At 34.9% G+C, this 576,716-nt stretch overlaps 2 long non-coding RNA genes and 2 pseudogenes across 7 annotated transcripts in view; 1 reads left to right on the top strand and 3 right to left on the bottom strand.

The window, feature by feature from the left end:
• Nucleotides 1–119,468: 119,468 nt before the first annotated feature.
• On the bottom strand, nt 119,469–493,457 carry LOC134757548 (uncharacterized; annotated as a pseudogene).
• On the bottom strand, nt 287,129–293,587 carry LOC129528134 (uncharacterized). Its single transcript, XR_008673362.2, has 3 exons — nt 293,430–293,587; nt 292,899–292,970; nt 287,129–287,194 (listed from the first exon to the last, which is right to left on the bottom strand). It is a non-coding gene; the product is annotated as an uncharacterized lncRNA (long non-coding RNA).
• On the top strand, nt 431,928–475,764 carry LOC134757651 (uncharacterized; annotated as a pseudogene).
• Nucleotides 493,458–531,906: 38,449 nt separating the features above from the next.
• Nucleotides 531,907–576,716, bottom strand: part of LOC109023830 (uncharacterized) — a 255,758-nt gene continuing 210,948 nt past the window's right edge. For 2 of the 6 annotated variants that reach the window (XR_008673358.2, XR_002003282.3), the window contains 2 exons: nt 543,580–543,772; nt 531,907–533,715 (listed from right to left, as the gene is read on the bottom strand). This is a non-coding gene — a long non-coding RNA (uncharacterized lncRNA). Of the gene's footprint in view, nt 533,716–543,579; nt 543,773–557,348; nt 557,555–576,716 lie in introns of those variants that run through there. The other 4 variants (XR_008673360.2, XR_008673359.2, XR_008673355.2 and 1 more) reach the window with 4 other exon arrangements.

The following is a 576,716-nucleotide window of genomic DNA, read 5'->3' as shown; positions in this document are numbered from 1 at the left end:
AGAGATTTAGACTCCCACAAAATAATAGTGGGAGACCTTATCACCCCACTGTCAATATTAGACAGATTGAGACAGAAAATTTACAAGGATATTCAGGACTTGAACTCAGCTGTGCACCAAGAGGACCTAATAGACATCTACATAACTCTCCACCCTAAATCAACAGAATATACATTCTTCTCAGCATCACCTCGTACTTATTTTAAAATTGACCACATAATTTGAAGTAAAACACTCCTCATCCAACGCAAAAGAATGGAAATCATAACAAGCAGTTTCTCAGACCACAGTGCAATCCAATTAGAACTCAGGATTAAGAAACTCACTCAAGACCACACAACTACATGGAAACTGAACAATCTGCTCCTGAATGACTACTGGGTAAATAAGAAAATTAAGGCAGAAATAAATAAGTTCTTTGAAACCAATGAGAACAAAGACACAATGTATCAGAATCTCTGGGACACAGCTAAAGCAGTGTTTAGAGGGAAATTTGTAACACTAAATGCCCACAGGAGAAAGCAGGAAAGATCTAAAATTGACACCCGAACATCACAATTAAAAGAACTAGAGAAGCAAGAGCAAACAAATTCAAAAGCTAACAGAAGACAAGAAATAACTAAGATCAGAGCAGAACTGAACCAGATAGAGACATGAAAAACCCTTCAAAAAAATCAATGAATCCAGGAGCAAAAATAGACTGCTAGCCAGATTAATAAAGAAGAAAACAGAGAAAAATCAAATAGACACAATAAAAAATGAAAAAGGGGAGATCACCACTGATCCCACAGAAATACTAACTACCATCAAAGAATACTGTAAACATCTCTATGCAAATAAACTAGAAAATTAGAAGAAATGGATAAATCCCTGGACACATACACCCTCCCAAGACTAAACCAGGAAGAAGTCGAATCCCTGAATAGACCAATAACAAGTTCTGAAATTGAGGCAGTAATTAATACCCTACCAACCAAAAAAAGCCCAGGACCAGAAGGACTCACAGCTGAATTCTACCAGAGGTACAAACAGAAGCTGCTACCATTCTGTCAGAAACTATTCCAAACAATAGAAAAGAGGAACTCCTCCCTAACTCATTTCATGAGGCCAGCATCATCCTGATACCAAAACCTGGCAAAGATACAACACAAAAATAAAATTTCAGGCCAATATTCCTGATTAACACCGATGTGAAAACCCTCAATAAAATACTGGCAAACTGCGATTTTAATTTTTTTAAATTTATTGAGATCTTTCATGGCCAAGCATATGGAATACATTCCGTATGCAGATAAGAAGAATGTATATTCTGTGGCTAATGGGTGGATCATTCCTTAGACATCTATTAGGTCCAATTGCTCACATGTCAAATTTAAGTGCATAATTTCTTTGTTAGTTTTCTTACTTTTTAAACAGAATGGAAACAAATTTCCTTAAGACTTCAAGTACACACCTACATAAACATTAAAATCACTAACAGTGTTTTACAATAAACTTCCACTACCATTTACACTGGATAATTTAAACTCAAATAAATGTTTATGTATAAAGACAGACTTGCCAGTTTTTATTTCTTTTAAAAATTTACTTGTATACATTTTAAAATCTAATTTTTAGCCTTGGGAGGATAACATTACCTGTTTCACCATCTGTTAGGGACTATACTGTAAGTATAACACTGTTTATTGTTGGAAAGAACAGCATGCAATCATACCTGTGAATTTGTAACGCGTAATAAACATTAAAGTATACTGATTCTTTGATTTTCTTTTCTCAGGTTATCACATAAAATGCTAGTTTTGCTGTTGGACAAAAATTTCCACACCTAAATTCATTTTATTTTTATTTCTTTTTGGAAATGCCCCCCAAAGTAAAATATATATATATATAGTGTACTATATATATATATACTAACAAATGAAGGGCCATTACATACCAATACAAAACTAACTGAACTATACTTATAAGACTTCCGTTGTGAATTTGGCATGAGTACATAGCCAAATATAACATTTAGCCTTTTGAGGAATAATCATTTTGTAGTTACTGTTCAATATCCATGGAAGCATAAGGGAAGCATGCTATTTAAACAAGGAGAAAGAGATTTATATATTTACCCACCAAATAATCTGTAAATAAAGAATAGAGAGCCTGTGGACTGACACTTTTCATGTGAAAGAAGATCGAGTTTTTCCATATCATTAAGTAAATTCACTTGTGAACGATACTCATTTTTTGGTGAAAGACCCTCTTCATAAGCACGTCTTTCTAAATCAGTGTTTTTTGCTTAGATATATAAATTGGCAACCTGACTCTTAGATTGCTTTCACTAAAAGTCAACTTTTGTTCCCAGCGTTAATATAGTCTAGCCACCTGAGTGAACTTTGCTCTAATTTCTTTCCAGAACTTTTATTCTAAACTTTCCAAAAATCTTAGGAACCATCAATTCATTGACTTTCGAGTTGCCCTTATCATGATAGTCTTTGAGTTTAAAATGGGATCATCAACAAATCACAAAAACAGTGACTGATTTCACTATACCTTTGTTTTCCATTTTGGTGCTTATGCTAGGGTCTGATTTTGTACTTTCTAAACTAAAATGATCATAACATGATGCTATTTTTTTCTATTCATATTTTGTTGACAGTTATAGTTAAACATCTGCTTCTTGGTTGGCAAAGTGCCATTAGTTGCTAAGTTTCTCTCCTCCAAAATGACACAATTTTCTGTGCCTGGTTCTTTTGTACACCAATAGTCTTTTGGTTACTCATTCTGTCCATCAATATATAGAACTAATTTTAGGTGCCAAGTAAAAGTAACTTATGCAATGGGAGAAAATTGAAAGATTTTTGAGGTTTGAGGCACTGGGTGCCTCTGTGGTTATATTAACATATAACCGGTTATTTTTGACATGTTTATTGATATTGTATCTTATTCTTAATATCCAAATCAGTCATGTGAAACAATAAAATTTGTTCATTTTAGAAATGCCTAACAGATGGCTTATTTGTGAGAGTGTGGACTGGTTAGTTTCTGGAACTATTAACAATGCAGAGCTTTAACCACCAGGGATCTGAAGGGGTAAGAGGGAGGAGGGCAAGAATGTTACCATAACACAAAGAGAGAACTGCACAAAGAGAGCCTCCATATAAGCTGTGAGTTTTTATCAAAGCACAGCACCAGAGTGCAATAAGCCTTCAAAGAGGGAGCTGAGACAAACGTACCAACTTCATTCACCTTCCTCCCTTCCTTGTCCTGCTGGTACTCCACTTTGACCATCAGTCACCAGGGAAAAAAGAAAAGGAGTCTTTTGATTTAGTAAAGATATGTCAGTCTTGGGAACAAAAGTGAAGGTAGATTAATGGAAGTTGCCTACACCTGTTTTGCACCATAACATCTACCATTGTCCTCTCTTCAGTTAAAAAATTGTGTAACAGAGGACATAAAAAGGCCTGTTGGCTACCAAATTATTCTGGTATAATGGTAATACAGTCATATATCCACATGCAAATTAAAATGTTACCTACCACTGTACTCTTAATATAGCAGACAGATATAGGTCAGTGCAATTAATATCATAGCACTTCTACTGTCCTCAATTCTGCAATTGCTTATTAGCTTAAATTGGCAATTATTGTTGCTTCCTTCAACTGATATTATTTTCATATTCCCTTTATGTTCAACTAGCATTTTACCTAACATGACTTTTTAGCTTGTAGAGTGACTCATACCTTTATCTCTACAGGAGTTTCGTCTCTGACGGTCTGGTCTTTATTGCCACAGTTATCCATTGGTCAGGATTATTGAGCAAGAAAAGTAGGCACCCCAATTAATTCTCAAGGTTTCAGATGATATTCTCTGTTTCTGTAATGTCCAGCAGCAATCTACTTTACCACTGCTAATTAGAATTCCCTGGCCAGTGTCATTCATCATCTCTGCTCATTCAACCAGCAATAGGAGGCCAAATATACACAGTCCAGTCTCAATTTCAGATTTAATGAAGCCGTTACTATGTTCCCTATTAGAATCATTTATTTGGCCACTGGTGACTTTCAATCAACTGAGCCCCAAATCATGGTACAAAAAGAAAAGAAATGTCTCCAGGGGGCTATTTTGCTCATGGTGTGATCAAAATATTGCTAGTTGCATTCATTATTGTCATATTGTGACAAAATTGGTACCATAAGCTGGCTTCTGGTTTAAAATAATGACTGAAGTTGTTTTCTGAGACAACTGGCCAAGTTTTCAGGGTGTTATTTCCCAGTTGATGTGGTAATTGATTCTTCAGTCAGGCATTTCACTGCTCTATCAAACCAGCTGACCCCAGGATTAATTATTTCTTTAGGCATGAATCCATGACTATAGTGCAAAATTGGTTGTCTAGAAAGAAGAGATTATTTGTGGAACAAAACCGGTACAGGTGAAATATTATGCATGTCTATGAATGTTGGTGCTGGCCACAGCACTGTAGCCAAATAATGCACATCTATTACCTCAATATGTCTGTTCCAATGTTGAGAAAGCATTGACTGTCCATGATGAAAGGTGTTTAGTGCCATTACTCAGCTATTGAGAACTGTCTGATTGCCATTCACCCCACCACATCCACGGAATGGTGCCAGATCTGGAGTTATGTGTAAACCTCAGCAGTAGCAGACATTCAGCTGTGATGACAATAGGACCAGAGTGGGTGAGTGAAAGTTCATATTGCTGAGGCCAGTTTTGATCTGGATCATTGCCATCATGAGTACTTGGTACAGAGGCCCTTTGAACAGAGGAAAGGGTCTAACTGGCATTTACAAGATGGGTCTTCACATCCTCCTTGTTATTTAGATCCCCGTCCACAGATATATGCATTCATGTGGACATCAAAGAAAAAAAAATCTTCATACTTTGTCACCAACTTTTCAATTTTATTACTCCAAGTCTGTAAACCACAAGTCAAACTATTGGTCTTTACACAGGAATGACTGAATATAAATAACACATCATGCAGAGTAATCAGGAAATCAGGCTATATGGATTTGTCTTTCATTGCTATAACCATAGATAATATTCCATGGGGGCATACAATAATTTTTTTAGGGTGAGATGAAAAAGCAGCAGTGTTATGGACTGAATTGTGTCCTCTACAATTCATAGGTTGAAGCGCTAAACCCCCAAACCTCAGAATGTGACTGTATTTAAATTCAGCCTTTAAAGAGGAAATTAAGTTAAAATGAAGTCATTAGAGTGGAATCCAGTCTGACTGGTGTCTTTATAAGAAAAGGAACGTAGGAAAGACAAAGAAATACCAGGGATGCACAGGCACAGGACCATGTGAGGACACAGTGAGAATGTGGCCATCTGCAAGCCAAGGAAAGAAACCTCAGAAGAAATCAAATTTGTGGACATGACAATCTCAGACTTCCCAGCCTCCAGTTCTATAACAAAATTAATGTACCTGATACAAGACACCCAGTCTGTGGTGTTTTTTTAGGCAGCACTAGAAAGCTAATCTAAGTAGAAAAAGGTATCAGAGAATTCCGAAGCAGTACATGTCATCTGAACCTACACGTACTGGTCTTCCATTTAATATGTTCATTTTAAAATGGAATCTTTCAGTTCACATTGTATTTTATGGATCAAGGAAACAATTAACCTCCAGCTCAAGATAGATTGTTCAGGTCAAATATTATCTTGGTGCAACTATAGTTATGGTTAGGTTATTAAGCTCAATTAAAATGCAGGTACAAGCCAAACTCTTTTTCAAATAGAGTAGCTGGCCCCTGTATTTCACAATAAATATTATTTTGTTATTTGGATTCTGTTTTTAAGTTTGTGGGTTTTTTCCATGCTGTTGTGCATACCTGTAGTTTATTTATATTGCTATATAACACATCATTATGTTAGTAAATTATCATTTCTTTAATAATAAATACACATATAGGTGGTTTGCAATTTTAGGGGACTGGTAATAACGTTATTAAGTACATACTTCTACACGTTTTCTGTTTCACTTGTGCATGCATTCACATTAGATACTAATATGGTTTGGCTCTGTGTCTGCCCCAAAATCTCATCTTGTAGCTCCCATAATTCCCATGTGTTGTGGGAGGGACCTGATGGGAGGTAATCAAATCATGGGGGTGGTGTTTCCCATGCTGTTCTCATGATAGTGAATAGTTCTCATGATATCTGATGGTATTAAAAACAGGAGTGTCTCTGCTTTTCTTTTGCCTGCTGCCATACACGTAAGATGTGACTTGCTCCTTTTTGCCTTCCGCCATGATTGTGAGGCCTCCCAAGCCATGTGGAACTGTAAGTACAATAAACCTGCTTCTTTTGTAAGTTTCCCAGTCTCAGGTATGTCTTTTATCATCAGCGTGAAAACAGAATAATTCAGTAAATTGGTAGAGTGTGGCATTTCTGAAAAGATACCCAAAAATCTAGAAGCAATTTTGGAACTGGATAACAGACAAAGTCTGGAGCAATTTAGAGGGCTCAGAAGAAAACAGGAAAATGTGGGACAGTTTGAAACTTCCTAGAGACTTGTTTAATGGCTTTGACAAAAGTGCTGATAGTAATATAAACAATAAGGTCCAGGCTGAGGTGGTCTCAAATGCAGATGAGGAACTTGTTGGGAACTGGTGTAAAGGTGACTCTTGTTATGTTTTAGCAAATAGACTGGTAGAATTTTGCCCTTGCTCTAGAGATTTGTGGAAGCTTTGAACTTGAGAGAGATGATTTAGGGTACCTGGTGGAAAAAAAATTCTAAGCAGAAAAGCATTCAAGAGGTGACTTGGATGCTGTTAAAAGCATTCTGTTTTGAAAGGGAAACAGCATAAAAGTCGAGAAAATTTGCAGCCTACCTATGCAGTGGACAAGAAAAACCCTTTTTATGAGGAAAAATTCAAGCCGGCTGCAGGAATTTGCATCAGTATCAAGGTGCCTAATGTTAATCCCCAAGATCATGGAGAAAATGTCTCCAGGCCGTGTTAGAGACCTTCAGGGCAGCCCCTTCCATCACAGGCCTGGAGTCCCAGAAGGAAAAGTGGTTTTGCGGGCCAGGCCGAGGTCCCTGTGCTGTGTGCAGCCAAGGGACTTGGTGCCCTGCATTCCGGCTGCTCCAGTGGTGGCTGAAAGGGGCCAACATAAAGCTTAGGCTATGGCTTTAATACAGAAGTTATTAAGAAATTATTTTCGGACAGCTAGAAAGGGTAAGAGTTCTCGGTGGAATTTTCCCCTAATAAAAAGCAGCCTCAAACCATTACTTCTCTAACAGAAAGCAGCCGGAAGAGTAAGGCATAGAAATGCAAACTAGATGCTTATATATGTAAATGCTGGCAGCTGTACCTGTAAACCAGGTATATTCAATATGGTAGTTCTTGCTCTCTTTACTTTGTCACCACGTGTACTGGTATCATGGCAGCCGCCAGGTAAAACCACGTGTGCAGGCATCATGGTGACTGCCAGAAAGAGGCCACATTTGCATAATAAAAGACCAAGATGGGAGGGCCAGTCATTTCATGGGCTATGTAAATGGCACACCTGGTCAAACCAACCCCTGGACCCTATGTAAATCAACCACCACCTCAAGCCTCTGTACAAAATTGATTGCCTCCCACTGCAAACTGGAAACCCTCTCGGGCAACCGGCTTTCTCAGCATGAGGACGCATTTTCTCTCTCTCTTCTTCTTTGTCTATTAAACTTTCTGCTCTTAAACTCACTCTTTGTGTGTGTCCATGTCCTGGATTCTTTCTCAACCAAGACAAAGAACCAGAGTATATACCCCAGACAACAGAGCCATTTCACTGGGGTGCTCATCTGAGATAGGAAACAGAAGAGAAGATAGAAACTTCAGAGTGGTACGTATGAAGCAAACCTCAAATCTGTCCTTTAATCTCAAGACCCTCTTCAAATCAGTTTTCCTTTCATGGAGTTCCTAGCCATCGTGCAAGGCTGGGAGAAGTCCTGGGACAACTGGGGACTTCTGGGCAGGGCTCACCCTGGCGTTATTCAAAGGCTTCTGGACTGAACCCAGCCTCTGACAGCCCATCTAGGGGTTGATAATTGGTCTCCAGCTATCCTGTTGCAAAATTTTTCTTTCTTTTGCATCTGCGGTTGTTGTGTCTCTGTGTGTACAATGTGCGGGAAATTTTACAGTTCAGGGAAACAGTTCTGTTAGGAAAGATCAGCAAATGTTCTAATTCAGTAAGCGTCGCTCTACCATGTCCCTGGTGAGCACATGGCATTTCTAACCCAACAGCGCGCCCTAGTGGAAAGAGAAATCCTCTTCATGTGGTGCATTGTGGGTCCTTTACCCTAACACTGCAGCTTCCCAAGTCCCCTCTTTTTGCACTGCTAGAAAAGCCCCATCTATGAACAGGAAAGCTCTGCCTTCAACAATTAGGAGTAAAATGTCCTCTGTAGCCAAATTTTAGTGCCAATACTGTCCCAAAAGCAGGAAAAATCACCAATGGGTCCCTACGTTCATCTAAGGTACCTATTCTGTCTCCAATTAGAACAGTACTTAATTAGGAAGGAGGTTATAAGTTCAGAAGTTAACCAGAACCATTTTTGTAAGGGTAAATGTTTTACCACAGGCCATAATAGCAGACGATCTAGCACATTGTCTCCATTAAAGAAGCCTTGCCTAAAGATGACAGTTTTTCTGGAGATCCATTTTTCAGGGAGCCAGGCAGATCACACAGGCAGATATGCTAAGGCTGAGTGGGTAAAACGTGGTTAATCCTATCACTTAGTTCAGCTGGCTCCATGGCTTAGAGGACCATGCCTACAACCATGGGTGGCACATTTAACATGGTGGCAGGACCCAGGAACCAAAGAGAAAGAGGGGACGCTCCCACTCTCTTCCCCTCCACCCTGGGTCACAATGAAAGAAGGAGAGACTAGGGGAGACTAAAAGGATACTTTTATTCCTACTTCTTTTTCTAGATGGGTAACAGACCGTTTTCAGCTTGTACCCCTCTGGAGTGCACTCTGAAACACTGGAACTTTTTTAACCTTAGGACTTTGAAGATAAAAGCAACCAAATTCATTTATTTATTTATTTATTTATTTATTTTTTGCATAAGGGCATGGTATTTTTACTAAACCTTTACAGGAGTTGTAAAATCAACCCAGCTTTTTTTAACAGGCATATCAGGCAAGGCTATAGAGAATGATTTCCCAGAATTAGAAAAGCAATTTCCAGGGGAAACATTTGAGAATTCCTCTAATTTGGGGCCACCTAAAGTTCCCTTCTCATTACAGGACTTTAGGCAAATAAACGAAGATTGGCAACCCCAGTAGGTATATAGAAGCTTTCCAGAATTTAACTCAGGTGTTTCACCTCACATGAAAGGACGTTATGCTGCTGCTAAACCAAATCCTAACCGCGTCTGAAAAGCAGGCAATTCTGCAGGCAGCAGATAATTTCGGAGATGAGCAATATCACCTATAATACATCAAAAGGGAATAAAGGAGAATAGCGAAAACACCATTCCCAATAGGAAGGGAAGTACTTCCTATTGACAAGCCTGATTGGGACCCCAATAGCTCTGCAGATGAATGGAAAAGGAAGCACTTTATAATACACATTCTAGAGGATCTATGAAGAACTAAGGCCAGACCTCTTAATGCCTCTAAACTGTCTATGATAGACAGAAAGCCAGATGAGAATCCTGCAGCCTTTAGGGAAAGACTGAGAGTGGCACTAATAGAGCACACCTCCTTATCCCCTGATAAGGGACAGCTCATTTTAAAGGATAAGTTTATTACACAGGTAGCTCCTGATATTAGAAGGAAACTACAGAAGCAAGTTACAGGACCAGATAGTACCTTACAGAACCTCCTGTAGGTGGACATTTTGGTCTTTTGTAATAGGGACCAGGAGGAGGCCCAAAAGAAAGAGAGGAAGCTCAGGAGAAGGACAAAGGCTCTAGTAGCTGCTTTTCAGGCTTGCAAAGTCCAGGATCCCTGAAGTGTATCCACTAGTCACTATCAGTGTGCCAAGCCAGGGCATTTTAGAAAGTGTGACAAAACAGCAAGAAGAAGCCACTTTGACCCTGTCCAGCCTGTGGTGGAGACCACTGGAGATCACACTGCCCCCAGAGGTGGAGGTCACCAGGGTCAGAACCTAAACTATATAAAGAAGGTTATAAAGAAAGAGATTTTATATAAGAAAGGATAAGAAAGGATCTTGTATGTTAAATTCTTGTCCTAAAAGGAAATGACTGGTTGTTTAAATGGAGAATGTTTAGGATAATTCAGAAAGTTTGAGTATGTTGTAAGAGGGCTTAGGAAGTCATAAAAGAATTTAATAATTAAAGGAAAGAAATCCCCGAGATTAACACTAAAGTTATTTTAGCCACTCAATAGTATATTTTTCCCAATCATATCGCAAGTTATGAAAATGGCCTAAACCTAAAATTATTCCCTACTGGCAAATCAAAGTGGAAAGGAGTATGCTACTTTTATATTAACAAGTCTGGTAATGTACAGCGACATCTAGTGGAGGCCAGCCAGTATTACAATCCATTGGTGTAACAGGTATCATGCAAGTAAAACCACATGTGTAATCACTATGGAAACCAACAGGTAGAGGCCACATTTGCATAATAAAAGACTAGGGTGGGAGGGCCAGTCTTTTTGTGGGCTACATAAATGGCACACCTGGTCAAACAAATCCTCTGGACCCTATGTATATCATAGGGTCTCCTTAAGCCTCTGTGAAAAATCAATGGCATGCCACCACAAACTAGAGACCCTCTCTTGAGCAACCCACTTTCTTAGCATGAGGAAGCTTTTTTTCTCTCTCTTCTTTGTCTATTAAACTTCTCACGCCTAAAAACACTCCTTGTGTGTGTCCATGTCCTGAATTCTTTCTCGACCAAGACAAAGAACCAGGTTATATACCCCAGACAATGGAGCCATTTCAGCTTCAGAGGGTGGAAGCCTCAAGCCTTGGCAGTTTTCATGTGGCGTTGAGCTTGTGAGTCCACAGAAGTCAGGAATTGAGATTTAGAAACCTCTGCCTAGATTTCAGAAGATGTGTGAAAATGCATGGATGTCCAGGCAAAAGTTTGCTGTAGGGGTGGGGTCCTCATGGAGAACCACTGCTAGGACAGTGGAGAAGGGAAATGTGAAGTGGGTCCCTCACACAGAGTCCCTATTGGGGCACTGCCTAGTGGAGCTGGGAGAAGAGGGTCACTGTCCTACAGACCCCAGTGTGGTATATCCACTGACAGCTTGCATCTTGCACCTGGAAAAGCTGCAGAGTCAATGCCAGCCCATGGAGGCAGCAGGGAGGGAGGGTGTACCCTGAAAAGTCACAGATGCAGAGCTGCCCAAGACTATGGGAACCTACCTTTTGCATCAGCATGATCTGGATGCGAACCATGAAGTCACAGGAGATCATTCTGGAGCTTTACAATTGGACTGCCCCACTGAATTTTGGACTTGGATGCAGTCTGTAGCCCCTTTGTTTTCTCCAATTTCTACCATTTGAAATGGCTGTATTTACCCAATGCCTGTACCCCCATTGTATCTAAGAAATAACTAACTTGCTCTTTATTTTACAGGCTCATAGGTGGAAGGGATTTGTCTTGAATGAGATTTTGGTCTTTGGACTTTTGAGTTAATGCTGAAGTGAGTTGAGATTTTGGGGGACTGTTGAGAAGGCATGCTTGGTTTTGAAATGTGAAGATACAAGATTTTGGAGGGTCCGTGGGTGGAATGATATGGTATGGTTCTGTGTCCTCAACCAAGTTTCATCTTGTAGCTCCCATAATTCCCACATATTGTGAGAAGGACCTGGTGGGAGACGACTAAACCATGGAGATGGATCTTTGCCATGATGTTCTCATGATAGTGAATGGGTCTCACAAGATATGATGGTTTTAAAAACAGAGTTTTTCTGCACAAGCTCTTTTTTTTGCCTGCTGCCATCCATGTAAGATGTGACTTGCTCCTCCTTGCCTTCTGCCAAAATTGTGAGGCCTCCCCAGCCATGTGGAACTATAAGTCCAATAAACCTCTTTATTTTGTACATTTTCCAATCTCAGATATGTCTTTCTCAGCAGTGTGAAAATAAAATAATACAGATACATACCTTACATGTGGAATCGCTGAGTCACAGAGAGCAAGTATTTTCAATGTCATAAATACAACCAAACTATTTCCCCAAAATATATACAATAATATAAAATCCTGCTAGCAGGCTGAGGGTTATTAAAGGTTTCTGTTATTTTTCCTTCCTTCCAATACTTTAATTTTCAATGATTTAATTTTAGACATTCTGTTGTTTATTGATTTCTCCTTGTAGCTTTAATTTGCATCTACTTAATAAATGAAATTAAACACCTTTTCATATGACCACTTGGCCATTAGATAGTCTCTACTGTGACATGCCTATTCATTTATTTTGCCAATCTTATTACTTTTGTGTTAACTTTCTAATATTTATTAGTTACGTGGGTCACAAACATCTTCTTCCCTCTGTAATTTCTCTATTTTGTCTCATAATTTAAATACATCTGCATAAGCACAATGTTGAGAAATATTGATGTAAATAACAGAAAAGCCATGTTTGTTGAAAGTGATTTTTCACCGATTTACAGCTCACAGTGGTGAAGGAAAATGGAGAGAAGGCTCAAGTGTCACCCCAATATTTAAAATTATTTAAAACACAAATATATCAAAATATCTCCTGAAGATAACGAAAGGAGAAATAAAGAAATAAAGAGAAAGGGAGAGTGAGACAGAAAGAATAAAGAAAGAGAGAAAGAAAGAAAGAAAGAGAGAAAGAAAGAAAGAAAGAAAGAAAGAAAGAAAGAAAGAAAGAAAGAAAGAAAGAAAGAAGAAAGAAAGAGCAAGCAAGCAAGAAGCAGGGAGGGAGGAAGGAAGGAAAAAGGGAGAGAATGAGAGAAAAAAGGAGAGAGAGAGGAAAGAAACAGAAAAATGCAAAAGAAGACAGAGGAAAACGGAAAGGGGAAAGAGGAAAAAGGGAAAGGAATGGAGAGGAGAGGAGAGAAAAGGAAAGGACAGGAACATATTTCCTTCATAACTCAGTAAATGGTTCTAAAGTTATCCCAGTTACTCAAGCCCAAATCCTAAGAGGTCAGCAGTGTTTCTTCTCTTTCCTTTATCTTTCACATGTAGGCATGTACAATTGTTCTCCTTTCATATGCAATCCACAATATCTCTACTTTCAAAACATCAGAAAAAAAAGGCCAGTGTGGCTGAGTATAGTAAGAACAAAACGGTATTATAAAGATTAACAGACATTGGTTTTGTCTGGTTTTATTGACTCTCATGTTTCATGGCACAAATTTAGAATGTATTCTAATAGAAAAAAAAAATAAGTTGTTCTTATAGTCAGGAAACTTAGCTAAAATGTTACCTTCTTTGAATGGCTTCCTCAAAACTAAAATGCAACATACCCATCTCTCCAAATCAACCCAGCTGTCACTTTCTCTCATATCACTTTTTTTTTGTCTGCATGGCACTCATAACTACATGAGTAGTTTGACTCTGTATATTTTTGTTACCTATGAAACTCCATGAGAACAGAGATTTGTCTTTCTTTTACACCTGCATTTCTAATACAAAGATAGTCACTGACATAAAGTGAGAACTCAACATATTTGTAGAATTTGTATTTGTATAGTCTGATACAACTATATGTCTAGAATTTGGGAAAAAGAGGAAGTAGATTCATTATGGTATTTATTTCTCTTAGTTTGCATCAATCACAAAAATTAAAAGGTGAGAATTTTTTTTATTGTTTTTTATCTCCACCAAACTACACATGTGTTTTAAGACCATGACTAGCAGGAAGAGAGAGGAACACAGAATAATTTCCCATAATCCTAGCTATCATGAGATTAATGGAAACCATATAGGGTAATATCCAAGGTTGAAAACATAAGGTGCAATCTTATTTAATGTAAAAATGTTTTAACAAAAACTTTTTGAGTGACTGATTGTGTAAGCTTTTTAATCAAATAAAAACGGTCACATTACTAATGGCTGGACATAAAGCAGATGGTCATGTTCACAGCTATGACATTATCTCAGCAATCTGTAAACCACTGCTTTTATGAGAGTGAACTGTTACTTTAATTTTGGTCAACATCTGTGATTTTTGCATTAGAGAATAACCTGGCAATAAAAAGAACAATGGTGCATACCAGGGGTGCTGGATTGCTTTTTAAAAATTTTCTCACATGGCATATTTAAAATAAAGCAAGATGATTGCACTTTTATTAATGCCACAGACTGACAATGGGATGTTCATGGCTCTCATCTTTGGTTATGTTATTTCCAAGTACCCAATTATCTTTTACTGTATATGGAATTGAAAGGTACTACTTGTATTTAGAAGGAGGGAAATGAGACACATTAACAGTGAATATAGGATTTGTTTTGTGAATGTGAATACTTTCTCTTCCTGTCTTCACATGTTTATAAAGTTATATGTTCCAAAAATAGGCATTCAAACGTCAGAGTAATAAGGTTGCAATTTCATGGAGGAAGAGACAGATGCAACTCCCAGATAATTGGAACTGACCTCACAAAGTTATCTAATAATTCATCACAATTGTTTTTTCTCATTTCCTAGAATGGGCTAGAGCTGCTTATTAAATAATATCTCCCATACAGCTAGGTCACTGTCACTCTTCAGCTGTCTCTGCTAACACTTGTTACCCATTTGTAAAGTTACTTCTTAATCTGAGTTTCTTTAAATTTCCATACAAACCTTTATTACAGAAGGTATATCAACTTATACCATAGTATTAAATATTTTAGCTGCTCATTTTTTCTGTTATACTATAAGGTCTTTGATGGTAGGAATTAAGTTTATTCATGTTTAAGAGGGTAGACTTTAGTCTATTATAACAGGGATTTTGGAGCCAGATGGTCTCAGATGCCCTTGAATTGAGCTTTCAAGATAGAAGCAATATGCCATTGAGCAAATTAACTATCTTCTTTCTTTCTCCATTTCTGATTTGTAAAAGGGAACAGTAAGAGACTGGAATTTTAGGGATGTGATTAGGGTTAAATTAGTTAATATTCTGTCTCCTTAGTTGTATATCAAGTTCTCCCTACAGTGTCTGGTATTTAGTTAGAATTAATTGGCTATTTGTATCTTTATCACTGAAATCCCATGGGAAATTTCAACTTTATGAAATTCCACTGCTTGGCACAAATAGTGTGCCAGTAATTATTTGCTCATTTAATGAAGGCATAAACAAATGAATAGTAAAAAAAATAGTATACCCTCTTTCTCAAGGAAAATTAGATTAAGCAAAATTAATTCACAGTTTAATTTTCTAAATTAAGAAAGGGACTAATATCCATAAATCTTCTACATGGTTCACAAAATTCTTCATGTAAGATTTCATTTTGTCAGTAAAGGGACCGCTTAAGTAACTCAATTATATTTGGTGGGCAGCAGCCAAAGTAATTTAAATTAAGGTTGTCTAAATGAAATCCATAATGCACTTTATATTTCGTGGAGTGTTCATTACTTGAATCTTCATCTTACACTGTTGGAAAACATGACGCAGTAATGAAGAGTCACTTTAACTGGTTGAAGGAATCACACAGATGCTAGAAAAATCTAAAATTTTTATTCTAAGAAGCAGTAATTAATCCAAGATTCTTTTCCTTCTTGGTACCTCCAATGCTCAGGTGCTCTTCTTGCAAAATTTAGGTCTCCACAGTACAGAAGATAAGTGAGGACCAGATAGGATAGAATTAGGGCCAAGTCAAAGTGAGACTGACATGACTGGAAAGAGCTAATAAGGATGAAGATAACCAAAGTATCTAAAAATCTTTGATTAACGGGCACAAAATCATCTATTTATTTAGCAAATACTTATTGAGCTCCATTTATGTAGTAGGCACTCTTTAAGATACTAATCTTAGCTGTGGGCAAATAGTACAACATACATATATATGAGAGGCCAAGTGCATGAATAAGAGATAGGAATTCCTAGGGATACGTCACAGAAAATCAACATTTAAACAGAGATATAAAGGAGATAAGATGCAGCGAGGGAAAAGGATAAAATCTGAATATTAGAATAAGTTATTTGGGGATTAGTTGAGAAAGTGCAAAAACCATTAAATGGCAGGGTGCCAGGGTGAAGGATGAGGAGCAAGGAGTCTCTGTGATGGAGTGGAGAGAATGAATGAAAAGCGTTGGAAGATGAGACTATAAAATGTAAGGCAAATCCTATAGGATTTTTTTTTTTCAAGATTCTGCTAAGATGCTTTTATTCTGAGTGAATTAATAATATGTTCAACAGTTCTAAGCAGCAAAATAACTCACACTTTTTCATAATATTCTGACCTTCTCTGTTGAGAATAGACTGTAAGGAAGAGGGAGAGAGTGACACCAGAGGCAATAATCAGTCTTAGAGAATTAGTATGTGTATCAGAAAGACACCAAAGAGGATTGGGAGGAACTTGCCACACTGTAGAAGGCACCACTGGCACACTCATTGAGAAACTCCTTAGCAAATGCAAGAAGGGGCCCAGAAGACTCACCAGTATATTTATTTCTTTACTTACAAATAAGATAGGCATCAAGTTTTATTTTCCATTTATTACTTTTAGATTGATTATAAATATTAATATTTTACTATTGGATAAAAAAATGAAGCTTTGTTCTTTCCATATTTTTTCTGTATGGCAATATAAGTTGTGCTAATAAACATGGATGCTGCTGAAAGACAGTCCTTGGCATTTACTGCACTGAGTCAGTATTGATCATTGGTTCAACCTCTCTATATCCTTTTTTGTTAAATAGGAAATTATCTTAGTTTATGGGAGGTTGTGATGATTTGATGAGATAATATTCGGAAAATAGCAGGTATGTATTAACTACTCAATAAATACAAACTAGCACTGTTATTTAAAATATTCAATTATGTAGAAATTATGGAATTATTTCAAGTAATCTTGATGAGAGTTGATGGAGTACGGACCAAGTATTAGCAATGAAAGAGAAAGTGGTAAAAATTTTGTATGTTTTGTGATATATATATATATATATATATATATATGGATCATATGTATGAATTCTTTGATTTTACTTTTGTTATTTATATTTGTTATTTTTATACCCTATTTTTTCTTTATATTTGGTTACTATCGTTTTCTTTTTCTGTGGATTTTCTCTCTTGGTATTTGAATGATTTGTATGCAGTAATGAAACAGCATACATTAATTCTTTAATTTAGAGCATTGCTAATAATTATAACTTTCTAAATCTACTCCTCCCTCTATGTTGTCTTGGTACATTCTGTGAAACAGGTCAATATGCTTTTTAAAAACTGTTTATAAGTCTGATAGTTTTTCTTTTCTTTCATAAAGGATTCTTGCCTTCTGTTTTATAACCTTATATTTCATGATTCACTAATACTTTGTTTTTTTTTCCCAGTGTGTCATCAGCTTTATAGGTCACACTTTATCTAGCTTTTGAGTTAGTATTTTGATTTGAATCTCTGTTGACTGAGGTTTTAAATTTTTTCTAAAGCCTATTACATAGATATTAATCAATCCTTGAATATATATGATTCTAGTACATTTACAAGTGAACGTCTATTTGAGTAAGTATAGTATTCTTGAGTAAAACTACTTTACTTTTCTTATTTTTTCTTCTCTTTTTTTGCATTTCATTCAGTCTCTAGCATATACAATTGGGTATTTGTTTTCATACCATTTTTCCCTTGAGAATCTCAATTGCTAAATAATAAATTATATTCTTTGTAGCTATCACCTGTGTTATGTGAGAAGACAAATGGAGATATTTAGTTACTTTGAATTATAAGCTGATTTATCTAAACAGTTTAAAATATACATGTGGCTATAGTTTAAATGTGTCCCCTCCAAAATTCAAGCGTTCCCAATGTGATAGCATTAAGAGGTGGGACATTTAAGAATTGATTATGCCATGAGGGTTTCTTGTTAATGAGACCAAAAGCTATATAAAAGATGCTGCATGCAGAGTTTGGCTAGCTTGCTCTTCAGCTCTTTTGCCTGTGGGGCCAGAGTGTTCTGCTCTTTCAAAGGATGCAACCTCACTAGACAACTGAAACTTGTGGGGGTTTTAATCTTGGACTTCTCAGCCTTCAGAACTGTGAGAAATAAACATCTGTTCTTTATAAATTACCCAGTCTCACATATTTTGTTATAGCAGCACAAAATGGACTAAGATACATGTAATCTCAAAGGAGAAATAAAGAAGAAAATATTTGAGCAGATGCTGTGGGGTCATATGTGTGTATATTTGAATCATTGGGAGAGCAAAGAAGTTTAATTAAGCCAAAGTTACTTCCAATTGCAGAGGAAAGTATACCAAATATTAGAAGGGCCACAAATTCCTACATATCCACCACGCAATGTTTTACCAAAATATGATGATAAGTTCATAGGATAGGCTGTTCCATGAAATACCTGTCAGGTTGCGTTTGTGAAAGTTGAAGTTGTTTAATGAATTTATTTGCATTTCTGAGTTTATTTTTCCTATATACATCTTGGTAGGTAGTTTCTAGTAGAAGTGTGATGCCCTTTTGTGAGATTATCATAATAATATCTGACTTCTCTTGAGTGAAGGCCTCAAAGTACATAATACAAATAAAAAAGGAAAGATATAAAGAAAACTTATGTAAATCTTCACAAACTTTGTCTAAATCTTTACAAACTTCCCCAGCAGAAGGCAGGATGCTACTAAGAGTGCCATGTGCAGAATGTTCATGTGCAGCACACGCATACACACACAATCAGTGGTCTCAGCAGAGCGAAGTCATTCGCATTGGCCCTAGATAAAAGCATCCCTCACAGATGGGGATGATAACTTTGATGAAGCGCCTTCACTGTTGGAAACTCTGACCTTCTAGTCACCAGCCAGATTGTTTACAAACAGATAATTTAAAAATATCCTCATAAACCAACCAAATCATTAGTGCTATAATGCCTTTTAATTTATAGATACTTTTAGGATCTATCTAGAGAAAAATAGATGAAATGAAGCTATAATATTAATCAGCTATGAACAGCATATTTTCAGCATGCTCATCATTCTTTTCTTTATAGTTTTAAATGCACTGTTATCTATTTCCTGTTCTTCAGTAGGTAAAATTATCCAACATTCTTCGTACCGTGACAGTATTTCACTCAATTTGCCATTTAACCTTAAATTTTGTCATAGGGTTTTTCACTCTCTAAAGATAGACTTTTCCTTTTTACTGAGCTTATGAGTCTTTTAGAAATATAAAGATATACGATAGCTTATATTTTCAAAAATGTACCTGCTTTGTGATATATGCAAATATTTATTTTCTCATGCTGAATAAGATAAAAGTTTAAAATACTGTGAGTTAAAAAAACAGGTCAATCTTAGCTAATATTCCAGGGGTAAAGTATAATAACCTTGACATTTTAATTGAGTTCTTGGAAAAAGAATAGAATTGGAAAGTAGAAGATACAGTTAGGGTATTTAAAGAGCAAGCAGATGCAAAAGCAAGGTAAAAAGTGCTGCATGTCACACATTTGACTAGGTTTTACAAAGTGGTTAGGAAAATTGTGACACCAGTTCATGAAAGGAAAATACATGGAGTCCGTGAAATCTAGAAGAATGATAACAAGAGATAGTTCTCTTAAGGGGGTGACAGTGAGAATGAAAAGAGAAATTGGATGTTGCAAACATGAGAGTGAGATGATGAAGAGAGTGTGTGTATATACTGGGGAGTCAGAGGAGATAGTTATAGACTCACAGTCATTGTAAAAAACAATGAGGCAGCCAGAAAAAGAGAAGTGTTTGAAAAAAAATAAGAAATTAAACATTTTTAACCATTAAATATATTTATTTTGAAAAATCTGATATTTTGCATATCTTTTAACAAAAACAAAGTCTCATAAATGTGGTTGAGAGAAAGGTTTGCTTGGGGAGACAAGACATCTATTGATCAATCAATTGATCAGTCTGTTTATTTTACTATCTTGTGTTGTGTATGGGTATATGTGAAATGGGGATAATGCAGGCTAGAGAGAATAATGAGGTCTGTAAGGGGTAAGGTTTTATGTAATTCACAAGGGAGATCCACACTGATAAAGTTAAATTTGAGCAGAGATCTAAAGGGAGTGAGGTAGCAATACATGACTATCGGGAGGAAAAATACACTCAATGGAATGAGCAAACATTAAGGGCCTGGTGTGGGAATAAACATACTTGATGAATTCCGTTAGCTGCAATGAAGCCATAGTAGCTGGGCCAAACTGAGAGAAAGCAAGAGTGCTTTAAAAAAATGAGGTTAGAAGCTGGGCGCAGTGGCTCATGCCTCTAATCCTACCACTCAGGGAGGCCAAGGCGGGCGGATTGCCTGAGCTCAGGAGTTCGAGCAGAGCCTGGGCAACACAGGAAACCCATCTCCACTAAAATACAGAAGAAATTAGCCGGGCGTGGCGGTGTGCGCCTGTAATCCCAGCTACTCGGGAAGCCGAGGCAGGAGAATTGCTTAAACCCGGGAAGCGGAGGTTGCTAAGACCGCACCACTGCACTCCAGCCTGGGTGACAGAGCAAGACTCCGTCTCCACAGGAAAAAAAAAAAAAAAAAAAAGAGGTTAGAGAGGAAATCTGTAAGCTGGCCTTCCAAGGCTTTGACAAATCTATGGGCATTACATAAGATCAAAAGCCACGGCAAGGACTTAGAATAGTAATATATTACTTAATTTTTAGCAGGATTACTCTGCCTTGGTTTAGAGAATTGACTCCAAAGAAGTGAAGACTGGCAGCCAGGGGAAAGGCCAGGAGATATTGCAATTGCTTAGGTGAAATATCACCGGCATCTTGGACCTGCATCATTGCCTGTACAAGATAGTGAAAGAAACCAGAATCAGTATATAAATTCAGGATGAAGGAGGGAAGACTTTCTGAGAGGAGCTATACAATTTGGAAGAATGATGTTGCAATTTCCTGATGTGAAAAACATGGAAAGAAATAAGGTTGTACTGGAAAATCAACAGTTTTGTTTAAAACATATCAAATGTGAGATGACTATTAAACATACAAATGAAAGTCAAAAGCACACTTGTATATAAGTCTGAAATTCAGGAGAAATTTTAGGAATAACACAAATTACTGACTGTGCCAAGAATAAGATGTATTAAAGCTGTGAAACTTAACTGGCTCATAGTTATGTTTAGGTATGAATGCCTATTTTAATTGTCTTTCACCATAACTCATCTCTCCTGTCTTCCTGTTCCTCTCTGACACCTGTAGCTCTTCCTGTTTATTAAGTAATTTCTGTTGTATCACCAAAGTTTCCCCTACCTTCATAATATATAAACAAATATATAATCATATATACTGGAAAATTGTTCTCTCTTGTTTTAAGTAGATTTCATTACGTAAACTTTACTCACTTTATAACAAGCTTGTTCAACCCGTGGGCCTCCTGCTGCATGTGGCCCAGGACAGTTTGAATACGGCCCAACACGAATTCGTAACCTTTCTTAAAACATTATGAGATTTTTTTGTGTGATTTTTTTTTTAACCTCATCAGCTATCACTAGTGTTAGTGTACTTTACATGTGGCGCAGAACAATTCTTCCTTTTTCAATGTGGTCCAGGGAACCCAAATGGATAACATGAATGACAACTTCCTATTTGCTCCAACTATATAATGTTTTCATAATATTCCATAGTATGCATTAACCATTATTTATGAATGTATTCAATTACTTATCGTATCGATTGATACAAAATATATTTCCATTAGCTTTTATATTATATATTTTTCAGACTTTTATAAGAATGCTATATTTCATATTTCTTCTATAGATCTGTGAGATTACCCTTCTTCATTTCTACCCCATCTCCGCCAGCACAGTTCTCGTTTTTATTTTTTTCTAATTACTTTTATGATTGCATAGTTATATTCCATTCTTACTCTAATTATGCATTTTTATCTCAAGAGATTTTCTCTTTTTTGAATTGCTCAAATATCAAGAAAATTTTTTCATATATAATGCATTCCTTATATATTGGTAGACTGGTTGCCTTACCTGAATTTCCCTATGTCTTTTAATCTACTTCTGTGTTTCTCAGTGTATTTTTCTCAGGCTCTGCCTTGCTAAAATGTTCACTTCCTCAGTGGTGGTCCTTTATTAGTTGCAACCTATGAATGTTCAAAGTTCAAAGTTTATTCCAGGTATATCCTTTTTCAAATGAGTAATGTTAACATTGCATTTGTTTTGCTTGTTTTGTGAACCCCATGAGTTGCTTGGACTTACCGTTGGAGTTACCATTCTACCCTGAGCATTGTCCTATAACATAAAAGCTGTTTTTGTGTGTGTGGGTGAAGATGGCAGGGGAGAGTGAGGAGGGAGCTATAATAGTAGTACTTTTCTCATCTTTAAAGATATTATATATTACTTCCTACGTAATATTTTCCTGGACACATTAGGTAAATTGCTCTTTGAACACATACATACTTTAAACAGAAGTAACACAGATTAATGGTTATACAATTAAACTCTGCATCAGAAAAACACATAGTTTTGTTCTAGGCTGTGTACATTCTGAAGAAACACATAGTGAGTTTTCTAGCATATGATAAGAGCCCATTCCATAACAACAGTAGTAGTAATAACAATGACATCAACTGTAATAACTACAAATTAACTATAGCCAAGAAGATGATAAAGCAAAGTGATAACAGCTGATCAAAAAAGATAATCATAAGAACATTGATGAAAGAAAGGGTAGGATCATACATCTGTTTGTTATATGACATTAAATAAAAATATTATGGCCAAATTCAAGATTTTCTGGATAAAGAAAGAAACTTATATGTATATTTTAAAATTTCTTTATGAATGATGATGCTTCTGGTTGGTTTTATATATTTCCTATGTAGGCAATTAAAATGTGATTTAGCCAAAATTTGCAATCATTTTAGTCATTTAAATTATTAGTGTTCCAGCTATAACATTCACTAAACTTGGTTAGTAGTTGCAATAGTTACTTGTTTTTTATAGATGAGAAAATGACCCAATGATTTCCTGTCTCATATAGTCACAAATCTGTCAAGAATTCAAAGCCTAACTCACAAATACAATGTTTCACAATGCTTGGAAAATATTTGTTTTTATTGGTGACATATAAAATCTCATTGATAGTGGTAGAGACTTTTATATTCCTGTAAAGCCTTAGGAAAAAAACACTTTATTTTGCCAGATTACACTGTTAGTACTTTGCCTTTAATGCCAATTATATAACATATGATTTGATGTCCCTATAACTAATACTTCCAGAGTTTATGTTTAACTTTATGTTAAATCAAACAATTCCATAATTTTGAACATTTTTATTAGATACAGTTTCTCTTTTTATGCCAAAATATTTCTTCAAGCATTTACACATTTTATAATGTATTGACTCTTCTATTTACCTCAAACACATATAAATGGTAAAATAATCACTTCCTGCTTTAGAGATTGTCACTGGCATATTGTAGAACTCTAAAGTGCAAAGTAATCAGGATACTGATATTTGCACTATTTCTATTAGTAATGAACGACTTAAATGAACAGTAAATGTACACTTATTATAGGCGCAGGTATGGATTGAATGTACACCTATTATAGTGCAGATATAGACTGAAACACACTGACATAATTTACTAGACACTCTTCTCACTGGAGGATGGCAGAACAGGACTCTCCAGTGATTGTGCCCCTGTAGAAACATCAATTTGAACAACTATTCACATGAGAAAATATCTTCATGTGACATAAGAAAACCAGTTGAGAGATCACAATACCTGATTTTAGCAAAATAATAAGAAAAGATGCATTGGAGAGGGTAGGAAGAGCAGTATCTCATTGCCTTTACCATCTCTCCCCCATCCCCAAGCTGTGAAGCGTGGAGAGAGATGCCATCTGCTTAAGGGAAGGAGAAGAAAGTGTGCATCGACTTTGCTTTGAAACCCATCAGCAGTCCCACCACAGAAAAACACAACACCAGACAAATCCCCGTGGCCCCTGATTCCATGTTTGTGCCTGTGGATGAAAGTTCTAGACCTTCCCTGGCACTAGCAGGGAATCCACCATCCCAGCAATTTGAACCTGTGTCCCAGCCTGCTTCACCACCATGTGACTAAAGTAGTCTCAGACCCCCAAAACATTCTAGCAGCTAGGAAGGCCATGGTGGCCATAGGCTTTGGGTAAGCTCTTGCACTGTGGTGATCTGGGAGGCTATGAGCTTTAGATATAACTCAGCACAGCATCAACTGTGGCAGCCACAAGTATGCCTGCATCACAGCTTTAACGCCAGGCAGCACAGAGATGAGAAAGTTTTTCTGCCTAGGAGAATAAGAGAAAATTGAGTAAGGGACTCTGCCTTGGAACACAGGGAACACCCCTGGGTATGATCTTTTACAGGTACATCTGAGTCAGGGACCACAGAGTCTGTGAGACAGTTTTAGCAAACTTGGCCTTAGGGTGCCCTCTGTTGCTATTAGGGCTGTAGTAATAACAGGATTAGAAACTCTAACAGTCAGAATCCATTGATTCTTGGAAAGCCCTCTGAAGAAGGATGGGTACAAGCAGGCCAGACAGTGAAGACTGGAATAAATACCCAATTCCTTAATGTCCAGACATCAACAGGCATCCACAACCATCAAAAATAATCAAGAAAATACGACCTCACCAAATGTGCTAAATAAGGTACCAGTGACTGACCCTGGAGGGATATAGATGTGTGGTCTCTCAGACAGAGTAATCAAAATAGCTGTTTAAGGAAGATCAACAAAGCATAAAAAAAAAAAATAAAAACCACAGAGAACAATTCAGAAATCTATCATAGCAATTTAACAAATAGATTAAAATATTTTTAAATTAAAACAAAAATTCTGGAGCTAAAAATAAAGTTAAAAGACTGAAGAATGCATTAGAGGGTCACAACAGCAGATTGATCAAACGCAAGAAAGCATCAGTGAGCTCAAAGACAGGCTATTTGAAAATACACAATCAGAATAGAAAAAAAGAAAAAACAACTGACAGGATCTATGAAATTTATCAAAGAACAGGTGTGTTATTAGCATTCAGGAAGGAGTAGAGAACTAGAAAGAGGGAGAAAGTTTACGTGAAGGAATAATAATAGAAAACTTTCCAACCTTAAAGAAAAGTATATTAGTCTGTTCTCATGCTGCTAATAAAAACATAACTGACAATGAGTAGTTTATAAAGAAAAAGAGGTTTAACGTACTCACAGTTCCACATGGCTGGGGAGACCTCACAATCATGACAGAAAGCAAAGGAGGAGCAAAGGCACGTCTTAACATGGCAGCAGGCAAGAGAGAGTGTGCAAGGGAAATGCCCTTTATAAAACCATCGGATCTTGTTAGACTTATTCACTACCACAAGAACAGCATGGGAAAAAACCACCCCCATGATTCAATTACCTCCCACCAGGTTCCTTCAACAACACATGGGGATTATGGAAGCCACAATTCAAGACGACATTTAGGTGGGGATACATCCAACAATATCAAAAGTTACAAATAAATATACAAGTACAGAAAAGTCAAAGGTCACTAAGCAGATTCAACTCAAATGAAACTACCCTCAGGCATATAATGATGGAATTCAAATGTCAAGAACAAAGAAGGGATCCTAAAAGCAGCAATGGAAAAAAAAAAAAAAAAACAAAGAAGAAGCAAATACCTTATAAAGGAGCTACAATACACCTGGCAGTAGATTTCTTCCCGGAAACTATAAAGGCCAGGAGGGAGTGACATGACATTTTTAACATGCTGAAAGAAAAAACACACACACACACACACACACACAAAAACTGCCAATCAAGAATATTGTATGCATCAAAGCTGTTCTTCAGGCATAAATTGGAGACAAATATTTTCTCAGACAAACAGAGTTGAGAAAATTAATCACCACTATACCTGTACTAAAGATACGCTAGGGAGATTTATTCAATCTGAAAGAAAAGAGTGCAAAATCTAACCAGAAAATATCTGAAGGGATAAAACTCACTGGTAAAAGAAATTACATAGATGTTTAGAACACTCAAATACTGTAATTGTGGTGTGTGGATGACTCAAATTAGTACGAAGACTGAAAGAAAAAAACTATTAAAAATAATAGTAACTACAACAATTTGTCAAGAGATTGGCAACATAAAAAGATGTAAAGTGAGACATCAAAAAGTCAAAATGTGGGGAAAATATAAAAGTATAGAGTTTCTTAGACTTTATTTTATTTGTGATTAAAGTTAAGTTGTCATCAGTTTAAAATAACTTGTTACAGCTGTAAGATGATTGTGTAAACCATACGGTAACCACAAAACGCATAATAGATATGCTAAAAATAAAAAACAAGAAATCAAAATATTCTACTAGAGAAAATCACTTAACCACAAAGGAAGAAAGGAACAAAGCATTTACAAAACAACCAGAAAACAAATTAAAAGTGATAGTCATAAGTTCTTACCAATCAATAATACCTTATTAAAATACATGAAGTTGCTCCATACATTTTTTAAAGCACCCAACTACGTGCTGCCTGCAAGAAACTTACTTCACCTATAAAGACTAAATTTCTAATTAAAATACATCAAGTTGCTCCATATATTTTTTAAAGTTCCCAACTACATGCTGCCTGCAAGAAACTTACTTCACCTATAAAGACACACATACTGAAATTGAAGACATGAAAAAGATATTTTCTACAAATGAAAACCAAAAAAGACCAGGAATAGCTATACTTATATAAAAATATACTTTAAGCAAAAAATGACAATAAAAGACAAAGAAAGCTATTAGATAGTGATAAAGAATTAAATATATTGGGTAAATATAATAATTGTAAATATATATGCACCTAACACTGGAGCACCTAAATGTGTAAAACAAATCTTAATAGATATAAATAAAGTTGACTTCAATACAATAATAGTAGGAGACTTTAAAACCCTACTTTCAGCAATGGACAAGTCAGCCAGCTTGAAAATTAACAACAACAATAAAAAATGAAACTTGAGCTGCACTCTAGGCCAAAGAGACCTAACAGACATTTATAGAACATTCTATCCAACAGCTTCAGATTACACATTCTTCTCAACAGCAAATGGAAAATTCTTCAGCATAGATGATACGTTAGTCCACAAAACAAGTCATAACATAAAACCATATCAAGTATTTTTTTCTGACTACTCTGGAATACAACTAGAAATCCATAGCAGGATGACCTTTGGAAACTATACAAATACATGGAAATTAAATAACATTCTTAGGAGAAACCAATGGGTCAATGAAGGAATTCAAAAGAAAATATAAAAATTCTTTGATACAAATGACAATTTAAACACAACATAGCAAAACTTAAAGAATGCAACAAATGCAGTTCTAAGAGAAGGTTATAGTAATAAATGCCTATGTCAGGAAAAGAGCAGAGAAATCTGAAATAAACAATCTGTTATCAAGGAATCAGAAAAACAAGAACAATCTAACCCCAAAACTAGCAGAAGGAAAGAAATAATAAATATCCAAGTAGAAATATATGGAGCCTATAAGAAATAATTAGAAAGATCAACAAAACAAAGTTTGTTTTTCTAAAAGATAAAAAAAATCATCAAACTTAGCTAGATTAACTCAAGAGTGAAGACTCTCAAATAAAATAAGAAAAAGGAGACATTACAACTAATACCACAAAAATACAAGAATTATAGGAGAATATTACAAACAAGTATATGCCAACAAATTGTAAAACCTAGAAGAAATGAATAAATTCCTGGACACATAAAATTTACCAAGATTGAATCTTCAGTAAATAGAAAACCTAATCAGACCCATAAGAAGTCAATAAAATATCTCCTGTAAAAGAAAAGCCCAGGATCTGAGAGCTTCACTTCTAAATTACACCAAACAGTTAGAGAACTAATACCAATTCTGTTTACTTAAACTATTCCAACAAATTGAAGTGGACAGAAAATGTCCAAATTTAATCTAGCAGGCCAGTATTACTCTGATATCCAAACCAGACAAAATCACATACTCACAAAATAATAAGCCAATATCCCTGATAAATATAGATGCAAAAATTCTCAACAAAATACTAGCAAACCAAATTCAATTAAAAAGATCATTCATCATGATAAAGTCAGATTTTTTTCCTAGAGAGGGAAGAATGGTTCAATTTACCAAAGTCAATAAACATGATACAGGACATTAACAGAATCAAAGAAAAAATTCATATGATTACCTCAATAGAGGCTGAAAAAATATCTGATAAAATCTAACATCTCTTTGTGGTATAAACTCTTGACAAATTGAGTAGAGAAGGAACATACCTCAATATAATATAGGCGATATACAACACACAGTTAACATCCTTTTTTATTTTGTCATGTTGAAAGCACATATCATAAGTTTCTTATTGTGTCTATTCTTCTTTATGGCTTGCTCATCTCTAATTAAAAAATATAGGATTCTTATGAACAAATCTTTGCTCATGATTTTTGTTCCTAATGCAACACTTCTGTATTCTCAAGTTCATTTATTGAATAAATGAGGTAGTTAATTAATGCAAAAACTATCACTAAGTCAGTAGGTCCTTCTAATCTCTTTAAGAAAGTTAAATAATAGTAATGTTAAACAGTATTTATCCTTGAAAAACTTGACATATTTCATCAGTGCACAAATACTGTCTATCAATTGTAAGAAACTTTGCTTAGGATAAATGTGAGGTATTTCTTATTTAATGTAATTATAAGATAATTTCAGATTCATTGCAAAAAATCAGGATTACCTTAATGTTAAGTAATCAGTGAATCTAACTGATAATGCAAAAATATAAAACTTTTAAACAAAAATAATTTATAATTTAATAGACTTTATAAATTGTTTTTGATACTTGTTACTGTAATTTTCTGAGGTACCTATAGCAAACATTATTATTGCAATAATCAACTACATTACACTATTAACTATTTAAGGATGGCGAATAAATCTGGATTTGCTATTCTGGTTAGCATAGCAAATGCTATCGATAATCTTATGTTGAGTACAAAATTGTGGAAAATAATTTCAGCAGCACAAAAGCGTATCTTAGTGAACAATAATATCTATTTCATTCAGGCAAATTATCCAATATCTGTGGTTTAAAGTTTCACGGTCTCAGTGAAAATCTCACACTTCAGCACCTTTGTGTCTATAGCTTTAAATTAATATTTATTGCCCTTCTAGAAAAATGAGTAATCCAGTAGAGATAGACAATTTTGGTATGAGGCAAAATATAGTCTTAACCTAGAATTGGTTTTAATCTAATTATTTTAGGAATATTACTTTTCTTATCTCTAAATGTGTTTGCTGACTGTCTTTGTTTCTCCCTTAAATAATTAAGGCTTTCATGAAAGCTAACTAGAGACTTTATAATGTAGACAAATGTTATAATTTAATTTTATGTTTAGAAACAAAACTGCCCCAGGTCCCAAATTTCCAATACAAGTTTTAAAAGAAACCACTTTTTTCTTTTTTTCAAGAACTAGACAAAATAATTCCTAAAAGTTTTCTCTTTAAAGCTAGTTTTCCTGGAGCCCTTTATATCTGATTAAATGTTGAAGCCAATAAAACATGTTGGGAGGTAAAAAAGTACACACAGTTTAGGAGTTGGATGCTGCTGATCTTTGTTGTCTTATCTCTAATGCGAGCTGTGTTTAAGAACAGTGACCGATGTTTCTGTCCACTAATACCCACTGTCTATTAGCAGGCATCCTAACCCTCTCTTCTCAAATATGTCCTCTTGATTTATCAAATATGCTATGCTGAACTTTACTCTGCCTCTTTTCTATGTCCTCTTGTTCTATTTTCTCTCAAATCAACTTTTTGTTCTCTGTCTCCTATAAATTTAGTTTTGGTTGCTTTTCATCGACACTGCCATTCTTCAGGGAAATTATCTATTCTTGTGGCTTACACATTAACTTTTGCTAATGCTTCACACACTTATCAGTTCTGCTGTTTTACTAGAGGATAAACCCCATATACATACAATATACTAACTCGGTCCATGATTTTAATAGTTTATTCGCAGATGACAGATTCACGCAAAAGAGCTGTCCAAAGACATTGTGCAGAAAATGAGAAGCCCTACCACGTAGAAAACGGTGGTATCCCATCAATGATTACCGGCCACTCCTCAACAGAACTTCACAGCTTTCAATCACCTATGCATAATACTGACAGCACAGATTGTATGGCATAATATCGAGAGTGCAGATTTTATGAAATTGCATGATTTCGTCAGCATGCACTTATGTGATACAATTTTGTTTCTGCAATGATTTGAAAATTTTCCAAATCATGATAAACAGCATTTTAGAATAACTCTAGGAATGGCATCCCTTGTTGATATAGTCTACGTCTTGATATAAAACATAACTTTATATCTCAGATGTTATTTATTTTAGGAGATATTGGTCATTTTTTTTTTGCAGCATTGCTTTTCTTATAGAACTCTGAAACAAAAGTGCTTCCAAATTAGGGTGAGCAGTGCATACTTTGTTCACTAAAAGAATCTGCATAATGGCATGCAACCTGTATGTTGTTTTTGGACCAGAATATTTATTTGATTTAAGTCTGTGAAAGCAAAAGATTTTAAAAAATGATTACCCGTGGTATTTCCATTATGTAAAACAGCACTAGTCACAAATAAGTAATTCAAGATATATTTTAAATAAATGAATGAATGGTTAATTAATTAAGGAATCAGGGAATTCATTTTCCGATATTTGTCATCTTTCACCACACTGATTATTCAGTCCTTCTTTATCTCTTTGCAGCTCCTAAGTCATCTCTTTCAAGAAGTAAAATGAGATTACCTGGTCCTCAAATACTGATAACTCTTCTATCTGTGGAAGACTATATTTCCATAAATTTCAGGTCCTCAAATACCGATAACTCTTCTATCTGTGAAGGACTGTATTTACATAAATCAGTCCCAATTAACCCAAAATCAGTCCTATATATTATAATAGGTTTGTGTAGAAAACACTCCACTTTCAGGAACCTTTTACCTCTGCACCTATTTCTCATAGAAACTTTCCTCCAAGATTACCTAATTTCACTAGCAAATGAAAATTACTAGTTATGAGGACAATTTCAAATCTTCAACTTAATTAGAATACCATCTCAATGGTATTGGTTGGAATAATTTTAACATAACATGAAATTCACTTCAAATGGGTAGGCATTTTAAATGAAAATGAAGCATTTCTTAAATGCTTCATATGGCCCATAAGGTTAAAATTTGTATTAATACACTTTGTACCTGGACAAGATCTGGGGGTACAGGGAACTGTTGAACTTCGCTTTGCAGTTCCAACAACTTTGAATGTTTTTCCTAACCTACAAGATTTAGCATGGATACAGAACTACAATTATAGTGTTCAATATTCTAATTAAAATGATATTTTTTCCTCATGAGAACAACCCTGTATATCATATATAATATTACCAATGAGATCTTTAAATCCCCTTGAGTACTCAGAAAACTAAATATTACTTGGAACTGAAGATTGTCATTAATAGAGCAATCCTTAAAAAATTCAAAAATCCATATTCACTCATTTACCAAAAAACATTTATATATTGAAATCCAAATTGTGTAACTGATTCTGCGTCCAAATAGTTCTTTAGTTTTTCCCTAAATCAATCATATTTTCTTAATTTTTACCTCAATCCACAGGGGAGAAAGACTTCCATCAACTGTTATGTTTCTCCAGTTTCTAACCAATTCCATTAGAAAAGTCAACTATTAGTAGGTATAAATTAAGTGTCAACTTAATTTGTATTTTCTTAGAAGCTAAGGTTGTTAATCTTCATTTTACTTGGGTAACTACATTGTAATGGAACACTAAATCAAATGATAGGTATATGTTCACATTGCATGGAAAGCTGTTATATTTTATGCAAATGATTTGCATCCCATTAGCAGTGTATGAGAATTGCAGTTGCTCTACATCCTGTACAACACTTGGCTATGATCAGCCTATTTAATTTTAGCCATTCTAATAGATGTGAACATTTGTATCTCACTGTTGACTTAATTTGAATGCTTTTACTACTAATATTGCTAATAGCATTTTATGTGTGTATTCGACATTCACATACCTTCATTAGTAACTCTTTGAATTATCTGTCCTGTGTTTAAATTAATGGTTTTCTTATTATTGAATTTCATGAGTTATTTATATATTCATGATACAAACCTTAATCAGACACGTACTTTGCTAATTGTTTTAATTGATGATTGAATTCTTTATTCTTTTAGTAGTATATTTCAAAGGGTAATTTTCATTTTGATGAAATCCATTTTTCAACTTTTTAATCAGGATATTTTTAGGGTTTTTTTATTTTTATTTTTTTCTTTTTTTTTGTATTATATCTAAGAAATGTTTGCCTAATACAAGGTCACAATTATTTTCTCTTATATTTTTCTCTAGAAGTTAAACACCTCCAAATATTTTCACTTAAGTCTATGATAAATGAGTTAATTATATGAGGTATAAGTTACGAATTAAAGTTTAATTTTGATCAAATAAATATCCAATTGTGCTAGAACCATGTGTTGAAATGATTGTCCTTTAAGTAGACTGAATTTGCAACTGATTCTCAGTTGCTCTTATATCTGTTAGTCTATTTGTGGGCATTTTATTTTTTCCATGTGTATATTTGTCTACCTTGATGCTAATAACATACTGTCTCGATGCATATAACTTAATAATTAACATGAAGTCAAACAAAATAATTCACATGAAGCTCCAACTTTGTTATTCTTTGAGCTGTTTCATTTATTATATGTTCTTAGCACTTCCATATGATTTCAGAAATAACTTCTCAATTTATAATAAATAAAAAATAGCCTGCTTGCGGCCAGGTGCAGTGGCTCAGCCTGTAATCCCAGCACTTTGGGAGGCCGAGGTGGGCGGATCACGAGGTCAAGAGATCGAGACCATCCTGGCTAACACTGTGAAACCCCGTCTCTACTAAAAATATAAAATTTAGCCGGACGTGGTGGCGGGCGCCTGTAGTCCCAGCTACTCAGGAGGCTGAGGCAGGAGAATGGCGTGAACCCGGGAGGCGGAGCTTGCAGTGATCCGAGATTGCGTCTCTGCACTCCAGCCTGCGCGACAGAGCGAGAGACTCCTTCCCCCCACCAAAAAAAAAAAAAAAAAAATAGCCTGCTTGCTAGGATCATGATGAGGACAGCATTGAATTGACAGATTGCTTTGGAGAGAATTGACATTTCAACTATGATGGGTCTTTTGATGTAGGAACACAATACAGCAATCTTCTATTTTAGATCTGCCTTAATTTTACTCAGCAACATTTCCTCTTTTTTTGTTTGCCTTTTGAGTATACACTAATTATGCTTATTTTTAGACAGACTTATCCTTAAGTGTATATATATTATATATAAAGTATATATATATATATAAAGTACATAGAGAGAGAGAGAGAGAGAGAGAGAGAGAGAGAGAGAGAGAGAGAGAGAGAGAGAGGGTCTTGTTCTATTGCCTAGGCTGACCTCAAATTCCTGGGCTCAAGCAATCCTCCCACGTCAGCCTCCAAAGTAGCTGAGACTACAAACGTGCAGAGCACCACTCCAAGCTAAATAGAACATAATTTTACTAGTATTTCTAATTATGTATTTTATTTCCATTTTTGAATGTTCTTTGCAATAAATTTTAGTTTTATCTTGATCTTGTGCCCTATAAACATGATAAACAACATTACATTTATTGGCATTTTTGTATATTTGATCAAAGTTTCTATTTAGTTTATATAAATACTCTGTGAATTAAGTTGGTATTACTTCTTCATTTCCAATCTGTACGCATTTTTTTCCTTTTTTCTTGCTTTACCTTGAGAAGGGGTATAAATGGGGAAAAGGCAAGTTGCTTCAATACCCAACTTTCTCTTTCTACTTAATTTCTCATGTGGTTACTAGCCTGATATTCTTTCCAGCTGTAGGAGCCAATCTATTTCATTTTTATTTAATGTTTAAATTTGGTCTCCTAAAATTTTTAATAAATACACTAATATAAGAAAAGATAATACTTTTTTTTTTCTTGCCGCAGAGATTCAATATCCACATTATATGCTGAAAAACTGACCTGGGAACCCTCAGGAAAATGTTACTTTTCAGCACTTTTGTGGGATTCTTTATCTTTTTTTACAGCATACAAAAGTTATGTTCCATCCTGGATCTTGGTGGTTTCTCCCATAATTTGAGAAAAATACTAGACTTTTGGCAAAGTAAGGGAGAAGGAAAATGCAAATGCTTTGAACATGGGAATAATAAGGCAGCCAAAGGGTATGTGTCATAATACATCCTGGGATGAATCTGAGGTCACACAGGCTAAGCAGACGTAGAACATGTCAGGTTTAGCAATCATTATAAAGAGTTGAAGTTACATTTTTATCAGGGAGATGGCTTTGAGGATTTTAAATGAAGACAAATATAGGTTCTAATTTATGTTAAAATTTCAATTCTAAGATTTGACGAAGAATGGATATCAGGGCAGCAACAATGAGAGTGAGGAGATCAGAACTAAGCTATTGGAAGAGATGGTGAACTGTCTATTGCTATGGTAATAGAATTGAAGAGAAAAAGATTAAGAATTATTTTAATGATAAAACAAAGGTATTTACTGATGAATTAGATTTAGAATGTAGGCAAAAGTGGGAAATCATGGGTAAATTTTGAATTTTGGATGATGCATTGAATGGCTGATAATACTACTTATTGATGTGGAAGAGAACTATGCATGAGTTCGATCTAGAAGAAAGGACAAGATTACTGTTTTAACGTGTTAGGTTTCAAATACTAAATTAGAAATGCAAGTGGAGGGATTATGAATGAAACTGGTTAAAAAAATTAAAGTGCAGGATAGAGGATATAGTTATAAGTCTGGGAATTGAAAAAAAAATGGGATTTGATAATATTGAGAAATAACTTAAATAGAGAATAGGGAGTTAGACCAGGCTTTCATCATCAATAACAGGCCTGTGTAACCAAATAAGAAGGAGGGGTCAGTCTGTCAGAAAATCCAAGCAAAGAAAGTATCTTCTACATTAAATGTCACTGATAGATAATATACAATGAGGTCAAGGGAGTATTTATTTTTTGGCAACACTGAGCTAATGGACGACTTTTCTAAGAGTGAGTTTAGTAGCATGATAGAGAAATAGGTCATTCTTGGGTAGATGGAATACTGTCTGATGAAAAAAATACTTTTTCACTGGTTTATAAATGCATTTATTTACAGCTATTTATGTTAAATATTTCTTCATCAATTTCTCAATAATTTGAAAATTCCTTTATTTCTAAATATTGTTTGATCAATTCTTGGTATTTATTTTAGTAAACTATCAGAATCTGAAGAATTACAATTATTGGAGCCTGCAGAATCAAATTTGATATATCAAAATAAGAGCTAACAAACCCTTGGTATATGTCTTGTCAGGCTGGCTTCAAACTCCTGATCGCAGGTGATCCATCCACCTAGGCCTCCCAAAGTGCTAGGATTACAGGTGTGAGCCACTGTGCCTGGCCCACCAATGACTATTTTTGCAAAGGGATATAATGCCCATATTGACTTGGGTAGATCGGATTTTTTAAATTATTCACTGCTGAGGTATAATTTAGAATATTAGGTGAACAAAAGTTGAATGACGATGTAACCAATTAATGGTTATGAGCAATTAACATTGTGTAAACGAACAGCAACAACAACAAAACAAACTAATTTAACATTAGAAAAATTAGAATAGAATTATTAGGAAGAAAAACAACATTAATTACATTATATTTTGTTGTGTTCTTCAATAAATCATGAGAATGATGCTCCTAGCCAATGCACACTTAAAAATATTAAATATTTCAATTTTAATTATGAAAGAAATAAACTTTTGATATTATTATAAATATTTTTGACATGCTTTTTTGTATACTTAGGAGTTGAGTATACTATTCACAATGGAGAGTATGCATTATCACAATGCTGTTTTTCATCCTATACTCAGATGCCTCCAACTTCCTCCCACAAAAATACTTTGCTTTGCTATTTACAGCAGTTAATAAGGCAGTCAATAAGATCAAGATTAATTCTGGGAATTAAAGTTTGGGAGTAATATAGGGATTTTGCAGCTGCCACTGTGTACTCCTTTGTATAATTATAACTTTAATTTTGCTCTGCATTTCAGAACAAGGACTTCTTTTTTTTCTAAATTATAAGAACTAAAAACAGTCCAGTTTTGACAAGTCATGTTATTATATTCTTATAGACTCTTTCTGGAATCTATTCTTTAGTATCAGGGAGAATTGAGTGTACTGGTCCTTTGGGAGGGCTTTTTATGATTCTTTTGTGTCTAAAAGAAATTATGAATAGTGTTTTCCTCATTTCTTTCATTTTCAACTACATTTCATAAGGCTGGATAAGCATAATTTTTTTCCAGCTGTTTCTATGACTGCTTATTTTTTTAAGCACAGTGTTTGCAGCACTGATTTCTAATTCATAGAAAATTCAGTGTGCATTGTTCTTACTTAGTATGCATATAACTAAAAGAGACTAAATTGGTTTTAGAAAGTTTAGGTACTTAAAACTCTGATGATATGTGTGAGCCTGTGTTAATCATTAAGATAAAGGAAAATGCAATTTTGCAAATGTTTTCTTTTAATTTTCTGCATTAGTCCTTCTTTAAAAAATTTTTATGGATAAGGATAGTTTGTTTTCTTAAAACGACAAAAATTAAGTAGTCCTCAGTTGTACAGAATAGATTTGCACTGTGGTCACAATAAGAACAAAGTTTAAAAAATACAATTTATTATGTAAAAGTCTGGCTTTCTTGAAAAATTATTATTAAAATCACAGAAATAATAGTTAAGTATATTGATATCTGTGATGTTATTGGCACAAACTTCCAGTTCCATTAAGTCAGTTCAAAATCAATTTGTTTGCCTTAAAAAGTGAAAATCTTAGATTATTTCTTATTTTATTTTTCTTGAGAAAGTAGTATACACAATATACAAGTGGACTTTAATCAGTAATAATAATCACTAATAATTTAGTTGAAGTCTTATCAGTTTTTACCCAGTATACTACTCCTACCAACTCCACATTGGTTTGACTTCTCATTATTTTTGGATATTCTCCTGTCCTCATGTGTTCTCCATGTTTCCTCCTCCATTTTTTACTTAAAATAACTTGAATTTGAGAAGGTGGTAAAAATCATTTCGCATTAAGATGAAATGAGATAATCCATTCAAAACAATTGATTTAATATTAGCATATAGTAGGCATTATATAAAATGTTGCTAATATTATGTTGAATTTTCCTTTTTGCCTTCTATTGGAATAATAGTTCTCTGTGCTGGACTTCAATCTATACTTTAATAACATTATAAGATTCTCTAGCTAACTTCAATCAGGAAATTTTGTGAAATGAATTAGGTTCAACAATGTATTTCTAGATTATCAAATACACGGAGACATAGACTAAAAAGAGCCCCATAATTATCCTTGTAAGGTCTATGTTGTTGAAATCTAATGTACACCTCAAAACCTCAATTAGTTTCTTTGTGGTCCCTTGCTTTTAATTTTAAAAAATGTGAGAAAGATCCAGTAGAGTGGGAGAGTTTCAATATATTATATTTTAAGAGAAATTAAAAAATAGTTTTTAGTAATGAAATCTAAAACCCTGGGGTAGGTATTTGAACAGAAATAGGGCTATCTTTTTTACTAAGTGAATTGGAAATAACTGTATAATTTGTAAAATGAGTAAATTTCAATCAGATCATTACTATTTTCTAGGTATGTAACAGTGAAAAAGGGAATTGGAAATATTCGTGGATATTCAGAGAAAATTAATAGATTATTTGGAGTTGCAATAATCTAGTTATAATGAATTTACTCATATGTCCACATTGGTAGTTGTTTGACTTTCTCTAGCAGCACCAGGTTACTCTGCTTTAAGAATGGACAAAACAGAAAGTTGAATTCATTCAGGAATTGGAATTTATTCAAGTTGTGAAACAAAATGAAAGAGTGGTTAGAGAGTTTGGATTAATGGAAAGATATTTCTGAAATGATAGACCAAGAAATCTGAGATTAATGATGATAGACATGAAGAAAATGAATGGATGTAGTGAAAGTGGAGTAGTCTGAACAAGGTTGTAGAACAGCTGAAGTGGAAAAACTGAGTGGAAACAGATTGAAAGCTAAGTGTTTATATGTAGAGTGGAATGTTTGCATGAGCAGTCTTGAAGACGGAAGCAAGACAACTCGTAAAATTCAAGTTATGATTTTGGTATGTTTTCTTATTTGAATCAAGGAGAAAAATCTTTATGCATGAAAAATTTGAATATCAAAAAGTCCTGAGTTTTACAGGTTATCCCATGTATACTGAAATCACCAGGATAAAACATGCAAAAGAGAGCAATGCTTTAAATCAAGTGGCAAAGCTTTCTCTTGCTCTGTCCCTCTTTCTTTCTTTCTTTCTTTCATTTCTGTTCTTTACTTGTCTATTACTGTTATTTAATAAATAAGAAGAAGTTCCCCATACGTTGGTAGAGAATGATAGCATGCTTGCCTTCATTGATAAACTGCAGAAATCTCAAAACATCTATCGTTAGGAAAAAATAGATGCCAAAAGTCTATTTGAATAAATGAGGATCACGTAGTTTATCAAGCCTCCCTCCTGCACTGAGAGTCATAGGGATATAGGAAACAAACAGCCATCACATGAAAGCCCTCAATGAAAAGTGCCATCAGGTTTGCAGATTGGTTTATAGGTAAAAGAAGAGGAGCTATAGAGTGTGCTTAGATCAATTGAGATCATAAGGAAGATTGCTTACACGATGTTCACATAGTAAAGTCTGAGAGCTGAAGAGATATGATGAGATCAATAGTGGGACTGTGCTGGCACATTAAGGTTTTGGCTGATGAAAGGAAGGTGATTATAAGAGAAATTCTTAGTCCTAAAGGTCACTTGGAGGAAAGATAGCTCTGACCCAGTGCAAAGTTCCATTGGCGAGAGTCATGGTAGATCTGTGTATAGGATATACAAGCAAAACAGAACAGAATCATGTGATCCGTAGCTATTTTTTCCCATACTCCAGAAGACAGCTTAAAGTAGTAGAAAGAATAAGGGATTTGACATACTACTCACCTTGATTACAATCTCAGTTCTTGCATATATTATGAGTATGGGATACAGGTTACTGTGAGGATTAGAAATACTGTATAAATAGTATTTGTTTCTTAGAGATATTCTTCTTCTCTTTTTCCTGGATTTTGAGGAAATCTGTGGGTTAGGGAAACCAGATAGCCTGATGCTATACCAGCTCTGCAAACTGAACTCTCAGACATTGATGAGCCAGTGGAAACAATAGCCTGTAACTTCTCTAATTTTCAAAACTCTGTACCTATCTCCTGCTAATCACAGGAAATCTATGTTTTTCTTAAATTATTTCTTGTGTTTGCCCTGAACACGTAGTACAAATTCTTTACATCTGCAGAATTGCAAAAGCTACTTTTGTAACTACTAAAATTATTGCATTACAATGATTTTTCTCTGACTGAATAAGCACATATGATAATTATTTCTGAATGAATCTTCTGAATCCAGAATCATTTGTTTATACTTTCCATATGTATGTGGTCCCTAAACTTTAATACTGACCAAACATCTGAGCTGCTTCCTTAAAATACAAATAGCTGGATCAAACTCCAGAGACTCAGATGCAGGAAATCTGGGTTTGGTGCCTGGAATTTGTAACTTTTACAACATCACAGATAATTCTAGTGTAATCTATCTATGGAACACATTTTGAGAAACTGAGTCCTCAACCTACTGTAATTCTAAAGGTAAATTGAAAAGGCCACGCTTCCTCTATTTTTGAGAAAAATAAATTTATTGATCCAACTAACTGTCCTAAACTTTAAAACTGTTAATTCTTTCCATCTATGAGCATGAGATGGCTTTCTATTTGTTTTTGTCCTCTTCAGTTTCTTTTATCTGTGTTTTATAGTTTCCCTTTATAGAGATCTTTCACTTCCTTAGTTCAATTTATTCCTCAGTATTTTATTTACTTTTTGTGTGGCTATTTTCAATAAGATTGATTTCTTATTCAGCTAGTTTGAAATTAGTGTATAGAAGTGCTACTGATTATTTTATTAATTAATTTTGTATCCTGCAACTTTACTGAATTTGTTTATCAGTTTTGAGAGATTCCTGGCACAGTCTAAGTTTTTCTATATATAAGAGCATGTCATCTGTAAAGAGGAAAGATTTGCCTACCTCATTTCCAGTTTGGATGCCCTTTATTTCTTTCTCTTGCCTAATTTATCTGGCTACAATTTCTAGTATTATATTGAATAAGAGTGGTGAAAGACATGAATGCAAATCCCATCCAAATGAGATATCATCTTACTCTGTTTGGAATGGCTATTGTCAAAAAGACAAAAGCTAATGAATGCTGGCAAGGATGAAGAACAAAGGGAATTCCTATTCACTGCTGATAGAAATGTAAATTAGAATAACAATTACGGAAAACAATATGGAGATTTCTTTAAAAAAAATTAAAAATAGAACTATTATACAATCCAGCAATCCCACTGCTAGGTATTTATCCAAAGGAAGGGAAATCAGTGTATCAAAGGATATGTGCACTCGCATGTTTATCACAGCACTATTAACAATAGCTAAGATATGGATTTAACCTAAATGTCTATCAATGAATAAATGAATTAAGAAAATGTGGTGTTTGGTTTTCTGTCCTTGTGATAGTTTGCTCAGAATGATGGTTTCCAGCTTCATAGGTGGGAACTGAACAATGATAACACTTGGACACAGGGTGGGGAACATCACACACCAGGGCCTGTCGTGGGGTGAGGAGAGGGGGGAAGGATAGCATTAGGAGATATACCTAATGTAAATGATGAGTTAAAGGGTGCAGCACACCAACATGGCACATGTATACATATGTAACAAACCTGCACATTGTGCACATGTACCCTAGAACTTAAAGTATAATAAAAAAAAAAAGAAAATGTGGTATATGTGGTCAATGGAATATTATTCAGCCATAAAAAATAATGAAATACCATTATTCATGACAACATAGATAAACCTGGAGGGTATTTTTATTTACAATAGGTTAGGCACACAAAAATAAAAGCTACATGTTCTCACTCATATGTATGAGCTAAAAAAGCCTGAGGAAAGTTATGGAAGGGGGATAATCAGGAGAAGGGAGGATATGGAGAAGTTGATTAACAGACAGAAATTATAGCTAGATAGGAGAAATGAGCTCTAGTGATCTGCAGCACTGCGGGGTACACATGGTTACGTATAATTTATTTTATATCTTCAAAAAGCTAGAATAGAGTATACTGAATGTTCATAACACAAAGAAATAATATATATTTGAGGTAATAGAAATGCTAATTATTATAATTTTATTATTTCACATTGTATACATGCATGAAAATATTACTCTATATTTTATAAATATGTACCATAATTACATGTCAACTAAAAATTAAAAAGGAAAAATTAATTGTATCATTAAACCTAAATTCTAAAACAATTATTTACTTCTTAAGTTCTGAAAACTGCTCCTGGTTATTGGTACCTCATAAATGTATATGGCTAAGCAATCATGGGAAACAAAATTCATAAATCCTCCTAAGAGTTTTGTGTTATCTTATTATAAACTACATGTTCTCAAGAAAAATCACCAGGAGCTATAATATGATGAGCAATATTTTTTTCCAAAGAAGTTCAAAAAAGACAGCTAAAAGAAAACCAATAGTTTCTTAAACGTGTCAAGATAAGGGAAGATTTATAGCACAAATTCAATTATATAGAGACTGTCTATTTTAATCTAAAGTCTCTGAAATTACCAATTTAAACACGTCCATCAGTAAATAAAATTTACACAACAATAGCCATTTTGTGTTCAAAGATAACAGAAAATTATTTTTTATATTAAATGATGCATAATTAGGACTATAGAGAATGAGTTCTGGTGTATATACAGAGAAATGAAAATATAAAAACATACACTTGCCAGTGAGATTAAAAGATGACGTATTATTACCATGTCGGTAGTATTGAAGGTTCACTTAAAGGAAATATACCTATTTCTTTGTGGGAGGCACACATGGAACTAAACTGCTTGGGGTCAGAATCCAGCTCTGCTTTTATTTTGCTCTTTAGCTTTGGTCAAGGTCCTTTACTCAGCATCTTTTGCCCCATTCCACTTTCTGTGTTTGCCCATCTCCTGGAATTATTAATAAGACATAAAAATAGGGATCAAAATGCTTCATTCATTCAGGCTACTGTAATAGAATACTGTTGATAGCCAAAGATAAATTTATTTCTCACAGTTCTGGAGGCCAAGAAGTCCAAAACCAAAGCACTGGTAGATCTGGTGTTTGGTGAGGGGCAGCTTCTACATTCATAGAGAAACAATTATTTTTTTCACTGGGTTCCCACATATTCGAAGGGTTGAGAGGAGTTTCTGGGCCTTCTTTACAAGTTTACTCCCCAAATGCCCCACTTCCTAACACTATCATATTATGGGTTAGTATTTGACCCCCTGAAGTTTTATGGAACAAAAACATTCAGTCTGTTGCATAAAGTAAATCTAATTATTGGGTTAGGGACTTGAGTAAAAGAGGTGACATTGCATTTTGGATCTTGAAAGAGTTGTTTTCCCCTGAGATGGTGGTACTCATTTCAGGGAATCAAGGATTAACATTAAAATAAGTTTGTGTCATGACTTCCTGTTAAAAGGTAAGAATTTAACTGGGCATGGTACTCATCTATAGTCCCAGCTACTCAGAAGACTGAGGTAGGAGGATCACTTGAGCCCAGGGTTTGAGGCTGCAGTAAGCTTAGATCATGCCACTGCACTTCAGTCTGGGTGACAGAGCAAGATCCTGTCTCAAAAAAAAAATAATAATTTGTTGTTTGTTTTGATTGTTTTATGTTTTTAGTTTTTCTTTATGCTTGTCATACGGGGACAAAGAATTTAAGGCTGCATGCAAATAGTGCAATTCCCATTAGCTAACTATCAAGCGATGCAGTAATGTCTTATATAGCCACGCAGTTTTTTAAGGTTGTGCTATGTGGGTAAAAAAAAAAAAAAAAAAAGGAACTTAAAGGGAAGTACTCTTCATTCATTAACTTTTATCTTGACAACTATGCAGCAGGAACACGATTTCATTATAAAGTTTTATCTCATGGCCAGTGACAAAGAGATTAGTAACCCAGGACGTAGCTAACAATGGTTGAGGTGTATGGGAAATAGAGTAGTAACTACTAAATTACTGTACAATGACTGGGAACAAAAGCCTACCTTTATTGAGTATATTAGGGCAGTTGCTTTCAAACAATACTGAAATATTCGACTTTTTTTTTATGCTTTCTAAAATTGCAATTATTGGACCATGGTTCGAGCAAAGGAACATTTTGAGAGAAAGTCTCAGGAATCATATTTCAACAGCATCGTTCCCTCCCTAGTCTCTTCTCCCAATGTGACTCATCCCAAATCTTTCTTCTTTCTCTCCTGTCTGTTCCTTCAGTCTCCACCCTAAGCTCTGAGTCCTTTCAATCCTCCTTTTCTACGGACTCATCTGACCTCTCCCCTTCTCCCCAGGCTGCTCCTTGCCAGGCCGAGCCAGGTCCCAATTCTTCCTCAGCCTCTGCTCCCCCACCCTATAATCTTTCTATCACCTCCCCTCCTCACACCCCGTCTGGCTTACAGTTAAGTTCTGCAACTAGCCCTCCCCCACCTGCCCAACAATTTCCTCTTAAAGAGGTGGCTGGAGCTAAAGGCATAGTCAAGGTTAATGCTCCTTTTTTCTTTATCCGATCTCTCCCAAATCAGTTAGCATTTAGGCTCTTTTTCATCAAATATAAAAAGTTAGCCCAGTTCACGGCCCGTTTGGCAACAACCCTTAGAAGCTTTACCACCCTAGACCCAGAGGGGCCAGAAGGCCGTCTTATTTTCAATATGCATTTTATAACCCGATCCACTCCCGACATTAGAAAAAGCTCCAAAAGTTAGATTCTGGCCCTCAAACCCCACAACGGGACTTAATTAACCTCACCTTCAAGGTGTACAATAATAGAGTAGAGGCAGCCAAGTAGCAATGTATTTCTGATTTGCAATTCCTTGCCTCCACTGTGAGACAAACCCCAGCCACATCTCCAGCACACAAGAACTCCAAATGCCTGAACCGCAGTGGCCAGGCATTCCTCTAGGACTGCCTGCCCCAGGATCTTGCTCCAAGTGACGGAAATCTGGCCACTGGACCAAGGAATGCCTGCAGCCTGGGATTCCTCCTAAGCCATGTCCCATCTGTGCGGGACCCCACTGGAAATCGGACTGTTCAACTCACCTGGAAGGCACTCCCGGAGCCCCTGGAACTCTGGTCCAAGGCTCTCTGACTGACTCCTTCCCAGATCTTCTCGGCTTAGCAGCTGAAGACTGATGCTGCCTGATTGCCTCGGAAGCCCCCTAGACCATCACGGCCGCCAAGCTTCGGGTAACTCTCACAGTGGAGGGTAAGCCTGTCCCCTTCTTAATCAATATGGAGGCTACCCATTCCACATTACCTTCTTTTAAAGGGACTGTTTCCCTTGCCTCCATAACTGTTGTGGGTATTGATGGCCAGGCTTCTAAACCTCTTAAAACTCCCCAACTCTGGTGCCAGTTTGGACAATATTCTTTTATACACTCCTTTTTAGTTATCCCCACTTGCCCAGTTCCCTTATTAGGTTGAGACATTTTAACTAAATTATCTGCTTCCCTGACTTTTCCTGGGCTACAGACACACCTCATTGCATCCTTTTCAAACCCAGTTCATAGCCTCCTTCACATCCTCTCCTTGTATCTCCCCACCTTAGTCCACAGGCATGGGACACCTCTACTCCCTCCCTGGTAATCAATCACATGCTCATTACTATCCCATTAAAACCTTATCACACTTACCCCACTCAATGCCAATATCCCATCCCACAGCAGGCTTTAAAAGGATTAAAGTCTGTTATCACTTGCCTGTTACAGCATGGCCTTTTAAAGGGTATAAACTCTCCTTGCAATTCCCCCATTTTACCTGTCCAAAAACCGGACAAGTCTTACAGGTTAGTTCAGGATCTGCACCTTATCAACCAAATTGTCTTGCCTTTCCACCCCATGGTGCCAAACCCATATACTCTCCTGTCCTCAATATCTCTTTCCACAACCTATTATTCTGTTATGGATCTCAAACATGCCTTCTTTACTATTCCTTTGCACCCTTCATCCCAGCCTCTCTTTGCTTTCACTTGGACTGACCCTGACACCCATCAGGCTCAGCAGATTACCTGGGCTGTACTGCCGCAGGGCTTCACAGACAGCCCCCATTACTTCAGTCAAGCCCAAATTTCTTCCTCATCTGTTACCTATCTCAGCATAATTCTCATGAAAATACACATGCTCTCCCTGCTGATTGTGTCTGGCTAATTTCCCAAACCCCAATCCCTTCTACAAAACAACAACTCCTTTCTTTCTTAGGCATAGTTAGGTACTTCAGCCTTTGGATACCTAGTTTTACCATCCTGACTAAACCACTATATAAACTCACAAAAGCAAACCTAGCTGACCCCACAGATCCTAAATCCTTTTGCCACTCCTTCCCGTTCCTTAAAAACAGCCCTAGAAGCTGCCCCAACACTAGCTCTCCCTAACTCATCCCAACCCTTTTTCATTACACACAGCCAAAGTGCAGGGCTGTGAGGTCAGAATTCTTACACAAGATCCGGGACTGCACCCTGTAGCCTTTTTATCTGAACAACTTGACCTTACTGTTTTAGCCTAGCCTTCATATCTGCTTGCAGCAGCTGCAGCTGCTTTAATACTTTTAGAGGCCCTCAAAATCACAAGCTATGCTCCACTTACTCTCTACAGTTCTCATAACTTCCAAAATCTATTTTCCTCCTCACACTTGACACATATATTTTCTGCCCCCCAGCTCCTTCAGCTGTACCCACTCTTTGTTGAGTCTTCCACAGTTAGCATTGTTCCTGGCCCGGACTTCAATCCAGCCTCCCACATTATTCCTGATACCACACCTGAACCCCATGACTGTATCTCTCTGATACACTTGGCATTCTGTCCATTTCCCCATATTTCCTTCTTTTCTGTTCCTCACCCTGATCATACCTGGTTCATTGATGGCAGTTCCACCAGGCCTAATCACCACACACCAGCAAAGGCAGGCTATGCTATAGTATCTTCCACATCTATCACTGAGGCTACCACTCTGCCCCACTCCACTACTTCTCAGCAAGCCAAAATCATTGCCTTAACTCAAGCCCTCACTCTTGCAAAGGAATTACGTGTCAATATTTATACTGACTCTAAATATGCCTTCCATATCCTGCACCACCATGCTGTTACATGGGCTGAAAGAGGTTTCCTCACTATGCAAGGGTCCTCCATCATTAACGCCTCTTTAATAAAAACTCTTCTCAAGGCCGCTTTACTTCCAAAGGAAACTGGAGTCATTCACTGTAAAGGCCATCAAAAGGCATCAGATCCCATCAGTCAGGGCAATGCTTATGCTGATAAGGTAGCTAAAGAAGCAGCTAGCCTTCCAACTTCTGCCCCTCAAGGCCAGTTTTTCTCCTTCTCATCTGGTCAGTCCCACCTACTCCCCCACTGAAACTTCCACCTGTCAATCTCTTCCCACACAAGGCAAAAGGTTACTGGACTAAGGAAAATATCTCCTTCCAGCCTTACAGGCCCATTCTATTCTGTCATCATTTCATAACCTCTTCCATGTAGGTTACAAGCTGCTAGCCCGTCTCTTAGAACCTCTCATTTCCTTTCCATCATGGAAATCTATCCTGAAGGAAATCACTTCTCAGTGTTCCATCTGCTATTCTACTACTCCTCAGGGAGTGTTCAGGCCCCCTCCCTTCCCTACACATCAAGCTCGGGGATTTGCCCCCACCCAGGACTGGCAAATTGACTTTACTCACACAGCTTGAGTCAGGAAACTAAAATACCTCTTGGTCTGGACAGACACTTTCACTGGATGGGTAAAGGCCTTTCCCACAGGGTCTGAGAAGGCCACCATGGTCATTTCTTCCCTTCTGTCAGACATAATTCCTCTGTTTGGCCTTCCCACCTTTATAAGGTCTGATGACAGACTGGCCTTTACTAGTCAAATCACCCAAGCAGTTTCTCAGGCTCTTGGTATCCAGTGAAAGCTTCATACCCCTTACCATCCTCCCACCTCTATACAGTCCAATAACAGACTGGCCTTTATTAGTCAAATCACCCAAGCCATTTCTCAGGCTCTTGGTATTTAGTGGCTCCTGGTTTTACCTCAAATTGCCACTTTTAAGTCTCTCTTGAAGTGGATAGATCTTCAGTGGCAAGGTACCCTCCAGAACTTTCACACTGATGAAGTCCTATTCTTCACTTTTATACTCATTCTTATTCTGGTTCTCGTTCTTATGACACCCTCTACCTCTCCCCAGCTATCTCCACCACACTATCAAACTCACTCTCTCCTGGCCGTTTCTAATCCTTCTTTAACAAACAATTGCTAGCTTTGCATTTCTCTTTCCCCCAAAATCACTGAGGTCCTGACTTACTCACTGCTAAAAAAAAAAAAACAAAAACAAAAACAAAAAAACGGGACTCTGTGTATTTTTAAATGAAGAGTGTTGATTTTATCTAAATCAATCTGGCCTGGTATATGACAACATAAAAAAAAATCAAGGATAGAGCCCAAAAACTTGCCAACCAAGCAAATAATTATGCTGAACCTCCTTGGACACTCTGCAATTGGATGTCCTGGGTACTCCCAATTCTTAGTCCTTTAATACCTGTTTTTCTCCTTCTCTTATTTGGACCTTGTGTCTTTCGTTTAGTTTCTCAACTCATACAAAACCGCATCCAGGCCATCACCAATAATTCTATACGACAAATGCTCCTTCTAACAACCCCACAATATCACCCCTTACCCCAAAATCATTCTTCAGTTGAATCTCTCCCACTGTAGGTTCCCACGCCACCCCTAATGCCACTTGAAGCAGCCCTGAGAAACATCACCCATTATCTCTCCTTACCACCCACAAAATTTTTCGCTGCTCCAACACTTCACTATTTCGTTTTGCTTTTCTTATTAATACAAGAAGACAGGAATGTCAGGCCTCTAAGCCCAAGCTAAGCCATCATATACCCTGTCACCTGCATGTATACATCCAGATGGCCTGAAGCAACTGAAGATCCACAAAAGAAGTGAAAATAGCCTTAACTGATGACACTCCACCATTGTGATTTGTTTCTGCTCCACTCTAACTGATCAATGTACTTTGTCATTTCTCCCACCCTTAAGAAGATTCTTTGTAATCTCCCCCACCCTAAAGAAGGTTCTTTGTAATTCTCCCCACCCTTGAGAATGTACTTTGTGAGATCCACCCCTGCCCGCAAAACATTGCTCCTAACTCCACCACCTCTCCCAAAACCTATAAGAGCTAATGATAATCCCACCACACTTGTTGACTCTCTTTTTGGACTCAGCCCGCCTGCACCCAGGTGAAATAAACAGCCTTGTTGCTCACACAAAGCCTGTTTGATGGTCTCTTCACACGGACGCATGAGACAACTTTTAGTACTTCAGTCTGACTTTCTAAACTAAAACCTACAAAACAAATAGTACCAGATAAATGCCTGCTATTTTCAAATACTATTTTTAAAATTTAGTTACAAAAAGGGTTGACATCATTTTAAGTTATGAAAATACAGAATGTGTCACTGATTGCCAGTTGTTGTTCAGATCCAGCCTTAGTCAGATTTATTTGAAGAAAAAGATTACGATTTTATCAAAGTTGGATGTCTTTCCAAGCACTTTTTTTTACTAATTATTTTTGGAATTTCAGGGAGTCAAGAGCATTTCAATTCACTTATAAAGGGATTAAGAATGAGATGGAAACATCTGCTCCTGTCAACATTGTTATTTTTCCTGAGCCCCAATTTTAAATAGAGCAGTTTTTGTTGTTATTTCAAAAGAATTAGTGCCCAAGCAAATTAAAGATATATTTATTAATAACTTACATACGTATTGTACATGTGGCAATAGATAATCATAGGACAATATAGAAATCTAGAATAGTGGTAAGAAAGTAACTCTGTTCCTAAAAGAATTGGCAAAAAAGTAGATATAATCATGCTAGATAATTGTGTTTCCCTTTTAAAATGAAAGTTGCATGCAACTACAAAATTCCTTTACTTTCCTTGAGACAAAGTTTACAGTGTTTCTGAAGCACTCGACTGATAATTAGCTTCCATTTTTATGTGTACTATTTTAGAAATAATCATTTGCCAAGTTCTGATGATTAAAATATACATTTTCAAATCCCCAATAGAATACTGTGGAAAATGTGATTTTTAGGAGGAAAGATCCCAAGCCTGGAGGCTAAGGTTCAAATCCAAATCTATTTCAAAAACATAACTTTGGGCAAGTTACTTAACCTCTCTGTTCCTCATTTCACTCAATGTGTTATAAAAATGAGATAATAATCCATATTGCATAGAGCTTTTTTGAGCATTTAATTAATTAATACATGTAAAGCATAGAGAAAGCAACATTTTTACTTATGAAACATTCACATTGACATTTCCCTAAAGTCTTCAACTAAAATTTAGTCCTTTGAGATTTTATTCTCTCCCTTGCTCTCCTGTTCTCTCTGTGCATCTATCTCTGTGTGTATGCGTATATATGCACACATATATTATATAATATCTTTTCATATATTGTATATGCATGCATTTTATATGTATCTTTTTATGTGTACACACAATGTTTTTCTTTTGTAGAGTTTCTTTTCATCCCTTTCATATACATAAATATTTTTAGCTTCCTTTTTTCTCCCCAAATTAGAGTTCATAGTTATCAAAAAAAATTAAAAAGTCTGGATTAGGGAGAGACTTTATTCAAAAAGGCTACTTGTATTAGTTCTTTTTCATGCTGCTGATAAAGACATACTCAAGACTGGGCAATTTACAAAAGAAAGAGGTTTAATGGTCTCACAGTTCCTCATGGCTGAGGAAGCCTCACAATCATGGCAGAAGTCAAGGAGGAGCAAGTCACGTTTCACATAGACGGTAGAAGGCAAAGAGCGAGATTGTGTAGGGAAACTACATCTTATAAAGCCATCAGATCTCATGAAACTTATTCACTATCATGAGAACAGCACAGGAAAGACCTGCACCCATGGTTCAGTTACCTACCACCAGGTCCCTCTCATAACACAGGGAAATTTGAGATGAGATTTGGGTGGGGAAACAGTAGAACGATATCATTCCACCCCTGGCCCCTCCCAAATCTCATGTACTCACATTTCAAAACCAACCATACCTTCCCAACAGTCCCCCAAAGTCTTAATTCATTTCAGCATTAACTCAAAAGTTCACAGGCCATACATAGCCTCATTGGAGACAAGGCAAGTCCCTTCTGCCTAGGAGCCTGTAAAATCAAAAGCAAGTTAGTTATTTCTTAGATATAATGGGAGTACAGGCATTGGGTAAACACAGACCTTCCAAATGGGAGAAATTGGCCAAAACAAAGGAACTACAGGCAAGTCCAAAATCCAGTAGGGCAGTCAAATCTTAAAGCTCCAAAATGATCTGCTTTGACTCCGGGTCTCACATTCAGGCCACGCTGATACAAGAAGTGGGCTCCCATGGCCTTGGGAAACTCTAATCCTGTGGCTTTGCAGGATATAGCCCACTCCTGGCTCCTTTCAGGGGCTGGCTGGCACTGAGTGTCTGTAGCTTTTCAAGGTGCACAGTGCAAGCTGTCAGTGGATCTGCCATTCTGGGGTTTGGAGGATGGTGGTGCTCTTCTCACAGCTCCACTAGGTGGTGTCCCTGTAGGAACTCTGTGTGGGGGCTCTGATCCCACATTTCCCTCCTGCACTACCATAGCAGAGGTTCTCCATGAGGGCTCTTCCTCTGCAGCAAACTTCTTCCTGGAGATCCAGGCATTTCCATGTATCTTCTGAACTCTAGGCAGAGGTTCCCAAATCCCTATTATTAATTTCTGTGCACTGGCAGGCTCAAGACTATGTGGAAGCTGCCAAGCTTGAGGCTTGCACCCTTAAAGCCACAGCCTGAGCTCTATGTTGGCCCCTTTAAGCCAAGGCTTGAGTGGCTGGGATGCAAGGCACCAAGTCCATAGGTTACACACAGCAGGGGGATCCTGGGCCTGGCCCACAAAACCACTTTTTCCTCCTAGGCCTCTGGGCCTGCAATGGGAGGGGCTGCCATGGAGATCTCTGACATGCCCTTGAGATATTTTCTCCATGGTCTTGGGGATTAACATTCAGCTCCTCGTTACTTACGCTAATTTCTGCAGCCAGCTTGGATTTCTCCTCAGAAAATGGGATTTTCTTTTCTATTGCATTGTCAGGCTGCAAATTTTTTGAACTTTTATGCTCTGCTTCCCTTATAAAATGGAATGCCTTTAACAGCATCTAAATCACCTCTTAAATGCTTTGCTGGGTAGAAATTTCTTCCACCAGATACTCTAAATCATCTCTCTCAAGCTCAAAGTTCCACACACCTCTAGGGCAGGGGCAAAATGCTGCCAGTCTCTTTACTAAAACATAGTAAGAGTCACCATTGCTCCAGTTCTCAACAAACTTCTTATTTCCATCTGAGATCACCTCAGCCTGGAATTTATTGTCCATATCCCTATCAGCATTTTGGGCAAAGCCATTCAACAAGTCTCTAGGAAGTCCCAAAGTTCCCGACATTTTCCTGTCTTTTGAGCCCTCCAAACTTTTCCAACCCTTGCCTGTTACCCAGTTCTAAAGTCACTTCCAAATTTTCAGATAACTACAGCAGTGCCTCACTGTACTGGTACTAATTTACATTATTAGTCCATTTTTATGCTGCTGATGTTAATCTACCCAAGACTGGGCAATTTACGAAAGAAATAAGTTTAATGGACTTACAGTTCCACATGGTTGAGGAAGCCTCACAATCATGGTGGAAGGCAAGTAGGAGCAAGTTGCGTCTTATATGGATGGTGGCAAGCAAAAAGAGAGCTTATGTAGGGAAATCCCACCTTATAAAGCCATCAAATCTCATGAGACTTATTCACTATCATGAGAACAGCAGGGGAAAGACCTGCCCCCATGATTCTATTACCTCCCACTGGGTCCCTCCCCCAACATGTAGGAATTCAAGATGAGATTTGGGTGGGGACACAGCTAAACCATGTCACTATTGTAATACAGAGAATTCTCTGACCACGAGATCTACAAAGTCTCAAAATCATACCAAATAAATACTTTTTTTGTATAAGCAAGGCTATCAAGAACTTTGTAGGAAACTTTGTAGTTGGTACAGGTGAACAGATAGCATTATCAGGGATGTCTAACAGAATCTTCCACTATTGTATTTAACCCGTTTCTCAGGATGAGCTGGAAAGAGTGGATGTTCTGCAACTTAGTTTTCACTCAAGCTAAGGGGCAAACCAAAGTCTAGGTACATGTGGAGAGAAGAAATGCCTGACTAAATTTTGTTCAAGGCAAGCCAATAGATAAGTAATGGGCAATTGTGAGTAGTTGGCTATGACCTACAATCTATCCCTCCTCAGCAATAATCAGTAGATCCCTACTTCAAAATGAAATGTATTGAGATACTGAACAATTATTATTCATTGTAGATTCAACAGAAATATAGTTTATCACTAAAGAGACAAAGAATCGGAGATAAAATTTTGAATAATAGTGTAAAAATGAAGGCTTTTTATTTGATTTTTAAATCCCTTAAGGGTAAAATTTCTTCAGAATTTGAAAAGAGCTATGGGAAGTAAAGGAATATCAGCATAATACCATTAATTTTACATAATTTTAAATTGTACTTGGCACTGCAATTTACTAAAGAAAGATTTTTTTTCTGGAAATGCTTATATCTTAGAATAAGAAATTGAACAATAATGCTTTCAGTTACATGACAGTTAAAATATTTTTCCCAAAAGAATAATTTCAATTTATGAAGACTTGCCTTTTTGATCATTGTTAATATAGCCAATATATTTAGTGTTTCCTAGTATACTTAGCTTTTACGATATTCAACATTCCTTTCAGCTAAATCAAGAATTTGATCTATTATGTTTTAGCAGATATGGCTTATATATTGATGATTTGAATTCAATTATAATTAATGTGTAAATATATATTCATTTATATATATAAATGCATAAATAGGCTTTAGAATGTTTATGTACTTAATATATATTTTACAGAAGTGATACAGCTAATGGGAAGGAAAGAAACATTTGCTCAGTGACACTGTGAAAATTACCTAATGCTATGGCAATAAGAAAAATTTAGTGGGTATAAACACACACCTTCTCATGCCAATAAACTAGTATGATTCCAAAATGTTAACGTTTTTATATCTGAGTTCTGAAATTAAGGCTAATTAGTATTTTTTGAAGATTTTTTCATTAAGTGTTTATTTTTATCAAGAAAATAAACAAGTATAATTCATTAATTTTGTGATCAAGCTATGAATCACACCTAATTATATGGAATTCTGACTTTTTAACTTTATTCAGTTATATTAACACTGGTACATTTATGGTTAGAAAATTATAATATACATAGATAGGTAGATTGATGGATAATAGATATAAAAATACATATATAGAGAGGTTTTTATGTTACACAAAACCGGTATTAGAAATATTTTGTACTGTGTCTTCAACATTAACTTTTTTCTCATTCAATTAGTATAATAATCCTATGAAGTAGTTATAATGCTTTGTGTGTTACATATAAACAGATGTAGTGCCATGTTTATATTCAAATATCTACAAAGTAGAATGTTGCCCAGAATTTTCTGACAACTAAAATTGGTAGTTTTTATTTTGATTATGAACTGCTTTAAACAGTGATTATAAAAATTACCTATGGTAATTAAAATATATATTCCTGGACTAAATATTACAGTCTGTGAATCAAAGCTCCAAGAAGGTTCCTAGAATATCATTTTAGCATGCACCTTGGGTAGTGTACAAGTCACAGAAACAAAGTCAGCAAAAGGAGATATATATATATATATATATATATATGTGTGTTATATATGTATATGTGTGTGTGTGTTTATATATATATATATATGGAGAGAGAGAGAGAGAGAGAGATTTATTACGAAGAAATGGCTCATGCAATTATAGAGGTGGAGAAGTCCCATGACCTGCTGTCTGCAAACTGCCAGTGGTGTAGTTTAGACCGAGTCTGAAGGCCTGAGAACCAGGGGGTTGATGGTGTAACTCCCAGTGTGCGGGCAGGAGAATACCAATGTCCTGGCTCAAGCAGTGAGACAGAAGGGGCAAATTCTCTCTTCTAATGCCTTTTGTTCTATTCAGGCCTTCAATTGGATGATGCCAATCCACACTAGCGAGAGAAGTCGGCTTTTCTGAGTTCACCAATTAAAATGAAAACGTCATCCAGAAACGCCATCACAAACACAGCCAGAAATAATGTTTGGCCAAATATCTGCCCTCAATCTCTCTGACCCACACAAATTGACACTTAAAATTACCCAGCACAGGTAATTTTTTTAATTCACAGTGAGTGAATGTGCAAAATGATATGTAAACCATTTTGTTTTTTCTTTAATAATTTTATAGAAAATTAACTAAAATGGAAATTTAACTCAACATTCTTTCACAATTTTTTTAAAAAAATTGTATATGTTTAGAATGGACTTTGCACTAGACTTTGTGCTAAACTAAGCACTACTTAATACCTATTTTCACACTCACAGCCATATGTCAAGAGGTTGTATCTCCTATTATGCTCTTTAATGGACTGTTACTTAAAGAATGACATGTAGCCAGTAAGCAGAAGAGGCAGAATTTAATTGTAACAATCAGACAATCTGTGACATCCAGATTTGATTGTAATCTCTATTTTATAGTACGCCACTTCACTTGTTAGTTATGTAAGTCTATTTTCATTATAAAGATTTTTTTTCTATTTTTTCTAAATTCAATATCGATTATTTCTATACACCTTAGGATATAATTCAGTGTGATATACTTAAAGAGCACTACACTTTCACAACTTAAAAAAGTCAAGTTATCTTTATTTGTATAAAATTGAACAGAGCTCACGAGTCTCCCCTTTGGTTATTTTCATTCTCATCTAGCACTACTATTCTAGGCTTCTCCAGCAAATTTTATCCGTCTAAGATTATCAATATTAGCAAATTTGCTATTCTAGATCTGTGCGTATTGGGAGCATGAGTATGTGTTATTTATTAAATAATTTTAAAATGACAAAAACTATCATAAAAACCAGTATTCATAGATTCCATCTAATGCAATCTCAGATGAGTCTATCACCCTGATTAATTTTAATACTCTAATTCCTGGAATATTAGTACAGAGAGAAGGAAAACATTAAGCATCTATTTATGTATCTATATATAGATATATCCATTTAAATATAAGCAAATATGAAGCACACAAATATACATATACACATGCATACATACATGGATGAATGAATGGATAGATAAATATCTTATTATATTTTTGGTATTGTTTTCTCATGGACTCTTTTAACCAATGAGAACTACTAGAAAAATTATATTATTTTTCAATCAGTGATTGTAACACATTATGTTCAAAATGCTCTCAGCACTTCCACGAGTTTAGAATGACTAATAAGACATTTTGTTTACAATTTCTGACTTTTTGTTATTTGTTTTCATTTTACCTAACGGTTTTTACTCAGTGGCTGATACAAGGTGGCAATTAATAAGAAGATTATCAAAATGAAATTATTACCACAATGAAACACAGAAAACATGTTTTACTCAACGTTCCAAGCAAAGAAGTGTTCAAGAGAACAGAAGGCAAAAATCATCATGCAATTGGTAGAAGTCTTTTGATATTACAAACAGTTTCAAAAGCAACACTGAAACCTAGGAAAATTAACTAATAAACATAGGAGTACACAATAGAAGCAAAATGTTCTGAATGCATGAATTGACTTTGGGGATAATTAAATAGATGGAAGATCTATACCACTTACAAAATGTTGATACTGCATCTCAGTGAAAATTATATAGTGTAACTTCTGGAATTCCTGTTCCACTTCCAAACTCAAAATGGTTATACATGTGTGTAGTTTTTAATACATAAGATTTTAAAGATATCATTAGTCATAAGATAAGCAAGATCTAAGTACACAAATGAACACAGACACATACATTTGTATTCATATATTTGCATGTATTTATTTCCACAGTCCTTTGTGATGGGTATTATTATGCCTGTTTTATACTTGAATAAGCTAAATTTTAAAAAGTGTGATTGATTTTGTCCATCTAAATAGTTTTTCTGTGGCATTTCCACCTGATGATCAGTGTTTAGAGGCCTTGAATTTCTAATAGGTCAGCATTTCTCAAATCATGTTTCACGTAATGTAATATTTGCATAGGGTTAATAATTACTGGAATAAAATCATTCCGTAGTTAAATCAGTTTGATAAATATTAGATTAAACACTGTTAAATGGATTTTGTTAATTTAATACTCCCCCGAGATATTCACACAATAATGTCTATTGTCATAGTCCTATTTGTACACAGAAAACTAAAATGAAAAATAATTTACATAAACTCAGTCTTAAAATACTTCCTTACAAAATAATAATAATAATGAATGTAACTTAAAATGAACACTGCAAAAATACTAACATATTTTTAAAAATTCTTCAGAGGATATCTATGTACATACGGATTAACAGTTTACTTCATGATATTTATATTATTTTTTATATATTATTTATATTATATTTTATATTATTATATTATTTTTTAAATTTATATTATTTTTTAAATCCTTGTGATTAAGTACATTTTTGTAATAAAGTTTACAACTTTCGAATAGTTTAGATATATGGAAAAATTGGAAAAGTAATACAATTCCTTCCTGAATACCTCTTACTCAGTTACTCAGTTTCCCCTATTATTAAAACCTCACATCACTATGTTTCATTTATCTCAGTCAGTGAAGCAGCACTGATACATTGTTCTCAACTGAAATCCATCCTCTTTAACATACCTCCCTTAAGCTTATCTGTATGTTTGCTCTTTGTTTTGAGCATATCTTCAAGTTCTGGAACTACCAGATGCTCCAGGCTCATGTTGTATATTTTCTGCCCTGGTTTTATACTGGATTTTGAAATGATATTCATTTGCTTTGTTCTAAAAAAGTTTGCATGGCAAAAAAAAAAAAAAAAAAAAAAAGAGAGAGAGAAAGAATTTATTTGTATTCAGTTTGAATTTGATCCTGAGAGTATTCCTGATCTTCTCCCTCTTTGCTAAAGCAGAATGTGAACCTAAGAGTCATCTAAAAACATTTATATTAATGGGAAGAGGTGTTGTGGTTTTTACCTATTTCAGTCTACCGGTAAATGAAAAACATGTCTGTCAGGAACTCAGGAGGGAGCCTGGGATTTATTCTGAGAAAACTAAGCAGGCTGGCAGCTTTACTTCTACAGTCTCTACAGAGGTTTGCAGCATATCTGAATTTGAAGGAAAAAAAAATCCCAGAATGTTAAGTTATATTTTCAAAATGTGATTCCTACAGATGTCAAAGTACTGTCTCTCTAATTTTACCTTCATTATGCAATGCCTTCAGGCTCAGGCTGTGTAACTTTTCTATGAAGCACTTAATCTCTACTCAGGCCCCTTAGGAAGATGTAATAGCAATCAGTAAATAACAGTGCAGAAGCTGTTGATTACTATTGAATAAACCAAAATGCTTTCCATACATTGCAAACTAAAAATGGATCACTCTCATCACTTATCTTTTTTAAATGACATTTTAAAGTCTAAGGGCCTTATTAATCAATCCTTTTATATAATGTTTTCCAAAGGTGTGCATGTACCTTGCTTAGAAAACATAAGAGAGGCAGATATAATGAGAGCCTTCTGAGGAAATTAAATTAGATCAGTATTCATAAACATTAGGCACTTGATAAAGAATTTTTTGGAAAAACAAGGATACTGAAAAGAGAAGCAATAGAAAGACAAAAATAAAACTAATTTAAAAAATTAAACGGTTTTTGATAGCTATTTTGACTTCTACAATTTTTTGAAATTAAAATTCTGAAAAAGTCGTTTGTTCAGGATATTGTAAAGGATGCCTAAGGCCAAGTGTTTAAACTGTACCTATATGGCTCCAGGATATATGCTTTCCTCACCGTACAAAAAAACCCTAACAATTGACAATTTGATACCATTTTAGACAAAACAATAGCATTTAGCTGTTATTTGCAAAGGGGCATGATTAGATTTTCACTTTTAGTGCAGAGTACGTATGACTTCATTAAAATAATCATTGTATTTATAGAAAAATTTGAAAGATAAGTTAAATATGTTGAGTGAAAATTGAGAAATGGGTATTTGCTCAAAAGATTTTATTTACAATGTTGGTATTTTTCCACAGCTTTATGGAGGAATAATTGGAAAAATTAAATGACACATAATTAAATTATACAATTTGAGATGTTTCAAAAGTTGTACACACCCACGAAGCCATCAACACAATCAAGATGCTGAGAGTACCTCTCAGCCTTGTATTAGTTTGCTAGGGCTGTTGTAATAAAGTTCCTAAGACTAGGTGGTTTAAATATCAGAAATATCTCATGATTCTGGAGGATAGAAGTCCAAGATCAAAGTCTCAGCAGGGTTAGTTTCTTCTGAGGCCTCTCTCCTTGGCTTGTAGATGACAGCCTTCTCCGGATTGTTCAATTATACTTTCTTTATGTGTAAATCTGTGTCCTAATATATTAGTCAGGCTTCTCTAGAGAAACAGAACTAATAGGATAGATATATTCCAAAGGGGAGTTGATTAAGGAGTATTAACTGACATGATCACAAGATCCCACAATAGGCTGTCTACAAGCTGAAGAGCAAGACAGCCAGTCTGAGTCCCAAAGCTGAAGAACTTGGAGTCTGATGTTGAAAGGCAGGAAGCATCCAGCAAGGAAGAAGAATGTAGACTGGGAGGATAAGCCAGTCTAGCCTTGTCACGTTTTTCTTCCTGCTTTATATCCTGGTCATGCTGGCAATTGATTAGATGCTGCCTTTCCCAGCCCACTGACTCAAATGTGACTCTCCTTTGGCAACACACAGACACACCCAGGATCAATACTCTGCATCCTTCAATTTAATCAAGTTGACACTCAGTATTAACCATCACACCTAATCTCACCTTTTTATAAGAATACTGTCATATTGTGTTAGGATCTGACCTTATAACCTAATTTTAACTTCATCAACTTCATCACCTTGTTTTTTTGTTTTTTTGTTTTTTTGTTTTGAGATGGGGTCTTGCTCTATTTCCCAGGCTGGAGTGCAGTGGTGTGATCTTGGTTCACTGCAATCTCCATCTCCTGGGTTCAAGCAATTCTCCTGCCTCAGCCTCCCAAGTAGTTGGGATTACAGGTGTGTGCCACCATGCCCGGCTAATTTTTGTATTTTTAGTAGATACGGGATTTTGTCATGTTGGCCAGGCTAGTCTCCAATTCCTCTGTAATCCCAGCACTTTGGGAGGCCAAGGCAAGGCGGATCACTTCTTTAAAGATAGTACCTCTACACAGACACATTTTTAGTCACCGGGGGTTCGAACTTCAACATGGGGGCTGGGCGCGGTGGCTCACACCTGTAATCCCAGCACTTTGGGATGTGAGGCAGGTGAATCACCTGAGATCAGGAGTTCGAGATCAGCCTGGCCAACTTGCTGAAACCCCATCTCTACTTAAAAAAACAAAAACTTAGCAGGCATGGTAGTGCATTCCTGTAATCCCAGCTACTCAGGAGACTGAGGCAGGAGAATGGCTTGAACCAGGGAGGCGCAGGTTACAGGGAACTGAGATTGTGCCATTGCACTCCAGTTTGGGCAACAAGAGTGAGATTCCATCACAAAAACTAAAAAATTAAAAAAATTAAAAAAAAGAGAGAGAACTTCAACTTAGGAATTTTGAAGGGTATAATTCAGCCCAAAACAATGCTCAAGATCCCCTTGAAATCTCTCTGGCTCTACCCCCTTCCCAACCCATTTACTTCTTGCCACAGGTAATTACTGACCTGTTCCCTGAAACTGTAGATGAGTTTTCATGTTTAAAAGTTTGTGTTTATGAAATAATGCAATATATACTCTTTGCTGACTTCTTTTATGAAACATAATTTTTTTGTGATTCATCCAAGTTGTCATTAATTTGTATTTCTTTAAGTACTATTTAGTTTGTTTATGTATTCAAATGTTAGTGGACATTTTGGGTTATTTACAAATTGGGGTCATTAAAAATAAATCTTCTATAATCTTTCACATACGGTTTTTACAGGGACATATATTTTTCTTTCTCTTGAGTAAACACCTAAGAGTGAAATCATTAAATCAAAAGGAAGGTATATGTTTAACTTTTTAAGAAACATTAAAATAGTTTTTAAAAATGGTTTACAATTTTACTTTCCAGACAATAGTATGTGAGAGTTTCAATTTCTCCACATCTTCATCAACACTTGATGTAGTTCTTTTAATTTTAGATATTCTGATAGATTTATAGAGGTATCTTATTTTTCTAATGACCAATGATTTTGAGCATATGCTCATTTGCATTATCTTCTTTGTTAAACCATATTTTCAAATACTTTGCCCATTTCTTTATTGGGTTGTTTACCTACTATTGAGTTTAATTAGATTTTAATATATTCTAATTACTTGTCTCTTGTTATATATGCCACTTGCAAATATTTTCCCTATTTTGTGGCTTGTCTTTGTATTTACTTACATATATTTTTTCCAGATAACAGAAGTTATAATTTTAATAAAGTCCTTTTTTTAATGTTCTTTACTGGATTGTGCTTCTCACGCCATATCTAAAAAATATTTTCCAAGCCCAAGATTACAAAGATTTTCTATATGTTTATTTTAGTAGTTTTATAGTTTTAGGTTTATACGTAGGTCTATTACCTATTTTGTTTAGCAATTAAAATTTCTGACATCTAAATCTAGTAGTATTTCAAATAAATGAGCTAGATTTGAACCATACAAACAATTCTCAATAGGTTTTTTCAAAGGAAAGCTGAGGACTTCTGTAATCTGTTTCTCACTTTGATATCGCCCATGACACTAGATCTTATAGTCAACTGCCTGATGTAATTATAAACTGTTTATCCTTCAGGCTCCTCAAAGCCATTATATTTGAAATATAATTTACCACGTTGTTCTTTCACTTCTCCTACAAACCTGTTTCTGTTGTAGTTTCAACATCTATTGATGTTGCTGTCATCTGTATTGCTATTCAAATTAGATATGGGATTTATCCAATTTTCCTCTCTCATTTTCTTTTTTCATCACTAACCCTTATCAAATAGCCAATTTGCTAAATGAAAAGTAGATTAACAATCATTTTATCTGATTGAAAAGTGTTATTTTGGAGCATTTTATTTAAAACAGATAATTTCAAGTAGTAAATACTTTTTGTTTCAAGAGATCTTTCCTTTTTTGCTCAGGTATGCTTTCCTAGTTTTAAGATTTATGCTTACTTTACACTTTTGCTGATTATCTTCAATTTCAAAATAATCTTACAAAGATATTTGACAGCATCCCAACAGTCTTCCAGCTGCCTCTGCTACTAATGAAAAACATATGTGGGGGAAAGGCAATATGGACAACTAGACACAGCCAGGTGAAACAGCTCCCATGAAGGGACCAAGACAACTGGTGTGCAGCTAACAGATCTTCAGAGGGAACGCACCAAGAATGAATGGAGGGAAGACACAGAAGGTGAGCTAAAGGGGGAGAAAGCTAGGAGCTGTACATGGGGTTACCACACACCAGGACTTGTTTTCGTCCCCAGTGGCTCCAGGGGAATGGGTGAGTTGAACTGGCAAGGAGCAATTTTCTCTTGCCACAGGCCTCTGGAACCTCAGTAAGAGGAGACCCCTTGGCCACCACAGAAACTCGAGTTGCCCGGGATAGCTGCTTAGAGAAGTGGTAGGGGCAACAAGCAAGCTGATGTATAGCCCAGAGGGCTTGGTGCAGGAATGCCTGTAGCACAGCACGGCCAGAGACAGCCATCCTCTTAGGCTCAATTTGTTCCCACAGGAGACTTCAGCCCTAAAAGATCTGTGGGTCCTGAACTCTGCAAGGCAATCTTGCCCATAAGATGGCACTGGTCCAACCTGAGCACTCCTTGGTCTGCTGGCCTTTCCTGGGGCCCCAGCCTGGCTACACCTGCTTGCAGGGCAGTCTCAAGTTCTGTCTGGGCCCAATCCATAGCATCTGTGCCGGTGAACCAAGCCTAATTGGTAGAGAGCTCCAACGAGGTGGCCCCTACAGACATGCACCAGCCCACGAGCTCTCTCCCCAAACTGCAGTTTCCCCTGAACCCACGACAACCTCCCACATAGCTTTGCTGGCATGTGTCTGCACTGGCAGGTTTTGCATTCCTTGCCCTGCCAGCATGCAGGAGGGCAGTCCACTCCACCTCACCCCACCAACCACCATTGTAGACAGAGCTTTGGTGGACACAGAGCCAGCCAGTCCTGTTTCTGCCAGTGCCCTGCCCTTCACTAACACTACAGAGACAACTGTGAATCCTCCCCCTGCCCTGAGTGACCACTCCTGCTTGTGACGCACAGAAAAGGGACTCAGACCCATATTCACCAGTAACCTGCCATTAAGCCAACACCACCTCTAGCACAACTGTGCACACAGTCACCAGCAGGGGTGCCCTGCTCCCGCCAACTGCACTGCCTCCACCGCTGTGGTGACAGTCTGCAGGGAGGCAGGCACCCTGGCATGCACTAGCACTCTACCACAGCCGCTGCTACAAGGTGAAATCCTGCTGTCATGGCACTATGAAATGCTTTGTCTGAGACCACCCATTGAAGTAAAGTGATCCGTGGTCTGGGAGCACCCTGCCCCCACCCAGTGCAGTGAATTCCTAACATTGAGGAGCCAGAGAACAAATTCGTGTCCTAATATAAGTTCCCCAGAGTTAGAACATGCAGTCCAGGAGTTGGGATCTGAGTGTCGACCCCCTAAAATCTTCTAGAAATGAAGGCATTAAGCAGAATCCACCTTATACCATAATCAAAACTTCAAGGTAATCAAATGGGATAAAAGAAAAAAAGAAAGCATCCAAAGGTCAGCAACTTCAAAGATTGAAGGCAGATAAGCCCATAAAGATGAAAAAGAATCAGTGCAAAAATTCTGACAACTCAAAAAGCCAGAGTACCATCTTTCCTTTGGATAACACCTCTCCAGCAAGGGCTCTGAAACAGGCTAAAATGGCTGAAATGACAGAAATATAATTAAGAATATGGCTAAGAATAAAGACTGAACTACAGGAGTACATTAAAACCCAATCCAAAGAAGCTAAATATCATAGTAAAACAATACAGGAGCTGACAGACAAATAGCCCATATAGAAAATAATGTAACCAACCTGAAGGAGCTGAAAGACACACTATAAGAATTTCACAATGCAATCATAAGTTTTAATAGCAGAATAGACCAAATGAAGAAAAGAAGCAGAGAGCTTGAATACTGACTTTCTGAAATAAGATAGTCAGACAAGAATAGAGAAAAAATAATGAATTAACAAAACCTCTGAGACATGTGGGATTATATAAAGTGATTGAATCTATGACTCACTGGTGTCCCTGAAAGATATGAGGAGAATGGAAACAACGTGGAAAATATATTTCAGGATATCGTCCATTAGAAATTCCCCAACCTACAACCTACCTAGAAAGGCCAACATTTAAATTCAGGAAATGCAGAGAACCCCAGTAAGATACTTCACGAGAAGATGGTTCCCAAGACACATAATCATCAGATTCTCCAAGGGGGAAATGAAAGAAAAAATGCTAAAGGCAGCTAGAGAGAAAGGTCTGATCACCTACAAAGGGAAGCCCATGAGACTAACAGGAGGCCTCTCAGCAGAAATTCTATAAGGCAGAAGACATTGGGGACAAATATTCAACATTCCTAAAGAAAAGAAATTTCAACCCAGAATTTCATATCCAGCCAAACTAAGCTTCATAAGCAAAAGACAAATAAGATCCTTTTCAAAGGAGCAAATACTGAGGGAATTCATTACCACTACAACTGCCTTACAAGATCTCTAACAGAAGAACTAAATATGGAAAGGAAAGACTATTACCAGTCACCACAAAGCACACAGAAGTACACAGACCATTGACACTATAAAGCAACTGCATAAACGAGTCTGCCAAATAATTAACTAACATTGTGATGACAGGATAAAATCCACACATATCAATATTTATCTTTAATGTAAATTGGCTAAAAGCCCCAATTAAAAGACACAGAGGGGCAAGCTAGGTAAGGCACCAAGATCCGTTGGTATGCTGTCTTCAAGAGACCCATCTCACATGCAGTGACATAGACAGGCTCAAAGTAAAGGGATTAAGAAAAATCTACCAAGCAAATAGAAAATAGAAAAAAGCAGGGGTTGCATTTATAATTTTAGACAAAACAGACTTTAAACCAACAAAGATCAAAAAAGAAAAAGAAGAGTATTCCACAATGGTAAAGGATTCAAATTAATAAGAAGATCTATGTACTGTTTTTAATACTCTCAAATATATAAAAAAATACTAACTAGCTTCTTAGCCTAGATATTGTTTCCTCTGGATAATTTGTTCTCTTTGTTCATTTCTGTCCTTGTTCATAATAATGTGGTACACAGTATTTGGAAATTGGCACTTCACCAAAGTGATATTTGATTTTGAAAATAAAATCTTGAACCAATATTTAAAAAAATACAGCTAAGTCATTGTCACATCTTTTTAAGATTACTGAATGAATTTCCAGTGGCAACAGATACATATGTATATAACATTTGAAACAGTTAATAAATTATAATGATTCTTAGCACATATATGATATTTTAATAAAGATATTTTAATTGAGGTGCATTAAAAATCAAATTAAAATTTGCAATTCCAGCTTGTCTGTTAACTTTACAATTTTATCTCATTTTGATATTTCACCACAAGTTGAAGAACTACTTGTAACTGGTATCCTCAAGGAGGAAGGAGATGCAAAGTTTGATTTCCTGAGGCAAGTATGTTTAATCTCACTTATGATTGAGTTTCTTAGTCATTTTTGTGACACATACTTAAAATTGTAAGGAGAATTTATTCTTTTCTTATTAAAATTTGAATAATCAATGTTTCTCTAAAGCTTTTGTTTCTGGCATGTACTAAGCCAACCGTTAAAACAACCACTGGAAAAGGATCAATAAAAATGCTTGGAGAGAATTTTTCTGTATTATAGATACCTTTGCTTCTTCTAATTTAATGATATTTTATTATATAGCTGATATGTCATTCAATTATATAATGCTAATATCTATATATAAGTAAATATGTGTGTGTGTTTGTGGACTTACTTTAATTGCAAAAATACATATATGATGCTATTTGGATAATGTTGGGTTTAGGGCAAGACTTTCTAAACACTATATTAATGGAAGAATAGTATATTTTTAAAATCCCATTTTGACCACCCAATTATTTTTAAAATTAAAAATAAAACTAAGATAGAAACTACAACTACACTTCCATACAAAGATAGATTAATACGAAGAAAACAAATCTATTAGCTGCCAAGTAGCTATTTTTTAAAAAGTCTAATTACATTAGACTTTTTACAATTAGACTGCACACTTTATAATGAGTAAATAATTTTAGGCATTTTTATATTAGGAAAAAATACATCTAAGCCACTCCTTTAAAATGGAAATGTGTAGTAATATGCCAACAATTCTTAGTACCCAACAGAAATGCAACCTATCATTTTCAATGTCCACTCAAAAAGTTTATGCAAAACATATAAATGGGATATCTAAGATAAGTATTATGTAATTTGCTGAGTTTGATGGCCAAAGGAAATATATTATTTATCTATTGTTGCATTATTCTAAAACTTATTGGCTTAAACAATGCACATTGATTTCATAGTTTCTGAATGTTGACAGCAGTCAGTTCCTCTTGGGTTTTGTGGCCTGGGGCCTCAGGTCACAGTCTATTGACTGGAGCCTGCACTTCATTCCTCGCTACATGTGCGTTTCGTACATGGCAGCTCCCAAGAAGGCCATACAGACAGTCTCATAGTAAGGCAGAAGTCACAGTGTTTTGTATCCTAATCACAGAAATGATGTCTCATCACCTTTGCTAGATTCTACTGGCTAGCAGCAATGGAAAGAATGGGTTAGAATTTATAAACTGAAGGACTTGGCCATTTCCATATTTTGACACAAGATACCTTTTATTGGCTTTTATTTTGTTTTTGGTACATGTTTGTATGGGAAAATTAGATCCACTTAAGTGAAAATGATGTGTTAAAAAATAAACTTAAGTAACTGAATCAGATATTTGAAGGGTATAATTTCCTACTCAATCATATACTTTAGTAAACTGTTAATTTCTACTACTGAAAACATTAAAACTTGTGAAATTATTGCCCTCACAGGGCATAATAATTTCTATTTAGCTTCCAGTTTCAAAGTGACTTCTATCCTTATCCGCCATTCCCCACAGTCATAAAATTGGAAAGTGATCTGAGCCTTGAACTGAAATAAGCTCAATTCAAAGTGTGACATCTATATTATGCCATATAATAAAATGGCAACAAGGTCATATCTTTGCTATCAATTCTGCTAGTTTTAGCTTTCAAAGTCTATTGAAAAGCTTTACAATTTTTAGATTGAACTATTTAAAACATATTTGAAAAATCTGGGTATTTGTTAAAAAATGGAGAAGAGATTTTGGTAATAAGATGGATGTATTCTGGGAAGGGTAGAGAAATGAAAAACACAGCATTTAGTTAAGTTTATAAAAATTAGCAATCTTTTAAAATAAATAAACCTGATTAATATACTAAGGTGTTAATGATTACAAAGAATTTTCTCATAGAAAATGAAGGAATATGTTGTTGTAACTTGATTAAGTAAAAAAAAATTAGCAATAGTTGAGCATTTTAGTGTTTGTTTGAAACTTTTCTACAGAGATATAATTTTAATTCAATGTATCTTTTAAAAAGAATGATAGAAAAACCAGTTTTATAAAGCATACAAATTAATGATTAAATACATTAAAATATTTGGTTTATTATCTAAGTTTAAAGACATTTCACTATATTGTAACTCTATGAGACTATCTAGCTTAGCATATTATTAGAATTTACAGATTAGAATATATTTTTCCTTTTAAAAATATATCTCATTCATAACTCATTCTATGAGGCCAATATCACCGTGATACCAAAGTAGACCTGACAGAAAAGAAAAACTACAAACCAATATCTCTCATGAACATACATGCAAAAATCTTCAACAAGATATTAGCTAATTGAATACAAAACTGTTTACAAACAATTATACACCATGACCAAATGTGATTTATTTGAAAGTATGTGAGGCTGGTTCAACATTCAAAGATCCTCACATCAATAGTCTAATGGAGAAAAATCATATGATCATATAGATAGATTCAGAATAATCATTTGTTAAAATCCAATGCCCATTTATGACAAAAGCTCTTAGCAAACTAAGAATAGAGAGGGACTACCTCAACCTGATAAAGAGCATGTACAAAACCTATAGCATACACAATAAGAAATTTGATGCTTTCTTAGTAAGATCAAGAATAAGACAAGGATGTTGACGCTCACCAGGCCTATTTAACGTTATACTAGAAGACCTAGCTGATGCAAGTTAGATGTTAACTTCACCAGATAGCTGGTAAAGCATTATTTCTGGGTATGTTGGTGAGGGTATTACCAGAAGAGATCAACATTTGAATCAATGGACTGAATAAGGAAGAGCCACCATCACCTAATGTGGGCAGGCACTGTTCAATCAGCTGAGGGCCCAGGTAGAATAAAAAGTCAAGGGAACGTGAATTACCTCTCTCTTTTCTCAAGCTAGGACAACCTACTTTTCTTGCCCTTGGACATCAGAACTTTGGGTTCTGCAACCTTTGTACTCCAGTGGTGCACCAGCAGCCTCCAAGTTACTCAGGCCTTTGGCTGCAGACTAAGAGTTATGCCATCAGCTTCTCCTGTTCTGAGGCCTTCAGACTTGGACTGAACTACATAACCACCTTCCTTGGCTCTCTAGCTTGCATACAGATTATCATGGGACTTCTCAGAATCCATAATTTCAGGATTCAATTTTCCTAATAAATTCCCTCTGATACATCCCTGTCTATCCTGTTGTTTCTATACTATGTGCAAATTGGGAAGAAAAATTAAATTGTTTATGTTTACAAATTATGGTTGCTTATGTAGAGAATAAAAAAATCTGAAACTAATAAATGATTTTAGCAAGACTACAGGATATAAGGTTAATATACAAAATTAATTTTTTTATACTAACAATAAAAAATTGGAATTTGAAATTAAGAACACAATACTATTTGTATTTACACAAAAATGAAATACTTTTGTACAAATCTAATAAAGCATGTAATATCTATATTAGGAAAAACTATAAAACTCTAATATATATAAAAGATAAATATATATATATACACACACAGAGATATTCCATGTGTGTGAATACAAAGACTCAATATTGTCATGTCAGTTTTTCCCAATTTGAAATATAGATTCAATACAATCTTAATAAAAATGCCAGGGGTTTATTGAAAAATTTATTCTAAAGTTTATATGGAGAGTCAAAAGACCCACAATAGCCAACACAATAGTGAAAAAAAAAAAGCTAGAGGATGAACACTACCTGATGTCAAGACTCACTCTGCAGTTACAATAATCAAGACAGTGTGGTATTGGCAAAAGGATAGGCAAACAGATCAGTGCAACAGAATAGAGATCCCAGTAACAGATACATAAAAGTTTAGTTAACTGGTCTTGGACAAAGGAGCAAATTCAATTTAATAGAGAAAGGGCAGTCTTTTCAACAATCAGTACTGAAACAACTGGACATTCGCATGCAAAATATAAATCTAAATAAAGTTCTTACACCTTTCCCAAAAATAATCTCAAAATAGATCATAGACCTAAATGTAAAATACAAAAATATAAAACATCTGAAAGAAACATAGAAGAAATCTAGGCAACCTTTGGTTTGGCAATCCAAGGTGACCCAAAATATCAAATGCTATATGTCCACACTTTGATAAAATTATATGGGATGACACTGGGGCTTGAACTATGTTCAGAAATTATTCGTATGTAATAATCAGTGTGATTACATAATTCTGAAATGAGACATAGGAAAACAAAATGAACGAAAGAGATAAAATCAAAGGATTCTTAGCCATTATCTTAGTTACTTGTGAAAAAGATGCAGGTGACAAAACAAAATATAACGGTGCTACCAATAATTTCATTAAGAAAATTCATAAATTTCTGAATTTCATTAAGAAAATTCACAGTATTCATTTATTGATACTATGTTGCATTTATAAACTATTATAGTGTTTTAAGTTTTGAACTAAAATTCTTTGATTGAAGTAATCTTTCATATAAAAGTTATCAATGTATCTGAAAATTTCATAGAAATTATTATATTGTTATCATCCGACTCATTATCATCTTTCTTCTCATCAAAGCTAATATTTAGAGAGAGAGAGAGAGAGATGACTGAAAATAATTATAATAAATATTCATTTGTTGATAAAAAATGGAGTACAAGTCACAAATCTCAACGTTTTCTTAAACTGCAGGTACAAACCTTCCATACTTAATTCTTATTATGACTATATTTTGTTTTCTTTTGCAGTAATTTAATTATGATGATGACATATTGTCTCAAAACTAGTAAGTAATAAGGGGTATTAAGTTCCAATTTTCAATGTAAGGATCTGAGGTGAGCTAACATGAGGAAGCTTTTACTTAGGAACAGGTTGGGAGGAGTCCATTCGTATGGCTTATACACGTAACTGGATTAGATGGCTAATGGGATTTAAATGATCTTGACCTGCTAAATTTCCTTAAAACTTCTAATTCCACCATCTCTTTCACAGTTCCAGATTCACTCTGTGGGCTCATATTTACGATTCCAATTAACTTAAAACAAATAGATTTGATATATTTGAGAAACAAAGAGAATACAAAGTGATCAGCATTTAGACTTGCCTTCTTTCACAGCCGTAGGGCCACAGTTCCCTGAGGCAACTACAGGCAGAATTTAATAGAAGAAAATAAATTTGAAAATGTGTAGCAGACGGCCGGGCGCAGTGGCTCACGCCTGTAATCCAAGCACTTTGGGAGGCCCAGGCAGGTGAATCACCTAAGGTCAGGAGTCCAAGACCAGCGTGGTCAACATGGGGAAACCCCGTCTCTACTAAAAATACAAAAATTAGCCAGGTGTGGTGGCATGGGCCTGTAATCCCAGCTACTCGGGGGGCTGAGGCAGGAGACTCACTTGAACTGGTGAGGCAGAGAGAGACTCTGTCTCAAAAAAAAAAAAAGTGTGTATCAGAGGCTTGAGATACTGCCTAAAAAAAAGTCAGACTGGGAGACGTACAAAGCCCTGGTGCTTGGAATAAAGAGCGGAAGAAAATATTGCTACAAAAGGGATCCTGTGCATAAATTTTAATGGTTTAAATAATTGCATTTATGACTTACTGAGTAAAAATGTAAGGTACTTTTATCGTCCTCTAAATGTATTACCAGTGAAAATAGCCAGTTTTTAAGAAACAGTAACTGACACTTTCAATGTCTCCTCTTAAAAAGGTCAAATATTGCCAGGTATCATTTCCTGCATCAAGTGGCCTCTTCAGTGATATATTTCTGAATATTTTTGCATGTTTTGCTGTGTGTAATGCTACTACACCTATAATTGCACTACTATTATAATATAGGACAATTCAATTAAAGCGTTTGTTCAACCTAGACTTTTGATTTATGAGCCTCAATTGGTTGCCTTCTTTATTTACTGAGCAATATACGACATGAACCAAATCTCTCTTAATCCTTATAGAGAGACTGAAATAAATCATAAATGTCTCGCAGAAGCTCTGTCAGTGAACCTAATGAAAAACTGAAGTAGAACATTTGAATTGATTCCATCGCTTTCCTAGACTTTTTCTTTTTTATTATTTTCTAAGACTTTTCCTTTATTGGGGAAGGAACTTTTAGAGACGTGGCCAAGATCAACTGCTGTACCTGGCTTTCCATTAAAACGTCCTAAGGCTGACTTTGTAGCTTTGAGTAAGAAAGAAAGAGTTGATCATCCTGAAACAAATTATTACTTGTGATTTAAGCAATCAGTTTAAATTGATAACTGTCCCTGGAAAGTAAATCACTTGTTAATCGCTATTTTAAAAGTAGTAAGTCAGCCAGAGGCAGTGGCTCAGGCCTGTAATCCCAGCACTTTGGGAGGCCGACACAGGTGGATCACGAGGTCAGGAGATTGAGAACACCCTGGCAAACATGGTGAAACCCCTTCTCTGCTAAAATACAAAAAATTAGCCGGGCGTGGTGGCGCGTGCCTGCAGTCTCAGCTACTTAGGAGACTGAGGCAGGAGAACTGCTTGAACCTAGAAGGTGGAGGTTGTAGTGAGCTGAGACGGTGCCACTGCACTCCAGCCTTGTGACGGAGCAAGACTCCGTCCAAAAAAATAAAAATAAAAATAAATAATAAAAAAAAAAGTAGTAAGTCTTTGGGCGCTGTGGCTCACGCCTGTAATCCCAGCACTCTGGGGGTCGAGGTGGGTAGATCATCTGAGGTCAGGAGTTCGTGACCAGCCTGGCCAATATGGTGAAACCGTGTCTCTACTAAAAAATACAAAAATTAGCTGAGTGTGGCGGCACACACCTGTAATCCCAGCTACTCGGGAGGCTGAGACACAAGAATTGCTTGAACTTGAGAGTCAGAGGTTGCAATGAACCCACATGATGCCACTGCACTCCATCCTGGGAAACAGAGTGAGACACTGTCTCAGAACAATTTGTTGTTATTTTTTTCTTATTTCGGGTAGTAAGCATCTGAAGTAATAAAATAGAAACAAGAAAATAAAGCGATGCATAACCTGATCTCCAGAGATACATGCTAATATTTCAGGGTATATCCTCCTAGTGTTTCTTCTTTGCATATGTAAATAGATATTTCTTCCAAATTGAAAATATATACAATATATATTTTTCTACTCTGATTTTTAAATCTTTTTTTTTTTAACTTTTAGGTTCAGGTGTACATACGCATGTTTGTTACATAGGTAAATTATGTGTCACAGGGGTTTGGTAAACAAATTATTTCTCACCCATATAATAAGCATAGTACTGTGTCTGGAATTGGTGGGTTCTTGGTCTCACTGACTTCAAGAATGAAGCAGCGGACCCTCGCGGTGAGTGTTAATAGTTCTTAAAGGCGGCGTGTCCAGAGTTTGTTCCTTCTGATGTTCAGATGTGTTCGGAGTTTCTTCCTTCTGGTAGGTTCCTGGTCTCGCTGGCTCAGGAGCGAAGCTGCCGACCTTCGCAGTGAGTGTTACAGCTCTTAAGGCCATGCGTCTGGAGTTGTTTGTTTCTTCCGGTGGGTTCGTGGTCTTGCTGGCTTCAGGAGTGAAGCTGCAGACCCTCAGGGTGAGTTTACAGCGCATAAAGGCAGTGTGGACCCAAAGAGTGAGCAGCAGCAAGACTCATTGCAAAGAGAGAAAGAACAAAGCTACCACAGCGTGGAAGGAGACCCAGCAGGTTGCCATTGTTCCCTGGGGCAGCCTGCTTTTATTCTCTTATCTGCCCCCACCCACATCCTGCTGATTGGTCCATTTTACAGAGAGCCGATTGGTCTGTTTTGACAGGGTGCTGACTGGTGCATTTACAATCCCTGAGCTAGACACAAAAGTTCTCCAAGTCCCCACTAGATTAGCTAGATAGAGTGTCCACACAAAGGTTCTCCAAGTCCCTACCAGAGTAGCTAGATACTGAGTGTCAATTGCTACATTCACAAACCCTGAGCTAGACATAGGGTGCTGATTGGTGTGTTTACAAACGTTGAGCTAGATACAGAGTGCCGATTGGTGTATTTACAATCCATTAGCTAGACATAAAGGTTCTCCAAGTCCCCACCAGAGTAGCTAGATACAGAGTGTGGATTGGTACATTCACAAACCCTGAGCTAGACACAGGGTGCTGATTGGTGTGTTTACAAACCTTGAGCTAGATACAGAGTGCCGATTGGTGTATTTACAATACCTTAGGTAGACATAAAGGTTCTCCAAGTCCCCACCAGACTCAGGAGCCCAGCTGGCTTCACCCAGTGGATCCCGCACGGTGGCCACAGGTGGAGCTGCCTGCCAGTCCCAAGCCCTGGGCCCGCACTCCTCAGCCTTTGGGTGGTCCATGGGACTGGGTGCCATGGAGCAGGGGGCGGGGCTGGTCCGGGAGGCTCCAGCGGCACAGGAGCCCACGGCGGGTGGCGGGGAGGCTCAGGCATGGCGGGCAGGCTCAGGCATGGCGGGCTGCAGGTCCCAAGCCCTGCCCCACAAGGAGGAGCTAAGGCCCTGCGAGAAAAGGAGGCAGCTAAGGCCGGCGAGAAGTCGAGCACAGCAGCTGCTGGCCCAGGGTCTAAGCCCCTCACTGCCCGGCTGGCGGGGCCGGCTGGCTGCTCCGAGTGTGGGGGCCCGCCGAGCCCACGCCCATCCAGAGCTCACGCTGGCTCGCAAGCGGCACGCACAGCCTGGGTTCCCGCCTACGCCTCTCCCTCCGCACCTCCGGGCAAGCTGAGGGAGCCGGCTCCGGCCTTGGCCAGCCCAGGAAGGGGCTCCCCCAGTGCAGCCGCGGGCTGAAGGGCTCCTCAAGTGCCGCCAGAGCGGGCGCGGAGGCCGAAGAGGCACCGAGAGCGAGCGAGGGCTGCGAGGGCCGCGAGGGCCGCCAGCAAGCTGTCACCTCTCAGTACCGCACAGGTAGTTTTTCAATCTTCACCCTCCCATCCTCTGCCCTCAAGTAGGCCCCAGTGTCTGTTGTTCCCTTCTTTGTGTTCTTATGTACTCAGTGTTTAGCTCCCATTTATAAATGAGAACGTGTGGTATTTGGTTTTCTGTTCCTATGTTAGTTCGCTTAGGATAATAGCCTCCAGCTTCATCCATATTGCTGCCAAGGACATGATCTCATTTGTTTATGGCTGTTTCGTATTTCAAGGTATATATGCACCATATTTTCTTTATCCAGTTTACCATTGATGGGTGTATAGGTTGATCCTATGTCTTTGTAAAGGAATTTCTTGTGACAAAAAATACAATACACTCTGATAGTGAACGTTGAAGTTTTCATTCCAAAGGAAGAGGAGTTATCTGACAAATGTCATCGGGTATTTCCCTACCCTTAATTTTTTCTTCAGGAAAAGAAGAAGATACTACTGGAAGGAAGAGACAAATACAGCTCTAAAAAATTTTGCTAATAACATGGTTTCTGGTTCTGAGGCAGGCCTCTTTTCTCTGCTTCATCTATCCATTGGAATTTGACAAAAGCATTTTTGTGATGATGTTAGAAGTTTGGCACAGAGAGAGAACTCAAAAATCTAGTGGGTTATTTTGTTAAAATTACCAAAATGGATTAGATTTGATACTATAGGCTATGTAAACATCTGTGAGGCATAATCTCGGAACACAGGACCATCTTTAAACAGGTGTTTCAACCCAATGTGCCTACTCTCGTAGGTGGGTATGATCTGTTTCCCTTAAGTCGTGAGAAGATCCATCTGTTCTATAAAGACTTCTAAAAGATAAACGATCTGAAAAGTAGAAATTTCAGAGTTTTCATAGGCATGTGTGGGCCATTGCGCTTTATGTCCTCAAGTCTCTCTAGAAATGCAAACCAAAAGTGTCAATAATGCGGAAAGCGTACCAGTGCTGGCATTTTAGCAATTTACCTTTGAAAATTTCTATTGCTTTTTTATCCCTAAAGTCAGGTTTATAGAGTGGCTTCTAACAACTTTAATATAGGAAACATGATTATTTTTCAATAATTTTTTGGGGTTGGTTTACTATTATTATTTATTATAAATATTACAATGATTATTATTGTTACACAGAAGTGTTCAGCATTAGGAAATTTAGACACTATCAAGTGAAATGCTTGTTTTGAAGCTAGACTTGTGTGTGTATGTGTGTTTAATAAGCATCTATTCTATTTCTTTCAACAATGCTATGCATCTGCTTGACATAAAATATGTTAAAACATTGAAGATGCTCTAACTCTAATGAAAAATAAACTTATTTATGTACAGATAGAAAAATATATAAATGTTGCTAAAACAAAAATATGCCCTGGAGTTCTCAATTACCTTCCCTAAAAGCAGGGAATATGCTCAATCTTGGCATAGTTAAGGAGCAGCATAAAGAATTGTCAACCCATAGAAATAGTAGGGCCAAACAGTTAATATGTATAGAACAAAAATAGCCTTTCTGAAAAATAATTTGTCCAAATATATGATTTAGTTTTGTAAATCTTGAATAAAGTGTGATTCATGAGCTACCCAAATTTTGTTATCAGTAATGCTTTAAGTAAACTAAAAATTTAACTTCACCCCAAATTGGAAATGTTTATATATCAATAATCCATTATTCTTACGTCTTTCCTGGTTTTGGTTTAATGTTCCATCAAGAGTAAGATGGTTAACTATCTATTTTTCTTTTTGTTCAAAGTTAGAGAGATAGCAAACCACCAAATTAATAAATCACTTTCTGGCATTACTAATAATTATGTGGCTGATAATATTAAATGGAAACGTGTACTCCTGCATGTAACAACTAAAATTGTTAGTATCAGCTGAATTTATCAGAGAATTAGACATATCTGTCTTCAGGCAGAACTCTCTGTGAGTATCTGAGAAAATACAAGTTTTTACTCCTTGGAATATTAACCATGCTTTTAATTTACATGTAAATATTTTCTCATTTCTATATATCTTTTAAAATTAGTTAACAAAAATTAGTTTGTCATACTTTGTGCAAGATTATATCATGTATTGCTTTCATTTTCATTGTCTAAGTTCTTAGTAAAAAAGTCTGACAAAAAGTAGATAGATTTTTGACTCATAGAGTAAGAAAAATGTGGGAAGAATTAAAGTCAAGAAACACTATTCCCAAATAATGCTTGTAATAAAATATCAAAATTTATGATTTACACAGTTATTCTTTTAAAGTTTGACTTTTTACAGTTTTTGAGATATTATTCACCTATATAACAAGTGATCAAATTAAAGTGCTTTAATTTCAATAGTTTAGTGTATTAAGACATATACGACCATTACCACAGTCACTGTTAGAAAACATTCATCATCCCCAAAAGAATCCTCATATTATTTAGCTATCACTTATTTTTGCCCCCAGTCCTGCAGACTGAAGTAACCCCTAATCTAGTTTTTAAGTTGCAATAGATTTGCCTCTTCTGCACATTTCATATTAAATTAATCTTGTGATATGTGGTCTCATGACTGTTTTACTTAGCATGTTTCAAAGGTTCTTATGTATTCTACTATGTATCAGTACTTCATCCCTTTCAATGAATAAATAGTATTCTGTTAAACTAATATATTTATTTATCCATTCATCATTAAGGAACGTTTGAGTTTTTTCTTTTAGTTTAAGTAATGATACTATGAATATGTGTGTATTGTTGGATCATGCTACTATTATATTTAATCCATTTGAGGAATTCTCAGACTGTTTTACAAGGTAGGTATACCATTTTCTATTTCTACCAGGAAGTTTGAGGGTTCTGATTTTGCCACATCCTTCCCAATATTTTTTATCATCACTTTATTTTTTCTTTATAGTGGTTGTTAAGTTGCTACTACATTTTAGTTTTAATTTCCATTCCCTTGGTGACTGACTATACTATGGAACACCTTTTAATGTGATATTGACCATTTATATATCTTTTATGAAGAAATTTCTGTTCAGATTTTTATCTCATTTTTTAAAATTGGTTGCCTTTTTATTATTGAGTTCTAAGAGTTATTTTTATATCTTAAATGTAAGTCCCATATGAGAAATATGTTTTGGAAGTTTTTTTTCCATTCCATATGTTGTCTTTTTACTTATGTGACAATGTCTTTTGAAACAAAAGTTTTAAATTTTGATCAAGTCAAATTTATCTAATTTTTCTTTTTATGCTCATGCTTTTGGTGTCACATCTAAGAATTGTTTTGCCAAATCTGAGGTCACAAAAATTAAAGCATAAGTTCTCTTTTAAACATTTTATAGTTTTTATTATATTTTGGTGTTTGATGCATTTTGAGTCATTTTTTGTATATAGTGTGAGTTAAGAGTCCAACTTCACTCTTTAGCATGTGGATATCCAGTCATCCAAGAACCATTTGCTAAAATTTGTTAAAAAGTTTCTTCCTGAACAGAATGGTTTTACACCCTTGTCTAAATCAACCATAGACATGTTGGTTTATTTCTGGATTCTCAATTCTATTGCATTTATCTTTATGTCTACCTTTACCTGAGTACAATACCATCTTCATTACAGTTACCTTGTAGTAAGTTTGGAAATCAGCGAGAGAGAGTTCTTCCCATTTGTTTCTCTTTTTCAGAATTGTGTTGACTATTTAGGGTCCCTTGCTATTTCATATGAATTTTAAAATTAATTGTCAATTTCTATGGCTGGCTATGATTCTGCTCAGGATTTTATTGAATCTATAGACCAATTTTTAGATTATTGCTATTATAAGAATATTAAGTCTTTTGATCCATAAAATCAGGATTTTTTTAACCTATTTAGAGCTTTTTAAATTTATTTTGACAATGTTTTGTCATATTTGGAATATAAGTTTTTCACTTTTTATGAAATTTATTTCTAATTATTATGCTCTGTTGATGCTATTTTAAATAAAACAATTTTCCTGATTTCATTTGAATTATTCATTCCAAGTGTGTAGAAATACAATTGACTTTTGTATAGTGATGTTATATTTTGCAACGTTGTTACAGATATTTATTAGTTCTAATTATTTTTAACAGATTCCTTAGAATTTTCTATGTACAACATAATGTCATCTTCATATAGACATAGTTTTACTTCTGTTACAAGACAGAAGTTTTGTATTTCTTTTTTCCTTCCTAATTTCTGTGGCTAAACCCACATGTACAATATTGAATAGAAGTGGTGGGAGTGAACATCCTTGTTTTTATTGTCATCTTAGAGAGAATATATCCCATCTTTGACCATTAGTGTGATTTTAGCTGTGAATTTTTTATAAATGGCAATGATCAGGTTGAGGAAGTGCTCTTCTATTCTTAGTTATTGAATGTTTTTATCATGAAAGAGAGTTGGATTTTCTGAAATACATTTTCTGAGTTTACTGAGATGGTATGTGCTGTGTGTGCGTATTTTATTGACATAGTATTGATGGCAATGGTGGTCCATCTGGAGTGGCCACTGAGAGGTCACCAGCTGCAGCAGGGGAGGCATGGCTGGGGCTACATGTTCTGCAGAACCAGCAGGGGCTGACAGGGGCCGGGAGCAGGTGATCCCAGCGGGAGCCCCACATACCACTGAGTTGGTGGGGCAGGAGCCCACACTCCCAGGTGCAGCTGCAGCTGCCCAGCTGTGGCTCCTGACCTAGGCACCCCAGCACCCCAGGAAGCCCCGTACCACTGCAGGTTTTAAAGTGCCTGCTCCCACTCCTTGGCCTCTTCCCTACTTCCAGTGCCCACTCTGTGATGGAGCAAAGTTGTCAACCTGTCCTAATAGCTGAGCCCAGGCCCTGTCACCACGTCCCTGGTGTGCACATTCTTGTCCCATGCCACCTCAGCTCCCTTCAGAAACTGCCGCTGAGGCTAAAACTTTGGGGACCGATGAGCATGGTAGGTAGCACAGACAGCCGGGGCACCCCAGGTAGGGAGTTGATGGGGGTGGGAAGCAGACAGGTTTCTAGGTGGGAAGGGGTGCTACCTGGTGAAAACCCACCTTCAAGCCAGGAAAGACCTGAAGCCTGGAGGCTGGGCTGCCAGTTGCAGGTGGAGTCCAGGGCCTGGAGTAAGAACTTCATTGATGTCTTTTGGCCAGTCGTATGGTGCTTTTTCCGGCACACCCGTGGCTACCCATGGACCCATGAGCATTCACTTCTTCCCTTCTGAGCCCATAAAAACCCCAAGACTCAAACAAACTCAGAGACTTTTGAAGAAAACCTGTCTGTGGATAGGAGCTACCCACTTTGGGTCTCCTGTCTGCTGAGAGCTATTCGGTTGCTCAATAAAGCTCCTCTCCACCTTGCTCGTCCACCAGTTGTCCACCTAACCTCATTCTTCCTGGATGCAGGACAAGAACTTGAGAACCACCAAACAGCCAGAGTGAAAGGAGCAATAACACTTTCCTTAGCGGCTCACCAAGCTATGGGTGGTGACATGTTCCTTGATTGTGGGAGTGAAGAGTGGCAACCCTTCCGGGGGCTCAGACTTTGGGATGCCCTGAGACAGAGCTGCTGTAATATTATAGCCCTCCTGCCTCCCACTGGCACCAGGCGGCCACCCCACATAACAGCGGCAGGGCTGCGATAGCCCAGGAGCTACAGGCCAGAGTGAAGCAGGCCAGTAGGACTGAGACAGCTGTAACATAAATGGACTGAAACACACCCCCCTCCCCTACTCACCATGCTGCAAGTGGCAAGGAGAGAAGAGCTAAAGCCTTTCCGGGGGCCCAGACCTTCGGGCTCCATGCAGGGCTGTGACACATTGTAACAGCCTCGTTGGGGCTCTGTGGTTTCTGTCATCTCCAAGCTTTTGGGAGCCACCACGTTCCCCAGTGCCCACAGAGGAATCCATTTAGGGTTCGCCTGGTTCAGCTGCAGCCTGGCATGGAGTTTCCCACCCTGCTGCAGCTAGAATGCCTGGTGGTGTACAGTGGACAGACCCCACACTTGCTTGTGCACACACCCCTCACTGCTCTGCGCCTGGCTCACCCTTGGCAGGCGTGGGATCCAGGCCGGTAGTGTGAGCCAAGCACAGCCTGCGCTACCATGTGGGTGGAACAAGCCCAGCGGGCATGAGCAAAACTCAAGCAGCGGCACCGCCAGCCACAGAGGTTTCCACCTGGTGAAGAGACAACGTCAGCATCCTGTAACGTTTTGTTTTTTTCATGTTACACCAACTTACATTCCTGGGAAATATCTCATTTGATCATAGAGTATAGTTATTTCTGTGTGTTGCTGAATTCAGTTTGCTAGTATTCTGCTGAAGATTTTAGATTGATATTCACGAAAGATATTGGTCTGAAGTTTTTTTTAGGTATACTTGTTTTTTGTAAGAGGTTATATTGGCCTCATAGAATGAGTAGGACAGTGTTCCCTACTCATAATTTTCATAAGATTTTGTAAAGGATTGGTATTAATTCTTCCTTAATTGTCTGATAAAAATTTACCTGTGAAGTGATCTAGGCCTAGGTATTTATTATTATTATTACTAATTCAGTTTCTTAATTTGCTATAAGTATATTTAGTATATTTAAGTATATTTAGATCTTTTTTTCTTGAACCAGTTATTGTAGTTTGTGTTTATCTAGGACTTTGCCAATTTCATCTAAATTGTCTAATTTATTTGTATGCAGTTGTGCGTAATATTCTAATTGTTATGCTTATGGATTTTTAAAATTCTTAATTATTTTACAATCATGAATGTATACTGATTTATATTATATATAAATAAACATAAATATAAATAAGCATTTTTTGGATCAGATAATCAAACAACATAAAAATAAGCATTTTTTCCTTTGATCAGATAATGAGGTATAATACATTTATAGATTCAATAATAGTAAACCATCCTTTTAATTTTGAGATAAATAAAAATGTATGGTGTTTTATGTTTACACACTTTGGGGGGTTTTTTTATACTGATAATTTTTTTTTAATTTTAGGATTTTTTTCTATATATTTGTGGATTAAGTGGTCCTGTGATTTTTCTTTCTTCTAATATCTTTATCTGGTTTTAGTTTCAATGCTATACATATCCCAGAATGAATTGTAGATAATTGCCTTTATTTCTATTCTGGAAGAATTTGTATATAAATGAGATTATAAGGTCTGGGCAGGTAGTAGAAAGCACTGTAAACATTTCTGTGCCAGTGCCTTAATTTGTGATAAAACTGTGCCTGGTAGTCCCAATAAAGTTCCTTCCCCCTTTGATTAGTCTTAAAATGCGATTTTCATAAAACTGCTGAATATGTGCCCAATGTTTTTGGCTGTGAGATATACTGTTAGAAGTAATGTCAAATATCAGAATTATTCCTTTGAGATTTTCTTCTCTCCAATATTTTACCCTTCAGGTTTTCTCTATCCATGTAACTCTCCAATGCCTTCACGGAGATATTTTATAATACATATCCCAAATTTTCTTTTTATTATTGGCAGGATGGTTCATCTAAATCAAGTTAATTTGACATTGATATCAGGATGATGCTGGCCTCAAAAAAAAAAATTTTGACATTGATAGAGGTAGAATATCTGATAAGTGTTTGTATGTGTGTATTTTCACATGAAAGCATTTAATCTATATTTTGTTATTAATTTCTACCTTATTTTAATTATGGTAGAAAATTATAAAGAATTAATTTTTGAGATTTGCATAATACTTTTTTAATTTTTTGAAATTGTTATATATGTACTTCTGGAAGAATTATGTGCATTAGGTGAAGCTTCTTAACCATTTATTGGTTAATAAATGGGTATTCTATAGCCCTTCCTTTTTCATGGGGTTGTCAAATTATTTTACTAGGGATTGGTTTCTGTTGTCTATTTTGTGGTTCTGTTTTTTTTTATTGATTCTACTTTATTTTCATGTGAGCTCTGTATAGTCTTTTTTTCTTTAACAACAATGCAGATTGCTAGCAGAAGTGATGAACTGATTCAGAAGAAGAGCGAGAAAGGAAAGAGAGGACTGGTCTTTGCTAATAGCTCCCAGTATTTCTGGAGATCACTATGTTCTACTTTATTCGTTCCAATGCCTTTTTTTTTTTTTTTTTTGAGACGGAGTCTCGCTCTGTCGCTCGGGCTGGAGTGCAGTGGTGCGATCTCGGCTCACTGCAAGCTCCGCCTCCCGAGTTCACGCCATTCTCCTGCCTCAGCCTCCTGAGTAGCTGGGACCACAGGCGCCCGCCACCATGCCCGCCAATGGCTCTTTTTAACTCTATCTCTGCGTGACGGGAATTTGGATAATCTAATGGCCTAGGTTTGTTTTACCTTGCAAGAGAAGAACTGAGGAGGGAGTAGGGCTGAGAATGAGCTACAGCAGGGTGGGGGGTGGTGGATGTTTTTTCTAGATATGTTAGACACTGTATGTTTACACATTTGCTCTTTGAAAAAAAATACCCAAATAATGTGTGAATAAGTTACTTTCTTTAACATGTATGTTTAAATGAGAATAAACTCAGAACACCAGAAAAATAAGAAACAAACTATCTCAAATGTGAAATATTTTTTACTCTTCTAATTAAAATGATGCTGTGAACACTCTTCCTGTCACATTGCTTCCTCATGAGGGAGTCGTTTTTATTCCATTCTTAAGTGCTATTTAAAGAGTTATTTCTTCTTGTTAACTGCAGGTTAGCAGTAACAGGAAAGCATTTTTTCCTTCAATCTGATTAAAAGAAAAAGTACACCCAATATGGCTTATCTTTATTTCCAATTTGCTGATAAAATTTTATTTTATAACATTGATATCTTTCATTTTTGTACCCTCAGAACCCTGATCAAAACATTTCAATCTTTTCTTCCATGATTCGTATCTGTCTTTGTTATAATGACATTTTTGTGTTTTTCATCTCAACACTACTGCTTTTGCCCATTTTAAAACTTTTCAGCAGTTCTTTATTAAGTATATTGAAACTGCATGTGAAAATTTAAGCAGAAGTAAAACCTTATTTCATGGCCTATTAACATAAAAGTAAATAGACTTTTTTTTTTTACTAAAAAGCTTTATTATTAAACACTACTAAATTAATTACATTTATTTACAGAGCACACTTGGGGATTTACAAGTGTAGATTCTCACATTTTGTCTATGAGTAAACATCCCATTTTCTGATCAGTCTCCAGTATTTGAAAGTTACATTCCTAACTCCATTTCCTTTTTGAATTACGACTCTATTTTTGTGTTAACATTTTTGGCAATTTTTCTATATGCATTAGCCCATGTAAACTATTTCCAAAGCCTTTCACTCTATTACCTGATCCCCACAAATGTCTCTAATGCCTCTGTATTACTACCTTCACTAGCTAGACCTAATATTCTTAGTTCATTTCTTGGTAGCATTTACCATTGTTCATTATTCCTTCATGGAGGCAGTTTTCTTTGGCTTCTCTATGTGATCACACCCTCCTTTATTTTTACCCTACTTTGTACTATTTCTGACTTCTTTGCTGGATTTTTACTTATTTCCCTAACTCTGTAATTTAAAATGCCTCAGGATCAAACTTTGATCTTCTTTGTTCTCTTTCCTGTCTCCTTTAATGATCTCATCCGATGTAATGACTTTAAATACTATCTTTATGCCAAGGACTTTGAAATTCACATCTCTAGCTGAAAACTCTCTCACAAATTCCACACATGATTTCAACTGCATACTCATTACAGCTACTTGGATGTCTGGTAGACACCTCAAATTACACATGAACAAAAGTAGACTGCTGATTCTCTCCCCAAAACTTGCTTTACCCACACTTTTCCTTATATCTATTCATGAAAACATGATCCTTTCAGTGTTCTGGTCTAAGAGCTTTTATTCATCTTGACTCCGCTTTTTCTCTTATGTTATATTCAACCACCAGGAAATACTGGTGGCTTCAAAATATATTCAGAGACATACATGGACCACTTCCCATACTTTCATATTAATAGCTTCCATCTTTGTTCAAGTCACAACTATTTCTCTCCTGAATTACTGCAGTAGCTTCCTAATATATTCTTCACTTCTATCCTTAACTCCTATAGATTATTCTCAACTAAAGGAAACTACAGTGGTCCTTCCCGTTCGGGGTTGCAGGTAGCCAGAAGCTATCCCAGCAGCTCAGAGCACAAGACAGGAACCCATGCTGGACAGGACTCTGTCCCAGCACAGGGCGCACTCACACTGACACTCACACTCACTCAGATTGGGAACATTTAGACACACCAGTTCACCTAATGTGCACGTCTCTGGAATGTGAGAGGAAATCAGAGTACCTGGAGAAAAGCCACTCAGACACGGGGAGGCCTTGCAGACTCCACATGAACCAGTGCCCTAGGCCAGGAATCAATTTTTTTTTCTCATCAACATTGTAACCAAACGTCGTTGAATGAAATCATGTTATTAGAGGACCTGCTGTAGTTGGAATTATATCATACTTAGTTCTTTTAGATTGGCTTCTTTCATGTAGCAATGTACCTTTAAGAGTCTTTCATGTCTTTGCATAGCTTGTTAGCCCATTATATTGTCTGGATGTACCACAATTTGTTTATCCATTCACCTGTTGAAGGATATTTCAGTTGCTTCCAAGTTTTGACAATTAAAAATAAAGTTACTATAAAAAAGATGTCATTTTATCACTGAAAATTTATCAGTGGCTTCAATTTCACTCAGCATAAAAGCTAAATATCTTAAATTGTTCAATAAGACTCCACCTGATTATGTCACTTCATTTTGCCTTTCTGACTGTATTTCTTGTTGTTTCTCCTTTCATTTCCTCTGCTGAAAATGTCTAACGACATTGGTGTTCTTATTATTCCTTGATTATGCTGGTTATGCTAGCTTCTTACTTCTTTTGCTCAGTCCCGCTGATTACTAGAATAGTCTTCTGTTATTTCTATAGTTAATATAATCATTTTCTTCAAATATTTATTTAAACATTACCTTTTTATTTTAGTCACACAGAGCCCTCAACTTCCCCTTATTTTACTGCACTGCTTTTTTCCCCTATATTACTTACTCTAGCATAAAATATCATCACTCTTTTATTATTTCAATTTTAAAATGGTCTTCCTTATTTTTTTCATGCCCTTAAACTCAATATGGACAGGTCTTATTCCTGTTTTCACTTTGCCTAATACGTTGTATATATTCAATATACACTCCTCTCAAAAGGTACGAAAGGGTATGTGGTTGAATGATCACTGATTTTGCTATCCTTTTATTATTGATATTGTCAAACAAAAAATAAATTTAATGTGAACCATGCATTATTCAATGATACAATAAAGAATAATGCATATGATAGATTAAACAGTGATTTTACATCAGAGGATTTGGATCCCTTTTCAGTTCTACCAATATATGTGAAATTTGGACAGATACGTTAAAGTCACAGTTGTTGTATAAAGTATATTTACTGAAATGTATGAGTTTTAAAATTTCAAGGTTCTAAAGATTGCATTCAAGATTGTTGATAAGATTTCAAAAGACACAGCTGTGGAACCAAAATAAATTCTACACACAAGTGAAAAAGTGCATGTTTGTGCATTGATTGTGAGTTTGTTTTGGGATACATAAATGATTACAACACAGTGGTTCAGTGATGGTTCTGGAATCAGAATACATGAGTTTTAAATTTATCCTCCAGAAATGAAGTGGCCTCTGGCTAGTTACATAAACTTTGAAATTCTCAATTCCTTTATCTATAAAATGGGGTTCTTGCAGTGCTCATCTATGGATTTACAGCAGGGATTAAATTAGATTAACAGTGCAACTAGAAACCTGTTCCACACATGATAAGCATTCAATAAATGTTTTATATTATAGAGCATTGTGTAATTCAGTGTTATCCAGAGAAATAGAACAAATAGGAGAAACAGAACCAACAAAACCTGATATATAGATATCTATGTGTGTGTACATATATACATATATAGATAGATATCCATATTTTAGGTTATGTTGTGTGTGTATGTATGTGTGGGTGCGTGTGTGTATAGATAGATAGATAGATAGATAGATAGATAGATGATAGATAGATAGATAGATAGATAGATAGATAGATAGATAGATAGATTTCTTGTAGGAATTGGCTCATGATATTATGGAGTCAGGAATTTCCACCATCTGCCATATGCAAGATCGAGAACTAAGAAACTTGGTGGTATAATTCAGTGTGTGTCCAAAGGCTCTAGAACCAGGAGTCCTGATATCTGAGGGCAAGAGAATATTGGTATCCCAGGTCAGAGAGAGAGAGAGAGAGAGAGAGAAATAATTCAACCTTCCTTGCATTTTTGTCCTATCGTGGCCCTCAGTGAATTGGGTGATGTCCACTCACACTGATTAGACAATTTCTTTCTCAGTCTACTGATTAAAATGCTATTCTCTTCAAGAATAAAATCTCAAGTACACTCAGAAATAGTTTACCAGCTACCTGGGCATCCCTTAGAGAGTCAAGTTGACACATACAATTAACCATCATATACATACAGAGAAATTTTAGAAGAAATTACATCCAGTATGTTGAAGTTCCACATGTGAGAATTCTTTCAGGGTGTACAAGACATCAAGATTTATTACCCTGCAAGAGTTGGCATTCAATCAAAATATTTTAATGAGTAGAAAAGATTAGTGAAGTACAGTGTGGTCGAATCAGATATACGTTTACTTTAAGCAAAATCAACTGTACCAACCCAACATTAAGTGAGCAGTTATTAAAATATATGTATATTTTACATTATTGCTCCTAAATGTGAGACAACTACTTGAGCTGATTCCCATCCTAGTAAAAGGCTATATTTCATCAAATACGAGTAAAAACTCCTGATGTCAAATTTAGTAACTATATTTCATTTTGTTCTTTTGAGTGTTTTAAGGGGTTTTCCAAGATAATGTTGACTATAAATGGATTTACTCCATGTGCTCTCTTCCAAATATAACTCAATATTTTATACTTAGAAATGTATTTTGTGGTGAGCCAGATGGATCTGTAAACAGATGTTAAAATAAAATATTATAATTAAAATAGAAATAAAGGATAGAAAAGCTATGTTCTCTAATTTTATTGAATGGAGGAGGTTGTCTATTAAAGTAGCCCAATGGTGAGGTGATTAGGATTACATTAAGAAGAAGGAAGTTAAAATATTCAATAATGCACAATCAAGAAAAAAATCAATATAATACATTATGTAAATTAAGCATACTAGAGGAAAGCAAGGTGAAATAAAGTCTCAGATCAGGTTGTCAGTGACTATCTTACAAAGATTAAGATTAGTATCTCAAGAATATTTATTTTTAAAATGTTCAGTATGTTGATGAGCACATCATTTTTCCATGTTAAACCTCATTTTCCCTTTTATCATAATGTGTCTTTCAATGGTAATGTGCAAACTTCATTCTATATGAAATCTGTCCCTGGGCTGCTTGGGCAAAGAAGAGGTTCACAAGTCTTTAAAAAATACTAGAAGCCAAAACTTGTTTACTCAAAGATCATTTCTTATATAACTTCCTTTCATAATAAGCTTTACATTTTAAGAGATGACAAAGTCTATTAATGACTACCAAACTAAATGTTCTACATACAAGTGAAATGCAATATCTTTTATATTTTTCTCCTATATGAGGAATATAAAACATGAATATTGTTTTAAAGGTGAGTTGCAAGTGAATGCTTTTTAATCTCTTGAATTTTAAAATTTATTTGCATTTATAACATAGTTATTTTTAAGATGTTCTTGTCATTGTACTCCATACACATTTTATGATTTTTTTTCTTTTTTTTATTATTATACTTTAAGTTTTAGGGTACATTTAAACAATGTCATAATAGGTATGCAGTCTATTAAATAGTTGTAATGCTTGTAAGATAATCTGTATCATGCAGTTTTAACTTTTACATCTTAAAACCAATTCTGCCTACATGGTATTATACTTATATAATATTATAATTACTTTGGGCATGCTAACACGACTAATGAGAAAATATAAAAGTATTTGTAACTTACCATAAACTAAGCAAAATAAATGGCAATATACTTTGATTATAATCTTTATCATTCTTAGAAATAAAATAAACTTATAAAACTAAAATATGTGTATGCACTTTCTTGAATAAAGAAGGAACTCTACAGATGATACATTTGCTAATATTGCTGGAAAATTCACTAGAATGGCAAATTCATTATATGGAATGCTGTAATAGTGAATGCTATTAAATGGGAAACTGATTGTAAAATGTACCACCGTGAAATCACTCTGATTTGTAAATGTTAATGAAGAATATTTTTATAACCTCAATAAGTACTCATGTATTTTTATACATATAATATGTCTAAGTATTGCCCAAAATTTATTTTTCTATAGAGAAATTTAAGAGTTAGAAGTTCTGATTTGCCTTTTGAACAATGATGCACTATAAGAGATGACTCTAACTAGAAGAATCACAGTGAATATTCTTCATGCAATAATATGCTTAATATGTTCTCCCCTCTGCAAAAAACAGCAATAACATAAACTTGAAAGGAAACTTAGTCATTAATCATGCAGTTATACACAATTGATCACTCAGCATAAAGCTATCTTTCAACATGAAATTGTTTTATATGTTCACCATGGTTTAAATAGCAGAGATCTAATTTTAACTACCACAGATATTTAAACAAATAGTTGAGAAGGTATATTTTATTTCTAGAAATATTATGTATAAAATATGTAAATATTATATGCATCTTTGTCCCCATACTATCTATCCATGTTTATATGTGTATATGCATTTGTGTGTATATGTAAGCCTGTGTGTGTCCCCACATGGGATGTCAGGCTGGTGTGGGGCTCACAGAAGCAGGGGAATTCTGGTTTAAGATTAAAACCTCCAATGATATGAAAAGTAAAGCTCGGCATCAGAATTTTGAGTCAACATCCAGATATTTTAGGTAATGGTAGTAGCTAATCCTTGGGACAAAATGATTTTCAGACATCAGTTTATCCTGGATGTATCTAAGTAAGAGCAAAGTAACTAAGTTTTTTACCAGGCTGGAAATAGATTACATCAACAGAGTTGTTGGAATTTCAGTCTTTTAATTTCAGAAATTAAACTCCTTCTATGATAGTATACCATTCTTCTTCTCTAACATTCTGATTTTTTTTTTTTTTTCAGACAGCGTCTTACTCTGTCACCCAGGCTGGAGTGCAGTGGCTCAATCTCAGCTCACTGCAATTTCCACCTCCTGGGTTCAAGCAATTCTACTGCTTCAGCCTCCTGAGTAGCTAGGATTACAGGCATGTGCTACAATGCCCAGCTAATTTTGTATTTTTAGGAGAGATGGGGTTTCTCCATGTTGGTCAGGCTGGTCTCGAACTCCTGACCTCAGGTGATCCACCTGCCTTGGCCTCCCAAAGTTCTGGGATTACAGGCGTGAGCCACCGCACCCGGCCTGTTCTTCTCTAACATTCTTAGAACTCCTGAATTTAAGAAACTTAAAATCAAATATAAATATTGTCCATCTCATTTAGTGCTATCCCATCTAACCCTTAGTTAATAGATAGGGCTAAAAAACTTAATAATATTTGCGATTAGTAATATATTACTTACATGTCAATATATTCTATAAAGTAATTACTAATATATCAATATTTTATAGTGTCTTAATGTTATTCATTCATTCATCTAACAAAATCTACTAAGAAGCTGTTATAGGTCAAAGCACTTTACTAGACCCCAGGACTAAAAAGAAGAAAATGTCACTGGTACCTGACTGTCATCAGTCATCGTTCAGTTATTTAAGTGACAATCATCCTACTGAACTCCATATTATTCAGGTGTTTTGCTGTTTTATCCTATGTACTGTTTTTAGTAGTGGCTCAAATGTTCTTTCTTTGCAGCCAAAATTCAGATCACATGAGATTTAAACAATACATTGTTACAGTCAGATAGTCATTAATTTATGATTGTTGTGTCCTTAGATTACTATTTGAAACAATTTAGCAAATCAGTTGGACTCCATGGTAACACATACGTACCAGTATTACAGCTAAGATGAAGGAAAGTAAGTTTGTCGTTTTGTTAAATGATTTGTTAAATAAGTGTTTAAGCGATTTGTATCTGTATACTTAAACATATTTCTTGGTACTCAACTCAATTGTATGACTTTATGTCTGAACATGAGCTTCCTAATTTTAAATGAAGAAACGTTACAATGTTCCTTCCCAGGATTATTATGATAAACAGTTAAGAGATTATATAAAAACTTTTTGGTTTATAAAGTTATACAAATTACTATTTATGCAAAAGCAGTTGTTAATTCAAATTTGATATCTTAATTTACACACCCCAAAATATTCCTTAAGGAGTAAGGACAAATTGAAATTGACTTATTATTTACTAATTCCTTTAGAGAAGAAATTAAATTTAAAAAACATGAATTATTCCTGTAAGCAAAGGTGTTCTGTGTTCCCTGGTCTTCAGGATACTGTCTGAATATGTGTCATATTAGTAGAATCTTAACAAAGCTGACATAGTATGAGGACATAACTATTAAATTTTGACAAAATATATATTCAAATATTTAATATATTTCATTTCCATTTACTCTGCATTAATGTTTTTACACACATCTAATTAAAAATTTCTATAGGACAATACATAATTTCTTGAGTGTTCTCAGTTGCTCAAGTAGGTATTATTATAAAAATAAGTAATTCTGAATAAAAGTAATTTATTTTTATTTTATGTAGATTAAGACATAAATTAGTATAATTGTATTTTGCCAACACATTAATGGAAAATGAGTAAATCAGAAATTATTTATTTTAACATTTCTGGCAAAGCCACAAATTTATTCACACTGTATTAAGCTGTGAGAGAAAAGTGTATTTTCTGACTCCATTTAAAGCCTTCTGGTTCTTCATTAGCTCCCACCAGATATAGATGAGGGGAGAAATATATATTTAAAATTATTTTATGTTATTACTTAAGAGTGCATATTGAATTTATGAAATAAAGTTTGGCAACCATCAGGGTGAACATGTTTGTGATGTTTGTTGAATTTATATTTTAACTCATGTATTTGATATTTTGGTATTATATTTTGAATATTCATTCATGTTTTTACTCCTTAGGCAATGCCTATTGTCTATGAACTATTAACTTTAAACATATAATAATGATGATTGTCACTATTTATAACTTTGTAATTGTAGTAATCACAATTGAGTTTGTTTTTCTCTTTTTCTTTAGTCTTTCCAATTAAGTTTCAGTATCAGAGATGTTTTAGATATATTAACAAGTTTGAAATTTTAGGTTTTCTATGTTTCGAATCTTATTAACTAGTTTTGAAAATATATATGTATTGGATGATTGATGAAACTTACCCCCCAAAAAAAATTTAGACCATCATATGATTTGACTGTGTCCCCACCCAAACTCATCTTGAGTTGTAGCTCCCATAATTCCTCCATGTTGTGGGAGGGACCTGGTGGGAGATAATTAAATCATGGGGACAATTTCTCCCACACTGTTCTCGTGGTAGTGAATAAGTCTCAAGAGATCTGATGGTTTTATAACGGGTTTCCCTTTTTGCTTGGCTCTCATTCTCTCTTGCCTGCTGCCATGTAAGATGTAACTTTTTTTCTTCTTTGCCTTCCACCATGATTGTAAGTCCTCCCCAGCCACGTGGAACTGTGAATCCATTAAACCTCTTTTTCTTTGTAAATTACCCAGTCTCTGTTATGTCTTTATCAGCAGCATGAAAATAGACTAATGCAGACCAGGACCCAATTTTTAAGTTTTTTTTTTTATTTGTTCTCAAATGTCATATTTTTGTTGATTTATTTTTATTTGATAATGTATGCCTTCCAAAAAAAAATCTAGGGAAACTGCATTTTCCCAGCAGAAATTTTCAAGCATACTTAAAAGTCATTGGCTATTTCTGGTGAAAAAATGACCTTATAGCTATTGTAAAATCATATCTGTATTGTTTAAATATTTTCTTTAGTTGAACAGTTTATTTCTTGTTGTTTGATAGATTTATTTAAAGCTACACTTTATCCTCTAAATAGTACACCTGCATCTTACTAATTTTATCATATGTGAAAAAATTTTAATGACTTTCAAATTATATAACTTCTTATAATTTGAAAAAAAAATTCTTCCTGTTTACTTTTTTGGATGTTGTTTAGTGATATTTCTGGCATACTTTCCTAAATTAATTAAATATTTTAAATAATATTCATTTGTGTAAATGTACTGAAGTTTTGTCAGCCACTAGGTGTCAATTTTATTAAAAGCCCACATCTGCTTAAAATGAATTTATTCTCTGTACATTAACAGTTTTTTAAAGTTATATTATTCTAATCTTTTATAGTTATCTTTTTGTACATTGATATACCATGAGGTTATTATAAGATATTAAATTATAGTTATTGCTGTATCTATAGCTCCCTGTAATTTTATCAATTGCAAGTATCTATTATGTTTTATTGAGATGTTAATTCATTTACATGTATAAACATTCTCTTGATTCCCATCTTAAATTCCACTATATCTAATATGATTTACCACCTCATTCTGGTTTTTAGGTATATGTATTTATTGCCCATTTATTTCTAACAATACTTTATTCTGTTGTTTGCAACATGCCTTTTACAGATAATGTATTACTTGACTTTCTTTGTTATTTTCATCATCTTATCTGAAATAATTTATCTTCCAGTTATTAAGTATAACCATTACACTTTTTCCTAAGACACTTTTATCTGTTTATTTAAAATAAATTTGTTTCTTTTCCTCACCTTCGTTAATTTATATGCATATCATTTTATTTTGCTTCTTTAAAATGTGTTCATATTTTGTTTGCTTATTTGCTTTTTAGAGAGAGAATCTTGATGCATCATCCAGGCTGGAGTGCAGTTGTGCAGCCACAGCTCACTATAGCCTTGAACTCCTGGGCACAAATTATCCTCACACCTCAGACTCCTGAGTATCTGGGACTACAAGTGTGCATCACAATGCCAGCTAATTTAAAAAATATTTTGTATAGCCTGGGTGTGGTGGCTCACGCCTGTAATCCCAGCACTTTGGGAGGCCAAGGTGGGCGGATCACAAGGTCAGGAGATCAACACCATCCTGGCTAACATGGTAAAACCCTGGCTAACATGGTGAAACCCCATTTCTACTAAAAAATACAAAAAAAAAAGTTAGGTGGGCGTGGTGGTGGGCACCTGTAGTCCCAGCTACTCAGGAGGCTGAGGCAGGAGAATGGCATGAACCCGTGAACTCGGCTTGCAGTGAGCTGAGATCGTGCCACGGCACTCTAGCCTGGGTGACACAGCAAAGACTGTCTCAAAAAAAAAAAAAAAAATTTGTATAGACAGGGTCTGAGTAGGTTGCGCAGGCCAGTCTTGAACTCTCAGCCTCAAGCGATCATCTTGTCTCAGTCTCCCGAAATGGTGGGATTACAGGCATGAGCCACCATCCCCAGCCACCATTTCATTTTCATTTCTCTGATGAACACCATTAGCTGATAACTCAATTTTCTTATCAGTGTCAAACATTTACCAATGTCTGTATTTTCTGTAGAAAAAGAACGTTTTCTACCCCTCTAATCTACTGTTCTTTCTGTCCTCCTTCCATTAGTCCAATATTAGTTTCATCTGAAATACTGTATGTTAATTTCTATGTTTATGCTTTTATTGTTTGGCCATTCAAAAAATCCAGCCATCAATAGATATTTTATTACAATTGTATTTTTATTAGAATTGCACTTCCGTGGTGGGACTGGTGGTTTATTTTCTATGTCTTGTTGCTTCTAACTTGGATTAATTAATCTTCTTGCTGGGAAATCCCCAAAGTAATTTCAAGGTCGATCTTTTTGTAGCAATTTTCCTGAGTTTCTCAATGCCTGAAGACATATGTAATTCATTCTCTTATTTAACTGAGAGCTTAGATGAGAGGTGAATTTTTTTAAAATTTTCCGTAAAGGGCAAGGGAGTAAATATTTTAGGCCTTTCAGGCCATTTGGCTTCTCCCTCAATTACTTAACACTGCTGTTATAACAGAAAAGCATTCACAGACAGCATATTAATATCTTAGCATGAATGAGTATGTTCCAATAAAATTTTATATACAAAATAGGAAGCAGGATGGATTTGCTCTGCAGGGCATAGTTTGCTGACACTTGGATTGGATTTAAATCAAATTCTGTCTTCACCTTATGTTGTTGTTTACAGATTTCATTACTTTGTCTTTATTCACCAGTTGTATATTTGATAGATTTAAATTGACAGATTGTTTTATGAATGATATCCTCATTTCTCCAAGAAATTTTAGAATTTCCTCTTTTTTTAATCCTCTAAACTTCACAATGTGTGTCCAGCAGTCTTGATATGGCTTTTCTATTTTTCGTTTATTATTACTGTCTTTGTCTTGTCTATTCTGTTCAAAACTTTATGAATACTTTCAATCTGTGTTTAGTTTATTATTTCTACAAATATTGCCTCTTTTCTATTTATACTAGGCCTCTTTCTAGTTGTTGATACTTCTAATCTGGTTTTCTCATTTTTCTATCATCTGATGCATTTTTACATATATCTCTTTGATGAATTTTTCACTGATTTCCAGTGTACCACTTGTTTGCTACTGTATTATTCTGCCATTCACTTGTAACACTGATTTCTTTAGTTTAGCACTCATGTTTTTCGTATTTCTAATGACTTCTTGTCGGTCTGAATATATTGTTTATGTTCTTTAAAAGTTTACTTTTTTCCCCATTAATTCTCTTCCTCTATGCTAGATTTTTCTATTTGTTGATTCTCCCCCACAGATCTTTTTCCTCCAAGGTTGTCTCACTGTTTTGCTTGTGATTTTCTCTCTTTTTTTTTCTCTTTGGGTGTCTCCACTGCTGTGGCGAGGTAAACTTACCGTGCCATATTGCTACGGTTTGAATGTGTCTCTCAAATTTCTTGTGTTGGAAACTTAATCCTCAAGCTCCTATTTTGATTGGCGGTAGGCCTTTGGGAGGTAATTAGGATCAGGTCACCAGGGTGGATCCTCATGATGAGACAGGTGGTTTACAAGAAGGGAAAGAGAGACCTGAGCTGGCATGCTGTTGCCCTCTCACCATGCATGCCCTCCACACAGCAAGAAGTCCCTGCCCAAATGTCAGCATCGTGCTTGTAGGCTTCCTAGTCTCCTAAACCATGAGGCTAAACAATTTTTATTCTTTGCAAATTGCCCAGTCTGTGGTATCCTGTTACTGCAACAGAAAACAGACTAATATGCATACTTTGTATTGTCTCAAGTAAGATGTAAGATGGTAAATATGGCAGACTTCAGAAGAATTTCTACCTGCAACATGGGGCATATGCTTCTCATCTTTCCTCCACTCCACTCCTGGTCGTCGTTGAGTACTCCATTCATTTCTGAACCTATTCCCTTACCATTTTTTATATCTGTGGGCCTCTAGTCTTTTGTGTCATTACCACGGGAGACAAAGAGGGGAAGTTCAGAGACTCTAGCCTGCCATATTGTTTTGGGGAAACAATTCTGGCTACACATGGGAGGAATTTCCAAATAAAATTAATACTGTCATCTATTAATCTTTGGTATTAATTAGAACTGTGCTACAGTTTATATGTTACTATGGTTTGAATGATGACGGCTCCTCTATAGTTGATGTTGAACCTTGATTCCCAATGCAACACTATTAAGAGGTATGTCCTCTAGAAGGTAATTGAGTCATGAGGGCCCTGCCTTCATGAATGGCATTAGATGCCCTTACAAAATGGCTTGACAGAGGGAGTTTGCTTCTTTTTTGCCTCTTCTTTCCCTTCTATGATGTGATGAAACAGTGATCTTCCCCTTGTAAGAAAGCAGCAACAAGGCTCCATCTTGGGAGGAGACAGCAGTCCTCACTAGACACCCAATGTACTGGTGCCTTGATCTACCTAGCTTGACAGATTTGAAAAATAAATTTCTATTATTTATAAATTATCCAGTCCTAGGTATTTTGTTGCAGCAGCATAAAGGGAGCATGACATGTGATTTAAATTTATGAGATTAACTGAAGAAACGGAAGCATGCAATACAATGCAGATATGGCTTTAGGAGAGCTTTACTTAAAGCATGGAAATGCTGTTGTGAGAAGGTTGTGCTTATTTTCCAGAGCACCCTAGTTACCTACTTGGGGAATTGGTTTCATCATATGCAAGATCAAAAAGTAGATTAGATTACAAATTATCTGACACTTGTTGGTTACTAAGAAATGTTTACTATTGTATGACACATATATTTTACGACACATATGTTTTACAGATAATTCTGAAAGGAAGCATGTTTTTCTCAGAGCAGAAGTTTCCATGTTTTTAAAATCTATGTTTATATAAAATGTGTAAATGAAGATTATCAAGGGACAGGAGTCATAACCCTTTGAGGCCATTTTGGTCTCCAGGCTCTTTGGAGTGTAATATGGAAAAGACTTCAGATTTGAATTAACTTAGGGATAACAGGTGCCTAGCCCCTCATAGAGAAATTATTTGAATGTTCTTGAAAGTTAGCTTCTTTCTTTCAACAGTTTCACTTTATTATAAATACTTTATAATATTTTAAGTAGATTAAATTAATTGAATTAAAGTGACATATAAGCTGGTAAAGCAGAAAAAATTATTTTCCTTGATACAACCTCTTCCTATTTCATCTGCAAATAATATTCAAACTATTGTTCACCTTTTTAAAAAGTAGTTATTTCAAACATTCCAAACCTCTTTTGAGGTTAGTTACCTTTCCTCCCCCCTCAATTCAATTGCCTGAAGAACACCAATTAAACATATTATAAAACTATTTAATTTTGTGTCAACCCACTAACATCATACTTGTGAAAGTATAAGTTACAATAATTTTTATTAACTAAAATTTGAGAGAAAAAAGTGTTTGCACTGATATTATTGGGTTTTCTTTATTTCTGTAATGAAATTAGTCTAGTAGCTCTTGAGTTTCTACAATTTTGGAAGGCCTAACACAAGGATAGACTTGTATTAAGTTTGACCTAAGAGACATATAATATTGTAAATTACTCAATTACAAGTAAATTTTCAGAACAACATTAAAAATTGTATTCACATTAATTTTTAAATAATGTTCTGAATACTTAAAATAACATACATAATAGTAACATTAAACTTATACAGGTATTCAATATTTTATCATCTTCTACTAGTCACCAAGAGTTAATACCATTGCAATTGATCTATATAATTGCCTGATCAAATTATCATATAGTGATACTTTTGGCTTAGAATTTTAGTACAAATCTAGTCATCTTGTCTTGCTTATATACTTAATTGTAAACCAAAAAGCATTACTTTTTTATACTGATGGCTAAGTAATTTATGCAGGTAATTAAAGAAGTGCTTCAATTTTCATTAAGTCCTTAAGAGTACTCTCTTTTCAATCTAGATTAAGCTTAATAGAGTCATTTGGATGCCCTTTTCACTGATTTGGAGTTTTGTTTGCAAACGAATTGGTCTTGTAAAACTTATTGACTTACTTTCAGCCTATTTTCTCATTTTATTGATCTATTAAAATATTGTCAGTGCCATAACAAGCTTACTTAAATAACTTCTCATTAGAATCAAAGATTTCCTACCCTTCTTATATAATAGTAAAAAAAATTAGGTGCAAAGACTTACTGAATATAGACATTGTTATCCTAGGCATTAAAATAAAAAATGTAAAAATTAAAAATACAAGCACAGAAATTTTCATTATTGCCTTCCTGTTATTTGGTAGACTAAACCATTTATATAAAACATATGTTCTCCTAGTCAGAATATGAATGATACTGACATTATAATAAAGACAATATAATAGAATTTATTTATACTGAAGTAAGCCATTTGGTTTATTTTGTTTATTTAGTTGTTTTGTGTACCTCTCATATAGATTCAGTAGTTATTCTTGGACAATATTATTTTCCTTCTAGGATACCTTCTACATGTTATTTTTTTCTTCTAGGGCACATATAGAGAAATTTAAAAAAAACTATTTTTTTTCTGAAATAGAAAAAATATTATATAGTACCCTGAATTAAAATCACCAAATATAATTTAACTCTATTTAAGCCATAGCATAGAATATAGCTCTACACTGTTTACCTGAGTCAAACTACACAATAAAATTGGAAAGATAGGCTGAAATTCTGGTTAGAGATGATATTCAACACCATCGTACTTTATTTGAAAAGAAGTTTTATGTTTCAAGTTATATATTCTTCTGCTTCACTCCATAACCTTTACCATGTCATATACTTTGGCTTTACCTGCTTATTTGGTAATTTCATATATGAAAATGTAAAAATTCCTCGGTATTAATTGCTTCGCTTCTTGACTTCGCCCCCAATGAGAAGTCGGCTGTATACAGAAAAGAGTCATCTGTAAGATTTACTATTCAATATCTTAGACTATTTTTCTTTAAGAGACTTTTAAAAATAAATAAATGGAAGCAAAGGTTTCACTCAATTTAACTAATTATTTCAACTGTATGAGCAGGTATATGTGTCAGGTGCTGTATGTATTAATAATTCAAACACAGATCCTGCCCTCATGGATATTTTCATCAATTACCGGGGAATATCACAGTCTTCTGAGTGTCAATCACCAGAAGTTTGCCTTGTTTAAATCATTTTTTAAAACTTATCCATCTGTTAAAATATCTTAGAATTAGAGATCCTCGCAAATTATTTTTTATTGGTTTTCACATTTATCGCAATATGATTACACATGTGATACAGACAATGCTAATTGTTATCTGAAATTATATTCTTCAAATACATTAGTAGTTCTGCAAATATATAGGCACTTTTTAAAGAGAAAATCTATTCTTATTCAATAAAATTCTAGGAGATCTAGGAAAAATACTGAAATCTGTTATAATGCAAATATAATAAATCTTAAATATATTACTACAAAGAAATTTAGTAAATAAGTGAAAGACAAAGAAATTTCTACATGCTATTTTTTGCTAGATCTTAAAGTCTACTCTAAACATCTTATGGTTATCTAAATTTAGAATTAATGTAAATTATGACTACTAACATTTATGAATTGTTATATTTATATATTAAGTCAACATTTTTGGCAATATAAATAAAATCATTTATTTAGAAAAGATTTCAAATTGTGTTGGCTAAAAAAAGTCATGACACATTTACTCATTACATCACTTAAATTACGGAAATCATCATTTTACTTTTATAGAAATACACTTCATTTTTGAAAGACAGTAATTTAGAATGAGATCATAAAGTGAATGAAATGAGATAATCAGAAAGTTAATATCAAATAGGTTTTGAGATTAAACTCAATGATCGACAGTTTTTCAAATGTTTACTTTGTAATTGTACACGTTGTACTGTCTCACACAATGTTTGATTTATTCCAAAGTTGTTTGATCCTGAAACAATAATAAGGTGACAAATGTAACCTTGAGACCACATCTTATTGAATAATGAGAACATAAAGTTATATTTCAAATTTTTGGTTCAATTCTTTCTTGTTCAAACTTTCCAGGAGAGAGCTCAGAGTCCAGACTCAGTTTTCGGGAATCATACTCCAGATGTGAAAGTTCAGGGTTACCCTATTCTTTGAACACTGTAATACAGGGAAACTACTTCCAACACTGCATGGGAGATGCCATTTTTCTTGATTGGTTTGTCTAGGCTTCATTTGCCAACTATCAAGAATGTACAACCATCTGGATTTATGCTAATCTTTTTGACATGAGAACATCTATTCATTAAGTTTCCTCAATTTGCTAGTGATAGAGACCATTCTATCATTCATTATTGCTAAATTCCAGTCAATGAATAACTCCTTTGTATTAATTTATTCTATCTTATTTTTAAGGCATAAGCCAGTCAATAAATATCCTTTTAAAAAGTTTAGAAGAATTAATGAATCATCTATTTAACAAAAATACCTTACTCAAAAGTTTGTTTTTATAAAACTGCATGTGATTAAAATCTCAGGATTGTCATAATCTATTTCTTATCCCCCTCCTTTATCAATGTGTAAGATTTTTGCGATAATTTGACAAGTTTTTACATTATCCCCGATTGAAAAGCTCTTAGGCCAGGATACTTGTGCTAGGCAAAAATTGCATTTATTTTATTCCCTCAGTCAGACTCTTTAAAAAGTTTTTGACTTTGACATAATTGAAATTTTACTAGAATTTCAATTGGTACAATATCTCCTTGCTTGCCTCTTCTACTGTTATAGATGTTATGAAAAGGAATAATAGGGAGAGTGACAGTGGCTCACTTCAGGTGATGAATTATATTTTTATTCACCTAAAACTATCATTTGTTTCTGAAGGTTAGACATTATTCTCTATGTCTATATGTCTGATTGACAGAAGTATATTCAAGAACATGTAAAAAAGCACACTCATCTCCTACCTGTTTTATTTTTCTCCTTCCTGACCAGTAAAGAACCTTGCCAAGCCACTATAAATTAACTAATAAAGGGAAGCTATGACAAAATTTTATAGATAGAGGTAACTCATGCCTCTCTTTTTATTCTCTGCATAATACACTAAGTAACAGCTTGACATAGGAACAAAGGGATGGGAAAGTTGCTGCTGAAAGCACATAGTATTTGATCTTTGTCATAGAGAAAGGAAATATATTTAAATGGTAGCTTAAATATAACATGCTTGTAAAAAAAATGGAAGAGATTTTTATCAGTGTTTGACATGTATTTATTATAGTACTAACTTTTTTCTGTCAAAATAAATAAAATCCTATTTTATTTAGTAGTTTTAAATGTTACTTTCTAAGAATTTTTTTAATAGGAAGATTTTTATTGGGTTCTAGTTATGGTTGACTAATTTGCACAATTCTGTTTTATATTTTTGCGTCAGTATATAGACAAACATTCCAAATATTTACATGAATTCAATTTTTTAAAATAATTTATTGAACCTTTTATTTAGCTCTTTCTGGTTCAGAGGGTCTCAGTTGAAATAATTGTAGATGTAATAAAATTTTTATAATATGTTCACTTAACAAAATTCTTAAATAGACTTCAGCTATGTGTTATAAAAATATAAATGTTATTTGAAACTGAACATGTTGGGCATCTTGATCTAGCCAAAAAAAATAATATGTTAAATGCCTCTCATGTATCTGTAATTTTTCTTTTTTTTCACTGCACATGTTTTAAAAAGCTAGATTAAAATGACCAAAGTTCTCCATGTATCAGTTTTCACAATTTCTGGTTTGCCTATTGAAAGAAAAAAATAAGGTGAAGCTTATGTGCCATTGTGATTTAAATTATACACAGATATTTTAGATAAAGGTAAGAGTTGAAGAGCTCAAAAATAGCATTTTATGAAATATTAGAAAGACCTGGTCGGGTGTGGTGGCTCACGCCTGTAATCCCAGCACTTTGGGAGGCTGAGGTGGGCGGATCATGAGGTCAGGAGATCGAGACCATCCTGGCTAACATGGTGAAACCCCGTCTCTACTAAAAATACAAAAACAAAATTAGCCGGGCGTGGTGACCGGCGCCTGTAGTCTCATCTACTCAGGAGGCTGAAGCAGGAGAATAGTGTGAACCCAGGAGGCGGAGCTTGCAGTGAGCAGAGATCGTGCCACTGCACTCCACCCTGGGCGACAGTGCGAGACTCCGTCAAAAAAAAAAGAAAGACAGACCTATATTTGTAAAAGGCAATGGCAAGGGTAAATTAAAGCGAACATAACAATACTCTTACATGAATCAACCATTAACCAGCTATTTTGGGAGAAAGTGAGTAAGGGTAACTTCAGAGTATTTTAAAGAGAGAACTCTGTGCAGGGCTACCATAAAACTGTGATGTAATCCATTTACACCATGAAACTATGGTGTGATCCATCCTTTAAAAATAAGATGGAAGGAAGGATAGAGAGAAGAAGTATTTCATCTGCTAATTCACTAAATATTGTCATAGGAAAGATTTGATAGTTAAACCAAAGAAGTGATAATATGTGGAGTGCAAAGAAAGCGGCTGTCAAATAATAATAGCCCAATCAGACCAGCATCTATAAGGGGCCATTTGGGATAAGAACCACCAGAGATATGAAATAACTTCTGGACTCCTTGTTCTAAAATTGGTCAGAGGAATCCTGGCATAATTTAATTCTGGGAGAACAATTATCTAACACATCATATAAATATTGAAATAATATAAATGCATAATATTTACCAACACGTACTGTAAAGACAGTCCATACAATTTTATTTTCTTTCTCCAAAAGGATATTATTCAAGAAGTATGAATGTATGGATACTTAACATGTTAAAAAATGTATAATGTAAATAAATGCTCACCAGAGACAATACTTTTAGAATTACAAATAGTCATGCTTGCCAGTTATTAATAACATTTTAATATTAGTCTAGATTATGCAATACATCAATAAAACTAAAATAAGAAAAACAATTATTGCATCAAAATTATTTTTGAAGATCAAATATTACAACATTTACATAAAATTAATTAAGAAACATTAAAACTCTAGTGTCTAATAACAACATAGAAAGAGTTAGGCACAAAAGTATTTTTCAGAATCAACTTTTGAATATACCAGACATTAAATTGAAGATACATATCAAAATTAATAAAAGTTACAAAATATATAAAGTGATGATCTTAATGGATAAAACACAACTTCTAACCTAAAGATATAAAAGAACCGGAACACAAATGTGGCATTTCCTACAAAGCAACACAATTTAAACACAGTTCTTAATTATTTCTTGTATATTAAATGTTATGCCAAAATATGACGGCAGGGAGGTAGGCAAGAGGATAATTAAATGCAAACCAAAAAAACACAAGTACCTTGGAAAATAAACTGATGAGAGTAGATAAGAAATCTTTCAAAAGGAAGAATACAAAATAGGAATCTATGAAAAAATAATTTTTTAAATAAAAATTACAGCAAAATATTCAATAAGATAAAGATACTAACACCCCTATTTACAACAGAAAAATAAAAGTCAATAAAAATATCAAGTAAGTGATTTTGTTAAGCGATCAAGAATTATAAATTAGATAATTAAAGAAATTCAGAACATTTTTAGGGTATAAACTTCAACAGATTTTCCAGCTAATTGAGTAATTTAAGCTCTTCCAGAACATATTCAAAAGAATCTATGATAATGTAATTGAAAGTGTATATTTCCTAACATTTTGCATTTGTAAGAACCAGCACATTAATAATTGTAATTTTTATAGCTATTCAAAATAATATATAATGATTGTCTAAATAGATGGGATTATAAAGACCATGAAATGACACTGATACTCATATAACTCATATATAAAATAATTGTGCCAAATTATTATATATCAACATGAATTACTTCCTCCAGAAATTTTTATATTAAATAAGAAATAGAAATATTTTGGAATGTGATTCTATGTATGCATTTTAAACAGTGAATTTCAATCCTTAATTATTGCTCAATGATGAGTCATTATATGATTATCACAGGGTATCTTCTGGCCTGTTTCATTTTTCTCTAAGTCAGTATTCTTTGATGGTACAGAATTTTCCAATGATTAAAGTATAAGTAAAGGGAAATAAAACTCCAAGATAAAAGGATTACTTTAAAGTTGCTATCAGAATACAGTCATAACTATAATATAAATTTTGAAAATGCCTTTTTATATACTTAAAAGACAAATATGTTTTAAAGGAGAAACTGGTTCTTCATCCTATGTGAAAAAAAAGACTTTGTAAATAACATTTTATTATTATTATTGCATACAATTTTATTAATTATAATTGCTTCTATAGCATCTCTTGAGTATCTAAAATATTGTAAACACATTGCTAGCCAATGCCTGTTAGTTAATGGAATAAAAGATGTATACAAATATTTTTCAGAGTGACTCAAAAATATATCTCTCAAGAGCTCTTGTTTTGGTGAATTCTTTGGTTATTTGTCATATTGAAAGAGAATATTTATATATAATATAAATCTTCTATAATATAATATTATATATATACATATAGCCCCAAATGAGACAAAACTAAGACTTCAAAAGGAAACTTACCATGATGAAATAAGATCTTAAATACTCTTGAAAGTTACATCAGGTCCCTGACAGAGGTTCAGCACCCCCACACTGATTACTTAGGCTTAACAACAAAATCTGATTCATGAGAAGGCGTTAATACTTAATTACTCTGCCATGGTATCTACAGACTTGGGGAAATAATAGCTATGCATTGAAACATGATAGAAACAAAATTTTACCATGTGAGTAAAGAATGGCATGACATTGTATTGTTGGCAAGAATTTGAAGCTATTTGTAAAACTTCATCCATTCTGCATTGCAGAATCATGAAGAGGCATTAGAGAAATGTTTTTAAAAGGATAGACAAACTTGAAAATTCTCTTTCTCATTATTGAAAACAGAACAACTTAAGATTGAATAAGCAGAAAGGATTCCTGAAATATTCAAGTGATGAGAAGCTGCAATAAAAGAAATCAAAAAGAACCAGAGATGTTAATGAAGTCAGTAAAAATTAAAAATATACTACTGTGTTAACATTGCCACCAAGCTAAGAGAAGATAATAAAAATATAAAATATTGATATGTAATAATCATGTACTAACATAACATGGTATGATAATGATACTATGAATTGTGCGTATCTGTATGTATAATTAGAAAGTGAGATAGAAATGGAAAGAACACTTAAAAATAAGTAAAATTTGTCTTTAAAAGTAGTGATTTCCATGTTGATATATTTGAGGCAGTTATTACCTATATATACTTTTCTGTTTTCCAGCTTTTTAAACAGTACAACTATGTTACATGTATATCAAAAAATAGCATTATGATATATCACTATCATGAGAAGTAGGTCTTTAAAAATTAAGGAAAATATATATTATTATATAAACTTTAATTATGAACATTACATTTTCTAATGAGTTGGCATTAATCTGATTTATAGACTATATAATATTTCAAACATTACATTCTTTAACTATTGCCAATCTAGCTAATCTAGGCAAACTGTTTGATTTAATATATAATAACCATTATTTAAATCAAAATAACTATGTCAATTTAAACATATGTGTCATACAATACTATTCAAGTATTGACAAAATAAGAAAATTTCCAGCAGAATTTCCATCAAAAGGGTAAATATCAAAATTATTCAATTAAATTGACACTATCCAAAAAAAATCTGACACTTAAAATTTAGGCTTATTTTTGTATACAACCATTTTTTTTGAGCCATACATTTCTACTTATTTGACATCTTAAATTTGTAAAATATTGACCTAAAGGCAATAAAATAAAATGGCTGATTTCTTTTTGATTCATTCTGCCTTTTGAAACCAGTTAAATGATTTGCAACAAAGTAAAACATAAACATTGCACATTTTCCTTCATCACCCATTTCCCTAACAGGCAAATCATATACAAGTAGACTAATTTGTATCCCCTAATGTCTTGTGATCTATGGCATTAAGTATAAAATGCCCTTCTAATTACATTGTTGGGCTCCACTGGAGCCTGTTATACTTGTATTTTCCTACAGTGAGTCTTTTAAGATTCAAGAGGTCTATAGGCTTGCTGTGCCTGGTGGGTTAGTTAGACATAATGCCTCAGTGCCCCCACTGAGCCTATTTTGGATAAAATTTTAAAAAGAGAAAAAGTTATTCAAATGTAAGTAAAAGGCAGTGCATTGGTGTTCATTTTCAATTAACCCTTCTATTTTTGAGAAATAGAAAGTAACAATATGAAGAGTATGATCAAAACATATTTTTAAAAAATCATTTTAACAATGAATGAATTAATCAAGCACTGAATAATTCTGAGATAAGTTTTATTGCCTTTTTATTTTTCCCTTCCAGCAAGATGTGATTACAATAGGGAAAACAGAAAAATACCTGAATGTCCATGTTTTCAATTAGAATGTTGCAACAATTCTCCATTCCTTTTTTCTGTAAGTAATATTTGAATATTTCATATGCCATTAAAAAAAAGGTTAAATGTTAAGAAAATGCAATTCTTGCTTTACTTTTTTACCTAAATTGGAGAGACATGATCATCAATTAACCTTCAAGCTTAAATTAACTGAGCAAGCACATACTTCTTTAAATGTGTGCCACCTTTAGTAATATTATTTAAATTTTCATGATGAACTGAAACTATATTTCATAAAAAGAGATTTTTATCTTACTTTCAAGGATATGATATTCTAATAAGAATCTCCTTAAGCCTCTAGATTTTAAAAATTTCCAGCAACTACTCACATGATAGTTATTCATATGGACTGAAAAGTATTTAGCACCTAAAAGTTTTAGACTATAACTTGCCAGTCTAAAGTCAATAGGAATGTCAATTATTATAGAATAAATTAACTGATAATGTCTCTAATTAATTTTATAAAGGCTGAACATTATCTTTAGATTTTCATAAATTATTCTATACAAAAATGAAACATGTCTGTTACTCAAAATGCATGCCTATGAAATCGTTAAAGTAAAAATCATCATTTTTTTCAATAAGATATATTTTTATATAGTCATCTTCTATATTTTAATTTAAAATGCAGCTACCCTTTCAAAGTGTACATTCTTTGTGTTTTATGATCTTTGTTGGTTTAAAGTCTGTTTTATCCGAGACTAGGATTGCAACCCCTGCTTTTTTTTTTCTTTCCATTTGCTTGGTAAATATTCTTCCATCCCTTTATTTTGAGTCTATGTGTGTCTTTGCATGTTAGATGGGTCTCCTGAATACAGGAGACCAATGGGTCTTGATTCTTTATCCAATTTGCCAGTCTGTGTCTTTTAATTGGAACATTTAGCCCATTTACATTCAAGGTTAATATTGTTATGTGTGAATTTGGTCCTAACATCATGATGCTAGCTGTTTTTAACTCATTTTGCACATTAGTTGATTCAGTTTCATCGTAATGTCATTGGTCTTTATGTTTTGGTGTGTTTTTGGAGTGGCTGGTACCAGTTTTTCCTTTCCATGTTTAGTGCTTCCTGTGCAAGTCCCCCAGCTCCTTGCACTTCCTGGGAGTCGTGATGCCCCACCCTGCTTCTGCTCGCTCTCTATGGGTTGCACCCACTGCCTAAATCAGTGCCAATGAGATGAACTGAGTACCTCAGTTGGAAATGCAGAAATAAACCACCTTCTCCGTTGGGCTTGCTGGGAGCTGCAGACTGGAGCTGTTTCGATGTGGCCATGTTGGCTCCTCGCCCTACTGCGCTTAAATTTAAGCACTGTATTTATGCTAACCAAGTGTTCACAATTATTTATTACTTGCCTTGATCAAGCTTTAGTCAGACTTCTTTTTTTCCAAAGGCCCCTGAACTTTGGCTCATAGATAAGCTTAATCAGGAAAATATTTTCCCTTAATGCGTCATTCTGACTGAAGAAATAAATATTTTTCTGTTAAACCATCTTTCTCATATGTGTTCAACTCCACTGCTCACCCTCCACCTCCCTAGATCCCCAAAACATCCTGCTAGCTATGCTTACCTGTCTCTATTTTTAATACATTTTCCCAATTGTAGTCATCTTTTCTAACAATATCTCTCTTTACCTAAATTCAGATTTGTTTTTACTTGTCACTGACATTTTGCCTTCACGCAAAATCTCAATATACTCGATAGAATTTGCCACATCTGGTTAAGAATTAATGAATTAAGTGTCAAAATATATAATGAGCTGAATATGTAATATTTGTCAAAAATAAATAAATGCAATGGGCCATTCAGAAGAATCAATAAGACTATTCTTAGCTTACATTCAAAAAAGAGTAAACCCTGGCTACAGTACTATATAATTCCACACTCTGCAATTGGAGAGCAATGGGCTTAAGATAGAAATAAGTGTAATTAAAAGACTGAGAATCTCAATGGAAGAAGCAAGATGAAATGAAATGAAATGAAATGAAATGAAGTAATACCCTTTAGGGTCATAAAATGCATTAGGGAACATGATGTAAAGATACTAAACAAGTGCTCTTCATTTCTTCTAAAAAAGATAAAAATAAATAATAGTGATCTGTGGTCATAAAAACTGAGGTTAGGGTGCTATAAATACTATTTACATATCCAAATTGAATATTGAATATAGTGAAAATATGATAAATATATTGGTTAGGAGGACAGTAAGAACAGAATTTTTTCTTTTTCTTTCTGATATCTCAGTTGTGGTACTGCTTTGAGGCGAAGAATAATATAGTTCAATAGCTCTTTCACAGTAATGATACTAAAACTTTTGAAGCGTGATGTTGGTTTTCAAGTGGAATTATTTTCATACCAGCTTGCATCTTTAAGATTGTAACGGAGAAGTGCTTGTTAATAAGGAAACTTAGGTAATTATTACTAAGGAGAAATAAGGTTCCATTTTACTTTTAAGAGAGCAGTTATAGCTGAATAAAATACACTGCCACTATTTATATTCTACAGACAGAGTTACTATTCATTTACTTTGATTTATTGCGTTTCTATTGCTTATTCACCTTAAATTACATTTTATTGTTTCCATCTTGAACAGTAATAGTGTCATCATCATGAATGAGTTTCTCACATCAAAAAGTGTGTACCTGCTGCTTTCCATCTGCTTTTCTTCCTCTTTAACCTTGCTGGGACATCTAAAGAGATACATAATAAATCAGGTAAAAGTTCCTACTGTAAAGTATCTTTCATTGTTACATGCAGGACTCAAAAAATCTAGTTAATTTGCAAATAGGGAAAGAACTTATACTTTTTATATTCATGGACAATCTGCCTCTTATTTTTCCTTTTATTATTGACATTGCAGTATCATACCCAAAGAAATCCCAAAATCATAAGAGCACATCATGATGAACTTTTACAAATGTTGCAAATTTAATAATCAGTTCAAAAAAAACTAGGGAAAAAAAGATTATACAGTCAACACATGGTTGCAAGCCCATAAGGCACAGTAAAATGTTTGTCTTCTAAAATTTCAGACACTGAATTTACTTATACTTTTCTGCTGAAAATTCTATGAGATATATTATACTTCATTTCAAATTTCCTTAAAGTTTAATCAAAGGTATGCCCATCTTCACAAGTGCTCTATTTTTAAAGATATAATGCAAAAAAAAAAAAACGTTGTAAATGATACGTCATTTGATTTGAATGGACCATTTATCCTTGTAGATTTTATTGCTCTGGGAATGAAAGTGAAGAACTATAAAGAATATATGCATACTTTCAAACTTTTATTAATGCATTGAGGGAGTACTAGATCATTTTTTTGCTTTTAAAGACATGGAAGTGAGTAGTGATAATGTAACAATTTGCATAGGCAGTTCAATCAAGTCATTCCTCCGACCACAATTCATTCAGTTGAGCACTTTGAATCTTATGAAAATATATTGTGAATATAAAAATAAATGCATGTATATATGTGCATGCATATGATTTGTATGTACACACAATATTTTCTACATTACTGTATTTGAAAGGCATTTCTCTTCTAATACATATGCAATTTGGGGCAGGTAGAAGTTTCACTCACAAAAGAAATGTTTATTTTCTCAATGTACTCAGCCTTGCCTACATTTGTTCCAGTAACCTTGTGCTATCAAAGTCCTAATTGGACTTCTAGCTTTGATTTTTTTTTTCCCATCAAAGCACTCAAAATGCCAAATCTTGGCTCTCTGACAATACCACCAAAACAATCTGTTGATTAAAACAAAGTGGAATTTATTGCTTATCACAATAAGATGAAATGTTGACAGACTCTTACTAGCATCTCAGAAGGGTATGAGTATAAGTGCAATATTTTTTAAGTTGGGTGGGGAGTCTTGCTTGTCTTTGAGTATAAATCTTGAGAGAGTCAGAAGTTTCGAGGTGTATTAATTCATTTTCACACTGCTATAAATAACTGCCCAAGACTGGGTAATTTATAAAGAAAGGAGATTTAATTGACTCACAGTTCTGCATGACTGGTGAGGCTCTGGGAAACTTACAATCATGGTGGAAGGTGAAGGGGAAGCAAAGTACGGTCTTCACAAGGTGGCAGGAAGGAGATATGTGAGTAAGCAAAGGAGGAGAACCTCTTATGAAACCATCAGATCTATTGAGAACTCATTATCATCAGAACAGCATGGGGGAAACCGCCTCCATGATCCAAACGCCTCCACCTGGTCTCTCCCTTGACACATGAGGATCATATGGATTATGGGAATTACAATTCAAGATGAGATTTTGGGTGGGGACATAGACAAACCATATCACAAGGCTAGGGCTTAGAGAAAAGTCTTGCGGAGTCACTGAGCCTAGTTGAACTATCTATTTTTAGTAGTTGAATACTTTCAGGAAGTTTCTGAAACAAGTAGTAAAAGTTAGGTAGAAATATGCATTCCTGAACAGATGTTTTCCAGCATTACATGATCATATTAATGTGAGAAATACAACAGTAAGATTGTGCTAGTGAAGTCATTAAGCTATGAGGGTGCAGATGATTTGATTGTTAGTATCCAGGTTAGTATCAATCACCTTTTGTTGTCATTCTTCAGTTTAAGCTGAAGGATAGAACGTCAACATCTGGAGAAGTGGCCAGTCCATTTTTCATTTCCTATGAGGTATTATAATCACATTGTATTAGTCCATGTTCATGCTGCTGATAAAGACATATCTGAGACTGGGAAGAAAAAGAGGTTTACTTGGACACACAGTTGCACGTGGCTGGGGAGGCCTCAGAATCATGGTGGGAGGTGAAAAGCACTTCTTACATGGCAGTGACAAGAGAAAATGAGGGAGAAGCAAAAGCAGAAAACCCTGATAAACTCATCAGATCTTGTGAGACTTATTCACTATCATGAGAATAGCACTGGAAAGACTAGCCCCCATGATTCAGTTACCTCCCCCAGGTCCTTTCCACAACATGTGGGAATTCTGGGAGATACAATTCAGGTTGAGATTTGGGTGCGGACACAGCCAAACCATATTATTCAAATCTCATGTCCTCACATTTAAAAACCAATCATGCCTTCCCACAGTCTCACAAAGTCTTAACTCATTTCAGCATTAACTCGAAAGTCCACAGTCCAGTTTCACTTCAGACAAGGAAATTCCCTTCCACCTATGACCCTGTATAATCAAAAGTAAGCTAGTTACTTCCTAGATACAATGGGGGTACAGGCATTGGTTAAACACAGCCATTTCAATGGGAAAAATTGGCCAAGACAAAGGGGTTACAGGGCCCATGCAAGTCTGAAATCCAGCGGGTCAGTCAAATTGCAAAGCTCCAGAATGATCTCCTTTGACTACAAGTCTCACATCCAGGTCATGCTGATGCAAAAGGTGGATTCCCAAGGTCGTGGGCAGCTCCACCCCTGTGGCTTTGTAGGGTAAAACCTCCTTCCTAGCTGCTTGCAAGGGCTGGCGTTGAGTGTCTGCAGCTTTACCAGACGCATTGTGCAAGCTGTTGGCGGATCTATCATTATGGGGTCTGGAGGATGATGGTCCTTTTCTCACAGCTCCACTAGACAGTGCCCCAGTAGGAACTCTGTGTGGAAGCTCTGGCCCCATATTTCCCTTCCACACTGCCCTAGCAGGGGTTCTCCATGAGGGCCCTACTCCTTCAGCAAACTTTCTCCTGGGCATCCAGGTTTTTCGATACATCTTCTGAAATCTAGGCAGAGGTTCTCAAATCTCAGTTCTTGACTTCTGTGCACCAGCAGGCTCAACACAACGTGGAAGCTGCCAAAACTTGGGGCTTCCACCCCTGAAGCCACAGCCCGAGCTCTTCATGGGCCCCTTTCAGTCATGACTGGAGCAGCTGGGACACAGGGCACCAAGTGTCTAGGCTGCAAACAGCTCGGAGACCTTGGGCCTGACCCACAAAACCACTTTTTCCTTCTGGGTCTCCGAGCCTGTGATGGGAGGGGCTCCCATGAAGGTCTCTGACATAGCTGGAGACATTCCACTCCTCCCCCTCGCCCACCCCGCCCTGCCTCCCATGGTCTTGGGGATTAACATTAGGCTCCTTGCTACTTATGCAAATTTCTGCAGCCAGCAGAAATTATATAGTTTTTTTTTTTTTTTTTCTACTGCATTGTCAGGCTGCAAATTTTCTGAACTTTTATGTTCTGGTTCCCTTTTAAAATGGAATGCTTTTGACAGCACCCAAATCACCTTTGGAATGCTTTGCTGCTTAGAAATTTCTTCCGCCAGATACCCTAAATCATCTGTCTCAAGTTCGAAGTTCCACAAATCTTTAGGGCAGGGGCAAAATGCCTCCAGTCTCTTTGCCAAAACATAAAAAGAATTGCCTTTGTTCCAGTTCCCAACAAGTTCCTCATCTCCATCTGAGGCCACCTCCACCTGGACCTTATTGTTCATATTACTATCAGCATTTTTGTCAAAGCCATTCAACAAGTCTCTAGGAGGTTCCAAACTTTCCCACACTTTTCTGTCTTCTTCTGAACCCTCCAAACTGTTTCAACCTCTGCCTGTTACGCAGATCCAAAGTCACTTCCAAATTTTCAGGTATCTACAGCAATGTCCCACTCTACTGGTACAATTTACTGTATTAGTCCATTTTTATGCTGCTGAAAAAGACATACCCAAGACTGGAAAGGAAAAGAGGTTTAATTGGACTTACAGGTCCACATGGTTGGGGAGGCCTCAGAATCATGGCAGAGGGTGAAAGGCACTTCTTACATGGTAACAACAAGAGAAAATGAGAAAGAAGCGAATGGGAAAACCTCTGATAAGCCCATCAGATTTCATGAAACTTATTCACTATCATGAGAATAGCATAGGAAAGACCAGCCCCCAAGATTCAATTACCTCCCCCTGGTTCCCTCCCACAACAGATGGGAATTCTGGGAGATACAATTCAAGTTGAGATTTGGGTGAGGACACAGCCAAACCATATGACACCATATTAAGTATTTGAGTGTATTTGTTTCAACTCCATGAGTGTCAAATTTTCCAGTTCTTTTACTTGAAGGGTCACTTTTTAGATCATTTGACAGGACAGCAGCAATACATGAGAATTTAAACTTTGGAGATTATACACTTGAACACAACAAAGTGGAAAATAATAATCAAAAAAAGTTATATGAATAGATCCTGTGATTCAGTTTTTAAGCAAAAACTTAATTCCTAAAGTAAGCTGAGGCTCACTTCCTAAATTGCTCTGAAAACATATATTAATTCCAATCTAAAGAGCCCACAGAAATATGTGGCATTATTACCCAAAGTATCTACATTTATGGTTTTTTATTTTTTTTTAGATCCTTTTAGAAGATTAAAATCCAAAAGATTTGTAGGGATTGAGTATAATATTCTTCTCCTTAAACAACACATGCTCTTTCTTGAGAAGGTGATATTATGTTTTGGAGACCTATTCCAAGCAAACTAATTTCCAATTTAGTGAATCCTTTGGTCTAAGAGTTCTGTAACCTTGACAACTTGACCTAGTTCTCTTGCTATCCTCAGACTATGGCATGTAGTATCCTCCCAACTTTGAAGGCCTGTTTTAAAGAATAAATTGAAGAGGCTTAAGGACAATAGAAGGCAACTAGAATTTCTGTTGAATAGTTAGAGTTGCAGGTTCCTAGATGTCTAGATTATTATAGTGTTTGCCACGTAAAAAAGGCACACAGAGGTTGAGCCAAATTACACAGGAAATCAACTGATTGTTAATAGAAACTGGTATCAAGGGAAGCTTGGTGGCTCCCATAAGAAAATGTGCAGACTCATCAAATGAGTTTGATTATTCAGTAGCTAAATCATGAGTAAATTGCAACTTGTTATTGACTCATGCCAGTAAGTGAATAAAGATGCAAAAAACAAATTTTAAGAATGTGGGACTTATAGATAGCAAATGTGTATTAATAGTTCAAAACTTTAAGCCAGCCAAAAGAAAACAAAGTAGCTAGGAAAAAAATATGCATACGTGTTACAATGTGACAACATGCCCCTCTAGCTATCTGGGTCTTGTTCTCTGGATCTTGAGTGGAAACTATCTACCTCCTGATGTCTATTTGCTTCTCAAAGATTTCTAAGCATCTTCAGCCTGAAGGTTTTTATCTTGATAGTCTTCAAGTGATTTGAGAATGGCTCATGTCTCTACATGACAAACAATGACTCAAGGACAAAGCCCTTGGCATTTTCACTGATGTGATAATTGTAAACCATATTTGATAAGGTTCTTTCTAGTAGGTTTCAAATTATGTCTTTTTCTGATACATTCCCAAGGAACCAGTTGTCCAGAATTTGTTTATGGAGAGATAGTTTAGTATGATGTTGCAAAATGGATACCAAGATTCAGTGAGAATACTAAGTGTATTGCCAGAGAGTGAAAATCTGAGTTGGCAATGACATTCTCAGAAACACAGGGTGGCGTCTAAAGGCTTTATGTAATTTTTAAAGGTAATAATAAACCCCAAAAGTGCTTATCTCACTGGAATTAAAAGTAATAGCAATACCATGGGCAATGGAAGTTTAAGGGTCTCTGAAAGCATTGCCAATTTTACTTTCAGAATTTCATTTGTACTTACTCACTGTCTTTTCCAAAGATCAAGAGGGATCGGCACAGTTAAATTTCTTATTAATTGTCCAGATTTTAAGTTCCGGTAAAATGGGTGCTTTTGTCATTAGTTATTTTGGAATCTCCTTGGTTTAATTATGAAATCAAGTAATTATTTGTTATTGTTAGGGCAATACCTCTCTGGCAAGGAAAAGCTTCAATTAACTTTGAGAATAAACACAAAATGATAAAAACTTATTTAATACATATTGCAGGTAAGTAGTATAAATTCTATTAGGAGATGTTAAAAAAAACCTCAATCCAATGTATAGGAACTTGTCAATATCTCACCTTTGCAATTTAACTGGGTTTACAATTGCAACATATAAAACATGCACCAGAGACACTGTCAAAACTTTTAGTCAAGTTTCCAAAAAAAAAGATGTTGCTTGAGAACAGTGGATAATTTGTATTTATTGTGGTAAAATACTAAATAGTTCTGACTAATATTATTACATTTAGGAATGCTAGCAAAAAAAAAAGAGCACAAAATTATCTCTTGAGGTTTAACATACAATATGTAAGTGTGTACTTAAGTATCTTTTTTGGATCAATAATATATTATAACCAGTGAGGGTACACTGCTTTTTAACATAACACATACCTTCACAAAACTGTCAAGAAACATCACCATATTTTCTCTGGCTTAGGAGGGTGTTTAACTAAGATAGAAAGGGTTGGGGGAGGATGGAGAGAGAGAGAGATACATAGACAAATTATTGTACCAGTACTTGTGGTTGATCTTGAGTAGGTTTATATTGAATACTGAAAACTATGGAACATATGTTTTAATTTAATTTCACAGAATTAACATAGGAAGAATGTCTTTATCTTTTTGTGGTAAATTTGATAAACAACAGAGCTCTCAAAATAGTTTTAAGTTAAATACTCTTTGGAGAATGTCAAGACAAACTTAAATTATTTCCGTTATTTTTACCCTTATAAAATAAATGACCAAATCTTTATTACCTGTGAGCCAATACAGGAAAGCCAAAGATATTTTAAGCATAAAATACATCTTAAAATTTCTATATTCTGAATTCGAAGCTTGAAAGGAAAACGCAAGACTTTTCAGGAGAGAAACATTAAATTTTGTAAAGGTAAAAAGTAGTTATCAATAATATTTACAACCACAGTCACAAATACTACTAATCATTAGGAATCATTTTGCTAAAATAAGTCAATAGGTAATGAACTTAAAGCTTCTAACTGACATACAAAGAAGAACCCATACCAATGCTACTGAATCTATTGTGAAATATTGAGGAGGAGGGACTCCTTGCTAACTCATTCAATGAAGCTGGCATCAGCCCAATACCAAAATCTGGCAGAGGCACAACAAAAAGAGAAAACCTCAGGCCAAAACCCCTAATGAACATGGATGCAGAAATCCTCAGCAAAATATTAGCAAGTCAAATCCAGCAGCACATTAAAAAGTTAATCCAACACAATTAAGTGGGCTTTGTTCCTGGGATGCAAGGCTGGTTAAACACGCACAAATCAATAATGTGATTCACAACATAAATATAATTAAAAACAAAAACTGTATGATCATCTCAATAGATACAGAGAAAGCTTTTGATAGAATCCAACAACACTTCGTCATAAAAACCCACAAAAGAATAGACATTGAAGGAATATACCTCAAAATAATGGAAGTCATCTATGACAGACCCACAGCTGATATCACACTGAATGGGCAAAATCTGGACGCATTCCCATTGAGAACTGGCACAAGACAAGGAGGCCCACTCTCTCCACTCCTGTTCAACATCTAATAGAAGTCCTAGTCAGAGCAATCAGGCAAGAGTAACAAATAAAAGACTTCTAAATTTAAAAAAAAAATGTGAAACTGTCTCTCTTTGCTGATAATAAGATTCTACACCTAGGAAAATCCTAAAGACTTTATCAGAAAGCTCCTAGAACTGATAAACGACGTAAGTAAAGTTTCAGGATACAAAATCAATGTACAAATTCAGTAGCATTTCTGTACAACAACAACATCCAGGCTAAGAGCCAAATTAAGAACACAATGCCACTTACAATAGCCACAAAGACAATGAAATACTTAGGTCTACAGCTAGGTGAGAAGGTGAAAGATTTCTACAAGGAGAACTACAAAACACTGCTGAAAGAGAGATTACACAAATAAATGGAAAAACATTCCATGCTTACGGATTCGAAGAAGCATTATTGTAATAATGGCCATACTGTCCAATGCAGTTTACAGATTCCATACTATTCTTGTCAAAATATCAACAGCATTCTTCAAGGAATTAGAAAAAATACTATTTTAAAATTCATATGGAACCAAAAAAGAGCCTATATAGCCAAAGGAATTCTAAGCAAAAAGAAAAAAGCCAGAGGCTTCATACTACTCAACTTCAAACTATACTATAAAGCTACATTAATCAAAACATGTTGGTACTGGTACAAAAACAAATATGTAGACCAATGGAACAGAAGAGAAAACTGAAATAAAGCCACTCACCTACAACCATCTGATCTTCAACAAGGATGACAAAAACAAACAATGGAGTATATATTCAATGGACTTTGTATTCAATAAATGGTGCTGGGATAACTGGCTATCCATATACAGAAGATTAAAGCTGGACCTGTACCTTTCACTATATACAAAAATTAACTCAAAATATATCAAAGATTTAAATGTAAGACCTTAAACTATAAAAATCCTAGAAGAAAACCTAGGAAATACTTTTCTCAATTGTTGGCCTTGGCAAACAATTTTTGGCTAAGTCCCCAAAAGTAATTGCAACAAAAACAAAAATTGACAACTGGCACCTAATTAAACTAAAGAACGTCTGCGCAGGAAAAGAAACGTCAACAGAGCAAACAGATAACTTATAGAATGAAAGAAGATATTCACAAACTATGTATCTGACAAAGGTCTAATATCCAGAATCTACTGGGAACTTAAATCAACAAGCAAAAATAAATTATCCCATTAAAAAATGAGCAAAGGACATGACCAGAAACTTCTCAAAGGAAGACATAAAAGCAGCCAACAAACATATGACAAAATGCTCAGGATCACTAATCATCAGATAAATGCAAATCAAAACCACAATGAGAAACTCACCATTCAGAATGGCTATTACTAAAAAGTCAAAAAAAAAAAAAAAGATGCTGGGAGGCTGTGGAAAAAAGGAAATGTTTATACACTGTTGGAGGGAATGCAAATTAGTCCAGCCACTGTGCAAAGCAGTCTGGAGATTTCTCAAAGAACTTAAAACAGAGCTACCATTCAAGCCAGCAATCCCATAATGGGGTATATACCCAAGGAAAAATAAATCATCTTACCAAAAAGACACATGCACTTGTATATTAATTGCTGTGTTATTCACTATAGCAAAGACATAGAATCAACCCAGGTGCCTATCAATGGTAGATTGGATAAAGAAAATTTATGGCATATACACCATGGAATACTATTCATCCATCATTTATTTAATTCCATAAAAATAGAATGAAATTATGTCCTTTGCAGCAACATGGATGCAGCTGGAGGCCATAATTCTAAGGGAATTAGTGCAAAAACAGAAAACCAAATACTGCGTGTTCTCACTTATAGGAGGGAGCTAAACATTGAGTACAAGTGGATATAAACATTGTACAGTAGACATTGTGGTCTACTAGAAAAGAAAGGGAGGAAAAGAGGAATGGGTTGAAAAACTACCTATTGGGTACTATGATCATTACATGGGTGATGGGATCCACACACAAAGCCTCAGCATCATACAATATTCCCATGTAACAAACCTGCACATGTACCCCTCATAAATAAAAATTGAATTTTTTAAAAAGCTTCTAACTTTAGTCTAAAATATATTTAATAAATTATGATCTTAACAGACAATAACAATCTCTTTAAGAAAAAAATATATATTTATCATATAGAGTACGCATTCCAAACTTCTTCTTATGCTTTTAAGGAAAATCCATATATAAATACATTTTAACAGAATGAAATGGCTTTTATTTGATTTTGCACAAAAGTAAAAATCCTGAACAGGATATGGACATTTCTGCCTAATTTGTTCTGTAACTGCTTATTCAATCTCCCTTAATACCTTATATATTAGTCAAGGTTCCCTAGAGGGATAAAACTAATAGGACATATGTATTATATATCCTAATATATACCCATATATAAAATAAGATATGTAATAAAACAGGATATATATATTATATACCCTATTTTATATAAGTATGTATATATACATATGTACATATATAAAGTAGGATATATTATATACAATATAAAATTATTATATATTATATATGGAGTTTTTTAAGTATTACTGTACATGATCACAAGTTCCCACAATAGGCTGTCTGCAAGCTTGAGGAGCAAGGAGAGTCAGTCTGAATTTCAAAACTGAAGAACCTGGAGTCTGATGCTTGAGGGCAGAAGCATCCAGCATGGGAGAAAGATGTAGGCTGGGAGGCTAGGCCAGTCTCACCTCTTCACGTTTTTCTGCCTGCCTTATATTCACTAACAGCTGATTAGGTTGTGCCCACCAGATTAAAGGTGGGTCTGTCTTCCCCAGCCCACTGACCCTAATGTTAATCTCCTTTGGCAATACCCTCACAGACACACCTAGGATCAATACTTTGTATGCTTCAATCCAATTAAGTTGACACTCAATATTAACCAATACAAGTCCACCTTTTGTCAGCTTGAACCTATACACATCTCCTGAGATGATACATAATCTTCAAATAAAGACAATAATAAGGTCAAAATTACACGTAACATAATACAACTATCCTTCGTACAACTGGAAAAGCACCAATCCCCAACCCAAATACTGTTACCTAAAGTTAACAATACTTAAATGCTAATATGAAGTCAATATTTCTTATGTCTCATCATGAAGGAAAAGGAAATAAAATGAAGATATTATCTTAGTACAGGTGTATACGTGCACAAACACATTTTTAATAAAAGGAGAAAATACTCATGACAGTTACAGTCCTCGTTTCAACAGCTGGTCATGTGGTTGTAGCTGGTATTGATGGCTGCCTTCTTATACTACCCGTTCTGTTTTCTTTTTGCCTTCAGCAAGCACCTCAGGAAGCCATAGTTTTTTGTTTGTTTGTTTTTAGTTTTGGTTTTTTTTTCCTGGTGAAGTAATCCAGACCTTCATGCCCGAGGGTTCTGGACTATTTGCAGTCCTGCCTGGATTGGGCTGTTGTAGTTTCCCATTGACCATAATCACAGGGCATCGTAATACTGAGCAACACTCTAATGGATCGCCTGTATTCCATGCATACTCTTTCTTGCCTCCATTATGGAGTAGTAGACTGATTTCATCTTGATAGTCCAGATCAATCACCCCAGCCAATACTGTAACTCCCTTCTTAGCCTGTTGACTTAAAGGTAGGAGGAGCCAAAGTGTCCAGGTGGCAATCTTAACTTCCAGCTTAATTGAATCATTATTGTGTCTCCTGGTGGCAGCATTCCTCCCTCTGGAACTAAGACCTCTAGGCCAGCAGAATGTAATGTCACAGGAATAGGAAGCAAAAATTTTGCTAGTGGATCACTAGGGGTGGTGGTGAATGGTGCCACTTTTACTTCCATCCCTTAATTCCTGGACTCGTGAATCTTGGCTATGGAAGAAATAGTACCATCTACTGGATGCTGATTCAGAGCATACATGGCCTTCTGGAAAACTTTGCCCCAGCTCTGCAAAGTGTTGTCACCTAGTTGGCATTGTAATTGTGATTTCAAAAGGCCATTTCACCATTCTAAGAATCCAACTGTGTCGGGATGATGGGAAACATGGTAAGACCACTGAATTATCTTACCATGAGCCCACTGTTGCACTTCTTTAGCCATAAAGTGAGTGCCTTCATCAGAGGCAATGCTGTGTGGAATACCATGATCATGGGTAAGGCATTCCATGAGACCATGGATGATCGTCTTGGCGGAAGCACTGCGTGCAAGGTAGGCAAACCTATATCCACAGTAGGTGTGTATTCCAGTGAGGACAAACCTCTGCCCTTTCCATGATGGAAGAGGTCCAACATAATCAATCTGCCACCAGGTAGCTGGCTGATCACCCCGAGGAATGGTGCCATATTAAGGGCTCAGTGTTGGTCTCTGCTGCTAGCAAATTGGGCACTCAGCAGTGTCTGTAGCCACTTCAGCCTTGGTGAGTGGAAGTCCATGTTGTTGAGCCCATGAGTAACCTCCATCCCTGGCACCATTGCCACTTTGTTCATGGGTTCATTGGGCAATGACAAAGGTCACTAGGGAAAGAGGCTGAGTGGGGTCCACAGAAGTGGTCATGCCATCCACTTGATTATTAAAATACTTCTCTGCTAAGGTCAGCCATTGGTGAGTGCTCACATAGGATACAAATATCTTCTCAGTTTTTGACCACTCATTTTCACTTAGCTACAGACAAATAATCTCAGACTCTCTGCAAGTTACCAAGCTCTTTTCTTTCTCAAAAAAAGCACATTTTGTCAGATATACTATTATTGTTTTCACCAGTGAAAACTAGAAAAAAGAAAACCTGAAACTTTATTATATTTTCCCGTGAGCACACATTTCATTTTATCCTTACAAAATTTCATGTGGCAAAATATATAGGTATACAATAACATTTTCAAAGACATTTGAAAATTATTTATTCACTGTAGTTATTTTATAATGCTAAAAATTACAGGTACATTAAAATAACGTATGATTACTAAAGTTTGTTTTTCTCTTTCCAATGTGCCCAAGTGTTCACAGAGTATCAATCAGTTTTACGTTTAAATATGATATTAGTGTTAACTCCCTAATACCATATTTAAATATACTACTGATCATATACATATCGGTCTGTATTCTAGAGTTGGCAAAACATCTACAGTAAGATGTTCATAAAATAGGTAGACAGTTCAAAAAAAAACAAAACGCTTTGAATTCATATTTCGACTCAGTTGATGTATACAAGCCAAAGACCCAAAAAACAAATATGTAACCAAACAAAGCTGGATTTCTTACTTGTTGAAGCATTTGAGAAACCATAAGAATGTTTAGTCATTTTTGTAGTGTCTAATACCTTTGTTTCTAGTCTCTAATTTAAAAAGATCATGAGTTATTTGGGTTTCTTTGTTCTGTTCTATCTATGTCACAGAGAGTTCTAGTCAGATGTTTATTTTCTGTGAATTGTTAATATGGGTAGGAGAACCACATGACCTACACTGGAGAAATTAGGCGAGTTACAAGCTGTCATCTATCAGGTACAATTATTTCTTTGTCACTCTTTACCCTTTACTATGTTAAAGATTAAATACAAAAGTGAATCAATTAAAACATTAGAACAATAGATTTATAAATTTAATTTTAGTATGACAGAAAACCAAATAGTTATATAATTTGAGACAAATAATTTTGACTACAAAAAAAATCAAAGAAGTCTGCAGAAGAAAAATCATTAAATATTATGTGGCAAAATTGATAGAAACATTTGCAGTAGATGTAATAAGAAAATGACTGATTCTTCTAAATAAAAGTTGCTGTAAATAAATTAAATATTATTGGTGATCCAATGAGCAATGGATGTGAACTGGCAATTTGTAGAAAAAAATTATAGTTGGCTTATACATATTTGAAAAGATGCTTCTATTCTTATAAAGGAAATCACAAGTTAAAATGACAGTGAAACATTGCTTTCAGGTTTTGGTTGGTTGTTAAAGAGTTAGAGAAATAGTCATTCTCGAGATGGTATGCATTTAAATGTATGAAAGAATTAAAATATATTCTAATGGATACAGGAGGGAGGCAGGGAAATGCTGGGTAGAGAAGAACGGGTCCCTGGCTAGAGCTCCACCCCCAGGCCTGTGTCCACGGACCTATGTGTGGACAGATATTTCTGTTTTCGTGCCCAAATGTTGCATTTTCCATACCACCCTGGCCCATCATGCCCCCATCCTGTGCCTATAAAAACCCGGAGACCCTAACAGTTAGAGACACAAACAGCTGGTTGTCAAAAGAAACACATGGATGGAAGAACACACAAGTGGCTGGAACTTGAGAGAAGCATGCTGGCAGAAGAACACACCGGCAGACATCAGCAGATGCTGGAAGGCCATCTATGGTGGAACAACGTGGAAGGGAATCTGGCTGGGGCGGTCAGAGGAGAGTCTGGACATTGAGTGGCCCTACTCCAGGGGAATGCCACCTTCCCACTGCATCCCCCTTCTGGCTCTCCATCTATCTGCTGAGAGCTTCCTCCATTCAATAAAACTTTGCACTCATTCTCCCAGCCCATGTGTGATCCAATTTTTCCGGTATACTAAGGAAAGAACCCGGGAATACAGAAAGCCCTCTGTCCTTGCAATAAGGCAGAGGGTGTAACTGAGCTGATGAACACAAGCAACCTGCAGACATCAAAACAGCCCACTGGGGCTTCAGGAGCTGTAAGCATTCGCCCCTAGACACCACCATGGGGTCGGAGCCCCACAACCTGCCCGTCTTCAGTCTTCATGCTCACCCTAGAGGTTTGAGCAGGGAGACACTGAAGAAACGACAGGGGAACATTTTCTGCTTCGCAACGATTTATGAAAAGGGAAGTACAGGCCAGACATGGTGGCTCACGCCTGTAATCCCAGCACTTTGGGAGGCTGAGGTGGGAGGATCACTTAAGGTCAGTAGTTCAAGACCAGCCTGGCCAACACTGTGAAATTCTTCAATAAAAACACAAAAATTAGCCAGGTGTGGTGGCACACTCTTGTAATCCCAGCTACCTGGGAGGCTGAGGTACAAGAATCACTTGAACTTGGGAGGCAGAAGTTGCAGTGAGCCAAGATCATGCCACTGCACTCCAGTCTAGGTGATAGAGTGAGGCTCTATCTCAAAAAAACAAAAAGAAAAAAAAAAGAAGAAAGAAAAGGGAAGTATATCACCATCACCGTAAGAAAATCAAGTGTTATTTCTAATGAATTTTATTTATTAGTGAGATTTTATAAAATTCAATGTTATTAATTGCGTATGATGGGCACCTGATTGTTTTATATTTATTTTTCATTATGTAGTATGTTTTCTACATTATTATTCAATTATGAGAAAATTTAATAATTCAGTATAGAAATAAAACACAAGTAATGTAGGTTTTCAGGAGGCAAAAGGAAAGTTACCTTAGTTGAGTGAAATTCACATATTTGTTCCTTTGTTTAAAAAAATTGATTTGCTTACAGCCACTGTAATTAATACGTAGTTACTTAAAGGGGTGTGCTGCTGTTACAATAACCTAAAATATGCAGGATTTTCATTTGCTCTTAGGTAGCAGCAGTGAGGAAACCTATCTGAGTCTGGGAAATGGTGACTTATGCTATTAATGGGGAAATTAATGCTTCATAATTCTGTCACTTATAATGACATGGAAGTCACACCAAGTTGGACTATATATTAAGTCTGCTGTTCTAAGGGGAGATAATGCTAAAGTATGTGTTAGCTATTCTAGGCTGAGCTTAGCAAGACATAAGTAGGGGGATTGCAGGCAATAAGAAAAGGGAATCAAGAGAGCCCAAATTGTAGAGCTTTGGAAAAGCCAACTTATCCAGACTTCCAATAGTAGCAAATAAAATATTTTAAATAATTTAAAAACTGACTAATTATATCTTCTGCAGAAGTCACTCTTTAAAAATAACCATTTGTCATTGTAAAATTTCAAATTACGTTAAGGTTAAATCCAAAATTTAATATATTTTTCTTGTAATATGTTTTATTTAAAAACTATCAAATATAAATGCCAGCTGTACATTTGCACAAAAGAGATGAAACAGTTCTTTTTCAAGGGATTTTCAATAAACCCTGAAGACCAGAGCAGCAACTCTGGTTAAAAATTTCAAACAGTCCATGTGTTAGTACTGTACGTGGTGTGATAACTTAGCATATGTAGTGTTTGATGTTTTAATTATAAGACCCAGGTTTTAATTAAAGTAAACTTTTTGCTTTAGGCTAACGGAGACATATTGTTATAATATATTCATAGTAACAAATGATTATCTTAGTAACATTTTGTCTGCAGATAAACAAATCTTTAAAGGAAATGGTGTTAATCTGTTGAGTATTAAAATATAATATTCCAATCTTCCTTATTCACAACTGCAGCCTCAAAATGCACTGCAAATTTTAATATTTACCAGCACCTTTTTGTACCTACAAATAATTGCCTGCAGACAAGGTGAAAATATTATTTTCAACAGAACCTTAATTTTTTGAATGTTCATTATAGTTATGATCCTACCTTGGAGTGACTTTTAAATATTTTGTGTGGCACAAGTCTGTAGTTATGCTTATGTGGACCAAGGCAGTGATTACTCTGCTAACATTTTATCGAGCATAAGTAACTTTTGCATTTACTTTCAATCACCCATATTTTGATATGATATTATATCTTCGGTATACTAAGTTTCACATCTGCTTATTTCTCATTCATTGAATAATTGTTCAATACTTTATTGACTTAAAAACATAAATGGATTAGGTAAAATCAGGTTAATTTTCTCGCTCTTTAACTTAAATGTAAAAGAAGAGAAGCAGCGAGATATACGTATTTTAAGTGAATTTATATGTGAAGAGGGATAGCTATAGACTCATCTTAAATTGCCTGACAATTTATTTTGTATGTTAAAATTGTCAACTAAGAGGAGGGAAAAGACCAGACTGTTAAGCAGTACAAGGTGTTGGGTAGGGGATCATTTTCAATGTTTTCAAACAGTGAGGCTACAACATAGACAGCTAGATGTTTCCCTGAGTTATTTTGAAGGTAGGATCCCTCGGTAAACCAGACAAGTTCAGCATTTAAAACAGGGATTTCCTATAGGTCCTGTTTGGGGGTTTCTAAGTTATCAGTTAGGGGTACACAGTCATGTGGCATCTTGTCAGAAGGAAGAAGTAAAAGTGGCAAGATTCAAAGAATTGTAGTCCTTAACATTTACAGTACAGGGTGATAATAATACCATTTCATAAGAAATGAGTTTCCTCGCAAGAGACAAGTTGGGTATGATGAGAGTTGAGGAGGGCCTCAATAGAGTGAGACATAAATAATTAACAGATTCTATCCTTAACTGTTCAATTGACTTTAATAAATATGCAGTGACTGCAATGGCTTGCATACAGCATAGGAGTATTTTCTCCACAGATTTGAATTGTTGGTTGTAATATTTGAGGGGTTGCTCTTGGTGTCCGTACTTTGGGGAAGAATCACTAAGGTGTTTCCAGTTGGTTCATAAACAAAAAGGGAACAGAAAAGGTTAAAAGTAGGATGTTCTAATGCAGGGTTCTCAATAGGACTCTCCTTAAAATGCTCAAAAGAGGAGGAGACTTCTTTAGGACATTGTAGAAGTTTGGGATGGTCAGCTTTTAGAGAGAATATAGAGGCTGAGCCATGACAGATACATTTGGGGTCCATTGTTTACATTTATTGTAGGGGTCAAAGGAAAACTTCCTCTTCAACCTCTAAGTTGCTGCAAATAGACTGACAAAAGGGAGATTAATAGGGGAAAAAAGGCACACAGGTTTATTAATGTGCACAGAGGAAAAATCACGAGTGATTACCACACCATGGAATACAAGATGGTTATATATCTTTCTTATTAGGAGAAAGGGAGATGGAGAAGTGTTAATGCTTCTAGTGTGGTAGTAAATCATCTTTAGGAGAATTCAATAGGCATGCAGAACACACAATGACCTAGGACAAAGTTTGTTGGGCCCACAGAGCAGACAATGGTTTGTAACATGTCTTTCCAGGTGCACAGACAGACTTCAATCTTTGTTCCTGTGATAATAGTTCAGCTAATGAAAACTCATGGAAGGAATCAGAGGCAATTGTTTTCTTCTTTGGCATGTCCGAGCTTTAGGCATATAAGGGAACTTCAGAGAACAACTTCATCTTGTGCTTTGGGAGACACAGAGGATTGAGAGGCAGAAGTGGGAAGCGGAGATCAGAGAGACATTGAAAGTTTTCTTCTTCAGTTCAGCATGTCAAAGGGCCATATTTTGGAGTATTGGTTGTTGACCCCCAATACTATCTTGGTAATCCCAAGACTCACTGGAGTTGTCTTTTGGTAACACAGGTAGGAATAGCCAAGATTTATTTTATTCTTTGAAGATCAATCAAAAGACTCTGTCCTGAATTGTAATGTTCTAAATATTTTACTTATGGAAGACAGAGAGTTGTAGCTTCTTTTTTAAAAGACTTTATGGACTTTGGTGGTTAACTTCTTTAATAGTTAGAGGCTTTTCTCTATGGAGGCCTTTAGGGTGGAGAACAAAGTCATGTCCTTCACATATGCAATACGAAGAGAATGCAAAGGAAATTCCAAATCTGCTATGTTTTCTTTTAAGACTTGGGGAAAGTACATGGGTCTTTCAATGTACCCCTAAGGCATTACAGTTCAGATATATTGCTTTCTTTCCCAGGTTAAGGAAAAAGAACAAAACAAAACTGGCTATCTGGATCAACTGGGATGCTAGGAAAAGCACTGCAGAGGTCAGTCACAAAGAAAGCCTAACTATCTGGTGGTATGGCTGGTAGAAATGTGTGTGGGTTACTTATAACAGGATGGTGGGGTATTATAATTTTATTGATGTCTGAAAAGTCTTGGACAAATTTCCAAATCAGTTATTTGAATTTTGTACTGGTAGGATTGGTGTATTAAATTGCCTAGTGTATAAAATGATTACCCTTGCTTGGGGTAATCCTCAATAATTGCCTTGATTTCCTGAATGGCTTTCTGGCATGAAGGTATTGTTTAGTATTTGGAAGTCTTTTTGTTTCATCTATCTGTATTTTAATTGTTGATACTGATGAATGTGATCAACGGCAGTGGTGCACTGGGACCATATGTTTTCAGGGATAGAGTTGAGTAAGTCCTAAAATGTTTTATTAGGAGAAAGTTCCTCTTTGTGTTCCAGAAATAGAAATATAGGGACAGAGTGTTCAGTGGGTTCCTAGAGGATTGCCTCTTAAGCAGTTTTTGTTTTTTATTTTCCAATGTTAATGTCATTTTCCGTTTTTGAGAGAAAAAGAAAGTGAGCTCTATGAGTTTCAAAAAATCTCAGGCACTTAATTTAATGGAAGCTAAGGGACTAAGAGCAACTGGTGAGAAACCTGTAGTTCTGTGACTTGAAAGTCTGTAAAAAGAGAATAGTAAGTAAATTGTCATCAGTTGATTTGAAACCCCAACTATTTGCATTTTGTTTTCCAAGGAAGAGCAGAAAATGTAGTTGAGTTTATTATTGACAATGTGGCCCTTGTATCTATGAAAGTTATAAAGGCTTCATATTTAATGATTTCAATTTCACATAAAGTCGTAGTTAAAAGAAAGGGGTAAGCCTCCCTGGAAGCATCTCTAGCATTTTGTCTTATAAGAGAAAGGAAAAGGTACTTTTTCATGTTATTATCTGAATCACATTTCCCCAAAAAAGTGATCAAAATTTAAAGTAAAGGAAAAAATACATATAGGAGTTATTTAAAGATCCTCATCTGGGTACCTTTATATGCATTTACACAAATGAAGAAAACATTTTTAAAGAATGTATTAAGATATTTTCCAATTAATATTTTGTAATTTTAATTTTTCTATAATTAATATGAAATGTAATCTGAAATTAATGGCAATAACTGATTAGGCTGTGATATTTGTAGTGATTTCTCATTTAAGTTAGGAAAGATATTTAAATGTGACACAAATGGTTCTGCTATTTTCCTGGCCTCATATCACAGTTAATTTCACTGTGACACATAAAGGTGAGTTTAAGAGATTATGTTTTCTATTATAAAAGGTTATTAGTTACTAAGTTGAGAAATATTTTACATGCTTCAAGAATACTGTCTAAATGACCTCTCTAGAGTACACATTGTTTTTTTTTTCATTTTCCTTCCATGTATTTAAAAAAGGCCCTTAAGTTTACATTCATAAAGAGATGTTTAGCCATTTGCATTTATCAACCACAACTTTGTGTGACACCAGAGAGTGTAATGACAGACAAATGATTTGAATAATTAATTTTAAACCTCCCACATTAAGTGACTCAACATCTGGCAAATTTACAAGAGAAAAACATTAGAGTTTTTATGACAAGTAGTCTTTATTCATTCACTGTAACTAATGTTTATGAGCTGCAATACGGAAACCTGTTCTGGTTCTCTATGCCCCTGCCTTCCCCATGGATAATATTACGGGAATGAAAAGTTTTGTGGCTCAATTAGGAAGTAAATGCGTGTAAACAAATACACACATAAATAAAATAACATTTTTTACAGTTTGTACAGCTGTCAGATAAGTTTTTTATATATTGTTTAAGCAACCAATGTGTTGACTTGATTTGAATAATAAAGAATAAGCTTAAGATAAATTTGGGGTATTAAACATTAAACATGGATAAAAAACAGTGAATATATAAAGGGGAGAGGGTTGTTCAATTTTTCATAAATAAATTTTAAATACTCATTACATATTTGAAAGACATATATATATGTGTGTATGTATATACATGTACATATATGTCTCATAAAGCAGAAACTACAAAAACACAGCACCATAAAAATAATATCTGGTAAATTTTCTTGAATGAATTTGCATGTGGACACATATGCAGCATTCTCAAAAGAAGAATATTTTTAAAATTATCTGATTTACTAAATAGTCATTTGTCTTTAAAGTGTTATAATTTATTTCTGGAAATACTGCCAGGAAGAAGAATATAGAAAATGATTTTACTTTGATTTAATATAACATATATATCTGAATCTTTGCTTTTTAAACCAATAGATGACTTCATTAATAATTGTAAATGACACATTACCATTGGGAATATGTACTTTTAGAAATATGTTTCTGCAACTGAACATTAAACAGATTAAACAGTGTAGAGGAGGAAATATATTTTTTTCTTTTGGTCTCATAAATTATTTGTTGGACTGGACTCCTGTAACAAAAGACAGATTAACAAGAGATAAACAAGCCTAAATTTATTAGCATGCATATTTTGTATGTACAGATGTTCCTCAATTTACAATGCTCTTATGTCCCAATAAACCTTTTGTAAGTTTTCAATATCGTAAGTCAAAACTTTCAACTTATAATGGGTTTATCCAGATGTTATTTGTTTCATCAAGAAGCCCACTGAAGACCTATTGTTTTCACACTATCATGAGTAAAAAATATATATATATATAAGTTGAATTATCATACATCAAGGAAATTCTGAATATGGGACACACCCAGAGAATGAGTAGTTCTCAAAGAGGTGAGTTTGCAATCCAGGTTATATGTCATCTTCAACAACAATAAATTTGTAAAGAAGTAACAAGACAAAGGAAAAGGAATCTTTAGGGGTAGCAAATCAAGGGAAGGCAAATAAATGGCACATAATGGCTAGTTAGTAAAGCTTGTTAATGTAGATTCCTCTGGTATCATCCTGTAAGAGTCTAAAGTTTTCTTCAGTGGCTAACCTTTGTTCTGCCTGTTGGAAGCATTTGGTCACAGGGAAGAATATCTTCTGTCTTTGTATATCCATGTCTTGCTTTTAGGCATATAGAAGGATGACAGAGTTTTTCTCTACCTGCTTCTTTGTAATTGCCTTCACCTCTATAGTCCCTGATATTTAGGGGTGGTATGTTTTATTCTCCCCCACTAGTGAACAACCAGAGCATCGTATTGGGTAGTGACATACACACACTCTCGGAAATATGCAGGAATGAACAACAGAGCTACTCAGATGAACAGCTAGTCATGCAACACTGAAAGCTGAAGAGATCAATTAAGTAAAACAATTACGCTTGCTTGTTAAAAATAAGCTAAACCAAAATATTGAAGATTTTACTTTATAATGATGCTTACCACTTACAATTATCAAAATCTTTTCTTATTTCCATTAGCAGTATTAATTTCTCTTAGCAACATTTGATAGAAGTATCGTGGCCTATGTGGGTATGTTATCTGCTGATTGATTTCATCATCTGTCAAATGTTTTTAAAATTATTTTAAGTTGAATTTTCCCCTTAAAAATACGTTATGGAGATCTGTTTCAATATGCGTCATAAATATTCAATCCAGGAAAAGAAAAAAGATCCACTACAAAATCATTATCTTACATTTACTTTCTACACAAATTCATATGATTGCTTTTTTGCTTATGAAATACACTCAAAATCTACTGTGTTTTTGGAGTTTTTTTTTAAATGAGATTCACATTACATCAAAATAATAAAATACCTTTGAATAAATAAAATATATTTCTGAAATATTTATCTGTCCAACAGATGGAATTTTATGAAAAGCATCTTATTTAAACATTTTTAAGACAGTACTATGAATATGGTATTGAAGCTCAGAAACACATATCCCAAACCATGGCACTTTGACATGCTGAACTGAAGAAGTCTTTTCAAGGTCTCTCTGACCTTCACTCCTTCTTCTGGTCTCTCAATGCTGTCTCTCCTAAAGCACAGGATAAAATTGTTCTCTAAAGTTTCTTTATCTGTCTAAAGTTCAGATCTGCCAAAGAAGAAAACAATTACCTCTGGTCCCTTCCCTGAATTTTCATCAATTGACTCAGATCACAAAAAGAAAGATTGAAATCTGTCAACAAACCTGGACAGACTTTTGTCACAAACCATTATCTGCTCAGTGCGCCCAACAAACTTTGTCCCATGCCATTGTAAGTTCTTCAAGCCCATTTAATTCCCCTAAAAATCATTTACTACCTCTCTAAAATTATCCACACTTCCTGAATCCCCTACCCCCTTAGAAGTAGGATATATAGGTGTATGTACCCCATTGGGATATTGGGCAATCATTCCATGATTCTCCTCCATACATGCTAATAAATTTGTATGCCATTTCTCCTATGAATCTGCCTTTTGTGAATTGATCTTTCAGCAAAACTTCAGAGTGTGAAGTTTTCCCTTGGCCCCTACAATGACTTGATTAGATTAAAAATTTAAAATATCACATTAAAATGTTTGTTATAGTACCTGTAATTTTATTTGACATTTTCTCTCTGGAAAGTTATAATTGCTTCTCAGATGTCATGAATCATGTGATTCAGTGGTTAGAGATCTATTTTGTTTGAAGAAACAGCTAGAAATAATAGCAATAATTATTTACACACAGGTTGATGGATATGTAAGCAGATAAGGAAAAAGAGATGCATACTGAAACTGTATTTATCTTATACTTTAAAGTAAAGTACATTTTATATTATTTTTATCATAAAATCATGAACTATAATTTCTTTAGAAAAATATGGAGTGACCATGATTTATTCATGTCTTCTTCTAAAGAACCATATTATTATTGTACAAGTTGACAAAATTGAAAAACTACAAACATAAGATTGAATAAAATATCATGTCATTATATAAACTGTGAATAATTCAAAACAACATGCATTTCTTTTGTATTCGTATAGTAGGAAGTTATTTCCATCTTGAACAAATGCAACTCAGAATTAAATAAGCACTATTTTTACTACTTCTAGAGCATTATGAAACAGTTGCTGTTATATTGGTGTTTTTCTCACTGCCTCATTCTGCATCACTGCTGCATTTAAAGAACAATGAGACACTTCTTACTGTCCAAAACTATTAATGCTACAGTTATAGTCAATTATATGTTTGATCAGTTATTAAAGCTAGAAAATAGAGCAAAGTGAAACTTCTGTTGGATTAAAATTAAAATGTGTGTAATACGAAAAGTAACGTGTTTTTTCTAATATTTCAGAATTCTTTACATGTTTTTATATGTAGTTTTATGTTTCCCTTATAAAAACTACATATACTGAAAAATGTCCACCTTATGGAAAAACATATCTATAAAATACAAAGAGCCATATGTTGCTTTTCTTATGCAATCCCTTGTGCTTCTTTTAAATCATCTTTTAAAACCCAATGAACCTCATTTTAATATTAATTGTAACACTTGGCACTTAGCGCTTTTCCTCTGAAGAAAGCCAAAGCACTTAGCAATGAAACATCTCAGCCATCAACCAGGACAAATATGTGAGGAAGGACTCCATAAATGAAAAGCCAATTTAAACTAGGAAGCGATTTGAATTCATACCCCTTTCAATTGGGCAACAGGAAAAGAACCAATTTTTCACCAACTCTAAAGATTTGCAGCAGAAGATAAAGGTAAATCACTACTCGGTCCTTGTTGTTCAAAAGACACATGAGAAAGAAGGAATAAGAAGAATTACACACTAAACCTATCTACATGAAGCTGATAAAATGGATTATAGTGTGCCAGGCATGGCCAGATTCATTCCAAGGAGCAAAACTTCTTAAGTAATATGCACACTAATCAGAAAACCCAGGAGCACAGAAGAAAAAAATACAAACACAGACACAGACACAGACACATACACACAAACACATTACATTTGTTCTACACTTTTTTGTATAAATGGTGGTTAAATGTAGTCCTTAATGTCAGAAAGAACTTTGTTTGATTTTTTATTCAGTACATTGCTAGCTTAAAGGCTCTCAGCCTTTATGCCTTCATCTGAAAATTGAGGACAATGGCACATTTCTTGCCAGACTTGTAAAATTATAATTAAAATAAGGAATATATATGGTTTTGTTATAAATAGAGTTTCGGTGCCTCAAAAGAAATAGCACTCGAATATAAAATTTCCTTTTTAATTCTCAGCAGGGCAATGTACTTCTATAGAAGGGTGCGCCCTTACAGATGGAGCAATGGTGAGCGCACTCCTGGACAAGGGAGGGGAAGGGGTTCTTATCCCTGAGGCACGTGGCCCCTGCTGCTCTTCATTCCCTTATTGGCTAGGGTTAGACGGCACAGGCTAAACTAATTCCGATTGGCTGATTTAAAGAGAGTGATGGGGTGAGTGGTTTGGTGGGAAAAATGGTTATGGCAGAGCAGGAAATTGGAATGAGTCAGGGTGGAAAATGAGCAGGTAATCCGAATGAGTCAGGGTGGAGCAGGTAATCAGAATGAGTCAGAGTGGTGCAGGTAATCCGAATGAGTCAGGGTGGAGCAGGTAATCCGAATGAGTCAGGGTGGAGCAGGTAATCGGAATGAGTCAGAGTGGAGCAGGTAATCGAAAAAGGTTGCTTTATGAGGAAGTTAAATTTAAAAGTGGAAGACAAAGAATTGGACATACTGACACTGATTCTTTGAAGAAAAATTTAGAACTTATATCTAACAGTTTTTTAAAAGTGCTTTGTTCATTGAAAGTATTCAATAATGGTAAGTATTATTACTATATTTACATAGAAGTAAATTTATAAAAATGTATATATTTCATGTTTACTTAAATTTAATATTCCTAATTGAAACATATATTTTGTAGATATTTTAAATATGTATCTCTATTTTATTAGAAAATACAATTATTTTAAATGGCTTCATGATCTCCTGCTTGTTATCAATTTGTTTTTGTATGTCATTATTTGGAATTTTAAAGTATCCTTTCTAAAACTCAAAATACAGAACTCATCTTTCTCTATAGTTATCTTTCACTCATAAAATTATAAACAAATTTTATTCTATATTAAAATATAAACTTCTCTATGCAGGTACTTATATTTGATTATAGTTTAAATTCAACATTCATCTGTAATATCTTCAATAACATAAGTACTCTCAACTTTTCTAAAGTAATTTTACTTTCAAAATACATTATCAATAGTAAGGAAAAATATTTATGTATAATTATCTCTGTGAACTAAGAATGTCTTAATGTCAGCAGAAGTGTTACAGGAAAGGGGCCCCAATCCAGACCCCAAAAGAGGGTTCTTGGATCTCATGCAAGAAATAATTCAGGGTGAGTTTGCAGTGCAAAGCAAAAGCACATTTATTAAGAAAAACTGGTGAAAGGACAGCTACTCCATAGGCAGAGCAGGTAGTTCCTGAAAGTAAGAGGAGGAACGCATCCACCGGAGGTACAATGCTTGTATATATGGGTAGATGTACTCTGCTACAAGGGTTTGTGATAAAGAATTAATTTTCTAAATTACTATATTTTGCAAGAATCAATATTATTATCTTTAAAACAAAATTAGGAATGCCTTTGTTCGCCAGATATTGGGATATCTGGACACTCCCAAGTCTGGGTCTGTTTAGTAAATATTATTAATTTCTTCCCTTAACGATAAACACCTAGAGGCTAGGAATGTCTAACTTTCTGGGAATGCAGCCCAGTCTCCGCCTCGTTTTCCTAGCCCTCATTCAGAATGGAGTAGCTCTGGCTCAAACCCTTCTGACGATTAGTATTTCATTTTTTACTTTAAGTAAAATTATATATATATATTTTTTCTTATATAAAATGTTATGTGTGTGTGCATATATATATACACACACACATATATACACACACATATATATACACACATATATATACACACATATATATACACATATATATATACACATATATGTATGTATGTATAACACTGTAAGTCTCTAACATACATTCTTAAGGACAAAAGCTCCCCTTCTTTTGTAAAATTTCTTTGAATCTGCAACAGGACCTCAGGATAATTTTACCCTTCCAGTCTTCATGCTAGGTTCTACTCTTTCTCAGTAAGGCCATTGACTAGATTGCCTTGATTTACCTGACAATTTCATGAAACAATTGTGTATTAGCTCCACCTGTATTATCCAGTAGTTGACTATCTTTCCAATTAGCCAATTCATTCTGATGAAAAGGCCGGTTATTTATCTATTTCATTATAGTATTTTTGTATTATTTGCATTCTACCTTACCTCCTTATATATCCCTGAATTTACATAGCATCTAATAATTTTTAAATAACATTTTAATAAAGTCATTTGCATTCAGAAAAGCACTCATGAAATTTGTGGGCACTTATTATGAATCAAAAAGTACAAATTGTCTTTATTATAGCAATCAATGCCAACTCTAACTTTACTTTGAAGCAACATCTATACTTTTTTCTCCATATTTCAAAAAATTAACTTGCAAACCAACAATAATACAATAGACATTTTTAGTAACTACAATAATTATATTGACTTTAATCAAGAAAAAAACCCTCAGCTTGTGCAATTATTTTGACATATTAGATCTCTTTTCACTATTTGCTATGGTTTGAAGCAAAAACCATGTGTTGGAAATAGCATGTGTTGGAAACTTAATTGCCAATACAACAGGGTAGGGAAGTGGTGCTTAATGAGAGGTGATTAGGCCTGGAGCACAGAGTGAATGAATTAATACAGTCATTGCTGGAGTGGTTTTGTTACAAAAGGGTAAGTTCAGCCCCTTTTCTCTTTCTCACCCTTTCTTACCTTTCCACCTTCTATCATGAGATGATATAGCAAGAAGGCCGTTGCCAAGGTCAGCACATTTACCTTGGACTTTCCAGCCTCTAGAATCATGAGTCAATATTTCTGTTCACTGTAAATTATCCAGTCTGTGGTATTCCGTAACAGCAGCACAAAATGATCTAAGATACTATTGAATCAACTGAATTTATTCACTTGTTTACCAACTAAAGTAATGCAGGAGGAAGAGTATCAGTAGGCTGGCTTTAGCACCCTTATCTATGCTAAATAATAGGGTGTGGGCTAGAGAAATCTGAAGGTCACAATGTATAAGCATGAAATAGAATCAAACTCTGAATCTATTTGGTAAATAAAGTTAACTGATGGAAAAATCCAGCATAATGACTGTTGTCTTAAGACCAGCACACATTATAATAAAAGTTGCCATTTTTTCTTTGAAGCTATATCTAGATATCTATTACTGTCAAGTCCTTCATCTTCTACATAAAGAGGAGACTTTAGCCATAAATTTACAATGATTCATCAGATATTGGTACTTAACATTGTATGGAAGATTACTCCATTATTTCAGAGATGTTCATGATTAGATAAACATGATTAGATTAAAAATATGTAGTATAACAAACTAATCTGTTTATCATGAAAAATTCTGACTCTGCTTAGGAATCAAAAAATCCTATTTTTTGATTGGGGCTAGCCTGCAATGATAAATCAATGGATTAAATAACAAATCATATTACCTTAGTCTTTACAATTTTTAAGAATAGGTATGTAATATTTCAATAAATATTTATAGGGCACTAATGATGTACGAAACTTTTCTCAGCCATCAAGTATCACATAATCACTGTTTTTATAACATATATATTTCAATGGCTATGTAAATGAGGAGAGCATTGTAGCTGGGGAGTGAAATAGAAATATTACTTCTTGAGATAAATATTAAAACATTGTTCTGCACCTCTGTTTTCACTTTAGCAGGTATTTAAGCACTGTTTAAATTGAAAATTTCAAGAGACTTCTAATTATTAGTTTAGCAAGTTTAACAGAATAGATAATATTCATCATCTTTTATATTTTTCTTGTTGTGAGGGTATTTGAGGTTAAATAATGCACTTGTCTATACAACAGCAAAGGAAAGTTGTTCCCAATATTAATGTCTGATATCAAGCTTTTCAGAAGTCTACTAACTCAAGTGGTCTGTAGTTGAATACACTCTAATGCCAGATGGAGTATCAGAAAATGTGTATGAGGTTTTAAGTATCTGAAAACCCAAAATGAACTGCTACTCATGATACCTGGGGATTTTAATGAAGAGCATATATATGTTCTTCTTGCTAATTGAAGATGAGCTTCATTTTAACGAATTTAATCCCCTGGGAATTTAAACATTAAAAAAGAGAAAGACTGAAAATAATTTTAAAAACCCAAAATAAACTTTGCTAAAACTCTGCCTTTTGAATTGAAAATTATTGGAGGTTTCATATGGCAAATAATTGGGTTGAATATGTAAAATAGCTATGATATAGAAGTTTACAAATGTATAAGTGTTATTTTCTTACAGTTAACAATAAAGCAAAATTCAAACAAAAGGTTAATAATATATGTGAATAAAGTATTAGATCTCCAAATTGAAATCAGATTATTAGATGAATTTAAAAATTGAACTCTCAATAGAACATTAATAATCATTAGCATTTAGAGGTAGAAAATTCTTAGATGTAGAGTTTAGAATAATTAAAGTTTTACTTTGTAAGTAGCCCACATACAGATCATAACAACTTTAAAAGAAGAAAAAAAAAAGTGCCATTTGAAAATAAAAGCAACACATTGAAATTGAGAGGGCAAGATCAATGTAAATGCCCTTTAAATACAATAAATACTAGTCATTGCTTCTAAAAGTTGCCATGCTTTGGAACATGGGAAATACTTAAAGTTAGCTTGAAGTCACATGATTGATTCAGTCATGGTTCTATGCGCAAGTTGTCACAGGAGCAGATCAGTGGCTAATTCAAACATTGCTTTAATAAAACCAATGTTGATAATTCCCTTGGAGTAACCAGAAGTGGTGTGAGTATGAAACACCAAAAAAGAAGTTGAAGCAGGACAGAAAAAAGCCTTTGTCAGAGGAAAAAAGAAGTATAATAACTATAAAGATGTTTATCAGGGATGGTGGTGAGTAGCCAGAAGAGAGGGTGGATACCAGACTATGCATATAAAGAAAGGTCACAGGGTGAGAGCAGACAGCTACTGGCAAGACCTACTCCAGAACCACCCACAGTAGACAGCACAGTGCTGTTCCACCTGGAAGGTGTGTTCTTTCTTTTATGCTAGATAATGTATGCCATAACCAGTTGATGCCATCACACGTGTTCGAAGGAACTTTCAATATTCTGATTTCACATTCATCAGTGCTGCCATTATGACAAGATGACAAACCTTAGAGGTATAACACAGCATCCAATAACTGCAACATGTAATATAGGTCCCCAATTATTGCTCAAGAGAAATCTATCATTCTTTAACAATCTACTCTGAATTCTAGAATAATATTAAAATAAGTTAATCATTGTTTTCGGTCTAGAAAACCATTAATTTATTTCTAAGATGCATGTAGTTCTCAAGCAATAACGTCTCAAGCACTGTATTTATTTTTATGTATTTATTTATTTAAACATTTTTAAGACCTAAGAGGTAAAAGTGAGATTGGGAGTAGGGGGAACGGGCTTATAACCTGACATATGTTACTCATCACAGAGGAGAAGAAAGTTTCACCTGGCAAGTGAGCGATAGTACTTACTTGGCAAGATATGCAATACACAGTAGGCCCCAAAACAGGAGAGGATTATCTTAGCAGATATGTAGAACAGGGAAGCAGATAGTAAAAAATTGTCTTGTTTGATGATCCAGTAAGTGGAAAAGCAACTTGTAGAACTGCCCAAAGTTTTGTTGGTCTCTAGCCTCCAAATGGAAATTAAAAGGAACCATCTCATTCTTTGGAATGGAGTATCAAGCACAATATGCACAAAGCAATGATGGAACTCCATTCTTACATTAAGAACTACAAGTCAGGGTTTAATTATTAAGATTATGTATTCCACAAGTATTTGGTTCGAAAAATAGGACGAGACAGTTTTGACCAGGGCCCTACTCAGAATTTTTTTTTTTTTTTTTTTTTTGAGACGGAGTGTTGCTCTGTCGCCCAGCCGGGAATGCAGTGGCACGATCTCAGCTCTCTGCAAGCTCCGCCTCCCAGGTTCACGCCATTCTCCTGCCTCAGCCTCCCGAGTAGCTGGGACTACAGGCTCCCGCCACCATGCCCGGCTAATTTTTTTTGTATTTTTAGTAGAGACGGGTTTCACTGTGTTAGCCAAGATGGTCTCGATCTCCTGACCTCATGATCCACCCGCTTCCGCCTCCCAAAGTGCTGGGATTACAGGCTTGAGCCACCGTGCCTGGCCAGAACTTTTAAAAATACTGCTTAACTTGGGTTTGGATTAGTTTGTAAAGTTTCAGGGGGTCCAAGTAAATGATGCTGAAAAATTGGAAGACAAGAGAATGAAGTGAGGTTGTTAAAATATTGAAAATAAATTTTATCATAATTTTCAGCTCTTTTAGAAGGACTTATTCGAGTTTAGTATCTAGTCATCTGAGGGAACAAGTGGGTTTATCATTCTAACATCATTATATGGTTAGAGAAAAATAACAGAAAATTAAATATTTTTATCTTTAAAACTTTTCTGTTTAGATATTTTGAATCCATGTCCAATTGTTTTATAATTTTGATTAATGTATATTTGTTCTCTGGTAATTGCTTATTTTTCCATCTTATTGGGAAAATATAATTTTTTATATAACTCGTCTATCATAAGTGCCTGCATCAATATGCTTTCTTTAAACCAAATGTATGACTACATGTTTACATAATAAATAAGTCATTTTAACTTCCAATAAAGAATATATTATAGATCAGCTAAACTTTACTTAATTTCTTTAAGCATATGTATGGAATAATCTATTCCTATAAGTATTTTTGTTTCATTTGGAATTTTTCTACAACCCTGTGTTTGCCATAAAATTAAAATCACCACTGAATCAACATGAAGACTTTTCAAGGACAAGTAATATGACAATGAAGGAGAAAGAGTTTAAATTGTTACAAGGATAAATACCCTCCTTTGTCATGACAATAAAAGTGCTTGCATTGACTTAAGTTCCTACTGAATCAACACAGTTTTAATGTTGGCAGCCTCATCTCTGCTATAAACATCCCTGAAAAATTCATTTGAAGGTGAAAAAGGTTCTAGAATGACATTTCAGCTTCCTCCTGGGAGGTCAAGAATTATATCTGGTATTGTGTTTTTTTACTCCTTCCATTGTCTTAAATGAAGCAATTAAGTACAAATTATGAAAAGCTTTGACATAGGACATAGTTATACTCAGGAGTTACCTCCTGTTGAAACACAAGAGAAATACCAGAAAGTGTCAATTAAAATCTTTACGTATGTTTTTTTTTTCGTCTGTGATACTGGGGCTGGGAGTTTGCTAACTTCATTTCCCAAATGCCTTTGCTAACTTCCTGTTAGTTAGGTTCTACCAATCAGTAGCTCTGATGGAAATGGGAAAGTAGGAGAAGGTGGGGGCGGGAGTGGGGAGCCAAGTCCTTGCCAGTTCCTCACACTGAGACTGAGCCCCAGGCCGACTCCACTTACACAATGAGCACCCCCATTACTTCAAGCACCAAGCTTTGGAGAACTCCATTCCAGTCAATTCTTAAAACATCATTTTTCTTTTGTCTCCTACCAGCCTTAGGGCAACTGGTTTATGTAGTTATTACACTCTGGATTACATTAAAGTTTCCTTTTTTTTTTTTTTTTTTGCCATTTAGCCATTTAACTTCAGTATCACCTTTGTTTGAAATACTTCTCACAGTTTCTATTTTCTTAAAGTCTCTCTTTCTGATAAAATACCTAACTTCTTTGCATCTCTCTTCCCTTTTTCTACTTCCTTGGGAAAACTTAAGAGCCTCATTCAACATACATAGCCATCTATTTCAGGTAGCTAAATCCTACTGAAGAAGCATGAAACTGAGCAGTCTGGGTTAACTTTTAATTTATAATGAAAAATCTCAAATGGGATACTGACAACTGTCCTAAAAATGCTTTCTCATTTTCCTGGTATGTAGCATATAATATGATACTTTTTATACACTTCAGTTTATCACAGCATTTGCTCTCCCCTTATTCTTCTCTCATAGGTCTTAAATTATTTAAAAATAAAAAATAAAAAATGAATAAATAAATAAATATAAATAGAAGCACTCAGACAGGGATTGTTTCCATGAACAAATACATCCATTTACCTGTATATCAATCCATCTTCATTTTTCACTTTGGTTTCATTGTAACTCAGGCAAATTTCTCTACTCGTAGTCAGAATCTTATACTTCAGTGTTGCTCAAAGACTCTGCTGAAAATATCTCTTTTTCCTGGATCTTCAACTTCTGTGTGTCTAATCAATAATCATTAGCATAGTTATGTGTTGTTTCCTTCTTATAAAATATCCTCCTTTAAACTACAGTTCTTCACAGCCAATGCCTTTTTCTTTGCCCCTTTCACAGTAAAACTCCTTGATGGTTGTTTAGATTTGCTCTCGTGTCCTCATTTATTTTTTCAAAACACTCATAGTCTGACTGATGCTACCTCTCTATTCAAACTGACGCTAACAAAATCCCCCAAATTTTCACAATGTCAATTTCAAAAACAAATGACCTGTCATGGTCTTTCTCCACTTCTCAGAAACAGGGACTCAGTGACCACTCCATTGAGAACTCTCACTAATAGTTTTTCTCTACCTCACAGACCATGCCCTCTCATGTCCCCTTTTCTGGTCCTTGCTCTTCTGCATTCACAAAGTTGATAAGATCGCTTCTTTGCTCTGTCTCTTCTCTTTCTACTGTCTTATCTAGTCCAGTGGTTTTATCTATCATGTATGCATTAATGATACTCTTGTTAGTATCTTGGGGCTACGTATTTCCCCTGTCCCCCAAACTCCTACATGCTGCTTATCCTACATCTGGAGAAATTTTTCAGAGACAACTCGTAAATCACTTCTTCTCTAGTTTCTCTCTTCTTCCTCTATTGTATGGTATATATAACTGTGAAAATATCTCATTTATTCATTTCCATCTTATTTACTTAATTCTCAGCACTAGAACATAAGTTCCATAAAAGCAAGGGCGTGTCTGCTTTGTTCACTGCTGTGTTACAGTTTCTGAAAAAGTGACTTTCTCATATCAGTAATGCTATAAATTTGTGTTGAAACAATAAAGGCATGAATAACCCCTGATAAATCTTTTGTTGCCTGGAAAAGTACCTGCTTGTGGAACATATGCACTTTAGCTAATGAAGTTGGAATACTTACATGACTATTTGAGTGAAGATCTAGTATAGATCAGAATTGTTGCTTAATTGGTATAATGTCTCAGTTATGCAAGATGCATAAGGTCTGGAGATGTACTGTACCACACAGTGTCTACAGGCAATAGTATGGTATTGTGCACTTAAAAATGTGCTTAGGATAGATCTCATGTTAAAAGTCCTCATCACATAAACAACACAAAAACACAGAGGGACACAAAGAAATTCTGAGAGGTGATAAATATATTTACTACCTTGATTGTGATAGTGATGTTACAGATATATGCATATATCAAAACTCATCAAATCATATACGAGAACATTCAGTTTTTGTGTGTACATTTGTACCTCACTAAGGCTATTTTTAAAGATATAAATAGGAAATACCATTTGCCATTTTTTCCTCTTTTTAGGATGTCTTATTTCTGTATGCTTGGATAAAATATCAAAGAATGTCAGTCATTCAATTGCTAAAATATCACAGATTATATTAAAATTATACATTTGAAAATATTGTTAGTCTGATCCTTTCTTACCTAAAAGTGTGTGCCCATAAAATTTATAATAATAGCAAATATTTATCAAGGATTTATTGTTGATAAGACTAAATTTAATAAATTATTTTATTGAATACAAAAATATTGTGGGATAGCATATAATATACAAGATATATATAATAGTTAATTATCAGTTTTACACACACACAGGCTTAAAGAGATAATTTCACTGGACTACATCATCCAGCTAGTAAGTGCAAGGAATTACAGCCTAGGAAACAGTATATACAGAAACTTCCTAAAGGTTAGTAATTGTTGGAGAATTCCTTTGTTACATTGAATTATTTATTTAATCTGCTATGAAATATTTCCTATATAAGAAAATTTCCAAAAGCCCATGGATCCTTCTTACTATTCATAAAATTTATATTGTTTTGCTTTCTTTATATCAAATGCCAAATGCAGTTTGCGAAACTGCTTAACATTTCCATTTATTTTACTTTTCCTGTAGAAAGTTTGTGTCCTTTAGCATAAGTAATTCTGTCTCTAAGCTGGCTATTTAAATACTTCATATATTTAGGTTTCCTTCATGAATCTTCAGCGTATATTTTAGGCAAAAATTACAACTCAGCTACACAGTGTGTTTTATGTTTGGATATAGATGGAATTTTTATTAAAATTTGGAGTTTGTGCTAAACGTTATTTTATTGTAGCCATAAAACTTCACTAACTTTGATCAGATGACTACACAAATAACCTATTTTAAACTCCCACAGTATGCAAAAGAAACAAGCTTATAGAGCCAAGACAATAAAACACTTTAAACAAGAACAAATTCAAGGTTCATAGAAAGGAAAGTCATGTGTAAAACAGTTTAAATAATGTCAATTTTTCCTTTTAGTACAACATCACAGAGTTGAAAAATTTAAAGCAAAGAAATAAATATAAGCTTAATATATATGTATATAAAGGCCAGATCAGAAAAGGGTTATAGAAGCCTTGTGATATGACCCTCTCATTTAACAGCATTGGAGTTTCTGCTCCAGATCCTTAAAGATATGACTCCTGACTTCAAGTCCTATGGCCTTTTTAAAACTAAAAAATACCTCTTCTAAGGAATAGAAAATGTATATTTACATGACTACAATACTAGAAAAAATATCTAATGCATACACACATTACTTTCCTGGTTGGTTTTTATACTTTTACAAAATTAACAGAAAATACAAATTCCATGCTTATGGACCATGTGGTCCTGTGGCCACCACTCAGCTCTGCCTGCTGTAACATGAGAGCAGTTGTCTTAGTCAGTTTGTGCTGCAATAACAAAATACCCTAAACTGGTGGCTCATACACAGAGATTTATTTCTCGTAGTTTTGGAGGCTGGGAAGTCCAAAATCAAGGTGCCGGCAGATTTGGTATCTCATGAGGGTCCATTTCCAGGTTCATAGATAGCACCTTCTGGCAGTTTCTTCACATATTGGAAGGAGCAAACAAACTCCCCTGGGCCTCTTCTATAAGGGCACTAATGCCATTCATAAAGACTTCATCCTCATCACCTAATCATCTCCAGATGCCCTACCTCTTAAAACCATCGCATTGTGGATTTGGTTTCAACGTATTAGTTTTGGGAGGAAACAAACATTCAGGCCATAGCAGACTCCATAGACTGTACATAAATGAATGGGCATTGCTGTGTGACAGCAGCAGTTTTATAAACACTGAATTTTAAATTTTGTATCATTTTAATATTTTAAGAAATACTCTTTTGTAAATTGTTTTTCAACTGTTAGAAAATGTAAAAAAAAAAAAAATTCCTAGCTTGTGGTCTGTATGAAAGCAGGTAGTAGTATGGATGTGACCCACAGGCCATACATTGCAGACCTCTCTTCTATTTGAGTGGAAACCACTACCACTCCACATTGCCTACCGTAGAGAGGTGTTTTTTTTTTTTAATTGTTGTTCTGTTTTTGTTAAATGTTTAAATAGGCATTTTATTTAAACAGATACAGACAAATTACTGATGCAGATATTTTAAAATTTAAAAAAGCATAGCATATTCTTTAGCTGTAAAAAAAATTTAATTAATTCCAGTAGACTTTGTATTATATTCTTCATCAAGATTGATTTGAATTTAAGATGTTGGTAACTGTTTCATTTTAGAGAAATTAGCATGACTAATTATTTTAAATTTCCTTCTAGCTTATGAACTTTCTGAAATTAGAAAACAGGTTTTATCAAATCTGGTGGCATTTCAGTATTTAATATGATGTTTTATATCTTGCCACTTAAAGTGTGGTCCTCAGGGTAGTCTCAGTATCACCTGGTATCTTATTAGAAATGCAGACAAACTTAGTTAGAATCTGCATTTTAATGAGGGATTCTTATGCACATTATAGATTGAGAAGGTCTGTTTTAACATACAATGAACATTTTCATGTTAATAATAAATCATTAAAAATATGTCCTACTATGGTAATGTCCTTAATTTCTGGGCAGATATGTTTACTTAAAAAAATATGGTAGCCTAATGCACTATAAAGATACTCAAGTATCACACATACCAGGTGATCACACATACCTGGAGCTGATATTCATTCCTCGCAACCATTTTGTGGATGAAGGAAAATGTTTAGTCTATATAAATATTGTCATGGGAATTCAGGAAAAGAATGTTACCATGTATTCTAAATAATTTAGATAATTAAAAATTTTGAGAGAAACTTCTGCATTACTATGTCGTTGATTTCTTGTAATGTCATCTGGATACATTTTGCAAAACGTAATCTTGAGGATCATGAGAGCTACTCTTACTCTAGACATTGAAAGTTTAATTTGTTTTTAGAAAATATATTACTAATAATCAAAATTAGCAAATTTCATTCAAATTATAAAGGCTTTAAGGTCTGCACTTAGACTATCTTTGAATAAATATAAGACATATTTTACTATTGTATTCATAAGTACTTGATGAAAATTGAATATTTTGCTACACATATTTAGTGAGACATAGAGGGAATAATGGCCTTTTCATGAAATTCTCTAGTCCCCTTTGCACCCCCTCCAATTAAATTATTTATTTTTCCTAGGCACTCTCTCCCCAGTACCTCTGCAAAGTTTCCATAGCTATAAATATCCTCAAGTTATTTATAGGTATTGTGAAATGATGATATTATGTAATAGATTATATTCAGCAAATTAATCTAATGAGGATGTTAGGCAGATGATCAAATAATTTGGTTTGCATTAGGCAATTGAATGTTTCCATAGTTCTCCAAGTAGAAGATGCTGCCCATAGACCTCATGTGGATATTGAGCTCATGGACTAAAATAAAGCATGCTAAATGGTTGTGACAAATACATTCAAATACATTTTTCTTATATTAGCTTGCATTGTTCTTTTTTTCCAAGAGTCTCTGCTTATGAAATCACATGCACATTAATTTTTTTTAGGTCTTAGCAACAAATTTATAAAATAAAACAAACATTTCAGAAAAAATATTATTTAGCTAAAATGAAATTTTATTTTATGTATTTTATTTGTATAAACATATAATTACTGAGCACATATTTAGTATGTATTGTAGTAGCACCCCATTATCCATTAGGGATATGTTCCAAGACTTAAAGTGGATGCCTGAAACTGCAGATAGTATTGAACCCTGTATGTACAGTACTGTACTGTGGTTTTGGATCAGATAAGCTAGATGCTACTAAGTCACTAATGGGTGGATGGTGTATACAGAGTGGATACCTGGGACAAAGGGGTGATTTGCATCCACCTGTGATAGAGCAGGAGGGCTTGTCTGGAGATTTCATCACACTACTCAGAATGGTGTGCAATTTAAAACTAATGAGTTATTTCCTGAACTTTCCATTTAATATTTTTGGACCACAGTTGAACATAAGTAACTGAAAGTGTGGAAAGCAAAACTGTAAATAGGTGGATATAGCATATTATTATAACATAAATAGGTGGATACTCAGCATACTGTATATGCTAGTCATATTCTAGGCTTTGGGGACATAGTGAAGATAAAAGACAAAATTCCAGCCATCATTGAGCTCATATTTTTGTGTCTAAACTTAGCTAACCCCTACAATATGCCAGGTTGTTTTTCTTACAACTTCATTTTCTTGTAAGATACACTTATAATGTCCACATTACAGAGAAGATAAAAAAGACAGAGGGCTGTAGTAACATTCAAGATGGAACAGTTAGGCATGGGAAAATTAGGGTTCTCAACTCATCCAGTCAAGGTTGTAGAATTTTTAACAGCTATGCCTTTATTCCCAAATACACTACCTATAAGGCTTGATTAATGCCTTCTTCCTCAAACTTCAAATTTTGCTGGTATTCCCAAGATACGCATGTCACAGATTTGTTATTTCAAAAATAATCAAATGATTACTCTCTCAATTGACTCTGATTGATGACAACAGTTTTCAGTAAAGATAAACCAATATATATAAAAAGACAATTTTTAGTAAGTATGGTTCTTGTAGCCAGAGAAAAGAGGCACTGTTATTGAATATTATATTTAGAAGTCACAACCTAGAGGAGATAGACGAACAGACAGACTAAATGGCCATGAACAACAGATGGTGAAACTGGTGTATTATTTTCTAAAAATGTAAGCATTTTAAAAAAGAACAAATTTTAGTATCTTTGTATTTATAAATTATGTTCCCAAGGTAAATATTACTCAGTTAATATTCAATGACAAAAAATCAGTAAAAGATCCTCGACAATGGCAAGAGTTCAAATGTTTGAGACTAGTCTAATGCACATATATGATTATACTTCATATTAGTTACATATCACATGATCATTAACACCTAAGACCAATGAGTGGATTATTTTTGAATATAATTATCCTATCTAAATATACTCAGATGTTGCTTACAGAAGGCAAATTTCTCATAATGCACATTTCTAATCAGTAAAATTAGCTTACAAATTGCATACATTTTCCAGTTTTAGACATAAATTATCTTAGAAAAAAGTTTATAATGCTTAATAAAATTATTCTCTATTCAGCATATCAGAGAATCCTCTATTTGGAATATTACAAATATAATTTGAAGATCAGCCTAATAAGTGGCACTTTAATGGGTTATCTTCCACTCATTATAGCTTTTAGATTTATGAATCTGAACTCAGCTATTATTGAGTATGTTTATTTACCAGTCATTATTTAAAAGTTTAAAATTCTTACTTTACCTGTTCTATTTTTTAGAGATACTGTGTCATCTTATTATAGTTAGTTCTATCTATTTAGATCGATACTAGGAATTCAGCATAGGTGTAAAGTATTGCTGCACTCATTAATAAAAAGGGAATATATTCTATCCTTTCAATAAATATGCATTGTTCAGATTAGTGATTTATATTTTTGCATGAGGAAAATCATGTTTACTCTCTGTAGTTGTGAGTTTGTTCACAACACAACTTATATAAGGAAAATATAGGTAATTTATTTCTTTATAACTGACAATCTCATTTTATTCAAGGCCCCAATTCTGCTGACAGCAGAGAAAGTAAGTAAGCATTCATATGGACAAACAAAAACAAATTTTTTCAGCTTTACTGAGGCATAAATAACAAGTAAAAATTGCGTATGCTCAAGGTATACAAAGTGATGTTTATATATACCTATACAATGTGAAGATTTTCACAGTTAAGCTAATTAGTGTGCCCATCACCTCATGTATTAATAGCTACTTTTTCTTGGGTGTATGAGAATACTTGAGATCTAATCTTTTAGCAGTTTTCAAGGATGTAGTACATTATTATTAACTGTAGTCATCATGCTGTATGTTAAGTCTCCAGAATTTATTCATCTTATAACTGCAAGTTTGCAGCCTTTGCCCAATATCTCCCCATCTCCCCCACACCCCAGTCCCTAGTAACAACCCTCTACTGTCCATTTCTATGAATTTAACTTTTTAAACTATTTTAAATAATACCTCAGTCATCTCAGGTTTAAACTCTTTCAATCTGTAAGCATCCATGATATAATAACTCATCATTGCAAAGTCACCGGAAAGTACATGTTATGTGTTTTTGTCTTGTTTTATTTTGTCCTTTAATGCCACAGGCCACTTTGGCAGAGGAGTAACTCCTATTGACGCACTCTCATAACAGTGCTTTTCATAAAAATACAACACAAGTAGAAAGTATCAAAAGTAAAATTATCATTCTGAAATATAGTTCTCAAAATCTTAAAATATAGTATAGTAATAAATGTGATTTCTCATCAATGAAGTAAATAGCAGAAGCTATCAGAAGCTCTAATAATTTCTCTAAGTTTGAAGTAGTAATCAAAGTAAAAGATAATTTATATCTGCAACAATGTAATACAATATAAAAATTTCTATGATTTCCACTGGTGACTAAATTGCAAATATAACTATACTACTGTGTTTTATTGCTTACATTACAAATTAATAGAAATGTTAAATTTCATTTACAGATGATCGAAAACACTTTTTTTTTCACATTCAAAATTAGAAATCTCCTAACATCCTCAACTGAAGATCCCCTTTGTAAGGGGATCTTGTTTGACATGTTTTAGTTCTCATTCCAATAATGATTTTTTAGAAGGCAACATTTCATGTTTACTATCCTAAGAACATGGCAAGCGAAGGTGTTAGGCTGGTTTCACTGGCCATCTTTGATCGAGAGCAGCAGGTCTGGGGCTGGTTGGAAACTGCTGCCAGTTTCTGCCCATGGGGTGGGTTTGGCTCTCTCTTGTCATCTACTGATGAATGCAATGACAGGGGAAGTCATAATCTACACTTTGACAATTTCAGGCTCTTTATATTGTCCTTAGTGACTTGACCCCACTTTAGCTTTCTCTAGAGTTAAGCATCTAAACCATATTTCTTGCTGTGACTCTCCTTTAGTTACCATCCAGGCAAACTGCCCAAAATTTCTTTATCTGACAACAGAGTGAGTTACCCACTACAGTAAATGCATATAGAAAACTCCCAACCATTTAGCTTGTTTTTCTGTTTCGCAGCCTCAGAGGCTGGGTTTCTTTCGCACTGTGAGCAGGCCATGGAGAGTCAGGAGAAGTGCTGCTCAGAATCACTGTCTCATTTTGTTACATCTTCTTTACTGCATGAAACCTCGGGACAAATCTGTGAAGCAGTCTTCTAGGAGTCTAAATGGAACGTGGCAAACCCAAAACGTCTGAAAAACTATCGGTGTCTCCCTTCCTATAATCCTCTGAACTGGAAAAAAAAATTTAACCTTCCGCTTTTTTTGACGTAATATGATGACAGTTACATTCTACACTAAGTTCTCTGTAATCTATGGTCTAATAAAATATTATGATATGGTCGACTCTCCAAGAACTGTCCTGAATATGCTCACACAACCTACAATTATTCAAAACTCTCTCCTTTTTCTCTTTATATCAAATCAAATTATCAAAAGAATGGTTTTATTATGGAGTTAGCATGATATAGACCATTTCATATTCACCAGTATATATTTTTTCCTTTGTAATAAATGTCATTGATTAAATATCAGGAAGACAACAGGCAACAGGATATTAAGGAAACGAAAATTACAACACAGAATGTGAATTCCTATATCATGGCATATTGGATCATTCTAAAAGTTAAACTGAAACTAAGATTTAAGGAAAGCAATTAAGTTTTCAGAACTTTGATTTTCAGTTGCTTAGTTTATAATAAAGGTTGAACTTTTGGAATCGAAGCAGATGGAAGTCTGTTTGATAGACTCTTCTTATTCTAACATTCCACAGTCATTTGTGCAGATTCTGATGGGTTTGCAGAGCTGTAAGAAGCAACATATATTATGATGTAAATGCCATCATTATGACATATGCTTAAACTTCTGCTGAGAAATAAATAAAATATCTTGAAATGCCTGCTGTTTATCCCAGCTGTTTATTTCTCACAGCCCATAAATGGAAAAGTCACACAGTTTAGCATTTATATGCTGGAGAGGCGTTTGGAAATAATTAAAATTCTTCCAGAGACTACTTTCTTTTTGTTCTGAATTGGAATTAACTTATAATTTCAAGAAGAGAGGGCAAGCGCATTAAGTGAGAATAAATAAAATATTTTCTTCCTAGGAAAGTGAAGAAAATATCTAGAATTAATTTTTTTCTCCCAAATTTCTAATAGTCTAATAAAAAAGTAGGAAGACATATCGGAAGCAAGCATGGGTCACTCAAACTATATGCCTCGCTGCATTTCCACTGGAGACACAATTACCACCGGGAAACCTGCTCCTGTGAGTAAATTGGGTTGACTGCAGTAATTCTGACTTATGTTCACACTAATACATACAAATAAGAGACAGTCAAGGAGTTGCATTTTCCTTACTAAAAAAAAGTTAAATATATTATAAAATAAAAGTTAAGTGTTCTACAATTATCAACTAATACATATATTTGTGTATAAATATTTTAATAATTACTGTTTAATCATAAATGTGCTACAGATACATGGCCATTGAATATATGTTGCATTTATTTAACATTAAATTTAAATTTCTTATTTTTTAGGCACAGCGTGGCAGTATATTTGAGTTTGTTACTATGACAATGGTTAAATGGAACAATAGATTTTTCTCTACCTCCTCATCTTGACTAACTATCGCTAGATTAGATAAAATTCTAACATGATGATAGTACATGCTATTTGAGAGAAGTCTCACATTTAAAAATGATATCAGATCGTTAATTCCAATTTTTAGCATTGCCTACCTAAAAGGACATAAGAACTTCTAAAACTTTTTGTAGTAGATTAACGTAATCTAGTAATCAAAACACATCTCATCTTTATTATACAAAATAATTGTAGAGAAAATAATATTTGAATTACTTTTACTGTCGAATTAATCCCACCATTCCATGCCAAGATTTTTAAATTAAAACAATTTTGATCAATCAAATGAAGTTACATATATATATATACACACACACACACACATATATATATATATACAGGATCCTTTAAGACATAATACATTTAATTAGTTCTGTGAATCCATTCATAAACATCTTTTCCTATAGATAAGCAGGTCAACTAATTATGATTTGTTAAGTAAAAAACAAATTTTTTTACCTATGAGTAGGCTTGATGTATGTTTACGTATATGTGTTGTGGTGACTTTGCCTGTGTAAAAAAGTAAAATAATCAGTTTTTAATACAAACATATATTGATTGTTTAATATGAATAATGCAGTCAATAAACATTGACTAAACCTTTGCCTCATTCTTCATGTGGTAAAAACCTGCATTATTTGTTCATCGTTTTTGAGATTTACACACAGTGTGCCTGAGAAATAAGTTGAGGGAAACTCCTATTTAAAGTTTAACAGTTATGTGGCTCAGAGATTGAAATTCTAAAAAAGATTTGGAACTACTAGTTTTTATAAAGCTTCTCAATTTTAATAATTAAAAAGTTCACTCACACAACCATTTTCTTCAGTAATTGATTGTGTTCTTTTCCAGGAAGATGGTTTAAACAACAATTTGGTGGCAGAACTTAACCGGTAGAAACATATATTTTACATGACAATTCCATATAGATAACACTCTACTTAGTAACCTTGATAGATTCCAACTTTTTTTTAATATGTGGCATTTAAGCTTAGTGTCCCGACAACTAGGGAAAAAGGTCATTTATATACAAAATTTACAAAGGTTAAAATTTGTGAACACTAGCATATAATCAGTGTCTTTGTCTTTAATAATTTTGTCCTTAGAAGACCTCAAAAACTAAATTTATATCCTCTCTAAAGTAAGAGAAAATTGAGACTGAATCACTTATTATCATAAATATGCTTAAAATATCACTAGAATTTATAGTGTAATCATGAATGTATTCATTTTTTTCAACACTTATGTTAGGCAGTAAAATTTTCCAAAATTTTAGTTATTTAAAATTTATTCTGATCACTGGTGAAATGAATTATATCAGTGAAATTCAAGAATATTTTTAGTTTAATAATTTATATTTTTCTACTTACTCCCAGAATGTTAACTTTTTAATGTATATTTTAATTAATAAATGATTTCTATTTTTATAATATCATATTTTAGTTGGCATTATATAGATATATTTAGGGAATATATATTTAGAAGTTACATACATTAAAAGAAAAATGTAAGTCATAAGCTGTGGCAGTATATTTTGGCTTTATCAATGAAAGAGAATTGATTTTATCAGGATACTAACTGTAGGGAATATTCTTGTGATCTTAATCTTCTTCAAACCTTATTGAAATTATCTGACCAAGAGTGTTCTCTTTTAACATTTAAATAGTTCCAGCATCTGAACTCGACTTTTTATCGAACACATTTGACTAAACTGCCATCAGCTTTCACGTAATTAAATTGACAAAACTTTAAACACAATATTCACTGAAATAAAAACAATATTCATAAAACAAACCTCATTCTTCACTTTTAGTTTAGATCATTTCACAATTTCTCATTGCTTTTAGGTTTAAAAAATGTTTCTTAGCATGTCTTTTTAAGGCCTTAAGGTCTAGGGCTAACATATTTCTCCAGCCTCATTCTATATCCTGCTATGCCTTGCTTTCTTAGTTTTAGCTGTAGAGGTCCTGTTTCAGATTTGTGGATCCATTTGCCTTTCCATATGTTGCTCCCTCTTTAGGTAGTTCCTTTGTCTTATCTCTACCAAGACAAATTTGAATCATTAAGTGTCAGAGTCACATTCTCAGTAAAAAACATCCTGATCACCATAACCAAATTCAATCTCCGTACTGCATGTTTTAGAACATGAGGTACTTCCTTTCTTATATTCCATTGTCATTCCATAGCACATGCGCATGCCAGTGTCAGATTATGTACCTACTTTCTCCATGACTCAATGGCAAATTCATAAGAAAAGCATCCTAATCTGATTTTCATTAACTTTGATTATCCAACAGAGAAGTTGAATAAGAACAGTAACGTAGAAAGCAATTGTAAACATCATAAAATTGGGTAATACAGAATAGAAAACATTTCACAGGAAACCAACGATTCTAATGACAGTGTCATAGTTCAAGAGAAAAAGGTGCCAGGAGCAGTGGCTCACGCCTGTAATCCCAGAACTTTGGGAGGCTAAGGTGGGCGGATCACGAGGTCAGGAGATGGAGACCATCCTGGCCAACATGGTGAAACCCCATCTCTGCTAAAAATACAAAAATTACCTGGGTGTAGTGGCACACCCCTGTAATCCCAGCTACTCAGGAGACTGAGACAGGAGAATCGCTTGAAACTTGGAGGCAGAGGTTGCAGTGAGCCGAGATGGTGCCACTGCCCTCCAGCCTGGTGACAGAGCGAGACTCCCTCTCAAAAAAAAAAAAAAGAGAAAAAGAAATAGACTCCAACTCTGGTTTGGAGGAGTGGCAAATAATTGGGGGCCTTCTTTAATTCTTTAATTTGCTACAGAATGCTCTCTGGTTAAAAATTAATTAGGTAATTTCCGTTTGCAAAATATGCCCTGGACCTTCAAACTTTTATCCAACCATGGCACAAGCTCAAGTTTTCAGTGCAAAATCTCATTATCTAAACTAAGTCTGTGTGTGAAACTTTGGATACGGAACCTCAGGGGCAGAAATCTGTGACTTAAAAAAAGTCATGTGAAATAATCCCACACCCAATATACAATGTGAGATAGTGTGTGAGTTTTCTGTAGCTGCTGTTACAAATTCCACAAGCTTGGTGGCTTAATACAACATAAATTCCTTCGTCAATAGCTGTGGAAACTAGAAGCCTGAATTAAGGCAAGGCTATGCTCCCTCTGAAGGTTCTAGGCGAGAATTTGTTTCTTGTATCTTCAAGCTTTTGGTGGCTTTCAACATTCCTTGGCTTGGCTTGCATCCCCTGTTTCTTACTTTGCATTTCTTTTCCCTGCATGTGTCTGTCTGTCTCACCTTAATCTGCCTCCTGTTTGTAGGACATACGTGATGGCATTTACAACACACCTAGACAATATAACGGAAGTTCCTCCTTTCAAAAGTCTTAATTTATCATGTCATTTGCTGTAAATAACAAATACTACCTTTTTGTTATAAGAAATAGTATTCACAGTATTTGGAAATTAAGATGGGGATATATCTTTTTGGAAGCCACCATTAAGGCCAGTAGAGATAGAAAACAATATCTGTAGCAGACATTCTTCCTTTTTTTTTTTTCTTTAAGAAAATGAATCAGAAAGCATAGAGAAGGCATTGTTTCACAGCAATTTTGAAATTGAGTCAGGCACATGTTGCCAATTCTCCTTTCTCTGAGGGAAGGTAACGTTAGGGCCAAGTTCTGATCCTCAGGAATTCCTCTTTTAGGTATTTTGCTCCAATGGCTGGGGACTTAGCTATGTGTTATTGTCTATTTTTTTTTTCAACAAAGAAAAGGCTTGCACTTCACTGAGAAGTTTTCTCAGTTTATTTCCTATGTTTTACTGGCCCAATGACGTCTTTATATTTTAAAGTGTCACTGTCCCTTTGAATCTAAACTAGCAGTTCTTCTGTTTATGTAATTCTCCTGAAAATGCTATACGTTTTTTAATCTATGAAACTTATCGGCATATGTCCGTTAACAAAAGCCATAACCATAACCCTTTTTGCGATAGGCCACTGTCTACTTTGGGCTATGTGTCAGGGTACAGAATTACATGCCATTTAGATACTTGGAGTCCTTTTGAATAGTTAAGTAAATTTATAATTCAATTCCTTTGTTGTTGATTTTTTAAATTAAAATGCTTATTAAAGGGTCTTCAGTCTATACTGTTGAGTTTACCTTGATGTTTTAGGGTCAGTCAGTGCCTTTGATTAGACATCTTCTGACGCCCAGGCCTTTCCTTACACTGAGAATTCTTTTTCTTCCTCTGCTAAAGAAGCTGATAATGAGAAATAGTTTTGTTTTCCAGTCCCACGAAAGTACTCATTTAGATATGTTATCCACCTTCCGTATCAAATAGTGTTGCAAAACATTCTTCCATATATAATATGGCCAACCTTATTTTCAACTCCTAATAATAATATTCTTATTGTCTTTCCAACATTCGATGCCAGTTTTTTTTTTTTTTTTTACAGCCAATGCAAGGTAAAATATCTTAGATTTTTATACAGTAACACCCTAACTCTAGCACTATTAACTGTATTTGATAGGATTCGTCCAAGGAAGTAGAGCCAGTATGAATATTATGGAATAAGGAATTCATAATATAAAATCTCACAAGCTATATCAGAAGCTAGCAAAGTAGAAGAATCCAAAGTTGAAAAATTAGGCAAAAATTTGGTAAAAAGGCTCGAGGAATATGGGCATAGGTAGGTAAGTTAGTAAGTAATGGAGAATCTAGGACACCTGCAACTGGAGTGGGGCTATGAAGAAGATGTTATAGAATAGCCTATGGAAATAATGTTGCCTCTATACATTTCTATGGCCATAGTCAAGTGTTCAATGGTGAGCTTGGGGCCTCTATGCTCAGCAGGGATGGCAGTTAGGAGGAATATCTGGCTGTCAACAGGACAGCAGGGCAACCTGAAAACTTCCTGTATGTCACTACATCAAATAATAGTGATCTTCAGGAAATAATGACTGCTGCTTTAACTCTACCTTCTACATACCACAAAAAAATTAGTTTTTCAGCCAATTGTAATCCAAACAAAGCCACAGGATTACAATACATTTCAAGTTTAATATGTCAGAAATTAACACAGCTAGACATTAGCTAAAGCGGTGAGAACAGATTTTATTCAGTAACTACTGACAGTAGGGAAAGAGCTGAGCTGCATCCCAAATTTTGCAGAGGGGACTGGACATTTTAAAATAAAACTGATGGAAGGGAGATAGCAGAGGTCCAGTAGATTCAAAGAAGTGAAAAATTACAAAGGATTGGTCAATGTGAATGTGGTGAGGCCAGCTGTGTCTACTAGCTGACAGTTATCAAGTGAGAATTCTAGCTTCCCACAGAGACTGGAAGATAGAGGGCCTGTCTTCCCAATGATTATATTTAAAAAAAAATGACTCTTGGACCTTTGAGAGACATACTTCTGAGTTGTAAAAAATACACATTTACAATGGCAAGATGTTTTAAGTAAATGCTCCAAGAAAGGGAGGCCATTTGTCAGGTATCACCTACAACAAATAAATAGTAAGTTCCCTGGCAGTGTAGATCTTTCTTAGGCGGATATTTTAATGGAATGCTAGGGCCATCAAGGAACATGGCCTTATGCTGCTAGAAGCCATGCTAGGGTTTGATCAAGTCTCTTGGTGTCGGGATTTGGACAGCGTTGTTGTGTTCTTAGACAAAGCTGATCCAGTAGGAACTGGGGCTGTCAATTTAGGAATGCCATTGCATAGATAAATCAATTATATTTCTATAGGCCAATCACAGTTGGAAAGTTAAACTTTAGGAAATTATAAAATTTAAAATAACATCCAAGCATGTCAGATATCTTGGGGGGATATCTAGAATAAAAGATATCTTTAAATCTTTAAGAGAAAACAAGAAAATGTTATTGGATGAATTTAGGACAAACTAAACCAATGGTAGGATGTACCATGTTCATGTAGTTGAAGACTCAATTTTGTAAGACATCAGTTCTTCCCAACTTGATCTATGGATTCACCTTTTTCTGAGTAAAATTTCAGTAAGCATTTGTTTTTGTAATTTTTCAAATGATTCTGAAACATCTATGACTATAAGAATACAGAGTAATAGAAAACTAAAGAAAGTGTCTTTATTTAAATTCTTAGAGACAGGTAAACTTTGGAATTTGCTAAATACAAATTAAGTGTATTGAATTTCATTCTGAGTACTTAAAACTCTTAACTTGGGATGGGAGTAGTGGCTCATGCCTGGAATTGCAGCACTTTGGGAGGCTGAGAGGGATGGATCACCTGAGGTCAGGAGTTCAAAGCCAGCCTGACCAACATGGTGAAACCCCATCTCTACTAAAAATACCAAAATTAGCCTGGTGTGGTGGCACATGCCTGTAATCCCAGCTACTCAGCTCAGGAGGCTGAGGTGGAAGAATTGCTTGAACCGGGGAGGTAGAGTTTGCAGTGAGCTGAGATCACGTCATTGCACTCCAGCCTGGGTGACACAGTGAGACTGTGTTTCAAAAAAAAAACAAACAACAACAACACAAAAAAATCTCTTATCTTTATGTCACTGAATTAAAGTGCCTATATGTATGTATATTTCCTTAGATATTCAGATGTCAAAAAATACATTTTGCTGTGAAAATGTGTGATTTCACTAGAGTCTTACATTCCCATTTTACATGAGTGAGAAATAATTCATTCAACAATTCCATTCGATAGCTGTTTAAAAAGTGATATAAATGTGAATGTAAAAGGAGCTCTACATTTGATTTTTGTTTCAATATTTATACTGAAACTGAGCTATCAAAAGATCATGTGTAATCACAAGACTGTGCAGTTGCATCTTAGTGCAGACTGAATAAACATTAAATAACCTGTAATACAAATATAAAGCATATATTTATCCCTTGTTTTCTCACTGTTAAATTAAAATTGATGAGAAATAGATTTTATAGAAAATAATTTTTTTTTACTTATCATGGGATAAGAACTTGAATGTAAGCCATCACATCAAGAAGCTACTTTCTCCATATAGTCATAAAAGCCTAATATCAGAAATCCACCAAACACAGCTCCTGAAGGAAGGGTGGGAGTAGGAGAAAGACACAGAAAATTAACAAAACTTACATATTGAAAAAATAAAAACAAGTCAAAAGGGAAACTATTGTTAAGAATTGTTTTTAATATTCCATTAATAAAGATAACTAGAATATTAAGTGTTCCTTATGTTGATATACTGCCATAGGTGTATGTACTCTTATATTCTCTAGTTCACATATTTATTTTTACATTATTGGTCTCCACTGAGAATGATACTCAGCCCATCCCTCCACAGGAGACACTGGACAGCATCTAGAGACCTCCTCTCACTGTCTTACTCCCATCCCCGGATGTCCTCAACATGTTTCAAATTACCCACAGTGCTATGAGAATTCATGATGCTTCATTTAGGAAAGAACATATCATTCCTGGACCTAGGGAAAGTTAGTTTTTCGTTATGAAGATGGGTATGTTGCAACTCTGAAAAATTCCTTATTAGGATTTTTAAAAATAATACTTTTTATTTACTATCTATATACCCAACAAAGGTCTAATATACAGAATCTGTAAGAAACTTAAACAATTCAATAAGCAAAAAATAATAATAATAAAATAACCCCATTATAAAGTGAGCAAAAAACATGAGCAGATACTTCTCAAAGGGGACATGTAAGCAGCCTACAAATACATGAAGAATTGCTCAGCATCGTTAATCATCAGAAAAATGCAAATCAAAACCATGATGAGATACCATTTCACACCAATCGGAATGGCTATTATTAAAAAGTCAAAAAACAACAGATGTTGGTGAGGCTGTGGCGAAAAGGGAACATTTATACACGGTTGGTGGGAATGTAAATTCGTTTGGTCACTGTGGAATGCAGTTTGGAGATTTCTCAAAGAACTAAAAACAGAACTACCATTCAGCCCAGCAATCCTATTACTGGGTATATAGCCAAAAGAAACCAAATTATTCTACCAGAAAGACACATGCACTCACGTGTTCATGGCAGCACTATTCACAATAGCAAAGACATGGAATCAACCTAGGTGCCCACAATGGTGGTTTGGACAAAGAAAATGTGGTGCATATACACCATGAAATACTATCCAGCCACACACACACACAAAATAAAATTATGTCTTTTGTAGAAATATGGATCCAGATGGAGGTCATTATGCTATGCAAATTAATGCAGAATGGAAAACCAAATACTGCATGTTCTCACTTATAAGTGCATGTTCTCACTTATAAGAACACTTATATGTTCTCACTTATATTGGGTACTCACTGACATAAAGATGGAAACAATGGACACTGAGGACCACTAGAGAGGGGAGCGAGAAAGCGGGGAAAGAGTTGAAAAACTAACTTTTGGGTACTGTGTTTCGTACCTAGGTGATAGGATCAATCGTACCCCAAACCTCAGCATTACACAATATAGCCATTTAACAAAACTGCCCACGTATCCCCTGAATATAAAGTAAAAATGATGAAATTAAAACAATAATACTTTTTTTTATTGTTTTCTCAGTTCCCCTCCTGATACTTCTACACATAAGGCATTAAACACTTAAATAATTAATTTGAGTCGTTTCTTACTTTATTCTCTCCAAATTTTATATCTTTAGAAACAAAAACCTTGATTATTACTCATGAATGTAACTTACCAAGTATTCACTAAGGGGCCAAGGGAGATATCAATAAAACTATAAAACTTCTTTATTGCAGCTATAGGGAACACAGATAATAAACAAATGTGCTATAGATAAATAAATAAAAACACACATATACAAAACTATCTGTTATATAATGCACACACATACATTTTGTTTTTGTCATGCTAAATATGTGATTTTTAGTAGACATCAAGGTGGGGAGATCTAGCAAGCAGTTTGAAATAAAGTGAACGGTGGTTCACTCCTGTAATCCCAGCTCTTTGGGAGGCCGAGGCAGGCAGATCACGAGGTCAGGAGATCGAGACCATCCTGGCTAACACGGCTAAACCTCATCTCTACTAAAAATACAAAAAAAAAAATTGGCCGGGCAAGGTGGCGGGCGCCTGTAGTCCCAGCTACTTGGGAGGCTGAGGCAGGAGAATGGCGTGAACACAGGAGGGAGAGAGAGAGAGAGCTGGATAAAATAACATTAGAGATATTGATTAATGAGTCAATATTTTAAAATACATAGTGAAAGGAAGGAAGGAAGGGCTGGATAAAATAACATTAGAGATATTGATTAATGAGGCAATATTTTAAAATACATAGTTAAAAGCACTAGTTGTTTCGAGGAAGACTAAGGTAAAAGGTACTGGGACAAAGACAACACAAGGAAGCTAAGGAAATAAAATAGAGAAAATAAGTGAATTAAAAGAAGAATTGGGAAAGTAATATTGTGGAAATTAACATTATATTTTAAGAAATCAATATTCCTTTATTCCTTTTTTTTCAGGAATAGTAGAACCAAAGAGTCAACTTCAACTACTTTTTTTGTTAAAAGATTACATGTGTGTCTCTAGATATACAATCTGTGAATGAATAAATGCATATCTAAATGCATATCTAAATGCATTTCTAAATGCATATCTAAGATATCTCCAAGAGCTAATACAGTCAGAGGCTTGAAGATATACCATTGTCTTTGTCAAAATAGTTTCAGTGGAACACTGAAAAGGGGAAGTAAGAGTGCAATTATTTGAAGAGTGACTGCAGAGTTAGAGAATGGGGAAAGCGGGGAGATGTTGGTCAAAGGCTATAGAGTCTCATTTATGCGAGATGAATATGTTCTGGAGATCTGATGTACAGAACAGTGGCTACTAAAAATACTGTATTGTTTACTTAAAATCTGCTGAGAATAAACCTCCCATCACATACACACATAAAGTCACTATGTGAAGTGATACATATGTTAGCTTGATTGTGATGATTATTTCACAATGTTATGTTTACCAAAATATCAAGTTCTACACTTAAATATATATACTTTTTATGTGTGAATTATACATCAATAAAGCTGAAGAAAAAAGTAGATGAAGATTATTATTGGTATTCTCAGAATGGAAATAGAAAACAAAGAATACATAGGAATAAGAGTAAAGGCAAATGTTCCTCAGAGCTTGGCTAATTGACTAGAACTGTGTTTTAAAATTTGACGTTAAAGGCTGCCAGTGAATGTTGCTTAGACTGCACATTCTTTGGGAAGTAGTCATTGACATTTCTGTTGTCCTTGACTTGGCTAGATCACTCTTATGTTTTTTCTCTACTTAACACATTTCAGAGTTTATTACGGGGCTTTGTATTTTTTTCCTTTTCTTTCCCAGATCGCTTATGCTAAGGGCAGTGATGGTTTCCATCATGGTCAGCATTGTATCCCCGGCGCCTAGCACAGCACACAAAACAGAGCATGTGAACAATTATGCCTTTCTGTTTAGAGAACAATAATAGGCTTGAATTAAGAAAGAAGGACGTTGCTGGGAATATTTATACAATATTTGGGGACCTTTATGCTGAGGCAAAGGATGAAGGAGAGAACGAAGAATGCTAATAAAAAAGTCAATTAAATTATTCACCATATTCCTAAAGTAATTATGGAAAAAAGCAAAATTTGCTGTGAGCTCCTCAATGAGTGTAAATTTCAACTGGCTCAAAAGCAAGCGAGAATACAGTGCAATTGAAAGACTTCTGACTGTAGTCAAAAGTGAGATATTAATGGCAATTCTGGAGTAAGTTCATGAGTTGGCCATGGAGAGTTCAGCTGAAGTTTATAGCAGCTTAACAAAATAGAGGCAAAGGAAATAAAAAACTATGCTTCAGGAGCAGCATATTTATCACATTAAAATTTCCAATAAGACACTTGTAATCCCAGCACTTTGGGAGGCTGAGGAGGCAGGTGGATCACGAGGTCAGGAGTTCAAGACCAGCCTGGCCTAGATGGTGAAACCCCGTCTCTGCCAAAAATGCAAAAATTAGCCAGGTGTGGTGGCGGGCGCCTGTAATCCCAGCTACTCATGAGGCTGAGGCAGAATTGCTTGAACCCAGGGGGCAGAGGTTACAGTGAGCCTAGATCATACCGCTACACTCCAGCCTGGGCGACAGAGTAAGACTCCATCTCTAAAACAAAAACAAAAACAAAACAAAACAAAAAAATCCCAATAAGATAACAGGAGTTTTAAAGTTCCAACCTTCTAGGTTCCTAAAGGTAAATATGCAGGTTTAAATTCTTCAGATGACATGATTAAAATCACTGGAAATACCTGTTTCATTTTCTTTAATATACACTTATTTTATGCATGTAATTATCTGTCCATTTTTTCATGATTTTTTTCTATCAATTTATTTCGGCTTCTTTATTTTTCAAGACCCAGATAAAAGAACATTTTTCTTTTTTTTTTTTTTTCTCCAATGCAATGTGTAGTATTGCCAGAGATTAGGCCAACTATAAAGTTAGAAGAAACACAGTCTTCAACAACACCTGACTGCCTTCCCTTCTCACATCAATTGCAAATCCAAGAGACTTACTACAGGGACTCCAAGAACCCACTATAGGTTATCATATTCATGGTTATGATTTATTATAGGAAACAGATGCAGTTTAAAATCAGTCAAAGAATGAAGCTAAGAGGGCAGAGTCTGGGGAGAGCCAAATGCAGAGCTTTCATTGTCTTCTACCTGTGGAGTCAGGAGGTGTTACTCTATCAATGTGTAGTAATACCCACAGAGTACTGCCAAACAGAGAAGCCCACCTCAACTTCAGTAATTAGTTGTTCCCAAGTCTCTAATTGCTCACCTGGTTGACCTAATTCAAATGACGCTGTATGGATCAAAGCCCCACCGTTTATTACACTGTTGGTCATTTCTATCCTGATCACACCCCAGCCTAATCCAGTGTGGCCAGCAACCACCCCACACAAAGACACACCTGGCTGGCATTACATTCCAGGGGGATTCTGTTCCAAAAGGCAAGGGCAAAGACCAGATCTCTTTTTGTGCTAAGGTAAATTCCTTATAACATGAGTACATTTACCAAAGTTTATGTTTAGTTTATAATTTTAAGAATTTACATCAGATTTCTGTGATTGTAGACAGAATTGTTTGTAAAGTCATTTGTTCTATTATTCTGCTGAAATATTAACAAATCCTCACTAGGAACATGGAAAAAGATCCAGTCCCAAAGGAGAAGGTGATATTTGGACACAATCCCACTTACATGCCAGCCCTAAGATTTGCTTTGCCACTTCACTATCTTTGGCATATCAGAGAGTTAATTAAATTATATGCTTTTCTTATAGAATCATTTGTATAGCTCCTATGATTAATCTTCCACAGCCATTTTTTTGTAGTAATTTAAAATTAGATTTTAATGTAGTTAGCTTATTTTTATTGTATGTGTTCTGTGGTATTAGAAAAATGCCACTCAATTTATTGAAATTTAACTCAAATATTGTTATCATCCATAAATTTTACCTTTATTTAGTAAAGGCCTTGCCTTCATGGGACGTTTCTCCATTAGAAACTTTGACAAATGCCTTGTAACCATAGAAATGATTTGTGAGACAGCAGGAGTAGCCAAAATAGATTAAATTAATGTGTTAGGTTTAGTGTTCACACAGCATGCTTTACTTTAATTGATTACTCTGTGACCAAATTTAAATTACTAATATAAGTGCTGATAGAGGAAAATGAAATTTTAATAAAACACCCTTTGTATCATAGTAGCAGATTAATCTAAGTGAAAAAGCTATCATTTGTAATAAGCTTTTAAAGCTACTTTGATATCTTAAATAGAGGCAAGGTTAAAGAGCTTATAAATACAAAGAGCAGAATACGTTGAAATAATTTAACAAAAAGTCTCTGCAATTAACTTTGAATTATGCATTTAGACTTTAAAACTAAGTAATATAATTAAATCAAGAAGTGGAAATAAATTTTTTTCTAATCTTGAAATTGCGAAAGATTCATTTGTCAACAGGTTATTTAAAATAAAATGATATCAACAAATATCACAGAAGGAGTAAATGAAAACATAATTAATGAACTTTATAACTGGGTCTCAGAGTCCATTGATTCTTGCATGTATATAATCTTAGTATAAATAATTCATGGATAATGTACATTTAGTTATCAAATCATCAATCATCCTCATCATCATATAAAAGTTTTTGAAATATGGTTCAAATAAATAACATTGATAAATATTACCACATCATAACAATGACAAAAACAAAAATACCCATAATTATACAAATAAGAAAATGCCTCGTATGGCAATATTGATAGTAAAAGTGAAGTAACATTACAGGTAATAAAAGATATTTTATGCACTCATAAGTTGTATCTCATCTAAATTCCAGATACTTTTATAATTATTGACTTCCTTCAATTTTTAACTTGAAGGTATGTTACAGAAAGTAATTCTCTGTATGCTATAAAATAAATAAAAAATGTAGTAGTCTCATGGGTTATTATGACTGTAGTACTTCAATTGTGTCTTTGGCTCCATTGAATTTAATCTACCACATGTTAAAACTGAAAATAAATGACTGGGAAGAAAACAAATTACTGTGTTTCCTCCTGCTCCCCATTGTTTCTTCTGAAGTGACTCAGGGAGAAGATGGCAATGTTACTATGTTACTACTGAAAATCAGAAGGTAGAATCAGAAGCAGCTACAATAGGCATGCATTCATTGCAGCCACACACTTAAAGGGACTCCTCACTTGGTTCAATGTTCCACTGTTGCCATCTTGAAATTTTTAAGAATCTTTGCACAAGGGACCCTGCATTTTCATTTTGCACTATGCCCAGCAAATTTGATAAGCAGTCCTGTATACATAGACAGCCGTAGATAACGTTAAGCTGTGTAGGTGAAATTAATGTGGAAATTTGTCATTTCTGTGTAAGAGAAACAGTGATTGGGCATCACTGCTGGCCATGTAGAATAAATGAACCATTCACTTCAGGAATACTTGATGAGAACATGACTGTTGTCTAAAGCTCTGAATAAGTCCATAACCTCCATTTTATTCATTTCTATGAAGTCTGGCTCTGCTGAGAATATTCCCACTGGCACACTAGTAAAGAGCCCATTCATGACAAACAAAAAATAGAAGGCGTGTTAATATCAATATTTCAGGAAAATTCAAGGGAAAAATTAAATTCACTACAAAAAGGATTGTTCTATAATGGTAAATGCACAATATAATATGAATGCAAACTATTTTAGTATCGTGGGAACATGATTAATACGGAGTCTTACAATGTAAGTGTAAATCTTTAATTCGTCTCTCAAAATAATATAATATCAGAAATGATACAGATTTTGAAGAACATAATTAATAATCCTGAGTTAATAAGTTTATGTGGAAATTTATAAATTAGATCAAATAGACATGTAAAGATTTCTCACATGTTCAGTAAGCATTCAAAATTGATGTTCTCAAGGCTATAAATAAACTATAATCAATTACTAAAATTAGAAAGAGACTATAGTCTCTGGCTTCAGTGCAGTAACTCGAGAAATTAATAAGCTTAATACCACACACAATAACCTCTGAAAATTATAATATAAATCTCATCTATATAACTCTATTTGCTCTGAGAGGAAATCAAAATCAAAATAACTATTTATAATTAAGGACTTGCAAAACAAAACATAACAAATATGTAATATATATATAAAGATCTAGTCAAAGAAAACATGAAAAAATATAAATGTTTTTATTATTAACAAGAGAGATTAAATATGTGTCATGTCATTAAATTTAAATTTATTTATTGGAAAATACTGGACAAAAATTTAATTAAACAAGAACTAGATAACGTTCAATGTTTGCATATTATTAATATATGTCAACATTTTTGAACTAGTCAGGTTTTTCTAGAGAAACAGAACCAACCAGCCAATAGGAAATGTATATATTTATATTTATATATAAAGAGACTTATTATGAGGAATTGACTCACATGATTATGGTGGTTGAGAAGTTCCATAATCTACCACATACAATCTGCTGAAGACACAGGAAAGCCAGTGATATAATTTCTAGTTCCAGCCCCAAGACCTGAGAACAAGAGGTGCTGATGGTGTAAGTTTCACTCCAAGGAAAGGAGACCTATTTCTCAACTCATGCAGTGGTAGTGCCAGATAAAAGGCACTATAACTGATTCTTCAAAAAGCCATTCCACCATTCTACGTCAGGCCAGCTACAGGATGTTGGGAGACATGATAAGAGTAGTCCCATTAACATGGGCCAGTTGCCATACTTTTTTTTCAAGCTGTGAAATGAAGCATTAAAGAATCATAATCAGTTCTGTGTAAAATTACCATAATGGTGAAGAAGGTATTCTGTAAGTCCAAGGATGGTAATTCTTTTGAAGTATAGCATACCACCTCATGGGTTACACGTTTTATCTTACCTTTAGGGGTGTGCTGGGAATTAAATCTAGTTATATGTGTAGAAGCAAAGAGAGGTGGTGGAGACTGGTTCTGAGGTGAAAGCATTGTCTTGCCTGACAACTTTCCTAGGAAAAGCCACTACAGTTTTCTCAGGCAAGGAAGGATTAATCCCCTTAGATGGGGTGCAGAGGTTGATACCACTGAAAATGGGGAAGCCTCTTCCACTGGCAGAAAAGACTTGTTAGAATCCATGAACTCAATTTCTTCTGCTTTGTCAGGGTCTTCCCATATATCTCCATCACAACTGACAGGATCCCATTATTTTCCAATTAATGCCCTGAAAAATCCCATGAGGCTTGGAGTTCAACTTGCATTGTTATTCAGCCAGTCACATAATGAGATTCTGTATTTGATTTTCAACAATCCAAGTCCTGTGGCTACAGGAGATAAGAGTCTCTTTCCAAGCACACATAGAAGATTTTAGTTCACTTATGTGCCACTTGAGCTAGGAATTCAAACCTCCGAGTTCATTATTTTCCTTCACCAATTTGTCCAGTGATGTTAGGAGCAACCAGTTAGCCTCATGATATTCATTAGTTTTCCAAACATGTTTGAAAACAATTTTTTAAACTGCTTATATACACAATGTCCCAGCTCCTTGCTTCTTATAAGTGGTTAATCAGGAGTACTCAAAGGAGATATTTTGGATATCTCTGTTACCAAATCATGCCACAGATCATTGGTGCTATCATTGCTGCAAGAAACAGAATTGTGTGATGGTTACTTTTATGTGTCAACTTGACTGGATTAAGGGATACCCAGATAGATGGTAAAGCATTATTTCTAGGTATGTCTGTGTATTAGTCCGTTCTCACACTGCTATAAAGAATACCTGAGAATGCATAATTTATTTAAAAAATGAGGTTTAATTGACTATCAGGAAACTTACAATCATGGCGGAAGGTGAAGGGGAAGCAAGACATGTCTTACGTGGTGAGGGGAGACAGAAAGAACGTAGGAGAAAGTGCCACTCTTTTTAAATAATCAGATCTTGAAGAACTCACTCACCATTGTGAGAACAGCATAGAGGAAACCACCGCCAAGATCTGATCACCTGCCATCAGGTCCCTCTCTCCACATGTTGGGATTACAATTCAAGATGAGATTTGGATGGGGACACAGAGCCCATCCATATCAGCCTGTTCGGGTGTTTCTGGAAGAGACTGGCATTTGAATTAGTGGATTGAGTAAGGAAGATTCACCCTTATCCAGTGTGGGTGGGTATCATTCAGTTGGCAGAGGACATGAATAGAAAAAAATGGAAGATGAAAGGTGAATATGTTCCCTCTTCTGAAGCAGGGACAACTTTCTTCTCCTGATGTTGAACATCCAGGTTCCTTGGCCTTTGGGTTTTAGAACTCGCATCAACAGTTCTCCAGGTTCTCAGGCTTTGGCCTCAGACTAAGAGTTAAACTACTGGTTGCCCTGGTTCTCAAGCCTTTGGACTTAAGCTAAGTCAAACTACCAGGTTCTTTTGTTCTCCAGCTTCCAGATGACCTACTGTGGGACTTCTCAGGGACTTCTCAGCATCCACAATCCACAATCATGTGATCTAAATTCCCGCATATGTATAAATTATGTGTGTGCATCTATCTGTATGTATGTATGTGTGTGTATGTATTCATATATATACAAATGTGTGTGTTCTCTTGCTTCTGTCTCTCTAGAGAACTCTGATATAAGTCATTATCATTTTAAAATCTAATCATATTAGAGTGCCAAATCCAGGAAATCCAGAATAAAATTAGAAAACTCATTCCTAAAATTGTGTTCCTATAGAACCACTCTTGCCCTGTAGGGGCAAAGGATCTCCAAAGAAACAGGACCAATAAGATATACACCTATAAAGACACACACACACACACACACACACACACAGACACACACACCTATAATTGTTCCTCCATATCTATAAGTTTAACCAACTGTGGATCAAAGATACTAAAAAAAATGCATTTGTACTGAACATGTACAGACATTTTTTCTTGTCATTATCCTTTAAAGAATACAGTATAACAACTCTTGCAGCACATTTACATTGTACTTGGTATTATAAGAAATTTAGAGATGATTAAAAGTATACAGGAGGATGTACATAACTGTATGCAAATACTGTCACATTTTATATTAGGATCTTAAGTATTTAAGAATTTTAATATCCATGGAACCAATCATCCACAGATACTGAGGGACAACTGTACATAGATAGGGGGAAATAAATTTTTATGAGACATTAGCTCCTATGATTACGGAGACTGAGAAGTCTCATATTCTGCCATCTGTAAGCTGGAGACCCAGGAAAGTGGGTGATATGGTTCCAGTCTGAGTCCAAAGGCCGAAGAACCAGGATAACCAATATTGTAATTTCTAGTCCAATTCTGAAAGCTTGAGTAGGCTGAGGGTCTGAGAAGCAGGAGGAACACTAATGGTGTGAGTCCTGGTCTTAGGGCAAAAGAAGACCAATGCCCTAGCTCAAGCAGTCAAGTGGAGAGAGTGAATTCTCATTGCATCTGCCTTTTTTTCTATTTAAGCCCTCAATGAATTAGATAATGCCTAGTCACATTGGGGAGGGCAATTTGCTTTACTCAGTGTAGTGATTCAAAAATTAATCTCTCCTGGAAATACTCTTGCAGACACATCCAGAAATAATCTTTAACAATATCTGAGTATCCATGGCCCAGACAAGTAAACACATGAAATTAACCATCACAGCCCTTCTAAAAAATTACATAAATTATCTATTTCAGTGCTGAATGATACTATTGTTTATTCACCTTTCAGCAAACTCAAGGACAGAGAGGTTAAGTACCTTGCCCAAAGTCACATAGCTGTGACAATGGAAGAGCTAGTTTATGAATGCAGTCAGGGTAGGTCTGTAACCTGGGCTGTTACCCTATAGACTCCACCCTCAATAAATAGTAAAATAGCCCACACTGACTACATGTTTACCACTCAATGGCCCTTATTCTAAGTGGTCTAGACATTTTAATGCATGAAATAAAAGAATAAATGAAAAGAGAACAAATGAAAACATAAAACTACAACATGTTAGGACTGTTATGCTCCACATGGACAGTGTTTCTATTGCTTTAATTACAATTGTACTCTTTGGGGACATAAACTATTGTCCAGTAATTTTTATTTTATGGATAGGCAGGTTATTTTAGGTAATCTTTCTCACCCTCTTTACTTTTTATTGTTGGTGGAGGGTTCATTGGATTTAGATGTAAATGAAACCCTCGTGGAAACAACAGGAAACAGAAATCTTGGAACTGAAATAAAGCCCACATCAGCAGATGCTGGGAAGCAAAAAATCAAGTCTAAGGAAATACAATAGGTTTAGTCTATTAAAGATATCACCAGTAGTACCTCTGCCAAGACAGCTATGAGAGCTGCCACAGCTAAACCTACCATAGCTATTACTGCTGCGTTCACTGTGAAGGCCCAATAAACAAACCTCTTCCACACTCTTCAGTCCCCATTGAGAGGCCACATGAAAGGGTGAATGTCCTGTTGGTTAAGACTGGGTACATGTCTGGCCATAGCACCCAATGAAGTAGCTGCTACCTGTACTTCTGCAAGAGGTATTAAGTGAGAAATATATAATTGGCATAAAAATCCTCCTCTGTTAGTACATACATAATAAAAGAGGGGTATTTGGCAAGCAGCCTTGCCAGGCAACACCCATGTGCCCAAACAACAAATGCTAACATTTAATAATACATGGTTGTTAGCATCTCTTGCGTTTCCATGCGATTTACAAGGGCAGAAAATATTTTACAGTTATCTTTGTTACCTAAATATATATATTATAATATATATTATAAATATATGTAATACATATTATAATATATAATATTATATATTATATATATATTGAGCTGGAGTCTCACTCTGTCACTAGGCTGAAGTGCAGTGGCACCATCTCGGCTCACTGCAACCTCCACCTCCCAAGTCCAAGCAAGTCTCTTGCCTCAGCAGGTGGGACTACAGGTGTGCGCCACCACACCCAGGTAATTTTTGTATTTTTAGTAGAGATGGGGTTTCACCATGTTAGCCAGGGTGTACTTAATCTCTTGTCCTCGTGATCTGCCTGCCTCGGCCTCCCAAACCTAAGTAATTTTTTAATTCCTTAGAGACTGGATTAATACTTGAATGAATGAATGATAAAAAGTGCCTTTCTTTCTAGAAATTTATACAAAGCTTCCACCAAACAAGACACATCTATTAGATATATCAGGGTAATAGCATCATATACAGCATAATTCATATCTTATACAATTCATAGTTGAAAAAAATTAGTTTGCCTTGTCTATCATCAGAATTCAAGAGAAAACTATATTCATACTGAAAGGCAGCAAAAATGTTAATATATTGTTTATGTGTTGTTGACACCATGTATCATTTCCTGCAACATGAAGAATGACAAATTGCAAATTACATGACCTGTGAAATACACTGTCATTTACCACAAGCCTTTCTTCATGAGTTTTATATAGTAGGACAAATAGGCTGTCAAAAGAAGAAAGAAGTGACTTATGAAATTGACATCTAGTTGAGAGGCAGGTTCTTGTATGAACATTCTTTTAAAAAATAAGAATGTTGAATTTTATACATATATTTTTAAATGTTCATGAGTACTAACTCTAAATCCATACAGAGAAAAAGTCATGCAGTAAAGAATATCTGTTTTGAAAATGTGAAGTTAGCTCATATTTTGGTTCATTTTGGATTTGGGCTTGAATTTGCACAAGGAATGGATTTGAAATGAAGAGTTTAAACATGATTATTCTTTTACTTGGATCAAATGAAGAGAGAAAAAATGGCCTTTGAACAATTTGGAGTGAGAGATGCATTGACGGATTCTTTGTGAATTACTTTTAAGTAACTTTTCAATAAAATTTACATAACATTCAGAATTCCACAGTAAGTTAAAGAAAAAAATGAAACTGGTAAGATAAAATAACACAAAGGAAATATGAAAAGTCACAATTATTCGTTGATTATATGATGCCATATAGGAAAGTGTAAACAAATAAATAATGTGTATTTCAATATACTAATATATAGCATTAAAAATGTTTGACTCGCCGAGCGCGGTGGCTCAAGCCTGTAATCCCAGCTCTTTGGGAGGCGGAGGCGGGCGGATCACGAGGTCAGGAGATCGAGACCATCCTGGCCAACACGGTGAAACCCTGTCTTTACTAAAAATACAAAAATTTAGGCGCGGATGGTGGCGGGCGCCTGTGGCCTCAGCTACTCGGGAGACTGAGGCAGGAGAAAGTCATGAACCCGGGAGGCGGAGCTTGCAGCAAGCCGAGATAGCGCCACTGCACTCCAGCCCAGGCGACAGAGCGAGACTCCATCTCAAAAAAAATAAATAAATAAGTAAAGTTTGACTTAGAAAAATTCCTTCTATAATAGAGATCCATGAAATTTTATATGTAAGTTCTGCTTTAATCAATTTACAAATGAAACTTTAAAATTGTCGGGAATAAATTTAATTCGTTCATTCATTATTTCAACATTGTAAAGAAGAGATTTCACAGGCCAAACAGAATCAGAATTCAGTTTATTTTACTGACTTAGAAGGACACACATGAATTTTGAAAATTTAAAATACAGTTGGCCCCTGTACAATGCTGTGGTTAGAGGCACTGATCTTATACAGTTGACAATCCGCACATAACTTTTGACTCTCCAAAATCTTAATCACCATTAACCTACTGTTGACTGGAAACCTTACCGATAACATAAACAGTTGATTAACATATATTTTGTGTATGTGTTATATACTCTATTTTAACAATAAAGTTAGAGAAAAGCAAATGTTACTAAGGCATCATAAGGAAGAGAAAATATATTTACTCTTTATTGAGTGAAAAAGGATCATCATAAAAGTCTTCATCTTCATCATCTTCACATTGAGTAGGCTGAAGAGGAGAGCAAGCAGGGAGTTTGCTGTCTCAGGGTGGCAGAAATGGAACAGGTGGAGAAGATAGAAGGGGAGACAGGAGAGGCAATAACAGTCATTGTAACTTTACTGAAAAACTTCATATAATTGTGCCTGTGCAGTTTACATTTGTATTGTTCAAGAGTCAACTGTACAAGTAAAATTGTTTCTTTGAGAAGTGACTCCCTGTTCTCTTTATTTTGATTACTTTAGAGATGTGATAAACTTGCAGACATATTTTCAACCATAAATTCCACTTTTTGTTAGATTTCTTAAGATGGCATTTAGATTATAATCATTAATTTGGATATTACAAATATCCCACATGGAGAGGTAGGTTTCAGTCCCATCCAGGGCAGTGAAGCTGGTTGATCTGTAAGATTAAGGATTGGCTGTGGTGAAGTTAAGGACATTGCCTGAGCAGAACCAATGGGATGAAATGTTAAGTCTGGGAAGACTCAGAAAACCGTCAGTTGCTGTAAAAATACAGACGTGGTTGCATCACCAAAACATCAGTCACACGGTGGTCCATAACACCTGGAACTTGAATAACACTTAAACCATTTTATTTCAATCACATTTTGATTTATTTTTTTTTCTACTTCTGTTAGTGCTATTCTTATGGATTTCTGATTTTTTTCTTTTTACATGGAATGAACCTATCAAATATGCCATACAGTTTTCAAAACTGCCTTTATGTTTACTGTTGCAATAATTCTTGTGATTAGTTAAGGAAGAGATTTTTTTTCTTATTTCTGGAGATTAGTCGTTAGGTCCATAGTTGTTTTTTTGTTGTTGTTGTTGTTGTTGTTTTGTTTTTTGTTTTTGTTTTTGTTTTTCCCCTCTTTTGTTCCTCTCCAGCAAGAAATTTTTTATCTACAGACAGTATTTTCATGTTTCCGTGTGCCTTCTATTTGACCCAAATATTTAACAATTATATTTTGTCAGCTGGATTCATTGAATCTGTCTCTTTCTCTTAATCACGCTGCTTTAATCATAAGATAAAGTATGTAGTTATTGGAATGGGGGCAGTTTATCAAAAAATTATTAGTAACAGGTGAATGGAGCAAATGGGAATTAGCTATCAAGAGAAATAGAGCTCTAAAGAATGCAAGAAAACCAATATAGAAAGCAACCAATGGTCTTAGAGCTAATGTATGGTACAAAAGGAAGGAATACATTTAGGAGAGTTCCTCTTCTCCCATACTCCACTCTCCTCCTCATGCCTCTCCCACTAGCTCAGGCCTCCTGGAGCAGCTGTGGCTGTAGCCCAGCAGATAGTGGAGGAGTTCACTAACATTCCACAGGGTGAGGCTGGCAAGAAGGAAATTGCCTCCTCTGGTGTAAACGAAACAGGAAAAGCTGCATTTGAGTTAGGTGGAGTGCAGTTGAACTTGCTGGGAAGCTGGCTAGCATACACTTAAGGATGCTATTGAACTTGCTGTCAAATCAACTTCAGGCCCAGAGAACTAGCTCTCAAGTTGACTTCAGCTATTTGCTGAGGCTTGCTCTAGCTTCAGTGTTCTGAACAACAGGTGAGCACCTCTGTGACAAAAAGAAAAGAAGACACACGCAGACAAGAAGCCCCTTCCCCATGCAGTACCCCTCTAGTGTCCTTTACTGTCAAAACTTAACATCCTTCGAGCTGGTAAAGAAGGAATGCTTACAAAAAAATAATTATTAAGGATTTAATACTGAAAAATCATTCAAGACTTAGTATTTTATCTTCAACCAAGGCAATATCATTCAGGACATAGGAACGGACAAAGATTTCATGAGAAAGATGCCAAAGCAATTGCAACAAAAGCAAAAATTGATAAATTGGACCCAATTAAACTAAAGAGCTTCTGCACAGCAAAGGAAATTATCAACAGAGTGAACAGACAGCATACAGAATGGAAGAAAATGTTTGCAAACTATGCATCTGACAAAGGTCTAGTATCTACCATCTATAAGGAACTTAAACAAATTTATAAGAATAAAAAAACACATAAAAAAGTGGGCAAAGGACATAACAGACACTTTTCAAAAGAAGACATACGTGGCCAACAATCATATGAAAAAAAGCTCAACATCACTGATCATTAGAGAAATGCAAATTAAAAACTGTAAGGAGATATCATCCCAAACCAGTTAGAATGGCTGTTACTAAAAAGTCAAAACAACAGATGATGGTAAGTTCATGGAAAAAAAATGCTTATAAATTGGCTTATACATTGTTGTTTGGAATATAAACTGGTTCAAACATTGCGGAAGACACTGTGGCGATTCTTCAAAGCCCTAAAAACAGGAATACCATTCGACTCAGCAAACTCGTTACTGGGTATAATATCAGAAGGAATATAAATTGTTCTGTTATAAAGACACATACATGTGTATGTTCATTGCAGCGCTCACTTTCACAATAGCAAAGACATTGAATAAACCTACATACTCATCAATGATAGACTGACAAAGAAAATGTGGTACATATTACACCATGGAATACTATGCAGCCATAAAAAATGAGATCATATCCTTTGTCAGGAATATGGATGGAGCTGCAGGCCATTATCCTTAGCAAACTAACACAGGAAAAGAAAACCAAATACCACATGTACTCACATACAAGTGGGAGCTAAATTATGAGAACACATGGACACATAGAGGGGAACAAACACACTGGGACCTATCTGAGGGTGGATGGTGGGAGGAGGGACAGGATCAGCAAAAATAACTAATGAGTACTAGGCTTAATACGTGGGAAAGGAAATAATCTATACGACAAACCTCCATGACATAAGTTTACCTATATAATAATCCCGCACATGCACCCCTGAACTTAAAAGTTTTTTTAAAAGGCTTAGTATCTTATCCTAAGCAGGTTGAAATTTGTGTATTATCACAAAGGCAATGTAGAGAAACTCATTATCTTAAGCAAATAGGCTGAAAAATATCTATGGTCAAGATGTCGGTTTCAGAAAGTTATGAAAATATCCATAGATTAACATCAAAGAAAGTAATAGAAAAACACCAATGAAAAGAGGAACCAAAATTAATAGAGTGAAATCCAAATATACTGTTTAGAAAAATCAATAAGTTCATTTTTATTTGGTATGCCACATCTTTTTATTGATGTAGTTTATAAGTATCTATAGCTTCTACCCAAAGCTACCAAAGAAGTCAGCAGCCCATATAAGATTACAAAGCATTGTATTATGTATCTATATGTTTTATTTTATTTTTAGTTGACACAATAATTGTACATATTTATGGGGGAGAGAGTGATATTTTCATACCTCTATACAATGTGTAATGATCAAATCAGTGTAATTAGGACATCCATCACCTCAAATATTTACAATTCCTTTGCATTGAGAACATACAAAATCCTCTTTTCTAACATTTTAACATATATAATAGACTGCTATTAACCGTATTTACACTACAGTGCCATAGAACAGTAAAACTTATTCCTCCAAATAGCTGTTTTGTGTCCATTAAAAAACCTCTTCCTATCTTTCCTTCCCCACTGCCCTTTGCAGCTTCTAATAACCAAAACTGCACTCTCTACTTCTATGAGCTCTGTTTTTTTAGCTCCCACACAGGAGTGAGAACATGCAGTATTTATGTCCCTGACTTATTTCACTTAAGATAATGTCCTCCAGGTTTATATATATATCGTCACAAAAGATAAGATTTCATTTATGTGTGTGTGTGTGTGCATGTGTGTATATATGGATAGATACATGTATGTATATATATGGATAGATCTATGTGTGTGTATATATATAGATACATATATGTATGGATAGATACATGTATGTATATATGTATATATCTATCTCTCTAATCACATTTTCTTTATCCATTCATTTGTTGATGGTTATTTACATTGATTCTATATCTTGGCTATTGTGAGTAGTGCTGCAATAAACAAGAGGGTGCAACTATCTCTTCAATATACTGATTTCCTTTCTTTTGGATAAATACCCAGTAGTGGGATTGTTGGATCACATGGTAGTTCTATTTTTCATTTTATGATAAACTTCCACATTGTTTTTCAAAATGTCTGTCCTGATTTGTATTCCCACCAGCAGTATATAGGAGTTCCCTTTTCTCTGCATTCTTTACATTTGTCACTTTTTTGATAGTAGTTATTCTAACTGGGATGATATCTTATTATAGTTTTGATTTACATTTCCCTGATGATTAGTGATGTTGAGCATTTTTTTCATATACTCGGCCCTCTGTATATCTTCTTTGATAAATCTATATTCAGATTCTTTGCCAATTTTAAAATTGTATTATTTTGGGTTTTATTGTTGAATTTTTTGAGTTTCTTATATATTCTGGATATTAATCCCTTACCAGATAAATGGTTTTCAAATATTTCCTCCTTTCCTGCAGGCTATTTCTTCACTCTGCTGATTGTTTCCTTTGCTGTGCAGAACCTTTTTAGTTAGACATAGTTTCAGTTGTCTCTTTTTTGCTTTTTTCCCTTTTTATCTTACCCATAAAAATCTTTGCCTGGATGAATGTCCTGAAACATTTTTTTCTAGTAGTTTAACAGTTTTGGGTCTCACATTTAAGTTTTTAGCCTCTTCTAGTTGTTTTTTGTATGTTGTGAGAGACAGGGTTCTGGTTCCATTCTTCTGGATATAGGTCTCCCATTTTCCAAACATGATTTATTGAAGAGTGTCCCTTTCCTCAATCGATGTTCTTGGCATGTCATTTGCACATCAGTTGGCTGTAAATATGTGTATTTATTTCTTGATTTTCTATTTTGTTCATTGGTCTGTCTGTCCGTTTTAATATCATTACTAGGCTGTTTTGGTTGTTCTTGCTTTGTAGTATTTTTGAAGTAAGGTAGTGTGATGCCCCACTTTTGTTCCTTTTGTTCAGTATTGTTTTGGCTACTCAGGGCCTTTTGTTGTTTCATATGAGTTTTAGTATTTTTTTTTATTTCTGTGAATAATGACTTGGTATTTTGTTAGTGATTGCATTGCATCTGTAGATCATTTTGGGTAGTATGGTCATTTAGCAATATTAATTCTTCCAACTCATGAGTATGGGATGTCTTCTCATTTGTTTGTATCTTATTCAACTTTTTTTAATCAGTCTTTTGTTGTTTTTATTGTAGAGATGTTTCACATTCTTAGTTACATTTATGTCTAGATATTTAATTAGTTTTTGTAGCTACTCTAAATGGGCATGATTTCTTAATTTCCTATCCAGAAAGTTCATTATGGGTGTATGAAAACACTACTGATTTTTATACATTGATTATATATCCTGCAATTTTACTGAATTCATTTATCAGTTCAATTTTCATTTATTTGCAGTTTTTTTTTCTTTTTTCTTTTTTTTTTTTTCTGGAGCCTTTAGGTTTTGCTATATATAAGATCATGTCATCTGCAAAGAGGGATATTTGCCTTCCTCTTTTCCCATTTGGAAGCCCTTTATTTTTTTCTCTTCCCTAATTTCTTTGGATCGAATTTTCAGTACTATGTTGAATAAGCATAGCGATAGTGGGTATCCTTGTCTTGTTTGAGTTCTTAGAGAAAAAGCTTCAGTTTTCCTGTTAAATATGATGTTTGCTATGAGTTTCTCATACATGACCTTTACAATTTTTAATGTAACACTGCAGAGAAAAGAGGAAAGAAAGATATTTAAAATGAATATAATTTCAAATTATATGTTTATATACAATGTAAAACTTTCCCCCAATCTCACATTATACACTCAGTTCTATTCTAGAGAAAACAGCATATGGAAACATAAAGCTTCCTGAAGATAATATTGTTGAATACCTACCTGACACAAGGTAGGGCGATGCTTTATTGAAGAGGATATTTAAAGCATAGGGAAAAATTAAAATACTGAGAAATTACAATAGATTCAAATAAAGGATTTTATATATTGAAAATATGCTGCTAAGGAAGCTAACAGGCAAACTGCAGCATGGAAGTAGATCTTTAGATATTTACAGTACATGTAACTTATAATGTTCCTTAATGCAGAGCATTTTATGTGTTTACATGCACACATTCATATATATGTGCATGCACATGAGTGTATGTACATATAAGATAAAAAGAATACTTGCTCAGAGATTTCTCAAAGAGAGTATTCAAAAGGGACAATACAAATATGCACATAATTTAAATATCATCTGTCTTCAAAAAATGCAAAATAAACCCATAATGGGATACCTTTAAACACACACCTGATTGTTTATATTAAATATTGGATAGAATGTGGAGCAACCAGATCTCTTAGACAACATGTTGAAAAATTATTTGACTGCCAAGCTTATGTATTTTGTATGATGCACCCATTGCATTGCTAAGTTTATATCCATCAGATATATGTACATATACGCCTTAGACACAAGTCTAAGCATGTTCTTGACTGGCAAAACATGGAATTACCCCAAATCCTCATCTAAATTAGAATTGATAAATATTATGATATATTTGCACAGTAAAATAACGTATAGTAATAAAAAGGCACAAAGAGTTACATAGTCAACGTCAAAAAGACAATATTGAACAAAATAAAGAGAAATTAACTCATACTGTACAATTCCATTAATATAAGATAAAAACCAGGGTAAAATACTTTAGGGTGCTAGAAGGGAAGATAATGGTTAATTTTAGAATAGAGAGTTGGTATGCCTGAATGGAGAAAAGGATGATTCTAGGGTGTGAATAATTCTAGGGTGTCTTGTATATGATATATATTTTGTCTTCATTTTGTGTATGTTTTTGCACATATTTGATTCTATTAGGGTTCTCCAGAGGGACAGAATTAATAGGATATATGTATATATGAAAGGGAGTTTATTACGAAGAATTGACTTACATGATAACAAGGCAAAGTCCCACTTAGGACATCTGCAAGCTAGGGAAGAAAGAAGCCAGTAGTGGCTCAATCCAAGTCCATGGCCTCAAAAGCAGGGAAGCTGACAGTACAACCTTCAGTCTGTGGCTGAAGGCCTGAGAGCACCCAGCAAACCACTGTTGTAAGCCCAAGAGTTTAAAGCTCAAAGAACCAGGAGTCTGATATCCAAGGGCAGGAGGAACCAAAAGAAGCATTCAGAATGGGAGAAAGATGAAAGCCAGAAGACTCAGCAAGTCGGCTTATCCCACCTTCTTCTGCCTGCTTTGTTCTAGACATGCTGGCAGCAGATTGAACGGTATCCACTCACATTGAGGGTGGGTCTTCCTCTTCCAGTCCACTGACTCAAATGTCAGTCTCCTCTGGCAACACACTCACAGACATACCCAGAAACAACACTTTACAGCTATCTAGGCATCCTTCAATCCAATCAAGTTGACACTTAAAATTAACCATCACGATGATACTCCAACTAAAATGATTTTTTTTTAATTTTCAGAGATCAGGAAGAAAATAAAAGTAAAGTGAGTGGCACCTATACTTGAATTTCTTGGACCACATATGAAAAATATTTCATCTCTATTGTCTATAATTCTTGAAGCACTGCTATATCCAGAACTATTTCTTTAGATGTCAAGATAACCAATATGTCTGATGTTATGAACTGAATGTTTTCATCCCCCCAAAATGGGGGTGGTGAAACATTTCAACATTTGAGTGTTGAAATCCTGATTCCCAATGGATTTGGTATAAGAGCTGAGGCCTTTGGGAGGTAATCAGGTCATGACAGTGGAGCGCTCATGATGGGGTTGGTGTCCTTATAATAAGAGACTGGAGAGAGCTTATTTTTTTTTCCTCTCTGTTTCTCTATCTCTGCCATGTGAAGGCATAACCGGAAGACAGCCATTGGCAAATCATGAAGAGTGCCCTCACAAGATACCAGATCTACCATCAGCACATTCATCTTGGATAAATGTTTGTTGTTTAAATGACCCAGTCTGTGGTATTCTGTCACAACAGCCAAAACTAAGATATCTGGCCATGGGAAGAGCAATTGCAACAAGTTGCAGAGGGGAAGTGAATATTGAAATAATGTACGGGAAGGGCAAACACAGAATTCAGCAATCGCAAAAAACATTAATTCTAGAATTACTGACTGTCATGGTGGTAGGGACTCTAGAGGGAGCATGAGCACCACCTTGGTTCCAAGTTGAGTGGTGAGTTTGCTTGTATGGATGACTTAATTATTTCTTTTTTTTAATTATACTTTAAGTTCTAGGGTACATGTGCACAACGTGCAGGTTTGTTACATATGTATACATGTGCCATGTTGGTGTGCTGCACCCATTAACTCGTCATTTAGCATTAGGTATATCTCCTAATGCTATCCCTCCCCCTTCCCCCCATCCCACCACAGGCCCCAATGTGTGATGTTCCCCTACCTGTGTCCAAGTGTTCTCATTGTTCAATTCCCACCTATGAGTGAGAACATGCGGTGTTTGTTTTTTTGTCCTTGGGATAGTTTGCTGAGAATGATGGTTTCCAGCTTCATCCATGTCCCTACAAAGGACATGAACTCATCCTTTTTTATGGCTGCATAGTATTCCATGGTGTATATTTGCCACATTTTCTTAATTCAGTCATCATTGATGGACATTTGGGTTGGTTCCAACTCTTTGCTATTGTGAATAGTGCCGCAATAAACATACGTGTGTATGTGTCTTTATAGCAGCATGATTTATAATCCTTGGGTATATACCCAGTAATGGGATGGCTGGGTCAAATGGTATTTCTAGTTCCAGATCCTTGAGGAATCGCCACACTGTCTTCCACAATGGTTGAACTAGTTTACAGTCCCACCAACAGTGTGAAAGTGTTCCTATTTCTCCACATCTTCTCCAGCACCTGTGGTTTCCTGACTTTTTAATGATTGCCATTCTAACTGGTGTGAGATGGTATCTCACTGTGGTTTTGATTTGCATTTCTCTGATGGCCAGCGATGATGAGCATTTTTTCATGTGTCTTTTGGCTGCATAAATGTCTTCTTTTGAGAAGTGTCTGTTCATATCCTTTGCCCACTTTTTGATGGGGTTGTTTTTTTTTTCTTGTAAGTTTGTTTGAGTTCATTGTAGATTCTGCATATTAGCCCTTTGTCAGATGGGTAGATTGCAAAAATTTTCTCCCAACCTGTAGGTTGCCTGTTCACACTGATGGTAGTTTCTTTTGCTGTGCAGAAGCTCTTTAGTTTAATTAGATCCCATTTGTCAATTTTGGCTTTTGTTGCCATTGTTTTTGGTGTTTTAGACATGAAGTCCTTGCCCATGCCTATGTCCTGAATGGTATTGACTAAGTTTTCTTCTAGGGTTTTTATGGTTTTAGGTCTAACATTTAAGTCTTTATCCATCTTGAATTAATTTTTGTATAAGGTGTAAGGAAGGGATCCAGTTTCAGCTTTCTACATATGGCTAGCCAGTTTTCCCAGCACCATTTATTAAATAGGCAATCTTTTCCCCATTTCTTGTTTTTGTCAGGTTTGTCAAAGATTAGATGGTTGTAGATCTGTGGTATTATTTCTGAGGGCTCTGTTCTGTACCATTGGTCTGTAGCTCTGTTTTGGTACCAGTACCATGCTGTTTTGGTTACTGTAGCCTTGTAGTATAGTTTGAAGTCAGGTAACATGATGCCTCCAGCTTTGTTCTTTTTGCTTAGGGTTGTCTTGGCAATGTGGGCTCTTTTTTGGTTCCATATGAACTTTAAAGTAGTTTTTTTCCAATTCTGTGAAGAAAGTCATTGGTAGCTTGATGGGGATGGCATTGAATCTGTAAATTACCTTGGGCAGTATGGCCATTTTCACGATATTGATTCTTCCTATCCAAGAGCATGGAGTGTTCTTCCATTTGTTTGTGTCCTCTTTTATTTCCTTGAGCAGTGGTTTGTAGTTCTCCTTGAAGAGGTCCTTCACATCTCTTGTAATTTGGATTCCTAGGTATTTTATTCTCTTTGAAGCAATTATGAATGGGACTTCACTCATGATTTGGCTCTCTGTTTGTCTGTTATTGGTGTATAAGAATGCTTATGATTTTTGCACATTGATTTTGTATCCTGAGACTTTGCTGAAGTTGCTTATCAGCTTAAGGAGTTTTTGGGCTGAGACAATGGGGTTTTCTAAATATACAATCATGTCATCTGTATGGACTACTTTATGATTTCTAAAAATTTTATTTTTGATCACAAGTGTTATTTGAGGTTATTACTGAAAAAGAAAATGAAAAGGAAATAGGATAAAATCAGAAAAACCAAAGCTTTTAAAAACATTAAAAAGCTAACTTTTAGGGTGCATATATAGAATACTGTAGTCTAGATTCTATAGATTATAACAAAAATTGTATTTTAAAGTATGATAATAGAGTATGTGTGGATTTTCAGTAAAGTAAAGTTAACACATATTATATTATCATACTTTAATGTAAGTCTTTTCACTTTTTTTTTAAATAAGATTTTCTTGGCCATGTTTTGCTCTTTGAGTTTTCATATACATTTTAGATTCATCTTGTTAATCTTCACACAAATATACACACAGATACACACATACACATAAACTATGTTTTGAAATTTCTGGCAGTTTTTGGTCTTTTAACATTAGATGAAATATATTTAATGTCCTTTGTTTTTACAAATTCTCTCTCTGTCTATATATATGTAATATATATGATGCTATATATGTCATTGATATATATATGTAACAAGTTGCAGAGGGATATATGTAATACATATTATGCTATGTATAATACTACATATATATTACATATATATCATATATATCAATGCTATATATAGGATAATCTATGTTACATATATGATATGATATATATAAAGTCATATATATATACGATATATGTATAATCATTTTAAATGCATCAGAATAATACACATTGTAGTATAAGAAAAATTATTATCCACTAATTAAAAAGTTCTGTTTCCAGGCTTTCAGTATTAGGAACCGTAATGAACAGTTCTATGCATAAAGGTAATCTAAATTATATTTAGAATTTTTAATATAGTGTCTATAAAGTGAACTGTTAACACATGTCTTAGTTCATTTTTGCCATTATTTAAGGAAACAGCTGAGACAGGATAGTTTATAAAGAACAGATATTTATTTTCTCACAGTTCTGGAGACTGGGAAGATCAAGGCTCCAGCCTGATTGGTTGTCAAGTGAAGGCTGCTCTGCTTTCAAAATGGCACCTTATTGCTGCATCATCTGAGGAGAGGAATGTTGTTTCTTCACAGGTCTGGCTGGGGGAGGGAGAGGGGCAAGCTAGCCAAATGCTTCCTCAGCATTTTTTTTTTTTTTTGAAACAGAGTTTCACTCTTGTCGCCCAGGCTGGAGTGCAGTGGCGCGATCTCGGCTCACTGCAACCTCCGCCTCCTGGGTTCAAGTAATTCTCCTGCCTCAGCCTCCCGAGTAGCTGGGACTACAGGTGCCCACCACCACGCCCAGCTAATTTTTGTATTTTTAGTAGAGACGGGGTTTCACGGTGTTGTTCAGGCTGGTCTCTTAACTCCTGACCTCGTGATTCGCCCGCCTTGGCCCCCCAAAGTGCTGGGATTACAGGCGTGAGCCCCTACGCCCTCCCTGAGCCCCCTTTTATAAGGGCCTTAATCCCACTAACGAAGAGAGTAACAGCTGTTAAAGGCCTCACCTCTTCATACTATTACATGGGAAACACCTAGAATTTAGAGGTGAGACATTCAAACCACAGCAGAGGACACGTATTATTAAAATTAGTGGTAAATTGTTTTATTATACATAATTTTAAAACTGTCTATTCTAACCATGAACACAGGTGAGTATACCACAGACTATTCCAAGGAGAGAATGTCGTAGCATCAATTTTTCTTTATTCTAAAACATTTAAGTATTATCTTTCAGACTTTAAGGGGAAAAGCTCTTGCAGTTCTCTCTCTCTCATTCTCTCTCTCTGTGTGTGTGTGGTGTGTGTGTGTCGAGGAGAAAGCAAGGCAGATAGAGAAACGGGTAGAGAGAAGGAGAGAGATAAACTAAGGATTGAAAAGACAGTACAGCTATATCTCCTTTTTTATTTTTGTATTTTTATTTATATATATTTATTATTTATTTTATTATTATTATTATTATTATTATTATTATTATTATTATTATTATTATTATTATTTTAGATAGAGTTGCTCCCTGTCGCCCAAGCTGGAGTGCAGTGGCGCGATCTCGGCTCACTGCAAGCTCCACCTCCCGGGTTCACGCCATTCTCCTGCTTCAGCCTCCCGAGTAGCTGGGACTACAGCGCCCCCACCACGCCCAGCTAATTTTTTGTATTTTTAGTAGAGACGGGGTTTCACCGTGTTAGCCAGGATGGTCTGGATCTCCTGACCTCGTGATCCCCCCCGCCTCCACCTTCCAAAGTGCTGGGATTACAGGCATGATCCATTGCACCCGGACCTTTTTTATTTTTTTAGCTTTGTAAAGAATCAAAATACTAATAATGTTCTAAAAAGTTTAAGTGGTATTTTAAATAATGCATGTTATAATTTCATAAATTCATTCTTTTTGTTTTCAGTTGACTCAGATAATGCACATATAATTTTACGGCTAACATACAAGGTTATTTTTAGTACTTCATGAGCTACGTTATTTTATAGCAACTACCATAATGAAATAATTTAAGAAGTTTTTCTGAAAGTCCAAATTTGAGTAGATTAAAAATAATTTAAAATTTTCTTTTCTTTGGATGAAAGCTTCTTTTATAGCGCAAATATATTTTAATTAGAAATTTACATTTAAAAATCACATTAAAATAGACTATTTTTACTAACTTAAGCCAGAGGGTAAATAATATTAATGCTAAATACGTATTTTTCAAGAAAAGATTCAAATGAACTGTGACATTTCTTTAAGTGCAAAGTTCCAACGTTTTACAATAGTCCTTTGAATAAAACTTGAATCAGATTTTCTTCATTCCAGCATCAAATCTGAACATTTCAAGAGGTAAACAGTGATTCTTTGATGCTTTACTTCAAAGCATCCAAAGGAAATTAATCAAATTAATCCATCCTCTTTTCTATTGGCAACATTTTTTTCTTTTTTTTTTTTCTTTTTTTTTTCTTTTTGCTGCTTTGGATTCAGGGCATTTCACAAGACCCTAATGAGTACTGAGAAGAGAAAAAAAAGTATTAAATGGTGGTATTAGGAGATTGCAAAACTAGTGAAATGCTTTTTTTAGACTAGATTGGGAATGCAAATGAATGAAGGAGGCCCCAGGTGTCTTGGAAAGACTGCAAAGTGCACTGCCTCTGGAAAGGTGGCAGCTGCTACCCAGCAACCGTGGATCTTTGCCACATTGGAATTCAGAACCAGGTTTGACAGATATTCCAATGTTTCTAGAAATGACAGAATCTTATATTTTTATATGATCTCTCTCAATTTTTGAATGCTGGTGTTAACAAAAGGATTCCTTGTGAGCCAAGCAAAATAAGTTGGAAAGCTTCTCCTTGTTAAGTGAACAGAATATGACACTGAAAAAAAACATCACTTGACCGCAGCTATTTTAATCAAAGTCCTTAAAAGCATTTTTTAAAATATTTAAGGGATAATTTTTTATGTCAGTTTTTTGGGGAGGTAACATCAAAAGAAAATTATATTGCCTACCAAAACCATTGTTGAAGGACAAAGGAACTTTAATCATGTTGTGAATGTAAGCTTCCTTATCTATTTCTCAATAATCAGATAATTGTTTCTCATTTGAAGAAGAGGAGGGATACTTGAGAGATTATTTAAGAAGTCACTGTAGTACAGTTATTTTCTGAAACACAGAGAGACTGCCTTTCAAAGCATTGTTTGCCTAAAATATGATCTCTTTCCATATCTTTTCTAACCTCTCTAAAGGAATTACAGTGTTTGCAAAATCATTGCTGTAGGCATAGTTAAATCATATCAGCTTTATATAGCCAGGCTCTCAGATCCTGAATCCACGTTCTGGTGTTTACTAACTATTTCACTTTGTGTATATTACCAAACTCCCTTGGAGTCTCAGGTTCCTCATTTTTTAAAGTAATGGTCATTATGCTACTTACCTCGTAGGCTTGTTATGAGAATTTTATAAGGAAACCTTTAAAGCCATCAGCATAACAACTGGGAAATAAAAAGTGTTCCATGCATTTTAGTTTTTATTATGTTGTTTGAAGTCACTTTCTTTTTCTAGTTAATGTAGAAATACTGTTGTGGGTGTCAAAAGGCACATTTTTCTCTCAACTGAAACTTTACATACCTATAGCAATTACCTTCCTGGGGAAAAATAGTATTTTTAGTCACTGCTACACATATGTAATGTATTCTTTAAGATTATCCTATCCCATCTCCAATACTTTTTACATTATTCTAAGATTATATTATATGTGGTATTGACAATTATCTGGTTATTAGACAAAAATGGATACACTAGAACTCAGAAAAATTGCATGATCTATCTAGGACCATTTTTTTTTAATATGGCAAAACTAGAACAAAAGTGCAAGGTTTTATTTTTTTATTATATATCTCTATCTGACTATATTTCAATCACTTCAGTTGAAAATATAGATAATAAAATAATGCCTTAATTCATAAAATGTTGAATTTTATGAACTAAAAATTTCTGAATTTAAACTAAAAAGAAAGGAACAAATGAACAAGAGAAAGCCAAAATTTTTATAGAGAAACAAATTTTGTCAGTTAAGCTATAGTGTGACAAACAGCTGTCTACCTGTTAACCAATTCTAGATGATTGGCATAGTTTGCATTTACATCCAGATATTTCAGCATTTTGAGATCTAGATTCACACATCCACAGTTAACAAAAATGATCCATAGAAGATCATATTTCATGGGTGTTACAGTTTGAATGCTTGTCCTCTCCAAAACTCATATCCGAAATTAATCTCCCACGTAACAGTGTTGGAAGGCACGGCCTAATAGGAGGGAAGAACCCTTGTGAATGAATTAATGCCACTGTAAAAAGGGCTTGTGGAAGTGTGCTCATCCTCTTTCTTCTGACTTCTGCTGTATAATGATGCAGCTAGAAGGCCCATGCCAGGTGCCAGTGCCTTGGTCTTGGACTTCCCAACCTCCACAGTTGTGTGCCAGTAAATTTGTATTCATTATAACTTACACAGTCTCACGTATTGTATCAGCGCACACACAAAAAAGACTAACATAATGGGGAATATGATTAAAGGTCAACAAATTTATTTTGGCTTCCTCTAAATAAATATTTTATAAATACCACATTTTCATAGCATTAGAAGTTTTAAACAAAACACTTGTAAAGAGTGTCCTTGTGACATTGATGATTTTAATATATTATCTTGTCTTTTTCTAATGAAGAAAGCAGTGCAGTGGTCAACTTCATTTGAATTAAGGGAAGCTCTCTGACCATTTGAGATAGATTTTATTTTGAAGGATGATATTATGCTAAAATAATACGGGATTGTTCTTTATTTCTTAATAAGAAAAATGAGAAAAAGACAATGTTATGGAAATTGTCATTTTACACTGTACTCAAAAGAATAAAAGTTATATATAGAACCTTGAATTGCTTTTCTCTCTCCTCAGCTTCTAGTGTATCTTAGTATTCTGAAGATTGGGAACTTCAACTTCACACAATACATCCAACTAATGAGATTGCAGAAACAGTGTGCTCTCCATCATTTCCTTATCAGCAACAGTCAGTCCATTAAAAGCTCTAACCCCAAGAAGAGAATTTCATTTTTAAAATTTGCATTCTGAAAATGGGCTTCCCTAGACTGTTAATAGATAAGATGGATGCCACATTTGGTGACAGTTCACAACACTTGCCCTCTGCGAACTGTTTTGAAACCAACAACAGACCTATTATCTTCTTTTACAAAGACATTTTATTGATGTATTTAGTGAACTGTGAAATTCTGAAGGAAGTTCTACTTTTATTTACCTGTGTTTGTTTCTTTACACAATGTATTATAATATGCATACTGTTTGTTTGTGGTCTACATTTTAATTGTATCTTTTCAGAAAGCTTGAATAGATTTACTAAAAGCAATCTTCCTTTGGGTAGTGGCAAAATTTGTCCTTTTGAGAACAGAAGGGTGATTATTCATCTTTGGATGCCTAACTGTTTTGCCCAGGATAAGGTAGACATGCTCACAATTGAAGGTCGGAATTGTAGGATAATCAAAATAGCCTTTCTACAATTACCATGAGCCAATTTAAGAAGAGAAATTTAATAAACTACAGCCAATGATATGACTTCACTGCCTAACAAACAAAGCAGAAGACCTTTACTCCCAGCTTGAGATCCCATGGGAACAACCATAATTGTAGGTCAAGACATATAGGGAGAGTTAAAGTCTTAATAGTTGAGCTAGTTTTATAAGTATGGATATATATGTGTGCTATTCTGTTACGGGTGTGTTACAGGAAAGGGGTCCCAATCCAGGCCCCAAGAGAGGGTTCTTGGATCCCCTGCAAGAATTCAGGGAGAGGCCGCAGTGCAAAGTGAAAGCAAGTTCATTACGAAAGTAAAGGAATAAAATAATGGCTACTCTATAGACTGAGCAGCACTGAAGGCTGCTGGTTGCCCATTTTTATGGTTATTTCTTGATTATATGCTGAATGTGGGGTGAATTATTCATGCCTCCCCTTTTTAGACCACTTCCTGACTTTGCCACAGCGTTCGTAAACTGTCATGGTGCTGGTGGGAGTGTAGCAGTGAGGACGACCAGAGGTCACTTTGTGGCCGTTTTGGTTTTGCTGGATTTTGACTGGCTCCTTCACCACAACGTGTTTTATCAGCAAGGTCTTTGTGACCTGTATCTTGTGCTGACCTCCCATCTAGTTCTGTGACTTACAATGCCTTAACCATTTGGCAATGCAGCCCAGTAGGTTTCAGCCTCATTTTACCCAACTCCTATTTAAGATAGAGTTGCTCTGGTTCACAGGCCTCTGACAGATGGAGTCAGAAAAAATCAAAAGAAGAACTGAATTCAACTCCAATATGCCTTCTTAAGAGAAGGCTTCAGAAAATAGTAGAAAAAAAATCATCTGAAACTGTTTTCCTTTTGGGAGCAGTGGCATATAGGCTGCTCATCTAGCTGGTATTTAGTAGGTATGGGGAATAAGGGCAAAATTCTAGACTTCCGGAGCTGCAATCAATAAGGCATGTCTTTGAGATATAAAATAACCAAGGTCTTAATCAATTTACACTTACAATGATTTGGTGATACAAAGGTACAGAAATAAATATCCCTAGAAATGGTGATACAGGAACTGATTTATAGTACACAGAAAATAGGACACACTGAGCAATGTTGTGAGTAAAAACAAACACACGATGTGCTGAAGAGGTAAACTCTGCTGTGTTGTCAGAGATTAAGATTAAAATCTGTTTACAAAGTGTAGCGAAAAAGGGTTCACTCCCTTTGGAGAATTCCAGGTATATTACAGAATGCTTATTAGAAACAATATCAAAGACATATTTGAATGAAGTGCCTTGTATTGAAATGGAATTATTTCCTACCTTTAGTGGAAATGGCTGTCATAATAACTCAGGGGCTAGGAACACTGAAAACAGATTGGCAGGGTAGAATTATCAAATAAATTTACTCACATTAGAATTAATGTTAATGATAGTCAACACATTGATAATTTATTCTATGTGTGGTCTACATTATATAGCTTGTTTAATTTCTTTAACCTATGAGGAGAAGCTGTATGTTCTCCTAATGTATTAGACTAAGTGTATGAATAAATTGAGTCTAATTTATTAGACAGATTAGTTATCTTTCCTAGGATTATAAACTAGAAAGTATCATAATTATGGTTTGAAGCAAGATAGTATGATTCATAACCCATATGATTAGGAAATAATTATTAGTGATTTTGGGGATATGTTATTTGATACTAAGAGACTCAACCAATTCCTCTAGGCATGGAGGTAAAGTAAATTTTTTTTTTCACATAAAACTTTACGTGGAAAAAAACACATTTTGTTTTGCTTTATATTTTTATATTTATTGATTGATTTAATTTATTTCCTGAGATGGCACCTCACTCTGTTGCTTAGGCTGCAATGCAGTAGTGCAATCTCGGCTCACTGCAACCTCTGCCTCCCAGGTTCAAGTGATTCTCCCGCCTCCGTCTCCCAAGTAGCTAGAATTACAGTCACGTGGTGTCGCGCCCAGCTGATTTTTGTATTTTTAGTAGAGACAGAATTTCACCATGTTGCCCAGGCTGGTCTTGAACTCTCAACCTCAGGTAATCCACCTGCTTTGGCCTCCCAAAGTGCTAAGATAACAGGCCTGAGCCACAGTGCCCGGCCTGTTTTGCTTTTTAAATAAACCTACTCTACATATAATTTTAAATTTATAATCTATCCCTAAAATGTTACAATGCTATTCATAATTTAAGATAATTTACATACATTTATGTAATGTTTAGGTTAATTAAAACTGATCACTACTCTATGTCTATGGATAATTACAGAAAGTTGGTAAGTTAAATTTCCTGTGTTGAACCTAGATTATAAATTTTAGAACCAAAAAATTGTTGCAACACCCATTTGAATAACAGTAACTTCCTTTTACAAAGACCATGCTAGGTATAACCACCCACAGATATAGCTGTATAACATTTCATCATCACAGGTTCACTTTCTTGCTTTCTCCAGGAAACAAATGGGAGAGATATTAAATTTCAGAATAATGAGCTATAGCTAAAGCTCTTTATTCTGGGTGTCATTAGGCTAAGTGATACATCTATAATCTCCAACTTTGTCCTGTATCTTTACAACAAAATGTAACGATTAAACTAATACTTTCACAAACCAATGCATTCTCAAAATCACATTTGTCATTTTTTTCTTCAAATGTGTCTTACTAAAACATCTTTATGACTTACGACCTGCACTTTAATTACAGTTACATCCAGACTACATCAAATTATTTGATCCTGAAAACGTTTAGTTTTCACATGTATATGGCTTACCAAAATATCATGACTTTCTTCTCTTTGTTTTTACTCATCTCTCTCCTTGCCCCTCAAGGAGAGATGAGCCTCAAGGCTCAAATGTTTTCAGCAAGTATCATGCTTGTTTGAAAAAGGCCTTGTTTGGATTTTAGTGTTATTATTTTGCCATCTCATGTACTCCTTAAATTACGTAATAAACTGCGACTCCCTATACATGTACCTTGTTTCTAAGTTCTCATTGTAGATTACATAAATGTTTTATGAGATCTAACCCTGATATGGCTAACAGTGATTTCTAATATAGTATCTACAAGAAATCTCCAAGCATCTCAAGTGTAGATAGTATAGAAAAATGTAATGAACCAAAATTTACACTTATAATAGAGAACAACTGGAAAAACATACAGTGCTTACCAAACAATATCTCTTAAAATACTCTGAAGAATACGGAGAGTTCAGTGTCTATACTTATCACTCCTGTGGGGGTATGGTAAATTCAATGGTAATTGAACTGGTCTAGCCAGATTTTGATGGCTAAGTATAATCTCTAGTTGGGCACAACTAAGAGATAGGCTGTCTTATCTACTTAATTTGACATAATTATCCAATATTCAATGCATCAGTCTCTCCCGACTGATAGTCATAAATTTTCTCTATACTGGGATTTTTAATTGATTGATCTGTATTCATTATTTTTAAACATGACATTTTACTCTAAGCCAAAAGATATGGTTTTATAGTACATTATGGTAGTTTCTAGGTCAAATACACTAAGCTTCTTTTCACATTTACAATATTATTTTAATCCTTTTATATTCTAGGATATTTTAGAGTATAGATGGATTGAGATATACATTCTTTTTTTTTATTATTATACTTTAAGTTTTAGGGTACATGTGCACATTGTGCAGGTTAGTTACATATGTATACATGTGCCATGCTGGTGCGCTGCACCCACTAACTCGTCATCTAGCATTAGGTATATCTCCCAATGCTATCCCTCCCCCCTCCCCCCACCCCACAACAGTCCCCAGAGTGTGATATTCCCCTTCCTGTGTCCATGTGATCTCATTGTTCAATTCCCACCTATGAGTGAGAATATGCGGTGTTTGGTTTTTTGTTCTTGCGATAGTTTACTGAGAATTATGTTTTCCAATTTCATCCATGTCCCTACAAAGGACATGAACTCATCATTTTTTATGGCTGCATAGTATTCCATGGTGTATATGTGCCACATTTTCTTAATCCAGTCTATCATTGTTGGACATTTGGGTTGGTTCCAAGTCTTTGCTATTGTGAGTAATGCCGCAATAAACATATGTGTGCATGTGTCTTTATAGCAGCATGATTTATAGTCCTTTGGGTATATACCCAGTAATGGAATGGCTGGGTCAAATGGTATTTCCAATTCTAGATCCCTGAGGAATCGCCACACTGACTTCCACAATGGTTGAACTAGTTTACAGTCACAGCAACAGTGTAAAAGTGTTCCTATTTCTCCACATCCTCTCCAGCACCTGTTGTTTCCTGACTTTTTAATGATTGCCATTCTAACTGGTGTGAGATGGTATCTCATTGTGGTTTTGATTTGCATTTCTCTGATGGCCAGTGATGATGAGCATTTTTTCATGTGTTTTCTGGCTCCATAAATGTCTTCTTTTGAGAAGTGTCTGATCATGTCCTTCGCCCACTTTTTGATGGGGTTGTTTGTTTTTTTCTTGTAAATTTGTTGGAGTTCATTGTAGATTCTGGATATTAGCCCTTTGTCAGATGAGTAGGTTGTGAAAATTTTCTCCCATTTTGTAGGTTGCCTGTTCACTCTGATGGTAGTTTCTTTTGCTGTGCAGAAGCTCTTTAGTTTAATTAGATCCCATTTGTCAATTTTGGCTTTTGTTGCCATTGCTTTTGGTGTTTTAGACATGAAGTCCTTGTCCATGCCTATGTCCTGAATAGTAATGCCTAGGTTTTCTTCTAGGGTTTTTATGGTTTTAGGTCTAACGTTTAAGTCTTTAATCCATCTTGAATTGATTTTTATATAAGGTGTAAGGAAGGGATCCAGTTTCAGCTTTCTACATATGGCTAGCCAGTTTTCCCAGCACCATTTATTAAATAGGGAATCCTTTCCCCATAGCTTGTTTTTGTCAGGTTTGTCAAAGATCAGATAGTTGTAGATATGCCGCATTATTTCTGAGGGCTCTGTTCTGTTCCATTGATCTATATCTCTGTTTTGGTACCAGTACCATGCTGTTTTGGTTACTGTAGCCTTGTAGTATAGTTTGAAGTCAGGTAGTGTGATGCCTCCAGCTTTGTTCTTTTGGCTTAGGATTGACTTGGTGATGCGGGCTCTTTTTGGTTCCATATGAACTTTAAAGTAGTTTTTTCCAATTCTGTGAAGAAAGGCATTGGTAGCTTGATGGGGATGGCATTGAATCTGTAAATTACCTTGGGCAGTATGGCCATTTTCACGCTATTGATTCTTCCTACCCATGAGCATGGAATGTTCTTCCGTTTGTTTGTATCCTCTTTTATTTCCTTGAGCAGTGGTTTGTAGTTCTCCTTGAAGAGGTCCTTCACATCCCTTGTAAGTTGGATTCCTAGGTATTTTATTCTCTTTGAAGCAATTGTGAGTGGGAGTTCACTCATGATTTGGCTCTCTGTTTGTCTGTTGTTGGTGTATAAGAATGCTTGTGATTTTTGTACATTGATTTTGTATCCTGAGACTTTGCTGAAGTTGCTTATCAGCTTCAGGAGATTTTGGGCTGAGACAATGGGGTTTTCTAGATATACAATCATGTCGTCTGCAAACAGGGACAATTTGACTTCCTCTTTTCCTAATTGAATACCCTTGATTTCCTTCTCCTGCCTAATTGCCCTGGCCAGAACTTCCAACACTATGTTGAATAGGAGTGGTGAGAGAGGGCATCCCTGTCTTGTGCCAGTTATCAAAGGGAATGCTTCCAGTTTTTGCCCATTCAGTATGATATTGGCTGTGGGTTTGTCATAGATAGCTCTTATTATTTTGAAATACGTCCCATCAATACCTAATTTATTGAGAGTTTTTAGCATGAACGGTTGTTGAATTTTGTCAAAGGCTTTTTCTGCATCTATTGAGATAATCATGTGGTTTTTGTCTTTGGCTCTGTTTCTATGCTGGATTACATTTATTGATTTGCGTATATTGAACCAGCCTTGCATCCCAGGGATGAAGCCCACTTGATCATGGTGGATAAGCTTTTTGATGTGCTGCTGGATTCATTTTGCCAGTATTTTATTGAGGATTTTTGCATCAAGGTTCATCAAGGATATTGGTCTAAAATTCTCTTTTTTTGTTGTGTCTCTGCCCGGCTTTGGTATCAGAATGATGCTGGCCTCATAAAATGAGTTAGGGAGGATTCCGTCTTTTTCTATTGATTGGAATAGTTTCAGAAGGAATGGTACCAGTTCCTCCTTGTACCTCTGGTAGAATTCAGCTGTGAATCCATCTGGTCCTGGACTCTTTGGTTGGTAAGCTATTGATTATTGCCACAATTTCAGATCCTGTTATTGGTCTATTCAGAGATTCAACTTCTTCCTGGTTTAGTCTTGGGAGGGTGTATGTGTCGAGGAATTTATCCATTTCTTCTAGATTTTCTAGTTTATTTGTGTAGAGGTGTTTGTAGTATTCTCTGATGGTAGTTTGTATTTCTGTGGGATCGGTGGTGATATCCCCTTTATTATTTTTTATTGCGTCTATTAGATTCTTCTCTCTTTTTTTCTTTATTAGTCTTGCTAGCGGTCTATCAATTTTGTTGATCCTTTCAAAAAACCAGCTCCTGGATTCATTAATTTTTTGAAGGGTTTTTTGTGTCTCTATTTCCTTCAGTTCTGCTCTGATTTTAGTTATTTCTTGCCTTCTGCTAGCTTTTGAATGTGTTTGCTCTTGCTTTTCTAGTTCTTTTAATTGTGATATTAGGGTGTCAATTTTGGATCTTTCCTGCTTTCTCTTGTGGGCATTTAGTGCTATAAATTTCCCTCTACACACTGCTTTGAATGTGTCCCAGAGATTCTGGTATGTTGTGTCTTTGTTCTCGTTGGTTTCAAAGAACATCTTTATTTCTGCCTTCATTTCATTATGTACCCAGTAGTCATTCAGGAGCAGATTGTTCAGTTTCCATGTAGTTGAGCGGTTTTGAGTGAGATTCTTAATCCTGAGTTCTAGTTTGATTACACTGTGGTCTGAGAGATAGTTTGTTATAATTTCTGTTCTTTTACATTTGCTGAGGAGTGCTTTACTTCCAAGTATGTGGTCAATTTTGGAATAGGTGTGGTGTGGTGCTGAAAAAAATGTATATTCTGTTGATTTGGGGTGGAGAGTTCTGTAGATGTCTATTAGGTCTGCTTGGTGCAGAGCTGAGTTCAATTCCTGGGTATCCTTGTTGACTTTCTGTCTCGTTGATCTGTCTAATGTTGACAGTGGGGTGTTAAAGTCTCCCATTATTAATGTTTGGGAGTCTAAGTCTCTTTGTAGGTCACTCAGGACTTGCTTTATGAATCTTGGTGCTCCTGTATTGGGTACATATGTATTTAGGATAGTTAGCTCTTCTTGTTGAATTGATCCCTTTACCATTATGTAATGGCCTTCTTTGTCTCTTTTGATCTTTGTTGGTTTAAAGTCTGTTTTATCAGAGACTAGGATTGCAACACCTGCCTTTTTTTGTTTTCCATTTGCTTGGTAGATATTCCTCCATCCTTTTATTTTGAGCCTATGTGTGTCTCTGCCCATGAGATGGGTTTCCTGAATACAGCACACTGATGGGTCTTGACTCTTTATCCGACGGGCTTAAAAAATGGTGCACCATGAGATTATATCCCGCACCTGGCTCGGAGGGTCGTACGCCCACGGAGTCTCCCTGATTGCTAGCACAGCAGTCTGAGATCAAACTGCAAGGCGGCAGTGAGGCTGGGGGAGGAGCGCCCGCCATTGCCCAGGCTTGATTAGGTAAACAAAGCAGCCGGCAAGCTCCAACTGGATGGAGCCCACCACAGCTCAAGGAGGCCTGTCTGCCTCTGTAGGCTCCACCTCTGGGGGCAGGGCACAGACAAACAAAAAGACAGCAGTAACCTCTGCAGACTTAAATGTCCCTGTCTGACAGCTTTGAAGAGAGCAGTGGTTCTCCCAGCATGCAGCTGGAGATCTGAGAACAGGCAGACTGCCTCCTCAAGTGGGTCCCTGACCCCTGACCCCCGAGCAGCCTAACTGGGAGGCACCCCCCAGCAGGGGCACACTGACACCTCACACGGCAGGGTATTCCAACAGACCTGCAGCTGACGGTCCTGTCTGTTAGAAGGAAAACTAACAAACAGAAAGGACATCCACACCAAAAACCCATCTGTACATCACCATCATCAAAGACCAAAAGTAGATAAAACCACAAAGATGGGGAAAAAACAGAACAGAAAAACTGGAAACTCTAAAAAGCAGAGCACCTCTCCTACCCCAAAGGAACGCAGTTCCTCACCAGCAATGGAACAAAGCTGGATGGAGAATGACTTTGACGAGCTGAGAGAAGAAGGCTTCAGAAGATCAAATTACTCTGACCTACGGGAGGACATTCAAACCAAAGGCCAAGAAGTTGAAAACTTTGAAAACAATTTAGAAGAATGTATAACTAGAATAACCAATACAGAGAAGTGCTTAAAGGAGCTGATGGAGCTGAAAACCAAGGCTCGAGAACGACATGAAGAATGCAGAAGCCTCAGGAGCCGATGCGATCAACTGGAAGAAAGGGTATCAGCGATGGAAGATGAAATGAATGAAATGAAGCGAGAAGGGAAGTTTAGAGAAAAAAGAATAAAAAGAAATGAGCAAAGTCTCCAAGAAATATGGGACTATGTGAAAAGACCAAATCTACGTCTGATTGGTGTACCTGAAAGTGATGGGGAGAATGGAACCACATTGGAAAACACTCTGCAGGATATTATCCAGGAGAACTTCCCCAATCTAGCAAGGCAGGCCAACGTTCAGATTCAGGAAATACAGAGATATATATTCTTAACCATGTTTAGGTATGTGTATTATTATTTATACTTTTCTTTGAATAGTATTAAACATTGATTTAAACTTTATCAAATATAAAAATATTTTTCTGAAGGCTTAATTGATATTTAGTAAGACTTAACATTTGCTTATTCAAAAAATTGATATTCAATCTATGCTTTGAAAAATGCAATGTCCATTTCAACCTGTATCTGAGAGTCGTTTAAATGCTTTATGATAATTAGTTGATTTTAGATATACAGCTAATTCCTCACTAAGCCACATTATATAAGCCATTCTGTATCTTTTTAACATGGTAGCTTTTAAAAAAAATTATTCATTATTATTGTACTGTTCAGTATTTCTTCTCATCTATTAGTCAAAAATTTGCTAATATATTACTCAATAGATTAATGTATTCTAATAAAAATGATTGTATACAATTAAATATATTCACATGGAATCATCAACAACAATCTGTTATCATTTTGCAATTTCTATGGGAGTAGACAGGAAGCTTTTCCCATTAGAGATGTTTCCTGAAGAGATCTGGCAAGACTTTATACAATTTTTAAACAAATATTCTAATACATATCAAATAACACTATCTTTCTGTTGTTTAAATCACTTACTTTTGTTTCTTTACTTATATACTTTGCTATACTGATTTTCCTGATGCTTCCTTGTTTTTGTTTTTTTTTTTATGAAGTCGTCAGTCAGGTGCAACCACAAGAGGGGACACAGAAGAGTTACCGGAAAACAAAACGTATTATATTCACATGTTCGGGAGAGATAGAGTGACAGCATGCAACGCGGGGGACCATGTGAGAGGAGCACCAATGGCACAGGCTCTACTAAGTAGTGTTACTGAAACAACAGAGGTTTGGTCTAGGTCCTGTTGCTTGCCATACAGAAAGCCAATCAGTGAGTCAACCAATATTTCCAGGAAAGAAGGCATTATTTTGATGTTGCAGCTGAGGAGATGGGAGATCAGTTTCAAATCCGTCTCCTCAACTGACTAAAATTAGGAGTTTATTTAGCAGGGAAGAAGTGTAATCATGTGAGGTAAAATGGAAATTAGAGAGGGGTAAAGAAGAGGAGTTAGTCAACAGGAAGTAGGTGGACAGTTAGGCAATCATGATGGGTGAGAGGGTCTGGCATTTCAATGTCCAGATGCTGTCATCTGATGAGTTTCAGTGCCTTGATACTATCTGGGAGCCCTATTGGTTGGTTTCCTGAGAAAGGGACTTGGGTAAGACAAAAGTAACATTCTCAAGTTTTAAGACTGGGAGGATCAATTTCTATGTTCATTCAAAAGAAACTATAAACATCAGTTCTATGGGACAATTGAGCTGGTTTCACAGGTGTGGAGTTGAAAGAGCATAAAGACCCAGCGGCAAGTGGCTTTACTGGGGTTCAGGGTGGTGGACACAAGCAAAAGGTGCAAGACAATTTCCTTGATACATTTGAGTGTCACGAGGCCACAGCCATGTGAGGGCAAGAAAGGGAGCTTGTAGCAGGGGCTAGTCTTATCATGCTGGTATGCCTGGTTACCTCGGTGGCGTGTTCACAGCCTGTTTGTGTGAATGTTGAGACAACAGGAAAATATAGGGGTTTAAAATTACAATAGTCTGTAAATTTTTTTTCCTAAGTGATTCAAAAAGTAAGAAATTTTGTTTTTTTTTGTGTGTTGTTTTGCAAAGCATGTAATCATTAAAAGCTTTTTCCTTCCTTTATTTATAAAAGTCAATACATGGTAGTCACATTTTTAAATTTCTGTGTCCTTTTGAGTTCTTAATGAAGTATAACGTCTGTAGAAAATTGTGCCCATATTGTAAACTTCAGTGGATTCTATAATCAGAAGACACTTGTTTAATCAGTCAGATCAAAAACAGTATAATGCCATCATCCCAGAACATTTCTCATTTCAGTCACTAGTTAACTACTCACTTGACATCTAAAACCAAAGGTTAGTGTTACACTTTTTTTGTATTTAATATAAATGAAATTATTCATTGTGTACATAGTGTATAATTTATTCTCATTGTGTGACTATTCCTCAATTAACTTATGTCTTCTCCTGTAGCTGGGCATTTGGGTAGTTTTTAGTTTTAGCTCACAAATAATGCTGCTCTGAATATTCTCCTGAATGTCTTTTATTGAAAATACCGATGCACTGCTGTTCGGTTTAGGTATGTACATAGGCACGGAATTGCTTTTTGAAAATAAGTATGTTTGCCTTTTGCAGATACTGTAGAGAATTTTCTGAATCAGCCTTCTGCTTAAGTTTTGAGGTACATAATTTTATTTAATATTTATAAGAAACCTAAAAGCTCAGTTTTTATTTTCTTAAACATTCAGAGATATGTATTTTAGTTTTATATTTTTATTTATATTATTTAAATTTCATTATTAATTAAAACTTTATAATACTGTGGTAAGAAAATGTGACTTAAAACTCTATTTATACATTTTCAAAGTTGGTTTTAACCTATTTTAAAATGTCCAAAATATGTTAGAAACATAAGAAACAGTTAGTTAGCTACATTGAAGTGATAAGTACAGAGAAAAATCAGTCTACAGTTACATAAATCCCTGACGCCATTTTTTTCTATTGCCTTTTCATTGTTTTCCAGTTTTTTGTTTTCTCTTCACTATTACTGTGTTCCCTGTTAAATTCTCTTTGAACTTTTTTTTTTTTTTTTTTGAGGGAGTCTCGCTCTGTCGCCCTGGCTGGAGTGCAGTGGCGAGATCTTGGCTCACTGCAAGCTCTGCCTCCCGAGTTCATGCTATTCTGCTGCCTCAGCCTCCCTAGTAGCTGGGACTACAGGCGCCCGCCACCATGCCCAGCTAATTTTTTTGTATTTTTAGTACAGACAGGGTTTCACTGTGTTAGCCAGGATGGTCTCGATCTCCTGACCTCGTGATCCTCCCACCTCAGCCTCCCAAAACGCTGGGATTACAGGCGTGAGCCACTGCACTGTACCCAGCCAACCTCTCTTTGTACTTTTAATATTTTTTTCATTTTCATGCATGTCATATAGCATTCAATGGTTTCAGGTTAATTATATCTCTATTTTAGACTGGAATATTTGTCAATATTAATTGACATTTCTTCTATTCTTTATTACTTTAAGAAAAGATTCTACCTTGTATATAACTCTTTATTTCTTTGTCAAAAATTTGGGTAATTTGGTTTCAATTGTCTCTATATTGGAAGATCTTTTGTCTTTTAATTTAAAATATTAGACTTTGTGTTTCAGGAATTTAATGAAAAACGTTTATTGCTCTAACACTTATAACTATGTTAATGTTCCCTTTTGTCTTATGGCCTCTATTGTGGCTGTATTTTTATATTTTATTTTACTTTCTTAACAGTTTTTTTAATCTCATTCAAATCTATTTTTGGCTTTTATGTGTTCATTGTAGCCTGTTTTTTCCGTGTGATCTTTTTTTCCTATTTCATAGATATTACATATTTTTATATGATGATGAACAGCAAAAGATTTCTTAAAAATTTCTTCTAGATTATTGATTCTTTTGTCTGACACATATGCACTAAGCTCTCACTATGTTCTAAAAACTGTTCTTGTTCTTGAGAATAGACCAACTATTGAGACTAGAAAATATCCCAGCACTTGAGAAGTATAAATCATGGCAGGGACAGCTGGGGTGAGGGGGAGGGGGCAATCAATAAACAATGTAGAAAATAAAAGACAACTAACATAGTAGATTAAGAAATTGATGTTTGAACAAAATCGAACAGATCAAGAAATTTTCAGAGTGCACTGGGGCAGCTGATGTCCCACAGTAGTCAGGAAAGGCCTCTGTTAGAAAGTAAAACTGAAGGAGTAAGCCAATTCTGTGGGTGAAGTCATATCCAGACAAAATAATTATCTTGTTCAAAAGCTCTGAATCAGGGCTTGTATAAAAACACATATCCTTATCTGTGACAAAATATTATTTCCACATACGTTTGCCTCTTAATATTGTCAAAGCATCATTTTTAAGTCTAATACAGTCCTTGCTCCAATTATCACAAATGAGGGTAGAAATTCATTTTTCCTCCTTTGGATGAACTTAATCTGAGTAACTCATCAGGGATTTTTAAGGTATATGATGACCTGCTGTTTGTTAAAATAAAACATAAAGAGCCGGTTAAAATAATTTGAAGTTGATTTTTTAATTATTAACTTAGAACCACTTTGTATGCTTCCAATTAATTTAGAAGTTGCCACTCAAAGGAAGGAGCATTTAAGTAGCATTTGATCTTCAGAAATAAATGCTTTGCTAAGTCATCATAAGCTTTTTAAATCACTCTCCTTTGAAAAGAAAAGAATGTGTTCCTTTGTGTAATCCAACTTAAACCCTAAAGTTTTGCATTGTGTTCAAAGGAAGTTTGTTCAATTTTCTTCGCAAAATAAATATATCTAGATGCACAGTAATTTGACAGTAGACTAGAGTTTGACCGCATTTCACAGAAAATTAAAAATTTGTTATAGCATTTAATTTTCTGTAAGAATGATTAGAGCTTTGATGTTCAAAGGACAGATCTAACAATATTAAAGCAGTATCAAAATGCATATAAAGTTCTTTAAGTTAAATAAATATTAGCAACTTTAAGTAAATGTTCACAACTTAAAATTCTATGAATGTATGTGTTTGTGTAATCATTGACATAATTAATTGGTATAAAAAAGCCTGATTCAAACTCTCAATGATGAATTTCTGTGGAAATATTACCCTTAGAACATTTAATACAAATGCCCACATTTGTCGCTTACAAAAGGGCAAGAAGAAAAACTGATTGTAAATGCCTTAAGTATTATCTCAGGAAAGTATTTTTATTAAGCTACCCTAAATAGGAAACTTTGTTTATTGTACACTTGAGTCTTTAGCGGGTGAAAATCAATTATAAATTTAATGCCTTGCAAACAGCACCTCTGTTTATCTTTCATACACTTTAATCTGATTTTACCACCTTTCTAGCAGTGGAAGATCCCCCAATTCATTGCACTAATAAGTAAACAAATAGGGTTTCCCATCAAGGTTCTCATTTCATTTTAGAATCCAACATATTTTTTATTCAACATTTTATTATTTTTTCCCAGCCCCAACATGTTATCTACTATTTTCTTCTGTATTTTAAATATGCCTTTTCTGAATTTACCACTATTTCTGCAACATATTCACAATAAAAACTTGTAAATTTATTTTTCAAATTCATGCTATAGTATCAAAGGGAATGGGCTAAAGTTACCGCCTAAAAAGCCCCTCAATCCTTTGATGTAATGCCTCTCCTCATAGTGTTCGACAGACAAGATTTTCACTTTTATGTTTCTCCACTAGAGAAACAGTGGGAATGTTAGAAAAACTTAGAGAGAAAGTTGATCTCATTGAAAAATGATTTAACATTTGAAAGTATTGGCTGACTTACCCTAATATTTGAGTTCATTTCTCTTTTGAAAACAAAAAGCTTTTTATTCCTTTTGGTAATCCAACCTCAAGCCTAAAAAATCCACATTCAGTTCTACATTGGCTTATAATATTTTTGGCAAAACAAGTTTTCCCAGTATCATAAAATGTGTCTATCTGACTGAAAAATAAAATGGTTCTTAATTACTTACAATAATTTCCCAAATAAATCATATGTACATAGCTATTTTGTAACACTGACGATAAAAAGAACATCATGTACTTTTAAGGCAGGACAAATCTTTATCATCCTTCAATTTATATATTTGGGTAAGCTCATATTTTGCCAACAATCAGCGACTTCGAAGGAAATTGCTATAGGGCAATTTAGAACAATTTTTTAGTCCTTTTTAAGAACAAAACAAAATTAGAAAAGACAAAAATTTTAAAAATTCATGTTAATTTTTCTCATATACTGACTCAAGCTCTCAAATGGAATCTATATTCAAAAAGTAGATGATTATTGATTTCAAGTGCTATGGGAAAAATGACACACAGAGTATTGCAAAATCTATTTCAAACTGGAAAGAAGATTCTTGAAGACGTAAAATATAAACAGTGTTGACATAAACAACCTGGTTTAATAGTAGCCAATAGCTGAGATACATCTGTTTAAAGTGGAACAATTTTTAGCAGATAATTTTCTGTTCATAAAACCAACAGCCTATACACACAAACAAAAGAATGCTCACATTCTTTACCTGCGCTTTCAAACATAATTTAGCTTTCTGCAGGAGTGTGAAACTGTTCATGTTATGACAACTGTGTCTTAAAGATTTAAAAAGTAAATCATCACTTGGATGTTTCTAAAAACAAAGGTGCATGACTCAAGACATGTAATGTCTGCCTGATTTTATCCACTCTCTTTGATGGATACTTGTGTATGAGACAAGTCTGGATTCTAGTGGTTCAATCGCTGTTTCCTTACTGTCCCTGTTTTACTATTTTTACTAGGACAAAATGCTTGCTGTATTTTCCTCTTCCACATTAAGGGATACACTGAAGCATTTTACATGAATACTATAGAGGTAAAAAAAGATGATTTAGTAACAATAGAACCACATATATATATGTGTATATACACATATATATGTATATACATATATATACACATATATACACATATATATACACATATATATACATATATATATCCTTTATACTTCTAATCTTTAATATTCTTAAAGAGAATAACTATTGCTTTAAAATTTTAAAATTCAATGATCTTATTTGGTCTATGTCATGTCTACTCAAAATTTTGGTGTTATAAGCTAATTAATATAGTAACATTATGACAAAACGCATCAGACAATTCATTAATCCAGCTAAATATTTAATGAGAAATTTCATTGACAGAAAGATCAAATGTAAGGTTCAGTTGCTACTTAGAAATAAAATAAGACATCTTTTCATCCTCTCTTATAAAAATTGTATATATATATCTTGTTTATCACTTATGAATTTATCAGTTCATTTGTACAAAAATTGGTTTCAAACTGTTTAAAAAATCTGTCATTTTTCTGGCTAGAAAAACTCTGATGTAGCAACCACTCTATGAAAAGTGGATTTTGCGAGGACTCCACCTGTTATATAAAGCAGCTCCCTATTGTGTTGCTAGATGTTATGCACCAGCTTTAAGACAAATGGCTCAATATCACATAGCTGGTTTAAGAAACAGGCTTTCCCAGGGAAATGAAAACTTACATAGAAAACCGGCCTGCATAAAAGTAAATGAGGCCAAATCAAAACCACAATGAGACTCCATTTCATGCCCATTAGAATGGCTATTATAAATCAACCCAAAACAATTTCTAAAAGAGCTAAAAATAGAACTGCCTTTCAATCCAGCAATCCCAACAAGTACTGGTAAGGATGTGCAGAAATTGGAGCCATTGTGCATTGCCAGCGGCAATGTAAAATGATGTAGCTGCTAAGAAAAACAGAATGGCAGTTCTTCAAAATATTAAACAAAGAATTACCATACGATCCAACCATTCCACTTTAGAGAATATACCCTATAGAATTAGAATTGAAAGCACAGATTTGAACAGATATCTGTACATCCATCTTCAAAGAAGTATTATCCAAAATATCTAAAAGGTGGAAGCAACCCAAATGCCCATCGACACAGGAATAAATAGGCAAAATGTGACATAAACATACAATGATGTATTATTCAGCCTTAACAGGCAGATTATTCTGCAAAATGCCACAACACGGATAAACCTTGAAGACATTAGGCTATGTGAAATCAGCCAGTCACAAAAGGGCAACTATTGTCTAATTCCACTTACATGAAGTACCGCTAGATGCAGGAGGCAGATGAGCGAGAGTCCCCGGAAAATGTCTGACCCACCCCACAAGTGTTTTCTTCAGATGCTTTTGTGCACAGGAGGAAACCTGTCCAGGGTCTTATCTGCACACGCTGGCAACAGACTGGGGCCGGCTTGCACACTGGGAGAATGGTGTGGGGCCATGGGAAGTTGGTGCCTTGTGCGGTGAGGAGGAGCCTGGACTCTTCAGCTCATGTGTGGTGGCCTGGTATTCAATCTGTGAGGTGGGAGTCTGTTGGCAGGATGCCTTTTCTTTGCTGAAAGATTTCTCTTAATAAATTCTGCTCTCCTCACCTTTCAACATGTCTGTGTGCCTAATTTTTTCCTGGTCGTGGAACAAGACCCAGGGTTTTAGCTGAGTTAAGGAGCAAAAATCCTGCATCAGTAACAACAGTAGTCAAATTCATAGAGACAGAAAGTAGAAAGAGACAGACAGTAGACAGAGGCTGGGGTGAAGGGGACTGGTGCATTATTTAATGGGTATGGAGTTTCAATTTGGGAAGATGAAAAAGTTCCATCGGTGGATGATAGTGATGATTGCACAACAATATGAATATACTTAATGCCACTGAACTGTTTGCACTTAAAATGGTTCAATTGATTTGTTACGTTTTATGTATATTTTACCATGATAACAAAAGAAAGGAAGGCATGGGTTTTCCTTCCATCTTTGCCACACAGGGAGATGGATGGCAAAGCCAAGGTGCTGCTGGGCTCCTACGGTTAGTCTGATTTTTCTTGGAAAGACTCATCCCTGGTCTTTCTTTTCTTTTATAGGTTCAAACTTCAAAGCTTGTCAATTTGGAATATGCAGAGTGCTTGATGCCAAGAAGTATCAATTTAGGATGCCACTTGCCTGTATGCATTATGTGGGCAAACCAGATTCCCAGCATCCAGAGATAGCTTGAGACCCATAGGATTTTGTAGTTGCTTTTGTCAGGAAGTAAAGCCACATTTCTCATGGGGAAAGCTAAGAAAGTTCCTCTTGATAGACGAGGGGGAGGCCCTTGGTCTCAGTGAACTCTTTGTCTGGTTCTCCCGGGGTGAGCTCCTGAGTTTCTTCTGCCTCTTGTACTGCATAACGGTCCTGCCCGTTGTCCTTCATAACAACAGGGAATTTTTCCATAGGAAACATGTTATGTGGGCTAACAAAATTTCATTTTAAAATTATGACATTTTGCCCAAATGAAGACACTAATCAACTCAATCCTCTTCCCATTCCTATTTTACCATTGCTTCTGTTTTTTCTTGATTTCTATGACAATGAAGACTTTAAATTTCCTTTTGTCTGTATGATTGTTCCTGCTAGTCAATTCTGTCTTCTGACCAGGCCCTAAAAAATATTTTGCAGTCATCTATCCTCATATTTTTCTCTTATATATGATTCAGTTATATTAATGGATGTAGGTATTTTAAAAATTATAAAGATACGTTTATTTGCAATGATGATTTAATAAGCTTATTTTCTCTTTCTCCAGAAATACCAATCAAATAATATTCAATAACAAAATGATACAAACCTACGAAAGGAAGGGCACAGGACAGGAAGAAGTATGAACAAGAAAAAAAAAATAGGCTGGGAGCGGTGGCTCACGCCTGTAATCCCAGCACTTTGGGAGGCTGAGGTAAGCAGATCATGAGGTCAGGAGATTGAGACCATCCTGGCCGACATGGTGAACCTCGTCTCTACCAAAAATACAAAAATTAGCTGGGTGTGGTGCCGCGCGCTTGTGTCCCAGCTGCTCTGGAGGCTGAGGCAGGAGAATTGCTTGAAGCCGGGAGGTGGAGGTTGCAGTGAGCCAAGATCGTGCCACTGCACTCCAGCCTAGTGACAGAGCGAGACTCTGTCTCAAAAAAAAAAAACTGTCCCAAAACTGATAAAAATGCAGTCTGAATAAGTAGAGCAAAAGGCGCAGAAAATGTTGCCTCTTAGAAGAGGCCTTGAAGACTTTATATTTGAGAACTAAATATAGCAATTTTATTAAGTTATATATAATAATATTGAGATTTTAAAATACAGTGATGGAAAAACTAGAACACTTAAAGATAGAACAGCCAACTTCTCATCAGAAATATGAAAGTTATAAGGCAAATAGTTTTCACAGTATAGTTCTAGAACCGGCAATATTGGCATCACTTTGAACATGATTAGAAATTCAAACTCTCAACACCTACCCAGATCCACTGATTTGGAAACTATATCAGTAATCTGGTTTTGTTAGTAATTTTTTTAATTTGTAATTTTTTAATTATTATTTTTGTAGAGACGAGGTCTTGCTGAGTTGCCTAAGCTGGTCTTGAACTCCTGGACTCAAGCGATCCTCCTACCTCGGCCTCCCAAAAGCAGCAATCTATGTTTTAACAGACTCTCCCTGTGATTCTCATGTGTGTTTATGTTTGAGAACCACTGCTTCAAGACAATGAGGTCCTTATCTACCTGCTAGAGCCGGGGATGTTTACTAATGGACTGATATATTTCCTAAGATTTCGGCTCTGATTTAATACAAATATGAGAAGAAATATGATTTTCATTTTAAGATGACTCAGATAGTGTTAACTAGGGATGGATTAAATTGAAAGCCCAGGCTGGAGTGCAGTGGCACGATCTTGGCTCACTGCAAGTTCCCACCTCCAGAGTTCACACCATTCTCCTGCCTCAGACTCCGGAGTAGCTGGGACTCAGGAGCACGCCACCACGCCCGGCTAATTTTTTTGTGTTTTTTTAGTAGAGACGGGGTTTCACCGTGTTAGCCAGGATAGTCTCGATCTCCTGACCTTGTGATCCGCCCGCCTCAGCCTCCCAAAGTGCTGGCATTAGAGGCGTGAGCCACTGCACCCTGCCTAAATTGAAAGTTTAAGGAATCTGGGCTGGGCACGGTGGCTCATGCCTGTAATCCCAGTACTTTGGGAGGCTGAGGCGGGCGGATCACTTTAGGTCAAGAGCTTGAGACCAGCCTGGCCAACATGGTGAGACCCCGTCTCTACTAAAAAAATATAAAAATTAACTGGGCATGGTGGTCACCTGTAATCCCAGATACTTGAGAGGCTGAGGAAGGAGAATAGCTTGAACCCAGGAGGTGGAGGTTGCCGTGAGCCGAGACTGCACCACTGCACTCCAGCCTGGGCAACAAAGTGAGACTCTGTCTCTAAATAAATAAATAAATAAATAAATAAATAAATAAATAAATAGGTTTACTGAATCTGAAATTTTTGTGATCCAGGCAAAAAGTGCTAAATATCTAATATAGGGAAGTAATCGGGAGCTCTGTTCTTTCTGCTCAAATTTTCTGTTAACATAAACTGCTCTAACAAATAATATGTTACTTTTGAAAATGTACTGTATTTTAATCTGCTGTGGGATGCCTTTAATAACATGAATGGATACTTAATAAGAAAATGTCATTTTAATCATTTATTGGCTTTTTAAAAAATATATATGTAATAGAAAATTATATCCTAAAATATATCCTTTTGCTTTAGAATGATGGCAGAGCTATATAACTTTGGCAAATTTGGGTGGATTATATTCCAATCACTAATTGCTAATACTAAATTATCTCACTAGACCTTTTAACACTGTGTTTGTTTTTTGTTTTTGTTTTTTGTCTTTTTTTGCATATTGCTTTTATTTTGCAGAAAATGTTTTGCGGATTGTCTTTGGCTATTTTGTCAGAAGAAAAATACAACTGTTATAAGTTTAACAATACAAGATACAATTACATGTGCTCAAAATAAACTCATTCTAATGGACAGAATGGTGAAATTTCCACTTCAACTAAAATCTGTTGTTCTCCACAATGGATTGATTGTATCCTTAACAGCTCAATTACTATCTGAAAAGTACTCTAAAGCTATAAGAAATAGAATTAAGTGTGATTTCATGTCACTAAAGTAAGATCAGTGGAGTTTATAAATGTTAATATGTCCAAGTCATCTGTATGCTATTATTAGAAATAAAAAATAAATTTCTGGACCCTAGCAAATATATGTTTATAATGAGTTAATAATAACAAATTAGGCCAACTGAATTTTCCTTGCAAACTCAAATTCATCTGTAGTATATAAACACAGCTATTGTTGACAATGGGAAAGGAGTGGGTTATTTATTTATTTTTTTCGTAAAAGCAGAACACATATTCTTCATACTTTAAAATGATATTAATATGTTTTTTCCCCTTGACCTGTAAGACTCGTTTTTTACTTAGTAGATCAAATCAACACTGATTGCCCCACACAAAAAAAAGTCAGTGTATCTTTTAAAAAAAAGGCTTTACTTTCAGAGAAGATGATGACAGGGATATCCATGAGTTTATAAGGTGAGCTTGTGCCAATGCATGATATTAGCTGTCAAGACTATCTGTGGTCATGACAGGATCTTCAGATAGTGGGGATTCTGGGAAGGAAGGACCTGAGACTGGATAAAAGGGGCCCAGTGTTCAGTGGACCTTGGAGAAAAATGGAATCCCATCCAGTTAGATAGCCCTGCTCTCTGAAACCCTGGTGTGCTGGTACCCTACTTGCAGACCAGCGGTTGAGGAACTGATGAACTCCTGTTTTGACTCATGAGTAGCATGCTGATCTGTGCAGACATCCCAAGGCTGGACCAATTGTCATGGGATTGGAGCATGAATAACATGCAAATGACTTGTCAGAACAGGTTGGAGAGTTGGGGTAGGAAGGGGAATAGTGTTTCCTCAGAACAGAGTGTCTTTTACAGCCATGTGGGAAGGAAAGTAAGAGAGGACTTCCAAATCAAGGATGGAGGTTGAACAGAAGGTACTGGTTCTAGGAATAAGCCATTTTCATTAAGAATACTCAGATTGCTGTTTGTCTCCAGGTTTTTCCATCGTATCATTGTGAATACTGCTTTTCTCTGCAGAAAGAAAAGTCTTTGCAAATGGATTGTATCTAACTTTAGGAGCTGGAACCTCCTGGTTATGTTAAGCCATCACAGATGTACACTGGATTTGGGGAATGAAGTAGCTGGTGATCATCCCCTCTGGAAATGTTCCTTTGGGAATTTGAGGTTCATATTTATGCAAGGAGTTCAACATGATCTGGCACCCTCTGTTGAGCTAATTGGTGAGTTTGACTTTGATGAAGGAAACAAGTGCCCTTTGATGTCTGGAGAGTCAGAGTGGATGTAGATAGAGTTAGGGCTGGCAGTTTGGGCTTACCCCAGGACACCCACTCTCTGCCCACACACTTCCAGCGGTGGCCAGCTAGATCACAAAGTGCAGGAGGAAAGAATATATGGTGTTATGGTCCGGGCCAGACAGATTCAGCTTCAGCTCTGGAAAAACTCTTCTGTCCTTCTTGATGACATCATCTGGAAGTGCAAACACATGTAGCTCCTGGGCCAATGCATGAGGCTACCCTCCTCACTGTTGGCCTGCAACTTGCTCTCCACAGAGCTCAGCCAGTTGTTCACTGGGTACTGCAGGCTCTTTCTAAGCCCTGTGCATAAAGGGAGCTCCTCTTCTTGACTACCTGTCACCACAGTCCCCTATAACTCCAATTCGCTACCCAAGAACCATTATCAACTCCTTTCAATGGCCACTCTTCCAAGACAAGGAATTTCAAAGGCCCACAGGACCCAGACATAGACCTGAGATGGGAATAAATATGGAGATTTGTAGGGAGGGGGTAAGGACAGAGGAGTGACAGTAAAGGTTATTCCACCCGAATGCCTGCAAGGCACCACTAAAGTCCTTTGTGGCATGGCATTTGTTTTGAAAAATTACAAATTAGGCAATTGAGCAGCACATAAATATTTATAAAAATTATAAATACAGCCATTAATTTCTTGGAAGACCTTTTTTAATCAAAAGAAGCACTTCAAATGCCTCAGAACATAAGTTATACATACATTAGGATTATTATATCTTGTAATTTTCTATAATATTTTGTTAGATTTTTATACTGTTTTTAAGTGTCTTGGCCACAGATAATTCAAGTTTGATATATATTTGGAAGGCTTCTTTAAAGGTTTCCTATGAGAGCTGCAATTTTTGACAATTTAGAAGTTATAGACACTTTTGGATGGTAACTTAGTAAAGTACCATATGCTGTGAACATGACTTTTTGTGTTTTCCAAGCAACACTGGGTATGTCTGTGAACCTGACCTGCACAAAGTAGTTATTTCAGTTCTTTAAGCCGCCTGCCAAACTGGTGTAGTAGCTTTTGATATGGGCAGATGGCCACTTCAAAACAAATCAAAATACAATATTTGGTCTCTAAACTTATCTGAATTCAAATCTTTGAATATGAATGCTAGCTCAGATTGAATTTCAGGTCCTGCTAATTGTTTTGATGTAGCTAGGCAGTTTGCATGAAACATGTTTGATCAAATAGCTAACACAGGCTTCACTTCTTAGTAAATAGTTGTGTAATGTCCCTTCTGGTGCTTTGTTAAATGTGATAACAAAGTTAAAAGATAAAAGTATTAATCTGCAGCTCCTACTGAGCATAAGATGGACAAATATATATTAACAAGAAACACCAATCTAATTCAGAGCCTATGAATGTATGGTTTATTGCTGAAATCTGGCAGAACTTTTAAATGTTTAATTTGCAAGTAGCATCTAAGGGAAATATGATTAAGAGCAAAACATGTAAGTGCAGTGGTTTATAACAGAGTAGCTGTGGCACAAGCTTCAAGCAAACAAAAGTAATTACGTTGATTTAAGCGGTTCCTTCCCATTAATTCTCATACTTCATTGTCTTTGGACTTTTTCTTCCTTTTTTCCTCCCTGCTTCCCCTCCCTACTGTTTTCCCTCCCCTACTTCCTTCTTCTCCTCCTTCTTATTACTCTACCCCTCTTTTTCCCTTTTCTTTTTCCTAGTTGATCTCTTTAAAATGCAGTAGTGGGTTAAATAGATTGTTTAAGATTAACTAAATTGATTATAATTAAACAACTACATATGCCATTAACACAAGATGCTTTCCTGGGTCACTCAGAGCTAAAGAATGCAGATTTCATATATTAGATGGATCAATGTCTGTTGTAAATTATATCCATTATATTATAAGCATCATAATGAGAAAAATGCAAATGAAACTGCAGTCATTTTTCCCCCATAAGATTAGAAATATATGAAAAATTTGATAACACACCCCAGACTAAGGGGGAAAATAGACTAAAGGGAAAAAGACATTATCATATTTAAATGGTACTATTCCTATGGAGTTTATTACATATGCTTTTATCTTTTGACTCAACAATCTCACTTAATGGAGTCTTTCCCAGGACCAAAGGTAAACTGACATTACTTTGGAATAATATAAGGCAAACATTTTTCAATGCAACAATATTTTTACTAGTGTAAAATTGGAATCAACCAAAAAAATTCAACAGTAGAATTCTTGTTGGGTAAATTGTAGAATCTTTGCACTATGTACTACTGCATTATGTATCTGTTAAAGGCAGTGGGAGAATCTTTGTGTAGTTGATTATATATTGTATATTCTGGAGTATAAATTGTTAAGTAATAAAAGGAAATTGCAGGCTGGATGTGGTGGCTCATGCCTGTAATCCTAGCACTTTGGGAAGCCAAGGCAGGCGGATCATCTGAGGTCAGCGGTTCATGACTAGCCTGGCCAACAAGGCAAAACCCCATCTCCACTAAAAATACAAAAATTGGCTGGGCGTGGTGGCAGGTGCCTGTAATCCCAGCCACTTGGAAGGCTGAGGCAGGAGAATTGCTTAAACCTGAGAGGCAGAGGTTGCAGTAAGCCAAGGCCGAGATCGCACCATCGCACCCCATCCTTGGGGACAAGAGTGAAACTCTGTCTCCAAAAAAAGAAAACAAAAGCAAGCTTAAAGCAAAGTTTATTTAAGCATAGAAGCACAGTAATACACTCTCAGATGGAGAGCAAGCTGACTTCTGCGAAGTGAAGTCAGCCCCTCTTTACAGAGCTAAAGGTGCTTGTATTGGGTTTGTGGGGAGGAGTTAAGATTTAGGCTGTGTCGGAGTGAGAGGATGATGTCATTTGATCGGCAGTTTGTGGTTATATAACTAAAATTAAATTGCACTTGTTCTTACCCATAATTCATACAGAAAAGCCCACTTGGAGAAGGGGTAAAATCACATATAAATTTTATTATAATGATGGTATGATGAGCTTGGGGTTAACTTGAGGACACAGTTCTATATTACTGGGCACGTGCCACTTTAGGGAATTTCCACCTGTGCCCTAGTTTCTCTTTCTACAGGATGTGCTGGCCACAGACTTTACCACAAACTCCATCCATTAGGGTGAAGTTAGGGAGGTCTTGGGGCTGAACGTTGGTGGGCCAGGGGCTGTCTTAGTGACAGTCTTTCTGCTCTCCTCCTTTCATTCCCTCCCAGCTGCTAATGTCTATTTAAGTACCTAACATTAGAAACAGAACTACAAATAATCTTACACTACATTCAGTCATTCTTTGATCATAATAATATTGTTGTTACTAATTTGAAGTCATTATAAATATATTGCAAGGTAATTGAAATAGTCCAGTGCATCACTGTTTTTAATATCTAAAATGTTTCAATATTTTTAAAAGGTACAATTATGAAAATTAAAAAATAGCAAAACTGCATTTTTCAGTTTAAAGTAGATATATTTTCAATTTAAAGTAGATATAATATACATATTAAGTGGGTTTATTATTTTCCTCTTTAAAGTTAGTATATCCTAGCTCTCTCCATTGAAAAAGTCTGGAAGCAGTAACAACATAATAGCAATGAACACTCCTTATAAACAAGATATTGGTGTCTAAGTACCATCAAGAAAAGAAATCTAGGGTGCCTGGAAGTGATTCTTTGTAGAAGCAGGAAATTACCTAGGCTGCTTTGTAGTGCCAGAGATAAAAAGCTATAAACATGATGGGGGCTGATCAGATAGACACAGGTGCCAGCCTGAAGGATTTTAGGTCTAAGATGAGATTTTTTGAGCTTCAAAAAGAATGATTAGGGCTGAGCGCGGTTGCTCATGCCTGTAATCTCAGCACTTTGGGAGACTGAGGCAGGCGGATCACGAGGTCAAGAGTTTGAGACCAGCCTAGCCAACATGTTGAAACCCCATCTCTACTAAAAAATATATAAAAATTAGCTGGGCATGGTGGTGCGCATCTGTAATCACATCTACTTGGGAGGCTGAGGCAGGAGAATCGCTTGAACCGGGGAAGCAGAGGTTGCAGTGAGCCAAGATCATGTCACTGCACTCCAGCCTAGGTGACAGAGCGTGACTCCATCTCGGGGAAAAAAAAAAAGAATGGCTAAAATTTATTATAAAATATTTGAATATCTGAAAAGTATTGCATTTATAAGGTATTAAAAATTATGAAAAGAAAGAGAGCAAAACATTATTGAAAATGCTGGTAAGATTGATGTTGACAAATAAAGTGAAAGAATTTAGCATTTAGTATATGTTCCTGATTTAAACTCTTTCTTACAGAAATCAAATAGCCATAGTGTAACAGGTAATGTTCTTCTTTATATAAGAATTCCAGATAAGAAATTCATTAAATAAATCAGAAAAAAATGAAAATATAAATTTGTAATTCCAAAGAAAAAGTCCTAGGAAATGGTCACCAATGGATGGAAAGAACATAAAATATAGAATTAATAAGAAAGATTACAATAAAAAGAATTAGTTGTATACAACCCAAACTCACCAATCACTAATCAGTCTTAGCATTGGTAGTGTAAAAATATCATGTGACTCCGAGCATGATGCAATACAAAATGTTTCAGCATTCCAATGACATATAGCTGTCAGAATAAAATTAAAGCTGAATTTACCTGAAATGTTAAATTTACAGTAAATATGGGGGAGGATGAGAAGAGAAGTTAAACATGCAACAAGAGAAACCGGCCAGGTAAACCCAGAAAATAAATAATCTGTAGAAAAAAGCAACTAATTTCTTCAACAAGCAAAATGCACGGGTCCAAAGTATGTTAAAAGAAACTTAAATAAAACCTAAGAGAATAACAACAACAACAAAAAAAAAATACAGTGAGTAGAACTTTTATAATCCTGATTCAAATTTTAACATTGTAAAAATATAATTTTAGACAACTGGAGAAATTTGATTAGAAATGTGGTTTGAAAGAATTATTGGAGTTTTTATATGAGTACAAAAATGGCATTGTGGCATTATGCCTTGATTACTGTATAAAACTCAGAAAAATGAAATGTTACATTTAGAAAGAATTACTGTTGAAACTAGATGATATACAACTTCATATTACACAGTATAAATAGAGTTTTGTGTACTTTCTGTATTTATCTTTCAACTTTTGATAAAAAGTTAAAACAACAGAATAATTTGGTATCATTTTATATACATATTGTATTCATTCTTATCATTTTTATTTATGCTTAGTCCTACTACTAAGTACTAAGTACTGATAAAATTTATATTAGAAAAGTTCAATATTTATTTCTCAAATATATATTCACTTGATTCCCACCTTCTCAGTTTGTTTCTTGTCCTCTCTAGTCTCTCTGGGCCAAATGAGTAGGGTTCAGTTTGTTTTGCCACATCCAGTCTGTTACTCTTGTTCTTCAGATTGACTTAACAGTTAGATTTATAAAATGTAGATATTATTATGTATGTTCCATGATTAGACATTTACAGTTGTATAATTTGATTCACTTCCATTCAATTCACCTCAGAAAACACTTACTCAGCATCTATGTTTCAAAATTGCATGCAGACATGAGTTTCATAAAACCTATACTGGGCTACATCTTACCAAGTCTACTACCCTAATCTTGGCCTTTTAAGTAGACCTCAAGTGTCAGTTAAATCACAGCTTCCTCATCTGATGGTCAAACCAGGCCCCATCTTATCATCAGTTTCCAATTTTCTAAACACACCAAGTTCTTCCAAGTATCCACACCTTAGAACATTCAAATTCTTTGCCTGGATTCTGCCCGTTCTTTCTCTTTTCTATTTGAACACTGTGCATTATCCTTAAGATCTAAGTAAAATGACAGCTCTTATCCCTTTCTCAGAATGAATACCTCTCTTGATACCATGTTCTTATTCTTCTTTTTAGTAATTATCTCAATAGCTCACTATAGCAGCTATACCAATCCCCTCGTAAGCACAGGCACTCTTCATTGTTAATATTCACATTCCCAGGGCTTAACACATTGCCTTGCATACTAATAGGTGCCCCCCAAATTTTGAATTATTTGAATAGAATATTAAAGTTTCAAAACTTTAACTGCATTTGATTTATTCAGGCACAGCTTTCACTCAAACATAAAATATTTAGTGATTTTGCATTGTTAGGTCATCTACCTGATTCATTTATCAACCCTAATATGTTTTAAATATTACTGTGTTTTGTGACCTGCTTCTGCTTTAAATTCTTTTCCTCCTCTTCTGGATTATGTTTGTTTTCAATATCTGTTTATGTATTTCTGCATTTTTTATGGAAAGGCATAGTAGAAATAAAATAATACTAGGTATCAATAAATATTTTTTCATTGTAGCTGAAAACTTGAACAAGACAAGCACATACAAGCTGTAAGTATCAATACCTTGAATTTAATGAAAACAGGTTATTTTTTCACTAACTTGTTTTCAAGATATTGATACTTATGGTACATATGTTTAGTCTTTCCCAAGTATTCAGCTACAATGAAAAAATATTGATACTCAGTATTATTTTATTTCTACTTCACCTTTCTACAAAGACATGCAGGACTACGTTAATAGGTATTGAAAAAGGTTATTGAAGCAATAAGCTGTTTTCATTAAATTCAAGATATTGATGCTTACAGCATTTGTTCACAAATATAACAAAAATCTATCCAATATGTTAAACCATACGAATTGCTATTTATGTATGTAAATAGTGGTCAAATATTATCACTTTCATAGAGCCCAGTGTGATGTCTAACTACACCTCTGTTTCTCACAATATTTTAGTATTCAGTATGTTCAAACCTCATCATCAATGTTGTCTTTTAAATATTAGAGAAATTTTGATATTTGTTTTAATTAGTAAAATTAGAACACACACTATGAAATGTTAGCTTCACATGTATTATATTTGTGAAAACCCTAAAATAATTATAAGATACAAGATAGCAAATGAAATTCAGAAGAAACATTAGTTCAAATTGACAATAATGTTAAATATAAAATTTCAAAGCAAATATTTATAAAATATGTCTTCTACTCTCTGTTTTCTTATTTTTTTGAAATCTTATATTTACAATTATAGTTATATGCATTTAAGGAACAGAGTCAGCTGATTTACCATAAACAATTGAAAATTAATTAGTGAAAATATGTCTCTCAATTTTTACTATCTTGCTATGGATAAATTTAATCAAAACTAACAAGATTTTCAATTTGTAAATACTGTAATGAAATTGACCATGATTTTAATGTACTGAATGAGTATATAATGTAAAAATAAATTGTAAACTTTATTATATATATTTGCATTATAAATCAATAGCTAAGATGCATGGAATGTTGATAGGAGTGATTATCATATTGGAAATCTGACTACCTAGTTTCTCATCCAATTATTTAATTTTCAAGACCCTTTTGGGATACCGAAGTTAAATCACTATTTAAAAAAATACTATGCTTTTTGCATGCACTTTTTTCAAAGATAAAGTTATAACGTGTCATAGCTTGCATTTCTAAATTTAGAAATAAAATATTTTCAGACTTTTATTATCTTGATCATTTTATTTTGAACTTTTTAAAAAATTAAAATTAAAATAAAGAAATATGTTTTATCTAGTAATAATAGTCTTTTTTGACTTAAATCAAAATGAATGTTCAGTGATTATTTTTAATGATACTCCTTATTAGGAGACATAAATTATGGAAAACTAATCAAACCTAGAGAAGGAAAATTACATCCTTTTACTTGTAATGCATTTATTTATAAAGGTGTGTGATGTGGTGCCAAGATGTGCGACTAAATGATTTTATAGGTATATATAAAAATTATGGAAATAAAATGAAAAAAAACAGAACATTTATTTCAGAAGATATAACTAAGGGTTTCTGAGATAGGATTACAGATCTAGCCACTCCCTATTTGTAACAAAGCTATAGTGACTTATCTTTTACTAGAAGAGCTGGGGGATTTAAACATAGAAATAGAAGAAGTGGATGATTTATTTCAGAAGCATAAATATATAAACATTGATTATAACTTTTTTTGAGAAGTGAAGCAATATTTAAGATTCATAACTTCAAATGTTAGACATGAGTGTCATCATACTTTCACACTAAAGTTATGTAAGTCTTACTGTTTATTGTATATTCCCAGTGAAGTGTAATCTTTATTTTTATTGTAGCTATTTTCATGAAAGCATATTTTTATACAAAACAAAATTTCCTAAGTAAAAAATATAAGTAATTAAATTAAGAGCACATTTGAGTTGGAGTGTGGCTATTGAAACTAGGAAGGCATAATTAGGGCATGATCCATTTCATGGGAATTTAGTGTAATTGAAAGTCATTATTTTATTTACTTGTAATTCATATGATGCACTTGTTAATAGATGCACCTTCTAACCAAGTATCTAGGAGGGAACGAAGAGTCTTGGGTAGGTGATATTTGCAAATTCAGTGGTATAAAGCAAGGAAAAAGAACATTTTCATACGTTAAAAAATGTTCAAAGAAATATTTATATTTCTGGTTCCTGATTGGTAAACTGCTTCCATTGTAAATTTTTTATATTAATTCAGTAGTAAGTATCTTTATACCATAAATCACTATCAATTATAAGTAAGTAGAGTTTTACTGTTCAAATATTTGTTTTTATCAAGTAATATAGGCATGTGCCATAAAATAATCACATGGTGATGAAGATCTTATAAAGAAAATTAGCACTCTCGTACAACCTTCTCACTTCCAAGTTTAGCCTCCAGAGGAATTCTTTAAAAATTGCTTATATTTCAGTTATTTACCCTCTATAACAATAGATACTGTTGTGTGTTATTTTCTTAACTTAGCAAAATTAGATGTTTGTTTATTTATTTATTTTTATTTTATTTTTTGAGACAGCGTTTCACTCTTGTCTCCTAGGCTGGAGTGCAATGGCACGATCTTGGCTCACCACAAACCCCGTCTCCCAGGTTCAAGCTATTCTCCTGCCTCAGCCTCCCAAGAAGCTGTGATTACAGGCATGTGCCACCATGCCTGGCTAATTTTTTTGGATTTTTAGTAAAGATGGGGTTTCACCAGGTTGGCCAGGCTGGTCTTGAACTCCTGACCCCTGGTGATCCGCCTGCCTCAGCCTCCCAAGATAACAGTTATGAACCCCTTGATATTAATATATATTTTGCCCTTACTCAAATCCTCTCCTCTATCTCTGTGTTTGACAATATTTTTAGTTTTTTCTATCAATTATTGTAAGATAAACAACATGATTAAACTATAATCATTTTATCATCTTTTGATTCACTTTTAACCTTATGTAATATAAATCCTCTTCTCTCTCTACCAAATTTTCTCCATATTTTATTTTGTATCAGTTATACTTTTATATTTTTGTAGTTCTTTCTTTCATTCCATCCTTTAAGCATAACATTGCCTTTCCTTGACCTAAACAATGACTCACAATTGAAAGCCAATAAACAACATTTGCAGTATTATTGTTGTGAACATATTCGAGAATGAATACCAATTACCTTTCTATCTGTATGTGTTCAAAGTCACAATTCAAATACCACTTGTGAGACAATGTTACATTAATAGGATTTCTTCCATTGGTAAAAATTGTAATGTTTGGAAAATAATTTTCATCCTCAGTTTCTTTCATTTCTAGAGTTCATATTGACCATCTAAACAATCATATTAACGGCTTTCATCCTCAACATCTGTCAACTTTAAGCCACGCTTCTCATTCTGTTCAATGTCTTTTTTTTTCTTTGATAAGTCCTACTAATGATCTGTACTGGAATTTCATTACTTGCTGTATTGATTTTCTCTCTCTTTTTTTCCTTTTAATGTATATTTTAAAAACTTTCTTATTGACCAGGTGCAGTGGCTCATGCCTGTAATGCTAGCACTTTGGAAGGCCGAGGTGGGTGGATCATTTGAGGTCAAGAGGCCGAGAACAACCTGGCCAATATAGTGAAACCCTGTGTCCACCAAAAATACAAAAAATATTAGCTGGGCTTGGTGGTATATGCCTGTAATCCTAGCTACTAGGGAGACTGAGGCAGGAGAATCGCTTGAACTTGGGAGGCGGAGGTTGCAGTGAGCTGAGATCGTGCCACTGCACTCCATCCTGGGCTACAGTGTGATGAGACTGTTTTGTTTTTGTTTTTGTTTTTGCCTTTTTGTGTGTGTGTGTGTGTGTGTGTGTGTTTTAATTAAAAAAAGAAAGAAAAACTTTCTTTTAGTGAATTTATGTACCAGTTTTTTTTTCTGCCCTTAAGCTCATAATCAAAGATCTTCCTAAGGTATGACACTAAAATGTGACATTTCTGAGCCTTGGATGTTAAAAAAATATATTTTTTAGTTTGTTTTTACACATCATTGATATTTTGTAAGTGGATAAGAATTAAATACGGTATGAATTGTATTTTTTTAGGTTGCTTTATTTTTTCCTGAACCTTTCCCTTGAAGTTTTTAGGATTTTTTTTAACATGAATGTTGTCAGTGCAAAAAATTAGTTCTCGATTTTAGCTTGGTGTATCCCCATATATATAGTAAGATGTTTGAGTCTCCTATTTATTTTTATATTTTAAACATCCTTGTCTTTCTTGTCCCCTCTACTTCCTCTCCATTAAAAAATAGCATCAACTTTATTGTCAGGCTCTTGTAGAACTTCTATTTTGCCAAAATACATTTACTTTTTTTTTTAATCTCTTCCTTTTTTTCTCTGTTTCTACTGATTATCATAAAATCTTTTATGACCACAGACGTCTATTCATATTTCTCTAGCAAAGATTGCACTGGACAAAGGTAACTGTATTAGGACTATCGCAGTAGTGGAAAGAAGCCAGAACACAGTCTGAGCTCAGCTCCATTGAACCAAAAATCTCGGGAGCTTTTAAGAGTTGAGATGGAGGAATTATATGCTATGTGTGTTTGCTAACTGACATACCCAAAGTAAGGGTCAACTTTCTATCTTCATAACAGGAAGCAGTTTGACAACATAAAACAAGATCCCTCAAAAAGTTAGGATCCTACTCTCCCACAAAAACGGGAGCTATGACTGCTAGCTTCCTGGATGATTAATTTCAACGAGATAGCTCCCAGGTATTTGAAAAAGACTTTTCTGGGTTGTAAACCGCCGAGAGGCAGTTTTAAAACATGTAAATCTCTAAAGGTACAGAGAAGGAATTTACAATTGCAAATTTTCTACATAAAGATTCTAAGAAAAGGGAGTGTGAAGTCAGGAAGAAATCTGTCTAAAGTTGAGTCAAGCTGAGGGACACGTTAAGGCAATCTTAGTCAATATATCTCTAAAAGCACACTAGTAGGCTTCCCTCAGTTGATTGCTAAGTAGATCTGTCTCCTAGTTGGGTCTGTACTCATACGGGGAGTAGTGGAACAAGAGGAGGCACAGAGTAATATTTTCTTTGGACTTGGTCATAGGAGTCAGTCTAAGTCATAACAATACAAACATCAAACTGGCAAAAGTCTTGTTCTGTGATATCAACAATAAGACTACAATTTTTATTTAGCATTTATATGTTGCTATTTGATTTTTTAAATAAAATGTTATTTTTGAGGTAATTATAGATTCACATGCAGTGCAGTCATAAAAAATAATACAGTGGGATATCATGTATCCTATACCCAGTTTCTGGGTATGGTGATGTCTTATTTTGCAAGATGATGGTACAGGATCACAACCAGGACATTCATATATTGGCATTGCTAAAAAGGAGAATAATTCTGTCATCATAATGGTTGCTTATGTGGCCCCATTATGATACACCCTCCACTTTGTAACCCTTGACAAATAATATTCTGTTCTTCATTTCTATAATTTTGTCATTTCAGGAATGTTATATGAATAAAATACTACAGTATGAATACTACAGTATGTAAACTTTTACATGTTTTTTTCCTCAATTTTTTCACTGTTTTTTTTTTTTTTTTTTTTTTTTTGAGATGGAGTCTCACTCTGTCACCCAGACTGGAGTGCAGTGGTGTGATGTCGGCTGACTGCAACCTCCACCTCCCGGGTTCAAGCAATTCTTCTACCTCAGCCTCCCGAGTAGCTGGGACTACAGGCGCGCACTATCACACCGAGCTAATTTTTGTATTTTTAGTAGAGACAAGGTTTCACCACGTTGGCCAGGATGGTCTGGATCTCTTGATCTCGTGATCCGCCCACCTCAGCCTCCCAAAGTGCTGGGATTACAGGTATGGGCCACTGCGCCTGGCCAATTTTTTTCACTTTTAAAAAATCAACTTACTTCTCTGAAATTCATTCCAGGTTTTAGTGTCTATCAGTAGTCCATTCCTTCTCACTCTTGTGTAGTATTTGGTGGTATGGATTGAGGTACTGCAGTCTGTTTAACCTTTCACCCACTGAAGAACATATGAGTCATTGTTTGTCTGGGGCTATCACAAATAACTAAACAGTCATGTACCGGTTTTATGTGAACATAACTTTTCATTTCTTTAGGATAAATCCTCTGGAGTACAATTGCTGGATCATACATAATTGCACATATTTTTCTTAAGAGACTGCTAAACTGATTTCTATAGTGGCTGCACTATTTTGAATTTCCATCAGCAATATATGAGGGATTCAGAATCTCTATATCCTTCCCAGCATCTGGTGGTGTCACTCACTATAGGGATATTATTTTGGCAATTACAAGTGTGTAATCAAAGCTCATTGTGGTTTTAATTTGCATTTATCTAATGGTTAATGGTGTTGGTAAAATATCTCTCCATGTCTTTTGTCTGGTTTCTAATTATCCACCTGATTATAGTTAATAATTATTTTATTAAGTTTTTAGAGTTCTTTACATATTGTACATAATAGCCCTTTGTCAGATATATGATTAACAAACATGTCTCCCATTTTAAAGCTTGTATTGTGCCATCAACAGACGCTTTCACAGAGCAAAAAGTTTTAATTTCAATAAAGGCCAATTTATCAACTATTTCTATGCATTGTATCCTGGTGTCAAAATCGAAGAACACTCAAGATTCCAAAATCTTCTCCCAAGTTTTTGCTTGAATTTTATAGTTTTCCATTTTATATTTAATTCCATAATCAGTTTTGAGTTAATTTTCATATACTGCATAATACTTATGTAAACGCTCACTTTTTTGTGTGCGTTTTTTTCACCTAGGGCTGTCAAATTGCTCTAGCACTATCGGTGAAAAAAGGCTATCTTTTCTCCATTGAATTCTTTTGGCACTTTTGTTAAAAATCAACTGGGCATATTTTGGGGTCTATTCCTGAATTGTCTTCTCTTTGTCATTTAGCTATGAGTCTATTCCTCCATCAATACCACATAGTCTTAATTACTATAGCTAATAAAAGAAATCTTAGAATTGGATAGACTGTTTTCTCCCACTGTATTCTTCATTTTGAAAATTATTTAAGATCTTTTAGTTCCTTTGTTGAATTCCATATATATTTTAGAATAATATTGTCTATAACTAGAAAAACTCTTACTGGTGTTTTGATGGGAATTGCCTTAAATTCATAAATTTTATTAATCTTGGTAGAATTGACATTCTTGGTATTATTACTGGCTAAATTGTGCCCCATCCTGTCACCTAATTCATGTATGACCACCTGATATGGTTTGGCTTGTGTCTCCACCCAAATCTCATCTTGTAGCTCCCATAATTCCCATGTGTTGTGGGAGAGACCTGATGGGAGATGATTGAATCACGGGGGCAGGTCTTTCCCATGCTGTTCTCATGATAGTGAATGGGTTTCACGAGATCTGATGGTTTTAAAAACTGGAGTTTCTCTGCACAAGCTCTCTTTGCCTGCTGCCATCCATTGAAGATGTGACTTGCACCTTCTCGCCTTCTGCCATGATTGTGAGGCCTCCCCAGCCATGTGGAACTGTAAGTCCAATCAACCTCTTTCTTTTGCAAATTGCCCAGTCTCAGGTGTATCTTTATCAGCAGCGTGAAAATGGACTAATACACCACCAAAGCTCAGAATGTGACTGCATTTGTGGATAGGGTCTTTAAAGAGGTTATTCAGTTAAAATGCAGTAATTCAGATTAGCTCAAGTCCAATATAACTGGCGTTCTAAAAAGAGTAAGGACAGAGACACACACAGAGGAAAACCATATGGGGGCACAGAAGTAAAGAATGACCATATAAAAGACAATAGGAGAGAGACTTCAGAAGAAGCCAACCCTGCTGACACCTTGATTCCTGACCTTTAGTCTTCAATATTGTGAGAAAATAAATTTCTGTGGTTTAAGCCATTTAGTCTGTGGTAATTTGTTATGGCAGCAGTAACAAACTAAAACACCATCGAATCTTCCAAACTATGAACACGGTATGTCTTTCCATTTGTTTCATCTTCTTTGATTAATGTCATCATTTTTAGACTGCAAGTCTTGTTCATGTTTTGTCATTTTACATGTATTTCATTTTTTTGAGCAGTTATAAATGTCATTAAACTTTTAATTTCAGTGTCCATGTCTTAATTTTGTGTATATAGAAACACAAATAATTTTATTTGTTATCTTGTGTTGTGCACCTTATTGAATTTATTAATCTCAGTGGGATTATTTTGCACGTGTACGTGTATGACTACATTTTCTAGATAGAAAATCATTTCATCTGCAAATAAAGACAATTTTATTTCCTTTTTTTATATCCATATATCTTTTAATTACTTTTTTTCCCTTAAATTACTTTAATTACTTTTTTTGTTCATAGTATGAGAAGTCCTTGTCAGAACTTCTCATACTATGAACATGGCACATGTATACATATGTAACAAACCTGCACGTTGTGCACATGTACCCTAGAACTTAAAGTATAATTAAAAAAAAAAAAAAGGGTGGTGAAAGTGAATATCCTTCCCTTGTTTCTGATGTCGGGGGAAAGTAATTCTGCCTTTCACTATTAAGTACAATGATAGCTGTAGGTTTTTTGTTTTTGTTTGGTTTAATTTTCATTCTTTTTTTGGTAGATGCTCTTTATCAAGTTGAAGAAGTTCTTCTCTATTCCTATCTTTCTCAGAGTTTTATTTACAATCGGTAATGGGCTATAAAATTTGTCTAATTCTTTTTCTGCATTGAATTATTTGATCACGCAATATGTTAGGTTGTATATTTTGTGAATTACATTAATATTTTCCAATCACTGAACCAGCCTTGAATTCTGAGATTAAATGTCATAGTATATAATTATTTTTATATATTGCTATATTCTATTTATTCATATTTTGTTAAAAAATTTTGCATTTATTTCATGAAGTATATTGGTCTCTAGTTTTTTTGTGTGTGTATTGTATTTTTAAAATTTTGGTATCACTGTAGCTTTCTAAAATGAATTAGAAAATGTTTCTTCCAGGACAGGTGGGGTAGCTCACGCCTGTAATCCCAGCACTTTGGGAGGCCCAGGCAGGCGGATCACCTGAGATCAGGAGTTTGAGACCAGCCTGACCAATATGGAGAAACCCCGTCTCTACTAAAAATACAAAATTAGCCAGGCATGGTGGCTCATGCTTGTAATCCCAGCTACCCGGGAGGCTGAGGCAGGAGAATCACTTGAAGGCAGGAGGTGGAGGCTGCAGTTGGTCAAGATCGCGCCATTGCACTCCAGCCTGAGCAAGATCGCGCCATTGCACTCCAGCCTGGGCAACAAGAGCGAAACTCCCTCTCAAGAAAGAAAAAAAAGAAAATGTTTCTTCCTCTTCGATTGTCTAAAAGAGATTTTGAATAATTTATGTTAATTTTTCTGTAAACATTCGATAGAAGTCTCCAGTGAAACTACATGCAACTGGAGATTTGCCTTTTAAATTACAAAATCAGTCCTCTCACACGTTATAATACTATGCAAATGATTTATTTTACAGTGGGTGTGTCAAATTGTGTTTTTTTAAGGATTTGGTTCATTTTATTTAAGATATATTTATACGTGTAGGATTGTTTATAGTATTCTTAGTATAATTTTCAAGTCTGCAAAGTCTACAGTGATATCCCCATTTCAATTTTGATATTCATAATTTTTATCTTTTTCACTTTGTCAGATTTGCTAGAGGTGTGTCAACTTGATTGTTTTAAATAATCAGTTCTTTGTTTCTTTGAGTTTTTAATTTTAATATTACTGTTATTATCTTCATGATGATTAAAATTTTCTATGTTTAATTTATATGGATACATAATAGTTGTACATATTTACGATGCACATGATATTTTGATACAAGCACACAATGTGTAATAATCAAACGAGGGTAATTGGGATATCCATTAACTCAAGGATTTATCATTTCTTTGTCTTAGAAACATTCGAATTTCGCTCTTATTTTAAACTATGGAATAAATTACTTAATATTATTAACTGTAGTTTTATGGCTTTGGGCTTATTTTGCTCTTCTGTTTGCTCTTTTCAAATGTATACTGTTATTGCTGCTCACTTTCATTTCAGCATTGCTTTTGCTGTGTCCCAAAAAGCTTGATACTTTGTGTTTTCATTTTTATGCAATTCAATTAATTTTTAAGTTTTCCTTAAAATTTCCTTTTTAACACACGGATTATTTAAAGTGTGCTGTTTCTTTCTCAAGTGTTTGGAGAATTTACTATTATTTTTCTGTTATTGTATTCTACCGTCATTGTATTGTGGCTGGATAACTTGTGCATAATTTTAACTCAAATTTGTTGAAGTAAGTGATACAATGAAAAACTTGTTTTATGGCCCAGTTATGCTCCATCAGGGTATGGAATCCAAGGGGTGCTTGAAAAGAACATGTGCTCTGAAGTTATTGGTGGAATAGTCTATAAATCTCAACATTTTCCTCTTGGTTCATTAAGTTTTGAATTCTTCTATATCCTTGCTGATTTTCTGTCTAGTTATTGATCAGTTGTTGAGGGAGGGGAGTTGAAGTCACCAACTGTATTTGTGGTTCTCTTTATTTCTTCTGTCAGTTACAAGTTTTTGCTTTATGTATTTTGCAGCTCTACTATTTGCTACATGCATATTTTGAAGTACCATGTGTCATGGGTGGATTGGTCCATTTCTCATAATAAAATTTCTTCTCTGCCCTTGTAATTTTGTTTGCTCTGAAGTCTATTTAAATATTCTGATACCAACACAGTGATTCCCACTTTCTCTTTATGGACAATGACTTTTTAATCCTGCTTTTCAATAGGTCTACATCATTATATTTGAACTTTCTTGTAGAGAGCATGTAATTGAGCAATGTTTTTAACCCACTCTATCAATCTTTCTTTTAAATAACACATCTATACCATTTGTATTTTATGTAATTATGGCTGTTTTTAAGCTATTTTTCTTGTTTTCTGTATTTTCTTCATTTTTCCTTATTGCTCTGGCTTCTTGTGATTATTTAAACATTTTCCTTTAGAATTCCATTTTGCTTTGGCTGCTATTTTTCAGTGTGTCAATTACTGTATAGTTTTAGTGGTTCTACTAAAAATTGCGAATATATATTATATATGTGTATATATATTTTATATATAATAGTAATGTATATTTAATATATAAATTTTAGTATATTGTATATACATAGTATTTATATATAATTATATATTGTATATACATAGTATTTATATATAATTATATATCATATTATATTATATATATATTTATATATATATATTATATTAGTATTATATTACTTAATTAATATATCATTTATATAATATTAGTAATATAATATTAATGTATTAATATATTAATAGAATTAATATATTCTATTAGATTAATTCTAATAGAATTAATATATTCTATTAGATTAATTCTAATAGAATTAATATATTCTATTAGATTAATTCTAATAGAATTAATATATTATTAGATTAATTCTAATAGAATTAATAATAATTAATAGAATTAATATATTAATAGAATATTCTATTAATATATTAATATTATATGATATCTATGCAATATATAATATATAATATGATATATAATACTATATACAATATCTATAACGTATATTACAATATTAATATAATATATAATATATCAATATATTAATATTATAGTATATTATGTAACATAATATATTAATATAATATTATATGATATATAATTATATTAATATATTGTATTAATATATTACTATTTACATGCTATAGTAATATATTAATATTAATACATTATATTATATTAGTATGATATGTATGATATAATATGATATCTATAATAATATATTAATATAGTGTATTAGTATTATATGAATATAATACATTATATTAATATGATGTATTAATTATATATGATTTATACAATATATACAATTGTATAATATGTATATACTAGGAAAATATGTTATACAGTATATCTAAATTTTAGTATAGTATATAGTATATATAAAAGTATATAATATATGCTAGGCATATAGTATCTATTACATATTACATATAAATTTTATATAATACACAAAATATAAAAATGTATAATATATAAAATAAATATTATATATAAACGGCACAGTTTAGTAGTGTCATTCTTTTACCAGTTTGGATGAGCTATAGAACTTTACCTACTATTAAGTTATTTTCCACTCTTAAATTTTTAAGATAATTATCTTAAATATTTTCTTGATATCTATTTGCCGTCAAACTAATTTTAAAATTATTGCTTCAATTATTAATCACAATTTAGAAGACTCAAGAGAAGAAAGTAATTCTCTTGTACATACCCATATTTTTGCTCAATGTACTTTCTTCTGATGTTTCAAACTTTCTTTTATCATTTCATTTCTGTTTGGTAAAAAATTTAACATTTTCATCTTCATTGGGGCAGAGTAGAGAAAAACATGATTTTGGTATGACATTTTTAATGAGATAAACCACAGTTTTATTTCTATTTTGAATGATTTTATGTCTTCTGCAAGATTATTTACAATGAAGAAAATTGAAATGTATATATAATTGCTACTAAATCAGCGATATAGTTATCGTTTTCTGAAAAGTTGGTATTTTTAAGCTAAAAACACATGGGGAAAATAATTTTAATGTTTAAAATTAGAAAAATAAAATATTATTAAAAATTTACTCCAGCCAGGATTTGCACTAGCAAACTTAGGATACATAAAATACAGCTGTATATATAACCCATTCAAATGGTTCTGAATTGTTTTCTTGTGAGAAATTCTAAATGTGTGTCTCTCATTCAGATCTCACTTCTGATATATATTGTACTTCCCATTTGCTGATTTCATTGGAAAACTTACAATGATCACAAACCTGACATTTCTGAAACTGAATTTAATCTCTACCCCCAAATCCAATTTTCTTCAGTCTTCACCATTTTAGTAAATGGCACAGCTAATGACCACTTATCTGAAATAAATTTTTTGACTTTTCGCTTTATTTTGAATCATCAGTTTCATAATTTCCATCATCATTTATGTTAATTCCACCACAAATATATATCTTGAATTTACTTCTATGCATTTCTGCTGCCAGCACTATAGTTTAAAGCATCAGAATTGGTAATAAAAGTAATATTAAATTATCTCCCCACTTTTGTTCTTGCCCTTTTCAATCTGTTCTTCACCAAATACTGTATGCGTTAAACTATTCTGATAGAGACACATTTGTATATACACATCTATCTCCCTGTCGATCTATATCTTACATCTATACCTCTCTCTCTCTCTCTCTCTCTCTTTCATATGTATACATATGGATCCTAAAACTTAAACAAAATTGGGAGTTATATTTAAACTATATAAATGCAAATTACAAATGGGAAAGTAAGCACTGAAGTAAATACTTTTATAATGGAAAATCCTCCACAACATAACATACTATAAACTTCAAAAAAGGCAGAAAATAGCATGACATTTTTATTGGTTAATGCCAGCATACCTCATATATCTCTATTGTTCATATTTTTAAAGGAATACTTATTTGATCACGCTTACACTTGATGGCAGTTTTGTAATATAATTTTCTACAGAGAGAATAGGTAAATCTTTTTATTACTGTGGTTGATTTTTTTAACTTGATAATTCAGAAAAACTGTACAATGTAGTATTGGCAAAATCTAAATTTTCAGAGGTTTCGTCAAGCTTTGTATACTCTCTGTTAAGGAGAGGATTTTAATTTTAAATAGGACATCAAAATGAACTAACTTCTGCTTGGTGTTTTCTAAATCTGATGATTGAAACAATTTTCCATTGGCTAACTTCTGTTTTCATGCATTTATAACATTTTTCCTTAATCATTCACATGTCTGTGGTACCAGGTGTTTAAGACAAGTTCAAAGAACAATAGAACTTCATCTGCTTCACATTCATGACCTAACACCAGGTGTCTGAGAAGTAGGAGTATTTCTGGGAGCCATGTCTATCCTGAGTCATCTGGCATTCATAGCATTTTCTTTTCCTTTTGCATGTAAGTCTTTAAATGGCTAATTCTTCACCATCTTTTATATTTCACTTCCAATGCCATCTCTAGAGAGAAATTCATAACTTTCAATTCCAAATTACTCATGCTACTCTTGAGTTTATCCCCTTAGAAAAGAATGGCACTTACCACCATCTGACATCATTTCAATCTCTCTTCCTCTCTTATAAATCAAACCTTGTAAAAGGAGAAGAGTTTTCTCTGTTGTGCGTTTTGTTTCCCCAGACTTGAGCAGTTTCTAGTGTATATTATGTATGACTAAATATAAATGTGAATACATTTGTATAGTTGTGTTTCTACTGTGTCTTACTTACAATAAAGTTTTTTATGAGAGATAAAATGAAGGGGAAAATATTCCTCATTAATCTCAATGTTTATCATTAAAAAATCTCCTTGGAAATTTTTCGAAAATTAGTAGTTTCAATTATTGCTATTAACAACTTGGTTTAAGGAGAAAATATGCTCATTTGTTGTGAGACTTCCACAGTAAGCAGGCAAACCTGAACCAGAAAAGAAATTTAGCTCCTGGTAATAAGTTGTGATGTTCAAGATAAAAGTACATATTCTTTAAGCATGACTCAATTAACATGTCTAGTATGAATTTTCATATTTTATCCCTTTGATTTTTTTCACATGGTACCATCACAATAGTTTATTTATGAAAACATTTTTCTCAGAAAAAGATATCTCTCGGGCTCACTCTCATTTTTACTTTTTACTCTGATTTAATGAATTTGAAATCTTTATGTAATGCTAGGTGTCCTATTTAATATTAATCTAATTTGTACTATTAAAAAATACAAATATTTTGTCAATAATAAAATGTGGTAAATAAAACCTAATGATTATTAAATAAGTGTGAATAAGTTTCAAAAACCTTAACTATAATTATCAAAGTTTAAAGATCAGTAAAACTTAAAAAAGCATAATTCCTGAGGGCAAAAAAAAAAAATAGATAACAATCTCCCAGGATACCATCATTTTTCTGTTCTATGTATACTACTCATTGAATCATGTCTAGTTTTCAATCCATGAACTAAAAAATCAAAGACTTTGCAATTCCACTCATGTGTATGCATGCACACACATAGCTGTATACCTATACTAAAGAAACACTTACATGTTTTCACTTGTAGATATGTACAAGAATGTTCAGGCTGGGTGCAGTGGCTCCTATGTATAATCCCAACACTTTGGGAGGCTGTCAGGAGGATAGCTTGAGGCCAGGAATTCCGGATTAGCCTAGGCAACACACTGAGATCCCATATCTTTATAAAAATTTGGTTAGCTGAGCATGATGGTGCATGCCTGTAGTCCCAGCTACTCAGGAAGCTGAGGCAAGAGGATCACTTGAGCCCAGGAGTACCGAATTGCAGTGAGCTATGATTGAGCCACTGCACTCCAGGCTGGGCAGCAGAGCAAGACACTGACTCTTAAAAAAAAAAAAGTCTACAAAGGCAAGCCCAAATGTCCATCTACACAAATACATAAAGCAACAACTTGTAACTGACAGAAGAAATAAAGAGAACCACAAATACAGTTGGTGACTTCAACTCCCCTCCCTCAACAACTGATCAATAACTAGATAGAAAATCAGCAAGGATATAGAAGAATTCAAAACTTAATGAACCAAGAGGAAAATGTTGAGATTTATTGACTATTCCACCAATAACTTCAGAGCACATGGCGGCAGGAGAGAGAAGAGTGAGGAGCAAAAGGGGAAGAGACTCATAAAGCCATCAGATCTTACAAGAACTCACTCACTGTCACAAGAACACCATGGGGGAAACCACCCCCATGATCCAATCGCTTCCCATCAAGTCTCTCCCTAGACACCTGGAGATTATGTGGATTACAATTCAAGATGAGATTTGGGTGGGGACACAAAGACTAACCGTATCACTGAGTATGCTTCTTTTTTTTTTCTCCTAATCTTTGTGACCACCGTATTTTGTCTCTGTGACTGTCTTTAAATAAAAAGCAATTTTATTACCTTTGGGTGGGAGTGAGGGCTGGTGGGAATGGGTATCTATTCCTGACCACTCCTTAGTTCTCATAATCTGATCAGTTGCTTTCAGTTCCATTCTTTTATTTTTCTTACTTTATCACCATCCACCCTTCTTCCCTAGCAGATTCAAACTTGTTATTCACAAATGGCATAACTTTGTGCATACTTTACACTCAAAAGTTTTCTTTATAATCAAAGTATAAATTGGCTGATTATAAAATTCTTGCATCGCATTTTCTTTCTGTCAGTGTATTTTAGATACTGATCAAACAGTCTTTTTGCATTGACTGTTACTGTAGGAAGTCAAATCTAACTTGATATTTTACACTAGTAGGAAGCATGATTTTTTTTTCTCCTGGCTGATCCTAGGATTCTTTCTTTGTACTTGAATTTTAACAACTTTGCTAGAATATACTTTGATTTTGAATGTTAGGTATCATTATTTCTTGGTACCCTATGAACACCTTGATTCTGCACTTTCAATTTGTCTTTGTTACAGAAAAGTTTTTTTAAACTGTACTTTTGATTATTTCTATATTTTAAATATTTTATTTGCTTATTCTTAAGAATACCAATAATGCATGTTAGTTATATATTGTTTGTAGCCTGTCATTCCTTCTGTGCTAATATTGACCTCTCTCTCTCTTTCTTTCTCTCTCTCTCTATGTAGTAGCCTCATAACTGCTTATGAGCATCTAACTCTTTCACTTATAATGGGCATTTATTGTCTGCCCTGTTTTTACTTTTTCTCACGTTGTAGCATTTCCAGCTCATTTCTATATATTTTGGACATTATTTAAAGTCTTCTTTGAACACTTTTTTCTCATGTTCAAATTGTGCTTATAATTTATAGAGATGATATTATCTATAAATTCTATGAAAAGGGAAACTTTTGTTCATTTTTCCTTTATTTTACTTTGACTATCTTTTCGTTAGAAATTTCCTTTTATTAAATAAAGGAAATAACTTCTGTGCATAGAACTCATATCATTTCTTTATAATTATAACTAATCTTTGAATTATTTAATTATTTTGTTTCTTGTCAGAGATTTTGGCAATTGTGATAACTGAGGCCACCCAGGGCTTGGATTCAACGATGTTGTTTCCAAACTCTTTCTCAACAAATTAGTTGGTTGACAGAAAATCTTCTGTAGCTAAAGATGGAAAAGGCCACTCTCTCACTGCTTAAATACTCAATGCTGATGACATCCATTGCTGCCTGAAATCACCATTTAAAAAACATAGCTTTATAAAATATAGGTTGCATACTATAAAATTGACCTATTTTAAGAAAAAAAATTAATTTAATATATTTACAGAACTGATCTGCTTTTCAATCCCTGTACCCCTGAATAACCCTCTCTTAGGGTGGAGGTTCCTTGCCAAGAAAACCATGAAGGTGACACCTTATTTTGCCCTTCTGGTATTATCACTGTCAAAACCAGAGACGCCGAGAGAAGCAGAAAAATCATATTATTTATCCTTTCTTCCTCCAAATTCTGCTCAGTACCTCTCACTCACAGAAACCAAGAGGAATCCAACTAGCAATAACACCTAAAAAATGTGGTTTGCAGGTTTTCAGCCCAGAGGTATAAAGAAAGTGCAGAAAGGAAAGCAAACTGCTGAGAGCCTGTAGACGATATCCAGCATTAAAATCATGGATTGGCTGTCTCTATAACTATCCTTCTTTAATTAATGCAGCTTTCATTGGAGCAACTACCAAGCCATGATAGAAAAGGTAGAAATGTTTGCTTAGTTTTTTTTTTTTTTTCCAGCTTCCTGCTCCTCTGTTGCAAACATCTGGGTTCCAACAGAATGCGTTCCACTTTACCAAAACCTTCCTATAATTCTTGACTTCTTCCTCCAACTTGGAGAGAATACAAAAGATAAGATCCTTAACTTTATGGAAATGTATATAAATCTGGTAACTGAGGAAGTTTGTGAAAATAAACCTTGTGTACACTTTTCTGGTTCACTTTTCACACTTATGGCTAGCATAATTCAGTTTTTGTTTGAAATTGTGATTATTTATTGTATTAAAGTTCAATTTTTCTACTACTGTATTCTTTTGGAGATTTTTCCTTGGGTTGTGAAAAATTAGTTGAAGTAAAATGCTCTTAGTTAACTATTTTTCTTTATGGACATTGTGTTTTCTCCACGTCTAGCCCTGTCTGAAGGCAGTTCCTAATTGTGTCTCATGAGAAACAACACTGTGTGTTCATCCAGTAGTTTTGTTGTTGTTATAAAGCTCATTTCATGTGTCTGGCCACAGAGGCAAAACCATAAATCACAGACCATACAGGTATGGTAACTGCTCATACATATAAGGACATGTCAAAGAAATGTTTGACCTACTGAAATATTACTTGCAAATGTCTGCATATGATACTTGTATTAGTTTCCTAGGGGGTCTTATAAGAAAGTACCACATACTGGGTAGCTTAAAACAATAGAAACTTATTTTCTTATGGATCTGATGGCTAAAGTCCAAATCAAAGTGTCAGCAGGGCCATCACCCCCCTGGAGACTCTAGGGAAGAATCCTTTCTTGCCTATTCCTGGCTTCAGATAATTGCCAACAGTCCTTGCCACTCCTTGACCTGCAGTTGTATCACTCAAATCTCCATCTCCATCCTTACATGGCCTCCCTCACTGTATGTCTATGTTTCTCTGTGTTTTTCTTTGTCCTTATAGGAACACCAGACATGGAATTTAGGGCTCACTGTAATCCTATATGACCTCATCTTAACTTGTTTAAATCTGTAGAGACCCTATTTTCATACAAGGTCAAATTCAGAGAGATACCAGGATTTAGACCTTCAATATATCTTTTATGAGGGGCACACTCAGCCCACAATAGTATTTAATATTATTGGCACTATGGAGCTACCAGATGTGGTAGATTTTTAGGCCAGTGACAACTGATATTTGGTATAAAGATTTTCACATCAAATAGATTAAAATTACCTCAAGCAAATTTTCCAAAAATAAGAAATTCTCAATTTTGAAACTCCTTACCTGCTTATTCCATTTTCTATTTAAAATAAACGTTTAAAGGTTGATGTGTGTGTATTTCTGTGTGTGTACATGTGTATATACCATATGTATTTACATGAATCTTATATGCAGGGTTTTTTTTAAACATTCCTTCTTAATTTACTATGGTACAAACTCAATCTGGAGCTTAGACTACAGGAAACCAGGGTGTGATGCTGAACTGGAAAACTAACACATGCATCAATTTTAATAACTCACTTAATTCAAGCAATTAATTTTTCTAGTGGTGTACTTTTTTGATTTAATAATAACCAATTTTGATTGTCAGTTTTATATGTCAACTTGACTATGCTACAGTCACTAGTTATTTATCAAATGCTAATCCAGGTTTTGCTTTGCAGGTATTTTATAGATGTGATTAACATCTATGATTCCTTGGCTTTATGTAAAAGAAATTGACCCCAATAATCTGAGTGGGCCTGATTAGTCTTGTTAAAGGAATTTAGACTAGAACTGAAACTTCCCAAAAAAAGATAAAATTCTGCTTGTGGACCACAGTTTCAGCTCATTTCTAAGAGTTTCCAACCTGTTCTTTCTGACCACCTGCCCTACTGATTCCTGGTTTCACATTTGCCAGCCAGTCCCCATTATTGAGGAAGCCGATTTCTAGTAATACATATTTATATGTCTCTATCCCTGTCACCATCTTTCTGTCTCTATCTATCTCTATGTTTCCTGGCTCTGTTTGTCTGGTGGAACCACAACTGATATACCAGTTTGTGGAAAAGTTGGGCATATACTATGAAGAATATTTCCCCTGATTTATTGGAGAGTAAGTTGATCATCTAATGCCCTATTACCTCTGTATACACTGGAAGCATTTCTTATGAACATGAACATTACACAACATAACCTCAGTACTACCATTGAAGTTATCAAAATCAGGTATTTAACACTGATACATAGCCACAATCTAATCCTTGGACCCCAGGTTTTTTTCAATTGTCTTTCTAACGTCCTTCGTTGCAAAAGGATCAAATTTTGAAGCAGATATTGCTTTGGTGGCATGTCTCTTAAGTATCATTCAGTCTGAAACAATTTCTTTATTTTATCTCTGCTTTTATGGTTATTTTGGAAACATTCCAGAAAATTTCAGCCAAGTTACTTTTCAGAATAGTTTTCAGTTTATCTGTTTACTTTTAAGATTATCTGTTGTTTCCTCATGAATAAATTTATGCATCTTTGGTGAGAATTTCACAGAAAATATGTTTCAGTCACTTTATTGCACCTTATCCAGTGGTGATTATTTGATCGTTTGATCAAAATAGTATATGACCAGCTTCTCTACCATTGTCAATCTTTACCACTTTAAAATTAATACATTTTGTGGAAAACTTTTTTGAAATCATGCAAAAATTTGGTTCCTCTTCAAATGTACATTATATTCATTCATTTATGTATACACAGGTGCATGATGCTTTCCTGTTAACTAAATGAGTTATAATTCATCACTTAAATTATTTATTCTGGTAATCAAATTCTGCCAGCATACCAGTGGGAGTTCATTCAAGCTGGCTCCTATGTGATTTTGATAAATCCCCTTCATTCTTTGAGTACTTCCTTCCTTTCCAATACTTATCTTATACTGCCTATGCTCCAATGTAGAGCACAGTGGAGAAAATATGCCCTACAAAATCTGGGCTTAAATTATTTTTTCCTGTTTATTTTTACATTTTAAAATAGCTCTATTGAGAGATAATTTGCATATCATACAATTTATTCCTCTAAAGTGTACAATTTGATAAGCTTTTTAATACATTCATAGATATGTGAAACCATCACTACAGTTGATTTTATAACATTCATTATTTCACAAAGAAACCCAGTACCCTTTAGCTATTACCCCTGAGTTACTGTTTTCATTTCTATTGGGTATATAATTTAGAGTGTTATTATTGTTGGATCATCTGGTAAAGAGTCACCCTCAGCTCTACTCATTACCATATGGCCCAATAATAATAACACTCCAAGTTATATATCCAATAGAAATGAAAACATATGTCCATACAAAAAAGTGTATGCCAATATTTGTGACAGCATTATTCTTAAAAACAAAATATGAGAACAACACAAATGACCATCAAATGATGGATAAACAAAATGTAGAATATCTGTACAAGGAAATATTATTTTTTCATGAAAATAATAAAGTACTAATATATACAACAACATGGATGAACCTTAAAAACATTCTGCTAAGTGAAGGAAGTCATCATAAAACACCAACATCAAACTAAGAAGCTTCTGCACAGCAAAATAAACATTCAAAAGAATAAAGAAACAACCTATGGAATGGGATGAAATATTCTCCAACCATGTATCTGAGAAAGGCTTAATTTCCAAAATATATAAGAAATTCAAACAATTCAACAGCAAAAGTAACTCAATTAAAAAACAAATAATTGGAGTTGACATTTCTCAAGAGAAGACATACAAATGGCCAACAGGTATATATGAAAGGAAGTTCAACATCACTAATCATCAGGGGAATGCAAATTAAAACCTCAACGAGACAGTATTCACACCTGTTACAATGGCTGTTATCAAAAAGATGAAATATAATAAGCATTGAAAAGAATGAGGAGAAAAGGGAACCTTTGCATGTTGTTGACGGGAATGTAAATTAGAATAACCATTATGGAAATGTAATACTTTCCATTTTCTTTTTTTTTTGAGTGGAAGATTGAGATTTTTTTTATTATTATTATACTTATACTTTCAGTTCTAGGGTACATGTTCACAACATGCAGGTTTGTTACATATGTATGCATGTGCCATGTTGGTGTTATTAACCCATGGACTCATCCATTACTCATTTACTCATCATTTACATTACATATTTATCCTAATGCTTCCCCTCCCACCCCCGCCATCCCATGTCAGACCCTGGTGTGTGATGTTCCCCACCCTGTGTCCAAGCGTTGTCATTGTTCACTTCCCACCTATGAGTTCTCACATGCGGTGTTTGGTTTTCTGTCCTTGCAATAGTTTGCTCAGAATGATGGTTTTCAGCTTCATCCATGTCCCTACAAAACACATGAACTCATCCTTTTTTGTGGCTGCATAGTATTCCATGGTGTATATGTGCCACATTTTCTTACTCCAGTCTCTCATTGTTGGACATTTGGGTTGGTTCCAAGTCTTTGCTATTGTGAATAGTGCTGCAATGAACATACGTGTGCATGTGTCTTTATAGCAGCATGATTTATAATCCTTTGGGTATATACCCAGTAATGGGATGGCTGGGTCAAATGGTATTTCTAGTTCTAGATCCCTGAGGAATTGCCACACTGTCTTCCACAATGATTGAACTAGTTTACAGTCCCACCAACAGTGTAAAAGTGTTCCTATTTCTCCACATCCTCTCCAGCACCTGTTGTTTCCTGACTTTCTAATGGTCGCCATTCTAAGTGGTGTGAGATGATATTTCACTATGGTTTTGATTTGCATTTCTCTGATGGCCAGTGATGATGAGCATTTCTTCATGTTTCTGTTGGCTGCATAAATGTCTTCTTTTGAGAAGTGTCTGTTCATATCCTTCACCCACTTTTTGATGAGGTTGTTTGATTTTTTCTTGTAAATTTGTTTAAGTTCTTTGTAGATTCTGGATATTAGCCCTCTGTCAGATGGGTAGATTACAAAAATTTTCTCCCATTCTGTAGGTTGCCTGTTCACTGTGATGGTAGTTTCTTTTGCCATGTAGAAGCTCTTTAGTTTAATTAGATCCCATTTATCTATTTTGGCTTTTGTTGCCATTGCTTTTGGTATTTGAGTCATGAAGTCCTTGCCCATGCCTAGATCCTGAATGGTACTGCCAGGTTTTCTTCTAGGGTTTTTATGGTTTTAGGTCTAACATTTAAGTCTTTAATCCATCTTGAATTAATTTTTGTATAAGGTGTAAGGAAGTGATCCAATTTCAGCTTTCTACATATGGCTAGCCAGTTTTCCCAGCACTACTTATTAAATAGGGAATCCTTTCCCCATTTCTTGTTTTTGTCAGGTTTGTCAAAGATCAGATGGTTGTAGATGTGTGGTATTATTTCTGAGGTCTCTGTTCTGTTCCACTGGTCTATATCTCTGCTTTTGTACTAGTACCATGCTCTTTTGATTACTATAGCCTGGTAGTATAGTTTGAAGTCAGGTAGCGTGACGCCTCCAGCCTTGTTCTTTTTGCTTAGACCTCTTCAAAGAGAACTACAAACTACTGCTCATCGAAATAAAAGACGACGCAAACAAATGGAAGAGCATTCCATGCTCATAGATAGGAAGAATCATTGTCATGAAAATGGTCATACTGCCCAAGGTAATTTATAGATTCAATGCCATCCCCATCAAGCTACCAATGACTTTCTTCACAGAATTGGAAAAAACTACTTTAAAGTTCATATGGTACTTTCCATTTTCATAGTCTGTGTAACAGACTAATCTGGGACAAGAACCTTGAAAGATGATACTTGCTCTTCTCAAGAGTTAGTAAATGTTCAATGATCATTCTTCAAAAAGATGTGTCATTTTGACGGTATGATTCCATTTTAGGGAAAAAGGTAGCATCAAAACTAAGGTAATAGTTGGATATGGGGTCTAAGCTTTTACAGATATCAGGGTGCCTGAAAAGGCATAATTGTCATCTGAACACATTAGGGCTTATTAAGATCCAATAATCACTGTAATTTTGGCCCAGCTCTGTCACAAAAGTTGTCAAATGCGTTTTAGGACATACCCTGTGGTTATTTATGTAGTTCCTGAGTGAAGAATTGGGATAGGTGAACTTCTAACCTAAAAGATCCTTTCAACTATTTTTCAAGCTCTTTGAACTGTGAAATATTGCCATTATGTTAAGAAGGGACTGAAGGAAGCCACTGAAATCTCACCCTATTCTAAAAGTCAGTAAATCACAGCAATACTCTTTTGTTCTGCTAGGAATAACAGAGGTAAGTGCGATATTCAAAGTCTTAAATTAAAACCAAAAACGGATAAATTATGATGGATGGCAGTGAACCTCCAAAAACATTAATGTAAGTCTCCATCTGCCATGCAGAGTATGGTTTCTTCATAGAATCATATCAACATAGCCTCTGACATTACATATGCCTCTACTAATTTGGTCTATGCTTTCTTCATGTAACCCATAGGCATGATCAAAACCATTTATAATTCATGTGAGAAAGATGATATTGTATATTGCCTTCTGTTGCAGCCACCTTTATTATTTTAGAATTCTGTGGAACAGTATTTTGGTACCTATATTGATAGCATAAGGCTAAGTGAATGCGGTAAGCAGGAACTGGCAAATGCTATAAAATCCATAGAGAGTCACATGGATCCTAGATGATAGAGATAAATGCTATGTGTCAAGTATGTGTGATTTAGTAGCACATTGTATTCTGGACATGTCCAAAAAGGAAAATGACACTTTAAGCTTGTGCCTGTTTGATTTAGAAAGTGCCATAGCTTAGTGTCCTTTCACACCACGGAGGATACTGGTCTGGCCTGTTTAATGAGTAACTCAGAAGGGACCAGCTCAAGAGAAGGCTATGTACCTTTTCAACGCTACACTGCAAACTGTACTTTCAACGGGTCATATAATACGATAGATTCAAGAGTGCTGGAAAATCCAGGGTGAATGAGGACACTGAGGAAATGTATCAAGTTGCAATATGAGAGTCTCAGTGAAGAATACTGTGGTTAGAGAAGAACATCTTGGGTATGTGGCAGTAAAATACTCTTAATTATTACAATTCTTCACATGCCACTGGGTTTGGACTGGGCTTGATGCCAAGTGATCATCTAAACAGATCTGCCCATCATGAACTGTGCAGTATGAGATACACTGAGCCAGAAAGTCAAGTGCGCACAGCAGAAGCCAGTTATATAATTGAAAATGATACATTCAGGAATAGGCCCAAACAATTGAGGAAGGCCCTTGCGAATTCATGTATTAGTCACCCAGATTTCCTGGTCACTTACAACAACGTGAATGGTTGCTTTTTCACTAACTCTCTTGCTTGAATCCATTTAGGTATTGTAGCTAGATACTGCCTATCAGGGCTTTTTATGGCAAATGGTACCTATACCTCGCTTTTCTTAGAGAAAAAATGATGGCAAGTTTTTCTCTCAGCAATGGGAGACCGATTTTGTAACCCGAGAGCTAAAAATATTGCAGAGATAAGAACAGTTTCAAAAAGTGGAAAAGCACCGTTTTAGATATTCTGTTTTATTATCTCTTATCCCAGCTACCACTGAGAGGATCTATTCTGCAACATAAAAGAATGTCCCCTCAAGTTTATATGTTACGCCTTTTGCCTACATCGTGTCACATCTCTGTTGACATTAAGGCATATACTCTGATTCAGCTAACGTTACCAGTTCAACTCATTCCATTTCCACTAGGACTTTCCTGGTATTAGCCCCAAAGTCAATCAAGAACCCAAGAACCACTACTACTCCCCACTCCCCAACCCCAGTCACAGGAAAACCAGGACCCTTATCACTGTAAATACAACCTGCTGTTTTGCATATGCAATGCCAAAGTGAGGGAGAGTTAGTGCCATGTGGAGTAAATCTTTGAAGAATATGAAATGGAAACTGATAGATCAATGTTTTCTTCTTTAATACCTTGGTCTTGACATACACGTCATGCTTCTCAGATAGTCTCTTAGACTCAAGCAATCAGCAGCTGATAGTGGTGGGTGAAACAATATCTGTTTTGTTCCACCCGTTGTTTGGTTTCCCTCCCACTATTCCTTACCATTGTTTCCTGAGATCACCTCCCCAGTAATGTATTTACGTATGCCTTTATTTAGGTCATGCTGTCTTGGGAAGTGTTGAAGGATGTATGCGATATTAATAAAATATATTTACTTGAGTTGAAGTACTAAAGGAAGCTGAAATAGTACTGAAAGGTGTGATGAATTTCAGATACATATGTATTCATCACAAGAGTGTTTTCTTAAAGGAGTAAATTATGAAAAAAGCTTTAAGAGTTGGGAGCATTATACCTTTTAATGTAAAAAGCTACCTAATTTGAGTTGGGATTGAGTCAGTTTACACCCTTCTTGGAAAGATCAGAGAATTAACTCACCCAGGCTGGAGTGCAGTGGTGCAATCTTGGCTCACTACAACTTCTGCTTCCCAGGTTCAATTGATTCTCCTGCCTCAGCCTCCTGAATAGCTGGGATTACAGGTGAGCACCACCATGCCCTGCTAATTTTTTATATTTTTGATAGAGACGTGGTTTCACCATGTTGGCCGGGTGTGGTGGCTCATAGTAATCCCAGTACTATTGGAGGCTGCTGAGGCGGGTGGATCACTTGAGGTCAGGAGGTTTTTTGTTTGTTTGTTTTGTTTTTATGTTTATGAATGCTTGACTATCACCTCGATTCGGTTAATTAAAAAAAGAAAAGAACGAAAGAAAGAAAGAGAAAGAAAGAAAAAGAAAAGAAAGAAACAAAGAGAAAGAAAGAAACAAAGAGAAAGAAGAAAGAAAGAAAGAAAGAAAGAAAGAAAGAAAGAAAGAAAGAAAGAAAGAAAGAAAGAAAAAGAAAGAAAGAAAAAGGCTGGTTTCTTTCTGTTTTATACTTTCTTCCAGAAATTTTTTTGACACGACCCTACTGTTCCCACTGTTTTCTGTGCTGAAATATCACATTCCTTCTTTGCTTGCTTCTCTGAGTCATTGGTTTGGTTGGATTTTGTCTTCAAGAAGTACAAATGGGTGTTATATTTTCTTAACTTTTCAGGTTAAGCAATGCATATGCTTTGTTTTTGCAGTTGAATAATACCTTGGTTTGATATAAGATAGGGTCATATTTTATTTATCTGAAAAATTTTTTGGTAATTATTTTATCTTCTGGCACTGACTGGCACTGACGAGAGATGGGGGCTTAGCTGGAATTTTCCCCTTTTCCCCCATGAAAAAGAATTGCTCCTTTTTGCCTGGTTGTTTAAATTTTTTTGTTATTCTTAAAGTTCTGCAATTTAAAATGGATATGTCTCAATGTCAATTACCTGTATCATTTTCCAATGTAAGCTTCAAATTCAGTTATTCCTTCTTTTATGAATTTATTTTCAGAAAAATATGTTATTTTAAATTATTTTTCTTCTCACTGTTAAGGTCTCCAGACATAGCATTCATCTTTAAATTGGATGTTATTTGATATCCTCATTATCTGAGGTCCTCTTCCTAATTTCTTCAAACTATATCATTTCATAAGTTTTTACCGTGCTTTTCATCAGTGATTCCATTTTTGACTACATCTATTCTCTTCCTTGCCCTGTCTAATTATCTATTTGTTCTGTGTGAAGTTTGCTTCATTCTCCATGAGTTTCCATAATTTTCATTTTCAAGTTTGAGTTCCTGTTTATTAAATTTATTTTCTCGTTAAATCACTATGGGAAAATTTCTTCTGTACCTTGAATTAGGTTATCTCTAAAATCTGATTCTTTTATATCTTTTTAATGCTAGTTTTCTCAAAAACAATTTTTTGGCTAAAAAAGTATTTTTTTCTGTAACTATCAGTCAATTTCTTTTCACCTCAGCTTTGCTTGTTGAGGGCTGTCTCCACATGATCCATTTATTATCCTCTCGGCCACACCCGGCGCCGGGGCTCACTTCTGTAATCCCAGCACTTTGAGAGGCCAAGACAGGCGGATCACTTGATGTCAGGGGTTTGAGACCAGCCTGGCCAACATGGTGCAACCCCGTCTCTGCTAAAAATACAAAACTTAGCCTGGGGTGGTGGTGAGTGCCTGTAATTACAGCTTCTGGGGAGGCTGAGGCAGGGGAATCGCTTGAGCCCAGTGGGCGGAGGTTGCAGTGAGCCCAGATCATGCCACTGCACTCCAGGCTGGGCGACAGAATAAGACTCTGTTTCAAAAAATAAAGTAAAATAAAATAAAATAAATATATATGAATTTTATATATGTATATATATATTATATATATATATGTGCCTTGACTTCCTTTCCATTTTAGTGGGAACTTGCTATTTGTATTGTTTCTCATTCATTCTGAAGGTTTACTTGAAGAAGCTAGGCAGTCCATCTTTTATGACACTGATAATTATCCCAGCATTGTGGTCAGGTTTATTTTGTGTTTTGTCAAATCTCCTGGACAGTGGATGCATGGAGGCCTAAAGCTCATGCCTCTGTGAGAGTTCCTTCTGGTTGCTTGGTCAACCTCTCCTGCTCTCCCTCACCACAGCAACCAGTTGAATTTGCACTCCCCCGCCCACACTCCTGCATGACTGAAGGACAGGCATAGCGAGACTATGGTAAACCTTGTTAATCAATCCCAGAAGAAGAGGGCGTCATTACTCTCATAATGCATGCCTTTATCCCTCAAATGTCCTTTCGTCTTAGAGAAGCTCTTGAGATAAGAAACGGCCTGCCCGCCTGTCCCCTCCTTTATTCCTAGGCAAGAAAAACCAAAATGTTGTACCCTAGAGACTTTTTCACGTTGAAGGCTAACATGTGTTAGTATCACCTACATTTTTGAAATAATAAATGTTAAACCTAGCTTCTTAACAAGTTTTATCTTGGCTAAAAATTTAAAATTGGAAATAAAATATTATAATGTAGCAAATCTAAGATGTTGAAACCAAGTTCACCAGGCCCAAGTATTCTGAGTTGGAATTTCATGAGAGGATGTCTAATTTATTATAATATAAGGAAGGAAAAATTAACAATAACAAGGAACAAAAATGATCGCTTGAGTGCCAGAAAGAGTAATTTCCAATGTTAATTGAAGCACATGATTGAGTAAACATTTATTGAGTAACAAAATACCTATAAATAATTGTTTTGATATAATAATAGTATATTATATATTTTGGGGTCTAAGGAGGACCAGTGCTTACATAGCTTATCTCCTTTAACATTGTATCACCTCTCAGGTACATTTTAGGTAGAGCGAAGCAAGCAATTCAGCCGAGACCACCCACGTAATTAAGTGAAGTCAAGTTTCCAAAGAGGCATGTCAACCCTGGAGTCTGCACGCAGTCTCGAACTTTCCTTTCACGTGAACAGATGGAATTATCCCCTACCCTACAGCTCCAACTCGCACCTTGTCCTTATTTTCCTCACATGTTAACATAACTGTATGGAATTATTGCCATCTACATCTTGGTCTTACATATCTCTGGGCTAATGTGTTATATGTTTATTTATCTCACTAATTTTCATATGCATTCACTATATAGTTTAAGTGTAAACTTCCCGAAACTCAATAGGAAGACAAATGCATTCATTTTAAACTCTCAAAGCACAGCTTGGTACAAATTTATATCTTAGCAGTTATCTTCATCACACAAGAGCCATTTATTTATATATAAATATTCATCACTTAACTCTAATTTTCTTGAAAATACAGAAGATTTCTTTTTGTATTCCTGATGTAGCACTTTGCCTGTCACTTAGGAGGAACTTAGTATTCAGAAGATTAAGTTGAATGACTATAGGAAGGTTCTAAATAACAACTAATATTATGTGATAAATGAACACTTTAATACAAAAGACACTAGCTTGAAATGAGTCTAACAGTTGCAGTTGAGAAAAAGAAACATATGTTTTTAGCAGCATTTAAAGATTTATGTTCTCTCCACACAATTACTGCTTCCCCTCTTAGTCACCATTGAGTCAGGGGTTTTAAGTAACTCTACCTCAAGTAACTACCCCAAGTTACTGGTGGTCTCAGCTGGCTTGAATTGGAGAAGTGGTTTTGATTATGACTCAAGAAAAAAAAAAACAGATTTGCTTTTTCTCAGCAAAAGTTTAAACCAGCCTCACAATGCAAATACACCTAGTTGTTCAAAGCTGTAGATAGAGTGAGGAATCAAGATTCAAATTTTACTAGAACTCACCCTCAACTTGAAAGATAGGTCCTACATTCACCTTTAATTTTAGTTGTCATTGAGTACATTATGAAATATATCATCTTCTAAATATATAAAAATAGCAATATACATGGAAATATGATGTGTTGTAAGCCAACATTCATCATTTAATATCTCAGGATATTAAAATATCCTGAGAAAAGGGCTCTGAAGTAATACATCTGCTGATCATATAAAATTGCTTTGAACTGACTTTCTCTCTTGTAACATCTTTTTTTCTTTTCTATTGTCACCTAAGACAATTTTCTTTCTCATGAGTACTCCTAAATTGTTCTTATAACATTGTTATGGTAGTTTTCGTATGATTTGTGAAGTAGAAATAGCATTGATAATAAACAAAGGGCATTCCTGTGAGTTCTGAAGGGGCAACAGTAGAAGAAATGAGAGAGCACAGATGTTGAACAGTTTTATTTATCATAAATAAAAAGTTATTCATTTCTATGTTTCCTGAGAAATGCACAACTACTATAGAGATTAAATGCAGGATCATTTTAAGAGATTAAAATTTATAAGGAACTCATGTATAATGTGGTTAAATGAAGAAAATCCTGAATTTTATTATAGCATATAGTGTACCACATTTAAATTAGCATCAATATCAAACTCTCAATATTTGACACTGTACATTTCTTAAAAGAAGAATGGTCAAGGCCAGGCACAGTGGCTCACGCCTGTAATCCCAGCACTTTGGGAGGCCAAGGTGAGCGGATCACAGGGTCAGAAGATCGAGACCATCCTGGCTAACACGGTGAAACCCTGTCTCTACTAAAAATACAAAAAATTAGCCAGGCGTGGTGACACAAACCTGTAGTCCCAGCTACCCGGGAGGCTGAGGCGGGAGAATCGCTTGAACTTCGGAGGCGGAGGTTGCAGTGAGCCGAGATCGCGCCACTGCACTTCAGCCTGGGTGACAGAGCGAGACTCCATCTCAATAAATAAATAAAAAAATAAATAAAAGAATGGTCATAAATGTCTTAAACTAAAGAAGTTTTCACAGCCAAACAAAGAAACAAACAAAAAAGAGACCTAAGGCTAGGATTCAAAGTCACTTTTTTCAATTCGATAAAACATGGCAACTGGCCTCATCCTGGGTGCTGGCATTACATATAAACATTACATATTATCCAGTTCTGATATCAAATCAGGTCTGTCTGCCCAGCACACAGTATACCAATCACTTAGACAATGAGTTTTGCAGCAGAGAAAGGGTTTATTCACAAGGTAACCAAGCAAGGGGACAGGAAACAGATCTCAAATCTGCCTCTCTAAAGACGACGTTTTAGGGATATTTATGGGATAGAGAAGCAAGGAAGTCCAAGGTGTGGGAAAAGGTCATTGGAGGTACAAAAAAAAGTGGGGCAATCTGTGATCTGCACAAGTGTGGCCAAGCTTCATGGCTCTTCATAGAATGAATGCTCATGAAATGCTGTCCCTAGAATAATCTGAGAGTTGAGTTTTTGGCCTTCTAACATTGAAAGGTCACTCATCGGACACTGATACAGGTCCAGTTGAAGGGTCAGTGGTCTCAGCTGGCTTGCACTGGACAAAACCTGATTCTAAGATCCTTTAAAGCAACTTAAGCAACTGTTACCGTGGGGACCTATACATCAGAGATGTTATCTATAAGGGAGCTAGTGGAAGTTTAATTGTATATTACTCAGATACATAATTTTTACCTATACGCGTTTTAAAATCAACTACAAGTGACTAAAAATAAATAAGGCAAGTTGAGTTTGGCAAGTGTCATCAGGTTAGCCCTGGGTTTCAAGTCCTGAAATGTTATTACTTTCCTCTCTAATCAAGTTTAGTAGTATACTTTCTTTTTGAATACACTTAATTGGACAAAAAAGTAATTCAAAGCACCATTTAATTTATACTAATGCATAAACCTTACAAATCTATAATTAATCTTAAAAATAATTAGGGTTGTAATTTCTAAATTTTTCAAAGGATTTGTTCAATCTGTTTCCTTATCCATACAATGAAGACAACCATCACAGGATGAGAAAGTATATGCAAAGCCATTAAAATTTTTACTTTTGCCTAAAAAGTGCTTTATAAATATTTACTATAATTAATAATTACTGTACAGGACACACTCTTTTCTTTCACAGCAGATGTTTATACTTTACCACATAAATTGTACATTTTTCATTACCTTTTTCTCTAAGCTCATTTTTTTCATGAGGTGTCAAATCTTTCTTCGAACACGAGACCTTTAAACACTAATTTTTAGCTCAATAAGTTTATGATGTATTTGTGTAACCATAAAACTTCAAGGATATTGTGTGTTTTTAAAATTACAGGTCTTTGTCAGAAAATACAAAGATGTACTCATACATCAAAACAAAGTAACTTCTAACTAAAAGAATACAATTAAATGGCTTAGACATTGAAACTTTTTAAATAGCGTTTCTCATTTTGAATAATTTAGTACATTCTAACCTCGTTTTCCACATTCATAGCCAAAACCTTGAAGTTAATCCAATTCTTCATACTCCATTCATTAATTTATTATACATTTTTATTATAAAATTTGGTATTTTCAGAATTGTAACTGTGAATGGACACATGCAGCAACCTCAGCCAGAGAAGTATATGATAACAGAAGTCTCAGTTCCTTTAGAAATTTAGATGTGGACCACAACAGCTTCATGGGCATTTGACCTGGGCAATCACACTGGGCCTCATATTTAGAAGGCTTTCATGCATGGTTAACGATTGTGCTGTAATTGTCTTGAAATTCTTAATAATTTTTAAACAAGGAGCTTTGCATTTCATCTTGCACTGGGCACTTCAAATTATGTATCTGGTTCTGTGTCACAATGTTAGTAAGCTACTAAGTCCTGTGGAGATAGTTGAGTGTGGGGAGGTACAGCATGGATGGTGTAGGGGGAAGATAATGAGTACCAAGTTTACTCTGAAACCATCTGCAGTAATGGAGGCTATAATTCTTCCCACTAGACTCTCCTGTGAGTCTCCTTCCAGAAAGACGACCCCACAATAACTATGGAAGTGGAGCTGCTTTGGAAACAGTCATGGAGAAGAGGATCTACATAGAACAAGAGATCCATGTGTGTTGTTTTGCTAATAGCTCCATTCAAGAGAAACTTCCACAGAAGGAGTAACTGATTAGCAGCCTCCAGCTCCTCCATGATCTTCATAGAAGTTCACACAAGATTATGTGCCCCAGTGACTAAGCAATTTAGTGTAATTTGGCAGAATCAGAAAATTCTCCCCACTGCCAGATTGCTGTAACTCCTGTAATGGTAGACTGCTCAGGAACTCCCCATCAACTGTTTCTTTTTATAGGTAAATAGATTAAATTCCTGCTGGTGTCATGGGTGACTTTTGTTTCTTTCACGCTGCTTTGCTTATGTATATATATTTTTTTCTACAAATATATGTGCTATTTTAGTGACTTAAAATTTAATATTATTGGGAATCATCGAGATGAACATACTTTGTGACTTTTAAAGTAGAGATGAATACATTGACCCACTGGTACTTACTGTATATAAAATGTAAAGCTCTTAGCTTTATTTGTACTCCATCATCAGGAAAATGATTCCAGTTTAGGTGTAAAACAAAAACTTCCAGCATCCTTTCTGCGGGATTGTAAAAAAACAATCTCATGTTTATTCCATGTTTCGTGATAGCTTTTCCAGGAACTGCTGCAGCTCTAAATCAGTAGGCAATGTATGTGGACAAAGATTATATTATTTGTATGTGCTCTTCATTTAGTTAGATTGTATTGATTGCACATTCACATTTCATAGTTAGTACCTTTTAGAATTAGCTACAACTTTTTCATTTCTGATTTAACCTTATAAATCATACTTTAAAATACTCAAACTGGCCAGGCAATGTGGCTCATGCGTGCAATCTCATCACTTTGGAAGGCCAAAGTGGGAGGATCACTTGAGGATAGAGGTTAGAGACCAGGCTGGGTAACATAATGAGACTCTGTCTCTACCAAAAATAAAAATAATAAAAAAAATTCAGCCAGGCATGATGCTGCAGACCTATAGTCCAAGCTACTTAAGGAGACGGAGGCAGGAGACTCACTTGAACGCAGAAGTCAAAGGCTTCAGAGAGTGACGATCACACCACTTTACTCCAGCCTGGGTGAAAGAGTGAGACCCTGTCTCAAAATAAAATAAATAAAATAAAACAAAACAAAATATTCAGACATATGAGCATATAAGCAAAAATCTTATTGAATGAAATATTCTGCACTTCATATTTCTCTTGACATACTATTTCATGAAAATATTATTTTTGAGTGCTGGGAAAGAAAATAGAAGAAAACATAATTTAGAGGCAAACTTTATTAGAAAATATTTAGGATAATCAAAAAAACTAAATGTAAGTAAGATTTCTTTAATCTCGATTCATAATCATAACAAACATATGTAGTTAGTTAAGTTTCTATAGCAAGTATATTGAGGCTCATTATTAAATCCTCCTTTGGCTGTTTCACTTCTTCATTTCGAATCAGTCAGATAATCTTGCCAACTCTGTGTTTTAAATCTTTCTGGAAGCTCTCATCCATACCCTATTTCCACTGGCACTGGGCTAGTGCTAGTGCTCATTATCTCTTGGATCAGACGCTCACATTGTGGCCTCTCCTGTGACCATCCTCCAAGTTGCTGCCAGTGTGATTTTTCTGAGATGGAAATAGCTGCAGTGTGATTGTTCTGAGATGGAAATATGGTAATACCGCTGCAATTTACATATGTCATTGACTTCATAGTCTAATTCAAAATAAAATACTTCTTTGGCAATGTATCCAAGACCTTTGGTGATTTTGCTCCTGCTTGCTTCTTAACGCCACCCCTGTCACTTCTCTCTATAAAAACTTTCTGCTCTAACTCTGCTGAACTACTTGTCATTGTTCAAAGGTTCCATGAGTTTGCACAACCCTGCAAGTTACATTTTCTGTTGCCACCACCTGGAACATATTCCTCCCCTACTCAGTTTCAAAAATTACAACTCCTTCCCTTTTTCCATATGTATTGTTTTCTAAGGTTTATAATTAACACGTGGATGCATTATTATTTTAAAAATACCTCAATGCAAAAACACATGATTTATTTCCTTTTAAATACTTCAATAGATATATTAAATTTGTTCCCCATTTATATACTAAATGCTCTTTTATTCCCCATTTAAGAATACGAAATAATTTCAGATGACATCTACTCTCACATGAGTTCACAGATTTCCTCCCAGCAAGCAAGCAGATAAAAGAACAGACAATTTATCCTGAGTTAAACACTTCCTTCTCCACCATTTGCTAGATGTTGAACAAATCTCTATCAGGAATATCCCTGTATTGTATTTGGCAAACACTATAATGTGTCCAGGAGATTCCTAAAGTCAGAGATCCTGTTCCTTTTCATATCCTAAACATCATAAATGTTACCTGCTACATGGTACGTGTCCATGTAATATTTGTACAGAGAATGAGAGAAGTCAAATAATTAGGAACTAAACAATTTTGATTATCCAGTTTTATTCTGAAATTTTTTTCTTTTTTTTTAGATGGACTCTCACCATGTCACCCACGCTAGAGTGCAATGGTGTGATCTCTGCTCACTGCAACCTCTGCCTCCCAGGTTCAAATAATTTTCCTGCCTCAGTCTCCTGAGTAGCTGGGACTACAGGTGCGTGCCACCATGCCTGGTTAATTTTTGTATTTTTAGTAGACTGGGTTTCACCATGTGCCACCACGCCTGGCTAATTTTTGTATTTTTAGTAGACAGGGTTTCACCATGTTGGCCAGGCTGGTCTCGAACTTCTGACCTCAGGTGATTCTCCTGCCTCAGCCTCCCAGAGTGCTGGGATTACAGGCATAGGCCACCACAATCAGCCCTATTTTGAAAATTTTAATCAAAATGATAGAACGTAATTGTTCATACAATTATCCTTGATTATATTATTGTGTAAATCTTATAAGTATTAACTTACAGTTCACTACAACAGCGTTATCATGTGTCTGTGTCTTAGGTGCATTGTTAGTTACTTGGAATAGCATAAATAAAACACTGACCTTTTATTAAACATGCTTTGATATTATGAGTGGCTAATTATATAATGGTTGAAACTGTTACCTATGTTTTTTGCTACCTACAATTTAATTACCTAATAAGATATTTGGAGGTAAAATCCAATAATCCATGGCTTAGTCTTTTTTTTTAAATCTTTTGAATGTATTCAAAATATGCATAATGTTGCAGGAATATAAAGAAATTTATGTATAAAATTGATTGAACAAAATGGTTACTCAGTTAATACCTGTGGATTGATTGAACAGATCATTAATATGAATGAATAAGGGGCTTACAGTGTACACTCTATATGTCTTAGTCAGTTCAGGTGGCTATAACAAATTACCTTAGGTTTGATAGCTCATAAACAACAGAAATTTATTTCTCACTTCTGGAGGCTGCAAGTCTATCAGGGTGCCAGTATGCTCAGGTTCTGGTTGGGGCTCTCTTCCAGATAGATGGCAGAAAGAGCTAAACACTTTTTTGCTACATGGTACGTGTCCATGTAATATTTGTACAGAGAATGAGAGAAGTCAAACAATTAGGAACTAAACAATTTTGATTATCCAGTTTTATTCTGAATTTTTTTTCTTTTTTTTTAGATGGAGTCTCACCATGTCACCCACGCTAGAGTGCAATGGTGTGATCTCTGCTCACTGCAACCTCTGCCTCCCAGGTTCAAATAATTTTCCTGCCTCAGTCTCCTGAGTAGCTGGGACTACAGGTGCATGCCACCATGCCCGGTTAATTTTTGTATTTTTAATTTTTGTATTTACCTCCAATAGATGGTAGATAGATGGCAGAAAGAGCTAGCTCTCTGACCTTTTCTTATAAAGGCACTAAGCCCATTTATGAGGGCTCCACTTTGATGTCCTAATTATTTTCCAAAGGCACCACCTCCAAATACTAGCACAGTGGGGGTTAGAATTTCAGCACATGGATTTTGGAAGGATGCAAACATTTAATCTATACTACATTTTTGTAAATAGAGCATGGTACTTCAATATAACAACAAAAAAGAATGAATACGTGGAATTACTTAGGGTTTATCAACCTACTTTTTGCATGCAACATATAAAAATACTTAATATAAATTCCTTATACTTCCCAGTAAGCTATATTATTATAGTTTAAGTCTGCAAGTTACAACAATATAAATATTAATAAAATCAGTGTTTTTTTATTTTTAATTTTTTTTAAGATGGAGTCTCAGTCTGTCACCCAAGCTGGAGAGCAGTGGCAAGATCTCGGTTCACTATGACCCTCACCTCCCAGGTTTAAGCGATTTTCCTGCCTCAGCCTCCCGAGTAGCTCGCATTACAGGTACCCACCACCACACCTGGCTATTTTTTGTATTTTTAGTAGACATGGGGTTTCACCATGTTGGCAAGGCTGGTCTCGAACTCCTGACCTCAACTGATACATCTGCCTCAGCCTCCCAAAGTACTGGGATTATAAGCATGAGCCATTGCACTTGGCCTAAAGTCAATGTTTTTTAATATATAAGGTTTCTTTAAGAAATTAATACTAGTGAAATATCTGAATGAGGATAGGCTTGTAGCATTTACTTTTCACACATCAGATGGGAAGCCCACTCACTAAGAACCATCCACAGTGCCACACATGGTCCATTCTAATTAGTTCTATGATCCTACTTTCCCTTCCTCCATTAAACTGTACCTCTTTTTATTAGCAATTTTTCAGAGTTCTGATCTGATCTCTGCATTATACATTGATTAAAATAATTTCTGAATGGCTAATATTTTTGCAAATCCCTTAAACAGGCTCTTTTATATTACCATGTGTGTTAGTCGCCTAATGTTATGTTCCATAACAAATCAACACAAATTTATAAGCTTAATACGACAAAAACATTATCTCATGTTTCTGTTTGCCTGGCTCTCACAAGGCCAAAGTCAAGGTTGCATTCCTTTCTAGAAGCTCTCAGAGACCATCCATTTCTGGGCTTATGCAGAATGTTAGTAGGATTCACTTGCTCATAGTTGTAGGGCTAAGGCCTCTGTTTTCTTGTAGACTATTTCTGTGAAATCTGGGATTGTTCATAGCTTCTTGAGGCTGCTAACCTTTTTTTGGCTCCTGGCCCTGTTCCTTGTGCTTCAAATCATTCAGGCCTTACATTTCCAACTGACTATTCTGTTTTCCTCTTTAATATTTAAGGGCTTATATGATTCCATTAGCTCCATTCAGATAATGCAAGATAATCTTCCTATTTGAAATCTAAGGATAGCAAACACAATCCATCGGCAAAGTCCCTTTACAGCAGAGCCTATCTTAGTGTTGAATAGCCAGCGAACAGGAACCTTGGGATGATATTTTACAATTCTGTTCACAGAATGTGGACACAATGCAATGACTTTTTTTTTTCCTCATAGAAAGCATATTAAATAAATGGACTACAAATATTGAGCATTTTCTAGCACATTATTCTACAATGATGCTCTGTCTTGAAAACAGAGTCCAAACAAGCTTGGGAAAACAAGAAAGACCATGCATTCCTCATTACAAGTCTCATCCTCCCGCTCTGTCTCAGGTATTTTGCTGTTGTAAGTTTCTATTAAATATAGGTTAAATCTTGCTTTGCCCTATATTGCCCATTTCTTTGTTAAATGGTGTAAATGATTTTCAATCAGTCTCTTAAAATAAGCCAAAAAGTACCCCTGAGGATAAGTATTAAGAGTGCCTAATGCTTTTTCCATTTGCAATGCAATTTTAATCCTTGGGAACTGCAGAGACTCAAGTATAAAGTGTGTGAGTATATGACTATTATGTAAACTCAAACAGCAAAAACAGCCATATTCACCTACCATCATTCAGAAGTTGAGGGACCCCATTTATGTCAGCTAGAATATATATTCACATACAGAACAAAATGAAAATCAAAAGCAATTTAAATGACAGATTGACAAATCAATAAGGCAACAAATATTTCAGAGGAAGTTCAAGGCTAGTATATACAGTTCTGTCTTCCTGCTCTGCCCTCTTTAGCATGGGGGTTCTAGTCTCCCAGTCATAGAATGCAGCTGAATTTCTGACACTCTGCCCTTTTCCAGGCATAAAGAAGGGGAATGGATGAAAAAACAATATACAGGTCCCTGGAATCTGGCCATCCTTTAAGGTATTCACCAAAACTCTACTTAGTGACTTATTTTCATCTCCTTGTTGGGATCACGGCATATTGCATTCTTTGGATAAAAGATGACTAGACAAATAGTGGGGCCAAATAGGTTGAGTTGGTGAACACCATTGTATTTGACACATTATCAACAAGTGAAGGCAATTGAGTCTATATTTCAATTTTTTTGTCTTACATTTAATAGAGAAAATAAGGGAGATTGGACCCATTTGATGAACTATTCTATGTTGTCCTGAAATTATTATGTCATTTGGATTGAAGGAATCAAGAGGATTGAACAGTCAAGAGGCTTCAGATAAGAAATGTAGAAAAGTAATTTGCCAAAGAATGACTGATATGAATGTATTTTTTTCTATATCAAATTACATCTTGTAAATAGCTTTAGCTTGACTTTCTGCTATGTTTCTGTTATTTTTGTTTCATATTATTTCTATAATTAGTTTAAGTTAATGTAAGTTGATATATGTTAATCCATACTATATTAAAACATCTAACTTTTGTAATATTACGTGACTGTTAACATTTTCGATAGCAGAGACCGTTTAACAACAACAACAACGATTAAAAGCATGCTATTTTATACTTTCAGTTGTCTTAGTCCTTGAACTTAAAGATATGTAATCCCAGATCAATGAAAGTTAATACAAAGAATTTGTTTGGACCAGGAAAATTAAAAAAAAAGCTTTTTACTTCAATTCTGTTTTGTCCAAATGGCATAGGGCAAATGATGGGAAAAAAGCAAGAGGTGCAAGAGCTGAGGAAAAAGCGAGAGACACAAAACAATGACCTCTTAAACAGCTTGGCATTGTAACAACTATAGTCATTTGGAAACATTTTGGACCCTGAACCAAAGGACTCTATTATTATGTAGAATATGAGTGTCAAAATTTATAAGAGTAATCCTGAAATTGAAGGGTAAATTACTTAGCTATTATAATTTAACATTCTTGAGTGTTTATTTTAAAGTATACTACACAATATAAATATACATCTGGCTTTGTATTTCCCAACAACACATTGATTTTCAGCTATTTCAGTAATGGAATAGATCTCAACAAAGTACCATTTTATGATAGAAGTAATCATTTTTAGCGAGTTATCTATTTAATGCTACATCAAATTTTGAGAAATTTACTACTTTTATTTAAAAGCTGCCCTATTTTATATGCAAAAATTTTGTTTAAGCTGTTCCAAGGGCATGATATTTCAAGGGATTCTCCTATAATATATTTTCTGTGTATCTTTTGCTAGCATGTAAACGTTCTAGCAGTTAATACACATTAATAATTTAAAATTAGTCAGGTGTGAAGTTGTGTTTCCAAGATGGTGACATCTAGGAGACAGATTAAGTTCCAAACATGCTATAGTATAGTTATAAACAGATAAGATACTTTTTCAAACAAAAATAATTTTGGTAGACATACCCAGACACTCGTAACAACAGTTTAGCTAAAAAGCTGACAAACTGGGAGGAGAATTGCAGGCTGGCAGGACCATGTGAAACCCCTGGAGAGTGTGGAATGTGAGGGAGTCCTCATGCTCTGGCAGGTTCTTTCTCCATGAACCTCTCTGGCCTCTCACAGAAAAGGCCTAAAATAATCACTAAGAAGTGCCCAGTGTCATGGAGAACAGAGGGAGGAAACAACAGCCATGTAGGAGGAACAAGTACCACTACCCCTATCATCCCCCTCTATCTCCATGACAAAACAAAAGCCTTAATCTGTAAGAAGACAAGTAACACTACTGGCCTTATGGCACTGGCTAGTTTTAAGATCCTTATACCACAGGTGAAGCAGCATATAATTTGAAGGCAGAACCTGCTTAATTAAAGATATAGTCATTAAAGATGTAAAGATGTATATTTTAAATCCCAGATAAATCACTAAAATATATAATATATGTAGCAGTAATAAATCAATGGAGGAGGTAAAATGACATAATCTAGTTTATCATTGTTTATTGATGTCAAGGTATGTAGAGCGTGGGTAAAAACAGAAAAGATGAAATGAGTAGAAAACATCTGGAAGCTGCTAAATTTTTAATCCAACAATATCCATAATCAAATTAAACATGAATGGCCTAAATATAACTTTCTAAAGACAGCAATTTTCAGATTGGATCAAATAGCAAAATATAATTTTATATTGTCTATAAAAATGCAGTTAATTTATAAAGACAGAGATAAGTTAAAAATAATAAGATGAATAAAGACATACTACACAAACATCCCTCCAAAATTAAAATAGTTATATTAATATCAAAAAAGTAGACTAGCACAAGGAATAATGTCAGGAATAGAAGGAGCCACGATTCAGGGTCACTTCTGTAAGGAGAGATAATGGGCCTAACTGTGTGTATTCCTAATAACAGTTTCAAATTAAATAAGACAAAAATTGATGTTAGAAAACAAGCAGGCAAATCTAAAATTATAATTGCAGATTTCAATAATACTCTCTCAGTAATTGATAGAACAATTTGACAGAAAATCAGTAATAATATAGAAGACTTGCTAGCAAGCAACTATGCTGATTAACACTTATAAAACATGCTTCCCAGCAACAGCGGTATACACATTCTTTTCAAGGGCATACTGAACATTCTCCAAGGTAAACCATAATCTAAGCCATCAAAAACAACAACAAAAACAACAGCAACCAAAAACACCTAACCAACTTAAAATAGTATAAATCATACCAATTATATTCCAATAAGATAATGAAAATTAGCTAGAAATTAATAACAGACACATACATTTTAAAACCTCAAATTCTTAGAAATTAAATAACCCATTTCTAAATAACAGGGTTAAAGAATAAATCTCAAAACTCATTAAAAATAGTTGAAACTGGCTGGATGCAGTGGCTCACGCCTGTAATCCCAGCACTTTGGGAGGCCAAGGCTGGTGGTTCTCCTGACATCAGGAGTTCAAGACCATCCAGGCGAACATGGTGAAACCCTGTCTACTAAAAATACAAAATAGCTGGGCATGGTGGTGTGCACCTCTAATCCCAGCTACTCGGGAGGCTGAGGCAGGATAATTGCTTGAACCCAAAAGGCAGAGGTTGCAGCGAGCCGAGATTGGGACACTGCACTCCAGCCTCGGCGATAGAGTGAGACTCTGTCTCAAAAAAAAAAAAAAAAAGAAAAAAAAAAGTTGAAACTGAATAAGGATAAAAATGCAACGTATCAAAGTATGTGGAATATTGTTAAAGCAATGTTTTCAGGGTAATTTATATCATTAAATATTTATATTAGAAATGTCTCAGATTAATAATCTAATCTGTCAGTTTAATAAATTTAAAGAAAGTAAAATAAGCCCAAAGAAAGCAGAAAGAACAAAATAATAAACATTAGAGAAGGAACTAATAAAGTTGAAAATGGAAAAAAATAGACAAAATCAATGTAAGTGAAAGATTATTTTTTAAAAATTTCGGTAAAATTGATAAACCTCTAGTTATAGTGACTGATATGGTTTGGATCTATGTCCCCACCCAAACCTCATCTAATCCCCGCTGTTGGAGGAAAGGCCGGTGGGGGAAGGTTATTGGATCATGGGAGTAGATCCTTATGAATGTTTTAGCACCATCCCCCGACTGCTGTTCTCATGATAGAGTTCTCATGAGATCTGGTTGTTTAAAAAGTGTGTAGCACTTTCCCTCACCCCTTCCTCCTGCTTGGGCCATGCAAGATGCACCTGCTTCCCCTTCACCTTCTGCCATGATTGTTAATTTCCTGAGGCCTTCCCAGAAGCAGAAACCACTATGCTTCCTGTATAGCCTGCAAAACTGTGAGCCAATTAAACCTCTTTTCTATATAGATTACCCAGTCTCAGGTATTCCTTTATAGTGGTGTGAGAATGGACTAACACAGTGACCAAGAAAAAAAGAGAGAGAAAAAAGAATTGCCCATAGTAAGAATGGGAAATAGAGGGCTGTCACTACTGACAACCTTAGCTCTCAGAGGAGTCCCTTGTCTTCCAGGAATCTGCATTAGGGTCAGCTTGTGACCTCACTGTAAACACAGTGATAAATTAAGAGTGATTTTTCTGTGAACCCATAGTCAAGTTCATTCCCTGGATTTTATGGTCTTTAAAGAAAATTCTCATGGCCACCACTACTTCAAAAACCTACATGTTATGCAAATAAAGGGGGCGTAGGGCCGTTACGGATTAGAAGAGATGAAAAAAGTTATGGCCAAGAAATCCAATATGTGATCTTTTATTAAATCTTGTATCAAAAGCAAACAAGGAAATACAAACATCTATGAAACATATTCAGTGGGCTACTTAAGGAAAATTGGTATATTGGCTACATGGCATGTATATTAAAAACCATTTTTTGTGTATCAGTGTTAAATTATTGAGTGTAACAATTATACTCAAGAAGTGATTAGGTAGAGTATTTTTTAAAAGGAGATACATGTTAAAATACTTAAAGAATGACATAACTAAAAACTAGTTTCAAATAATAAATGTGTAATCAAAATCTATATTGTGTGTGCATTTATGTTTAAATAGAGAGGGAGAGAAGTAAAGGATATATAGCAAATACTGAAATCTGGAGAATCCAGGTAAAGATAGGTAAAAGTAAAGTTTTAATTTTCTGAAACTTTCATTTTTTTTGAAAATAAAATTTATGGTAAAAATAATAACTGTATAAAGCATTATTATTTTCAGCAGTTTTTAAAAGAGACAACAACCTCATGATCCTTATTTTTTTTTCGCTATAGTGTTCAATTTCCTAAGCCGTTATATATTTCAACTCCTCACTTTCCACCTGTACCTCATCCAAATTACAGGTGAAAGTTTGTAATTTAGCTACTACTTGGCATTCTTATTGGTTTCAGTAGAGGGTAAAATCCAGTTCCAAAATTGTGCCTTGAAGATTAGCATTGTAACTATCAACTGGTGGCTCGATCTTTCCAGAAAGTTGAGGCTGGGGCAAAGGAGTTATGTTCGACTTCAGGGAGCAAAGTGAGAGGCAAAGTTGGGAAAAGCAGGGGAAGAAAAGAGAACCAATGCAAGAATGGATATTGAATTGCTTACCACTAAGTGGGAAAAATTGTGGAATACTATGATTACTCTTCATGTTTATTAACTTCATTTGAGGATCTTCTTTTGGAGAGGAGAAATGGGAATCAACTTGTCCACAATTTCTGAATTTTATTGTTCCCGGTTTACCCCTGGGGCATTAGCTCCCACACACATTTAGGTGATGCAAGAGAAAGCACAATTGAGACCTTACCCCAGTTTTAACTGATAAGTCCTCAATGAAGGTAGGAGGGGCACCGGAGGTATTTTTCGAAGCACTGATGTGCCAACATGAAAGTTTTTGTGGTTCAAATAGAGCTTGTGGACACCTAGGAAACAGAAACAGGAGACAGTGAGGAAGAGAAGATCTGAATTACCAAGTATGCATGTGTAGGGATGGAAACAGAGTGGAGATTGGACTTGTGGAGTCCCTCCTAACATATAGAATATAGCAGAAAACATGCCTTTTCATATCCAACATGACTGTAAAAGGACTTCAGCTTCTATCCTGAATGGTCTCTCTCACTTTTGCTTGAATGTTCTCACCCTTGGGAAAGCCAGCTGCCATGCTATGGAGTAGCTCTATAGAGAGGCTCTCATGTCGAAGAACGGAGGCACACCAACATCTGTATCAATGAGCTTAGAAGTGGCTTTACAAGCCCTGCACCCAAACCGTGCGTTTTTAGATGTGACCACAGACTCAGCAGGCCAACAGCTTGAATATAATCTGAGAATAGACCTAGAGACACAGGCTCTCAACTAAGAGACAGTGAGATTCCTGACACTGAGAAACTGCTAGAAAATGCATAATTATTGTTTTAAGTCGTTACATTTGCAGTAATTTCTTACACAGAAATAAATAATACACTCTCCTCTGGTATCCCTCTCTGAGAGCTGTGCCCCAGGCACAAAGCCTTAGGTTCTCCAAAGTACCGTATTTTCCCTGATGTCTGAAGCTTCCTAACAGTGCCACCCAGATAAAATGCTCACTCTTAATACGTCTAAATAACCGCAGCTGCTGCCTAAAATGTAAACTGGCAAATACATGCCCTTGCAATATATTGTCATGATGTTTTATGGGTTTTTAATGTAAACTATCATAGTTCAGAATTATACTTTTTAATGATTATTTGACAAATTCCTGAAGTGCCCATTAAATTGTAACCTTCATGAAGACACGGTAATTTTTTTTTCATTCTAGCATTTGACTAGGTCCTAACAGAGTTTTTGATTGGTACGTATTTATTCAACAACTTATGATTTCATGAGAGGCATATCCATTAGATAGGTGGTATAAAACTATTACAATTTACAGGTACTTTACCTGGAAAATTCTAGTAACACAACAACAAAATTAAAAAGAAGGCATTTGTTAAATTGTCTGGAGATCTAACTACATGCCCAAACTATTACTTTTCCTAATGAAAACTCATATTCAGATAGGAAATATAATGGAAAAAAAATCTTTTGAAGTAGAACCAAAAAAACCCTTATAATCTTATCAAGAAATTTGTAGAACTTCAATATTATTGAAGATTATTGAAAGTCTTAAAAGAACAGTTCAATAAATAGAAATAAATATAGTTATCTTGTTTGTGCATGGGAAGACTGTATGTTACAAATGTGTTTCTGTTAGCCATATAATATACTAATATGATATTATATTTATAAATTACATGAAATATGTATATGTTTTTAATTTTCACTATTAAAATTAATGATGACTCTGAATGGAACTGTTAGGTAAGAAGCGTTATCTGTGGGAGAGTTCTCTAATGTCAGAGGGTACTTCCATTGCTACCTACCTAACATCAGACAAATAGCTTCCTTTTTCTTAGACTAAATTCTTTATTAGAGATAGGAATTTAATTTAGTAGAAACTCCTTTAAGATTTTTTATAAGGATTATGAAAAGTCATTAATGTAAGTTCATAGCAGATCACCTGACAATTGCAACGCGATTAATTTATATTTGCTATTGTTAGTGTTATTATTGTTACTGTTATTGTATAATTAGTGCTGCTACAGCATTATGAAATGGATAATTCCTGTTGTGCCTTTAGATTGCATGGTAAAATGAGGGCATACCATTTTTGAGCAGCGTCCCTCATCAAAATCACCTGGAATTCTTTTTAAGAATTTAGTCTTGTGTGTGTGTACCACATTATCATATTTGGGAACGGGGATCTGGAAATCCAATTTTTTTAAAGTGATTTTTCATTCACACTCAAGTTATAAATGGTAAATATGACAGTGTTAGCTTGTGAATTAAAGTTAGATTCTTGATGGGAATTCTAATCTACATGCAATTTAAATTCTAGGAAGTATCTAATTTTAATTTCTTTAAAGCCAAATGACTTTTCTTTTTTACTAATCAAATTCAAATTTATTTTATTGGTGTATTATTTCTTGCTTAATTTTTTAAAAGCATTTTTAAGATGAATTCATTAATCATACCCTTAATTTTAGTTAATGGAGAACTAAATTCCAGAAAACGGGTATGTAATTACAGTAAAATTAATCATAATAAAGTTAAAATAATCACATTTAAGGATGTGCAATCTCTTCTAATAGCGATTTGATTTCAACTTATATTTACATAATTCCAAATATAATTCAAAGTACTCTAGTAATATATATGAAGTTAAACACTAACTGCTGTTAACTGTTTATTCTGTTCCCTCCTGGTAATATTTATAAAAAAGGAATGTGAAATTTGGGGGTTCAAGATGGCTGACTTAGAATATGTGTTAAGTTCTTTTTAAAATCACATTGAAATTACAAAACATCCACAAACTAAAATAAATAAGCCATCCAAGAAACTAAGAGTATTCCCTTGTAAGAATAAATTATTGAGATACTTCTATACAATACAAAGCCAACAAAATCAGGAGACAAATCTTAGCAAAAATATCCACAATACAATATAGGCAAAATTAAGAAACCTCAAAATACTGAGATTTCGAAGCATGATTCCTCAGATGCATCAGACCTGGAAACTGGAAGAGGATGGTCTTATAGTCAAGTGTAACTTTTAATAGTGTTGTTCCAGTTACACCTGTTATAATCTTCTGTATCTAGAGCATTTATTCCAGAATAAAAGAGATTCAATCAGATTCTCAGAGAAGGTATTGGAGCTAGAGAGAGTGTTTAGAGGTGGGAGCTGTTTAGGACTATTTCTTGTTTCTGTAGGAAAATATCTTCCTTCCTATTCAACAGGAAAGCTGGACCAGACTCCAATGTGCAGTTACAATCAAAATTATAACTCATGTAAACTGAAACTGTATCTATTGTTTGGAAAAGAAAAATATTTAATATTGGACTTAGGGATTAAAAGCTACCTAAACAACTATTAACATTGGTAAATGTTAACCACTGTTATAAATTTATACAGAAAACTTATACTTGCCAAATATTTGAGAAGAGTATAGAAGAGAAATACCAGCTGGAACATATGAAATAATTATCTGTTATAAAGAAGAATTAATGCAAAAAATGCGATTAACTTAATCAACATATTTATTAGTGTTTGAGAAGATGGCATTCCTAGGAAGAATACCCTTATATGAAACCTAGTCATCAGTTTCAGAATTTAAAATAAATGCAAATGCAATCTTAACAACATAGACCCTGGTGAAAAATATAGGGAGAATATAAAATAAACAAAGAATTCAGATAAATAATTAGTAGGACGTTTCACTGAATTAAAAATCTTTAAAAATTGATGGCACTTTCATTTGAAACAGTCAGGTGAAAATAGTAAACACCCTAAATAATTATAAAATTATATGTACTCTAGAAAAAAGACATATTTACAATTTAAAAAATTTTATGGCTACATAGTATTCCGTGATGTATATGTACCACATTTTCTTTCTCCAGTCTATCGTAGAGAGGCATTTGGGTTGGTTCCATGTCTTTGCTATTTTAAATAGTGCTGCAATAAATATATGTGTGCATGTGTCTTTATAGCAGATGGTTTATATTCCTTTGGGTATATACCCTGTAGTGGGATGGCTGGGTCAAATGGTATTTCTAGTTCTAGATCTTTGAGGAATCGCCATACTGTCTTCCACAATGGTTGAACTAATTTACATTCTCACCAACACAGTAAAAGCATTCCTATTTCTCCACAGCCTCACCAGCACCTATTGTTTCCCAACTTTTCTTTTTTTTTTTTTTTTGGAGACGGAGTCTCACTCTGTCGCCCAGGCTGGAGTGCAGTGGCATGATCTCGGTTCCCTGCAACCTCCACTTCCCAGGTTCAAGCAATTCTCTGCCTCAGCCTCCTGAGTGGCTGGGATTACAGTCGCCCGCCACCACGCCCGTCTGTTTTTTGTATTATTAGTAGAGACGGGGTTTCACCATCTTGGCCAGGCTGGTCTTGAACTCCTGACCTCATGATCCACCTTCGTCGGCCTCGCAAAGTGCTGGAATTACCAGGTATGAGCCACCATGCTCAGCCTGTTCCCTGACTTTTTAATAATCACAATTCTGACTGGCATGAGACGTTATCTCATTGTGCTTATTATTTGCATTTATCTGATGATCAGTGATGTTGAGCTTTTTTTCATATGTTTGTTGGCCCCATAAATGTCTTCTTTTGAGAAGTGTCTGTTCGTATCTTTTGCTCACTTTTTGATAGAGTTGTTGTTTTCTTGTAAATACGTTTAAGTTCCTTGTAAATTCTGGATGTTAGACCTTTGTCAGATGTGTAGGTTGCAAATATTTCCTCCTAATCTGTAGGAGAACAGATTACCTGTTCACTCTGATGATAGTTTCTTTTGGTGTGCAGAAGCTCTTTAGTTTAATTAGATCCCATTTGTCAATTTTGGCTTTTGTTGTAATTGCTTTTGGCATTTTTGTCATGATGTCTTCGCCCATGCCTATGTCCTGAATAGTATTGCCTAGGTTTTCTTCTGGGATTTTTATGGCTTTGGGTTTTACATTTAAGTCTTTAATCCATCTTGGTTAATTTTTGTATAAGGTGTAAGGAAGGGGTCCAGTTTCAGTTTTCTGCATATGGCTAGCCAGTTTCCCAGCACCATTTACTGAATAGGAGATCCTTTTCCCATTGCTTGTTTTTTCAGGTTTGTCGAAGATCAGATGGTTGTAGATGTGTGATGTTATTTCTTAGGTCTCTGTTCTGCTCCATTGGTCTATGTATCTGTTTTGGTACCCATACCATGCTCTTTTGGTTACTGTAGCCTTGTAGTATAGTTTGAAGTCAGGTAGTGTGATGCCTTCAGCTTTGTTCTTTTTGCTTAGGATTATCTTGGCTACACGAGGTCTTCTTTGATTCCACATGAAATTTAAAATAGTGTTTTCTACCTAGTGAAGAATGTCAATGGTAGTTTGACGGAAATAGCATTGAATCTATAAATTACTTTGGTCAGCATGGCTATTTTCAAGATATTGATTCTTCACATCCCTTGTTAGTTGTATTCTTAGGTATTTATTCTCTTTGTAGTGATTGTGAATGGGAGTTCACTCATGATTTAGTTCTCTGCTTGTCTATTGTTGGTGTAAAGGAATGCTTGTGATTTTTGCACATTGTTTTCGTATCCTGAGACTTTGCTGAAGTGCTTATCAGTTCAAGAAGTTTTGGGGCTGAGATGATGAAGTTTTCTAAATATAATATCATGTCATCTGAAAACTTGAAGCTACACAGTCTGTGGTGTTTTGCTATGGCAGCCCTAGCGAACTGTAACACCTGCAAGAGTCAGTTTTGGGTGTTAACGTGGATAGGCGATAGTCCTCACTTGTTCAATTACTAGTCTGTAAAGGCATTTTATGAATGTGATTAATGTTCTTTTCAGTTTATTCTAAATAGTGGGCATTATCTCAGACATTCTGGGTTGGACATTTTCAACTAGACACGTCTTCAGAGACAAACTGATGCTTTCTTGGAAGGAGAAGAAATTCTGCCTGTAGACTGCAGCTTTAGCTCATGTCCCAGAGCTCCAGACTGTCCTTCCTGACAGCCTACTCTGTAGATCAGACAATAAGTTTCTCTCTCTTTCTCTCTGTCCTTCTCTCTCTCTCTTCATGTGCACACACAAACACACACACATTGGCACACAAACACACACATACACTCACACAAACACTCACACACAGTACTGTTTCTTTAATGAAACCCCAACTGATACAGATTTTATTTATTTTTCGTTTCTTAAATAAACTTTCTATTTTGAAATAACTGTATACTTAAGGAAATGTTAAAGGATAGTCCACAGAATTTTCACATATGCCCTTTGCTCAATTTCCCCATGTTACATAATCTTGATACCTTTGTCAAAGAAAATTAGAAATTAACATTAGTACATTCCTATTAACTAAACTAAGGCATCATTTACCTTTCATTAATTTTTGATTCAGATTTTATATGTGTGGTAGATTTCTTAGTTTCTAGGAGCTGCTGTAAGAAATCAGCAAGAACTTGGTTGCCTAAAACAACCAAAATTTATTCCATTAATTTTTCAGAGTTCTGGATGCCAGAATTCCAAAGTCACTGTCGCTGGACTGAAATCCCAGCCACACACCTTCCTGAGGCCCTGAAGAACCAGTTCTTGACTCTTCCAGTTTCTGGTGGCTGCAGGCATTCCCTCACATGGGGCTCCATCACTTGTCTTCAAGGCCAGCATGCTTAAATCCCTCTCGGCCTTCCCTATGTGTCCAAAACTTTCCTCTCGGCCCCTTTTATAAGGGATGCATATGATGGCATTTAAGCCACAGGAGGATAATCCCTTATAATCCACCATCTGAAAATATGAAATTTAATCACATCCACAAAGACCCTTGTAGTTTTTTTGAAATGTAAAGTAAACATTCACAGGTCCCAGAGATTAGGATAAGGCCCTGGATATCTTTTAGGGAGCCAATTTTCTTCCTATTACAATGCGATTACAATATTAATAGATACCTACAGTAATAATTGTTTTATTTTAACTGGTATTGAGAAGTAATTTGATGTAAATATCTAATATTTACTTTCAAAACATTTCTAATTAAGACAGAAAAGGATTATAAGAAAGTTTCCTTCTATTGAGAAAGTGTATTTTTTGAAAGCACAGCCATCATTTTACATGTGTGCGCTGTGAAGATAGGAAATGCAAATGAATGAACTCTTTATAAATCAGTGCATAAATAATAGATATTGCGAAAAATCTAATTCTAATAGAGCTTCAAGAATGTCAAAATGTATCATTATTAAGAAATTATCATAAATCAACAGAATAGGAGGAAAATTATTGTGTAATTAATAACAAATAAAGAATAATAATCTTTTATTTCTCAGAATTAGTTATTAATATGAGCAAAATCCAGTATTATTACACATACATACTGGGAAAACTAGAAAAAATATTATCTTATATATTTTTAAAGTTTACAAGTTACCCTGAAGCAAATATGGGGAACTGAAATTCACAGAATATGTAAGAGAATTCAATGGACAGTGTCAATAGATAAATAAATGAAAGGATTGTTATCATTTTTTCAAAGTAAACTTTAATGCTGTTCATTCATCTTATTGAACTAGCACCTGATCCACTGAGAAATAGTCTCAATCTCATTAACTTGAGGCAGCTCACATTCCAAATAAAATAAACTGAGAGGAAGAAAATATTGTTTATAGGCAGTTTTTGTAAAAAAGAATGTCTATCAGCAGCTCTGTAGCTTGAACACATACAGAAATACATCTATTACATTTAACTAGAATGGGGCACAGTGAATCAGCTTCCCTGTTCTGAACTGCTTAAGGGCAGACATTTCATTTTATTTCTTCCTGGCTTTTCTGCATTAAAAACTGATTCCGTCTTTGACAGGCTGCACTGCAGATGGCTTTGTTACAGTGCACGGGCATTCTGGTGAATGACTGATTACTCTGGGACGAGGTCCTGTTGCTGTGAAAATCAGGTAAAAAATATAAGAATAGTTTCCTTTTTGTAAAGAGGAAAATGCCAGGAACTTTTCTTAAAACTCTAAATATTCATTTCTACAGAAATGAAAAAGAAGGCCTAAGCATCTTTTTTTTAATGAAATAAAATATTTTGCAAGTAACTAATAATCTGGTTTCTCAGAATTAAAGGACACTCTCTTTTTCTTTCTTTCTCCTTCCTTCCTTCCTTCCCTCCCTCCCTCCTTCCTTTCTCTTCCTTTCTTCCTTCCTCCCTCCCTCTTTCTTTCTTTCTTTCTTTCTTTTTCTTCTTTCTTTCTCTTTTTCTTTCTCTTTTTTCTTCCTTTCTCTCTCTCTTTCTCTTCCTCCCTTCCTCCCTCCCTCTCTCTCTTTTCTCTTTCTTTTTCTTTTTTTCTTTCTTTTTCTTTCTTTCTTTCTTCTCCCTTTTGGTCCTTCCTTTTCTTTTTTTTTTTGCTTAAATTATCTTGTAATTTTATGTAAATAATGTATTTTTAATTCTTCGGAGTTGAATTCTTCATGTTTTAGAAACAACACGAACAGCCAGTCTTTACAAACCACTTTTTGAGATGATGGTAACTTATAAATGCTGAGCTCCCTGAATTTAGCACTCATATCTTTGGTAAATTTATAGAAATTCCACACTCTAGAAGCAAACTTGTGCCCAAGTAACTGGTAAATAAATATTTTTGAATGAATAAAAAGTAAGTCATATTTAGTTTGGGCTGAATATATGACATGCAAATTAATACAAATCTATCATTTCATTAAAATCTCAGTTCTATCTGGGCCCACTGAGTATTAAATAATGTACATTCTGCAAACACATTAATGCCTTTCTAGGTGGTATACTATTTGTCAATAAATAATGTGCTTGTTAATATACTGTCATTAGTTAAAATCCTAGAGTAGTTCACTATATAACAATGATTGGGCCAGGTGCAGTGGCTCACGCCTGTAATCCCAACACTTTGGGAAGCCGAGTCAGGTGGATCACAAGGTCAAGAGATGGAGACCATCCTGGCCAACATGGTGAAACCCTGTCTCTACTAAAAATACAAAAATTAGCTGGGCGTGGTGGTGCACTCCTGTAGTCTGAGCTACTTGGGAGGCTGAGGCAGGAGAATTGCTTGAACTCAGGAGGCGGAGGTTGCAGTTAGCCAAGATCGCACCACTGCACTCCAGCCTGGTAACAAAGAGAGACTCTGTTTCAAAAAAAAAAAAAAAAAAAAAAAGTTCAAGTTCATATGCTAAAACCTAACATGGATAAAAAATATAGATAGCTTCAGGAAATATGCCAGGTCAAACATTAATTTGATGAAGGATAATTCTTCCAAGACTATAATGCTGGCAACACTTTGAGGTATCAGCTATTTATTTAATAAAAGCAATCATATGCATTTTATTTTGCGTATTAACAACCTATACAATAAAATATTTCCCAAGGAACCTAATTACTCATTAGAAAGATTATTTTATTATGAACATATCTAAGATATTAATTTTATTGCTTATGGTATCTGAATGTATCTGTTACCCAGCCAAGTCAATGCTGGTATCATAATTAACCCAATGTCTCAGTTATACAAAAATAAACCTCAAAAATATACTCTTAAAGTATAACAAACATCAATGACCTTAATTCTTGCATTGAGATTTAATTAAGAGTTAATGAAAATTCTTCCAAAGAATGAGGCCTCAAGTTGAACTTAGTGTAGAGACAAATCTCACAATGAAGTTTTCTCCAAATCATGCTTTATCCCTTCTTTTTTCATCTTGGATTGGAATTTTTTGTTCATTTATATTCAAATCCCTTTAGAAAAACGTATTATTCTATGAAAAATTGCTTGAGTGTATTTGGCAGCCAAATTCAGAAAACTTGCCCAAATCTGCAAACATTGACAAAAAAAAAAAATCACCCAGGAGGCATTTGAAGAGACTTACAACAAACGTTTGGGTTCTGAGACAATCTTTACTAATTGTTTTCTCCAGCCACACGGAGATCACTGATTTTAACTATCTTCTGAGGTCTAGAGACTAAATATTTGTCAGCTGCCCAATTTGTTCTCAAAATGTTAGCTCTCAGGAGAAATCTTCGCCTTTCAGACCTGTCTCGTCTTAACATTAGTCTCTACCTGTCAATGCCGCAGTATGTATATTCCTAAGAGATGACACAAAGAGCTAAGAAATCTCCTAATTAGGATAGAAGGGAATATCCGAGGAAGATATTGCTCCCTTTTTTTCTCTCTCCTCTCTCTATCACAAACACAGCATGTGGTCAGTAAAATGTGGATTTGTGTAATATTTACAAAGTTGCTTATCAAAGTTGGATCAAAGCACTTTAACTTTTAATTTATTAATAACTTCATTATAAAATTATTTGTAAGTAATTCAGTCATAGATTTGAAGACTACGATGGTATACACATAGAATATTTTTTTCTGAAAATGAAAACCTAATCAAGGTTTTAAATTTTCTTTTCTGCTGGAGTGCAAAACACACATAAAAAATGACAACTGGAACTATGTCTTTTTTTCTGGAGTCAATGTTATTTTCAAAAATACACTGTATTAAATTATCAGGATAACATTTGGTATTTAAAGTATATGTATTACTGTTTTATAATAGCTAAAAAGGTATTTCCTTTTACTGTACAAAACTGTTGAATGTTTTAATCAATTCTTTATGTTTTAGGGAGGTTATTTATTTTTCCTTTTTTAAAGGTAGAGTCTTGCTGTGTTGTCCAGGCTGCAGTGAAGTGACATGACCAAGCTCATTGCAACCTCTATCTCTGAGGCTCAAGCAATCCTCCCACCTCAGCTTCTTAAGTTGCTGGAGACTACAGGCATGCACCACCACGCCTAGCTATTTTTTTTTATTAATTTTTTAACTGGCTGGTCTTGAAGTCCTGAGCTCAAGCAATCCTCCTGCCTCGCCCTCCAGAAGTGCTGAGGTTACATGTTTGAGCCACCGTTCCTGGTCTGGGAAGTTATTTTTAAAGTGTGATTTGATTTTTATTATCCCCTTGGAAAATGTGAGATAATATTTGCTTGCTTTCTTGTCCTTGTGTTCAATTTCTTTGTTTTATTCAACTTACTTTAGCTATATTTTGTTTTAAAATATCAAAATATATAACTATGTATAATCTTTTGCGAATTGTATCTTAATTATTGTTGCATATAAAGAGTTGTTCTAAATTATGTTTAATAAATTAAAGCAACTCTCTTTGAAAAAGGTCCATATATTTTTGCTTCTTTAATATAAGCACATAATTTATAGTAAAGGTTACCAAGAGTTTGAAGTTAATTTTTAACACAATGCTCTTTTACATCCCTCGAGGAAATTTCATACACTCAAATAGAATCAGTTACTGAAATGCAGAAGCCATGTCTGTCAAGAATACAAGGAACTTACTACTGGAAAGTAAGGTACTATAGCATAATCTTTAACACTTTCCTGTCACATCCAAGATGACTACAGATCCTAATCAATTTTTTCCCTCAGAACTCTATTGAAAATCTATCCACGTGATTTACTGGATTTTGGTTTTCATTTGTGTTTCTAGAGAAGAGTCAATTCTTCACGATACTTTATTTAATTTTTGAAATTATAAAATACATTTAGAATGTTATACAGAGTTTTATATTTAATGGATAATAAAACTAAAATGAATTTGTGACTTGAAGACCTTTTTTCAAACTCCATCAAACTTTGCAGGAGTCATTATAATTAATGTAACCGAGTAAAGTTAATATGAACTCTCAAAAACTATGGATAAACTAAGATAGAACTCTAACTTACCTAATCTATATACAATATAATTTGAACATTTGACATATACCTCTATCTCCTTCGCCAGCCTGAAAGTGGCATTATAGTTTAGCAGTTAAAGGCCAAGATACTGATACCACTCCTGACTTTGCCACTTCCCAGTTAAGTGGCCTTGAGTAATTTACTTAAATACCCTGGGCCTCGATTTCTTCATCTGTAATATAGGAATAGGACTAAATGTGTGAATTCTTGTGAAACATTTAGTCTCTCAATGCAAGGCATTAAAAAGTAAGGGAAATTGCTCTATTTGACTCACCAAGTGGGCTTTTCATGATTTAAAGGATTCCTTTCTGTGTGAGTAATATGTGGACACACACATTGCTGGAAAAATTCATGTTACCACGAAACAGTCTGCATCCTGATGCAACAAGAAAAGCCTGAGAATAGCACTGTAAGACCCAGACCGCACTTTGTGTTATCTGTGTATCTAGAAGATCATTAATAAAGTTTGATATTGGTTGAGATTTTGGTTCATATTCATCTGATTTTACAATCAGTTCTTTGTTATGTCATTGGCCCATAATTTGTGCTAAATAATTTTTGATTGACTACACATGAATAAATGAAGAGAAATATTTTGTTTTTTTAAGTGAACATAGAAAGAAATAAAATTGACTATATTTACCAATTGCCAGAAAGAATTAGCAATTCATATGAATAGTTCAAATAACTTGTCTTTTGCATTTTTGCTATTCTAACTTTTTAAATAAAAGGAAATCATATTTCCATGATCATATGTTTTAAAACACTATTTTTTTACCATACTGATCAATTTTGGCACCTTTGACCACATATGAGTGAATATCATTCTGGCCCTTATTTTGTTTTATTGATCTGTTTGCTTATCACTATGCTTTAGAATTCTTAACCATAAGGATAAACATCCTTATGTAAAGTATGTTGTCTATCTTTATTTTTCTCCTCCAAAATTGTTTTAGGTGAATCAGCTTGTTTATTATCCGTAGAAGAATTTACGGATAATTTCATAATATTGAGTTTGTCTATTGCTTCTCAGCCTTTTGGCTAAGATCAAGTGTGGGGTCTCTCAATCAATGATCATGGTCAGAAAAGAAAAGAACTTTTATCTGAGGAATACAAGTTCTTTTAAACTATAAGGCCCAGAGAGAAAGTAAAATGATAAAGCAATCATGTCCTACTCCTCACTTTAAGCTATGTTTCCATCTCTTAAAACTGCTTACTATTGCCACAAGTAGCTATAAATTTACCTAATAATGGTACACCTGACACTATAACCTATACCCTATAGCTTAACAATATATAGCAAATCACTAATCAATGTCATTTCTGCAAAACAATGAGAACTGCTCACAAACAACTTTGGATCAGGCCATTCCATGTCCCCCCACGCCACCCTTTTTTTTTTTTCTTTTAAAAACTGCTTGTAAAAAAGGCCAAAGGAAGCTCACATGCAAGATTATTTGGATTTGAGCATTCCCATCAGCTGTCTTCACTTTGGCTCAAGTAAACTCTTTATATTTTGTGCCTCAGCCTTTTATTTTTAGATTGACAATGGTATATTTTTCCACTTACTTAAGTTTTCTCTAATTTCTCTCAGTAATGTTTTGCAATATCTAGTCCCTACAACTTAACTTTATTTGGTCAACTTTGTCATAAAGTATTTTCTGTTTGTTGATGCTACCACAATATTATTCAATTTTCAAGTTTTTATTGCTAGTATACAGAGTTTTGTGTATTGACATTGTAACCTGTCTCCTTGCTAAACTCACTTGGTAATTCTAGAAGCTTTTTAAATAGATTCCTCAATATTTTATATGTGCATAAACATGAACTGTGAATGAAGACAGATTTATTTATTCCAATCTAATATATATGACTTTTATTTTTTCCCTTGCTTAATTCTACCAATTGGTACTTTGAGTTCATTTTTGAATAGATATAGTTGAGAAATCAAACTAAAATCTGGTCTGATAAATATTACTTACTTTCATATTTGAGTTCTTGGTTGCACTGAAACCTAACCCAGTAGGTGAGCAAACAGAAAACCTAGCTTAGGAGTTTGCTTCGGCAACAGTAGCTGAGTCTTAGCAAATCACAGCGCAATACTCCAACCACTGACAGGTGGCCAACTGTTCCAACTGTGTTCAAATAAGGCAAATTCCAGCTGTATCCAATCCTGCATTTCTGTACCTCATTCTTCTTTTCTTTCTATAAATCTTCAACCATGAGGCAGCAACACCCTGGAATCTCTCTGAATCTGCTCTGATTCTGAGGGCTACCCAAAACTTGCAAAATATTTCTTCTGGCTCAATTCAACTCTGTTAATTTTAATTTGCCTGAAGTTGTAATTTTAACAAATTAAAAATGGAAAAACTTTGTTGTACCCTATCATGGAAGAAATAGAGGTTGGCAAGAAATATTTCATATAAGCAATGGGCTTTCCGGGCCACATACTTTCCATTACACCTTGTCTTAGCCCAGTAGTCTAAAAATTCTGACTCAAACTTATGGTGTTTAAATATTGTTCAACATTTATTTAGTGGGAACATGGATAAATTGATTTTCAATAAATACAATTACTATGGCACTTTATGAATATTATAAAAGGTTTAAATATATTGTCACATTTTTGCTTATTTTATACTGCCTGTCATTTTTCATTTATCCATTATTGACAAATGGAAAACATGTGTCAGAAGGTACTCATACTCACTAAGTTTAGAGATAACATACATAGACATAGTTCCAAGTCTTGTCCCAGGCTAGGTTTGAAATGTTGTTTCTATTGTTTTTTTAATTAGGTCCACATTAAGAAAATCTTTTCAACTTGACCGTTAATTTTTCTGTGCAGTTTATTTGATGTATTTTTCTAAGAAAACATAGTAAGAGTTTAAATGTAAACATTTAAATACACCATTCTTGTTGGGCAAGTTTGGAAATTAAAGATGGTTGTGCTCATTGGCTCCTCTTGTTTACCAGGAATTGGTATAAGAATCAAGTTCAGTTTGACCTTGCAACTTGAAACTAGGAAATGTGTATGACAAGATAAGAGATAGGAGCTAGCACAGAGGGTTAATTGTTTTAATGACATACTCTGTTTAGGTGAGATTTGGTATATATTACATTTTGTCATATTTCAAAAGAATAAAAAAGGTAATTGGCAACACATTCAATTATTCTAATTATATGATAGGGATCCTTAATAGATGGTAACCCCTGAAAGTTGTCTGGCTCACCTATTTCCTTATCTGGCTGACTCTAACATTGCATAGAGTTAAAATTCAGTTGTCTCTGCCTGTCTTTCCATTTAGACAGGGCTCAACACCATATATCTCATTGACTCCATGTCTTTTATCCCAAGTTTCAAAGGCCTCTTCTTAAAATGACCCTGATTGTTTGGTAAAAAGGTTTATTAAAAATGTCAAAGAGGCTAGAAGCAGGTATTTGTGGGTAGGAACATGACTTTCATTCTGAAGTTTAAGGAACTGGGAGCAAGAGGTTATAAGCACCTTTCACATTACTGTACAATTCCTCTAACTTCCAGAAGTAACTGGCTACTTGATCAAGAACTGAGAGTCCTGGACCTGGTGCCACATAAAGGAGGCTCAGCAGCTTAAACAGGTGTCTTTGGAGTCTCTGTCCCTATCAAAAGACGTGAGGGAAAAGTATGTAGCCTCGTCATAATTACAGAGGTGTCAAATTGGAATTGCTGATAACGCATAATAGGAGCCTTCTCTTGAAGGAGAGATAATTGTGGGTGATCCTCTGACAAAGCATTAAGAAAAAGGAATCTATAATATACATCTCTAATTTAGCATAAAAGAGTCTCTTTTATTGCCCTTTCATTGGTATTGCTACATAAGCTTTTATGTAATGTAAGGCTGCCTTTAAATAGGCATGAACTTTTCACTGTTTCAAATGTTTCTCATTATCACATTATCCTTCTCTTCAAACTCATTTTAATACTAGGTAAAAATTGAGTTTGTTGTTGCTGAACATGGTGTAAAAACCTAGTTACACATCCCAGAATAGCAAGATTTTCACATATACACATTTTCTTTATAGATGCGAAGAAAAATTAATTGTCCATAAACACTGTTGAGCTCCCTATATGCGACTGTACTGAAACACTCAGTTTTTCTGTTCCTGATTCTTGCTTTATCCATCATTGTGGAGGAGTTTTAAAATACAGTTTATGTGCAGCTACACTTTATTGCATTTCTACCTCTATGAGATTAAAAGGCCAATATCATTTTAAAGGTTAAAACTGACAGGTTATTTGCAATATTTTTATAGTTCTGCATGGGGGAAAAATTAATTTGTTGCATCTGTTCACACTGGAAAAAAATGTCTTTGGAAAACATAGTTGTGAAAGACTTTTTTAGAGTGAAGACTCGTAGTTCTGCTTTTTGGAGTACTGCCTATAGTTTCAATAATATTATGAGAGCTAGAACATAAGTGTTAGTAACTAAAAGGTATAAATTTTGTGCCTAATAGTAGGATTATAAAATGCTTAAATTGTCTTTTATCCTGCTATCAATTTTATCTTATCTGTTTGTCCCATAAACATTACATTTTAGCCTTTGTTTCCTAGAAAGTAGAGCACGAGGTAATTCTTACATGCTAACTTTTATTGGTGGCATGAAAATCAGACAAAAGCAAGAATATGAAAAAAGGACAGAAAATAAAAGGTAGGGTTTTATTAAACTGAGCATAGTTTCAAAGAAAACAAATAGGATTTCTCTGTCGTGTGATGTGTCTATGAGTTTACTCAGAACCACAGATAGCAGATCAGTTCCTTGAGGGAAGAAGAGAAAGACGCATCTATGTAGTATCTCCAGTCTCTTATTAATAAAAATCTTTGTAGAAAAATAATTCAGCAGATCTGGGCCACTAGGGGCACAGAAGTTCCCAGCTGGACCCTAGTTTAGCCCAGTTGGACTGGATGCTGACGTTGCTACAGCTCATGCTTAGGAGGGCACAATAGTGGCCTTGCCTAAGACCCATTTCTGGTTCCATGACTACTCTGAGACCGCTCCTCGTGTTCAGAGATGAGAGTCAGTCACTGCAGCTAAGGCAGGAAAATGAATGAGATCCAAGTTATTCTGGGTGGTACATTAACTGAATCTTTGTTAGTTTACCCTTCATACCAATTAAATAGCACTTATGCCTTTATATGGTACACAAAGCTGTTATTAGAAAAAGAGACCCTTGCTTCTTTCTCAGAAAAGAAGGAACAAGTTCAGTTCTTCAAAGTAGTTGTCAATTTCAGTCTCCTCCAGAGACATAAAAAATGTTAGCAAGCAAGATGGAGTCGTTGTTACTGCAGGTGGTCCCAGAACCAAAACTGATATTTATCATCTTCTTCCTTTATCAGTCATTCTAGATTTGACTTACCTTTGGCCAGCACTTGGCTAGTTCTCGTTTGTTCGTCAGATGGAATGATGAGAACTTCATCCTCTTGGTGAGTTGGACTTCAAGTATCTTGCCCTCCTTAAGCTCTGATTGATGATACTGAAAGGAGGGGCCGTCTGGGCTTCCTGGGTTGCGTAGGGGCTCAGAAAGCTGTGAAACTCACTGATTTCCTGCTTCAGGACTTACTTCGGTCCTGCATGGATAATATTGAAGATATATGCTTAAAATATTCCTAACTCCAGGACTTGTGCATGTGTTTTCTTCCCCAAGAAAACTATAAAGAGCGAAAATTTTGCTGTAGGCTTTCCTGCGCCCTCTCTCCCTCTCTCCCTTCCCCCTCCCCTAAAACTAAAAGGAATGTTAACTGCCCGTTTTTCTGTGACCAGCGACCTTATATATATCTATGCTTCCAATTCCAATTCCTTGTAAACATACTTTGTAAAGTCCTAAAAGATCCTGTCTCCTTTGCCATGCCGCTGCAAGATCATAAAGTAGATAAAACCTGACTTGCAATTCCGGTTTTCCTCAAAATCTAGGACATGTCACAAAATAATTTACTGCCTTTGTTTCTTCCTCTGGTAACATCTTCCTGCCGCAGGTATTTCCCGCCTTGAAGAGTTTAAAAGGCAATCGCCCAAAACCAACAGTGGCTACCCGGTCGGGACCGGAGGCTTTGTACTTTCACTCTGCCGAATAAAGCCTACAGCTTTTTCTCTCTATCGGTCCATGTCTCTATCATTTGCCACGGGCAGCCGCCACGCCAATTCTTTGGCGTGGCTAGGCGAGAAGCTTAGACGTTACAATACGACACATTTAGGGTTATCTCCTTTCTTTTCCTACTGGCCCAGTGGCCGGAAGAACTTAAATTGGCAAGGTGATAGACCAAGATTTTTGGTAAGTGCCCCTTGTGCAATTTGTTTTCTCTATGAACAAAGTTTTCGATCCTACTGACTAAGTGTGTGGTGACAGAAACATCATATATTTCTCTGTAGGTCAGGGAGAGAGATGTTGATAAGGACTATCCTACTTCCACCACTCAGTTCTTAAACTTTTAATTGTTTTTGTCACAGGTCTGTTAACTCTCCCGCTCTCTGTTATAATGTTCAAAAGAACCTTGACCATCTTGATATTCTACAAACGTCATGTTGACCCACTATGTTAAGGATAGATCCTGCTAATTCAACCAGGGAAGTAGTAAGTTACATGTATTCTATGTACTCTTACCTGGTGAGAAAGATACAGGCAAACCAGAGGGTAAGATATAAACCTTTCAAATATTAGTTGATCTGCCACACTTGTGAATTTTAAGTGAGTCTAGTGGTCCATCCCCAGGTAATTTTCCTAATTTATGAAATTTGTTTTGTACTTTGAGCCTCCAGCCACTAAAATAAAAAGATGTAACATTTAGTGGGCCTCTTGGATTTTGGAGGGGTTATGGATACTACTCTGACGCTTTACACAGTGTTTTAGAAGGTTGCTGGTTTTAAGTGGAGCAGAGAGCAAGAGAGGGCTCTGCATTGAACAACAGCCTACGAATTGGGCATATAATCTGGCAGGTCTGATGGTGCTAGGTGTACCTCAGGCAGATAATAACGCTTGGTGAAATCATGAAAGGTTCCCTACAACCGGCTGGTAGAAGTTAAAAAAAACTCAGGCCTGGTTAACAGTTTGGTGTGCTCTGTTGTTGCTATGGAAAATAGACTGCTGTCTCTTAACAGTGACTCCCCTCTCCTCTTAAACTGACCCTAAAGGGCATTGGTGGTAGGATACACATCCAGTAGGCAGAGCTGTAAATAATGCACTCAACCATCCAATATGTGTGGAAAGAAAGGTGGCTCAAAGTATGGAAATAATCTAATTATTTTCTGCAGTGTGGTTGAAGATTCGATCATAAGGTCGGGGTCCTGAAATAAATAATTTAAAAGATCAGGGCTAGGGAGTTCCATGAAAAATGAATATGGCTTATGCAGACTCTTTAATAATGGCTGAATTGGAGACTATGGAAAGAGTATCAAAGTGCTTTATTTGCAGAAAGAAATAATATTTATTCTACTTCCCATGGAAAAAAGGAAGCCATAGAGGTAGGTGGCTCTTTTTACTGTTTTAGGCAGCCAGTGTTACAGTTGAGAAATAATTTTCTAAGAAAATTCTCAGCAATTCTAAATATCTATTTTTTTTTAGAATATTGATTTGGGAATTTCTCTGTTCTCCATCTACACTTCTTTTTTCGAAGGCAGCCACCCACATCCACAACTTAAATGCCATCTATATACTGAAGACACCTATATTCAATATTTAGATCACTGGAGAGGAGGCAAGTCTGCTTACAAGATAAAGATGGAGCAGCCAAGGATATAGAAAGACTGCGAGGAAAGTGTACAAGCTCAAAAGCTAGTCAAGAGATGGGAACATGTGTGAAAGGAAGGGGAAATTTCAATTGTATTGAATGTTGTTGCTAGGTCAAATAAAATTAGGAATCAGAAAAAGCTTTTTTGGAATTTCATAATGTGAAGTTGTTACAAGATATTGCTAATATCAAAGCAATGCATTGGAGTTGTGAGGGCAAAATGTAGATAAAGATTAACCGAAGAGTGAATAAGAAATGTGAATGTGAAAACATTCTAAATCTGCTAAGAATCCCCAAAATAATTTTAAATGTTATGAAAAACATGTATTACATTTTACATCTTGACATCAGGCATAATTTTTTCATATGTTAAATAATAAATGCTAATCTTCAGTATTTCTTTACCAGAATAACTTATCCTTCCAGTCTTTTCACGCCAATTTTTGATCTACATATATCAAATGCACATTAACCCATTGCTATTTTTCTATTTTAACAAACTCTTCAGTCTCCTACCCTGTCATTGTGAATCTTCTGACTAACCAAAAAATAATAATTAGCATTTATTGAGACATAGTGTCTATTTTACCTGTAATATTTCATTGTATTCTCATAGCAATCTAATGGCAAATAAATTATTTTTACTATCATTCAATCTGAAACTCAAAGTCATGAAATGTGTAAGTAGGAGAAGTGTGTTTCAAAACCATTTTTTCTGACTCAGTATCTGTTTTTTGGACCACGGCTCTCTATTAAATTTTCACTGATCATTTCAACTACCTTCCCATTCAAATTCCTCATCCCATGAGAATCCCATGAATTAGCACTTCCAAGACGTCATGACCGTGAAGTACCCTCTATGTCACTGCTCTCTTCCTTGCTTAGCCATCAACCTTGCCTTACACTTCACTAGAATCATCTAGACCAAAAAGACATAAGATTCATAGGCATTTGATTTGCCAATCGCATTGTAATTTTCTACTTAAAATCTCAACTATTTGCTTCCTTGTCCTCAGTTTCAAAGGACAGGTGCACTTTTTTTTTTTTTTTTTTTTTGGAAACATATTCATGGCCTCTGCATTGGGTTCTATCCTCTCCTGTCTTAGTACTGAAATGTTTCTGTAGGTTTAGGACATTCTCTCTTCTACAATTTTACTTCTCTTTCCAGTCACTCTTCTGTCTCTACATATAAAAATAAAGTACTTTCCACAGTAAGTAAAACATAACAACAACAAAATTCCCAAATCCGTGCACTCCTGCAACTATCGCACTATGTATTTATTCATGTTTGTCTCTGTATTCTGCCTCCTTTTATTCAAATTTTCCTCACCCAGGCTCTTCAATCACATGCAAACAGTTATCTTTCTCTCTTGGGCAGCTTTAACCAATGGGGCCAATAGCCAAATGTAATGGAAACTTTATATTTCTGACTTTATTTGATGTTTGTTGTATCAAGTATTATTAAGCATTTTCACCTTCTCTAAACTCTTTCCTCTACTGAAATTTTGTCACGGTTCACCTTATATCACTAGAAAACATTCCTCTCTATGTATTTTATGGGTTCTAAAGTTCCGTTCAAACTTAAGCACTGAATTAAACAGAAAGCTCTTAGCTATTATCAATTGTGTTATTCCTAACATATAATAGGTATCCAATAAATGCTTGTTGTCCAAGGAATATATGATTACTTTCTTTGTCATCTCTTCCCCAGGCTTACATCATTCTTTCCTTATTTTTATCTTATTTGTTTTGTCTGCTTTTTATCTCAATTACAGACTCCACATTACATGTTCTCCCATTCATTTTTTATAGGTCTCTCTTCACTCTACGTATATGGAAACCTATGAGGATTGGAACCTTTTTACTGTTTTGGTCTTTGCTGTGTACCTAGCTCCTAGCCTGGCACATAGTAGGCATTCAAAATATAATAATTAAATAAATAAAGTAAATACATTAATTAATTAATTAATCAGTGTAAAACGACCTTCACAATATGACTTTAGCCACCATAAAGAAACTATTATAATATTCTCCCGAGGACTCTCCAGCTCAGTGTGTCATTTTTCTAATTTCAAAGCATTTTTCATTTGTATCTGATGTTGTGGTTTCTTGACACATTCATGTAGCCATTTATTGGTCACTTACTTTATCAATCCTCATCTATATCCCACTAGCTTCAACATATTCACATTAAATATTCTATCTCCTATTAAAAATCCCTTCACTCTGACACACCAAATCTTAAAATGCAAAACTTATGTTCTCTCTTACTTCAGATTCTATTAATTCCCCCTTGGTTGAAATGAAGTTCATTGCATCAATGAAGATAAGTTTTTAATATTTGTCTCTACTAAATTAATAGTCTCATCAATCACTGGTACCCCCCTCCCAAATAAATATGAAGAAAAAATTTTAAAAACAGTATCAATGACCTAGCAAGAAAGCAAGCAGATGAAAACAAACCACTCTAAAATATATCACTCTAGTGTAAAACAGAAAAAGGGAAAAGAAATACAGAACAGAGATGTTTTTTCATGTCTGAGGTGTGAGGAAAAAACTGTGAAAACGTCCCTAAGCCCCGCTTCCCCAGCTGACTTTCTTAACCCTCCCATATAAAAGTTATTAGCAAATAACTAGCTTAGAAAGAATATCACTCTGACAATAATTGAAACGTGTTTATGGATATTTTATAATACAATTTTTTAAAAAATAAAAATAATGAATAGATAAAAAAAGACATAAAAAATGTACATCACAATTATTGAATCAGAAATTAGAATAGCTGGGCACACTGGCTCATGACTGCAATCCCAAAACTTTGGGAGGCTGAGGCGGGCGGATCACTTGAGGTCAGGAGTTCGAAACCAGGCTGGCCAACATGGTGCAACACCATCTCTACTGAAAATGCAAAATTAGCGGGCGTGGTGGCACACATCTGTAATCCCAGCTACTCTGGAGGCTGAAGCAGGGGAGTCACTTGAACCCATGAGGCAGAGGTTGCAGAGACAATATGGTGCCACTGCACTCCAGCTGAGGTGTCAAAGTAAGACTCTGCCTAAAAAAATTCAAAAAAGAAAAAAAAAAAGAAAAAGAAACAGGAGAAAAGAAAGAAATGAGAATAATCTGATACTTATTTGTTTTCTATGCTATGGCAGAGATTAAAGAAAATAGTTTTCTTTGAAGAAGGTGCTCAAATAGGAGGTTCAAGGACTCATATAAAAATAATGAGATAACAAAAGCCATTAAAAAGTGTCCTGTCAGAACTCAGGAATGAAAGGAATACGAAAGGAAAAGAAAAACAAATCTGTAGAATGCTACAAGCTGAAAAATAAAAAAAAGGAAAGACTAAAACCATAGTTAAACATAGGAATGTTTTGAGAAAATAACAATAGGGAAAATAAAGATGTGTGTATTATTTGGGAGGAAATAATAGATATATATGGAACAAAAAAATTGAACTTATTAATGATGTTTGTTGTTGAGGAAGAGGAGATAATAAAGAAAAAAGCAGAAACACTTCAAAATATAAGATCCATTTATTGAAATAAAGAAAGACCTGAATCTGCAGTGATGCATTAATGAATAATCAATGTCAAGACATATCTGAAGGGAAATTATTGTACTTGTAGGATAAAGGAAGAGTCTTAGAGCTATAAAGACAACAATAATAATAAAAATCAATTTACTGGTCAAAAGGAAAAAAAATCTTCAGACTTTGAACTTTCGTATGTAGACACAGTTTATTCCGTTGCATCATTCCATTGTATAAATACAGCACAATTCATGTATCCATTCTATTGTTGATGTACATTTAAGTTGTTTCTAGTTTTGGGCTATTATATTCAGGGTTGATACCAACCATTGTGTGTATATCTTTAGGTAAATACATATAGCTATTTTTACATATAGGCAGTGCTTCTGTAAAAGTCGACTTGCTGGGTCACATGGAATACAAGTGTTCAGTTTTAGTTCAATACAGACATTTTTCCAACATAGTTGGGCCCATTTACACTAGATGTTCAGTGTCTCCACACACTTGCCAACATTCAGTACTGCTTGGCTTTTTATTTAAGCAATTCTGATGAGTGTGAAAGATTTTAAATTAGAAAACACTAATCTAGAGAAGTAAAGTATAAGTTTACATAAAGGAAGGGCTTTTTGCTTATCAAAAGACACTATTAAGAGTTTAAAAAGGCAAAGTTTAGCATGGGAAAATATATTACCATTCATACATTTACAAGGTACATGTAAAAACATATTTAAGTATTTCAATAAATTTGTTAGGAAAAGAGGTCCTGGACAAAATGAACAAGTGACTTGAACAGGTTTTGTACAAACAAAGATGTCTAATAACCAATAAATATATGAATATTTACCATTGATTTCAGGAAAAGGCACATTACTACTTATATCCATCAGAATAGTTAACATGAAACAGATTTTCTTTGTTTCTGCTTAGATCCTGGAGTCATACCAGCCAGATTTATCTTTAACTTTTGACTTTTTATTGTTTTGACTCTATAGATAGTGTAATTTTATTTATTTTTTAAAAATTTTGTGGGTACATAGTAGGTGTATGTATTTCTGGGGTACATGAAAAGTTTTGATACAGGCTTGCAATGCGTAATCATCACATAATGGAGAATGGGGTACCCATGACCTCAAGCATTTATCCTTTATATTACAAGCAATCCAGTTACATTCTTTTAGTTATTTTAAACTGTACAATTAAGTTTTTATTGTATATAGCCACCCTGTTGTACTTTTTTTTTTTTTTTTGGACGGAGTCTCGCTCTGTAGCCTAGGCTGGAGTTCAGTGGCGCGATCTCGGCTCACTGCAAGCTCCACCTCCCGGGTTCACGCCATTCTCCTGCCTCAGCCTCCGGAGTAGCTGGGACTACAGGCGCCCGCCACCACGCCTGGCTAATTTTTGTATTTTTAGTAGAGGCAGAGTTTCACCGTGATAGCCAGGATGGTATCGATATCTTGACCTCATGATCCACCACTGTCGGCCTCCGAAAGTGCTGGGATTACAGGCAAGAGCCACCGCGCCCGGCCCTTTTGTTTTGTTTTGTTTTGTTTTGTTTTTTTGACAGAGTCTAACTCTCGCCAGGCTGGACTGCAGTGGCACGATCTCGGCTCACTGCCACCTCCACTTCCCGGGTTCAAGCGATTCTCCTGCCTCAGCCTCTTGAATAGCTGGGATTACAGGCACGCGCTGCCACGCCCAGCTAATTTTTGTATTTTTAGTAGGGATGGGGTTTCACCATGTTAGCTAGGATAGTCTCGATCTCCTGACCTCCTGATTCGCCCACCTCAGCCTCCCAAAGTGCTGGTTGGACTATTAAATAGTAGGTCTTATTAATTCTTTCTGGTTATTTTTTTGTACCTAATAAGCATCTCCACCTTCCCCGTCAACACTCCACTACCCTTCCCAGCCTCTGGTAATCATCATTCTTCTACTCTCTGTATCCGTAAGTTCAAGTGTTTTGATTTTTATATCCCACAAATAAATAATAATGGATATAAAAATTTAAAATCCAAATCCTACCCCCCAAAAAGAGGCAGGATTGATGTCATAAATTTTCTTAAGAAGTTTTCTCCCCTTCTCTATCCAGGGCTCAGACCACTTCAGAAGATTTTTCTTGTGTTAAAAGCACGTACTTACTAATTTTTTTCTTGCTAACTTTTTCCATGCAAGTGTAATCTTTTTAGTGTCCCAGATTCATTGAATACATTGCAACGGACCACCTTGTGCTGGTACAATAGATTGTCTCCTATTGCTGATAGGACAATTCCAACCGTGGTAACTGGGATTAATTTACCATCACATGCCTTCAGGACATTCATGGGTTTACCAGTCGTTTACCTGTCAGGCTTTATGTTCATTTTCATGACCACTCCCCTCCTTCCTGGTTTAGAACTAAGTTTCAATAGTTAGAGTTGAGTCTGAGCTGAAAGGGCCTGCATATCACCATTCCAACTTAAAACATACATGAAGATAAAATTGTTGCATAGAACATGTAAAATGAGGATAGAACATAAGCTAGAAAAAAATCTATAGGAATGCCCATATTTACAAAGCAGGTGGAAAGAGAAAAACTCACAAAGGTAAAAAAGAAAGGTTAGTACAATTTAATAATCATAAACTTCACAAACTTTGTTGATAAAAAAGAAAAAATAGTTCAATAATTGATACCAAGTTTTCTATTACTCAGAATTTTGATTGATTTGATGGGGCTCGAATATGACCAAATGCTGATAAGAAGGAGTCTCTTTCGAAGGATAGGCGAAAAACACTCTATACAGACAGGAAAAAAGTAATCAATTGAGGTATCTGAAATGCTGTAAAATTCATGTTAGGAAGCTACAGCTGGCTATATTTTGTGAGAACTTTTATCGGTATGTGGAGAGAAGAACGTCACAAGAGTAAGCCATTGTAAAATGTTGCTGTGACATCCTCTTCAAACCGGTCTCTGCAGCTACCCTGGAGAGGGGACCATTCTACAGGTACTCTTCAACATACATTTTGAAGCTCTTTCTACACTACCTTTACAGGCCAGAGTGTATCAGTAGACATTTGGGGAAATAAATATCTGCAATCCTGTTTTTTTCATTTCCACTTTATATTAAAGGTCATCCCAATAATAAGGGCTTTCTGGCAAAGAGTAAACAAAAACTTGTTCTTTGAGCATTAAACTTGATATATTGATATGCATTTGAAAAGATAGTTTAAGTGACTCAAAATTTGCATATTTTTATACATGAAACCTACTCTCACCCCACCTTTGGCACTCAAAGTGACAAGATAAGAATAGTAGAGGGGAGTAAGTGCTTGGAATGCAGTTAAATGCAGTGTAAATGGATCCTTTTAAAGGATTACAGTTTTAATGGTTACTTAACCTACATATGACTCCATTTTTTTCTACAGAAGAATAAGAATAATATTTATTATTCATAAAACTCTTTAAATATGTCACTTCATTAATCTCCTATCACTACTTGTGACCTGAGAGAGAAAAGCTAGATGAAATACAGAAGCTTTAAGGCTGGCACTCAATTTTAGATATAGAAACTGATACCCCCAAAGGCTTGAGATAGTGCTATTTCAAGCTGTCATAGGAGTTGCAATGTCTAACAAACTAGAACTAAATAAGCTGGACATATGTCTCACTGAGTTACTTAAAAATATAATGTTAGTATATTAGGACACACCAAAGCAATCAATATTTTATAAAACTGCTGGACTGGAATGTGGTTTCTGACTGGTATTAGTGTTAAATGCATTAACTTTAATGAAGAACTTAGTAATGATCTCTTAACAGCCTTATTGGGCTATGACTGCTTTTAAATGGCTTTTACTATGTCCTTGGAATTAATATGACGCATGTGACAAAAGCTTGTTCAGTGTTAAGAGAGGATTAGATGAAGGAAATTAATTAAAGCTTCCTTGCAACGTTTTCCCCTTGAGCTATTCAATATGCTGAAGTGGTCTGACAGTGTACCATCCTTTCGATAAATCTACTCATTAAATAACTCAATTGGGTTTAAACACACATTCTATTGTTTAAAAAAAAATTAGACCATCACTTTTCTCCTTGTCTTTCTAACCTGACCCCTTCAAGCCTCTGCCATTTCTGTGATTCGTAATTATCTTTTAGCTTCAATAATAGGATAGACACAAAGTGTGTTCACGTATTTCAGAGTCCACCAATTCACTTTTCTAAGACCTGTCTTCAACTGAAATAGCAAATTTAAATAGCTAAGGGACATTTGTTTAACTGATCTCCAAGACAAGCATCTAGGATGTTTTTCCAGACTGGTCATCACAGCCATCAGTTATGTCCTCTGACATTAGATGGAGCACAATTCTATGAATCATGTTAAACCCTATTCCTACCAAGCTTTAATAACTGCCATAATCATCACTTTTCAGTTTTCTATTTTATAAGTAAATAGCATTATCTATCTTTAAATTTTCACAAACTGTGATTTACCTTGTTTTAGAAACACTATTGTTATATATTTATGAATTTTTACATAATTATTTATAATATGAAATAAAAATAATATTCACAAAACAAAAATTGTTTTCTTGACAAAAAAGACAACATTTTACTATGGCAATGCTCACAGTCTATGAACTATGAACTATGTCATAGTCTATGACAGTGTTAAAAATGAAATGGGATAAAATACTTCCTTAAAAATTATATCAAATTTGATGTGTTCAGGTAAACAAACATAAAATTCAGAATTCCTTACTAATCTCAATCAAATAAAAAGCCCAGGCTTTAAAATGTTAAGATGGCTGCATTTTTTCTGTCAAGTATGTGGAGGATGTAGATATAAAGGCTTCCCTCTAAAACTAATGTTAGACTGTGCAGTATTTCTCTTTTCTTTCATCAAAATATTGTTTTTTCTACACACACTGTTGGTAAGCAAAACCAACCTGGAAAAAGAGGAATATGACTTCTATTTACCATTTTTACTTGGTTAATCAGCAATAGATGATCATAGTTTAATTAACAGCACTCAGACCAAAATAGAAATCGAAACTTGTTTATACAAATTTAACTACATGTAAACTTATAATTTTCTAATTAAAACTTGTATAGATATACTGCACCCCTGAATGTGAGCGTGTGCATGCATCCACACACACATGCTCACACATACACATCAGCACCGTTTAACCAAATTTCTAATATACTCGCTGATTGCATTGTAGTAATAACACTATGAGAAAGCTAGTAATGTTATTCTTCATTAAACTGGACTGTTTTTTCTGAAGTAAAAAATGAACTGATCATATTGACAAATTTTACGTAATTTATAACACTGACACACCAATATAGAAAAAAATCTTGTTTATATGTTTACTAATTTGTTTATCCTTTGTTTTAATCAGTATAAGATTGGTAATTTCATTGTTCCATGTATCACTTTCAAATTTTAAAATAACCATGATAATAAATCTGATGTTTAAGATTAAACATTTAAAATAAGCCAGAATACAAATTTGACCAAGTGAACTACATTAAGTGTATTTCAGGATCATGAAAATTAAGATAGATGACAGCTATGATTCTAAAATAAAATCTTGCAAATGAAATATTTAATAAGATTCAGAAATAACGCATTCATGCAAAATTTTACAAAAATCATTAGTGAGAAGCATAGTAATTCAACTGTCTTAAAACTTGTGCATAACATTTTACTTCAAAAAAGATCAGCAACATTAAAGCTTTCATATAAATCTAAATTCTCTATCTTGTTATGCATGGTAATGAATGCTGTATTTTACCTAACGAAATGTGAATTGTAAAATTTTAAGACTTTTGTAGGAAAGCATAATCTGAGTTTCTTTATGGGTTTCTAATACATAGGTTAACAACATAAGCACAATTGCAAACTTTATCATCTTTTGCTTGCACCTTAAAAACAGTTTACCTAAGTTTAAAAAAATCTGTTTTTTTTCCCATTATTCTTAAACAACTGTGTTCTGACTAAATAATCTGGAAGTTCTGTCTTTGAGGTTTTTTTTAATAGGATGAATTTCAAAATAATTCTAATTAATAATGGTAGTGCCCTGTGACATTAAAGTCCTTAATTTAAACTAAAATTTAGATAATACATTGGCAACAGATAGGAAGTCCAAATATAAAGATTATTTCTGTAGAGTTTGCCTAGATTTAGGTGGATATTCTAGTATGATGTGGTTCCCAGAAGTTGCTGTGATTTCAATATATCTATTTTTTGCAGGACTTTGTAGTATGTATTCTTACAGCACTTTCATTAGAATCAGGAAGAGTGCTTATTTCAAATATGGATTCCTGGATACCACCAGAGAGCAACTGAATCACAATCTTTTTACTAGAGCATGAATTTGCATGTTAACGACTTGTCCTGTCCTAGACCTTTATGCACATTAAGCTGAAGATTCTGTCAATTAGTTTACATAGCTGTCAGTCACAAATAGGACCCGGTGATCAAGTGTGGATAACATTTTGTATGTAACAAATTTTCTGTTCCACAAACTTTAAGTACAAATGAGGAAGAGTAGAAGACTCAAGATATGCCAGGGACATGGATCAGCTCAGTGATTTTCAAGCTTTCTAGAAGTCAAAACTAAATCATAAATAGCTAGATATCCAGACAACCTACAGAATGAGAACCTCTTGGGACACAAGTTTGGTAATCAATATATTTAACTATCTTGTCTGGTGACATTTATCATTAAGGAACTTTGGATTATGCTTCCTAGAGTATTTCCAGGCTGGCCCTACAAAATAATCATAATTTTGATATTAATTGTAACAATTTCTAAATTGCGAATGTGGCATTTTATCCTTAGTTATTGCAAGCACTTTAATCTTTTAAATTATGTTCCTGATATCTTTTGATACCTTATATGCCCTTACTTTTTACTTATGATAGACTTAATACTGATTTCCTGTTGCTATTCCTATATTTCTCCAGGATTGTTTTTAATGAAGAATCATTAATGTACTCAATATTTGTACAACCTAGTCTGTGAGCTATTTGAGTCCAGTCATAATATAGTCCTGTGTACACTTGCAAAATATTAAGGGTTTTTTTACACATACAAACACACTAAAAGCACTTAAAAGGAGATAGATATATTTCCCACAAATTCAGTAACTTGAAAGATATGCACAATTTATGTCATGAGATAGAAAGAAGAGAAATAATTATTCTTGTTAACACATACACAAAGATGATTGATTCCTGGCTTATAATTTAGAAAACAATTTAAGAAACACAAATGAAAACAGAAAAACTACAATTAGTCATTGCTCACTAAAGCAAACAATTGTGCAACCATGTAAAAATAATTATAGTTTAGTTCTTTACAGGGTTCATTATAATCCATGTAAAACCAAAAAAGCAGATCTTTAAAAGAGGTTTCATTAAGAGTAAACCATTATTTAGAGTATAAAAGTGTGGCCACCTTGCCTGTGTTTTGTCAATATGTTTTGGGTGCTGAGAAGCAGAGAACACAAAAGGCAGCACCATTTTCTGATATTGCAAGAGAAATAGAATGGTAAAATTTGGGAGGTACATGCTATACTAATTGTGTCAAGAATATTAAAAATGCCACCATATATACTATGAGAAAAAGAATTTTTTTTTTTTTTTTTTTTTTTTTTTTTAAGATGGAATCTCACTCTGTCGCCCAGCCTGGAGTGCAGTGGCACAATCTCGGCTCACTGCAAGCTCCACCTCCCGGGTTCACGCCATTCTCCTGCCTTAGCCTCTCGAATAGCTGTGACTACAGGCACCTGCCACCATGCCCAGTTAATTTTTTGTATTTTTTGTAGAGACAGGGTTTCACCGTGTTAGCCAGGATGGTCTCGAACTCTTGACCTCGTGATCCACCCGCCTCAGCCTCTCAAAGTGCTGGGATTACAGGTGTGAGCCACTGAGCCCGGCCAAAAAGTAAACTTTTAAACTAGGACATATCCACTTGGAGATCTTGGAATATAGTGATTGTTTTTCATTGTTTTTTAATTAAGTAATTTAGACAATAAATAGCATTAAATTTTCAAAAAAAATTTCACTTTAGCAGGATAAATTTGAGAACAGTTCTAATATTTTATACCCCAAGCATGCACATTAAGGGAATAGAGTCTCTGCAGCCTAAAATTACTAATTGTGTTTATCAGTGTAACAGGTCAAATTCAGCACAAAGGTATGGGAATGGAAAAAAGGTAATGTAGACAGCAACTAGGCCAACAGCAAAAATACTCAACAAAAGCATTCACAGAGTTTTACTCAGTCTAATTTCACATATAGATTCTCTAAGTCTGATCAACATCAGCCTTAGGCAATGAAGAAATGGAGTAGGGCATTTAAATCAAATTAGGAATACATAAGATAACTAACTCAAATTATAATGGAGTTACAGATAACTAAACTACAAAGTTCCTAAAACATTGTAAGAAAGAACAAACAGTAGGAATGTACACAAATATACCTACCAGATTGGGTTGTGGAGCTCATTTTCAGGAATTGGGGATAGGAACTTTGGAGCAAGGTCCCATGTGATAGATCTGATAGATATTACAAATGAGAGAAGATGATGTTAAGTATGTGTGCTTTGTATTATAAACACATTTCTTCTTTGTTGTTACTGAAAACCTATTGTCAAGATTTAAGTTAATATTTAACTAATTTTCTCTCTGTTGATCTGTTGCTTTTCATGATACCATTCCCTTTTCCAGATAGGTCATCATAAAACTGTACATTTTTTATGTTCATTGATGATAAGCATAATGCTAGTGGTAATCAGAGCAATGAAACAGCCTTTGCAGAGATTACGACAGTGAGAAATGTCTAGCATGGCTGACTCCATCTTGCTTCTAGCCTCACAGGCTGGCTGGCCTTTCTCATCCAGGACATAGACCAAACTAACAATGGGAGGAATTTAGTTTATAGTTTAATTTTGAAGCAAGAATGATAATAGCCCCTCCTTAAAACTAATCCACTCCTTGCTCAGGGACTGAAGTCACCTTTGTAAAACTAATGAAAGGTATGAGATTAGGATTATGGGACGGGCCTGAATTCTGCTAAATGTATAGGTAGTTAAAGGATAACCAGCCATTTTTCCTTAGCTTGCTTTTCTATAATCCCTTCCTGCTCCAAATCATGCAGGCAGAGGTCACAAAATTTGTGACTTCCCCAATTGCTTGGAGAGATACCATGACGACTGTAGAATCTAAGATTGGTCTTTTGAAATGGCTTTCAGACTTTTGCATTCTGATGACAGACTGATTCCATCTGGACCTGTGACTCATAACTCAACCAGTCCTTTGGCCCCCACCCAGAGACGGACTCAGCTTATAAGGTTTTTTTTCCCACACTCTCATGATGTTATCCTCAACCAATCAGCAGCACCCATTCCCTAGCCCCTGCCTGCCAAATTATCCATTAAAACCCTAGCCTCTGAGTTCCTAGGGAGACAAATTTGGGCATTCTTCCACTTGGCTGCCTTGCAATAATTAAACTCTTTCTCTACTGCAATAATGCTGTCTCAGAGAACAGGGTTTACCTGTGCAGCAGACAAAAAGAACACATCAGGAAATTACAATAATGATAGTGACTGGCCATTTCTATGTGCTGTGAATTCTGTTAACAATAAGTATTCTACAAGCTGTATTACTTCACATAATGAGATCTGTCCTGTTTATTACAAATAAAATAGATGAATAAAAATACATTACTCAATAAGAGATTAATTTGTGAGTTTTTTAAAAACTCTTCTTTACTAGCTCCAAATATTTTATTTCCTATGATTCTGAAATAGACTTTCTTAGTCTTATATGTAGTGGAATGACCAAATCATGCCAACTCTAGTAGTCAGATGTACTTTGACACATCTAAATAAGAGTGAAGAAAATTCTGCCAGGCCATAAAATTCTTTCTTCAGTGGAAAATTGGTGAGGGAGGATTACTCTGAATATAGAGAAAGTGGAGCCTAGAAAGGTTTACTGGCACAGTAGAGAGAAAATATTAGTCTGAAAACATACATTTTTATTCCCAATCTTCTCCAGCTCAGACTGAAAGAATATATTTCTTAGAGCTTGGCTCTAAGAAAATGTATATGAAGAAATCTAATCTCTGATATATAGTCTACAAGTGACATTGACAAAGTAAGACAATACCATTGACAATGCTGAAGTATTGCCAATGAGAAGGGCCACTGTATAAGTTATGATAATATCTTTGGTAACAAAAATATCGATTTTGTGTTGGTGAGGGAGGCTTAAAACTTAGTTTGTGAATCAAGCCTCTCTGCATATATGTACCCATGAGGAAAACCTATTATTCTTGAAAGCACCTATAATATAGCACTGTAGAGGTAAAGGATGTTTTCTTCTTGTTAGATTGTCTATGAGTGATACATTTTTCACTGGAATACCTCAAGTTGCTTCTGTTTTTAAGTGGAAAGATCCCAGGTGCAATAATAGAGACTCTTCAAAAATCTACGGAAAATATTTTAGTCAGAATTATTTCTTCCATGAGAGAAAAAGATTATAAACCACATCAAGTCATTGGGTAACTTGTAGAATGGATGTCACTGGAACATCTCAATAAGAGTTGATGAGTAAGAAAGGCAAAGGCAAGCTTCACCAAGGTCTTTTCCTGGAATATGTATACTAAGAGTCTACGAAGCTTTTATTTTATTTTACCTGAGAATATAATCGTGATTGATTGATTGATTGATTTGAGACAGAGTCTCGCTCTGTCACCCAGGCTGGAGTTCAATGGCGTTATCTTGGCTCACTGCAAGCGCCACCTCCCGGGTTCATGCCATTTTCCTGCCTCAGCCTCCCGAGTAGCTGTGACTACAGGCACCCACTACCACGCCCAGCTAATTTTCTGTATTTTTAGTAGACACAGGTTTCACTGTGTTAGCCAGGATGGTCTCGATCTCCTGACCGTGATCCACCTGCCTCGGCCTCTCGAAGTGCTGGGATTACAGGCGTGAGCCATTGCGCTTGGCCAATCTTTCTATATTTAAAAATTTATGTAATTCATATTAACATTTTTATGTGAAACATGTTTTACGTAGTATTCTTACAACTCCTAAAATATTATAGTTTCTGTTTAGCTGCTGTGCTATCTCTCTAATCTTCATTAATAAAACACACACACATACTTACTTTTATTTTTATTGCTTTTACATTTTTAGAAAAATCTAAAAATTACTACTTAATTACTTCACCTATAAAAATAAATTTATCATTTAATGAGATGCAATTTAAGGTACATTCACTATTCATTTTGTTTTCTCATTCTTTCTTTCTATTTTATTTCCTCTTCTCTTTTAACACTGCTTCATAATTCTGTCACCCTTTTGCTCACAGGGAAAAAATGTGGCATTTTGAAATATCAAGTAATATGTGTTATAACTTTGCTAAACATCTCATCATCAGTTTGTTGCAAGAGATTTATAATTGAGATTTTCATTAAAAAAGAGAAAGAATCAACACCATATGTTGTGCTAAATCCTATGCAGCTGCTGCTACAGCAGCTTAAAAACATGTAAACTGGAAGGCATTCAGTACTTTGCATGATATACAGGACTGCAACTTCTTTCAAATGTTGTGATTGTTTTAAATATTAAGATTAAAATCTAAGAAAGCATGGTAAAATAAAATAACTTAGAAGTGTTCACATTTATTTTACGGAAAAGAGAGTTCTTTGAATCAGAAGCTAAATGAGTATCTATAACTGAAATTAAAATACCCAGCTACTCTTGAAATTGAAGTAGAAAAGCAGACTCAAAGAGGAATGTTCTATATTCATGCATCTCCTCTAGTAATCTTAACTGTATTGCAATGTGCTTTTTGCCTAAATATCAATCTATTTGGCATTTTTATTACAATTCCGCAAATGGAAAGAGAGCAAATGAACCATTTACTGCCTTTATTTTCTGGGTGTAATCATGTTTCTGTTTTCCATTCAATGATAGTCAACTTTTTTATTCTCTCTAACATAAAACATTCTTCAGCATTAATGATCAGTTATGGTAAGGGCTTGATATTGTACCCTATGCTCATTTATATTATAATGTACACAACGCCAGAATCAGTTGTTTATAAACTTTAGTTGAGAGGCTAGAAAATAATACCCTAATGGAAAATGTTACATATTTTAAATAATGTTTATGGGCCAGCCAAATATAAGACAAACACCACCGTACATATATATTTTAAATTTACTGTATTTAAAATAGCAGCACTGAAGAAGGGAGATCTTTCTTTAAAGTACTATAATGTAGACTTAGTAACTTTTTAAAAAAAGTGCATCTTTCTATAGAAATTGCATGCATTTTCCACATTAAAAAACCTTGTAATTATGATTATTAATTTTCCTATATCAATGAAAGTTTTCATAGTCTCTGTATCATGATAAAAACAAAATAAGCTTATAAGTTAGTGTGAAAAAAAGTGTTTCCTTTTTAAGATAGCTGGCTTTTTTTTCAATGTAATATTACAAGCACAATATATAGATCAATATTCTTTCTGAATATAGACACAGAATCCTGAAAAAATTTTGCATAGTGAATCCAATATCATATAAAAATATTTTTACGTGACTAGATGGGTTTTATCCTAAGAATGTATCTTTGATTTAATTTATGAAAACTATTAATATAACACACTATATTAACAGATCAAATTACCCAAAGCATGTGATCATCTCGATAGACACAGAAAAAGCATTTGCAAAACTTTAACACTCAATAGTAATAACAGCACTCAAGAAACTAGAAATAGAAGGAAAATTCTTCAGTTTTTACGATGATACCTGTAAAAACCTCACAGCTAATATCACAGTTAATGATGACTGAATGCTTTATACCACAGAAGCACAAATACTTTTACAATAGAATAAAAAGAATAAAATTATTCAAAAGAAACTAAAGAAGATAAAACAGAGAACTGCAAAATATTGTTTAAAGAAACTAAAGAAGATGAAATATATAAATACGTCCCATATTCATGAATATCCCATGTTTATTATTAGGTGGCAATACTCAAATAGACCTACATAGGCAATGTAGTTACTATAAAATCTCAGCTTTTTTTTCAAGTATTGACAAGGTGATCCTAAAATTTATATGAAATGCAAAAGACACAGAACAGCCAAACAATCTTTAAGAAGAAAATCAATACTGAAAGACTCATACTTTCTAAACTTAATCCCAAACTGTAATAACCTAGACTATGTGGTACTGTCATAAGGGTATTCATACAGAACAATGGAGTAGAACTGACATCCCGGAAATAAATCTTTACACTTATGGTCAATTTATTTCTGACGAGATTGCCAAGACATATTTGGGAGATAGTAGCCTTTTCAATAAGTTACTGAGACTGTTGGATAGCCATATGCAATAGATAGAGTGGGCCCTTTTCTCACATAATGACTAAAAGTAATTGAAAATTGATCATTGTGCTAAATGAAAAGAAAAAATATAACAGTTTTAGAAATATCATAGGAATGCATTTTTATGGCTTTGGATTAGGCAACGTTTTCTCAAAGATGATGCCAAAAGCACTAGTAACCACAGAAATAATACATAAATTGTACTTCAAAATTTCAACATTTTGCTTCAAAGGACACCATCGAGAAATTGAATATGCAATGTACAATGTTTGCAAATCTTATGTCTGATAAAATATATATAGTAGGATATAAAAAGAACTCTTAGAACTTAATAAAACTTTACCCAATTAAAAAATATGTAAAGGATCTTAACAGGCATTTCTCCAATGAAGATAGATGAAAGGCCAATAAACACAAGCAAATATGCTCAATGTCATTAGCCATCATGGAAATACAAATCAAAATCACAGTGATATACAACTACATACCCACTAAAATGACTATAATGAAAATAAAAAACAGGTCTTAGTGGTGAGTGGTGAGATTGTAGTAAATCGGTGATGGGAATGTAAAATGGCACAGATCTTATGAAAAATATTTTGAGTTTTTCTTAAAATATTAAATGTGGAATTACCCTATGCTATGGTGTGAATGTTTACATTCCTTCCAAATTCCTGTGTTGAAATGCTCATCCCCAAGGTGATGGTAATAGAGATGAGGTTTTGGGGAGGTTACTGGTTCATGGGGTGCAACCCTCATGAATAGGGTTAGTGCCCTTATTAAAGAGGCCCCAAAGAGACTACTGCCCCAGCATATGAGGTTAGAGTGAAAAGATGGCTGTCTATGATGAAGGAGGCTCTCACCAGACACCAAATCTGCTAGCATCTTGATCTTGCCCAGGCAAGCTAAAGCATGCTGGGCTCAATACCTAGGTGATGGGTTGATAGGTGCAGCAAACCACCATGGCCCACGTTTACCTATGTAACAAACCTGTGCATCCTGCACATGTATCCTGGAACTTAAAATTAAATTAAATTAAATTTTAAAAAATGGTTCAAAGATGAAAATACTGCTTTCTCAAGGAAGGATTTTCTGATTCCCATCTGGGTCAGTATCTCTGGGTAATAGCACTCTGCCCTCCTCTGTAGTGCTTGTAGGCTTTTAAATAAATCCATGTGTTTATCTGAAAAAATAAAAAGAAAAATGAAAAAGAAAAAAAAAGAAAAAACATTCCACGTTCATGGGTTGGAATAATCAATATGATTAAAATAGCCATACTGCCCGAAGCAATCTACAGATTCAACACTATTCCCAACAAACAACCAATGTCATTTTTTACAGAATTAGAAAAAAAACTATTTTAAAATTTATACACCGCCCCCCACCAAAAAAAAGCCCAAATAGGCAATGCAATCATAAACAAACAGAACAAAGCTGGAGGCACCACATTACTTTTGCCAGTAAAAAGTAGGAAAAGGACATGAACAGACACTTCTCAAAAAAAAAAAAAAAGAAAGAAAGGAAAAAACGTACAAGGAGACAAAAAACATGAGAAAATGCTCAACATCACTAATCACCTGAAAAGTGCAACATTAAAACCACAATTAGAAGCTCTCTCACAGCAGTCAGAATGGCTACTATTAAAAAGAAAAAGAATAATAATAGATGCTGGTGAGACTGCAGAGAAAAGGGAATGCTTATAAACTGTCGATGGGAATGTAAAGTAGTTCAGACACTCTGGGTAGCAGTTTGGAGATTTGTCAAAGAACTTAGAACTATCTTTCAACTAAGCAATAATATTACTGGTTCTGGCTATATACTCAAAAGAAAATAAATATTTCTTTTTATAGGACACATGCACTCATATATTCATTGCAGCACTATTCGCAATAGCAAAGACATGGAATCAAGCTAGTTGCTCATCAACAGTGAATTCAATTAAAAACGTGGTACATATACTCCATGGAACATTACACAGCCATAAAAAAGAATAAAATCATGTTATTTGAAGCAACATGGATGATACTGGCGACCATCATCCTAAGTAAATTAATGTAGAAACAGAAAATCAAATACTGCATGTTTGCATAAGTGGGAGCTAAATATTGGGTATTTAAAGATGTAAAGATAAGAAAAATAGGTAATGTGGAGTAATAGAGCAGAAGAAGTAGGATGGAGGCAAGGGTTGAAAAAATTACTAGTGGGTACTGTGCTTACTATCTGAGTGATAGGGTACCTCATATGCCAAACCTCAGCATGACATAATATATTCATGTAAGAAGACTGCAAAGGTATATGATATATTGTATCATATATAAATATGATAATTAAAATATATAATATATATACTCTAGATATAATGTTATATGTGATATATCTACTCTCTGTATGCTACATATTATTATGTATAGTATTATTTACATATAATGTTATATTTCATATATTATACATATTCCATATATGACAAATATATATAATCATACACATATCACACACATATATATGTGTGTAATGCATGTGTGTAATATATATCTATTATACCTATATATTGAATATGTGTCTAATAATGTGTAATATGCACATACATATGTGACTTATGTATGTTACATATTTTCACAAAATATATATGAAATGTAATATTATATATACTATATATAAATATATGAACTAAATATACATATTATGTGTACTATATATAAAGTATATGTACTAAATATATGTAAAATATATAATATATAAAATGTAATATATGAACTATATATAATTATATTATGTAACTGTAAATAAATATAATTATAATTATATCATCATATATTATATATGCATATAAATATACAAAATAATTATAATGGTATAATTATATACATATATTATAAGTATATAAATTATGCGTGCATATATAATATATACATATAATTCATATAATTTGATATTATAAAATATGATTATATACACACATATATTGATAATAATTACATGTTATTTATAATTATGTATATACAATATATACACACATAGAATTACAATTAAATCATACAATTATAAATTACTTAGATAATTATGTAATTAATAATCATATAATTATATATAATATATGCACATACATAATACCTATATAGTTGTATTTATATAATTTCCCAATAATTATATAATTATAAGTGTATATATAAACATTATATGTACTATATATTATACAAGTCATGTATAATGTATAAAAAATACTATATATCATATATTAGACACATATTACATGTGTGTACACAGTACACATTATTATATATTTAAGTAATAGCACATTAGTATGTAAATAATTATATGTGTGTATATATTTGTATTATATCTAATATACTTGTAAAATTATATTATTTTATTATATGTAAAATAAGAATGTATTACATTATTTACATGTAATTATTATATGTAACTATTTTACAATTACATATAATAGATATGTGTATATATTATATACACACACATAATTTTAACTTTTACTTTTATTTTATGTATATACTATGTGTACATATATTATACACGTATGTACATACTATATACATGTTATACACTTATGTATATGTATATTATGTGTACAAATATGTGTGTAATATATGTATTTTTCTTATAGAATATGTATATACACATATATATTATAAATGTATTATGTACTTCTCATAATTATAATATACAGATACCTATGCAAATGCTAGCGAAAACTATAAATTAAATCCAAAGGAAATGGAAGAAAATAAGAGTAAGCATAAGAACTAATAAAATTAGATGATAAATGTATTTTAATCATAATAATTACATTAAATAAAATTTAGAAAATTCAGTAAAAACAGAGGAAAAATATCCAGAAACTCAAAATAGATGTCACTAAATTGGTAATTTTAATAAACTGACAATTCAAGGAATTTCCAATACGGCTGTTTGTGTGATTTCATTCTTTGATGTTTCACCTTCTTTTGAAAACTTGCCTATTTAGGTTAATCCCCCCTTAGGATAATATAAGTTCTGATTAACCCACAGTCATTTTATTAATAATTTAATCACAGCATGTCCTTCCCACTATATGCACATATTCTGTGCACACTCAAGAGAAGATTATGCAGGTCAGTTTTGACTGGAGGCAGAAATTTGGGGAATACCTTAGAATCTTCCCTTCCAGGGCGATCAAACATAGATTTTACTTAGCATAATTAGTTTTTGTAGCTATTTTGTATCTTATTTCCAGAGCATACACTAATGTTTTAGAAAATATTTCAAGTATGCTTGAACTAAGAGAAATGTGCTATTGTTTCAGTTGTATACCAATTTTGTTAAACCTTTCAGCCCAGAAGCCCCATTCACCCTCTCTTCTAGTAGTAACCACTAGAGAAATCACTCTCCTCATTTCTGAAAACACAGATTATTTTTCTCAGGTGATTTGAAAGTTCTAGAATTAATCTTTTCTAATTTTATTTTTGCATCATCTTTCCTTCTTTTAAGTTGTTCCAAAATTGACTCCTCAAAATATGTATTCCTGAGAACAGCAGATTGATTCTTAGAATTAGAAGGAAAGCAATTTTATTTACCAGTAAAAATGTTACTATCTTCTCTATTACCATCCCTTACCTCAGCAAATTTGATGATAAATTCATTGTTATATACGTTATTTGTTTTTCAGTTTCCATCTACGTATCACTTAACATGATTTGCCTTAATTTTATACTTTCATATTTTGTCTTGGGCCACATATGTAATACATTAACACGAATGTTAGCTGATGGGCTAAAGAACAAAAATTGCAAAAAAAAAAAAAACTCATAATTTTTTAAGAAAGTTTATGAATTTGTGTTGAACCACATTAAAAGCTGCCCTAGACCATCTGTGGCCCATCGGCCATGGACTGGACAAGTCTGTGATGGTGGCCTCAGCCCATCTGCAGCCACTGCTGTGGGGATGTAAGCCGCAGCGGGGGAGGCATGTCTGGGGCTGCACGCTCCGTGGACTGGCAGAGGCCAGTAACAAGTTATGTCAGGGGGAGACCACACTCTCAGGCACAGCTGCAGCTGTCCAGCCACAGCTCTGGACCTGGGCATCCCTGCATTCTCAGGGACCTGGAATGCCCTCCGCCACCACAAGCTCAGAAGTGCCCACTCCCTGGCCTATCCCTGCTCCCAGCACCCACTGCTGTGTGGAGCAAAGTCAGAGCTCAGGCGATGTCACGACCTTATATATAACTGATTTATAAATATGAAAATTATTTTTAAATGTCATTAGATGAAAATAATATCAATATATTTAATAAAGACTAGTACAATAGAGATAATTTACTATACCGAGGATCTTCCTTCTAGAAATTTCTCTGAAACTTAAGGTCACCACACATATCACAGAGTGGTAAAGGTTGTACAAAGGGACTATCAAAGTCTTGATATAATTAAGCACAAAAATTGTAAAAATTGTAAGAAGATTCTGAGATAATCTTTAAAGAAAAATATGGAATCTGAATTAGTTGAGCATATAAGAAAGGGTTGCCAGTCCATAAGGCATAAAATGGAAGGCCCAGTTGCCAATATGAGTTGTGTGTGTGTGTTTGTGTGTGTGTGTCTGTGTGTGTGTCTCTAGAGGGAGGCACAAAAGACAGAAATAGTAAAAATGACTTAACTAGAATGGTTTGTTGGCTTGCATAGTTAAGAAACATGATTCTGAAAAGAACTCATTCCGCTGGTTAAAGAAAATTCTTAGACGCCATACAAAGGGGTTTAATTGATCACAGAGGGCTCTATAAAATGATAGTATTTTATACAATCAATTAAAATAGGAACACAAGCTCAAAATAGAGCCAATCAAAGATACTTGGGGTAACTGGACCTTAAGATAAGGAACTGAAGCCTTCGTGTCTGGGGAGAGAGTATCCTGGACATGACATAAAGATGAAAGAGGGCCGGGCAAGGTGGCTCACGCCTGTAATCCCAGCACTTTGGGAGGCAGAGTTGGGTGGATCACTTAAGGTCAGGGTTTCGAGACCAGCCTGACCAACACGGTGAAACCCCGTCTCCACTAAAAATACAAAATTAACTGGGTGTGGAGGTTCATGCTTTTAATCCCAGCTACTTGGGAGGCTGAGGAGAATTGCTTGAACCCGGGAGGTGGAGTTTGCAGTAAGCCAAGAGCACACCATTCATTGCACTCCAGTCTGAGCAACAAGAGCAAAACTGCATCTCAAAAACAAAACAAAACAACAACAACAAAAAAAGTTGAAAGAGAAAAGTTTAGGAAAAGAGGAGGTGCAAGAGCAATAGAAAACTGGCTTTTCTTTCATGACTATTAAATATGTGTGGTTGAGAGAAAAATAAAGCGCAAGTATTTTGAGGGTAGCTTTGAATACATAACTAGAAAAGCAAAAAGTTAGATCTCTGCTTGTCAATGTGAGAGTTGCCACCACAAAGCTGATGTTTGAAGTCACAAATGTAAATGAGCAATTTGGGAGAAGAACTATTCAATGAAAAGAATGGAGCCTTCAGCTTATTCTGTGGGCAGCACTCTCAGAGAAAAAAGTCACACGCTACTCAACAGAAACTTGCTTAGTAGTGAGAAAACTGTGCCATAGCAAACTGCCCCAAGAGTCTGAACTAAAGAAAATAAATGGTTTGACCACTTTTACTACTTGCCTGGCATTTGTTATTAATTGCATTGACTCAGTGAGTGACTATTTGTGCAGCTGCTATAAAGTGAACTAAATTTCAGAAATAAAAAATATATGACATTCATTGAGTCAAAAGTAAGGTTGATGATTAAATGAAATACATAGAAAGGCATCAGTTTTAAATTGCACTTTAACTTCTTCTGGGGTTGAAAATATTTTTTATACTTGCAGCAAAATCCATTCAACTATATTTATAACACAAGAGAACAGAACTAGACAGACATAATTCAAACTAGCAGAGTCTGGAAGCTTTCTATAATATTTGGTAAATTCCTAGATCTTGATTAAGGACATCTATCAGAATACAGAAATGGTTAAATTTTCTTTTTGGTTGGTTTAATAAATAATATTGGTGTCTTTCTTTTTAATTTAAAAAAATCAGTCCAACTATTAAAACTATAATCATAAATAATTCAAGTTACATAATAAATATATAAACAGACTCTCTTTTTGAGATTAAATCCTGCACAGGACAAAAAAAATTAGACAAATGTAATCAATTTGTTATTTTTGAAGGAAACATACCAGTAACCTAGCTCAATATTAATGAAAAATTGAGTATTATTATATCATTATATAAAGATTTTGAAAAATTCTCATACGTGAAAGTGGAAATTCACCCTGCCACAATTTCAAATAGGCAAATAGAAAAATAGTGAAGAATCATTTACATAATGGACAAATGTAAATTGATTCTAGTTGTAGAGAGAAGCTCCCTGCTGCCTTGATTATATTATGCTTTCCTGCTGCTACATGAGCTCACAAAAAAACTGAAAAAAAAAAATTAGCATTGTGCCATTATGAGTTCGAAGCAAAGAAACAGCAGTGCAATGTTCCATTAATTTCTTCACCCTAAAAATCTCAGCTCATGAATTATCCTTGCTACAGTTATTTGACACATAAAATCATCTGCTTGAAAGATAAACTATGTGAAATGGCATATATGAGAATCCAGCTTTAACTGCTAACTTTAAAGAATTTAAGATAAAGGAAATTACATTTTATTGTGGTTGCTCATGATTGTTTGTTCAATGAGTTGTCACAGAATCCAATTTCCACATTAGCCATTTTCTGTGTAAAGAATTGATTCTCTTGTTTCATTTATAGTGAAGTGATAGTTCTACAGCCTTCTTGACTTATTATGAAAAGTATTTCCTAAATCACCAGTCTTATGGCAGATAAAACTTGTCTGTTTGCACAACAGTCCTTGTTCAATTTTAATCAGTCTTAAGTGCATAACTTTGCAATGAATCAATAATGTGAAAAGTATATTTCTAGTGATGTTTATTTCATAACACAATTATGTTTCACACAAATAAAATGGAAAATAATTCTACTTAATAAAAGGTAAAAAAATATAAAATAAATGCAACTGTAACATTCATAACCCAAAGAAACTCAGTGTTCTAGAATTACCCTGCCAACTAATATATAAATCAAATAAGAAATTTCATCTCCACATTCTATGAATGGAGAGCGGGTATGAGCAAATGTCTAGTGATGTTCTCCACTGATAACCTCTCTGATATCCTGCAGCTTTTTTTGTAAGAAGTTTGACCTTTGTCAAGTTACTTAATCTTTTAATGACTCAAGTTCTTCAGTGAAAAACAGAGGAAATAAGTGTTCTTGCCTCATATTATCTAGTAGCAATAAAATAATAATGTAGATAAAATATTATTACAACTACTGTTAATGGCTGTTTTTACTATTATATATATACTTTTTAGAAAAAAATTCAAGGCAGATCGATTCTTGCCCAGAAATTGTATTTCCAGCTCCATCTGAAATCACCAACGTTGAGACTTATTGTTTGCAACTGCTGACATCGTACCACAAACGTGGAAAAGGTCTTTTGTATTACTCCCCAAATTGTCAATACCAACTTCGATTACATGTAGTAAAAAATTATTTAAGATTAGGGCACTGTTTTAGGCAGTTTGGGCTGCTGGAACAGAATACTATACACTGAGTGTCTTAAAAACAACAGAAATTGATTTCTCACAGTGCTGTAGGCACTGGAAGTCAGAGATCAGGGTGCCAGCCAGTTGGGTTCTGGTTATGACCAACTGGCTACAGCCTGAAACTGTACTTTAAAACTTTATTTTACCCCTTTTCCTCTTTTCTCCCTAGAATCAAGATCAAGATGTAACCTTGAAGCTTACTGCAGAAATTCCCTTTTTTTCCCCTTAGTCTTAGAATATAGCTTTGAGATGTACTTTTATTTGAAAGGGAGATGTCCCTCCCTTTTGCACTGTATACTCCCTTACACTGTACACTTCTATCTAACTGTATGCTTATATCTAATTATGTGGTTCCAGGGGCTAATCTTGGGACTGATCATTCAGGGAGACCAGGATGCAAACTTTCAGACATTACTTCAAGGCTTTTAGTCTACAACCCGGCCATTTTTAGGATGATACCAGCCCCTTCTGACAGCCACCGGAACAAGACACGCAGACCTTGTACTCAGCACCACTCCCGCATCCTCCATTCCAGGTCCCCCTATTTAACCCATTTTCTCAGCCTAAAGTTGGAAGCCGTTTCTAAAGGCGCAAGCCAGCCAGTTCCCGACTGCTAGCTTTAGAAAATAAAATCACGTTTCTTTCACTGCCCTTCACCTTTGTCATTGGTTCTGCAAGCGGTGAGCAGCCGAGCCTGAGCTCCGTTACATGGTGAGGGCCTCTTCTGGGTTGTGGAGAGCAGATTTCTCATTGTGTCCTTACATGGTAAAATGAGGCTGAGAGTGGTCTCTAGTCTCTTCTTATAAGGGCTTCACTAAACCCATTCATGAAGGTTGCACCCTCATGACCTAATTGTCTCCCAAAGGCCTCATGTTTGGCATCAGCACTTTAGAATTTCGACATATGAATTTAGTTAGAGCACAAACATTTAGTTTAGGACACAAACATGTTGTTCATTGCAGGCATAAAGGAGTAAATGATAACCAAAAACATCTTGGCAAATGACTTCACCAGGGGCTCTCTGGCCTCCATAGAGCACAGCTCTATATGTACAGTAGTATAAGTAGTAGTAGTAAGTATAAGTAGCGTAAGTAGTGTATCATAGCCTTCAGCGTCTTTTTTCTCCCACATCTTTTTTTCTCTTCCATGTTACCTGAAGTTTTAGGCTTCTCACAGTCTAGAAGAAAAACAAAAATCCTTTTAGCGGAAAATCAATATAATATTTATTATTCCAATTCCCACCATCTATTGGTTTACTAAAAAACAAAACAAAGCACATTTTTATCCCTATGAAAAATTCTATAAGTCACCAAGACACTGAAATGGTTATTTTGTATGCATTTTAATGTAAAAACTTATTTTTTATCAAATAAATTAAAAGTATTCTTTGCTTAATTCAACCTTCATTGCGTATAGAATTTTGAATAGTTGAATTTTTGTCTTTATTTACTTTATTAGATATAATTGATTTCCTTCAGACAAAAGCCAGTTCATGGAGGGCATCACAGGTCTCCTGATAACTGGTTGTGCCATGTTAAAGCACTTAATCTCTACCAAGGCTCAGTAGCAAAAGATATGTGATTTGTCATAAGGGGAATTATTAGTATCTGTAGAAACTGTCTTAACCTTGCTCTAAAATTCCTAAGCTCCAGTCTTTGAATCATTTTTACCATCCTGCTAACTGCTCCGTGTGGCATTTCTTTCCACCACACACAGTTGAAGCAAAATTAGTTCTGTTGGGTCATATGTTCCAGGAAACACAGGATCTTTCAGAAATAGCAGACGGACTTTTCGTAGAGACTTATTCTAGGTCTCACTCAAAACTGGCAGTTTTCCAGGATAACCAGTAAATAAGCAAGAATAATACAACCGAACAGAGATATACACGGCATCCCAAATCTAGAGAGGACCGCAGATTGTTACAACGTTTCTTAATAGTGGGAGGGGCCAGACATAGCAACTTGCTCTTCAACTTGGAAGGAATATTTCAACATGTTCCATGAGGTAGACCCCTAAAGATTCCACTAAGGTGGCAGGCCCCTGAGTTTCTATGGGATGCATTCCCCAACCTCTGACATGCATATGTCTTCCCAAAGTCTCTGGAGTATCTGGTACATCTGGTTCACTAGATTCAAAATCATTACATAATAAACATACAGAAGCAACATGACATCTTTGTTAACTAAGAGGTGTTTCATGTCATTATGGACTGGATTATGATAGAAAGTTTAACAATTGATATAACCCTGTTCTAGAACTATACAGAAGTATTTCTGGTCATGTCTGCAAGCAGACTATTTCTAATATTCTTTACTGAGATATATAGAGAAAAAGATTATTTTCCAGATATATTGTTGCCTATCAGTTGCCAGGGGATGTGATGATTTGCACTAGCAATGAAACAACATCAGGATTAGCAGCTACATCTGGAGTCAGGACATGATATTATTATTATTATTTTATTTATTTAGGTATTTAGTTTATTATACTTTAAGTTCTGGGTTACATGTGCAGAATGCGCAGGTTTGTTACACAGGTATACACGTGCCATGGTGGTTTGCTGCACCCATCAAACCGTCATCTACATTAGGTATTTCTCCTAAAGTTATCCCTCCCCTAGCCCCCCCACCCATCCCCTGACAGGCCCTGATGTGTGATGTTCCCCTCCCTGTGTCCATGTGTTCTCATTGTTCGACTCCCACTTATGAGTGAGAACATATGGCATTTGGTTTTCTGTTCCTGTGTTAGTTTGCTGAGAGTGATGGTTTCCAACTTCATCCTTGTCCCTGCAAAGGACATAGACCCTTCCTTTTTTATGGCTCTATAGTATTTCATGGTGTATATGTGCCACATTTTCTTTATCCAGTCTATCATTGATGGGCATTTGGGTTGGTTCCAAGTCTTTGCTATTGTGAATAGTGCTGCAATAAACATACGAGTGCATGTCCCATTGCTGGGTATATACCTAAAGGATTATAAGTCATTCTACTATAAAGACATATAAAGACACATGGTATTATTTTTACTAATCCAATTTCATAATTGTCATTTCTATCCATCCGCTAAACAAGAAAAACAGGAGAATTGAATGAGCTGTGATAGGAATTACCACTTCAGCATATTTTAAATCCTTAATGGTAGCATTAATCTGTGTAATCTCTCTAGGGATGCAGTGTTGGTTTTGTTTTAGTATTTTGTATGTAAAGAAAGGGCTAGTGGTTTCCACTTGACTTTCCCTATCATAATAGCTTCCTTTCCATGGAACCAGAAAACCATGTGGGAATTCAAGTCAGTCGCTGATTATGTGTAATACAAACCTACACTTTAAAACTCAGAAGATTACAATATATTGGGTTTAGGTATCCACTGGGCCCATGATGGGTTGGGCACTCTGTTGATCATCTGAGCTTTCTAAATCTCTATTCTGACTAGCGCTGCATGGTATTATTTCATTCTACAGAAATTTGTGAGGAGTCAGAGCCAAGATCTAGTGTCCTTGAGAAGTCTGATTAACTTCCATTTGTTAATGAACTGTAAGCCTGGTAAATATTTGCAGATCTTTTGGGGAAAGGTATGAGGAATATTTACAATATCCATGTTTGGCTATGTAGCTAGGTCTTTCCTCAAGGGGACTCAGACTTCTCTTCATTAAAATTACTCCGGTACCATAAATTGATTGAAGGGTGGCTGTAACTCTATTATAATCTAAGGCAGATTCTACTTAACAGACTTGGAGGTTTCTACTTATACAAATTTACTAGACTGTCCATCTATTTTAGTTCTGTGGATATGGTGATCAACTACTCAACACTAAAGATCTTTGAAGCATAGACTAGTCTGCTGCTTGGGCCCTGATCTGCAATAAAATTGCATTACTGTTTTTTCTTAAGGATTGAGTGCCACTCTTTGTAATCTGCCACGACAGTAGTTGTTACTTGTACAGTATTTCTAGCCTATAGGAAGTAATTACCAAGAGGCTTGTTAAGATGTTGGGGGTTCCACATAACTCTTTTTCTTCTACACCTAGTGAAGGCAAAGTATCCTGGACCTACCTGAGAGGTATTTCAGGAGATAACTGAACAGTCACGATATGATAAATCCACTGAACTTTCAATCTCTCTGACTTTGGGTACATTCCTCTAAAATATGACAGGGAAGTTCTGGTGTTTTAATTTCACTTAATGTAAGCCATTTCTGAGCCCAGGTTCCAGTCAACAACAAAGCAAAATGTTAAATCTATTCCAATCTCCTTGATTTCACATACTGAACCCAGTTTCTCTGCTTAGTGAGTCCATATTCGTCTATTATTCCGGAATCAAATCAATATTTTTTCTACCTTGACTAGACACATTTAGGATTATCTCACACTTGTTACTTAGGTTTCTATAAATTTAGAACATCAAAATCCTATGTAATTTTATGGTATGTATAACCTGTTTTGTGCAATAGTTTTTGCACCACACTTTATGTATTACCCTTTGTTTTCTTTTCTTGTTACAAGTAATTACAAAGTATTTAATAAAATTTCTCTTCTCAACAAAGAGAAAAAAGGAGTTATTGATTATAAACTCCTACTAGAAAATATGTAGGAAAATTACACTTTACAATTCTCCCTACCTTTCTCACCTTCTCATTTTCAACTGGTCATCATTAATGTTCAAATAAGAACGACATTATCATTAAGCCAAATCAAAAGATTCATAGACTGTTGAAAGTTAAGTCTGGTTACAGATACAGGAAGACTAAGAGTCATTGGGGATAGGACATGAGGATGATGGGAAGTTCCTTTCAAGGCAATTATCTTTTTCCGGAATCTTTCTGTTTTTATCCGTCCTAAATTTTAAGGCCTCAATTCTTCCTAACCAATTCCCTGGGTTTATTATGAAAGGCCTTACAAGTTTGAAAATTCAGTTTGCATTGAGTCAGCCACCTGCAACTTTACAACTTGGGTCTGGTTTTCAAAAATGTCAGCTGTGAAGGAGATGCTAATTTGTTATCTCAAACGGGAGATGAGGTTGTCTTTAGTGGTAGTAATAAAAACTTTCTTAGAGGAAATTTAGGCTGAAAAATAAATGTCTTGAGTTCACTATTTTTTTTGCTTTATTTTTTTTCTAGTCCACTTAGAAACAATAAAAAAACTTCAAAGTATAAAAATAATTTTTCTGCTGCATAATTCTGCCTTCTGAGTCTTGCAGAATGCTTTATTTGGACCATGCTAACCTACAATTATATAGGAAAGAGAATTTTGGGGAAAATCGTTCTGGCCTAGCTGAGTTGGCAAAGAAGAATTCCACTACATGATGGCCTATCTAGAAATAGTGTCTTCTTGGTAAGACTTTTTTTTATAAGAGAATCGTAGTCACAGGACTATTTCATTTGTTACTATGGGTAAATGTTTTTTTAAGCTTTTAGTTTCTTCTTAGGTTCGTTTTTGTAGGCTACATATTTCTAAAAAGCTTTTTATTTTCATCTCATTCAAATTTTATTTATTGCATAGAGCAGTGGTTCTTCATGGGGTCTACTTTACTCCCTCCCAAGAGGAGGATTGGCAATTTCTGGAACATTTTTGTTTATCAAAACAGTGGTTTTCTAGTGGCATTTAGTAGGTAGAAACAAGAGATGCTGATAACATGCTAGAATGTAGAGGACAGCTTGTCTTACCAAAGAAAAGCGCATCTGACCTGAAATGTTAATAGTGCAAAGTTTGTGAAACCTTGGTTTAAAGTGTTTCATGATAACTTTTCATATAATTTTAAAAATCTACTGCATAGTTCATGTTCCCTCTTTGTATTTTACATAGGTAGCTTTCTCATTTCCCTTAAATTCTGATCTGATAAATTCTTATTCTTTTGGCAACTTTTCAAATATGTATACCATTTTTGTTGTTCACAACAGAGTCTATCTGAAATGCATCCAGACATATTATTGGATTTTTTTCATCTCTTTGTTTAATAGATAGTATCTTCATAATATGTCATCTGTGAATGGGAGAGGAGGCAAAAGATGAATTAATGAGAACCTGAAGGCCAATATCATCAAGAGAGCAGAAATCCTTTCAATATATGAGATTCATAGGTAACATCTTGATTTTGCATAATGACAATATCCTTCTTATTTGGATAATAGCAGTGGACACTTGAAAATAAAAAGGAGAAATGTTAATTTCTTCATATAAAATCAAATTTTTCTTACATTTTTAGGAGGAATTTACAATTAATCATTTATTTTTCTCTCTGTAATGAGGAGTCTTGTTAAATACTCTGTATCTGTTAGTAACAAAAAAAAAAAAAGAAAATGACCTCAAGTTAAAAATGGGATTTGGAACAGAAACTTCTGACTACCAGCTCTGTAAAATTCAAAGGATAGATATATTAATCTGAAGGATACTAGGATTTTCTTATATATTTTAAAATTTTACATATATATAAATTTTATGAATTTTAAAGTTTAAAATATAAATTTAAAATAATATGTGATTTATATTTTTATAACTACACTAAATTTATACATATTACATATAAATTATACTAAAATATAATTATTATTGTATATAAATTTTATTTTTCTTCTTTGTTATATAAAAAACTGAATAATAATGAAAATTATTTCTGACACTATTGCATTTTTATTTTAATGAATTGAAAAAAGATTTAGATGTTACTTTATATAACAATAGAGCTAGAACTTTGGTGTACATTATGCTTGTTTAGGTAAGGCTGATAAAAATGCAAATTTCTGATTCCTCATTTAAAGATTTTGACTAAATTTCAAAATGGGACTGCTCTCTCTTCTATCTATCTATACACACGTTAGAAATCTCGGAAGTCTTGAAACATAAGAAAAATTATATTCTAACTTAAATACCAAAAGAGAGAAAATTAGTACATATAAACATTCTATGATAGGTTTGTACTCAATACATGACAAGGAAATTCAGTCATAAGAAGAAATATCTATTAAGCCTCTAAAATTTGAAGAAGACTTCTTTTAGGACAACATAGGTGCAGAAAACAACAACTAAATTACAACATGCATTTGTTGGCTTTTGCTAAGTGATGTTTTGGTTACAGACCACAAAGTTTCAGTGGGACACACGTACAACAAGTTCTATTTCCTACTGTCGAGACAAGTTCATAGTGGGTTGACCGTGGATTTCTTTCCCATATTAATTTAAGGACCTAAGCCATAAGAGTAGTCCCAATCAAAGGAACTTCTGCCTTCATGGAAGAGGGAAAACCATGAAAAGACTTTTAAAGATTTCCCTTGGAAGTGCCCATCCCACTTCTACTTATATTTTGTTTGTCAAACTGAATGTGAGCCCCACGGCAAAGGCTGGAGTTCACAGAATATGAATGTACCTCCCTTACAGTTAGATGCAATACATATTTTGAAAAATTAGTACAATCTTAAAATCTACAACACTGACTTGCAGAAATTTTAAACATGATGTTGGAGAAAAATACTGTCTAAAATGTATTTTTAAATATTTTAGCAAAGTCACAACTAAAATTGTAGATATATGTGTTAGTTAATTTTAACAGACATCCTAGAGTACATTCATTTTAAGTGCCATATTCACATATTCATGAAGTAATATTGAATGTTTTGTCAGGGAGAGAAGAAGGGAGCCAGTTAGTATTATAAACTTTATTAATATTGGATCCGTATACTAAAAGTTCCAGGTTTCCTGGATTAATGTTAGAATTTTATTAATCAGAATAAAATTACCCTAGAAATAACCTGTATTTGTTTAAATAAGTGTTGGTCAAGATATGTTGATTTTTTGGTAATCTTATAGGTATAATTTTGAATATATAGATGGATCCAATACAAGACAAACTTCTAAGTGATATTATTGACCTGGGGTTTAGATTCAGAAGATTTTTGTCACTTGACTCTCTCCAGAAAGTTATCAATAAAATTTAATTTATGCCTTAAAATAATATTATTTCTGTCAGAAACTTAATTCTACATGATTGTGTGAAGGAGGTTAAAAGATAGAAAGCTAGAAATTTATTGAAGTTTAAAGAACAGATAGTATGAGATTTTGTATTTCCTTATTGATAAATACATGTAGGTGTGGGGGAATTTTTTTTTCGTTACTTGCTTTAATTTTTTAACATACACCCAGTAATGAGTTTACAAAAGAGGAAACCTATAACTCTCATCTACCACAAGGTACCTTGTGATTTGACCTGGCTCAGGTCAGTGTGCAGCAGAAAGAAAAGTGGGACCTGGAGAATCATGCTAAAAGACAATTATAATATATGATAAAATGGCATAAATGTACTTTTATAAAGAAGATACATTTACTTAAATGCATCTACTGTAAAAGCAATGGAAATAACTGATTACTACAAACTGGATAATTTTTAAATAATTCACAGGGGATGTGACTTTTAAATGGGGCCTTGAAAATTGTTTCATAGCTGGATACAGGCAGGATAAACAGGCAAGAGTGACAAAGCAGACAATAAAAAATTATGAAAGCATCAAAGTATGCTCTCTGTTACTGATTTCACCAAGCCAAGGTTCCAGGTCTTTTTTAGTCAGGACTTAAAATCAGTTAAAAGTGCAAATATGCAAAAATAAAACTCTTCAGGTTGTGATAGCATAGATAGACATTTATATTCTCATTTATATACTCACATAATTTAAATTTAAAAAATTATGATGAAACTCACTTTTCTATATATTATAAATTAATATTTATTAATATAATTTATAATATATAATTGCATATATTAACTGTTTTTATTTTCAATTAGTGTGAATTGTTAAGTCACTAATGTATAAATAGAATTGAGGTAAAAATCTTTCAAGGGCCTATAGAAGACTAAATATTTCATATATTTCCTCCAAAACTTTATACCTTCAAATAGTTGTACCATTCTTAGGCTATATATCGTAAATGACTACAGACTTAAATATTTAATTTAATCAGGAAAGACTAATTCCTGAAAAAAAAAGTCTTTCTCATTTGTACTTGCATTTTTTCTTCTTCTTCTATTTTTAAATTTTAGTGCAATCAACTATAAACACAAAACATGGCATAAATAATGTAGTCTCTATCTTGGAAGCCATTTTCAATCTCTTTAAGCTTGGCATTGAGGCTACTTTTCATTATTACCTATCTCCAGCTCTGGGATTACTTTCTGTAGTGTTATTTCACTGTTTGTCCCTTGTCTCATCTGATATGTGTTTTCAAATTCTTCCTTCTATTTCTCTAGTTAGGTTTATGTCATTTGGAACTATTTACTATATGTCATCTCTCTCTGAGGAAATCCCAGATAAAAAATTATTATACTTCATGGTAGCTTTTTAATTGTCTGGAAAGCAGTTCTGAACTTAGACATTTTTATCTAGAGATGCTAGTGGGGTATGGAGTTAGATGTGAGAGTTTTTTCACAACTATTATAATAATTAAATGCCCTTACTAGAATGAGATTTTGTGTGGCAATTCAAGGTCACTATATTATGATATTCCCACACTGCTGTAAAGACATACCTGAGAGACTGAGTAACTTATGAAGTAAAGAGGTTTAATTGACTCACAGTTCCATAGGCTGTACAGGAAGCACAGCTCGGGAGGCCTCAGGAAACTTAGAATCATGGCAGAAGGTGAATGGGAAGCAGGCACTGTCTTTACTTGGCCAGAGCAGGGGAAAGGGAGTAAAAGGGGAAGTGCTACATACTTTGAAACAACCAGATCTTGTGAGAACTCACTAGCTATTACAAGAAGAACAAGGGAGAAATCCCCCTCCATGATCCCTCACCTCTTACCCCAACAGTGGAGATTACAGTTCAACATGAGATTTGGATTGGGACACAGACCCAAACCATATCAGTCACCATCCAGAAATTGGACGACCTTCTAAGAACACCATCCAAGACATAAAAATCATACTTAATTAAACCCCATATGTAGAGGATCCATGAAGAAAGAACATCTACACTTTCAATGTTCTTCAAGCTGCTATAGTCTATAATGACCATAAAATAATCTACCACACATCCATGTGCAACTTTTATTCCTCTAACAGTTTTTAAATTTTTTACTGAGGATACCTTTGTATTTTAAATATATGTATTGCATGTCATTCTGCTTACATACTGCAATAAATTCCCATTAAAATTAGAATCCCATTAGAATCTCTATACAGAATAATTTTTAACATTGCCTACAAGACATAATTCAATCTGTTTTACTTCTGTGTCTTCACTTTCATTTTGCCTTTTGCTATGGCCATTCTTTTTTTTTTTTTTTTTTTTTTAAGATGGAGTTTCACACCTGTTGCCCAGGCTGGAGCTCAATGGCGCGATCTTTGCTCCCGGCAACCTCTGCATCCCAGATTCAAGCGATTCTCCTGCCTCAGCCTCCCGAGTAGCTAGGATTACAGGCATGCACCGCCACACCCAGCTAATTTTTGTATTTTTTTTTAGTAGAGACGGGGTTTCTCCATGTTGGTCAGGCTTGTCCATGGTTTTATTTTTCTACTTTCAACCTGTGTTTTCCCCTTCCTTCTGATACAATATTGTGCGACCAGGTCTCCCTGAGGCTGACTCATTTTTTTTTTTTTCACATATCTGCTCAATTACACCTTTTCAAAAATCTTTTTTAAGCATAGAATTCTCTGGAATATTTTTCAGTTTATTTTTGCTTAACGTTTATCCCAATCAAATATTATTCTGTTGATTCTATTTTAAACATGTTTATCGTAGCTTATATCTATAAGCCATAGTCTTTTGAACGACAGATATTTGAGGATGGGTATCTCACGTGATTTTTATTTGACATAAAATATGCACCTGCTTTTTAAAATCATATGCCAGAAATTAATTTATAATTAAAACAATAATTTTCCACTTCATTATTCCCCACAAACTGCACAATTTTCTAGCAGCAAATGCTTTTGATAGTTCTATTTTTGGTTCTTCTTGTGGGTACTTAGTTATTACTCTGCATCTTGAAAGGTGAAAACTAGAACCAAAGTGAACCATGTGATTTTGAGCATCTTAATGGAGAGGTTAACTAAATTTTTAAAATATGAAGGGAAACAAAAATAATATATTAGGCAGTTTATTATGTATCTTTTTCTTATGAAATCAACAAAATTTATTTATAATGCTTTTTTCCAAAGTAATAAAAGAAAATTTAATTTCATGTATCAAATATTTAAGTGAGAGATGAAATATTACCAGGCTTTATGTCTAGTATCCAGGTAAATTATGTTATGTTTCAAGAAAAGTAGCTCTTAGGTGGAGACAAATTGAATTTAAAGAGATGAACCCAACTAACAAAGGATTCTTGTAACAGGTTGAAATGCCAAAACCTAAAATGATTCATTAAAGAGCATAGTTTTGCAACTATAACCAGATTATCTTTTTTTAAAGTGTTAGCTTTTCTGAAATTTTACTCTAGGAGCTAATTTAATTACTTTCTGATGGTTAAAGACTAAATAAGTGAAGAAATGATGCTATGTATATATATTTAGAATGTAAAACAAACAGTATCTTACTATAAATATGGCATATTGATGTCAAATAGTTTGTGCTAGGATATTAATAAAATATATTTTAAGAGTATGTATATTTATAGTAATTATTATATTTGTCTATTATTTCTTTTATTTGCAAAGACCATTTGAAATCTATTTTGTTACAACTTTCTGAATAAATTATAAAATTTTATGACTGGAATTAAGATATTCCAGTCAATAGCATTTACAATCCAATAACTTTTATTGACATTAAAAAGTGCCTACATAAAGTGCAGAAATCCAATTTTAATCCTTATTTTTAAATTCAATTCAGTTAATTTTCAAGCTTTTACTTACAATTACTGTTAACCATTATAAGCAGTGACACAACAGAGACTTTTTAACTAAATTTATTTTAATAAAGATCATTGGTAGTTTTCAGTAACAACAGTCATGTTTTAAATTAGAGTAAAACACACTGAACTGTTAAATTTTGTCAAGTTTAAGAATATTTAAATAATATGGATTTTCACATCATCTGAATTCAGATTTGCAATGGAAGAACATACAATACAGGCTTTTCAATACACAAGTTGTGAAAGCTAATCATAATTGTCAAAGAGGATGCCATAGATTCTAAAGGTTATGTTCAAGAATTAAAGTTCCACTACTAATTTTTAAATTCATTTGTTTATTTACCTATTTCTTCATTCCAAAAATAATTATTAACTATACCTTATTATCTGGTCAATGATTTACTAAATGCTTACAATTTGTGAGTCACCATTATACATAATGGAGTTAAGGTGGTTAAAAATTCAGACAGGGCCGGTCATGGTGGCTCAAGCTTGTAATCCCAGCATTTTGGGAGGCCAAGACAACTGGATCACCTGAGGTTAGGAGTTCAAGGCCACCCTGGCCAACATGGCAAAACCCCTTCTCTACTAAAAATACAAAAATTAGCCAGGCACAGTGGTGGGTGTCTGTAATCCCAGCTGCTCAGGAGGCTGAGGCAGAAGAATCGCTTGAGCCTGAAAGATGGAGGTTGCAGTGAGCTGAGATTGTGCCACTGCACTGCTGTTTGGGTGATGGTGTAAGACTCTGTCTCAAAAAAAATTAAAACTAAAATGTCAGACAGGATTCCTGCTTTTATTGAGCTCACACATCTACAGCTAATAGTATAAATAAGAGCTAGGTAGCAACAAACTCAACAAATTCATTTGGGATAATTCTAACACATTTTAAAAATTTTTGATGTCTTAATTCTTTTTATGTTTTAAGATTTGCTTTATAAAAATGAAAATTAATGAAAATTAAACCTATGAAAGAGCAATGGGATGGCAATAAAATGCTCATATTAAGATTTTTTTAATGTAAGAAGTCACAGCTAGGTTTACTGGTCGAAATTTTGTTTATATGTGTTTTAGTTATATTTGTGGAAGGGAAATCTAAGAGTTAATGTAATATCTGTGTGCAAAGGAAAGAGAGAAAGAAAGAGAGCTCTAGAAGAGCTTGGATATAAAAGCTCCCATCAGTAGTACTGGAATGATATCTATCCCCAAGTAAGTTGGTGCATGTTTGGACCTGGCCAGGTCACTTCAATAGACTTGATCACATAGAATTAATTAATAATGGATAAGGTAAATGCAAGTGTACAATAGAAGTACAGTATTTTCAGTCTTGAATTGTTCCTAGTATTTGTCAAAATAGATAAGATTGATGTAAAATAATTGGAGGCAAACTACAAACAATACGAAGAAATAAGATTTAAAAACTTAACTCTTTTTAAGAAAATAATTCTACTAAATCCAGGAAGTAGTTTTCAAATGTTCATTCAGACTGCTAACAAGAATACATATTTAATTGATTAATCATATTTCTGACTTGCAATTGAATGTAAATGATTAAATATATTAATACATTCAATACATATCCATATTATATGTATTTATTCAATTGTCTTATGTTTAACATATATGGTTAAATTCAAATTTATTTTCTTAATAGTTTCAACTTTTATCTTAGATTCAAAGTGTACATGTAAGGGTTTGTTACTTGGGTATATTGTGTGATGATGAGATTGGAAACAAGAATAAAGCAGTCACCCAAATAGTGAGTATAGTATGCAAGAGTTAGTTTTTCAACCCATGCTCGCCTCCCTCCTTCCCTATCCCATCTAGTACTCCTCAGTGTCTATTGTTCCCATCTTTATGTCCGTGAGTACCAAATCTTTAGTTTCCACTGTTAAGTGAGAACATGCAGTATTTGACTTTTGGTCCTGCATTAATTCGCTTAGGAGAATGGCCTCCAGCTGCATTCACGTGCTGCTAAGCACATCATTTCTTTCTTTTTATGGCTGCTTAGTATTCTGTGGTGTATATATACCACAGTTTTAAGATCCAATTTATTGTTGATGGGCACCTATGTGGATTCCATGTCTTTGGTATTGTGAATACTGCTGCAATGAACATATGAGTGCATGTATCTTTTAGTAGAATAATTTATTTTCTTATGGGTATATACCCAGTAATGGGATTACTGAGTCAAATGGCAGTTCTGCTTTTAGTTATTAGAGAAATCTTCAAACTGATTTCCACAGGGCCTGAAATAATTAACATTCCCATCAACAGTGTATAAATATTCCCTTCTCTCTGCAGCTTCACCAGCATCTGTTACTTTTTGGCTTTTAGTGATAGCCATTCTGACTCATGTGAGATAGTTTCTCCTTGTGGTTCTGATTTACATTTTAACTGATGACTAGTGATGTTGAGCATTTTTTCATATTTTTGGTCACTTTTATGTCTTCTTTTGAAAAGTGGTTGTTCATCTCCTTTTACCCACTTTTAATGGGTTTTTTATTATTTTATTTTATTTTTGGCTTGTAGAATTGTTTAAGTTACTTATGGATTTTGGATATTAGATCTTTGTTGGATGCATAGTTTGCAAAAATTTTCTCCCATTCTGCAGGTTGTCTTTTTACTCTATTCATAATTTATTTTGCTGTGTAGAAACCCTTTTGTTTAATTAGGTCTCACTTGTCAATTTTTCATTTTGTTGCAATTGCTGTTGAAAACTTTGTCATAAATTGTTTCCCAAGGCTGATGTCCAGAATGGTGTTTCCTAGGTCTTCTTCTAGGATTCTTACAGCTTGAAGTCTTACATTTAAATGTTTAGACATCTGGAGTTAACTTTATATATGGTAAAATGTAGGAACCCAGTTTCATTCTTTGGCATGTAGCCAGCCAGTAATCACAGCAACATTTATTGAATAGAGAGTCCTTTCTTCAATGCTTATTTTTGTCAACTTTATAGAAGATCAGATGGCTGTAGGTTTGTGGTTTTGTTTCTGGGTTCTCTATTCTGTTCCGTTGGAGTACGTGTACTTTCATACTATTACCGTGGTATTTTGGTTACTGTAGCTTTATAATATAGTTTGAAGTCACTTAATTTGATGCCTCTGGCTTTGTTTTTTTTGCTTAGAATTGTTTTGGCTATTTGAGCTCTTTTGCTTTCACATGAATTTTCGAGTAGTTTTTTCTAATTCTGTGAAGAATGACTTTGGTAATTTGATAGCAGTAACATTGAATTTGTAGATTGCTTTGGGAAGTATGGACATTTTAATGATATTGATTCTTCTGATGCATTAGCATGGATATTTTTCTATTCATTTGTGTCATGTTATTCTTTCCACAAGTGTTTTATACTTTTCCTTGTAGAGATTTTTCACCTCCTTGGATAGATATATTTCTAGTAATTTAATTCTTTTTGTGACTATTGAAAATAGAATTGTGTTCTTAATTTGACTCTCAGTTTAAACATTATCAGTGTACAGAAATGCTACTGGTTTTTTAAAATTTATTTTGTATACTGAAACTTAACCGAAGTTGTTTTACAGGTATGGAAGCCTTTTCATGGAGTTTTTAGGGTTTCCTAGGTAAATAATAATATTATCAGTAATAAGAAATAATTTGACTTTCTGTTTTCCTATTTGAATGCCTTTTATTTTTTCCCAGGCTGATTACTCTGGCTAAGACTCACACTACTATGTTGAGTAAGAGGGGTGAGAGTTGGCCTCTCTGTCTTGTTCCATTTCTCAAAGGAAATGATTCCAGCTTATGCTCATTCACTATTATGTTGGCTTTGGGTTTCTCATAGAAGGCTGTTATTATTTTGAGGTATATTCCTTCTAGGTGTGTTGGATTTTACATAATGCTTTTACTGCATTTGTTGAGATTATCATGTTGTTTTTGTTTTCAATTCTGCTTATGTGGTGAATCACATTTATTAATTTGCATATGATGAACCAACTTGAATCCCAGGAATGAAACCTACTTGACTGTAGTGAATTAACTTTTTGATGTGCTGCTAGATTCTGTTTGCTAGTATTTTTTTTTTTTTGAGTTTTGCATCTGTCTTCATCAGGAATATTTGTCTGTAATTATTATTTTTTCTTTTTCATTTTTCAGATTTCAGTGTCAGGATGATACCGGTATTGTAGAATGAGTTAAGGAGCAGTGTCTCCTTCTCAATGTTTTGGAATAATTTCAGCAAAATTGGTACCAGCTCTTATTTGTACATCTGCTAGAATTTGGCTGTGAATTCATGTGGTCCAATTCCTTCTTTGTTTTTTTTTTTTTCTTTTGGATTGGTAGTTTGGTTGGTTTTCTTCTATTACTGAATCAATAGCAGAACTCATTATTGGTCTGTTCCTTGTTTTAATTTCCTGATTCAGTCTTGGGAAGATGTGTGTTTTCAGGAATTTATCTACTTCCTCTGGATTTTCTAGTTTGTGTACATAAAGGTGTTCACAATAGTTTCTGAGGATCTTTTGTATTTCTATGCAATTGGTTATAATGTGACCTTTGTCATTTCTGATTTTGCTTATTTAGATCTTTTCTGTCTTTTTCTTTTTTTATCTAGCTAGTGATCTATTAATCTTGTTTATCTTTTCAATGAAACAACTTTTTTTTTTGGTATGGCTTTTGGGTCTCAGTTTCATTCAGTTCTTCTCCCATTTTAGTTATTTATTTTATTCTGCTAGCTTTGGGGTTTGTTCCTGTTTTTCTAGTTCCTCTGGATGTGATGTTAGATAGTTAATTTGAGATATTTATAACTCGTTGAGGTAGCTGTTTAGCGGTATAAACTTTCCACTTAACACTACATTTGTTATATGCAGTCCAGAGATTTTGGTGTAGTGTTTCTCTGTTTTCATTTATTTTAAATATTTTAAAACACATGCCTTAATTTTGTTGTTTACTCAAATGTCATTCAGGAGCAAGTTGTTTAATTTCCACATAATTTTGTGGTTTTGAGAAAGCTTTGAGGTATTAATTTCTATTTTTATTCCACTGTGGTCTGAGAGTATGGTTGGTATAACTTCAGTTTTTCTGAACTTATTGAGACTTGCTTTATGGCTAAGCATGTGGTTGATCCTGAAGTATGTTCTGTGTGCAAATGAGAAGTACATATACTCTGTGGTTGATGAGTGGAATGTCCTGTAGATGTCTATTCGGTCTAATTGGTCAAGTGTCAACTTTAAATCTAGAATTTCTTTGTTACTTTTCCATCTTGATGATCTAACATTGCATGTGGGTTGTTGGCATCCCCTACTATTAATGTGTGGCTGTAGCCTTTTTGTATGTCTAGAGGTAGTTGTTTCATGAATATGGGTGCTCCAATGTTGGGCACATATATATTTAGGATAGTTAAGATTTCTTGTTGAATTGAATTATCAGTATGTAATGCCTTTCTTTGTCCTTTTTTACTGTTGTTGGCTTAAAGTTGGTTTTACCTGATATAAGAATAGCTGCCCATACTCTTTTTTCTTCTTCATTTGTGTGGTAGATCTTTGTCCAACTCTTTACTTTCAGGTTATGAGTGTTATTTAGTGTGAGATGGGTCTCTTGAAGACAGCCAATGGAAGGGTCTTGTTTTTTTAATCCAATTTGCAAGTCTGTGCTTTTAAAATTGGAGCATTTTGGCTGTGTACATTTAAGTTTAATATTGACATATGAGGCTTTGATCCTATCATGAAGTTGTTAGCTAGTTGTCTTGTAGTTTCTATTATGTTGTTGCATTGTAGAGTCTGTGAGCTATGTATTTATGTGTGTTTTTTTTGGTAGTATTTTTCCGTCTTTCATTTTCATGTTTAGAACGCCTTTAAAAATCTCTTGTAAGACTTGCCTACTGGTAATGAATTTCTTTAGTGCTTGATTGTCTGGAAGAGTTTTTATTTCCACTTCGCTTAAGAAGCTTAGTTTGGAGTCATATGAAATTCTTGGTTAGAATGTCTTTTCTTTATGAATACTAAAAAAAGTCCCTGATCTCTACTGTTTTTAAGTTTTCTGCTGAGAAGTCCACATTAGCCTGATAGGATTTCCTTTGTACACGATCTGACCATTTTCTCTAGCTGCCTGTAAAATTTTCTATTTGGTGTTAACCTTGGACAGTTTGGTGACTGTATATGCCTTTGTGATGATAGTTTTGCATAGTATCACGTAGATATACTCTGGATTTATTGTACCTGATGTCTACCTCTCTAGCAAGATAAGGGGAATTTTCTTGAATTATTTATTCAAATATGTTTCCATGTTAATTACTTTTTCTCTTTTTCTTTCAAGAATGCCAGTAATTCAAACATTTGTTTACAGAATCCCATACTTCTTGAAGACTTTGTACATTTGTCTTAAATTTTTTTCTATTTTTGGCTGACTGGGTTTGTTTGAAAGACAGATCTTCAGGCTCTGAAATTCTTTCTTCATCATGGGCTAGTCTATTGATAAAGCTTTCAATTGTATTTTGAAATTCCTTAAGTGAACTTTTCAATTCCAGAAGCTCTAATATTTTTAAAGATGTTCATCTCTTCTTTTTATTTCCTGAATTGATTTAGAAATTTGTGTTGATTTTCAACTTTATTTTGGATCTCATTGAGTTTCCTTGCAATCCATGCTTTGAATTATTTATCTGTCATTTCTGAGTTTTCATTTTCGTTAAGGACTATTGCTGGAGAGCTAGTGTAATCCTTTGGTAGTACCACTACCTTCAAATTTTTTATGGTGCCAGAATTTTTGAACTGGTTCCATTTCATATGGAGATAATGGCATTCCTAATTTTTGTAATTATTTTCATGTTGGTAGGATTTTTTCCTTTTTCTTTCTTTCCTTGTAATATTATTATTTTTTTTTCTCCTTTCCTTTCCCTCTCCCCCTAGGGGTTGGGACTGCAGGGAATGTTGGGTAGGGGTTTTGGTTTTGCTTCTATAGTCCTATGCACTTTCAGCACATTTTATATTGGGCTGTGCAGTTGGATCTATAAGCCAGTAGATGACTTTTATGGGTAAGAGCCAGCTGAAACTAACATGGCTAGGAGAAGCTTGTTTATTGGGAGATCTCTGTTGCCTCGGGCAATAGGCTGATCCATGGAGTGGTCTGAGCTCCCTGCTCAGCCTAGCATGGGTGGGGGACAAAAAGAGAGGGGCCAGCCTGGACAAGTCCACCTACAGGTCTGCTGAGGGCAGGCACAAGCACTGGTGCTAAGGGATAATCCAATGGGTAGTAACTGAGGGCCCAAAAGTGTGCGCAGGCATGGAGCTGGGAAACTTCCAGGACCTCAAGTTCTCTGTCTGGGCAGAGTGGGGTGGTCCAGGCTTCAAATCCAGGACAGCAGGTATTTCAGATGCATGGAAATCTGCCTGGGCATGGAGTGCAGAGAGCCCTGCTGTACCACTGTCTCTGCACAGTAACAGTGGGGCAGCTCAGGATGCTGATTCAGACAAGTGGGTGCTCAGAATACCTAGTTATCTGCCTGAGTGTGAAGTGCAGAGGGCACTGCTTCACTGTAATTTCTTCACAGGAAGGGTTGTACAGCTTAGGCTGCTGATCCAGGTGCATGGGTGCTCTGGCTGCGAAGTTAAATTAAAAATATGTTCTTCTTAATTTAATGTTTTAGCTTTCTGTGAAAAAAATTATAACAATAAAGTAAAATTAACAAATGTTTTCTCACTAAGGCCTTGGTGCTTTCAATGTCCATCTGTCTTAGATATTTTTCTTAAGTCTCAAAAACATATGTTGTTTTTCATTATATGTTAAATGGTTATTTCACTGTGAGATAATAAAACATAAAAACATGGAAAATAGTACATGTGTTAATAATTAACTATAATTTTAAATGAGGAATATAGTTTTTTATTTGATATAGATATAATGCTAAACATTATTGTTATTTATTATTTTGTGGGTATCAATAACTTTGTAAAATAAGATTTTGTAAAGTCACACTTAAGTACTTACCACAATTTCATGATTATGGAATGGTAAAAGATCTATAATTCTTTTCATTTGTGCTATTTTTTTCTTAACTATATCACTGTACTCTAAATAACACCGTATTTCTCCTTTTTATATTCCTTACTTAATTGTTGTCATTAGACTATGATTTTTAATTAATTGATGCACTAGATATTAAATTCTCTGAATCTCGAAATCACTCTTAATGTGGTTAAGTCAAGTGCACAAAAAGAATATGGATTGGTAAGTTTCATTAGCCTTTCTCTTTATGATTTATAGTCTTGTCTCTTGAATAATGCAGTATGAGACCTTATGTAAGGTCCTTCACAGTGAAGGTGCCTTTCCTCTCCTGCCACATATAAAGTATCACTTATTCCATTTATGAATATTAAAACACTGGCTTAAATTATAACAGCATCTTTCAGGGGTTATCATTAGTACTTCAAGAACAAATTGAATATCTTTCATGGTAGATGATCACAATAAATGAGACAGTAACTTAAAAATTCAAGTGAAAATTCTCGGTAACATCTGTGACTTTTGACCCTAAATCAATTCTTTTACTCTAAAGGGTGAAAGCCAATACACAGATTGATGTTAAAAATTTATATTTAAGGTCACATTTTAAAATTGTATAAGGATTGTGGAGAAAATTTAACAATCATATTTTCTAATTCTCATAAAATGTAGTTTCTGAATATATAATCTAAACCTCTTAATGTCTTGCCAGCAACATAGTCAGAACTGGAGGCCATTATCTTAAGTGAAACAACTCAGAAACAGAAAATCAAATACAGGCATGTTCTCACTTACAAGTGGAAACTAAATAATGTGTACACATTGACATAAGAGTGTGGAATAATAGACACTGGAGGCTCAGAAGGATGGGAAAGTGGGAGGGGGCAGGGGGATAAAGAATTACTTCATAGATATACTGTACATTATTCAGGTGATAGTTACACTAAAAGCCCAGACTTCACCACTACCCAACATATCCATGTGACAAAATTGTACTTGTACCCCTTAAATGTATCTTAAAAGTCTTGCTTCTACTTCCTATTAACTGTATAATCCTGAACATAACTTTCATTTCTGCGAGCTTCAGTTTCCTTATTTTAAAAAGTTTATAAGTAAATAATTATACTTTGGGTTCCTTTGAGATTGGATGAGATCATAAAAAAAAGAAATGTGGAGACTAATATATGTTGATTTTGGAATTTTAGAACAATAGAATAGTTACCAGTAACACCCTGGAAGTTTTGCATGACGGGGAAGAGTTTATCTGATGAAGCTTGCAAACTTGGAGAAATTTGGATCCTTTAATTGAGAAGTATTAGTCAAAACATACCCAATGACTAAGTAAAAGACATATTTTGCAACCAGGTCCATCATGTGCTATTGTAATTTCCATATTAAAGTTTATTTGTTTTCAGTTATAATACAGTACTCACTGTATAAGAAATAGGAATCTTACATGGAACAAAAACTCTCTGAGAAGCCCCTATCTTAAAGATTGATTATCTCAAAACCTGAAACAGAAATGTTCAAAACTACTACTGTCTCCTCAGTAGGTTATTTTCTGATAATGAACTAGACTTGCTTAAACTCTGTATTTTTCTTTGAACATAGCTTTCAAATTGCATAATTACTTAAGGTTCTAGATCATCTGGCTGCTTGTTAGTGTTTAAACGTGTTTGTAGACATATTATTTTGTTTACTTGGTAATTATTGTTGACATCCTTGTCTACCTTTTGGCCAGCATTTACATAGTAACATTCTCTAGGAGACTACAAATAGTACCTTTTTCTATTGTATACAATTACCTTTAAATAAATAATTAACAACACGCCAAATCTGTCTTTTTTATGTCTAGTGTTTAGGGACAAGAATAATTACTTTTTTCTGATATTGGTGATTGTGAGCTATGTTCTCTTGTGAATATTGCATTTTTTAGAAAGAAATGAGTGTCAATTAAAAGCAGTTGCCTGAGATAAACTTGCCACATATGTGAGTATTTACTTCCTTTTTAGAATCAAGGGTAAAGATACATGTAGTAAAGTGACTGAAAATATAACTAAATATACATGTATAGCATAATAATGTTTGCATGTTGTATGCCCCATGTATACCCAAATCATGAGGTAGAACAATCCTGGCATCCAATAAGACACTTTCTTGCCCCTAGAGCTAACTACTATCCTGAATTATCTCATCATCTATCAGCCTTGATTATTCTAGAATTTCCTATACCTGGAATGATATAGAACATATTTTTTTTTCTGTCATGGGCTTGTCTTATTCAGTAATTACGTCTGTGAGTTTCATTCATGTAAATATCAGGGAGTTTATTCTTTTGTACTGTTCCATAGTATTCCATTATAATATTTATTCCAGTTTATTCATCCTCTATTTGTTGGGCAATTGGTTTTTTCAAGATTTTGACTATTATAAATAAATCTGTTGTCAATATTCTTGGTTTTGTGTGGACTCACTTCTCTTACGTATACACTGAGAAATGGCCAGTTGTCCAAAATGGTTTTCTACCTCTACCAGCAGTGTATGAGGGTTTGAGTTGTTCCTATATAACCCATATTTGGTATTTGCAGCCTTAATTATAGATACTCTGGTGGCTGTATAATAATACATTTTTTGTATTTTTAATGTATAATTTCCCCACAAATAGTGAAGTTGACTTCCTTTTGTTATACTTATTAACTAATAAAATACCCCTTTTCCTGAGAGCTCTTTGCTAAGGTTCTTTCCCACTGTTATTATTATTATTTTTCTTTTTTATTTGTGGATGTCCTTTGTATGTTTGGATATGAGTCCTTCAAAAGATTTATATACAGCAAATAATTTTTCTATTTCTTGGTGTTTTCACTTTCTATATGATGCCTCTGGATGGACAGGAAATCCTAGTTAGAATAAAAGCCAATTTGTTATTTTTCTTTTTTGGAATGCTTTAGTGTTTTTGACTCCTATATTAAAGATCTTTGCCTATTGTGACATCATGTAGATAACTTTCTGTGTTTTCCTTTCAAGACTTTAGACTGTTTTTTCTTTTCACAGTTGTGTCAGTTTCATTGAATGTTGTAAAATAGGTGTCAGGTTTCCTTTTTATTCATTATGGATATCAAACTGCTTGATTCAATATCTCTTACTGACTGCTTGCTTCAACATCATTTACATAGTTTAATTCCATTGACATCTTTTATACAAATCAAGTGAACAAATAAATAAAGCAAGCAATATATATTTTATATAAAATGTTTCTGATGATAGCACATGGAAAGTGATTTAGGAAATTAAATGAGGTAACATTTATCATAACTATAAAATTAAGAATTCTAAAATGAAAATATCAATAAATACTGATTCTATCATCTTAAGTGAAATAATAGGTGAATTTAATGCCTAGATAATAGGTGGTTAAATTTGTACCCACCACTAATAAGAAAATAGCAACCTAAAAGCAGACTTGATGCTACATGAACTGAGAAGAATCTATGGGTAAAAATCCAACTTCCGCTTCTGATTAAAAAAGGATGCAAAGCACACAAATATACACATACACATGCCTTGCTCTAACAAAAAAATGATAACTCAAGTGTGTAAAATAATACTATTCCTACATTCCTATTCATCTTCCTCATTCTACATACTTTAACACTGCCTAACTTTCCCTGTTTATGACTATCTTTTTCTGGTCCATATCTTTAAAATATGTTATTGTGGACTAAATTATATTCCCCCAAAATTCGTATGTTGAATCCCTAACCCCAATATGGCTAATTTGTAGATAAGGCTGTTAAAGAGAGAATTAAGGCTAAGAGACGTCATAAGAGCATAATGCAATAATACTGGTGCTCCTTTAAGAAGAGAAAGAGATATCAGGGCTCTACGTGCCGAGAAAAGGCCACATGAAGGTGCACTGAGCAGGCGGCCATCTGCAAGTCCAAGAGAGGGACCTCGGGAGAAATCAAGTCTGCTGGCTCCTTGATCTTAGATTTCCATCATCCTGAACCGTAAGAAAATAAATTTCTGTTTTTTAAGTCACCCTGTATGTGGTATTTTCTTACAGCAGCCCAAGCATCTAACAAGTGTCAATCTTGTTTCTCTGTTTTATTTATGTACAATATTTTATTATTTTACTTGAGAGTATTATTATTGGGCACTAACATGTCTATGGCTCAGTTCCCCTGCCTCCAAACATAGAGTCGAATCTCGATTATCTTCTTGAAGAGAAGTCATGATTCTTATCATATTTAAAATAGGTTAAAACGTGATAATTTGGCTGTCAATAAATTCTTATGAAATAGTTTGAGTAACAAAGACTGTTTTAAAGGCAGGATTATGTGCAAATTAAAATCTATTAGTTATTACGGTGTATGTACAGCACTGCATTTGAAATAAATGTAGAATCTATTTCATTTTGTAAATTGAAAACTTTTCATAAGTTGAAAACTATCAGCCGCTTAAAATCACTGTCAAAATACTACAGATAGAACAATAAGAATGCTCTGTGTCTTTTAAAATAATTTTTAAACAAATTTTCTTTGACAACTCATACTCAAGATTTACTCTGGGGTCAAACTTAAGACTTTTTAAATCATTTTTTTTAGGCTCTATAAGCACAGGCACATGTTTAAGTTCACTTTCTGTTATAGTGATGGGGTATGTAATGAAAGATTGATTATTAGTGAATAGGAGCAATCTTAAGTTGACATAAAGTTGATGTTTCATTTCAGAAGAATGGCATGGAAAATCTGAAATATTTGTCCACAAAAGCTTGCCAGGTACTCTATTTCAAAATGACAAAATCATCTGGGTTTTGTTGTATATTTTACAAACATTGAAAAACGTATAGGCTAGTTAAACATTCCCCTCCATGCCAATTCTATTCATTTCTTACATAATCTAAATGTGAGAACAAAAAGAGCAAAATGTTACTATGACTTCATAAAGTATCATAGGGTAAGTGCTATATACTATCCTATTTTTAATGTTTAAGAATAAATTAATTGACTTACCCTTGATAAAGCTGAACAGTTATGAGAGAGCAATAGACAGAAAGAGCATGAAGCTGCTGTCCTTTACAATGACTGGATTCTGTCTCACCACAAAGGACATGAGAAGAATTTACTGTGCAGTGCAAGCTTGTTTATGGATCTGTTAAGTATCACAGCTGAACCTGGTAAAGATGCAGATTGATGTGTCTGTGTTAAAGCTAGTCTATCCTCAGGAGCTAGACAAGCCAGAAGTAATTTCTTGACATGATCAAAATGAATTGTAGTTGAGATGGAAGGTCTGAGGTCAGAGCAAATGAAGTATGCCCTACAGGAGAACAAGGAATGATCGAGGAGTTCATGTGGATTTCACAACCAAATCTCTCTGTTGACATGCTCCCTTCTTTCTCTCTCTCTCTCTCACACACACATACACAATATACATCAAAACCTATTAAAGAGGAGGAGATTTAGAGCAAGGCAAATTTTGGGGAGAACTGTTTTATTTAGGGAAATTACTATACAATTTAAGGACTTTCATGGAGTAAACAATTATACACAACTAAACCTCATGGCCATTTAAAACATATCTCCACACTCTGCTCCCTCATCAGCAACTTATTAAGAGAGGAAAGTAATTTAAGAGTGTTTGCATTCATCACATACTTAAACACAAATATAATAAAAATGATACATAAAATTGCCCAATAACTAGGAAGAACAGCTGAAAAGAGCTATACTATGCTAATACAACAAATAGGTCCTCAAATCTCAGTGATTTTCAAGAAAATTTATTTGTTACTAGTCTTACACGTACATATTGCAATAACAAATGGTGCTTCATTTCAATGTATTCTATATTTTAAGATGCAAAGAAAAGAGAATGTGATAAAACACTCTCTACTTTTTAAATCTTTAGTCTGAAAATAACATATGCCAGTTCCACTCTCATCACATTAAATAAAGCAACTCACATAGCCATGTCTAAGTTTAATCAGGAAATATGTATAATGTTTTACATTAACTGATACCACAGATAGGGTAATGAAGATAGTTGAACACGAATATATCTTGCCATCTAAGTATAGCCAAATGATTAACTCATGAGCTTATCATGGATTTGGAGAGTTAGAGGACAAAATCAGTTTTAGAAATTGGAAATAATATTACTATTATATAGTATAAAGACACAATGTATTAGTATTTTATAAATACTAAATTTATTATGAACTATATTTATGAACTATAATTTTTGTCAGTCACTGCTACTCTACTGAGAGAGAAAAGAAAACTTTCATTTTCACACTAACAAAAACAACAGAAATTCCTATCCCCAGCCACAATCCATAACATTTATTGGCCACATATTAAAGATTGCTGGATTAAAGGAGAATATATGTTCCTGAGGTATGACACCTGTGACTTGGAGTAGAATAAAGAGTAGCCTGAACTTGAGGTCACAGCTTAAGCAAAGTTTCTAGTAGACAAAAGACAGAATGGTAATATGGGCTGTCCAGGATCACCACCCCTTCCTGTGCATATGCCTTTTATAATCTCCTTGAATCTGGGTGGAGTATGTGAATATTATGGATGTAACTTTCATGATTGGATTATGTTATATAGTAAAAATGAAGGGAATTTTGGAAATGTAGATGAAGTTGTAATCTCTTGATTTTGATTAATCAGAAGGAAAATTATTCTGTGGGGTTTACTTTACCAGATGGATTCTTTAAAAGATACTTAAGGCAAGGAAAACAATGGAGCAATAGAACACTAAAACACAATATTAATTTCACCATAATAATAAGATCCAGAAATGAAATTGATTAATGAAGGCATAGAATGTCTTTGTTGGGACTTATTTCAACACTTGTATCACTAGGAGAGGTGACTATACTGAAAAGGATATTTCAGTACATAATAAGATTGCATGAAACACTTCAAGATAAAGGAGACATGTACCTTGGTACTAAAAGCACATAATTGTATAGCATATACAATATGTGGGACACAGCCCTAAAACTTTACATATGTTAATTCATTGGGGGGGCACACATTAAATGAAATATAGAAAGAAATAGATTTATAGAAAGTATATTTGAACAATGAATTAATTTGAAGTGGTAAGGTTTACTTAGGTGTCTTTATCAGATTGTAATGGGTGCATTTTAATTTTTAGAGAAAAAAATTTGCTCATGAATGGCTGTTGAAATTTTGCAAAATGCATTGTTGCCTGCACCTTTTGATGTAATCTCACATTATGTCTTTGTTATGTTCTTAACGTAGAAAGTTGTATCAATTCATTTGGAATGTTGAACTAACTTTGCATTCCTGAGATGAATCGTTCTGGTTCAGACATGCGTTATTATTTTTATATATTTTTGGATTCACTTAGCTAATACTGTGTTAAAACTCTACCTAGGTTTATGGGAGACATTACATCCTAATTGATTTTTATTATATTGTGGTGGTCAGATATTGGTACTAGGCATATGCAGGTCTCATAAAACAATTTAGGGAAGGTTCTCTCTTCCTCTTTTCTGAAAGCTGTTTAGTAATATGTTTGTTTTCCTGTCTTTTAGATTTTATAGAAGTGGAGAAATTCAGTTTAAGTGACAAATATTCTAAGAGCTAAATGAACAAACTAATTTATAACTGAAGTTTAGTAACTACCGTTTGGTAACTAAATCATGCTCAAAATGTTTCTCTCTTAAAAAGCTTACAAAATGAAATACATTTTAATTGTTCAGTGCTTCTTTTTTAAATAAAGAACATTGGTCCTTGACAAAAAAACAATATTTATTAGACATTTTCAATTTTCTACCAAGAAAGTTAAAAGCAACTATGTATATCTATACACACAAGTTTACCAACGCAGGTTTCATATATATATATATATATATATATATATACACACACACACACACACATATATATATACACATATATACACACACACATATATATACACACATATATATATACACATATATATATACACACACACACATATATATATATAGCAACCATGTTTTTCAAGGGTCAACTACACACACACACACACACACACAAATTGGCTCAACTATATATATACTTGACCCTTGAACAACACGGTTTTAAACTATGTGGGTCCATGTATATTTAAAAAATAATTATATTGAAAAATGTTTTGGAGATTTGCAAGAATTTGGAAAAACTTACAGATGAACAACATAGCTTGCAAATATTTAAAAAAAAACAGGAAAAAATAAAGATGCAGTATTACATCATAACTGCATAAAACTAACTATAGTACATACTGTACTACTGTAATAATTTTATAGTCACCTCCAGGTGATATTGCGGTGAGCTCAGGTGTTGCAAATATCCACTTAAAACACCCTGTGATGATCATCCTTCCCAACTGAGCAGTTCATCTCTCCAGTAAATCGTGTAACACAATAAAAAGTGATTTCTTGCAGTTCTCAAGGTTTTTTTTATATACATATATATCATGTTTAGGGAAATGTCATAAACCTTGAATAACACCTTGGGACCCATTGAAGCTGCCACTACTGATGCTGGAAGTGCTCCCAAGAAGCAAAAAAAGGTCATGACATTAGAAGAAAAAGTGTAATTGCTTGATATGTAACCATAGGTTGAGGTCTTCAGCTGTGGTTGCTGCCATTTCAAGATAAATGTTTCCAGTGCAAGGACCATTGTAAAAAAAAAAAAGAAAAGAAAAGAACTGAAAATTAGTGATGCTATTGCTGTAGCTACACTAGCAGGTGTAAAAAACTCGTAATTTTTGTGAAATAACTTTTTATCTTGTATTGAAAATGCAGTTTTTTATGGGGGTGCAAGATTGCTATTAAAAAGGCATACCTATAGACTCTACGATGAATTGAGAAAAGGCAAAGTCATTGTATGACAACTTAAAGCAAAAAGAAGGTGAAAGATCTAAAGGTGAAGAATCTTTTGCAAACAAAAAGAAGATTTGATAATTTTCTTTCTTTCTTTTTTTTTTTTTTTTTGAGACGGAGTTTTGCTCTTGTCACCCAGGCTGGAGTGCAATGGCGCCATCTCGGCTAACTGCAACCTCCGCCTCCTGGATTCAAGCGATTCTCCTGCCTCAGCCTCTCTAGTAGCTTGGATTGCAGGCATGTGCCACCACACCAGGCTAATTTTGTAGTTTTAGTAGAAACGGGGTTTCTCCATCTTGGTCCAGCTGGTTTTGAACTCTCAACCACAGGTGATCCGCCCACCTTGGCCTCCCAAAGTGCTGGGATTACAGGCGTGAGCCACTGTGCCTGGCCTGATTTGATAATTTTTGAAAGAGCTAACAGACACTGCACCAAAGGAATTAACAATAGAAGACATAATGGAAATGAATGCTTCTTAACCAATGCCAGATGATGTGAAAGAAGACAAAGAAGAAGCAGTACCAGGAAACGCATTCACACTAGTCAATCTGGTAGAAGCGTCCCAATTATTCAAGACTGGTTTTAACTTCTTTTTATGATGTGGACCATTCTATGACATGGGCATTGAAAGTAAAGCAAACAGTGAAGGATTGGTACAGAATGGAGACATTTTCAGAGAAATTAAAAAGCAAAAAATTAGATAAAATTTATGATGTATTTCCATAAAGTTATGCCAAGTGTACCTACTTCTCCTGCCTTTCCTTCTACGTCTTTATTCTCTGCCACCCCTGGGACAGAAAGACCAACTTAGCCTACTTAACATGAAGATGATGAGGATGAAGTCCTTTATGATGATCCACTTTCATTTGATAAATAGAAATTATATTTGCCCTTCCTTATGAGTTTCTTAATGATATTTTTCTGTAGCTTACTTTATTGTAAGAATACAGTATACTGTACATATAACATATAAAATATGTTAATTGACTATTTTATTGGTAAGACTTCTGGTCAACAGTAAGGTATTAATAGTAAGTTTTGGGGAAGTAAAAAGTTATACATGAATTTTTGACTTCACAGAGTGTCAGCACCCCTAAGCCCCACATTGTTCAAGGGTTAATTGTATATATCTATATCTATATAGATATAGATATAGACATATAGCTAGATATATATACACACACATATACATATATATACCCACACGCACATATATACACACACACAGAAATATATATGTATGTATATGTCTACATTTTTGTATACTTATATATACACACTTGAAATTGTCTCATGTTATTATTAAGCCTGAGACATTTCAAGATTCACACTCCTAGGGCTCGCGAATCAAGAGAGCTAATGATGGAGAAGTTCCAGCTTGAGTCCATGGAAGGAGAAGACTGAGGTCCCATCTTGAAGGCCATCAGGCAGAAAAATGAATTCTCTCTTGCTCAGCGTATTGCTCTATTCAGGCCTTCAGCGGATTGGATGAGGCCCAGCCACATTGGAGAAGGCAATTTGCTTTATTTAATTTATCAGTTGAAATGCTAATTTTGTGCAGAAACAGCCTTACAGACACAATACTAATTTTGGATACTAATTCAGAGCATATAGTGCTTCTCGAAAAACCCTACACCAATCTTGCAAGGTATTGTCCACTAGATGGTGCTGTAACTCAGTCTTCAAGCGAACATTTCAGTATTCTATCAAGCCATCTGTTTCCGGATAGTGGGAGAAAATTACTGTCTTAGTTAGCTCAGGCTGCTATAAAAAAATACCACAGACTGGGTGACCTAAACAACAGAAATTTATTTCTCATAGTTCTGGAGGCTGAAAGTCCAAGATGATTTGGTTTGGTAAAGACTCTCTTCCTGTCTTACAGATGGCAGCCTTCTTGCTCTGTCAGCACATAGTGGAGAGAGAAAACTGGTGTCTCTTCCTTTTTTTTTTTTTTATAAAGGCACTAATCTCACCATGAGGGCTCCACTTTCATGACCTCATCTAAACGTAAGTACCTTTCAAAGGCCCCACCTCCTAATACCAACATATTGAGGGTTGAGCCTATAACGCTTCTAAAGGGGGACATACACATTCAACCCATAACAGAAATTAAGTAGTAATAAAATATACAATATTGTTAAACGTAATTAGATATCTTTTCCTCTATTCTATTTATGTATTTATCTTTGAGACAAGGTCTCACTCTGTCATCGAGGCTGGAGTGTAATGGTGTGATGAAAATTCACTGCAGCCTTGAACTCCCCAGGCTCAGGTGATTATCCCACCCCAGCCTCCTGAGTAGCTGGAACACAGGCATACACCACCAAACCCGGCTAATTTTTGTATTTTTCATAGAGACGAGGTCTCACTATGTTGTCTAGACTGGTCTCAAACCCCTAGTCGCAACTGACCCACTCTCCTCAGCCTCCCAAAGTGCTGGGATTATAGGAGTGAGCCACTGTGCCCGACCTAATTTAAATGAAATAATCTTAAACATTTTGAGGTACATAATTTTCTTATTAATTATTATTTAATCAAGAAAACAGATACAAAAAACATTTTGAAGTGATTAGCTTTACTTGGAATATTTAAGTGATTATAATTACCGAACATTAAGAGTTACATGAAAGAAAGTGGTATATATAATGCATGTCCTAATAAGAAAATGTATGCAATAAAATGCAAGTTATTTTCTCATTATTTTTCTTTTCTGGTATCGTTTTGGCAAAGTACCAAGAATAAAATTTTTCTCACATGTTATGTAAAACATCTTGTATATAATTGCATGTATTTTTAAAGTAATAGGTCATGTATTGTGCTTATTCAAAACACAAAAACATAGTAATTTTTTCTAAATCTCTAAAAGTTAATGTTATTTAAATTTAGTAAGTGAAATAATTTTCTGATTATTTTTTATTTTAAAATATTATAAATAATGGTTTTCTGGCAATCTGCTTTCTATCTCTGTCAAGCATTACCTTTCAAATAGCATAATAACAACAGATGTTGATAATCTAGAAAATACCACCTCAGTTCAAATACCATCTGAACAAAGCACAACCTGCTAAATAAAGCAAAGTCAACAATGGAAAAGTATTCTGACTCGACTTTTTTAGCTTTTAAAATAATAATTTTAACTTTCACTATAGTTTTTATCTGTCATCTATATTAATTTTCTTCAAGTTTATCATCTATATTTCCATGTAGTTGACTGTTTATATTTGCCTTAACTATAACCTGCAACATTTGCAGCTTTTCAAATTATCAAAAACTACTAAAGCTTTAAACTTTTAGTAATACTCATAGTTATTGAGGCTGAAAATCTGAGATGAATGAATTTTATTTATTAAATGGAATAAATACTTCTCAAATTTCAAGTCCCCTCATAAAACTAAATGAGATTATATATCAAATTTGGTAAGTAGCACCATAATGCGGTTGCTAGAAGAAGCTTATTCAATAACTCAATTATTCCAGTTATTTCACATAAGCCTCAGCAAATATGATTTCACTTTTACTCTGAACTTAAGGATTTTATTTTTATTTATTTATTTATTTATTTATTTATTTTTATTTTTTATTTTTATTTATTGATTTTGAGACAGAATCTCACTCTGTCAGCCAGGTTGGAGTGCAGTGGTGCAATCTCAACTCACTGCTACCTCCGCCTCCCGGGATAAAGCGATTCTCCTGCCTCAGACTCCTGAGTAGCTGGGACTACAGGCATGCGCCACCATGCCCAGCTAATTTTTGTGTTTTTTAGTAGAGACGAGGTTTCACTATATTGACCAGGCTGGTCTTGAACTCTTGACCTCATGATCTGCTCGCCTTGGGCTCCCAAAATGTTGGGATTACAGACATGAGCCACTAGGCCTGTCTTTATTTTTATTTTTGACATGGAGTCTCGCTCTGTCTCCCAGGCTAGAGTGCAGTGGCCCGATCTTGGCTCACTGTAATCTCTGCCTCCCAGGTTCAAGAAATTCTCCTGCCTCAGCCTCCTGAGTAGCTGAGATTACAGGCACCTGCCACCACATCTGGCTAATTTTGGTATTTTTAGTAGAGATAGGGTTTCCCCAGGTTAGCCAGGCTGACCTCGAACTCCTGACTTTCAGTGATCCACACATTTCAGCCTCCCAAAGTGCTGGGATTACAGGCATGAGCCACCATGCCCAGCCTGAAGTTAAGGATTTTTGAGAGCCCTCCATATTATGTCATGTACAAAAGCTTACATATGATACATAAAAATTATGTCTACTTGTATTAAAAAATCTGATTTGATTTTGTAGGTGTTTGACTTCTGACAACTTTTAAATATCACTTGCTTCCCACTTTTTTCTCTCCAATCCTTCCTCACATTTGGGCAAGTGATAGCAAATCTTAGGTGCTCCTTCCTTTAATTTCTGTAGTAGGTTCAAACCACTACCCTGATACCAAAAGGCAGGACATTACAAGAAAACTAAATTACAGTACAATATACCTGATATGGCTTGGCTTTGTGATCCCACCCAAATCTCCTCTCAAATTGTAATCACCAGGAGGATCTTGTTGGGAGGTAATTGGTTCATGAGGGTGATTTCCCCCATGCTGTTCTCATTATAGTGAATAAGTTCTCATGAGATCTGATGGTTTTATAAGGAGCTCTTCCCTCTTTGCTTCCTCTCTTTTGCCTGCCACCATGTAAGACATGCCTGCTTCCCCTTCTGCCATGACTGCAAGTTTCCTGAGGCATTCCCAGCCATGAAGAACTGTGAGGAAAATACATCTCTTTTCTTTATAAATGACCCAGTGTCAGGTAGTATCTTTATAGCAGTGTGAAAACAAACTAATACAGCATCTGTTTTCACACTGTTGATAAAGATATGTGCAAGACTGGGCAATTTACAAAATAAAAAGGTTTATTGGACGTATAGTTCCACATGGCTGGGGAGGTCTCACAATCATGACAGAAGGTAAGAGGGAGCAAGTCACATCTTACGTAGATGGCAGCAGGCAAGAGAGACAGCTTGCACAGGAAAACTCCCATTTTTTAAATCATCAGATCTCATGAGACTTATTCACTATCACAAGAACAGCACAAGAAAAACCTGCCCCCCTGATTTGCCTACCTCCCACCAGGTCCCTCCCACAACATGTGGGAATTCAAGATAAGATTTGGATGGGAACACAGTCAAACCATATCATTCCACCCCTAGCCCTTTCCAAATCTCATGTCCTCACATTTCAAAACCAATCATGATTGCCCTGCAGTCCCCCAAAGTCTTAACTAATTTCAGCATTACCTCAAAAGTCCACAGTCCAAAATCTCACTCGAGACATGGCAAGTCCCTTCTGCCTGTGAGCCTGTAAAATCAAAAGCAAGTTAGTTACCCCCTAGATACATGAGGGTACAGGCATTGGGTAAATACAGCCATTCCAAATGGGAGAAATTGTCCAAAACAAAGGGTCTACAGACCTCACGCAAGTCCATAATCCAGCAGAGCAATCAAACTGTAAAGCTCTGAAATGATCTTCTTTGACTCCATGTCTCACATCCAGGTCATGCTGATGCAAGAGGTGGGTTATCATGGTCTCTGGCAGCTCTGGCCCTGTGGATTTGCATAGTATAGCCCTCCTCCTGGCTGCTTTCACAGGCTGGCATTGAGTGTCTGCGGCTTTTCCAGGTGCATGGTAAGTTGTCAGTGGACCTACCATTCTGGGGTCTGGAGGATGGTGGACCTCTTCTCAAGCTCCACTAGATGGTGTTCCAGTAGGGACTCTGTGTGGGGGCTCCAACTCCACATTTCCTTTCTGCACTGCCCTAGTAGAGGTTCTCCATGAGAGCCCCACCTCTGCAGCAAATTTCCGCCTGGACATCCAGGCATTTCCATATATCTGCTGAAATCTAGGCAGAGATTCCCAAACCCCAATTCTTGACTTCTGTACAGTGGCAGGCTCAACACCGTGTGGAAGCTGCCAAGGCTTGAGGCTTGCATCCTCTGAAGCTATGGCCTGAGCTCTACATTGGCCCCTTTCATCCATGGCTGGAGTGGCTGGGACACAGGGCACCAAGTCCCTAGGCTGCACACAGCACAGGGATCCTGGGTCTGGCCCATGGAACCACTTTTTCCTCCTAGGCCTCAGGGTCTGTAATGGGAGGGGTGGCCATGAAGACCCCTGAAATGCCCTGAAGACATTTCCCCCATTGTTTTGGGGATTCACATTCTGCTGCTTGCTACTTACGCACATTTCTACAGCTGGCTTTAATTTCTCCTGAAAAAATGAGATTTTCTTTTCTATCACATTGCCAGGCTGCAAATTTTCCAAACTTTTATGCTCTGTTTCCCTTATAAAACTGAATGTCTTTAACAGCACCCGAATCACACCTTGAATGCTTTGCTGCTTACAAATTTCTTCCACCAGATACCCTAAATCATCTCTCTCAAAGTCAAAGTTCTACAAATCTCCAGGGAAGGGCAAAATGCTGCCAGTCTCTTTGGTAAAACATAACAAGAGTCACCTTTCCTCCAGTTCCCAATAAGTTTCTCATTTCCAGCTGAGAGCACCTCATCCTGGACTTTATTGTCTAAATCACTATCAGCATTTTGGGAAAAGGCATTCAACAAGTTTGTAGGAAGTTCAAAACTTGCCCACATTTTCCTCTCTTCTTCTGGGCCCTCCAAACTGTTCCAACCCCTGCCTGTTACCCAGTTCCAATGTTGCTTCTACATTTTCAGGTATATATTCAGCAGTGCCCCACTTTACTGGTACCAATTTACTATATTAGTCCATTTTCACACTGCTAATAAAGACATACTCAAGACTGGGCAATTTTCAAAAGAAAGAGGTTTAATGGACTTGCGGTTTCACCTGGCTGGGGAGGCCGCACAATCATGGTGGAAGGCAAGGAGGAACAAGTCACATCTTATGTAAATGGCAGCAGGCAAGAGAGAGTTTGTGCAGGAAAACTCCCATTTTTAAAGCCATCTTGTGAGACTTATTCACTATCACGAATACAGCACAGGAAAGACCCAACCCCATGATCCCCTTACCTCCCACCAGGTACCTTCTCACATCATGTGGGAATTCAAGATGAGATTTGGATGGGGACACAGCCAAACCATATAAAATACAATCCCTGGTAAACATAGACAACAAAAATTATCAACAAAATACTAACAATCTGAAGTCAACAGCACATTAAAAAAAATCATTCATCCTGATGAAGTGGGATTTATCTCAGAGTTGCAAGGATAGTTCAGAATATGTAAATTTATAAATATGATACAGCATGTTAACAAAATGAAGGATAAAACCCATATAATCTTTTTATTAAATACAGAAAATTGACAAAATTAAACATCTTTTCATAACAAAAACTCTCAACAAATTAGATTTATAAGCAATCTACTTTATCATAATAAAGGCCACATAGACCATATATTAGCTCATAGTTAACATTGTACTCAATGGTGAAAAGATGAGTTTTTTTTCTACAATCAGGAACAAGACAAGGATGCTCACTCTTATCACTTCTGTTAAACATAGTACTGAAAGTTCTAACCAGAGCAATCAGACCTACAAAAATAAATAAATAAGTAAATGGAATCCTAATTGAAGAGGAAGGGGTAAAAATGTAGATTTTTGATGATTACTTGATCATATACACAGAAATTCCTAAAGACACCATTAAAAACCCTTAGAACTAATGACCAAATAAAGTATACTTGCAGGATACAAAATTAACACAAATAAATCAGTAGTGTTTCTATACATTAACAATGAGCTATCTAAAAAAGAAATCAAGAATACAATTCTATTTACAGTTGCTAAAAAATAAAAAATACTAAGAAATAAATTTAACCAAAGACAGAACTCTAAAATACCAATAAAAGGAACTGAAAATGCAAAAATAAATGGAAAAATATCCTATGTTGATGAATTGGAAGAACTGTTACTGCTAAAATTTCTATACTACCCAAGTCAATCCACAGATTCAAGGTAATCCATATAAAAATTACAATGTCATTTTTTACACAAATAGAAAAAAAATTTTTTAATTTGTATGAAACAACCAAAAAACTCTGGATAGCCAAGGCAACGTTTAGCAAAAAGAAAAAAGCTGAAGTTATCACACTTCCTGACTTCAAGTGATATTACAAAGTTACTGTAATTAAAATGACATGGTACTGGCATAAAAACAGACACACTGACCTATGAAAGAGAATAGAGTTTCTGGAAATAAAACCACACATATAGAACTACAAAAGACCTTAAATAGCCAAAGTAATCTTGAGGAAAAAGAAAATAGTTGAGGGCATCACACTTCCTGATTTCAAAATATATTACCAAGCTACAATAGTCAAAACAGCATGGCACTCACACAGAAACAGATAAATCCACCAATAGAACATGATAGAAAGCCCACATATAAATCCACCTATTGATTTGCAACAAAGGTGTCAAGACCACACAATATGAAAAGGACAGTCTGTTCAACAAAAGATGTTAGAAAAACTGGACTTGCACATGAAGAATAAAATTGGACTATTATCTCACAGCATAAATGAAAATTAAGTCAAAATAGATTAGTTACTTAAACATAAGACATGACACTGTAAAACCACTAGAGGAAAGATAGAAAAAAATCTAAACGAAGGTGTTCTGAGCAATGATTTTTTTGGATTTGATTCCAGAAGCTCAGGCAATAAAGGCACAAATTGACAAGAAGGATTTCAACAAACTAAAATGCTCTGCAGAGCAAAAATAAATAAATAAATAAAAGAAAAACAAATAAAAAGGTAATCAACAGAGTAAAAAGACAACCTATCGAATGGGAGAAAATATTTGCAAGCCATAAATGTCATAAGGAGTTAATATCCAAAAATATAAAGAACTCAAACAACTCAATAGCAAGAAAACAAGTAATTCAGTTAAAATGGGGCAAAGAATCTGAATAGACATCTCTTAAAAGAAGACATACAAAGGGCTGACAGATATATGAAAAAATACAAAACTGATCATCAGAGAAATGCAAATTCAAAAAACAATGAGCTCTCACCTCTCCTCTGTTAGAGTGGCTATTATCAAAAAGATGAAAGAGAAAAAGTGTCTCTGAGGATTTGGACAAAACAGACCCCTTGTACATTGTTGGTGGGAATGTGAATTAGTACAGCTATTAGTGAATAGACCAATAACGGGCTCTCAAATTGAGGCAATAATTAATAGCCTACCAACCAAAAAAAGTTCAGGACCAGACAGATTCACAACTGAATTCTACCAGAGGTACAAGGAGGGGCTGGTACCATTCTTTCTGAAACTATTCCAATCAATAGAAAAAGAGGGAATCCTCCCTAACTCATTTTATGACACCAGCATCATCCTGATACCAAAGCCTGGCAGAGACACAACAAAAAAAGAGAATTTTAGACCAATATCCTTGATGAACATCGATGCAAAAATCCTCAATAAAATACTCTCAAACTGAATCCAGCAGCACATCAAAAAAGCTTATCCACCATGATCAAGTGGGCTTCATCCCTGGGATGCAAGGCTGGTTCAACATACGCAAATCAATAAATGTAATCCAGCATATAAACAGAACCAAAGACAAAACCACATGATTATCTCAATAGATGTAGAAAAGGCCTTTGAGAAAATTCAACAGCCCTTCATGCTAAAAACTCTCAATAAATTAGGTATTGATGGCACGTATCTCAAAATAATAAGAGCTATTTATGACAAACCCACAGCCAATATCACACTGAATGGGCAAAAACTGGAAGCATTCCCGTTGAAAACTGGCACAAGACAGAGATGCCCTCTCTCACTACTCATATTCAATACGGTGTTGGAAGTTCTGGCCAGGATAATCAGGCAGGAGAAAGAAATAAAGGGTATTCAATTAGGAAAAGAGGAAGCCAAATTGTCCCTGTTTGCAGATGACATGATTGTATATTTAGAAAACCCATTGTCTCAGCCCAAAAACTCCTTAAGCTGTTAAGCAACTTCAGCAATGTCTCAGGATACAAAATCAATGTGCAAAACTCACAAGCATTCTTACACACCAATAACAGACAAACAGAGAGCCAAATCATGAGTGAACTCCCATTCACAATTGCTTCAAAGAGAATAAAATACCTAGGAATCCAACTTACAAGGGATGTAAAGGACCTCTTCAAGAACTACAAACCACTGCTCAATGAAATAAAAGAGGAAACAAATGGAAGAACATTCCATGTGCATGGATAGGAAGAATCAATATCATGAAAATGGCCATACTGCCCAAGGTAGTTTATAGATTCAACGCCATCCCCATCAAGCTACCAATGACTTTCTTCACAGAATTGGAAAAAAACTACTTTACAGTTCATATGGAACCAAAAAAGAGTCTGCATTGCCAAGACAATCCAAAGCCAAAAGAACAAAGCTGGAGGCATTACACTACGTGACTTCAAACTATACTACAAGGCTACAGTAACCAAAACAGCATGGTACTGGTACCAAACAGCATGGTACTGGTACCAAAACAGAGATATAGACCAATGCAACAGAACAGAGCCCTCAGAAATAATACCACACATCTACAACCATCTGATCTTTGACAAACCTGACAGAAACAAGAAATGGGGAAAGGATTCCCTATTTAATAAGTAGTGCTGGGAAAACTGGCTGGCCATATGTAGAAAGCTGAAAGTGGATCCCTTCCTTACACCCTATACAAAAATTAATTCAAGATGGATGAAAGACTTAAATGTTAGGCCTAAAATCATAAAAACCCTAGAAGAAAACCTAGGCAATACCATTCAGGACATAGGCATGGGCAAGGACTTCATGTCTAAAACACCAAAAGCAATGGCAACAAAAGCCAAAATTGACAAATGGGATCTAAGTAAACTAAAGAGCTTCTGCACAGCAAAAGAAACTACCATCAGAGTGAACAGGCAACCTACAGAATGGGAGAAAATTTTTGCAATCTACTCATCTGACAAAGGGCTAATATCCAGAATCTACAAAGAGCTGAAACAAATTTACAATTAAAAAAAAAAAACAGCCCCATCAAAAAGTCGGCGAAGGATATGAAGAGACGCTTCTCAAAAGAAGACATTTATGCAGCCAACAGACACATGAAAAAATGCTCATCATCATTGGCCATCAGAGAAATGCAAATCAAAACCACAATGAGATACCATCTCATACCAGTTAGAATGGCGATCATTAAAATGTCAGGAAACAACAAGTGCTGGAGAGGATGTGGAGAAATAGGAACACTTTGACACTGTTGGTGGGACTGTAAACTAGTTCAACCATTGTGGAAGTCAGTGTGGCAATTCCTCAAGGATCTAGAACTAGAAATACCATTTGACCCAGCCATCCCATTACTGGGTATATACATAAATGATTATAAATCATGCTGCTATAAAGACACATGTACACGTAAGTTTATTGTGACGCTATTCACAATAGCAAAGACTTGGAACCAACCCAAATTTCCATCAATGATAGACTGGATTAAGAAAATGTGGACATATACACCACGGAATACTATGCAGCCATAAAAAAGGATGAGTTCATATCCTTTCTAGGGACATGGATGAAGCTGGAAACCCTCATTCTCAGCAAACTATTGCAAGGACAAAAAACCAAACACCGCATGTTCTCACTCATAGGTGGGAATTGAACAATGAGAACACATGGACACAGGAAGGGGAACATCACACACTGGGGACTGTTGTGGGGTGGGGAGAGGGGGGAGGGATAGCATTAGGAGATATACCTAATGTAAATGACAAGTTAATGGGTGCCGCACACCAACATGGCACATGTATACATATGTAACAAACCTGCATGTTGTGCACATGTACCCTAGAACTTAAAGTATAATAACAATAAAAAAAGAAAAAATTATGAAGGTTTCTCAAAAGGTTAAAAGTAGAGCTACTATACTATATGTACAGGGATCCCACTACTGGGTGCATATCCAGAGGAAATAAAATCATGTTAACGAAATATCTGAACTTCCATTTCCATTGCAACATCATTCACATCGTCAAGATATGGAATCAACCTAAGTATTCATCAGTGAATGAATGGATTAAAAAAATACAGAACATATACAGTGGAATATTATTCAGCCTTAAGAAAAAAAATCTGTCACTTACAACATGAATGAACCTGGTAGATATTATACTAAATGAGATAAGTGAGTCCCAGAAAGACAGGTACTGCATGTTCTGATTTATATGTGGAATCTAAAATAATCAAACTTACAGAAACAGAGAGTAAAGTGGTGGTTAGGGTGTGGGGAGGATGGAGAGATGTTGCTCAAACAGCGCACAGTTTTGGTTACACAAGAGGGGTAAAATGGAAGTATTTAAAATAATGGATATACTGATTGATTGGTTTAATCATCCCACATTATATACACATATTATAACATCATTGTGTATGTCATAAGTATACACAATTATAATATGTTAATATACAGTAAAACAAACAAAATCACACACACAATTTTCTGCACATGGGAAGCTTCAACTCTGCTTCACCCCAGAGCCTAGTTAATCTTTCCCTGTCCTCTCAAGCTGTTTTGAAACCTGGTTGGGAGCCACACAATGTTCTCAGAAAGAATCCTCATGTCAGCAGTATACTTTTCATTCCTTCTTAATGGATTTGTACGGTATCATCAGTCTCAATAGCTAAGCCAAACTTCAGGTAGGGGCTATCCTCTCTCTGCAAATGGTTACAACACTACTCTGTTACCTCATGTGCTGAATTTATTCAGGATTTATTAATTAATAAAGCAGATAAAGTCTTATTTTAATTGTTAAGGAGAAGAAGTAGTCAGATGTTATAGTTACAATGTCTAATGTAAAAATTTTGCTTAAATTAATGCAATTTATTTAGCTTTAATCATTAAAGCTCCTGAATCAAAGGCTTCTCAATATCCAAGTAATATTTTGTCCAAGGTCAGGTCACATGGCTATTCCAAGTCCTACTGATAAAATGAGGAAACTGACTATAGATAACCTAACCACTTTACAAAGGTAAAATCCTAGAATTCTATAAAATGCATTTTAATGTTATAGTGCATATTCTATTAAAGAAGAATTTGCAAAGTACCTTTTCCACAACAATATATTACCTAAGCCATAAAGAAGTGCTTTTCAATAATAAATTGGAAAGCATTTTTTAATGGCTCAGGTAGTATACTGCTATGTAAAAATCTCTTTTAAAGTATTTTAAAAGCTTAATTAAGAAATAAATACAATTTTTAAACTCTTGTATTTGGATTAATTTGCATAATTGTCCTAATAGAAAATACAGTTTCTGACTAGGCACTTAGGTCGCATGTAGGTTTTGCAGTATAGAGTTTGGTTTAGTTGATTCCCAGCTGGTAGGCAGTGTTAACTGCCAGGCACATGAGTGTGGGAGGCTTCCTCAGATTCTTTCATCCAGCCATTTTTTGTTCTTGGTAAAGTGTAAACTTGGTAAAGTGTGAACTTGGATCAGATAGTTACCCTGGACAGTTGTACCCTAGCTGATGCTAACTTGACCAGAGAAAGTTGTTCCCATGACACTTGCCCAAGCTGAAAATTTATGAGCAAAATAAATGACTGCATTTTGCAAACAAATTGACTATGGTTCTTCTTGGATGTGTGATGGGTTTTAACTCTGCACTCAATATATATTCATTGAAGGGTAATATGACCAGGCTCTGAGGACACACTGGTGAACAAGTCAGGCCTTTGTGTATTCACCAATATACCCTCACATCACGCACATACCCTCACCAAACAGTACTTTTATGAATATATACACTAAACATGTACACACATTCAAGCATGTGTGGAACTAAACAGGCAAGCGAATGTTAATTGAATAACTGATATAAAAAGGGACTCCAAATAAGAATTTTTAAAAAATAATCCAATTCAGACTACTATGTAAAAACTTCTTTACTTCCATTGCTCTCTTTTAAAATGTTAGTTTCTTCATTGATTAGCATCTCTTTTCTTTTTCTGTTTCTGAAAGACTCAACAACCAATTTTCTAATCCCTGTTTTTATCTTCATTTAGACTTATTTTCACATTGCTTTTCTCTGACTATATTTCCAAGTCACTGACCTGGTCATGGCAAGATGGTCTGTCTTGAAGTCCTATTATTACTAGCTTCAAGTCCCAAGATAATCTTAAAAATTCAACAGTGTGGCTGACTGAGGTTTTATAACAAATTTTGCCTTCTGCACAAAATCTAGCAGAAGTTTTGTGGGAAGCTTTCAATGAAATGACAAAAATATGATATAATATTTCCTTTAGACAATCAGGCACACATTTCTCAACCACACACAAATGTCATTGGTTTCTGTTGAGACAAAAGTGTTGTCATTTTGACATCTGTACTGAATTGTTGATGTTATGAAAATTGTTTCATTTTTGTCTAAACTCTGTCTAATAGCATATACTATTAGATATTATATGACTTTAAAAGTATTATATAAATATTAAAGCTTTTACCAAATTAATTTGGTAAAAGTGAGAGTTTTCACTTTGCATTTGTTCCTCAAGTATACTTTGAATAAACAAAATCGGTTTCTCATTTACTATAAAAAAAGAGAGTGTATACTAAATGACCTTGTTGTTTTGAAAAATAATCAAGGGGTTAGTACGTTAAGGTAAATGATAAGATTTCTGACAAGCATTTATACAAGCATATCCCATTTGTTTAAAAGATATTATGTATATGAATTAAACTTGCAATTCTATGGGGCATTACATATACTATGTATTCTTTTTTCTTGAAAATAATGAAGGTAGGTTGTAAAAAGTACATAGTTTATTATTGGATAGAAAATAAAAGTCACTTAACAAAAAGCTAAGAAATTTAGATTATAATTTTAAAGCTATCACTTAGTAAATGTGTAAACTTGGATCAGACAGTTACCCTGGAAAGTTATGCAAATTTAAATAATCAGTAAATAATACAGAAATAGTGTGTCTCCAGGGAACATGGCAGACTCATTAGTGAAAGTAGACGTTCTAAACATAAAACATTTCATAAAGCATTTACACTTTTGGCTAATATACTTTTGGCTCATGTAAAAGTGAGAAAAAAATATTTCTGTGTTCCCAAAACGAAAAGGAAATACAGGAGTCTGAATTACCCTGTAGAAATAAGAAGATTGGGCTGGTGCAGTGGCTCATGCCTACAAAAATAACAGGATATAGAGTTAAAGACAGTACACATGTCCAGTACATGGAGAAACAATCTACGAATTTATAAATCATAAAGAAAGTTACAGTCTTTATAAACTGTTCTGAATTATAGAAGATGAAATAAGAACTCTTGAAAATGACTTCAACATTGTAAAATTAAAATAGGTGAATTTGAAAAATAACGAACAATTATTATGTTGATGAAAAGTACACACAACAAAATTACACTGAGAAGAAACATAAAACTTAAATAATAGGTTAAACTGAAATAACGAAGCTGCAAAAGGAAATTAATACATTGAAAGACATAACTAAAACAGTTTTTTAAAATTCTTCAGAGATATTGAAACATAACACAAGGAAGTTAGTAATGGGGCAAAAATAAGGTGCTTAGAAATATCTCCAATTAAAATACAAGAAGAGATAAGAGATGGAGGGCTTAATGTTGTTATTAAAATACTAGAAAAATAAAATGCATATGTGATGGCTTAGGTTTTTTTCAGAATTCAGAAAAGGTATTTTTTTCATACTGAAAAACACACTGAGTCACTAGCAGAGCAAATTTTTAAAACAAAGCTATTGTATCCTTTTTCACTATTGCTTTTTGGACTCTGCTGCTTCATCCAAGTATTATTTATTTTCATGATAAATATCTAGAGGGAAAATTATTAATAATAGCTCTCTCATTACATTTGAGGGGTATTCATACTATTTTTAAAATAAATGACAGTGATTTGGGTATGGAATTATAGTTTGACAATTATTTTTCTTAGCACTTTAAATAGATTATTCCACTGTATTTTAGTTTCTATTATTGTGTGTAAAAGTTATCGTCAGCATGACTACTTTTCAATTGTATGAAACCTGTCTATTCTCTTTTGTGTCTTTCAAGAATTTTTTCTTTATTAACCCATGAGAGAAATTTAAAGATATAATTTAATACTAAGGAAAATAATATAAGAAAGTAGAAGTGGGATGTGAGAAAAACTGACAAAAAAGGCATTGATAAAATTTGTATAAACTTTCATAATTATCAATAGAAAATACAATTATTTATATATTTTTAAAACAAATGTGGATTAAATATCAAAAACAATACTATGCAAGATGTGAGGACACAGAGAAAGTTTCAGCTTCTTAAAATTAACTTTACTGAAAAGAAGATAAAGACATGAATTAAAATTAAACACAGAAAGGCCTAAATTAATGTAGATATTTACTATATTTGTGGTTTAAACAGTCTAAATCATAAAGACTGATTTGAAACATTTTGTTAATTGATATAACTCAGGAATTCTCAATAGGATTTTATTTTATAGTAAATATAACAATAGGTATATGTATACATCTTAATATATAAATCAATGTCATTTTGTACTCTTCAGTTTGTTAAAAAAAAAAAAAGTACTAACAAGTATGATCAAATTTCTCAACCTTGGCACCATTAATATCTTGGGCTGGCTAATTTTTCATTGCAGAAAACTGTCCTGTGAATTGTAGGATGTTAGCAGCATCCCTAAACCCTACCTAGTACATGAAAGTAGTACACCTCAGGTGGTGGCCATCAAACCTTTGCAGACTGGGATGGCTATTATGAAGTAAAAAACAGAAGATAAGAAGTGTTAGTGAGTATGTGGAGAAATCGGTACCCTTGTGCATTGCTGGTGGGATGTAAAGTGGCACAAACTATATAGAAAACAATATAGCTATTCCTCAAAAAATTAGACATAGAATTACCATATGATCCAGCAATGACACATTTGAATATACATTCAAAAGAATTGAAATCAGTCTTGAACAGACATTTGAACAGCCATGTTTCCAACAGCATTATTTACAATAGCCAAAGACAGAAAGAAGTCAAGTGTTTATTGATACATGAATGAATAAACAAATGTGGCACATACATACAAAGGAACATCATTTAGCTTCAAAAAGGAAGGAGATTTCTGACACATGCTACAACATGAATGAATTTTGAGGACATTATGCTAAGTAAAACAAGACAGTAACAAAAGGACAATTACTGGAGGATTCTACTTATATGGAGTATGTAGAATAGTTCCTCCCATTCATAGAGACAGAAAGTAGTATAGTCATTGCCAGGGGATAGGGGAGGGAAGGGTAAGGATTTAGTGTTTATTGGATTCAGAGTTTCAGTTTAGGAAGATGAAAAGTTCTGGAGATGGGGAGTGGCGATGGCTGTACAACAATATGAATGCTCTTTTTTTATTTCTTTTAAAATAGGAGAATGCCTACAGAATGGGTGTTCTTAATACCACTGAGCTGTATACTCAAAAGTGTTTAAAAAGGTAAATTTTATGTTTTGTACATTTTAGCACAATAAAAAATAAAACTTCTAGGAAATACCCCAGAGGAAACAAAACCAAAACCAAAAATTCTCTCAATAATGCCAAATACCCCAGGGGGCATTATCCTCCCTTAAGAATCACTGAAGTATGACAATATCAAGTACTTTCAAATATGTAGGAAAACATAAAACTGATGTTTTTGTTGCAAATTGTTTCAGCTTTTGGAGAGAGATTTGACAATATCTCATATATTTAAAAATGCATATACTTATTCTATAAAACAGCAGTTGTATTCCTAAGTGTAAATTTGAAGAAATTTTCACATCTGTGCCCAAGGAGAGAGTGATAGAAATGCTCTTATCAGTGTAACTTGCATCGAAATAGCAGTGGCAACAACTTAAAGGTTCATCAACAAAACAATTTTAAATATAACCTAGTATCAATTTAACATGGAATACACTGTATTCCTACCTAAAAACAGAATGCCACAGATAATAGATACAATAGGCACCAATAATTTAACATTTAAAATATAATAATGCTATACTATCTAGGTATTTACAAACATATATATACTTATAGAGTAAAAACCTGTAGAAATGAAATTAGGTGAATGACACATTACACATTCTAGAGTGTTTCTGTGTGTTTGATGAGCGAAGGGTGGGGAAAGGAGTTAAGATAGTGATCACAGAGTGTTATAAAGAAAATCTTAAAATTATTTGTATTATTACTCAAATTCCACGGTGGATAAACAAATGCTTGCTATATCTTTATCATGTTCATGGTTTTTGTTTTGTTTTATTGAGACAGGGTCTCTCCGTAACCCAGCCTGGAGCGCAGTGGTGCAATCATAGCTCACGCTCGCTGGGACTAAAGACACGCCCCACTTGGCCTGGCTAAATTTTTTAACTTTTTGCAGAGACAGGGGTCTCCCTTTTTTGCCCAGGCTGGTCTCAAACTCCTGGCTTCAAGCAATACTCCTGATTTGGCCTCACAAAGTACAAAGATCATAAGCATGAGCCACCACACTTGGCAGACTGTGATTCTAAAATACTGTAAAATGTGTTTTAGAATGAAATAAAATACTGTGTAAACAAAATCATGTCATGATTCCATAAACTTAATGGACTCTGGAACATTTTTTTATTTTGATTTTCATTAACCTGAGAAATTATATGCAGCATTGTATTCATTTGGTCAAATGCCATTTTATAACTCTCACATGATTTGAAATAATATGAAAACAAAACTGTTTTTATGAAAAAACATTTAAATAAAAAGACAATTCTATGTTGTTAAGTATTTCTCTTAAGTTGTATTTACCTGTATAGTTACTAATATATTCTACTGAAGTCTATTTGCCTAGAAAATAATATGCTGTTCTACACAGTTATTAAATTAAAATTAATTTATACAAAAGTTAAATAATTTTAGGAGTGAGGTTTTCAGACCTCATTTATAGCAATATGAATAGTGATATGCACTGTATCTAAAGAAAAATTGATAGTAGCATGTGTATTATGAAAGTGTAGAAAATAAGGCTCAGAAGGCTGAATACTTTATGGGGGAGAGGGGTGTTTTTGACCAGCAAACTATAGGAAATATTCTGAAGGTGTTTTTTCCTCTGTACTATATGTTTTTAAAACTTATATCTAAAACCTCAACAAAATTTGATGGTGAGTGAGAATTGAAAATGAAAACAGTAAAAACGATTTTTCTCCAGGTTCAAAGCTGTTAGAAATTCAGGCACTGATTGATTTTGACATGCATGACAGGTCAATATGCTATAGGTTCATAGAACAGACTGAATTTAAACTTTGGTATTTTGCCATATTTTCCTCATATTGATAAATATCAATTTTAAATCTGTCAGATGAGAAGATGTCCTGTGCACTTGGTTGGAAAAGATACCTATTTATTTATAAATGTCTTTCGCTCTAATATTAGATCATAAATTACTTGACAGTTGAAGATAGCAATGCATTTTGCTGATAAACGTTTCTGGATTGATGAAAAAAATTATGGTGTTTTGCAATTTAAAATAGTAAAAAAGAGGTCAAAGTGATTTAGATTCTGAAGAAAAAGCCACTGTCAGAGTGAAGAATCTGTCATAAACTTCATATTATCTGCCAAGAATATTTAACTTTCACTTCAATTTCAACTTTTTAAATGATTTTGATCAGTTAGATGTCTTATTAATACTAAACAGTACTGAACGATAAGACTGCATTACCAAATCACGCACTAGGTATTGAACCACTCCATAAACTTAGAGAAAAGGTAAAGTAACTTCTATATGTGCTCTTCACATAAGCACATTTCCTCCTGTTACTTAATTTTTAACGAATTGAATAGAAGATAAAAGTATTTCTTTTTCTCTGTCATTAGTGTAAAAATATCTGGATTTTATCCACAGGTGGAGAAAAAATAAGCAGAGAAATGAAAAATACAGCTTTAAAAATTCTATAGGTTGGGCGCGGTGGCTCACACCTGTAATCCCAGCACTTTGGGAGGCCGAGGCAGGCAGATCACGAGGTCAGGAGATCAAGACCATCCTGGCTAACATGGTGAAACCCCATCTCTACTAAAAATACAAAACAAAATTAGCCAGGCGTGGTGGCGGGCGCCTGTAATCCCAGCTACTTGGGAGGCTGAGGCAGGAGAATGGCGTGAACCTGGGAGGTGGGGCTTGCACTGAGTCTAGATCGCACCACTGCACTCCAGCCTGGGCGACACAGTGAGACTCTGCCTCAACAACAACAACAAAAGAAAAACAACGACAACAAAAGAAAAAAAAATCTATAGATAAAACTTGTTGCTGTGGAAGTGTGTAATGGTCTAATGACTCTTAAATCTGTATCTCAGAAACATTGAGACTAATACCACATGTTCTCGTCTATGAGTGTGAGCTAAATAATGTGTACATATGAACACAGAGTGTGAAATGATAGACGATGGAGAGTCAGAAGGGTAGGGGTGGGTGGGAGACAGGTGAATGATGAGAAATTACTTAATGAGTACACTAAAAGCCTTGACTTCACCGCTACAAAATGTATCCATATAACAAAATTATACTTCTACTCTATAAACTTATATAAATTTTTTAAAAAGGTTTTGTATTCTATAAGAACCAATAAAATTGACCAGTTAGGTTCTTCCCTTTTCAAACTCGATCAGATATTATCAGGCTTGAACTTCAGCATGTTGGGTCCTCATCTCATCCCATAGAATAGTTTTCTAATCAATTAATTTGTTCACATTTCTTAAAGAAAATTAAAGCATAAATGTCTCCCAATTACATATTTTTACCTTAAAAGAACCTCATAAAAGCTTAACCTTCTATCATCATAAGAAAATTCTATTTAATGAACACATAATAACATAGAGATGAACTATTTATTTAAATACCCAGTTTAGGAAGAGTTATTCTTCTTCCTATGTAAATGGACCAGACACCATTCTGCAAATTGTTTAATAGGTTCCCTATTTATAGAGATATAATCTATTAGTATAAAACTGTAAATTGAAATTCAAAGCCCTAAGGGCATATTGAAATCTACTTGTCCATTTTTGTGTTTCCAAGTACTTACCAAAGTCACAGATCAACTATGTAATAATAAAATAAGATTGTTTGATCTGATTTTATTATTCATTCACTCCTTCATTTCACTGAGTAGTCTTTATACAATTTCTCCTAAACAGAGAAAATCACACATGAACAAAACAGATGAAAAACTGACAAGTGAAAGTCTTTCTGCCGTTGTTACACTTACATAATATTTTCTTTTTAAAAATATATATCCCTATATATCACTTCAATAACAGATTTGAAACCATCACCAACAATGGACTTATCATTGTCAAACTCAATGACTTTCTGTCATCAAGCTTTATCTTTTTGTTTCACTTTTTCCTCTCTCATCTGCTTTCTTATAAAATTCCTATTACTTCTCTGCCTATTTCATTTATCTCTGCTTAGTCAACATTCCTCTATTCATCTCTTACATAGAAATGTACCAAGTGTGTCCCAGTACTTTAGATTCTACTGCGATTATTATGAAAAAATAACTTACAAAATTCATTTGCATAGACACAGTTTCAGTAAGTCCAAAGAATTGCAGAAATATGCTTTTTAAAAATATCACAGGAGATTCCGATAGTTAATAATAGGACCCCACTTTGAGAGAAAACGTCTTAAAAGTAGAAATAATTTAAAAAGTTTTTATTTCAAATATGATCCTTTGTTATTCTGTATATTTCAAATTAATTTTTAAAATCCATAAAACTATACGTATTAGAAATCTGTTAAATATCTGTCAAGTGCAAGCCAATCTTATTTAATTTCATGGCTCTAACTTTATTTTCATTGCTCTGAAATGTGGACAGCACAAAAAAACATTCATTGGGTACATAGTAAATATTTTTGAATAATTATATGAATAAATGCATGATTTGATCTTAAGCTAAAGTTTTCCACTGATCTTTAAACTCAATACCTAGTATTTATCTTTCTCTATTTGGCATTTTTAATGCCATCTGAGATAGAAATCCATCCAAACTGCATAGAACAGAATAGGGGATTGTTAAAAAAAAAATTCTTCAATGAGAATTCTTAAAGCACTGGAAGGCATATTTTATTCAGGACCATTGTGATAGGTATAAAGACCATTGCACAGGAGAGAGATTGGGCTCAACTCCTAATGTAGATAGCATGGGCAAATGGGAATTTATAGCCAAGAAGCAGGGTAAAGGTCAAAGTATGGAAAATCACTAAGAGGAAATATCAAAGGTAACAGGAATTCTGGATAAGCTGACCTTATAAGATTGTAACTGAAGACAGGCCAGGGTGATCAGCCATCACCCGGAGGATAAAGGATGAGAAATCTAATGAGGTATGGTGATCTGCTGGTGATCAGATATTGATTGGATTAGCTGGATTCTTTAGCTGGGTTCTTAGCTAAATTTGTTTTTACAAAAAAAATTGCCAGTTGGGTCTAGAAGAGGCTCAAGAACCTGACTAATATTTAGCTATGCAAAGAATTTTTGTCAGGATATAAATAGATACCCAAACAAAAATAGATTGATGGGAAAAATCAAAGTAGTATACATTTTTTAAAATTGTTGAATCAAATTTTTAAATTTGTTTTTAAAAATCAGTATTAGTGTTCCCAAATTTTCAGACGATTCCTGCATCTCACAACTCATTTTTTCTTTGTTTTTACATAAATTTTTAATATCAAGGAAGGGGTTTTGCAAAATTTCATGAACAGGGAAACAATGGCATGTGGGCAATTTGACAAAAGAGCATTGACTTATTTATATAAGACCTAATTGTTATACACAGATGGTAGCTGCGTCATACATTGATATACACTCATTGAAAATGCTGCATGAGAAAAATAATAAGAATAAATAGAAATAAATTGGTAGTTATTATTTTCCTATAATTCTATGCAATTTCTCAGAAACAAATCTGCAAAACAGAATCAGCAAAAATGAGTTTTTCAATATGATTTGGGAAGAAAATTGCCAGCTAGAACTCTATTTAAAAAATTACTAAGGGTCCTAACTTAAACCCAAACTGTGAAACAATTATACTTCTGAATCTTGTTACTTTCAGCATGATAATATTATTTCATTCTGAATGTATCTTTTCTTTCTGAGTGTGACTTGATTTTAGATATCCTAATAGAATTTGTTAGAGTTATTTCCTTGGAATTTTTGGAGTATCAAGAATCTGGGGATGTGTCTATTTCATACCGAGGTACGTTATAACCACATGCCAGGCTGCATTAAACAATAACACAACTCTTGTGACTGCACCTTCCCCTAGTAAGCAGAAATTCCAGTAATAGCTCTCCATTCTGTCTTCTTAAATGATTTCACCTTATCAGTAGAGACTATAGAGACCATATGCAATCCTTCGATTTTGCTTAGTAATTCATGATGGCCCCCAAAAAGGAGTGGGAGATAGGTGGCAGGAAATAAAAGACCATAAGATAGGTTGGTGCTAAAGATTATGCTATTCAAGAAGCTTATAAAGGAGAAAATGTGCAACATGTTTCCTCATGAAATGAAATTTTTTCATTGTAAGTGGATTTACACATACATATACTTACACTCACAGGCTGGGAATCAAAATGAGAAAATAATAATTATTTAAAATAAAATGATTACACAGAAAAAGCATAATTTTTAAAAATTTTTCTATCTTATGGCATTGTTTCTGATATCTAAATTTGAAAAATGATTCAAGACTGTCTCTTTTATTGTTCTTTGCTGATCAAGGATGATAAAACATCCTAAGTTATTGCCATAGAAAAAAATTATCTTAAAAATAATCTCAATTAGTCATAAATGGTAAATACTGATCGACTGAACAGATAAATTGTAAAATAACTTAGATAATTGTATTACTATATCCGATTTGAGGGAAACTTCCTTGGGTTTACGATGCACCAAAAAATAAACAAGATTTGAGTGATAATTAAAACATACGATTCCATTCAAAAACACTGTTTACTTAGTAAAATTAGGTTAAAAGTTTCCTTGCTAATTATGTAAGAAGCCTGTGAGAAAAGCTGAGTTAGCTGGCACCACATTTACAATTTCATTACAACACCATTGTATTTTTCTTTATCTTTCCTTCTTTCTCTTTTTTCTTCATTTTCTTTCTTCTTCCCTTTCTTGCTTCTGTCTTCCTTTCTTCCCTTCTTTCTTCATCCTTCCCTTCCTCTCTTTCTTCCTTCCTCCCTTCTTCACTTTTTCTTCTTTCTCTTTCTTCCTTTCTTTTACATTTTAGTTCCTGTTTTAAATTGAGACACACCTATGATTTTTCTAAAACTTCTGTTTCTACTACTCAGCCACTGTTACTAAGACCAAACATAGATTTTATTCATTGTGGTTCTTTTGTTTCAAATAATAAACACTAAAAATACTTATGCAAAATGATTCTACAAGCTCATCTATCATAACAAAAGTCTAGAAGGAATCTAGTCCTTACTTAGAAAAAAACCAAAGCCAAAAAAATTAAACGGTGTCAGGTATCGGGGAACCTGTCCCGATATTCATGTAGGTTCTTTTCTATTTTCCTTAAGCATCGGCTAGCTTGAGAAATAAAGGGACAGAGTACCAAAGAGAGAAATTTTAAAGCCGGGTGTCTGGGGGAGACATCATATGTCGGTAGGTTCCGTGATGCCCCACAAGCCACAAAACCCAGCAAGTTTTTATTAGAGATTTTCAAAAGGGGAGGCAGTGTGTGAATAGGTGTGGGTGACAGACATCAAGTACTTAACAGGGTAATAGAACATCACAAGGCAAGTGGAGGCAGGGTGAGATCACAGGACCACAGCACTGAGCCGAAATTAGATTGCTAGTGAAGTTTCAGGCACCATTGTCATTGATAACATTTTATCAGCAGACAGGGTTTTGAGATCAACCGGTCTGACCAAAATTTATTAGGCGGGAATGTCCTCTTCCTAATAAGCCTGGGAGTGCTATGGGAGACTGGAGTCTATTTCATCTCTGCAGTCTCGGCCATAAGAGATGACCACGCCCCAGGGGGGCCTGTTCAGAGACCCACCCCCAGGTTCACATTCTCTTTCTCAGGGATGTTCCATGCTGAGAAAAAGAATTCAGTGATATTTCTCCCATTTGCTTTTGAAAGAAGAGAAATATGTCTCTGTTTCACCCGGCTCACCAGCGGTCAGAGTTTAAGGTTATCTCTCTTATTCCCTGAACAATTGCTGTTATCCTGTTCTTTTTTCAAAGTGCTCAGATTTCATATTGCTCAAACACACATGCTGTACAATTTGTGCAGTTAACGCAATTATCACATGGTCCTGAAGCAATATGCATCCTCCTCAGCTGACAGGATTGAGAGATTAAAGTAAAGACAGGCACAGGAAAGCACAAGGGTATTGATTGGGGAAGTGGTAAGTGTCCATGAAATCTTCACAATCTATGTTTAGAGATTGCAGTAAAGACAGGCATAAGAAATTACAAAAGTATTAATTTGGGGAACTAATAAATGTCCATAAAATCTTCAGAATCCACGTTCTTCTACCATGGCTTCAGCCGGTCCCTCTGTTTGGGGTCCCTGACTTCCTGCAACAGTCAGGATCCCAATCTGTACTGTATTTACATAAAATCCTTACTTTCGTCTCTGTCCTTCAAGTTACTTATTTTTTTCCCCAGGGGTCAGGAATTTTTTGCCCTTTGATTCATATGGTGGATTTTGATTTGTCCTAGATCTCATATTGACATGGTGAGTCACATAGAAATTATTCATCTCTCATTTCCTCTGTTACAGTTTCAAATCCTGTAAAAACAACCCTACTTATTCCAGCATTAGTAATTTACACTTCATAGAACATGGAATTCAAGGTTGGTGGAGATATGAAAGAAAAATAGATACTAGAAAGTAGTGATTCACATTTTTAGATCTTCAGAACTACTGAAAGGAAATGTGAGATTCCCTATAATTTAAACATAAAACCCAGCATCTGCTCATGACTAAGCATTGCAGAAAAGATGAAAAAATATTCTCAATTTTCAATAATATTGCAACTTTGTGTTAATAAAGAAGTAAATTTATAAGTAACATTACTATTATGCATATTTTAAATTTCATGAGAAGGGTCAACATTGGAGGCCTTGCTTGGACACTTGTGTGCTCAGAATCCTGACCATGCTCACTGAAAACCAGAGATAAGTCAGTCTGTCAAAAATAAATAAATAAATAAACAAGAAAAAAGGAAGATGTCATGCTGGAGATTAACACAGATTGAGGTCTCCAGAGTTTGAACTACTTATTCTCTTGGCAGTTTTCTAGTTTCCACTATTGTGTTTTTCTCAAGCTGGCTAAATTTTATCTTTCTTAATCCCAACCAAAAAAACTTTTGGCCAACACAAAAACTAGATAAATAGGGCATTTGGCAAAGGCCCTGAAGATCAGAATCATCTGATGTATTTTTTGGTGTCATACCTTCTTGATGAAATGTTTTTAAATATTGATGTTTGAATGTACTAGTGCAATGCAATAGTGGTAAATAAAGAAAATGAAATAGATTTCATAGTAAAAAGAAAACCAATTTTACTGTAATCTATTTTCATGGTAAAGTAAATATGTAGAGTATTTTTACAATTGTTTGGCCAATTAACTGAAAATAAATATTTCTTTGCTTCACCATGTTATGACACACATGCGAAATAGTAAATTACTGACTACTGACCTTTTAAATGGATGCCTCCATAACAAGGAATGCACAGGAGAGACTATGCCAAAGTGATATTTATTTACTAATATTTAGAAAACTTTAATAATTAACTCATCAAAGGTTGAATATAAAACTGTACTTTCATAAGAGAAAAATTCTCTGCCTGTATCAGAGTTTCATTAGAGAAACAGAACGTGTAGGACTAGATGGATGGATGGATAGATAGATAGATAGATAGACAGGCTGTTTGAAAATAATTGTGGAGGCTGGCTAGGCAAGTTCAAAATCTATGGGGCAGGTCATCAAGATGTGAACACTGGAAGTCTGAGGCATGAGCTGGAGCTTCAGTCCAAAGGAAGAGTTATTTCTTCTCTGCCTCCTTCTTCTTCTTCTCCTCCTCCTCCTCCTTCTTCTTTTCTTCTTCTTTCTTCCTCCTCCTCCCCCTCCTCCCCTCCTCCTCCTTCTTCTTCTTCTTTGTCTTCTCTTTTCTTTCTTCTTCTTCTTCATTTATTTTTTATTTTATTTATTTATTTATTTATTTATTTATTTATTTATTTATTTATTTATTTTTGAGACGGAGTTTCACTCTTTTTGCCCAGGCTTGAGTGCAATGGCCGATCTTGGCTTACTGCACCCTCTGCTTCCCGGGTTCAAGGTTCGAGCGATTTTCCTGCATCAGCCTCCTGAGTAGCTGGTATTACAGGCATGCACCACCACGCCTGGGCCTGGCTAATTTTGTATTTCTAGTAGAGACAAGATTTTTCCATGGCGGTCAGGCTATTCTCAAACTCCTGACCTCAGGTGATCCGGCCCCCCACCTCCCGGCCTCTCAAAGTGTTGGGATTACAGGCGTGAACCACCGCACCCCACAGATTTCTTCTTCTTTAAGGAAGCCTCGGTTCTGTGTTAAAGACCTTTTGCTTGATTGAGTTAGGCTCACCGGACAATCTAAAGGAATCTAACTCCTTAATGTCAGATGTAGAAAATGTCATAATAGAAGCAAGAGATTGTAGTGATGGAACCATGAACTAAGGAAAGCCAAAACATACCAGAAGTCTCAAAAAATGTTAAAAGGCAAGGAACAGATTCACTCCTGGAGCCTCCAGAAGAAATCAGGTCTCCTGACATTTTAATTTTAGCTCACTAGGGCTCATTTCAAACTCCTGGTTTCCAGTTAGAGAAAATCAAATTTTGTTATCTAGATCATCAAGTTAATGATAATTTGTAATAGTTGTCATAAAAAAATACAGCTATATCGTTTGTGTGCTTTTTCATAGATTACATATTTTATTCTGAATTTTAATTATTTGTATGCTTTCTTAGATGAGGAGAGAAAAGACAAACTTTCCAATTGTCATTTAAGAGTTGTGAAAATCACTTTCTGAACATCAAACATATTTAAAAATAACAGTACCTCCTGAAACTTGTGTCTAAATAAATAATTTAATGGACATTTATTAAAATAAAAACATATCTACTCTATGTACCTGGTAAATGTCAGGATTTAAAAAATGAAATAAGATGTAAAATTCCAAGAGAAAAAAGTCAATTCAGAACTCTGCGTCTGGTAAAACTATGCTTTACAAATGAGGAAGAACATGAGCCATTTCCAGATAAACAAAAAGCAAAGAAGTTTATTACCACTATACCTTCCATACAAGAAATACTAAAGGGAGTTCTTCCAGTGTAACTGAAAGGAAACTGGATACTAATTTGAAGCCATATGAAAGCATAAAGTTCTCCAGGGAAGATAAATACATGGACAAATAGAAAAAATTATTGTAATTTTGGTTTGTAACCATTTTTTATTATACTATAGGATTTGAAAGGCAAAATCATAAAAATAAAATTATAAATCTATTTTAATGGCATTCAATATACAGAAATGTAATTTACGATATCAGTACCATAAGGGGGAGATATAAAGAAATAGAATTTTGTATGATTTTGTATGATGTTGCAGTTAACTTGGTATCAACTAAAACAGATTGCTATAACTTGAGGATATTATGTATAATCACCAACGATAACCACTAAGAAAATATTTATAGAATGTACACAAAAGGAAATAAAAAGGAAATTAAAACTTATGACAAAAAATAAGAAGGCAGTACCGAAGGAACTGAGGGATAACAAAAAGCTGTAAAATGCATAAACAGGTAACAAAATGGCAATAGTAAGTTAATTATTTCAAGTGTAAATGATAAATGAATTAAAATTACAAATTAAAAATTGTTAAAAAAGAATTAGTTAAAAACACAAGAATCAACTATTTGATGCCTACAACACTCACTTTAGATCCAAGGACATGCATGGCTTAAAAGTGAAAGAATGGAAAATAATTTCCATGCAAATAATAACCAAAAGAAAGCAGGTGTAAAGAAGCCACGATGCAGAGGATGATAGAGGCTTCCAGAATGGCCTCTTCAGGAGTTATTGGAGGCTCCACTTGTTTAGCATTCTCAAAATATAATCTGAAACAAAGTTAATGTTTGAGATTAAGGAGGATTTTTAGATTATACCAGATAAACTGAAAATATAGAAATTGTAGTAATAGCATGGTCAACCCCTTAACTACTAGCGACACACAAAACAAGAGAATGTTGTGTAACTTAAAAGGATTCACTCTGGGATATAAAGGATTGAAAATACTATCGTGACTGACATATAGAGAAGTTTCATTGATGGGAACGCACAATGAAAACATGAATCTATCACATGGGTGAAGGCTGGGTTACAAATATAAGGAACATTAAATCCTTAGGAGCAAAAGAAAATCCAGAGGATTCAATATATGAGTAAGACAGTCACAGCCCACAGAGAAAAATGATAAAGTCTTTCAGATTTAAAGAGTTATCTATTTTGTTTAAATATGTGTTTTGAAAAAGTGAAATGTATCATTATAGAAAAATTCTTTTAAATTTCAAGTTATGCTGCAATTCATGTGATTTATAGAAACACTTCACTCATCTTTGATAGTATTATAGAATAAATGTTAGTTATGTAGAATATTCCTAAGGAGTACTAGATTCACAAAAAATACAAACAAATATACTGTGTTACATGCATTAGGTTTTACTTATTCCTTCATTACATATAAACATGTTTGATTTTCATATAGTTCTGATAAAAGCAATAACATGATTATGATAAATGTATTGTATTAGCTGATAAGATTAGTTGTGTTTTAAAGCTAAAATAATAATAATAATTCTATATTCTTTGAATCAATAATTTTCCCTCAACAGAGTAACTTTGTCTCTACTCACTTCTGTTTTTCAAGTTATTTTTCTCTAAGACAAGTGAAATTTCAATGTCTTAATAAAACTAAATATTGCTGTTTAAATTTTAAGTGATGATCCAAATTATGTGAATCCTAGTCAACTACAGACTATAAATTTGAAAGAATAAATTCTCAAAGTTTGTTCTATATTAAAACATTATTAGATGCTACTCCTATTGCTAATAATCGGCATACAAAATTTACACCTTCACTTCGTAAAAGGAAAGGTGACATAAATAATTAGGTATTTTTGGTATGCTGTATATGGTTTCCATGAACTCAAAAGTCTTGTAAGCCTATCCCCTTATTTGATATCCAAAGTGAAAGTCTCTCAAACCAGAGACAAGGTCGATATTAACTAGATTAATATTGCATAGGAAAGTGTTACCAGTTGGACTGTTTTTCAATAGTTTTAGTTCTTTTTGGGGGGGGATGTGAAGTGACATGCAAATATTTAAGTAAGTGGAAAATTGATACAATCATTGTAATAAAATTGCTTATAAAAAGATTTAATTTATTGTCTATCTGACCATGAGTAGAAATTCTTGCTCAAACCCTATAGATTGTGATGAAACTTCTCAGGATTGGAGTTGCATTCTAGTGGCCCTATACCTCTGGAATTTCAAAGATAGTAATGCACCCACAGATCCATTAAGTCTAGTGGGGACTGTGTGGGTGACCGCACTTTCTCCAGTTCCTAATACGTCTGACAATTCTCTGCATGGACTCAGGCTATTGTGAAATCCTTTGAAATCTAGACGGAGGAAGACACGCCCCCATAGCTCCTGCACTTTTGAACTTTTAAACTTAACACTGCATGAATGTTGCCAAAATTTGTGACTTCCAACTTCCAAAGTTGTGGCCCAAGCTGCGTCTGGGCTCTTTGAGCCACACCTGAGGTGATCAAGGAGTTCTGCCAGGAATTCAAGGAGCAGAGACTTGAAGCAGCCCTGGGCAGTGAGCCAACATATCAAGGGTACTTGAGGCCTCTCTTGACATATTTTCTTGCTGTAAGCCTTGGCACTCTGTATCTGTGATGGGAGGGGTGGTACCAGTAATCTCCAAACTGCCTTCAAGATAACATCATTCTTCCATTGCCCTGATAAACAGCCCCTGGCTTTGTTCTATCCATACTAATCTTTCTGTCAAACTTGGTTTTCTCTCCTGAAAATGCTCTTTCATCCTCTGCCACACCTCCGGGGTGAGATTCTTTCGAACCCTTAAATTCTGTTTCCTTTTTAGTTAGAAAATCCCTATCTTCAAATCATTTCTTTCTTCTTGAATTTTACTGTATGCAGTTAAAAGAAGCCATGCCAAAATTTGAGTATTTTGCTACGTAGATATTCTTCTCCCAGATATCCTAGTTAATCACTCTGAAGTTCTACCTTCCATGAAGTCCTAGGACGTGGACACAATTCAGCCAAGGTTTTTTGCCATTTGTAACAAGGATGATTTTTTTTCTCCAGTTTCCAATACTTTTTATCTGGGACCTCATTAGAATGGCCCTTACCAGTATTCTGATCATGACCACCTAAATAATCTCTAGGAAGTTTCAGACTTTCCATATGGGTCTTCTCTTCTGAGCTTTCCCCCAGAAATTCTCTTAATGCTCCATTTATGGCAATCTAGCATTTTTCTAGCCTGTTCCTCCAAATTTTTTCTACCACTGTCCATTACCCAGTTCAAAACTATTTCCACATTTTTCAGTGTTTGTCATAGCAACCACCCCACCTCTTAGTACCAATTTTCTGTCTTTGTCTGTTTTGTGCTGTTATAACAGAATTTCACAGACTGGGTAGTTTATAATGTACACAAATTTATTGGCTCACAGTTCTAGAGGCTGGGAAGTGCAGACAATAGGACAAGCATTTGGCAAGGGCTTTCTGGCAGTGTAATCCCATGCTGGAAGGGCAGAGAGGGCTAGATAAAGTAAGAGATAAAACTTGAAGCCTCAAGCCCTTTTATAATCATCATGAATACATTCATGGGGTGGGGGGCAGTCCTCATTACTTAAACACTTCCCATTAGGCCCCATCTTCAAACAGTGTTGCACTGGGGATTAAGTTTCCAACACATGCATTTTGAGAGACTCATTCAAACTATTGCAATAGTCTTACATTAAAATCCTCATCTTTAACATTAATCATAGGTACATTCATATATGTACTCCAAATAAGGATTCTTCTCTGTGTCACCCTGATACTGTCAGTTACTGTAACAAAATAACACAATCCACATATTATTTCATCGGTAGGTGTTTTGGCTTGCCCTTCATTTTACCTGGGCCCTGCAATGCACTAGAAGCTTATTTTTAATACCTCTGAAAGAAACATCTAACAATCACAGCCTTAGAACTCTAAAACAGAGGACTATACTAAGGATTCTGAGACTAAGAATTTCCAGCACTCTCTAAGTACAAAAGCAGAAGAGTTCTTGGCTGGCAGACTAGTAACATAGAAGCAACAAAACAAGCAGATGATTTTGAGTAGTAGCCTGCTACCCCAGAACCATCAGATGAGAATTAATTAAATACAACTGAATTAGAGTTATGAGCAAAATTTTATTTTGATTGTTTTCCTTGGGTTGTTTTGGTACTCCTTTTGATATTCTATATATTGAATTTTTGTATTATGATGTATTATTTTTTCTTGCAGTTTTATATTTAACCCTCAATTTAATAGGATACTTGAATTATTCTTTCAATAATCTTACTCTATTTACTTGTTCTTTTTGCAGTTACACTCTACAAATGTGCACTAAAAGACTACTCATTGAGAGATGATCTAACACAAAATCAATTGCACAATTTCGAGTTGTAGGGAATGGAAGCTCTAAGCCCTAAAAGGAACAGGAAGTGCATAGGGTTTATTTGTAGCAAAAATAAAATGATGTAGTTAATTATGGTATTTGGAAAAGCTAGCAAGATTCAGCAAGAATTCCACAGTTATTTACCCAATACTGTGATGCTATGTTTTTAAGGGTTAAAAAATGGGTAAGATCCAGTGTAGATTACAAAGTCATAAATATAATCAGCTACAGATAACAACTATAATTGGGACTGAAAATAGCTCTCTCTATAAATGTGTGTATAAATACGCATATATTTACATACATATTCCATATACCATATATTTAAATACACATGTATACATATAAATTACTATCTATAGACTATTTCAGATATTAGAAGACATGTGTTATGATAGCTTCTTAGGCATTTTAATCTAATTCTATTGAAAGGAGACACGGATGTGTCTTGCTGGTTGTGACTGACTACTAGTCCGGCTCTACTGCCCTCCTGCTTCTCAGGGTTTTATGCATAGAAGCTCTCTGTATGCGTCTTTCTGTGTGTGTGTGTGTGTGTATTTTTAAGTTTTCTCCTGCCTCATATTATTGCCTTTTGTATTAAAACTTCGCTTGCTTTTGCTAGACTGCTATGTGCTTTCATTTGCTCATAGTAAAACTGTCAAACAGTAAAGATTGGCCATATTGAAATACACGTTTAAGACTTTTCCTAGAAACGTTTAAAAAAAATCCATCATTTCCTAATACTGTGGTTTATCGGAGGCACCACAAGTAATGGACAACATTAGTGCATTTGCCTAATTGGATAGTAATATTTATATCTATGCTCTCAAAACTAGTAAAAAATGACAAAAGACTTACTTTATTATTATTTTTCAAGAAACTCATGTTGTAAGTGCTTGGCCATATTTTCAATTTTTCTGGACAGTTTTGCATTTCAACTTGCTTGTATCTCTTAAGTATATATTATTAATAGCGTATTAAATGTGTGATCTTTCATAGACTTGCAACCTGAACGTACTTTGATAAAAGTTTTTTAATGGAATATACCATTTCTGTTCACAGAAGCATACATTATGTTCACTGAAAAACAATTATTTTGAACTGTTAGTTCTTTTCTCAGTTCATTACTCTTTTTATATATCCTTCATAGTACTTACTCTTGCCTGTTTAATGAAGACATTTAATTTGAATTTCTCTGAAAAGCATTGTGTATTTACATAAACATATATAAAATCCTCTTTTTTCAAAAATCGTTTTCTTCTGCATTTTTAAATTAAAAAATACTTCATTGGTAAATTGTCACATTTTCAATTTTAAAAAATAGAAGAAGCAATTTTTACTTTAGTGTTTAAAAATGGTGTAATTGTGATAATATGCACTGCTTGATTTCTATGTTTTTTTTAAATTTTACTTTAAATTCTGGGATACATGCGCAGAATGCGTGGGTTTGTCACATAGGTAAACATGTGTCATGGTGGTTTTGCTGCACATATCAACCTGTCATCTAGGTTTTAAGCCCCACATGGATTAGCTATTTTTCCTAATGCGCTCCCTATCCTTCCCCGCCAATCCCCGACAGGCCACAGTGTGTGATGTTCCCCTCCCTGTGTCCATGTGTTCTCATTGTTCAATTCCCACTTATGAGTGAGAACATGCAGTGTTTGGTTTTCTGTCCCTGTGTTGGTTTGCTGAGGATGATGGTTTCCAACTTCATCCATGTCCCTGCAAATAATATGAACTCATTCTTTTTTTTTATGTCTGAATAGTGTTCCATGGTGTATACATGCCACATTGTCTTTATCTAATCTATCACTGATGGGCATTTGGGTTGGTTCCAAATCTGTACTATTGTAAATAGTGCTGCAATAAACGTATGTGTGGATATGTCTTTATAGTAGAATGATTTATAATCCTTTAGGTATATACCCAGTAATGGAATTGCTGGGTCAAATGGTATTTCTGGTTCCAGATTCTTGAGGAATTCCCACACTGTCTTCCACAATGATTGAACCGATTTACATTCCCACCAACAGTGTAAAAGCTATCCTATTTCTCCACATCCTCTCCAGCATCTGTTGTTTCCTGACTTTTTAATGATCGCCATTCTAACTTGCGTGAGATGGTATCTCATCGTGGTTTTGATCTGCATTTCTCTAATGACCAGTGATGATGAGCTCTTTTCATATGTCTGTTGGCCACATAAATGTCTTCTTTTGAAAAGTATCTGTTCGTAACCTTCACCCACTTTTCGATGGGGTTGCTTGTTTTTCTTTCTTGTAAATTTGTTTAAGTTCATTGTAGATTCTGGATATTAGCCCTTTGTCAGATGGATGGATTGCAAAAATTTTCTCCCATTCTGTAGGTTGCCTGTTCACTCTGATGATAGTTTCTTTTGCTGTGCAGAAGCTCTTTAGTTTTATTAGATCCCATTTGTCAATTTTGGCTTTTGTTGCAATTGCTTTTGATCTTTTAGTCATGAAGTCTTTGCTCATGTCTATGTCCTGAATGGTATTTCCTAGGTTTTCTTCTAGGGTTTTTATGGTTTTAGTTTTACTTTTAAGTCTTTAATCCATTTTGAGTTAATTTTTGTATAAGTTGTAAGGGAGGGGTCCAGTTTCGGTTTTCTGCAAATGGCTAACCAGTTTTCCCAACACCACTTATTAAACAGGAAATCCCTTCCCCATTGCTTGTTTTTGTCAGGTTTGTCAAAGATCACATGGTTGTAGATGTGTGGTGTTGTTTCTGAGGCATGTATTCTATTCCATTTGTCTATGTATCTGTTTTGGTACTAGTACCATGCTGTTTTGGTTACTGTAGCCTTGTAATATAGCTTGAAATCAGGAAGTGTGATGCCTCCAGCTGTGTTCTTTTTGCTTAGGATTGTCTTGGCTATATGGGGTCTTTTTTTGTTTCGTATGAAATTTAAAGTAGTTTATTCTAATTCTGTGAAGAAAGTCAATAGTAGCTTGATGGCAAGAGCATTGAATCTATAAATTATTTGGGGCAGTACGGCCATTTTCACAGTATTGATTCTTCCTATCCATGAGCATAGAATGTTTTTCCATTTGTTTGTGTATTCTCTTATTTGCTTGAGCAGTGGTTTGTATTTCTCCTTGAAGAGATCCTTCACATCTGTTGTAAGTGGTATTCCTAGGTATTTTATTCTCTTTGTAGCAATTGTGAATGGGAGTTCACTCATGATTTGGCAATCTGTCTATTATTGGTACACAGGAATGCTTGTGATTTTTGCACATTGTCAAATTTTGAAATTTTAGAAAAATAGGAATTAAGTAAATATTTTTAACTTTAGTGCTTAAAAATGATGTAATTGTGGTAATATGAACTGCGATATTCTAACAAATAGAGAAGCACAGCAAAGATTGATGAAAATGGAGAAATAAAAGAGCATGTGCTATGTCTAAAGAACATAGTCATTTCTCAGGTCATATTTATTTCTGCCTTTCAGTAGGAATTCATACCTACTGTTAGTAGATATATCACTTTTTTTAAAGAACATTATATAATTTTGTTTTATATGGCGGCAACTAATTTGATTTTAAAATTAGTTAATTAAAAGTCTTCGGCCAAGTCAAACACCACTGTAGAACTGATATTCTCCACATCCCCAAAGCTTACCACTTCTAATTTGAATAGTCAAGAATGTCAGTGATAATTTATGGGAACAGCATTGAATCTTTAAATTGCTTTGGGCAGTATGGTCATTTTAATATTGATTCTTCCTACTCATGAGCATGGAATGTTTTTCCGTTTGTTGTGTCATCTCTAATTCCTTTGAGCAATGGTTTGTAGTTCTCTTAGTAGATATCTAGAGATCTTTCACCTCCCTTGTTAGCTGTATTCCAAGGTATTTTGTTCTTTCTGTGGCTATTGTAAATGGGAGTTGGTTTGTGATTTGGCTCTCGGCTTGACTGTTGTTGGCATATAGGAATTCTAGCAGTTTTTGCATATCGATTTTGTTACCTGAGGCTTTGCTGAAGTTACTAATCAGCTTCCGAAGCTTTTGGGATGAGACGATGGGGTTTTCTAGATACAGGATCATGTCATCTACAAACAGGGATAGTTTGACTTCCTCTCTCATCCTATTCGAAAAGTGTTTATACATTGCTTCCTCCTGATTTAGAATTTTAGATATTATTTATTAAGTTATTTTCATCAAGATTAACAGTCAAAAAGATGTTACTTTTAAATCAGTTATTTTTTAATTATGCACAGTCAAAATTATACTTACCTTTGTTGTTTTTACTAGGCTTTTTATTTTGTTCCAAATTATTACAGAAATCTCAATAATTAGATCAAAGTCTACCATGAAAAAATCCAGGAATTTTCTTTCATTAGTCCCAGTTAAGGTAGTTAACAGAAATTACACATGAAATTTTTCATTTGTGTCCTTCTGGCAAAATTATGATTACTTATGCAATCACCATTCAGAATTTCATTCTAGACAACAAAAAGTAAAATACAACTTCCCAACATTCGGTAAATTAAAATTCTTATTTTTCTCGGTTTTTATTTCTTGTCCTTTTTTTCTCTTGCTTCCTTTCTCACCTGATTAATCACCTATGAAAATTATTCTCACATTTTTTGAGCTTTCATTTTAAGAAAGTTAAAAAGATAACAACTTCATCTTAAAAATAATTAGAGTAAAACATAATTTTTAAGACAAATGTTCTGCAGCAAGTTTTTGTAATTTTCATCAAAATTAGAAATCAATATTGACATAGTTAACTAACATATTTTTTAAAGTGTGGGGTGCATTTGCTGCTTTGACAGCGAAAGGAAGAGAACTACATGCAATTTAGGGGAATACTGTGAATTTATATTTTATTTATAGCTGCTGATTTAGTTTTATTATGAATTAGAATACCTTGGAGGATTTCATGACTGTACAAGGAGAGACCATATCCTTTGCACTATCACCTATCAGCAAAATAAAATACAAGATATTTTTTAAAACCTGGGGAAAGATGGTTTTGGGATGTACTGCCTGGTATACTAATTATTAGCCATATATGACTCTTGAGATTCAAAATTAAATTATTTAAAAGTAAGTAAATGTATACAAATTCATTTTCACAGTCACATTAGCCATATTTCAAGTGCTAAATAGCTAAATTTGACTAGTGACTATAATACTGAATAGTGCATCTGTAGACTATTATCACAGAAATCTCTAATGGAAAGTACTAGTTAGATTTCAGATGGCTTATAGATTATTTTATTTCATTGACTAGTTGGAAGGAATCCTATTCAGTAGGTCTGGCAATGGAGAAGAGAACAGAATAAACTGTGTATTTTTATATAAGTGGAGTCATTTGAATAGCTCTTACTAATCATCAACAAATTGTTTCTCTCTTTTGTCAATCTAATAAATATCATGGAAATGAAGGAACATTGTTATAATATGATTCCAAATACATATAGAAACCTGACTGGTCTTAGAAAAAATGAAGATAAAAACAGCAAAACCTTGCCAACTCTATTTCAGACTCAGATTTACTAATTTGAAACACACTTATAAGTGAAGATGTATACTAAAAATATAAACTTGTTTGTGTTTGTGTGTTAGGGCTGCTATAATAAAAATACCACAGCTTGGTTTTAACGACAGAAATTTATTTTCTCACAGTTATGAAAGCTGGAGATCTGAGATCAGGTGCCAGAAAATTTGTTTTTTTCAGAGGTCTCTCTCCTTAGTTGAGGATTCTAACTTGTCTGTGAGTCCTCACGTGGCCTTTCTTCCCTATGTGTGCATCTCTGGTGTTTCTCTTGTAAAAGTGGTAGCCATATTGGATTTTGAACCCACTCATATGACCTCACTTAATCGTAATTACTTCTTGAAAGATTTGATCTTCAAATGCAGTCACAGTGGTGTTTTTGCTGTGGTTAGAACTTCAACATTTGAATTTTAGGGGGACACAACTTAGCCAGTCACACTATCTCAGCTTACTGAACAACACTTAAATGTGTCTCATAGACAATTAAAGTCAATACAGGAAAATGAATTCATTCTATCTCCTTTCAAACCCTTTCTATCTCCTATATTTTCTGACTTAGAAAACTACATAGATTTCTTCTCCAAAAAAATATTAATTACTTCCTAGGGTCAAGTTGGGTGTGATTCAAAGATAAAGTAAACTGGTTGTACATTAAAGGAAAACACACTTTCAAGCCTGGGAGGCAGAGTTTGCAATGAGCCCAGATCACACCATTGCACTCCAGAGCGAGACTCTGTCTCAAAAAAAAAAAAAAAAAAAAAAGAAATAGAATAGAAATAGAAATTGGTGAATACAAAAGAAGGTAATATTCCTATTTCTATATTCAGCCATAAATTCAGATTTATGAATCTGGAATACTGTAAATTTTTATGCTAATTTTCAGCCCATAATTGTAAGAAAATTTTTTTCTTTTTTCAAGGCAACTTTTAGGCCTCAACAAGCTCTTGATTCATAACAAATAAATTAGTTTTAGTCTAAAATCCATGGTTACAATAATTCCCTCAGCAATCATAGTTCCTGTTGAATATCCAAAGGTGATCTAACCCTGACTTTTTCAGTCCAGTCTCAAAATATTATCCAGACACAGTGATAAAGATAAAAAGATTTGGCCACAACTCAGTCTTAAAATTAGAGAGACTTGAAAACAACTGGAATATACTACTTGTTACCAGAATTTTTTGGAATTTAGTGTCTTGGAAAGAAATCACTGAGTCACAGTTGAAACCAGTTTCAGAAATGATAGGCCAAGCAGATTTGTCCAGTAGGGACCAGGAATGAATTTTGTAGGTGTAAAAGGCACTACTATGGGAGATGAGTACAGTCAGGAAACAATGAACACTTATGGATCTTCTATGACCTAAGGGGTCATTCAAATTATAACTCTTGGTAATCTACTTAGGACAAAGGAAAAGAAGGATTTGAACTGCCCCATTTATAGGAAACAAGGACACTAATGCATTTTTTCCTGAGGTATTTGGGCACACCTGAAAAGCTGAAATCAATACACATTTTACTCCTTACAGAACCATCCCACACATGGGAAAAGTCTTGTAAATAGCAATAAACCCATTCTCCTTGTTGGATCAGCTGACTCTCTAAAGCCACTTAAGGTACTGTGTTGGAGAGTGGCTGGCATACTTTTTTTGCAATGCAACTAGAGTGGTCCAAATTGGGACCACTCTAGAGTTTCCACCACATGCTCTCTGCCATTTTTGAGAACCTATAAGGAGAATAAATTAAACACTTCGAGGTAGAAAGGGTTGAATGTTCAGGGTTGCTTCAGTTATTTAGTAGAATATCTAGAACTAGTAAAACATTTGCCTTGGTAGGCACTGTGGCTCATGTCTGTAATACCAGCACTTTGGGAGGCTGAGGCAGGTGGATCACCTGAGGTCAGGAGTTCAAGACTAGCCTGGCCCACATAGTGAAACCCCGTCTGTACTAAAAATACAAAAATTAGCCAGGTGTGGTGGCATATGCCTGTAGTCCCGGCTACTCGGAGGCTGAGGCATGAGAATCACTTGAACTCAGAAGGCAGAGGCTGCAGTGAGCCGAGATCACACCATTGCACTCCAGCCTGGGTGACAAAAGCAAAACTCAGTCTCAAGAGAAAAAAAGAAAAAAAAGAAAGAAATTTGCCTTTAAAGAGAAGAAAATTAGATGCTAATGATATTTGGTCCTATAAAAATCAGTTCTTTATCAAACAAAAGTTTTATGAGAAGGAAAGATGACAGCCTCAATGGATGCAATAGCATATCTGGAGATAATTTACATGATTTTACACTTTCAATCTCATTAATATAAAAATGTAAAATGTATACAATGTTATTGCAATTGAAAACTTTTTTTATTTATTAAACTCAGTTCTCAAGAATTCTCTGGTATAGGGAATCTTTGCAGATCAATTATATCCAGTTGTAAATTAAGAAACTGACCTTACAGGTAAAATTATAAATAACTTTTCATTATTATATAGTATAAAATATAGCTAATTCATTTCATTTTAATATGTGTGACATAATGTGGGGTAAGATCCACAGAAATAAGAGTTCCTGGTCCTAAAATACATTTTGCATTCATATTTGTGATTTGAGAGCATTGATTGGATGACATTATTTAATTTGTAAGTTAGGAGCATTGATAAGTGATATAATTAGGGATCTAGAAATGCTGATTGTAGAAAATATGATGAGAGCAGTGTTATTAATGCCTGAGTTCCTGACTTTCCGTTTCCACTATTTTGAAGGAGATACTGGTTTTACTTAGGAGTTTTTCACCACCATCTTCAAAGCACAGTTATTCTAAACCTGAAGTCTTTTTGGAAAGCACACAGCAGGAAAGGGGCAGAAAAAGTAGACGCTGGGGCTTACAGAAGGGTAGAATATTGTTCAGCAATTTTGGATACTATGAGGAGAAACTATAGTATAAGCATACGGGCAATAAGGCCTTAAAGAGTGACACTGAAAAAAAATGTTTTTATACATATGTAGACTATGTCATACAAAAAACAAAAAATCAGTTTACTTTAATTTCTATTTTGCTTCCCATGTTATATTCTTTTAAACTCAGTAGATGTCCAACCCTATAGTAAAAGTTACAGCATTGTTCATAATTTCTTTCTATAGGTGTAATTAAATACAATGCTACACAGGTATATGTAGACACGTAACTAAATAACTCAATATATATCAGCAGTCAGATTTGGGATTTACTTGCTTATGCTCCATGTGGCAGTATTAAATGTAATACATGACAATAATATGATTTAGATATTCTTCACTTAATAGAAAACATATTTCTAAAATGTTGTTATTAATTTTGTATGTTTGCCCATAATATCTTTTAGAACATACTGACATTTTACATTTATTTTGAAATATAGTTTTATTAAAAATACCAAGTTGATTCCCAAATGCGCATCATTTTAAATGGTTAGTAAGAAGTCTTAAATTAATAATACTCAGAATCATTTAATTCCCATCAATTTCTAAACATTTCTGAAGTCCAAGTGAGTCACATCCTCCAGGAAGAGATACCTCAGCACTATTGCTCTGTTTTAAGTGGCATTATGTTACCTAGTTGATGCCACCAACATAGTAATGTGACAAAATACAAGTCCATGAGGCCAACATTTTCAAGTTTATGAATTTCTCCTGGGACATAGTCTGGTTTAAAGAGAATGTGTTATTGAATGTGGTCCTTCCACACAATTTCGAGACAGAAAGTAAGCTAGTCAATAGGATAAGAGCTAAGCCTAGGCTGTACCCTAACTCATAAATCACACTTTTATTTATTGTGACTGGGAGAAAGGAATTAAACTGTGATTGATTTCTCTCCAGATTATAGGAGAATATTTCTGCAGGAAAAAAGCAAGCAATAGATGTCCTCTAATCTCTTTGTAAATGTAATGATAGCAGATCTTTCAGCAAACAGATTAATGATATTTGCCAGAAGGAGAGTACTATCTATGGATTGCTCTTAGCAGAATGATCCCAGTGTAGCATATAGTAAACAAACCTGAAATCCATAGGGTTATAAGGCACACCACTCTATAAAAAAGAGATGTCTCAAAACTTAAATACAGAAGGTTATCCACAAGCCTCATGTAGAGAATTAATCTCTGACTGTGTCTGATGTGAATAAAAGGGTTTGAGGAGCTGGCTGAATTTCCCAAACCTCTGCTCATTTTGGCTGTGCCCCTCGATGCCTTATATTCTTACAATTATTAATAAGGTCTCTGATTCATGTGAGTCTTATCTGAAAATTCTACTTTCGTGTTAGCAGAGTGATAACGTCCTAGGTTGCTCAGAGCTTATGGACAGGAGTATATGTTGTATGTATATCATCCAAGCCTACTGAAGAGCAAAGCAATAAACTGTTTTTTTGTCTCACTTTTTTTGTGATCGCTAGTGTAAATTGATTTCCAAACTGTTTAGATGATGGCTGTAGAGTTATGAAGTGAAGCACTGAAAACATAATATTCATTGAAAAAAAATAAAAAAAATACCTCCCATGTATCCTGTATAGTGCAAGGTTTGAGCATGGAGAGCTAAACATTCCTGCCCAAAACAATAGGCTATCCCCTTCATTAATAAATCATGAATATGAGGGTAGACATTTTTACATGCTAAAGCTAGAGAAAATTATATTTTGTCCTTTAGAACATACTGTAAGTGAATGTTTCTGTGTGTGCTTGTGCATGTATGACGGTATGGGCTTACACAGAGCCTTAAATATATAAGACAGCTTCAACTTCAAGTTGGTAGCATTTGCTAGCTTTTGAAATAGGATTATATTAGTTTTTCATCGTATTCAAAATTATTCATCTGATGAAGTTCTTAGGGCTAAAAAATGTGGTGTCTTACCAAATGTGAAGTAGCAAAACATCATAGAGTAAATGTTTTAATACTTATGGCCAATACTTAGTCCGGAAAATTAAAGGTGAACGTGTCGAAACAAATTAATATATTTTGTGGAAAGTAACTTCAAAATTACAAAATTTTAGTACTAAATGTTCCATTTTAGACAGTGTATGATAAAATAAAATTTTACTGGGGAGAAAGTAATATAAATCCATCACTCAAGTAGTACAAATTTTATTTAAAATAAATACAATTTCTATTTCTCCCAATATGCCAGCAATTGCAAATTATGATAGATATATTATAACTAAAGTAGGTAAGTTAGCTAGCAAACTGTAGCTCTTCTCTTAACTACGTTGAAGTATATTTGAAGTTTTCTATAAAGTGCTTTGCAAACTTGTTATGTGAGAAAAATTGCAGTGTAAGCAATGTTTAAAGAATATTTACTACTTAATTATTCCACTGGCATTTAGGTCCTGCCTAAAGAAATGGTTTCTTTAATTATCTGAAAAAGAAAAAGAACTTTAGACTAACATGTATATGAATTATCTGGACTTTTTCAAGAAACCTAACAAAGGACATAACGATAAAAATATTTTAAAACTTTCTGCTTCCTATTAGCAAACTGATCAGGTAACCTGCCATATATAAACTATACAGATGTTCAGAGGTAATTATAATTATCAAAGCTATTAACAAACAAAGTGTTGATTTATTCTTTAGTAAATCATAATTACCTAATGGAAGGCTACTACATTCTATATATTGAAGTAAATTATTATTTCTGAAATTTTACAATGTTATAATAAGCTTTATGTAGGTTTTTCCATCTCAAAGGATATATTACATTCCTGTAAAGCTTTTATCTCATTTGACTGCAATTTAAAAATAGTTAAAATTAAATTAAAAACACCATAATAATATAATTATAATAGTAATAATAGAAAAACCATATTTTGATAATTATTTCTGGCATTCTGCTAAATATTTTTTATGTATGACATTTGCAATCATTTCTCTACCCCTTTGAGGAACTATTATTCTAATATCAATATAAATAGAACACGATTGCATACATTATATTATTTAGTTGTCAGAACTTCATTACAGTAGGCAGTCTTATTTTGCCCTTGTAGAGACAAGTAAATTTATCCTGAGAAGTAGGCCAATTGCCTGAGGACACACAGTTTACAGTGGCAGGGCCCCAATATCGCCGCTTATTGTTTGAAATTAATACACATAGCCACACCTTTGTATTGCCTGTAAGAAATGAAATATTAATAATACCTGCCTAAAACAAATAAACAAGACCTCTAGAGTATTTTTACCAGTCAGGAAGTCAAATATGTATTATTCTGTTTTTTTATTATACTTTAAGTTCTAGGGTACATGTGCACAACATGCAGGTTTGTTACATATGTATACATGTGCCATGTTGGTGTGCTGCAACCATCAACTCATCATTTACATTAGGTATATCTCCTAATGCTATCCGTCCTCCCCCCCCACTCCACTACGTCCTTGGTGTGTGATGTTCCCCACCCTGTGTCCCAGTGTTCTCATTGTTCAATTCCCACCTGTGAGTGAGAACATGCGGTGTTTGGTTTTCTGTCCTTGCAATAGTTTGCTCAGAATGATGGTTTCCAGCTTCATCCATGATCCCTACAAAGGATGATACCTCAAGGATCTAGAACGAGAAATACCATTTGACCCAGCCATCCAATTACTGGGTATATACCCAAAGGATTATAAATCATGCTGCTATAAAGACACATGCACACGTATGTTTATTGCGACACTATTCACAATAGCAAAGACTTGGAACCAACCCAAATGTCCATCAATGATAGACTGGATTAAGAAAATGTGGCATGTATTGTTCTATTTTTATTTTATTTTTCTTTAAAAAATGTTTCTTTCAAATATTTGATATCTCTTATAAAACAAATAACATTCAAGTTTTTGATGTAGTTTAACTATCAACTTATATTACCAAGACTCTAAAATGTTTTGCTTACATATTCATGTGAGAGATTAAAAAGTATCAGAAATTTTTCTGTTTTAATATTTTAACTAATATTATAAAAGCCAAAAATGGTTGATTTTTATTTAATCTTGTTGTAGTCATATATTAGGGCTGCCACCACACATTAGGGTAAACTGGGTGGCTTGAAAGAAAAGAAATTTTTTCCTTCACTGATTGTTAAGCCAGAGTCCTAAATCAGGGTGTCAGCAGCACAAAGTGCCTTATGAGAGCTCTGGGAGAGAATCAGCTCCTTGCCTCCTCCAGCGTGGTGGTTCCAGTTATTCCTTTTGTTCCTGCCTAATTCCAGTCTGCTCTGTCTACACATGGCTTTCTCCTCTGTGTGTCTTCTGTTTCTCAGAAGGACCCTCGTTGTTGGGTTGAAGTCCTGCCCTAAATCCAGGATAATCTCATCTCAAGATCCTTAACTTAATTACATCCACAAAGCCCTTCTTCCAAGTCACATCACAATACACAGTTCCTGGGGGTTTAGCACTTGCACGTATCTTTTGAGGGGCCCATTATTCAACCCAGTACCCCTCTATTCAAAAGAAAGACTGCTTTGTTAATGGTGAGTTGATCTTATATTTATTAATAAAAGCAGAATGACTTTAGATATCCAAATTCAACCTCTCTTCCTTTCCTGAAAATTTTAAGAAACGCTAAAGTTTATTTGGCTCTCCAAAAAACAGTGCTGAATCTTCTTTCTGATTGTACTTAAACCTGAACTCAGACATATGCCTTTTGAATAGGGAATATCATTACTGCTACCAGAGATTATTGCCTGTATAAATAAAGGCTATGTACTTACTGGCTAGGAATTGTAATGCATCTGCCCTGAGAGACTTCCTCATAGATAATTCTACTGAGGATTTTGTAGAGTATAAACATCAGGCTAATGCTAGGGTTCCAGAATCAGGCTATTAAGGCAGAAATATTGCTCAGCAATTTTCTCACTGTGTTATCTTGAATAGCTTACTTAATGAACACATCTAAGAAAGGCCCCAATTGGCACCAGATTAAAACTCAAGAGACAAAAAAGCTATGTTTCTATATCTAGATCCCCTAAATGCCCTTGTCTTCTCACTATCAATTGGTTCTGTGTGTAGAGTGTTGGGTTGGTAGGTCTCTCATCTAGAAAAATCACAAAAACATGTGTTTTCCCTACCCCACCTCCATGGCAACAATACCTTTATTTACTTGCATTTACATGACTATGTGAGAAAACAGACAGAATCAAAATGGAGTCACTTGTGTTAAAAATCCTGACAAACAGAACTGAGAAGGCTATGGGGGAGCATTCTCATGCATGGATGCCTGATAACAAGAACTACCACAGAAGACTGCAAAAACACAAACTTGCACAAAGGCCATTGCAACCTTACACACACACGTGAAAATACTGTGCAGACATTTGCCCAACAACTCCCTGCCCAACTTTGTATTGGTGCCACCCTTGTTATCGATTCTTGCAGCCTAAGACAATTGATCTAAAACTATTATGTAAACCTCTTCATTAAAAAAAAAAAAGTCTTTACTTCCCTGAATACCCACATGGTTTACTACAGCACATGTATTCCCATTGAAATTCCTATTCCCAAATAAATGTAATTTTCTTCTATGAAATAATCTCTCTGTTATTTAGGTTGACACACAAGAGGTAACTTAAGTTCTAATTTGCAGAAGTAAGTTTTGCTTTAAAGCGAATTTCTTCTTCTAGCAATGTACTTGAAACTACTGACAACTTTCTTTCCATATCCACTTTCTTTACAACTTTCTTTCCACACTTTCCAGGAATGTATTTGGAATATAAAGGACAAGATGTACATTTTAAGGAATTTTTGTCAGTCTTTGGATCTCTTTGCATTTTTGTCTTTTTATGTGTGTTTTGATCTAAAATACATTATAGGTGTTTAAAAGTATGTAATTCATTTATGAATTTGATTAGTTACGAAAGTGAAGGATTATGTCTTTATTTTATTTTACTACACATACTTTAGCAAATAAGCATTGGGAATCTTTTCTGCTATCTTCATTTCTGCACTCTAAAATATCCTTTGACTTGGGCTATGATTTAAATTGCATGTACCTCTCCACAATTCATATGTTGGAACTTAAACCCCAAGGTGAAAATATTAACAGGTGGAGCTTTGGGAGAGTAATTAAGTCTTAAGTCATGAGAGAGTTTCCCTCATAAATGGATTAGTACTTTTTTTTTTTTTTTTTTTTTTTGAGACAGAGTTTCACTCTTTTTACCCAGGCTGAAGTGCAATGGTAAGATCTCGGCTCACTGCAACCTCTGCCTCCCGGGTTCAAGTGATTCTCCTGCCTCAGCCTCCCAAGTAGCTGGGATTACAGGCGCCTACCACCACGCCTGGATAATTTTTTGTGTTTTTAGTAGAGATGGGGCTTTGGCATGTTGGCTGGGCTGGTCTCAAACTCCTGACCTCAAGTTATCCACTTGCCTCAGCCTCCCAAAGTTCTGGGATTACAGGCATAAGTCACCACTGCGCCCTGCTGGATTAGTACTAAAAGAAGCTGAAGAGAGAGCCTTAGTGCATTTTACCCTTCCTCTCTTTTGCCATATGAAGATAAAGATTTTGCCCTTATGACACATGATGACAGCAAAAAGAAACCATCAATGAGGAATGGACCCTCACCAGACACCCCACTTGCTGGTGCCTTGATCTTGGACTTCCCAGCACCCAGAACTGTGAGACATAATGTTCTCTTTTTATAAGTTACCTAGTGTTAGTTATTGTGTTATAGTAGCACAAACGGACAGAGATAACTTGCTATATGTTTAACATTTACACTCCATGCTCAAAAAAATTTTAGTGGATCCAACACTTCTTTAAAATCTAGAGAATAAAGATGCTTACATTCATTATTTTCAGTGTCAAGAATATTCCTACTTTGTTTCTTAAACACTATATATTCACACACACACACATTATTTACAAAATGTATATAAATATAAAATAAATATAAATAAGCTATATGTGAATTTACATTTTGTTAAAAGATGCTTTCCTTACTTTCAGTTCATATTTTTAATGAAGTTCTTCATATTGCTCCCTGTAATTAAAATGATTCATTTTCTCTTATTTATATTGTTAACATTTATTAATGTTTTAAGGTCAGCTCATGTCTCAGTTCTAATAATCCATTAATTATTATAACCAACAACGAATTATGTATTAGCTTATATTAAGCTTTCGCATTTAGAAACAATTTAAATATTTCAATATTCTTATAAATATTATTTAATTCTTTAATTTTTGTGTCTTAATCTCCCAAATTGAAAATGTCATGAGAAAAAGGACCACATTTTATACCGTTTTTGTTTTTCCTTTAAAACCAAGAAAAATACTTTTACAAACTTAAGACATCATTAAAGCAAATTAAACTTCTTAACTATCAAAGTTATTACTAGTTGAATTTTAAAATATGCAATTAAAAGTCTATTAATATGTTAAAGGGAATAATATGATACCCTTCAATTAAATAAACTGACTTTATAAATTTAAAATGTTACTATTTCACCTAAGGAAAAAAGAGTGGTTCCTTGGAAGAGCTTAACCATTCAAATCAATGTCATCCATTTGCATGGCTTCAAGTGACTAAGTTTAAACTTAACTTTCTTTGTGAATTTTCAGAAACAAAAGATGAAGAAAAAAATGATGAGGCAGCTGACAGGCTAAAAGATGCTGTAATATGGGGGAAAAAATCCAAAAAACAAAGTCAATAATACTGTTTCTAATAATAGCAGTTAAATGTTCTGAAAGAGTCCTCCCGGTAGGCTAGATTTCAAAGCTATAGTTAAGTGGAGGACAAATTTGACATAAAGTAAATGAGTTGTGTTAGCAAATAGCTATTGATTAGCACAGTGCTGCTCAATAAAAATTAATTTACATTAAAATATACATCATTATACTTTGATGTTGCTAGAAGGAAAGTAGTAAAGCTACTTTTTCTTTAACACTAAATCTGAATGCTCTGAAGGCTATTACAAAAATCACTGGCAAAGATTGTAATCCCGGGCTCCACGCCTGCCCTTATTTATAGTGTCAAATATGCTTAAAAGTCTACTTTAAAATCTGGCTAAATATCTTGATTGGATTTTGTGTCAAACACAATTATATATATATATAAAAACAGTTTTAAGTTTCAAGTACATATCTCAGTTTTACGTTGTCGTGTTTGCTTTTCGTGTATTTTAATTTCTATTTCAGGTAATTATTAGCATAGATAATTTGTCAGAATACTTTATGGTTATATACATTTTCATGAAATCAACTTATGGGCTACATACGAATCTTTTCAATATTTTTTCAAAGTTAATTAGCATAATAATCTCTTTATAGCTGCATTTTAATGTTTATACCTCTTCTGATCATAGGCAATTTACATTTTTTGTTTAAAGAGCTTTCAGAATCTAAGATAAAATTTTTGAAGTGGAATCTGAAATTAATATTAATGCATATTTCTGCACATTATTCATTATTAGGTGCTAATATATTGGGTAATTATTCTAATTCCCAATTGTGTGATTCAAAGTTTTTCTAGCATTGGAATGCTGTAGGTAAGCTTGGATTCTGTCTCAGGACTGCTTGCATTTCTCATTTAGGTACAATTTAAGTTCAAGTATTTAGAAAATCTCTAAGTAATAAGTCTACAGATACACTCCCTGTGAAATTTTGCCCCGTTTCACTCTTTATAAACATATTTAGTGCTAAATTTACGCTCTGGCATTTGTCATTTGTAAGTACGTTAGATAATTAAATATTTCAAATTAGGAGCATATTTTAGAAATAATGAGTGAGATACGGAAGACTGTGACTATGAATTTAATTATTTGTAAACAAGATTTTATGACTATTTTCCCTTGTAGAATTACTTTTATTTTTCCTCTTGAGCCGTTAATTTTGCTTAAGCTCCTGGAAAAAGCTTTTTTGGGGTTAGGTTTAACTGTCAATATTTCAGATATATGTGTATATAAAATAACACCTGAACATATTTGTGTATTTTTTTAAATGTGTTTTAAAATCAAGGAAGACAGAAACGTTAAAAATCACCACGGCAAACCTTACAAAAAACAATTTTGGTGGATTACAGACAAAATTGTCTATGTATATATCATGTTGAACACAAATAAAAAAATTTATTATATAAAGTCTGTTACACATATATTCTTTCTTAGATAAATTTTATTAAGTAAATATTTTCCTGCTGATTATAAGATTATACGTTATTCTTTAGTCCTTATTTTTAAGTCCTTTCTGACTAGTTAAAGATACCTACACATTTTTTGACATTTCTGCTATCAAGAGAATGGGTCTATGTCCTATACAAATTAAATCCATAATGAGATATCAATATACTAATTAATACAAGGAAGGCAATACAACAAAAAAGGCAGATCACACTAAATATTTTCAAGGATAGAGAGCAAACAGAATGATTATGTACTGCTGGTGGAAACTCTCAGACGTTATCCTGCATTCTTTGCCTCCATCTACTAAAACATAATGTACACATACAACAATTCCACATCTACTATATACCCCAAAAGTAATGCAAATTATGTTTACAAAAAAGTATATATAAGAATGTTCATTACAACATTATTTATAATAGCCCCACATTTTTACAAAGTGTGTGCAATGTACAAAAGTTCAAAAGCAGCCAAATAAAGTCTATAGTTTAAGAAATCAGATTAGTTGTTACCCTTGTGGGATATGGAGACCAGAAGCAATCTCAACGGACTTCCGGATTACTGATAATGTTTCCACACTGGTATGCTGTTTACATCACTGTTTTGTGAAAATTCAGCAAATGGTACACTCATGATATATGTTACTTTTTATATTTATACTATGCATGCTTTGCTTTAATAATTTTTAAAAACTTGAATTATAGTATCTTCAGGTAGTAACAAAGTATTATTTTCCTGTCTTCCAAGAACTCAGACTCAAGCCATAGATATTTATTTGTCATAAATTGTAGATAGTACTATCCCTTTTTTTTTTTTTTTTTGAGACAGTCTCGCTATCTCGGCTCACTGCAACCTCTACCTCCCGGGTTCAAGTGATTCTTCTGTCTCTGCCTCCCAAGTAGCTGGGGTTACAGGCGCTCGGCACCATGCCCAGACAATTTTTTGTATTTTTAGTAGAGACAGGGTTTTACAATGTTGGTCAGGCTGGTCTCGAACTCCTGACCTCAGATGATCCACCCGCCTAGGCCTCCCAAAATGCTGGGATTACAGGTGTGAGCCAACATGCTTGTCTAATAGTAATAACTTTTTTTTTTTTTTTGAGACGGAGTCTAGCTCTGTCGCCAAGCTGGAGTGCAGTGGCATGATATTGGCTCACTGCAACTTCTGCCTCCAAGGTACAAGCGATTCTCCTGTATCACCACACCCAGCTGACTTTTTTTTGTATTTGTAGTAGAGACGGGGTTTCACCATGTTGGTCAGGCTGGTCTCGATCTTTTGACCTTGTGATCTGCCTGCCTCGGCCTACCAAAGTGCTGGGATTACAGGAGTGAGCCACCATGCCTGCCAGTAATATCTCTTTAAGTGTAATTTATTAACCAGGTATTTAGTAGTCTTGTGTTGCAGGGGAAATTAAAAAAAAGAAAAATCCACTAAAGGATTCAAACCTAATCATTCAACAACTATTTTAAAATGATTTTCTTTTAAAAAATAATACATATTTATTTGATAATAGTAATAATCATAGTAGCAGTAGAAATGATTAGTATTTACTAAGCACTGACATATGTAGGCATTATATTATATTATTTATTTGAGCTAGCTGATTTTTCAAAAAAAAACAAAGATAGTTGGCTTTAGGATTTTGTAATCATAAGAACTATATTTGCTACCAAAAACTTTTCATGTTTGTTTTCAATTTTCTACTTGTTTCTATCATTTTAATTAAGCAAATTGGTGAGTTATTTATGGTGTAAATATGTGGTATAACTTGGAGTTGCTACTCAGTTGTTTCTAGAAACAAGCTCCAGTGACTCTCAACTGCGTTAAGGTGAGTCATGTTATGTCTTCCATACATGAAGTACAAGAAGTGAATTCATTAGATGGAGTGGTTATAATGGTAACCAGCCTCTAAGAAAGCTCTCAGTGACACCCACCCTCTAGTTTTTCATGCTCCCTTCTTGAGTATGATACATACTTTCTACTCACTGCTAACAGAAGAAGGCAGAAGGTATGGGATGTCACTTGTAAAATTAGACTGGCTTCCATTTTGGGCATACAATAGAGCCTTCAGACACTCTTTAACCTATACTTTCTCAGAATTCTCACCCCAGGGAATGCCATATTTCATGTCAAGAAACAAAAGGCAAGGAAGTGCCAAAAATACATGAATGAATTTCAACTCAGACCATCCCTCCTCCCACACACATTCAGTTGAATCTCTAATGAAACGACAGCTCCAGGCAACAATAACCTCATGAAAGAACTATGTGAGGCACCCAGCTAAGTGTTAAACATAAACACAGCCAGACATTAGCTGAAGCATTGAAAACATTTTATTCAGTAACTACTGACAGGAGGGGAAAGCTCAGCTCGGTTCCAATTTGTGCGGAGGTGACTGGGTGTTTTAAAGGGAGAACGTGGGAGGTGGACAAGTAGGGATCAAGTAGAGTCAGAGAAGTTGAAAGTTACAAAGGTTTGGTCAGTGTTAATGGATTAGGCCAGCTGTGTCTGCTCGCTAGCTGGCAATTATTGAAGTCAAGAATCAAATTCTCCCACAAAGGCTGGCAGACAAGAGCCCTACCCTTTCTTATGAATACGTTTCAAAGGAATGGCTTTCAGGTTCTTCAGAAAGACACTTCTGAGTTATAGGAGATGCACGTAAACATCAAAGTGGTAGATAAAGAATTTATGATTCTAAGTCCTTTTTAGTAAATGCTCTAAGAAAAGGAAATCAGGGGCCTATCGTCAGGTGTTGGCTAGAACAAACAGCAAATTCTCTTGGTATCATTGAGCTTTCTCAGGCAGAGATTTAACTTGGGAGGAGGGAGACCAGGGTCATCCTAGGGACACAGCCTTATGCTGCAAGAAACCATACTAAAGTTTGCTCATCTCTTAGAGCAGAAGTTTGGACAGACTTTTTATGTGCTGAGTTCTTCAGTTTCATAACGTACACCTGGATTTCTGGCTCTAGCTCACAGAAATTGTGAGATACTAAAAGTTGGCTGATAATGCATTATGTAGTAATAAATAACTAATGTAGGTTTCGCTTCCAGTAAGTAGCAGTAACAAACCCCTAACATACGGAAGTGGCTTTGGAACTGAACAATGAGCTTTGAAGAAATTGTTTGCAAAAAGTTGAAGTAGCTAGGACATGCTGTAGATTTTAGTCTCAAAGAACATGCTGATGAGGGCTTAATGGACAGTGACAACTATCTTATTGAACTGATAGCAAAGGGGATCCTTGCAATGCGGTGGTATAAATTTTACATGAAGTATAGTAAACTAGGAATGTGCCTAATGAAATGGGTCATCTAATATTTTAAAACAAATTATTGGCCAGGCACGGTGGCTCACGCCTGTAATCCCAGCACTTTGGGAGGCCGAGGTGGGCCGATCAGAAGGTCAAGAGATCAAGACCATCCTGGCCAACATGGGGAAACCCCATCTCTGCTAAAATACAAAAGTTAGCTGGGCTAGGCAGCAGATGCCTGTAATCCCAGCTACTGGGGAGGCTGAGGCGGGAGAATTGCTTGAACCCGGGAGGCGGAGGTTGCAGTGAGCTAATGCTACTGCACTCCAACCTGGGTGACAGAGTGAGACTCTGTCTCAAAAAAAAAAAGAGAAAAATTTCTTGAAGATGTTACCTGACTTTTCACTTTGTAGAATAAAATGTGAGAAAAGGCAGATAAATCAGAGGAAAAGCTACTAAATAAAAGAGAGTCAAACTTGAAAGTTTTGAAAATCTTCTTCATATACTATATTATAGCATTCATATTGTTAAAGCAAACTAAAAATAGCCTGAGAAGGACTCTATACTTCTATATTTGAATCTTTGTGGTCAAACTGTAATATAACTTAATATAAGTAGACAAGACCGAAAACCTAACTTAGGAGTATGCACCTGTAACAATAGCTGAGTCTTGGCCAATCTCAGTTGCCATACTTCAACCACTTATACAATGCTGAGTGTTCAAACTGTGTTCAAATAAGGCAAAGGCCAACCTGTAACCAATCCAGCTGTTTCAGTACCTTACTTCCAATTTCTGTACGTCCTTCCCCTTTTTTGTCTATAAATTTGTTCTGGCCACAAGGTACCACTGGAGTCTCTGAATCTGCTGTGATTCTGGGGACTGCCTGATTCATGAATCATTCATCGCTCAATTAAACTCATTTAAATTTAATTCAGCTAAAGTTTTTCTTTTATCAATATATTATCATATAGCCTCTTCAGAAGCTGTCTAGTAATAAAGTTAAGACATGATTTCCAAGCAAAGATAAAATCCAGAGCCCTGCAAGAAAAACATGGTCTAAAAATAAAGCCCAAACCAGAAATCTTCCTAAGATTTTAAAGGTATAAGGTATATATCATAGACCCTGTCAATTCAACATGAGGGCTTTTATGATAAGGGCATTCTATCTCAGAAGAAGGCAAAGGTAGGAAGAAAAGACCTGTAGTTGAGGTTTTTGTCTAATGGAGTATTTCCCAAGAAGGCTCACAGAAGATACACACATTGTTGGAAGAATTAGATATTCAGAAATATCACTAGCATTTACTGAGGAAGACAGAAACAGCACAGACTGAAAGAGTCCTTTGGACCTTCTGAATAACACTGGCAGAAATCAGGCAGAAAGACCTGCTCAGCAGCAAACACATGCAAAAGGAAGCATGGAGAAGGTTGGATAACTCAGACGGCATAATCATGAATTCAAAGGGTAACACAAAAGCAATGGAGAATTATTCCAGGGACTTACATCCTATTCAAAAACTTCCAGCATTTGCCTAACTGGATACCAGGATTGACATGAGTCAGTGATTCCTTTGTGCTTTCAGCTGTTCCCATCTGTAAAGTGATTCCTTTGTGTTTCCATCTGTTTCCATTCCAAGACTGTCTGGAATAGTCGTCTTCTGTCTATTCCACCCTTTCTATTGAGTGGCTTTAAAGTTACATAATATTCTTTAATTTCAAAGGGAGGGAACAAGTGAAACTTCACTCAAGAAGAAGTAGTTAAGGAACCAGGAAGTCTCATTCACATCTAGACCTAATATAGAAAATGAGATTCTCAGTTTTAAGCAGATACTATAATTAGAGCAGACTTTTTGAAAACCTTGGAAGGGTCTGAATATATTTTGGATATTGGAATGACATGACTTATGGGTGCCAAAGGACAGACTGTGATAGGTGACCTTTAAGTGGCCCTCAACTTTTTCACTTCCCAGTAGTCACAGCCTGTGTAATTACATCCCTTTTATTTTTATTTCGGTATTGATTATTAATATTTTTTCATTTTGGTAGTACATGATCCTGGACCACATTGAAAGATTTGAAAACATGAGGAAAAATATGGAAAGAAAATTAAAAAAATGAAAAGGAAAATTATCCATAAATCTGTCTCACAAACCAATCACCCTTTAAATTTTTTATGCATTTTCTGCCATTCAACTTTCCATGTGTCATTTTTTCTTCTTAAAAATGACCATATGATATTCACAAAGTGGTCATAAATAAAGCTACAGTAGTTTCACATTTCACCAAATTGTTGCCAATTGTGTGCAATTGCATGTAATTCTGCAGACACCACAATAGTGCATAACATTTTCCTTTCTAAAGTCAAGATTTTGTTTGTTTATACATGTGATATGTGAACTCAAAGTACATTTTTGGTCTAATGTTATAATCTTAATGTAGCGAAGCTCTTGATTGGAATCAATCCATTATTATTAGATGCATAAGCATGCCTTTAATATTATTCAATAAGTAAATTATTGCTAAATTTTAAATATAAAATTCCATGGCTGATATTTTTCAAATACGTTCTGAGTGCTTTCTTTTCAGAGTAATTAGCTTGTAGGCTATAAGCTTCTATTGATGATGCTACCATTGTTCAAACTATTTGTGGAATATTTCTCTTAAATATCTCTTTAGAAAGCACATATCAGTCTTATAAATGCCTTCAATATTTACATAGTTTTCTAAGTAAAAAATGGATTCAATTTCAAGAAACACACAAAAAGCATTTCAGGACAATTCTGGGTTAAATATTATTTTTCTAGAAAGATATTTTTAATATGCCTTGAAAACCACTCTGAACTGAATTCAAAATGAAGAGAAGACAAAAAAGTTTTCAACCAGAAGAGCTTCATTACAATATGGTCTATTCCTCCAAAGTTAATGTTGTAAAGTTCTATATTCATTGGAGTCTATAAGCTTGGTATGCTTATAGAAATAATCTGTCACATTGTAATCACATTTAATACATTTCACTAATTGTGTCTTTATGGCTTAATGAAGTCATTTTTTCACCAAAAGTATTCAGCTTAAACAACATTAATGAGATCAAGCTTAATTTCCAACAGACTCAGTGAAATGAAAAATGAGGTTAGCTTGATTAAACGCATTGGCCAAAAGGCCAAACTAAATCCTTTTTTAGGAGAATTCGATGTCTCTATTCTGTTCTCTTAAGACCTGGCACTCATGTAGTTTGTTTCAAAAAATAAGTTTTTAATTATTATTTCTTTGTATGCATCTCTGCTGACATTTACCAGCCTTCACTCTGGCTTATCTCTCTGTGACTCGGTTTCCTATTTTGTAAAATGGGAATAAGAATAATTACTTTGTGTTATTTTTCATAGCTTTAAAAGTGACCCCATCATAATGCATAGCAGAGTGCCTCACACATAGTAAGGACTTGATACAATGTAGATATAATCAGTTTTCTATTTAATTATTTATTTAATTACATACCCCTGCCCCATCTTTTCTCTCTCTTATCTTCTTAGAAATATTTTCTTCTAATATCATTTGCGAATATTTTATCTCATGCATGTCCATCTTCATTTCTCATTGTTGGCCTATTCTTTCTTTAAATATGTTTACAAATTCAGTTTCTTTACGGTCATACTTCACAGAATGAGAACCAGTTTGTCTTTTTCAGTTGTTCTTTCATATTTAAAGCCGACTTATTGAACGAGGTGAAGTAAGCTAGCAGAAGTCAAATTTAATTTTTGTTTTACTCACTTGTCTTTTAAGTGTGTTTTGTCAAATCACCTTCTGTCAAATCACTCTGAGATTCCTCAGAATCTCAGGAATATCTGAGTTTTCTGCACACCCTCATTTACTAACACACTGCAACAGTCACAGATGTTAAAGAGGCACAGTCAAGTCTAATGTTCAAACCTCAGTTGTTCCTGACTTCGGTTTATGAGACTGCAGTGGGGAGGGAGTGGGCATGATAGGATTATCATGTTTAGTTCATTTTCACCTTTACTTTTTCTCCTTATTTGCTTTTAATCTCCTGGTCCCAAAATGACAAAAGAAAGCACAGGGAAGGAGGAGTAAGGACCCTGTGGTTCCACTAAAGAGGTGTGAAACCTCTTCAGTGTTCTGCTTTATAAAGCTCTTTTGTGAATTTTTGAGGTTGTCTTGGAAAACTTCCACCATATTTCTTTCTAATACAAGAGATTCATTTTCTTTTGGATGACCTTTCTCACACACTCCCCAGTAGTCTTTCTGATATGATGACTCCGATTGGTAGCTGATTTACTTGGGCTGGTGTATTTTCTAGGTAATTCAAATTCAGCTAACTTCCATGGGCCCACCTGAGTCTTGAGAAGAACTGCCAGAATCTGGAAGGCCAAGCTGCTGTCTGCATCCTCTTATCACTGGTAACCATATCAAGTCCTTTATGTATAGAGTGCTCCAGGGAGGTGGGTCTGGCACTCATCTCTTTATTCCACAATCTCCACTGGACACAGGTCATGTTTTAGAAACATTTCTCTTTTAATCAGTCCTTTACTTGATTGGAGACAGACAGGAAGGAAGTACACACCTGCACTTTCAATAAAAGGAAGAAAATAAAAGTGCTTAACATTCAACCAAGCATTCAAAGTAAATGCCCAGTATTTAATCTTCTTTTAATCAATTTTCTTACTTCCTTTTATATGCCCTCAACTTAGGTGAGGAACTTACGTTCTCCTGACTTCTTTATTTTGATATTGACCAAAATTATAAAGCTAAAGACAAATCTCACTTAATATCCTGAGACCTATTTATGCCCAGAACCGTTAAATATTTAATTCATGACTTTACTTTGAGCACTAGTTCTTACTCCCCTATTTTCAATTAGTTGGTAGAGAACATTTTATTATATACCCCCGATACTGATATTAATTAACAAGTTTTTAGTTACAATTCAGTCACTAATTAGTTGAATTATCAGAAGCAAGTTAATCATATAGAGAACTGTTAAAGTTTAAGTGCCCTGAATAGGGTCTAATTTGTATACAGAGCTAAACTTGCTGAGTTCTCATTCTTGCACCATTTATAAATCGTGTGACCTTAGAAAGAGTATTTAATCCTCTAAAGTACAGTCTCCTTGTGCGTGCATTGAGGATAATAAAGCCACACAAATTATGATAATTATCTCAGAGCATGCATGTTAATCCTGCAGCTCTGTGTGTGGCGCATTATAAACACTCAGCATATCATTAACATTCCTAGTTTCTCTGTCTGCACCCCTCACACATTATTATCTCCCTCATGTGGAATTCCCCATTGTGTGTAGTAACAAAGGAAGCGGTGCTGCCTTCAGAACCACAGGGAGCCAGTTTTTCCAGCTCCCTGTCTGAGCACAGTCATAGAGCAGACATGTATTGTACAGATGGGCAACCAGTTCCTTTTCTGGGACTTTGAAATTTGACAATGAAATGTGAAAGGGTTAGAAGAAAAGTCATTGCAAAGGCAGGGTAGACCAGGGAATGGGGACTTGCCTTTGTTCCTATTGTTGAACACCAAGTCATACTTGTGGCCCCTGACCTGTAGTCACTTTGATGGCAGCAGCGGCCCATTTAAAGTGGCCGCTGCCAAGACACCAGATGCAATGGGGAAGCACGGCCAGGGCTACGACGCTCCGTGGAGCAGGCAGGACCCTCGCCCTTCCCAGGTGCCACTGCGGCCACCCTGCCACGGCTCCAGACTCGGGCTCCAGACCTGTGCTCTTGGGGGCCCGGGAAGACCCCTCTACCTCCGCAAGCTCAGAAGGGCCTAATCCCGCTGCCTGGCTTCTCCCCGAGGTTGGCGCCGGCTTGGATTTCAGAAGTGCGGCTGGGGCTGCGTGCTCTATAGAGCCAGCAGTAGCCGGGGACAAGCAGGTGCCCCGACCTTTCTGAGTTGGTGGAGTGGAAGCTCCCCGGGTACAGCTGCAGCTACCCTCCCAGACGCGGACCTAGATGTCTCTTCAGTCTGCACCATCGAGGTCCCGGGAAGGGTCCCCCTTCGCTGCAGGCTTGGGGGTGTCTGCTTCCACTGCCTGGCCTCTCCCCACTCCCGACACCCGCTCTGATCTTGGAGCGGGGTCGAAGCTGTGCCTGGGCACTGTCACAGCCTGGCAGGGTGTGCACAAACTTGGGGCAGCGCTGACACGACAGCCCCCTGCCCCCTAGGCCCCCTCCAAACTTTGGGCATGGACGAGTGCAAGAGAGGAAGCCGAGGCGGGGATGAGGATGGCTTGGCACTGGCCCGCAGGTGCCCCTCGCTGCCCGCACCATTGCTTGGCACTTGCTGCAGGCGCACCTGGAGCTGCCTGCCCCATTGCAGCAGCTAGGATGCCTGACTGTGCACAGAGGCCAGACCCTATGCTCGCTCGCTAACACACCCCTTGCCGCTCTATGCCTGGCTCATCCTTGGCAGGTGTGGGATCCAGGCCAGTATCATGAGCTGAGCACAGCCTGCCAGGCTGAATGGGCAGAACGAGCCAAGTGCGCCCAAGCAAAAGAAGGGCAAAAGCGCCACCGGCCACAGAGGTTTCCGGCCAGAAAAGCGACAACCCAGAGATCCCATAACAACTTGTCCTCTGATTTTCCTTATCTTTTCAAATATCCAGAGTCGTCATTTTTTGAGGCGTACAATCAGGCATCCTCAAAGATTCAATCATGATTATTGTTTTACTTATATCTGTCTTTTCTTTTAATGAGAAAAAAAGTACGAATTGGCAGAATGTTCAAAATTTAAAATGTTATGCCAATTTAAAATGTTATGCCATATTGTTCCTATGACTGCTTCATTGCCTTTTTTCAATTTCTTTGCAGCTCTCTTTTCTCTGTCTTTCTAATAAAGATTTCCCCAGATTCCAGGCTTTGCTCCTGTTAAGTTTTTTTTCTTCTCTGCCACATATTCTTCTTTGACATTGACCTCCAGGAACAATCTGTTCTTCTAGCAGAGACATTTAAAATATCTATATTTCTAACCTGAGTTCGACAGTTACATTTCTTTCTCCAGTAATTACAGAATGCCTCTATTTGGATATTTAGCAAACAATTAAAAATAAATATGACTCAGATTGATTGTACCTCTTTCACTGACAAATGTTTCTTTCCAGTGTGTTCTCTATCTTGAAGAGCAATGCTGCCTTCTACCCTGTGACCCTTAGATAAATTTTTAGATATATTGTCTTCAAATTTCCACAGCCAATTACTTGCTAATCCTAGTGATACAACTTGACAAGAGTTTTTAACTTCCATTCTTCCCTTTGCAATACTGGTGCCCTAATTTGGAGCTCATTATTTTCTTCCTGAATTGCTGAATTTGATTCCTTACCATCTTCCTGCCTCCAGTGTCTACTCATTCAAAATACATGAATTATACACTCTGCCACCAGAATAAGTCTTCTAAAATGGAAATCTAAATTCTACTATTTTTCTATTGCCCTCAAACACTTCCAGTGACTTCAGGGTAAACATATGAGATCTCACTTATGACAGCAATGTCATAAGTGCTTTGAGTAAAGTTAACAACAGGAAAAAATAATTTTTGTTGTTATATCATCACTAATACACGTGCCATTTCTTGCCATCTTCACATAGTTTGAAATTTCTCTCTTTCCTTCTAATTGTCACTCCTTCTAGTCCTCCATCTCTCGTTTTCCAAGATCTTCTTAGTCCTTCCTACTGCACAGTAATTTTGCTAAAATCTAAGTTCCATGCTAAAGTAGTGAGAAAATGCATATTATGCCTTGGCCATCACAACTCATTTAATTTTGATGACACAAAGTAAGATATTTTGTGTATAGATAGAGCCAGTGTTATATTTGTTATAGTTTTCAAAATCTAAAACAATCACATTATTTTCTTGCCTGCAAAGAGCTGATTCAGATGGTTGGAATTAATACCCTTCTAAAAGGGACTTGAGAGGGCCCCTTTGTCTTTTCACCATGTGAGGCCATAGAGAGAAAATGCCTTTTCTGAACAGGGGAGCGCGGGCTCTCAGCAGAAACAAAATCTGCCAGTGCCTTGATCTTGGACTTTCCAAACTTGAGAACTATGGGAAGAAATTCCTGTTGTTTATAAGTAATCCAGTTTATGGTATTTTATTATAGTAGCCCAAACAGACTAAGAAATTGTCCCAGAAGACAATTCAACATTTATTTCAATTAACAAACTCTATGCCTCTTTAATCAAATATTCTCACCAGTGGTAAGCAGCAACATAAAAGGGAATGAAGATGAAAATTTCATAGATAGATAGATGGAATAATATTAAATTTCCTTTACTGATGTTTAGTTCTCACACTTGCTTATTTTCTAATTTATTCTTTTACTATAATACATTTGTGGCAGATACTAAATGTTACCATACTATATTTCCTTCCTTTATAGATCTTCTTTAAATATTTTTCTCTAAGGCAAACATTTTCAAACCTAAAAGATCCATTTTAGAGTGTCTTTTGCATTAGATAGTCAATATGACTAAGAGATAGAAATAGAAGTACAAATGTGATACAGGACAAGCAAGCCCCCAAATTAGGGCTTAGCCCAGGAAGATTCTTGGCTTCACCCAAGAAAGAATTCAAGGGCGAGCTGGTGGTGTTAAACAGCAACTTTTATTGAAGCAGCAGTGTATGGCAGCAGCAGGGGTACTGCTCCACGCCAAGTAGGGCTATACCTCATAGACAGTGTTTTCAGAGTAGCAGCTCAGAGCCAGTTCTATAGTCATATTTATATCCTCTTTCAAATATATGCAAATTAAGGAATGGTTTATGCAGAAATTTCTAGGATGAGGGTGATAACATCCAGGTCAATGGGTCATTGCTATGGGAAAGAGTGGTAACTTCCAGATGTTGCCATGCCAATGGCAAACTGACATGGCCCACTGGTATGCGTGTCTCATGGGGAGATGGCCCTTCAGCCTGCTTTAGCCAGTCGTCAACTTGGTCCATTGTCTGAACCCCACCTCTGGAGTCGAGTTCTACCTCCTACCTCACACCCTCTTCAGAGATTAGAAACTCCTCCTTAAATTTAAGAGTGCTGCAGAAGGGCGGAAGTCCATATCGTGTAACTGCTTCCTGCTGAGTTTATGGGCAAAAGCCCTGCCTAGCATAGAAGGAGTAAAAATTTCTGGATACCTAATCTAAGGGTCCCAGAGGCAGTATGATTTTATTCTCCAGGTCTGCAGGTGGGATGGGTTGGGAGGCCTGTGTCAGCGTTGTCTTTACCTAGAACTGTTGTAATCTAGAAGACACGAACTTTATTACGAAGTTAAACAAGCAAGGGCTAAAGATTAGTAATAACAAGGCAGCTATTAAAGGTCCTAGGAGAGACCTTGGAAGGTACATTTAATTGTCAACCAGACAGAGTTGGGGTCAGTGCCCTAGTTATATCTATGTAACCAGCTAGCTTGCTCATAGGTCTTTGAATGTTAATCTCAACTTGTCCACAGTTGTTAATATATGTGCATAGGTTTTAGAAATAACTGCACAGTCTCCACCTTGCTTAGCTAGTAAATAATCCAACACTAGTCTGTTATCAATAACTACATTCACCAGAGTCTGGTGACTCTTGAATTCCCTTTAGTGCCAGATTTGTGTTGGTGGCTGAGGTTTCCAAGGTTTTAGTCAAGTTCCTTAGGGTTGACTCATGGTAGACAAAGCCACCTCAGGGCACTGCTAGTCCTATAGCTGCTCTGATTCGGGCTGGAATTGTTCCTATTGCTCACTTACTTCTCATATTCTGGGATCTTACAGGGTTATAGACAGTGACCCCTGGAGAGGCAAGAGTTGCCAACGTATATTTACCTCTGTTCCAAGTTTTTAGTATAAAAGGTTAGCCATTGACACTGCCTTTGTTACACCTTGACAAAAAGGGAGAATACAAAACAAAAATCAAAACCTATAACCCCCAACAGACCAAACAGATGTCCCCTTCCTACACAAAGGTAATGCAGTTGGGCAAGCTCCCCCCAGCCTCCAAAACACTTCTAAGTGAAATAAAAGTCAAAAACCAAAAGCCAAAATAAGGTTACACATCAAGGAAAACCAAGAACATGAGAATTAAGCTATACTGTGAGAAAACACTGCTCCCACTGACTTTTAAGACAAAACACTTTAGCATCAGGCTACAAGAGCAGTCATAAATGAGAGAAGAAAAATTCACAAGAGCTGATGACAAAATGTGAAGGAGGTTACATGAATCTGAGTAGCTTTAAAAAAATAGATTACAGGATTGAAAATAAAAATTTCTGGTAATTTAGCAAATTAATACCTTAAGAAAACTTGGTTGTGATAATATAGACCATTTTTTAAGAAGTCTGTAATAGATAATTTCCTTTGAATCTTTTCATAAATTCCCCTTTATAAATCTTATCATTATGGACATGGACCATCTACAACATGCTTGAACTTTCTGGCTTGTCGTATACTACCTCTTTCTTAAATAATCAGCCATTTTACTCTAGGACATAAATTAAAATTACTCTTTCTTTATACAATTCCTTGTTAAAAATACATTTTCTATACATAACATTCTTTACATCTCCCTTTTCTATTCACCAGTTTTTTCATATTTTGAAACTTCCTTTCAATAATTTCTATATTAGACAAAAATTATTTTTTTCCTCATAAAGAATACAATTCTTTGTTACATTTTATATAAACCTAGGAAGTAAGAATTTTGAATTGCCCACCAGACATTGGCATTCTATAGATGAGAATTATTTTGTCTTTTTATTTTTATGTATTTATTTATTTTTATTTATTTATTTATTTATTTTTGAGACAGAGTCTCACTCTGTCTGTCACCTAAGCTGGAGTGTAGTGGTGAGATCTCAGCTCACTGCAACTTTCACCTCCCAGGTTCAAGCAATTCTCCTGCCTCAGCCTCCCAAGTAGTTTGGATTACAGGCGCATGCCGCCATGTCCAGCTAATTTTTGTATTTTTAGTAGAGATGGGGTTTCATCATGTTGTCCAGGCTGGTCTTGTACTCCTGACCTCAGTTTTTTCGCTCGCCTTGGCCTCTGAAAGTGCTGGGATTACAGGCGTCAGCCACTGCACCCAGCCTTTCTGTTGTTTTTAAGACTTCAAACCACACAGCAAGCTCACAAAGTATCTATTCCACTTTCACTTTTGACAGGTATAAGTAGACCACCTCCAAGAACCAAGATACTACGCAAAACTAGTCACCATGTAAAGCCATTTTAACCATTTGGAAGCCTATGAACATCGGTAATACCTAGGTAAACTATCTCAATGTTAAATTTCAGAACACAACATTCTCTTCAAGCTAATAAGCTTTGACTAGTTTTATTGAATTTATGCATGCTCTTTTATTTATAAGCCAACTTGATAATACGTTAGCTAGACACAATACATTTTGCAATACCTGTATATACACCTAAACAAGCACATTAAATAAAATGACCTATACAAGAAAACGGAATTCAAGTAATTAAAAAATTGGGACCCATCTACCTGGACAAATTTTATTTGTCCCAGTGGTTATGGAAAACAGGAAGAGACAGGAAAAAGATCTCATAGCATCAAATAAGGAAAGGAAGGGGCAAACAGCATTGCTCAAGGGAAAACTCTGGAGTCGCCAAGCCACTAGAGATCTCAGCCAGCAGTGGAGACACCAAAGAAACTTGTTTGTCCAGCTGCTTGTCTGCCACTGTGGGAAGCTGTCTGTGGGGCAAGACTCCCAGTACACTTACTCGAGCAAGGCAGCTCTTCGGGACTAGTGCAAGAAGGTCAGCTCTAATATTGATGGGGAGCTCTATTTTTTCTCTCTCTCACCAGGGAGAGTTAGGACATTCCCATTGCCAATCACCCTGCTTATAGTAGGTACAGTGATTCTGGCTTAGGGGCCAGAGAGTCAGGGACATTCACCTGGGCATTCCAGATGCTGATTTTGCTATATTTTCTTGAGATGGGTAACCCTGAGAGGGTAGGTGACTTAAATTAACTGTTTACAATTGTTCTTTTTGGCAATTTTTTTTTCCTCTCTTGCCCTGTTTCTATTGTTATAAACTTTAAAGGCTACATTTAAGAGTTGGCTCACAGGTGTTTGAGGCCTTATTGCTGTTTTTGTAGCTTCTTCCTAATGTCAGGGGGAGATTGAGTAAATAAATGTATCCCCAAGGAGAGCTTGCCCTTCTGGGTAGTCTGGGTCTGCATTAGTATATTCCCTGAATGCCTCAATCAAATGATCCTGAAACAAAGAGGAATTTTCATATTTTCCCTGAATTATTTATCTAACCTGTCATAACTGACTGGCTTAATCACACAATTTTTTTCTTTACTTATTTCCCACAGCATAGGAAGCAGATGACAATATTTGTAAGTCATGACAAGTTAAATCAAAGAATATGGTAAACTTAACAAACTCCTCTATAAATTTTTCTGGATTCTCTCAAAACTGTCCAGATTTTTCCTTGTATACAGCTAAATTAGACATAGAAAATGGCATAAGTATTCAAGTGTTTCCTCACTTCCTTTAGCTACCTTCCACAGTGGACACAGATTTGACTTTAGGGACTGATATGGGGCCCACTTCTGGTGATACTTGTTGGTCTTACTTTCTTGGAAAGCAGGAGGTACAGGTTGGGGCTAGTTGATTAAGGGGTAGGTTGTTCTGATGACCTTGGGATGGAATCCTTCATTAAAGAACTGCTTGGACCCCCCTCAGAATTGGAGGAATGAGGAGACCCTGCAGAGGGTGTAGACATTTCAAAGGGAGCAACTAGGAAGGCATCCCTTAGGCATGGATTTCTGGTGCCCAGAAGTAATGTGAGCCAGTAAAGGGCCATAAAAGCCTGTACATAAGGGACCTCTTCCCATTTTCGTTTTTATTTACAAAGTAAGTCAAATAGTAACATGCCATTATATCATATAGAACCATATTTAGGACTAATCTATTGATTTTTGAATTTTTATTGAATCCAAAAGGTGTTGCAATAGAAAAATGAGTTTATTTTTCTTTAAACTGAATTTGAATTTGCTGCAAAAGCCTAAAGGATACACTAGTGACAAGTCCTCTGGGGTGTTTCTCATTGTCTCCATGACTAACAATTTTTATTAGGGGCAGAACTTTTCCTAAGTCTAGCAAGAAGGAAAGCAACTGGGCCTTTGTTATTTTTTCCTTTTAATCTTCCACCTTCTATAACATATAGAGGGCAATGTGTTACAAAAGTGCATTGTGAGCTACAAATGAAGAGTTGGATGTTGAGCCTAAATTCCTTAGAGAGCAAGGATTGGGCAGAGAAGGGCTAAATAAATGTTGACTGTGGAAGGGTGGAAGGAAAGTGGCAAACAGCATTGCCCAAGAGGACACCTCAGAGGCTCTGACTTGCCAGCAAAGCTACCAAGTAGTGGAGACACCAAAAAAAATTCGGATGGCAACAGGTCTACAACTATAGGGGGCTGTTCCTCAGGCCGAGTCTGGGAACTCCTAACTCCCACTGTCTTCATCACTTCATGGTTGCTAGAAGGTTGAGGATGGGCATGCCCCCAAATTAGGGCTTCACTCAGGAAGGAATTTAAGGGTGAGCCAGTGGTGTTAAACAGCAAGTTTTACTGAAGCGGCAATGTATAGCAGCAGCAGAGGTACTGCTCCTATGGAGCAGGGCTACCCCATAGGCAGTGTGCCCAGAGAAGCAGCTCAGAGGCAGTTCTGCCGTCACATTTATACCAACTTCCAATCATATGCAAATTAATGGGAAGTTTATGCTGAACTTATTAGGATGAGGGTCATGATGGTTAATACTGAGTGTCGAGTTGATTAGATTGAAGGATGCAAACTGTTGATCCTGGGTGTGTCTGTGAGGGTGTTGCCAAAGGTGATTAACATTTGAGTCAGTGGGCTGGGAAAGGAGACCTACCCCTAATCTGGGTGGGCATCATCCAATCAGCTGCCAGCGTGGCTCGAATATAAAACAGACAGAAAAACATGAAAGGACTAGACTAGCCTAGCCTCCCAGCCTACATCTTTCTCCCATGCTGGATGCTTCTGCCCCCAAACATCTGACTCCAAGTTCTTCAGTTTTAGGGCTTTGACTGGCTCTCCTTGATCTTCAGCTTTCCGATGGCCTATTGTGGGCCCTTGTGATTGTGTGAGTTAATACTTAATAAACTCCCCTTTATATATATATACCTACTCCATTAGTTCTGTCCCTCTAGAGAACCCTGACTGATACAAGGGTGGTAACTTTTGGGTTGTCAAATCATTGCCATGGAAAAGGGCAGTAAGTTCCTGGTGTTGCCATGGCAATGACAAACTGACATGACATACTGGTGGGCCTGTCTTCTGAGGAGGTGCTTCTGTCCCAGACCTGTTTTAGACCTAGTTCTCAATTTGGTCCAGTGTCAGAGACCTGCCTCTGGAGTTAAGCTCTACCTCATACCTCAGATAGGTATTCTAAAAATTCTCTTATACAAATTTGCACCTCTGTGCTTTTTTTCTTTCTTTCTATTTTTTTAAACTTTTGTTTTCCAGCCTGTCAAATACGCATGATGATTGAGCTTCAGGAAACTTTTTGGATCAAGAGGTTTTTTTAAGAAATATATTTTTGAAGCTGATTTATAAATACAATAAAGCAGATAGAAGAATGCTGGATCTCTCTAGAAACCACCATATGAGCCCTGGACTGCTAACTTCAGAATATTTTTTATGTGATTGAAAAATTAATTTGTATTTTTTCAACAGTTTTCTGTTATACGTACCTGACCCCAATGCTAAATGTTATGTCTTCCCACTCCTTCCTTTACTTCTTCTCTGCCCCTGGTACATGTAAACACAGACACACACATAAAGGAAAACATTCTGGTAAGCTGAAATCAATTTATATATAAAAGCCAGTTTTGTGCATCTCATCCCAAATATGCATTCAGTAACATCAGAGATGGTGGGCAACGATACCAAAGAACTTAGCAAACATAATAAATCTTATTGTTTTTTATTTTTATAGTTTTAAACACAGACAACAGTTGTTAAACCCAGCAGAATGCTGTGCATGTACACACACGTGCACAGACACACACACAGACACACAACACACATTCCCCAAAAGCTACAGTAGACAATCCTGGTTTTTAGAGGTTACCACTTGATTTTTTTCATTCTATTCTCTTCTGTCAGAAGACGATGCATCCATCTTCTGTTCACGTCACTGTGGCAATGTCTGCTTAGTAAACATCAACTTATTTTTCAAGATCCTCTACAAAAATAGTCACTTTATAAGACCTTTCCATATTGAACCACTCATATAAGAGTTAAATTCACCCTCCTTGTTCTCATCTTGAAATTTCTTTGTGCCACTATGTCGCTCATTAGAGTTTTTAGTTGCATTATTATCCTCCCACACCCCTGTCAGTAAGTTGAGATCTCCTGGAGGGCAGAAAAGTCTATCATTCTTTTTACATCACTCAATTCATTGCCTTCAGTTGAAACTGAACATAACTTTGCTGAGATTAATTGGCCTCATTATGAGTTTGGAAGCATCTGAGGATGAAGGATATTTTATTACTTTTCTTAGAGCTCTCTAATGTAGGCCAGATTTTATAGTACAGAAAGTGTATTTTTGTTATTGTTGTTATCATCATTTTATTTTATCTAACTGTTTCAAATGGTGAATTGATATTATACAGCATACATTTTTAATATAAGACTCATTAAACACATTGATCTATAAATTCACTTTCTCTGACTTATGAAGTGTTCTAGTTCATTTTTGTCTCATTTCAAATGTATGATTTAAGTTTACACATGCACTGTGTGATTATGAAATAAGAGCTGATAATATTCAGAAAATTATCCCTGTACACTGTCTGCGGATGTGTAAATTAGGAAAGCCATTATGGAAAACTGTTGGGGGTTCCACTAAAAATTAAAACTATAAATGCTATATGATCCAGCAATCTCACTCCTGAATATACACTAAAAAAACTGAATCACTGTGTTGAAGAGATAGCTGCACTCATATGTTCATTGCCCCATTATTCACAATAGCCAAGGTATGGAATCAACCTGAGTGTCCATAAAAGGATGAATCAGTAAGGAAAATGTGATATGTATATGTCATACTATTCAGCCATAAAAAGGAAATTCTGTCATTTATCACATGAATGAGCCTAGAAGACATTATGTTAAGTGAACTAACCCAGACACAGAAAGACAAACATTCTGCAATCTCACTCATATGGAGAATCTTAAAAAAGTGAACTTAAAGAAGCAGAGAGTAGAATGGTGGCGACTAAGGGTTGTGGGGAGGAAGGGACATTGGGGTGATGTTTGTCAATGAGACAAAATTTCAGTAAGGAGGAATAAGTCCCAAAGACTTATTGTATTGCCTGGTTACTACAGTTAATAAAATTTATTGCATATTTGACAATTGCTAAAAGAGTAGATTTTAAGTTTTACTACTGCAAAAAATACTATGTGAGATAATACATATACCAATCAGCATGTTTTAGCCATTCCACAATGTATACATATTTCAAGACATTCTGCGATATACAATAAATAATTTGTATTTATCAATTAAAAGAAAGAAATAAAAAGTCTTTTCTTCATGTTACTTAATTTTATACTGTATTTCCTAAGCAATTATTAAAAAGTCTTAAAATAGGTTAAGCAAATATTTGATAACGTTGTATATTGTGTACTAATTTTGTGTTGTATGACAAGCAACATTTTTTTTTCTAACTCAGGTTATTTGTTGCCTTGGTGGTAACAAACTACATCCAAACCATAACACTGGTGTAAACAAACCTATAGCACTGCCAGTCACACACAAGTATAGCACATGTAATTATGTACAACACATGAAATGTGATGAGGATAAATGACTATATTATTGGTCTAGGTATTTACTGTACTGTATTTATTATTTTTATTTTAGAGTGTACTTTTTCTACAAAAAATTAGTTAACTGTAAACAGTCTCAGGCAGGTCTTTCAGGAGGTATTCAGCATGTTTTAGCCATTCCACAATATTTACATATTTCAAAACATTCTGTTATATGCTATAAGTAATTTTTATGGTTTTTCATCTCCTTAGTAGGACAAACTAATGTTTTATTTCATTTAGTTAGAATACAGGTAAACCCATGTAAATACATAAATGCATATGTAGACAATTTACTTCAGATATTAAAATAGAGTTTTGCATCACTTCAGGAACAGGATATGATCTGAGAAAGGTATCATTAAGTGATTTCGTCATTATGCAAACCATAGAGCAACCATAGAGCTTGCAACACACCTAGGCTATATGTCATCTATTGCTCCTAGGCTAAATACCTGGATGTCATGTTACTCTACTGAATACTGTAGGCAATTATAACACAATGGTAAGTGTTTGTATATCTGAACATATATAAACATAGAAAAAGCACAGTAAAAATATGGTACAAAATATTTTTTAAATGGTACTTCTGTATAGGAGACTCAGCATAAATGTGGCTTGCAGGACTGTTAGTGAGTGAGTGGTGTGAGTGAGTGAGTCAGTAAGTGAATGTGAAGGGCCAGAACATTACTGCATGCTACTCTAGACTTCATAAACAGTGTTCACTTAGGCTACTCTAAATTTATTAAAATATTTATTTTTCTTTATTCAATAGAAAATTAATCTTAGCTTATGCAACATTTTTACTTTATAAATTTTTTAACTTTTTAACTCTTTTGTAATAACAGCTTAAAATACAACCATATTATAGAGCTGTACAAAATTATTATCTTTCTTTACATCCTTATGCTATAAGCTTGTTCCCATTTCTAATTTGTAAGTTCATTATTTTCACTCTTCAAACTTTTTTGTTAAAAACTAAGACTCAAACTCACACATTAGCCCAGGGCCTACACGAGATCAGGATTATTAATATTGTTGTTTTCTACCTCCACATCTGGTCCACTGGAAGGTCTTCAGGGGCAATAACATGCATGGAATTTTCATATCTCCTATACTAACAATACCTTCTTCTGGAACACCTCCTGAAAGACCTGTCTGAGGCTGTTTTACAGTTAAATATTTTTTTTTTGTAGAAAGACTACACTCTAAAATAAAAATAAGAAATATAGTACGGTAAACACCTATACCAATAACATAGTTATTTACCATCATCAAATATAGCATGCCTTTCATAATTGTATGTGCTGTGCTTGTGTATAACTGACAGTGCTGTAGGTTTGTTTATACCAGTATTATGGCTTGGATGTAGTTTGTTACCACCAAAACTCATGTTAAAATTTGATCTCCAATGTGGAAGTGTTGGGAGATGGAGCCTAATGAGAAGAGTTTGGGTCATGGGGATGGATGCCTCACGAATATATTAATGTCCCCCTGTGGGGGTGAATGAGTTCTCACCTTAGCAGGAATGCATTAACTTCTACAACAGTGAGTAGTTTAAAAGAGTCTGACCATCTTGGTTTTCTCTCTTGCTTCTTCTCTCCTGGTGTAATTATTTTTGCACACATTCACTCCCCTTCTGTGTTCTGGCATGTAGTGGAAGAAGCATGAGGCCCTCACCAAATGCAGCTGCCCAGTCTTGGACTTATCAGCCACCAGAATCCTGAGCCAAATAAACCTCTTTTCTTTATAAATTACTCAGCTTTAGGTATTCTCTTAGAGTAACATAAAATGAACTAAGACACCCAGAATCACCAAAAACATCTCAGGAAGGTGCTGGGCCATGAAGTTATGACCGCTACAACATCACTAGGCAATAGAAAATTTTCAGCTGTATTATAATCTATGTGACCACCATTTCATATGTGGTTCATTGCGGACTAAAATGTTATGTAGCACATGAGTATAGAAAAATAGTATATTATTTGCATCATCGTCTTACTACACTTGAAATTTTTAAATGTTATTGTATGTGGCCTTTAGGAAAATAGACTTTTAAAGATCTTTCACTTGAAATGTTTGTATGTTTACATGGGAAAAACATTTAAATAGATTTATAAAAATGAACTCAGCCCACACTCCACAATTAACTAGTTTTGTGCCTAAACTTCCCTGAGATTCAATTTTCTTCTACGAATGGTGAGAATAAGATTTTTGACATTGTTATTGAAAAGCAAATGAGATTGTGTGAACAGAATGATGTAAAAATTACAGTGTTATAAAATATACTTTTTAGTGTATGTTAAATGTTTCCTTGGTGCTGAGAATAAAGTGACAAATACAACAGACAGTGGAGATGATGGAGACTTTTTATTGTGATGAAGGTTGTATTCTCTGAGGATGACAAGATAAACTTGTTAACAGAATTGTTTACACTTGCTGTCTTTACCTCTTACCCTGTCTTCTCTCATTGGCTCCTTATCAGTTCCCTCACTCTGTTCTAACACCTTTGGCAATTATTGCTTTTGTAACCACATTTATTGCAGCATTAGATGTTATTGGCTACTTTCTACTTCTTTCAATATTCTTTTTTTCCTTTCTACTGGGATTAGTCAGGGTTTTCCAGAGAAAGAGTACCAATGAAAATTGTGTGTATATATTGTCAACCTAAATAACAAAAAGGAAAAAATTTCTCTTAATAAAAGTTCATTTATTTGGAAAGATAGCATTGCAATGGGAATATGCATGTCATATCACACCATATGCACATTCAGGGAGATAAAGGAAGACAAAGGTTTTTGTTGTTGTTGTTGTTGTTTTAATGAGGAAGATAGCATAAGTGTTTTGAAATAATTGTCCTTGGCTACAAAGATTAATAACAAAGGGACACCAGTCTAAAGTTAAACAGGTAGTTGCTAGTCAGATGTCTTTGCAAAAGTTTTTGTGTAAGGTTGTAATGGCCTTTGTGTAAGGTTATGATTTTTGTGGGACATTTATTATTATCATGTATATAAGTGTGAGAACTGTCTCTTCATGACCTTCTCTGGCTCTGTTTGTCAGGGTTTTCTTAGCATTAGTGACTCCACTTTTATTCTGACAAACTTCACATTTCTCCATTTGATCAAGATCTTTCTCTGGAAGCATCACTGACCAATTATTTTGCAGTTAGATTTTCATGTCCCTCAATGCTGGGATGGACCTATCCAGGATGCTGGTCTCATCCCACATTGGGGAAAGTTACCGGTGACTAAGTGTTGATGTCAAAATTCTTTTATCCACATTTGAGTAACAAGGGAGGTTTGAAGGGTGTGACTCTTAGGCTAAGTCTACTGGGAGTTCACGATTAGTTCAATTTTATCTGTTTCATCTCAATGTGCTGAGCTAGTCCTATTTTGTTAGGAGTTGTACTTCATCAAAAATTTAAGGGTGAAATAATCTAATTTAAATTAATTTAAGGGGGAAATACAAATAACATTAATAGTAATATGACAATTCCAGTTTGCAAAATAATTTTGAGCCATAAATTTAGTCTTCAAACAAATCATTGAATAAATGAAATGACCATAGGAAATTAGGTCACTGTTGTAACCATGTGACCTGTTTTCTTATTTTGTGTATATGGATCTTAACTTTCCCAGAGGAATTTATCCAGGTACAACATGTGGTATTAGTGACAGCAAATAAATGCTCTTATTTAATAAATATATAGTACAGAATTTTTTAAGCTTAGGTTTTGTTAAGTTAGCAGCAGAAGCTATTAATTGTGATATTTCAATTATACCATTTTCTTGTCAAGTGGAAAAGATAGCATTAAAAGGGGTAAAAATCTCAGTAAAACATGAAGTCTCATTCTGACATTTCAGAAAAAATCTGTCTACAGTGTAAAAACATTTATTTCTCTGGGTTTATAGTTTGAATGTCCTTAATTATGACATAGGGAAGTTTGGTAAACTTTTTATGTGGTTCGTACATCAAGCATGAGGCTTGTTTCTTAAAATTTGATGAGTTTTAACTTACAGGGCTTTGGGAATAGAGCAGCTCTTGTTTTGAGTTGGAGTTGTAGCAAAATATTGGAAGAAATTAGGAGAATTGAGGATCTAGTCCAGTCTACAGGTAGATGACCAGAACCTGAAAGCAATGCACCAGGGTACACTCCAATAACAAATGGTTTATAGTTTTTCTTTTTAGAAACATAACTTTTTTTCCCTTACATTAAATTTAGAAATCTCATATTTAAGAACCTCTTCAGTCTAGGAAGTCAAACCAAGGTAGACTTTAGATTTTACTTATAGTCTTAAAGTTCTTGGGCCTGTCAGGAAGTGACAATTTGTATTCATTAATTGTAAGGCTGATAATTTTTGTAGCCAGGAATTTTATTCACATTCTTAAATATGGCATTGTATTTAAAGCCTTGGTAATATAATAAATGTTTCCAAATGTATACTGCTTATAAAGAAAGAGCATATTTTTATTAAACTTAGGTAAATAAAAATAGGAATACTCACAAATCATTTCTGAATTTTGGAGAAATTAAGCAGGGAGGAAAAGTGTATACTTTCACCTTTGTTCACAAAAGCATACTTTTAAAAATTTTTATGAAATATAAATAGTTTATAAGAGAAAATTTTCTTAAATCTGAAAAACAAAATAAGTAACCAACAATATTTTAAATGAAAGTCTTAGAATCTATCATTATTAATTACTTAATTTCCTGTAATTTTTTTGTTTTGCTTAATCTTGATTAGAAGTTTTATGAACTCAACAATATCTTTATCAGACTCCTGGAAATTTTTACATTGTCTTTAAGTTATCAAAAATCTGGTTTATTCATAAAAAATTAACTATAGGTAATTGCAAATGTCTTTAGAAAAGAATTCAAAACAATAACTGTGGATGGCAAAAAATTAGCAATAGCCATGGTTAAAATCTGATGAAAGTTCTCAATTGACAAAAAAAGTAATTATTTCTCTCATGTGCAGAATTAAAGGATAGCAACAAGAATCATAACTGACAGTGTCATATCAGGACCATCAGACTTTTATGCATCTCATATAATCTTTAGAATATTTACACTAATAACATATACATACAAACAACTTTAGAAAAGAGTTAACATAAAAATCAAAATTATGATTGATAGTATAGTCGATTTTCATAAATGTATACAGTTCCTAGAACACATATTAATAACATACCCATAACTGAAAGATCTAGTATCATTTATCATTTGGCAATGCCTTCCACACAATTTACCAAAGAAGTCTAATCATTTAATATCTCTAAAAGATGAGATATCTGTTCTTTGAGGCTTCCCAAGGGTGCAACCCAAAAATCCCAAAGTTAATTTTAGGCCAAAAGACATAAGTTTTGATCCTGGAAAGCCCCAGAGATGTTAAAACATTCAAAACACTTGGTCAAAACAGGTAACTGTGAAATAATAGTCATTCTTTCAACCAGAGTGATATTCAAAATACTTCAAAAGCAATATAGGAATTTACATGAATATAAAATTTTTAGCTCTTTTAAAGGTCAGTTTTCCTAAATAATAAAAAACCTAATAAAGACAAGACAGAAAATTACCTTTATAAAATGTAAAATCTTTGTTTCTTAGGCCAGCAACCAAAAAGATGAAGGAAAACCTCATATACTGTGATTGCTTCTCCTCATGAAAAGCCTATTTAGATAATCCAGAAATCAAACTTGATAAAAATGGTATTCAAATTTGATCCAAAACAGGAAGGGTGTGTCCAGCATTATGACTGTACACCATGTTATAGAGAAATGTAAACAAGAGAGTACCTTGAGCAGGAGAATAGCCTGTGGACTTGAAATTTTGGAAAAGCAGTTTTTATGACAGCAAAACAAACAAAAAGAAACAACAATAAAAACAAAAACAATTCTAACTTATTTTTTCTTTTTCTCTTATAGTTTCAAATGACGATAGGGTGAAATTTTTAATGCTAACCTTTTAGTTAGGTGAAGAAAAACAAAATGTCCAAGTAGCCTGGAATTAGTGACAAATCTACTTTTTGTTCACCTGTCTCCTTTGCTTACTTAGCAAATGCAGGAAAAAAAGAATGTTACTTGTTTTTTAATTTCCTCTAGCTCTTTATTTTTTATTTTTTCTGTGTGGCAAAAAAAAAAAAAAATTCTCCTGGACAGATATATATTACACCTCTTTGCTCAAGATTTTGACTTGTTTGATCTTGGTCTGAGAGCCTAACTTATAACTTTCATAAATACTTATCTAGTTTTTCGGATTCTTAATTTTTCAATGAAGTCTCCCATCAGCATACAAAATTACTAGTTAGGGAAACCTAAGTTTTTATTTCTAAAAGGTATTCAGTTTGTTGCTTACCATAGAGCTGTTGTAATTTGTAAAACCATTACTTTGAAAGCCCTTTAAACCTTAAAAAAAAATCTTAACTAGAATGCCATAAACAGTGAGTTTTATCTTAATATCAGTGGGAAAGTAAGCAGATTCAAAGTAGGCGGAAAAAAACAAACAAACAAAAACCAGAGAGATAGAGAACTTAGAGGACTCTACCTGTTAATTCTATAATTGCTGGATTTTCAAGTTATGACCATTTGAGCTCTGAAGTTTCCTTGGTGTAATTTGTCTATCATTTTAAAATGCACGCAAGAATGGGCCATGGTAGGTAGCCAGCTGGAGTCCCAGAAAACCTGGCACGGCTTAATGTTTCTTATTAATCTCCTGAGAGCAAAGAAAATCATATAAATCCTGTTAGGGAATGTTAGGAGTTAAAACCAGAGTTTTAGATGGTGGCAACCACCCTGGTTTTTAATTAGCTTCTTGAGCCCACCATCTAGAATGTTTATTTTTGCTCTTGGAATATTTTCAGAAACAAGCAAAAAAAAAAAAAAAGTCAAACTAAATTAAAAAAAATCAAGATGAGTGTTCACAAAAATTTTAACCTAGTCATGTAGATCTAACAAAATATTGAATTACGTGCACAAAACAGAAGGTATGCCTCCCAAATAAAATGTAAATTCTGTGGAAACTAAGATTACTCAATTCAGAAAGACACTTTTCTTTATACCACAAATAACTTACCAGGAAACACGAAAAAATAGTCTTTCATAGTCCAAGTGGGATGCAAGTTTATTAAGCCAGCCTTATTCAACCAGATCTGAAATGAAGTTGAGGATCTCTACAACAAGGACATAAACTCAACCCAAGAGAAGACCCATTCAGACAGAAAAATGTGAGCCATAAAGCAGAGAACTCAAAGGGGTCAAACGAGTAATCCAGGAATGTAGCAAGATCCCTAATTCTTTCTGATACTGATGTCTTTCAGATTTCATTTCTGGCACCATATGTATCAACTTAAATAACAAACAGAGAGGCTCCATAAAACAACAACCAAAAAAAAAAAAAAAATGCTTTTTTGGGGTTAGAGCATTGCAATGATAATACATGTGTGACCATAAACTATGTACACATTCAAGGAGGTAAAGGAAGACAAATGTTTTTAAAGATTGCATGACTGCTTTGAAATAAGTATCCTTGACAACAAAGATCAATAACAAGAGTGATGCCAGTCTGAGGTTAGACAGGTAGTTGCTGGGTAGATTTCCTTTCATGTAAGTTAGTGATGGTCTTTGTGCAAGGTTGTGGTTTTAGTAGAATATTTTTCCTAATCAGGAAAACAAATGTGAGAACCCTTTGCTTTTGGCATTTCCTGGCTTTTTTTATTAGAGTTTTCTTAACAATAATGATTCTTTTTTTCGTTTTTTAGACAGAGTTTCACTCTTGTCGCCCAGGCTGGAGTGCAATGGAGCAATCTCAGCTCACAGCAACTTCTGCCTCCCGGGTTCAAACAATTATCCTGCCTCAGCCTCTGGAGTAGCTGGAATTACAGGTTCCCACCACCATGCCTGGTTAATTTTTTTTTTTTTTTTTTTTAGTAGAGATGGGGTTTCACTACATTGGCTGGTGTCAAACTTCTGACCTCATGATCTGCCCGCCTTGGCCTCCCAAAGTGCTGGGATTGCAGGCGTGAGCCACTGTGCCCAGCCTGATTCTGACAATTTTTAATGTCATATACATATATATGAGAGAGAGAGACTGTGATTATTAGAAAAGAATTGGCTCATATAATTTTGGAGACTAACAAATTCCATGATGTGCAGCTAGCAAGTTGGAGGCCCAGGAGATCCAATAGTGTAGTTCTAGCCTGGAGACTGGGGAGCTCAGGATTCAGAAAGAACCATTGTTTTCATTTTAGTCTAAGGCAGGAAGACCAATGTTCCAGCTCAAAGACAGTCAGGCAAGAGAAATCTTCTCTTATTTATGGCAGGGTCAGCCTTTTGTTTTATTCATCTTTCAGATGATTGGAGAAGAGCCACTCACATTTGTGCGAGGAATCTGCTTTATGTACTCTACCAATGTGAAGGTTAATCTCATCCAAAGACACTCACACAGACACATCCAGAATAATGTGTGAGCACCTGTGGCTCAGTCAAGTTAAAATTAACTATCACAATATCATATGATACTGTGTTTCTGGCCAATTCTTTTTGATTGAATACTCTTCCTAAATCTTATTTATGAGTTTTATTTCTCAGGATTTTATGCTAAACCTTTTTGGGTGATCTCAGGCATGTAAGTTGTAATAAAAAAAGATTCAAATAGTTAAATGAGAAAAAAATTAATCACAGTTTTCACTCAGCACAAGTTTTTATGAATTATTGATAGTATAAAAACTCCAGGCACAAATGAACCACCCTTTTATCGAGAGGTTGGAGAACATAGATACAGACCCCCAAAATTGCCTCCCATCTTCTATATTTGGGCATGCTTGGTTTCAGATTTAAAAGATGAGGGACCCTCTAGGCAATGTATGAAGAGGTAGTGACTGTATTAAGGAACCATTTCAGCAACCATATTTCTATAAATTCAAAAATGACTTTTTTCTTTAACAATAGATAACCTAGGTAGACAAGAAATATACTGCTAAAAACATTTTTTAATTAAGGACTCCATTATCTCTCTAATGCTAAATAAGACTAGTATCTTTTCCAGGAATCCTGACATTTAGCATGCTCAGAAGGAAATTAGATGGAGGTTATTCCTCTTTCCAGAAGGACTGACAGATTTTAAAAAATTAGTTAAAAGCCTGTATTTGGCCTTAAAATATAATTATCTTGGATTGCCTTGGTGGGCGCAAGGTAATCCACATGATCCTCTAAAAGTAGAAGAGGAAGACAGAAGCGTCAGAGAGATATGTCAGGAGAGGTGGCTGAAGATACTTGAAGAAAAAGAGAGACTCAACTTTTTTTGTAGTAAGACTGCCATATGGAAAGCATGAGAAAAAACTGCAAGAAGGCTCAGGAGCAAAGACTAACTCCTTGATGAAAGCAACTGAGAAAATGGGGGTATTTATTTTATAATCACAAGAACATGAATTGGGTTAACAACCTAAATTATGTTGGAAGCAGGCTCTTCCCAGCACCTCCTGGTAACAGCCCAGCTGCCTAACAGGTTGGTTAAGGTTTTGTGAAATGTAGAAGAAAATAGCTATTCAAGACAATCAGGACTTTTGACCTATAGAACTGTGAGATAATAAATTTGTGTTGTTTTAAGTTATAGTAATTTGATAAGTGATGTGGTTTGGCTTTGTGTCCTCACCCAAATCTTCTTGAATTATAATCCCCACTTGTCAAGGGTGGGGCCTGGTGGGAGGTGATTGAATCATCGGGCAGTTTCCCCCATGCTGTTCTTGTGATAGTGAGGGAGTTCTCACAAGATCTGATGGTTTAAAAGTGGTAGTTAAAGTGCTAGTTTCCCCTGAGTGCGTGCTCTCTCTCTCTCCCTCTGTCTCTCTCTCTCCATCTCTCTCTCCCTCTCTCCTGCTGCCTTGTGAAGAAGGTATTGGATTCTCCTTTGCATTTGGCCATGATTGTAAGTTTCCTGGGGCCGTGTGGAACTGTAAGTCAATTAAACATTTCCTTTATAAATCACTCATTCTCAGGAAGTATTATTATAGCAGTGTGAGAATGAACTAATACAGAGAATGCTACTGGCAGAGTGGAGTACTGCTATAAAGATAACCTGAAAATGTGGAAGCAACTTTGGAACTGGGTAACAGGCAGAGGTTGGAACAGTTTGGAGGGCTCAGAAGAAGACAGGAAGATGTGGAAAAATGTGAACTTCCCAGTGACTTGTTAAATGGTTTTGACCAAAATGCTGATAGTGATATGGACAATAAAGTCCAGGCTGAGGTGGTCTTAGATGGAGTTGAGGAACTTATTGAGAACTGAAGCAAGGTCACCCTTGCTATGCTTTAGGAAAGAGACTGGCAGCATTTTGCCCTTGCCCTAAAGATCTGTGGAACTTTGAACTTGAGAGATGATATAGGGTATCTGGCAGAAGAAATTTCTAAGCAGCAAAGTGTTCAAAATGTGACCTGGTTTATTCTGAAAGCATTTAGTCATGTATATTCACAAATAGATGGTTGAAAATTGGAACTTATGTTTAAAAAGGAAGCAGAACATAAAGGTTCAGAAAATTTGCAGCCTGACCATGTGGTAGAAATGAAAATCCCATTTTCTGGGAAGGAATTCAAGCCGGCTGCAGGAATTTGCATAAGCAATGAGAGCCAAGACAATGGGGAAAATGTCTCCAGGTCATGTCAGAGATCTTCACAGCACCCCCTCCCATCACAGGATCCAAGGCCTAGGAAAGGAAAATGCTTTCCTGGGCAAAGCCCAAGCTCCCACAGCTCTGTGCAGCTTCAGGACTTGGTGCCCTGCATTCTAGCCACTCCATCTCCAGCCATGGTTAAAAGGGACCAATGTATAGCTTGGGCCATTGCTCCAGAGGGTGCAAGCCTCAAACCTTAGTAGCTTCCATGTGGTATTGGGCCTATAAGTATGCAGAAGACAATAGCTGAGCTTTGGGAGCCTGTGCCTAGATTTCAGAGGATGTATTGGAATGCCTGAATGTACAGGCAGAAGTCTGCTAAAGGGGTGGAGCCCCCGTGGAGAACTTCAACTAGGACAATGCAGAGGGAAAATGTGGGGTTGGAGCCCCCAAACAGAGTCTCTACTTAGGCATGGCCTAGTGGGTCTGTGAAAAGTGTGCCATCATCCTCCAGACCCCAGAATGGTAGATCTACCACCAGCTTATAACATGTGCTTGGAAGAGCTGCAGGCACTCGACACAAGCCTGTGAAAGCAGCCATGGGGGAGCTACTAAGCAAAGCCACAGGGACAGAGCTGCCCAAGGCCTTGGGAGTCTACCCCTTGCATCAGCATGTTCTGGATGTGAGACATGGAGTTAAAGGAGATTATTTTGGAGCTTTAAGATTTAATGAGTGACCTGTTAAACTTTGAACTTTCATGAGGCCTGTGGCCCCTTTGTTTTGGACAGTTCCTCCCATTTGGAATGGAAACATTTGCCCAATGGCTGTTCACCCATTGGATCTTGGAAGTAACTAACTTGTTTTTTATTTTACAGGTTCATAAGTGGAAGGGACTTGCTTTGTTTCAGATGAGACTTTAGTCTTGGACTTTTGAGTTAATGCTGGAATGAGTTAAGACTTTGGGGTACTGTTGAGAAAGCATGATTGGTTTTGAAATGTGAAAAGGACATGGGATTTGGGAGGGTCTAGGGGCAGAATAATATGGTTTGGCTCTGTGTTCCCACCCAAATCTCATCTCAAATTGTAATTTCTACCTGTTCAGGGAGATACCTAGTGGGAGATGGAGGCAGTTTCCCATATGCTGTTCTTGTGACATGAGGGCTTCCTCATGAGATCTAATGGTTTAAAAGTGGCAGTTTCCCTTGTGCTCTCTCTTTGTCTCTCGCTCTCTCTCCTGGTGAAGTAGGTACTTTCTCCCCCTTTGCCTTCCACCATGATTGTAACTTTTCTGAGGTTGTGCAGAAGTACAAGTCAATTAAACCTCTTTCCTTCATAAGTTGCCCAGTCTCAGGTAGTACCTTTATAGTAGTATGAGAGCAGACTAACACGTAAAGCAGCAATAGAAAACTAATGCAATGTCCAAAAACAAAACTTATTTTCTTCCTGCTCCCTTCACCCTTTCTCCAATTTTCTCTTCCTTTTGCTTTTCCAGTCTCATTCACCCAGTTTTTGGAGACAGAAATAAGCTATTTTCATTTGGTTCGTTAGCTTCTTTAATCAACTATGAAATCTCATCTGTATCAAACCTGAAATATTTTTTGAAGTCACTGACTTTTTTTAATTTGCTATGCTATTCCATCCACCGACTTCCCTTTTTGAAATATCAAAAACATATTCTATCTTTCTTTATTGTTTCAAGATTTGCTGTGTGGAAAGATATTCTCTGCTTTGTAGTCAGAGTAAGAGTTCTAAAATGTAATCATAGATTTCCTTTACTTAAAGACCTATAATATTGTTATGTTGATTGAGGGATAAAAATAAATTTTTAACATAACTTCATTAACAGTTTTGTAAAAAATACCAAATAAAAGCTTCTAAAACTAACCTAACCCCCATATTCAAAAGAGAAAATCAAAATCAAAACCATAGTAAAGAGACAGAGGTGGAGTAAGGGTTTAGAAGAACCAGCAAAAATTTTAAAAAATGTGATATGTTTGTGTCCAGCATATCCACATTCATTTTATCTGTTGTACCACCACCTAAACAAAAAGCAACTAAACAAAACAAAATAAAATAACTGTTTATGACAGGAAACATGCTTCTGAAAGACGACCAAACCCTTTTTTCTTGAAAGTCATCAAGTTGGGAATGGCATCACACCAATGAACATGCCTCTAGAGGTCAACCAATCACTTATAGTCTCACCCTAGTAACCACACATTTACAATTAACATCAACTTGCTTCCGTATCTAAAAGGCCACTAACCATTGAAGTCCATACTTTCCAAGAAAATCTACGTAAGACAGTAGTTTGCTCTGCTCAGAAAGATTGTGCTTTTACAATGTCGTTTACCAGGATCTCAGTAAGCAATGAATTCAGGGGTGTGCATGGCTAATTTTAGATACCAACTGGTAGTGTTGTTGTTGGATGGAATATAATGATCTGGGCATCAATGATTTGGCTGATGGGAGCAAGATTGAAAGATCAAGGATGAGCCTAAAAAAGAGTGATATGGATGGATATGTGGAGAGAACACAAAATGTGAGAATTTTTGTGTCTTTTGTAATGCTTATCCAGAGCTATCCACACCAAAAGAGGTTTTCAACAACTAAAAAGAACAGTAATCCTATGACCACAAACATTTTGCCATAACAGAGATAAAGGAAGTGCAGGTGCCCACCAACATGGATTCTCATAAAGACTAAATTGCCTACTGCCATTGTGAGTATTCTAACCAGCCATCAGTAGAAACCAACACTATGTCTTCAATATACTACCATTTCTAAAGGTAGACAGTAAATTTTATCAGACCTCTTCCCTTCTGAAAGAAACAGCAACTTGACACCAATTTTGAATGAGTTTGCTTTCTGTGCCTGTACTGACATTTAAAACATCACTACATATGTTTTAAAGAATTCCCTATATCTGTGATATGTGCACAACATTGTGTGTAAGTTATTAACCCTTTCAATATCAAAGGAAGTGCTTCAATGGTTACATGGCCAAATAATCACCTATCTTACTACATATGCTGTCAGTAGAAATCTCCAATCTGTGAGCTCAAACAGCATTTAAAGAGCTCATCTAAGACAGAACATCACCACAGATCTTTGCAGGGGTTCTAGCTCTCCTCCAGGATGCTGAGCCAACAGGCAGTATATGGTGTTTTCACTCTTGTAGCTATTAAAGCAGACAAGAATGGAGAACACTTTTAACAATCAAGTGGAAATATTTGGGTTTATTATCAATGCAACTGGGAGTCTGAAAGATTTGAGGTCCTGTTAGATTGCGTGTTTTCTGCCAAGGAGCACTGTAAGGTTTCTGCTGAATTTGAGTCTAAAGCTACCACTTGATCTCTTTTTTTTTTTTTTTTTTTTTTTTTTTTTGAGATGGAGTCTTGTTCTATCGCCCTGACCGGAGTGCAGTGGTTTGATCTCGGCTCACTGCAACATCCACCTCCCTGGTTCAAGCAATTCCCCTGCCTCAGCCTCCTGAGTACCTGGGATGACAGGGGCATGACACCATGTCAGGCTAATTTTTTTGTATTTTTAGTAGAGATGGGGTTTTACCATGTTGGCCAGACTAGTCTCGAACTCCTGACCTCAGGCAATCCAGCTGCCTCGGCCTTCCAAAGTGCTGGGATTACAGGAACGAGCCACCACACTTGGCCCACTTGATCACTTTTAGTTTCCTCCGGATGAAGAATGACCAGTGTTGGAGGGAAAGGATTGAGGGAAAGGAATATACTTTACTGGCAGATTCCAATAATCATAAGGACCTATAACTACTTTCACAGAGTAGAAGAAATCTCAACCCATAAAATTAATTGTGGCATTTCTTGAAGCTTTCATGCTCATAAAAGTAACAGAGAATGTGAAATTACAGAAACTTCATCCTCAAAAGAGAAAGCAACTCTTGTCTCATATCTCTCTGGTATTAAGTTCAAGGTTATACCAAAAGGTAAGATATTCAGCCAGACACAGTGTTGTCTGGCTGTGAGGGAAATACAGAATTAGCGACAAAGGAGAGAAGTAGATATTAATTACATATTCAACATAAACTACAGAAGTAAATATTTAATCCACTAACTTTCTTACATTTAATCTTTGAAGAGATTAGAGGTCTAGTTTTAAAGTGCCACAGATATAGATAAGATTTAGGCCAGGCACAGTGGCTCACACCTGAAATCCCAGCACTTTGGGAGGCTGAGGCAGGTGGATCACCTGAGGTCAGGAGTTCAAGACCCATCTGGTCAACATGGTGAAATGTCATCTCTACTAAAAATGCAAAAACTAGCCGGGCTACTGTAATCCCAGCTACTCAGGAGGCTGAAGCAGAATTGCTTGAACCCAGAAGGTGAAGTCTGTAGTGAGCTGAGATCACACCACTGCACTCCAGCCTGGGCGACAGAGTAAGACCCTCTCTCAAATAAAATTAAAATAAAATAAAATAAAATAAAATAAAATAAAATATAAAATAAAATAAAATAAATAAAATAAAATAAAATAAATAAAATAAAATATAAAATAAAATAAAATAAAATATAAAATAAAATAAAATAAAATAAATAAAATAAAATAAATAAATAAAATAAAATAAAAAGATTTAATGGAGGAATAGAACAGGTCTGAATGGTGCAGGTATGGATTGTGTCTGACAGCTCTTGTGCTCCACTGTGATTCTCAGTCTCACCTACATGTGCTTTTCATTCATATGGCAACATCCAACTTTGCATAGGTCAAAATCAGCTTCAAGCTAGTGCGAAATGACTGTTCCCTTTATCAGGACTATGCAATCCGGGAGTGCAAGGCAGTTAATCATTCACGAGGAGAACTTCTTACCAACTAGGAATGAAAGCCTATGAATAAGTGCCTCCAATTTTTTTCCCCAGATGGTTGGTCGTGGGAACATTAAATATATCTTCTCAAGTGATATCATGAGATAAAAGAGGCAACCAGCCGTAAATGTGGCTGACTCAAACTGCATTTTTGCATTGTTTTTCTCTTTTTCTTTGATAAGCTTTTCCTAATTCCTAATAATTTTGGGTCACATTTTCCAGTAAAGTGGATTCAGAACATTATTTGAGGATATGATTTCTGGAGAATCCAGTGTGTTGTGTGGTGTGTGTGTGTATGTGTACACTTATACAATTTGAAAATTTTTGGGGTGAAATTTTAGATTCTCCTTACTCTGTAAAAGTAATTTAAGACCATTATAATAACTGAACTCTGCTGGTAGAAGGTAGAGTATTTCCTTCTCGCTCCCACCCCCACCCTCATTATTTGGAAAACAAAATACTTAATAAAATTAAGTAAAATCAAACAGAGTATCTAGAGTCATTCAGAGTGAATGGTATAGAATGGGTCAAGGGTGAGAGATAAATATAAGTAGAAACAGATTCTTGACTGCTTTTAAAGCTAAAGTGAAGATATTTCCAAAGTGACTAGAGAGTCATTGATAATTTCTGAGATTGGAAGTCACATTTTGAAAGCTGTGATTTAGAGAAATTAAACACTCATTTAAGAAGGAATGATGCATAAAATGATTTGTGTATGGTTGCCAGAAGAGAGGCTATTTCAGTAATCCAGGTGTAAGATGATGAGCTACAGAGCCAAGGTGGTGGGTGTTAGCAAGTAAATAAAATGACACATTTAACGACATTTGGAGGGAGGGATTGACAAGATGTGATTGCCTATTAGATAAATAACTGACGAAAGAGAAAATGTATGAAAAATAACTCTAAGAATATCAAGCTGTGCACAAATAATTTTCTTCCTGAAACTCTTATTTTTCATAAAGCAAATGATCATATATAAAGAAGTGACTGTAATGTACTAAAAAGTGCAGATTTAGGAATCAATAAACTTATTCAACAGATATTAATTGAGAGTGTATTTTAGGCTAGGCACTAAATATTACGCTAAGGCTAGCGTGTGGTGAATAACAGTGTATAAAACAAGCAAAATATAACTGTCCCTATTGTCATTTATTCTATAATATTAGAGGAAGGGAGGAAAGACCAATCAGAATAACATTATTTTCAAAAATATTACAAATGCTATGGAAAAGTAGAGCTTGGTGAGGAGGCTCAGAAGTGCTGGGAGGTAGTAAAAATTTTAATAGGGTAAATAGTAGGAGCCTCACTGGCAAGATAACATTGGAACGAAGACTAAAAGTGAGCCAGTTGGCTAAGTGAGGATGCGCTCTCAAAGCAGAATGGACAACTGATGAAAAAATCCTGGGGCAAAAGTTTCAGAAAGAAAACAGAAGCCATCTTAAAGAGGTTCCCACAAACAAAATTTGGTCAATTTATAAATCTAATAAGGTTTTTTGACATGACCCTTTTAGTTTTTGAGCACATTCTTAGTTTCTGACACACAGAAAACATATTGGAGGGTTAGTTTGTATTTCATTATTCTCTACACCTGAAATTACATACTTATCAAAGAAGCCTTGCAAACAATTTACAAAAGCATGACAGATGTCTAGTCATGCTCATTATTACTGTGGTGTCATTACTTCTAGGTCTTGTCAGCAGCCTGTGCCATCTCTACATCCGTGATTCCATCTAGGAGTTTTAGGACACTTTTGATTCCAACCTTCCCACTGCCAGAAGGGAATATGCCTTTTCATCTTGCCATGTTTGTATCTATAGCTCCCTTTTCCCATACAGAGTATCCAATTTCCCAACTACAACCAGATTTGTTAAAAAATTTCCTCTTACATTATGTACAACATTGTATTGGAGTTGAATCACCAATAACACTACCAATAACCAACATTCTAAGTTCAAGGTTTTTATTGTTGTCCTTAGACTATATCTCACACAGAGAGCATAATCCAAGTATTGTGGTCAAAGACACTTGAAATGACTCTGTGTGTGTGTGCGTGTGCATGTTCTATATGTTATCAATTTCATATACTTATTGTTTTGTTGATAGTTCATTTTAATTTCCCCTTCTTTTAATATAATTGAGATTTAATTATATTGTTTGAATTTGGGAATCATATGGTTCAAAAATTAAAGACTCAATCTTTTTCTATCCCTACTATACCATTGCTTTGCTTATTGGTTACAAATTTAATTAGTTTTGTTTTTATGGTTTATGGTTTTGTTTCTCCAATAAAAGATTGCACATACATAATAATATGTCACATTTTTTGTTTTCTTACAAATAGCAGTACAATATATACGTACTTTATTTTACACATTGCTTCTTTAAAAAGAGATTTTGTCCTAGAAATCACTTCATATCAGCTCATAAAAGTCTTTTCATCCTGTTTTACAGTTTCATAGTATTCATTGCTCCCTATATTGTAGTTTTCAACCGGTCTTCTGAGGTAAATTTTTAGACTCTTTCTAGTATTTTAAAGTTTAAAATAATGCCACAATAAATATCTTTGCATGTGTTTGTATGTTGGAAGTATAATTTAAAGTAATTTTTAAAAGTAGAAATGCTGGCCAGGCGTGGTGGCTCACACCTGTAATCCCAGTACTTTGGGAGGCCGAGGCAAGCGGATCACCTGAGGTCAGGGCTCAACACCAGCCTGGCCAACATGGTGAAACCCCATCTCTACTAAAAATACAAAAATTAGCCAGGCATGGTGGCTTTTGCCTGTAATCCCAGCTGCTCAAGAGGCTGAGGCAGGAGAATCACTTGAAATCAGGAAACAGAGGTTGCAGTGAGCTAAGATCGCACCACTGCACTCCAGGCTGGGCGACAAGAGCGAGACTCCATCTCAAAAAAAAAAAAAAGAATTGCTAGGTTATAAGTATAATTGCAAGTTTAGTTTTTTAGATGTCATATTCTGTACATAGGAGTTATACGAATTTTGCAGCCCCTCTAGCTATGTATAAGGGTGACTTAGCCTATAGCTTGCCAATAAAGTGCATTTTCAGGGTTTTGAATTTTTGTCATTGAAAGATGAGAAATAACATCAGAGTATAGTTTTAATTTTCACTTCTCTGGTGATGAGCGCTTTTTATAATTTTCAAAAGCCGCTTCAAAATTTATGGGGATGTGCGTTGATGTACTATTCATTTTATATGTGTGAGTTTATGACTTCGGCACATTTTTTGATCAGTTGTTTAGTCATTTTTTACTCAATATTTAAGGAATTATTTATATAATAAGAAAATTGGCCCTTTTTATTATATTTATTACAACTTTGTTCTCCACTTTAACATTTCATGTTTCTAATTTTTTAATGCAATTATTTTATAAAGTTGAATATATTCTTTATTGCATCTGAATTTTTTAGTTACAATTTAACTTTGTTCTCTCACACTCAGATTAAAAGTGAATCCACATGGAGCTTGTTTTTACTGCTTGTATAATTTAGGTTTTTTTATATTTAGGTAACATTTATTTAGTGTTTATTCAGGTATATGTGTTTTTTAGGCATTCAATTTTATCAATTTGTGTTTTGCAAAATGCCTATCCAGTTCGGCCAACACCATGTAATAAAATGTCTACCTTTTCCTCTGCTATTTGTGATGTCATTTAATTGTATATGAAAATTGCCCCTGTACTTGGGTGTATTTTTGAACATATTGTGCTTTTCCACTGGTCTACATGCATTGGGATAGCTTAGTGTTTATGTTTTTGCATCTGACAAATCTAGAGTCCCCTCACTGACCTACTTTTCAGCTTATTCTATTATTTCATTGCAATGGACTAAATGTCTGTGTATTTCTAAAATTCATACTCTGAAACCTTAATATCAACGTAAAGATATTTAGAGACAGCGTCTTTGGGAGATAATTATGTCATGAGAACAGAACCCTCTTGAATGGGATTTGTGTCCTTACAGAACGAGGCTAGAGAACTAAATAGTCCTATTTCTGCTATGTAAGGATACAAGAAGTTGGCAGTCTAAAACCTGGAAGAAGGTCTTCACCAGAACCCAATCATGCCAGCTTCCTGATCTCAGACTTCCAACCTCCAGAGTTATCAGAAATAAATTTCTGTTGCTTATAAGGCATCCAGTCCATGGTACTTTGTTTAGCAGCTCAAACTATCTAGGAAACATACGTGTGTGTGTGTGTGTGTGAACCTTACAATCAACTGGTATATAGGTGAGGTAGGGGTATGCTATGTTTATTGGAATTGCATGAAATTGACTTATGTTTTACAAAGATTGCTTTGATCGTGTATTTATGCAGATCAATGGTGAAGATTGTGAGAAATAATGGAAGTAGCATAATATTTTGCTATTGCAAAGCATTCATTTCATTTATTACAAATTATTTGGGGCATAAATATATATGGATGTATTATTGGATATATATATGGATATATATGTATCCATATTCCATTCCATTCGAATGGAATGAAAATGAAATGTCCAGATGAATTGCATATAAGCTGTTACAAAAAAAGATTGAAGCTAATTATGTCTCCAAGTATCCTGACCTGAGCAATCAGAATGAGAATGTTGCTATCCATTAAATGACAGAAAGCTGTGGAAGAAACAGGCTTGGTAAAATTAGTGAATTTTGAGAAGTTTTTTTAAAAAATATTTAAGTGAGATTTGGAATAGGAAATAAGACGGAATTTTGGGGAGAAATTTGTACTGGAGTTTCTGCACAATGAGTCTTGCTATCTTTCCTACAACTGCTGGTTTTGATTTTAAGCACTATGTCCCCTCAAATTTCTCTATTGCCTTCAATTTGTTGAAATCATCTTACTTTGGTTATGTAAAGAATGTACAGACTATTTTTCAGATTTCATACTGTATTTGCCTAAAATAACTTCCCTTTTAGGGATGATAAATTGATTAATCCTAGCCCTAATTTTGGGGTTTAAACAAATAGTAAAATGACATATAAGAGATTAGGCAGGGTAAAGTAGCTAAAGGTATAAATATCATGATGAAGAAAGGTTATAATAAATACAAGAATATGAAAAATATACCTCAAAAATAGATAGATACTTGGTACAGTTCTCCTTACTAAGCAATTCAAACAAATATGTCAAAATATAGAAATTTTCAATTTTCTTCGGGAATAAAAAGCAGATATGAGAAAATGCAAAAAAATCAACAGTTTTACACTTGATATTGGAATAGTTTATGACTTTTCCAGTCTTATATGTTTATTTTATGACTAAATATAATTTTTGTGTTTACATCCTCAAATAGTATTTGGTATACAATATCATGTATAAAGAGCTGGAAATGAACACTCTGCCTGTAATATTTCTAGGTGTATATCAAATACATAAAGTATAAATAAAGTATTTCTCTTAGTTTGGAACCAAACTTCCGTGTGTGTGTGTGTTTGTGTGTTTGTGTGTGTGTGTGTGTGTATGTGTATATATACATATATATGATTATGTTCCTAAATACGGTTAGGAATTTAAACGTGTTATAGATTCTAAACATTATTAAAAAACAGAAAAAATAGTATCCAAATGAGGTAGAATTTTAAAAGTTGGCTTCATGTGAGAGGTGACTTTCTAGTTCCATAGATTGCGAAGAGGGAGAAGAGAATTATGGCTTTGTAAATGGCTGAAGTAAAGGCCAGGAAAGAGAAATAAACCTAGTGAATTATAAATATTGTTATAAATATGTTGATAAAATATATAATAGGAATATATGGAATACAAATAGAAATACTCACACATATTAAATATGTGGATGTGAAAAACATGTTTGCTCCAAAGTACCATAAAAATGTATAGTTTTTTTCTTATTTAATGTGTGTTATTAAAATTATAATCTACACGAATAAGCTGCCAGTAAAATGCATTATCATGAAGAAGTTATGGAACATAATTAGGAAATAACTTTTGAAATATTTGGGGAAATACAGTCGTGAGTTAAAATAATAGCACATGGTTTGTTATTTAAACCTCAACAACTACTGACAATCAAATGGAAATAAGTAAATCACCTCCAAATTATAGGGGAATGTAACAGATATTTAAAAATTATTACAGAATCAGAATTACCAAAATAATGTAAATTATTAAGTGCCTTTGAATAAAAATAGTTCTAAGTTTTTTAAAGGTTATGCTTATATAAATAGAGCAGAATTGAATTGGACTCACTGGAGAATAATAGGTAAAACCTGTACATATGATTTATATGTATGATTAACAAATTGCTATATTTTTTCACTTGAAAAATAAACACAAATAATTTTACTCTTATAAGATGATCTTCTGTTGTTTGATATATAATTTACAATGAAAAGTTATGTCTTAGAAATCTAAGGTGTGTATTACTCCAGAGTTTCTGGAAAATATTCATTTAGCATGTCTTCAATAGATTAGTAGAGTGCACTGACTTTTAGGCAAACCTATTGTATTAGTATGCTTGAGCTGCCATAACAAAATATCACAGACTTAAACAACAGACATTTATTTTCTAACTTCTGTAGGCTGAAAGTCCAAGATTAAGATGTCAACAGCATTGGCTTTTGGTGAAACCTCTCTTTCTGGTTTGCATGTAGTCACCTTCTTGCTGTGTCCTCAAATGGACATGACCTTTTTAATATGCCCATGAAGAGAGAAAAATCTCTGGTGTCTCTTCCTCTTCCTATAAGAACACAAGTTCTATTGACTTAGGGCCCCACTCTATGGCCCAATTTAACCTTAATTACCTTCTTAAGTTACCCATCTCCAAATACAGACACATTGTGGGTTGGAACTTCAACATATAAATATTGGGAGACCCCAAATAGCCTATCCCCTATACAGTCAGATTAAAGAGTAAGTAAATAAACTTACTGAAGAAAGTTTTAAAAATATCTGAAGTGGTTTTTTTGGCACTTTCATTCCAGTCTTTCTTTCCATAAGGTGGGGATGATGGAAAACAAATAAAGTGGTGGCATAGCAAATAATTCCCAATATTAATACTTTCTGTCAGTACTAATCCAGAAAGTTTTTAAAAACATGTTTTTTTGTGACAGCACAGATGAACTTGGAGGAAATTATGTTAAGTGAAACAAGCCAGACACAGAAAGACAAGTACTGTACATTCTCACTCTTATTAGAAATCAAGAACAGTTGATCTCATAGAATTAGTGAACAGAATAATGGTTACCACAGAAAGGGGAAGTTGAGGGGGACCTGATGAGGAGAGAATGGTCAATGGATACAAAGCTACAATTAAAAAGGAAGAAAAAATTATTCTGTCTTATTGCACAGGAGGGTGATTATAGTCAACAATAAAATATTGCATGTCTCAAAATAGCTAGAAAACAGAATTTGAAGGATCTCACCACAAAGAAATGATAAATGTTTGAGGTGATGGATACGCTAATTACACTGATTTGATTATTACATAATGTATGAAAACATGGCATTGCACACCACAAATATGTGTCATTATTACGTCAGTCTTTAAAAAGTAACGATAAGGGCAATGCATGGAGATGTGTGTGGAGCTTTCACTTTAGACAAATTAACATCTTCGTGAATACCACAAAAAATATAATTTTTTATCAATGTGAATTACAATTGAGTTTTCCTGAAGAGATAATAAGTACAAGTAAATTAATCCAAAAACTTATTTCGGTGGGTTGTTTATACCACTTAAAAAATTGTACAGTATATATTGTTGATGGAAATAATTTTACTGCTAATATATGGTTTTTATAAAGTAATTTATACTTCAAAACTCATTACTTCTATGAAAATCACAAACATTGTATTATTTTTATAATTATAATCTCATTTCATTAATGATGAGAATTTCAAATTATCAGAATTTAATGATACAGTTCACTTTATGCTGTCATCAAGTATGAATGATGGTAACATTTAGCCAGTTGAGCTTTACATATATTCAGAGAGTAAAATGAATGTAATGTTAAGATACAGTTAAGAATTTCCTTCCATGTCTTCCACCTTTCTCTGTAGATAAAGACGAGGTTAATTTGGGCATATGTTTTTATCATGCAAAGTTTAGTTTGCCTTTTACTGAAATTGTATGCATCCATACTAACATACAGGTGTGTTTTATGTTCAAAAATTACATTTTTGGCAAGATATAGTGTGCAATATTTTATGCCAGGATTCAATAATTTAATATTGTTTCTATGATTTATTTGTGCCAATATATATAGAAGTAATTCATTTATTTAACTGTTACATTATATTTTTAATGACATTCTTTCTTCATTCTGGTAACAGAGAGGTTGTTAGGACATTTCCTTTTCTTTTACATTACATTTTTACTGTATTTTTTTCTAGATTTATTCTGCTAATATTTTACTTAAAATTTGGACCTGCATATATACATAAGGTTAGCCTATGTTTTTCTTTTTCTTTTCCCAGGAAACACTTAACTGGTTTTAGCATTAAGAACTATGTATTTATGTAGTCACATAATGTAATTGTGTATAAGCCACACACATTAAGGAAAGGATTTTTTTCAATTTTTAAAAATCTTATGGATTGTGTTATACGAAATAAGAAGTATTTTTTAAATTTTTTGTTAAAAATTTATATAAACAAGTGAGCTTGGTTTATATTTAGTTGCTTTATTTTGTTGACTTGTTGAAATTTGTGAGTTAAAGATCAATACAAATTTTCAAAGCTGCATGTGTCAGTTTTGGTTGAGGGCTGTATACAAGTCATGGCTGATTTTCTCTTTATCACAAAGTTGATCATAATATTTTCTAATTACTTTTATATTTTAATTATATTTTAATCCATTAGTGGTCTTGCCCTATTTTTCAGTTTTGGCTATTAATATATGACTTTTTCTTTCCTTTTCTCTCTTGATTACTTTTCCTAGAAGCCTATTTTTTCTTAGCCATGTTAGAGAGTCATATTTTTATTTGATTGTTTCTATTTAATTATATTATTTGTTCATTATTCATTTTACTTTTCTTATTGTATTTTTCTTTGAGTTTATACTTCATTTCTGAACTTAGTAATTTGACTATGTTAGCAAATTTGTTTTATGCTAGATAATTTTCTAACGTATGTTATTAGCATTATAATTTTTGCTCCAGTAAAAATTCTGGTTGAATTCAATAAGTATTACATAAAGATTTTTCCTTTTTTTAAAATTGTATATATTTTCTAATTTCATGGATTATTTGTTTATGAGACAATAAAACTTCTCTAGCAAATTCTTGTTCACTTCAAAAATATATGAGCATTGGCATCTGGGAGAAAGTGAAGATTTCCCCAAAGAAGTTCTGTCTTCTGAAAGATGGGTTTTTAACACACATATTTGTATGGACTATAAATACACGTTAAGTCAATAAATCATGTTGTAGGCAGGTAATCCTCTGGATAATGAAGGCTTATTATTTGGTAATACAAATATTATATCATGATGAGATACTAAACCAGAGCCAAAAGTGTTTGGGCTGCTGCTTTGTTTCAGAAGTGGTTTGGAATGATTTTACAGTAAATATCTAGTTATTAAAGAAAAAGGTTCAGAATGATTGGAAGCAATTTAGTTTTAGAATAATTTCCCCAAGGATTATAAAGGAAAACTAATCCCTAGGTACTTTAAAGTCTCTCTTATTTGGACTGCTTATAATCAATGATTATTATGTAATTCTAAAATGCTTACATTTTTGGAAAGAAGAAATATATAAGGTTTCATAGACAAATGTCATTTGAAAACAATTTTATGACTGTAACTGACTTTTTTTTTTTTTTTTTTGAGACAGTCTCATTCTATCACCCAGGCTGGAGTGCAGTGGCGCAATCTCAGCTCACTGCAACTTCTGCCTCCTGGGTTCAAACAATGCTCGTGCCTTAGCCTCCTGAGTAGTGACATTTTCATTCATGGAATTAAAACCTGGGATCACTGACTTGCTGGCAGCCCAGGAATTATGCAGTCATTGGTCAGTGTTGGCCTTGATACCTCTGAAACCTCTTTTCAGTTTTTGTTTTCCTCTTACTAACCCCTGAAATTATATTCCATCATCTCTTCATTTTCATCATGTTACTTTTTCATGATCCACTCTCATTTTTTTCTTTTTACTTCCATATCAAATTAATTCAGAGTGGGATGAAAGGTGACGAACATTAGCTTGACTACCAAGTGATAAGGCCTCAACAGTCCAGGCAAATTCTAGCCTAATTTCACATATGTAAGTAATTAAGCTCAAGGAATCCAAAAATAATTTTAATATATGAACTGATGTTGAGTTGGGTGAGTGAATAATTTCTGTGAATATTTTCAGATAAGTGACATTTAAAGAATGAGATACTAAATGATTTTAGAAAGCTGTTTAATTTTGCCAAAAATCAAATAGTTCACATTCTTTTCTAGATTGATCTTTATGTTCCACTTTCTTTGTTTATTTGAGTACAATTTTAATTTGTGATATATTTGTTAGGAAGAAAACACATGTATAATAGTACAGCTTAATTGTATTAACATATCTACATTTCTTTTATCTAATACACACAAGATAACTTTAAACTTATACCTTAAAACGCTATGAAAAAATCAAAGTAAGCCTTGTTCTCTGAGCAATGTAGTTGGTATGGCTCTTACCTGAATACCCAGAAGATATGTCCCCATCTAGAGGGCTCAGGATCATTTTGGGAGGTGAACAAGTGTGTTAGTCCATTTGCATTGCTATAAAAAAACCTCAGGCTCCGTAATTGATAAAGAAAAGTGGTTTATTGTGGTTTACAGTGCCACAGACTGTACAAGAAGTATGGTGCTGGCATCTGCTTCTGATGGGGCCCTAAGGAAGCTCCCAATTATGGCAGAAGGTAAAGGGGAAGCAGATGGCATCACATGGCAGTAGCAGGTGCGAGAGAGAAAGTGCCATTCACTTTTAAACAGAGTTTGCTTGAACTCAGAGACAGAACTCACTCATAACCACACAGAGAGTGACAAGCTATTCATGAAGGATCTGTCCTCATTGTTACAGTAGGTAGCTAGTCAGGCATAAGCAGGGCAGCAGAGGGCTCCCCCAACCCCTCAAGAAATGTCACGCAACTATCAGGTGATGGTCAGGTGGTTGTTACACTGTCTCTTCATAAAATAGTATTAATTGGTTGCGGCCAGTTGCAGAGAAGGGTAGTCTCCCAATAGATAAAAACACCTGAAACTGTTGATCAGCAGTTTCCCGATAAGATCTCAGGAGTTTGGGAAGTGGGTCCAGACATGTGCATTAAGAAGCAAGATGGGGCCATACACAGTGGTTCATGCCTGTAAACCCAACATTGTGGGAGACCAAGGTTGGTGGACTGCCTGAGCTTAGGAGTTCCAGACCAGCCTGGGCAACATGGTGAAATTCCATCTCTACTAAAAATGCAAAAATTAGCTGGGCATGGTGGCACACACCTGTAATTCCAGCTACTAGGGAGGCCGAGGGAGGAGAATCACTTGAGCTAGGGAGACAAAGATTTTAGCGAGCCAAGATCACACCACTGCACTCCAGCCTGCGGCACGGAGTGAGACTCTGTCTCAGAATAATACAAAAAAAAAAAAAAGGAGGCAAGATGGCAGGGTTTGACTGGTGTATAACCTCCTAGAGACATTCGGCTATGTGTGTGTGTGTGTGTATGTATATATATATATACATAGAGAGAGAGAGAGAGAGATGGAGAGAGGGAGAGAGAAAGAGATGGAGAGAGTGAGATAGAGGGATGGAGAGAGGTGTATGAAATAGGTTCATCCTATTCATAGAGTCTGAGAAGTCCAGACCCCAGAGAGCTGATGATGTAGTGTCAATCTGAGTTCAAAGGCCTGAGAAGCGGGAGAGTGGTTAGTGTAGGCCTGAGTCAGCATTCAAAGGCATGAGAAGACCAATATCTCAGCTCAAAGACTCAGTCAGAGAGAGAATTCAGACCTTCAGTGAATTGTATAAGACTCTCCCCACTAGGAAGGCAATCTGCCTTACTCAGTTTAGCTATCCAAATGTTAATATCCAGAAATATCCTCACAGACACACTCAAAAATAAACTTTAACCAAATATCGGCACATGCTGTGGCTCAGTTAAGTTGACTCATACAAGTAGCAATCTCACTGATAAATGCTGATCTTCAGTTTTTTAACCATTCAGAGAGGTCCATTCACATACCTCTTCCCCCAATGCTGATGTTGGGAATCCTGCCACCAGTACACATATCATACAGCTGCAACCATAAAAGTTGGAAGATAGCCTTTTTTTTTTTTTTTTGAGAGGGAGTCTCACTCTGTTTCCCAGGCTGGAGTGCAATGGGGCCATCTCAGCTCACTGCAACCTCCACCTCCCAGGTTCAAGCAATTCTCCTGCCTCAGCCTCCCAAGTAGCTGGGATTACAGGCGTGCACTGCTGCGCCCACCTGATTTTTGTATTTTTAGTACAGACAGGGTTTCATCATGTTGCCCAGGCTGGTCTTGAACTCCTGACCTCAGGTGATCCACCCTCCTCGGCCTCCCAAAATGCTGGGATTATAGACATGAGCCACTTGTCACTATTACACTATGTTTCCTGATCCTATAAAGGTTGTGGCCAGTGTCTCCCTTGTTATGCAACTCCATAACACCCAGGTTGGAGAACATCTCCTTGAGTGTGATGTCTTGTCCAGGTCTCTGTATTGCCCTGTATGCAAGCAGTTCTGAGGAACATGTGTACCTCCTACAACACTTATGTCCTTAAGGATTCCCCAACAGATACAACTCCAGCAAGCTTGGTAAGTATGCTGCTTGTCTGTTTGCTCTTGTTATATGAAGAAATGACGGGGAAAACTGGAAAAAAATTAGCACTCGAGATCTTCAAAAACACTTATTGATAAATGCTTACTTAATAAAGATTTGTTTTAGGAAGATTAGAAAAATCTTTCAAAATAGTAAAAACAAGTGATGAGAAGATGATAGTGAACAACTTGGAATTACGAAGACAGAAAAAAATGGAAGAGATCAGCAGGTTCTGACAAGAGCTCAAAAAAGAAATATTAAAAAACAAAATAAGCAGATACTGAATGCACAAACTTTCTGAGCTCCAAGTCTGGATCCAATAAGACTCAATTAAATAATGAGAACTAAAGTATTACTGAAAGATAGTGACTGATATTATATGCTTATGTTCATAAATCAAAGGGAACCATTAAAAGAATAGTAAAAAAAGAGTTTTTAAAAATGGCTGAACATATAACAAACATTTAAATATTAATAGTCTTTTTCTCTGTACTAATTACAGTCAATTAGTAATGAAGAAATGAATCTTATAAAACATTACAGCAAAAAATAAATATATGTTTCTCATGAACAAACAACAGATTATGTGTAAGGTCACTATAGATAAAACTATAAAATAATTTAAGATATAAAAATAGACCTGGATAATTGGAAGGAATACCTCATCCATGATGGGTAACCTCTTTACCAAATGATGCTAATTTTCCCTAATGTAAATATGTCATATACTTTCAAACAAAATTCTTATTTTTATTTCTTGGACTTTGTAAGGTGAGTCAAGCATTTGTAGAGAAGAATAAAGGGTCACGGATTTTTAAAACAATTCGACAGAAGATCAAGATTAAAACATATGCTCTATAGGATACTAAGAGATATTGGGAGGTAGTAGAGTATAATGGTTAATATTTTTATATCTCAGTCAATACTGCCAGAACTTTCCAGTCATTAGCTATATGACCAGGAACTAATAACTTAATTTCTTTTTGCCTTTGTCGGTTCATATGTAGATAGGAAAAAGTAAAAAGTAAAGGCACTAATATCTCTGAGCCATTATAAATAGTGTCTTGTTAGGTATAGTTTTAGTTTGCTGTTTCCCAACAATATTTGTTGAAAAGACTATTTTTTTCCATTGTATATCCTTGGTATTTTTGTTGAAGAACAATTGACTGTAAATGCACTGATTTATTTCTGGACTTCTTATTCTGTTCCCTTGGCCTACATGATTGTCTTTATGCCAGCACCATACTGTTTTGATTACTGTAGCTTTCTAACATAATTTAAAATCAGAAGGGTGAACCTCCAGCTTTGATTTTCCACAAGATTAATTTGGGCTATTTGTGGTCTTATGTGATTCCATATGATTGAAAGAACTGCTTTCTCTATTTCTGTAAAAAAATAATACTGTTGGAATTTCGATAGGGTTGTTTTGAATATGCAGATCTCTTTGGGTAGTATGGAAATTTTTAACAATATTAAGTCTTCCAATTTATGACCACAGAATGTCTTTCCATTTGTTTGTGGCTTTCTTAATTTATTTCATCAAGGTTGTGTAGTTTTCAGTGTACAAGTCTTTCATATCTTCAGTTAAGTTTATTCCTAAGTATTTTGTTATTTTTGTTGCTATTGTAAAAGAGACTATTTCCTTAATTTACTTTTCATAGTTTACAGTTAATATATAGAAACTTTACTGATTTCTGTCTATTGATTTTGTATTCTGCAACTTTATTGAATTTGTATATTTGTTCCAACAGTTCTTACATAGAGTCATTAGGATTTTCTACATATAAGATGATGTTATCTGCAATCTGGGACAATTTTAGTTTTTCTTCTCTGATTCTGATACATTGTTTTCTTGGCTAATTGCTCTGGCTATTCTTTCCAGTACTGTGTTGACTAGAAGTAACAAGAATGGGATTGCCTTGTTCCTAATTTTAGAAGGAAAGCTTTCAGTTTTTCACCCCTAGAGGTGAGGTTCAGAGTGTGACCCATGAGGAGGTGCAATACAGTCAAAAAAGAACTGCTTGAGTGTTCGAATTTATATAAGCAGGTATCTGGAGAACAGGCACAAGAATGGATATAAAAGGTGTGGGATTATGGTGGAAGAAACATAAAGTTTGATCAGGCTGAATTTATTGATTTGGGCCCACTAAGTAGGGACTCTGCATTTAACATTGCAGCTCAGGGAGTTAAAAAAGGTTCTGATACTTTATTTTTTTGGTTAGCTGAAATATGAATTAAAAGATTGCCCACTGTGAGCAAGCTAGAAATGTCTGATCTCCCTTGGTTTAATGTAGTGGAAGGAACCCAAAGGCTTAGAGAAAATGAGATGGTGGAGTGAATTAGTCACTTTAGATCTACTAATTCCAGCTGGAGGGGTCCGGAAGATATACCCTTGATCAGTGCTTTGTGGAATAGATTTGGGAGGGTAGGACTTGCATCTTTGAAGAGCCCTGTAATTGCTATTCTCTGTATGTCAGATCTAAGAGTGTGAACCACAGTCACTCAACCACAAAATTTAAATACAGTGGGAATAATTGGATCCTGAGGCTTCAGGGACCAAGTTGCAGCACTCACCCATCAAAGGCAAGGTGTACATAGCTACTGTAATGAACAGCAGAGGCAAAGCAGCAATAAGAATAGTCTGACTCCTGTAGAGCTCTGGCATTGGCTAATTAATCACAGTGTTCCTAGAAGCGAAATTGAGAAGAAATCTACTGCACTCTTACCTAATTTATATAAGCATAAAACTTCCAAGTCAAATGGACAAAAGACTAATTTTAACAATAAACACAGAGAATCACAGCCCCTCAATCAATTTCCAGACTTTAGCCTCTTTATAGATCAAGAACTGCTTGAATAAAGGGCAGGCTGGGTCCTCTTGAGGAAGGACCTCCCTACACTACCAGCAGTTTATGCTGTATATCTTTCTCCCATCCTTCTCCGAGGAGACCTCTGGCCTTTTGCCAGGGTCACTGTGCATTGGGAAAAGGGAAATGATCAAATATTTCAGGGACTACTGGACACTGGATCTGAGGTGACATTGATTTTAGGGGACACAAAACGTCATTGTGGTCCTCAAGTTAAAGTACGGGCTTATGGAGGTCAGGTAATTAATATAGTTTTAGCTCAGATTACCCTTACAGTGGGTCCAGTGGGTTCCTGTACGCATCCTGTGCTCACTTCCCCAGTGCCAGAATGCATAATTGGTATAGACATACTTAACAGTTGGCAGAACCCCCACGTTTGCTCCCTAACTGGTTCGGTGAGGGCTATTATTGTGGGAAAGGCCAAATAGCCATCCAAGCTGCCTTTACCTAGAAAAATATTAAATCAAAAACAATATTGCATCCTTGGAAGGGTTGCAGGGATTAGTGCCACCATCAAGGACTTGAAAGTCGCAGGGATAGTGATTCCCACCACATCCCCATTCAACTCTCCTATTTGGCTTGTGCAGAAAACATATGGATTTGGAGAATGACAGTGGATTATCATAAGCTTAACCAAATGGTGACTCCAATTGTAGCTGCTGTACCAGATGTGGTTTCATTGCTTGCGCAAATTAACACATCTCCTGGTACCTAGTATGCATCTGTTGATTTGGCAAATGCCTTTTTCTCCATTCTTGTTCATACGACCCACCAAAAACAATTTGCCTTCATTGTCAAGGCCAGCAATATACTTTTACTGTGTTAATCAGGGGTATATCAACTTTCCGCCTTTGTGTCATAATCTAATTTAGGGAGTACTTGATTGCTTTTCACTTCCACAAGATATCACACTGGTTGATTACACTGACAACATTATGCTGATTGGAACCAGTGAATATGAAGTGGCAAACACACTGGACTCATTGGTGAGACATTTGCATGCCAGAGGATGGGAAATAAACCCAACTAAAATTCAGGGAACTTCTACCTCAGTAAAATTTCTAGTGGTCCAGTGTTGTGGGGCCTGTCGAGATATTTCTTCTGAGATGAAGGATAAGTTGCTGCCTTTGGCCCCTCCTACAACCAAGAAATGCCTTTTGGGTCTATTTGGATATTGGAGGTAACACATTCCTTATTTGTTTGTGTTACTCTGGCTTATTTGTCAAATGACCTGAAAGGCTGCCAGTTTGAGTGGGGTCCAGAACAGGAGAAGGCTCTGCAATAGTTCCAGGGTGCTGTGCAAGTTGCACTTGGGTCGTATGACCCAGCGGATCCAATGGTGCTTGAGGTGTCATTGGCATATAGGAATTCTATGTGGAGCCTCTGGCAGGCCCCCACAGGTGAATCACAGTGGAGGCCTCTAGAATTTGGGAGCAAGGCCCTACCATCTTCTGCAGATAAATACTCTCATTTCAAGAGACAGGTCATGGTCTGTTACTGGGCTTTGGTGGAAACTGAAGGTTTGACTATGGGTCATCAAGTTGCCATGTGACCTAATCTGCCTATCATGAACTGGTGCTTTCTGACCCATCTAGACATAAAATGGATCATGCACAGCAGCATTCCATCATCAAATAGAAGTGGTATTTATGTGATTAGGCTTGAGCAGGTCCTGAAGGCACAGGTAAGTTACATGAGGAAGTGTCTCAAATGCCCATGGTCTCCACTTTTGCCACCCTGCCTTCTCTTCCTCAGCCTGCAAAGATGGCCTCATGGAAAGCTTCCTATGATCAGTTGACAGAGGAACAGAAGACTAGGGCCTGGTTCACAGATGGGTCTGCACAATTTGCAGGCACCACCCAAAAATGGACAGCTGCAGCACTACAGCCCTGTTCTGGGACATCCATGAAGGACAGTGGTGAAGGTAAATCTTCCAAGTGGGCAGCAGTTTGAGCAGTGCATTTGCTTGTGCACTTTGCATGGAAGGAGAAATGGCCAGATGTGAGATTATATACTGATTCATGAGCTGTAGCCAATGGTTTGGCTGGATGATAAGGGACTTGGAAGAAGCATGATTGGAAAATTGATGACAAAGAAATTTGGGGAAGAGGTATGTGAATGGACCTCTCTGAGTGGTAAAAAACAGTGAAGATATTTGTATCACATGTGAGTATTCAACAATGGGTGACCTCAGCAGAGGAGGATTTTAATAATCTAGTGGATAGGATGACCCATTCTGTGGACACCACTCAGCCTCTTTCCCCAGCCACTGCTGCCATCACCCAATGGGCCCATGAACAAAGTGGCCATGGTGGCAGGAATGGAGGTTGTGCACGGACTCAGAAACCTGGACTTCTGCTCACCAAGGCTGACCTGGCTACGGCCACTGCTGAGTGCTCATTTAGCCAGCAGCAGAGACCAACACTGAGCCCTCAATATAGCACCATTCCTCAGGGTGATCAGCTAGCTACCTGGTGGCAGCTTGATTATATCGGACCTCTTCCGTTATGGAAAGGGCAAAGGTTTGTACTCACTGGAATACACACTTACTCTGGATATGGGTTTGCCTATCCTGCACGCAATGCTTTGCCAAGACTGCCATTCGTGTACTCACAGAATACCTTATCCGCCATTATAGCATTCCACACAGCATTGCCTCTGACCAAGGCACTCACTTTCTGGCTAAATAAGTGTGGCAGTGTGTTCATACTCATGGAATTCACTGGTCTTACCGTGTTCACCATCATCCTGAAGCCACTAGATTGATAGAATGGTGGGATAGCCTTTGAAGCCACAATTACTATGCCAACTAGGTGACAATACTTCACAGGCCTGGGGCAAAGTTTTCCAGAATGCCATGTATGCTGTGAATCAGCGTCCAACAAGTGGCACTGTTTCTCCTATACCAGGATTCACAGGTCCAGGAATCAAGAGGTGGAAGTGGCACCACTAACTGTCACCCCTCATGATCCACTAGCAAAATTTTTGCTTCCTCTTCCTGTGACATTACATTCTCCCAGCCTAGAGGTCTTAGTTCCAGAGGGAGGAACACTGCCATCAGGAGACACAACAACGATCCCATTAAACTGGAAATTAAGATTGCCACCTGGACACTTTGGGCTCTTCCTACCTTTAAGTCAACAGGCTAAGAAGGGAGTTACACTGTTGGCTGGGATGATTGACCTAGACTATCAAGATGAAATCAGTCTACTACTCCACAATGGAGGTAAGGAAGAGTATGCATGGAATACAGGAGATCCATTAGGGTGTCTCTTAGTATTGCCATGCCCTGTGATTAAGGCCAATGGGAAACTGCAACTGCCCAATGCAGGCGGGACTACAAATGCCCCAGACCCTTCAGGAATGAAGGTTTGGGTCACTCCACGAGGAAAAAAAAATACGACCTGCTGAGATGCTTGTTGAAGGCAGAGGGACTACAGAATGGGTAGTAGAAGAAGGTAGTCATCAATACCAGCTATGACCACATGACTAGCTGCAGAAAAGAGGACTGTAATTGTCATGAGTATTTCCTTCTTCTTTTGTTAAAAACATGTTTGTGCATGTATACACTTGTACTAACAAAATATCTTCATTTTATTTCTTTCTTCCTTTATTATGTGACTTAAGATTTATTCACCTCATATTAGCGTTTAAGTATTGTTAACTTTATGTAATAGCATTTGGGTTGGGGATTGGTGCATTTCTGGTTATAGGAAGGATAGTTGTATTATGTTGGGTGTAAGTATGACCTTATTATTTTCTGTATTTGAAGATTGTGTATGATCTCAGGAGATGTGTATGGGTTCAAGTTGACAAGGGGCAGACTTGTGATAGTTAATACTGAGTGTCAACTTGATTGGATTGAAGGATGGACAGTATTGATCCTGGGTGTGTCTGTGAGGGTGTTGTCAAAGGAGATTAACATTTGAGTCAGTGGGCTGGGAAAGGCAGACCCACCCTTAATCTGTGTGGGCACCATCTATTCAGCTGGCAGCATGGCCAGAATATAACACTGACAGAAAAACGTGAAAAGACCTTTCTGGCTCAGCCTCCCAACCTACATCTTTCTCTCATGCAGGATGTTTCCTGCCCTTGAACATCAGACTCCATGTTATTCAGCTTTGGGAGTCAGACTGGCTTCCTTGCTCCTTAGCTTGCAAGCAACCTATTATGGGACCCTGGGATCATGTGAATTAATACTTCTTAATAAATTCCTCTTTATATATATATTTATCCTATTAGTTCTGTTTCTCTAGAGGACCATGATTAATACATTTCTTTTTACCAAATGTTAGTATGCTTTTTTCTCCCTTCTCTCCCTTATCCCCAAACAACCACATTCTACTCCAGTGGAAAAAAACTCTAAAACTCCTCCTATAATTGTATTCTTCTCAATTCTAGCATCTCTAAATAATCTACCTGCCAGCCCAAATATAGTTCCTTGTTGTCTAGTGACCCCCCCACCAAAACAAATTATTCTCTTAAATAACCAAAGAGCACGGTATAAACCATTTCTATTATGAAATGGAAAGAATGCAGTTCACAGAGAGAAGTGGTAATTCTGGGCAGTGGCATCTTGTAAACATTGTTAGACAGATACTGAGATAGCCTATCATCCTGGACATGGGCAGTGTTTTATTAATAGGCTCTTAGTTTGTGGGCTGACTTAGTCTATGGGCTGAAATTATCCATGTTCTCTGTGTCTCTTGCCTCCAACCTCTTGGAGGTTCTTCATTAACCAAGATTTTTCTTTCCACAACTGAAGTGGATGTTGGAAAAATATATGTCTCTTGAGCTGAAGACATTTTGGAACCTACTCTGTACTCCAAAATATTAAGACTGACAAACAGTATAAGCACTTTTCTGGCCAGTCTTCTGGATTGCTTTTGTCTTTTTAGTATACAATCCTCAAGAAATATAGTACATTTCAGATCTATATTTTTCAGTTAGCTCCCTGGGTCAGAGAAAATACCCAACATTCTTTTAGACACAGAGTTCTCAAATCTACTTGATGTGTTTGCATTCTTGTCCCCAGGCCTTCTTCCTTGGCAACTTACTGGCAAACACCTTGAGTATATCATGCTTGACATGAAAACACACTGAATTAAAATGTGTTTTTCCCAAGATTTGTGTTGCTTAGTTTGCTAAGAGCTTTACTGATCCTTCAATGCTCAAAGCTTTTTAAAATTTATATATCTCATTGATTTTGTTATAAAATAAGCTACATATTCCATCATTTCATGTAAGTAATTTCTGAATTCATTCTTTAACATTTAATTTCTGCTTTCAAACTAACCCATTATTTTCTTAGTTAGCTTGTTTTTATTGTTGTTGTTTGGTTTGGTTTGGTTTTTTTGAGAGCGTCTCGCTCTGTCACCCAGGCTGGAGTGCAGTGGCATGATCTTGACTCACTGCAGCCTCTGCCTCCTGGTTTCAAGCAATTCTCATGCCTCAGCCTAATGAGTAGGTGGGAATACAGGTGCATTCCACCATGCCTGGCTAATTTTTGTATTTTTAGTAGAGATGGGGTTTCACTGTGTTGGCCATGATGGTCTCGATCTCTTGACCTCATGATCTGCCCGCCTCGGCCTCCCAGCTCACTTTTATATCTTGCCGAAAGTATCCAATGATAGCCAACACTACTACTGATAATTTCAATCAATTTTCCCAAAGCCATCAAAAGCAGATAGACTTACTTTCAAACTAATACAAAAAACAGCTTAAGCAATATGTTTGCTAGTGCATATGAAACCCTATCTTGCCAAAATATGCCGTAACTTGCATCACCACATGCTATTTTATCACAAGAGCAAAGCCGTTTTAAGTATTTTAAGGTTTTGTTTTTACAGATTTCCACTTCAACATACTAACTTCTATTATATACTAACAAAGGAAACACATACTAATAAACAATTCCCAAATCTCAAAGGCTTAAAGTAATAAAGGCTTATTTCTCACCCATGCCACGATGTGATTATTTGTTGACAGGCTTTGGGTTATAGGCATAGGCTCTGGTCCACTCCTGCTGTTCTGCCATTTCCCTGGGCCCGAGTTCTGTACTCTCGTCTCTATTTCTGGCTATAGACAGAGAATAAAGGAAAATGAAGGGGATACATCTGCTCTTAGCTCTTTAGCCCTAGAGTTGACACGCAGCCCTTTAAAAAAAAATGTATGAGTACAAACTAATTGCATGATCTGTCCCAGAAACATGGGAGCTGGGAAATGTGTCCGGAAGTGTAGCGATGAAATACAGGATAAAACAGAGGGAGTGAGCAGAGCAGATACACAGTTACACATAAGAGAAAGTAAAATTAAAGTAGCTCTGTACTCACACCAGAAATAAACTTTATGTGTGCTAAAGACATAAGCATAATAATAAACACCTTATTTTGGTATAATTATATACCTAAAGGTATATTATATACCTAAGGTATATAATACACCTAAGGTATATAATACCTTAGGTATATAATACATATACCTAACGTATATATATTATATATATATATAGGTATATATATATAGGTATATATATAGGTATGTATATAGGTATATATATAGGTATATATATAGGTATATATATAGGTATATATATAGGTATATATATAGGTATATATATAGGTGTACATATATAGGCATATATATAGGTGTACATATATAGGCATATATAGGTGTATATATATAGGCATATATAGGTGTATATATATAGGCATATATAGGTGTATATATATAGGCATATATATAGGTGTATATATATAGGCATATATATAGGTGTATATATATAGGCATATATATAGGTGTATATATATAGGCATATATATAGGTGTATATATATAGGCATATATATAGGTGTATATATATAGGCATATATATAGGTGTATATATATAGGCATATATATAGGTGTATATATATAGGCATATATATAGGTGTATATATATAGGCATATATATAGGTGTATATATATAGGCATATATATAGGTGTATATATAGGCATATATATAGGTGTATATATATAGGTGTATATATATAGGTGTATATATATAGGTGTATATATATAGGTGTATATATATAGGTGTATATATAGGTATATATATATATAGGTATATATATAGGTATATACAGGTATATATATAGGTATATACAGGTATATACATATAGGTATATACAGGTATATACATATAGGTATATACAGGTATATACATATAGGTATATATATACAGGTATATACATATAGGTATATATATACAGGTATATACATACAGGTATATATATACAGGTATATACATACAGGTATATATATACAGGTATATACATACAGGTATATATATACAGGTATATATATATATAGGTATATATATACAGGTATATATATATATACAGGTATATATATACAGGTATATATATATAGGTATATATATACAGGTATATATATATAGGTATATATATACAGGTATATATATATAGGTATATATATACAGGTATATATATATAGGTATATATATACAGGTATATATATATAGGTATATATATACAGGTATATATATATAGGTATATATATACAGGTGTATATATATAGGTATATATATATAGGTGTATATATATAGGTATATATAGGTGTATATATATAGGTATATATAGGTGTATATATATAGGTATATATATAGGTGTATATATATAGGTATATATATATAGGTGTATATATAGGTATATATATAGGTGTATATATATAGGTATATATATAGGTGTATATATATAGGTATGTATACATAGGTATATATATAGGTATGTATACATAGGTATATATATATAGGTATGTATACATAAGGTATAATTATATACCTAAAGGTATATACCTAAAGGTATACACTTTAGGTATAATTATAGCAGAATACCTTATGACTCAAGATTGTGAAAGGTTTCTTAAACGAAATATTTTCTAAAAACTTGTAGTGGACAATACTGTAATATTGATATGCATACAATTATTTTAAGAATTATTCATGAAAATAATTCATAAAAATGATTCATAAAGACATAAATGAAAGTTTTAAAAGCATACAAAAATATATTCAATACGTATATGTGATCAACAGTGCAATCTTTATTCTTTATTTTCTATATTTGCATAAGGTATGGGAATTTTCCACCATTCTCTCAAAAGGGTAATAGTTTGTTGGGATATTTCTGGCCTCATTCCACCACTTCTGTCATTCCTATTTAAGGAATGAAGAGTTGATTTCCTGATTAGTGAATTTGGGAGAAAAAAATTAACATGGTGTACATAGCCACTTTATTCTTGTTTAATAAAACCACCCATTGAGAAGTAGTCATTCTTAGCAGCTCCATGTGGTACACTTTCTAGGATAGGTTATGCATTTTGTGGCAATGCAGAATGCCCGGGCTGTCATCTGGAGGGGAAAGTTCAATTCAGTGAAAAGGATACTAGAAGCCTCTTTGGCCACTATGCAACTGCAGTTTCCAATTCAATTCTATTAGTAATTAAATTTGTATTTTATTCTCTAGTCATCTGATTTGTATATTTTCTTCTTAATGAATTCTGAACTTAGACAAGATTTAAGGGAAGGAAATAATTTACTATCCTAGAGTCTAGCATAATGATAAATATGCGGAAAATTAAGGAAATAATTAAGAGGACCTCCTTGCGGGCTAAAAATTAGATCAAAGTTTTGCCTTGTCTGGTGGGTTGGCTTTTAGGCTTTGACTTTAGTCAGTGTGAGTCACAGGGTCCTTGATCACAATGATTTGTAGGAGTTATAATTGTGGATCTGATATCTACCTGGTATTACCAGCACAGTCCTTGATAAGTACAGATTTTTTTTTAACCCGGTATGGTTAAACAATTATATCCCAATTTAAACATCTTACCTTATAGAGATTGGATTATAGGTAAAAGGGGGAGTGAGAACACAGATTAGTGCTTTATTTTTAAAATTCATGATTCTTGCATATATTGCCTTTTAAGCCTTTATAAGTGAGAGAAAAATCTGTTGCTTTTATTATGTTTTGTAGGCAGACCTCTAAGCTATGATATTTTTAACCTTAAAGATGGTTCATTTATCAGAACATTTGCTACACTTTTTTAATTGCATGCACTTTTTAATTCTAATGATATCTTTGTGGAAACTTTTTATTTTCTTATGTGCATTCATAACTAAAAAATAGTGGTTATTTTATTGATTCCTTTTTATCTTTATAACATCTATTACTTTTTCATACTTTATCACTGGCTGGAAATTCAAGTTCCATGATCAATTGGTGATCTTAATCATCCTTTTCTTACTCCCTCAGAGAGTAATTTTTAGTTTTACTACTAGGTTTAGTACATTTATACCTATATTATATTAAGGAAGTGTTCTTTATGTCTTAGTTTGAGAAGAGTGTATCATCTGAGATGACTTGACTTGTTACAAATGCTTTTCTTCTGTAGTGTTTGAGAATATATACCTCTTAGGTACTCAATTAAGGTGGTCAATAATATTACTGAATTGCTAAATTTTCAAACCAACTTTGTATTTCTAGAATAAATCCAATTGTGTTTTATGTTATTTTTGTAAGTATTGATGAATTGATTTCTTAATATTTTAATAAATATTTCCATTTTTGCTGATATATAAAATAGAAGTGCATATACATGTGCTTCAGATGGCCTATACAAAAATTATTGTAGCATCATTGTTTTCTGTAGCTAAAAATGGGCAAAAATTCATCTAAATGCAAACAAATATATTCTGGAATAGTCATGCATTAAAATGCTTAGGATCAGTTAGAATGAATCAAAAAGATCTACATGCAAAAGCACTCATAGATATCACAAAATTATACTGAGCAAAACATCCAGCTACAAAATAATACATTTGATGTGATTTCATTTATAAAATTTAATAAACACTCTGTGATTGGGGACAATAGCACTAGAAATAGGGGGTTTGATTTTGTTCACTAATTTCCTGAGCTTGAAGCTGTTATAGTTACTATCTTTCAGTCCTTTTAACCCTGACACACCATACCCCTGTCACCGTAGTCTTAATAGTTAAGACAAATGTGGCATGGGACAGAAATTTAGGGCTGGTAGTAAGTAGAAAGATGTCTCCACTACATTTTCTAGTAGTAAAAACTGTGAGGCGACCCCCCTTGGGTGCTCTCCATTTCCCCTCTTCACTAGTTGCTAAGCTTGAAGAAATAAACAGTATAGTTGGCTGATTAGCTTCATCACCGTCTGTCTCATATTGCTGCCTTGCCTTCACACATAGAAATTTGAGTTATTCTTACTGGCAGGATTTCTGGAAGAGACTCAGGGGCTATTCAATAGAGAAGTTGAAGTTGTTCAGCAGTGCCCATGGTTCTGTAGTTCTGTGGATACAATTAGTTACGGGGGAAAAGTGTGAAAGCCCATCTGCCCACTTATCTAGCTACGTTTTCCAACACGACGTTTTGCATTTTATATCTTTATATCTATCTATCTATCTATCTATCTATCTATCTGTCTATCTATCTATCCATCCGATCTGATCTGTCTGTCTAACCTATCTATCTATCTTGGTTTGATTTGTATATATGTTTCTTCATAGGTTTTGAATTTAGAAAATTTTAACTAGAGAGTAATTATCACCTTTTTATACTCCACACCAGGGAAGATTAATATATCAAGAATATAATCATTTTTATGGATAGCGATGGACAAAAAGGTATGGAGGTTGTAAAGATGCCTGATTACATTAGTAATCAAGGATATGTGGCCCTTCCCTCCAACATAATAAAAAGAAATTTTATTTTACAACCACCAGAATACAAACATTTAAACGGATGCAAGAGTGCATGAGAATGTGATGAAATGGGAGGTAATGATGGAAGTAAATAAGCAGAATTTTGGAGGGCAATTCAATTTGGCATTGTGAAGTGCATTTGAATAGGAATGTAACCTTTAACATTTAGGCATATGTTGCTAATAACCCACTACATGTATGTGCTTGAGAATTTGCTAATAACCCACTACATGTATGTGCTTGAGAAGACACAGGTAGTAATGTCTCTCACAGCTCACAGTAATAGTGAATAATCGAACCAACTAAAATGCCCACGATGGATAATTGGATGTTCATACAATGGTGTATTGCAAATGAGTAAATTACAGCCTTATTTACCATTTTTAAATAAAAATTGTATATAACATTTACTAACTAGAACAGAAGGATATGTGATAATAAAAAGTAAATATTTATTTCAGTTTTTACTCTGTGTTGAGTATATTCTAACTGCTAACTCACCACACACGACAACTTGTTGAAATAAGTATTATCATCTCCATTATACAGATGCGAAAAATGAGACACCAGAAGGCTAAGAGTCTTCCCCAGGATCACACATGGCAAGCATGTGGAAGAGTGGATATTGAATAAATCTTGGTATTCCAGATATTAGGTTTTAAACTGGAAATCTCCATTGCATTTTATTACTTACACAATACTTATAATAAGGCATCATTTATATAAAATTCAGAAACATAAAGTACAATGTTCTATATTGCAATGAATATAAACATATACAGTAATAATCATGTATATGATATAAGAAAAAGTGAGAAGAGTAGTTAAATCTAGAAAACAAGAAACAAAATTAGCATTGGGATTATAAAGATGACTTCAGTATTATGTGGCATAATATTCTCTAAAATTCCTTGAGGCAAATATAGGAAAGTTTTAAGATACTATATAAATGGTTGAGAGATAGTTTTTTACATATATATTTTACTGTTTTATTTCTGTGAAAAATATTTTATAAAATACTTTTACAAGAAAGTTAAATATTAGCAATGAAAGACTGAACATTTTATTTTACTCAATCCTCCTAAGGAAAACTAGAAAACCTGCAGACACAAAAAATAAAAATAAAAAAACATCATTTGGAAGTCATCAGATATCCCCTAAGTCGGTGAGATTTTGTGGTGGAGAATCTTGGGGAGGAGGTAGAGAATCAAGAGACTGGCATTTAGAGCGAATTTTCCCTTTGATCTGATTGTCAGTTTTTAAAGTTGTGGCTAAGAGTCTGAAAAAATCTGCATGGGATGGGGCAATTACAATTCAGAAGCTGCCATGGTGCAAGGTCCTTGTGAACTTTCAGGTTCATACGCAGAACTAAAACTTAAACATGTATTTTCTTTTCCTTTCTTTTTTTTTTTTTTTTTTTTTTTTTTTTGTTTTAGATGGAGTTTTCCTCTTGTTGCCCAGGCTGGAGTGCAATCGTGCGATCTCGGCTCACTGCAACCTCTGCCTCTCGGGTTCAAGCGATATCTCCTGCCTCAGCCTCCCAAGTAACTGGGATTACAGGCGCGCGCCACCATGGCTGGCTAATTTTGTGTTTTTAGTAGAGATGGGATTTCACCATGTCGGTCAGGGTGGTCTCCAACTCCTGACCTCAGGTGATCCACCCGCCTCAGCCTCCCAAAGTTCTGGGATTACAGGAGTGAGCCACCATGCCCGGCTCGTGTATTTTTATTATAAAATAACCTGAATATATAATTCAACAACTGAATAAAAATGGATGACTCTGGAATTCTATCATAGTATTAGAGAAAATGCCTATCACATAATGTGTGCTATTCTTTCTCTTAACTTATAAAAGAAAAATAAACTTTCCCTTAACCCTATTTCTGCTCTTGCAATTGTCCCTTTATTCTGCTCCTCTTCATAGCAAAACTATTTAAAGCAATTATCTGTAAGTCTTTGTCAGCAATTCCTTTTAAACATATTTTAATCAGGCTTTTAGCCTGAGCATTCTATTAAAACTGCCTTTGTCTAAGTTACCAGTGACCTCCAGATTCCTAAATCCAATGGTCAATTCTCAGTGTTCATTTTACTTGATACCTTGACAATATCTAAAATACTACATATGTATTAACTCTTTAACCCAGAAGTTCACTTTGTAAACTTACTGTAAACATAAACATCTGAAAATATGACAATATTATATGCATGAACATATTCATTGCAACATTAATAGTGCTTGCAAAATATTCTTAATAAACTAACTGTCCAAGCATAGAAGATTAGGTAAATTAATGATGGTGCCTACACAAAATAAAGTACTATTAAGCTGTAAAATAAAGAAAGAGGAATAGCTCTATACATATATATGGACTGATTTCCGAGAAACATTAACTGAATAAGAGCGAAGTGCAAAGGAACATTTGCATCTGCTTATATTTACAAAAAGATTAGAAAAATGACTAAACCATAAACAGTTACAATGCGTCAGGGAAAGTGATAGGAGAAAGCAATCGGGGAAAAATAACAGCACTCTGAAAATTCCACTTTGTGTAGTTTTGGCCTTTGAGAGAATGTAAGTATTTTTTCATATTCAGAAAATCAAATCAAATTAACGAAAATGAGAAGAAGAGGAAAAGAACACCTAAAACTGAAAGTAAATTATAATAAGTTATAGCAGTTCTATTTTGAGAAAATAACCATTCAGAAAGAAAAATAATAATAAAGGATTAATCCAAGTAATTTATCGTTAGAATATTTCATGATATACACTTCATCTTGAATGTAGTTGGGTTGGTATTGAGGAAACCACAGATTCTCAACTCCTTTTATTTTTACTTTTGTAACAGAGGCATCAGTTATAGTTATACTACAGAAGTGAATAAAAAAGGAAAAGTGGTAGTATCATTTAGAGCCAAGTTTTTCACTTTGACAAAAAATACACACACAAAAAAAGAGAGAGAGAAATATGTATATATATATGTGTGTGTTTGTATGTACATATATGTATAAAATACATACATTTCTTTTGCCCTTACCTTTATCTGCTGAAGGGACCCAGAAAAAGATAAAAAATTATTAATGAACAAATCTAGGGCTATAATACTATTTCTCACTAAAGTAGGCTGGGGCAAGATACGAACAAGATGAACCTAAAATATTTTGTTATGCTAATTGTAGGGAAGTTCTTGTAAAAAGAATAGGCACATGTTACAATGACACAGGAACCAGGCAGAGAGGTTTATGCTGATCAAATATAATATAATTTGAATGCCCAAATCACTGTAAGTACAGTAATAATTTATAAATGATTGAAAAGTTGAGAATGCCAATTATAGAGATGAATACTAGATAGATAGATAGATAGATAGATAGATAGATAGATAGATAGATAGATAGATAGATAGATGATAGATAGATGATAGGCAGATGATAGATAACAGACGATAGATAGAGAGATAGATGTAAAAAGAGAGGGCCTTTGCTTACAGTGGAAGGTGCAGTGTGAATGGTAAATGTGGAATAAGTGCTGGTGTCAGAAATCCATCATTTTGCAACCTCCATTTTAAAGATAGGACCAGGAAAAAATTGACAATGCATGCTAAACCCCAGGGGAAATTTTGATGTGGAGTAGGATATTTCCATGGTCCTAAAAGAGCTACTGTGAGATTGCTTATTAGTTGTATAGGACTGAAATGGTGCCGAAAAAATGGGAAATAGGAAAACAACTTGAATGGATTATCAAAATTAATATGCCAGGAAAAGAGATAGATGGATATGTGCCTCCAGAAATCATATACTGAGGAGGAAATGACATCACTTATTACTCCAGCTGGAAATGCATAATCTGAGTGTAATCATGGGGGAATCTCAGGCAAACCAAAAGTGAAGAATATTCTATGAAAATAGTGGCAGGGGAATGGTGAATTTTTCAAAAATATCAATTTCATAAGAGGTACAGAAAGGCCATTGTAATTACTGCAAAATAAACAAAGGAAAATGGCATGATACAAAAGGCAATACCTGACTCTAAAGCTGATCCTGTGCTTGGTCAATTGACAAAACAAGACTATTGATATTAGATCAGATAAATATTATATTGTATTTAATTAATGACTTCCAAACTTTTACTGTAATAATATGAGAATAACCCTCTTCTAGGAAAAAAAAAAGCACACTGAAGCATTTAGGAGTAAAGATAAAGAGCCATGCTCTATGCAAGTTACTCTCAAATGAGGAATTGTTCACTGACGTACTTAGTGATCCCTGAATATGCCAGACTGGCTCTCACATCAGGCCCTCTCCATTTGCTGCTCCTTATGTAAGGAAACACTACTCCCAAACATGCATCAGATATGTTTCCTTACATCTTTCAAGTGTTTACTCAAAGACCTGCATCCTTTTGAGAGTCATTCTCTGTTTAAAATTTCCAGTCCCCCAAACACACTGCCAACTTCACATTTCTCTACAATGCTTATCATCGTTTAATGCAGTGTTCAACTAATTTATTCATCTTGTTCCAATTTCCCATGCTAAAATGCAAGCTTCAAGATAGCATGGATTTTTATATTCAGTTTGTTCTTTCCTATTGACCCATCTCCTTGAACACTGCCTCATTATAATAGGTGCTCAATAAAGACTTCTTTGATTTAAGATCTCTGCCTTGGTTTCATATGATATTTAGAATAAAATAATCGATGAATATTGCTTCTACCAATACCTAGAATAAACTTTATATGAGTAATAGCAGTGATCATTTTGTCTATTGTATTTTAACGAGTCGTATCTGGAATAGGTTAATATAATGCTACAGAAAGTGAAAAATGTCCACTTAGCTGTGAATCCTGAATACAAGGAACATAATGCTGAATAAAATAATTCTGAATTAAAGGCTTTATAATCCGGAAAAGGTTTTATTAGCATACTATTTTACCTCTTAGAAACAAATGATTTCACTCCTGCTAGAAGTAGTAAATGGAAGAATTCACTGGTTTTATTCTCATGGATATTTCTTCTCTCCTTCACTTAATGCACCTGAGGTGCTGCTGATAAGCAGGAATGAAATTCGACAAATATTCTCTAATTTATTTTTGCTTTTCAAGTGTGCAAAACACAGGCTCAAATCAGAAAGCCAGAAACCTTGTTATGATGTCAAAATAGGAATGAAATTAGAAGAGAACATTTTTAGACAAAATATACATTTGTATGTGAGCATAAGTATTAAACCTCTGAGTAACAAATTAGCAGATTTCACGCCCTCTTGGAAGAACAATTGCATTATATTAGTCATTGATTTGGCTAACTTTGACTTACCAACTGTTAAGTGCATAGGGAATTTTAGTAAACAAAACAAGTACTGTTTATTCCCTCACTGAAGTTACTACATCACAAAGACATGGATTCAGTAATTCATTTAGAAATGTTGATATTGACTCACTTGTTTAGTTTTGCTTTTGTTGTGTGTGCTTTTGGTGTCAAATCCAGAAAATCATTGACTAGACCAATGTCAAGTTTTCTGCTGTTTTCTTCTAGGACTTTTAAAATTGCACATCTTACATTTAATTATTTAACATATTTAGAATGTATTTTTGTGTATGTTGTAAAACAAGGATTTTACTTTTTATTTTATTTTTTCAAGTGGGTATCCACTTTTCCCAACACCTTACACTGAACAGTCTTTTTCCTCATTGTGTATTTCTGATATGCAATAGACAAAATGAGATGTAAATTTCTGGTAAGCATGCCATTGATATATGAGCTAGTCAACTTGAATTACAATATAAAAATGGGACCTCTAGAGGTAATCTATGGAGATTGGGGAGATGTTGATCAAAAGATACAAAATTTCATTAGGCAAAGGAATAAATTCAAAAGATCTATCATACAACATGGTGACTATAGTAATTAACAGTGTATTGTATACTTTAAAATTGCTAAAGAAGTAGATTTTAAGTGTTATTACCACAAAAAAGGTAAGTATGTGAGGTAATGCATATATTAACTAGCTCAATTTAGCCATTCCATAATGTATACATATATTAAAACATCACATTATACATCATAGAAATGTAAAAATGTATATTAACTTAAAAATATTTTTAAAAAGTAATACTAACAAGAAACAAGTCACAACAGATGCTATTTTATTTGAAATAAAAATTCTGTCAATTCAATGATGGAAAAATTCCAGGTTGTAGTTTGATTTGTTAGAAAATATGCTACTGAATAGAAAGAACATTCTGATATTTTCTATCCCGTAGGACAGTGTTGTGTTGCGGTTAAAATCTAATTGAATGGGGCTGAGAAGGTGAATGAGAACATTCCTAATACAAATAAGCACTTCAGAATATACCTGACAGATTGTAGCATGCATGTCATATGCAAATATACTTCTAAGATTCAGGGTATTAGTGTTAATTGTGTGATCTTCAAGTTTCACAAGAGAGTGTGAATTGGGTAGAGTTTATTCATTTTGGAAATGCTTAAGAGAAATAAACTACCACAACATGCACAATATGTATCCCAGTAGCAACAGAGGAGTTCACAAAAAAAGTACAAGGTCTAAACTTACCATTATGCCCAGGAACCTGACTTACTAAAGTGTCAGGTACATTCTGGCTAAAATCGTCTGTCTCTCTAAAGGTAATGTTTCATCTTTAAGATGACTTCCTTAGTTACACAGTACCTGGATTTATGGCTTATAAAGACACTATGCGCAGTGCTAGACTGAATTTTTCATGTTATTATTTGTATTTAGAAGAGAGGTCACTGCTGCATTCACAAAAATTGCAGCTTCTGATGGTTTGGCTATGAGAAAATCAGTGTCCATTATCAGATAGTATATCTCTGAGAAACAGAGCCTGAAAATAAGTTAGGATTGTATGTCACATAAATAAGTAGACATATAGTTTGTATATGTGTACACATGCATGCATATATTGGCGAGGGGAAGCTTAACTTTTAGTATTAATTGTTGCTCACAAGGCTATGGGTTAGCTGGGCTCACTCACATGTTTGCAGTCAATCCTGGGTCAGATATGCAGGTCCACTGATCTACATTGTACTGTCTCTTATTTGTGGTTCCTCTGGATTTCAGTTAATTCAGGACAATCAAGCCTAGGTCCGCTTGGTCTACTAGCATTTCTCCATGTGGTGTTTCATCTTGCAGGCAATCCTGTACCACTCATTTTTATGTGAGCAGAATTGCAAGAGAGACGAGAAAAACAAAAAAGGTCTGGAACCTAGGCACAGAACAAGCCTATCATCAGTTCCACTACACTCTACTGGCCAAAGAAAGTCACAAGGCTAGCTCTGATTTAAAAACTCCTCAGCTCTAAATAGTATTTTCGTAGAAAGGAACACTCCACACTTACTATCCTGTCACTTTGTTGAATTCTCTGATCAGCATGTGTAACTGTGAGAAGCTTGAATGATTACTTCTATGTTTTGTTTATGCTTATTATCTATCTTCCCAGAGAAGAACTTTTTCCTTTTAAGGGTTTCTCCTATTAAGGGTCTTGTCCATTGTTTTAACCCCAGCAAGTTCAATGGCTTTGTCCATTGTTTTAACCCCAGCAAGTTCAATGGGAGGGTTCTTATGTTGTTGAACTCTAGCAAGTGAACTGTTTCACATCCAGGATTGAAAAGGCAGAAGGCAGGATAAATAAAACAAAGCTAATTTTATCATATTTATGAGCATATGTAAAAGCATCCAAAATGAGGTAATATGCATCTTAACATACCAGTTCACCAGTTTATTCATTATTAGCAGAAAATTTAAAAAAAAATTAAGCCCTAAATAGTAATTTATTCAATAAGCAAATTATTCATTATAACATAGATCATGAAAGTTTTTATGTTTTACACACTCATTTTAGGAAATAAAGCTAGATTTGTTAACTGTGAATTTTATCCTACTGTGCTTTATTGTACAGGGAAAATGAAATAAATTATCCACCTTAAATGAAGGAATATATTAATAAATTGTGATCACTTCTATTCTGTGAATCATCTCTTTTGCATTGTAAAAAAAATTAACGTCTCTCCCTACCCTGAATAATTTATGTACTTTCCTCAGTCTTTGCAGTAGCACAATAAATGTACTATATTCCCGGCAAGTTGACGATTCAATTCATAAAGCATAAAACATTTTTTTAAGTGAGTTACCAGGTTGATAATTCTAAGTCATTCACCTACTAATTATCAACTAGGCTGTCATTCAAGTCATGCAATCTAAACCTTTTTCAGTTATCTGACTGATCTCTCTGCATTCGATTTTCAGCAAAGATTACCAAGCAAGTATAATTCTTAATTTTTTTTTGATTTCTCTAAAAAAGAGAGCTTCTGTTTCATGAAGGCTTAAGACCTAGTGTCTAAAGGTAGATTCTCAGAGTCCTCATTCTGTTCTCTACCTTTAATAGTTAATATGAATTTGGGCAATAATTTTTTTCTCTAAGGCACAGTTTCCTTATATATATGATGAGGCTAGGAAAGATTTTTAGTGTTGTAAGGTTGATAGAGTGATTAAGTAATGCAATTATTATAAATTGACTAGGACTCTAAGTATCAAATAGATATTTATAAGAAAATATATAAATTTAGTTATTAATAAGTAGAATTTATAATTCATCAATTAAAAGGTAAATATTATTTCATTAATATCAAGAATACATGTTGATTGTAATATTATTTCCTATAATTTATAATTTTTAAGGTGAGAAATTTCAATATTTAATTTGATTGCAATAGAAACATGAAATGATGAAAAAGAGTATTACATACTGCATGATTTTTTCTCCCCCAACACAGATACGATGAAACCATAAACATATTTTCGCTTCATTTTTTAAAGAACTCAACCCAAAGCAAAGCTCGTGTTAAATGCAAATAAATGTTGTTAGTAAAATCCAGGCAATGAAAGCTTATGGAAACTGCTAACACAGATATACATAAGTGAATCCTGGGTTTCTTTCACTAAATGAACTACTGCAGATGTCAAATGGCTGAGATGGCAGAAGTTCGCTTTGATGTGGCCATTGAAGTAAATAAATAGATAAAACAAAACAGAGGTGTTATTCTCTTGTGTAGGGTAGACGTCTGCTCTGCAAAATAAGCTATTTCCTATCTAAATTACCGTTTTACTTGTTAGCTCTTTTTTTGTTTTAATATATATATTTTTTTATTATACTTTAAGTTCCAGGGTACCTGTGCACAACATGCAGGTTTGTTACATATGTATACATGTGCCATGTTGGTGTGCTGCACCCATTAACTCGTCATTTACATTAGGTATATCTCTTAATGCTATCCCTCACCCCTTTCCCCACCCCACAACAGGCACCGGTGTGTGATGTTCCGCTTCCTGTGTCCAAGTGTTCTCATTGTTCATTTCCCACCTATGAGTGAGAACTTACGGTGTTCGGTTTTTTGTCCTTGCGATAGTTTGCTGAGAATGATGGTTTCCTGCTTCATCCATGTCCCTACAAAGGACATGAACTCATCATTTTTTATGGCTGCATAGTATTCCATGGTGTGTATGTGCCACATTTTCTTAATCCAGTCTATCATTGTTGGACATTTGGGTTGGTTCCAAGTCTTTGCTATTGTGAGTAGTGCCGCAATAAACATACGTGTGCATGTGTGTTTATAGCAGCATGATTTATAATCCTTTGGGTATATACCCAGTAATGGGATGGCTGGGTCAAATGGTATTTCTAGCTCCGGATCCCTGAGGAATCGCCACACTGTCTTCCACAATGGTTGAACTAGTTTACAGTCCCACCAACAGTGTAAAAGTGTTCCTATTTCTCCACATCTTCTCCAGCACCTGTTGTTTCCTGACTTTTTCAAGAAACATAGTCAGGAAGTTCTGTATAGCAGAGAGCACAGGGAAGGAAGAGTTTTATTGCAGAGGCCCGTAACTGCAGGAGAGGGTCAGAGAAGCAGAGGACAGGGAAGATAAGCTACTAAACCAAGATCTGCAGCAGTATAGCCCGGAAAGATCACAGGGTGTGCAGACAGCAGGGAAAAGCAAGAGCGATGGAAAGAACTTAAAGCAAGACCTCAAGAGCACTAACATAGAAGGGGAAATTACCAAGAAGGGACAGGAAACTATGACTATTCACAGAATGACGGAGAAACATTAAAAACTCTAGTAATAACACTGATAAAATAGGTATCAATTTACTAATGAGGGCAGTTAGTATCAACATGGAGACATAAATGAACAAATGAAGCCATTCCGATAAATTAGCCACTGGAATCTGTGAAATCAACAGAAGATGTTACTTAACAAGATGACAGGTGTTAGTTCAGTACTAGTTTATGATATGGTTAGGCTTTGTGTCCCCACCCAAGTCTCATCTTGAATTGTAATCCCCATAATTCCCATAATCCCCACGTGTCAAGGGAGAGAGCAGGTGGAGGTAATTGAATCATGGGAGCTACTTCCCCTATGCTCTTCTTGTTATAATGAGTTCTCATTAGAGCTGATGTTTTTATAAGGCACTCTTCCCCCTTCACTAGGCACATCTCCGTCCTGCCACCTTGCGAAGAAGGTGCCTTGCTTCCTCTTTGCCTTCTACCATGATTGTAAGCTGCCTGAGGTCTCCCTAGACATGCTGAACTGTGAGTCAATTAAACCTCTTTCCTTTAAAATTACCCAGTCTCTGGCAGTTCTTTATAGCAGTATGAAAATGGACTTATACAGGTTATGAATTCCCACTTAATAAAGTAGGATTGGTACAAAGAACAATCCTATCCTCTCCATCCATCCGTCCATCCATCCATCCATCCATCCATCCATCCATCCATCCTTTTATCCTTGTATCCATCCATCATCAATTGATAGTAGATGAATCAGTCTAACAATCATTCATTAAGTATCTAACACTGTGCTGAATATTCGGGATATGCACATGACAGGCATTTTATATTTTAAAACATACAGCTAGGTTCTGGTGTTCTATAGCACAGTAGGGTGACTGTAGTTAGCAATAATATAGTGTGTATTTTAAAATGGATAGGAGAGGATTTTGAGTTTTCTCACTACAAAGAAATGACAATGATTTTCAGATGATGGATACCCTAATTACCCTGATTTGATCATTACACAACATACACATGTATTGAAACCTCACACTGTTTCCATAAATATATATATAAAAAAATTAATCATGTGTCAGTTAAAAAACTAAAACTTAAAATATTTATTTGTATTTTTAAATTCTGGCTATATAGATTTATTAATAATGTTGAAAACTAACTTGAATTTAGTCATCTGTTATTTAAAGTTCAATTATGAACTCATTTTTAGCAGAAATGCTTAATGTGCAGACTCAGTTACACAGAAGTTTAACGTACTTACTGCCTATTCAGGATTATACTAAACATTTCATTATTGAGTATAACATCGTAGAGATGCTAGTTGGAATAGGGATATTCTTTTGGCAACTAATATTCATAATTACCATAAAATAATTTCACTCTAAGTCCCTTAATCAACTATTTATTAAAAAGTATATTAAGGAATATAATTTTCTAAATACTGATGTAATTTCTGTATGTGTATATGTATACATTTAACCAGAAACAATTCTCATGTTAAAAAAATAACAAACTCTAAATTACGTCTCTAAACTTACTATTGCTGTCTTTTTAAAGTTGGTGTTCATAGAAAAAGTGAAAAAGCCATTATTATCACAAAATATTCTGAAGAGAGTTCTGACATATGATTTAATAACATTTGTAAATAATATCAAAGGCCTAATGTATCATTCTCTTTTTATTTATAAATTAGCCATTCAAATCTGTATAAGACATGAAAGTGTTTTAATGCACCATTATCACATATAATTTTGTGGACAAAAAATATCTTAGAAATAACAATGTGAAAGGATGCAAGCAAATATTAAAGTTACAGTAAATATTATGTAATTATATGCCTGTTTCTGCATATTCCACTAAATATCTACAAATCTTTACTGATGGTGATGATAATTCTATGCTTAGCTGACAATGGAAAGTAGGATAAATTAAAGTAAAAAAAAAAAAAACCTAAAAACAAAGTTATAAATTATCCATAAAACCAATATTACCTATCTGACATTGCTGGTTAAACTACCATTAAAAATTCCTTAAGCAGTTAACATTTTACTTTTATTTGCCTCCCTGTTGAGTCATCACCAAAAAAGGTGACACCATTTTAACTAAACATAAATAATCATAGTTTGACTTAGTGATTGGGGTGGTTAATGTTATGTGTAAACATGCATAGGCCACAGTACTAGATATTTGGAAATACCAGTCTAGATGTTGCTAAGAAGATATTTTAGATGAGATTAAAATTTAAATCAGCAGGCTTTGAGTAAAACACATTAAGCTCCATAATGTGGCTGACCCTCATCTGATCAGTTACAAGGCCTTAATCAAAACGAAAATGAGGTCCTCCGAGGAAGAGGAAGTTCTGCCTCTAGAGATTTCTTCAGACTGCAGCTATAACATCTGCTCCTTCTTTGGTCTTCAGCCTCTTGGTCTGCAGTGTGAAGTTTAGACTTGCAGGCTTCAAAATGACAAAATCAATTTATTTCTTTGAAATAAATCTCTCTCTCTCTTTCTCTCTGTGTGTGCCTGTGTGTGTGTGTAAAATACATACACCTTATTGCTTCTGTTTATCTTAAGAACTCTGATTAATATAGTAAATGTAGATAAATTATTGGTTATTCTTTTAAACAACTTTATTGATATGTAATTGATTACAAAGAACTGTTCATATTTAATGTGCACTATTTGATGACCTTGGACATATTCAAACACCTGTGATACCATCACCACAATCGAGGTAATAGATATACCCGATATCTCTCAAAGTTTCCTTGTGTCCCTTTGTTTTGTTTTTAGAAATTAGTGGTAATTTTTTAAAATGTTGAGTAGAAAATTACATAATAAAAAAGATTTCCTTGAAACTTTGAACACTGTTTATACTGGTGAGTATTACTATATGCATTCAGTGATTCTATTTTTATTCACTCGCTGGTAACCATAGGAAAAAATAGTGCTGAGCAGATTTTATCATTTAATTTAATTTTCATTTGGGGCAGTTTTCAGTTCAGTCAGGGTGACTTTTCAGACTTCATAGTTTTTTTTATTTGAGAGATAGCATAACAGCATTGTAAAGCAATTGCACCAATTTACTGAAGGAGTCAATCCAATTTCTGCAAGTTCACTACTGTCATTTCTGGTTTCTTGTACATGCATTGATTATATCAACAGAATCTTAGATGGTTCTTTGAATACCTGACTTTATTGCATTAAAAGCTGAAATCTGTTATCTACATAGATACTTGAGAGACTTGCCTTTCTATATTTTAGATGTAAATAAATTGGCAAATATATCCTAAAGACTCTATGGTTAAATACAAATTCCCTGAGGTTTGAGATATATGTATATGTATACATATTTTCAAGTGTGTGTCATTGAAATAATTCCAGAATTGTTGTATAAAACCTGTATATTATACATATTTTTATTCCTGACATTATTATTACTAAAATGTCATTCCTCTTATAATTTACTCAATTTATATAAACAGAAAACAATCACAATCTGCCTTCCCTTATACAAATATAATTTCAGAGTAGCAATTGGCTTTCTATCTATCACTTTTGGCAATAGCTTCTCAGCAGAGCTAGTAACTAAAAAAAGGGGGCTTAGCCATCCGGGGTGTTCATTGTGGCACTTTCAGAAGTATTTCTGTGGACTTGGAAATGATTTTGAAAAGATCGCTAGGGTGATGTTTTTAGTATCCCTGTCTGAGTAATGTGAGACCAAAGAGTGTTGTAAGAAAATGTGATTCGGAGATGCAATCTGAAACACCGATTTATTAGGCACTATCAATAATGTAAAAAATGTTTTAGCATGCATCCACTGTTGTACTTTTCCTCCCTTATGCCTCTATTAATTAAATTGAGATCATATTTAGTAATTCTCTTTCCTCTATTACATACGTAAATGTCATTTATTTATCCACAACTGAAGTTCAGAAACATCACTATATCAGCATACAATATCATACTCATTTCAAAAATTTACATTTAGATCAAATTTGACAGCTAATAAAGATCCAAGTGTCTTGAGAATGCTTGTTTAGGAAACCTAATATTTCAAGTTGATGTGTTTGCGTTTATCCTTCTACTGCTTCCTAACTACTTCGTCAGTGTTGACGGAGTATAGTTAATACTTCATTGCTCTGAGTGTGGACATGAAAAATTTCCTGTTAAGTACATGTTTAGATATTTGTCCTACTAAAATTTTAAGTGCTGATTCATTACTAGGATGTTTCTTCCTTAGTTGAAAAGAAACACTTTTTTAATATTTCTCTTCCATAAGATAAAATTACATGTACATTTGTTTTTATTTGCCTTATAAACTAATCTTATATCTTTCCGAATTTATATTTTCAACCATAACAAATTTTCTTCCTTTGAGTTCAAGAAATCTACTACATCCTACTGTTGTTCGCAGTCACGTAATTACTAAGGAATTAAGATCAAAAATAATTTTCATAGTTTCATGGTAATCTTTCTCACATCTAAGCTCTGTATATCTTTCTAAAAGTTTTATTTGGTGTCCATGTATTTGCCATAGGAAAAATGGAGTATCCTGAGTAACCTCTTCTTTTCTGTTGACAATTGAAGTGATATGTGATGCTTTCACTACAAATTCAGTCTACAAATATTCTTGCTTGCTTCCATCGTCTAGATGGATGTTTCTTTTTTCTTTTCCAAGATGAATTTGTTGATATGTACTCAAAATTCTGTCATTTTCAGTACCTTCTGGGAACTTGCTCAATCCATTACCCCATTTCTTTCATGGATCTTTATCTGTCTTGTTTCCATTGGCTCCCTCATAGGAGCTCATAAACCTCAAGCTTAAAAAGCAGCATTCACTCTGGCCCTGCTCCTTTCTAGATCTTATATCTCTTTATTTCCATAACAATGATAGAAAAACAACAGCCTACCCTTGCTCCTTCTATTTCTTAATCTCCTAATTATTTTTCAAAAACTACCCGAGCTTCTACTTTTTTATCTTTACCTGAATTGCTTTTCTTAAGCTCCTGATGACCTCCTCATTTCTAAATAAAAGAGGAATTCTTCAATTCTTCATCCTTTTGACTCAATAATATACATAGCCGTCTCTTATCCTACTTCACAGTCATAGACTATGTTTCCCAGCATCCTTGGTACAAGTCGTGCATGGTACCATGTTTGAGTTCCGGCCAATAGAATGTGGAAGCATGTGACATATGTCACTTTCAGGCCTGCCTTACAAAACTTCTTTCATAGTACTCCAAGCTTTCTCTATTTGTTTACCAACTGGTTAACTGCAGAGACTCCAGAAGAAGGGTTTGCAAATATTGGAAAATAGTGGAGTTAAAGAAAAACTCTAGTTTCAGAATTCTCAGTACAACGATGTTGACAAGTTTTTCCTGTTTTCCTAGGACTTTCCCAATTTGAGAACTGAAGAGTCCTGCATCCTGGGAAAAACTTTGCACCTGAAACATCAGAAATTTGGTCAACCTAGGAAGAATGCTACCCACTGAAAATTGAAACGGACTAGAATTGAACAAGTAATAACCATTCTATTGTATTTAGACACATTTATTTGGGACTTATTTGCTATAATAGTGTTCTTGAAAAAATATCTAGCTTAAGTAAGACAACATCAATTACCTTCCTTCATTTTGCTTCACCATCCTTTTTTATTTTTATTTGTGATTATTACTATCACTTATCTATTTAATCAGTCCAGACATCATAATTATCCTGTATTCCATTCTTTTCATTAATTTACAGATTCATTCAAACCCTGTGTATGCTGACTCAGCCATCTAAAATATCTAATTGGTTTTTTCTCTATTTTTCTTCCCAGACAGTACTAGTTCATATTCTCCTATTTCCTCACTTGGAACACTGATATTAACATTTAGGTGCATAACATAATTATCCGTTGAGCTTGTGAAAGGTTTCCTAGACACACCTGAAAGGCTCTTATTATAGGTTCTGTGTGGAAGAGGGGATCTTATTATTTAAATTACCCCAATAACTGTGACGGTAAAAGTTACAGTTTAGAAACACTGACCTGGAATTCTACTGAACCCTTCTTATGAGTGGTTTATGTAGTCATAAAAATCCCCTCTATACTGGGAGTTTAGTAATGATTTTCTAAAGGAAAAAAATATTTTATATGTCTCTGTAGTAGAATAAATAGTTGTCCTAAAATAATCTGTTCTCAAATCCGTGGAAAAAGATATGCTTCCTCGCCCCTTGATTAAGGATTGGATTTTAAGTGTTTAGGACTTAAGGGGTTATATTTAAACTTTAATTCTCAAATGCAAGCAATAGCCACAAAAAAAGGTACTCACCTCAACCTCCATTGGAAATTATCAAATGCTGATGATGATCCTAAACTCCCAAATCATATCAGTTTTCATACATAAAATTAACTTGATGTGGCTCACATGCAACTTCTTTTGATACTTATGCCTTAGAATTTATGGGGAGATCAACAAGGTGGCACTATTGAAATGGTCATTGTCATTTGAGATTAAAATACAGGGCAGACAGAAGATGTGTCATTTTTGGTGACACATCTTTGTATTCAAGTTGCTGTTCCATGTCCTTTTAAAGTAAATATATGTGACACCATCAATGTAAAAGCCAATGTTATTACAATAGTGTACAAGGCCAGACATGGCTCCACGCTCCTTCAATGATCTTATCCATCAGTTTCTCCTGTTCTTGCTCTAATCCTAGTATCCTGTTTCCTTGTTTGTCTTCTGCTCTGTGCATTCTCAACAGAAGTGATCATTTTCCCAAGAGCACATAAATGGATTCTTGGTGAGAGAAAGATGGTGAAAATAAATCTTACTTTTTCTTTGTGCTTACTCAACTCAGCTCAGCCCTCTTCTCCTTGGAATCACACCTTGTCATGGCTAGCAAAAGCTTTCCTGTGTTACTCCGTGGCATAGAATTTACCTTATCTGTTTCTACACTGTCTGAAACTGAGTGGCTAAGTATGCCTCGCTAAACCTACTTAACAAACAAAGCCAAGTCCATGCTCTTCATCTTGGCCTTTATGCGTCATAAACATGATATTTTGGCCTGAACATAGCTTTGTTTTTCTTCTCAATTTGTTCAGAAACTGAGAAGAGAAAAATATATACAGCCAGTTTTCTTGAATAGGCCAACTTGTATGTTCCATAAGTTATTCTTTTGTGTACTTATTTATTCAATTTCTCACTTAAACAACAATATTTACTTAGACTATTTATTGAGACTCTGACATTGTATGTGCTGTTCTAGTACTATGAGAAGTTACCATCTACTCTGTCAAATACAGGAGGTCCTTTTGAGGGAGAAAACAGTAATGTTGCTCCCACATTCATATTTGCAATGGTTCGTAAGACTGCGCATAGAGAAAAGATAGGACTCCCAGTTGAACGTTCTGGCCAATAAATCAAATGCTAAGCTTCTTATGAATATTTAGATACTACCTTATGGCAAGGAGTCATTAAAACTCAAAGTACTTACTAAAATGTCAGCACTTATAATTATTAAAAAAAGAGATTGCTAATGTGACCTACTAAATTAGTTAAGACACATAAATGTAAGCAACAAAAACTAACTCAAGCTAAGTAATTTATTTTTGTCCAATTCCAAGATTGGGGATGCTGCTTGGTTTCAAGCAGAGACCCTGCATGAGGATTTGCAGCACTCTTCCTATCTTTGATAGACTCGGGTCATCCTGTACCTCCCATAGTTTCCACCTTATGCAGATATTTTCTTTGGATCCCATTTCTAAATTCCAGGCAAAGATAATCTGATTAGCCCAGTTTGGAGCAATCAGCCTTCCTCTCTTATCAGCTACCGCCAGAGGGCAGAAGAATATTGTAGTGAGAGAGAACAACCTTATGTGTAAGGTGTTTCTAAGAGAGGTATTGCTGAACAGACATATCAATAGTTCCCTTGACTCAGGGAATACTATAGGCTTCAGTAATTGTTGTTCATCCTACTGTTTATTGATGTGTGGTATTTTAAACGAGCTCATACGTGTTTGGATTTTCACGCAATTGGAAAGCTATGTCAACCACATTAACATAACTATGGGAATAAATAAATATCAACCTTCAGGGAATACTTAGGGCAAATGTCACCCTTTAGTATGTGTGGCTATTTATTAGTTTTAATTACTGATTAATTATTTTGAAATTATTATCTTCTGTAAAACAATAATAACTTCTCAATGCAGCTAAGCCCAGAATTAATGTATATTGAGAACAATTTACTAGCAATGTGCTAAAATGTGACAGATTTACAATGTTAAAACTAAATAGAATACATTTATGTCATTGTAACTTTCTTTATGGTATCTTAAAGAAGGGAAAGAGATAGAGTTATGGATAGTAAGCTAGCACTTACATATGTGAAAGAAAGGAAAATATCAATGTGTTAGCATTCCCAGCCTTTTGTACAACTTCTCATTTATTTAAAATGATTTTGTGTTTGCCCTTTTGCTCCAGGGAATTGCTGAATTGAATGAGATAAAGGATTCATTGGAAAATTATGTGAATCTGAGCTAAACTAAATTGATTTACCATAAAAAGAATAAAACACCACTACAGAGGGGGAAAAGTAATGGTGTATCCAGGGGACTGGAGAAAGTCAAGCTAGATATAGTGAAGAAGGAAAGGATAATAGAAGGCCATGTTAGAACTGTTTGCTGGAGAAAAACAGAAGGGCGATAGAATAGTTAACTGACACCATTAAGAATTTGGTGATCATTTATTTATGGATGTTCAGAAAATTTTTGCATGTCTTATTTCAAGGCTTTTGCTCCATCTGATAGCCAGGATAATTTGTGTGAATTTTAAATACGTGTCTTCATAAGTCCTTAACATTTGAATGCCACTGATAATGCTGATGACACCACAGATCAACCTACACAGATATTCTGCATCTAAGTATTCCAAGAAATTATTCATTATGTACAATAACCCATATGAGGGCAGTCAAGTACTTTAATTTTGAGAGCCACATAGAATAGATTCCAGGCCAAGTTACATTTAATGAGTTATATAATTAGTTGCTTATTTGGAAGTAGAAAACGCTTAAATGTTATTAAACATAATTATTTTTATATTTATTAATTTCTAAATATGATTAATTCCTAACTTTCAAACCTTTCTGTTACCCTAAATTGAATGGCCTTTTCTAAAAAGGACACGGTTTCACCTGGATTATTAACAAATGGAATACGAAATAGCTTTCTATGTACTTTGAAACAATCCCTTTTTTGTAACAGTTTATTGTAACAGAATAATGGGCCTCCAGATGTCTACACTGTAACGCATGAAACCTGTTAATAAGTTTTCTTACATAGAAAAACGAACTTTGCAGATCTGATTATGCTTAGAGATCTCGAAGAGATTAGCCTAGATTATCTACATTAGCTCAATCTAATCACGAGTGAGTTCTTCAAATCAGAGAACCTTTGCCAGCTGTGATGAAAGAGCAATATGACAACAGATAAAGGGTTAGAGAAGTGGCAATAGTTTTAGCTTTGAAGATTGAAGGACAGGGCCATGAGCCAAGCAATGTAGATGACCTCTAGAAGCCAAACAGGCAAAGAAACTAATTATCCCCTAGAGTCTCTGCAAATAAAAACACCTTTGCTGATACCTTTATTGTAGCCCAGTGAGACCCATGCCTGACTTATTTTCTTACAGTTCTACAGAAAATAAATATTTTTACAGTTCCTTACAGAACTGTAAGTAAATAAATTTGTATTGTTTTTAAGCCAGTAAGTTTGTGGTAAAGCTTTACAACTGCAACAGACAATTAATATATTACCTAAAATATTGCTTGTCAAACTTAGAATATAAATTGCCTGCAGATCTTGAAAAATGTAGATCCTGGCTTAGTACCTGGTAGGTAGTGCCCAGGATTCTGTATATCTAATAAGGTCCTAGGTTATACCAAGGCTGCTTGTCCATGGCTCATACTTTGGTTAGCAAGAATTAAAAGCATGCGCTACAGCTCTGTAACCTTACGTCAATTTGACACACCCATGATCTCATGACAAAAAAAAGTGAGTTGTAAGCCTCCTAATTTTGCTTAAGTTACCCTGCTTTGTTTGTTGTTGTCCTTTTTCTACTTAAATTTTTATTCGCATGATAGTCAGTTTTGGATCCTAGACCCCCTTTACTGATTGGGTAACCAGTGATGATATTTAAAATGATTTTTCTACTTCAGCCTCCAACTTGACCTTCAGTACTTTCTCATTTTTTTCCCTTTGAATTCAGCTGTTCTGCTCTTGCATGTTGACACTTTCATGATTGACCCGAACTTGCCTGACTCCACAACAATCCCTTGTATGGCCAACTTTCTAAATAGAATACTTGCTACCCCTCCGATGTTTAGAAGATATAAAAGTAGTTTTGTTATTTAGTGTTAAAATAATGTTATTTAGAAACCGCCATAAAATCCTGTTTCAAACACGCTACCTTTGAGGAAAGACACGTCACACAACAAATCTAGGCAGATAAAAATTACGAGTAGAGTTTTAGAATATCAAGATCATTAGATGTTATATTTTACCTAGTATAATCTCTCTTCATGTTGTTTCATTGCTTGTGGTTATATGCATATTTCATTGTAACAGTGTTCTACTTTTTGGATACACTAGAATTCAAATAGATTCTTCCTGTTAATCATCAATATCTCAATGTTCAATTTTACATTAGAATTGCCTCATAATCTAATAGGTGATAGATGATAGATGATAGATAAATACAAGAAAGATAGACAAAGGAATATGTAACTACACTCACCTCCTAGAGACATTTAAATTAGAATTTTTAAGATGGGAAGAGCTATTCATAACTTAAAAATTTTCCTAGATAATTCAAATTGGCAACAAAGTTTGAAGACAACTAATATAAGTAATAGTTTTGAGATACTTAAACATTTTTCTAATTTACATAAAATTTATTTTCTAAAATACTTTGAATTACAAATTCATTAAAAATAAGTTTCTACTCAAAAGATAATAAGTTATTAAAAAGTACTTGCATGGTGAATTAATTATCTATTGCTCTATAACCAACCATTCTAAAACTTAGCGTATTGTACATCAATTCATCTTGCTCATAACTCTACAAGATAGGCTGGGCTTATTGGTGCTTCTTCTGCTGGGCTCACCACTCATATGACTGCAGTCACTTGGCAAGTCAACAGTGGCTCTAGGGGCCATGAGGGCCTCATTTTCATGTCTGGCAGTGAGCTAGTTCTGTTGGCTGGGACTCTTCGGCACTTGTTCCTGTAGCCTCTCTAACCTTTCCAGCAGATCAGCTTAGGTTTCTTACACAGAAGTGACAAAATTCCAGGTTGCCAAGACCAATTATACAAGTGTTTATTAAGCCTCATTTTCTGTAATACTTATGGATATACCATTGATCAAAGCACATCTCAAGGCTAACCCCAGTATCAGTACAGAAAGGGAATATACAGAGGCATGAATTTTGGGAGGTGTGTTTAATTATGGACCATTAATGTAGTAATCTAACACACTCAGTGTAATTTATTAGTGCCAAATGTAAAATCTGCGGCCGGGCATGGTGGCTGATGCCTGTAATCCCAGCCCTTTGGGAGGCCAAGGAGGGTGGATCACCTGAGGTCAGGAGTTTGAGACCAGCCTGGCCAACATGGTGAAACCCTGTCTCTACTAAAAATACAAAAAAGTTAGCTGAGCATGGTGGCATGCACTGTAATCCCAGCTACTAGGGAGGCTGAGCTGAGATTGTGCCACTGCACTCTAGCCTGGGTGATAGAGCTAGGCTTCATCTCAAAAAAAAAAAAAATCTGCACATGGCTAATTATGTAATACATATTCTGATTTCAGCTTTTTTAAAGTATTTTTTGTAATACTCGTTAACAAAAAGTACATAAAGTGTAACTATCAAAGTGAATAAATGATTGCAAATGAGTAGCAAGGTGACCAAAAATCAGCAGCAGAAGAATTTTGCCTGCATCCCAGAATCCCCCTAAACATCCCTTTTGGGTCACATATTCTTGTTTCACACAATGGGTATCTTTTATTCTGAAAGTTAAGGAATCACTTTCTTGATTCTCTTGAGAACCCCACTCAATGATTTTTTTTCCTGTTTTTAAATTTCATAGAAATATGATATAATGCATGTTATTTTCTATCTGGCTTCTTTTGCACAACAGTATATGTTTCAGTCACTCAGGGTGCTACATAGAGCTGCATTTCATTGATTGTATGGCTGTATTCTTAAAAATAAACCACATTTTCTTTGTTAATTCTTTTGCTGCTGAACATTTGTTTCTATTTTAGATTTATTACAATGTATTATATATAATATTGCTCTAAACATAGTTATAAACACATATACACATTGTACATATGCTTTCCAGGTTTCGGTGCACATAAACACATGTATATGCATACCCCAAAGAGATATATAATCTGAAGGAGAATTATTTCTGAGTCATAGAGAATGCATTCCCATTTAAAGATAAAAAAGATAATAAACACTTCAGCAGCATATGGTTAATTTTAGTAAGTGTTTCACAGTCACTTGATGAGAATATGGATTTATCATTCTGCATTCCGTCACTTAACTATTTTGCTAAACTTATCTGTAGATTTGTTTTATTTTCTATGTTTATAATTATCTGTGCATAATAAAAATTTTCCTCTTTCTCTTATTTCAATCGTCTTAGTTTTATTTATTTTCTTTTTAAATATTCAGGCAAATATTTTTTGGCTCCACTATGATTAAGAGTTGGGAGAACAAGTAAATATTTTTACATGAAATAAATTTATTTGCCATTCAAGCGCTGTAAAAATGCATTTTTGCTTTCTTTAAATCAAATTTCCATTTCAATTTTATCTGCAGATATTATGCATTTCCCTTATGCCTACTAACTGTAATTACTCCATTATCATTGGAATTCATTATTATTTTTCTATATTAAGCACTGCGAAATGAGTTTTGGAGGGATGCTTTGAAAGCTATTTTTATTGCATGTTAATATTATTATATTCATTATTTAAGAAATAAAATGAAGAAAGTCATTTTTGGAAATCCAATGCCTCAAGAGTCAATTAATATTTTAGATACTAAAACCACTATTTAAGAAGGATCTTAGTCAGTTTAGGATGCCTAGCAAAATGCCACAGACTAAGTGACTAAAACAATAGAAATTTTCTTCTCACAGTTCTGGAGGCTTTTAAGTCTGAAATCAGAGTGCCAGCATGGGTGGGTTCTGGTGAAGGCCCTCTTTCTGGCTTACAGACGACCACTTTATCACTCTTTTTTTTCACATGGATCAAGGCAGAAAGAGAGAGAGAGAGAGAGAAGGGGAGAGAGAGAGAGAGAGAGAGAGAGAGAGAGAGAGAGAGAGAGAGAACACACAAGCTCTCTGCTGTCTTATTACAAAGAATACTAATCTCATCTAAACCCAGTTACCTCCCAAAGCCCCCATCTCTGAATCATTACATTCGGAGGTTAAGGGTTCAACATTTGATGTTGGAGCAAGACAATTCAGTCAATAACAAAGACTAAATTCCCTTTTCCTTCTCTGCTTTTTTTTTTCTGTTGTTTTTTTTTTGAGATGGAGTCTTGCTCTGTCACCAAGGCTAAAGTGCAGTGGCAGGATCTCGGCTCACTGCAACCTCCGCCTCCCAGGTTCAAGTGATTCTTCTGCCTCAGTCTCCCATGTAGCTGGGACCACAGGTGCGTGCCACCATGCCCAGCTAATTTTTTGTAGTTTTAGTAGAGACGGGGTTTCACCATGTTAGGCAGGATGGTTTCTATCTCCTGACCTTGTGATCCGCCTGCCTAGGCCTCCCAAAGTGCTGGGATTACAGGCGTGAGCCACCACACCTGGTCTCCTTCTCTCTTTTTTCCTTCCTTCCTTTCCTCTTCCTTTTCTTTTTTCCTTACTTCTTTCCATTATTTTTCTTCTTCCCTCTTTCATTCCTTTTCTTTCTCTCTCTTCCTTTTTAGCCTTCTTACTTTCCTTTTTTATTAAAATTATTTGAACAATAATCATTACATAGTAATATAATTTTATTTTGGTAACAATTTCATAATTATCTTTGAATGATTTATTATCTCTTTGAAATTTTCAAGTTGTCAGGCATTTTCTTCAAATATCCTGAGCTACCTTTCTGCCTGAGGATAAAACAAGGAAACAGGCATACCTCTGAAATATTGTAGGTTGGGTTCCTGGCCCCTACGATAAAGTGAATATCTCAATAAAGCAAGTCACACAAATTTTTTGGTCTTCTAGAACATATAAAAGTTATGTTTACACTATGCTGTAGTTTATTGAGTGTGCAATAACATTATGTCTAAAAATAATAATGTACATACCTTAAGATTTTATTGCTAAAAATTCTAAAGATCATCTGAGCCCTCAGTGAGTTGTAATCTTCTTGCCCAGTTGTTGATGGCTGCTGACTGACAAGGGTGGTGGTTGCTGAAGGTTGAAGTTGCAGGGAAAATTCTTAAAATAATAAAATAATAAAATCTGCAGCATCCATTGACACTTATTTTCATGGAAGATTTCTCTGTAGTGTGCAATGCTGTTTGATAGCCTTTTATCCAAAGTGGGACATCTTTCAAAATTAGAGTGAATTGCTGCAGCTTTATCAACTAAGTGTATACAATATTCAAAATCCTAAATCAAACTATCTATATGTTTTTATTAAATTGACCTGTGATTTTCCATGTAAACACATAATTTATATAGAACTAAATTACTTTATTTCCATATAAAAGAACAGCCATCTTGAGATATTGAAATACAAGTTATCCCTTTTAACTTGACAATGTAGTACTTTTTTCTGGTCCTTTGCATGTTTGTATATATATACATCATTATAATAATGTTTTATCTGAATACATTAGATAAACTTATTACAGCCTTATTATCACTTTATCTTTAACATGGAGGACTCAAATATAAGGTATACTTGCTCTGCACTACCACTGAAATATTTACATTGGCAAATTAAAAGTAAAAAACACCCAAATCCTAGTTTCACAGGTTGGTCATGAATATTAACAAAATGATATTATTAATTATACTAGAAATTCCTTACTCAAGGATAGTAGTCTAATCACCTTTTAAGACTCCCATTTCTCTAAAATGATTTTAGAAATATAAATGTGTGCTCCACACATTATTTAGAATGGCTTCTAGATATTTTCAGTTGAAGTACAAATACTTGCAATAGATGTAGTTTCTGGCAAATTTTTTAAAAGTTAATTTAAAAATGTCTCATTGCTATCATAAATGTATCCTGTGTAACATGTCTTAAAATTACATGAATGTATTATTTTTAACAGGATTACACTTTTGCAGTTTGCATTTTCTTTTCTCATTTACTTGTATTTGCATTGTCTTTCCTAAAATATTTCACCCTAATGCAATATGTTTTGTTTTTGTTTTTGTTTTTGTTTTTGTTTTTTTGACATGGAGTCTTGCTCTGTCGCCCAGGCTGGAGTGCATGCAGTGGTGCGATCTCTGCTCACCGCAACCTCCGCCTCCCGAGTTCAAGCAATTCTCCTGCCTCAGCTTCCCGAGTAGCTGGGATTACAGGTGCGTGTCACTACACCTGGCTAATATTTGTATTTTTAGTAGAGACGAGGTTTCACCATGTTGGCCAGGCTGATTTCAAACTCCTGACCTGAGGTGATCCACCCACCTCGGCCTCCCAAAGTGCTGGGATTACAGGCATGAGCCACCACACCCAGCCAATATGTCTTTTAAGAAATGTTTTTCTATTTACTCTAGCCTCAAAAAATTGTGAACATCAATTTATTACTTAAAAGCAATTTATTTTGCTTAATATTAATATATATTCATTTTGGAGTTAATATTTTTGTTTATATAGTAGTAAAGAATTAATCAAAACCTATCTTGGTTGAGTGCAGTGGCTCATGCCTATAATCCCAGCACTTTGCGAGGCCAAGGTGGGTGGATGACCTAAGGTCAGGAGTTCGAGACCAGCCTGGCCAACATGGTGAAACCCCATCTCTACTAAAAGTACAAAAATTGGCTGGGCATGGTGGCATGTGCCTATAATCCCAGCTACTTGGGAGGCTGAGGGCTGAGGCAGGAGAACTGCTTTAACCCAGGAGGTGGAGGTCGCAGTTAGCCAAGATCATGCCATTGCACTCTAGCTTGGGAGACAGAGCGAGACTCCATCTCAAAACAAAAAACAAAAAAACAAACCAAAAAAAGAACCAAAAAAAAGACCTATCTTAATTTTCCAAAACACATTAAAACTGTAATGTAAAATTTGACCAAAAAGGTTTTTTTGTTTGTTTTTCAGTGAGATAGGATACTGCCTTATTAAAGTAAACTTCTTTGTATGAAGATGTCTTTTGAATTGTCTCTGCTTTTGGTCACCACAAAAGTTTCTCACTGGAAAACTGTTTCTTTCATTTTAGGATGAGTGAAGGCAATGCTTTATTTTTTGTAAAATGAGAAAAAGTTGATTGTGAAAAAAAAGATTGGCATACAGAATCTAAATAATACTTTGGTGATAATTACATTCTGAACCAAATCAGTTGCAAAAAATTAATTGATTTCTTAAAATTTATTGGTCTTCGTATATTCCTTGTAAGGTCTTCATACATCTCAAGGGTTAAAAACACCCCAATTTCAAGATTTATTATTCCAGAAAGGAAATCAAAGTAAGACACTTTTTCTCTGAGAATCTGATGACCTTTAATTTTACTTTCTGAAGGAAGCATTCCTTTGTAACATAAATTAGTGAAACCTTCACATAAAGTAGCAAATGTCAGCAAACATTTTTGAGGCCAACTTGTTAATAGAAAATATTATTTTAAAAGGATTTACTTTTCAAAGAGTACGTACAAATAGGGAAACAAACAAAAATCTCATTAAGCTCAAATAGTTACATAGGCCAAATACTGAAATGCTGATTCACTAAATGTAAATAACTATTACAATATCAGCAAAAATGATTGATATTCACCAATAATTTTTAAACACAAAATAATAATAAATTACCTGTTATGCTTAGGAGACATTGAAAAATATGTGATCTAAGATGGTAGAAACATATATATTCTTATTTTGTTAAATATGTCATGAATCACTGTGGTAAAGAGGTCTTTTCCACTTTTCTTATGCACCAGATTTGTTCATTAAAGACAAATACCTAAGACAAATATTTCATCCCTTTTGAGTACATCACTTGGCTACTTATCTATGACGAAGGAATTGTTGTCAATCTGATTGGTCAGCACATGAAAAGTTTTATTAGGCTATATTTCACTAGTGATTGGGGTTTTGCAACTTAAGTTAATAATTTTGGGTGTATCTTCTCTATTTTCCTTCTCATTCCTATCTGTTGAACTAAACTCATCAGGATCTGTGTTTTTGGTTCAGACTAAAACAGTATCTTCTCTCTTTTCCATCCTTTCCCTTATAGCAGGATGAGTCCGTTGAGATTTGGAGGTAGTGAAGCAGAAAATTTTCCCTAACCCCTTTGCGGGTAGGAACTGGAGTGCAGGTGCTGGAGCTAGCTGGCCTCTTCAGCGCTGGCAGGGGCAAACTTTATTCCCTCAAACCTGCTATGCGCAGCCACTGGTGGGAGGGAGCATGCTGGTGAGTGGGTGCAGAAGCTGGGCCAAGTGCTTTTGTGTGCCAGCAGGAACGAACTCCTTACCAACCCTACGGCAGCATCTGGGGGGGTGCCTGCGACCCCTGAAGCCCCAGAGGGTGTGTGTTATGGTACTCTTTAAATTCTGCCGTCCGTGGATGGCTTCAGTGTTAACAGCTTAGCGTGACAACCTTTTGCATCCGCAGTCATAGTACCCAAGCTCTTGTTCAGTGTCCAGGAAAAATCAGGTCACACGAATGAATTGAAGGGTGATCAATGTGGAGAATGTTATTGCCAATGAAAATAGCTCTCAGCAGGAAGGGGAGCTGGAAAGGTGATGGAGCGAAAAGGTGTTCTTCCCCTGAAGTCGCGCCATCAAGCCGTCCCTCTGAAGTCAAGCCACTTCTCTCCGACGTCCAACCGCAGTCTCCAATGCCCAGCTGCTTCTCCTATCGACGTTCAGCTGCTTCTCCTTTCCACTGTCTAAGCCTGGGGTTTTTATGAGCACATGATAGGGGCCGGGGCGGGCCATAGGTGGTTTTGGAAAAGGCAACATTCAAGCAGGAAAATAGGAGTGTAATGTCCTCACTTTGGGCCTCAGTTCCAGGCTTGAGGGTGGGGCCCTTGCTGGGAACCCACTCTCTTCTGCCCAGAATTTTCCTGCCTCCTGTCCCTATCAGCAGAAGAGTAAAAAGTCAGGTCCTAGAGCTCCCAACCTAGAATGAATTCTTCAATCCACACTTCTCAGAAAGTGCAGTATTTACTGTCACTGGGATCTTGCCAGTTTTATTTACTGTCACTGGGATCTTGCCAGTTTTATTTACTGTCACTGGGATCTTGCCATACGTTTTAGTTAACGTGGGAATTAATTTCATTTTTCAACTAGAGTTAAAAAGCTATATGCAGAAAACTGAAACTGGACCCCTTCCTTATACCTTATACGAAAATAAACTCAAGATGGATCAAGACTTAAATGTAAGACACAGAACCATAAAAAGCCTAGAAGAAAACCTAGGCAATACCATTCAGGACGTAGGCATGGACAAAGACTTCATGTCTAAAACACCAAAAGCAATGGCAACAAAAGCCAAAATTGACAAATGGGATCGAATTAAACTAAAGAGCTTCTACACAGCAAAAGAAACTATCATCAGAGTGAACAGGCAACCTACAGAATGAGAGAAATTTTTGCAATCTATCCATCTGACAAAGGGCTAATATCCAGAATCTACAAAGAACTTAAACAAATTTACAAGAAAAAAACAAAAAACCCCATCAAAAAGTGGGCAAAGGAAATGAGCAAACACTTCTCAAAAGAAGACACTTATGCAGCCAACAAACATATGAAAAAATGCTCATCATCTCTGGTCATTAGGAAAATGCAAATCAAAACCATAATGAGATACTATCACATGCCAGTTAGAATGGCGGTCATTAAAAAGTCAGGAAACAACAGATGCTGGAAAGGATGTGGAGAAATAGGAACACTTTTACCCTGTTGGTGGGAGTGTAAATTACTTCAACAATGTGGAAGACAGTGTGGTGATTCCTCAAGGATCTAGAACTAGAAATACCATTTGACCCAGCTATCCCACTACTGGGTATATACCCAAAGGATTATAAATCATGTTTACTATAAAGACACATGCACACTTATGCTTATTGCAGCAATATTCACAATAGCAAAGACTTGGAACCACCCCAAATGTCCATCAATAATAGACTGGATAAAGAAAATGTGGCACATACACACCATGGAATACTATGCAGCCATAAAAAAGATGAGTTCATGTCCTTTACAGGGACATGTATGAAGCTAGAAACCATCATTCTCAGCAAACTCTCACAAGAACAGAAGACCAAACACTGCATGTTCTCACTCATAAGTAGGAGTTGAACAATGAGAACACATGGATGTAGGGAGGGGAACATCACACACTGGGGCCTGTTGGGGGATGGGGGACTAGGGAGGGGATAACAATAGGAGAAATACCTAATGTAGGTGACAGGTTGATGGGTGCAGCAAACCACCATGGCATGTGTATACCTATGTAATAAAACTGCAGGTTCTGCACATATACCCCAGAACTTAAAGTACAATTAAAAAAAAAAAGCAAAAAAAAAGCTACATCTTTCATTGCAGTAGTCCTAAACTGCTTTATCTTAAAATAAAAAGAATTACAAACTAATATAAGTAAATATTTATCATATAATTTATATTTATATTAATATTAGATGACTTTTAAGACTGGGTCAAATGTAATCATACCTATAAACAAAGGTTAACTCAGATACTTAGCAATATGATTGTGATTAAGTATAGTATCATATAACTCAATAACATTTTGTATGTAATGTAAATTCTGTGTTTTTAATCCAGCTAAAACATGGAAATGTTTAACAGACTATTTGGAGAAAAATCCAGATAAAGCATTATTTATAAGTTCAATTATATAGAAAGAAGCTTACATTCATAAAAAGGAAATAAATTTTTTTAAAAAGACAAATATTGTGTTTCTGTTGTCAGATCTTCTCTATTTTCACAATTTACTGAGGAGATTAGTAATGAGTTTAAATGAGTATTGCAATTCAGTTGTACAAAATTGCCAATAAAGGACAAAAAGCAAACTGTGCAATTTTTGTGGAACTCAATATACCTTACAATATTTCTCATTTTCAATGTCCTCTTATATCCACTAATAAGGTCTATTTTATTTTACTTTTGAGTTTAGATCTTTATTTTTATTCATTTTTAGATATGTCTCCTTTAAGAAATATATAAATATATTTTCTTTTGTATCTATAATTCTTAGGGTGACATACATATATGTATGTTTGATGGCTTCATATCAGGTCATTTGATTTTAGATTTATTCCGAATGAATTCTTCAGTGGTATTTTTTTGCAGTGACTTTTCAAGAATATTACAATACTTTTCAAAGACATAATAGAGTTAACTTCAGTCTGAAGGCCCTTGGCTCTTTTGAAGGCATTTCACTGTTATTTTCTGTTGATATTGTCATTATAATTTGCATTAAATGACATTTTGAATACAATATACAAATGTTTGTGCCCTTAAAGTTTCACCATGCATTTTTCATGCTCAAATTTTGTTAAATGTCTCTCTTTTCATCTGATTTTAGAGTTCTCTGAGACAATAGAGAGGAAATATGCCAATATTAATATGTAAGTGTTCATATTATCTTGTTCAGATTTATTGGGTAAGCATATGCTTAAGAAATTATTGCTTATTGTGAGCGATTTCTGGGTCAAGTTTAAGGACAATTGTTTGTGTTATTACTAAGAATATGAATAGACCCAATCATGTATACATAATTAGCATGATATTTGTTGAATAAAATAACAATACTAATGCATTTTACTTCATATTTTCCAAAATAATATTTTATTTCCCTTTATTTTGGTTAATATTTTTCTCAACTTTTACTATACACACTGCTATATTTAAAATGTTGATGCCCACCCCGCCGACTGACTTCATATGTTAAAACCCTTACTGTTAAGGGGATGATATTAGGAAGTGGGGCCTTTAGGGACATTTAGGTCATGAGCGTGGAGCACTTATAAATGAGATTAGTGCTCCTATACAAAATGCTTAAGAGAAACTCCTCATTCCTTTCCCCATGTGAGGAGGCAGCCAGAAGGAACCATCTACAATCCAGAAGTTGGGCCCCCACAAGGCAATGAATTTGCTGGTGCCCCAAAGTTGGACTTCCCAGCCTGTAGAATTATGAGGGATAAATTTCTGTTGTTTATAAGTCACTCAGTATATGGAATTTTGTTAAAGCTGCCCAAGAGGACTAAGACATACACTAAGGAATGAAAGACATTCTCTACCTCTATGTTTCGTTCTCAAATTTAAATAAAATAAATATAATACAGAAATTTAAACCGTATAAAGCTGCATATACTAGTCTGAAATAAACTCACCCCAAGAACCAAAGAGCAGCACATTTTTCTCTATTCCCCTGACAAAGCCCTAAGTGAAGTGAAGAATTGGGTGCATTAATCAAGAGACAGAAACAAAGTGGAAGCACCAAAGCATTGCTGCAGGTGGGCTTTGCCAGCTCTGTCATTTCAAATTCCCTTACTCTTTTATGTGTTGATTTGTCCTCATCAACTTTCCCCAGGTTTCATACTTTTTCCTACAACCTATTCCTCTATGCCAGAATCATCTGTCTCAATCCATTTATCTCATGAATCTGGGATGGATTTTTGACTGCTGACACAGCAGACTGCAGAAATCAGACTTGGAGTGTGACCTTTTAAGAGACTTCCACTCATGTATTTCATCTTTAATATCCACAGAGCACGAGTCACAAGCAATTCTCCCCCCAGTGATTACATGAGAACTACATAAATAATCGCCAAATTTTTTATCACATTAATTCTCACACTAATTGTATTATTTCCTAGCCTCTTATGGTAAAGATTTTATTTTAGTTACCCAGAGGCTGCATGTCATTTTGTACTTGGAGAATTCCTTGTTGTTTGTGTTTTGCTTATATCAAAATCCCACCTCATCCTCATAGGAACAAATAATGCTTGATAATCATTTCTCCCTTTCTCTCTTGCAATTTAAAATTAATGAGTAAAAATAACGCAGTCGTGTTTCATGTATTGTTTTATTTATTTAAAATTATTTATTCTTCAAAAAAATCCTGTGAGGTGACCACTATATATATATATATACATATACAATTTTTTTTTTTTTTTTTTTTTTGTACAGATGAGGAGTCTGAGGTACAGAGAGGTTAAGAAACTTGCAGAAGTCCAGACAGCTTTTCAGTGTGGTACATGGGCAGTGCAGCATCAGAGTCTGTGGTCTTAATCACACCACTGCAAGGCCCCCGAGTACTATGAATACCCAGTTATGTGCCTTAAATGTTACTGGTGGAAGGTATCCAAGTTACCGGTGGCAAATTCATACAAGTCTGCAGCAACCTCAATTCTTGCCTCTTCAGAAGAAATAATTTGACTAAGGGAATAAGGCAAAAAAAGAGAAGAAGGTAATTTTCAGAGAATTTTCAGAATAAATTTACGTTTATTTAAAAAGGCTTCAGACAGGAGGGAAATTATGCTTGGAAGAGACCCAAGTGGGCATGTGAGGGTCAAGTGCAATGTTTAACTTTGATCCTAGGACTTATAGGCTGGCCCCTTTCCATCGATTCTTCCCTTAGGATGGGCCGACCACATGTGTAGTGCCCTCTTCACACTTGAGAGGTGAGCACATTCAGTGTGTTTAGGAAGTTGTATGCATGCTCATCTGAGGCTTTCTTCCCTTTTCCCGTGGAGTGCCCCCGGAAGATCATGCTCTGCCATTTTATCTCTTAATGCACATACTCAGGAAGTTGCTTCACCCTGACATCTGCATTCAATTAACACTTTAATGCAACAGGTGTGGACCACCAAGAAATGGCCTCTCCCTGACACCAGCCGCCAACTTACCACTTTTAGAGGGGCAATGTGATCTTTGCCCAACCATCACCTGACATTCCTGGTGAGTGGGGAAAGCCATCTCCTGGATTACTCATGCCTAGCTACCTGTTACATAAACTCCTAGACTCCATACATTAGACACATTTTCTCTTGACTTTGACCAAGAATCTGGTACCAGAAGCAGGAAGGTACTGACAGCTCATCTCTCTTGCTGTTTTTCTCTCTCTCTCTGCTTAGGGTTTGCGGTAGTTATAATAATTACAAGGTAGGAATCGTACCATTTAATTTCTAATATAGATCAATATTTAAATATATATATAGCTGCTTATCAAAGTTGTGTTTAGTGCATACAGTTTACTAAATCTTTCAAAAATAGTTCTAAAAATTTTATGTATCTTAGAAATGTTTGCTGAGGTATTTATTTTGTTTTTGTTTTGCTTTTAAATTATTAATGCAGTTGTCTTTTTCTGAGCAGTGCCCCTATCTAGACCACAGTGTTTCCTAGAAAATAACATCAAGCTCTTCCAATGACTTCTTATTTATTGATAGAAACAAATCTTTTGCTTTTGATATGTAGAGAATTACTTTTAACATCAGTGATTTTCATTATTATGTGAAAGCTTCTACTGGCTGCTAAGCTAAAAATTGCATAACATTGCTATAATGCTTAAAACGAGGCCTAAGATTAGTATATATTCCATATCTTTATTGTGAATTAAGTCACAAAATTGTTAATAAGAATGTTATATTTAGTTAGACTAAAACAGATTTTTCTGGCCAGACAGGATGTTGGTTGGGAGTAAGACATTCAGGGCTGACCAGGTTTGAAGCAAAGCTCTGCAACGTCCATAACCTCTGACATCTCTTTTCCCTCCCTTGTTAGAAGTGAACAATGATACCACTTAAAGCACAAGAAATTGTTAATCACAGATACTGGCCATGGCATTGGCATGAAATCCTAGAAAGCTTCTACTGTGCCAAGCACTGATCATTTAGTTTCTGGATCACGGGGATATTTGGGGAGAGGGGGTTCCAGGTGAAATTCTATAGCAGCAGAAGAGACAAGCAGTATTTAAGGTGTAGTGGCCACACAGCAAGTATGGAAGAGTTTTGATATCTTAATATCTGATAATGTCAACATTTTAACATTTAGTAATGCCAACACTAGATATTTAAATGTCTAGTACCATCAGCTTACAGGTTGCATATTAGCTGTGGTTGGACTCTAATTTTATATGTTAAATTTTCTCCTGATTGGATATCAGGCAGATGATAGACAGAAGATCAGTGTAGGCTTTGGTAGAGAGGGGTAAATGGATTGTAGCTAATAAGCTGAAAATGTCCAGAAAGAAAGGGAAAGCAGGAAAGATCCTTAACCCTGAAGAGGGGTCCAAGAATGAGATGCTGGGCAAATAGTTCTAGTGAATCAAGAGGGTGGCATTTTTATGGAACATTTTACAAGTGCCCAGGAGGTGTGTTAGCTATGTAGAAGGTGCCTACCTAGAATTGCCAGTGGGGAGCCCAGTATCCACATGAGAAGTTGCTTTCATATATCATCTGCGTGCCCAGTGACCTCGGCAGACAAACATTCAGACACTATTTGAATAAAAACTTCCCATTGCTATAATCAAGCCATCACCTTGACACATTTGTGAAAATGTTGTGTATCTTCATCTAGAAGATGGAGATCACTTTACTAGAGGGAGAGCGAAGCCTAATCCCTTTTTGCGACCTACCTGGAAGAACAGTGTAGTATATAAAAAACACTGAGGAGAAATGAAGTCATTATTCCCAGCTTTTGAATAAGGACTATATATCTCTCATAATGGGAGAGACAGGCAAGAGAAATAGTACTTTATGTTCTCTGCTAAATTTTTCCATATTAATTTCAAATTAACTCCATGCCAAAAAGTGTTACGATGTAATCATATATGTATAAATGCACGCAGTTGAGAAAACATAGACTAAAAATTTGAACTAACATATAGAGTACTTGAAACTTGAATACATGCTTGATATCAGCATCCATTCATTAAACTACTGTTCTATTATGACTTTGAATAGTAAACTACTGTTCTATTATGACTTTGAAGGCTAAGCTTATTGATCAAGTTTATCAAAATACTTGAAAGACCTTGAACAGTGCTTGTGAGTTTTTAATAATTATGAAAATACATTAGTTTAGTAGTAAAAGTAATAGGAATAACACCAAGTGCTATTTTAGAATGCCCATAAAATAAACATTTAATAGGTGTTTTACATTCATTAGCTTGTTTAATCCAAACAAATATTCTGTATGTAATCATGTGTTCATTTCACAGATGGGTAAAATGAGAATTGAAGATTAAAACTAGGTTGCCCGAGAATAAGTGAGCAATGCCAAGATTTAAATATGTCCCTCTCTAAATTCCATTGTTTGTCCCTGTATTTAACAGAAATGACAAGAGAAGGTAAAAACTCAGTAAAACAATTTTAGAATTTTAAAATTAATTAACGATACATTGAAGATTAATTAAATGATATATTTTATGATTTCATTGTATGAATTTAACATTATAATATACATGACAAAAATGCACAATGCAATATTAGAAGCTAAAATCATGTTTCAGTACTCCCCTGCTGCTTAGAGAGAAGCAATTCAATGGTTTCTTGTAGCAAACATTTACATTATTTGCATTGAAAAAAAGCATATTTTATTTTTGCCAAGGCAGAAATTCTTTTGTTATTGTATAGATTCTTGTGTCATTGACTTTGTAAGAATGCAGTTAATATCTAAATAAATGTTTTTCAAATCTGTATGTTTTGTGGTTGTCAATAGCAGAGAAGTTTGAAAGAGCAATAAACTGACGTCTAGTTCAAGAATCTAAACACTTGATCTTTAGTGCTATTTTTAAAAAAAATTGTCTAAATCTACTTCATTTCCAGTTAATAGCTTCCCTGGAGCAGACCTGAGAAACAAAGACTATTGGGTGTTTGCATGTATTTAAAGATCGTTTTATTATTATACTTCACAGGTGATTCCTCTCAATATACTTTCTTATTCACAAAGAATGGGGTTTGGCAAGGTGTTTGAAACACAAGGGCAAGAGTAAAACAGTCCTCGAAGGAGGAGTGTAAGTTGACTATAATGTCCTCAATTCTGTAGTTAACCTGATTTTCAAACTGTCACTTTAATAATATAAGACACTAGCCAACAAAATATTTTCGGATAAATAAAGATCAATGTTATGATTGTGAAACAGACTGAAATTATTTAGATGCATAGGTGGTAACTATGCAGTTTAGCCTGGCAATGATATGTGAAGTAATCATTTTTACAGGCATGTGGAAATTCTGCATTCCATTCTATTTTCTTCAACTCATTTCGTTTGGTGAATCTCTTCGTCTTCCCAAGAGGCATTTCCCCTCATTTTGTGAAGCAAGAAGAGCACTGAAATTGTGGAAGATGAATGCCCACCATAAAATGATTGGCTGTCACCATCAACTTTAATTCACATTGTATCTGGATCTTATTAAAATGCAGATTTGATTTTGAGCAAGCCTATTACTATTCTTGTGGAAGCTTGTTATTCTTCTTTATTATCAAAGTCCTTGGGTCCCTTTAATTCATCTGTCCCTATTTCATAAGATAGCTTGAACATTCCCTGAGCTAATAGAGAAAGAGTTGAAATGTGGAGTCAGGGTAAAATCTAACTATGGAGACGAATATCACATATTACATAGACAACTCAGGGTAAAAATAACTTTAGACACTAGGTAAAATTGAAAATGAGCATTTGTAGGGTATACTTTAAAAATAACAAACTCCATTGTTTTCATCTCTAAAATCCCATTTCCATTTTCTCTCTTCCCTTTATTTTTCATTTAGTAAACACATAAATTAGTAAAAATTTAAACATAAATGTTTATGTTATCCTGGCTTATACCAAAAGTTTTCCTAAATTTGAAGAATACTACAATTAATTCAAACATTCCTGATCAAGAAACGGACTAGTACAATGCATGATGATAAAAGTGAGGTATAGTATTCTGTGCATATACAGATGCAAATATAACTAACGGTCTCAGTGCGAAATAAGAAATTTCCAGTTTGTTAAGTGGAGGTGTCACATTACACAGGCATCAATAGTAGGTGTAAAAGGAAGAAAGCATGAAAACCCATAGGAAAATGTAAACTATAAGGAAGGCAGAGGAAGCTGGGCAAAAGAGAATATGGTGAGGAAGCAGGTTCCCAGATGCCTACTAGAATTCTGGGACGTGACTATTAGGAGCGTATGTGTGAAATTGAGCTGAATAGTTCTGTCCAAGTAAAACCTTAAAAATAAGGCCAGTGCTCTAGAAGCATTGGCATCATCCGGAAGTTTGTTAGAAATGCAGAAAATTGAGATACACCTAGACTAGCAAAATCAAATCTTCAATTTAATAACAATTCCATATAATGTGAATTATATGCATATTAAATTTTTAGACAAATTTCAAATGATATATTTGGCAGTTTCTGAGTAGCTTGAAAGCAATTGGCTGAAACCAGAGATCATCAACAATGCTTTTTGACAAGAAAAGCTCAAACAGGTTTCTGCTAGGAAATATGAAAAAGAAAGATTTAACACCATAAAAATATTTCCTTAATGTGACCCTGGATATAAGAAGATCATGTGGATCATGTGGTAGGCATGTGGGTTTTTTTGCATTGTTTTTGTTGTTGTTTGTTTAACATATCAACAACCCTTTATTTCATGTAGCAATCAACTTCAGAATAGTCCAGAATAATAGCTCTAGGTAATTTCTATTCTGAAAATGAAACACAAATCAGCATAATAGTTAATACCCTGGAATTACAAATTGTCTTTGTCTATTTCAAAATAATGTTTCGCTGCACTCAGGTAGGGGACTTCCATACACTCTTCACATGTTAAGTTTTACATTTTGTATTATTATTTCTATGTTTTGATTATTTAAATATTACTTTTCTAAATAAAAACTATACATTGTTTTTATTTTTATGTGGAAGACAGTCAAAGCTTTTATTTGAAGATTCTACAAGATAGTTCTAATTTGGGCACAGATGTAGAAAAGATTTATAGGGTATTACCAGGATTAGGTAAGTGAAAGTTTTGCTAGTTTTGGAGAAAAGTTAGGCAAGGATGGTTCTTGGAAGAGGGAGAATCTGACCTTATGGATTAGCGTCATTGTTTGGGCAATTTAGATATTGTCAAGAAGGTTAGAGGAACAGTTAAGGGCTACACGTATGTCCAGGAGGTGGCGGGAGAAAGAGCTGTAAGGGACAAAGTCAGTTAGGGGCTATAGAGAAAAATTATTTGTCCCACCCTATCTTTTACAATTAACAGGTTATTTTAGTGTAGGAAATAAAAGTGAAATATTTATCTAAATATCCCATGTTTCTTATTATAAATGCATACATATGACACAATCTGTTTCACTAGTGCTAAATCAAACTCAAGTTTCTATTGTTTGTGCTGTGGTCTCCAAGAGAAAGGACTCAATATTGATGGTTTGCACAAATTAAACTCAACCATGCAGGAGAACTTGAACTCTTCCAGTGGAATACACTGAATATTTCTACCATTACATTGAGATAGCTCCTTACTTCACTTGTTGTCCTGGACCTCATCACTGCTATATTTTTTTTTCATACATCTTAGGATGCTGAGAACTCTGTTCATTGTACTTTGTTTCTCCATGTTTAAATTAGGGCAGGTTTGGTCTATCCTTGATTTCATATCAAAAACCTAATTGTCCGTAAAAATCAAGCCTCTAACATATATGCCACAAATATGCCATGGCAGCATGCATGCCATGTATATATGATGCAATGATATTTGATAAGGACATTGACACAGACTTCTTTGATTTTGTGAAAGAGCAGTAAATACCAGATCATCAAAATCAAGAATGCTTTATTGTAACTCAAATGGTACCTCTTACAAATAAAATGTTCTTTTGAGAAAACTCCTTTCTGGAATTTTTACATCTACCTGCCATCCTTCTGAGCTACGCAATGGTGAGTAGTACAGGGTAGGCCAGCAAGTCCCAAGTGAAAGAAGATGTGTTAACAAGAGTTTCAAAAACACTGTGCATTAATTACATACAGTGAGTACCTAGGTGTAATGTTACAAAACCTAATGCATGGGGAGTTTCTTCAAAATAGCAGAGTAAAAACTGTCATGCCTGTTTCCTGAGAAGCAGAAAAAAGTATATATATATATATTTGTATGTGTGTGTGTGTGTGTGTGCATTTTTCTTTATGGAAGAGGAAGCCCCAAAGTTGAGGTGAAAGTAAAAAGTTAGACAGAAATATTGTTTTGTCGACTGGTTTGAAAAATGGTGGTTTTCTCTTCATCCGAAGAAACAGGCTGATTGTCCTCATTTTAATTCTTTCCTAGTGTGGGCATGCGAGGTCTAGTGCTTTTGCTGCTCTTAAGAGTGAAAAAAAGCTCACAAGTGTTTGTGGCCGGTGATTAACCATCAGAGCTTTCTCTGTGTGAACAGCTATTTTCAACCAAAAAGATAATTTCAATTAATCACTATTAAAATTAATCTCAATATTAGCAATTTGTCCAGAAATCCAAGGACAATTATCAAACTAAACTTTTAACACATGCTAATTAGCCTATTTTAAATTAAAATTTAAACACTAACTTTATTTACAGAAAATATACAGAGAATATATAGATTGAAAATGCAAATGAATAATATAATAGAATTTGCACAGTTCCTTTTTGATATTTCAAATATCAGAAAACACCTAATGTTTTGGTCAGTGTCTGATAATTCCCATCTCTTAATATTTTTCTTTGTGATTAATTAAGAAGAAGTCAGGATCTCAATAGATTAATGAACAAATTCTTCAAACAAACATATACAAGAATTATACAAACCCAAAATATCTATAAAATGTGCTCTAACTTGATTTTATAAAAGCCATAAAAATATGATTTTCCTCAAATAGACTGGTGAAACAAAGAAACAAAAATCATACAATTTCTGTTTAGGGACTATCATTCAACACTATCCTTATGCTAATGATAGGAAATAGGAATTTTAAGAATCTCCTAAATACTGTTTTAAGAACTTAAATTGGTATAGGCATTTCAGCCATATTAACAATGCCACATTGAATTTGCCTCTATTCCCTCCCAGTATCTGTCTTTCCCTTGAAATCTCTGCTGACCTTGCTATTTGTCAAGGATGCTAGGCATTTGCCTACCTCAGGTTCTTGACAATCTTCTCTCTGCTCGATGTTTACTTCTACTATGTACTTCTGTATGTGTCTGTCTTCATTTAAGTCTTTCCTCAAATACCACATTTCTCAGTGAGTCAGATTCTGACCATACCATTTATAATTTCTAACAGTCTAATGAGGCAATCCCTATCTCTCTTTATTGCCTGTTTTATTTTTTTCTCCATGTACTTATTGCTATCTATGTAATATTACGTATATTATTTTGGGTCTGTTTTCTCTAGAGCATATGTAGTTTAACAAGGATTTTGTCTTTTTTGTTACCGTTATATCCTCAGAGCCAAGTACTGTATGATACATGCATGTTTTTTGATGATTAGATCCATGTGTGCAATATCATCTCACATAAACATACACATATACATATATGCACACTGCTGGGGAAATACAAATAAAAACTAAGTCTCCTGCCAACTAAGGAAACCTCTTCACAAAAGTAAAAAAAGAAAGGAAACAGTTTTATTATTGAATAAACAGTAAACCAGAATGTGATGCTAAGAGATTGCCAAGACAGAAAGAAACCTCTCCCTTTTATATAGGCAGGCAGATACAGCCCATTACATACATGTTCTCAGCATAAACTTAACTAGTGCTTAAGTTAACAGTACTTGACAGCACCATTTGTCACACATAGTTTGTCTTAGATGCACCTGGTCATTCAGGAGGCCATCTGCACTTGCTAATTGGATTTATGCACAGGAAAAATAAACTTCTCATATATTTATGACAGAAGAAGTGTTGCAACTTGAGGAGAGTGCCTGCAGAACTTAGGCCCCTGCCTGTCACAGGAACTGGGAGATAGGGGCACTATCATCTTGATGGTGACATTTCAGAGATGGTTTTCAAGTCCTTGAGAAAGAGACAGAGAAAGAACTTAGAATTATTAAGTTTCTAAAGTAAATTCTCTAGCAAATGGGAGGAGGGAGGTCTCTCCCTTTATTTCCAACAAGAAAAATTAAGCCTCCTATTTTTAATTTGTATTTGCTCTTACAGTCTGTCATCTATCTCTATCTATCTATCTATCTATCTATCTATCTATCTATCTATCTATCTATCCATCCATCCATCTATGTATTATTTATCATTTATCTTTCTTTCTGGTGAATCCACTAAAAGTCTTAAGAGCTTTCTATTTATTTACTTATGTCTTGAAGGTTTGCCTTAGTGTCTTGGGCAAAAGATTTAATTTTCATTTACTTCAAATGCATTTGAATTACTTTTTAGAAAAATCATTAACAGGGATTTTATTTAAAAGTATAATTTTTAACTTTAATAAATGTAAATGTATTAGGTCTCTCTAGAGGGGCAGAACTAATAGGATATATATATATATATATATATATTTATAGAGAGAGAGAGGTGTGTTTGTTAAGGAGTATTAACTCACACAATCACAAGGTCCTACAATAGGTTGTCTGCAAGCTGAGGAGCAAGGAAGCCAGTCTGAGTCCCAAAGCTGAAGAACTTGGAGTCTGATGTTCCAGGGAAGGAAGCATCCAGCATGGGAGAAAGATGTAGGCTGGAAGGCTAAGCCGGGCTAGCCTTTCACATTCTTCTGCCTGCTTTTTATTCTGGTTGTGCTGGCAGCTGATTAAATTGTGCCTACCCAGATTAAGGTTGGGTCCGCCTTTCCCAGCCCACTGACTCAAATGTAAATCTCCTTTGAAGACACCCTCACAGACACACCCACGATCAATACTTTCTATCCTTCAATCAAGTTGACACTCAGTATTAACCATCACAAGTCCACCCCTTGTCAACCTGAACCCATACACATCTCCTGAGATCATATGTAATCTTTAAATAAGGACAATAATAAGGTCAAAATTACGCCTAATATAATACAACTATCTTTCCTACAAGTGGAAATCCACCAATCCCCAAACCACATGCTATTACATAAACTTAACAACACTTAAATGCTTATATAAAGTCAATAAATCTTACTTTACATGATAAAGAAAAAAGGAAATAAAATGAAGATATTTTCTTAGTACCAGTTTATACATGCACAAACGTGTTTTTAACAAAAGAGAAAGGAAATACTCATGACAATTACAGTCTTCCTTTCTGCAACTTGTCATGTGGTCATAGGTGGCACTGATTACTACTTGACATTGATTACTACTTTCTTCTATTACACATTTTCTATTACCTTTGCCTTCAGCAAGCACCTCAGCAGATCCTGGGATTCAGTTTGTTTGTTTTTTTGTTTGTTTTTTCCTGGTGGAGTGACCCAAACCTTCATTCCTGAAAGGTCTGGGTCATTGTGGTCATGCCTGGATTGGGCTGTTGTAGTTTCTCATTGACCTTAATCACAGGGCACAGTAATACTAAGAGATGCTCCAAGGGATCTCCTGCATTCCATGCATACTGTTCCTTACCTCCATTGTGGAGTAGCAGACTGATATCATCTTGATAGTCTGGGTCAGTTACCCCAGCCAGCACTGTAAACCCCTTCTTAGCCTGTTGACATAAAGGTAGGAGGAGTCCAAAGTGTCCAGGTGGCAATCTTAACTTCCAGTTTAATGCAATCGCTGTGTCTCTTGTTGGCAGCATTCCTCCCTCTGGAACTAAGACATCTAGGCCAGCAGAACATAATGTCATACAAACAGGAAGCAAAAATTTTGCTAGTGGATCATTCAGGGTGATGATGAGTGGTGGTGCTTCCATTTCCACTCCTTTATTCCTGGACCCATGAATCCTAGCTATGGGAGAAGCAATGCCATATTATGGACGTGGATTCAGAGTATATGTGACCTTCTGGAGAACTTTGACCCAGTCCTGCAAAGTATTGTCACCTAGTTGTTGTTGTACTTGTTACTTCTAAAGGCCATTCCACTGTTCCATCAACCCAGCTGCTTTAGGATGATGGGAAACATGGTAAGATCAGTGAATTCCATGAGCATGAGTCCACTGCCACACTTCTTTAGCCATAAAGTGAGTGCCTTGGTCAGAGGCAATGCTGTATGGAATACCATGATGGTGGGGATAAGGCATTCCATTAGCCCAGGGATGGTGTCTTGGCAGAAGCATTGCATGCAGGATAGGCAAACCCATACCGGAGTAAATGTCTATTCCAGTGAAGACAAACCTCTGCTTTTTCCATGATTGAAGAGGTCCAAAATAATCAAGCTGCCACCACACATCTGGCTGATCACCTCGAGGAATATTGCCATATCGAGGGTCAGTGTGGGTCTCTGCTGCTGCCAAATTGGGCATGTAGAAGTGGCTATAGCCAGAGTCAGCCTTGGTGAATGGAAGGCCATGTTGCTGAGCCCATGTGTAACATCCATCCTTGCCACCATGGCCACTTTGTTCATGGGTCCATTGGGTGATGACAGAGTTGGCTTGGGAAAAGAGGTTGAGTGGTGTCCACAGAATGAGTCATTCTATCCACTTGATTATTAAAATTATCCTCTGCTGATGTCATCTGTTGGTGAGCACTCACATGGAGTACAAATATCTTCAGTTTTTTACAACTCACAGAAGTTCATTCACATACCTCTTCCCCAAATTTCTTTGTCACCAATTTTCCAATCATGCTTCGTCCAAGTCCCTGACCATCCAGCCAAACCATTGGCTACAGCGCATGAATCAGTATATAATCTCACATCTGGCCATTTCTCCTTCCATTCAAAGTGCACAAGCAGGTGCACTGGTCGAAATTCTGCCCACTGGGAAGATTTCTCTTCACCGCTGTCCTTCAGGGATATCCTAGAAAGGGGCCGTAGTGCCGCAGCTGTTCACTTTTAAGTGGTGCCTGCATATCATACAGAACATCTATGAATCAGGCCCTAGTCTTCTCTTCCTCTGTCAACTGATCATAGGGAACTCCCCATAAAGCCATCAGTGCAGGCTGGGGGAGAGAAGGCAGGGTGGCAGAAGTGAAGGCCATGGGCATTTGAATCATTTCCTCATGTAACTTATTTGAGCCTTAAGGACTTGCTCGAGCATAATCACATATATACCACTTCCATTTGATGATGGAATGCTGCTGTTCATGACCCACTTTATGGCTAGATGGGTCAGAAAATACCCAGTTCGTGATAGGCAGTTCAGGTCACATGGTGACCTGATGACCTGTAGTCAAACGTTCAGTTTCCACCAAAGCCCAGTAACAAGCCATGAGCTGCCTCTCAAAATGAGAGTAATTATCGCAGAAGATGGCAGGGCCTTGCTCCAGAATCCTAGAGGTCTCTACTGTGATTCACCTATGGGGGCCTGCCAAAGGCTCCAGACAGCATCCCTATCTGCCACCGACACCTCAAGAACCATTGAATCTGCTGGGTCATTAGCCCAAGAGGCAGAGCAGTTGGCATAGTAGTCTGGACCTGTTGCAAAGCCTTCTCCTGTTCCGGACCCCACTTAAAACTGGCAGCCTTTCAGGTCACTCAATAAATGGGCCAAAGTAACACACCCAAATGAGGAATGTGTTACCTCCAAAATCCCAATAGGTTCACTAGGTGTTGTGCCTCCCTTTTGGTTTTGCAGGAGCCAAATCCATCAACTTATGCCTCACCTTAGAAGGAATATCTCAACAGGCCCCACACTACTGGACCCCTAGAAATTTTACTGAGGTAGATGTTTCCTGGATTTTAGTTTGATTTATTTCCCATCCTCTGACACACAAATGTCTCACCAACAGGTCTAGTGTGTTTGCTACCTCACTGGCTCCAATCAGCATAATGTCATCAATGTAATGGACCAGTATGATATCTTGTGGAAGCGAAAAGCAATCAAGGTCTCTACCAATAACATTATGGCACAAAGCCAGATATTTAATATACCCCTGAGGTAAGACAGTAAAGGTATATTGCTGTTCTTGCCAACTGAAGGCAAATTGCTTATGGTAGACTTTATAGACAGAAACAGAAAAAGGCATTTGCCAGATCAAGAGATGCATATCAGGTACCAGGAGATGTGATAACTTTCTCAAACAATGAAACCACATTGATACAGCATTTGCAGTCACCACTTGGTTAAGTTCACAATAATCCCCTGTCATTCTCCAAGATCCATCTGTCTTCTCCACAGGCTAAACAGGAGAGTTGAACATGGACGTGGTAGGAATCACCCCCCAGTGTGCTTCAAGTTTTCAATGGTGCCACTAATCTCTGGAATCCCTCCAATGATGAGATGTTATTTTTGATTCACTATTTTTCTAAGAAGAGGCAGCTCTAATGGTTTCCATTTGGCCTTTATCACATAATAGCCATCACCCTACTGGTCAGGGTGCCAATATAGGGGTTCTGCCAGCTGCTAAGTGTGTTTATGCCAATTATGTATTCTGGCACTGGGGAAATGGCCACAGAGTGAGTCCAGGGACCCACTGAACCTACTGTAAGTCAAATCTGAGCTAAAACTCCATTAATTACCAGACCTTCATAAGCCCCTACTTTAACTGGAGAACCACAATGACATTTTGGGTCCCCTGGAATCAACGTCAGCTCAGAGCCACTCTCCAGTAGTCCCTGAAATGTCTGATCATTTCCCTTTCCCCAATGCACAGTTACCCTGTATAAGGCTGGAGTTGCTCTTGGGGAAGGATGGGAGAAAGATATGCAGCATAAATTGTCTGCAGTGTAGTGGGTTCCTTCTTCATGGGGACCCGGCCTCCCCTTCATTCAAGGGGTTTGGCATCTGTAAACTGACTCAAGTCTGAAAATTGATTGTGGGGGCTGTGATTCTCTGCTTTTATAATTCAAGTTAGTCTTTTTTCCACTTGGCCTGGAAGTTTTCTGCTTATATAAATTAACTAGGAATGCAGTAGGCTTCCTATCAATTTCACTTCTAGGAACACTCTGATTAATTAGCCAATGCCAAAGCTCCACACGAGTCAGGCTGTTCTGATTGCTGCTTTGCCTCTGCTGTCCATTATGGTAGATACACCCACCTTGCCTTTGATGGTTGAGTGCCAGCACTTGGCCCCTGCCACCTCAAGATCCAATTATTCCCATTGTATTTCAATTTTGTAGTTGCATGACTGTGGTTTTCACTGTTCCATCTAGCATACAGAGAAGAGCAATTACAGGGCTCTTCAAAGATGCAGGTGCTGCCCTGACAAATCTATATCACAAAGCATTGGTCAAGAGTATATCTTCCGGACCATTCCAGCTTGGATGAGTATGTCTAAAGTGACTAATTCACTCCACCACCCCAATAACCCTAAGCCTTTGGATTTCTTCCTCTACATTAACCTAGGGTAGATCAGGCATTTTCAACTAGCTCACAGTAGGCCATCTTTTAATCCGTATTTCAGCTAACCAAGAAAATAAACTATTAGCAGCTCTTTTACTACTCAAGCTGCAACATTAGATGCAGAGTCTCTACTCAGTGGGTCCAGATCAATAAATTCAGCCTGATCCAACTCTATGTTCCTTCCACCATTATTCCACACTCTTAATATCCATTCCCCTGCCTGTTCTCCAGATTTCTGTTTATATAAATTAGAGAACTCTAGCAGTTCTTTTAGAGTGTAGTCCACCTTCTCATGGGTCACACTCTCAACCTCACCTCTAGGGGCCTGTTAGGACTTTAGTCTAGTTATAGGCCTAGAAGTAAACAGCAGTGTTGGGGGTGGGTCTTGAGGAGAATCAACATTAACTTGCCTGGCAACTGCCTCACGGGAGGCCATCACTGTTGCCTCAGGCAGCACATGGTTTATCTCCTCACACAAAGGTGGAAAAGCTGATGGCAGTATGGGTTGGGGAGGGGATGTTGCCACTTCTGGGGATGGGGAATCTGTTTCTTTTGGTGAAAAAGTCTCATCAGAGTTTACAAATTTAGTGTCCCCAGCTTCATCAGAGTCCTACCACATATCCCCATTCCAAGTTGTAGGGTCTCATTGTTTTCCAATCGATGTCCTCACTTTAACAGTAGATACCTGTCAAGGCTGTGCATGCACCTTTTATTGCAGGTCAGCAACTCAAATGATAGGAGCTTGTGCCTGCTTTTTCATAAAATCAGCTTTTTCTCTACAGGAGAAAAGACTCTCATTAAGGGCAATTTTAGGAGATTTGAGACTCACTATCTGCTTTAGAAGGCAGGAGTTAGAATCCCTGAGTTCATCATTTTCTTTCATCACTTTGTACAGTGAACTTGGGAGCAACCAACCAACTTCATTATGTTCCTTCATTCTCCACATATAGTCAAAAGTATTATGTATAGAGTCACTGAACTCCTTGCCTCTCACAAGCGGTGAACCAGATGTGCTGAATGGATTTATTTTGCATAACTCTCAAAACGATTCATCTCAAGTACTATCAGTATTCTGCATACTATTAGAAGTAGAGTCGTTAGCAGTTTGGGGTCTTATCATATTAAGCAGCCAACTCCAGAAACCCCAAAACCTATGAAAGCACTCCATCCTTAATATTCTGCTCCTCTAAAACCACTTTTTGTAACAAAATCTGTATTAATCAGGGTTTTCTAGAGGGACGTAACTAATGGAATATATATATACTCACATGATCACAAGTTCCCACAATAGGCTGTCTACAAGCCACAGAGCAAGGAAGCTAGTCTGAGTCCCAAAGCTTAAGAACTTGGAGTCTGATGTTTGAGGGCAGGAAGCATCTGGCATGAGAGAAAGATGTAGGCTGGGAGGCTAAGCCAGTCTAGTCTTTTCACCTTCTTCTGCTTGTTTTATATTCTGGCTGAGCTGGCAGCTGATTAGATAGTGCCCACCTAGATTAAGAGTGGGCCTACCTTTCCTAGCCCACTGACACAGATGTTAATCTCCTTTGTCAACACCCTCACAAACCCACCCAGGATCAATGCTTTGTAACCTCAATCCAATCAAGTTGACATTCAGTATTAACCATCACAGCAAACAAAAGCGAAATTGTGTTTGCTTCTTAGTCAGCGCTAATTACTTGAATGTTTATGTGACCCATATCTTAATGCAGACGTAGATCTACCTTTCATTTCTTTTTTGCATTTATCTCCTTGCTTGATAATGTCTACTGATTATCAAGCAGAGTAAGAAAGTTATATTCTTTTTTAGGAACTAATTACATATGTTATGTCAGATTCTGTTCAACTTAGACAGACCTTACTTAGTTCCAAATCATTGTCTATGATACTGATGTTACCAGGAAGTGTAGGAAGGGCCACATATCAATACTTCATCTCATAATTTATTCCATTGCCCAAGCACACTTTGTAGAAATCCAGACTGTACTTCTGAACTTTGAGGCAAAATGGTAATAAAACAAGACTCCTGATGAACTGTTCTCTGAACATGGGATAAACCATTCACAACTGGTAAATAAAGTAAGCAAATTGAGAGTGCATTTTGCTACAAGTGGAGAAATGCTAATTGCTTTACATAGAAAATGATTTTGCTTATTGGTATATTTTCATCATCATAATTTTCATCATTGTACTGAGCCATTAGCAAATAATAAAAAGAACTTTTTTATAGCAGTGTATATTCTTTGAGGAAGTCATACAATATTGAAGAAAAACTTTTCTCCATCTTACATTAAGTGCAGACGATATTTTGAACCGTAAAATATCCAAAATGATTGTTGCAAACAAACAAAAAACACAAAAGGCAATGTTTCAAACATTTAATTGGAAGAAACAGAATTTTATAATTGGCATATGGAGAAGGAATTTGTTTTTCCAGTGAGCCATCAGTTTCATAATATCTTGTTTCAAGTCAGAAATAACAGAATTTCTAAGCATAGAGTTCAGAAAGTCAGGTAATTGTTGCATTTTAAATTTTGGACTTTGAGCTTCACTAAGCATAAAAAGATAGAAACTCTGCTTTATACTATCTGAACTCTAAAGTGAAAAATACCAGGCTCATGGGGATCATATGAATACAGAAAGACACTTAAAATGTTTACATACAGGAAAAATGATTTTTTTAAAGGAGGGGATTGAAATAAAGTTAGAAAGTCAGAATCACTTTTTTTGCAAATGCATCTTTAGGATTCTAGCAAGAAAGGAATGGAAGGAATAAGTTAACCAAAGCAACATAGTGGAGTATTTACTAATGTCTAAATAACTTTTAGATTATTGGTATAGAGGACAGTAAATGTTTTGACCATGTAGTTTTGTCTGCACTGTTTTGATATATTGCTGATTGGAACCCAGTGTTATGAACACAATATTTTGATCAAAATATTTTTATATTTATCATTAAAAATAAAATAAATATGCAAAAATCCACATTGTTGATTAATTTTTTATTGTAAAGCATTTATTATTAATCATTACCCATTGATTTAGTAGCTTTTAGTATGCTGATTTTCTGCATAGTACACTAAACATGCTTCCTACATGCAGTAATCTAATTTAACCTACATTAGCATTCGTTTTAAATAATTATTTTCCATATACACATTACCATTGTTTTTCCCAAAATAAGACAATCATATTGCAATATGATTTTTCTAAATTGCCTCCCAAATCAATTTCCCTGGATCAACTTTTCTAACCTACATTTTAAAATGAAAATTTATATTTTCACCAATTTTTAATACATAGCATTTAATAAATAGCTACAATTTTAGTAACTAAATTTTAATTTTGTTTAATTTATATTAGTAATAGTTATTTTCAATATGATTTTGCTTTAAGTTAATCTATGAGAAAAATGTGAGAAAATTCCTTGAGGGATAACCAGATGTATTGTTCAAATGCACAATTGCAATTGTGTCATTTATCAGCAGGGTAGCTACCATTTTTCACACTGGAGCAAACTAAAACAACAGGATTTAAAATATCTTGGGGAGCAAAATTTTCAGGGCCCAATTGGGTAGCTCAAAATGAAAGGACAAAAACTCTATTTTGGAAACAAAACTCAATTTAAATGCAGTGAGTCTATTGCACAACCAGAGTAGTGGGATTAAATCACAGGGTAAAGATATTTCCTCTCCTACTGTTGCCACATCCTCTTGGCTTTTCTTAAGCCGATAAATATGCTTTCTCAAACTTTAAAATCATCTGTCAGGTGTTAAACTGGATGCCCCAAGCGCAGCTGCGGCAGTCTTGTATCCTGTTTTCTGAGCGAGGCATCTTAAGCTTCTCCCTTTAGTCCTGAGTCTGGGGGCAAATTCTCCACCCTCCAAAAATAGAGGGGACAGTTTGTAGCAAACCAACAACTGTCTATAGATAAATTGTTTTTCATGACTTCCAATAATCATAAATGTAAGTTATAGTTTTAAGAATGATGTACCTATTTTGCAGCCTGTTGCTTTTAAGCTTGCATTTTGTTTTGGCAAGAAACAGTGGTATAACACTTCAATATTATCTGTTTCTTCAGGTTAAACTGATGAACAGCTTGTCAAACATATTTGTAAATATCTTTACCATTGAAATTATAATTCTCTCTTTTACATTTGTGAAAAAGTGAAGATTCAGATAAATTAACTAGTTTTCTTAAACTTTGTAGTTAACAGTACTTATGGCAGCTATTTTTTACATCTTTATTGCCTTTTTAATCATAAATAGGTTAAATTGATTTTTCCCATTTCCCTTGTGTTTGTTTATGCCATGCTGATAGTAAAACAAAACACTGAAATAAAGTTTATTTCATCTTAATATAATATGAATATATATGCAAGCACATTTATGCTGCATCATTCTATATTTTTAAATTTCTGTCTAATACCTTTGCTGTTTTCTTATTGACATGAGGTAATAGACTGCCTTTAATAGTAAAAGGCAGACTTAGCAAAGTACTCTCATTTGCAGTGATCAACAGCATGCTAATATTTCTCTAACTAGATAAGCAAGGTGTTTACACATTACACCCTTGGGGGTATGTGCCATTAATTACACATGCCTAGCAGCTGACGTGTGATTAATTAGAAGTGGGAAATGTATTCTTCAGGTGACCAGAAAACTCTTTCCACTTGTCAAAGCTTATCTCTTTTTCAAAGCTGTATTATCCCATAAGATACAGGAAATAGTATTACAGATGTACCATTAAAGAAAAGAAAGCTGATCCAAGAACTGTAACAATAAAGTTCCTAAATATTTTAAAAGGAGTCAACATCAAAGCTGTTTGAAAAACAGAATCAACATTGTTCCAAAAAAAAATTATAAGCCAATTTCACTTATAAATGTTAAAGATGAACTTATAATAGTGTGGGAAGTTTTTGTTGTCAAGCTTAATTTGAAATGTGAAAAATAAAAATTTCCATATGAAGGACTATGGAGCAAAAATTAAAATTTTGTTCCGTAATTATATTCATACTCATTCACCTTCTAAAAATGTAATTTCATGTCCATTATTAACATCAATGTTATAAGGCTTTCATATTTTCTTCCATTTGGAGTACAATGGTTTTATCCAATGAAAATGAATCTGCGTTTCATTTTAAACTTAATCAGGATTTTTGGTTTAAAACTTGGACTCAAACTTTAGAGTTGCTTATTCTATACAAGATTACTCATTGTATTGATGTTAAAAGGTTTCTATCATTTTATAATCATAACATTAAAATCTGCTTTTTACAAGACCTAAAAGTATTAAAGGTGAGTTAGCCATAAATATCTACCATTATCTTTGGCAATTCTTAAAAATGTGGTAATAAATCAAAATTACTAGAAATATTTTTGACTAATGAAAGAGCAGAAGGCTAAGCCTTTCATCTAGCATATGAAATTTCAGAAAAAATGAACAGTAGTAGTTAAAAGTAGCAATCAAATATTGCCAATACACATAGATATATTCACTCTGTAGGTTGTTATAATAAAAGCACTTTTCTGCATTTTTTCACATAATTTTCTTCTAACTGCCTATAAGTGAAATATCATTTTAAAAAGCTCTGACATTTTTTTAAGTGGGATCTGCAGACCAAGTGCATTAAAATCACCTAAAATGCTTGTGGAAAATACAAGTTCAGGGAAATATTCCTTATCAACAAAATTAAAATCTTTAGAATTGGGTTCAGGAATCATTTCAACAAAATCACCAGCATATTTCCTGTGGCCACATTGCTTGAATCATTGCTCTATGAGTTCTGTATTACCGTTTTATTAAATAGGAAAATAAACAGCCTCTGTGATAGGACAACTTTCCAATATTACACAGTTCAAGTGACTGAGCATCCATTTCAACATAGACTAAAGCCCACACCCTTAATCATTAGACATACTGGCTCACATAGAAAACAAAAACTTAGATATCAAAATATCCATTAAACGATGGACATTAGTTATACCTATGTATTTTATTCATTACTTTTAATAACTAAACATTAGTGCTAGGTATTTTACACATATAAATTACTTTTACACCAACCTAATATTTTATGCTCTTTTTATAATAAAAGATGGTCCCACGAAACTTAGTAATCATAACAATACTTATCGTACTTCATTATGTACTGATTCAAAAGTGTAAGTTGAAAATCAAACTAAAACATTTATAACTTCAAGTATTAGATTTTTGCAACGTTATGATTCTTAACCACTATCTAACCATGTTGTAAATGTATCACTTCTTGTTTGCCCATAAATAATATCTTGTTATAGTTGTATTAAAGTGAATAAAAAGAAGTCAAGCAGAAAACTCTCAATCTGAAATTGAAAATGGTAATCTTTTTTCTTTCAAATTAGAGAATGTAACACAAATATAGAAAATGCTATGCCCAAAGAGAATCCTGAATCCTCTAAGATAGATTTTCATCTTCTGAGACCCCACAAAAAATTTTTATTGCTGTTGTGTTTCTGAATCACTTAAGAATATTTCTAGAGATATTGGCACATCTAGAGAAATATTGAGAAATACAATTTAGATAGGTGGAGAGATAAATGGTATAGGTAATTTAATGAGCCAGAAGAAAGACTTGGTGAGAGCTCTTTGCTTTTGCTACGACATGTTATCTTCCTTTGAATTGTTGTTTTAAGCACTATCAAGTTTTAGTTTTAATGAAGGTATAAGAGAAAGATGGGATTGTAGGTAGCAGTGGAAACAGTGCCAGAGGCCAATCCAGTTTTTAGCTCCAGCATTGTCAGCTGTACTTGCGCCAATCATTCCTGCTCTGCAGCAGCAGCCTTCAAATTCTGATCAAACTTATTCAGCCTCGTGCTTTAGAGTGATGTTCCTGGCTCAGAAATGCTCAACTCGAGCAACTCTAAATCCTTGTGCTAAACTCATTTTTGTAAAAATCTTCCAAACTTTGTTTCTGTTCCTTTCAACAGTAAACCTTGACTCATATAGTGAGGTATTAGAATTCTATTTTCTGGACGAGGAATTTAAAATTAGAAGTTAGTGTATCATTCAAATTTTTGGAGCAAATAGGAAGCAGATCCAAATCTAAGTCTATCTGACTCCACGTCCATTCTCATAACTACTATGATAAATTATATCATATAATTGAGAGCTAAGTGAAACGACACATGCCTTCACCTAAATATATGTAAGTAAACCAACATTTAAAATTGCCTTGAAGCCCCATAACTTAAACTTATAGTGTATACATTCTTTTCAAATTATACCACATCCTCATCAATGATTATGATTCATATGATTATGAATGTTCTAGGGCTATTTCCTAGCTTTTAGAGTGAATTTTACACTATCATTATTTATACACCAGTGAGCTCTCAGTGGTATCTCTGACCTCCCTTTTTTTTTCTTTCCTGAGCTGCACTCAGGTTGCAATTTAGTGCAATCCATTTTTATTTAAAGGCCATCTCTTCTTCATAGTAATGAGTAAGACTTACTGCATAACATGTGCATGCTGTATAGACAATATAGTATTAAAATGGTTCCAAATAACCACACTATCAAATAATCCGAGCTGCCAAGGGAGCAGCCAGTGTACTCAAGATGAAACTACGGTCTAGGATTTAACAAACAGGAGAGATCACATAGCAGGAGCACTTTGGTGAAGAAGTAGATCTCGACACAACATAAACAATCCAAACTGGAGGAAACAAAGCCTGGCATGCAGTGATTCATTGGTTCATTAAGTGGAAAGTGAAAGAACACTCTTATTGACTGATGATGTCTCCAGGACAATATCTTTGAGCGTAAAGCTAAGAAACTTGGGAAAAGTCAACATCTAAGAAATGAAGTAATGTAAAATGTGAAGGAAAAGAGGACTGAAAATAATTAATAACAACTGGGGGACAATAGACTGTAGCTACATTGCTTTGGTACCTGACTCAGAACACAGAAGCTTTGTGAATGTGGTGGTTATAGAAAGGCATGACAAACTTTGAGTTGCTAAAAAGGAACTGCCTCAGTTCAGACCTTATCAATCTGTTGGGACAGATATCACATGCAAGCTAAGATACTGTTTTGGGGTTGGCCCCATCCTTCTCTATTTGTCTATGTCTTATCTAGTCTTTACAATTTTTCCTTGCCCATCTTTCCATTCAGACATTGACTGTGCTTCCATTGTATTCCAAACTTGGTATCTCATTTTATCAGCCTTATTATCCAATTATCTACTATTTTATCCTTATTTCATCCTTTAGCTTTTAAATCAGACTTGGTTCTGAAAAACCTGCTGGTAATAATACTACCTGGCTTTGGAAAATTACTTCTCAAATTACTTCAAGGCTGGCCCTAGGTGATTTATCCCTGTTGGTATTGATATATTGGAGAGAAATGGGACCAAAAAAAGTGCTTGTTTTCTATTTGTCTGCTTTCTGAAATTATTAATGCATGTCAAAAAATGTAGTTAGCAGTATTCAAGGGACAATAGGCATTGGTTCTATATGTACAGGACAATATCAATGCCATACAATAATTTACTTCCAAGAAAAATGGTACATTTACAAGCCAACAAAGAAGCTGTGAACTTTTATAAGAGAAGCCTCATCCCAAATAATTCTTGCTAATGTTGAAAACTTCAGTTGTCCTGGCATTTACAGGATAATGACTCGTGCTCAGGAAGCCAGTCTTCTTAACTTTGGAACTATTTTAAAAATGTGGAATTTCCCATGTACAGTATACTTGTGTGTTTCTGTGAAAAATACTGTCTTCTTAGAATGGACTATATACAAGATATCTGACATTGTGCTAATGACTTAAAAATAATCCACTCCCAACCTATAGCTCTATTGGCCTCAAAACAATTTTTTTGGTATACAAATTTAATTTGTCAAAATGTTGATGTTATGGTTAACCATAACAATATTCAAACAATGTAATGGAAGCATTATACACCCAAAGATATAACTTTCACACTCCTGTAAGTAACTTCTGGAGAGTCAATCATATAATTACTAAATATTAAAATGCCTCTCACAGGACATTAACCTCAAGTAGATAGTACATTGCTAATGAGGCAAATTCAACTCTCTCAAATATTAATTTATGGCAAGGATAATCATTTTTGTTCAATTAAGTCAAATTCTTAGGAAAGCAATGAAATTTTCATGAATATTTCTGGAATAATTAGAGAATTTCTATATTTATACTGCACTGACATCTCATAAATATCACATTGTGCTTTTATCTTCATATGTATTCTTTCCACTAAATATAGAAAAGTGATAATTAGCCTTAGAAATATCCATTAAACATGAAGGAAGATGGTATACAAAATTAATGTAATATGCTTATTACAATGTGCAAAATAAAAATATTTCCAATTCTTCAACTGGAGTTATCAACATAGCAAAATATTGTCTGAGTAACATTAAACCCGATAATCACCATAATCTTCAAGAACTAAAGATTTATTAGAGAAATATCATCATGAAAACAAAACATATCATTTAAGTTGGAAGAAAAGTTCTTAAAAGCATGATATTCTGAAACAATATTTTTTCATAAAATGAATAATAAATGCAAATAATAAGAACAATTTAAAATGTTTAGAAATTACTTAAGACCACATTAAAGTAGTATATTTATTTTGTTATAATTTTGTTAGAATTGCTTTATTATATACTATAAGTTTTAAGCATGGGTTAAACGGGTTAAAAATAAGGTCAAGTTAATACATTTATTAAAACTAAAATTATTCAACATTAAATTATTTGAACACCAACACACAGACTGTGTTATAGCACTCTGAAATTATAGACACATAATTCTACCATTAAAACCTGTTAAAAAATTTAAAAACAAATATTAGGATAGCTATTTATTTGGATTTATTCTTTCATTCCATAGGCCATAAAGATAAGCTCACTGTAACAACTCATTTCTCAGTACAATGGATAAATTACATTAATCAAAATTTGTTTTTAACAGAAACTTGGCTTTTAAAATGATTTTCCATAAAGAAAAAGTACACACACATACATTCTAGTTAGTAAAGTGGTACATGTACTAAATATGAAAATACAAAAACTGAAATATGACTAAAACAAAATATAAACCTTATTGAAAGTTAAGGATCATTTATTTTTCTTTGCTGAAAACAAAATAAATCACAATGAATAATTATTTAGCTATCAATGAAGAGGAAGCCACTTGGTAAAATGGCCAGCCATTTGAATGAAGTTGGCCAATACAAAAATCCACTTTAAATTGACCTGAATGTGCTTGGACATAAATCTCTCTAAATTAAAAAAAATCATACTAAGCATACTCTCAGATCACAGTAGAATAAATATACAATGTGATACCAAGAGGAACTTTCAAAACCACATCATTACATGAAAACTAAAATACTTGCTCCTGAATAACTTTTGCATAAACAATGAAATAAAACCTGCAATCAAAACGTTATTTTAAAAAAATGAAAATAGAGACAGCATTCCCAAACCTCTGGGATGCAGCTAAAACAGTGTTAAGAGAAAAGTGTATATAGTATTAAATGCTTACATCCAGAAGATACATCAAATTACAATCTAACACCGCACCTAAAGTTACACATAAAAAAAGAATAATCACAAAGCTAGCAGAAGAAAGAAGTACTAAAATAAAAATAGAACTAAATGAAACTGGGACTTAAAAAACCATACATTGAATTGATGAAATAAAAATTTGGTTCTTTGTATAGATGAGCAAGATTGATAGACCCTTAGCTAGATTAACAACAACTAAAAAGTGATAAGTTCTAAATAACCACAATTAGAAATGACAAAAGAGACATACAACCAATCCTATAGAAATACAAAAAGTCCTCAGAGACTATTACGAACACCTCTATGTGCAGAAACTAGAAAAACTAGAAGAAATGGATAAATTCCTAGAAAGACACAACCCACTTTGATGGAATTAGGAATAATTTGAAACCAAGAAGACAGCAATAGTGTATTAGTCAGGGTTCTCTAGAGGGATAGGACTAATAGGAGAGATGTATATATAAAAGCGAGTTTATTAAGGAATATTGAATCACACAATCACAAGGTGAAGTCTCACAATAGGTTGTCTGCAAGCTGAGGAGCAAGGAAGACAGTAGGAGTTCCCAAACCTCAAAAGTAGGGAAACCAACAGTGCAGCCTTCAGTCTGTGGCAGAAGGCCTGAGAGCCCCTGGCAAATCACTGGTGTAGGTCCAAGAGTCCAAAAACTGAAAAACTTGGAGTCTGATGTTAGAGGACAGGAAGCATTCAGCACAGGAGAAAGATGGAGGCCAGAAGACTTAGCCAGTCTAGTCCTTCCACATTCCTCTGCTTGCTTTTACCCTAGCCATGCTGCCAGCTGATTAGATGGTGTCCACTGAGATTAAGGGTAGATCTGTATCTCCCCATTCACTGACTCAAATGTTAATCGCCACTGGCAACACCCTCACAGACACACCCAGGAACAATACTTTGCATCCTTCAATCAAGTGACACTCAATATTAACCATCACAAATAACAAGTACCGAAGTTGAATCAGTAATAACAATAATAAAACTGAGCCAACAAAAGCTCTAGACCAGATGGATTCATAGCCTAATTCTATCAAATGTACAAAAAAGATCTTGGGCCTATCCTACTGAAAATATTCCCAGAAAATCGAGAAAGAGGCATTCCTCCCTTACACATTCTATAAAACCAGTATCACCCTGATATCACAATATGACAAAGTTACATTGAAAAAAAATAAGGTTATAGCCCAATATACCTGATGAATGCAAGGATCTGTCCCATAGACTCAACGATCGATGAATAAAGTACACTGACACACAGATATTCTGCTTTGCCAGTTCGACTGAGCAACCCAGCCGCTTACAGACTCCACACAGAGTGCTGTAAACCGTTGTGACCAAGGCCCCTGCCAGTCAGCAAGACTCGCATTTATTCAGTAAAGATTAATTGACAAAGGCTCGAGTCAACACCACTAAAGGGTAATTGACATTGTGGACTTCCCGAGTAGAAAGCAATTAAGCACCAGCGGTAAATCAAAGGTTAGTCCTAGGAAAACAAGTTAGTTAGATAAACTACTCTACATTCTTTTGTATTTGCACCTTAAGCTCTCTGCCTCCTGCAAAGAGATTCTGGCTGCCTTCAGCCAGACAATCTGAAGCTATGCAAATTCTCAGCCTTTGCAAGAGAGTTTGTGGGTATTACTATAACTATCTTTAATATTTTTCCCACCAGCCTGATTGAACCCCCACAAATGAACAAAGATGCAGTTCCCCAACATAAAATTATAGTAAACCAAATCTAGCAGCACATTAAAAAGTTAATTCAGCACCATTAAGTAGACTTGATTTTGCAGATGCAAGTCTAGTTCAACAACACACACAGATAAAAAATGTGATTCATCACATAAAAATAATTAAAAACATAAACCATGTGATCCTTTCAATAGATGTAGAAAAAGCCTTTGATAAAATCCAATATCCCTTCATGATAAAGAAAAAAAAAATCCCTCAACAACCCTCAATATACTAGGCATTGAAGGAACATACTTCAAAGTAATAAGAGCCATCTATGACAAACTAACAGACAATATCATACTGAATGGGCAAAAGCTGGAAGCATTCCCCCTTAAAATGGCATCCATATAAAAAAAAAAATGTAAAATTATCACTCTTCACTGAAAATATGATTCTTTTCCTAGAAAAACATGAAGACTTATCCAAAAGGCTTCTAGATCTGATAAATGACTGTAGTAATGTTTCAGGATACAAAATCAACATACAAAAGTCAGTAGCATTTCTATACACCAAAAATGGTCAAACTGAGAGCCAAATCAAAAACACAATTCTTTTTACAATGATCACAAAAAAATGAATTTTAAAAACCTTAGGAATACATCTATTCATGGAGGAGAACTATGCAAGGAAGGACAACTACAAAATGCTGCTGAAGGAAATCATATATTATACATTAAAAATAAAAATTTATGCTCATGGACTGAAAAATCAACATTATAAAATGTCCATACTACCCAAAGCAATCTACAGATTCAATGCTTTTCTTGTCAAATTACCACTGTCATTTTTCACAGAATTAGAAAAAAAAATGTTCAATTCATATGGAGCTAAAAAGAACTTTGAAAGCCAAAGAAATTCTAAGCGAAAAAACAAAGCCAGACATAACATTACCTGACTTCAAGCTATACTACACGTCTATAGGAACTAAAATAGCATGGTACTGCTACAAAAATAGACACATAAACCAATGGGAACAGAATAGAGAACCCAGAAATAAAACTGCACACCTAGCACCAACTGATCTTTGGAGAAGTCAACAAAAGTAAGCAAAGGGAAAAAGGACTCCCTAGTCAATATATAGTGCCAGGAAAACTGTCTAAACATGTGCAGAAGAATGAAACTGAACTCCTACCTATTGCCATATACAAAAATTAACTCAAAATGGATTGAAGACTTAAGGTGTTTTTGGCTCCATATGTGTTTTAGAATAACTTTAGAATGGTTTTGATAAGAAAAAAAATAATTGATTCCTGGCAAGGCCAGCATCTGTGAGTGTTTGCATACTCTCTCCATGTTCAGGTGTTTTTTTTTTTTTCCAGGTTTTCTACTTTCCTTCCATATACCAAAGCTGCATACATTAGATTCAGTGGAATGTCTGCCTATTCCCAATCTGAGTGAGTGTGAGGTGTGTACGAGCACACTCTGCAATGGGATGGAATCCCATCCAGGGCTGATTTACCACCTTGTGCCCTGAGGATAGGCTCTGGATGTGATCCTGAACTTGAGTAAGCAGGTTGGAAAATGAATGAGGGAATAAATAAAATGATTGCAAAATAAATATTTGTAAAATCTATGAAAAAATACAGATGCATGACAATAAACAATATGGTACAAATACACTCAAAACAATAAACTGGTGTGATTAGTATAAATATAATAAAATAAAACTACAGTGTCAAGATCAAGTTATAAACATAGCTAAATAGATGAGCAGTAAGTGCATATTTTAGTTTTAAAAAGAAAAAATAACTTACATCGACTTTTGTGCTTTAATAGGAACTACAAATATAATTAAATGTCAAATGAAACACTAAGGAAATCTACAATGCATGATAACAATTGAGATACATACTGTGAAAAAAACATTGTAATTAGTCTAGGATGAACAGCACCATAGAAAAATGGAAGATCAATATTCATTTCACAATACAAGAAACACAAATGGACAAAGCACATAAGAACATATACATATGGAAGATTATCTCCTCATATTTGTGCATATTTTGTACATAATCTTACTTTCTGTATGAGTAAACAGAGTGATATAGAAGCTGTTTGCTTATCTAATTGGTGAAGTTGAAAAAAATGCAGCTTGTTAATTATTACCCAAAATGCTACCCTAGTTCCCTGCCAAGGAGAGAGAGTCAATTATTTATTATACAGCTGTCAAAGCACAAAATTGCACCAAAGTTATACAGGTAAGGAAGACTTTATGAAAAACTATTGCAATAGAGAAGAGAGAACAGAACTCAGTCTCAACTGCATGGACATAAAGGGAGTTTATTAAAAGTCAAATTACGGGAGAGTTTTAAGAGCTGTGGTGAGGGAATCATAGGCCATTTGTGTTTTCTAATTGGCCTCACCAAAAATAAAAGTAAACTTTCTTTTATTGTCATAACAGGAGCTAGTGTTACAACTTTGAGCAAGATGACTCCTACCCTCCTAGGAAGAATGGGAAATACTGTCTTCTTTCATGATTACATTTCGAAGGAATGGCTCACGTTTTTGAGAAAGACATTCTTGGGTTGTAAAATTGGCAAGTGGCCTTTAAAAATATTTGCATATTTAAGAGGCAGAAAAATAACTTGCCATTATGCATCTTCTAAAGTAAATGTTCTAAGTAAAGGGAGGGGAGTGACCTCTGTGGTTAGTTCATCTGGATTCTGTCAGTAATAGGGTGAGAGGGAGGTCAGGCCTAGAGGCCAGAAAAATCCTATGTAAATTTTAGCCAAGCTGAGAGCAATGTTAAGGCCTCTTGGTCATACCTTACTAAGGGATCATTTTAATATATTGTTTAAAATACTCAAGGAATTCTGTGCCATGTAAGTAGAAGATTTTTATTCATTTATTCTAGGGAAAACATTAGCTGATTGTGCACACTATGTATGCGGAGGAGTAGGTTGCTTGAATGGAGTCACAACGTCATGGTAATCTGCTCCTGGCAGAAACTGAGATGGATTTGGTTAGTTTTGACTGAGTTTCTGAACCAGAGGTAAGCATTTGAAATGATATTTTAACTTTCTGTAGTACAATGTGGCATTGTATGAGGGGAACAAAAGTCTTATGGTTTCAATAATTTATTTAAATATGTTGTAGAATTGATAAAAATAAGCAACTTTTATGTGATACTAGGTGTGTCAGGCCCCAAGCTCAGCCCTTTACAAAAATCATATTTTAAATCTCACAAAATTCCAATAGTAAGGATATTGATATCCCTAGTTTATAAATATGGAAACTAAGGTTATTAATTTCCTGAAGATCCTAGAGTTAGGAAAAGGAAATGACTTGGTCAAAACTCGATTGTTCTAATTTTAGAATACCTCTTAGACATTGTGTTTGTTCCCCAGAATCATAGTCATTATCAAATATTTGTAATTACCTGTTCAAAACTTTCTGTGAGCCTAAGTTAATGTAAGATTTTGAATATGTTATGCTATGATAACTAAAGATCTGAGGAATTTCTACATATTGAAGAGAAATCAAAAATATCTTCTATAATAGCATTGCATTGAAATGATGTATTGTTGTAGGATGGATCAATGAAAGCTTTGGAGAATCAAGAGTACAAATAAAATATTCCTTAAAGCTAATCTTTTGTGTAATATTTATATGCAATTTCCCAGGTACATTGTAGCTTTCATCCCTACCAGAAAACATATATGAAGCAAAATTTCACTGAAAAAAGTGAAAATAATAATACAAAATATGTGCAATTTTACAATATGATAAATTGCTTTTAACAGACAATTTTGAATAGCTCAGATGATATTTATCAACTGAAAACAATTTATCATGCTAGACACTGAAACATAAAAATATTCTAAATCATTAAACATATTTATAGCCTGTTTAGTTTAAGATATATTTGATTAATTGTCATTTTCTAGGATTAAGATTATAACAATTGACTGGGCCCACAAAATTTTCGAATGTTGGGCCTGAAAAAGTTGTCGGTGCTCAGAGAAAAAGTAAAAGTTACAGTCTTAAACTGCCTTTAGGTATGTCATAAATTAATTAGTATATCTTCCCAATTATATCTAAACATCAAGATCAGATCTTCATTTGAAATGAAAGTGTCACTTTATAAAATAAATTTCATTCAGAGAATGTCATTTGTTAATGTATTTTCTGGATCACAATAAGAAAAATGCATAATTATTTTAGGTAAATTCAACTATATAGAACATGCTCTAATTGATACTATTTATGATCTGATCCAATAAGTTTAGAATCATAAATGGAATAGTAATAATACATTTTTCTGCTATCTTTATTGAATCTTATCAATTTAAAGTAGTCAAAATTATTGAAAAAACATATATTCCAAACTGAGTAACCACTCCAGTAATTTCATTCTTACTACCTGGAGGGTTTTGTATGTCTTGTTGTTTTTTTTTTTTATTCTTGTTTTCTAGAGTTGCGTGAAGAAAAAATAAGCAGAAAACATTTTATGGATTAGCATAAGTAAGAAAGGATAAGTAGCTTTAGACGTGTAACATTTTTGAAATTTCTGCCAGCAGTTCAGGAAACAATATTCATTAGGCATCATTTCTGAGATTTTATTTTGACTCTTTTATCTTATTCAAGTTATATAACCTTAAAATTGGAATGAATTCACAGATACCCTATTGAAATTTACTATTTAACCAGGTGCAGTGGCTCACGCCTGTAATCCCAGCATTTTGGGAGGCCAAGGCGGGCGGATCACGAGGTCAAGAGATCGAGACCATCCTGGCCAACATGGTGAAACCCTGTCTCTACTGAAAATACAAAAATTAGCTGGGCATGGTGGCAGGCTCCTGTAGTCCCAGCTACTTGGGAGGCTGAGGCAGGAAAATCGCTTGAACCCTGGAGGCAGAGGTTGCAGTAAGCTGAGATCACACCACTGCGCTCCAGCCTGGCGACAGAGCAAGACTTGGTCTCAAAAAAAAAAAAAAAGAAATTTACTCTTTTGGAGAAAATAAAATCAATATTTAAAGATCTTATAAAACTTATCTTTAGAATAAGAGATTATTTTTGTTTCCCTTCACTAGGAGAACACACTGTTATCTACCTATCTTTCAATATACAATGCTTTAGATGGCAATAGACTTTAGTATAATGGTCTATTTTCTACTAAGAAAGGTAAACATTCTAAAAGACAGATATGTTTTGTTAAGGTGTAACTTACTGGAAAGTTCTCTTAATTAATGCAGTAATCATAAAAGATTACTATTTTAAAGGAAAGATTTAAATTAATTTAAAGTAATTTAAAGGTTACTATTTTAAAAGGAAAAGTGTGGTGGTAGCTTTGTATAGCAGAGGACCTAAAAGAGATTTAAATTTTATAATTTTTGTTAAGCCTGAATTTCCCCTATGTCTCCTGCACTACTAGGGAATAAGAGCTCCTGAATTAGAGCTAAAGAAAATTATCCTCTAATCAGGGGTGTTATATATTAAATGATAGACAAGTGATATGCTTTATGTGGGTTTTGATTTATTTAATAAAAAAGAAAGGATTTGTATCATGTAAAATCTGCCTCTTAAAAGCTTTGTGTCTATGTAACTTTTTAGTGCTTGGAATTCTCATCTAATTTCCAAATAAGGCAATATTTGTTTAATTTCAATTGACATTTTCCCCAATATCTTATAATATTGAATTCATATTTATATCCAGATTTGCACTGTTTTTGTACTCTGAAAAGCTACTATTAAGTTGGTAGTGGGTATGAAAATTGATGGTGTTCAAAAATATATGGAACTTCAATGTTTCTTTGCTGAGGTTATTTTAAGTTATAAAAAGTATATAAATAAGACAATATCATCTGTGAATGTCTGTTAAATGTGCAGTATGGTAATTTTATTAAAATTTGATGTATACTTGTAGAATTGTGTGTTCAAGTCTGTTCTATGTCACTTAGTAGCTATGATAACTTGGACAAATCATGTTTCTCTTATCAGTAATCACATCTAACAAAATGGGGCACTAATGTAAATATTAGCCTTTTCTCATCTATTTGGAAACTATTTCTCTTTTATATTTATCTGTAACTATTAAACCTGCCATCAAAAACACATTCAAATCAGGTGTTCTCGCTGTTGAGTGTTAAGGTGGGCAGTGTATAAAATTGAGGAAAAACAGGGAACGTATGTATCACAGAGTTTTTCCAGGGCACCTTCAAAATCTAGGTTACTAAAGAATAGAAAATTGGTCCAACGAATCAAGTCATAAATGAAATTAAACTAAGCAAATTGTCAGTTGAAACTATATTATTTACACACACACACACACACACATAATCATTACTACATTTGAAAGATTTTGTTCCTAGTCATTCATAATCATTTGTAATTTGCAAGTGGTATAGTTTAGATCTGTGTCCCCACCCAAATCTCATCTCAAATTGTAATCCCAAGATGTTGAGAGAGGGGCCTTATGGGAGGTGATGGATCATGGGGGCAGTTTCCCCCATGCTGTTCTCTTGATAGTGACTGAGATTTCATGAGATCTGATGGTTTTGTAAGTGGCAATTTCCCCTGTGCACTCTCTCTCTCCTGCTGCCTTGTGAAGAAGATGCTTGCTTCCTCTTTTGCCTTCCACAATGATTGTAAGCTTCCTGAGGCATCCCCAGACAGGTGAATCTGTGAGTCAGTTAAACTTCTTCCTTTAAAAATTACCCAGTCTCAGATATTCTTTCTTCCTTTTTTTTTTTTTTTTTTTTTTTTTGAGGCAGAATCTTGCTCTGTTGCCCAGGCTAGAGTACAGTGGCACGATCTCAGTTCACTGCAACTTCTGCCTCCTGTGTTCAAACAATTCTCCTGCCTCAGCCTCCTGAGTAGCTGGGACTACAGGCGCCTGCCACCACGCCCAGCTAATTTTTGTATTTTTAGTAGAGACAGGGTTTCACCATGTTGGCCAGGATGGCCTCGATCTCCTGACCTCGTGATCCACCCGCCTCGGCCTCCCAAAGTGCTGGAATTACAGGCATGAGCCACTGCACCCTGCCCTCAGGTATTCTTTATAGCAGTGTGAAATTGGACTAATACAGAAAATTGGTAATGAGAGAGTGGGGCACTGCTGTAAGGATGACCCGAAAATGTGGAAGTGACTTTGGATCCAGATAATGGGCAGAAATTGTAACAATTTGGAGGGCTCAGAAAAAAACAGAAAGATGTAGGAAAGTTTGGACCTTCCTAGAGACTTGTTGAATGGTTTTGGCCGAAATACTGACAGTGATATGGACAATTAAGTCCAGGATGAGGTGGTCTCACATATAGATGAAGAACTTACTGGGAAGTGTAGTAAAGGTCTTCACGTTATGGTTTAGCAGAAACTGGTGGCATTTTTCCCCTACACTAGAGATCTGTGAAACTTTGAACTTGAGAGAGATGAGTTAGGGTATCGGGGAGAGGAAATCTCTAAGCAAAAAAGCATTCAAGAGGTGACCTGGATTATTGTAAATGTGTTCTGTTATATCCATCCACAGAGATTACTTGAAATTGAAATTTATGTTTCAAAGGGAATCAGTTCATTAAGGTTTGGAAAAGTTGCAGCCTGACCATGTGATAGAAAAGAAAAACCCATTTTCTGGGGAGGAATTCAAGCTGGCTGCAGAAATTTGCATAAGTAATGAGGAGTCCAATGTTAGTAGTCAAGACAATAAGGAAAATGTCTCTAGTGCAAGTCAGAGACCTTCATGGAAGCCCCTAAGGTATTCCTTACAGCAGTGTGAGAACTGACTAAAACAGTAAGCCAGTTTCATTTATTTAAAACAGCTTGGAGACTCAGCTATTACATGTTTGGAAAATAATGACTACAGCTAATGCAGCTTGACCCAACAGACGTCTATAGAACAAGAACCTGCCACCGAAAAACAACAGAATAAATATTCATCTCAAGTGAATTTGGAGGATTCTTTATGCTAGAACATCTGCTGGGCCATATAACAAACTTTAATATTGGTATCATGCAGAGTAAATTCTCCATACACAGTAAGGGGTATAAAATTAAAATAAATAATAAAAAATTTTGAAGTTTTAAAAATGTGTACAAATTAAGTCTCACACTTCTAAATAATCAATAGAGCTAGAAAGAAATCACTGTAAATTTCAAAAATACTTTGAGATGAATTATAATTAAGGCACATTATGCCAAAACATATGGAATACCACTAAAACAATGCTGAGAGGAAAATTTATAGTATTAATTTTCTATACTAATAAAAAAGAATTATCTTAAATCAGTAACCTTTTCTTTCATCCTAAGACACTTGAAAACAAAGCAAATTAAATCTAAAGCAAACAGAAAAAAAGGTAATAATAATAGAGTGAATAAAAATCAAAGAAAGCATAGAAAAACAGTAGAGAAAATTAATAACACCAAAAGTGGTTTTTATGAACAGAGTGACAATATTTACACACTTGGTTAGACTGTCCAAGAGGAAAAGAGTGAAGATTCAAATTACCAAAATTAGTAATAAAAGAAAGTAATTTCTACTGAGTTTCCAGAAATAACAGAGGGTAAAAGTATACTATTAACAATATTTGCCAACAAATTAAATAAAATGAGTTGAATAGAATAGAAATACAAATATACATACTACCAAAATTTCCTCAAGAAGAAACAGAACTTTTAAATAGCCCTAATAACTAATCAAGTGATTAAATTAGTCTTTCAATAATTTCTCAGGTAGAAAGCCCCAGACCCAGATGCCTTCAGTGGTAAGTTCTACAAAATATATCTAGAGAAATTTATTCCAAATACTCACAAACTCTCCAAAAAATAGACAAGGAGGGAATAATTCCTACTTTATTATATAAGGTCAGTATTACCTTATCAAAACTACAGAAAGAAATCACAAGAAAAAAGAAAACCAGGCAGATTCTCATGAATTGAGCAAAAAAATCCTCAGCAAAATATTAGCAAACAGAATTTAGCAGTATAAAAAAGGGTTGTACACCATGACTAAATGGCATTTATCCCAGATTTAATATCTGAAAATTAATTAATGTAATACATTATACAAATATAATAAATCAAATCATGTGATCATCTCAGTAGCTGCAGAAAAAAATACTAGACAAAATACAAAACCCCTCTGATTAAAATATAAGTGTTCTACATACCAGCAGTACAGGAAAGTATCCTAGGCTGTCATATACAAAAAAGCCACAGTTCACATCATATTTAATGGTGAAAGACTGAATGCTTTCTTCCTAAGGTCAGAAACAAGAATAGAATGTCTACTCTCACTTATTTTACTTAACATTTTATTGGAGGTTCTAGCTTGGGTATATATGCAAGAAAATTAAAGGAAACAGTTTCAGATTAGAAAGGAAGAAATAAAACCATATCTATTTGCAGACAATAGTCTTATACATAGAAAAATCCCTAGGAATCCACTAATATAAAAGCAACTATTAGAACTAATAAATGAGTTAAGTAAGCTTATGGAGTATAATTTCAACATAAAGAAATCAATTGTATGCCTAAGCTATCAGTAAATTACATTAAGCTACAATTATTTGGTCAATTTCAGGTTGTTTTTCAACTTTCATTTTAGAATCAGGCCATACATATGCAGATTTGTTACAAAGGTATATTTCAGTGATGCTGAGATTTTGAGTATGATTGAATCGGTCACCCAAGTACTGAGCATAGGATCCAATAGGTAGTTTTTCAACCCTCTTCCCATCCCTCCACTCTTCTTGTTTCTATTATTTCTATTATTTCTATCTGTAGGTCTGTATGTACCCAAGGTTTAGTTCTCACTTATAAGTCAGGGCATGCAGTATTTGGCTTTCTGTTTTTGCATTAGTTTGCTTAGCATAATGGCCTCCAGCTGCATCTATGTAGCTGCAAAGGACATAATTTCATTTTTTATGGCTGTGTAATATTCCATAGTGTATATGTACCACATTTTCTTTATCCAATACACTGTTGATGTGTTGATTCCATATTTTTTTCTATTGTGAATAGTGCTGCCATGAATATATGGGGACATGTGTCTTTTTGGTAGAATGATTCAGCTCCCTTTGAGTATATAGTCAGTAATAGGATTGTTGGGTCAAATGGTATTTCAATCTTAGTTATCCATAGTGGCTGAACTAATTTACATTTCTACCAACAGTGTATCTCATTGTGGTTTTGATTTGCATTTCCTTGATGATTAATTATGTTGCATATTTTTTCATGTTTGCTGGCTGCTTATATATCTTCTTTTGAGAAGTGTCTGTTCTTGTCCTTTGCTCATTTTTAATGGGGTTGTTTTTTGCTTAATGATTTAAGTTTCTTATAGCTTCTGGATATTAGTCCTTTGTTGGATCATAATTTATGAATTTTTTTCCATTCTGTAGGTGGTCTACTTACTCTGTTGATAGTTTCTTTTTCTATGCAGAAGCTCTTTAGTTTACTTAGTTCCCACCTGTCAATTTTTGTTTTTGTTGCAATTGCCTGTGGGGAGTTAGCCCTACATTCTTCCCAACATAGATATTGAAAAGGGTGTTTCTTAGGTTTTTCTTCAAGAATTTTTATAATTTTGGATCTTACATTTAAGTCTTTAGGTTTTTCTTCAAGAATTTTTATAATTTTGGATCTTACATTTAAGTCTTTAATTCACCTTGAGTTAATTTTTGTATATGACGATGATAGGTAGGGGGTCCAGTTTCATTTTCTGCATTGGGAAATAATAAAGTTAGAGATACATTTAACAAAAGTCAGAAAATCTATTGTATAAAAATACAAAACAGTTGTGAAAAAATTACAAACCTATGTTTGTAATTACACCTCATGTTACGGGTCAGAAGACAATATTGTTAAGCCAGAGCTAAGGTTATAAAATTCTTGGAAGAAAATATAAGAGTAATTCTTTGTGAACTTCAGTTAGGTGAAGGCTTCTTTAGATAAAAGATAAAAAGTGCAAGTAACAAAATAAAATTATAGATAAATTAGATTTCAACAACATTAAAAATTCTGAATATGTATTTCACCAAAGAAGAAACATAAATGAACAAAAAGTACATGAAAATGTGTTCAACATCATTTATTATGAAAGGCACAATGAAATACTGCTTCATGCTCAATAAGATGACCATAATTAACAAGCGGATCTTAACACGTGTTGGTGAAGATGAGGATAAATTCAATACATATATTAACAGTTAGAATATAAGATAGTGCAGCTACTTAAAAAAATTCTGGCAGTACTCCAAATATTAAGTAGAATTACTATATGGCCCAGCAAAATTTTACTCCAAGGTATTCATTCAAGAGAAATAGAAACACTTGTCTGCACACAATCTTTCACACAAATGTTTATAGCAATGTTATTTATAGTTTCTCAATAGTGTAAACAAATCAAAAGTCCATAAACTTATAAATGGCTCAGTAGACTGTTGTATCTTCATTCAATGAAGTACAGTATTACTTGGCAATAAAAAGGAATGAAGTATAAATACATGCTCAAACATGGATGAATGTTGAAAATACAAGTAAAGTCAGTCACTAAACAGTGAATTTATTTTAAAAAATGAAAAAAGTAAGTCACACATACATTGTGCGTGAATCAATTTATAATGTCCAGAAAAGACAAATCTGTAGAGATAAAAAATAAATTAGTATTTTTCCAGAGACATGGGATTGGAGAATAATGAGAAGTGATAGGTAATGGGTACATGGGTTATTTTTTAGATGATTAAATGATCTAAAATTGATTGTGGTGATGTTTACTAAATATAATAAAATCTATTGGTCTGTATACTTTAAGTTGATGAGTTGTATGGCATGTCAATGACTCAATAAATATGTTATATACAACAAAGTTGTATAAATGGTTCCTTAATGGACATACTAAACAATATTAGAAATATATTTGTGGGTTTTTTCTGAGATGTGTATGTTCATATCTTTGCCCATTTTTTAATTAGGTTATTTGTTTTCTTGCTGTTGAGTTGTTTGAGTTCCTTATATATTTTGGATATTAACATCTCATGATACGCGTAGTTTGCAAATATTTTTCCCAGTCTGTGGGTTGTTTCTTCATTTGTTGTTTGCTCCTGTTGCAGTGAATAAACTTTTTAGTTTGATGTAATTCCATTTGTCTATTTTTGCCTTTGGTGCTTGAGCCTTTAGGGGTCATATCCAAAAATATCTCTAGCCAGACCAACGTTGTAGAACTTTTCCTTTATGTTTTCTTTCAGCAGTTTTACAGTTTTAGGTCTTACATTTAAATATTTAATACCTTTTTAGTTTTTTTTTTTTTTTTTGGTAAGAAGTAAGAGAAGGGTCTAATTTCATTTTCCTGCATGTTGCTATTCAGTTTTCCCAGCACCATTTATTGAATAGGCTGTCCTTTCTTCATTGTGGGTTCCTGGCACATTTGTCAAAAATCAACTGTTCGTAAATGTATGGGTTTATTTCTGGGCTTTCTATCCTGGTCCCTTTTTTGATTGGTTGATGAATCTGTTTTTATGCCAATATCATACTGCTTGGGTTACAATTGCTTTATAATACATTTTGAAGTTAGGTAGCTTGATCCCTCCAGCTTTCTTCTTCTTGCTCAAGATTGCTTTGGCTATTCGTCCTGTTTTGTGGTTTTACACGAAGTTAAGGACTTTTTTTTCTATTTCGTGAAATAGACATTTCTATTCACGAAATAGACAAATATTTCGTGAAAAATGACATTGGAATTTTGATAAGGATTGCATTGAATCTATAGATTACTTTAAGTAGTATAGCTATCTTAACGTAATTCTTTCAATTGATGAACACAGGGTATCTTTCCATTTATTTGTGTTTTTTAAATTTCTTTCATCAGTGATTTATAATTTTCAGTATATAAATCTTTCACTTCATGAGTTAAATTTATGAATAAGTATTTTTATTTTTATTGCCATTGTAAATTGAATTATTTTCTTAATTTCATTTTGGATATCTCATTATTAGTGTGTAGAAATACTACTGATTTGTACATATTGATTTTAGTAATATACCCTGCAACATTACTGAACTTGTTTATCAGTTCTAATAGTTATTTGTTGGAGCTGTTAAGAATTTCTATATAATAAGATCATGTTAGCAAAAAGAGACATTTTCACTTCTCTCTTTCTTATTAATACTCCCTTATTTCTTCCTCTTACCAAATTGCTCTGGCTAGGTCCTTCAGAACTCTGTTGAAAATAAATGGTGCGAGTGGACATCCTTGTTTTGTTTCTGATTTTAGAGAAAATGTTTTCAGCTTTTTACTGTTTAGTATAATGTTTGTTGTGGGTTTGTGATATATGGCTTTTATTGTGTTGGGGCATATTCTTTTTTAACCTATTTTGTTTTGAGCTTTTATCATAAAAGGATGTCAAATGCTTTTTCTGTAAATATTGTTTTCTGCATCCTTTTCAGTTTATTAATGTGAAACACACTTCTCCAGAGAAGTCATACAAATGGCCAATAGGTTCATGAAAATATGTTCAGCATCACTAATCATTAGGAAAATGCAAATTTGAATAAATGAGATATCTCATACTTGTTAGAATGGCTTTTATAAAAAAAATGTAAGAAAAGTGTTGGAGAGGATGCAGAGAAAAAAAACACTTGCACTCTGTTGATGGGAATATAAATTAGTATAGCCCTTATAGAAAATAATATGGAGGTTCCTCAAAAATCTAACAATAGAACTACCTTATGATTCAGCAATCCCACTTCTGGGAAAATATCCAAAGGAATTGAAATCAATATGTTGAAAGGATATATCCACTCTCTTGTTCTGTGAAGCATTATTTACAGGAGTCAAGATAAGAAAACCACCAAAGTTTCTATGAGTAGATAAATGGAAATTGAAAATATGGTATACATACAAAATAGAATACTATTCAACCTTAACAAATAATGACATTCTGTCATTTGAGACAACATGGCTGAATCTAGAGGACATTATGCTAAGCAACTACCACATGTTCTCACTTATATGTAGAACTTAAAACATGTTGAATTTCCAGAGGTAGAGGGTAAAATAATAATTACTAGAAGCTGGAGGAGGAAGGTAGAAAGGGAATGGGGAATAAGTTTTGACATCTACTGTGCAACAGGGTGACTACAGTAACTAATAATGCAGTGTATATTTCAAAATAACTGACATAATATATTTTAAATGTGTCACCACAAAAATATCAAGTGAGATGATGGATATTTTAATTAGTCTGACTTAATGACTCCACATTGCATACACATATCAAAGCATCATATTACAATTAAATGTAATGTAATTGTGATTAGTCAACTGAAAATAATATAAATAAAAATAAGATATAAACAGGGAATTGTCTTCAATATTTTTTATATATTTTTATTGTTTTATTATGATACTTTAAGTTCTAGGGTACACGTGCACAATGCGCAGGTTTGTTACATATGTATACATGTGCCATGTTGGTGTGCTGCGCCCGTTAACTCGTCATTTACATTAGGTATATCTCCTAATGCTATCCGTCCCCCCACCCCAACCCCATGACAGGCCCCAGTGTGTGACGTTCCCCACCCTGTGTCCAAGTGTTCTCATTGTTCAATTCCCAACTATGAGTGAGAACATGCGGTGTTTGGTTTTCTGTCCTTGCCATAGTTTGCTCAGAATGATGGTTTCTAGCTTCATCCATGTCCCTACAAAGGACATGAACTCATCTTTTTTATGGCTGCATAGTATTCCATGGTGTATATGTGCCACATTTTCTTAATCCAGTCTATCATTGATGGACGTTTGGGTTGGTTCCAAGTCTTTGCTATTGTGAATAGTGCCGCAATAAACATACATGTGCATGTGTCTTTATAGCAGCATGATTTATAATCTATTGGGTATATGCCCAGTAATGGGATGGCTGGGTCAAATGGTATTTCTAGTTCTAGATCCTTGAGGAATCACCACACTGACTTCCACAATGGTTGAACTAGTTTACAGTCCCACCAACAGTGTAAAAGTGTTCCTATTTCTCCACATCCTCTCCAGCACCTGTTGTTTCCTGACTTTTTAATGATCGCCATTCTAACTGGTGTGAGATGGTATCTCATTGTGGTTTTGATTTGTATTTCTCTGATGACCAGGGATGATGAGCATTTTTCATGTGTCCGTTGGCTGCATAAATATCTTCTTTTGAAAAGAGTCTGTTCATATCCTTTGTCCCTTTTTGATGGGGTTGTTTGATTTTTTCTTGTAAATTTGTTTAAGTTCTTTGTAGATTTTGGATATTTGTCCTTTGTCAGATGGGTAGATTGTAAAAATTTTCTCCCATTCTATAGGTTGCCTGTTCACTCTGATGGTAGTTTCTTTTGCTGTGCAGAAGCTCTTGAGTTTAATTAGATCCCATTTGTCAATTTTGGCTTTTGCTGCCATTGCTTTTGGTGTTTTAGACATGAAGTCCTTGCCCATGCCTGTGTCCTGAATGGTATTGCCTAGGTTTTCTTCTAGGGTTTTTATGGCTTTAGGTCTAACATTTAAGTCTTTAATCCATCTTGAATTAATTTTTTATATAAGGTGTAAGGAAGGGATCCAGTTTCAGCTTTCTACATATGGCTAGCCAGTTTTCCCAGCACCATTTATTAAATAGGGAATCCTTTCCCCATTGCTTGTTTTTTTCAGGTTTGTCAAAGATCAGATGGTTGTAGATGTGTGGTATTATTTCTGAGGGTTCTATTCTGTTCCATTGGTCTATATCTCTGTTTTGGTACCAGTACCGTGCTGTTTTTGTTACTGTAGCCTTGTAGTATGGTTTGAAGTCAGGTAGCATGATGCCTCCAGCTTTGTTCTTTTGGCTTAGGGTTGTCTTGACCATGTGGGCTCTTTTTTGGTACCATATGAACTTTAAAGTAGTTTTTTTCCAATTCTGTGAAGAAAGTCATTGGTAGCTTGATGGGGATGGCATTGAATCTATAAATTACCTTGGGCAGTATGGCCATTTTCACAATATTGGTGCTTCCTATCCATGAGCATGGAATGTTCTTCCATTTGTTTGTGTCCTCTTTTATTTCTTTGAGCATGGTTTGTAGTTCTCCTTGAAGAGGTCCTTCATATCCCTTGTAAGTTGGATTCCTAGGTATTTTATTCTTTTTGAAACAATTGTGAATCAGATTTCACTCATGATTTGGTTCTCTGTTTGTCTGTTATTGGTGTACAGGAATGCTTGTGATTTTTGCACATCGGTTTTGTATCCTGAGGCTTTGCTGAAGTTGCTTTTCAGCCTAAGGAGATTTTTGGCTGAGACGATGGGGTTTTCTAAATATACAATCATGTCATCTGCAAACAGGGACAATTTGACTTCCTCTTTTTGTAATTGAATACCGTTTATTTCTTTCTCTTGCCTGATTGCCCTGGCCAGAACTTCCAACACTATGTTGAATAGGAGTGGTGAGAGAGGGCCTCCCTGTCTTGTGCCAGTTTTCAAAGGGATGCTTTCAGTTTTTGCCCATTCAGTATGATATTGGCTGTGGGTTTGTCATAATTAGCTCTTATTATTTTGAGGTCTGTCCCATCAATACCTAGTTTATTGAGAGGTTTTAGCATGAAGCGCTGTTGAATTTTCTCAAAGGCCTTTTCTGCGTCTATTGAGATAATCATGTGGTTTTTGTCTTTGGTTCTGTTTATTTGCTGGATTACATTTATTGATTTGCATGTGTTGAGCCAGCCTTGCATCCCAGGGATGAAGCCAACTTGATCTTGGTGGATAAGCTTTTTGATGTGCTGCTGGATTTGGTTTGCCAGTATTTTATTGAGGATTTTCACACTGATGTTCATCAGGGATATTGGTCTAAAATTCTCTTTTTTAGTTGTGTCTCTGCCAGGCTTTGGTATCAGGATGATGCTGGCCGCATAAAATGAATTAGGGAGGATTCTCTCTTTTTCTATTGATTGGAATAGTTTCAGAAGGAAACTATTGCATAATAAAAATGCATAATAAGCTATTGCATAATAAAAATGCATTCAATAGTTTCTATTTTAAAGTTATATGCCATTTTTATTAGATCCTAAGTGGTTCTCTATTTTTATCATTACAATATGGTTTAAAGCAATACTAGAGAGGGTTTTGTCATGACATTTTCTGAAGGCTTCTTATGAACTAGGCAGGTGTGAAAAGCAATAAAGGAGTGGGTGTCATATAAAAGAGCAATAAAAAGCGTTAAAGGGAGATGCCGTATAGTCCCCTGTTCCCATTTCATTCAGAATATTTGAAGACCTAATCAAAGGCTCTGCTTTAGAAGTGAAGAAGCTCAACTCCAGCAAACCTAAAGACCTTATCTAACTAGCCAAGCAAATTAATGAAGAGTTGAAATAAGAATCAAGATTTCATGATTTTGTATTCAGTGAATTTGTACTTCAGTCTGATGATTGAAGGATGTTTAGCTGTTTTACACACTACAGTATTGTTCAACTAGAAATCATATCTATACAAAAAGTGCGAACTGCTTCTGAATTTATTTTTGAATATGTATTCATAATTTATACTATTGTTTTCACTCTTATTATATAAATATTTCTAGAGTAAGTTTATTACTTTGGCAAGTGCTTCTTCTTTTAGAGGAATTGACCATTTTTTCCATTCCAATCATGTCATTAAAGGATGCCAGATTCAGTATTACACATTCCGGATGCCTGAGCTTTTGCATAATGATTGAACCGAAATGGGTATATACACAAGCAAAGATACAGCACATAACAAGAAGGGGGTCTCTTTCTTATTCTAACAAGAAGATCTGAGTATGTGAGACTTGATACACACATAGTTGTGTCTTCACTGAAAAATACATACAAGAAGTGAACTAACATGTAAATGGCTTCTGACGGTGTTGGGGTCCGTAAACTCAGTTATATTTGAGTTTTATTTCACAATTGTTTTAGTCCCAAATCTCTAAAACCGATTTGAAATTATTAACTCTTCAGCTATTTTACTTTGTTATCATACTCTTGTTTTATGTTTCTATAATCATTTTGCAGTAAAAGTCATGGTTGAAAAAAAAAGTCTTGGTTGAAAATATGTAAAATTAACAGCACGGTCTCCTCTAGAGTGTGCTTTGGGTTGGTGGCAAATTTTTCCTGTGGATGTTCTCTGTCTTTAGTAATTTTGCTTCACTCAAAGTCATTGTATGAAAGACACCATGATCCCATTTTAAAAATTCTGCCATGGACCCAGAATGTATTCCTTGCCAAGCCATCCTCTGAAGGTTGGAAACTGACCATGGAGCCATAGAATGGTCATGATGATGAAAGTCCTGCAGATCCCAGGGTATCTGTTTCAACTCATGATCAGTGGAAGTGGTCAGGAATGAGGCAGAGAAAGCACTAAGAGAGAAATGTAGACCACCCCTGATAATGCTAGAAGATCTCAGGCACTAAGGAGAACTTAAGACATTTCAAAGGTTCTCCAAAGAGCAAGGCTGTTGAGGCACACAACTCAGGACAGAGATATACCTGTGTCTTAGTGAAGTACTAAATAATGAAAAATGAAAGATGAATTTAATGAAATCTGTACTGAATATGAATCATATGTCAGTGTGTAACTGTTACTTAAAGGAGCATTATGTGTTGCTCTATATGTAAAATAATAAACCAAATTTGAGACATGGAAACATTAATTCAATAAATTTTATTATTTTTCCCACACTGTATAAGCCATTTGAACACGAATTCTGTTCAACTCAGTATTTTCTTTCCATGGTCTTTTATAAACACAATCTTGTCCAATGTTGCTGACAAATTCTCTAAGACGAAAAGTGACTGCTTTTACTAAATTTCCCATGATAGAATAAGAGAGGGGGCTGTCACTTAGAAGATCAAGGGGGAAGTGGCAATGGAAGAAGTTTGAAGAGTATGTATTTGGCTTTTACCTAAGCCCACACTATTTGGTGTTGTTTTGGGCCACAAATTGAAAGTATTTGGTGAATGTTAAAAAGTGCTTATAATATTTGACACATTTTCTGATTACCTAAATTCTCTGTACCAAAACTGGGAAAATTTAATATTAAACTTGTATGTATTAAAAAGAATCCTGGTGAGAAATAGATTAATTGAATAATTAGATTTTAAAGATAAAGAAAAATTGCACTATACCTAATACACTTAAGTTAGTACTTAAAACCAAAATTATCCAGGCAGGGCATGGTGGCTCACGCCTGTAATCCCAACACTTTGGGAGGCTGAGGCAGGTGGATCACTTGAGGTCAGGAGTTCGAGACCAGCCTGGCCAAGATGGTGAAACCCTGTCTCCACTGAAAATGCAAAGATTGGCCGGGTGAGTTGGTGCATACCTGTAATCCCAGCTACTCGGGAGGCTGAGGCAGGAGAATTGCTTGAACTCAGGAGGCGGAGATTGCAGTGAGCCGAGATTGTGCCACTGCACTCTAGCCTGGGCGACAGACCAAGACTCTATCTCAAAAACAAAAACAAAAACAAAAAAACCCTAGAATTATCCTACATAGGAGTAGGTAGTTACTCTTTTCTTTACTTTGTCTTCTGATTGCTAGATAGACACACTCATTTGCAAAGAACACAGTACAAATAGTAAATGGTTCAAAATAGCCTCCTTGAAATGTAAGTCCCTAAGAGTAAATATCCATCAAACCTATATATATATACATAAAATCAAAAATTATCATTCAAACTTTATATCCTTATTTCTTTCTTTTCTTTTTTTTTTTTTAAAGTCGAAGTCTCACTCTGTCACCCAGGCTGGAGTGCAGTGGCATGAACTTGGCCCACTGCAACCTCTGCCTCCTGGGTTCCAGTGATTCTCCTGCCTCAGCCTTCCCAGTAGCTGGGATAACCAGTGTGTGCCACCATGACCAGCTAATTTTTTTGTATTTTTAGTAGAGACAGGGTTTCACCATGTTAGCCAGGCTCGTCTTGAACTCCTGACCTCAAGTGATCCACCCACCTCAGCCTCCCAAAGGGCTGGGATTACAGGCGTGAGCCACCACTCCCTGCCTATATCCTGATTTCTTATGTAAACTGTCTGTAGCTATTAATAGAATATGTTCCCACTCTGTTTTAAAACTACCAAAACTATTAATTTAAATTTGTGTCATATTATAGGTTTTATCATTTGTAAAAATAATTCAATAATATAGATTATTTTAAAAATAGAGAATCATGCACTATATAAACAGACACATTTTATGAGAATTATCCTGTAACAATAATAAAATGGTCACAAGTTATTTAAATCAAAGTAAATTAATGATAGAGTTTTTTATTTTTAATTAATATTAGCAAGAAACAGAAGACATCCTGCCTTATGTAAACTTAATTTGATGATAATATTTTAAAATATCTCTTAAGTATACGTTAGAAAATAGGATAATAAAGTTTATTTTTATTGTCTTCCTCACAGAGTCATGAGACAGGTTGGCCATTTTATATTTAATTAATATACATTAGTTCATTAGCAATCATTTGATAAAAATACTTCTTTAGGCACTAGTTTTTTTTTAAATTTCCCATATATATATATATAGTTGAGATTATATTTTTATTAATTTTGTCATGTTTTATCATCTTCTAACTGTAGACATAGGAATTATATACAAGATAATTCGATTAGTATAACTGTTGAAGATACTTTGCAGTAGATCAACGTTCCTAACAGTGTCAGTTAGCCATTGCTGCTCATAAAGTACATCCAACACCTAGTTCCTTAAAACACGACTTTCTTAACTCACAATTCTATGGATGGACTAGGATTCTGTATGCATCTTTAGTCAGTTGTGCTAGTCTTAGCCTGACTCTTTCACAAGTCTTGGGCCTCACCTGGGGAAGCTGAACTGACCTGACACTCATCTCTGTGATTTCTCATCCTCCAGCAGGGCAGGTTAGATTGTTCACACAGAGGAGGCAAGGGTCCTAAGAGAAGGGAAAGATACATAGCCTACTGAGCACTAGACTCAGAATTGGCACAGTGTAATTTCCGTCCCATTCCATTGGGCAAAAGAGGTCACAAGGCACAGAGGGTATGAAAATAGACTTCGCCACAGTGAACACAGGAGCTGAACGGTTACATTGTAAAACATGTGGACACAAGTAGCACTGGAGAAATGGCACCATTTTTTTACTCAGTCTACCTTACTGCCAAAGCCTGACTTCCAAATTACAGTAACTCACAACATGTCGTGTCTCTTAACTTATCCTCTGCTCCCCCAAATAGCTACTACATTGAAAATACTTGTGTTGGATAGCAAAGGTATTTAGAGAGACCCAAATGACCAAATATTGATCATTTCTATGATCAGAAATCTTTATCCTGAGAGATGTCTATTACTATTTTGTATTTGTGAATTTCTGACAGTGTGACCTTTAGCATCTGCCCAAAACTACTGGGTAATATGACGTTAACTGGCATAGTTGTGTTCTAGGTCAACACTTACAGCTGTAGATCAACAAAAGAGGGAGGAGAAGGCTGTTTTTTTTCTTCTTTGCATCCTATATCATTATCAACTTATTTATAAGAAACACGACTACATGTGCTCATAAATAAAGATACACACACATATACATATATGGACAAAACATGCCTACACGTACAATTACACAATGTGAATACTCTCTGTATCCACAGTTTCTTATAATTTAACTTTGAAATTCATCACATTAAGAGAAGGTTAAAAATGCACTGGTCTTGTGGTTTGCTTTGGCCAACATATTGCAGCCAAAATGGCAGTTTGCCAATTCTGAACCCGTGTGTCAGAAGACCTTACACATTTCGCCTAGCCTTCTTGGAACCTTGCTGTCTAGGCTAGGCTGATAGAATCTTATGATAAGACATCCACATCCAGGCACTTGACCTTACTAGCTAATACTTAAGCAAATACTAGATATGCAAATGAATCTGCTGGAGACAATCCAGTCTCAAGTAACCCATCAGCTAACCACATACATGTGAGTAAGCCAAAATGAGATCACTTAGACCGGACTAATTGCTTACAGTGCTCAAATGAACAACAGATTGGTCAGGGGAAAATACTGTTCTAACATTAAGCCACTAGGTTTTAGCATCATTTTTTTACAACAAAAATAGTTATGACTGTACATACTCATGTAGATATGACTGTACATACTCATGTTAAAGATGCCAAAAAAATAGAAATGATATGACTGTACAAACTCATGTTAAAGATGCCAAAAAAATAGAAATGAAAGACATTGTTCAGATGTATAAAAGTCATTACTCCTATGAGTGACTGACAGATGACTTTAAGAATTTTGTACTTTTTAAATACCTTTTTAACTCAGGTGTATTTTTGGTCCCCTGTATAATTTTAACATTATATTATCAAAATTGACTGTACTATTTGAATCAAATGGAATGACCAGTACGCAAAAAAGTACATACTGATGATCTAATTCCTTCAGGGCATCTGCATTTTAAATCATAGCCTAACATACGCATTGCCAAGATAGTCACTTACTAGTTTGGATTCTTCTCTGCTAGACCTATTATTTTGCTTTAGTCAGATTCTCTGTGAATTTGAATTAGGCCTCCCTTGGTTTTTTCACCTGTCAGACTCTATGCTATTATAACAACTTCAAAAGCTTAACTGTCTTCTCTGACCTAATCTTTTCTCAAGTGGCCAGATAAAAGGGAGTGAAAAATAAATTATGAAACCATCATTTGCTACACAAGTGAGTAAATATGAAAAGAGGTTAATGAGAAGACAAAGATCAAACAAGCTCAACCAAAGTAACATGAATACTGTTCTTAATAACTATAAATGTTCACAAAACTTTACCTTTATCCTATAAAATACAACATCGTAAAACAATAAGTTATATTGAAATATGAATGAACACCACCTTGAGGCCAGAAGCCATTGCCCTTATGTTTTACCTTCACGCTCTTAAGTTCAGGTAAGAAGCTTATTCCTCACAATAGTCTCCCAATAAAATCATAGCGGTTATTCTTTATCTGGTCATTTATTCCAGACTTATTCAATAGTATTAAGGAGTAAATTATTACCTTCCTATGGATTGTGTGAGTTCACAGTCAGTTACCTAGACAAAATTAAAATAGAAGCATCCAAAGACCTTATGACAAAAGAGACCAGATTGTCTTCATTGACCAAATTTCCTGATTGCCATTATATATATTTCATAAAAGACTCCTTGCTTGTATATAAGACCTTATTATAAACTTGCTATACACAAATCATTTTAACAATAATAATAATGAATATAACTGCATTTTGTTAAATGCATATATACTTGAAAACTAGGCAAGAGAAATTTTACAAAGTACTTTCCCTACAACATGAATATTCCTATAACAGGTTATAGTTCAGTCCTATTCTAAATAAAAACACCCATAATAGATTGACACTCCCATTAACAGCATGTGTTTCTTTTTCTCCACAACCTCTACAGCATCTGTTATTTTTTGACTTTTTGATAGTAGCCATTATGACTGGTGTGGGCTAGTATCTCACTGTGGTTTTAATTTGCATTTCTCTAGTGATCAGTGATGCTGAACTTTTTTTCATGTAATTGTTGACTAAGTGTATGTCTTTTGAAAAGTGACTGTTCATGTCCTTTGCCCCCATTTTTATGTTTTTTTTTGTAAATTTGTTTAAGTTCTTTATAGATGTTGGATATTAGACCTTTGCCTGATGCGTAGTTTGCAAAAAAAAATTCTCCTATTCTGTAGGTTATGTTTACTCTGTTGACAGTTTCCTTTGCTGTGTATAAGCCTTTAGTTTAACCATTATGGAAGACAATGTGGCGATTCCTGAAAGACCTAAAGACAGAAATACCATTTGACCCAGTAATCCCATTACTAGGTATGCATCCAAAGGAATTTAAATCATTATCTTAAAAAGACACATGGACACCTATGCTCATTGTAACACTATTCACAATAGCAAAGACATGGAATCAACCTAAATGCTAAATGCCAATCAATGATAGACTGGATAAAGAAAATGTTATACGTATGTTATATATATGTTATATATATATGTTATATATATACTTGTGTATATATATACACACATACACATACACACACACATACCATGGAATACTATGCAGCCATAAAAAAGAATGAGATTATGTCCTTTGCACAGACATGGATGGAGCTGAAGGCCATTATCCTTAGGAAACTGACACAGGAGCAGAAAATCAAATATCTTATGTTCTCACTTATAAGTGGGAGAACACATGGACACATAGAAGGGCACAACATACACTGGGGCTTATCAGAGGGTATAGGGTGGGAGGAGAGAGACGATCAGGAGAAATAACTAATGAGTACCAGGCCTAATATCTGAGTGATAAAATAATCTGTACAACAATCCTCTGTGACACAAGTTTACCTATGTCATAAACCTGTACACATATTCCTGAACTTAAAAAATAAAAGTTAAAAAAATTACCAAGAATACATGTTCACCATTCCCAAACTTTCAGCTGAGCTATTGCTGTCTCTCAAGAAGGACTTTTGAGAACTACATAGAATCATAAAATTTCATAACTTGAAATACCATGATTGACGTATTTTAAGCTTTAATTGAAACCTTTTATTTCTTATACAGTTGCATTATTACAAATAAGCCTTGTACACATTTTTTAACCAGAAAGTACTTCTTTTCTATGAGTGTTTGTGTTTAATTTGATTATTTCATTGTAAAACGTCTGCAGTTTCTAGGTTGTGTATTTCCATATGTACATCCGCATGTACCATTTTCACATTTTTCTCCTCTTGTATATATAAATCTTTAGGTTTGTTTATTGCACAAAGCAGAAAGCTCCTTTTCTAGCTTCATGGGAGTTCTGTAAAGTATGATAGGTTCTATCCAAGTGAAGAGACAATCTTCTAGATATGTAAGAATCACTTGATAAACTTATTAAAATTGAATTTCACAGAAACATTATATTTTAGGTTAGGACTGGGGCAATAAATCTATGTTTTGTTTCCAAGGTGTTTATGATATATACCATTCTTTGAGTGAATTTAAAGTCTGTGTAGTTTTGTTTTATGCTAATAAGAATCAATATTTTGGAATTGTAATTTTCACTGTGAAATGCTTCTGAGGCTGTGAATACAGGTCCTCTGTTTCTCTGGACTGTGTATGCTGCTTCTCACTTTCATTTATACTTGCTTTGTTTCATTCAGCTGAATGAATGAAGAGGTTGGGTAAATATCCCCAACCTGAGAACATGTAACCTGTAATTGCTTCCTTTTCTGTTGGCTTGAATTCTGTATTTCTAAACTAGAGAAAAATAGGGATGTTAAAAGACTCTTTATCCCTTTTTCCCAGGCAATAATAATGTTCTGTGTGAGCTCCGCAGCACAGTTTTCAGTTTATTTGTACTTAAGTAAATGAAGATATAACCCAGATTTTGTTCAGTGTTTTGTTACTCTTCTTTTTTATTATTATTATTATTATACTTTAAGTTTTACAGTACATGTGCACAACATGCAGGTTTGTTACATATTACTTCTAAGTATAATGTGTTTGTGTGTGTGGTTTCCACAGAAGTAAATGAAAAATAGCATTCTTTTTACTTGTTTTATAATCATGATTCTCTTTGTCAGCAAATAAATTATGTGATTTATAGACATAAGTATAAATACTTTGGTTGTAATTGCTTTCAGAGGTTGACTTTAAATGTAATTTTAATTTTATATTTATAATCCCTCAATACTGTTTATATTGTAGTTAACACTTACTCCAACTATTTTTGAATATTTCATTAATAATACAATCTCAGTATTTAGTATTTTCTTATTCAGACACGATTTAAAGTCTTGATTCAAAATTATTTGTTCCAGAGAAAATAAATAGTATTAATAACAATAGACCTCTCTCTGCCTCAAACTATAAACAAATATCAAATTCAACATTTTCTAAAACTAGTGGTTAGCTTCTTGTTAATTTTGATTTATTTCTTATTTATAAATGTTCAAATAATTATAAAACTTAAAATGACTATAAAAAATAATGTTTTTATATTCTCAATATGATCTGATTTTCTAAGGGAGAATCAGAAAAATATATTTTTGAGGTAAATAACAACAACAAAAAAAATATGTTGTGGGAAAAGCTGAGAGTTGGGAAAAAAGCCCTCCCCCCTGGAACTGGTCTTTTGAACAAGGCAACCAATGGGTTGTCTGCAATCAGTCCTCTGAAATGGATTAAGGCCATTGGAAGCTCTACACTTGCAAATTTTGTTCTAATAATTATGTGCTTGTACTGTCTCCTTTTAGTCTGCAGATGTGGAAGCCACCTCTGGAGAGAAAGCCACCATTGAGAACAAGCAACGACAGCTGTGGCGGTTTTACAAAAAAGAAAAAGGGGCATCCTGGGGAAAAGCTGAGTGTTGGGAAAAAAGCTGAGGCAGGGCTTGTATGTCTGACTTAATGTAAAAGAGTCTTGGAACATGTCAGGGGTCTGGGGTCTAAAACTTCTCGTGGCCTTTGGAATATGTCTAGACTTGCTGGCTCTTTGCTTCTAGCACTCACAGTCTCATAGATTGATTGTATCTTAAACTAGAAGAACATGTTTCCCATTATCTCAAGTAGCAGAACATGTTCCATATGCTTCAAAGAAAATGCTAAACCGTCACAGCTGTAGATCATGCACTTGACACACCAGTTTCTTTCAACCCCCACTTCCTCACCACCTGCTTCTTTGTTTGATCACCAATAAATAGTGCGGGCTTCCAGAGCTCAGGGCCTTCGCAGCCTCCATACTAGCGTTGGCCCCCTGGTTCCACTTCATGCACTCTTAAACTTGTCTTTTCTCATTCCCTTGACTCCACCATACTTCGTAGCCCCCAGAGCCTGGTGTTGGGTCTGATCATCCCAACAAAATAAGATTGCTACAGTTTTTGTATGCAATTTATAAAATATATGTGTTATTTGACAAAATAAAAATGATTCAAACTTGGTATCTAGATTGTATGTTGGATATATCAAAATTAATAAAGTGGACATTTTAGAAATCATTTAGAATAAAAGTAGTTGTAAATGAGTTTATTTCCAAATACAAATTGCATCAGTTAGTAACTTTGGATATGTGGTTTGGTAAGAAACAAACATATACAAAATCTCAGAAGCTTAAAAGAACAGAGGTGTATTTCTTGTCTATACCACATGTTCATCTTGGGCAGGCTGGGAGCTCTGCTTCCCATCTTCTGCAAGTTGAGACCAGGGAGAGAGAGCAGATAATTTCCGGAACATTGCTGGTTATTCTGACAGACAGAAAGAAGATGGCATATCATGTTTTGGTTCTTAGATGTTTTATCTTGATCCACAACCCTTTTGCTTTCTGATGACCTATGCAAATCACTTGACCAACACCAATCACCTGAGGCTAGAATAGCCCAACCCTACCAGGTTCTCAGAAAGAAATCAGAGAGATTTAATGCAAAGTCTGACATCCACACTGGTTCAATATTATTGTGATAAAATGTAGAATGGCTTTAGAACATACAGAAAACATTATCAGCAGCTGTATAATCCAGGACATTTTTTATTAGCTTTAATGTTTTAGCTTTATGTTTATTGAGTTCTCTGACACATTTTTCAGATGTTATATAATATTTGAATTGTTTCATTTTAGGTCATGTTTTATTCAGGTATTGATAAATTCACTTTGAGTTGTATTTTGCATCATGCTAGAAAAATGTAATGATTTCGCTTTTCTAAGAAGTTCAGTGAAACTTCTGTGACTGTTCTAGTCTACCCATGTGGTAGGAAGTTTAGCTAACTTCTGTCTAATGATGTGTCAGCTTCCACTGTACTTATGACACTGCTTTAGCCATCCAATGAAAGTACTTTGAGGAGTCTAATATGGATTTTAACTTAGTCACCACAGTGATCCTGTTAGCACTTCAAACTTTACAGATTACTCTCTGAAAAAATGTGCTAGACTAAGGAGTTCAAAAGCTAATTGCTTTATTTTATGTGACATTGGCTTAACCCTTCATTCAATTTTTCTTTTGATCTCATCTCCTAGAAAGTAAGTCTTACAAAATACGCTTCATTCTTTCTTTGCTATTATCAGTGAAGGTATATTATAGGCAAAAGCCAATTAATTTGATGATTTGACTGAAATGTGCTTGGTTGTGTAAGACTTTCCAGCCCAGTACCATTTATTGTAAGTCTGTGGGAAGGACATCACATTCAACTCCACACATAACATGATAGATCAAGTGTTTTTCAAATAAAGAATCACCACTTCTGAAGTATCTGTGGGATTCTGCAAGTGACCTATTCTTTTGCATTTGTGAATTCTTTAAGAGATAGTGTTATATTTGATTTTTTAGTCCTAACCTAATAAAATTTAATATAATACATTTTGAATCACACAAACGACCATTACATTAGAAAGGTAAATGAATAAATTCAGTGTCCACAGGCAAGTTTGCTTTTGACTTTATGATTACTTCTGAACAAAGTAAAGATCAAGTGAGGTCAAGAGTGGCTGTACAAAGAACATTTACTTAGTGGTTTAAATAGGAACAAATATTCTGAAAATTAAGTCATCTTAAGTCATTACACGGCAGTATACTCAGGACAAAGTCAAAAGTACTTAAATAGTGTATTGAGGGACAAGGGCAAAGTAATATGAAGAGTGTATGTATTGCTTAGATTATGCTTTTGTACAATTGAGCATGAACCACTTCTTTGTTATAAAAGTCAGTTATTCATCACCATAAGAAAAATTCTAAGAAATTATTTTAAATACTCAGTACCATATTGTATGTGGATTAGTCCATTCTCATGCTGCTATAAAGAACTGTCTGAGACTGGGTAATTTAAAAACAGAAAATGGTGTGGTTGACTCAGCGTTCCACAAGGTTGGGAAGACCTTAGGAAACGTACAATCATGGTGGAAGGGGAAGCAAACATGTCCTTCTTCACATGGTGACAGAGAGAAAAAGTAAGTGCCCAGTGAAAGTGGAAGCCCCTTATAAAGCCATTAGACCTTGTGAGAACTAACTCACTATCGTGGAGAACAGCATGGGGGAAACCACCTCTATGATTCAGTTAACTCCACTTGGTCCCACTCATGACATGTGGGGATTATAGGAACTACAATTCACGATGAGATTTGGGTAGGTACACAGCCAAACTATATAATTCCAACCCTGGCCACTCCCAAATCTCATGCCCTCACAGTTCAAAACACAATCTTGGCCTTCCAAGAGACCCCCAAGATTTTAAGTCATTCCAGCCTTACTTCAAAGTTACAAGTCCAAAGCCTCAACTGAGATAAGGCAAGTCCCTTTTGGCTATGAATCTGTAAAATCAAAAGGAAGTTAGTTACTTCCTACATACAATGGGGGTACAGGCTTTTGGTAAATACATGCATTTCAAATAGCAGAAATTGGCCAAAATGAAGGGGCTATAGGCCCCATGAAAGCCCAAAATCCAGTGGGGCAGTCAAATCTTAAAGCTCTGAAACTATCTCCTTTGACTCCATGTCTCACATCCAGGTCACGATGATTCAAGAGGGGGCTTCCCACAGCCTTGGGCAGCTCCACTCCTGTGGTTTTGCAGGGTCCAGCCCCCCTCCTGGCTGCTTTCATGGGCTGGCATTGAGTGTCTGCAGCTTTTCCAGGTGCATGGTGCGAACTATCGGTTATCTACCATTCCAGGGTCTGGAGGATGGTGGTTGTCTTCTCACAGCCCCACTAGGCAGTGCCCCAGTGGAGACTCTTTGTGGAAGTTCCAATCCCACATTTCCCTTCTGCACTGCGCTAGCAGAGGTTCTCCATGAGGGTTCTGTCCCTGGACCAAACTTCTGCCTGGACACACAGGCATTTCCATACATCCTCAGAAATCTAGGCGGAGGTTCCCAAACCTCAATTCTTGACTTCTGTGCACCCGCAGGCCTAACACCACATGTAAGCTGCCAAGGCTTGGGGCTTGCACCCTGTGAAGCCATGGACTAAGCTGTACATTGGTCCCTTTTAGCCACAGCTGGAGCTGAAGCAGCTGGGATGCAGAGCACCATGTCTGGAGGATGCATAGAGCTGTGGGTCCCTGGGCCTGGCCCAGGAAACTATTTTTTCCTCCTACATCTCCAGGTCTGGGATGGGAGGGACTGCCATGAAGATCTCTTCAATATAATGAATTCTTTATTTTCAATATGTAACTAGCAGTGAAATTGCTGGATCATATGGTAGCTCTAGATTTTTGTGGAACCTCCAAACTGTTTCCTACAGTGGTTGTACTAACTTATATTTCCACCAACAGTATACCAGGGTTCCATTTTCACCAGCATTTGATATTGTTAACTTTTGGGTAAAAGACATTTTAACTGGGATAAGATCATATCTCATTGAAGTTTTGATTTGCATTTTTCTGATGATCAGTGATGTTGAGGCGCTTTTCATATACCTGTTTTCATTTGTACGTCTTCTTTTGAGAAATGTCTATTCAGGTATTTTTTTCAATTTCTTAATTAGATTATTAGATTTTTTTCCTATAGAGTTGTTTGAGCTCCTTATATATTCTGGTTATTAATCCCTTATCCAATAGGTAGTTTGCAAATATTTTCTCCCATTCTGTGGGCTGTGTCTATATTTTGTCAATTTTTTCCTTTGCTGTTCAGAAGCCTTTTAACTTGATGTAATCGATTTGTTCAGTTTTGCTTTGCTTGTCTGTGCTTATGGGGTATTACTAAAGAAGCCTTCGCCCACTCTAATGTCCTGGAGAGTTTCCTCAATGTTTTGTTGCAGTAGTTTCATAGTTTGAAGCCTTAAATTTAAGTCTTTAAACCAATTTAATTTGACTTTTGTATACAGCAAAATATATAAATGTAGTTTCATTTTTTTGTATATAGATATTTAGTTTTCCCAGCACCATTTATTGAAGAGACTGTTGTGTCCCTAACATACGTTCTTGGCACTTTTGTCAAAAATGAGTTCACTGTAGATTTATGGATTCATCTCTAGGTTCTCTGTTGTGTTCCACTTATCTGTGTGTCTGTTTTAATGTGAGTACCATGCCATTTTGGTTACTATAGCTCTGTAGTATAATTTAAAGTGAGGTAATGTGATTCCTCCAGTCTTGTTCTTTTTGTTAAGAATAGCTCTGGCTATTCTGGGTCTTTTGTGGTTCCCTGTAAAATGTAGATTTTTTTTATTTCTATGAAGAATCTCATTGGTAATTTGATTGGGATTGCATTAAATTTGTAGATTGCTTTGGGTAGTATGGACATTTTGACTATATTGAGTCCTCTAATCCGTGAACACAAACTATCTTTCCATTTCTTTGTCTTCTTCAATTACTTGCATCAGTGTTTTATAGTTTTCATTGTAGATACCTTTCATTTCTTTGCTTAATTCTTAGATACTTTATTTGTGGCTACTGTAAATGGTATTAATTTATTGATTCCTTTTTCAGATTGTTCACTGTTGGCATATAGAAATGCAACTGATTTTTGTATGTTGATTTTGTATCTTGCAACTTTACTGAATTCGTTCTTCAGTTCTAATAGATTTTTGAATGGAATCTTCAGATTTTTCCAAATATAAGATCATATTATCTGCAAACAAGGATAATTTGACTTCTTCCTTTCCAATTTGAGTGCCTTTTATTTCTTCCTCATGTCTGATTGCTCTAGCTAGCATTTCCAGTATTATGGTGAGTAATAGTGTTGAAAATGGGCATCCTTGTCATGTTCCCGATCTTAGAAGAGAAGCTTTCAGTTTTTCCTCATTCATTATGAAAATAGCTATGGGTCTGTCACATATGGATTCTATTATCTTGACATATATCTAATATTTTTAGAGTGTTTATCCAGAAGAAATGTTGAATTTTATCAAATGTTTTTTCAGCCTCAGTTGCAATGATCACAGGGCTTTCAGTTTTTCCTCATTCAGCATATAACCAGTTATAGGTCTGTCATATATGACTGCTGTTATGTTGACATATGTTTCTTCTATACTCAGTTTTTAAGGGTATGTATCCAGAAGAAATGTTGAATTTTATCAAATGCTTTTTCAGCCTCAATTGTAATGATCATATGACTTGGCCCTTCATTCTGCTGATATGATGTATCACATTGATTGGTTTGCTTATGTTGAACCATCCTTGCATCCCTGGGATAAATCTCATTTGGTCATAATGAATGATCTTTTTAATGTATTATTGAATTTGGTTTGCTAGTATCTTGTTGATAACGTTTTACAACACTATTTATCAGTGATATTGGATTATAGTTTTCTCTTTCTGATATGTCTTTGTCTGGTTTCAGTATCAGGGTATATACTGGCTTCATATAATGAGTTTGGAAGTATTCACGTCTCCTCTATTTTTCAGAATAGCTGAAGTAGAATTGGTATTAGTTCTTCTTTATATGTTTGGTAGATTTCAGCAGTGAAGCCATTGGATCCTAGACTTTTGTTTGCCGGAAGACTTTTATTATAACGTCAATGTTGTTACCTATTTTTGGTCTGTTCAGATTTTGGATTTCCTCATGGTTCAGCCTTGGTAGAATGTATATGTCTAGGAATTTATTCATTTCTTCTATATTTTCCAGATCATTGGCAAATAATTGCTCATAGTAGTCACAAATTATCCTTTGAGTTTCTGTGTTATCAGTCATAATATCCTTTTTTCATTTCTAATTTTATTTATTTGGGTTCTCTCTCTCTCTCTTTTCAGTTATTCTGGCTAAAGGTCTGTCAATTTTACTTATCTTTTCAAAAAACCACCTTGTTTCATTTATGTTTGTGTTGTTTTTGTCACTTAAAATTTACTTATTTCTGCTCTGATCTTTATTTATTTTTCCTCTGCTAAATTTGGGTTTGGTTTGCTCTTGCTCTTGCTTTACTAGTTCTTTAAGGTGCATTGTTAGGTTTTTAATTTGATGGGGTTTTTTTTCTTCTTTTGATGTAGGAACTTATAGCTATAAACTTCCCTTCTAGTACTGTTTTTACTGTATCCCATAGGTTTTGGTATGTTGTATTTTACATCAATTGTTTCAAGAAATTTTTCATTTCCTTTTTAAATTCTTCATTCGCTCATTGGTCATTCAGGAGCATATTGTTTAATTTCCATGTGTTTGTATAGTTTCCAAAATTCCTCTGGTTGTTGATTGCTAGTTTTATTTCATTGTGATCAGAGAAGACGCATTATTTCAATTTTTTGAATGTTTTAATACTTATCTTAAAACATAACTAACATATGATCTTTCCTTGAGAATGATCTATATGCTGAGGAAAAGAGTGTGTATCCTGCAGCCATTTGAGGAAATGTTCTGTAAATATCTATTATAACCACTTGGTCTGTCGCAGGTTAAGTCTGTTTTTTCTCTATTGCTTTTCTGTCTGAAATATCTTTCCAATGCTGAAACTGGGGTGTTGAAGTCTCCAGCTAGTACTGAATTGGGGTCTGTCTCCCTCTTTAACTGTGATAATATTTGCTTTATATATCTTGGTGTTCCACTGTTGGGTGCAAATATATTTACAATTGTTATATCCTCTCGCTGAATTGACCCCTTTATCTTTGTATAGTGACCTTCTTTGTCTTTTCTTATAGTTTTTGTCTTAAAATCTATTTTGTCTAAGAATAGCGACTCCAGCTAGCTTTTGGTTTCCATTGGCATGGAGTATTTTTTTCCATTCCTTTATTTTCAGTCTGTTTGTCTCTACAGGTGAGGTGTGTTTCTTGTAGAAAACAGATCAATGGACCTTGTTTGTTTATTCATTCAGCCACTTTACACCTTTTGATTGGCAATTTAGTCCACTTACATGCAACTTATTATTGATAAGTAAGGGCATACTCCTACCATTTTGTTATTTTGTTTTCTGATTGTTTTGTGGTCTTCTCTTTCTTCTTTTCTTTCTCCTGTCTTTCTTTTAGTGAAGGTGATTTTCTCTGGTGGTATAATTTAATTTAATTTCTTTTCAGCTTTTGTGTATCTGTTTTATGATTTTTAATTTGAAGTTACCACGAGGTTAACAAATACTATCTTAGAACCCATTATTTAAATCTTATAACAACTTAACACTGTCTACATATACAAACAAGCAAAAAAAGCCTAATAAAACTCTATTTTAACTTTGTCCCCCCATGTTTTAATGCTTTGTTGTTTCTACGTATATCTTATTTTACTGTCTGTCTTTAACAGTTGTTGTAGGTACTACTTTTGATTGGTTAAAGATAGTCTACACATCAATTTACAATGCTATAATGTTCTGTGTTTTTCTGTGTATTTACTATTTGCAGTAAGTTTTGTACCTTCAGGTGAGTTCTTATTACTCATTAATGTCCTTTTATTTCTCATTGAGGTACTCCCATTAGCATTTCTTGTAACAGGTCTGGGGTTGATGAAATAACTCAGTTTTCATTTGTCTGTTCTTTATTTCTCCTTCATGTTTGCACAGTATTTTCACTGATTACATTATTCTAGAGTAAAAGTTATTTTTATTATTTTTTATTTTTTTCCATCAGCACTTTAAATATTTCATGCCACTCTCTCCTGATCTATAAGGTTTCCACTGGAAAGTTTTCACCAGACATATTGGAGTTCCACTGTGTGTTATTTATGCTTCTTCTCTTGTCGCTTTTAGGATTCTTTCTGTATCATTGACCTTTCGGAGTTTAATTATTAAATGCCTTGAGGTTGACTTTTGTGGGTTAATCTGCTTCATGTTCTATAACCTTCTTATACTTGGATACTGATATCTTTCTCTAGGTTTGGGAAGTTCTCTGTAATTATCCCTTTGAAAAAACTTTTACCCTTGTCTCTTTCATTACCTCCTCTTTAAGGTCAATGACTCTTAGGTATACCCTTTTGGGGCTATTTTTTAGACCCCATAGGCATGCTTCAATGCTTTATATTCTTTTTTCTTTTGTGTCCTCTGACTGTGTACTTTCAGATAGTCTGTCTTCAACCTCAGTGATTCATTTTTCTGATTGAACAATTCTGTTATGAAAAGACTAATGCATTCTTCATCATGTCAATTGCATGTTTTAACTCCAGAATTTCTGCCTGATTTAAAAAAAATATTTCAATCTCCCTGTTAAACTTATCTGATAAGATTCTTAATTTCTTCTCTGTATTATCATGAATTTCTTTGAGTTTCCTCAGAAAAGCTATATGAATTCTCTGTTTGAAAGGTCACATATCTCTCTTTCTCCAGGATTGGTCCCTGTTTCCTTATTTAGTTCATTTAATGAGGTCATGTTTTCCTGGATGTTCTTCATGCTTATAGGTATTTGTTTGTGTCTGTGCATTGAAGGGTTAGGTGTTTGTTGCAGTCTTCACAGTCTGAACTTGTTTACACTTGTCTCTCTTGATAAGGTTTTCCAGGTATTTGAAAGGACCTGGGTGTTGCGATCTAAGCCATATCTGCATTAGAGGGCACCCCAAGCTCAGTAATGCTGCAGTTCTTGCAGACTCATAGATATACGACCTCGTTGGTCTTGGGTAAGATCTGGAAGAATTCTCTGAATTACCAGGAAGAGACCCTTGTTTTTTTCTCTTACTTTCTCTCAAGCAAGTGGAGTTTCTCTCTCTCTCTCTCTCTCTCCCTGCCACCTGGAGCCGAGAGTAGGGTAACACAAGCACCCCTGTGGCCACCTCTGCTGGGATCGTGCTGGGTTAGACCTGAAGGAAGCACAGCACTGAGTCTTGCCTAAGGCCTGCTGTAACCAATACCTGGATACTACCTATATTTGTTCAATGCCCTGTGTTTCTACAATCAGCAGGTTTTGAAGCCAGCATTCGTGTCCTCCCCTTCAGGGTTATAAGTTCCCCCAGATGCCAGGCAGGTCCAGATGTGACATCAGGGAGCCACGGACTAGAGCCAAAAATCTTACAAGTCTTCCTGGTGTTCTACTGTACTGTAGCCAAGCTGTCACTCAAACCATGAGGTGCAGTGCTTTTCATTCTTCTTTCCACTATTTACAGGCAGAGGAATTTCACCCCATGGCCACCACCATCACAGGCCCACAGGGAGCACTCCCAGGCTACTGCCAATGTTCCCTTAAGGCCCAAAAGCTCTTTAGTCAGCTTGTGGTGAATGCTGCCTGGCCTGGGACTCACCCTTCAGGTCAGTGAGCTACCCTGTGGCCCATGGCAGGTCCAGAAATATCTTCCAACAGAAAAGGCCTGGAATTGGGGACCCCAAGAGCCTGCTTAATGCTCTACTCCACTGTGGCTGACCTGGTACCTGAAGCCAGCTAGTCTCAAGAGTCTCACCCAAGGCCCACAGTGTACTACCTTTATCACTGCTGGTTATTCAGGCCCCAAAGCCTCTTTAGTCAGCAGGTGATGGATCCTGCCAGGACTGGGCTCTTCCCTATAAGGCAGTGGGTTCCTTTATGGCCCAGGGTGTGTCTAGAAATATCTAGGAGCTAAGGCCCAGATAGGGGACCTTGCAACTCTGACTGTTGCCTTATCCTGCTGTGGCTGAGCTGGTATCCACGATACAAGATAAAGTAATAGTAGGTACATAGTAATTAGCCATTTGCATTTAATTTAATTTCATTTCTTGTTCAGTTAAAGTCAGATCACATAGCTAAATAAATATATGAATGTTTAAGTGATTGCTTAAACACTTGAGAATTAGAAAGTTTTCTAATGTCAAATGAAATATTGTTATATATTGACTCCACTGTGTTAGAATTCAGAGCTAGTAGTAATTATGAATTTCCAAACCCCCATGTTTAGCCCTTTTTTAATTGCTATTAGTGCATTTTTAAATGTTTTTTAAATATATAACAACATTTGGATTTTTATTCTTTCTAGTAAACTCTTAATTATTAAAGAGAAGGAGACTCATATAAATGTTCATTGGAAATAATATGAACTCAGTAAATATCTGGGCAAAAGAATCCAAACAAATGCATTATAGTGGTAAAATCTGCTGTTCCTTGCAGACTGATGTGTGAACAGAATCATGAGACACACACACACACACACACACACACAAACACACACACACACACACACACAATCCTTCCTCAAAGGGACAGAGTTGACAAATGAAAGATTCTCCTTGTATGACCTTAAAATAATCTAATATTTCTCCATTATTACACAAAGGAATTACTGCAGTTTTATTTTTGATCTCAACTGAATAAGGGCTCACCTTTTGATGGTTGCCATTTTATGCTTTTTGTGCGTAATAACTGCCTTGACATTTATGGTGCTCCAACGTGTCTTTCTTAATGTGAAGAAATCATCTGTGCATTAATGAACTGGCTTGATGTATCTGCCAAACCTTTCAAAGATGCAATTAAATCCGTGTAAGAACTTGTGTGAATGGCATGATTTATTGTAATCTAAGAAGAAGAAGTATAAACAAAAAGTAATTAATTTTTAAGGTGGCAATCAAGTAGTACAACATAAGAACTACATCTATTGAACTCCGTCTACATAGAGCATAACAACATGCTATTTTTTAAATGTCTCATCAAATTTCAAATAGTACTTTTGGGAAAATGTTCAACTTTATTACTGTTCCAAAAATTTTAAATTAAAACTATGGGGTATCATTCTCATCTATAAAACTAGAAAACTTAAATTAGACACAGAAGGAACATGAATATTCAAGGTTAGGAAAGGAATGTTGAAATGAATACTACTTGACATCATTAATGGCAGGATGAGCAGCAATCTTGCTGTTTTTTTTAAAATAATTTTTCGATATATATTAGAAGCCTAAAAATGTCATAATACTATAGTTCATAAACTACACTTTTTAAATAGCCATAAATGTAGGATTAATTCCTGAGGATCGCCATGACATTCATTTTTTATATATCTACCATCAAAGTAAACACCCAAAATATCCAAGAATAAAGGAATAACACATTTAACTATGTTAATGCACCAGAGAAATTGTATTCGGCACTTTAGGTGATACTTAATTATACCAAATGCATTTTTTATGTAGCACATATTGAGTACATTTGTGAAGGGAACTATCCTAATCGATTTACATTTAGTTCTTATAAGGCTTATTTCTTGTGAGATCTAATATTTTTCTCAATTTACTGACGAAGATCATTTTGATTAAAGTAACTTGCTTAGGGTCACACTGTTCATGTGTAATGAAGCAAAGAGCAGAAATATGTCTAATTAGAAAAATCCATGCTCTTAACCCTTGAAGCATACTGACTATTCAGTGATGTTGTAATTTTATTGAGCCAAAAAATACTCAAATACATTCTCTGTGTATACATTAAATGTTTAAACTGGATTGTTACAAACTAATAATCTCTCTCTCTCTCTCTCTCTCTCTCTCTCTCTCTCCACCCTCCCCCCATCTTTCTCTTTCTCCCTCTTTTGCTTTTGTCCCTTATCATTCTTGATATATTAGGCATACATTCCTAATATATAGGTATAGTTGACTACGTTGAGTTGTTATTTGCACACATTATTTTCCTTCAAGGGTCACAAAAGACTTTTGTTTTTCTCAGTCGACCTGCTTGACTTAGTCTTCAATAATCTATATTATACTGAATTCAAAATGGCGGAGGTTTCTTAATCAAAAATTTGCATCTTTGTGTGGTTGTCTCCATGCATTGCAGACCTGTTTGACATACCCCTTTTTGGGGGGAGTCTGGAACATAAAGAGTATCTTTGAATGGGATTTGTGAGAAGCAATCATGCAAGTCTGTAATGACATATGATCAAATTAAAAAATAAGAAGAGAAATGCTATTATCCAGAACATATTGTTTTTAATATTATAAACACAGGATATGTTTTTATATAAATTCAGAGGATTTTTTTTCTTTAAGGTCCATTCTCTTCTCTTTTCCTTATGGCACCTTTTATTTGACCTCTCTAGGTCACTCTAAGTGTCAGCCTACTAGGAATGCCTTGCTTGATTCCTTAGACATGGCATTTTATTGATCATCTTGTACTCTCCTTTGTGACAGTTAATATAGTTGGAATTGATGTTTTTTAATAAGTGTTTGTTTAGTGTTTCTTTTCCCAATTAGACTGCGAGAGCCATGAGGGCAGAACAGAAAAGATGTTTGTCATCCTCTGTCCTGTATCATAAGAACATCATTAAATGAATTAGTGAGTGTCTCTCATATATATATATATATATAAAATATATATAAATATATATATAAAATATATATAAATATATATAAAAATAAATATATATAAATATATATAAATAAATATATAAATATATATAAATATATATAAATAAATAAATATAAATAAATATAAATAAATATATATAAATATATATAAATAAATATATATACAAATAAATATATATATAAATATATATATAAATAAATATATATATAAATATATATAAAAATAAATATATATAAATATATATATAAATAAATATACATATAAATATATAAATAAATATATATAAATATATATAAATAAATATATATATAAATATATATAAATAAATATATATAAACATATATAAATAAATATATATAAATATATATATAAATAAATATATATAAATATATATATAAATAAATATATATTTTTTTTTTCTTTTTTTTTTTTTTTCAGACAGAGCCTCGCTCTGTCACCCAGGCTGGAGTGCAGTGGCACAATCTCAGCTCACTGCAACCTCCACCACCTGGGTTCAAGCAATTCTCCTGCCTCAGCCTCTCAAGTAGCTGGGACTACAGGCATGCACCATGATGCCTGGCTAATTTTGTGTGTTTAGTAGAGTTAGGGTTTTGCCATGTTGGTCTGGCTGGTCTCAAACTCCTGACCTCAAGTGATCCACCCACCTCAGCTTCCCAAAGTTCTGGGATTACAAGTGTGAGCCACGGTGCCCAGCCCTCATACATGTTAATAAAAATTGATAAATTATTTTTTTTCTGATTAAGAAATCATATATATATATGATATACCTGTATATCATACACAATACATATATATCATAGAAATCTGTGGAGATTATACAATGTGCTCATGGAATTGCACTGATCTTATGAATTCTATCTAAAAGGATGTCTAGAAGTGAGGTGTATGGGGTTTTTGAGCTGGTCCTGTAAGAGGTAGAAGAGGATATGTTTTCAGAATAATTTGTCTATGGCACACTATTCTCCATAAAGCATACGACTTTGACCTTATTATGTACTCTTGAATTTTATTGCATCTTTTTAACCATTCATGGTGAACATAATGTGGACTAAAGGTATGAATATTTAACTCTAAATATATATAATGTGGGAAAGTAGCTTCAAGATTGTTGACTAGATACATCTGGTATTTGCTCTTCCACAAAGAGAACCAAAATAGTGAGTAGATAACTACACACTTAAAATAGATCACCTAAGAGAGGACACTGGAATTCAACAAAGAAGTGACAGGGAACATCTAAAGCAAGGAAACATAGGAAAGCAAAGCAGCTGCTTGGCTGGGATTGGTTGGGAACTTGGAGAGACTCCAAATAGGGGGAAAGGGAGATTCTCAGTGTTCTATATTTTCACCATGCTATCCTATCCATGGGAGAGCCCCTTGACCCAGTTAGATGCTGAAAGCAACATGGGGAGCTGCCTGGAGAAAATGCAATAGGATCGCTCTGGAGAGGGGGCCCACAGGGTGTCTCCCAAACCCTCAAGTCCTAAGCAGCTGCCACTTTAAGGGTCAAAGCTCAAGTGAAGTTTACCCCCCAAATGGCTGCCTACAGTTGTTCCCACTGAAAGCAACTCCGCCTTCCCCAATAGAAGGGCTACAGGCACAGCAGCTGCCTCCACCAAGCATTCTGCTGGTGGCCTCAAGATTGCCCTGCACCTGCCTAACACAGAAAGTGCCTGTATGTGCTATCAGGGGACCTGAGGGCAGGTCTTCTTGGCCCAATTTCACTCCCCCCCAGTACCTGGGCACACTGTCCAGAGCCTGGAGATTGCCCAGCCCAGTCCACCACATTGGCACCTGAGAACATCTCTCAGTTGCCTGAGCTTGGACCCACTCAACAGGCCTCTGCCAACATATCTGATACCCATCTACATATGCCACACTTGAACCTGGAAACTGGCCCACCCCACCCATTACAACCAACACCAACACCATTGTGAACCACTTGGGGCCTTTAAAGTTGTCCCAACTTTGCTACTGTCATCACACCTGCCACACCTGTTACCCAGGGGCATGAGAACCTTCCCACCTGTCCAGCCCACTGCTACCATTTCTTGCATCTGACAAAGCTGCTGCAAGGTTCAAGAACTGGCCTGCCTGCACCTGCTAACATTGACACCACCCTGGGACCAAAGAACAGTTATACTTGATCCATCACTGCCACCAAAGGGGCCCAACTGGTATCCCAGTCACTACAGGATCCAGTAGCAACTGCAACCTAAGCCACTGAGGAAATCAGTCACCACTGATCCTGTTACTGCCAAAAAAAATCAAATGGAAGACATGCTGTTGTATGCAATCACAATCAAAGCCAACATGCACTACATCCAGATACAGGAAACCCAGAAATTCTGAAGTAGATACAAATCAAAAAGGTCTTTTCTACAGCACATTATAATCAAAATGACAAAATCAAAGACAAAGAGAGAAGTCTAAACAAAGTATGAGAAAAGCACATAGTCATTTGTAAACAAACTCCTATCAGACTAGCGCAGTTTTCTCAGCAGAAACCTCACTGACCAGGAGAGAATGAGATGATATATTCAAAGTGCTGAAAGAAAAATAAAAACTTCCAGCCAAGGATAAAATACTCGTAAAGTTATCATTCATAGATGAAGGATGATGTTCTACTCATTCTTTCTCAGATAAACAAAAGTTGAGGAAATTTATCACCACCAGATCAGCCCTCCGATAAATGCTTAAGGGAGTCCCACATCCAAAAGTGAAAGAATGATATTTACCGTCATGAAAAAACATTAAAATATAAAACCCAACTTGCTGGTAAAGCAAACAAGGAGTGAAAAATATTTAAATTATACTGTTACAGAAAACTAACAAACTACAATGGTAAGAAAAGGGAAAGGAACAAATGATATACAAAACAAACAAATCAATTAATAACATAACAGGAATAAGCTCACTTATATCAATAATAACCTTGAATGTAAACAAATAAAGCTTTCCACTTAAAAGATACAGACTTGTTAAATGGACTTAAAAAATAATTCCACTAGGTACTCCCTAAAAGAAAGTCAGATATGACATGTAAACACACATATAGGCGAGAAGTTTAAATAGATTAATTTACCACTAATACCACAGAAATCCAAAAAATTCATCAGAGAATACTATGAAAACTGGATACTAAGAAAGAAACTGGAAGACCAAGAGGAAATGAATAAATTTCTAGATACATATGACCTATCCATATTGAATTAAGAAGAAATAGAAAACTTGAACAGTCCAATAACAAGGAATGAGATTGGATCAGTAATAAAAAGGCTCGGGACAAGATAGCATTAGTGCTGAATTTTATTGAACTTTCAAAGAAGAACTAACACCAATTCTTATCCAGCTATTTCACAGAAATGAAGAGTATTCCATGGTGTATATGTGTCACATTTTCTTTATCCATTCTATCATTGATGGGCATTTGGGTTGGTTCCAAGTCTTTGTTATTGTAAATAGTGCTGCAGTAAACATACATGTGCATGTGTCTTTATAGTAGAATGATTTATAATTTTTTGGGTATATACCCAGTAACGGCTTTGCTGGGTCAAATTGTACCATGTCCTTTGCAGAAACATGGATGAAGCTAGAAGCCATCGTTCTCAGCAAACTAACATAGGAACAGAAAGCCAAACACAGTATGTTCTACTCATGAGTGGGAGTTGAACAATGAGAACACATGGACACAGGGAAGGGAACAACACACACTGGGGCCTGTTGAGCGATGAGGGACAAGGGGAGGGAGAGCATTAGGACAACTATCTAACGCATGCAGGGCTTAAAACCTAGATGATGGGTTGATAGGCTCAGCAAACCACCATGGCACATGTATACCTATCTAACAAACCTGCACATTCTGCAGATATATCCTGGAACTTAAAAAAAAAATGGAAGAGGAGAGAATTCTACTCAACTAATTCTATGAGGCCAGCATTATCCTAATACCAAAACCAGACAAGGATGCAACACAAAAAGAAAACTACAAACACATATTCCTGATGAACATAGACACAAAAATTCTCAGTAAAATACTAGCAAACCAAATCCAACAGCACATTAAAAAGATAATACACCATTATCAAGTGGGATTTATCTCAGGGATTCAAGAATGGTTCAACATATGCAAATCAATAAGCATGACATCAATAGAAGACAAAAACCATATGATCATCTCAAAATACCCAGAAAAAGCATTAAAGTTAACATCAATTTATGACAAAAACTCTCAAAAACTGCTCATAGAAGGAACAAATCTCAAAATAATAAAGGTAATACATGAGAAACCCATTTCCAGCATCATGCTGAATGGAGAAATGCTGAAAGCCTCTAATAGCTGGAACAAGACCAATTATGCCCACTTTCACCACTCCTAATCAAAATAGGACTGGATGTTTTAGCCAGAGCAATCAGGCAAGAGAAAGGTATAAAAGGAATCAAAGTGGAAAAGAAAAAGTAAAATGGTCCCTCATTACAGATGATATAATCTTATATTTTGAAAAACCTAAAGAATCCACCAAAAAATCCTCTTAGATCTGGTAAATAAATTGCATAATTTTGGGACACAAATCAGCATACAAAAATCAAGAGCATTTCTATACACCAAAAACTAGGTAGCTGAGAAAGAAATTAAGAAATCAATTCAATTTATAATAGCTACAAAAATACTGAGAAATAAATTTAACCAAGAAGGTAGAAGACCTCTGGTATGGATATGGTTTGGCTCTGTGGCCCTACCCAAATCTCATCTCAAATTGTAATTCCCAGGGGAGGGACCTGATGGGAGGTGATTCGATCATGTAGGCAGTTTCCCTCATGCTGTTCTCCTGATACAGTTCTCACAAGATCTGGTTGTTTCATAAGTGTATGAGTCTTCCCACTTCTCTATCCTGCCACCATGTAAGTCATGCCTTCCTGTCTGCCTTCTGCCATGACTGTAAGTTTCCTGGGGCCTCCCTAGCTACGTGGAACTGTGAGTTAATTAAACCTCTTGTCTTTATAAGTTACCCAGTCTCTTTATAACAGTGTGAAAACAGGCTAATATAACCTGAATAAGGACAACTACAAAACAGTGATAAAAGAAATTGAAGATGACACAAAAAAATTGGAAAACATTCCATTGTCATTGGTTGAAAAAATTAATATTGTTAAAATGACCACAGAGCCCAAAGCAATCTGCATATTCAATGCAATCCCTATCCAAATACCAACATCATTTTTTCACAGAAATAGAAGAAAACCCTAAAATTAGTATTGAACAAAACCAAGGCTGAATAGCCAAAGCAAAAGCAATCTTAAGCATAAAAAAAAAGAAATATAACAAAGCTGGAGGCATCGCACTAACTGACTTTAAAATATATTACAAGGCAATAGTAACCAAAATGTCATGGTCTTCATATAAGAAACAGATACATAGACCAATGCAACAGAAAAGAGAACTAAGAAATACATTCACATACTTAAAGCCAATTGATTTCAACAAAGGTGCCAAGAACACATACTGAGAAAATGACACCCTGTTAAATAAATGTAGCCAGGGAAATAGGAGATCATATGTAGAAGAATGGCACTGGACCCCTATCTCTCATCATATACAAAAATCAACTGAAGATGATTAAATACTGAAGCATAAGACTGGAAACTACAAAACTATCAAAACAAAACATAAGAAAAACCCTTCAGGACATTGGTCTAAAAAGAAGTTTTATGGCTAACACCTCAAAAGCACAGGCAACAAAAACAATAACAGTCAAAAAGGACTGACTATATCAAACTAAAAAGCTTCTGCACAGTAGAGGAAACAACAGAATAAAGAGACAACTGATTGAATGGGAGAAAATATTTGAAAACTATTCATCCAACAAGGGGCTAATATCCAGAATATACAAGAAACTCAGACAACTCAACAGTAACAAAAGCAAATAATCCCATTAAAAAGTGGGCAAAGCACCTGAATAGACATTTCTCAAAAGAAGATATACAAGTGGCCAAACATATGTGAAAAAATGTTCAACATCACTAATCAGGGAAATTAAAATTAAAACCCAAATGAGACATCATCTTACACTAGTTAGAATAGTTATCACAAAGATGAAAAATTACAGATGCTGCAAGGGTGCAGACAAGAGGACATTCTTATGGACTGTTGTTGGGAATGTAAATTAGTACAGTCACTGTGGAAAACAGTATGCAGATTTCCCAAAAAACTGAAAGTAGAACTACCATACAATCCATCAATTCTGCTGCTGGGTATTTATCCATAGGAAACTAAATCAGTGTATCAAGGGGATACTTGCACTAGCACGTTTATTACAGCATTATTCACAACAGCAAAAATATGAAATCAACCTAAGTGCCCATCAACAGATAAACAGATAGAGAAAACGTGGTGTATTTGCAAAACGGAATACCACTTGGCCATATAAAGAGTGAAATCATGCCATTTGCAGCAAAGAAGATATAAACCAGACACAGAAAGACAAATTTTGCAGATTCTCACTTGTCTGTGGGAACTAAAAACATTGTTTTCCTTCCTGGAGGTAGGGAGTAGAATGACAGATACCAGAGGCTGGAACTGGTGTGAGTGTGGAAGAAGGGGGATAAAGAGAGATTTGTTAATGTGTACAAAGCTACAGTCAGAAAGTATAAATGCTAATGTTTGACAGCAGAATAAGGTGGCTATGGTTTACAACAAGGTGTTATATATTTCAAAGTAGCTAGAAGAGAGGACTTGATTGTTCCCTTCTCATTGAAATGATAAATAATGAAGGTGCTGGATACCTCAAATAACCTGAGTTGATCATTTCACACTCTATGCATGTAATAAAATACCACTTGTACCCCAGAAGTATGTAAAATATGTATCAACAAAAATTAATAAATAAATATATAAAATGTATATGTTAATCAATGGTAGCTCCTAATAACATTCAGAAATTGAAACAGGTCAAAATTGACTTTTCTGTGGTGTCTGATAATATAATTTGTATTACAAAGGCTATGACCACCATTCCTTAGTCTCTCTAGAATGTTAGGAGTTGAGCTATGGTCAGAAGTAAATACTCAAACTTATTAAAGCTAAATGCAAATCTGTTTGCTTCATTTCCTTTCACTTTTTACACTATTCTATTTTAAAATAATCTTGGCGAAAGTTAGGAAGCACATTATATTTCTGTTCTTTTTTCACTAGGTAACGATGGATGTGAAGAAAGTGACTTGATGCAATGATCTAACACATACATCATAAATTTTTTGATCACAAACCTGATGCTCAATTTAAGAACAAAATTTAGCTTAGCAAAGAAAATACTTCCAATGAATATTTTCTGCATTACTTAGGTTTCTGAAAATATGGGGTAAGCATGTGACAGTGGGAGAGAAGTATAGAAGTTTGATGGTTTTTTATTTAAGAAATGAAGAAACGACAAAAAAAAACTGATGTGAAAGTAATCGAATGCTATGGTTGAGGGTAGACATTTTCTTTTGGTGTCTGCATTTAGCACACTGAAATAAATAGCATAATAACCCAGGTGATTTACACTTATAGTACTATTATCTTCCTTTAGGATGGGTAAATAACATATTTTATGTTCTAATTATTTACAGAACCAACATGTTTTGAGAATGTATGATGATGAAAAATCTACCCAAAAATAATGTGATAAAGCATGTTTATATATAAATTAAACACATTAATATCCATTACTTTGAGGAATGTAAAAATTATTTTAATCATTTCAGAAATCAAATATGCTTTGAGATCATTTGTAATTTTATGAAGCATGGCTACATAACTTACTTTGCCTATTCGTATCTATGGCAAAATTGTGCTCCTTAATAAAATCTCATTAGAAAACACATTATGTGTAAATAAAATACTTCCTTTATTTTCAACATTACTTCACCATAATTATATGTTTTGCTGATTGCCCTAAACATGGTCTGATTTACTGCATAGAAATTATATTTACAGATGTGAATGTTATTTCAAGAGAACCTGTTGATTTTTTTCTTCTCATACTCACAAAAAGAATAGAAGTTACAACAAACAACAGAATTACTTTAAGCAAAAATAAATTTCTAAAACTTCAAGTCCTTCTAATTGGTTAGTGTGAAATTGTTGTAACTTCTATTCTTTTTGTGAGTATGAGAAGAAAAAAATCAACAGGTTTTCTTGAAATAACATTCGCATCTGTAAATTTAATTTCTATGCAATAAATCAGAAAGTCATTTATGAAGGAAAAAAATATTGTTAATTTATAGTATAAGCATTCATGACTACAAACAATAAATGAACCAAAGCAGCATGGAAATATATTGACAGAAAAGACACAATTATATATTATATTTTAATAAAAAGAAAAATCCAGAAAAATGTATGTGCTTTAAAAGATGATATACTTTGGACATTTAAAAAACATCAACTAGCTGGGTGCGGTGGCTCACACCTGTAATCCCATCACTTTGGGAATGCGAGGTGGGTGGACCACCTGAGGTCAGGAGTTCGAGACCAGCCTAGCCAACATGATGAAACCCTGTCTCTACTAAAAATACAAAAATTAGCCAGGCGTGGTGGCGCATGCCTATAGTCCCAGCTACTCAGGTGGCTGAGGCAGGAGAATCTCTCAAACCCAAAAGGTGGAGGTTACAGTAAGCCAAGATCACGCCACTGCGTGATATATTTAGTAACATATTTAGTATATTTAGTAACATAGTTTAGAGGAAAAATAGTGTCAAGCTATGACAAAATTATCATATTTTATTGTAGAAAAGTCAATATTATATTTATTTTTGTTATTTTTGTATGTATTTATATTTATAAAGAAGAAGTCTTAGCAAATCCACTTAAAATTGTAGGTGTGGTTTATTTGCAATGACATTAATTGAGCTTGTTTGGTTAAGCTAAATTGCTTAGATAATTGTTTTCAAAAAGTGCAAAAGTTTATTATGCTATTAATTTCATTTCTAATTCTGTGTAACATATGTTTATACTGGCTAAAATTCTGCAAAGATTCTGTCTGACTTAATACCCAAAGTAGTGGAAATGTCTAATTACAATATATTATTAATTTGGAGTATAGGGTTATTTCATGAGGATGTTAACATAAGTTCTTGACTTTTAGTTGGGGTACACACACATTAGATCTCTTTTCCAACGTATAGTCCAAGAATTATGCATACCAAAATTACAGAAGATGTTTGTTAAAAAGTCAGATTCCAACCATACTACTTTAAATATATAGTAATTTTTTTATTGTAATTTGACATAGAAATAATTTTAGGACTGTGTTATATATATATATATATGTCTGAAATTCAGAATTACTCTTGACTTTGTCTAATTTTAAATTTAATATTTAAATACATGGGTATTGATGGAATTGTTGCACCCTGTATTCTTTACAAATGTATTAATCTTTATATCTATACATCCATTTATAGATATTCAGACATGTTATACATGTATGCATGGGAAGATTTTTAGAGGGTTTTTGATATTTTGGTAGCTTCTTGTGTTTTAACATTATATTTGCTTTACTTTTTTACCTTGCTAGGTATGTTTTTATATATCAAACATCCTTATTCATTACTCATTCTAAATGATACAGATTCCTTGGCTTACTACATTAGCACATCTGGATTTGAGGCATGAAAATCTGTCTCTACAAAATATAACGAGAGATTTTGGTGCACAGTACCATTTAAAACCATTGGAACAGACCACAGAATGACATCAGAATGATTGTGGTAAGCTTGGTAACTGAGTTTGAAATAGTTGTGCAGGTGGTTCCTTCCAATTTCCCCACTCCTTGAGTTAATCTTATTTACAGAATCTGATGAGACAAATTTTATCCTAAACCTAATAGACTTGGCTTTCTAGATTCATGTTGTACAACACATTTAGGATGAAATAGACCTTATTCTGTTCATCTTAGTAATAGTTCTCTTCTCCTTGAATGTAAATATTATATTTTAAAATATTTATTATTTTCTGTAGCATATATACTGTTATTTATAATGTTCAGTTATTAAATGTTTTGATTATGTATCTTTTATATTCATGATTGTATATCATTTATTTTTCTAGCTGTAAGAGATCAAACTATAGAACTAAGCATCTGCTGACCATGCTTCTTTCAGTCTATCTTATTTAAAATGTAGTGAAATGTCCTAATTCTTGAGAGGGGAATTTCTTTCTACTAGCTGACATGGCCCCTTGAAAATCTAGGTGCAATTTAATAATTTAGAAATCCTTTGGGCATGGTTTGACATGGACTACATAAAAGCATTAAATGAATAAATAAGTAGGTAACATATGAGCTTATAATAAGATTGCCACGACATATAAAACTAATATTTAAATATTGAAAGTGGATATCTAGTAGTTCATAAATTTAATACTGACATAATTACACCTTCCCATTTGCCCTTCATTCTTGTAATCACTTATAACCACCGCCCCCCCACCCCAGATAGCACGAATCTGTGAATCTACATAGGATAGATGTAATTTAGATAGATCTAGTAATAAAGGCAGATTCTAGAGGATGATTACCTTAGTAAATTTGTGGAATGGTAGTTCTGTATGGCACTGGAGAACACAATTTTCCCAGCTTTCCAACGAGTGCCCAACAGGTACAATCTTTCAATAGTACCAATTACTTTCTGTATGGGCCTTGGAATTTTTACCACACAGTGACAGGATGATTTATTGCTGGACTAATCTTAAGGGCATTCTGTGATCCCTAGCAATTTGTTTGCCTACAGTCATGGTCCCTTCTGCATACATTAGCCTAACACGCTGTATAAAGCAATGCTTCTCACCTCTACATTATCTTCTCTTTCATAAGGAATATTTCTAAATAATTTTTAAATGTATACAGTTACCTCTTTGTATATCACAATGTAAAATTTCCTAATTAAAGACCCATATGGGTCACAGGATTTAGGCAACACAATCTGATATTGAACATGTTTTAACATTCTGTATCAATGAATGAGTCAATCTGTTTATATTCAGTATTACACATATATGTGGATGAATAATATTTTGAAATAGTATGGGTATGTGTTTATCAGTTTGTCTCTGCCTTTTTCTTCCATTCAAAAAGATAGCTTTGTATTTAATTTCTCATTGTCAGTACACAGAGCATCAAAAAGAGACATGGTCAATAACACCTTCAGGCTATCAATTCTCAAATATTCAAGCCTTAAGAAAACTTATGGGAAAGAACACTATTGGGTAAAGGTGGTAGTAGTTTTAAAAAGATGAAGAGAAAAGTCCCCCTTAAGACTAACGAAATAATCCTTAAGCTGGATAAGGAGACAGAAATTACAGGTACTCAGTGCCCTGAGTGTATCCAGTGTCAAGCATCCTCCTAGTCCCAATGAGGCCCAGCAGAGTCCTAGAAAATACTGCATTGAGGCAGATACATGACTGTTCAGAGAGAGGATAGAGAGGGTACCAGGAAGGTGCTAAGGATGACAATTTTTTTGCATGGTGATATGGGTAGGACTCAATGAGAAGATGATTTTTGAGCAAATTTTAGAAGGAATAGAAAAGGCAAGTATATTTCTGAGAGCAGCTGTCCAAGTAAAAGTACACAGTCTAGATCAGCTAATCTCACCTCTGTATATTAGTAACAAAAACTCACCAGACAATTCAATAGTGTGTTTAGGGTTGTGAAAAATTGGCCTAGATTATAGAGATAAGGAGAAAGGACACAGACACATTCACCCGGTTATTGACATTGAAGGAAGGAATACTCACCTTTCTAGTCTTCCCCAAACAAATTGATGTGCTTAGTCTATCCATTCCAAAGTTTAGGCCTCTGAAACGAGGTGGGAGGTGGATAGGCCAGTGGAACCACTTCTCAGTACTTGGCAAAAGTAGACTCTCATGAGGCAGCTTTAAGTCAAGACCGTTGCCTTCAGTGATATAGAAACATTTCTTTTTGGCTAGAGGTTAGAAGAAAACTATAGAAAGATCATATTTCAAAAAGATACAAAGAAAGCCGCACCAGGTTATTCGTAACAGGATCCTCAGAACTTCGACAAATGCCCAGACCAAAAACAAAGCAAAACAAAACAACACAGAAACAAAACCTATTTAGACTGGTAGCCAATGTGTCTCTGTTTAGACTGGTGGCCATCGTGTCTCTGAGAAACTGAAGAAGACTTTTTTTTTCCATGTTGTCTCACAGTCAATAATAATGATCTTAATTGTGCTTACAGAAAAGCAGAGGAAGTATATTAAGAGAATTCTGGTAAGTATGAAACTATGATCTTAGTGACTGTAAAATAATAAAAGAACAATACAGTTGTAGAGTTGATCATTTGTGGGCAATCCAAAAAAAAAAAAAAAAAAAAAGACTTATCCACAATGGTAGAACCACATCAAAGATAAAACACCCAAATGGAGGTGTCCAGCACGTAAATGGAATTTTGAGGTCTGGAGCTCAAGAAGAAAATCAGGATAGGTTGCAAGCATTTGGGAGTCATCATTACATAAAAAATTGAAAATATAAAAATTGATTACATTGTTCATGTATGGCATGCATGCATTGTAAAGGTAAATGGGGCAGAAAGGAATCCCAGGAAAACACTAATTTTAAGAGCCAGAAAGAAAGAGAGTTCATGAAGAAGAATGGAAGGGAACATAGGTGGCTGGAGAGTTGCAAGAAATATCACCTGGCCCTTAATGTGACCTGCAATGTAGTTTATCTGCACCCCAAGTACCTATCAGGAAGTATAAGTGCCAATTCCTTGGTGCTTTGCAGAAAATACAACCTTTTTGATGTAACCTTTGGGGCATGCAGTTTATCCATTCTACGTAATCTATCCCTAGATCACATCAGAACAGCTGAGGCTGCAAATATAAAGTACTTTATTTCAGCCTCCTTAGAATGGTTTTATTGAAATACGTTTGGCAACAGCCATTATGGGATGCTATAAGATGTAGTTTTATTAAACTTGTCCTCTATTTTTTGTAAAATTGAAGAGTTTGATAAATTTCAGTTTTCTATGTGAGGACTGACACTAGGAATGTCTTCTTGGCCACTGTACTGAGAATAGTAGTGCTGTACCTCAGTAAATTTTCTGTTCCTTTATAACATTACCATATATTTAGCTGATCAAAATTTGATCTTTGCATTGCCTGGAAGAGGCAAGTAAATGGTCCAACTTTATCATAGAGGAGTTTAAGTCATATATTTCATATTTAACCTCACCTGGCTTTTTTTTTTTTACCAATGCTACTCTATTTTTATTTGTTTTTTATTGTTTCATTACATTTTCTTCTATTGAATGTATGAAAGTCAACTTAAACTATGCTGACTACTTTCCATTTACCCATTCTGATGCAGCATCCATCCTCCTCCACTTTGAACTGTCTTTGGAAGCTGAACTTTGTGAATGACAGCAACCCAGCTCATTTTTCCTCAGGCTTCAGCATATCTTTGGCTAATGGGAGGTGTAGCCTAGAGATCGGGGGACTGGAAGATGGTGAATGAGTTTGAGCTATCAATGTCTCCAGGGTTTTTTGTTTGTTTGTTTTACTTTTTGTGCTGTGATTTGACAGCAGCCGTAACTCTTATCATGTTATTCCCACCGGTGACCATAGAAGTCTTCAGTTTTTGGTTACAAAATTTCTTCCTTTTTCATCTCAAGCCTGGATATGACATTGGCTTCCTACTATTGCTCTCAGCCTGGTGTTTAGCCATTTTTGTTTGCTTAAACCTATTCAAAATTTTATAAAAGTCACTCTTCTACCTGTCTTCTGTTAACTCTTGCCATGTATCTTGTTTCCTGTTGAGATATTTTCTGATCAAGGCATCTTAATAATTGTTTGATTAAAGACACTTTCTATTTTATTGTGTGCATCCACACGAGTGTACACATAGTCACAAATGTGAACTAAGTGAATTATTTTTATTTTTATGAGCCAAGATTCTGAAGCACAGAATGGAAAAAAAAATTAACAAATTTTTCTCCTAATAGCTTTGTTTATCTAGTCTTATTTCTCTCAATGTCACTTAAACAAATTAAAATTAACTTGTGATGGTGCTATAGAACTGAACTGGGGTCCACTTGCCCAGTGCAGTAAGACCAGATATCTACACTAACGTTTGCAGCCATAGAAAGAAAGGTGATTATTTGCAGGGCATCAAGCAAGGAGGACCAGGCAGCTAACACCTAACTCCTGACCTCTCCAATGGTGTGTATGCAAAAGTTTATAAAGGAAGGGGTAAATTTCAGGAAAACAGAAGTTACAGGCAAAATTGTGAATCAACACATAGAGGTTACACACTGGTTTGGGCCTAAAACAGAGAGAGGTTCTGAAGCGGGATCCCACAGTTCCCAGGTCAATTCAAATATTTTATGATTTGAATTTGGTTCAGGAGGCAAAGCTTTGCCTAAAAATTTGGGATTAACAGAATGTTAGTTCTGGCCTGGGGATGTGACCTCCTCCAGGTCCCTCAGGAAGACATTTTAAAAAAAGAATGGTGATCAGAGTTCAGTCCTCAGTTCCCCTTTGAGGTTTATATGCCAGTAGACCTATTTGGTGGAAGTCTGCATTTCTGAATAACAACCCAGAGACATATGTTAGTAAGTTATCTTTAGTTTCTATAGGGAACCATATAGTCATATGACTCTAAGTCTTTTCACTATTGTTTTAAGTTACTATTATCTTCTTATTTATCAAGTTGCTTCTTTGCTTTTCAAGGCTAGTCAGCTTCCTGGAATTTCCCTTGAAGGAACTCAATATTTTCTTTTATGTCCATGCTTGGTGGAGCCTGCAGGCCACTAAGAGGGGGTGACTGCTCTTGTCCCTGACTCCTGATGTTAACATTCTTACATAGTCCCTTTTAATCATGTCCTAGGGTTGGTATGTGTGACCAGAAGCATGTGGAAAAAGTAATGGTGTGAGTGATTCAAGCGTAACATTGCAGTAGACAGCTCCAAGCTCGTATCCCTCCTAAAGAAATACTGAAAAACATGCAGAAACAGTTAGAACCAATTCTGGCAGAACTCTAGGAAGGTTTATGGTAACCAAGTAAATATTGAGTTGAGAAAAAGGCAACTTCAAAACTGTTGAAAATGTCTTTTTCCAAGATGGTCAACTAGATGCAGCCAGAAAATGCTGCTCCCACAGAGAGACAATTTCAACTACACCAACATAATTTGAACAGATCTTTAGGGAGAAAATGCTGAATGTGGATGGAGAAAAGATGCAGTCACTGAGGCTGAAGAGGGAGGCAGATAAGAACTCTTTGTGGGGTGCCTGCATGTTACCACTGGTTTCTGCCCCTGAATGGCTCCTGGGAAAGAGGTGACTGACAGGGCTGGGAAACTGCTCACACTTGCCACATATCTCTGGGATCCTAGCTGCAGAGGACCCCATACCCCCACAAATGTGGGAGCTGGTAGAGAGACCTCTCTGGATATTAGACAGAAACAGAGCCGAGCAGGCACAGAGCTGGGAACTGAGCATGGGGAAGCTCCGGTGGAGCCGGCTATAAGCACGCCCTTCCCAGGGCTACCTGGCTCCCCCTGAGAGGAGCTAGCTAACTGCTAGGGAGAAGGCAGGGTCTGCTTCCATGTGGGACTGGGGCATATCTGTCCTGCAGGACGGCTTGCCCACCAGCCCCTCCCGGGACCCCTGCCTGGCCACTCTATAGAAGTGTGTACACAATGCAGCCTCTGCTGCCCAGGCTGGGTGTTTTGCTCCACTCGCCTGTGTTCTGGCAGCCTGGGAACACCTCGGACCCCATACCACACCCAGAACCCAACCCAAGGCATCCATAGGAGGGAGCTGCAAGCAGATCCTGTGTCCCAGGGCTGTGGCCTGTGGCTCAGGAGTGTCAAGCTATAATCTGTGATTGGCACTTGAGTAGAGCAGGAGCCCACACTCTCAGAAAACTGAGAGTGCTGAGTTGCACAGGTTTGTGGGCTGGCATGGGACCTAGCCCTCCCTTTCTCCACAGGGTAGGTCTGGTAAGGGTATAGCCTATTTCCCTACCAGATATCTCCCCCAAGGGAGCCCTGTAGCCCAAAAGACCTAACAACAACAACAACAACAACAACAACAACAACAACAACAACAACAAAATAGTGGACACAGTGACAGTGATGAGAGGTGGCTCCCCCAAAGCCCGCAAGCAGACCAGGTAATGGAATCACCTCTCTTGCCCTCACACCATAGAACACAGCTGTAAACTCAAAGATACATGAAGGAACCACATGGCTGAGTAAAAGCCTATCTACTGCCCATTACTCTCAAGAGTCATCTACAGGATCGCAGCTGAAGCTACACCAGAGATCACTTTAGAATTTCCCCCCTGCAAAACCAATAGCAAGAATTCTACAACAAAGCCCTACATAGTGCCTTGGTCCTCTGAAAACTTCCAGAAATGATGCCAGCAGACTATAATCAATTTACACCACGATTAAAAGCATATCAGTCTTCTCAGATGAGAAAGAATCAGCACAAGAACTCCAGCAATTCAAAAAGCCAGAGTGTCACCTTAAATCCAAACAAGCCCACTAGCTCCCCAACAATGGTTCTTAACCAGTCTGAATTATCTGAAAGGACAGACAGAATTTGGAACTGGATGGCAAGGAAGCTCATTGAGATTGAAGAGAAAACTAAAATTTAATCCAAGGAAACCAAGCAATCCAGTAAAATGATTCAAAGCTGAAAGATGAAATTCCCATTTTACGAAAGAGCCAAACTGAAATCCTTGAGCTGAAAAATACATCATAAGAATTTTGTAATACAACTGGAAGTTATAACAGCAGAATAGACGAAGCTAAGGAAAAAATCCCAGAGCTTGAATACTAGTTCTTCAAGTCAACTCAGTCACACAAAAATAAAGAAAAAAGAATGAAGAAACATGAACAAAACCTCCGAGAAATGTGGGATTATATAAAGAGACAAAATCTGTGACTCATTGGCATTCCTGAGAGAGAAGGAGAGAAAAAAACAACTTGGAAAACATAACACATCTGACACTATAGTCCATGAAAACTTCTCTAATTAAACGAGATGTTCATACACAAATCCAAGAAATACAGACAGTCTTGACCAGACAATATACAACACAGTCATCCCCAAGGCACATAGTCATCATAGTCACCAAGGTCAATCAAAAAATCTTAAAAGTAGCTAGAGAGAACAGGCACATCACCTACAGAGGGAACCTCATCAGGCTAGCAGTGTACTTCTCAGCAAGAACCTTACAAGCCAGAAGAGATTGGGGGCCTGTTTTCAGTGTTCTTAAGGAAAGAAAATTCCAGTCAATAATTTCATATCCTGCCAAATTTATCTTCATAAGTGAAGAAGAAATAAAATCCTTCTCTGGCAAGCAAATGTTGAAGAAATACATTTCAATTAGACCAGCCATACAGAGGGACTTTAAGAGATTGATAAGAATGAAGCCAAAAGAACCACACCTGCTACCACAAGAGCACGCTTAAGCACATAGCTCACAGGCACTATAGAAGAACTACACAATCAAGCCTACATAAATACCAGCTAACAACACTACAGGATTAATATCACACATATCAACACTAAACTTGAATAGAAATGTGCTAAATCCCCCATTTAAAAGGCACAGAGTGGCAGGCTGGATAAAAAGACAAGACCCAACCATCTTTTGTCTTGCAGAGACCCATCTCACATGTAACAACACCCACAGCCAAAAAGTAAAAGGGAAGAGTGAGACCTTCCATGCAAAGGTAAAACAAAATAAAACAGAAAGCACTATTTTTATGTCAGATAAAATGCAACTTAAGTCAATAAAAATTAAGAAGCACATTGAAGAGCATTACATGATGATAAAGAATGCAATCCAACAAGAAACTTTACCCCCTATATATATGTACCCAACATTGGAGCACCCAGATTTATAAAACAACTTTTTCTTGGCATAAAAAAAGACTTAGACAACCACACAATAATATTGTGAGACTTCAACACCCTGCTGACAGCATTCGACAGACTATCAAGTCAAAACAAAACAAAACAAAACAAAAACAAAGAACCTCTGGACTTAAATTCAACTCTTGACCAATTGGACATAATAGACATCTATAGAAAACTCCATCCAACAACCACAGAATAGACATTCTTCAAACTTGCACATGAAACATGTTTTAAGATCACCTATATTCTCAGTCATAGAGCAAACCTCCATAAATTAAAAAACTTGAGATCATACCATGTACACTCTTGAACACAGTGCAATAAAAATAGAAGTTAACAGCAAGAAGATTTCTCAAAACAACACAAATACACAGAAATTTTAAAACTTATGCCTGAATAACTCCTGGGTGAACATCAAAATTAAGGCAGAAATAAAAATTCTTTGAAATTAATAAAACTATAGACACAACTTACAAAAATATCTGAGATGTAGCTAAAGCAGTACCAAGGGGAAAGTTTATAGTCCTAAATGCTTTTATCAAGAAGTTAGAAATGTCTTAAATTAACAATGTAAGTTTGCACCTGAAGAATCTAGGCAGAAAAAGAAAATACCAAACCAACTCTGAAGCTAGCAAGAGAAAAGAAATAACTAAAATTAGAGAACTTACTGAAATTGAGATGCAAAAATCTGCATAAAACATCAATGAAAACAAGAGTTGGTGATTTGAAAAGACAAATAAGATTGATAGAGATCCCCTGGCTTGATTAACAAATACAAAGAGAAGATCCAAGTAAGCACGATCAGTAATGACAAAGATGATACTACAACTGATCACTCAGAAACACAGAAGATCCTCAGATACCACTATGAACAACTCTGTGCTCAAAAATTAAAAAATCTAAAGGAAATGGATAAATTCCTGGGAGCACAAAATTTCCCAAGATTGGATCAGGAAGAGTTTGAAACCCTGAATAGACAAATACCAACTTCTGAAGAACCTACCAACAAAAAGAAACTGTGGGCCAGATGGATTCATAGCCAAATTCTTCCAGACATACCAAGAAAAGCTAATACCAATTCTACTGCAGCTATTCCAAAACATTGAGGAACAAGGACCCCTTGCTAACTCATTCTATGAATCCAACATCAGCTTTATGCCAAAATTTGGCAGAGACACAACAAAAAAAGAAAACATCAGACCAATATCTCTCATGATTATATATGCAAAAGTCCTCAACAAAATACTAGCAAATTTAATCCAGCAGCACATCAAAAAGTTAACACACCACAATCAAGTAGGCATTATTCCTAGAATGCAAAGCTGATTCAACATGCACACATTAATAAATGTGATTTACCGCATAAACAGAACCAAAAGCAAAAACCGTATGATCATCTCAATAGATGCGGAAAAGGCATTTGATAAAATCCAACATCCCCTCATGACAAAATCCTCAAAAACCTAGGCATCAAAGAAACATACCTCAAAATAATAAGAGCCATCTACGACAAACCCACAGTAAACATCCTACTGAATGGACAAAAGCTGGAAGCACTCCCCTTGAGAACTGGAGCAAGATAAAGATGTCCACTCACACCACTCTTACTCAACACAGTACTGAAATTACTAGACAGAGTAGTCAGGCAAAAAAAAAAAAAGTTATAAAAGGCATCTAAATAAGAAAAGAAGTCAAACTGTGTCTCTTCACTGATGATATGATTCTGGACCTAGAAAATCCTAGAGACTCTGACATAAGGTTACTAGTATTGATAAAGGATTTGTATTCAGTAAAGTTTCTGGATACAAAATTAAGGAACAATAATCAGTAGCATTTTTACTCAACAACATCTGAGAGTGAAATCAGGAACACAATCCCACTTACAATAACCACAAAGAAAATAAAACACCTAGGAATACAGCTAACCAAGGAGGTGAAAGATCTCTACAAGGAGAACTACCAAACACTGCAGAGAGAAATCAGAGATGACACAAATAAACGGAAAAACATTTCATGCTCATGAATTGGAAGAATCAATGTCATAAAAATGGCCATGCTGCCCAAAGCAATTTACAGATTCAATGATATTACTATCGAACTATCAATGTCATTCTTCACAGAATTGGGGGAAAAGGTATGCTAAAATTAACATGGAACCAAAAAAGAGCCTGAATTGTGAAAGCAATCCTAAGCAAACAGAACAAAGCCAGACGCATTGCACTACCTTACTTCAAACTGTAGTATAAAGCCAGAGTAATCAAAACATTTTGTACTGGTACAAAAACAGGCATGGAGAAAAATGGAACAGAATAGAAGACTCAGAAATAAATTCACACACCTACAATCATCTGATCTATGACAAGGCTGATGAAAACAAGCATTGGGGAAAGGACTCCCTATTCAATAAATGGTGCTGAGATAACTGGCTAGTCATATGCAGAAGATTGAAGCCCCACACCTTCCTTTTGCCATATAAAAAATTAATTCAAAATGGATTAAAGATTTAAATGTAAAACCTCAAAGTATAAAAATCCTGGAAGACAACCTAAGAAATATTCTTCTCGACATCAGTCTTGGCAAGAAATTTTTAACTAAGTCTCTGAAAGAAATCACAACAAAACCAAAAATAAAGTGGGACCTAATTAAACTAAAAATCTCCTGAACAGAGAAATAAACTATCAACAGAGCGAACAGACAACCCACAGAATGGAAGAAGATATTTGCAAACCATGCATCTGACGAAGGTATAATATCCTGATTTTGTAGGTTACTTAAACAAATTAACAAGTGAAAACCAAATAATCCCATTAAAAAATGGACAAAGGATACTAACAAACCCTTCTCAAAAAAAAAGACATATAAGGGGCCAACGAACATATGAAAATATGCTTCGCATGACTAATCATTAGAAAAATGCAAATCAAAACCACAGTCAGATACCGTCTCACACCAGTCAGAATGGCTATTATTAAAAGAACAACAGATGCTGGTGAGGCTTGGGAGAAAAATGTAACACTATACTCTCCTGATGGAAATGAAAATTAGTACAGCCACGGTGAAAAGCAGCATGAAGATTTCTCATGTAACTGACAATAGAGCTACCATTTGACCCAGCAATCTCATATTAGATATATACCCAAAGAAAATAAACCACTTTACCAAAAAGATACATGCGCTTGTATGTTCATTCCTGTGCTATTCACAATAGCAAAGACATGTAATCAACCCAGGTGCTCACCAATGATAGATCAGATAAAGACAATGTGGTACATATATACCATGGAATACTACACAGCCATGAAAGAATGAAATCATGTCCTTTGCAGCAACATGAATGGGGCTGGAGGTCATAATTCTGTGCAAATTAATGCAGAAACAGAAAACCAAATACCACATGTTCTCACTTATAAGTGGTAGCCAAACATTGAATACAAATGGACAAAAATATGGGAACAGTAGTTATTGAGGACTACTATGGAGGATGGGGAGTGTGTGAATTAAAAGAAACTACCTACTGGGGACTATGCTCACGTTTGGAGTGTCAGTATCTGTACTCCGAACGTCAACATCATGCAATATTCCCATGTAACAAGTCTGCATGTGTACCCTGTATCTAAAATGAATATTAAGAAAAACAGCAAAAAATCACACAAAAAATAAAAACAAAAACAAACAACAAATCTAAAAAATATTTGTGAAGTTTTTACTCTCCTTGTTTCAACCCCCTTGGGCATGGCGGCACTTTTGAAGAGAGATGTCCACATTCCCAGAGCAATACTCTGGTCTCTGGTTGTGGAGGAACCAGAACAGACTCTATTTGCAAATTATTTTGTGTGCGTATTCTCACCTGTATGAAGGCCACTTGAGGGAGTGACGTAAGGCACTCATATCTGTTTCAATTAATTTAGAATCCAGGCCAGGAAGCAAGCACTGGACATTGCTCAAAAACACTGCAAGCCAACCCAATAACCTGCAGACTCCTGTGGCAAAGAACACACTGAAACATGCAATAGACTACCTGTAGCTTGGGAGTAAAAGCTAGAAAGAGTTCCTTTGGGAAGCTAAGACATTCAAAAGCACGTTCATATGAGGAGAAATTTAGGAGGCTGTGCTCAGGTCCAGAGCAAGACAAAATGCTTAGAAAAATCTAAGAAGACACAAACCTATCATTTTTAGTTGATTCTTAGTCTCAGTACAAGCCTGGTAAAGTGCTGAAGGAGCACCCCCTTCAGACTCGGAAAAGTGTTTTTTTGTTTGGTTGGTTGGCTGGTTTTAGCTGTTGGCATTATCCTTCAAAGGAAATCTCTGTTAAAACACTGGGTAAACACTAACTAAGGTACAGAGACTTTTTTGACTACATACAACGGATACAGCCTTTACAAAAATAGTTTGAAAAAGACACTAAGCAAATTGACTACTATAGCTTTCCATTGAAACAACCACAGGCAACAACAAAATAACAGCAAACTCTGGGGAAGGGAGAAAATCTAATTTCTAAAATTACTTCATTACAATATTCAAATGTCCACCTTTAACAAAAATATCACAAGGTGTACAAAGTAACAGAAAAATATGCTGATTCAAAGTAATGAAATATGTGGATTCTCTCTAATGGAGCCAAAACTTTGGACTTACGAGACAATAACTTTAAAATAACTGTCTTGCAATGGATCTGTTAATAAGCCTGATTTAGCCATTCTACAATGTATACATACATGAAAACATCATGTTGCACAGCATAAATGTATACAACCTTATTAGTCAGTTATAAATAATTCAATACGTAAATAAAATTTTTAAAACAAAAAACAACTGTGTTAAGTATGCTAAACTCTAAACATTAAAAGAAAACATTAACAAATAACTGTGGGATATCATGGAAACAGTATATATACAAAATAAGAATATTAAGAAATATAAATTTTAACAAAGAAACAATCAGAAATTCTGGAGCTAAAAAGCACAATAACTAAGCAAAAAAAAATTAGTGTACTTGAAGATAATACAAACGAAATGATTAATTCTGAGAAGCAGAAAGAAAACAAGGGTGAAAAAATGAACAGAGCATAAGGGGATTATAGAGCACCACCAAGGACACCAACAAATGCATTATGGGAGGCCCAGAAGACAAAGGATGGGGGAAGAAATATGATGTAATAATGGCTGAAAACTCCCAAATTTAATAAAGACATGAATCTACAACCAAGAAGACATACAAACATAAATAGGATGAATTCAAGAGACTCACCAAATTTACAACCAAACTTGAAAGGAGCAAGAGAGGAGCAACTCATCACATACAAAAGATTCTCAATAAGATTAACAGCAATTTATCAGCAAAAACCAAGAAGGCAAGAAGACAGTGTGGTGATATATGTAAGGTACTGAAAAAAATTATCTACCAAAAATTTTAATTTGGCAAAATTGTCCTTTAAAAATTAGGGTAAAATTAAGACATTTCAAAGTAAACAAAAGCTGAGATAATTCATTATCACTGGAACTGCCCCACAAGGAATGCCAAAGGGAGTCCTTCAGGTTAACATGAAAGGGCACTGAACAGTAATTCAATGCCATGTGAAGAAATAGGAACCTCTGGTAGAGACAAATATATGGACCAATACAAAACCAGTATTATTGTATTTTTGGCTTATAACTCTACTTTTCTTTCATACAGATTTTAAAAGAGAGATACATAACAAATTATATAAAATTAATGTTGCTGTGTGAAAAATGAATAAAGACAGATTATAACACCGTATGTGTTGGATGTATGAGACTTTATATGTACAGAATGTTTTATGTTACTGAAATTAAGTTGGTATCAATTTGAACTAGATTGTCATAAATTTAGGGTATTAAATGTAACACGTGTGGTAACCATTAAGAGAAAATCTAAAAGGTATAGAGACAATGATTGAAAGGGAAACTATGGTTTACTGAAAATAAAACAACTAAATATAAAATATGTCAGTAATGGAGGAAATGAAGGATGGAAAATCTGTAAGACATACAGAAAACAAACTCATACATCTACGGTATATTTATTTTTGACAAAGGTTATGAAATTTATTCAATGGCAAATTAACAGCCTCTTCAACAAATGATGTTAGGACCACTGGATATTCACATGCAAAATAATAAAACTAGACTCCTATCTCAAACATATATGAAAATTCACTTAAGATGCATCAATCTCCTAAATATAAAAGCTAACCCTAAACTGTTAGGAGAAAATATAGAGGTAAATATTAATTACTTTGAATTTGACAATAGATTTTTAGATATGACAAAAGCATGAGCAACAAAAGAAAAAACAAATAAATAGGGTTTTATAAATGACAACAAACGAACAAAAAATATTTGCAAATTAAAGAACATTAGGAAGAAAGTAAAAAAACTTACAAAATAAAGAAAATATTTGCAAATTATATATTTGATAAGAGATAATGATCCATCTAGATTGTACAAAGAATCCCTTCAACTCAACACCAATAACAATCTAATTAAAAAATGGGCAAAGTATTTGAACAGATATTTATTTAAAGAAGCTATGTAAATAGCTTATAAGCACATTAAAATGCTCAACATCGTTAGTCATTATGGAAATGCGTATCAAAACCTCGCTGATGTATCATGCCATACTTACTAGGTTGAAAATAATTTTTGAAAATGGGGAATAACAAGTATTAAGCTATGGAGAAATTGGAAACTTCCTTCATTGCTGATGGGAGTGTAAAACAGTGTAACCTCTGTGGAAAAGTTTGGCAGTGCTAAAAAATAGTAAACAGAATTACCATATAACACAGTAATTCCATTCATAGGTATACACACTAGAAATAATTGAAAATAGAGACTCAAACGGACACTTGTATGTTTATTATAGTACGGTTCACAAAAGCCAAAAACTGGAAACAACAGATGAATGGATAAATAAAGTGTGGTATGTATGCACAATGGAATAGCATTCAACAATAAAAAAAATTAGATTCTGATACATGTTGCAACATGGATGATCTTTAAAAACATTATGCTAAGTGAAGCTAGACACAATAGGACAAATATAATTCTATGTATATGAAATATTTTAAATGGCCAGTTCATAGAAAGAAGTTTAGAGCTTACTAGGGTCTGAAGGAACAGGGAATGGGGAGTTATTGCTTAATGTTATAGTATTTCTGTTTGGAGTAATGTAAACATTTTGTACATAGATAGTGGTGATGGTTGCACAACATTGTGAATATAATTAATACCACTGAACTGTGCTTAAAAATAGTTAAATGGCAATTTTATGCCACATATATTTCACTAAAATAAAAACTACTTGAAAACACACTATTGAAGAAAGCAAGCTCACTTCGCTAGCCAAGAAAATTTAGTAAATTAATCCATTCCTGATAAATGTCACATTTAAACTGAGTCTATATTCTGTTATTATTTTTAGTTCAAGGTAAATAAATGGATTGCATGATACAAATAGAGAAAGCAAATGGAGGCAAAGTGATATATTGCCAGGTGTTATGACCACATCTTTGCTCAATCATAGTTCAGTGTCTATTCTAAACATACTCTAATAAAACTGAGAGGTGGTCTATCTCACCTCTCAGATTAGATTTTGAAGCCTGAAGTTCCCATCTTGTTTCTCTATCTCCCTGTCTCTCTCTCTCTCTCTGTTTTGTTCTCTCTCTCATTATTCACTTTGGGGAAAGCAACCACCGTGTCTTCAGAACACTCAAGGCATCCCTATGGAGAGAGCTCAAGGCAGCAAACTGAGGCATCAACCACCAGGCCAGTGAGTAAATGTGCCTTCAGATGCAGTCCCAGCTGAAGCCATGTCTGCAACCTTACCATGACCCTGAGTCAGAAACATCCAGCCGAGGTACACCTGGATTCCTAACACCCATAATCTGTGGATAATAAATATTTGCTATTTTAAGTCAAATTTTGGGGTCTTTCATTTTGCAGCAATGGATAGCTAATCCAAAACTTATTCTATATCCACAACTTAAGATTTAACACTTGTGTACTACTCAATATTTTGTTTTAGAAGCATAAAATTAGTTAAGTGAAAAAATAATAAAAAGGTTTCATTGTAATAATTTATTTTATTATTTTTCAAACAAGAACCTAAATAATTTTTTCATACATTTTTCTGCTTATTGTTTCTCTGAATAGGGAACATTCAAAAAGTATTATTATATGTGATTTAAAACCTAATCAAGGAACACTAACTTTCCTTTTTTATTCACATTTTACAATTTTGTGAGGTTAATTGCAATGTAAAACGCTGTAATAAATGTTCCAGTGATTGTTTGCTTGGTGCAAGAGATATGTAAAGAAATTACAGAAATTAGTTTAAGGTGATCATGTAAAATATTATCAGACACATACTTGAAATATCCATTCATCAACAAGAAATTTTCACTGGAGTAGATGTTATACACTCTAATTTCCATGCAATTTATTATGATGGTTCACAAATTATTAAAAAGTTACTTTATTTTAGAATCAAATAATAGCTTAATATCAATTTGCTGTAAAATTAATAGTGGCATAAGTAAGCAATAATGTTCCCATAAGGTGGAAGCTACTAATATAATACTTAAGGGAAATAAGGTTCCCACATTAATTGAGCATTTATAAATGCATTAAACAAATTTCCATGTGATGGAATTTAACAAAAGTAGTGTTTAGTTAACCCAAACAATTCTCAGGTCAAAGTGCAAGTAAAATTATAAAACCCAAAGATGTGATTAATATGCCCTTGGATCTGAGTAATAAAGATAGGAAATAGATTTTGTATTTGAAAAAAATATATTATCAATGTTATATTAAACCTTCATGTATGTGGAAACAGAGCATGTAAAATTTTATAAAACTCTTCAATTCAGTGTTAATTGGTTTTCCATTCCACAAAACGATACTTGCTATAAGATGGACAAAAATTCTGTTTTTATAAACAGTGTTCCAAAGCAATATAGTAACATAAAAAACAACAAAAGGAAAGTATTAACCCCTTAGTTCAGATCATCATCGCTAAAACTGTACTCAAGAACGTGTTGGGAAGATTAATTTGGATGTGTCTGTATAACTGAGGGTCACAAATGTATTTAATGAACATGATGATGGAAATGCAAGTGAATGCCACACTCATACAAAATTATTGAAGGTGTATAAATTACTGTCTCTTTGTAAAAGCCTTATTGATAAATATCAGAGAGGTGTTATTTATGAACTCACTGATGAAAAAGGCAATATACTGCAAGAGGATAGCAAAATAAAGGACAGATGGAAACTAAAGACAGATGGTAGATTTTTAAGAGTGGCTGTTGGGAGAATGGATAGTGAATAGCAGAAGTTAAGGAGGGCAGTGTGAATGATGGTGACTGTGTTTGATTATAAACTTACAGGGAAAATCGCTGTTTGAATGGAATGAGTGTTTTTTTGTAATGGGAGGTGGGTAGTGCCTGGAATGGGTGCCGGTGCTGTAAGCAGTAGGAAAGTTAGGTGGCTAGTGGCTGAAGTGAACTGTAGTGGTGTTTCTACAATGGCAGCAATCCTTTCATTTATTCTGGAAAGGACACAAGGCTTTCAAGAATAACGGACACAGCTTTGTAAACTCCAGGGACTGAAGATTATCTAAATTATAACAAAAAAAAGCAGAATTCTGTATTTCTAGTTCAAGATGGTGATCCACTCCACATAAAGTCCAAAGACATCGACAGTAGCTATGTCTATCTAGAATCTGAAACACATGGGAAAGCTTAGAGCAGAAGAATGAATATGAGAAGGTGACAGATTTGCCACGAATGCCTGTATGATTGAATACGGATAGAAGCATATTGATAAAACACTGAAACTAAAATATGACATATGATTTAAAATAAATATGGAGTTTAGAAAAAGAAATTTATGTGCCATTGACCCTATAAATTAGTATGTGTTCCAGATTATTTTATGATGGTGAAAAACAGGGATACAATTGTTATTCTAACATATTATCTTACTCTATTGTAAAAACTATAGAGTTAAATATTAAAGCTTCTTATTCTTTTTTAAGTACTCAAGGTAATAATAATGCTGTGGTTTTTTAAAAGATATGCATGCTTATTTTGAATATGTTAAGAAATATATAAGTAAAGAACGGGAAAAAAAAAGCCCAGGAATACTCCCACTGAGAAATAATTGTCATTATTGTGGTACAAAATTCCATATCTCTCTATTTGTAAAAATAAGATGACAGGAGTTAAAACTGAGTGCCTGCTTTTAAACTATGATAAACAAAATATGTTAAATTTTATTGAATTTGGCAGAAATTGATGTAAAATTAAGAACTTAAAGTAAATGTTTCTCAATGATAGTTATTAGTCCTAGAATAATCTTCTGTAATAATGAGAAAAAAATGGCAAGCAGTGTCTTCTTTTCTTAATTTTTAAAATAATTACAATTCTATCTTACATTATCCATTGACTTCCAGATTAAAGCAAAAAAAAATAAAAAACACAGTAAACACATGTACATTCTGTTCACCTCATCCATTTCCCATTTCGTCACATGATCAATGTTTAATCATTTTAGTTTTTTTGTTGTTTTTTCTATATGTACCTTACTTTAATGTTCACCAGTGGTCAATTTTCAAGAGATCTTAATTCTAGATTTGTTGTTAACATGGTAGCAGTAACAGAGTATTACGTTACCAAGACTTCAATATTCAAGATTCAATGTTGTCATTTGTTTCCATGAATAATTCATGGTTGCCATATTCCCTGAGTTCGGTTTTACTTTAAAATGTTTGCTACTTTAGAACTGGAAGGTCAAATTTTTCATATATAAAATCTTAGTGGCATAAGTTCTCAAAGATTATATGAGCACTGTTATCGCCTTAGAAAAACTTGGAATTAAATTTAACCTTAGCCCTATTTCTTTCTTTTCTTTTCTTTTTTTTTTTTTTTTTTGAGGAATCTCACACTGTTGCCTGGGCTGGAGTGTGATGGCACCATCTTGGCTCACTGCAACCTCCGCTTCCTGGGTTCAAACAATTCTCCTGACTCAGCCTCCCGAGTAGCTGCAATTACAGGCATGCACCACCATGCCCAGCTAATTTTTTTATTTTTAGTAGAGGTGGAGTTTCACTGTGTTGGCTAGGCTGGTCTCGAACCCTTGACCTTGTGATCTGCTCTCCTCAGCCTCCCAAAGTGCTGGGATTACAGGTGTGAGCCACCATGCCTGGCCTAACCTTAACCCTAATTCTAAAGTAATCCCTCAAATCAACCTCTTCATTGCAGTAAATAATTTTCCCCTATTTCCAGCCTCATCGCTGATTCTTACATAGTGCTTACTCTAATAAACAAAGGATTTTCAAATCTTTTACTTATTTTAAATGAATTCTAATTTTTTCTTCCTTGAGCTGGATGTTTGTAATCTTAATGTAGGGAGAAAAGACTAAACTATTTTAAATTCTAATAGTCAACATAACCTTCCCACATCCTGTCCAAACACTAAAAATAACCAAGCTCATATAGTTAATATTTTCTTGTCTTAAATTGTGCTAACCTAGAAATAGTCTGTGAGACAAAGATTTGAGTGGAAGAAGTTCATTTTGAAGGGATTTGGATTTCAGGAAGCATGTTTAAGTGGGGGGTTACTAAGCTGTATCTAACAATTATCAAACCCATCCCTACTGGGAATTATTTAGGTCTAGTCTCACTTCAAGATAGCTGTCAATTACCATTTTAAGAGGTCATAGTCCCATGTTAATAAAGAGCTTAGCAAATGTTCTCCAACCACTATGATAGTTGAGGTTAAAAGTAGTGTCTTGGTTTTCTGTTGCTATAACAGAATACCACAGACTGGGTAATTTATAAATTAAAAAAAAGTTTATTTGGCTCAGAGTTCTGGAGGCTGGGAAGTCCAAGAGCATGGTGTTGGTATCTAGTGAGGGCCTTCTTTCTGTGTTAGCCCATGGTGGAAGTGCAAGTGAGCACAGAAGCCAGAGAGAGAAAGCAAGACAAACTCCATCCTTTTATCAGAGGAACCCACTTCTAAATACCCCATTCTCCCAATAAAGGTATTAATCTAATCATAAGAGTAGAGCCTTCATGGCCTAAGTGCCTCTTAAAGGCCTTACTTCCTAATACTCTTACAAGGGCAATTAAATTTCAAGATGAGTTTGGAGGTGAAATGCAAACCAAAGCAAATAGGAAAGTATGTGGTGAGTGGTAAGTAGCGTACTGTGGGTGCTACTTAATGCAAGCATTTAGACATTATTTTATGACCCAAAGGAAAAGGGAGTTATTATAAAGACAACATGGCACCTTTTCTTTCTTTCTTCTCTCTCTTTTTTCCTGATACACTATGAGAATCTGTTTTGAATATTTCAAAACAAAATTAAAACAAACTGTTATAAATCTAATTGGCTTTTATTCTTGATTCATGAGTTGGGGCAGCCTCCATTCTAAAGAACAGAACGAGATCTTTCAAAGAACAATAGCTGAAAAGTGGCTTTTGTAAGGCGAGATAAGGAAATAGAACAATAGAAAAGTGGTTGATTGATTAACATCAGGTTACTTCAGGTTACTTGGTTTTTGTAAGGGTTAAAGCAGAGAGAACTTCCTTTTCATGCTGAATCAGGTAGACCTGGATCTCCTGTTTTCAGAAAATAATAAAAAAAACCTGATCTATTATGGGATTTATCTGCTTTTGTAAAATTTCACTTTGCTTATTTGGCATTTAGCTTGAGCGACTACATTTTGGTTTGGTCAGGTCTGTTGGGGCCTGGTTCTGGAGCTCAGTCCAAAAAAATAGGCCTTCCATATAATTTGTTTAATGATAGTATAATTCTATACTATGATTATTCTAACTACCTCCATATTATGGCATGTCAGATTTTGGTATGCATAACTTCCATCTAAAGTTTTGTTAAAATGCACATTATCAGATATTTCCTCTAGGGCATTTGATTGAACTGTACCTGTATGAGGCCCAGGACGCTTCAGTTCTAATATCTGCCTCCAGATAATTTTGATACAAGTGGTGCCTGGATCACATTTCAGGAACACTGTGTAGCATATTTCAGGGATATTTACATTTCAATTGAGAATACTAAAAAATAAACAGTTTTTCTCTTTACTTTCCATAAATTCCAATATAAGAAGTAAAACTATTAATATTTCAGCTAAGTCCCACACTCTTATATTGACCTTCGCTTTATCC

The sequence above is a fragment of the Gorilla gorilla genome, chromosome 19 (genome assembly GCF_029281585.2).
Source record: "Gorilla gorilla gorilla isolate KB3781 chromosome 19, NHGRI_mGorGor1-v2.1_pri, whole genome shotgun sequence".
Classification (NCBI taxonomy): Eukaryota; Metazoa; Chordata; class Mammalia; order Primates; family Hominidae; genus Gorilla; species Gorilla gorilla.
This window is presented reverse-complemented; position numbering and strand designations above follow the sequence as displayed.